Genomic DNA, 509662 nt, shown 5'->3' with positions numbered 1-509662 from the left:
ACAGAGGGATATGTCCCAAATGAAAGAATAGGACCAAATCATAGTAAGAGAGCTAAATGAAGTAGAGATGAGTAATATGCCTTAGAGAGAATTTAAAATAGTGGTGATGGAGATACTCACTGGACTGAAGAAAAGAGTGAAGGACCTTTGTGTGACCCTCAAAAAAAAAAAAAAAGGAAAAAGAAAGAAAGAAAGGACCAGTCAAAGATTAGAACTGAATTACTGAAATTAAAAGTACACTAGAGGGGGAAAAATACACTAGAGGAGTAAATAGTAGACTAGAGAAAGCTGAAGAACAGATCAGTTGGCCAGGAGGACAGTAATAGAAAGCAATCAAGCTGAACATGGGAGAGGAAAAATAATAAATGGGAAAATAGACTTAGGGAACTCAGTGACACCATGAAGCATAAGGACATTTGTAATTATAGGGATCCCAGAAAGAAAAGACAGAGAAAAGGGAGAGAAAATTTATTTGAAAAAATTATAATGGAAAACTTTCTGAATCTGGGGAAGAAAACCAAAATCCACATTCAGGATTCACAGAGAGCCTCCCAGAAAATCAATATAAGGAGATCCACACCAAGACATAGTAATTAAAATGGCAAAAGTAATGATAAAGAGAGAATTTTTAAAGCAGCAAGAGAAAAGAAAACAGTTACATAGAGGGGAAACCCCATTTGGCTACTAGCTGATTTTTCAGCAGGAACTTTGCAGGCCAGAAGAAAGTGGCGTAATATATTCAAAGTGCTGGAAAACAAAACAAAACAAAACCCAAAAAGCAACCGCAACCAAGAATACTTCAACAAAGATGTTGCTCAGAATAGAAGTAGAGATAAAGAGTTTTCCAGACAAACAGAAGTTAAAGAAATTCATCACCACTAAACCAGCCTTATAAGAAATGTTAAAGGGGACTCAGTAAGTTGAAGGGAAAGACCATAAGCAAGAATAAGGAAAGTAGGAAGCGCAAAAGTAGTAAAATGAAGTATATCTATAAAAATCAATCAAGGGATATACAAATAAAAGGATGTGAAGCATGATATCATATACCTAAAACAAGGTGGGGGGGGATAAAAATTTAGTGCTTATAGAATGCATTTAAACTTAAGTGGCCATCAACTTAATATAGACTGCTTTAGGTTTAAGATATTATATATAAACTTAATATTAACCACAGATCAAAAACCGGTAAGAGATATACAAACAAATAAAGAGAAAGAAATACAAATGTATCACTAATGGAAGCCAGCAAACCATGAGAAAAGAAAGCAAGAGAATGAGAAAAACTGAAAAACAACCATAACAAAGGGCAATAAGTACATACCTATCAATAATTACTTTGAATGTAAGTGGTCTAAATTCTCCAGTCAAAAGACATAGGATGACAGAATGGATAAAAAGCCAGAGCCATCTATATGCTGCCTACAAAACACTCATTTCACATCTAAAGACACATGCAGATTGAAAGTGAAGGGATGGAAAAGTACTTATTGTGAAAATGGAAGTGAAAATAAAGCCAGGATGGCAATACAAATATGTATTTGTAAAAAATATGGGACAAAATAGAATATAACAAGACACAAAGGACAATACACAATCATGAAGGTAACAATCCAACGAGAAGACAGAATAATTATTAATATTTATGCAACCAACATGGGAGCACCCAAGTACATAAAACAGCTAATAACAGAAATAAAAGAAAAATCAAGAGTAATACAATAATAATAACTTTAACACCCCACTTACATCAATGGATAGATCACCCACACAAAAAATGAACAAGGAAACAGTGGCTTTGAATGACATATTAGACCAGATGGATCTAACAGATATATTCAGAACATTCCATCCTGAAACAGCAGAATATACATTCTGTTTAAGTTCACATGGAATGCTCTCCAGAATAGATAATGTGTTAGGCCATAACAGATATATTCAGAACATTCCATCCTGAAACAGCAGAATATACATTCTGTTTAAGTGCACATGGAATGCTCTCCAGAATAGATAATGTGTTAGGCCACAAAAATGTCTCAACAAATTCAGAAAGATTGCAGTCATATCATGCATCTTTTCTGACCACATATTATTAAACTAGAAATCAATGACAAGAAAAAAATCTGGAAAGAAGACAAATACATGGAGGTTTAATAACATGCTACTAAACATGAGTGGCTCAACCAAGAAATCAAAGAGGAAATTAAAGAATCCATGGAGACAAATGAAAATGAAAACACAAGGATCTAAAATCTTTGGGATGTGGGGCGCCTGGGTGGCTCAGTGGGTTGAACCGCTGCCTTCGGCTCGGGTCATGATCTCAGGGTCCTGGGATCAAGTCCCGCATCGGGCTCTCTGCTCAGCAGCGAGCCTGCTTCCCTCTCTCTCTCTCTGCCTGCCTCTCTGTCTACTTGTGATCTCTCTCTGTCAAATAAATAAATAAAATCTTTAAAAAAAAATAAAATAAAATCTTTGGGATGCAACAAAAGTGGTTCAAAGAGAGAAATCTGTAGCAATACAGGCCTACCTCAAGGAGCAAGAAGATTCTCAAACCACCTAACTTTACATCTAAGGGAAATAGAGAAAGAAAAATGAAGAGAACCCAAAACCAGTAAAAGGAGAAAATTAATAATAATAATAAAATAATCATAATCCTAATGCTGCAGAAATAAATCAGCTAGAAACTGAAAAAAAATAATACAACAGGTCAATGAAATGAGGAGCTGCTTTTTTAAAAGATCAGCAAAATTGATAATCCTTTAGCCAGACTCATTAAAAAAAGAAAAAAGAAGAGGGCCTAAATCTTAAATCTTTCAGCAAGACTCATTACAAAAAAAAAAAAAAAAAAAAGGAAAGAGAGAGAGAGCTCAAATAAACAAAATCAAAAATAAAAGAGGAGAAATAATAACACCTCATAAATAAAAGGATTATAAGAGAGTATTATGATAAATCACATACCAAGAAATTGGACAACCTAGAAGAAATTAATAAATTTCTAGAAATAACCTCCCAAAACTGAATCTGGAAGAAATAGAAAATTTGAATAGATTGATGACAGCAATAACATTGAAATCATAATCAAAATACTACCAACAAACAGAAATCCAGGACCAGATGGCTTTCCAGGTGAATTCTACCAAACATTTAAAAAAGAGTTAATACTTATTCTTCTCAAACTATTCCAAAAAATAGAATAGGAAGGAAAACTTCCAAATTTATTCTTTGAGGCTGGTATTACCCTGATATCAAAACCAGATAAAGACACTACAAAAAAAGAGACCAATATCTCTGATGAACATAGATGCAAAATACTAGCAAACCAAATCTAACAACACATTACAAAATTCATTTACCACAATCAAGTGGGATTTATTCCTGAGACACAAAGGTGATTCAGTGTTCACAAATCAATCAACATGATACATCATATCAATAAGAGAAAGAGTAAAAATGATACGGTCATTTCTATAAATGCAGAAAAAGCATTTGGGAAAGTACAATATACTTTTATGATAAAAACCCTCAACAAATCAGGTTTAGAGGGACCATAACTCAACATAATAAAGGCCATATATGAAAAAACCCACAGTTAAGATCATAATCAGTGCTTAAAAACAGAACTTTTTCCTAAGATCAGCAGCAACACAAGGTTGTCCACTCTTATCTCTTTTATTCAATGTAGTGTAAGAATTCCTAGCCACAGCAATCAGACAAGAAAAAGAAATGGGTAAGGAAGAAGTAAACCTTTCACTATTTGCAGATGACGTGATACTCTATAAGGAAAATCCTAAGGACTCCACCAAAAAACTACTAGAAATGGTAAGTGAATCCAGTAAGGTCCCAAATCAGCACAGAATCAGTATACATAAATCCACTGTATTTCTATACACTAATAATGAAGCAGCAGAAAGAGAAATTAAGAAAATAGTCCCATTTACAATTGCACCAAAAATAATAAAATGCTTATGAATAAACTTGACCGAGGAAGTGAAAGACTGTGAAAACTCTGAAAACTATAAAACACTGATGAAAGAAATTTAAGATGGAACAAACAAATGGAAAGATATTCCATGCTCATGGATTGGAAGAAAAAATAGTGTTAAAAATCTCTATACTACCCAAAGCATTCTACAGATTTAATGCAATCCTTATCAAAATACCAACAGAATTTTGCACAGAAGTAGAACAAATAATCTTACAGTTTTATGAAACCAAAAAGATGCCAAATAGCCAAAGAAATCTTGAAAAAGAAGAACAAAACTGGAGATAACACAATCCCAGATTTCAAGATATACTACGAAGCTGTAGTAGTAAAAACAGCATGGTACTGGCACAATAGGAGACACACAGATAAATGGAACAGAATAGAGGGTCCAGAAATAAACTCATAATCATATAATCAGTTAATTTCAACAAAGGAGGCAAGATTATGCAATGGGAAAATGACAGTCCTTTCAACAAATGGTTCTGAAAAAACAATAGCTATATGCAAAAGAGTAAAACCAAACCATTTTCTATACCATACACACAAATAAATTAAAGGTGGATTAAAGAACTAAGTGTGAGACCTGAAACCTAAAGATCATAGATGAGCGCACAAGCAGTAATTTTCCTGACATCAGCATTAGCAACTTTTTTCTAGATAAGTCTCCTGAAGTAAGGGAAACTAAAGCAAAAATAAACTGTTGGGGCTACATCAAAATGTAAAGCTTTTGTACAGCAAAGGAAACAATCAACAAACTAAAAGACAACCTGCTGAATGGGAGAAGATATTTGCAAGTGGCATATCTGATAAGAGGTTAGTATCCAAAGCATATAAAGAACTTATGCAACTCAATAGCCAAAAATAGTCCAATTTAAAATGGGCAAAAGATGTGAACTGACATTTTTCCAAAGAAGATGTACGAATGGCCAACAGATACCTGAAAAGATGCTCAACATCATTTATCATCAGAGAAATGCAAATCAAAATTACAATGAGATATCATCTCACACCTGTCAGAATGACTAAAATCAAAAACATAAGAAACAACAAATGTGGTAAGGATGTGGGAAAAAAAGAAACCTCTTCCATTGTTAGGAATGCAAACTGGTGCAGCTACTGTGGAAAACAATATGGAGGTTTATCAAAAAATTTAAAAAGAGAATTACCATATGATCTAGAAATTCCACCACTTGGCATTTACCCAAAGAACATAAAAACACTAATTTGAAAAGATATATGCACCCTTATGTTCATTGCAGCTTTATTTTCAATAGCCAAGATATGGAAGCAAACCAAGTCTTCATCAGTAGATGAATGGAAAAAGAGGAAGTGGTATATACATACAATGGAATGTTGCTCAGCCATAAAATTAATGAGGTCTTGTCATTCACAATAGCATGAGTGGATCTAGATAGTATAATGCTAAATGAAATAAGAGAAAGACAAGTAGCATATGATTTCATTCATATGCAGAATATAAGAAACAAAACAAACTAACTAAAAAAGGGCAAGCCAAAAAACAGACTCTTAACTATAGACAACAAACTAATCACCAGAGGGGAGTGGGTTGTGGTATGGGTGAAATATGTGAAGGGTATTAAGATTACACTAAATGTCAGAGCACTTAATAATGCATAGAATTCTTTAATCACTATATTGTGAAATATACCTGAAAAAAGAACCATGTGTTAATTATACTGGAATTAAAATAAATAAGAAATAAAATAAAGTAAAGTAAAATAAATAAAATAACTTTAAACAAGGTGATGTTTTAATGCATGTCTAGAGTTTTATTTACCAAATGATTATCATCTGGCTCGGCTTGTCTACCATCTTGTGTATTAAATGCACAATACTCTCATCTTTCTCCAACTTAATTTTGCACTCATTTTCTATGTATAAAGATATTGTAAATTAAAAAATAAATCCTAGTGGAAAATGGGAGACACTAAGCAGTACTAGAAAGACATTTTTCTAGAAATTGTAATTTTTGTTGTTTGTATGTTCTCTGTTGGTAGAAGAAAGGAAGTTTTATATCTTCTGCATCTAAAGTGAAAGATATTTGTTTTTATTTTTGACAAAAATGACTAAAACCATAGTTACTTATGAATCAGAATCACTAATTTTTTTAAATCAGATTTTCAAAGAGAAGCATAAAAATGATGACCATTTTTTATAGAACTTTTTGCAAAACTTTTCTTCTTATCTATTTGATTATGATGCAACTTGGGATAGTTTTCATCATATTTTATTGTGCTTGAGGTTTATTGAATATCTTCAATATGTGAGTTTATAGTTTCGCCAAGTTGGGCAATTTACCTCAATTATTTCTTAAAATGTGTTTATATCTTGGGTAACTGGCTGGCTTAGTCAGTGGAGCATTTAACCCTTGATCTCAGGGTTGTGAGTTTGTGCCTCATGTTGGGCATAGAGATTACTTAATAAAAAAAGATGTGCATGTGTATTTTTATGTCTCATCCACCCCTTGTGTTTTTTGGAAACTCTATACGTATATTTGGTCATTTGAAGTCATCCCAGAGATCACTGATACTATGTTCTTTCTTGTTGTTTAGACTATTTCCCTGGGGCCTTTTCTACTTTGGGCCATCTCTATTGCTATGTATTCTAGCTTTGTAATCTTTTCTACAATGTCTAATCTGCTGTTAATCCCTCCCAGTGAATTTATAAATCAGGAACTGCAGTTTTCATCACTATAACTTGAATTTGGGTTGTTTTATATTTCCCATGTCTTTACTTATTCAGTCTCACATCTAGCTTCTTTATCATTGGAATACAGTTATAATGATAGCCTTTAAATATCCTAATCCAATTCTGTCATTTGCATCAACTACAGGTCAGTGCCAAATGATTGATTTCTAATTGTTTTCTTTCTTCTTTGTATACCTTTAGATGCCAGACATTGTGAACTATACCTTGTTGTGTGCTGGTTATTTTTGTTTACGTATAAATATTCTTGAGTTCTGTTCTGGTACTCATAGTTTGATCCTACTGGGTCTTATTTTTAAGCTTGGTTAGCAGAACCACAGCAGCATTTAGTGTAAGGTTAATTTTTCTCCACAATTCTTGCAAGACTCGTCTTTGTATTCTAATCATGACCTCTGAATTATGAAGTTCTTCTCTCTAAATACAGGCATTATTCTTGGCCCTGTGTGAGTTCCGAGTACTGTTTCTTCTCATTCTTCCAGGAGGGTTTTTCCCTCAAGTTCAGGTAGTTTCTTCACACACATGCCCTAATCAGTATTCAGCTGAATGCTCCTCTGCTGATCCTGGTGTTCTCTGTCCAACTTTCTTTTCTCTGTGCTCTGTGATCTAGAAATACCTTGGCTACCCCAAACTTGCAGCTGTCTCCTCAACTCATGAGATCACTAGGCCCTACCTGGTTTCCCCTGTGCTCTGGCCTGGAAACTTTCTTTAGGCAGTAAGCCAGGCAATTGTAGGGCTCACCTGATTTGTTTTCCATCTCTTGGAGATCCTTCTCTGGATGATGTCCAGTGTTTTGAAAATGGTCATTTATATATTTTGTCTTATTTTCTAATTGTTTCAGGCAGAAGGGTAAATTCAATCCTATTACTTGATTGGAAGCAGATTTTTCAGGGTGACTTTTAAAACATAAATAATTTTATGTCCATCCTTTGCTCTAAATCTCCAAATAGTTTCCCTTCAAACACTCCTTACCAAGGTCCATAAGACTCTACATTTTCTGGGCCCTGCTTACATCTCAGATCTCATCTGCCATTCTCATCCTACATTACTCTCAATGGTTGTCTTGCCATTCTTCCAATATGCTGAGGTTGCTCTCGCCTCACAGCCCTTGTTCTAGTAGACATTTCCACGTGGAATATTTTTTCCCCCAGATTTGCCAATAACTGACTCCTTCTCTTCACTCAGGACTCTACTTAAATATCACCTCCTCAGTATGGCCATCTTATCTAAAATAGCCTTGCCTGGGGCGCCTGGGTGGCTCAGTGGGTTAAGCCGCTGCTTTCGGCTCAGGTCATGATCTCAGGGTCCTGGGATCGAGTCCCGCATTGGGCTCTCTGCTCAGCAGGGAGCCTGTTTCCCTCTCTCTCTCTGCCTGCCTCTCTGCCTACTCTTTCAAATAAATAAATAAATAATCTTTCAAATAAATAAATAAATAAATCTCTCTCTTTCAAATAAATAAATCTCTTAAATATTAAATAATCTTTCAATTAAATAAATAAATCTAAAATAATCTTTCAAATAAATAAATAAATAATCTTTTTTTAAAAAATAAATAAATAAATAAAATAGCCTTGCCCTCACCATACGTCCTTACACTGCCTTATTTTTCTAATGATTCCTTATCCCTGGCATTATATTATTATATACTTATTAGCTTGTTGTCTGTTTCCCCTATAAAATAAGGGGAATGACTTTTTCTTATTCACTGCTCTATCTCCAGAGCTCCCCAACACTGTTTGACACTAAGCAGGTGCTCATTACATATTTATTGCATGGATGGATGGATAGAGGGATGGATACAACCTCAAAGTTAAAGGGTAACAGAGGATCTACACAGGAAGTTAGATACTAAGTCACATTTCAAACAACACTTGTGTCATCAGCTGACAGTAGGTGGCTAGACAACATGCTTTTGTATAAGATGGGAATTGAAAAATTGTTAGCATCTCCTTGCTTCTTCAGAATTTAAAAGAAATCCACAGCCAAGTGTCAGAAGATGCAAGTGTGAGGATTTGCTCGATGACCTTCCACCTCTGATTTTTGTTTCTTTTTGTTGTTGTTGCTTAAGCTGTTGTTTCTCTTTCCTTTGACAAAATCCTCTATCAGCTTGAAAGGCAAGTTCCCTTCCTGTGACTGGCTGGCTGCATTCATGGTTCTTTCATCTTACATTATATAGGGCTACTTACTTTTGCCTTGTATGGCCAACAGCCCCATTCCTTTGGGTTACCTGATACACCTTTGTCACTTTGAAAGGCATAAAGATAAGACTTGAGCTATAGAGGACACATCCTCCCCAAATTCTTATGCCATCTTTCAGAGTCACTGTGAGGAGTACATTTCTCTCCATTAATGTGTCCACCACATCTCTTAGAGTTTGGCCAAAGTCCCTTTGTCACTTGTGCTTGTAACTGAAATGCCAAACACCCTGAAAAACAGCATATCCTACACTGTGGTTTTAAAATAGAAAATTTGGAAGTTGGTATTGATTATGATTAGATCTGATGCAGTGGATATTCTTCACTGAATTTTAAGTATAAAAATACAATTTTTTTTAGATGAAAGAACTTCTACTAGAAAGTAAATACGTAGATATTATCTATGACCCTCATTTATAAATATAGGCATCTGTAAACTGTTATCGATTCCTTTTTGGAGGGACAGTTCTCTCACTTCCCACCCCAAACTCTTCAGAATAAACTTACATTTAGTGACTTACCAAGTTATGCATTGATACAAGGAACATTTATTTTGATATATTTTCCCTAAAATATTAACTACAGTAGGACTGATGGGGAGGAAAGACATCTGAGAAGAGAACACCTGATTAATTTCTCAGGCAGAGAGGGCGAGGCTGGATTTAGAAATCAAAATTTCTTGACTTGATAAACTCCTATTCCCATGATGGTTATAGAAGATCATATCATTTCAGAAATATTTATGGTTGAAGCTATTCATGAATTGATCTGGGAAGGTAATGTTTATATATAACATTGTTTCTATAAGAAATTATATTCTGAATTACAAATAACTATCTCCACTTAAGCTTTTGGAACACAAACCTTCTGTAAGTTGGGAGCCCTCTGTAGTCAGGGAACAAAAAGACATAATTGCCAGTAAGAGCCTCTGGGCACAAGAAATAAATCCACTTCCATAGAACAAAGAAAATCCAAGGAAGGGGGATATTAGTCTTCTTTTTTAACCTTGTGGCATAATGGAAAGTATGAATTAGGCCGGGAGATCTCAGTCCTATTTCTGTCACTACCAACCAGTTTTCTCATCTCTCATTTCATGACATTGGCCTTGATCTGTTCTCTGATTCTCAAAGATTGGAGGATCAGAAGAATGGCCAGATGGCAGCTCGCTAGCCACTCCCATGTGACCAATGGATCTTGAGCCTTCCCAGTTACCAATGTGGGGCTCCCAGCCTGCAAGTTCCCTGAAGCCAGCAGTCTGCAGAGATCTTCCTCTGGAACCAGATCTCAACAAAACTGAAGAGGCAGCTAATTCAGGCTTCAGTTCCCCTTTCTCTAACCTTAGTGCTGCCCTTCAAAGTGCCCTAAGATTCCCTTTGACTTTATGGTCATTCCTTCCTCTGTTAAAACATCTATTAATAGTGGTTTAAATGACTTAAAAGGCCCCATATACTTCTTTCCAGAGTATATGCTTTATAACGGAGGAAAAAAACCTCTTATTAAGTCAAAGGAATGTATCTCTAACTGTTGAATCTTAGAGATTAGTGTGTTAGGTAGGAACTCAAGGGAAAAAGGATTCTTTCAGCACCTAAGAAATCATGATATGTATATAACCAGTTTATTTGACTAACCCTCTGAAGGCTGATAGCACATCTCTGGTTCTCAAATCTGGCTGCACATTAGAAACTTTGAGGTTTTTTTTAGAACTTATCTGATGCCACAAGCCCTTTCCACAAAGATTCTGACTTAATTGGTCCAGGGTAGAACGTGAGCAGTAGGATATTTTTAAAGCTTTGCAGATAATTCTAATGGGAGGCCAGAACTGAAAGGCATTCTTAAGTTGGTGCAAAGCCCTTGTGCCTTCCTCCAGAGACCCCTTCTCTCCATCACCATCCCTGCCTTTAAACCTCTAGCAGGCCTGACGGTTCACCCCTTTCTCGCCTCTGCCACCTTGGGGCATTATGTCTTTACCTACCTTTTCCAGGATGGAGTAGAAGGGCTTCTTTGCCTGGAAAGAGAGTTTCTCTGAGAGAGAAGGATGAGGCAGTGGGGCAGCTGACTTGCCTCTTGTGTATATGTGAGCAGGTGAGTTCAGGCCCACTGCGTAGAATAACATACTCCTTATTCTTTAAGAATATTTTTTAGGGCGCCTGGGTGGCTCAATGGGTTAAAGTCTCTGCCTTTGGCTTGGGTCATGATCCCAGGGTTCTGGGATCAAGCCTAGCATCAGGCTCTTTGCTCGGCAGGGAGCCTGCTTCCTCCTCTCTCTCTGCCTTCCTCTCTGCCTACTTGTGATCTCTGTCTGTCAAATAAATAAATAAAATCTTGAAAAAAAAAAAAGAATATTTTTCTAGTAGATGGACTCACCAGGGGAATTTTCTGAGCAATTTGATTCAAATTACAGTCTATTCCTCTCAGTGCTTGTAAATACCACAAATCGATAAAGCAGTTTCTGTTGTAGTCAGTGAGATCAAGCACTGGTATTAATGTTTTATGTGTTAAGAAATCCATACATTTATCAGGGCCTTTTTCGGAAAACCTTGATCATAGCCTGTTTTGCAAGTTTCTGAGAAAGTCTTGCACACCTGATGGACATTTGAATAAATCAGGTGCAATTAAATGTCCTGATTTCATAGCCCTTAATTAATTCATTGTTCCTGCAGAGAACTGTATGCATTTGGTCTGGTCCCTAATGGTTCACAGTTCTGATTGCACATGAATCACAAAAGACTAATATCTGGACTCTCTAGAGAGGAAAAAACAATCTCTGAGGATGGGGCATGGACATTGTACTTCTGAACCCTTGTCCCGAGTCAGGAGATTTTAGTGGGGAACCAGGGGGAAAAAATGGCCACTCCTTCACAAATTTTAGCAGGTTGTGTTGGGGGCAAGTCTGCCACTTCAGCAAATACACTCAAGCCTGTTCCACACATAGTAGAATTATCTTCTGAGGTGCCATGTTTTGTTTGGTTTGGTTGGGTTGGTAAACCCCATAATACTGAGTTTTGAGGAATGTTGTTGACCAGAAGCAAATGTAAGCAAGCCTTTGGGAATCATCCATTTTTGGGAGAGCTGTTTTATATTTAATGTCATAAAGGTTACCAGCCTTTTTTGCTTTTCCTGCCCAACCGCTCATTATGGAACTTAGCAAGAAAGAAGCTGGGCCATTGTGAGGATGGAACATTTTGTTAACACTTCTGAAACATAAGAATATTGAAGCAACACAATAATCTCCTTTCCCATAGCCAGTGGAAGGGAGGAACTTCACCCATGACTTGACACGAAAAGTGAATGTCAGAGGAAACGTTCTGATGTCAGAGATGATTTCTGGGAGAAAGTTTTTGTTTCTTTATTTTTATGTATTTCTGTCAAGACAAACACAAGAGTTTTCTTTGCCTCCGGCATTTAAGAGAGCTCTTTAAATTTCTATCCTAAAACTTCAGGCAGTAAAATCTGGAATGTTCTTTTTTCCAGCCTTGCTGTAAATTTCTCTTTGCTATCAAATGGGTATTTTTCTTAGAGCGAAGAAGAGAACATAATCTGATCAGTTCTGATTTCACTGAGGCAGCCAAGCAATATGTCAGGTTCATGACAGGCTTTATTGAATTGAATGTGCTGTGCAAAGATGCAAGGGAAATTTGATTTTCTGTGTGAATCTAACAAGGACATTTAGCACCCACTTCTAGTTGGAATTTCACTCTGACTAAGCAACTATAAAATAAAAAGCAAATGCAGATATATATACCATTTTGACAAGCATGTTAGGAATTATACTTAAAATGTGTCCAGAAAATTTGAATTGGAAAATAAGAAAGGGAGGGAGGAAGGAAGGAGGGAAGGAAAAAAAGAAAGAAAGGAAAGAAAGGAAGGAAGGAAAAGAAAGGGAGGTAGTGCAGAAGAAAGGAAGTCTGAAATTTTGAGAAATTGTCTGTAGAGGCTGTTCATATCCATCCAAGCCCTGTGAGAACACTGTGATTGCCAAGAGAATCCATGGTGATGGAGGAGAACAAAGGTGTCTGGGAGATCCCAGTTTTGTTCCTAATCATCTGGATGACCCAGGGCAGATTTTTCTTCACCTCTTAGGGCCACCACACCTTTTGGAAAAGAACGAAGTTTCCTTTGAGTTCTGAGATTCCCCAAGAAGAGGAATGAGAGGGAAGAACCTAAGGCAAAAGAGGAAAAGATGACAAAAGTTAGAAAATGCTAGTTAGGGGTGCCTGGGTGTCTCAGTGGGTTAAAGCCTCTGCCTTCGGCTCAGGTCATGATCTCAGGGTCCTGGGATGGAGCCCCACATTGGGCTCTCTGCTTAGCAGGGAGCCTGCTTCCTCCCCTCTCTCTCTGCCTGCCTCTCTGCCTACTTGTGATCTCTGTCTGTCAAATAAATAAATAAAATCTTAAAAGAAAAGAAAATGCTAGCTAGATTTTAAACAAGTAAGGCAATAGCATATTCTTAGAAAAAGGTATGCTTGAGCTTTCCTGCCTTGCTGATGCACTGACATGAGCAATATTGAGGTAGCTTAGGTTTATTTAAACAGAACAGCTCTGCTTGTACAACTCCGATGCTAATCAGCAACCCACAGAACCCCAAAAAAGGAACATTTTGAATATATGGAAAAGAAATTTCAGGAATATAGTCTAGCTTTTTGGCCCTGCCACTAATTCTCTGAAATTCTCTGGCAATTTTCAGGAATCTGTTTTAGAAAATGGAGGTCACAAAGTTTAATTTTAAGGAAGGTGGGAATGACTCAGTTGGTTAAGCATCTGCCTTCAGCTTGGGTCATGATTCCAGGGTCCTGCAATCAAGTCCCACATTGGACTTCCTGCTCAGTGGGGAGCCTGCTTTTCCCTCTCCCTCTCCCACTCGCCCTGCTTATGCTCTCTCTCTCTCTCTCTGTCAAATAAATAAATCTTAAAAAAAAAAAAAAAGGGGGGGTTGGGAATGTGTGCATTTTCCTTTCTCATGCTACATCAGACCTTCTAGGTGGGGTTCTAGAATGCCTAAGATTTTTCTCAGTATTGGTCGAATGGCTATAAAATCTCACCATTATTTAAAACCTGCTGTACTGATCAGGTCTGTGCTCTGGGAAAACACATAACATACATACCTGGACACGTCCTGTCCCACTGAGAAGAAGCTGTTACTGGAGATGAAGTGCTAAGCTTTCAGTCTTTAGCAAGGATGAAAACCTGCATGCAACCCAATCTTTTCATTTGAGATTTAGAAGGCTCTTGCAGTAATTAACAGGAGAGCCACTTGACTTAGTGAGATCTATCCTCTTGGGAGTTTGGGAAGCTGCCCACAAAAAGCTGGAGATTTCTGCCCTAGGAGGGGATTACATCCTGATCCTTGGGAGAGACCCTCCCATTTGTCCTTTGAAGTGACTGCTGCTCTGCAGGTGCCAAGTCGTTCTCTTCTTGGGGCTGGCTTTCAGACTTGGAACTTTCTACTAAGCACTCTCAGTGACCTTTCTCCACGGGTCTTTGGGAAGTTTACATGGTAATCCCTTAAAAGCATTACAGAGATCAGAAACAGCTCTAACATAAAATCGAAGAAGGCTGCCCAGCACTCTTATCCATAGCTCCAGTTTTTCTTCAAGGTGAGGCTAGCCCTGGTAAGGCCATTTATGCATTTTCTTTGCCTCTCTTCAGATATTTAGTGCCCTGCTTGCCCATTCCCACCCAAGCACATGGATCGTGAATGCGGTGTTTTCCAGATTTGGTCGTTGTTTGTTAAATGTCCTCTGTTGGGATCTACTGCACCAAAGAGTAGTCACTAGGAAGTGAGTCCCATGTCTGTGGCCATCTTGGGGGCCTCCATAGCTCAGCCCGGGGTTCTAGGACTGGCTGTTCCTCCAGAGCCAGTCCCAGATGTTCCCTCTTTCTGGTCTGCCTCTCCCTTCTCAGCAGTCATTACAACTCCCTCTCCGTCAGGAAAGGGAAATGATAGCCATACTTAGAATATTAGCAAGTGTTTTCCATACTTGTTAGTCATGCCCATCATTGCTTTGGTAGGTGGTGTAGGACAAGTGACCAAGAAAGACCACACTGGGACAGGATATTTTGTTTCTTTCCCTGGCTGTCACTTCTTTGAAATTAACTTTGTTGGTTGTGTCCCTTTGATTAGTTATTTCAAATTTTTAAAATCTTGGTCTTACCACTTTTTAAATTTGTTTTAAAAGGTTTTATTTAGGGGCACCTGGGTGGCTCAGTGGGTTAAAGCCTCTGCCTTCGGCTCAGATCATGATCTCGGGGTCCTGGGATTGAGCCCCGCATCAGGCTCTCTGCTCAGTGGGAAGCCTGCTTCCTCCTCTCTCTTTCCTACTTGTGATCTCTGTCTGTCAAATAAATAAATAAAATCTTTAAAAATATATATATATTTTATTTATCTAATTTCTTTAAAGATCAAGATTTTTTTTTTTAAGATTTTATTATTTATTTATTTGACAGAGAGAGATCACAAGTAGGTAGAGAGGCAGGCAGAGAGAAAGAGAGGGAAGCAGGCTCTCTGCTGAGCAGAGAGCCCAATGCGGAACTCGATCCCAGGACCCTGAGATCATGACCTGAGCCAAAGGCAGAGGTTTAACCCACTGAGCCACCCAGGCGCCCCAAAGATCAAGATTTTATTTTTAAGTAATCTCCTCACACACATACAGGCTCGAACTCACAATTCCAACATCACTCCACTGACTGCACCAGCCAGGTGCCTAAAATTTTATTTAAAATCTACACATGACTAATTAATTAATTTTGTTTATTTCATTTCATAGTAGGGGAGGCATATTTTTGATGGTTCTTTAGGTCATAATTTTTAAAATATTTGTTAAATATTCTTTTTAAGTAATCGTTAAATATTCTAAAATTGTTTTTTGTTTGTTTTTGCTAATAGGCAATTTTATTTATAAATAAGACTAGTTTGGGTTCAAGTCTTTACTGTGTGATTTTGACCAAACTACTTCACCTCCTGAAGAGTCACTTTCCTTGTCTTTGAGAACTGCGAGTATAATAATACTCCAAGCCCATCAATGTTGTCATGCTTATGTGAAGCAATGGTGTCTAGCTTTCAGCAGAATGCCTGACATACGGTAAGAAATCCATAAATAACAGTGACCATGAAGATGATAAGTGAGTGTGCACTTTGTGTAGAAAAAGGGACAGAGTTATGATAGAGGAAGAAATCAGTCTGTTGGGAATCTGCAAGTTTGGAACAGACATGAAAGCAACAGAAGTAAACACTTGAAGATTATAATGATAAACAACAGAAAAGAGCTCTAACAGTGTCTATATCCAGTACTGGGATAGACCCTGTTCCATGTTCATTCATAGCCTCACACAATTACATGCTCATTCCCTCATCCATATGCAGTCATCCTGCCTTAGTCTTGGTCTTCAGGAGTGTCTCTGGCTATTTCTGGCACAGTTAGTTCTATTCCAGATACAGATCATTCACTGGACTATACTTTGAACTGACCTTGTAAACAAGCTTCTTTTCCTTCTGTGGTCCATGTGGTTTCTGTGGTCTTCTTTTTTTTAATCTGTTAAAACACTTTGAAGTTCAGCTTTGTGGGTTTGACATCCAACTCCCACTGGAACCTGGTGGTGGTTTCCTATTTCTGGCTTATTGCTAAAGAATGATAAGAAAGAGAAAGCATTAGAGCAAGGTCACTACAATACATTAAATAAGAAATATATCCATGGTGAACATTTTGAAGGCAAAATAGAGGGCTTCCTCTCCGGATGATTTTCTCTCTTAGTCCTATCTTAGAAAATGAGCTATGATTCTTTGAATTATTTGCCACATTACTTACTTTATCAACCGTGATATTACGATCTTCCCATCTGCTTGTAATTAAAGAAAAGTCTCTGAATGTCATAAGGACTCTGGAGTAGGTGCAGTGGGACTTGTAAGCTGCTATGGGAAGATTTTGGTTAGGTTTCCATGCTACTTTAAAATTGTCACCCATAGATACAGGAAGAAAACTAATGGATACCAGAGAGGGTAGAGGTTGGGGGGATTGGTGAAGTAGGTGATGGTAACTTTCAGTTATAAAGTAAGCCATGGGGATATAATGTACAGCATAGGAAATATAGTCAATGATATTATAATAACTTTGTATGGTGAGAGATAGTAACTAGACTTATTGTGGGGATCCCTTGATAATGTATAAAAATATCAAATCAGTATGATATACACCTGAAACTAATCAGATATTTATTGTATGTCAATTATACTTTAAATTTTTTTAAAGCCCTGATACTCAGAAAGCAAAAACAAAAAAACGTCTACTAACACTTTATCCTCCTGAGTGCTACTAGACCTGCAGGTCTGTGCAGAGCTGCTAACATGAGTGTCTGTTTGGCAGGAAGTTTGTTCAGACTATTGAGAATAAAGCCTATCTCCAGAGATTCCAAATGCAATGTGGGAGATGATGAGAGGGTACAACTGATTATTGGTGTGCTCAGACAGGCCTGGAAATCTAGGATAAGAATAAGAACAAGATTAGATAAGAATAAGAACATACCCAAATGCAGATGATAGCATTACCAACAGAAAGGTCATTTGAAAAGCACTCTGCTCATGAAAGTCCAACGCAAAGTATAAAGGTTCCCCTGACAAATGTTGCTATGGCACATTGTTGAGGCCTTGTGGGCCCACTGTGGGCCAGCACAGCTTCTTAATAGCTTTAGCACGGATATGATCTCTGAGGGTCAAGTGCAAGCAGGCACAGATGAATATGATAGAACGTAGTGAAGACCAACTTGTTGCCTTAGTAGGTTATTTGCAGAATGATTCAGGGGTCATCAAAACTATTCCTGGAAACAGACTTCCAGGGCTCTGGGGAGCTGTAGATAGATAAATAATAATCAGCCCTTAGAGCACCAAATGATTCCTGGGTTTTGGTTGAGAAAGCAAAGAATTAAGTGCAGAAACCCTTGGTAAGCACATCAAGGGAAGAAGATAAAGGGACTTAAAAGAAACAGTTTTCTGTGTACATTGAGAACAGTGTAACTCTAGACCTGTTAAGAAAGAGGTAGGAAAGTGCATGCTGCCATATGAGATGCAATCTAAAAGGGGAAAAAAAAATCCAAGAGAAAGGTTATCTGAAAATGGTAGAACCATCTTAATATGTCTCTTGTACAGAAGAAAAATAGGGTAGCTCAAAAGACAAGCATCCTTGGAGCTCAGATGCACGCTGCAAACAGCTAAACAAAACCATCACAATTTGTAATTTTCTTTTTTTTTTTTTTTAAGATTTTATTTATTTATTTGACAGACAGAGATCACAAGTAGGCAGAGAGGCAGGCAGAGAGAGAGGGGGAAGCAGGCTCCCCACTGAGCAGAGAGTCCGATGTGGGGCTCGATCCCAGGACTCTAAGATCACGACCTGAGCTGAAGGCAGGGCCTTTAACCCACTGAGCCACCCACGCGTCCCCACAATTTGTAATTTTCTAAAATGATTTTTCACATTAAGATAATAAACATATCAATCAAGAAAGAACGATGCCACTAACATGCCAACTACATTTTGCCTCTGGAGGACACAATACAAATACATAGAAAAACTTCTGCTACATGGTATAGTAGGAAATATTTGCAAACCCACAGAATAACTAGTTAAAACCTAAAAGCATAAGGAAATAATATTGAGAGTTAGGCCTATGGAATCATACTGTTGCTCTTCTTATCTAGTCTTCTTCCCGAAGCAAGACAGGTCTCCCAAACCATGTTAATTATGTGGTGAACAGATAGCGTATCACCCTTCAATATAGCTTGTTTATATTTGATATAAAATGCCTGTAATACATTTAATGCCTCCTCTTCTCTTTTTTGCTTTTGGCCTTTAATCCTAGAGCATTGCGAAGTTTTATCTTCTTTTATTCTTTTCTTCAGATACTACATTCATTTGCTCATTCATTCATTCATTCATTCAACAAACATTCAGCATATACTAGTGTAGGCCCTGCTGCCCTGAATAACCATGCTCTCCATTGAGTGAGCCCATGCCCTCTCGTTGACCACAGCTGATTAAACCAGTGCGACAGTTAACCCCAAGGTAGTCAGTTCCTTTATATACTTCCAGAAGTTGTTCCCTGTGAGGTTTGACTAAAAATCTTAAGTGGGCCAAACTTCCCTGGAAATTTGGGTACTTAAACACTTAGCTGATTAGCAGTTGGAGGTCAGAAATACAAGAATCAAGAGATCCCATGATATAACAGGAGGTGGATCAGCTCCTCTGAATTATATACAAGCTGAAGAAGGCAGAGTTGACAATGGGTCATATACACGGAGTAGCAGAGACCCCATAACCTTGTACCCCTGCACCCCTCAACCCAAAGACACAGAGTAGCCTTCATTCCTAATAGCTTTATAATTTTGGGTCCCAAGACTGTTTACATAGTAGATCCTGTTCCTGGATTTCTATGAGCCCCACTTTATCTTTTTCATAACCCAAATTCTTGAGCTAGTTGTTTCTACCTCTTTCCACTGAAGAACCCTGAATAGAACACTTGCTTGATACCTGATGTCCTGAAAAAAAAAAAAAAAGTTGAAACCATGAACATCTGAAAGAGACATCTTGGTGCAGGTCAACCGAATGAGTCTTATCAGCTAGCCATTTGTCATATTTATAAAGATTGCCCTTCTGATCTCTACCAGAAGCAGTCTGTTATGTAGATTCAGTCTGTATGTAAAAATTGAATGTTAGCCCATCATACTGGTACAGTTTTGAATTCACTGAATATATAATATATAGCAATTTCTGACTGAAGCCTATTTTACAAGTATCACTGAAGTATGATGAGTAAGTTAAGAAACCAAAATCTCTATAACCATTCCTATGAATATAGCACTATATATTTAAAACTTTTACGCTCTTTCCTTTCCAAAACATAAACTTACAACTTCTGCTAGTTGTCTCTGAGGTTATTGTCTTAAACTTCTGTTTCATTCCTCTATTGTGACATACTTGAAATCCTAAAACATAATCTTTCATCTTTTGAAACTGTCATTATTATGTCTATTTTGCAATAAATTTGGGCCAAAAAATATCCAGAATAATATAATTCTGTAATATTCTAGTGTCAATTTTCAACTCAAAGAGAGATATATCCATGGTCCAGAAATATCTGGAAGATTCTTTTAAAGAATTAAGCTGTGTTCTTCCTCTTTATATAAAATAAGTGACAGTCCTTTAATTGCATGGACATACCAGTAGAGTTCTTGTGGAATAAAAAAAATTATTATAGCAGTGTGTGATTCCTCATGGTAAAAAATAGAATTTGTGAGGATTTGAATAGTTATGAGTTAATTGCAGTTCCTACAATACTTTTTAATACATATCTTTAAAAGGAAGCATCTTCTGTAATATAAAACAGAGCAGTTAAAAATTTTAATTGAGGGCGCCTGGGTGGCTCAGTGGGTTAAGCCACTGCCTTCGGCTCAGGTCATGATCTTAGGGTCCTGGGATCGAGTCCTGCATCGGGCTCTCTGCTCAGCAGGGAGCCTGCTTCCCTCTCTCTCTCTCTGCCTGCTTCTCTGTCTACTTGTGATCTCTCTCTGTCAAATAACTAAATAAAATCTTGAAAAAAAATTTTAATTGAGAAATGCAAATAATCAAATATTTGTCTAATAGGAAGGAGTTTTTATAGTCAAGAAAACCACACACTTAAGGGAAAGTGTTAATAAAATGTTGTGTCAGAGAAAGCCAAATCAGTTGATGGTCACTCTGATTGCTGTAATCTAATATATAAATGGAAATATGAAGATTTATTTATTTATTTGAGAAAGAATGAGCAGGGATGGGGGAGGGAAAGAGAGAGAGGGAGAGACAGTCTTAAGCAGACTGTGGTGAGTGGGGATCCTGATGTGGGACCATCTCACTACACCAGGATCATGACCTGAGCTGAAGCCAAGACGTTTAACTGATTGTGCCACCCAGGCACCCCCCAAACCAATCTTGAACAAATTGAACAAAGTTGGTGGACTTGTCCCTTAGAACTACTGTAATCAAGATGGTATAATGCTGGTGTAAGTCTCAATGGAATAATATAGAGAATTCAGAAATAGGCCTATAAATATTTGGCCAATTGATTTCTTTCTTTCTTTCTTTTTTTAAATAAATGAGGAGCTAAATAATTCAATGGGAAAAGCAATTGCATAGCCCTAGGGGGGGAAATGAACCTTATTTCTTACCTTACACTCCACAGAAAAATTAACTTGAAATGAAAATACACCTGAACATGAAAAATTAAAACCATAAAACTTAAAAGAAGGCCTAGGAAAAGTATTCATGACACTGGCATGGCAAAGATTTCTTTGAAGAAAAAATACACAAGCCATAAGAATAAAATTGATAAACTGGATTTCATCAAAATAAATACTTCTGCTCTTTGAAGACACCATTAAAAAATGAAATGGCCAGGCCATAAGTGAGAGAATATGTTCACAATACTTACAGCTGGAAAAAATATTGTATTCAGAATACATTAAGAACTCTTAATTCTTTCAAAGAACCAGCTCTACTGTTTTTTTTAATTTTTTTAATTACTAATTTTTTAATTAAAAAATTAATTTTTAAAAAATTCCTATATCACTTATCTCTGCTCTAATCTTAATTATTTCCCCTCTGCTGCTGGCTTTAGGCTTTATTTGCTGTTATTTTTCCAGGTCCTTTAGGTGTCAGGTTAGGTTGTGTATTTGAGACTTTTCTTGCTTCTTGAGGAAGGCCTGTATTGCTATATACTTTCCTCTTAGTACCCCCTTTGCTGCATCCCAAAGGTTTTGGACTGTCATGTTTTCATTTTCATTTGCTTCCATGTATTTTTTAAAAATTTCGTCCTTAATTTTCTTGTTAACCCATTCATTCTTTAGTAGAATGGTCTTTAACCTCCATGTATTTGTGGTCTTCCCAAATTTTTTCTTGTGGTTGACTTCAAGTTTCATAGTGTTTTGGTCTGAAAATATGCATGGTATGATCTCAGTCTTTTGTACTGATTGAGGCCTGATTTGTGACCCAGTATGTGATCTATTCTGGAGAATGTTCTATGTGCACTTGAAAAGAATGTGTACTCTGCTGCTCTAGGATGAAATGCTCTGAATACATTTCTTAAGACCATCTGATCCAGTGTGTCATTCAAAGCTATTGTTTCTTTGTTGATCTTTTGCTTAGATGATCTGTCCATTGCTGTGAGTGGACTGTTAAAGTCCCCTACTAATATTATATTATTATCAATGAGTTTCTTTAAGTTTGTTGTTAGTTGATTTGTATATTTGTATATTTTATTTGTTAGTTGATTTGCATATTTGTATATTTGTATATTTGACTGCTCCCAAGTTGGGGGCATAAATATTTACAATTGTTAGATCTTCATGTTGAATAGACTCCTTTATTATCATATACTGCCCTTCATTTCTTGCTACAGTCAAGATTTTGGTTTAAAATCTAGTTTGTCTGGGGCACCCGGCTCAGTCATTTAAGCATTTACCTTTGGCTCAAGTCATGATCTCAGGGTCCAGGGATTGAGCCCTGCATCAGGCTCCCTGCTCAGCGGGAAGCCTACTTCTCTCTCTGCCACTCTCCCTGCTTGTGCTCTCTCACTCTCTACCAAATAAATAAATTCTTAAAAAAATAAATAAAACCTAGTTTTCTGATATAAGTACACCTATTCCAGCTTTCTTTTGATGTCCACTAGCATGATGGTTCTCCACCCCCTCACCTTCAATTTGAAGGTGACTTTGGGTCTAAAATGAGTCTCTTATAAGCAGCATATTGATGGGTCTTTTTAAAAAAATGTCCATTCTGATACCCTACTTTGATTGGATCATTTAGTCCATTTACCCTCAGAGTAATTATTGATAAATATGAATTTAGTGCCATTGTAGTACCTGTAAAGTTGCTGTTCTTGTAGATTGTTTCTCTTCTTTTCTAGTCTTTGTTGCTTTTGGTCTTTCTATGCTGCTCAGAGTCCCCTTTAATGTTTCTTACAGAGTTGGTTTAGTGTTCATGATTTCCTTTAGTTTTTGCTTGTCTTGGAAACTCTTCTACTCTCCTTGTATTCTGAATGACAGCCTTGCTGGATATACTATTCTTGGCTGCATTTTTCCCCATTCTGCATATTGAATATATCATGCCACTTTTTTCTGGCCTGCCAAGTTTCTGTGGATAGTTCTGCTTCTAACCTTATGTGTCCACCCTTACAGGTTAAGAACATTTAGTCCCTAGCTACTTTGAAAATTTTCTTTATCTTTGTATTTTGCAAGTTTCACTATGATTATGTCTTGGTGTTGACCTGTTTTTGTTGATTTTGAGGGGAATTCTCCATGCCTCTTGAACTAAAATTCAAGAATTAAAGACAAACAGTTCAGTTAAAGGGATAGGCAGAAAATTTGAACAGACATATCATAAAAGAAAATATGTGAGTGGCCAATAAACATGAAAACATATTGAGAATCACTAATCATCAGGGAAATGTAAATTAAACCATGTAAGATGCCACTTTATACCCATTAGAATGACTTCAATGAAAAAGAAAATATTGGTGATAATGTTAAGCACCTGGAACCCTCCTCATACATTGCTGGTGTGACTAAAAATGGTACAACCATTTTGGAAAACTTTGGCAGTCTCTTATAAAATTAAGTACACACTTACCATACAACCTAGAAATTCCACTCATAGGTATTTATTCAAAAGAAATGAAAATATGTGTTCTCTCAAAGACCTGAACATGTATATGTATAGAAGCTTTATTTATAATAACCAATACTTAGAAAAAATCCAAACATACATCAACAGATGAATAAACAACTGTGGTGTACCCTACAATAGAATGCCATACAATCATCTAAAAGAACAAATCACTGATACATATAACAACATGGATGAACCTCAAAAACATTATGCCAAATTAAGGAAGCTAGAAACAAAAGATTCTATTTATATGAAAGTACAGAAAGAACAAAACTAATCTATGCTGACTGGAAGCAAATCAGTAGTTGCCTTGAGTCCAGCTTATGTGTATGGGAGGTGGGGGGAGTAATTGACTGGCAAGATACACAAGGGAGTTTGGGGATTAATAGGACCATTCCGTGTCTTGATATCTTGATGGTTAAGGTGGTTACAAAGGTCTCTATATTGACCAGAAGTATCAAGCACAAAACGAGACTTTTTAGATGCACCATTTAAGATGAAGACACTAAGTTGCAAAAACTAAAACCCATTTTAGAGATATGGACTTAAAAGTCTTTTGACCAACTTAGTAAAGTTTAACTATAAGTAAAATTAAACTATAAGTAATTTCAGCCTAATGACTTATGTGTGAGTCAGCTGAGAAGGAACATCCAACTTCCACTGTCCCAACAGGAAATCAGTCAGTTGATCATCTGGATCTTCTGGCTTCTATTGTCTGAAGAGATATTCTTTTTCTTTTCTTTTTGGTCTGTAATATTTATACAACTGTAGTAAGATATTAAAATTATATTATTAAAACCTTTGGAAAATGCCAAAATCTGTATAGTTGTAACCCAAGAAGATAAAGAAATAAGCATAGAAAAAAATTTTTTTAAGTGACTTCAAATTCATAGTGTTGCTATTTTAGAATAAATTTATGTATAATTGTATTCATTGATATGTTTGATTTTTAAATATTTGATTTATAAAAAATGATCAGCAATGCCAGAATTTTAGTTGTGTAGACTGTTTCAGGAAATTTAATTGATCAGACTTTTTAATTAATGACTAAATGCTAAAGGAGTTTCATAATTTTTGCTCTCAACCGTGTCAGGTGGTTAAATATGTCTTTCTTTAAATGTTTACAAAATATGTACAAAACCATATTGCCCCAATTTTAGTATATTTGCTGCTAAAGCAAACAACCATATTGTCACAATTAAAGAACTACCACACTCATGGCTTCATGTGAAGCATCTAAGAATCTGAAGTTTCCAGTATTATCCTAGGAAAGGTCTTGTGATTTGCTTTAGTTAAGCCTTCTAATTTCAAGGAACAGAAAAAGTTCAGGTAAACAGAGAAATGAGGAATTCTAGGCAACTTCTTGGGAACTTCTTAATACTTCTAGGGCTGAAATGTATAGCTAGAATCTGACCAAGAATGTAGCCGCCCTGTTGTCATAGTTTGGACTTACCCTGAATGCAAATCTGAGTAAAGATACAGATGAAAGTGATTTATTTAGGAAGTGCTTTTAGGAGAGAACAGTAAGGGAGTGGGAGAAACAGGATAGGGAAGGCAAAGAAGCTAAGTTACAATATGATTTCAGCTTGACTTCAAAGGCCTCTCTGGGGTATAAATCACTCTTCCGAGTTTGTACTTCCCTGAGGTGTAGGTGTATACCTCACTTCTGTCAGCACTGGCTAAAAGATAGGAGTGGGAAAGGGAATTGGGAAAGATAAGAATGGAAAATTTAAGTCCTTCTGTTCATGCAAGGCAGTTGCTGGGGCTCCAATGTCCTTGGGCAGTTGTAAGTGCCAGTCGTTAGGAGCAAAGCACACTAGATGGGTTGAACTCACGAGGTTAGTGAAAGGAAACCAAGGCGATCTGGGTGGGGTGGCAGCAGTGTCCACTATACTTGTGCAGTCTAATCATACGTGGCCCCTTCAATCCAGGATTCTCCAATATTAAGAGAGTTGCTAAGAATTACTTGGAGAAAAAGTAGAGAGGATGCGCTTCAGTTGGAGGGCTTAATCTCTACTCTTTTCCCAAGAAATTCAAATCTGACCTCAAAATGCAAAATTCATTCAGGAAAGAGAAACATCCCCCCAAATAAAAACGTACAGCTAATGGAACTTAACCTTTTTAGAAGGCAGTTTAGTAATCATGCATTATATATCTCTCTCTCTTTTTTTAAAGATTTTATTTATTTGACAGACAGAGATCACAAGTAGGCTGAGAGGCAGGCAGAGAGAGAGGAGGAAGCAGGCTCCCTGCAGAGCAGAGAGCCGGATGTGGGGCTCGATCCCAGGACCCTGGGATCATGACCTGAGCCGAAGGCAGAGGCTTTAACACACTGAGCCACCCAGGTACCCCTCATGCATTAGATATCTCTTTAGGTGGATCTCATCTCTACCTCAAACATTTTTTTTCAAGATATCCTTCCAACCACATTATAATATTCTTGCTGACAGAAGTTCTAGTAAGCACTGCATTTATATTCCCAGGGCTATTTTAGTAGCTCTTACAGATTGGTGCCATTGGTGACTTCTCAATGAGTCTCCCTTAATCCAACTCAACACAACAAACTCCAAAGCGAACTGGAACAATAGGTCATCATCTATTGGACATTAGTACTTATGCCCCATAGCTAACTCTCTCATCTCCTTCAAGTACTTGTGCAAGTATCTCCTTTTTTTCTTTTAAGATTTTATTTATTTAGTTAGTTATTGAGAGAGAGAGAGTGCAAGTAGGAGGAGGAGCAAAGGGGGAGGAAGAGAGAGAATCTCAAACAGACTCTGCACTGAGCTCAGAGCCCAACTTGGGGCTCAATCTCATGACTCTGAAGCCTAAGGCCATGACCTGAGCTGAAACCAAAAGTCAGATGCTTAACCACCTAGTCGCACTGCTCAAATAGCTTTTGTTAACATATAGTATATTACTAGTTTCAGAAGTAGAGTTCAGTGATTCATCAGTTGTATATAACACCCAGTGCTCATTACATCATATGCCCTCCTTAATGCCCATCATTCAGTTACCCCATTCTCCCACCCCACCTCCCCTCCAGCAACTGTCAGTTTGTTTCCTATGATTAAGAGTCTCTTATGGTTTGTCTCCCTCTCTGATTTCATCTTATTTTATTTTTCCCTCCCTCCCCCATGCTCCTGTTTTGTTTTCTTAAAATCTACATATAAATGAAGTCATATGATAATTGTCTTTCTCTGAATGACTTATTTTGTTTAGCATAATACCCTCTGGTTCCATCCATGTAGTTGCAAATGGCAACGGTTCATTTTTGATGGCGGAGTAATAGTCCATTGCATATATATATATATATATATATATATATATATATATATATAATAGGATATATATCCTATTCTTTATCCATTCATCTGTCGATGGACATATGGGCTCTTTCCATAGTTTGGCTATTGTGGACATTGCTGCTATTAACATTCGGGTGCCTGTGCCCCACTCAAATTTCTTCTTAATGAAATCTGCTCTAAACACTCTATTTTAAAATTAGTTGTGTGTTTTTTATCACAACAACAAAAAAATAATTTGGGAAAGAAAACATCAGATAGCAAGCCCCTATCTCCCACCATTACCAACTCTCTTGATCCCTTTACCGAGTTTTACTATTTCTGTTCATAGTGCTCCTAGCACCTTCTAACCTATTATTATCTATTTCATCAACATCTTATTATCTGTTCTATTCTCCTGCTAAAACAAAACTACGTGAAGTTAAGACTTCATTTATTTTATACACTAGTGTACCCCAAGCACCTAGAACAGTACCCAACACATAGTAGGTGCTCAATAAATCTTCACTGCTTCAGCAATCCTATAATTTAAGTGACCCAGATAAACTAGTGTTGTCTAAAGAGCATGAGCCCTTCCATCCCTGCCTTGGTGTCAGCCAGTCTCACAGTTTAGCCTCAGCTTCTATCTCCGACTCTATAATCTATTTCTCTCTCTCTTCCCTTCTCTCTCTCTCCCTCTCTCTCTCTTCCACCCCCCTCCCCTCTCTAATTCCTAAAACAAAAATAACCTGATTAGGTCTGATCAGTTACCATCTGGTCAAGAATATCTTTGTAGGGCTTCCTAGGCTATGGATATGATCCAATCAACTATTCCTGCTATAGCAGAATTATAAGACATGAAACCTGACATCTTCTAAATTTTAGGAACAATTAATTTTCTCCTCATTCTAAATGAGGTCAGTGGGAAAAGCTGATACTTGGGCTGTGCCTCAAACACGCATTTCAACAACAACAAAATATATGTAACTGTATATGAATGTGAGTTGACCTCAGGGCTCTGGCTGGCTGTCAGTTGGCTCCCAAAATCACGTCTTTTGGGAACCTTTGAGAGAAATCCTATCTATGACAGACTTGCTGGCAAGGAAAAATAGCACAGATGAGAGACCTGGAGTTTAATGGCAAACTATGATCATATTTAAGTAAATGTGTTTATAGGTTATAGTCTGAACGTGAGAATAAAAGATGTGGATATAGTGATTCCTTGACTTCCATAGTCCATAAAATTTAGAAAGAAAAAACAATTTGATGTTGCAGAAAGAATTGGACACCAGTGTTCTCATCTAGCTTCTGCCTGTAAAAAACTAATTGGCACTAAGTCATGTAACCTTTCCAGAACCCCATCTTCTCACCTTCTCACCTTCTCATCTTCTCCCAACAGTGGGGTTGGCCAGGAGAACCTGCCCGGCCTGCCAGCCAGCTTGCAGTCAGGGCGACTGTCACTTAGAATCCTGCATTCAAAGCGTATGGATGAACATTCTGCTAAGTTCCCCAAATACATGTGCTATTCAGTACATTTTCCACAGAAAATTTTGAAACTACTACTGACATTTTAAAGTTAAAAATTCCCTATTCAGGCAGAAACTAAACAGTAAAGTAACATTTAGAAAATTGATATTATATTCATTATTTGGGATTGTTTTATGCCATGTGGACAAAAGTACCAGTGGTACTTTTTGACTCCATAACATATTAAATGTACTACTAATGCATTGTAATACTAAGTGCCAAGGGCCACAGATAACCCTGCTAACACAAGCTTCCTGCATTACAGTGAATTGTGAATACAGTGAATACAGAAATGGATTGCAGAGCACAATGAGCCAGGGATAGGATGCGGACCCAGAACTAGTTAGACTGTTTGTGTCACTTTATAACAACTTTCAGGCTTTGAACAAAGAATCCTGTCGTATGAGCCCTTTAGTGCTAATAGACTTTGTTTAGTGGCTATTATTGAACTGCATTTTGCCCAGCATATCATTAAAACATCAAAAAGTGTATCTAATCTTTCTTTTGTAAAATTTTCCATCCTTTTGGGTTTCTCTCTAGGATTGGACCAAATGTGCACTCTGAAAACTCATAATAGCCTTAATGTCCTGAAAATACAATGGTTTGTTTCCAGCCCTAAATAAATAATAGGATGATAGAATACAAACTTGGTGCCCATTTTGTTTAAACCCACCATTTAACATGCAGAGGACTTTTTAGATGAAGTGACACCTTACAATGTTATTTTTTAAAAGCCTACAGTAACACTGTAACAAATGCTATTGCAGTCTTAATGTGTGCCTGACACTGTTTTAAGTGTCATTTAATACATGTATTAATATATTTAATCTTTCCTCCAGTCTGAATTTTGACAAACCCATGATCTGCATCTATTTATACCCTCATTTTACATATGAGGAAACTGAAGAAAAAGAGGCTGAGTAACTTGGTCAATAGCACACGAGTAGTAAGGGAAAGGGCCAGTGTTTGAATCCAAGCAATCTGGTTCCACGTGTAAATATATATGTGTATATCAAAACGAAATAGAACTCCAACAAAAAAAGGCTTTTCATGAACATTTAAACACATAAATATCCATATCTCAGTCACTTTGCACTTTTGTAACAAAGGTAACAATCTGTTTTCTTGGGCGAATGTTTTGTTGTTGTTGGATCGTGAAAGTCCTGCTGGAAGATTATACAGTGGGTCTGAGTGGAACAGCAGTGCGGCATGCTAGGAACTCAGCTTAGAGTTGCAATGTGCTTATTATGTGTCCCATTACAGAGAGTTATAGGTTGCTAAGTTTGTGGGTTTTAGTAAGACTAATCATATAGGCTTACTGTGTCCTAGAATTCTCTAAATGAATTTAACATAAGGAATATGCTATTTGGCACAAAGTGAAAGGATGTAAACTTTCAGTATGATTCAAAGGAATAAGAAGGAAGCAAATCCTGAAACTTCTTATAAGATTTTGCAGAAATAATAATCAGGAAGCCATAATCAAGTGTGTAAAACCTCTTTTATACAAGCTGACCTGCAGAAGAGGATCAGTTCAAACTCTTTACCCTTTAAGAGGAAAGAGTTTCTCTCAATTTCTTCCCCTTTCAGCATCATCACATTGATGCTTGTCATTGTTTTTACAACTTCATCAGGCTTCTACTACTTCTAGGTACCTAACATATTATTTCTTATCCCTAACACATCTCTGCAAATTAAGTATTACTATCTTCATTGACAGCTTAAGAACCTGAAATTCCAAGACAAAATACTTGCCCAAGGTTATAGCATCACTCATTGGGGTGGTAGAGATGAGTTTATCCCACTAAGTTTATCATTATTAATACTGAAACCTAACTCTGCTCAGTGCATGCCATGTACCAAGCATTGTGTCAGTTATTTCATACTGGCCATCTTATTTATTTCTCACAATGACTCCATAAAATACATACAGTATATATAGGTATTATTATTCCTACTCTACAATGAAGGATGATAGACTGAATAATTACACCCCTCCTCCAAAGATGCCAGTGTTCGAATCCCCAGGACCTATGAATATATTATCTCACACTTTGCAGATGTGATTAACTAAGGCTTTTAAGATGGGAGGCCTCTACTGGATTATCCAGGGTGGCCCAATGTAATCAGAAGCATCCTTGTAAGAGGGAAGTACAGAGAGATTGAAGAGGATCGTCTGAGTGATGCAACCTGAGAAACATTCAACCAGCCACTGCTGACTTTGAATATGGCAGAAGAGGTCACTAGCCAAGGAATCCAGGTGGCCTTTAGAAATTAGAAATGGCAAGCAAATGGATTTTTCCCTGGATCCTCCAGGAGAAATTTAGCCCTGCTGACTCATTTGCAGGCTGCTGGTCTCCAGAGCTCCACGATAACAAATTTGTATTGTTTTAAGTTACTGTTTGTTGCATTTTGTTGCAACAGCAATAGGAAACTAATACAAGAGGGCTTGTATCATGTGCCTAATGTTATAGACACATAAATGGCAGGCTTTAAAGTCAAATGCAGATCAGTGCAACCATAGAACCTAAGGGAACGTGTTTATCCAATCATGATTATGGCAATACCCTCATGACACTTATCCATATGTACATTCCTCTTCTTTAAAAAAAATCTCAGAATATGTGGTTTCAACTTTTCATTTATTTGAAATCTATGCTGTCCATACAGCATCCACTGGCTACAAGATGAGGATATAAGAATTGATATTTTTGCCAAATCCCATCCATACATAACTTAGAACTGAAAAGAGTTTATATTCTCATGGAACTGGTTTTCTGAAAATAATTGCTTGAATTGAAGAGAGAAGAAAATATCTGGCAGGAAAAGTTATGAACATAATCTAATATTGCAAAAACAGACTGTCATCTGACCCTTAGAGATTTTTACTTACTTATAACTTTAATGAAAACATCATAATTGTTATCATGATTCTATAACAGTCTCCCTTATTTTATATTTTTTTTCATTAAGGTATTATTATACATAGTAGCAGATCCTAAATATACAGCCTGATGAATTTTGACTTATGTGTACATTCACATAACTAATATTCCCATCAAAATAGAACATTTCCATCACCCTACAAAGTTTCCTTTTGTCACTAACAGCTTTCATCTTGAAAATGACTAAGATTAAATTGTAAGCAATTTATTTATTACTCCCTAGGTCACAATCTGCAGTACCCACATTTGATAATACATGTATTTGGAATAGGAATTAAGGTACACCTGGAGAATACTTGCTCATCTTTCATCTCATTTAATGGTCTCCAAAATTTGTCCCCAACCTACCTCCATAATTTTGATCCTTTTCTCCCCTTTGATTTCTCCTTTTTGATCATATGCTCCTTATTGCTCGCATATCTTTCTTCCCCACCCTGTACTTCTAGAGAATGTCTGTATGTATTTTAATATCAATTCAAGAGCTACTTCTTGATAGAACCCCTTCTTAAAGTTCCCCTAATCTGAAGAGTTATCTCTTCCTTTGTGACTGCTTTAGTCCACTCAGGCTGTTATAACAGAACACCATAGACTCACGGCCTATAAGCAACAGAAATTTTTTTCTCATAGTTCTGGATGCTAGGAGATCCAAGATCAAGACACTGGCAGATTTGGTGGCTGATGAGGGCCTGCTTCCTGGCTCATACATAGCCGTCTTCTGGCTATACCCTCAATGGTGAAATGGGGCAAGGGAGCTCTCTGGGATCTCTTTTATAAGGGTATTAATCCCATTCATGAGGGCTCCAGCTTCATGACCTAATCACCTCCCACAAATGCCACCTTCTAATACCACCATATTAGGAATTAGGATTTAAGATACGAATTTTGGGGGACACAAACATTCATTCCATAGCAGTGCCCCACTGTATCAAAATCACTCTACTCACATAAAACCCATTATTTTGTTTCTTTATATTTGAGTCACTCTCCATTAGGTCATAAAATAGGGTTGCAAATAACTTAACGGCCAGGACAAGAGTGAATGAGTGAAGCAGCTAGGGTTAATTAATGGGGATCAGTGGGGAGCGCACCAAACTAAGTTAGAAAGGGTATACCACCACCTAGAGAATGAAAATGAACTCTTAAAATAAAGCAAAACAAATCCCCCCAAAAACTATGAGACCAAAATCTTTTGACACTATTCCTTTCATGTGTAAGCCACTAAAGTAGATGTGGACTCTTCAGCATGGAGGGGGACAAATACTCCTGAGTGGCCAAAGTTTATAAGAGTCGGCATGTCAGGGAGTTTCCGATTCAGTACCTGTCTCCCAGGGTACGCTGCTGCCTGGGAGAGTAACCACAGCTAATAGCCCCTACCTAAATTTCAAGTATTATTTGAGAAAACAGGAAACAATTTTCATCCCAATACCTAATTGCTCACAGATTAATTTTACTTCCATAAAGTCAAGTGAAGATATGTTTTCTCATAAATGATGTTTTGCTCTGTTTGACATCATGCAACAGCTCTTTCTCATTAAGCAACATGCTTAAACTTGGGATGTCAAAATATATACAATGTGTTTACATTTTATAGACAACAATTGCACATCATGTGTTTAACTGGGGTCTAGATTTATGGCATATTGTCAGATAACCTCCTCACTAATGCTCGCAAGTCTTTTATAAGGTTTATTCATTTTTTTACAACATGACTTTCTTGGGTGTTTTGTTTTTACTTTCTTTGTTAGGAGTCTCACTTCAAACTACATATGATGGAGTATGTGCTAAGAAAGAAAGAAAGCCAGAATTTTGAGCAGTGCCACTAGGCAGATGTTGCTTTGAGGAAATCAAGTCTCAGAACTTCCACAGGAAATGTGGAGCAAAGAACAAACAATTCTGGTAAACTCTCTTAATCCCCTAGAAGACTATGATGAGTGATCTTTGTTAGAATTTTAGATGATGCTAATGTAATTTGAAGCATCTGCTTAGGTAGGCAGTGTAGTACAGAGATTAATAGTACAGGCTCTGAAGTCAGAGGTCTTGGGTCAAATCTAAGGTCATACTTAATCACCTAAGCCTCGGGTTCCTCATCTGTAAAGCTAGCTGCCTCATAGGCTTATTTAAAAGATCAAGTGAGAGAACTGGCAAAGTGTTTATCATCAATTCTGATACATAGTAAGACTCAATAAATGATAACATCCATTACTATTATATTTGCCTGAAACCAAACCAAGAAATTAGATGGCATTTAATTATTTTTTGGTCATAATGAAGTTACTGTTCCTTTTACTCAGTGTTTAAAAGCTTCAACTTCTCTGATTACACACACACACCAATTTTTTTTTTTTTTTTTAATTTACCTGACAGAGATCTCAAGTAGGCAGAGAGGCAGGCAGAGAGAGAGAGAGGAGGAAGCAGGCTCCCCGAGGAGCAGAGCCCGATGTGGGGCTTGATCCCAGGACCCTGGGATCATGACCTGAGCCGAAGGCAGAGGCTTTAACCCACTGAGCCACCCAGGCGCCCCCACACCAATTTTTATAATAAGATTATAATTTTAAAAATGATCCATTTTGCTTAGAGCTACGATGATAAGAGAAAATTATCTCCGTGTAAACCCCATTAGCAGTGTTGGCGACTATAGCAAGAAACTACAGTGTAATTACTGCACATAGAAGACCCTGCATACTTAATTACTGACTTCACTGATCTTTTAAATTCTTATTCAAGCACGGTGAGGAGAATATAGTTCAATCTATAGTTGAGTACTTATAAATAATTAAATTTAATTAACCCCTAATTATGCATAGAGAAAGCCTCTCGTTTCCTTGGGTCTTAAGATGTTCCTGCAGTCTCATGACTAGATCGGCTGACTATACACGCAACACAAAACTTGGAAAATTGATAAGAAACCTAAAAAATCAGTAGATGCCACTAAATCAGCATGTGTCCTTGAATAAGTCACTCGACTTTTGTGAGTTGTAACCTCCTTACTTACATAGTAAGGAGGTTACAACTGGAGTTGGACCTGGAGTAGGACCACTTCCTTCAAAGATCTTTCCTAGATTTCAGAGTCTGTGCTTGTATGATCATCACTCCACTGTTTTCCTATCCCAACATAATTTAAGGAAAGCAGCCCATCCCCATCATTAACTGTGGCAGAAATTCTCAGGTAGAATGACAGATGCCGCCTACTGGAGACTATCAGAATTGCTTGTGGGGTGAGAAGGAAATTTATGACTGGAAGAAATCCTTCCATCCTAGGGTAATCATTCAGTACCCTACAGGTGGTCTCGCTTTCCTCTTCTTCACTAACTGAACTACTCCAACCATCTAAATATTAGATTTTAAAACACATATTATTTAGAAAACCTCTAATCCAGGTGTCAAAACACATGGCTCTCAGACTATTAACAGCTTGTATATTTTATAGTTCATACAGTCTTCTTAAAATTTTGGATTGGTTGCCAAAACTTATAAAATCTAAATTTTGTAGACTTTACAAAAATCTAAATTTCTAGTTTCCTCTGACAATTCAGGCAATCAGGCTATTATACTAGGGTTTCATTCCTGCAGAGCTAGGAATGCGGACATCGACTGAATAGCTAATGGCATTAAGAAATTATTGTTGAAATTATTACTTTTTTAGGTATGATAATGATTTATAGTTATTTTTATTTTTTTCTTTTTTTAGATTTTATTTATTTATTTGACAGAGAGAGATCACAAGTAGACAGAGAGGCAGGCAGAGAGAGAGAGGGGGAAGCAGGCTCCCTGCTGAGCAGAGAGCCCGATGCGGTGCGGGACTCGATCCCAGGACCCCGAGATCATGACCTGAGCCGAAGGCAGCGGCTTAACCCACTGAGCCACCCAAGCGCCCCTATAGTTATATTTAAAAAGACCTCATAGTTTAGGGATGAAGATTGAAATAGTTACAGATGACACAATATATTTTCAGTGATGCGCTTTGAAGTAGCCAATGGTGATAATGAACTAGGTGTGTAGGGGGTGAATGGATGCCTGAAACAAGGTTGACCATAAGCTGATCATTGTTGAAACTGGAGGATAGGTACATAAAGATTTGTTATATTATCTTTCTACTTTTTTGTGTTTAAACTTTTGCATTATAGAAAGGTTCTCAAGTGGAAAACCTGAAAAATTAAAGTTTGACAATGTCCAATTTTGCAGGGATATAGGACATTGGGAGTATAAGTTGGTACGTTTACTTTAGAGAACAATTTGTCACTATCTGGTAAATCTGAGGGTGGGCCATTCCATGACTGTGTGACAATTTCACATCTAGTTATATATCTCAGAAAATATTTTTCATATCTACACGAGAACACACATAAAACATGCTATTACTTCCCGCCAAAGAAGAAAAGAAAGAAAATAACCTGTATGTTCATTAACAGAAAAGAGGATAAGTGAACCCACACAAACAAAATTCACTAACTCTGGATGGTGGCTACTTTATGTTTTGCTATATATCATAGACACCAGCAGTTTTAAAATGGTACATCATTCTAAAATAAAAATGATGATGGTGTTCCTGGGTGGCTCAGTGGGTTAAAGCCTCTGCCTTCCGCTCAGGTCATGATCCCAGGGTGCTGGGATGGAGCCCTGCATTGGACTTTCTGCTCAGCAGGGAGCCTGCTTCCCCCTCTCTCTCTGCCTGCCTCTGCCTACTTGTGATCTCTGTCTGTCAAATAAATAAATAGAATCTTAAAAAATAATAATAAAATAAAAATGATGACATGCTCTGTGTCTGTAATGCAATAATGAGAAGTTACAAGTGTTTCAAAATTGCCTAAAAGTAAATGAATAATTTAAGCCGATGTGAAGACAATAATCAGTCAAGGGAATTGAGAGAGTTTAAATCTCGGTGGTGTTAAATGGGTGTTAGGATACTCAGCTGGCCTCTTAGCAAAGGCTTAGCTTTAACTACTGCTCTTAATGGGGGAAACCGTACATCATTACACCAGCTTCTATTTTTAGTGCACACAATGAAAATTAGCTGTTGTTCCTTCCCTCGACTTTTGAAAATCATAGTTTCCACTTGTAATGTAAAACATTTTTGTGCTAACTTGCCTTTGTAGAGTTGCTGCATTATTAGATGTCTCACATACACAAGTGCTTACTTGTAATACATTTTAAAGAGCTCAAGTGAGACATTTGCTTCTTTTTTTTGCATCACATTTGAAATTAGACTGTAGGAAACAGACACTCCAGTGATGACTACATCCAAATCTGAAGGCAATAAAGAACAGCCGAACAGTCCACTCCTTGTTGGTCACAATGGTTTCTTTCCAAATGAAAAAGATATTTTAAATGCTCGGAGGTTCTTTTTTTGGTTTTGGTTTTGGTTTTCTTTTCTTTTCCTCCCAATCTTATTTTCTGCCTTTCTTTTTGTTATCAGAATCGTCCTAGAAGGAATGACCCATGACATCTCTCCCATTCTGAGAAAATTTATTTCTGTACTGTAGCCATATTTGAATGTCAGCAGTTGGCACTTAGCATGTTCATTCTCATAATGTGTGAAATGTGCTATACAACTGTCCCATATGCATGACTCTACAAAGATGCCTTCTGCTGCACAGCCAAAGCCTGTCAGCAGTGTCTTTGGGGTGCAGCAGTAACAAGTGGTGGTAAATGGAGACAGAAGGCTAGCCTATGAGCACTGTGAACTCAGCCTCTGAGGGGCTGTTATTTGTATCTTGTTCAGTAAGGAAGCAATAGAAAGACTCCAAATATGCTTGGTAGACTTGAAAGAAAGTGGAGTCCAAAATCTCTAGACTGGGCGCCTGGGTGGCTCAGTGGGTTAAAGCCTCAGCCTTCGGCTCGGGTCATGATCCCAGGGTCCTGGGATCGAGCCCCACATGGGATCTCTGCTCAGCAGGGAGCCTGCTTCCCTTCCTCTCTCTCTACCTGCATCTCTGCCTGCTTGTGATCTCTGTCTGTCAAATAAATAAATAAAATCTTAAAAAAAAAATCTCTAGACTCCTGCCTTCTTCATTTCAGGCTTTTTTTTTTTTTTAAGATTTTATTTATTTTTTGACAGAGAGAGAGAGAGATCACAAGTAGGCAGAGAGGCAGGCAGAGAGGAGGGGGAAGCAGGCTCCCTGCTGAGCAGAGAGTCTGATGTGGGACTCGATCCCAGGACCCTGAGATCATGACCTGAGCCAAAGGCAGTGGCTTAACCCACTGAGCCACCCAGGCGCCCTTCATTTCAGGCTCTTAAAAAAAAAGAAAAAGCTAGCTATTTGGGTGAGTGATGAGATGGCACAATCACCCAAGGGTGACAGGAGTAGACATCAATTTTATAGTGTTGGAAAATGGTCTTGGGAAGAAGGACCCTATGTAGATGTGTGTGTGTGTGTGTGTGTGTGTGTGTGTGTGTGTGACATACTGCAGACATTAGCCAAGTGTTCTTCTGCTCAGATAATAATGCAAAACAAAAAGAAAACAGAAAACCATTCAGGTTTGGAATGAATCATGGGATTCTATCCTTCCTTTTCCTAAACTGGAACACACCAGGAAAATGGCCTCAATTACTATAGGGAGGCAGAGCGTGTGAGACTATAGCTGTACTTATGCCAAAGCAACGGCAATCTTTTCCCACTCTCCTCTGTTGCTCTTTTACTGGATTTTCTTTCCGTCAGGGGAGTGGAATGGGATAGCTACATGAACTCTTTAATGTCTTTTTGTTAATATATATTTTTGCCTCCCATTTTATCTTTCTTGTTCTGTTCCCATTCCTTTCCTAGTCTTCTTTCTCTTGCTTCTAGCTTGACATTTATAATAACCTTTTCATCTGTTTTCTACCCCAAACCACATGTTTGCATATTTGTTCTTATGACTTCTGGTTATTGCAATTGTCATAGTTCTTTGCTAGCTGTTTTCTCATCTTGTAACAACTTCATCATAACTTGGATGCCTTTAAGAAAATAAAACAACATAAACCCACTCTCATACTAAACTATGACTTCTGAAATTAATCCAAAAACTGTATTTTTATAAGATCCTGAGAGTTAATGTTTCAGTAAATAATTACAGGATTTTCTCCCCCCTCAAAAGAACACAAAAACAAAAATGATTTTTACCAAAGTGAAGAGAAAAGCCATGTTTATCGCCTGAGATTCCAAAAAAATGTGTGAATAATTAATTCCTGTGAACAAAATTCTCCCATGGTTATAATCGATTTGCCTAAAACCTTAGATTTATCCCTAAATTTTTTCCTTGGATCTACAGAGTTTACAGTCTAGTATTAAGGGTCACAGTTTGTAACAGTTCTTGGAATAAGAAGAAAATCTCTGCATATGTCCCACTTCTCTTTGTCTGTGAACATTTATGGGTCTAATATTTTGTCAACAGTTCATCAAGGTAATTACTGGGCAGCCTGACAGTTTTATCTTGTGGGACCACCACTTGTATCCGTGAGATCTTCCAGGAGTCTCTCCATGGAAGAGTGGACACGTAGGATTACTTCAGAGGTTGGGTGGAGGAACACCATTCTTCGACTTTCAGGAATCTAATCCGATCCTGATGACAGACCCAAGTCATTTACGCTTTCTCAAAATGTATTTTTACAGGAAAGTTTTTGTTGCTTCAAGTTCTGTTTTTTATGTAATGTGATAGTACATTTCGTATCCAATTTTTGTTTTTGCAGAATGGCGCAAGTGAGTTGACCAAGGCTAAAACCACAATTGCCAGCGAAGTGTTTATATAGTTTAACAACATGAGGTAGCGCTTTACAGACCTTAACTCATTTAATCTCCATTGTAGCCCTGTGAAATAACTTTGACTTTTATCCCCATTTTAAGAATGAGGAGATTAAGGCAAAACTTGGGTTAGTGGCTTTGCCGAAGGTCCCCAGACAGTAAGTCCTAGATCCCGGCTCCAAGTCTCTGATGTTATGCTAATTTGTACATCTCTGCCACACTGCTTCTGGTGCTGCCTAGATGTTCAATACAGGTCTGTAAATGTCAAAACAAGTAAAAAAGAGAAAGGGAGGAAAAAAGGAAAGATGAGAAAGAAGCAATTGTAAAAATACATGAGCCTAAAAATGTCAGGGATGATTCAGATATAAAATTGGGATTTAAATTTTCTTGTTATTATGCAGCACCATGTGCAATAAACTTTCATTACCTTTTTACCATATTTTGATAACCATGAGATATAGGAATATTTATTTAAATTTTAAAATGAAATAATGAATGCCCACAAAACTAACACACATTCCAAAACCAGGATGTGAGTCTTTCTGTGTGTTACCGATCTATGTCACCTTCCTACTGCCCCCTGGGAAGAAGGAACAGCTATAACCGAATTTGTGTGTTCATTTCCTTTCTTGTTTTATGTAGTTTCATCAGTGGTTTTTTATGTGGTTTTTATCAGCTCCTTACATACGTAAGTAGCTGAAACAATAGACTGTTTAGTTTTGCTTGATTTTTATTCACTGCAAAGTCATCTATAACCTGCTTTTTTTCATTTCACATTACATTTATAAGATTAAGCTATGTTGAGTAACATCTTTTTTATAAAATGGCTTGTAGTTTTCAAAAAACTATTATGTAAATTATCTCATTTGACTTACATAAGAATCTTTTGGAAATAGGTAGCTTGGTCTAATTTTTCTGTTTCTTTCTACAATAGTATCAAAGTCCATGCTGGCAACCACTAACAAATCCAGATTTTTAGCCAGGCATCATTTGCATCAAGACCCTCAGGTCAGTATGGGCTCTGAGTGTTCACATCAAGAGTGACGCTACAAACTTTCCATATCAGAGAATGTGTCAGAATACTTGTAGCTGTGAAGTTCTTTTCCATGTGGTATGGTGTTACCACATTATATTGAAAGAAAAAAGTAAAATAAAAAGAATCAATGCACTTTCCTTAGGACTTCATGGAAATTCATCTTATTTCCATATGTATGGCACATAAATAAAGCTTTGTGTTCATTCCAAATATGACTGTCATGTCTATTTCACCATATCCTATAGGATATGGTAAATAATAGCATATGTAAATTCCCCAAGAAATGTATCTGAGGGAAGATTCTGTCTCTCATTACCTTCCGGATATTTCTTTCAGACATTCTTTCAGCTGTCTGGCAAGCATGTGAGGCAGGAAAAAAACCGATGTTCCTATGGTTGTCATGGGTTTTGAGTTGTTTATTACTCAGTCATGTGCTAATATCTACTCTACTACAGCAGAGAAATTAGAATTCTGTTTTCCTCCATGAAATGTTCAGAACAAACGTACCATGATACCCATGAGAAGATTAAAAATGCAGAAAGCTTCTGCTCGCTGAACTGAAAGACTGATGGTCTCCTCCATGGCACTGGACTTCCTCTGATGGCCTGGCCACCCGTATGGGAGGCTTCAGTAATGAAATGGAGAGGCTAGCAGGGCATCAGCGCACCCTTCCCTAACTGTTGGGAAAAGGACCAAAAAGTGAATTTTCCACAAAGACTTTTCAGGTGTGTTCTTGTTCATAGATTGATAAACAAATGTAACTGCCTAACGGTGAAAAGACTAGTCATTACTTTCCAAGGAGTAAAATAGATGCATAGACCAGCATCAGAACATTCTGTAAAAGGAGTGAGAATTGGCTTGCCCTAAGCAGTCAGACTGAAACATTTACCATCCTGGAGACAAGTTACTCAGTATCCTTAAAGCAACCAAAAGAACTGCACCCTTATGAGTTCCTAGATGGTAAGAAAAAGATGCCGGACAAACATTGTTGCCTCTTTAACCTGCAGTGCAGTAAAGAAGTTGAGAGCACAGCATTTGGAGTAAACCAGACTCGAGTTCAAGTCCCATCTTTGCCACTTACCGAATCTGCAGTTTAACATTGTTACATAACCTCTCTGAACCTCCGTTTCCACTGTGATAAGTGAGGGTTTTCTTGAGGCTTTTATTTCATAGGACAGCTATGAGTATTAAATGAGCTGAAGCATGTAGATCACCCTACAGGACCTGCCACGTTCCTTAGAGGAGAGTGTCCCATAGGGTGATTGGGTCATCCTGCCGATTTAAAAGGCTGGATCGCACTTGCCGTTCTCAGACAATATTATCCTGCAGACAGAGCTGGTGGTTGCATTCTTAGACATCTTCGCGCATTTGGTTTCCATGTGGCCCCCAGCTGGAGCAGAGGGATGGGAGTCAGGGCTCTGTAGCATGTGGGGAGCAGCCAGTTTGCACTAGGATTTCACTTTCTTTGCTCAGCCATCTGACTGGTGGGCGGAAGAGGCCCAGCAGCCTACTCTCCCCAGTGTGATTCCTACGGAGAGTCGGTATACACAACCCACTTTCATTTTGCCTCCACATGGAGATTGTTGTTCTTTGCTAGGGCTTCATGTTTTCTTTCTTACCGGGTCCTTTTCATGTTAAAATTGGGCAAGACTTACCTGCACAGCAGGCATGCTCTCCCCTCCTGATGAGTATCTTATTTCTTGTTTCCATCCCACATGGTTAAAGCTGGTTGTTTTGGGAAACAAACAGGCTAGGACAAAGTTGGGGTAAACAGGATGTGTTCCCACGCAGGGGGTGGCATCCATAAAGGAGAGTCCCGTGTGAGGTGTGCTCTCTCACCCAGTTACTCAGTTTGAGACAATCCAAAAGAGCAAAGAAAATCTGGGCACATGAGATTTGCTGGTTTCGATCAGAGCCCATTTTGCCTCCAAAACAAAACTGGACATGATATTTCAAAGACAGAATTCACTTGGAAACTATAATCAAGCAGCATAAATGTACTTATGATATGAAACTGAACGATTCCAAAGCTCTTCTAATGACTGGTATTTAACTAAAACATGATTTTAGCTTACCACGGAATCAGATGTATCTCAGACAGGCAGAAGGGAAAAAAGGAAGAAGGGACGTTCTGGTTCAGTTCAGGAATGGAAATTGAGAAGAGCAAGGGTAGAGTAGAGAAGGGAAACACGAGAGGAAAAATAGGTCGAAAGTACTGTATTTCCAATGAGAAATGGCCATGCCCTGAATTTAGAGTTTTCTGGAGGCTTCTCGCCCAGGACGTCTCAGAAATTCTTATAGGAATTGTCAAGAAGATTTCTTGCTGCTACTTTCATCCCCTTGACTTGTTGTTTATGCATAAGCAGTCAGTTAGAAGTGAGAGTCCCAGCTGGTAATTCCTTCAGCTGCATGTTCCTCTCTTGCTATAGCTTCATCTTTGACTGTTTGGCTTGTCATTTCTTTTTCCCAAGATAATTCTTATACCCACTGTCATTCTTGAAGTCAGCCGCATCAGTCAAGACTCACTCGGATTCTTTTCTTAAGCAGATTTTAAACTCATTTGAACATGTTTGTATTGAAATTATTTTAGTGCATTCTAGCGCACATTTTTAAATTCTTTTAAATTCAATGTTTTAAGAAATAAATGGAACCGTTGATTGTGGTGGTAGTTTTTCAAAACTCATAGAACTGTACATTAAGAGGGTGACATTTACTTAATGTCAATTATATCTCAATTTTTTTTTCCCTTTTTATTTATTTATTTTTCAGCGTAACAGTATTCATTCTTTTTGCACAACACCCAGTGCTCCATGCAAAACGTGCCCTCCCCATCACCCACCACCTGTTCCCCCAACCTCCCACCCCTGACCCTTCAAAACCCTCAGGTTGTTTTTCAGAGTCCATAGTCTCTTATGGTTCGCCTCCCCTCCCCAATGTCCATAGCCAATTTTTAAAGTTTGTTTAAGTAATCTCTACACCCTATACCTCAAATTTTTTTTAAAGATTTTATTTATTTATTTGACAGACAGCAATCACAAGCAGGCAGAGAGGCAGGCAGAGAGAGAGAGGGGGAAGCAGGCTCCCCGCCGAGCAGAGAGCCCGATGCGGGGCTTGATCCCAGGACCCTGGGACCATAACCTGAACTGAAGGCAGAGGCTTAAACCACTGAACCATCCAGGTATCCCCTATATCTCAGTTTTTAAAGAAGCTTTTGAAATGTGGTGAAATTATCCGCTGAATTGGGGCACTATGGATAAACATAACAAGTTGGGTGTAAGGATACTGCAGCTTAGAACATCATGAGCCCTAGATTTTAGGGCCATGTACGCCATTAATGAGCTGTGGGATCTCGGGTGTGCAGTTTAATGTCCAAGGACTCAGTTCATCATCTCTAAAATGAGGGGTTTCTTCAGATTAGCATTTGTCAAAAGTTATGTTTGGTGAAACGCTGACTCTTCAGGAGGTTTTTAGTTTTTATGTGGAAAAAAGGGGGGGTTCTTTTGTCAAATAAATTTAAGAATGGCTACATCAAACAAAATCAAATAGGTTTATTTAGTGCAAGACTTATCACAGCCTTTTTGCCTATATACAAATATGTATGATGTTTTCTAAACTTACTTACTCATCATACCCTTCATCCACTCTACCCCAGCCTCCAGCATCTGCAGGTCTGGTGTATGAACTTTGGGAGACTCTTAGCAAATCCTACTGCATTCTTGACAATCGTTCTGATTACTTTCTCAGCCACCATTTTTATTTGGGTACTTAAATTCAGACACATAAGCAAAAAGCTACGGGTTGGTTATTATAGCACAGCAATTTGCCACCAGGAGTCTGAGTAATTGGGACAACCCTGCACATGGCTTATGTGGACACAGATATGGTCACTGTATTCATTGCACAAATAAATGTCAGGTTTGCTCCAGCATCTTTTGAATGAGAAAGCAGGCTGAGGCCAGCAGAAATGAGAGGTGGAACTATGGGCAGTGTCAAACCAAATTCTAATGGAAAATTTCAGAATGGTAGGCTTCAAAAATATTTGAACCCCGTTATAGATTTGAATCAACTGTTTTCTCTTTCCCAATAACCGTAAGAGTCAAGTCGTAGTACAAAACAAAACAAAAGCTTATTTTTAGCCCCATTCTAGGAATCCCATGTCCTTCGTGTCGGGGTGTAAATCTGGGAATGGAGGGTCTTTTTGAACTGCATGAACTAGAAGTAGTAGACTGTTTTTCCGCACTGTAATCAGCAGCCCAGCTTTACACAGTTAGGTCTCTAAGGAGAACTTCATCTTAACTTTTCCAAAGTTCTTTTGGTATATATTACATTATCTATATGCTGTCAAAAATTGGCTGAAACCCAGTTATCTACAGCTATCCACAATTCCTAGAAAATTTAGCATATAATGTTCCTGTATCTTTCTCTGTCTTTCTACAAGGAACTTATCTATTTATAATAACGGTTATTGGCCTCCTTTACCATTCTTTTGCAACAAAATCCTTCTGGACAACACAAATACAAAAAATGTAAATATGGTCACATGTAATAAATGACTGCTTTTGCAATAACTTGACTGTATGTTATATATGATGAATCCCAGCAGGCTTCTCTCTTTCCTAGTTATATTTATTAGCAAGAGTGGTTGTTTTTCTTATGTTACTAGAAGTAATACACTGTTAAGCAATTCCGAACATATATATTTTTATAAGTTAATTACAAATAAAAATCTAATTAAGTTAATGGCATAATTTTCTTGGAAGTCCTGACTGGAGTCCTCAGAGTTGCAGAAAATAAAATTATAGTATAGACACCACTGGAAACAGAAGGACAATAGAAATTTGTGGCCTCTCTAGGGCAAAATTTCAAGAATGGTCTCACTAAAACTTTCCTTGAAAATAAACCAATTTTCCTTTGCAGTATTAAAGAGACTCGGGTTTCATTTAAGCCTAAGAAGAAAGGAGGAAAACACAAACAAATATTGTTTTCTTCTCCATACTAGAGCAGTGTCTAACCATCAGCAAGGTGAATAACGGATCCACTGCCTCTACTTAGCCTGTATCCTGCAAGCGAATAAAATGTACCCAGTAGAGTCACTGTAAAATACCTGAGTTGATTTAGTTGGACTTTGAATTAGTGAATTGCAGACTCATCTTTAACCCTTAAACCTTTAAACTTTCCATATTCTACCTGTTCCCAAATGCTCCTGGGACTGCTTGGGTGAAAAATACTTCAGAATTATAATATTTCTATGTTTGGCTTGATATTACTAACATGGAAGCAGATCTACAGAATTAACGCCATTAACATCTAATATAGAGACATCAATTCTTGACTTGAAAGGTTAATAATAAAGATTTCATGAGATAATAAAATTATATTGGTCATTAGATTTTTTTTGTAATTTCCTTCAGTTCAGATATTTACAAAAGAGCTTAAAAATTATATGTTTGATTTTGGTGGTACAAGATAGAGATATACTGTATAGTATGATACTCATAGTTAACAATACTGTATTGTATACTTAAAAATTTGTCAAGGGACTCCTGGGTGGCTCCATCCATTAAGCATCTGACTCTTGATTTTGGCGCAGGTCATGATCTCAGGGTTGTGAGATTGAGCCCCATGCCGGGCTCTGCGCTGGGCTTGGAGCCTGCTTGAGATTCTCTCTCTCTCTCTCTGCCCTCCCTTTCCCCATTCTCTCCCTCCCTCTAAAAAAAGAAATAAAACTTGTCAATTTTATTTCTTTTTTTTGTCAGAGGTAGATCTTATCGTAAATAATAACAGTAATAAGAGGGAGGAAACTTTTGGAGGTGATGGCTAGGTTTATGGGACAGAGTGTGGTTATAGTTTCATGGGTATATACTTACCTCCAAATTCATCAAGTTGTATACATTAGTTATGTACAACTTTGTTTATGTCAATAAAAAAACAAAACTAGCAAATAAATAAATGATGTTAATTTTTTTTTAAATCATAATATATTTGAACTTCTTCAAGGAGAACTTAACTGCCGACTATGTATGTCTTGTTCCTGTCCCACAGAGGGCAAAGAGAAGACTAGAAATGGTATTTCAAATTTCCCAGCAATACACGAACAGTGTATAATAAAGAATTTAAAATATTTATTCAATTGAAAGAATGTCAGCTAATAAGTAATGATTTGATAAATAGTACTTACAAATCCCATCCCTCAAAGATTACCAAAACTAAACTGTGGACTGAAAAGTTTCAAAAAGCTCTAGAATAAAATAGCATATTGGGCCTTTTTTCCTGGCAGAGCAGAAAAACAGACTGAATGTGCCCCAGAAGTAGAAGGAATTTTACTGTCCAGTGAGTTTTCTATTGCTACTCCTTTTAAATGCCAGCAAATTCTGCCCAGAAGGGAAATCACCTGACATTTTTTATAACAGAACAAGGAGAGTCTATGGTCTTCACACCCCGTCTCCATGACTCTACTGTGGGCTGCATTGGGCTTCTGGCACGAGGTGATGACCAAGATTGGAGGAGAAATCCTATCTGCCACAGCAAGTTTCTAACACCGGTTTCTTCTACAGGAAGATATCTTACTTGATTTAATGTACTCTGAAAATACATTTATTTCCATATTTATTGTTTTTCCCTAACCATTTATTTTCCGTCAGTGTTTGATCTTGCTATCTGTGGCATTTTGGGAGAAGTCCGTCTAGACTTAGTCAAAGAGCTGTTATATTTTCTTTTACATAAGACAATTTTTAAGGGTTCCTTAATAGACCTTGCTCCTGGGATCGGTCCATGCTTGCTTGCTTTGCTTTCTTCCTTCCTTCCTTTCCTTCTGGATTTTATTTATTTATTTTAAAGCAGCGAGAGAGTACCAGCAGGGGAGAGAAACAGAGGGAGGGGGAGAGGTAGATAATCTCCAGCAGACTCATGCCAAGTGCAGATCCTGACGTCGGGCTCGATCCCAGGACCCCAAGGTCATGACTTGAGCCAAAACCAAGAGTCGGCTGCCCAGAGCCACCCAGGTCCCCACAAGCCATGCTTTCTAAAATAAGTTTAAAGTTTCTCCCCATGTGCTCGCTTCGGCAGCACATATACTAAAGTTTCTCCCCATCTGTTGCTCTGCTTATTTCCTCCATACCACTTATCTGAATCTATAACTTCTGTTATCTGTTCCCCTGGTCTTTGCCTACACCATACAGGCTGCATGAGGGCAGGGACCTGTGTCTGTCTTATTTGCCGTGTGTCTCCAAGACCAAGCAGAATGCCTAACACAACAACTGGGTGTGAAAAGGATGGTAAATGAATGAATGAAGCTGATGGCAATAGAACACTTTGCAAGCAGTTCAGTTCATGAACGTGAGTTCATGTGTGGAGATCTTCTCAGCTTTGTCCTGGTTCTCCTGAGCATGGCCTTACTACCATCTTGTGTAGATTTCTAGGCTGCCATGGCTAGTGGACCTCTGCCATTCCTGAGCTAAGACACTGGGAACCCAAAGCAGGTTTTTCTGCATCTGTTGGTCCTGCCCTGCCCTGGCCTGGTGCCTTTATTCAGCAAAACAAGCTATAGTACATTTTCTTCTCATTATCTTACCATTTGAGTCTACCCAAAAGTTTGGGCCTTTCATTGCTCTGCCAAGAAACACTCTACACCATTCATAACATCTGGCCTACAGCTTCTAATAACCCACAGGTTGCCTTGACATGAGCAACAGCAAGTTTTGTATTATGCAAGGTTTTGGTACATAAAAAAATGAGATAATGTACATGAAAGTACTTTATAAACTATAAAATCCTATACAAATGAAATAGATAATGATCATGGTTATTACTATCATTGTTGTTGCTTCAGCTAAGACAGAAACCTCTTTGAAAAGCCTTTTCACATTCTGTTCTTTTGGCTTTTAAGAAATATTGAGCTACACACTTCCAGGGAAGAAATTGTTCCCTGGCATTAAAATGGAAATTTTAAGAAAATCACATTAACACTTCTAAACACTATGTAGCAGAATAGAGGGGGAAAAACAAACAAACAAACAAAAACCCCATTCTCTATTGACCCAGATCCACCATTTATCCAAAATGTGAGAGACAGGCATTTCTGAGCAGTTTATATTATCAGGTCAGGCATACAGCATAAGCTTCGAGATATACTTTCAGAAATTTCCCTCCATGGAAGGATGAGCCTGAGTCCCCCTTTATACAAACCATCGCCTTATCCCCCTTCACAGAAACCATCTCCTTAGGGAGGAGACCCTACTCTCCGGATCAACCCAGCAATATGTATGATCATATCAGACTCATCGTAAGAGAAGTTGCCCAACCTGTGTAATTTGAAGCATATCAGAGAAAGGTTCCTACAGGGTCCTACCTAGAAGTCTAGCCCTAGGGACTGAATAATCGAATAATAATCCCAGTCTCCTTGAGTACTTTCAACCAACAAGCAAAAGTCACGTTAGACAAATGGGAATACAAAAATGGATATATACAAACACGCTTCTTTAACATAGGAGTGTCCCTAGAAGGTGTTGAATTGCATGCTAGCAAAAGAGCTAGCTGGGAGGGAGTCTCAGGAGGATTCTATAAGCAAATACTTGTTTCACAATTTTGACCTTTGCTGTTGGAGAACAGTCTGTTCTCCCCCACTTCCCTGAGCAATATTAACATTGCGTATCAATCCAGATAAAAGAACATGTATACAAGAGTCCCTGAAATCCTGAAACTTACAAAATGATGCCACAGGATTCTGAATAAGTTATTATAGATTTCAAATTTGCAATATATTCTCATGAGGGATTGTACCCTTCACAAGAATCTAGCTCATTAATTTTCTGAAGAGTCAAAGCACTTTTCAGGTTTCATTTTTACAACATCAGACTCTCCTTCAGCTTCCCTCTGGTTATGAAGAATCAGAAGGGGATAATGAAGCCTACCTTGGGTAAAAGGCATCTAACTGAAGAACCTCAATATTATTGGCAAGCATTTGACAATGACTTGAGGTTTCATTGATGATTGGACTGGAAATTGGCATTTGCAAAGAAGCCTTTGCATAGCATTCAGCAGGCTCTTTAAAAATGTATAATTTAGCTTTGGTAGTTTGCATAAAGTAGAGGTTAGATTCTGCCAGTGACCTTTCATGAACTTCTAGGAGTGGATAGTCTCTCGCTGAAAAGGTAAAAAATAAAGACTCTTTTCCTACCAAGGTGGTAATTACATTTAAGTTTATGTAGCTCTAATGTTCGTGGGAGAGCTTTATAATTTACTCCTGGGTAGGCTCTCTCTGTGAAGCTTTTCTTCCCCCCTTGGGAGAAAAAAAATTTTTTTTAACTAACATCCTTGCAAATTGGATAAGTGTTGCATTACAGTGTTTGCAACCCATTGATAGAGACTTACATGCTTTGAACTTTAGTAACAGCATTTGAAAGAGAGATTAAAATCCCTTTAACTAGCAAGCATTCACTTTCTAAAAATTCCTATTTCCAAGGCATGAAAGCACTGCATTTTGAAAGCCATGGAAGCCCAAGCAAAGCAAAGTGTACCTCTACTCAAATGAGTTCATTGGTGGTCGGGTCTTGGAGAAAACGACTTTTTCTGAGGCTGTATGCCGATAGCCAAAGGAGCTCGTCATTCGTTCGACATCACAGGGATCCTCTGCCATCATGGTAATTATACATGTTGCCAACCCAATTAAGATTGCATGGGGAAGGGGTAGTGTTCATTGTCACCATTTCACTTTAGAGTCAGTGGTAAATTTTGTGAGAAAACTTCATCCCGCCCCTTTCCCATCCTTCTGGAAGGGGGGCCTTTGGTGGCCATCCAGATACATGCTAACCTATCAGTATAATTCATGCTGCTTAGGGGTTCCCAAAACAGATATTTCCCAAGCCAGGGCAAATTAGCCTTTGGCATTGAAACTCTAGATTATTTATCCACTCGGGCACATCTATACAATGAGAAACAACTGCTTTGAAAGGCAGTAAAGTGTTGCATACAGTTCCCAGGAGCCTGTCTTCCCAACAAAGCATTGAATCAAGCAGGCCACAGAGCCATTTGCCTTTCATGGACGTAAGGGAGGCACTACATGAAACTGGTTGAGAAGAAGCCGTCTTGCCCAGGCCTGGATTTTCTCCACTGACTCTTCAGGCAAAGTCCCAGATGGACTGTTGAGGGGTGTTTTCAAGCTCTAGAAGTCAGCTCTGCTTTCTCAGAAAACTCAAGTCAGGAAGATATTCTCTCATATCCTTTCTGAACTTTCAGAGTTGTGGTTAGCCCTTCTTGCTAATCGTTTTAAGTGCTTTACTTTTGTTTCCCCAGTAATAATGTAGATTACATGAAGGCAGGATGATAGTATTTTCCCCCACAGCATGTAAAACCGTGCTTGGAAGGATAATTGGTTCTTGAAAAATACGTCTTTATTGGTCTACTCCTGGCTTCTCCCCTAAACAAAATTTCCATTTGGAAATAGGAGCACCCCACTTACTTAGTAAGTGCTGCCTTCCCTTTCTTTTGATCTAGACCTTTCCCTCAACCCTTTCCATCTGATGCCCCCTGACTTTGAAGTCTCCTAGGTCAAAAAGCTGCTACTTAAAGTTTTTTCATTGTATCAACTTTCATAGATGAAAAGTCACTGCATCAGAGCAACTCATTTATCTAATGGTGCTTTGCATATAAGAATAAAAGGGAAAAGATCTTTTGGAACCCTAATTGTTCATCTCTAGAAGAGTATCTGTATAAATTGTCTGGCCACCGTATTCAGGAAGCACCAAGAACCTTCCTTCATGTATTTGAGTATTATAGATGCATTTGTTTAAATTTTATTGCCTAGCTCTTTAATGAGTTGTAATACCAATCCCTGGTTCTTCACCACTGGACCGTTTATAACTCATTTAAGGTCTAGGTATGCCCAGATATATTGTAGGATAATCACAGCTCTGCTGCATGTTAGCTGTATGACTTTGGTCACATTATTTAACCTTGATGCCTTGATTTACAAATCTGTAAAATGGAAATGGCATTAGTTTATAAGGCTGTCGTGAAGATTAAATGAGTTAAACCAGGTAAAGCATCTGGTTTTTTGTTTTGTTTTGTTTTGTTTTGTTTTCCTTCCAGATTTAGGGGCATTCTCACGCGTTCCAGTAAATTTTGTCCCATGTCAGCAGAGGGTAGCTGGGGATGATACGTCTTAATTTAGGATGCATGGTGCAGAGTCCTTGGCCTTTTGTTATATACTTGTTCAAAACATAGGCTTTCAATAATGACTCTGTATTTCTATTGTCTCCAGATACTGTCTTAGATTGAGAGATTCCCAAGCACCAGAACTTTACCCTAAGCTTCCTTGTATTGCCCACCAAGTCTAACACAGTATGTCACTCAGAGTAAGAGCTCCATATTTATTATTTTGATAATTTTTTCTGTCCCTTTCTCTCCAGCTGACCAAGGCTGTTTATGGCAGTATTCCACTCTTCATCTTCCTCCATACCTTGTAGGTTTTGGTATGCCAGGGCTTCCAGAGCCTCCGAAGCATAAAGCAATGGGGTTACTTAACATTTCTCAGTTATCCAAATATGTTATCCTTGCCAGAACTCTCATTTTTTAGATTGAAGAAAGGACAGAGATTATTTTGGACAGATTTGTGTCCTGGGTCATTTATGGGCTCTTTGTGGATTACTCCTGGGCTGGCATGCTGATAAAATTGGAAGGCAATAAAAAAATTCTCACAGCCATTTGGTTGAAGCCAATACTAGAATCATTGATTTTGAGCAACTTTGGCTGCATTGATGAGGGGAGACAGTCCATAAAGTTACGCTCAATGGGAAGTGCTCTACAATATGAATGAAACTATGGATGAAAAACTCAAATTCACTGGGCCAGACTCCTTTCCACACATTCTTATGTGGCCTCAATACAAAATACTCTTTTTCTTTTTTTCACCTGTTCATCTTACCTTTGCATGCAAATTCAAGAGTGAACTAGCTTCATTCTCTCCAGAAGAAACTATTTCCAATGAAAGTACAGTACAGCCACAAAAGAAAACCCTTGCAGAGGAATTTCCCTCCAGTGAGAAGAGTCAAACCTCCACTCTACTAGATAGTTTTTTCACTAATTGTGTGGAAAGTCCCTTCTCTTATTTAGTCCCTTTGGCATAATTCCCCCTATAGTTGCTTTCAGAGTTATCTTGTGATTTATTATTAACATTATTAACTGGTTAATCTGGCAAAAAATTAAACTGGCAAAAAATCTCCCCTGGATTTTTCTCTTGTAAGTTGTGACTTCCCTCAGCACTTGCATTTTATTTGATGTGTTCTGTGACCTGTGTACAAGGAATGTTTTTTTAGTTGGAAATGAGCTGATGTTTGGGTGATCACTTACACATGTTACTGCTTTCCCTTTGTCTCTGCCTACTCCCTTCTACAACCCCAAAAAGGATAAGGTGAATTGTTTTTGAACCAGGTGAGAATTGAACTTTGGACTCATTTTTTAAATGGACAGATTTTCCTAGGAAAGGGTTTTGATGTTCTTTGCTTTTGAATTTTGTTCTTTTGAATGTCTTTCTAAAACCCAGATGTTTAAAATTAGTAGAGGGCGTTTGAACTATATGATTATCAAAACAAACTGTTACCATCCAGTGAGTTCCATATATTTTTAAACACAGCAAATCATAACTACTTGGAATTGGTTAGTGACTTTTAAATTTGCATTGTAATGGGAAGAACTTCATACTGTTAACCAGCATGAATTACTATTGGGATCTCAAATAAGGAAATCTCCTTCCATTTATATTGGTCTGAACATCAGAGAAGGGATAGTGCTATTTCAGGTCAGTCTTCGGGTAGCTGCTGAAGGGGGCGGAAGTTCCTTCATGATATGGGACTGAGGCAGAGATTACTGCAGAAAGCATAGGCTCCTTCATTTCCTGAGTCCAAGAGAACCCAGGAGATCCTTCACGGGTACCAATTTCTTCACTTTTCCTATCAAATCGGTGTCCTCATCTTTTCTTGCTCTACACACTCACTTTTTATGATCTCATTCACCCCATACCTTCACATACAATCAAGAGGTAAAAACTTCCCCAAGCTGAGTCTCCAGCCAGACCTCTCCCTAGAGCTGTCTCTCCATCTCCTTACTGCACAATTCCCCTTGGTTCTACCATCAGTTCTTCAAATTTAATATGTTTACAGAGGAAATCATCAGCTCCTTTACTAGAACTTCTACCACCAGAGATGAGGGCATTCCATTCAAGGAAGCATGGTGTGACCATCACAGTAGGGGTGCTTAGTGGATGGATGGTGACTGTCCTCCAGCTTACTTCCAGTGGCTACTGGTAGGCAAGGAGACTTCGTCTAAGAAGATAGGGTTAGCTATGATTTTTACGAGGTTTGCTTATAATTATAGATTCTACTCTGTGGGGAGTGGGGAATCACTGAAAATCTCTCATTAGAGAAGCTCCTAAAGAACAGTATCACATGTTTCTGCCTCTCATGTCAGTTAACTGTTAGGCATTAGTGATGTCATGGATGACCTCAGTCTCTTCCTCTGTCTTCTCTACCTGTCTGTCAAGACCAATGAATGTGCCTGCTGCTGTCAGATTTTCTGTGAGTGGGCTGAAAAGGTCCAAGATGTCAAACATGAATCCTTTCCGCCATGGAAACCTGAAGACCAGCTGATCTGGCTCCCTGCCTGTTTCTGAAATCTCTGCTGAAATGAGATAATCCAGTTCCAATTGCAGGATATCAGGCCAGTATGACAGCTGTTGTTTCTTAGCCGGTTATGCTGCACAATTTAAACTTGTACCTAGGAAAGTATTTTTCACAGATTTCCTGATTAATGGTAGCAGCTTAATGCTAGTCATCTCAATAGATAATAAGGTCTGATTTCTTGTGTGATCCATCCCCACCCAAGACCATCATCCATCACAGTGCATGTTAATGCAGGGCAAAAGAGGATAACAGCCACACTGAGTATGGAAGGTGTGGAGCGTCCACAGCCCGGAAGAGTAGTTTCTGACTGTGCTGAGCACACAAAAATTACTCAGAGAGAACACTGTTAATCCACCACTTCATTCAACAAGTATTAATTTAGCACCTACTATATACCAGATACTCTTTGAGATTCCACCTTACACCAGAGAACGAACAGACAAAAATCTCATGCTCGTGGAAAATATATCCTATTACCCTAAGAAGGGATTTGAGACCTGGGAAAAAGTGGGGTTGGAGATTTTTGCTTAGTTGTCTTACTCAGATCAAATTCCTGAATTACACATCTATGCTCTAGTATTAAAACTAACAAAAAAGTACACACACACAACACGCAGATATATACCAATATATGTATATGTAATTAACAACACCGCCCCCCTCATCCCACATGTAATTCTACGAGTGAGAAGGTATTCTCTCAGATGGTGTCACAGTTGAAAAGAAAAGCAGATGGTGCTCCTAGAGGAGGCAGCTTGCTTGTTGAAATGTCATGGATATACAGAAATAAAACTGAAAATGAAAGGCAAAAAAAAATTCTCATTTGAATAATGAACTGTCTCATGTTTCCTCAGAGCCACACAGCTCAGATAATGAAAAGAAACACTCTCAGACCCTTTGTTCTGTGTTTATAACAAAATTCAAACCACATGTCTGTCATGTAACAAGCCACTGTGGATAATTTCTTGAAGAAGAATAATCATTGTTTGATGGCACCACTTGTAAAATCCAGAAGGTACCCCTGAGAAGCTGGCACTTGGAGTAAACTATCCAAGGGGTAATTTGTGGCAGCAACAATACACTGAGCATTGCATTGAACTTTAAAACAATTGCTCGCACACAAAAGGAAACTAATGACTGAGCCCACTCTCCACCCCAGCTTCCTGTCACTGTTCATTCTTCAGTGTTCCCCATAGTTGAAGGAAGCCCTCAGGACTCATGGCAGCAGATAGTTCAAAATGATGCCCATGAAGCTTTTATAATTATTATTATGTTAAATACATAATTTGGTTGCTTTGTTCTGTGACTAGATGTGCTCATTTCAGCTTCATAATAGTTGCCAGATTCTGCTGCATGATTTGTATCCTGCAGCGAAATGCACAGACCACAAGTTGGCTTTTCTTTGCTGGCTCTTAAACCAGCGCTGTGCACACCAACAATGCTGGTCATTGTCTCTTGGGAGCTTTGTGCACCCCTAAAGTGACAAAAGGGAACAGCTCCAGACAAATCAACTGAATGTAATTACAGGTAAGGAGTTTGGCTTCGCTTTCTCTGGAGGTCTTTGAGGCCTGGGATACATTTTGAGTTAACAACCAATTGAGCCGGTTTTAGGATCAGTTGTTTACCTAACGCTATTACAGCCAGATTTCACATGAGCCCAGAGACCCACCTGCAAAGCCTGCCCAAAGTTCACCATCTTCCTAACTACCTTCTGGGACAGGATAAATCCTTCAAGAAAGATTAAGTGAGAGGTATTGGAGATGTGAGCTTTAGCACTGTTGGGGTGGACTAGAACCCCAGTGCTGGGGAAGAGGACTGACCCCTGCATACCCCCCTCCCCCAGGGCCCTCCCACCCTGGGCTTCCTCCTCCCAGAGCTGCTTCTGGGAACAAAGCAATTTGCCTGCTGCTCAGAAACAAATCTCCCCAAGTCTGAACGGACAGAGGAGACACTTCTTTTACGGAGAAGGTGAGATACCCTAAAAGTGATACGGGGCAGCAAGAAAAGAGCTTCGGAAAATTGATTGACTTGTTTTCCTTTAACGGTTACCTAATTAAATAGCGAGAGGCCAATTGCTAGGATTTGAAAACGAGTCAGAAGCTGTAGAAATCCTTTGATTGTAACTTCCCTTGCCCAGACTTTCCTTCCTTAAGAAGGAAAACTCTCGTCAATTAGAGTCAGCAAATAATGGCTCTACTAGGATTCTCAGTAAGAGCCGATGAATCAGAGTCCACAGAAGCAGCCAGGAGCAGAGCACTGCAGTCTGCCAAATCCTGATTTTAAAAATTAGGACTCCTTCCTATATAGTGGAGACGACACATTGGCCAGGTGGCCACAATTAAAGTGATCAAGGAAAGGCAGACGGACCGTGGGTACCTCTGGGTGCAGTGTCCCGAGAAAGACACAACCTCAGCCAGGTCATCGTCTGACAGTATGTGCATAAACTGAATCTAATCATGAGAAAGCATCAGGGAAAAAATTAGGAGCATTTTACTTAAAAGGGAGGAGTGAGGCTGAAGGCTTCAAAAATGGCACTGTGATTAAAGTCAGTGAAAGGCTGAGACAGTCTTCCAGATTCAAATAAAGAGACATGAAGAACAAATGCTACATGTGATCTTTGACTGGACCCTCTATGGAGGGGAAATGCTATAAAGAACATTATTGGTCTAATTGGAAAAATTGAAATAGTAGTCAGAGATGAAGATATTCAATGTTAAATGTCCTGAAGTTGATAACTGTACTATGGTTAGGTAAGAGAAAATCCTTATTCTCAGGAGATACGTACTGAAGTATTTAGAAATAAAGGGACATATATACAGATATGCAGCATATATATACATATACACAGAGGGGGGTTGGGGTAGAGAAAAATGAAGAGTAACGGGCAAAATATGAACAGTAGGAGAATCTTGGTCAAGAACATAGGGATGTACTTTGTACTATTCATGCACCTTTATTGTAAGTTTCCAATTATTTGTAAATAGGTGTGTGGTTTTTTTTAAAGCTATTAGGATGTATTCTAAGGTGTCCTTTAATAGAAGGCAAATTGGTTCCTCTATTTTTATATTCTAGTTTATTTCAGAGTCTTCAGATTAAGGATGATTAAATGATAAAGGAGAATATACAAGGCATCCAGCATTAACTAAAACCTATATAAAAGGTTAAATGAGCCTATTTTCTGATTATGATCATTGGTTAAGAATAGTTTTAAAGACATTTACAAAATTTTTAAAAAGTGAAATCAATAATTCTAAAATAGAGCATTTAGTGAACATAAATCAGCTTCTAAACTTACAAACAAACAAACAAACAAACAAAAACAGGCTTCCTTCAGCTCCTTGTCCAAGATAGGCAGCCACTCTGGGCCCTGGTTCTATTGCAACAAAATGGAAATAGAGCTACCTTAACTTCTTCTAAGGCTCGCTGTATGGGAAGATGTGTGTGTGTGTGTGTGTGTGTGTGTGTGTGTGTGTGTGTATCACTTTTTTACTGGAACTAGAAACAAAACTCAAACTAGTTTAAATAATTTATTGTCTCACAGAAGAGGGTGTCCTACTATAGGACATTGTCTCAGAATAAATAAATGCTGACCTTAGTCTTCTCCCTTCTTTCCATGTCCTCCTGGTATTCCCCATTGGTCAGAGCCAACTGGCAGCCAGAGGGAAGAGAGCCCATTTACGCAGGCTCGTTCAAGTCAGCCTTTCAGAGCAGAGAGTTGGGCAAGGAAGGTAGATGATAGATACGGGAGACGTATCTGCCGCAGAGCAGTTTAGGTCTGATGGGTTGATTTAATGGTTCTATGACATCAAGCATCTAGATCTTTACATTAATTTGCCATCCAGAGCTTTGTCTCCGTCCCCCAAAATGGAAAAAACAAAAATGCTTTTCTTTCAATTTAGGTCTTCCCCCAGCCTTAATCTAGTGACTCTTAGGTGAGTGCAGTGCTCTGATTAACATAAACCTAGGCTCAGAATTCCTCACAGACCCGGGAATGGGATTACTCTGATGGAATTAAACTGTTTAAAAACCATTCCTTTGTTGCTGCACAAAGGAGGGTTTGGAATGGAAGCTGTAGAGTTAAGTTCAATGTCCTCTAGAAATGTAAAACATTTGCCACAATTCCTGGCACTGAGTGGGTGCTTAATAATTTTTTTTTTCTCCCTGTTTAGCAGGGCTTTCTGCAAAGCAGTGTTCTTGCTCCTAAACATCCTAGGTATTAAAGTGTAATAATTGATTTCTCTTTTCAGAGATTTAACAATCCACGTGAAGGAGATAAGGAATGCTAACATTAAAAAACATATTACCTAAGAATATCAGTACAAGGTGGCATGTTAAGTACCCAACTAGGCCCACGGATTTGGGGCATTTAGAATAGTGGTTTCCAGGACATGGTCTCTTGTAGACGGGTGGAGAGAGTAAATAATTATAAGGGTTTGAGAATCTAAATGCTCATCAAGCATTAACCATAGGCTTTAGGCTGTAAGGGCAATGAATAACACATAGTATAATAAATATACACCCTGAGTGCATGCACATTTGTTGGTGGTAGAACAGCCTCCAGCAAAGAGACTTCCTTTGCGGATGGGCTGGGTGGTCTAGCACTCCTCAGTCCCTACCATGCATAATCATATACCAAGGTTTCCATCAGCCCACAAGCAAGAGCATGGCAGCTATCACCCCCCTCCAGCTGTTTGCTCCTGGCCGCTCATGACCAGTGCTGTTGAATCCTGGGCTCCACTTCCAATCACAGCTCCTGCAGAAGTGCTGAGTACTCTTAGGAAGCCATCCGCTGCCACTGGGTCTTCCCAAGGCAGGCCCAGGCACTTTTGAGCAAGCCTGTCTTGGGAAGGCCACTCTCCCACTCATGGTCACACTGTTGGAGTCCCCAGAGCACCCTGAATCTCTCCAGGCCTCTAGCAACATGATCACCTAAACAACCTGCCTGGGGAAGCCCCAGGGAAGCAGCCTGGCAGTCACTAGGACCAAGCAAATATCCGGGGGTCCTCTGCTGAGCCACAGCCACTAGCCACCATTCTGGTGAGGCACCAGACACCTGAGTCCTTGATGAAGCAAGCCACAGTGAGCCGAGAAGCAGTTAGGTTCTTTTTATACTAAAACACCAGAAAAGACACTAAGAGTACTCCACTATTCAAGTCATCCCTGAGCTTTTCTGATGCAACCACCACAAAGAACATAATAAATTATAAGATAAAATAATAAAGCAAAAATATATACTGGTATTATTAGATACAAATTATGTATTATCAAAATACAATGTTAGATGCAAATTAAAGTATTGCTAAATTCATTGGAACCTTTGCTATTATATATTTCACTTGAAACTAATATTAAGTGAACAACCATTGTCATAATATATCACTAAAATGCTTTTTATGTTTATAAGATATCAAGCTGGAAAAAGTGGAGACCCTCTGGTTTTGGAAGTTCTTAGACTGGAAGTGGTTGCTACTTCTTTAACCCTCCCCATTCCAACATGTGTTCTCTGTGTTTTTATGGCAGTCATTCAGGCTACAGTAGATGCCCCCTTGTCCTTGGGAGATTTGTTCCCAGGCCCCCAGTAGATGGCTGCACCGACAGAGACCACTGAACCTTATATAGATAGACTTTGTTGTTCCTACACATACATACCTATGATAACGTTTATAAGTTAGACACAGTAAGGAATGAACAACAACTAATAATAAATAGTAAAATAGAGCAATTATAACAACATACTGTTATAAAAGAGATGTGAATGTGCTCTCTCTGTCTCAAAACACCTTACTGTACTGTACTCACCCTCCTTGTGATGTGAGATGACTGACATGCCTCGTGACACAGCGTTAGGCTACTGCCGAGCTTCTGAGGATCTGTTGGAAGGAGGCCCTTCTGTCTCAGAACCACGGTTGACCACCGATGACTGAAACCATGGATAAGCGAAGAGTAGGGTGCTTCATTCTCATGGTGCTGCTCCATGCACTGTGTACCTTCTACTGGAACTTGTATTTTAAAAAGGACTGAGGAAGGGGAGATAGGACATCTGGAAAGAGAGTCTTCCTAGTTGCTAAGCTTCTGCTGCCAGGTCCTCCCTGCTCGGCTTCCACTGAGAACACTGGCCTGGGCCTCAGAGCATCCAGTCTTCTCTCTGGAACACAAAAGCACTGTATCAGAACTCTTGAGTTAGAGGCTCATCTTGCCAATGGACTATTTTCCACTGACAAAATCAGGAACCATGTGTGTGTCAATTGTCTGAGGAAGAACATCTATTTTCCCTCACATCCCACCCTCAAGAGAACAAGGTGATGTTTTTCCCATAGAGACAATATTCTATTTTATTCTCTCTGGGGGATTTGGAATTACTTTTTTCCAAATCCTAACTCTGTCACTTATTAATTGCACGATATTTTACCCACCTGTGAAAAAGGCTTATGCATATAAGGCTATACAAGGTGAAGGATAGGACATTTAACCTCTAGATCATCAAATACACATAGTACATATTCAGTAAACTGTTGAATGAGTGAAAGAAGAATAAAGAAATAAATTCCTAAACATCTATTCAATTATCTTATTTAAAGCTGTAGGAATAAAACCTTGAATGGCAAATACAGTTGGAGTGGTCTTGGGTGATCTGTAGAAGACATTCTTTTAGACTGGGAACCTCCAGCCATTCCATTCCATTGTTGGCATCATATGCTTCAAAGAGTTTCTCACACAGACCCAAGAGGACATGTCCAAGGATGTCTGCGGCATTCCATGTGGTGGCAGAAAGGTGGAGGAACTTGTGACAGATACATACATGACCACTGTGACAGTGTGGTGAATGTGCATCAGAAGTGTAACTGTTAGGGGCGTTTCATTCCATATATGCATAGCAATATGAATGTATCCTAGGACTGCGGTGCTTAAGGGCAAAGACAAAACGTACAGCAACTTACATACAGGCACAAGAACAGCAATACTCATTTTGTAAGAAAACTGCAAACAAAAGATGTACAGTAAAAGCATTGGAGAGGGGCACCTGGGTGGCTCAGTTGATTAAGCATCTGACTTTAGCTCGGGTCATGATCCCAAGGTCCTGGGACCTTGTCATCATGTCCTCGTGTCTCTCTCTCTCTCTCCCTCCCCTGCTCTCTCTCTCTCTATCTCTGTTACTATCTCTGTCTCTCTTTTTCAAATAAATAAATAAAATCTTAAAAAAAGAAGGGATTGGAGAGATTGACTATGAGATAGAAAGAAATAAATATAAAGGGAAGTGGATAAAGAAGGAGAGAGGAAAGGAAGGGAGGAAGGAAAGAGGGAAGAAGGAAGACAGATAGTTTGCTTGCAACAATGATTATTATGTTCTATGAACTGAACCGAAGGTGTAGTTAATTGTCCCTTCTGCGGTGAGGTCAGGGAAGAAGAAAGAAGGAAACAGGAAGAAAGCCTGTAGGAAGCAGTTCTAAAAACTTGTTTCTAACCCTACAGAGTTCCAGTATCCTTCCATCAGGACCCTGATTCTCCAGCCACTGCAGGCAAGGAGTGAGGAAGATGGAGGCACCCATGTCTGAAGGTACATCGTTAATCTATTTAAACAGGGCTAAGCCTTTCCTTGTGCTGAGTTCAGATGTTTTGTTTTTGTTTTCTGAATAAACTGATTGTTGTTCCCTAGGTTTAAGGCTGTGAAGCACCCAAGTAATCAGTCATGGAAGCTATTGCTTTTCATTTTTTTACTTACTTTTGTAACAGGCAAGGTGGAGAAGGGTGAAAATCAGGTTTATTCATCAGATGTAAAACAATTTACCATTCCTTTTTACACAGAAGTAAAAAGTGAATGCCAAGAAATTCGTTTGCGTTGGTACTTCTTGGGTCCTTCAAACCACCTGACATTGGCAGTAAACATTGATTGAACTGGTATCTGTTATAATTACACATATCGTTGCATATTCTTTTTTCATGGAACACATGGCAAGTGTCCAGAAACTTTTGGTCTGTTATTTTGCTGTAATATTCTTCAGTACAGAGGAGGACAGGGTTCCCCCCCCCCCTTCCCTTGGAAATTATTTCCCATGTCTTTCACAGAACTTGGTAATGTTCCAAAATTTTTCTAATCAATCTAACATTGGAGGTCGTCAGAACAGATCTTCTTCCCTAGAATTTATATGACACTATACATTTAATAACTGTTCTACATAAATCCTTTTTTTCTCTTTCTTTATTACATCCTTTGTTTCTTGAGAGTCCTTTTTGTTCTTTTCAGATATATTGAGTTATCTCCAATTTTACAGGCTTTAGTAAAGTAGCTCTAAAATTCCATTTCCAGGAAAATTGATTGGCAAAATCTTTTTGATAATTTTCTGTCAGGTTACTGGCTTGGGTTTGTGACTAACTCATTTGAAAAACTCCTAAAAAGAGGGGTGTGAGAACTTTGAGAAGGAATAACTGTTCTGACTGAACTGGTTAGTAGATTCACTCCCCATGACCCACTGAATTCTGATAGCAAGTTTGATGATTATGGGATTGGTTTGTTCTTTCTATGTATTGAGAGGCTGTCTTAACAAAGTTACCAAAATACAGGAGTTTTCTTTGTGTTGTTGTGGTTTCACTTCATTCTAGTACGTAATCATAAAACAACCATGTTAAACATAAAAATGAAGCTTAAAATTAAACAGTAATAGCAACTCAATATGCCAAGGGGTTGCTTCCTCACATAAGCCGCTTATAAACTTCAGGGATGTTTAGCATCCCAGACACAAATGCTGTTAGCATCACTGACATAAAAATTCCATACCACATGTGCTCCACAGTCTCTCTGCATCATAGTGGCCTCCATTTCTGAAGAAAACCCTCTGTCTGGTTTCTGTGGATTATCGGATTTGATAATGTGACTAGAAAAATCCTTGTCTACAAATATGAAGAGTAAGGGCTGTTTATGGTGTACTAAAAATCATAGATCACTATATTGTTAATTGTTTGCAGTGTGGTTTTTGGTGGACCCTGGCAGTCCTTCTTTAATTGTCACCTGCAGTGCGGTGTGGTCTGGGGACCTCTCTTTCATGATCCTCTGACTGACTTCTTCTGGCCCCCATGTACCTAAAGTGACTTTATTTTCTGGGATGAATTTTATTCTAGTTTATTTGTTTAAAGTGATGGTAATCCCCTCAGCAATACCTTTCTTTATTTCTGGAGGCTTCTTTCTCAATCATGTTAATTAGATCAGCATGGTCCCGTATAAATACACTTTACCTGAAGTTCTGTCTTTAGAAACTGACCATCTCTGAGATGAGACCTCATTATCACCTCCAAGCTCACCCAAACATGTCTGTTAACAGGTGTTAAGGTTATAAAAGTCAAACAGTAAAAGTGAGTCAAGGGAAGAAGGCCTGTAGGAAAGAGGAGCACTTTGGAATGTTCTACCCATTCCGATTTTAGTCCACTGCTATTTCATGGGTATTTTTAAGACAGAAGAATCTGTCTGTTGGAATCTTTGCATGACAGCTCTCCTTTGTTCCTTCCTTGAGTCGAGTCAAGCAGTTCACAAACTAACATGCTGAAGAATTGCTGGATAGCAATAGTATGCAATAAAATGCATCCTGCCCTTAATGGCCTAATGAGGGTATTTAAGGGTAGTTTTGATTGCATGAAATTTTTATCTTACGTAGTCATTTAAAACATAATTGCTCTATATAATGGGGCTGGTTTTTTTTTTTTTTCCTAGCATAAATTCCTGAGTGTTTGCATCATCTGATCAAACATTCAGGATTACTATGTTATTTTGGCATTAATATTGCCAGTTTTTAAAAATGCATGGGTTAGGGCCACCTTGGTGGCTCAGTTGGCTAGGTGTCTGTCTTCCACTCAGGTCACCATCCCAGAGCCCTGGCATCAGGCTCCCTGCTCAGCGGGAAGCCTGCTTCTCCCTCTCCCACTCCCCCTGCTGTGTTCTCTCTCTTGCTATGTCTCTGTCAAATAAAAAAATCTTAAAACAAAAAAAATGCACGTGTTATATAAGTAAACTGATAATTCTGAAAAAGAATACTTCCATGTTAATACTCAATTGTTTGGGCAGGATATAAACAGAACATTATATAACAAATTAAAAATGGAAAAACTGGTTATTTATAGGAACACCTTGGTGGTTCAGTTGGTTAAGTATCTGACTCTCAGTCTCAGCTAGGAGTCATGAGGTCAAGTCTCACATTGGGCTCCATGCTGGGTGTGGAGCCTACTGAAAAAAAAAAAAAGGAAAGGAAAGGAAAAACAGAGTCTCATATTCACCAGATAAAATGCTATCCTTCTTTCTGTAATGTCACCATTGCTGTACAATGACAGTTATGATTTAATTGCCATGTATTATACTTCAGCATTATATTACCTTTGTGTGTCCCTGGTTGTTCTTGCAAGAACATACATTGAAGAGAGGCTCCTGGGTGGCGCAGTCACTTAAGCCTCTGACTTTTGGTTTTGGCTGAGATCATGATCTCAGGATTGTGAGATCGAGTCCCACTTGAGACTCTCTCTCCTTCTCCTTCTTCCCCTCCTCCCAGCTCTCTTGCTGTCTCTTATGTAAATAAACAAATCTTTTTTTAGAAAAGAATATACACTGAGGAATATATGCAGAATGGTCTGTATATTATGTGCATTTATTAAAGATCCACCAAACAGTAGGGAGATGTGGGAATGGATATGTACTGACTCACATATTTGGACTCCTCCTATCTCATACTATGTGAGGAAAAAAGAACTGAACATTAGCGTGTGTGACTGACTAAGAATAGGAGAGACCAGCCAAGTCAGCGCTCATGAGTCTGTAAAAATGTTAGCTATTTTGCAACATGAACCTTTCTGTTAATTTGGGTTTAAGGCTAAATAAGCATTATATAAATACATTGAAGTTAGGCTGCTGACAGAGTGGAAATGGTTTGTTTTCTGAAAACACCACAGACTATTTTTGAAACATTTAGACTTTGGCATTGAACAAATGTATTTTCCAAGTACCTTTCCCCCATTTAAAATATTAATACATATAGTCTACATGTTTCTGATTCATTTGCAACTAATTTATCAAAATTGGCAAGACCTATTTGCTAACCACAAGGTCTAAGGAGCTGTTAAAAAAGAAAAAATAAAGCCTTTTAAAAATCTTCCTTTTGGACCCCTCAATTCATCCAGAGGGGATTCAAACTTTGATGATGAGAGTTCATTAAAAGCTGAGAATCAGTGTTTCCTTTCACTTGATTTTTTTTCTGTTTGATCTCCTTTGCCATCCTGAGAGGCCCCCAATCTTCCTTTGCTTGCCTTGCTCTCAAGATAGGTGGAACATGTTTCTTAAGAGTATTAGAAATGAGAAATTCCAAAAATATGTATTATGAATATTAATGCTTCCATTCCCCATGGTTCTTATTTTAAAAAAAAAGTTATTAGAAGCCAACTGTATAATAAATTCACATTTCTTTGAGTTTCTTTCATATTTAACTGATGGTGTGTTTCAGTGCAGATTTGCTCTGCTTAAACTTTCTCTAAAACCCAATACCGAAGTTCAGTGTCCGTATTAGGAATTAGTTAAGTAGCTGAATATCTACACATCAATCTATTAATTAATCAGTTAACAAATATTTCTCACATTATTCAGTCTTCCAAGTGTGTCCAGGATTCACCTGGACACTTACTTAATGCTCAGAATCCCAGTTGCCTGCTCTGGAAGGGGAGGAATATGTATGTTTCACCAGTGCCTTGAAATGAGGGTCAAAAACCACAGGGGCTCCAAGGCCACATAATGGAAAAGGGATCTGTCTAGGAAACTTCCAGATGCTGTCAAGGAGGGGAGGAGGGGAAGGGAGTCAAAGAAATAAAAGAGAATTCCAAGGATGAGGGAAGAGTTTAGTAGCACTGAGAGATTGATGTGCTCCCTTAGTCCCTCCTGATGGCTGTTCACTGTGTGTAAATTTTGTCATCTGATCATGTCAGATGCTGACAACCTGGTGGTGGGAAGATGGAAGAATATCTTAACTCAGCCTAGTTTCAGATCAGGCTTCTACTTAATGGGTCACTACCAGCAAATCAGTTAGCCTCCAGTTAGTGGTGTCATCTGCAAACGCAGGACATTGTTTCTAGTCACATCTTCTCCTTCTCAGGGTTGTTGTGAGTATTGGGTGAAATCATGTTGGTCATTAAAACGCTGTATCTGTGGGGTGCCTGGGTGGTGCAGTCAGTTGAGCATGTGACTCTTGGTTTCGGCTCAGGTGGTGATCTCAGGGTCCTAAGATCGAGCCCTGCATCGGGCTCCATGCTTAGCACAGAGTCTGCTTCAGATACTCTCCCTCTCCCTGCCCCTCCTGCTCATGCTCTCTATTTCTCTTTCTCTCTCTAAAGTGAATGAATAAATCTTTAAAACTAAAATAAAATGCTGTACCTGCAAAGTGATAATATTGTCAAACTGTCCTGCTAAGCTGCACATCTTTACTGAGAAGAGTTTATTATCATCTGTAATCACATTTGTGAAAGATTAATGCTCATCAGCTTCCTCCCAGAGGGGAGACGTGTGCTTGAGTGATCACAGGGAACATCCATGGCAGGGAATACAAAGGTGGGCATCAGAAAGATAATGAGAAGAGGGATGACAGCAAAGGACAGGGGATATTAAAGAGGACACTTGTCCTGGGCCAGATATACTGGGAACAGAATGGGCCATGAATTCACAGCATTCCAAAGCCCCTGCAATTTGGTGAAAGGAGAGGTGGTCCTTTGAACTCAAGTTTTAAAGAAGTTACATTTAAAAGACACATGCAATAAAATAGGCTCTTTAAAAGAAATAATAGCTTAATTATTGGCACAGTTCCCAGCAGGTTTTCTAGTATTAAATATACATTCTGTAAATAGAAAGGACATTTCATAAAAACTTCCTCTCTAGCCAAACAATGAAGAAGCAAGTGATACAGGTCTCAGCCCTTTGGATGACAGAATTACTCAGCCCAGGGAAGAGAAATGTTTCTCACTCTGGGACCTCTAAAATTAGTGGTAACATAACTATGAAAAAGGTGTCAAATAAGTAAAAGCACCAACATCAGAGACCACAAGTAACCGATTTCTCCATGAAAATATCAAATATTTTACATTTGATCAAATGTGTGCTCAAATTATATAAAGAGAGTATGTTTCAATATTTTTCATTTCTCTTGCTCTGCATCTGTTATTAATATAATACAAAAGGAATGAAGGTGAGAGGTAGGACAAAATACAAACAAGATGTCTCAGTAGTCAGACTTGTTCTGATTAAGGCAGCTGCTACTCGGGAATTTCCCAGAAAGGGATTTAAGTCTTCCAGCCTTGGAATATAAGGAGAGGAAGGAATTATTGATGTAGAAATAAGGGAAATACAGAGAAGAAGAAAAGGGAGATGCTCTGCCAAGTGAAGGATTCAAAGGAGAGCCAAGTTTTCTCCAATTAATTTGTTCATTCATAAAATGAATCCACACAATTATTGAGCCCTTTTATGTGCCAGACACGTTGCCAGTACTGGGGAGAAAGCAGGAAGGGATTGGAGGGAGCCCTTGCTCTTATGAAGCTCACAGTGTAGTTGGGAAAGACTTACTTCTAACAAGTAATTAAGCAAAGTACCGCATGACTATGGATAGACAATGGGGTGCTGGAAAGAGATAAATGGAAACTCAGTTGAGGTTGTGGATACTACATTAATATCTTCAGCCTTTCTTTTCCCTCAGATTGCTATTTGCCTCAAATAGTGTAATTCTGTTCCAGCTTTCTTTTGATTTTAACAAAAAGTTTGGAGGGTTTGGGTTGCATGTCAGAAGCTGAAGAAAACCCTTGTCTCAGCAGAGAATCAAGTACTAGTTTTGGTGGCAGCCAAAGTGAACCTGTCAAACTAAATGGTTTAGGTTAATCACTTCAATTTGTATTATGTTGACAGAATCATATTACCTTTTTTGTTGTTGTTGATTTTTTTGCTTTTGATTTACCTTTAATTTAACCTGGTCTATTATTGACGTCATAGCTTACCCTGGGAAAATATCAGTGTTTCTTTTGTTTACTACTGTCTGAAATTCCTCCACAGTGATAAGAAAAAGGAGTGGTGTCTTGTATCCCACCATGAGAGCTGGAATTATTGTAGCTAACAAGTCAGAGTTCCTTTTGCATGGGCTCTTTTCAAGCACCTTTTTATATTTCTAATTTTGTATTCTTTATTCTTGAAGAGAGCCCCCCAAATTCTGGATGTATCTTCAAGTGAGAATCAAAGTAAAAAAGCATATACCCCTGAGAATAAAAACTGTTAACTAAGATATATTCAAATCATATCAGTGGTGCATCACAGTGAAAGACATTTTACAAGTAGGACGGGATTGCCAAGGGAGAGGGGAAAAGGTACAGAAATAACCCTAACTGGCCTTTTCTAGGCTTGCTTGGGGTGGGTACTATCCAAACATTCAATAATTCAACGAATCTTTATTGTGTGCTCACTATGTGCCAGGCAGTGTTCTAGAAAAGTGAGATTTATCAGGACACAAAAAGCTAATAATGTCTAGCTGGTGGAGCTTCCATTCTAGCAAGGGAAGACAGACAAACACTAAGCATAATAAGTAAACATCTATTATATTAGAAGGTGATAAGTACAATAGGGAGGAAAATGGCGCAGGATAAGAGTAATGGAGAGTGTGGTGAGGAAAAAAATGTACACGCTGCCAGGAAAAGATGGTGATTCTGTAGCTCTGGTAACGAGACAATGTTCAGTGAATCAGGACAACTCACCTCTGTGAAAACACTTTTTTACAAGCCAACCACAGTGTCAGTCCCTTGCTTTTTTAAAAGTCAGCCAATCAGGAAGGAACTCAGTTTAAAAAAAAAAAAAACAAACAAAAAAACCCCATGTACCTCTCAGTGCCTACCCACCAATCAGCACGGAGTAACCTTGCTTCTCCTGATAAAAATTATGGCTCTGAAATCCTGCCAATCCCCGAACTTCATGTTCCCCAAAACTTTATATAAGATTAATGTGACTGTCTGCCCTCTGCTCTGTTTGGAAAGAGTATGTGAGCTGCACAGCTCTCTCTTACCATAGCAAGCAAAGCCATTGAGCTTTGTCTTTTATCTCTAAGATACTGAAGAATTGAGTGGTGGACAGTTGGACAAAGCAGAGCCCTTTGAGAAGATGACATCTGAGCAAAGAAATGAGGGAAACTGGAGAGTTGACCAAGCAAATCTCTGGGAGAGAGAGAGTTCTAAGAAGAAGGAACAGTTAATGGGAAGGTCCTAATATGGGAACATGTCTGACATGCTCAGAAACAGAAAAGAAGACAATGGGGTTGGACAAGAGTGAGCAAGAGATAGCGTAGCAGGGTGAGAGTAGAGAAATCATGGAGGATGTGTCACACACACCCAGAGGCCACCAAAAAGACATGGATTTCCAGTTCAGACAAAATGTCAGAGACTGGTCTCTCCTCGCTCCTCCCTGACAACTCCTCTCCTCCTCCTGACAAACATGGAACTTGGAAATAATGCAAAAAATGAAATCGAAGAAGTCCAAAAGGTGGGAAGAGGAAGGCAAAGTGGTTTGGGATTAGGGGATTGAAGGAGCAAGGATAAGGATAGGCATCTTACAGCTCTCCACCCAAAAGAAGGTGGCTCAGGTCCAGCATTTTCTGACTCCCAGTCTAGCATCAGAAAGCATCCAGGTAGGCTCATCTCTCTTCTGGAGCAAACAGAATTCTCACCAACAAGTCAAGTGTGACTGGTGTAATGAGCGAGAGGGATGCATCAGAAGTCTCACAATGTAAATAGCCAAGGCACTCCTTCCCTGCCAGACCTGAGACTCCTCTCCCTCTCCCACAGACATTTCTTGCCTGGGGCACCAATTAGAGAGACCCTGTCACAAGTAACCCCAATTTAAGAATTATCTTTGCTTCTGAAGTTCCCTTTAGCACTTTAGGAGATAGCACTTGCCTGGGGGCATCAACAAGAGGAATAGTGTCACAAAAATTTCCTCTGGCCAAGGGAGTTTGCTCCTTCCCTGTAGGACTTGAGAATCTCCTCCCCCAGCCAGAGACACCAGTAAGAGAGATCCCACCACAGCAAGCACCTGGCCCAGGAAGCCCTCTTTGTCCCTACCTGCCAAAGACTTCTTCCCTGCCCAGAGGCACCAGGCAGACTGGCCTAGGTAAGCTTCCTCTACCTCTTAAGCAGCGCTTGCAGGGGCCAGTGAGAGCCCCAGTGACCGAAGGTAAACCAAATAGACCGAAATAGCACTGTGATTGCCATTGAAACCATAGCCCATGAAAATAGATGGGGACTGGATACTAAACCTAAACAGGGTGACTGCCTGCAAAAATAGAAAAAAAAAAAAAATGTAAATAGAACACAGAGTCTCCTAACATAATAGCCAAAATATTCAGGACATGTTCCAGAATTACCAAGAACCATGAAAATCACAACGTGAATGAGAAAAGATGGTTAACTGACACCAATACCAAAATGAATCAGATGTTGGAATTACATGACAAGGATTTTAAAGCAACTAAAATAAAAATGATTCAACAATTACAAATTGTCTTAAAATAAATTAAAAAAAAGAAAATCTCAGCAAAGTGATGGAAGTCATAAAACCAGCCAAATGGAAATTACTTAACCGAAAAACACAACAGCAAACAGAACACAAATAATAAGGCGGCAGTAATGAAAGAACAATAATTATCTGATATAGAAATGGCTTTCATTCGAAAGGAATCAATCCGCCGGGAAGACATAATCATCCTAAATGTGTATGGACCAAACAACGTGAAGCGAAAGCCGAAGTGAAAAGACAAATAAGCAAATTCACATTTATAGTTGGGACCTCAACACCCTCTTCTCAGAAACTGAAAGAACTGTAAGGATATAGAAAATCTGAACAACACATCAACCAACAGGATACAGGAGGAGCAGAGCAAACAATGTTTTCACATGCCCACAGATACTCACCAAGATAAACCATATTCTGGGCCACAACACAAACCTCAACAGCAACAACAATAATTTAGCTTTTTCTGTAAACGAAACGGGGCTTCGTTGCAGGGTTTTGAAGTAGTAGGACCTGTAAGACAGCTCTGATGACTGTTTCCTCTTGATGGCGAGGGTGAATCCTGTGAGACCATTTGGGAGACTGTCCTCATAATCCAGGCAAAAGAAGGTGATAGGTTCAGATTAGGATGTTAGCTTTGAAGGCAGTAAGAGTAGTCCAGTTCTGGGAACACTCAAGAAAGTACAAAAATGCTTTAATATTACTATCACTTGAAATAATAGCCATGGCAAACAATAACAGAATACTTATTCTCAGAAGAGAAACATCTGGGTGCCAGGGTGGCTCAGTGGGTTAAGCCTCTGCCTTCGGCTCAGGTCATGGTCTCAGGGTTCTGGGTTGGAGCCCCGCATCGGACTCTCTGCTCAGTGGGGAGCCTGCTTCCTCCCCCAACCCCCTGCTTGCCTCTCTGCCTACTTGTGATCTCTCTTTCTGTGCCAAATAAATAAATATAATTTAAAAAAAAAGGAAGAGAAACATCATTGTGTCTTATGTGACACAACTTGCCATACTTTTCCCAAACAGTAATTAACAAGCACCTCAAGATGTTTGTGAAGAGCAATTGCTTCACATTTATTTTTTGTGAATTCAGTTATCCTCTCTTGGCAAAGAGAGACAAGGAGAAGTTGATGAAAGAGGAGGAAACACATAAGTTAAATTGGGTTACAATTCTTGCCTGCCTTTTCACTCAACAACCCTGGGATGGAAAAGGAGTCTGTTTTTCCCTAGATTGGTTCCCAAGTGCCTCTAAGCATGAGGCTAATGTTTAACAACATGGACTTTTGATATGACACAATCCCTACATGCAAACCTGCTACACTACTTGATGTTCAATCAGAGAAACAACAATCTGTTCCAATACTGGAAGAAAAATTGACAGTGCTAGACATATTGAGAGATGGGCGGTGGTCTCCAAAAAGGTAACTTCCCAAGGATTTTTTTTTTTTTTAATTTGACAGAGAGAAATCACAACTAGGCAGAGAGGCAGGCAAAGAGAGAGGAGGAAGCAGGGTCCCCGCGGAGCAGAGAGCCCGATGTGGGGCTCGATCCCAGGACCATGGGACCATGACCCGAGCCGAAGGCAGAGGCTTTAACCCACTGAGCCACCCAGGTGCCCCCCCAAGGATTTTTTTGAGACAATTTTTATTATATGTAAATGGAACTTTACCTACTGATTTTCAAACCTAATCACCAAGTGATATGCAATTCCATTCATATTGGGACATAGTGCGACTAACACTATATTTATTCCAGGTAATATTAAAAATTGTTAATTTATTTAATCCCTATAACTCCGTAAACTTATATACATACATTCATATGCACATACATATATATCCTATGACATTTTCATTTTACTCATGAAGGGACTGAGGAACAGAGAGGTGAGGAACTTGCAGTATTACACATCTGTACTCAGTAGAGCTAGGGTTTCAAGCCCAGGAGATCTGGTTCTGGAAGTTGAGTTTGCACATGATTAGGATATTCTACTATGAAGGCCTTTATGTCTCAGTATTGACTTGTGCAAACCCCAAAATGGATATTTTCTTCCAAACAAAGGAGAAGTGTCCTATCTTCTACCAGTCAATACGAAGTCACTGAATTTACCGTGTAGCCAGAAAGGTAGGTAAGCGTTGTGAGATTCAAAACAAATGTTCAATGTACAGACATTGGATGTTGAGAAAAATATAGTAATCTTGAAGGCAGTAGACGAACTTTCTATGGCCTCCCCAGGTACACCAAGGTAGCACTTTCTGGGAATTAATGAACCTCCCACACCTGCCCCATCCATCTTGCCCCTCCAGAATGTGAGCGTCTGAATGGGTAGAATTCTGCTGCTTACTCAGAATAAGATCCTAGAGGCATCATAGAGTGTCTGGCACATAATAGATCCTAAAAATTTTGTTGACTAAAGGAACCATATAAATAAAGTTATATAAAAAGTTACGATTGGGATGGTGATGATTGGCCTTTGTTCTTTATATGTACGTCAAATATGCAACCATATATTATTCAGTAAAGTTGAGGCTGTTGTTTTTTACTTTCACAGGGCCCCATAATTCTGCCGTCCTGAAAACACACATTGTAGGCCTTATACAAAATCTTGAGATGTTTATCTGTGGGAGTAGTCAACCTAAGGGGACCTAGGGCAATTTTGGGAGGCCGTCTTTATTGCCACCTTCATAGTAAGAGAGAGTATGCTTTTTGAGACGGGAGAGTGTTGATAATGAAATGGTGGGAGAGAGGCCGCATTCTTTGCTGACTTCTTTTTTTTTTTTTTTTTTTTTTAAAGATTTTATTTATTTATTTGACAGATAGAGATCACAAGTAGGGAGAGAGGCAGGCAGAGAGAGAGAGAGAGGAGGAAGCAGGCTCCCTGCCAAGCAGAGAGCCCGATGCGGGACTCGATCCCAGGACCCTGAGATCATGACCTGAGCTGAAGGCAGCAGCTTAAACCACTGAGCCACCCAGGCGCCCCTCTTTGCTGACTTCTAATGATTAGCAGTAAAGACAGTTAAAGTTCAAGGGTGTTCGTTCCCTCTGAGGCAGAGTTTTCCCCTCAGGGCAATCTTTGCTTTTTTGTGAAACCAAACTACCTAATTGGTATCGTCCTCTGAAAATGCCCCAGACGGGGTCCCTGGAGCCTTGTCTAAGTATCTAGGGCCCCCAGCTATCTAGTAATAATGGGGACGAGAGGAGAATAAATTATCATTAAAGAATCATTGTCCTCCAAAGCCGGCAGTTTTGGCAATTGAAAACATCAAAATGTGCTAGGTCATTTAATAATTCACTTCCTGAAGTGCAATCAAATTCTAATTGAAAAGTATGTTCTAATTAGCACTATGTGGGAAACTTAAAATAGAACCATACTTCTAAAGGTAATCTGAGAACTGCTAGCTTTAGTTTCATTGAACAGTTTTCCCTTCATCTCCATACCTTGTAGTTCATATAGATTTTATGAAGATAACTATTCTTGTAAATCTGTTGTAGGGTTTCTCCCCACCCCCGCAGGCTTTGTTCACTCTCAGAATTCAGACGCCTGACTCTGGAACAGAAAGTGAACATGCGTTCTTTGCAGATGACTCTTACTTATACATATGGCTGTTATGTTGTACATTTTAAACATTATATTTAATGCAGCGAATTCAAGTGCTTTCCGTATGGGATGTTTTTCCTTCAATTCCTTGCGGGTTAGTTCCTCCTCTTGTATCCTGTAACATTGAGGGGAATACTAATAGGTCAGAGCATAACCACTTATTAGCTTCAAGTTAAGACTCTTTTGGCTGCAAGTAATACCCAGCCAGCTTAAACGAGTAGGGCAAATACTGCCTCATTAAAGGGAAGTCCAGAGCCAGGGAAAATTTTAAGTGTGGTCAGCAGCCCAATAATGTCACCAAAGCCTTAGGTTCGTTCTTTCTTTCTCTCTTCTCTCCTAAATTCAATGTCGGCTTCATTCAAAACTGTTTCCTCTTGTAGTACCAAGAAGGTTGACACTTTTAAGCAGCCTTTATTTTTTCTTATTCTTGTCCAGCAGGAGAGGGAAAGAGAGAAAGGTTGCCCACAGGCAAGGTCTTTGCTGTCAGCCTGGATGGGCCATCTCCTGCCCCAGACCAGTTATAATTGTCAAGTCAAAGTGGTTAGCTTCAGTGATCAGTATGGTGGCCACTAGCCACACATGGCTGCTGAGTGCTTGAAATGAGGCTAGTCCTAGATGATATGTGCTATAAGTGAAAAAAATATACTGGATTTTAAAGACTTAATATGAATAATATACATATCTTGTTAATCATTTCTGTGTTGATTATATGGCGACTGTAACATTTTAGATATGTTGGATAAATAAAATACATAATGAAAATATATATTTAATTTCTTTTTACTTTTTAAAAATTTTTTTTAAAAATTTCTGCCAGAAAAATTTGAAAGTATATGTATGCCTGTCTGTATTTCTGTTGAAAAGTGTGAGCTAACCAAACAGGATTTGCTCTGGAGTGGGGAGTCAATGTACATACTTAAACAAAATTTAGGGTTTTCTTAGAAAGAGGGAGAATTGGTGTTGATTAGACAAGGGTATGGTTTACTACATCTGGAGAACTGTTTCTTTAATTTCTTTCTTGCTAGTTTTATTCTAATTTCTAATGGCTGGCTGGAGGGTGTGGAAAAATCAGTATCTACATATGAGATTCCTTTGGGACAGGACAGTTTTCTCTAAGCATGCCCAACCTACAGCCACTGTACTATCCAGGTATTTTGAGATACCAAAGATTTTAAATACCCTTCCTGATTTTTCCTGCAAATGCACTTACAACTGAGAACAAAGCCGGATTGATCTCCCCGGTCTGATTTCTTTCTCTTCTAGTATGTAGCCCTAAAAAATTTTGTTTCATATTCAGTACTTTATTCTGTTAGTAAAATTATACATAACGGCAGCACCAAAGATGCTGTGAGGGACAGAAGAGCCTTCAGTGGATGTTGCTTACTGATTTTCTACTTGGTGCCACTTCTCTTTCTCCTCTTTTGTTTTCTGTCTTACTCTTAGGGGTATAAAGATTCTTTTTAACATTGACCTTACTGTGAAGTTAGTCCTGTCTCTGTTTGACAGCTAATCTTACAATTGTTCTAAGAACAAGGATTCAAAAGGATCTGAGAGTGATCCAGAGGACTGTAGAAATGAGTAAAGAAAAATCAGCGTGAATTCTCTACAAAGTATATGTTACGGTCAGGATACCCAGTCGTAAAGTGAAGGGTCTTCCTTTAAGAAAAGTTTTCCCTCTCTCTTTGTTCAAGATGCTGATTTGCAAGTGTGTGAACAGTGCTGCTTTAGGGATAATGGTTCCTGTCCTCCTGGACTTTTACAAATGGAGAAGCATTAGCAAAATGAAGAAACTCACTGTCTGGGGATCAGTGAACCATCTGGTTTCTCCTAATCTACTGGTGGGAGACTGGACTGGAAGGGGTGGTCTGGAGAAAGCCATGAGTGCCAAGCTCAGGATATCAGTGGGTGGTATGCAGCAAGGGTGACAAGGTAGGAATATTCTTATTGTGGAGGCGGGTTGTGGAGCAGAGAGACTGATGAATTTGGAGGCTTTGGGAAATAGGCCAAGCCATGACACCTTAGAATCACTGACGTATGGGGTTCCTGGGTGGCTCAGTGGGTTAGGCGTCTGCCTTTGGCTCAGCAGAGGGTCTGCTTCTGCCTCTGCCTCTACCCCTGCCCTTGCTTGTGCTCATAGACTTATGACTCATCCCTAGAGTTTCTGATTTAATGGTTGTCTAGGGGAGAATTGGAAAATCTAGATTTCTAACAAGTTCCTGGGTGCTGCTGCTATTGCTGGTCTTGGTACCATACTTCGAGAATCACAGGTCTGAGCTAGGGGGTCTCAGCCTTCACAATTCACATTCACATTAGACTCACTTTGGAGAGAGTTTTTAAATGCCAGTGCTCACACTAAACCTCTGGAAAAAAGGTCTAGGGAAAAGCCTAATCACTGATATTTTCTAAGAGTAATTCTATTTGTAGCAAAGTTTGAGAACCGCTCATCTAGATAGTGATTCAGAAATGTGGCAGCTTATCAGAATTACCTAGGGAGCTTAAAGCAAATTCCTGGGCACCATCCCAGCACATTCTGATAAGGAGATCTCGAGTAGGGCCCTGACTTCATGTGCTTACTCATCACAGACTGGTTATTCTGATGCAGCAGATTCTGCACTGGTTTTGGGAACTGCTCGCCTGGAAAGAGAAGTGAAGACATAAATCCTGGAAACAAAGTAGGAGTGGCAATAGCAGAAGTTCCTAGGATTTGCTGACTCATTAGATGGACAGACCAGGGGAAAGGGACTGAAGCCTGGAGGGCAACAATCTACTAAAATTCACAAGACAGCCGTGTATGGCAGTCAGGGTATTGCCATGGATGATGGCTGGTGGCACAAAGGGCGACAATGTGAGTGGAGTACTTTCTTGCCATCAGCCTGGCCTATGCAGACACCCCGTCTTGTTGGACCCCGACAATCAGTGGAGACTAATTCATGCAGATGAAGCCCCAGGAGGCTCAAGTCTCTAACACAAGACAGCAATTACTAATTTTCAATAAGAAGCAGTAATGACCAAGGCCTCCAAGTACTTGTGTTTCCTTCCTGGGCAAATTACATGAGGGAGTCAAATTATGATGAGAAGGTTGCTGGGTAGTTATGAAATCAAAAGCAAAGGAGTTAATGGTATGATTTAAACTACATATGTTATATACATACTTTCATATATGTCATTTGAATGTATGATTCCAATGCTTAAAGGCGTCAGGTTGTGAAAGTGGGTACATCCTTCTCTACAAGTAAATATTAGTGAGACTGACAGCCACACCCCCTGGTAGACAGTTCCTAATGGGCACAGCCAATATTGGCCCAGGTGACTGCCGTGTTCACGGTGTGCTGTCGACAGACTAATACACCTACTATTTCTTTAGATTATGAATACCCTCAATTGGATAAATCACATCTTGCTTACCCATGGAACACTGTGTTTCTGGAGGTGATTTTTTTTTTTAAAGATTTTATTTATTTATTTGACAGACAGAGATCACAAGTAGGCAGAGAGGCAGGCAGAGAGAGACAAGGAAAAAGGCCCCCTGCCGAGCAGAGAGGGCCCAATGTGGGGCTCAATCCCAGGACCATGACCCAAGCTGAAGGCAGAGGCTTTAACCCACTGAACCAGGCAGGTGCCCCTCTGGAGGTGATTTTATACATCTCCTGCCTCAGCAACCGTGTGTTCAGTAGCTTAGCTCTCAGAGGTCATTTCTGTTTTCCTTAATACTTCATTCTGGGGAGATTTCCTCAATTTTACTGTTGCCGCATACAGTTCATTTTTATTCTTTTGACAATGATTGGGCTCTTTTTTATATATTAGAATTAGAGCTAACAATTTAATTAAGAATTCTATGGTATCTTTTCAAAAAACATAATTTACTTCCAGGATTAAAAGAGACATAGATAACCACGAACATGTGAAGCCTTTATAGTCAGCTCATGAGGTCACAGTGGTTGGGTCACTCTTCACCTACTAAGAATGCCCTCAAGGAGCAGGCAGGCAACTGTAATTAGGAGGAAAAGAATCAAGCTCTACAAGTGTGCGTGCCAACCCAAACCTGCAGAAGGATGGCAAGTGTCCCAAAGGTATTTTAGTTCTACGGTTATGTTGCAATGAAGCAGCTCATTGTGAGAGCCCAAAGTAGAACAAAGCACTTTTATCATGCTTGATATAGATAACAAAAGAAATAAATCCAAACTATAGCATTTGGTTGACATTTTTGGGGGTGGGGGCAGAGGTAAGGGTGGTGGAATGATATTTGTTCATATTAGTTGCTTAGTAGCCTAAGGAGCAGCTTTTTGCTGGAGAGGGGAGAAGGTGCAGGTGGGGAAGGCCTCAATCTGCTTTCAATAGGAACAGACAGGATGTGTCTTCTCTGACCTCCTGAGGCTTTCCTCTTTATGTCAGATCTTCTGGGTGGTTGTGCTCAGATTCTTATTTAAATCCAATTAAATCTGAGACTAGAGTAAATACACATGTATATCATCCAGAAGATATTTTTGAAGGATTCTGCATGTAGGCCAGAGCAGCTGTATCTTTTCTATTTAAGAACTGATCTTTTTCTTAGTATCTTTTGTGGGGGGTGGGGGGGGAGGGTGAATTGGCAGTAAATATTGGAGGTTTTAATTTCATGTGAAACTAGAGTATCCATCATTGCCATTTTGGTCTAGGCCAGACTTAGTGTCTTTGAATGTAATCTGATCAGGTCTCTCCTTTTGGGGGCTCCCCATCACCCACAGACTAAAACCTAGCCACCCAGGGGGCCCTCACTTTCCCCCTATGATCTGGTCCCTCCTGGCCTGTCTAGCTTTATACCTACCACTTCTCCTCTCACATAGAATATTCTATCAAATACTTGCTCTTGCAGTTTCCCTAGTTCAGACCTGTTGCACACCTGCATGCTTTATGGCCTTATTTATCTCCACAAAGATTGGAAATTACACAGATTCTGGAGTAAAACTGCCCAGTCTACATTTTGGCTCTGATACTTTGTTAGGGGTATGACCTCAGGCAAATTACCTCACCCCTCTGTGCCTCAGTTTTCTGTTCTCTAAAGCAGAATGATAGTATCTGTCTCACATGGGTATTGTGAGGATTAAATAAATTAACATGTGTAAAATACCCAATACTGTGCCTGGCATATAGGAAGTGCTTAATATGAACTTCCACTTACCCTACACAACTAAGCCTAAACATCATGTCCTGTGGGAGGTCTTATCCGAAAAGCCTTCCCTCTCCTGTGTAAGGAGTTGATTAATTTCCCCATTGTGCCTTATATATTTCCTGTCATTGCATTTATCCTCTCTCAACCCTCAATCCACAACTGCCCCACCCACCTGCATTATCACTATGTGCGCTGGTGTGTGACTGATCCTCGACTAGCGTGTGAGCTTTGGAAATTCCTAATTGTCTCCTACTCCCCAATGAGTAGCACAATAACCAGCGCATGGTGGATGTTTTGTGAGTGTCCACTGGAAGCATAAGGAACCGTGTTTCTGAGATACGGGAACTTCTAAACATTCTTTCATTATCATTGAACACTTTCTAAGTAGAAGATGATTGAAAGCTGCCCTGTTGAGGGCAAGACTTTACAATACTTACACACTCACTTCTTGTCGACATAAATCATAAAAGATCATCAGGCATTACAAGACTTTAACTTACTACAACATTTTCATATTTCATGAACATAGATGAGAAGCATACTGATCAAATGATGACTCAATGTGGAGCATAACCATCCTGAGAATTAGCTGGGTGACCTTGGGCAAACCACGTCATCTCAGTATCATCTGATGAGTAAACTGGGAGCAGTGATGGACTATCTGTACTCCCTACCTCAAGCAAATGTTAGAAAATGAGAGGGTATTTCTCATGGACACTGTGTACACTGATGGTTATAAGGACCTTCTCACCCAGGAGTAATTACACTCCACTTCCCCCTTCTACTCCACCCTGGGGGATATTTGGCAATGTATGGAGATACTTCTGGTTGTTGCAGTTGAGGGGATTATTACTGGTAGAAGCCATGGATGCTGGTGAAAAATCTACAATGTGCAGGAGAGTTCTCAATAATCCCCAAGCAAGAATTATCAGGCCCCAAACGTTGCTAGAGCTGAAGTTGAATAATCCCAATAAGATTCACCGTTTTGTTGCTTAACGTTCAGTTCCATTAATATTTATTCTCGCATTCCAATTGAACAAAACAAAGGATGGCAGTAGTACTTACGTTTTACAAAATATATCTTGGAAACTCATGTGGATTGATGCAATTGTAGCTTTTCAACATGCCATTCTCTGCCACCTTCCTAAACTAGTTGCTATTACTGATCAGAGGCTGTTCTAAGCACTTTACCTGTCTTAATTCATTAAATCCTCACCACAGCCCGGTGAGGTAAGTACTTTATTACCCCTAATTTACAGATAAGGAAACTGAGGCAAAGTATCAGAGCCGGGTTCGAACCCAGTCTTGCTCCGAACATTATGCACAGAACTGGGGTACCACTAAGTCTCTCCACGCTCAGCCCTCCACTGACTTCCTGCTTGAAATGCTGTTTGTAAGCGTGTTTGATTTTCCTTCCCTTACCACCTTTGACAAAGAAATGACTCTGGTTCATGGGGTCTTCTTAGCAGAGGGCCTACTGAGTCTGAGGTATTGGACTGATTAAAGAGGAAAATAGCAACAGCTCGGAGAAGGGGGTAAGAGAAGAAACCTCTCAAGAATTTGGGATCTGCGCCCAGTAATCTATGTAAAAGCACTTTGCAAATGGCAAAGCAGTGGCTTTCAAGCTATAATATATTCAAAATTACCAGGGGAGCTTGTTAAAAATGCTGATTTCCCATCATCACTCTAAGAGCTTCTGATTCAGTAAGTCTGGGAGGTTCCCAGGGATCTGCCTTTTTTTTTTTTTTTTTTAAGATTTTACTTATTTATTTGACAGACAGAGAGAGATCACAAGTAGGCAGCGAGACAGGCAGAGAGAGAGGGGGAAGCAGGCTCCCCGCCGAGCAGAGAGCCCGATGAGGAGCTCGATCCCAAGACCCTGGGATCATGACCTGAGCCAAAGGCAGAGGCTCAAACCCACTGAGCCACCCAGGTGCCCCAGGGATCTGCCTTTTTAACAAGCCCCGGGCTGAGCCTGCTGCAGGGGGTCCAAGCTTACACCTTGAGAAACACTCCGGTACAGCCAGGGCTGGGGGACAAGAGCTAGCTAATCTCAGAAGAAGATCCTGTTTGACCTGCACATTTATTCGAGCCACCTGCATGGGAACTTCCTTGTGCTGTGCTGGTCCCCATAACTGGGGAGCCTCAGTTAGGCCTGGGAGCTTGATTGAGAGGGCAGGGATGAGGAGGACGGAAAGGAGCAGGGCAATTATGAGCACTTCTAGGGAAGTGACTGTTTCTCTGTGCACAGTGAAGGAGCTGTCACTGGAGCCCCTTCTTCCTGCAGTGTCCCCCTAATTGGCTGTTGTAGCTATCATTCTGCCCTGAGGGAGTTTAATAGAAACAAGGAGAAAGAAGAAAAGACATAACTTGGAGCAGGAACAAAAGGGGAGCGGGGCTTATTTCCACCCTCAAGGAAAGAAGCCCTGATTGGTTCCTTTCCCCAGGGTCCTCCCTCACACCAGCCCTGCAACCTTTTCCCCCCTTTTTCTTTTCACCTCACAGGGCCCAATAAACACAAATTGTCTGGGCAGACAGAGCTTTATAATGATCCGGGGAAAATTCTGATGGCCCCAGAATTCTGCCATAAAATAATGTTGTGCTATAGCAAAGTGGTGATGCTTTTAACCTTCTTGCTGAATCTCATTATCTTGGAGATGAACACTAGGCAGATGCCCTTTTACTCTGCGCATCTTTCCAAGAGATCAGTTAAATTATTTCAATTTAAATATCTGAGCATTATATGACATGCATTAACAATACAGGCAATTTACCTTTCACTGAACTAAGTAATTTCAAGTCATTTGAGCAATATAGTGTAGCATGGTGATCAAGACCGCGCAGCTTCAGTCCTAGCCCTGCAAATCACTAGCTGTGTGACCTTGAAGGTTACTTTATATCTCTAAGCCGCAGGTACTAATCTATAAAATTGAGGTAATAATAGGACCTCACTCCCAGCACACACACAAAAACATGTGCACACAACTCTTCAATGTATTGTTGTGACTACCAGATAAGACAATTTGCACGACATATTTTGCCTCATTTACAGCAAACCAGCAATAGTATTTGACTCTGTTGCTTTCAACCTTTTATTTTTCTCCTGAAGTATAAATGTTTGATATTTTAAACTTGATATCTGGACAAAAATTGGAAGACAAGTACAAGGAAAAGAGAAACAATGAAAAAACCCGTTTGCTCTCTATTTGCATTCAGTTTCAAATGCTCATAACACATTGTGAGCAGAACAACAGATGAATTCCATCCAGAGGGAAGTACATATGATTTACAAAGCAGACATAGGAGAAGATAAATCACTCAGTTGCTTACCACACACATTATGAGATATTGAATGTGGATTAGAAGTTTCTTACCAATAGTTTGTCCTCCATTTCTTGAGTGGTTTTATATTTCCGGACTGCAAACAAATGATTATATGTGTGGAAAAAAAAAAAAATATGTAATAGGCTAGAGCACAGTTTCAAGTGAGCCAGAATACCAGGGGCTCTGAAGTTCTGGTATGTTCCCTTAGAGCCCTCTGCATAGGGAAATCTGAGCGTCTTGTTGCTGACAGCCATCTCATTCACATGCCGGTTCCTCCTGGGTACAGCTCTGAGAGCAACAGCCCCAGTCAGTGCAGGTTACTAAGCAACCCATCTCCCCCTGAGGTATACAAGGAGAGCAAGTCTTGATTTTAAAAACAAAAGGAAACCAGAAAGCCCTGCAGAGCAGAGCTAATAATACACCCTCCTCTTCTTTAACTAAATTAACCCTCAAGCTAGTTTACCTTTACCAGACACACAACCTCATGGAAATGGAGTTCGAGAGCATGCTACGATTTTATAAATGAACTTCTAGCGATGTTTTTAATTAATGCCAATAAATGTTATGTTACACTGGAACCTCATATAGTGAATCCTCTTGGGTGCATCATCTCAATCAGGTGCCTAAATGGAAGCTAATTGTCATCTGAGTCATCTAAGCCACAGACTTAGCCACTTTATTTTTGGATTTACAGTTGCTCCGTTATTTTTCATATTATCTAGGTCGTACATACCTAGTACAAAAATTACTAGTTTTGAAGTCGCTAATGCAAAGATGATAAGGAAGAATAGTTGACTGGGTCATTGGAGCTTCTTTTCATAATTCCCAATAGATGTGTATGTGTTTGGGCATTCTCATATAAGCCCTTAGGAGGACATGATGGAACATTTTCTCGCCCTAATTCTCACGCTGATCCGCATTGATCATGCGCTGATTTGTGCAGGCACTAACTGCACCAGACAGCAGAGTGAAGATGCTCAAGAAATGACACAGGGTCCAACCCCTTAAGCAGTATCCTTTTTTACAGAAGAGACAGACTTGGGCATAGATAATGCAAGAGAGGATGGAAAGAGGAACGAGGAAGTTCTTAAAGTTACATCATAATTATGAAACTCACCAACTCCAAATGGAGCTTGAGCTTCAGTATTCTAACCTTTCCTGGGATAGGGTGGGAGAGCAGCTCAGAGGGAGTGTCAGAGATTTAGAACTCCCAAATGGGAACGAGCTTGGGTCTGACAACAACTGGTCTTTTCTAACCTTTCTCACACCACAGCATACATAGAAGGAAAACCATAATTTCATGTTTATGATGCATTGAGGTAAAAGCATTGTGTTCGAAGAGAATGAAGCTCCAGTGACCTGGGTCTTAACTAACTGCTTCCGATGCGCCCCTTAGCATCTACCTACCTTACCACCCCTACCCACATACAAGTGGGTATGTAGCCACAGACCCACTTGGAAGCCCTGCATATTTGAGACATCCTGCTTACGTGGTTTTATCCACCATGGAGCCAGAATCCTCAACATAATATAAAGGAATTATCCCTACCCAGCTAACTATAGTGTGTGTGATGCCGCATGCTTAGGAAGGCAAACTGAGCCGGGATGGAACCCCAACCTGATCACTCACTAGTTTACATGACCTTGGGCAAGTTAGCTCACCTCTCTAAATTTAGAAAAATAACAGGCAGTATCCTCACAAACCATGTTGGGGCTCAAAAGAAAAGGAAGAATGTATATTCCTATGTACAGTCATCAAAAACCCTCCCCTGTTTTGAATCAAGTGGAAACAATGAATAGAAGCTCCTAGTGGGGAAAAAATGCCTCTACATAAAGCTCAGTATTGCCCAATCTGCTCACACATCGTTATCCTAATAAACTGGCTGGTAGGGGGTGCGCTGATTGGAAAGTGGCCATTCATATCGCACCATAATATAGGGTCATAAAACACATGGCCCATTTTTATTTAAAATTATGTTTGGTTCTTTTAGAGTTTTCCCATTAATTTTGATTTTAAAAAATGTCATGTTAAAAAATGGCTTTTGTCGAGAACTGCATTTTTTGATGCCCCCTTAAATTTTGCTCCTGGGGTATCCCTTGCTTCACCCTAGTATTGGTCATGGAAATATGGACCCTGCAGGACGATTATAATTAGGAACAAAGTCTGTAAAATACCTTCACAAAATCGATACTTAAAAATAGTAGGTACCGCTATTGTACAATACCTGTGGAGATCCTGAAGATCTCCACACTGAGAAGCAGCAGTGTGAGAACAGCTTGCGGTTTAGTAAGCGTGTTTGAAAGGATAGGGAGTGAGCTCTAAGATCAGCCTCGAGGTCCTGCTCACCAGGGAAATGTCGATGATTCTTAACCAGAATGTGTGAGGAAAGGGTGTTGGCTCCGGCGGGTTTACTCGTCTCCAGTCCCAGGCACCCTCTTGTGTTCCCCAAGCTGTGTGCCCACCCATCCCTTTAGAGCCTCTTGATTGTACTCAGGTAGTGTTTAGTCTTTGCCTGCACCAAAAAGTCTGTAAATACTGAGTTTACCAATTGACTTTCCTGGAAAGCTCTGATTCACTCCTTTATGTTGAGCAAAATGCTGACAGCCTGCCGAACTGTGCTGAAAGCCTTCTGTCTCTCCAGCTAGGAAACTCTTCTCTCTGGCCCCATATTGATTCTCAATGGGCAGACCTGGGAATTTTGAATCTGCCTTTGGCATCAAGAACAACTTTCTTACAGGAGTCTGACCAAAAGCATTCCCTGTGAGCAGTGCCCTGAGCTGCTTTCTCTAGCAGAAGCTGCAAGGAAGCAACAGCTTTCCTGTTGCCCCACTTCAGCCACCTTGCTGGGAGGGTTGCTTCAGGGAAATTCCCTGTGGGACACATCACCTGCCTCTGCCTCAGAGAATGGATATCCTGGGGTAATTTAATGGCAAACATAATAAAAGAACCAGTAGATAGTTAAATTCCACAAAGGCTGAAAAATTAGCACAGTGACTGCTCCTAACTACCTCCATTTATTCTGGAACTCCGGGAGTCTAGCAGAACAATTCCGTGGTAATTTTGCAATGCATTGCTTCCAGCCCAGGAAGGCAAATAAATAGGTGCTTTCGCTTTTCATTCCCCGAGCTATTTGCAGAGAATGGGGAGAGAGGGGGTTGTAGAAAACACAGCGAACTGTTAAATATTAAAAAAAAAAAAAAAAAAAAAATTAGTCATCAAAAGGCAAAGTGCTTACCGGAGGAAAGACTTGACAGAAAGTAATATCTAGACACAGCACAGGGCTTTCTCACTTCTGATGAGTTTGCAGCCTAAATAGTAAAATGTGCTCTTTCCTAGTCCTTCTTGTTTCCACAGAGACCTCAGCTGACAAACAGCCTGTCACCAACAGTTAGCGCCCTTTGTCTGCCCTGGATGCTGAAGGCTCCGTGAGCAAGGAATGAGCAAATGTGGAATAAATGTTAGCTGCTGATTCCATTCTCACTTGGTACCTTATCTCTCTCACCTGCGAGTCACAAAGGAGCTCTCAGATTTGCTCAATCTGACTCACTTTACACTCTGATTTTTCTTCTACTTCCTCCTCTTTGTGTAACAGAAAGCATGCAGTGCAGGATGCCTCTGTGTTCTTTATTTGCTTGTTTAGAAATTAGTTCAAATTCTCTATTATCTGTTCTCTTTACGAAAGCAGCATATGTCTATAAGCTATTCCAACAATATGGAAATACGGAAAGGAAAACATTAAAAATCACTGATGAGATTATCCAAAAATGACAAGTTAACACGCTGATGTGACTTTGCCTAGATTTTTCCCTGCCTCCCCCTCCTTATTTATTTATTCTCTATCCATTTCCTTCCCCTACTTAAGTTGAGATGCCGCTTACACAGCAAATCTCCGAGTATTCATAGGTGTGTTTCTAGACTCAGTTCGGGTGGTTTAGTTCATATTGATCTCAGAGTCCTGAGGGCTCCACCGAACATTTGCAATGGGATTGAAGACAGAGTGTGTGTGGTGGGTAGGAAGAGGATCCGTCTGCTGTGAGAGCTGGAGGTTCTAGGTCTCCCAGTCCTCCTTTTACCAGACCAGCTTTTATCTTTGCCCAGGAATTAGGGCTTATGTGCAAGATTGTGTTTGCATAAAGAATTATGTGGCAGAAACAAACTAAAACCTCACATACTCTGTTTCCTTTTTCTGTCAGGATATGAGATGTTGCTGTCATGCTTTTGTAGCAGTTATCTTCATGTGATTGCTTTGCTAGGACTGTTTTGAAGCAAGGATGCTTCTGTATGACCTAACATGTATAACTCATATGTGAGTACGGTATGAAATAGAGGTCTTCACCTAATTCCCGAGCCATCCCTGGGCACGAGTGCCTTTTTCTGATGTCTCCTGTTGATGTTTGACTCTGTCCCAGGAAGAGTACAGGTTCTCACAAGGTCAGGGTCCATTCCTGGCTGTTCTCACCATCCACGGGTGCTGTGAGACTGAGACTCAACCCGTGAAGGCCAGAGGGCTCCACAGTGGCTGACCCTGACTTGCTACCCAGCGACTGCTCATCTAGTATTTTTCTTGCTATGGCAACTGCCGCCATGTAAAATGTGGAACTGAGATGCCCCAGCTGCTCTTTGTCTGTCTTTGTGGGATGGGGACAGATGACCACTGTCATTGTTATAGCCTCCTTCCTCACATTCCCACACGCACTAATGAAACCCGTTAGGCTCCTTGAATCATTCCTGCTCCAAGAGTAGCCATTTCCCAGGATTACTGACAGTAGGACGATCTTATCTAGGTAGGAAAAAACCAACCCCATTTCTCTCACCCCAGTGGGGCCTCGCCTCATCACCCAAGAAAGAAAATAACCAAAAAAGCTTTACATTGGTATATCTCACATATTTTGAAGTGGGTTATCTGTCCTACCCACGAAAACTTTGTCACATTCTCTGAGAATTTATTTGTATATTAAATGGTCCGCCTCCCAAAACTTTGCTTTTTCTCTTGACTTCACTAGGGTCTTACTCATTTGCATTCGGTTAATAATTATTTGACTTACTAATGGCACTTATTTGAAGATCTAAAATATATATACCTCTGTCTTTGTAGACTTCCTCATAATTCTAAATCTATTTGGATGGATGTAAAATAGATACTACGAGACAGTAGATGTGGAAAAAGGTAATACTTAGACTTTAAATGAATCACTAATATTTACTCAGTACTTTTAATTATATATGTGGACTATATGACATTTATAATCATGGTTAGAAAGGAAAGGATGAATATATTCTTGGAAGCTAACTTACAACAGGCTTTTGACATATTCTGTTGAATTGATATGACTGTAAAATTAATGCACATATAATTTCTAAAATCCCAATAGTATAATACTGAATAAAGGAAAAATTCTTCATCATTGCTATAAGGGTTAAAGGCAGCAGAAGGATTAAGAATATCTTTCACACACATTCCTTGGTAACTAAAATGTATTTTATACCTTTGTAGGATTATTTCAGTGTGGTTCTGCAAAAACATCTCAGATTGAAGGTCTACATCAAAACCACACACAGTGCTGTAACTTTATCACACAGTTGTGTATCCCCCAGGGCAAAGGGCCACTAATTACTCTTTAATTTTCCCCCTCAGGATTTTCCTGATGAATCTTACTTGTTTAATCTTCACTATAGAATCATTCAGTCAAGACCTGAATTAAACTTTGACTTTACAGGAACAGTCTGTTTGGCAGCAAAGGAAAATGACAATCTTGAAAGGTGTGATCTTTAAATGCAACTCTATTAAATGCTACACACGTTTTGCTTCAGCAAGAATCACCTGAAAGTATTTTGACCTTTAGTGTCTGACATTTGTCCTCATTGTAAATTAGAATTTGCAAACGCGGTTGGTGGTTCGTTCTATTTTTACACTGTTTTTCCCAAGGGAATGTCTGAGAGGCGTGAGCATGCTGTCCTGCTCCATCAGCACCTCATGAAGGTGAAGTGTTATTGGATCACAAGTTGACTGCTGCTCTCCTAATAGGAATCGTATGGTATGAGCTGTTGTGAGGGAAGAGAATAGCCCAGTTGATGTGAGAAAGAGGAAGCAACTTCAAATTACAACTGGGGAGGTGGGCTACTGAAGACTGATTTTGTTTTTCCTGCGGATTACTCTTCATTATTTCTGAAAATGTATTTAAATACACTTATACACACAGTTTCTAGGTGACAAACCAAATTTTCACCCATTCATTCCCCTCCTCTTCTCCTCTACCTATATTCTTTTAAGTTGCTGTAAACAGAGACACATTCAAATTACTCCAGTTATGAGATTTTATTTTAAAGATATAAGTGAAATAAGGAATCTTTCAGCTCTTTGAGGTTACAAGGAGCAGAGAAATTCATGATGGAGTAAAATATAAGGATGCCCACTGAAATAAGAATGACAGAAAAAAATAACAAAAGAGTTTTATATCAGCATATTTGAAAGTGTGGGTTATCAAAAGTGTGCATTTTCTGAGAATTCATTTGCATGTTAAATAATCTGCCTCTCAAAAACTTTCATTTCTCTGTTGACTCTACCATTGTTTTAGTCATTTATATTCAACTAATAAATTGTTTCACTGTGTACAAATAGGAGCTGCCCATTCAGGCCTCAAGGAACTTGAACAAGATCTAAAATGGCTTTCAGGATATGCTTTCTGTTCTCCTATATGGCCCTGGTAGGACTCAAGTTATCTTTGCTTTACTTTTCCTGAGACTACTGAACCTCTTCTGACTAGCTGTTTCTCCTGCTACTCTCTTCGCTTCTAGGCATCTTCTCTCTCTTGGCACATGGTGTCTCCCCATTGCCTTCTTTCTCTGTCTCCCTCATCTCGTGCCACTTTACTCTGCCAAAGCTCTCTGGATATCTGGCATTCAGACTCACCAAGAGAATCTGATTAGTTCAGCCTGTCACTGTTCTTACAGAAAAGCTTTTGTAGTAGCCTTTGTATCAGGCATCAGGCCCCGGCCCAGTTAACTGTGACCAGGGGCAGGGTCACCTGGCAGGGTCCACCATGAGTCTCTATGCCCAAGGAATCCCCTGCAGCTGCTTTTCTCAGAAAAGCGTCACGCATATGACAGGCCTTCAGAGTGGAATGGCTTGGTTAGTATGGGAAAGTTTTCGATTTTTATTCACGCTCACTAAAGAGGTCAACCCTTGTACTGTCACAAATACTGGTCTTGACGTCGGTCACTGAAATAACAGAGTGTCACAGAATGCAGCTCAAATTAGCACATATTGGCATAAAGATTTCTTGGCCCTTACCACTCAAACACATGAGGGAGTGACTCTAGATAAGAAGGTGTAGGTGCTGGTGAGTATGGTATGTATGTGACCTCTGCTTCCCAAGCCATTCCAGGGATGGACATCACCATCAGTGGTTGACTAGGATTTGTGAAGGCCCATCCTTAAGTTCCTTGCTTAGAAGGAACTGCTTCCTCCCTCAAATTTTTTACGAGTAGAGCTTGGAGTTCCCAGTGGGTTTTTCCCATGTGCTCTGAGAACTAAGCCCCTCGACGGCCATGGCATGCCTGAATTCTACCCCTCTTTTGTCTTGAATGCTTGTGATGAAGACCCTGGATGCAGTTGATGCCAGGAGAGGCAGCTGTGCCTCCTGCCAAAAACACCAATGCAGCTGTTTCTGCTGCTGACACTGCCTACCAGACTGAAACCTACCCTGACTGTAGAAAAAGATGTCACCAAGTATAACTGTGCTCAACATTCAGGGCCTGGCATCCAGCAACAGCTGCAGCCAAGTCTACATTCTTAGTGTTGCTGCTTTCATCACCAGTGATGCTGTCACTGCCATCAGTGCCGCTCCTGGTGCCCGTGAGCCTGTTGCCTTGTCCTTTTCACACCCCAGAGAGATCTAAGGGAAAACAGATTTTTTTTTTTCTTTCACTTGTTCTTTTATTGAAATTGTATCCTCCACAAACTCAGTCATGAGTCCATAGGACCTAGGCCAGGGCATACTCTAGGTGACAAATTGTGTTCAGAATCCTCTCTCCCATCCAGTGGCAGTTTGCTGGCTTCCCTCCATTATTTTCATTTCTTTGGTGATGAGTTCTTTCCCACAAGCTTCTTGGTCCCTGTGTATAGGAATAAGATAGGCCTTGGGCATCCCATAATCTCTCTCTCTTTTTCTCTTATCCCATAATCTCTTAATCTACTATAATCTGTGAGTCCCATAGCAGTTGTGGTGGAGGGATTGACAATGCAAAATGATTTTATATTGTTCCAAGTGACCCCAATGGCACAAATCCCTTAAAACTGACTGAATCGCTCCACCATCTGAGGCACCATTAATAAGACCAGGAGTGTTTCTGATTCAGGAAGAGATGATCTGTAGTTGGCAGATAACCAGTGAGGTGGGCTAGTGTAAAAGCCCTCCCCAGCAAGGTTAATACCCAAAAGATCTTCTCTCTTAAAAAGATTGAAAATGAGTTACATTTACAGAGGGAGTGAGCAATTGGAAATGGGAAAATAAGCTGAAGGACACAAAGCTAGAAGAAAAGAAGCAACCGCTAGGAAGTAGAAGTCTAAAGGTAAAAAGAACGTGGGGGGAGGAGTGGCTGACAGGAGTAGCAAAGAAAGAGAATAAACTGCATTTCAAGTATAGTGCAGTTGCTAGGGTGGGTAATGACAGCCAGTAGCCATGAGCTCCTGAGGGGAACACTACCAGAAATTTCCCTTGTGTGAGTCTCTAGAGCTGCTATTGCAAGTACTTGTATTAGAAATGCCAGAGAATAGTTGTCTTTAACAGGAAAATATCTGGGGCACCTGGGTGGCTCAGTTGGTCAAGCTACTGCCTTCGGCTTGTGTCATGATCTCAGGGTCCTGGAATTGAGCCCCACATGGGGTTCTCTGCTCAGCGGGGAGTCTGCTTTTCCCTCTCTCTCTGTGCTTTCTCTCCCTCTTTTGCTCTCTTTCAAATAAGTAAATAAATAAAATCGAGCAAACAAACAGAAAAGTATCTTACACTACTTACACTACTTTTCACTAATGATTTTTCTGAACCAAGAATTGTCACCATAAGGTCTGGCAGTGAAAATAGCTTATGCTGGGGCGCCTGGGTGGCTCAGTGGGTTAAGCCTTTGCCTTCAGCTCAGGTCATGATCTCAGGGTCCTGGGATCGAGCCCCACATCAGGCTCTCTGCATAGCAAGGAGCCTGCTTCCCCCTCTCTGCCTGCCTCTCTGCCTAGTTGTGATCTCTCTCTCTGTTACATAAAGAAATAAAAAATCTTTAAAAAAAAAAAAAAGAAAAAAGAAAATAGCTTATGGGCTTGAATAAGTGAAAAAAGAACTTTGCAGGGAAACCTATCCTCCTGATTTCTGTTGGACACAGCTTTCTGTATAATGTTGAGAGAGTACACACTCTATTTGCTGATTATTGCCTACCTTAAAATTTTAGAAAGTTTCTATCACTAAACTCTTTACTGGGAATTATAGACACTCTTGATTCATAAACATCTTTATCTTCCTAAATTCATGTTCTTGTTTATGATAGTTACTTTAAATGGGAAATTAGAGGAACATCACTTAGTTTCTTTAAAAATAATAATTTTTCTGAAACTATAGAGACTGTGTCTTTTGTGGGGGGAGAAAAAAGCAACAACAATAACGACGACAACGTATTTCTGCTGTCTTTTTATTTCCCCGGAGGGCTATTAAACACTGTGTGGTAGTCTTTTATCAACAGTGTTTATGTTGCATGATTTTGTTTATTTAGATGCTTGTAGAGTGTAAAATTATGGGTTTGGTGGTTTGTAGCTAGAATTTGCTTCCCTACTTCTATCCTTGCTTTTACTTGAAATTTGAATGGTTTGGGAGAGTATGGTTTTGTTTTCTTCTCTAAAGCAGATAAAGAGTATGCAGACTCCCCCAAGGAACTCTCCTCAGATTGATAATTGGAGAAAATTCCTCTCCATTTTGGTGCTGCACAGTTCTCAAGTCAAGTTATATAAAATGAGCACAGCTTGGGTCAGGCAGGGGGTTGGACTTATAGTGCCTATAGCTTTTCCACACTGGACTAGACTAGTTCATGTGCTTGCCCCTCACTTCTTCTAGGAGAGATCCTGTTCTTTTTTTTTTTTTTTTTTTTTTTGAATATAAGAAGCAACCTAGGAAGGTTGATTGGCCCAAAGCTGTGGAGAACATCAATTTTAGTTCATTTTTTTTCTGCATTTTTAGTTTATTTTTTTCTATTTTCAACAAAGTAGAAACTTACTTTGAAAGAAGAATCTAGAGCTGAGTTTTTCACCTCTCTTCCTCTAAATGGGTGTGTTACTATGTGTTCTTGAACAGGGCAACACTCGCTTTTGTCAGCTTTTTAGATTGCTCTCAGCTCATCCTGATTTTGTGACTTCTAGACCTAAATCTTAGGGACTCATGGGAGCTGAAGTCAGTTTGCCTTTCAGAAGTCGTGCATGGAATTATGGTTATTGTCTCTAAATCACGCACAGCTATACATCAGTTATAGTGGTTTTCATTGTTATTTTTGGTGTTTTTTATTTGTTTTTTTGGAGGGTTGGGTAAGTTTTTTTTTTTTTAATTCCTAAATTTTATCTATCTATCTATCTATCTATCTATCTATTTATTTATTTGGCTGCAACTAACAGAAAATCAACTTGAACTAAATCAGGCAACCAAAATAGGAAAGGGAAGTTGTCGCTTCGTGGAAACTAAGGGTTGAAGAAACAAAAAAGATGTGAATGCATCTGGGCCTTAAGTCAACAGGAAACCTTGACCTGGATTTTGTATGGTCTTTCTCATCCTCTCTCTCTCTCTCTATCTCTCCCCCTCCTTCTTCTCATACCTGTGTTCCCCTCTGCTCTTCTCAGGGAGCTGGCTTCATTCTCTTTGACTGCAGACTTACCACTGATACCATTTCCCATTTTATGGTTTCTGTGTGCCAGAGAGGTACTGTGAGTCTCTTCTTTGTTTGGTCGTTAAAACTGCTTAGGGAAAAGCTTTGAATGGCTCAGCTGGGAGAGGTGCCCACGGCTCAACCATTCAAAGAACTAATCAACTGTAACACCTTGTAAGAACTTGGTGGTATCCATGGGAACCACAGGTAAGCTTGGGGAGGGAAAGTGGAAAGGGGGACTAAGTCTCAAAAGGAGGGGAAGAGCAAGGAGGCTTGGCATTCACAGAAAGGAAACAATACACGTCCTTCAGAGAAATCTGGTTTAGTTGTGTGGGTACAAGGATATTCCTTATCTGTATTTCAGTGCGTGAGCTCACATATGTTTGTCACTGCTCCACATCCGATCCCAGGACTGGATTTTTCCCATTGCAAGCATGTGGAAAAATAGGCTTATTTGTGGGTAATTAGTGACACAGATTCTTTTTTGTATTATGAGATAAGTTATACCATAAAATTGAACTTTTATACCAAGTTATTTACCAGAAAGTTGAACTTTTTCCTTCACATACTTGATTGTTGATTGGTTGATTCTGGATCTACCATAAAGTTTGAAATAGCTTAAAAAGAAGGGCGTTTGGACTTCTTCGATGATGTGTGATGTGCCGACAGTAAAACAAATCTTCCACCTAGCCAGTGCTGAAAATAAACTGATTTCAATTGCAGAATCGAAGCATCATCTGAAACCCACACTGCTGCTTTCATAAAACAGCTATTTGACTTACTGCTTATTGTTCAGTTTTTTAACTTTAAAGGTCATGTAAGCATTGTGTAGCCCATGGCTCATCCCATTACTGGGTAAAGGAAAACTTCAAAAATCTCCCAGAAATCTCCTCTGGTTATAACTGAATAGAAAGAGGCGGATTTTTGACAGTGAATGGATACATTTAACAAATTATTGCTCACTAAAAACATAAAAAGAAGCCAAAGTCACTTTGACTTTGAGGATTAACCTTATTAATGAGACTATTTTTTTTTTCTTTTCCTTTACTTTTTGACCTTTTTCAGATGGATTTATAACAAAATGCGCTACTAAAAATTGAGCAAACCAGTTATTTTTGTGCACTGTTCTTGTTTTCCTTTTTCCAGCATCCGTCATTTAATGCATACTTGGAGAGAGAGTCTGTCTTGATAGACAGAGGAACGTTTCCCACCAGAGGGCAATTTGGCAATACTTCCATCTATGTAGTCTCCACTGTGGATTTGCCTAGATTAGGGAGATAATTAATAAGGACAACTTCAAATCACATAAACTAGCTATAAAAATTTCAACAAAGAGAAAAAAAAAAGAAAAAAATTTCAACAAAGAGATAAATGAATAAATTAAATTGTCTTTTATTGGGGCTCCTGGGTGGCTCAGTAGGTTAAAGCCTCTGCCTTCGGCTCAGGTCATGATCTCAGAGTCCTGGGATCAAGCCCCGCATCAGGCTCTCTGCTCGGCAGGGAGCCTGCTTCCCCCTCTCTCTCTGCCTGGTTGTGATCTCTGTCTGTGTCAAATAAATAAATTAAAAAATTGTCTTTTATTTACTTATTATTACTATGGCAGGGGTTGGGGGTTCATTCAACTTGCACAGACAAGGGGCAGCTAAAATCTGGATATTTCCCAAGGATTTATTGTTTGTGCTTGTTAGCACATCTGACTAAAGTCAAACTCTTAAGAATTATCTAATCTAACTTTACAGGTGGCTTCAGGGAGAAATAAATATCTAAATGCTTAGGGGCAAGTCAAGTGTAAAATATGCTTTGTGAAAATGCCTGCTGAATTTGACATGACATGCTTTATTATCACAATGGATGATCTGATAGTAAGAGCCCCCAGGCTTTTGAGGCTCATTGGTGTCGATTTTGGGAACAAGGGTAAAAGATTTTTATCTTCAAGCTTCACTGTTATTCCTTATTTTGTGGCTCTTTGAGGAATGTTTGTAATTGTTATTCAACAAAATAACCAAAAAGAATAGATCTAACATAGCATTTTTATATGAAAGATTCAAGATTATCATCAATCTATAAATTTATCTTGGGATATTTAGTTTGTGTGAATTCATTTTTGCCATAAATTTTTAAAAATTAGAGGTTTATTTCTTAGTTACTCATATCAACTTTCCATTTGTATTTGTAACAGATTTCTCAAATTTGATATTTCCTACACTGAGCTCTTGATCTCCCTTCACCAATCTGGTCTACCTGCAGACATGTCCTTCTCAGTAAAAGGCAATTCCATCTTTCTGGTTGCTCAGGCCATGATCTTAGAGTCACTCTTGACTCCTGTCTTTCCCTTATATACCAACATTCAAATGATTAGCATATCTTAACTGATTTTATCTTGAAAATACATTTAAAATCCAGTCAATTCTCATTTCTTTCATTACCATCTTCCTGGTCCAAACAACCATCATCTACAGCCTTGTTTATTGCAGTAGCCTTACTTTGACCTTCCTGTTTTATTCTTTCTCCAAATAGTCTACGTGCAAAAGAACAGCCAGGGTGATGCTATAAAAACCTGATATTCTTCAGCTTAAACTTTCCAATATCCTTCCATTTCTCCCAAAGTAAAGGCCCTTCAAAGACTCCCAGGCCCTATGAAATCTCTTCTCCACCTCACCATCTCACTTACCTTTCTGACATCACTTTCTGGGACTCTCTCCCCTTCAGCCACGTTGCCTTCTTTCCCCTTCTTCCATTCTGAAGGTGCGAGTGGCAGTCCCTGTGACTAGTTCCTTCAACCTGAATTTTCTGCTTCTGACTCCATAGGAGCCATATCCCCAGCATAAGAACTATCAGCCTTGAACCTAGTGGTGGACAGTCGTTGGGAAAATTTAGTTCTTACTATACTCCTTCACAGTCTTCTACTGAAGTCACATGTATCTTATAAGCAGCTAAATCGTATGTGATAGAAGGACAAGAAAGGGGAGAGGGAGGAGACCTAATGTAACTGTAAATTATGAGAATGGAGCTATAACCCATGATAAGATTACTTACAGTAGTACCTATTATTTTATATTCTTACCTTTCATTAAATCTGGAGATTTCATATAAACCTTCTTGTACCATTTAGAATAGTGGAATTTTCATAGGCAATACTTAGCCAACCTCTTAAAATATATGAGTGTGTGTGTGTAAAGAATATGGTTCCTAGGCCTGCAACTAAGCCTGCCAGAGCGGTTTTCTTCCAGTTTCTGAGAAGCCCTGGTCAGCTTTAGCAGGTAGAAGCGTTTTCATCATCAATAAATCTAGCCTAAGCAAATAACTGAATAAGAGAACGAATTTTAAGGTCTTAGATGCTGACCAAAGAATAAAAAAAATCAAACACCCCCAAAAATGCATGTTCTGTGAGGTTCAGATTAAGAAGCATTAATGAAATTCACTAAAGCAAGCATTGCTATTTTATGTATTACACATTTTCTTGATGAAAGAAGGTGTCAACAGGGCTCCTGGGTGGCTCAGTCAGTTAAGTGTCTGCTTTCAGATCAGGTGATTCCCTGGGTCCTGGAATTGAGTCCCACACTGGGCTCCCTGCTCAGTAGTGGAGTCTGGTTTTCCCTCTCTTTCTGCCCTTCCCCCCTGCTCATGTGCACACACACTCTCTCTCTCCAGCTCTCTCTCAAATAAATAAATAAAATCTTAAAAAAAAAAAAAAAAGGCAAGGTGTCAACACAATCCATTTTTAGTGGCTTTTGAGCAGAGGTTCAGGATAAGGATCAGGTTTCTAGGACCAACTGCAAATGTGCTCATCCTTTGGGAACACAGGAAAGGAAATCTAATGATGAAGAAATCTTCATAGGGCAGCCTGGAGGAAAAAAAAAGACCAGAAAAAAGGAGAAGAGCAGAGTGGAATGCAAGCTGCCACAAAAGTCTTGAAGTCACTGGTTGAATACCTCCCCAAACTATGCTTGATGATTTCAAGGCCTGGAGAAGCCAGTGAGTGATTGACATTAAGCCTCACTTGTAGTTCAGGTGTACTGTGATTTTTGCTTGACTTCATTAATAAGGGTAAAAGTTATCTTTGTCTCTTATGGTCAATTACTAGATTAGTTTTAAAAGATCAAACTTTGTCTAGAAATTGGCATTCTTTTCCTATGATTTTCATATTTTCCAATCCTTGGAGTTTCCTAAAATTCTTAACAAGAATTTTGGATATCTTAGTGCTAATTTTATTTCTTATTAAAAATCTTCAGCTTTGGGGCGCCTGGGTGGCTCAGTGGGTTAGAGCCTCTGCCTTCAGCTCAGGTCATGATCCCAGGGTCCTGAGATCGAACCCGCATTGGGCTCTCTGCTCATCGGGGAGCCTGCTTCCTCCTCTCTCTCTCTGCCTGCCTCTCTGCCTACTTGTGATCCTCTGTCAAATAAATAAATAAAATCTTAAAAAATAAAAATAAAAAATAAAAATAAAAATCTTCAACTTCTACCATCAACCTTACCTTCCTTTTTTTTTTTTAGCTTAATGAGGTATCATTGACAAATAAAATTATGAGATATTTAAAGGTTATGATATTTACCCTTGATTCTTACAGAAAGCATTTTTATTTCTTTTGATTCTTTTGTTGTTTCCTCCTATCTCTCTATATTATAAGCTTATATGCTAGCTTTTGACTTGTTAATTATAGTCATATAATTATAGTTTCCTGCTATACTGGATTATGACTTAACCCACTAACACAATTATCTTGCTAAGTTTTGTTTATTGTCTTGTCTTTGTTATTTATTTTCATTTCTATCAAGTATAAATGGTATCTCTTCATTCCACTTCACTATTCTTCCTCACATTCAGCCATTCAGCTGTCTATATTTAAACATTTATTTTGTCAAATTTCATTTTTGTTCTATGTGAATAAATGCTTCTAGTTTTTTATGTTTGTTGTTTTAACTAACTCCTACTGAGGACTTACTATGTGTCAAGCACTATTACACACACTTTGTGTAAAGTAATTGAAGCCTCCCCAAAAGCTGATGAAATAGGTAACTTATTTCTATCTTACAGAAAGGAAATTGAGTAACATAGAAATCAAGTAAATTTCTGGATTCATATAGCCACTAAAAACCTTTGAATCTGTTTTCTTAAACACTGACTAATACGGTCAATCTCTTTAGGTTGTCTCTTAAAATCAAGTCATTAACCATTATTTATATTCTGTTTACAATATAAATAGTATCCATTATAGTGTCAAGTAGTGTTTTATGATTACACTCAATTTCTTATCTGGTTTGTTAGTTAGTTTGTTTGTTTGTTTTTTTAGATTTTATTTTATTTATTTGACAGAGAGAGAGATCACAAGTAGACAGAGAGGCAGGCAGAGAGGAGGACGCAGGCTCCCTGCAGAGCAGAGAGCCCCATGCAGGGCTCGATCCCAGGACCCTGAGATCATGACCTGAGCCGAAGGCAGCGGCTTAACCCACTGAGCCACCCAGGCGCCCCTCTGGTTTGTTTTTTAATTGCTTTTTTTTTTTTTTCTTATGTTGCCTGCCTTTTCTATTTCTTAAAATCTTTTGATATGTCAAGAATAGTATTAAATCTCTTTTTTTCCTTTGATACCTTTTCCCAAGCCTTTCATTATCCTCCAAAAGTTGTTCTGATTTCTCTACAGAATGGATCACTGCACAGTTCTGTCCTGGACTGGATAATCTATTTCCTAGATTTCACATTTTCCTCCTTAATTTACTGTCTTACTGAGCTATAATGTATCCTCAAATTACCCTAAGAAATGGTAGTAGAAAGTACCTTTCAAAGAACTTACATTTTTGAAGGTTTTAAAAATGTGTCTTTCTTTGGACAGTTGTTTTGACTGCTTCTAGGATTCAAAGTTATAAAGAATTTCCACTCAAAGCTTTGAAGGCATTTGTCCATTATCTTCTACCATTTGGTATTGTTGATTGGATGGCCAGTGCCAAACTATGCTTGTTATTTTGTGGATGCCCCATGCCCCTTGTTTCATTCCTATTGTCCTTTGTCTCTGTGATTCTAAGAGTCACATGTCTTCAGTGCTGTGCAGAGCTATGTTTCTTCTCCTTGGAACCTACTAAGATAATGTCTCTCTCTAGCATTCTGAAATGCTATGAAAATACAATTAGAGTAGTCTCTAATACTTCATGTACTGGGGACACACTGGGCTTTTTTAGTCTGAAGACTTTCTTCTTCCATTCTAAGAAATCTCTCTCTATATATTTTTTATTTCTTCCCCTCTGTCTTCTCTGGTCCATTTTTAAAATTCCTTTGAATAGAAAGTTGAACTTCTGAATTATCATATATGTCTTACCACTTTTCTCTCACTTTTTTTTTATCTTTTTAAATTTTTATTGTAGGAGATTTACTTCTCAACAGTCTTTTTCAGCTTCTGCAAGTTTTTCTTTTTATTTTTTTAATTTCAGAAAACATTTTTGTAAGTATCTGGAGCTCTTTTTGTTCTCTAATTTTTCTTTTCTCGTTTCATCTTGTTTTTGTTTCATGGATGCAGAATCTTCTCTGATCTTTTTAACATTGCTTAGGAATTTTTTTTTTCTAAATTCTGCAGGATCACTTTTCTCTGCCGCTAAGTTTCTTTCTTCTCTTAGTGTTGTTGTTATAGGGTTTTCTCAGGTTTGGTGCCCCTTGTTTCTCATTTGTATTTAAGCACAGGCCATGGAGTGTGAGCTTTCTGAGGGTAGGCAGGGCTTGACGATTAGTCAGCTACACTGTAGGGTGAGTGGTGAAGGAGCTGGCTGTGACATTAGAGGACAGAGTCACTTGCTCAGTCCCCTTCCTGGCTGTCCTGGTTCTTCTTAGATCGCTCATTCCATACCATGAGAAAAGATCCTTTTCCTTTTATCATTTGTTCACTTGTTCAAAGAGTATCTGTCTGGCAGCCAGGAGGGCTGTGTTTGGGGGAAGGGAAGGCATTGACCAGGTAGTCTCTATTTTGTATTTCAGTGAATCCTCCATCCCATGCCCCCTGTTTCATTCCTACTCTCCATTGTCCCTGTGATTCTAAGAGCCATGCGTCTCCAGTGCTGTGCAGAGCTAATGGGCTTCCTTCCCTATTGCTTTCCCCTCCCATGTCAGGCTTCAGCTTACTCTCTTCCACATTGACAAACACCAGTCATCCTCGTGTTTCCAGGAAAATATATGGTAAGCATATATCTGTATATAAGAATATCCCAATTCATTTAATTCTGATAAATTACAAGTATGATAAATTCCCTCGAAATACTATTAGAAATATGCATTTTTAATGTGTAAGTTTGCAAAACTTCTACCTGAAGCATGATTGTGTGTACCTTTGGCTAGGAAGCTCTGAGTTCCCTTCCTATGTCCCATTTTTAAGTTAAAGCTGCCATTCCCTAGAAGGTAAATTTTCCCCACTATGAAATAATTCTGAAATTCTAGTGTGCTTCACCTGGTGAGTTATTAAAAATACAAAATATTGGGCTTCAAACCCAGAAAGTCAGGAGATCTAAACTAAGGCCCAAGAATCTTGCTTTATAATACATTGTTCAGATTATCCAAATGCACAGTACATGACTTTCCTTTGAGAGTTCCACTCTAAGGATAAAGAAGGAAAAGGGAGATTAATTAACAAGCCAGTGTTTCCAGATAAATACTTTAAGAGGAAATAGAGCAGAGAAAATAAGCATTGTAAATGTCTCTATAATACCTGAGTCCTCTAGAGTTAAATAGATGGTAATTCTTCACATTAAACATGTAAATGAACCAAAAAGATATGGATGTCATTATGAGGTTAATTTCTTTTTCTTTCTTTCTTCCTTCCTCCTTTCCTTCCCTTTCTTTTTCCTTCCTTCCTTCCTTTCCTCCATCCTTCCTTTCTTTTTCTTTCTTTCTTTCAAGAAAAACTCATTACTTACGTAAAGAACTTTTATAATTACCAAAATTCCAAACTTTGTAATGATATTTTCATTTGTTTTGTGAAATAATAATTCTAGAGAATAATGTTTCTTCTGCATATTGGATTGATGTGCCTCTCCCAAACTCAAAAGATACATAACCTTAACCTGCCCTTTTAAAATAAATAGCAGCTTTCATACCTGTCTTTTCCCTAGAATATCTCTTATTCTCTGAAACTCTGTGTTTGTTCATAGTGTCAGGGCAAACCGCAGGCTCTAAGACAAAAGTGAATAGGTAAGCGTGCTGGGACTGGAAGACTTTCTTTGCTGTCAACTGTTTTGCTTGGAAGAAAGATCACCAAAGGGAGCTATTTGGTTGAGACTAAATATTCAAATGAAGTTAGCATTGCATTCAAGCCAGTTTGTTCTTTTTTTTTTTTTTTAAGAATTTGAGCTATTTTCCTCTGCATTATTATACATGTAGACAGGTAGAAACCTGCAAAGTCAAACTGTGAAGGAAGAAAAGTGACAGAAGTCTTTGTTAGATTCTTAAGGGAGATTTGCCTGTCTTCCTCTAGTGTATATCCACCAGACAGGTAGCTGTGATTTCTTTACAGATATCTACTTCTACAGGGAAGTTACTCCCTCTGATTGAAAAGTCTAGCATGATTGGACCCAAAATAACTGTGGCCGAATGCCAAGAGAAATTTCCCCTAAGCATGAATGTCTTCCCTGTTTCCACAATCCTAGACAAGGGGTGCTTCAAATCTATTCACCCCCCACCCCTCACCCACTCTGTCTGTCTACTAAGGCAAAAGTCCTTCACTTACCTTCACTTGAATTGTTTCTATCAGCCTCCATTTCTCACTTGGCTGTAAGTTCATGGCTAACATTTAATGGCTGACATATGGACTAATTTAGGAAAGCTTAGATCTCAGGCTGCAGTTTTACAGATATGTTGATCCTAAAACAATGAACATCTTTTTACACATAGAAATTTCCTTAATTTTTAGGCTAGTTACCCGGGAGAGGAGGAAAGAGAGGAGGTAAAGAGAAAAAGCAGGAAGACATCTGCCTTTGAACTGCACACCCTCCTTACCCCGACCTAACAGCTCCTTCACTGGGAGGTTGGAAATGGACTCAGGTCTTTCTTCTCTTTCCATTATTTATCTTGTGATTCAGATTTAATTTTTTTTAAAGGATCAGTCTACCAATAACATCTTGTGAGCAAAAATAAAAAAAATTAAGAGAAGGAAATTTGCTAATTCACTTACAAATTATAAGGTTGATGAGAATATACTTAAGAAAAGTAAGTATATCAACCATTTGTATCCATTAAAAATGCATTTATTGATATCTCATCCTCTGCCAGGTACTGAGGTGAAATAAAGATCCCACTATACCGACTTCGGCAGCACATATACTAAAATTAGAACAGTACAAAGAAGATTAGCATGTCCTCTGTGCAAGGATGAATGTAAATTCGTAAGGCATTCTATATTTAAAAAAGAAAGAAAGAAAGAAAGAAAGAAGTAGAAGTCTCACTGATTATTTCATTCTTATCACCCAAACCTAGAAAAAATGTGCTTTCATTTCTACCTGTCACTTGTGTTTATTGATTTTTATTTTACAAAAAAAAAACACAGCTTTTCACTTTTTGTCCTTTACTATCACAGAAGAATATTCTCCAGTGTTTTTACAATCTTCTATGATGTTTCATTATCATTAGTCCTCAGACTATGGTTGGGATGGGATGCTGTCCGAGGGCTTAAAGGGGAGGTATATGAATCAAAATATGATGATCTAACATAATATCACATTTGTGAACTCAGGTTGAGTTCTTTACCTAATAAGTAGCAGTAACTATTTCCTAATTTTTGGTGGGGTATTAACGGCCAGCATTAGAGAGAGTATTAGCACAGTGACACCAAACAGTAATCATCAAAATGTTTCCATTAGATTTTATTTTTTCTCTTAATTACAATAGAACACGAATTTAGACTTCCGCACTTTACAATCCTTTACATTGTAATACATGACGTGAATGAAATCAGCAGTGCCCCCTGGCCCTGTGGTTGAGTTCTCCAGACCCAGGAGTGGGAAAGGTCTGCCGTGTCACAGATGGCTAAAGCATGGGGCAAGCAAGGCTGAGGAGAGGATTGATGAGGTAATTAGGCCTACGAGAACAGACCAAATAGTGTCAAATAAATAATTTAATTTCAGCCTTTTTCATTAATATTTTAAAAACAGAAGGATGGGGGAGTTTGGACTGTCTCCTTCCAGTGCCCACAAATGACATGCTCTACATTCAAAATTTCTGTTGCCAATCTACACTTAAAAAGTAGTTCAGGGATTAAATTAGCAATAAAAGGTTTGAGACTAATACCTAGGATTTTGACTCCTAATCCAGTGCTTTTCCCAGTACAATACAATATCTCGGTCTTCAGCTAGAGATATTTTTGCTGACAGGGAATTTCTTCTAGGACATAAAGTCTAGTAGGTTTATAGGAAAACCCAGTGGACTCCTTCAGCTTTAGTCCAAGTGTGGGCAGCTGTCATGAGCAACAAGTTGTCAGCAGAAATGTGTGTGGACAGGGACAAGGCAGGGATGGAAGGAATAAGAAGGATTGTGTCTCTCCTGTTCCCTGTCCTGGCCCCGGCCAAAGTGTCCCCATGACCCTCACTTCACATTCAGTTTTGAAGGCAGAGGCAGCACTTGCAGAATGGCTGGATATTCACAGAAGTGCTGCCCTTCCTTTTTAATGCCCATCCTATCTGAAATCCAGAACATTGGCAATCCTTGATCTCTAGATTAAACCTCAAGGTTGAGAAACAATTGCGTTTGAAGAGAGAGGGTAAGTGGATCAATCAGTCACTTTTCTAAGCATTTCCTAAGTTATCTGACAAATCTCATGACAAGACCTGACACAATTTAGTATGTTTTTATCAACTGAGTTTTAATATAGTATTAGTAAATTAGAACGTAGTAACATTGAAATGTTTGGTTGCATAGGACAGATTTCTAAAAGGTGTGCATTTGGAACATCCTAATTCCAGTGAAATTTCCCACATCGTCATCATCATAAATTACAGGCAAAGGCACATTGAGAAGAACAGTCTCTTGCAAAGGAAACATAAAATATCCAGGCATTAAGCATAACAACATATTTCAAATAACACAAAAAGAAGGGCACCTGCATGGCTCAGTCAGTTAAATGTCTGCCTTCGGCTCAGGTCATGATCTCAGGGTCCTGGAATCAAGCCCTGCACTGGGCTCCCTGCTCATCGGAGAGCCTGCTTCTCCCTCTCCTTCTGCCCCTCTCTCTCTTTCTCTGTCAAATAAATAAAATATTTTAAAAATATAAAAAATAATGTAAAAAAAAATTAAATGAAAACGTATTGAGATTATTAATTGGCTTTATATAATTTAATAAGTTGATATCTCCAGAATTAAAAAGCTGATTATTACTAGAGTCAGTATGCCATTACTTGCCAAAGATTAGAAAACAGGCCTACATTCAGATCAAAGAGAATCACTTGTTTCCATTCCCTATGCACGAACACTCATTCCTCTTCTTCCTCACCAATTCCTATTTTCTGGTAACAAATGATCTTTCGCTCCATATGAAAGAAGTGTCCAGTAGAAAAAGGCATGTTATTTCTTTTATGATTTTTTTGTATTTTTTAAAACAAATTGCTTGATTTCTCAATACAGTTCTGACAACTTCATTATAGTTTCTAACTGCTCAATGATTTTACCAAGAGAAAGTTCTCAGAGGAGTTATTTCATTTTGTGTCTTCTAGGTTAGAAAAGGAAGAGACATGACAAATTTACTAAAAAGGTTGTTTCTAGAAGTCTTGAGCTATTACTTGAAATATAGAACTTTATTCTCTGCCTCAAGAATGGCTGATAGCTTTGTCCTGAATGAGTGTTATTCCTGTCAAATCCAGGAGAATAATTAAATATATTTCAGGTCAGAATAGATAGCCACTTGTAGTCTGAACTTCAGTTAAAACCTGACATAATTTAAATACAACTTTAACTCTTGTTTTCAAATATTATTTTTAAAAAATAATCAATAATTAGTTGATGACACTAACAATGTAATAGGGAGATCAGAAATTGTATTTTTACAATTAGTAACAGAAATCACAGAAAACACCCCATTCAATGAAAGTAAATGCTATTTAACACATTCTTCTTCTTTTCTGGAAATGATGGATGACAGTATCAGAACATCAAAAAGTGGCAGTAAATCTGTGAAAATCAATAAGAAGATTCCAGTTATGCTATCAATCATTTTTATCAAGCATTCCCATTAACATTTATAATCTGATCAAAGTTTTGGCTTTCCAGCTGGTCCCCACAAATTATATTCACAACACACAAAATTTGTATAGTGTTTAGTCTCAATTTAAAATAATTTGAAATTAAGTTGATAGATGGATAAAGATTGAAATGCAAAGAAATACAGGCCAGAGGGTAAAGTTAAATTTGAACCAGAGCTACAGCATCTTATTATAAAAATGCTTAAAAATAAAGTTTTTGTCTTCGCTGAATGATATGGGAAACTGAGGAAATTCTATGGGAATAATTAAAGTAAGAGAAATCCAAAAACACCCTTTGATTTGAGGTATCCAGAAAATGTATGTAAAGATTTGGGGTTTGATTTGGTTTGATTATGACCTAAATATAATTGCTATAAATTCACCACTTTATTTACTGTGTTTCCATGGAGTCCTTAGAATAAGAGATAAAAGGCCATTATTCAGAAGCATGTTTTTTGAACAACAGCCAGAATGAGTTATAAGCATAGTTTAAGCCAACAAGCAGGGGAAATAGTAGGCAGAGGAGAGGGAAAAGTAGGCTCTCCACTGAGCAAGGAACCCAATGCTCGACACTTGATCCCAGAATCCTGGGATCATGACCTGAGCCAAAGGTAGTTGCTATACCGACTGAGCCACCCAGGTGTCCCTTCTGTTTTGTTTCTTAAATCCCGCATATGAGTGAAATCATGTAATAGTTGTCTTTCTTTGACTGGTTTATTTCACTTAGCATAATATACTCTAGTTCCATCCATGTTGTCCATTCTTTTTGATGGCTGAGTAATATTCCACTGTGTATATATACCACATCTTTATCCATTCATCTGTTGAGGGATAATTGGGCTCTTTTCATAATTTGACTGCTGCTGATAATGCTGCTATAAACATTGAGGTGCATGTGCCCTTTGAATCAGGTGTCCCTGACATTATTTTTTGTGTGTTATTCTGCTTTTAGGTCATTGTGGACTCCAGTAACCTTGTGTCAGTAACTCGAATGTTCATCCTGGGAAGTCATGTTATCCCCATAGACCTCATGCTTCTACAATGTGTGGTGTGGGAGTTGGCCACCATGACTTCTGTGGCCCCTTTCTGCTTCTCATTTTGTGAGAGTGTGCATTTGCTTAACATTTCTTCCAGTAATTATATTTGTTTTTACTGCTACATAACAAATTACTACAAACTCAGGGTCTTAATACTGCACAAAGTTATGATCTCAGTGTCTCTGGGTCAGGAATTTGGGCACAGTATGTCTGGGTTCCGTGGATGCTTGGGGCTGTGAGCTTATCTGTGAGGCTGAGGGTCCTCTTCCAAGCTCAGCAGTTGTTGGCAGAATTCAGTTCTTTGTGGCCGTAGCCTAACAGCCTTATTTTCTTGATGGCTTTTGGCAGGGGATCCCTCTCAGCTTTTAGATGTCACCTGTGTATGTCTGCCTTGTGCCCTCTCTGCAACAGCAGTGTGTGTTTTCAAGGCCCCCAGGAAAAACTCTCTTGACTTTTCTGTCTTCTACAACCTCTCTTACTAGTATTCACTTGATTAGATCAGACCTGCCCACACTTGAGGTAAGGAGATTTTTGCCCCAACAATATGATTTAGAAGGCCATCCATTTTGATACATGTTGTTCTTGCTCACTCACCTTTAACTGCTCTATTAAATCCTATCATATGAACATACCAAGTTATCTTTCAGATCTTAGTTCAGACGTTTCTTCAGAAAGGACTTCTCTCTGGGGCACCTGGGTGGTTCAATCAGTGACACATCCGACCCTTGATCTGAGCTCAGGTCTTGATCTCAGGGTTGTGAGTGGAGGCTACTTTAAAAAAAAAAAAAAGGATTTTCTGATTTGACAAACTCCCCCCAACACTTCCTTCTCCTGTAGTAAGTAAACGAATAAGCCAATAAAAAAATCTCCTAATGGAGCACTATCATGGCACTGAGCATTTTTTTGTAATGCTTCTTCACTATTTGTAATTATTCTAATTATTAATTAATTTCTCTCTTCCCCACCAGATTATAAACCTCAGAAAAGAAGTTGCCATGTTTATTTTGCTCATTATTTTGTCCTTAGAGCCTAATAAAGAGGAGACCAGGGGCGCCTGGGTGGCTCAGTGGGTTAAAGCCTCTGCCTTTGGTTCAGGTCATGATCCCGGGGTCCTGGGATCGAGCCCCACATCGGGCTCTCTGCTCCACGGGGGGTCTGCTTCCTCCTCTCTCTCTGCCTGCCTCTCTGCCTAGTTGTGATTTCTCTCTGTCAAATAAATAAAATATTTAAAAAAAAAAAAAAAGAGGAGACCACAACGTACTTGTTGAAAGAACAATGTTCCTGTGCTAACATTTCTAACAGCGTAATTTTAATTAAACTATACGGTTGTGTGCATTGGTGAAATGCAGAAGACAGAATTTCACAGTCAAAACCCCTGTCAATAAAAGCAGGAAACTGGAGGTTGGTGAACCCAGGGCATCTGACTTTGGAGCTGCAATATTATGGGAGGCCCTGACGTGGAGGGCAACCATTTCTTCTCTTTTGTCTTTCAATAGAGAATAAAATGTGTTTGTTTATGGGGCTTAAGGTTATTTTCCTTTGAGAGAGTTAACTGAAGAGAGGTTAAATAAAGCCACATGTTTTTACTTAAAGGAAACGGAAAAAATGAAGAATTACTTTAATTATAAGCAATGTGTCAAAAGAAATGTTTCCCAAATTAATCTCTTCTGGGAGTGAAACAAATTTTTCTGTAATTCATTTTAACTCTTCTTAAAAAGGCGGGGATAGATTCTCTGACAGAGAGAGAGAGAGATAATGTTCAGTCAGCTCCCACTTAGATTACAATAAACAACATGAATTAATTATAAGCATTAAAGTTTTTCTTCTCAAGGTATTTGCTTTCCAAAGATTAGTTTTCCTATGTCAGCTATGAGAGGTACCTCTTTCTAGTTAAAGAGGCTCATTCTGGAAAGTGAATGCAAAAGTTTTAGTACTTTCCACCAAAATACCCCATATCCCAGAGTGCAGAGGTGAGATTTGTTACACATCCAACCGTGTCTCTTAAAGGCAGTTCAACTTAAATAACTCCTGGAGAAAGAAAGCAGATCATTCTTGGAATGGCTTGACTATTAAAATTTGCTCTTAATCTCTCAAAATTCACATACTCATTTTCACTGAGTTTCTGAGTATTCTCTGAAAGCTTTTCAGAGTTGAAAATCAGTTGAACCCAGTACTAAGGGTGGAATTTAAAAGGAGAGAGGAGACATCCTGTTGATTTCTTTTTTCCTTCAATATCCACAAGATATCTCCAAGACCTTCTCTCATAGAGGTCAATATTTGGGGTTCTTTTTCCTCTTTCCCTGAGGGCAGTATGCTGGGTGTAGGGATATAGAAAAATAGGAAGGAGAAGGAAAGTGTGGGCAGAGGAGGCATGGATCTAAGACGGAGGATGGCAAATGCAGGGTGAAGTTGTCGGGATTTAAGTAGCATCCTCTTACTAGCCTGTCATGAGCTCTGTGCAGTGACATTATAATGGTCCTGCAATCTGAAACCCCAGGAAAGGCGAGGAAAAACAGTTGGTGGGGAAGTCTGAGGTTTCGTACACAATAAATTCTGGCTAAGAGCCAGAGTCTTTCAGGATTTTGCAGTCATTTTCAAACTGGCCATGTTTTTTGTTTGTTTGTTTGTTTTGTTTTGTTTTAATTTTACATACTCATACAGATTTTCTGGAAGTTCGAGAAGAGAGTTCACAATGCATTGGCCTTGCCTGGTGCAATTTATGATAAAGAGGCACCTCCTGCAGAGTTTAACGGCAATTGGATGAAGCACACTCGTTAGAATACAGATGACTCCATATAGTACGAAGGAGAAATCAACGTAACAGTCTAGGAAATGTTAGATCTATGAGCAGTGACAGAGCACAGTAGCAGAGAAATAGGTTAGCAGCTAAACCTTAAGCTGGGTATGTGGCAGGCAGTGGGGGATAACATGTAAAAAGAAGCAGGTTCCACACCTCTACTCCTGTCTCAGACGAGGAGGTTGATCAGATGTATAATAACAACTGACGAGGGATCTGGAAAGAGAACATTGGGTCCTCTTCTCCCCGCCTCCAAGAACAACGGGCATTGTCTTAAAGATAAGTGAAGAATAGATACTCACCACATATCACCCCATAGTCTAGAACCTGATGATTTGCTCAGAGTCGGATTAATACCTTTAGAGGCTCTCAGCATTGAAAACATTATGAGGTCCTGCCCATCGGTAATTCAGAATAATACCTAACCACTGGAAAACAACTTGCAGGAATGCTGGAATTAAAAGAGCTTCTTTCTAGAGAGTATGACTGCAGAAATTTGAATGAGTTCACTGGAGCTTGGCTTCTTTGATCACTTATATTTGGTGCCTCAGCTTTGCTGGATCCCTGTACCCATACTGAGTCTGCCTGTCAGTGTGTCCACCACTGGACTCCTCCCAGGTCCAAACAGGGGCTGCAGAAGACAGAGACAGGGAGGCCAGGGCACAGGTGCAGAGCCTGCCCTGGCTCATTGTGGAAAGCCTTTCAGAATCTTCTTCCCTCCCAAGTGGCCACGTATCGAGGCCTTCACACACCTGGGTGGTAAGGAGGGCACGGAGCAGCCCTCTCCCTTACTATGGCATGCTGCCTGCGTCCGAGGTCAGGTGGGTGAGAGTAGGGCGCTGACAGTGCCGAGGTGGTCACTCCGCAGGTTAGCTCCCAGGCTGCACAGCAATGCCACTGAACGGAAAATGTCTGCACTTGAAGTAATCACAGGCTTTCTCCTCTAATACCAGCCTGTCCTGCCAGGGTGTCAGCCACACAAAGGGCCCCAGTCGTCTTCCTCCGTCAAGGCATAAGCAGCACATCCCCCTGCCGTTTGGCTCCCAGCTCCCTGTCTGGACAGGGACACAGCTGGGCTTTCATCTGAGGAGGGGTGGATACAAGCTGATTACTTTTGTTTGACCTTCAGTGAAGACAATGGAGCAGGAGGTGTTTTATATCCGCCTTGTGTTTGAAGCCCCAGCGCAGGATGACTCAAGAACATTCTTTTCCCAGAGCAAAGGCTGCAAATGAACCATCGCATACATTTTTTGCTTTGAAAAGAGAAGAACATTAAGAAAACGCTCCGAATTTTATGCAGAAAGCAGGTATTACTTGCATTTTTAGAATAATAAAACGGGATTAATTTAGAGGAGGGAAAAAGTGATGGTTATCTAAACATTTTAAGTAATTATCTTAAGGATAAATTGCTTTCTTTTCTATAATCCCTCCTTGGCCTCTTTAATCTCCCCTACTCTTGTGGCCCCCACTTTCACTTACCAGCTGGGGGTTCCCCAAAATCTATATCAGCCGATCTTCCATATCAGCCCAATCTTTCATATGAGCCCCAAACACATGTAAATCCAACTGACTACCTGCCACCTCAGTTTGTGTAGATCATGGCTTTCCTCAAACTTAGCACCTTAAGACACCAATTTTTTTCTTTTTCATGACCTTTCCCCAAGCTTTACCCCTTCTAGATTCTTTCCTCATTCTCTATACATTCACTCATAAATTCTTTTGTTAAAGTTACCCTTGTTTTCCCCCTTTTTTTATTTCCTTTTATCCTCTTATTTACCATATCCTATCAATTTTCTCATTGCAGTATGATCATTCTTCCTAGTGTAAAGATACTAGTGTAAAGATTTATTGAGCACTTTTGTCATGCCAGACATTATTCTGATGGCTTTATATGTATTATTGTACTTAATCCTTACAACAACTCCAAGAAGCAGATATTGTTATAATCCCCATTTTATGGAGGAGGAAACTGAGGTATAAAGATGAGATATAACTTGCCATATACCATCCTACAACAGGTAACTAGAGGAATAAGATTTCAGACCCAAGCTGATTAATGACAAAGCCTAAGCTTTCAATCCCACTGCTATACTGCCTTTTGAAGTTATTTATTTATATATAGATTTACAGATACACACTGCCCTCCATCCTCCTTACTTAGATAAAGCTCTGACCATAATATAAATGATACCTTCTCCAGAATTGTGTTCTTAAAGCACAACTGTGTTCTTGTCACAGTCCTGCTTAATTTCAAAGGATTCCTAGGCATGATTCTCACTTGACCGTTTTCTCAACTGTGTTATCCAGTTTGGGGCACCATACCCATGTTTTGCTGTGTTGGCTCCAGCCAAGGCCCCTACGGTGACAGTAATACCTCTTGCTCAGAATGTTGAATTGAGGGGTGCCTGGGTGGCTCAGTGGGTTAAGCTGCTGCCTTTGGCCCGGGTCATGATCTCAGGGTCCTGGGATCGAGTCCCACATCAGGCTCTCTGCTCAGCAGGCAGCCTGCTTCCCCCTCTCTCTCTGCCTGCCTCTCTGCCTACTTGTGATCTCTCCCTCTCATAAAAAATAAAAATAAAGAATGTTGAATTGAAGTGATGGTGAGATGATAGAGCCAGCGTGCAGGTTCCTACAGGTGAGCTAAGTGGTACAGAGATATGTCAGGTTGGACCAAGGAAAGCACATGTTCATGGAATACGAGGGAACTTTTCCTTCTTCGTATAATTGGGACAGGATGCTGTTCTACTCACACTGTGACCAAAAAAGCTCTGCAAGAGAGCTGGATGCAAATTATTTTTTAGTGTGCTACCAGAAATTCCCATACACAGAAGTACATGAGAAGTTCACATATGTTAGACATGACAAGTCCACAGGAAAAAACCTGGAAGTTCTCTTATTGATACCATGTGTCTATTCTCTGATCTCATCTACTGTCCTCCCAACTTCTCCCTTCACCTCACACTCTGCTCCAGCTACAACTTTATGTTCTGAATATACTGCCTTCCTTCATGCCTTCCTACCTAAATACTCTATTTCCTCAGTGTAGGATATCCTTCCTTAACTTTTCATTCTGGAAAGTCTTTTTTTTTTTAATGATTTTATTTTTTTCATTTTAGAGAGAGAGAGAGATAGAAAACATGCATGTTGGTGGGGGGAAGAGCAGAGGGGAAGGGAGAGGCAGAGGGAGAGAATCTCCAGCAGACTTTGGAGCCCAAACGGCTCAACCCCCAACCCCGAGATCGTGACCCTGAGATCATGACACAAGCCGAAACCAAGAGTTGACTGCTCAACTGACTGACCCACCAGGGCGCCCCAGTCTGTCTTTGTTTTTGAGGGTTTATCCCAAAGATCATCTCCTCTGCCTCCCCTATCCTGTGCACCAAGGAGATGAGCTGCTATTCTCCACTGCACAATATTCACACACTCCCCTAAAGTACATCCAATCATAGTGCAGATGACATAATATTGTCGTATTATAACAGTTCATTCTTCTGCCTCCCTCATTAGACAGTGAGCTCCTTAAAAGTCCAGTCCTTGCTCTGGTCATCATTGTACTTCATTTCTGAGCATACTGAATAACATATGAGAGATGCCCTATAAATATTGGAATGAAGGAAGAAGTACTATCTCTAAAACTTCAGTTGATGGGGTCACACATATGGTGTTGTTTTGGATGAAATACCTAGGTAGCACACTCTCTTTTTCCTTACCATTTTTATGCTACAGAGGAGAAGACACCAGAAAACATTGTTTCAGCTAGTTGTCCCTTTTCCTCAAATAACAAGGAAATATCTGTTATAAAAACTGCCATTAAAGGGCCAGACATCCTTTAGTAGAACATCAGGGTAAAGCAAAGAAGTTTCTGTATGCCAGTATCTTAGTATTTTCCTGTTTCTGCTGTCCTGCCAGGGGTTGTAATTCAGGAACAAGTCTCAAGTTAGGCAGAGGAAAAAATGAGATGCTTAATTACAGTGGGCAAATGTTATCACCAGCTACTTGAGAGTAACTCTCTCAGGAGCCATTCACATGTAAAATGGACTTTCACAAAATTCTGACCATCTGCAAGGTCATGAAGACTCAGAACACGTATGTCTCCTGAGGGAGCCTTTTCAGTTTTGTGCTTTTTCTGATGGTAAGAAATACAAACACTTGTGATTTGCTACTGGGCACTTAGAAGCATGGAGTCAATTATTTCCTAAGAGGTTCGGAGACCAAAATGAGATATTTAGAAAATAAAAATATGTTCTGTGGTTAAAATAAATAAAGAAATAAATAAAAACAAAAAGCAAAAACAAAAGAAACAACATGTGTGTATCAAAAGCTTGAGGAGTAGGAAAAAAGACCCAGTACTCTAGTTAATAAAATGTTGTGGATTAATGAAAGCCTGAAAACCCTTTTGTTTCCAGTATATTTTTTAACTTTCTAAACTATATTAGTTCTCCTTTTCACCTCAGGAATTACAATGCAGTATGTGAGAGAGCATAATTCTAAACAAACATTATTAATTTCATTGAATATACCTTTGAGGTTATAGCATTTTGATGTTTGAGATCATAATAGCATATTACAGAGAACAAATGTAGCACAGAAGAAGAGTGAAAAGCCTCCAAGTTAGAGATGCTGGAGTCTGGCTTTATCATTTATAAATTCTGTGATCTGGAGCAATTCATTTCAAGTCCCCTAATTTCAGGTACTTCATCTATAAAATAGAAAAAAGATGTCTCTCCTTCCATTCCTTGTGCTCCTACCTTGAGCTCATAAAATGGGAACTTGCTAATACTTCTCACCCCAGAAGTGATTCTTTGGTGCCAAGCACAGTTATTTTCTCTGCATTTTGCTTCTCTTTCCCCGAAGAAGGAGTTAATTAATGCAGTTAGGGAGAGTCTAATGTTGACTAGTCTTGGTTCCTTTTTTGGAAGAGGTAATGCATTAATTTTCTCTGTTTCTGTGTGACCAGTGTGTTTTTGAGGTAGAAGACTATTATCTTTGTTTTCAGTTGTTTTAGAATCAAAAAGAGGGGACGAATGATTAACTGGTAATCTCCATTGATTCCAACAATAATACTTGTGATGTTTGTCCCAGATCAAGATTGTAGAATGTACAACAAACTTCCTATCGATCCAGATTCCATGGAAATCCCAGTGACTTTGTGATATAATATAGCAGTACTAAAAATATTAACAGGGGTGCCTGGATGGTTCATTCAGTTAAGTGTCTGCCTTTGGCTCAGTTCACGATCTCAGGGTTCTGGGATCTAGCCCCGTGTCAGGCTCCCTGCTCAGCGGGGAGTCTGCTTCTCCTTCTCCCTTTCCCTCTACTTCTCCCCCACTGCTTGTGCTCTTGCTCAATCATTCACTCTCAAAAAAATAAATAAAATCTTCTAAGAAATTCATTAGCAAAGAAAATAATGGGGAGATGGAACAGAGATTCTAACAAAATTTTGAAAGACAGAAAAGGGATAAAAGGCTATTGACATATGAGATAGGACAGAGTGAAATGTAGGTCCAAATTCACTGATTTCGGACTCTAGTGGAAATGGAGGTGGGAGTTAGTCTTCCCATTGGAGGCACCAATGTGAAGTTTGCAAATAAGGCAGAGTGTGGAAATGAGAAATAAAGGAAACAGGAAGATCACCTGGGGGCTTATGAACCAAATAGCTGCCCAATGTACCTCTCATTTCTCCTTCTTGCACTAGAAAGTAGAGAGCCAAGCAGCCTAAGGTCTCTTTGATCAATAGATTGATTGGATTGCTGAAACTTCTTTTGAGGTATAGAAGGTTAAGACCTGTTTTTTTCTGGCATCTAGAGGAGTTGCACATATTAGCTAATGTCTGTATTGCTCACCCTGAAACAAATCAGGTTATGTGACATGCCCACGCCCACATACATAAAACTACTAGTCATGTTTCAATGGGGTGGAGGGTGCTTTTAGGAAAAGAACTATTCATAAAACTGCAGAGGAAACTTACAAAACCACTTAGAATAAAGAGCTTCATTATTCTTTTTTTTTTTTTTTTAAAGATTTTATTTATTTGCCAGAGAGAGAGAGAGAGTACACACAAGCAGGCAGAGAGGCAGGCAGAGGCAGCGAGAGAAGCAGGCTTCCTGCCGAGCAAGGAGCCCGATGCGGGACTTGATCCCAGGACCCTGGGATCATGACCTGAGCTGAAGGCAGCAACTTAACCAACTGAGCCACCCAGGTGTCCCGAGCTTCATTATTCTTAAAAATGGTTGGATAACAAAAAAATCTATAGGGAAACTAGATGCACAAAAGAAAAAGATCCAAATAATAAGTCAGAGAAAACAATTCTAAGGAAAACAGAAGCGAACTTTATGATAGCATTTATATAGCTCTGCGGGGGGGCAAGGCATCATTCTAAGGACTTTATATATATATGTCAATTTCTGGATTCCTCACAACCACCTTACCAAGTATGTATCATTCCTATCGTCATTTTACAGAGAAAGAAACTGAGGCACAGAGAAGTACAGTGAGTTATCCAGGGGCACACAGCTGTTAACTGGCAGGGTCATGATTCTATCAGAGTCAGCGTGGCTCCAGAGTCTACTCCATTAATCAGTCTGCCAATTCCAGTGGTAATCCTGGTCATGATGTAAGAACATTGCATTACATTACATCATGTAATAAGAACAGAATGCAATGAAAAAAGAATGATGCAGCTGCAAGGAAGAGGTTTCAGACATTAAAATCGTAACAGCTACAACAGATTAGACACAGTGTAATTAATTAAAGATAAATACTGAAATGTAGAAGAGATTGTAACCAGACAAACGTGGAAACTCCTGCTCTCACAGGTTAGCCTGGAACTGAACATTTATGAAGACCTTCACTTGCTGGGACAGTGAGGACTATAAGTATGTGTAAGCTGTGTCTCTTGAGGAGCTATAGACACACATGACTCAATCTAGACAGAGGGAGGAAAGAAGCAAATGACATCTGGAAGTTCCCAGCAGCTTGGCGACCTGCTATGGAGTAGCCAACAAGGAGAGTTGAGCACTAGCTCCCCTTTTGCAGAGTTAAGGAGGAGAGAACCTCCTCCCCACCATTGCCAACCACACTCTTTTTTTCACACAACACAGGCCCACCCTTCTAGGCTCAGGGGAAGGAGGGATGCTTCTCAGATAAGGGTAAGCATTTAAGGTCTCAGAGAAGATCTGTTGCGTGCATGGACATGTGCCCCAGCAGGGTTTCTCTGAGGCATAGGAATCCTGAAACTTCCTGTGAGGAAGGTGGAGACTTCCTCATGCCACCTCTGTTGTGCCCATTTCAAAAGCACGTCAAGGCATCACAAAGAGGCTATCACAAGTCGCCCTGGCTATCTCAACTGGTTGGTCCTCTTGGCCCTTCCTCCTTTCCTTCCCTGATATATAGGAAGAGAAAAAAAAATCACCTATGGAAGGAAGGCAATATAGGAAGATAATTTCCTCTGCATTGGTCAAAGTTCATAAAAGGCAGACCGCAGAATCCATTTTAACTGTGTATGAAGGGATTTATTAGAGCATATTGAATGGGTTACAGAATCACAGGAACACCTAAGATGTCCAGTCTGAGAACTTCCAGGTAAAATTCTGAGCTTCTTATCATACCAGAGAACTAGCCTAGAAGGAGACATGCTTTATCCCAGTATCATAAAGAGTTTCCACAATGGGGAAGCTAACCCTCCCCACTTGCCAGAGAACCATGCTACACCAAACCAAGTCAGAAAGCTGCAGGTATCATCACACACATTTTCTGCCCTGCCCCAAATGAATGGATGCCACTAGCCTGCCACCTTCCCACATTGCTTACTTATGGACCCAAGACTCATGTGAGCATGCCTGATGGCAGAACAGATGCCCCATGTCTTTACCTCACTGGCAAAAGGGGCTGAGACAAGACAAGGACTTTAGGTTCTCTGTTGGGAAAACGCAGTTCACTCTGTAGGGCAGCCATCAAAATGTAGAAAAAGCTCACATCCGTAGAGACAGAAAGTAGACTATTGGTTAGCAGGGGCAATGCAGAGTTATTGCTTAATGGGTATAGAGTTTCAGTTTCAGATGAAGAAAAAGTTTTGGAGATGGACAGTGGTGATCGTGGCACAACAATGTCAAAGTAGTTAATGCCACTGAATTGATCACTTAACAATGGTTAAAAGGTTGGCATTTTCAGTATATGCTTTTTACCACAATTGACAGAAGGGGAACTTCCCCAAAAGTTATTTAATGATATTGAGGCAATCATGAGTGAAAGATATTCACTACAGCTCCAATCTGTTTGCCTAATTGCCTAAGTGAATGTATAGACGTTTGAGACAGATTGTGAAGTATTCTATTTGAACCATTCCATACAAGTGGAATTTATCTTAATATGGAAAGATTGCCTCAGAAGGAAATTCCAAAAATTTCCTTTATAAATCCTTGCAATATTTAACAACCTGCATTATTAAGAAATTCTTCTTTATATCTAACCTAAATCCCTCTTGCTACATTTTAAAAGATTCCCTTGTTTCCTTTTTTGGTAGAGATGGGAAACAGCTGGCCTGTTTTATGTGCTTCACCTTTAGGCCAAAATAATTCCAGTTGTTTTAACCCTTCTTGGAAGGTTATGTACTCTATCCCTTGACTTCATTTTCTTTTTATCTCTTCTGAATCCTCCTTCCATTTATCTGTAACCGTTAGGGCCTGTCTGGGGATAGGGCAGCATGAAAAAATGGACTTGATCTTTTTCAACATTATCAACCACCAATGTCTAATTTGTAAACAACATTATTAGAAGTACTTGAATTCCCATGGAGTCATAGTGAGTACATAACATCCCGAGAACAGTGATAATGGAAGGGAAATTACACTGCCGCCTCTAGGATATGGGAGCATTACTAAGGGGCAGCGTGGAAAAGGGGGGGGGGACAGGAAAGAGCAAACCCTGGGTGTGGTGTAAGGACATTGAGGTGCTGGTGTGCTCCGCAGAAGGGGGAACACAGCTACTCCTGTGTCCTGGGTGTGTGTGCTCTGGGAGGAAAGCTGTGTGTGGTGAGGCAGTGGGGTCACATCCCCAGGGTGGTGGCATTTGCGCTCAGCTCCTGGGAACTGGAGGAGGTGGGATGAATGAGCCATTTGAATGGAAAACGCTAGTTCTCAGCATGACTCTTTCTTCTGGCTGCGGAGGAGGGACTCTGCTGTTCTGTCTGGGGTGAGGGTGGTGATAATATACAAGGAGCTAACAATGGCAATGTGGAGAGGCTTGGATCAGAGCAGGGCCTCCGTGTAATCAGATACTAGGAACTCTTTGTATTTGCCCAGCCCAGTATGGCCCACAAAGCACTGCCACTTTCTTGAACTATTTTGTATCACACATCACCCTGTGCTGGTATCTGGCCACTTGTGTTATCACCACACTGCTGGGAAAGAGATGCACTAGGATCACTTGACCAGGAAAGGAGCTAGGACGAGCACCGAGCACCCAGTACCTCGCCCTTTGGCTCATACTTGGGTGCTCTTTGCTCCACACCACACCACCTTTCCTGTGAGAGCTGTCAAAGCAGGGTTCAGTGAGCACTTCCCTGAGATTCTTCAGTAAGGAACAGAGTACTACTTATTTAGCTAAAGATGCCCATCACCCTCACCCAAGCCATGTACAGAGCATGCCTTATAAACTGTCAAAGGAGGTGATAGTTAATAAGAAGAAATGGTGACGAGGAGGAAGTTGTTTCCATTGGCACATTGAATGGTAGCCTGCAGACTCCCCAAATAATTGATTATTCTCAGAAAACGTTGTTTACACTGGTTTAGGATTGAGTGAGGATCCCTTTAAACTTGCTGTATTCTTTGGTAAGTTCTTTGGTAAATATTCTTTGGTGAATATTGTTAATTCTTTGGTAAATAAACACTGGTCAGAAAAAATACAATTTAAAAAAAATATATGTATATATGTGTTCTTAAATATTATAAAAGAATATAGTCAATGAATTACTAATGTTATTTCTTATTCATAATACCCTAAAACCAAACAGTATTTCTAACTGAATAAGCTGTGTACATTGAATGGTTCATGAGTCAAATAAGAAATGAATACTGTATTGAAACCAAAGCAAAATTAGTTATTCTTTTCCCTAGTAAGAAAGGATTCCTTCTTCCCACCCCCACAATTTCCACACAGATTAGAGAATGGTCTATTTTATTTTAACAAAGCTCTTGGCAAAAATGCTAACCGGCCACAAATGTGGCCTCTGAGTGCAGGCACCAAAGAAACTAATCCTGTTCCTATGAGAAACACACAGTGTGCCCAACAGATGAGAGAAATAGAAAACTGTAGTTGTGTGGAATCTCGTGAGTTAGGACATTCAACTGTCCCAATTATAGTGTGAAATTTCTCATAAATCAGTGGCCATCAAGTTATATTGCACAGTATCAGTTCTTACTTTTATAGTGTTTTGTGGTGGTCCCCCAGTATAAGTTAATGGTTACCTTGGTGTGTTCAGTTGTTTATTCATTTAGTACTCTTAGGGGAACATGGAAACATTCAGCCTGTGCAATCCAGTCAGACCACATGAAACTGCCAAGAAAGAGCAAGTCAGATGCGTCTGGTGCCCGCTCCACAGGGCAGCCATACAGGTAGCCAGAGCCAAACCTGCCTACCGATCGGAAAGAACAGCAGTTAGTTGTCTTGGATCCAACCATGGATGTATAACTATATGCAATAGAATAGAAAACTCATTCTAAATCCTATGAGACTTTCAGTGGAAAAGTACAGAAAAGTATTTTGTATTTGACTTCATAGTCCTGTCATTTTAACCAAAAGATTATTGTTGGTCTTAAGAAGATAACTTTTCATGATGATATTCCTCATTGTGTATCCTGATTACCATAAGCTTAAAAATTTAGTCAAGGAGTCATGGTATTTATGGCAGTGTGTGGGCTTACATTCCCCATCTCCCGTGTCTGAGGTATGTTCAGACTTATTTGCTCAGTGTCTTAGCCCTTATAATCTGTCTACACAGTGTATCGGTTTGTTCATGTGTCATAGTTCGTGGTGCAAATAAGCCCAGGTAGCATGTTCAGTCTCTCTAAAAGTCACACATTTTATATGGTGACAGGCCGTTCTTTGGGTGCCCTGAATAGGCTGCAAAGGAGATTGGACATATGTGGCTGGTTCATCCCAGACCTGTTGCCTGCCAGTGAAAAACAAGTTGTTGGGATCTACTAAGTGAGGGCTCTATACCATTCTCTCCATCTGCAAACTCCTAATCTGGTTGTAGAGCCTCTGAAATAATCGCCCATTTCACACCACCAGTGAACTCCCAGTGAAAGCCCTTGGAGCACCAGGAAAGCAATGCGTGTCCAGAGCCTCCACCACGAGCCGTCTTCACTGATGGGACAACATCTTTGTCTCTCGCTGAGACTGCATAGCTGCACTTGGAGTTACACTGGGATGGCAGCGTTCCTTATCCCCTGTGCTCATGATTCTACGTGGGTTTTATTAACTAAACAGAGCAGAGAATGCAAGTTACTTAGAGCCAAACTAACATGTGGTAGAAATTCCCTGAGGGTATTAAAGTGAGCATGATGTCCCCTCCCTATGAGAGATGATGTCAGGAGAGTGACAAATCTGCAGTCTGCTTCATTTGACAAAATGTATAATCCCTGAGGGTTTTATCTGAAAGGAACTTAAGGACTAGTGTAATATCATAGATGCTCTACCCTGTAAATGAAGAAACTGATAAACCAAGAACTTAGTGAAGTTATTAATGCAAGTCAGTAATAGGATAATATATCAGCTTCCTATAGCTGCATTAAGGAATTGCTGCAAGCTTAAAACAGCACAAATTTATTATCTTAGAGTTCTGGAAGTCAGAGTGTGAACAGCTAGCAGGGTTGTGTTTCTTCTGGAAGCTCTACAGAAAATCTGTTTCTTAGCCTTTCTAGCTTATAGAGGCTGCTGGCATCCTTGGCTCATGGCTCCATTGTCCATCCTCAAAGCCAGCAGCATAGCATTATCAAATATCTTTCTTCTCTGACCTTTGCATCTGTTATCACATCCCCTTCTGAATCCAACCCTTCTGTCTCCATCTTACAACGACCCTTATGATTATATTTGGCCCAGTTGGATAATGCTAGATAATCTCCCCACCTTAAGATCCTTAACTGAATCACAAATAGAATTTCTTTTTTTTTTTCTTAAGATTTCATTTATTTATTTGACAGATAGAGATCACAAGTAGGCAGAGAGGCAGGCAGAGAGAGAGGGGGAAGCAGGCTCCCCACTGAGCAGAGAGCCCAATGCAGGGCTCAAACCCAGGAGCCTGAGATCATGAGCTGAGCCGGAGGCAGAGGCTTTAACCCACTGAGCTACCTAGGTGCCCACAAATACAGTTTCTTTAGGTAATATAATCAAATTTTGGGTGTTTGGTGGGGGGAGAGAACAGGACATTATTCTGTCTACCACAAATAAGCAAAAAGGCTAAACCTCACCAGTGATTAAGGATCTAGCAAATTTCTAATTTCTGAGTTAATTTCTTTAAAAAAAATGTTTAAGAATTGGGGTGCCTTGTGCTATGGTGAGTGCTGTGAAGTGTGTAAACCTGGCAATTCACAGATCTGTACTCCTGGGGCTAATAATACATTATATGTTAATAAAAAATTTAAAAAAAAATTGGGGTGCCTGCCTGGCCCAGTTAAGAAAGCATTTGGCTCTTGATCTCAGGATCATGAGTTCCAGTCCCACATTGAATATTAAGATTGCTTAAATAAATAAGTAAGTAATAAACTTTTTAAAAAAGATTTTATTTATTTATTTGACAGAGATCAGAAGCAAGCAGAGAGGCAGGCAGAGAGAGAGGGGGAAGCAGACACCCCGCTGAGCAAAGAGCCCAATGCGGGCTCAAACCCAGGACCCTGAGATCATGACCTGAGCCGAAGGCAGAGGCTTAACCCCCTGAGCCACCCAGGTGCCTCAATAAATAAATAAACTTTTAAAAATACTTAAGAATTACTAGATACCAGATACTATGATTGACAAACATAACAAAGAGTAGATTTGAAATGTTCTTTAAAGTTGCAAAGATATATTTTAAATGTAATTTATAAATACAGAAAACTTTCAAAGATCTTTCAGAAAGAAAAAAAAATTAAGAATGAAACTGCTGACATATGAGACAAAGAGTTCATACTCCCAATATTTTTTTAAGATTTATTTCTTTATTTAAGATAGAGTGAAAGCATGAGCAGGGGGAGGGGCAGAGGAAGAGGGGGAAAGAAAGAGAGAGATGCAGACTCCCTGCCAAGCACAGTTCCTGATGCAGGACTCCATCCAGGACCCTGAGATCATGACCTGAGTTGAAATCAAGAGTTGGGGACACAACCTACTGAGCCACCCAGGTGCCCTTAAAATATTATCTCACAAATCAAGAAGAATGGGATGTGTAAGCCCATGGAAAGTATGAGCAAAGTGGACAATTTACATAAGAAAACATACAGTGGATAATTCACATATGATAAATTCTCTTTTACTTCTCAGATGGGCAAGAGCAAAAAGATTAAAAAGATTGATGGTGAAAGTCTTTACAATGACCTACAAGGCCTGCATGGTCTAGCTTTTCTGTGCTTCTCTGATCCTTTTCTGTCTTTCCCTGATCTAATCTCCTTCTTACCTACACCTCACTTGTTCTAGCCAAAAAATGCCTTTCCCACATTGTGACAGAACAATCTTGCAATGTTGACTAACCCTCAGAAGTATATACTCACACTTTGATCTAGAAGTGCACTAACTTTCTAAATATTTATACAAATGAGAAAGGTTGTATTACAAAAATATAATTTAAAAACTTGGAAATAATCTAGATGTTCCTTAACAGAGACTTGGTTAGATAAATCGGGGTACCAGGATGGTAGGGTAAGGGCTCCCTTCTGACTGGTTTACTCCTCTTTGAATTGTTACATGATGGAAGGGGCTAGAGATTCTTCTCTGGAACCTCTTTTATAAGTGCACTAAACCCATTCATGAGGATTGCAACCCCATGATTTAAGCACCTCTCAAAGGCCCCATCTACTAATACCGTCACACCGCGTTTGGGAGTTAGGACTTCAACATATGAATTTAAGAGGGACACAGACATTCACTTCCTAGTATAAACCTCAAGGAAACATTTCTTCAAATCATCTTTTATTTTTCCTTCAGATAAGAGAGAAAACACCTTTTCTCTCTGGATTCTCTTTCTCTTTCACCTTCTTAGAACCATCCTAGCAAAAGTGCTTTTTCAAGACATTGGGAAATCTCATTTCTTGTAGTCTATGTTTTACTATTTGAAGTCAACACTGTCTGTTATATAGATTATACTAAAACCCCTCTGGATATTTTCATTACATTATATATTACATAGAGAAGTTTTCGGCATCCCTCGAACTTTTATAAGCATATGTTCTCCCTTCCTCATGAGAAAATATAGACCTCGCTAAAGTAAAAATTTCTAAAATGAAATATTTTAATGTAAGGGCTTAGTGAGATTGTATCTGAAAGCCACAGACTTTTGCCACAATCTTAAATGTGGCCAAACTAATCCGCAGCAAATTTTATTAAAGAAGCAGCAATAACAACTTTGCCTTACCCCTTCAGATAACTCAAAGAGTGTCTCCATAGGCATAATTTCTTCTGGTTTTTACATTTAAATTATATTCTTGATCTTACAGAAATGGTTTCTAATTGTATAGTGTCACCACTACACCACAACTAAATTTGGTTATTTTGAATAATCAAATTTTCTAAATAATTTAGAATAGTGTAATAATTTCCAAACAATAATTCCTAAGGTTGTTTTCTTTCTTTTTTTTTTTTTAATTATTTATTTGACACAGAGAGAGAAAGATCACAAGTAGGCAGAGAGGCAGGCAGAGGGAGAGGAGGAAGCAGGCTCCCCACTGAGCAGAGAGCCCGATGCGGGGCTCGATCCCAGGACCCTGAGATCATGACCTGAGCTGAAGGCAGAGGCTTAACCCACTGAGCCACCCAGGTGCTCCCTAAGGTTGTTTTTCTTTTTTTTTTTTTTTTTTTTTTTAAATATGTACTTAACAAGCAGTGTTCTTTTTTTTTTTTTTTAAGATTTTATTTATTCACTTGACAGACAGATCACAAGTAGGCAGAGAGGCAGGCAGAGAGAGAGGAGGAAGCAGGCTTCCTGCCGAGCAGAGAGCCCGATGCGGGACTCGATCCCAGGACCCTGGGATCATGACCTGAGCCGAAGGCAGAGGCTTTAACCCACTGAGCCACCCAGGTGCCCCCTAAGGTTGTTTTTCATATAACATTTTTTTCTCTGCACATCCGTACATGCAATGCTATAGGAAGTTTCTCTTTGGACAATATCTTCTCTAGTCAACCGAACCTATTTGGTTTTAATAAAAGAAATATCACTGTGTAAGGTCAAGTTAAAGCAAATCAAATTTAAATTAGAGACACTTCTAGTATTAACATGGATGAGTTAGTATTTTTCCTCTTCTACTCCTGGAAATCAAACAGAAGAAGCAAGAAATACCAAAAGAACCCACAAACTCCATTTTTGGCAAAACTAGGTAGCAGATTTAAACGACAGTTTCCAAAACAGTGTAAGGGCTACCCAAAGCAGCCAAGACCAAGCAGAAGCCCCACATAAAACATGAGGAAAGAAGCAAAGAGAATTACCAGATGACGGGCAGATTTCAGAAAAATACACTTCCTGCAAGTGAGAGGTTCACCGAGGAAAAGGAAAGCCGTATCCGTGTGAGTAACAATGTATGGAGGATCCGTGTGAACTGGGCTGGCAGCAGATGGACCCAGTTAATTTGAGAGAAGTAGAGAAGGCAGGGCTACGTACCAAATACCCAGCTAAGCCATATTGGAAGAAAGAAGTCTGTCTCAGAGGAAGTGGGATGGGTAAGAGAGAGCTCTGCGACAGATAGCCTGGCAGACTACATTGTATATATCCTCCTGCAGAAACTTCCGGCAAAAAGTTGCTTAGGAAAATCCATAATTAATAGAAGGAATCAACACATTCTTGGCACGAAGATTATGTAAGAGAAGATACAGAAAATAGCAAACAAACCTCCAGCTATGAAGAATGTTGCCACAAAGTGGCAAAAATGAAAACTATAGGAGATGTTTTACTGGGAATTTAAAAATTTAACAAATCAATTTTCTCTGTGAAGGAAAATTATAAAGCAGAAGTATAAACAAGAAAAAAGAAGAAGCATAGGGGAAACAATGCAAAAAGCAAGTAGGGTACTTAGAGGATGGGAATGAGAAAAGTGGGAGGAAAGGTATAGTTTTGCGAAGAGGGAAAGGAAATTCAACAGTCTTTGGAAGCTGTCAAAGGAGGTGAGTGGGTAGGGGGAGGGCAGCAATCCAATGGAACAGAACACAGAGCTAAAGATATTCAAGAAAACCCTCCTAAAATGAAAGATAACTTAAAACTATATCCTGAAGGTATACCTGTGTGCCAAGGAATATTAGCACAAAATGGTCAACACCCAGACAAACTGAATAAGCATTTTGAATTTTAAAGATACAGAAATAATTGTAAGCAAAATAATCAGGTAATTTCTTTTTTTTTTTAAGATTTTATTTATTTATTTGACAGAGATCACAAGTAGGCAGAGAGGCAGGCAGAGAGAGAGGGTGAAACAGGCTCCCTGCTGAGCAGAGAGCCTGATGTGGGGCTCAATCCCAGGACCCTGGGATCATGACCTGAGCTGAAGGCAGAGGCTTTAACCCACTGAGCCACCCAGGCACTCCAATAATCAGGTAATTTCTAAGAATAAAAAATGTTAATTGGTCCTCAGACTTTCCTATACTTTTATCCAATGTCAGAGGTAGTAAAACAATGCCTATAAGATCCTCAGGGAAAGAAGATGTGAGCCAAGGATTTTATAAACAGCCAAGCTGTCGGTATAAAGGGTAGAAACAAGCAGTTTAACATTTCAGGAACCCAGGAAATACTGATTCCCAAAGTCCTTCTTGGTAAAACTGCTACAGAACAAACTTGAGCCAATGATAATTCAGAAACGATGGCAATAGAATTGGTGATGATCCCAGAGTATATTTAAATGCAGTACAGAATCTAAAACAAATGTGGAGCTAAATGGGACCAAATAAAATATAAATTTTGTAAGTGCTGGCAATGTGGAAATGATACAGATAAGAAAAAATTGGAGAGAAAAAGAAAACGAAGGAGGCTACTAGAGTAAATTTCCTCATTGATCCTTTTAAAATAAGTGAAGGGGCACCTGGGTGGCTCAGTGGGTTAAAGCCTCTGCTTTCGGCCCAGGTCATGAACCCAGGGTCCTGGGGATCGAGCCCCACATCAGGCTCTCTGCTCAGCAGGAAGCCCGTTTTCCCCTCTTTCTCTGCCTGCCTCACTGCCTACTTGTGATCTCTGTCTGTCAAATAGATAAATAAAATCTTTAAAAATAAAATAAAATAAGTGAAAGTTAAGTCCATTTAACAGTAACAATTAACATGTAGGAAAGATAACATTATTATTAAGTTGGGTGGCAGAAGTTAGGATGGGAAGGAGAAGAGAGAAGAAATAATCAATTCAGCATGGTTTATAGGTCTAAAGAAATAAAGAACTCAAAGTATTATATGTAGTGATAATTATAAAAGTAAACCCTTGATTGAAAATCCAAAAAAACTTTCTCAATAATAAAAGGGAATAAAGACCAAGCCAGTCCACTGTATCACTAAAAATAAACAGACTTAACTTACATATGTAAAAAATAATCTTTTTCAGATTAAATCACATAGCAAAACTCAACCCATGGTATTTAAAAGAAATACACTTAAAAAGATTCACAAAGGTTGAAAATAAACGGTTTGGCAATAGCGTACCAGGCAACTGGAAACAAAATAAAGCAGTTCTCTTGATTTGGAATTAAGATTAAAAAGCATTAAGTGGAGGCGTCTGGGTGGCTCAGTGGGTTAAGCCACTGCCTTCGGCTCAGGTCATGATCTCAGGGTCCTGGAATCGATTCCCACATCGGGCTCTCTGCTCGGCGGCAAGCCTGCTTCCCTCTCTCTCTCTCTCTGCCTGCCTCTCTATCTACTTGTGGTCTCTCTCTGTCAAATAAATAAAAATCTTAAAAAAAAAAAAGCATTCAGTGAACCAAGGAAGGGCACATTATGATAGAAAAATGAGTGAATAATGTCATATAATGAAAATAAAACTGATAATAGCTCTGCCACAACATTAAAAAAGCATTAGTGAAAGAAATCTGAGGACGAACAAATAGCACACTAACAGTTGAACTTATTTCTCCCCTTTTTTAAAGTCTGTGACATCTCAAGTACACACAAAATGGAGCTGTGGACGATGTGCAGTAACATGATGAATAGGACAACTCTGATACATATCAAGCTCTGTGCATTCGAAAGGGAGAATGCATCTTCTTTCTTTGAACTTTCATGAACTGTTACCATCATTGCACTGCAATAAAGTACAATAAATTCTAAAAGATAGAAGTAGTACATAGAACAGTCTTTACTTACAATGCAATAAATGAACAATCAAACTTGAATTCATACCCCACATTGACTCCAAGAGAAATGCCAAAAAATCAAATATAAAAGTACTAGAAGAGATTCTGAGAGAATCCATTTAAATCTTGTAATGAGGAGGAATTTTTCAATTATGACTGAAAACATGGATGTCATAAAACGTAAGTAATATATTCAAATATGTAAAAGAGAACAATATTGGGCATGTAAAAACAGAAGAGAGATCCAAGCAAAGTCTAATGACAATGACAGTCTTGGAGAATAGTATATATTGTGTTACAAATAAAGATTAATTTCCCTAATAGATAAGGAGCTCTTAGAAGTTGATTTAAAAAAAAAAAAAAAAAGAGCAATACCTCAGTAGAAAAAATGGATAAAATAGATCAGTAGACCATTCATAAAAGAGTAAATACAAATATTTCTTAAACATATAAAATTCCCTGATGAATGAAATAGTATAGAAGTTTAGAATAAATTAGGAATAAATTGGATGGATTAAATTTTGTAGTTCAATTCACTTGTAATTGGATCTTATATTAGATTTGCCCACTCTCTCCATTCTATTCCATTTTTTAAGTTACCAGGTTTATATGCTCCTACCTCTATATTTCCTTCCTTTCCTTTTTTTTTTTTTTTTTTTTAAGATTTTACTTATTTATTTGACAGAGAGAGAGCACAAGTAGGCAGAGCAGCAGGCAGAGGGAGAGGGAGAAGCAGACTCTCCACCAAGCAGGAAGCCTGATGTGGGGCTCAATCCCATGACCCTGGGACCATGACCAGAGCCAAAAGCAGCCACTCAACCCTAAGGCACCCAGATGCCCCTGTTTCCTTTCTTTTCCTTGTTTTCTCTTTTTTCAGTTTCTTTGGAAATGTATGATTCTCCTCATTCACAGTATGCCTTTTTAGCATTTACCTCTAAATAATTTCATGGGATTGCTATTATTTTGGTTGTTGCTTTTTAATTGTTGACTGCTCCATGTTTTCATAATTCATGGTAATTCATTATCTGAGTCATCCATATATTATCAGAAGTTTCTGACAATGATAAACAAATGACTGGCCTTTCTTTTATATCATTTAAACATTTTTTTAAACATCTTTCTTATTCATTAGATAATTTTGTTTTAAAAAAAAGGAATCATTTTAAAATAGTTAATATTTCTGTTTGGTTTACCATCGCTTTGTGGAATAGGTTTAGTACATCTAGGTCAGTACTGCTTGAATTTCAGCAACATAGCATTTTAAATGAAAAAAAAAATCATAAACCATCAGTGTTAACTATAATTTTTCATTATAATATTAATTGTGCACATACTAAAAAAATAATTGCAAGGTGTTTTCTCACAGTTTTGATAGAACTATAAAATCAAAGCAGATTTACAAATCACTATAAACAAAATTATGGAAACAACAAACTAAGACTGAAATTAACAGATTATGTGACAAACTATATTTTATGGAAATGAAGTCACCATCCATGAGACAAGTGGAAGAATCACATGCCAACACCTCTGTAGGCCTTTTGAAGATTCAGTTTTCCTTCCAAGTTTTTCTTCAGTTTGAAATTCTGCCTAATGATGTAATTTGTTCTTTACTTAGCGGGAAGCCATCATTTCTAAATTAAGTTATCTTTTGTTCTTTTTCTAACTAGCACAAAACAAAAATGTGGTACTTTTGGCGCCATTAAGAAAGTTGACAAAAATACAACTAAAGCACTAAAATTAGATGGTGTTCTTCAGCTATAATCATTCTGAATAGTAAAATAGGCTTCAATGAATTTTATTTTAGCTCACTGTTGAACACAAAACACAGAATTTTTAAAAAATTATTGTTATTGTTCTTTCAGATTCCTGTTTGAGAAACATTATTCTAGACTTATAGAACCCTAAAATGTCCCCATAACCATCTTAACCTTACAACCCAGATAACCATACTTCCTTGACCAAGTCTGATTTTATGACATCCCATGATTCTTGCTGCCTGAGTCTCGCACTATGCACAAGAGTGTCATTATTTGGCTGATTTTAAGGTTTACATTTAAGGTGGTGCCAGGAATTTAATGTTTCACCTTCTCTGAGAATAATAAAGAATCTGAAGAGTGAAGCTCAGAATTAGGATTTAAAGGGGAGTCAACTAGAAGACTTATCAGGACTAGGATATGTAGTTGGGGGTCAGAGTCTCAGCCCTAGTGGACAGATGGGAGGACCTTGGAGGTGGCCAAGGATGAAAACACTGAGGAATATAAAGATATAAAGTGTTATTATCAGTACATATTGCATACTATACACATGTTGAAGAGGGGATTTGCAAATACTCAGTAGATTAACATGAATCACCCCCTAATAAAGACTGGAATTCCACCAGTCTCATCCTGAGCTTTGAACCTGTAGAGCCTCTGGGCTTTTATAGGTGCCCTTCACATGGAAGCTCACAACCCACTTTCTGCTCAAGTAACTTTATGATAATTGTCCTGCCATCTTCCATACCTTTTCTCTTTTCTCTACACACTTGTTCTGGAAAGATATGCTGTGGAAGTCCCTTTAAGACATTGTCTTTTCGGGTGCCTGGGTGGCTCAGTGGGTTAAGCCACTGCCTTCGGCTCAGGTCATGATCTCAGGGTCCTGGGATCGAGTCCCACATCAGGCTCTCTGCTTGGCAGGGAGCCTGCTTCTCTCCCTCTCTCTCTCTGCCTGCCTCTCTGCCTACTTGTGATCTCTCTATGTCAAATAAATAAATAAAATCTTAAAAAAAAAAAAAAGACATTGTCTTTTCTGGGGCACCTGGGTGGCTCAGTGGGTTAAAGCCTCTGTCTTCAGCTCAGGTCATGATGCCAGGGTCTTGGGATCGAGCCCCACATAGGGCTCTCTGCTCCACAGGGAGCCTGCTTTCTCCTCTCTCTCTGCCTACTTGTGATCTCTGTCAAATAAATAAAATCTTTTTTTTAAAAAAAGACATTGTCTTTTCTGAAGGAAAATGGATAACAGCAGGTGCTTGAGAAGTTTTCCTCCATAAGAATAAAGATAGAAAAGATTTCAGGTCTCTCTTAAAAGAATAGATTTAAGTTAACTTAAGTCATGGATAAGAGCTATAAACAGATCAGCAATTCTTGACTACATTCTGCACGTATACTTGTAACTGTAAAAAAAAATTGTTCAGATTAAAAGTTTCAGGAGTTGGTTCGTTGTTGCTTTTGATGTTTTGTCATGGGGAGCACTTCTAAGAAATGAAAACTAACTCAGGATGCCTGGTTGGCTCAGTCAGTTGGGTGCCCCCCCTCGTGGCTTCAGCTCCAGGGGTGATCTCACCATCATGGGATGGAGCCCCTCATCAGGCTCTATGCTCAGTGTGAAGTCAGCTTCAGATTCTTCCTCCCTTTCCCTCCCTCTCTGCCCCTCCCCACTTGCTCTCTCTCTAAAATAAATAAATAAACTCCTTTAAGAAAAAGAAATGAGAACTAATTAAAAATACTGGCCCAAACCATATAAATTTTATCATAAAAATATGGTAAACAAACAAACAAAAAACAAACAAAACCCAAACCAGAGCCAGAACAGTGTAGTTAACTATACAGATGTTGTCACACAGTCTGGGTTATTAAAGGAAGACCTCCACAAAACTCTCCTTTCTAGACCCAGAATCTGGGTTCCCTAGTAAGAATGCACTATAGCTAACAGAAGTGAGGGTTTATTCCTGCATTTGCCTAATTTTGCTATGCTAACTCATTTTTTTAAAGATGTGTCAACGATAGGCTTTCTCTCCTTGGGCTTTATTTCCAAATTATGGTGTTTAGTTCAGTGCTATTCCTGGTCTCTAATACACTAGCAGTAACCAGTGATATACTACCAATACCCTGGGGCGTTCTATTAGCAGTGTCCTTGCAGCAATGTGGCAACTTAGCACCATGCATCTTGAATAGCTATGGATCACACATGAGAGCAAATATTGTCCTGTTATATTTTTTTCTACTTTAAGGGTTTCCATTTTTTAAAAGATTTTTATTTATGTGTTTGAAAGAGAGACAGAGAATATGAGTGGGCAGAGAGAGAAGCAGGTTCCCCATTGAGCAGGGAGCCCGACATGGGACTCAATCTCAGGACCCTGAGATCATGAGCTGAGCCAAAGTCCCATGCTTAACCAACTGAGCCACCCCTGTGCCCCTAGTTTAATACCACCAAGAAATCTTATGATGAACTGCAAGTTTTCTTTTTTTCCACTGTAGAGAGAAAGATACTGCATGATCTAAGGCCTATATGTTTTTAGATGCCTAACTATACACATACACTGGCTTATCACCAGTAACATTTAAAATGTCTGGATGGCATACTTCCCCCGCACATCACTCTTAGAAGTGGTCCTTGCTAACTAAGGAATTAGCTTTGATTCATGTATTAGACTGTTTAGGCTGCCTTAACAAAATACCACACACCAGGTGGCTAAAACAACTGAAATTTATTTTCTCACAGTTCAGGAGACCAGAAGTCCAAGATCAAAGTGTATGAAGGCTTGGCTTCCCCCAAGACCTTTTTCCTTGACTTGCAGATGGCTGTCTTCTTGCTGTGTCCCCACGGTCTTTTCTCTGTGTGTGAACATCACTGGTGTCTCTTATTCTTATGATGACAACTAGCCCTATTAGACCAGGACCTGTCTTTATGACCCCATTTAACCTTAATTACCTCTTTCAAGGCCTTATCTCCAAACATGAATTTTGGAGGAACACACTCAATCCATAACAGCTTACAACCTTTTTTTTTTTTCAAAGCTCGATTTTAATTATTTTTAAAAAATATTTTATTTATTTGACAGAGAGAAATCACAACTAGGCAGAGAGGCAGGCAGAGAGAGAGGAGGAAGCAGGCTACCCACGGAGCAGAGAGCCCGATGTGGGGCTCGATCCCAGGACCCTGGGATCATGACCTGAGCCGAAGGCAGAGGCTTTAACCCACTGAGCCACCCAGGCGCCCCACAGCTTACAACCTTAAGGAGATAATGGAGAACTATCTTGGCCACAGATGAAAAACAGCATCACATTTTTCCTCTAGACTGAATAGATCCTCACAAGATTTGTATAATCTACACCCCAAGTTACCATGTCATGTGTCTTCCCAACAGATATTATTATGGATACAAATAGTCCCAGATGTTCTTTGTGGTTTGAATCATGCTTAAGCAGGTTTCGTCATCCTTTTTCATGCTAGAGATTAGAGAAATAATTCTATCATGTTCTCTAACTAATCAATGTATAATTGGCGAGGTTTACTTCAAGTGGTATCTTTTTATTGGACCAATTAAAATATGGCCTCATAAAACAAACAAATAAAGAGCGTTGAAAGTATGCAGATTAGAGAATATAGACCACATTGACAGTCCAGTCTGTGATGGAAGACATGCTCAAGTAAGACCCTGATGGTCTGTCAAGCCAACAGAACATCTCTATTGATAAGGACACTCTGATGTCACTGTTGTAACAAGTGTCCTTTAAGTTAGAACTAGAATGTCTTCTCTTTAAGTCAAAGTATGCTGGGACTACTAGGTTTCTATAAAATGTATAGTCAATCCACTTGTTCTGGAGAGGAGGAACGAGGTAAAACACAAACACAGAAGGTGACCACTTGGTACCCAGACAGAAGTTAGGAGAAGAGAGGTGTGCTCTAAGAAAAAGATCTTCTGTCAGTACCCAAAACTGGAAACTCTGAGACTCTTTCCATCCCTTATCAAAAATACAACTAGAAGATACACAGTGGACACACAGGTCAGGATAACAGAAAAGAACAAATGCAAGACTGCATTTCCTTCTCATTAACCCCTTAAGTTTAATTTTGAAGTAGAGGAGAAAAGGAATCTCCCCCAGAACAACTTTGCCATTGTTGATTGCTCTCCAGATCTCAGCCTGATTCCCTCCTTAGTATTCTGAATGAGCAAAGAGCCACACAAGACTGTTAGTGCAAATGAAATCATATATACCAATGGGCTAAATGTTGATTTGTATAATTAGCCATCCCTGAGAGCTTTCGGTAAAAACTGCTTTGATTTTTGACTTTTAGAAAGTTGTTCTACCAGAGGATTATTATGGTAATTGAAATTAGGAATGGAATTATGGTTGAACCCTAAATAACATGATGCAGATGCTAAAACTGTTATTTAGCTGTTACACTCAACAATTAGGAACAATGGAAGGGACAGGGTGTACTTGTGAGAGCTCTAATTTTAATTTTGGGATTGCCAATTTGTTAGCCTTTCACTCCTTCCTTAAAGGAAATATAAGGTCTTAAAGAACTCGCCCAAGGCCTATATTCAAGTAGAAAATTATGAGCTTCACTTCCTAAGGAGAAGATATTTATCTTCCTCCTTTGATGGAGCCTTCACATTCACAGGTCTCAAAATCTCTGCTACAAAATAAGAGGTTCTCTGTGATGGATCAGTTGTAAGAGCTAATTACTCTGGGAACAATCTCTTTCTTTACAAGTGTTTCATAGTTCATTATTTTTCTGGGGGAAAAAAGGGTATGTGGAGTGCTACTATAAAGATGTGATTTATAGGTGGGATCAGGGCCAGAGTTCAGTTGTTATAAAACATAATTCTGACAGTTAATTTGCTCATATCTTATCTGCTAAGACATTAGCAGGCATTTGAATGTATCGGTATCAATGGCAAAGAGTTGTTATGTATCTTCATTAGATGATGAGAGGATTATTATAGTAATTGGAATCAGGAATAACAAAGAATCGGATTAGAAATTAGAGTCACAAGGAGCAAATTGGTGAAAGGTAGGAAACATTTATTTTTCAAAAAAAGAAAAGGTATGGCCTGTCCTATGTTTCTGCCAAATCGACAGTGCATTTTATTTGTTGTCAATACCTTTAAAAAAGTACTTTTAAAAAATACATGCATGTTGGTGTATCCATTCACAACAGAATTAGTGAGTCCTTGGTATCATCAGCCTCTCAAGGAATAGCACCATTAATAGTGTGGTATGTGGTATGTTATTTATTTTAGGTATATACTATTATGTTGCTATTGCTGTAAGAATGAGTATATGTAATATATGTTGTTCTGCAATATTAAACATATTATGAGTGACTTTCTATGTCATTATATGAGGGAGAACAGTTTTAATCACACACCTGTGCTAATAAATGCATTATTATTTTTGGTGGGGAACAAGCAACATACTATAAACTGCTTTGCTCTACCAAACAGAAATAGAGATGAAGACAGTGGTTGGAGGACTTTTAATTATCAAATCTGTTCTCTTCTGAATGATTAAATTGTATCCATTACCATTTATCATTTTAATGATAGATAGCGAGATAAAGTGAGAGAGCAAGAAAGAGAAAAAGAGGGAGGCTGAATTTAAAAGGATAAATTTCAAAGGACAAAGCAGAAAATAATTCAGTTTAGTTGTAATTTTTACACACACACACTAATATGAAAGGTTGAATAATCTTTAACCTATTAAATCTTTGGCCATTCATAGAGAAATCCACAAACAAGGAATTTTTTTAAAAAGATTTTATTTATTTATTTATGTATTTGACAGAGAGAGAGAGAGATTACAAGTAGGCAGAGAGGCAGGCAGAGAGAGGGGGAAGCAGGCTTCCTGCCGAGGAGAGAGCCCAATGTGGGATTCGATCCCAGAACCTTGAGACCATGACCTGACAGAGGCTTTAACCCACTGAGCCACCCAGGGTCCCAACAGGGAATTTTTATATAAATTTATATAATTTATATATATAATCCTGAGCAACCCGATCTTGTTCTATTCATGTACACTCTTATTACTGTGAGGGATAATTCTGACCCAAAGATTTTTTTGTGTGGCCAACCTGACTCTAATGAACAGATAGTCCCTGAGAAGTTTGATTTCTACAGCCTAGCTTTTAATAATTTTTTATTCTGAGGGAGTGCCTAGACCCAGTGAAGGGAAATCTTTATTTACTTTGATCTTAATAAGAGCTCATTTAAAACAAAGGTCCAGAGGTGCCTGGGTGGTTCAATCTGTTAAGTATCCAACTCTTAGTTTCAGCTCAGTTCATGATCTCAGAGTCACAGGATGAGCCCCATGTTGGGCTCCATGCTTAGTGCAGAGTCTGCATATCCCTCTCCTTCCCCATCTGCCCCTCCCCTCAATCTCTCTCTTTCTCCCCAAAAATGAATAAATAAAAATCTTTTTTAAAAAAAATAAAGTAAAGGTCCCAGCTAGGGACCTGCATGTGAGAACAAATATACTAAAAGTGTGATTGCTCGGCATCATGTTTCTTTCCAGTACATTGCACAGAACATCCTCTATGAGGACTCCAGGGAAAATTTTCTTTCTAGTCTCAGAAACAGTTGAAAGCAACTCGGCAATTAATTTGTTTTTAAATTATGGACAATGTGGATTTTGCAATAAAGCCTGTTTCTGGTTTTTATATTATGTTAAATGTGTAACTTAGATGTCCCTAGACCCCACCAGCCTAGGAGCACAAATGAGTCACATTAACATTAATTCCCAAATACTCTTGGCTGATGGGCCTCAACCCCCTACAGAGAGGACCCCTTGCTCTAAACATTTCAGCATATCCCTTAGGGTATATCACATGTGCTTATGCTTGTTGATTGTAAGGAGAAGGAACAAATTGTGTTAGCTTACGCAAAGAAAAAGAAATTTATTGTAAGGATTAGGAAACAATCTGTGGAACCTAAGGGCAAGACACACCCTCGCATTGGAAAAGACTGGAACCAGATTCATGCCCCATCAGAAGTTCCCTCTGTGTATCATCTCTGCTCCTTCCTTTGTATGTTTTCTCTCTCTTTTTTTGCTTGCCCTCTCTTTATCAGTTTCTCCTGCTGATCCAACTCAATAACAGAAAATGAAGCCAACTGAGAACTTCCTAGTTTAGGTAATACAAGTCCAGCTGCCAGGGAGGGACAGAAGGTATTTTTTGGTCTCAAGAGTATGGCTGCTCTTTTTCCAAGCCACCAGAATGAGTTGCCAGGGTCCCAGGAGACTCTTTTCTGCACTGCTCATCTCACAGGACAGTCTTTCTTCCATGTTTCCCAAGGCCGCTCTACCTGAAAACACAGCCCCTGAGCTGCCTGTAGGAGTGCCCTTACAACAGATCTCCAAGCAGCAAGCCCTCAGAATGCTGAGACATCATTTCGGCCAACTGCGTACCTACAGCAGGGTGAGAAGCATATCTCCCCATAGAAGGCAGATCTTATCCCTGAGTCCAGGCAACATTTATTTTGCCTAAGTTTACACAACACAGAGTACAAATGATATTTGAGCTCCATGATATATGAGTGATTCTGAGACCCCTCATTTTTTTCCCATCCTAAATATAAATTTAAAATACACGATATGTATACTTTGCTCTAGTCAAATCCTACAAGGCCCAATGTGGAGAGGAAATAAAAGCTGGGGTCTTTGGGAGAACTCGAGTAAAGACAGAGTAGGAGATACCCACACCTGGGCTGGCTCCCTCCCCAGGTTGACGCTGGAGGATTCCTTGAAACATTTTTGGCTCTGCAGCCTTCTAGACTAGGTGGGCAGAGAAGTCAGACTAAGTTTTTAAAACTTTTTAAATGTTTGAGTGTTGCTACCTAATGTTACTGCTGGCATAAAATTTGAGAGTACACTAACGTTATGTGTGTGTGTCTGGAAGAACATTTAAAAGTGAATCCAATTTGGACCCCTGTTAGCGAGAAATGCCACAGTGAGTTTTTCCTCCCCCTCTAATCACCTCACAGAGACACCTGGCTCTCCATGTTAATTTGAGTTCACTTTCCCGCCAAGTCCCACTGACACACTTTTACAATGAAAATAGAAAAGACAAAAAAAGTATGTCTTACTGATACAAAAGAGTGATGGGAACCATCAAGAAGCCAAACACTTACAAAGAATTTCTAAAAAACAAATGCGCATAGGACCCCATTCCAGATGTAGGAAACTGCCTGCAATTCAACAAATACAAAGAAAAAAATCTTTATGGCCCAACTTAGCTTTAGGGGTAAATTTCATTCAATTCTTCCTGGAACTGATAATTCAAAGGACACATAAGCTATTTCAGCAACTTGAAAAAATGAACTTCTAAATCAAGAATATGAAATTCGAGAATATAACATTGTGTAGGCTATTTAAAATTTTTTTGTGGTTGTCTAATCAAATATTCTTGTTTATCCCCCCTGAAAATAATAAGAAAAAGTCATATTGGCATGTCTAGGTTTCAGACAGTGAGTATGTTTTTCATTTAACATACGATGAATCAAAGATGCTTTATACATTTGAAGTCAGGTTCCAAAAGAAGTCATTAATATTAAACCTATTACAAGAACCTTCTATTTTGGGAAAAATTGTGATTCTCCTCTATCTCCAGAGTACAGGCCAAAATGTAGGCATGTGGGCTATTTGGTTCCACTTCCTCATTTTCCTTTTAGTCAAAAACAAACAGATAAGTTGGCTTCTTTCCTTTTAAGGATCTGGTTATAAATATGCTTGATTTAATTAAAATATACAGGAGGGTTAGGGTAGTTGAGAAAGGTATTTATAATTACTCAAGGTAACAAGAGCTGTTTTGTAACTCCAGGCTAGTAGTACCTAATAATGCACAACAAATAATGCACACAAGAAACTAGAGTCTTAGCTCAGTTGCTTATATGTACAAAATCATAAATAAATATTAATAAATTGGAAGCCCTAATGTATATACAATGTCTAAAAATAGGAATTGGTTTATGAAAATGCCTATAAATGTAAAAATGATTCACCATTTTATTTTTTTTATTTTTTAAATTTTAATTCCAGTATAATTAACATACATCGTTATATTAGTTTCAGGTGTACACTGTAGTGATTTAACACTCCTATGCTTCACCCAGTACTCATCATGACAAGTGCACTCCTTAATCCCCATCACCTATTTCACCCATCTCCCTACCCACCTCCCCCCTGATAACCATCAGTTTGTTCTCTATAGTTAAGAGTTTGGGGTTTTTTGGTCTTTTGTTGTTTGTTTGCTTTCTCTTTTTTTCTTTGCAGGCTTTCTTTCTTAAATTTCACATAAGATGGAGATCATACAGTGTTTATCTTTTTCTGATAACTCAATTTACTTAGCATTATACCCTTTAGATCCATCCATATTGTTGCCAGATTTAATTTTTTTAATAGCTGAGTAATATTCCATTGTGTGTGTGTCTGTGTGTGTGACTGTGGGTGTCTGTGTGTGTGTGTGTATGAATATATATCACTTCTTTATCCAGTTATCTGTTGATGGACACTTGGGTTGCTTTCATAATTTTGGCTATTGTAAATAATGCTGCAATAATCATAGGGGTGCATATATCTTTTCGAATTAGTGTTTTCATATTCTTTGTGTAAATACCCAGTAGTGGAATTACTGGATCATATTGCAATTCTATTTTTAATTTTTGAGAGACCTCCATATTGTTTTCCACAATGACTGCACCAAGCTGCATTCCCATCAAGAGTGCATGAGGGTTCCTTTTTCTTTACATCCTCACCAACACTTGTTGTTGCTTGTGTTTGTGATGTTAGCCATTCTGACAGATGTGAAGTGATATCTCTTTATAGTTTTGATTTGCATTTCTCTGATGATGAGTGATGTTGAGCATCTTTTCACATGTCTGTTGGCCATCTGGATGTCTTCTTTGGAGAAATGTCTGTTCATGTCTTCTGCCCATTTTTAATTGGATTATTTAGTGTCCTGGTGTTAGATTGTATAGGTTCTTTATATATTTTGGATACTAGCCCTGTATCAGATATGTCATTTGCAAATATCTTCTCCCATTCTGTAGGTTGTCTTTTAGATTTGTTGGTTGTTTCCTTTGCTGTGCAGAAACTTTATTTTGGTGAAATCCCAATAATTTATTTTTTTTAAAGATTTTATTTATTTATTTGACAGGGAGAGAGGGAACACAAGCAGGGGGAGCGGAAGAGGGAGAAGCAGGCTTCCCACTGAGCAGGAGCCCAATGTGGGCCTCGATCCCAGGACCCTGGGATCATGACCTGAGCCAAAGGCAGCTGCTTAATGACTAAGCCACCCAGGTGCCCCCAATAGTTCATTTTTGCTTTTGTTTCCCTTGCCCAAGGAGACATATCTAGAAAAATGTTTCTATGACCAACATCAGAGAAGTTATTCCCTGTGCTCTCTTCTAGAAGTTTTATGGTTTTAGGTGTCATATTTAGGTCTTTAATCCATTTTGAGTTTATTTTCTTGTATGTTGTAAGCAAGTGGTCCAGTTTTGTTCTTTTGCATGTAGCTGTCCAGTTTTCCCAATAGCATTTGTTGAAGAGAATGTCTTTTTCCCGTTGCATAATCTTGCCTCCTTCATCAAAGATTAACTTACCATATAATTGTGGGTTTATTTCTGAGCTCTCTATTCTGTTCTGTTGATCTATGTGTGTTCTTTTGTGTCAGTACCACACTGTTTTGATTACTACAGCTTTATAGTAAATCTTTAAATTGGGGATTGTGATACCTCCAGTTTTGGTTTTCTTTTCAAGATTGCTTTGACTCTTTGGGGTCTTTTGTGGTCCCATACACATTTTAGGATTATTTGTTCTAGTTCTGTGAAAAATGCTATTGGCATTTTGTTAGGGATTGCTTTGGATAGTATAGGCATTTTGACATTATTCATTTGTGTCATCTTCAATTTCTTTCATCAGTGTTTTATAGTTTTCAAAGTATAGGTCTTTCTTTTACCTCTTTGGTTAAGTTTATTCCTAGGCATTTTATTGGCTCTGCTGAAATTGTAAATTGGACTGTTTTCTTCATTTCTCTCTCTACTACTTCATTATTAGTGTATAAAAACACAATGGATTTCTTATACGGATTTTGTGTCCTGTGACCTTATAGAACTCATTTATCAGTTCTAGTAGTTTTTTGGTGAAGTCTTTAGGGTTTTCTTTGTAGAGTATCATGTCGTCTGTAAATAGTTAAAATTTTACCTCTTCCTTACCCATTTCGATGCCTCTAATTTCTTTTTCTTGTCTGATTGCTGTGGCTGGGAATTACAGAACTATGTTGAATAAGTGTTTAGAGAGGACATCCTTATCTTATTCCTGATCTTAGGGGAAATGTTCTCAGTTTTTCACCATTGAGTGTGATGTCAGCTGTGGGATTTTCGCATATGGCCTTTATCATGTTGAGGTGTTTCCTCTAAACCGACTTTTTTGAAGGTTTTTATCATGAATTGGTGTTGTAGTTTTTCAAATGCTTTTTCTGAATCTATAGAAATGATCTTATAGTTTTTAATCCTTTCTCTTGCTGATGTGCTGTCATGTTGATTGATTTGTGAACATTGAACCGCCCTTGCATTCCAAAAATAAATCCCACTTGGTGGTGGTGAATGACTTTTTAAATGTATTGTTGGATTCAGTTGCTAATATTCTGTTGAGAATTTCTTCATATATGTTCCTCAGAAATAATGACTGTAGTTCTTTTTTTTTTTTTTTTTTTTTTGTAACATCTTTATCTGGTTTTGGTATCAAAATAATGTTGGCCTCCTAGAATTTGGAAGCTTTTCCTCCCTTTTATTTTTTAGACTAGTTTGAGAAGAATAGATATTGACTCTTATTTAAATGTTTGGTAGAATTCTTTTGTGAAGCTATCTAGTCATGGACTTTTGTTTGTTGGCAGTTTTTTGATTACTGACCCAATGTCATTGCTGGTAATTGGCCTGTCCAAATTTTTATTTTTTCTAGCATCAGTTTTATGAAGTTATCTATTCTTTGGAATTTATCAGTTCCTTCTAGGTTGTCCAGTTTTTTGGCATGTAATTTTTCATCGTATTCTTTTATATACAAATCCCTTGTATTTCTGTGGTTTGGATTATTATTTTTCCTCTTTTACTTCTGATTTTTTTTGTTTGAGACCTCTCTCTTTTCTGTCTTTTGATGAATCTGGCTAAATTTTATCAATTATGTTGATCTTTTCAAAGGGTTTTAGAATCTATTAATAGATCTCATAAAATCTTACCTTAATAGAAACTAAAAAGGCATTTGGTGAAATATTGCTGATTAAAACAAAATTTTTGGTAAAACAAAGAAAAATGTAATTCCTCTGCATAACAAATAGCTGTCTCAAACACACCATCACCATTATTTGCAAAGTTTCAAAGAGTTACTGTTAAAATTTGTAAAAAGAAAAACATCATAACCATTATTATTTAATATTGCTTTACATGTCCTAGCCAATACAATTAAGAAAAAAAAAAAAACTATAGAAAATTGGCAGAAGGTAACAAAATTCTAGATAATGAAATTCTTTACCTGAAAATTTCAAGTGACTCAATTTTAAAACTTAAAAATTTAATTGAAGACTTAATATGGTGACCAGCTATAAAGTAATATATATAACACTTTCTTATATACCAATTTGTAAGTTAAAAATTAAAATTAAAAAAGATTGACTGAATAAAATATCCCAAAACAAACTCAAGTATTTATACAGGAATTTAATATATGACTAAAGTATTATTTGAAATTAGTAAGAAAAAATAAAATTTCAATAACTGATAGTAGGACAAGTGGCCAACAATTTGGGAAAGTACAAAGTTAGGGGCTTAGAGCAAAATAAATTCCATATGTGTTAAAAGTTGAAATGTAAAATATGAAACCATAAATTATTAGAACAAGTATGAATACATATTTAGATAACCTTGGATTAAATATGTCCTATCTAAAGAAAAAAAAAGATAAAGGAAAAGGTGATAGTTTGTGCTTCATTAGCTATCAAAATCTTTAGAATGTTTAAACAAGCACCATAAACAATATTGAAAGACAATTTAGTCTATATATAGCAACGACTAAAGTTATGCAATCTAAAGAAAAAGATAAAAAATGCTTAAATCCAATTCACAGAAGTGGAAATAAATGACTAATCAACATATGAAACAGGAAAAAAATTCAACTCCACAAATATTCAAGTAAATGCACATAATAATGCTATTTGAGTGTCTGGTTACTTTTTTATTACCCAATTATTAAACAGTTTTAAAAGAGGGTTGTTTGTTGTTTTTTTTTTAAGATTGTATTTGTGAGAGAGAGAGAGAGAGAGCACAAGTAGAGAGGAGGGGCAGAGGAAGAGGGAGAAACAGGTTCCCCACTGAGCAAGGAGCACAATATGGGGTTCCATCTAGCATCATGACCAGAGCTAAAGGCAGATGCTTAATGGACTGAGCCACCCAGGCACCCTAAAAGAGATTTTTTTTTTTAATTTATTTGTCAGAGAGAAATCACAACTAGGCAGAGAGGCAGGCAGAGAGAGAGGAGGAAGCAGGCTCCCCATGGAGCAGAGAGCCCGATGTGGGGCTCGATCTCAGGACCCTGGGATCATGACCTGAGCCGAAGGCAGAGGCTTTAACCCACTGAGCCACCCAGGCACCCCTAAAAGAGATTTTTTAAAGAAAGTAATATTAACTAAAGATATGAACAAACTGGCATACTTAGATATTGTTGATTGCTGAAAAATCTTTCTAGAAGAAAATTTGGAGATATATATTTTAAAGCCTTATAATGTGAAGACATTTTGACCCATTTCTGGGAATTTATCTAAAAAACCCCGAGGTACCTAGAGGTTTATCACGTAACAAAATTGTAGTAGAAAATTGGTATAATGTTAAAATGTTATAGTGGTTGGGTAAATTATAGTACATTCATATCATGGAACATAACAATCATTTAAGCATGCAATGTGATTATTTATTGTCCTGGAAGGACAGTTACATATAATAATAGATTTGAATCAGAAAGAATACACAACCTGTGTTAGGTGTCATTCCTGGTTGAGTAAATATGGCTGATTTCTATTTTTTCCACATTGATTGTTGTTTTCTAATTTGCCCCCAATGATCACGTGTCACTTGTATTATACTTCTCTAAATATTTTTGAAAAATCAATTCAGTGATACGAATTCTTTCTACATATAAATACTACCCCAGTATTGGAAATATGTTTGTCCATCCTTCTTTAAAAAGCAGAAAGAACTGCTCCCATAGTTATTTACATTATGCTATATGAACTTCTGTATATTAAGTTTGCAGCGAGTATTCAAAAATAAGAGGAGGAGGATGGGAATAAAGAAGAGGTGAACAGAGAATGTAATTAAAAAACCGCTCTGTTTAACAGTTAGTGTCAGCTCTCTATCTGTAAGTTGTTCTCAAGCAGGGATGGTAGTACTCCTAGAAGCTTTTTGGACATATTGGGTAGAGGGCCTTTTTTGGTTGTCAGAGAGACTAGTGCGCACTACTGAGATTAATGGGTGTAGGGAAGAGGGAAGAGAGGCTAATTATCTTGAGTGCTTGGAAAGTCCAGAACAAGAAAAATTTGTCCTGTCTGAAATGTCAGTAAGCACTCTCCACTGAGAAACTCTGCTAAACTAAATCATAAAAACGTATACTATAACCCCTAGAAGAACCACAACAATAACAAAGGGTTATAGATAATGTGCCAATAAAGGATATGAAATAGAATCATAAAAAATATTTTAAAACAACAAGAATAGCAAAACACCCTGTTTATCCCTCTGGCCTAATTCTGTACTCCCTTCTTCCTGTGGGCCTGCATTCACTTCTCAGAATGGCCCAACTTCCAACAAAGTAGATTTCAGAACAAAAAATTATAACATGGGATAAAGAGGGCCATTGAATAATGATAAACGAGTCAGTCCATCAAATGGATATAATGATCCTAAAAGTTTATGCACCTAATAGCAGAGTTTCAAAAACCTGGAAGCAATACTGACAGAATGGTAAGGAGAAATTGACAACACCCCAATTATTATAGTAAGAAATTCTAGTAAGATGTATGTAAAATCCCCCAATTTTTGGAAACTAAACAAGACATTTCTTTTTTTTTTTTTTTGAAAGATTTTATTTATTCATTTGACAAACAGAGATCACAAGCAGACAGAGAGGCAGACAGAGGAGGTGGGGGAAGAAGGCTCCCCACTGAGCAGAGAGCCGAGCCGGACATGGGGCTCAATCCAACGACCCTGAGATCATGACCCACGCCGAAGGCAGAGGCCCAAACCACTGAGCCACCCAGGTGCCCCTAAACAAGACATTTCTAAAAGGGCTGTGGGTCAATGAAGAAATCAAATGGGGATAGAAAATAACTTTGCATCAAATGAAAATGAAAACATAATATATCAACACATATAAGATAGTGCTGAAGGAAATATCCCTAACTGCCTATATTAGAAAAGAAAAAAGACCCATCTTAGAAAAGGAAAAAGCAAATGAAACTGAAATTAAACCAAAAGAAGAAAATGAAAAATATCAGAAACGAAATCAATGAAAACCAAAAATTAAGTGTTTTTTTAAATCAATAAAATTTCTAAATCTCTATCTAGACTAATAAGAAATGAGAGAGGGAATATAGATATTAATAATATCCTAACAAGATTTGCTCATTTTTTTTTTTCATTGAACCATAATTTTTTCATGGGTATTAAGTGCTAAATGATATTTGAACAAATGTATTTTTCTACTTGTCTTGCATCTTATTGAAAACAGAAATGTCTTCGGATTTGTATGTATGGAGAAAAAAAAGTCTAAAGTGGAGAACAGATTGTCTTATTAAAGAAGCCAAAATATCGCAGCACCAGGAGATTATGTCTGAAAATGAAAATGCTTATGACCACCATCATTTAAAAAAACAATTGCTCTTTGTCAAGGAAAAGTAGTTGAAAACCCATTTTTCTTTAAATGTATGTAAGCTTTACTGCAAACCTCTATGACATTTCACTGTGAATTGAACAGTCTTTCAGTGCCCAGGCCTCAAGTGCACAGACATGTCTCTATTTTCCTTCTGTCTTCAAGGAGTTAGAAGCACAGTTAGAAGAAACTGTGCTCTACACATCGCTATCTAGATTCGATTGCTTCCAAAAAAAAAAAAAAAAAAAAAAAAAATTGGGGGGAATCCTCTGAGATTTGTCACATAACAGGCATTGCATTCAGGACTTATTTTCATCTTTTGGGCTTTGTAAGGATGAAAGAAGCTTATACTGTAAATATCTCAAGTGAACATTTCTTGTTCTATCAAAATGTGAGTTCTTACCAACACTTTACGTGTTAACATCAGAAAGATGAAGGGAAGAAAGGCTGTGTTTATATAAGGGTGCTGGGCAGTTATTCAAGAATGAGTTCCAGATGCTGTAACCTTGAAGACCTTGGTTTCCAAGGAAGGCCTTGTGTCTTTCATGGGATAAGATGCTCAGAAGGATAAATTTCCTTTTGAAACCAGATGAGTCCATCGCGTCAGTTAGTTGCGACTTGAAAGGAGAGGATTTACTTACCCTGTCAGGTTGTGTCAGTCTGTCGAACAGGACCGTGGTGCGGGCCGGTGTGTCAGAGCAATCAGAACATCTCAGAGGAATCTGAGTGTGGGTAGTATCCATGGACCATAGATTCTGCTGCTATTTTTGTTCTGTTGCTCATTTTCGTCACAATTCAAAAGAATGAAGAATATTCAGTAACCTCATTTTGGGAAAATGGCAAAAGTCAGAATTTATTGGATGGCTTGTTTTCTGGGGGTTTTCTTTCTTTCTTTCTTTTTCTTTTTAAAAAAGATTTTGTTTATTTGACAGACAAAGATCACAAGTAGACAGAGAGGCACGCAGAGAGAGAGAGAGGAAGGGAAGCAGGCTCCCCGCTGAGCAGAGACCCTGATGTGGGGCTCCATCCCAGGACCCTGGGATCATGACCTGAGCTGAAGGCTGAGGCTTTAACCTACTAAACCACCCAGGCACCCTTCTGGGAGTTTTCTTAAGGAATAGTTTAATGTGGGGTGCCTGGGTGGCTCAGTGGGTTAACTGGTCCTAGGATGGAGCCCCACATCGGGGTCTCTGCTCGGCGGGGAGCCTGCTTCCCTTCCTCTCTCTCTCTCTCTGCGTGCCTCTCTGCGTACTTGTGATCTCTGTCTATCAAATAAATAAATAAAATCTTTAAAAAAAAGAACAGTTTAACGTCTTCATATTTGCATGTTGGAAAAAAGGTCGTAAGACATGAATGCTGATGAAATGAGAAAGATAATTCTACCAGAGGTTTTCTGAGAAGTATACCTTTCCTACTGTGAGTGTTGTATGTATTATTATGTTTCAATGAAACATTCTTTGTGTTACTCTATGATTCTGTTTAAAAGAAGGCTTTCTGTTACCAGTGTGACAGACCTATCAAGTGATGACAAATTTACCGAGCAGCTACTGCATCCAGCACTGAGGCTCACTCAGAGCTCATTCCTCATCTCCCCAGTTCCACCATTGCTTTCTCACAATCTATTTTCCAAACAAAAGCACTTACAATGATTTTTTTTTTCAAGATGTAAACAAGTCTTCTTTCCTCTGCTCAAGACCCTCCATTAGGTTTCCCTGGAATTCAAAATTAACTCCAAACTCCTTATCCTAGCTTTAGAAGGTCTTCATATTCTGGCCCCTGCTTATCTCTCTATCATCCTTTTCTTCTTCCCATTCACTCACTCTACTCCAGCCACTTTCACCCATTCGTCCAAGATTTATAGATTTCATTTTTTTTTAAGATTTTATTTATTTGATATATATAGAGAGATCGCAAGTAGATAGAGAGGCAAGTAGAGAGAGAGGGGGAAGCAGGCTCCCTGCTGAGCAGAGAGACCGATGTGGGGCTCGATCCCAGGACCCTGAGATCATGACCTGAGCCGAAGGCAGAGGCTTATCCCACTGAGCCACCCAGGCGCCCCTATTGATTTCATTTCTTAAAGAGGGCTTTAATCTATCAGTTGCCACTTCCCATCATTAGCTCTCACCTTGAACATGACAACAGTCTCTACCTCATCTTCCTACTTCTAGCCTGGGTCTTTCTACACTGTAGCCAGAGTGATCTTTTGAAAACACTACTCAGATTATTTCACTTGCATGCTGAATATATTTAAATGGCACTTCATTACCATCATGATTGCATAAAAACTTCTTAACTTGGCTTATGAGGCATGTCCCAGTATAGTTGTTGTTTGTCTCTCTGGTCAAATTCTACACTCCACACTCATAACCCTGTTCTATTTACCCCCACCCCACAGCTGCCAGACTCCTGCCATAATTTGCAGTTTTTAGTCATGGTCTCAAATCACATTTACAGTGTTCTCTTCTTGAACTGCGTGTCCCTTCCATCTTTTTCTACTTTAAAAATGTCTTACCCATGACCAAAAGCACATAGACCCTAAAAGCACATAGACCCTTTTTAACAATGCAGCTCTTTTAAAGATTATACATGCAATATTTTCCCAAGGTATGTCCACAACATCAAGGTGTGACATGATTAGAATAGGTTCCAGCATGAGTAACAGGCTGATGGTACTCCCCCCTCCCCCAGGTCAGTTCTCTTAGCACCCCAAACTTAGCACCAAACCCAACCCCCTTACTCTTAGTTGAGCATAACATTAACATCATAGTGCTCTTGCTCATTCCTGCAAAGCTGACCCCAAACAGAAGAGCCTAGCCATCAAACACACCTTATGTCTCTTGCCCTAAAAGGTAAAGAAAGCAAATAACCTTTCTTTTTTCATTCAATAGGGTTCTATAGCATTATCCAGAATCTAAATGCAAATGACTATGTTGTGGGAAGAGAAGAAGGAGTCACAGCTCCTCCAAACAACAGCCTCTAAGCCCCAGGGCCTTGACTAGCCCCACATTTCTTGTTATGTACAATTCAACAATGTCATACATAACTACAACAGTAAGTTTTCCTTTAAATGATGTAGATGATTTTATGCTAGCATACCGAGTTAAAGAAATTATTTCCAAGCAAGACAAAGAATTAAAATATTTTTTTCTTACTCTGCTGTACTTAGGACATCGTTTCTCACCCTGTAACCTTCATGTGTCCTTTCCCCCAAAAGTACAGGGAGATTGTGCTTTCTCTTGGGTTCTAAAAGGCCTGGACCTACATAGGGAACCCAGAAACTCTGAACACATTTGCTTTCTAGGACCTACAGGGTTATAAAAGAGAGCATCATAACTCATAGTAGATGAGCTGTGCGATGGTAGTTGCTGCCTGGAGAAAAAAACCCAGAAGGCTGAAGATGTCTCTTATCTATAGTTCCCATCAGTAGTGCAAGCAGAAGTTTCCTTTTTTCTACAGACATGGAAAGATGGTGCTTATTGTATGTAAACAAATAACCTGCATTCAAAAGAATTATTCTGCAGGTAGCAATTAAATATGCCTGGAGAGCATTCTACCCAGTTTTTCCTCCTATGTGTGGACAGACTACACTCTTCCATTAATTTCTTCTTTATAATCCCTGTTATGATGAATGTGCTGAAGTAAGAGATTAAGGAAAGAAGGAGATAAATATGTAATCCTCCTCAAATTAAAGCAGGATTAAAAATAAGTTTTTCTTATTTAATGTTACATAGACCCCTTCTCAATAGCTTATATCTACATCCACAGATTGAGAATCACTCACACTTGGGAAATGCCATAGAAAAACGGATATAATGAATTGGGGAATCCTGGTTACATTATTCTGATATTATTTGGATTCTGGCTGCTTTGCTTTTGCTTACTAGTAGGACTGGAAAAGGAAGGGGGCAGTGACGACCTGCCTTTAGGTTCATATCCTACAACTGCAAAAAAGGGCTCTGCATTTGTATTTTAATATGATCTGTGTTGTTTTTTTTTTTTTAATTGAAGTATGGTTGACAAACAATGTCACATTAGCTTCAGGTGTACAACATAGTGATTCCACAACTGTATTCTCTATGCTTTCCTTTCATCCCGTGATTTATTCATTCCCAAACTGGAAGGCTATACTTCCACCTTCCCTTGGCTCATTTTGTCCATCCCCTCACCCTTCTGGCAACTATAGTTTCTGCTTTTGTTTTATTTTGTTTTTTAGATTCCACATATAAGTGAAATCATATGGTATTTGCCTTTCTTTGACTGACTGACTTCACTTAGCCTAATACCCTGTGGGTCTATCCATGTTGTCACAAATGTCAGCATCTCGTTCTTTTTTATGGCTCAGTAATATTCCATTGTATACATATATTATCTATTCATTGTTAATGGACACTTAGGTTATTTCCATATCTTGGCTGTTGTAAATAATGCTGCAATAAACACAGGTATGTATCGATCGTTTTTAATTAGTGTTTTCATTTAATTTGGGTAAATATCCAACAGTGGAATTACTGGGTCATGTGGTAATTCTATTTTAAATTTTTGAGGAACCTCCATATTGTTTTCCGCAATTGTTGTGATAATTTACATTCCCACCATCATCGCACAAGGCTTCCTTTTTTTTGCATACTTGCCAGCACTTGTTACTTCTTGTCTTTTTTATTTTAGCCATTCTGACAAGTGTAAGATGATATCTCATTGTGGTTTTGATTTGCATTTCTCTGATTATGAGTGATGTTGAGCATCTTTTCATGTATCTGTTGGTCATCTGGATATCTTCTTGGCAAAATGTTTAATCAGGTCATCTGCTCTTTTTAAAATCAGATTATTTGGGTGTTTTGTTTTGTTTTGTGTTTGGTGTTGAGTTGTGTAAGTTCTTTATACATTTCTGATATGTACCCTTTATTGGATATGTCATTTGCAAATGTCTTCTCCCATGCAATAGGTTTCCTTTTAGTGTTGTTAATTGCTTTCTTCACTGCAAAACCTTTTTATTTTGGTGTAATCCCAATAGTTTATTTTTGCTTTTGTTTCCCTTGACTGAGGAGGCATGTCTAGAAAAATGTTGCTAAGGCTGATGTCAAGAAATTCCTGCCTCTGTTTTCAGTGCGGTCCCTAGCAAACTACCAACAGCATTTTTCACAGAGCTGTAACAAATAATACTAAAATTTATACGGAACCACAAAAGGCTCGGAGGAGCCAAAGCAATTATAGGAAAGAAGAATAAAACTGAAGGTATCACAATCCTAGATGTCAAGATACATTACAGACTGTAGTAATCAAAACAGTGTGGTACTGCCACAAAAATAGACACATAGATCAACGGAATAGAATAGAAAGCCCAGATATAAACCCATACTTATATGATTCAGTAACCTATGACAAAGAATATGTAACAGGGAAAAAAGTTTCAATACATCGTGCTGGGAAAACTGGACAGCTACGTGCAGAAGAATGAAACTGGGTCACTTTCTCACAGTGTACTCAAAAAATAAACTCACAATAGGCTAAAGACCTAAATATGACACCTGAAACCATGACATTTCCAGATGGGTGTTGTTATTTTAAGTTTCCTATCCATTAAATAGCAAACTCAATTCTTCAATTCAATCTCTACCACCACTTCAACTGTTGATTATGGAGCACTTGCTAAGGACTGGAATCTCATCTACATAGTTTAAATGCAGCAACCCATAGGTACCAGCAACCCATTGGTACCTTCTACCCATAGGTAGAATCAAGGTGGCCATTTTATACTCAAGGAAAGAGAGTTTAAGTGGATTATCTAAATTCATGCCATCTGGGGACACCTGGGTGGCTCAGTTGGTTAAGTGACTGCCTTCAGCTCTGGTCGTGATCCTGGAGTCCCAGGATCAAGTCCAAGTCCGGCTCCCTGCTCAGCAGGGAGTCTTCTTCCCTCTCTGACCCTTCCCCCTCTCACATTCTCTCTCAAATAAATAAATAAAATATTTTTAAAAATAAAAAATACATAAATTCATGCATCTGATAAATGCAACTGGGCTGCACAGTAAAGGAATCTTCTTTTATCCTAGCCTAGTAAAGCATTTGTGGTTGGATAGTTCAGCTGGTCAGAGGTTAACCTTCAGTGCTAATGAGGTCAAAATCATAAATGTGAAGCTTAAGTAAGGTCTTTCCTCTGATTCATAACTGGAAGTTCAACATTTAACTCTTGTCAGTCAATGTGTGCTATTGTTCACAAAAATAGAATGGAAGATTGGGTGGCTCGATATAATTCCTTCACTAGTGCTGGAGGCAGGACTCAGAAAACATGGTTCCTGATAAATAGTCGAAATCCTGTTTTTCCAAAAACAATCGTTATATTTAAGCTAGCAAGTCATCAATTGTTTTCACTCTAATAGCCAGGCAATGGTAAAGTCAGAAAATGGTTGAGCTGGATGCCACCATCTGGTGTCTCTGGTACAATCCCTTCATTTGACAAGTAATAGACCAAATTAAAATTCATGACTAGGGGCAGAGGCAGGGGTTATTGGATTGTTTCTTCAATGTCTCTCAGTCAGAGGCAGAGAGCAGAGAATAGAACTTGATTTTTCTGACTTCTAGCTTATGACTCTTTACCAAACGAGGGAGAGGATGCACTGTGGCCCTGAGCCAGAGAGCAATGATTTTCTGGCCACCTGAGTGTGAGGAGCACTAAACTAACCTGCCTCCAGATAGAAGAGAGAGAATGGAGTTTATTATTTCCCTGAGGAAATGGCCCATTCTGAAGGACACCTTTCTTGATTCTCATTGAAATTCTCTACTTTTCCTTTAAGCTTGTTGAAATTAACATTTTTCTTTGTTTCTTTGTCTTATTGGTTTCCCCTTTCTTCTTCTCAGAATCCTAAACCACAACATTCTCTTGAACAATAGCTCCAAGGTTGTCTTTCATCAATAAACACCAACTAGCCTCTTCCGACTTGAAGTATTACTTCAAGAAGGGTGGCTTTTTTGTAGATTCCTTTGCTGTCTTCGTATAGAAAATTCTAGGTATCTTTTAGAGAGTGGCTTTTATAGTAATGCTGCTTTCTAGAATACACCTCTCTATATAGGTCAGTTCTCCTTTCATCTTTAAATTGTATGATTTGGCAGGCTGTTGGCAATGACAGACAACAAACATAGAGACTAAACAGTTGTATAGGAAGAAAAGTAAAGTAAATCAGGAATCTAAACTTTTAGTACATCCATGACTCACATTGTTTTCAGCTAGCTAGAGTCACCTTTCTTCACTGATGGAATTGAAAACCAGTGAAAAGAAAGGAATGTGATGGTGTCAAATAACACCACTAATAAAGTCTTTGTCTAAATCAACATCAAACTTCTAGTTTTACTTTCTGAATTCGACTCCTTATCTCCATGATATCCAATGATGTTAATACTTTCTTTACTACTGTAAAGAAAGTAATTAGGATGGGGCACCTGGGTGGCTCAGTGGGTTAAGCCTCTGTGTGGAGGCGGAGAAAAATCAAGGCCATCCCACCTCAGGTTTAGCCTTAGCATAAGTACAGCCATCTCAGACCCCTATGCCCAAGGGCTGAACTTTCCTTACTTTACTTTAGTTCCAGGAAGCCCCACCCTGCTTTGGTTCTGGAGACGCCCACCCTGCTTTAGTAACAGGAACCCATAAATACCCCTGACTTAACTAAGGTCGGGGTCCAAGTCCCTACTCCGCTGTGCCGGGTATACTTGGGCCCAAGCTTAAGCTTGTCAAATAAACCCTCGTGTGATTGCATCGGTGCTTGGCTCCTTGGTGGTCTCTCGGACGTGAAAACTCGGGCACAACATCTGCCTTCGGCTCAATTCATGCTCTCATGATCTCAGGGTCCTAGGATCAGCCCCTGCATCGCATGGGCTCTCTGCTCAGCAGGGAGCCTGCTTCTCCCTCTGCCTCTGCCTGCCTCTCTGCCTACTTGTGATCTCTCTCTCTCTCTGTCAAATAAATAAATAAAATCTTTAAAAAAAAAAAAAGAAGAAAGTAATTAAGTGAGTTTTATTCAGACTTACAACATTATAGCTTAAGATTACGTATAAGCTTCAAACAAGTGATGGGATTCTTTTTTTTTAACTTATTATACCAGTGAACAACTGTAGTGAGCTTCAGGGTCACTGAGAGGACTTGTCAAACACAGATTGCTGTGGCTCCAATCCCAGAGTTTCTGATGGTGTAGGTCTGGGTAAGACCTGAGAATTTGCATTTTTAACAAGTTCCCAGGGAAGGCTGGTCCTGAGACCACATTTTGCAAACCACTGATTCATACCAATAAAAGTCTGAATCCTCTCTTTCCGTCGGTGTAAATAGACACCTTAACACAAAAGCAGTAACCATTTGACACTCAGCATTTGACAAGAATCAGATTTGGATTTTTTTAAAAGTCTGGAGAGAATTACTGTGACATTTTCACTCTGCCTGTCTTCCACAGAGTTTCTCAGTCCAGGTGAGTCTCAAGTTACTCACTCCCAGCCAGCCTGTCAAATCTAATTCCACATATGAGGATATTGAAAAATGCAGTAAAATGTTTATAAATGCAATTGATCTTGTGAACATCTAACAATTGTCGTTGGGAAACCAGTAGTTCAAGGTACGAATTAGGTAAATGCTGCATAATATTCCTGAAGCCCAAACGGGAAACACTGTAAACAAGAGAAAAACAGGCAGCAGTTTTGTTTTTAGGAGCTAGCTGGGTGGCACCATTCGTTCAGCCTTGTTACCATCCTGAATGAAGTCAGTCACCTTACTGAGTAGTCAAAATAAATATTAGCAAGATAAGAAAGAGGGAGACAAGGAGGAAAGACTTCTATAAATAATTACCTTATAGCTACTCGTAACATTCCTGTAGTTTTAGGGCACGGTAGAAATAGTTTTAGCTTTTCTCCCTTTAAAAAAAAGTGGTCAGAGTTGTAATATATATCACTCTCATTTACTTTTACCGTGACAGAATCTGCTTCAACAAGGCAGCTTACGGAGAGTGATTGTGCTAGACAACTGTTTCAGATCCACAGAAGCTGTTTGGAGAGCAGATAAGCACAGCCTAACCTGAGAAATGCTCAATTTACTCCAGTGTGGTCTTTACGGATGCTTGTTTTTCCCAGGACTATTTCCTGAATGGAAAGAATCTGTTTCCCAGTAGATTGTAGTACCTTTTGTTAGAGACACTCTCTGCCCCTGGCCGTAAGCGGGAACATCAGGCTTCACGGCATCCAGCCTCCCCTGAAAGGCCAGGATTGGCTCTAAAAGGACTTCATAATTTAAGGTGAAAAGGCGTGATTATGAGTCTCAAAACCCTAAGTGCCAAAAAGCATTTTAAACAGAAGAAGACTGACAGGCCTGTCAGGCAGTAATGCATCTGTATTTGCATCTGACCCGAAAGCACTTTCAGCATCTGCAAGGCTGAAAAAAAAAAAAAAAAAATCAGCGGAAGAAAAGTTGACTTGGAATGAAAGATTAACGCCGCAGCAAACTGCCTTCTTCTGGCAGAAGAGCCTGTCACCCTAGCTCTTCAGCTGTCACCCAGAATCGGACATTCTTTGGAATGAGCTCTACCTTTAGGGTTATGTATTTGTTTTTTTGCAGGCTGTAGTCAGGGCAAGAGGGTCAGAAAGAATGCATTTCATGTCTTTTTAACTACAGTGAAACCACAGGCTCTGGTTCAAAGATGAAGACTGAGCTGTCTAACTGAGTAGACAACTCCTTTGTTTTTGTGATCAGCTTCCTTCTGTCTGGTCATGGTGTTTATAATCATTTCTTAAGACAAGGGTTAAAGTAAAAAGGTATTGGTTTCATTAGATTGACAATAGGCCTAAGTCTCCATTGACGAGGTTTGGACAAGGAAACCAAAAATATTTTAACCTTGGACTTTTTATTTTGCTCCAGCATAATAAAACTGTACATGAAATTAATGACCGGATCTTGCAAAAGCATATACAAATTAGAAGAAAAAAATACATGTGAGGTTTCCCTTACTGTTATCTGCCCATTTCTTCTCAAGTGGCATTGTGTCTGTACCATGATATGGATTACTGGGTTTGATGGGGAATTGGAAGGTAAGGTTATTGCACTGTGCATTGTAAGTGCTGTATATTGTAAATTGATCAAATATATATGCTTCTGTAAGAAGCTACTTTTTAGGGGCACCTGGGTGGCTCAGTGGGTTAAAGCTTCTGCCTTTGGCTTGGGTCATGATCCCAGGGTCCTGGGATGGAGCCCCCGAGGTGAGTAGTCAGGCTCTGTGCTCAGCATGGAGCCTTCTTCTCTTCCTCTCTCTCTCTCTCTCTCTCTCTCTCACACACACTCTCTCTGTCTACTTGTGATCTCTGTCAAATAAATTAATAAAATCTTTAAAAAAAAAAAAAGAAGAAGAAGAAGCAGCTACATTTTACACTAATTTCCAGATATGCTTAAGTCCAGTTTCAGTGTGATTAACATAAGGGGAGCTCTCTTAAAGCTATTTGCAGAATGAAATGTCTCTAGGGGTTAGTAAATTGCATGCTTTTGAGGTAATTTTCTAAGGAAGAAGCTTTTATACCTTACTGTGAAATCTCTTAGACACCCCCTGCATAGCTACAGTAGACTTTCATAAACAGCATAATAACTACATGTCAAAGAAAGAGTGATAAACTGTGGGTCTTCAAAGAAATAAAAGGTGCCCACCCGCTTGCTTTCTTTCTGTTGACATGTATAACATAAAATTAGCCCGCGAAGACATTGGAAAAATATACTTTCTTCTGCAAACGTGGGTAATTATTTTTAACATCAGAAAGCAATTGTAGCTTCCTTGTTTAAAATATTGTTTATCGCTGTTGTATTAGGGAAGAAGAAAACTCTTCATCAGCGTAAGGATTTTTGTAAAAATATAAACCTGAATAAAAATCATATCACATGCTATGCAGGAAACAAATAAAAATCTCTTACGCTGGTTTCAAGGGACCCCTCTCAGCATTCAGGTTAAAAGTGACCAGAAGTGTGAGGAAATAAACTGAGGCAGTCCACAAACACTGGGAAAGGCACTCAGTGGACAAAGCTTCTTCCTTTCATTCCCTGTGTAGATAATTCTGAGAAGCCTTTGGGAGGACCTTTTTTAAAGCAGACTTTTAGAAGGCTCCTGAGAAGACCCATATGATAACATGTACTTTAAACAGATTCTTTTCCACTTTTCACTCTTCCTGGTCCCCAGCTCCTGTTCCCTGTATCCTATCCCTGTATCATAACAAACTATTTTGTCTCCACTAGAGTCAGTATTGTTTCCAGCAAAACAGAAAGAATAGTCAGAGAATACCAGAGGCAAGTAAGAAAACCAGAAAGTAGTCATGGAGGTCAAGAGAGGAATGTCTGGACTCAGTCAGTTAAGCATTTGACTTTCGTTTTGGCTCAAATCATGATCTCAGGGTCGTGAGCAGGGAGCCTGCTTAAGATTCTCTCTCTCTTTCTCTGCCCCTCCCCACTCTAGTCTCACTCACATTCTCTCTTTCTGTTCCTATATAAATAAAATTTGTTTAAAAAAAAAAGAGAGAGAGAGAGTTCCTAGAGGAGCCGTTTTCCTCTAGTCAGTGCTGTGTTGCAAAATGCCCACTATGAAAGACTAAAGGAAAGTAGACCAAGTATGGAAAGAAGAAACAATGTACTGTCCTGAACACATATTTGTTTTTTGTTGTGCTGCAGAGTATACGTGCACATAGAGAGGACATGCACAATTTGGGGGCTTCTTCCTGGCAACGGGTGGATATGGTTTGTATATTTCTGATTGTGACTTCCTATATCCCCAAGCTGAGAGACACAACTCACAGTGATTTTTCTCTATGTATTTTCCCAAGCATAGTTTATAAAGTAAAAGTAAAGTAAAGTAAAAGTCCAGGGAAATTATCATCCTCTTTGGATAACAGTGCAATGATCTAAAACATCATACCATAATTATTTTTCAAGATTATTAGTTTTCTTCTTAAAAGTAACTTGCTAACATCCTACATTTGTAAGTGAGTGTGTTAAAAAGTTTTCAAGGACATATGCCAACGTCACAGTTGCTATAATTGGGTATTGGGAAAACTGGAAAGTTGTACTTTTTAAAAATACCTTTATAGGGATGCCTGGGTGGCTCAGCTGGTTAAGCGTCTGCCTTTGGCTGGGGTCATGATCCCAGGGTTCTGGGATGGAGCCCCACATCAGGCTCCCTGCCCATGGAGACCCTGCTTCTCCTTCTACCTGCCGCCCCTCCCCCCACCGCCCCGCTCATGCTCTCTCCCTCTCACTCTATCTCAAATAAATAAATAAAATCTTGAAAAATAAATAAATATAACATTTATTTCAAAGACTTATGAATTTATAATAGCTCTCTGTCATTATTTATTTCCTTAATCAACAACTGTTACACAGAGTTCTGATATTTTAAAACTTTTGACGAAATGAATTCTTAGAATTGGATGGCACAGCTGATTAAGCATCAGACTTTTTTTTTTTTAAGATTTTATTTATTTATTTGACAGAGAGAGATCACAAGTAGACAGAGAGGCAGGCAGAGAGAGAAAGAGGGATGAATTCTTAGAATTGAACCAAAGAGACTCCTATTGCCAGTAGGCTTCACCCACCAAATCTTCAGCCAGTGTTCAAAGTCATGCCTTTGGAGACAAAACTTACCTCTTATAAATTAAAGGTTTTGCTGAGGAATTTCCCTTCCCTATACTAAACTCTGTACACTTTATTTATTTTAAATTTTATTTATTTATTTGTCAGAGAGAGTGAGCACAGGCAGACAGAGTGGCAGGCAGAGGCAGAGGGAGAAGCAGGCTCCCTGCCGAGCAAGGAGCCTGATGTGGGACTCAACCCCAGGATGACCCAAGCCAAAGGGAGCCCCCTAACCAACTGAGCCACCCAGGCGTCCCTAAACTCTATACACTTTAAACCCTAGAAGAGAAGACACTTCAGGCTCCTCTCAGAGAAATTCAATTAACTTCTACTGAGTCCATTCAAAGCTCAATATTACCAATGAAAACTGACACAAGTATAACTGAGAAAAACAAAATAAATCCAACCATCTCCTTCTAAGGAGAATATCTATGATTCAGAATTTGATAATTTTAGAATTAAATTTTGTCAGGTTCCTTCACACCTCTCCTCCGAGGGGAAATTAGTTCACAGCTGATGTCCCACATATTTACAATAAGAACTAACACATTTTAATCCATGGACAATAAAAGCTGTTTTCGAGTGCATTTCTCCTGCCTTGATCTGGTCACACCAAGCCTGTGGGGAGACATTTCCCTACTACTTTTCCCTCTACCTGCAGGTAACTGCTTTGCAACAAAGCCCATTTATGTGGGCTGAAAAAAAGAAAGTAGGTAGCACTGTGACAATATGTTGAAGGTAAGATGTTTTAAGCAATAAATAATTTATGAAGGCAATATTTTTGCATAACTCAACTTTAGTTTTTTTTTTTAAGAGTTTATTTATTTATTTGACAGAGAGAGATCACAAGTAGGCAGAGAGGCAGGCAGAGAGAGGGGAGGAGCAGGCTCCCTGCTGAGCAGAGAGCCCGATGCGGGGTTCAACCCCAAGACCCCAGGATCATGACCTGAGCTGAAGGCAGAGGCTTTAACCCACTGAGCCACCCAGGTGCCCCAACTTTAGTTTTATCTTTAAAATTTTTCAATAGTTTCCATATTGATTATGAGAAAAATGTCCTTTGCAAAAATCTCAGATAATACATAAAGGTATTTTTTTAAAGATTTTATTTATTTGTCAGAGAGAGAGCACAAGCAGGGGGAGTGGTGGGCAGAGGGAGAAGCAGGCTCCCCACTGAGCAGGGAGCCTGATGGACATGGACGTTTAAGTGATTGAGCCACCCTGGCGCCTCTCATGTTTTATTTAAGCAGCACGGACATGCATTTGAATATTTAGGTTATTTATCTGGCAGTCTAAACAATGAAAGCATCAAAAATGGAATTTTCCAATTTTTCTACGTGACATCCATTTTTTTAAAAAACACACCACTATAACAATGAAAGGGTGATTTGTTTTAATGTACAATGTGTAATGAAGACATCGTACTGTGGAAGCAAATGAGCAATACTGACAAGGTGATATGACTGAAACAATGGGAATTCTCATATATCGGCCTTGTTGTTTATATATTTTGGCAAGTAACAATTTTTTTTCTTTTCAAATTTTTGTTTAAATTTCAGTTAAGTGTACAGTGTGATACTGCTTTCAGGAGTAGAATACAGTGATTCATCACCTACAACTCATTTATCACTTATATCACATAGAACACCCAGGGCTCATCATAACAAGTGCCTTCCTGAATCCCCATCACCCAGCTAGTCTATCCCCCACCCACATCCCTCCATCAACCCTCAGTTTGTTGTCTATCTTTAAGTCTCTTACAGTTTGTTTTCTTCTCTCTTCCCCCTCATATGTTCATCTTTTTTGTTTATTAAATTCCACATATGAGTGAAATCATATAGTATTTCTTTCTTATTTCACTTAGCAAATACACTCTGGCTTCATTCATGTCATTGCAAAGAGCAAGGTTTCATTCTTTTTCATGACTGAATAATATTCCATTGTATGTATATATACCACTTCTGTTCATCAGTTGATGGACATTTGGGCTCATTCCATGATTTGGCTATTGTTGAGAATGCTATTATAACATGTGCCCATTCAAATCTGTACTTTTGTAACCTTTGGGTAAATACCTAGTAGTACAACTGCTGGGTCATAGAGTAGTTCAATTTTCAACTTTTTGAGGAACCTCCATACTGTTTTCCAGAGTGGCTGTACCAGTGTGCCTTCCCGCTAGCAGTCTAAGAGGGTTCCCCTTTCTCCACATCCTTGCCAACATGTGTTGTTTCCTGTGTTGTTAATTTTAGCCATTCTGATGGGTGTGAGGTGGTATCTCATCACGGTTTTGATTTGTAGTTGCCTGATGATGAGTGATGTTGAGCATCTTTTCATGTGCTTATTAGTCATCTGGATGCCTTCTTTGGGAAAAATGTTTATTCAGTCTTCTGGCAAGTAACATATCTTTTAAAGATTTAAACTACAATGGTTAAAATGTCTATTTTATGCATTTCCTTTATTAATCTGTATAATAGAAAGAAAATACAAAAGAATACATCTGGAAATTTGGGGGAATGAATCAAGTTGTTAATTATTATATTATTATGATTTTTTTTAAATTGACCTACCTAGATTTTGGATATGTCATTAATTTGGAGCAGGTTATTTCCATGTAGTCTGAATAAACACTGTTCTGTGTAAAATGTTCATTTTTTGAGTTCTTTACATGTTTTGTTTACTTTTTAATTTTTCCCTCTCCTGCACTATGCACTTGGAACACAGTATTTCAGTGAGGACTGTGACGACTCTCAGTCACAATGCAAAGTGAAGTCACCACAAAAACTTCATTGGCCTCCCTGGAAAGGCCAAGTATGGCTAGATCCACAGCTCAAATGATGTTATCTGTCTCTATCCCTCTCTGTTCTACTTGCTTTGGGCTGGTTCCATTCTCTTTCAGGCTTTTTTTCCCAGCTCCCAGTACCTCCAGTCCTGTTAACTCTGGGAAAGGGAGGGCCTCTATCCCAGAGTTCCACCTTTCCTGGATTGGGTAGGTCTTCCTGGCCTGGCTTGGTTCTTCTGCCCATCTCTTAGCCAGTCACTGTGATTAAAGAAATGAAATGCTCTTATTGGCCAGAATTAGATCATGTGTCCAAACTGGCAAAGATTCCTCTCTTATAAACCAAACAAACTAATAGTGGGAAAGAGGTTTATTTTCTAAGGAAATCAAAATAAGAAATAATTACTGGGCAGACAAAAGCAAAAATATTCAAGTCACCACATCTCAGGAATTTTTACAGAGATGAAAGCAGAAGTTGCTTGAAGATCACATTCTGGCAGGTGCTAAGCCCACAGGAATCTAGGCAGCCTGGGAACCAGAGGACAGTGGTCCTTGCAGGATGACCAGTGAGAAATATAGGGGCCTCCTCATACTTTGGTGCTACACAAAGCCTTGATAACAGTCATGGAGAGGAAACCCAGTGATGACTGTGATAGAATGTCCTGTCAGCCTAATATATTGGGTACTTGGTATCTGGTGACAAAGATTTATGTGATCACTCACATTATTTATTCAAAAACCAGAAAGTATTTAGAGAACATACGGACTCACGCTGTCTTTGAAAACATTATGACACTCTGGGAGCCTGTGAGCTCTGACTTGGAAACCACATACCAGATCCAATTCAGTAGTGTTAAGTATATGTATACGCGTTGGTCTGAAACAGATCTCCAGAACTTTTTATCTTACTTTGAAATTCTACACCCACGAAACAGCAACTCCTCTTTTCCTCCTCCCGGTCTCTAGTAACTTCCATTCTAGTTTCTAGTTTCTTTCCATTGTGATCAGAAAAGATATTTTGTGTGATTTCAGCCTTCTTGAATTTAAGACTTGTTCTGTGGCCTAACATGTGTTCTATCCTGGATAATGTTTCATGTGTACTTGAGAAGAATATATATTCCATTATTGGGTAAAGTATTCTGTGTATTTCTGTTAGGTCTATACTGTTATTCAAATCCCCTGTTTCCTTATTAATCTGTTGACTGGTTGTTTTAACCTTTTAAGTCTAAGTTCCTCATCTGTAAAAAATTACAATATTAGCAGTACCTATATCACAGGTTGAGGTAAGGACTAAAAAACTACCCCTTATAAAGTGTTAACACACTTGATGTACAGTAACTGCTCAATAAATGTCAGCTACTAGTAGTAATCTCCAAGAAAGTATGAACAGGTCAGGGTATATCCACGTCCATGATTCAAACATCAATACAAAATCCTTAGCCTAAGTCTCTAAAAGTACAGTTGATTGAATTATTAAAGGACAGATATGCCAAGCAGTAGAAAAAAATGAATATTAATTTTTTTGTCTGTATTGTAACCCAGTTGTCAGCTGGATGCCTTCCTACCTCTACCTGCAGTCACCAATCAATCAAAAAGTCTCCCTGCCCTCACCTAGATGCTCCCATCAAAAGATTTAGGCATACTTGTCATGAACTCCTCATTTTAATGACCCAGGAGGGTCCACAATCTTCCCCACACTTTCCACTGATTCTTAACAATTCACACTCTGATATTTTCCCTGAAGCTATCCATGATGGCTTGTGTCAGCCTCTGTTGACTTAGGTCCAAAATTCAGTTTCTTTGCTAATTTCCACAAAAGATCAATTTGAACCAACAATTTCATGCATTCTAAAACATTCCTAAAGTTTCACAAGGTCATGGGAAGAGATCATGTCCCACTCTACCACTTTGCTAGACCTACCCCACTCACTCTCTTCTTTCTTTGCTCCAACTTCTCCAGAGTAACAAGAAATCCTTACTCATATCCCTTAGAATGAACTTTTTACTTCCAAGTAAAATCATCAAAACATATTTTACAAACAAAAACAGTTTTCTTATTGAGAAATTATGTTTCAAATGTTAAACAAATAATATTTTCAACTCTTTGACATTTTGTTAGACTTCATTATATACTCTCCATTCAGGAGTTATGGGGTAGGCATCTACTTTGTAAAAGATACTGTACAGGGGAAGAGACCTTAAGCAAAGATGCTACTTAATTTACCATAAATGAAATAAGATTATATCTCATAGCAATAACAAATGCCAAGAATGTAATGAATTTGCAAGAATTTTAAAGTGAAATCTTACTATGTCTAAGTGAGGCAATCCACAAACAATGGGGAAAGGCACTTGACAAAAGCTTCTTCTTTTCATTCCCTGTGTAGATAATTCTGAGAAGCCTTTTGGAAGGACCTTTTTAGTAGCCGTTTAGAAGGTGCCATAACATGTACCTTTTTTTTTTTAAGATTTTATTTATTTATTTGACAGAGATCATAAATAGGCAGAGAGACAGGCAGAAGAGAGAGGAGGAAGCAGCTGAGCAGAGGGCCCGATGCGGGGCTCGATCCCAGGACCCTGAGATCATGACCTGAGCCGAAAGCAGACGCTTTAACCCACTGAGGCACCCAGGCGCCCCCATAATGTGTATCTTTTTTTTTTTAAGATTTTATTTATTTATTTATTTGACAGCGAGAGAGAGAGATCCCAAGTAGGCAGAGAGTCAGGCAGAGAGAGAGAGGGAAGCAGGCTCCCTGCCGAGTAGAGAGCCCGATGTGGGACTCGATCCCAGGACCCTGAGATCATGATCTGAGCCAAAGGCAGCGGCTTAACCCACTGAGCCACCCAGGCGCCCCCATAACGTGTATCTTAAACAGATTCTCTTCCTCCACTTTTCACTCTTCCTGGTCCCCAACCAGGTCCCCTGTTCTCTGTATCATATTCCAGGATAAACTATCTTGTGTCGGACTCTAGCACAAGAGTCTGTCTTACCTCTAGCAAAAGAGAAAGAGAAAGAAGAGTCAGAGAAAACTAGAAGGATGTGTCCAGATCATCATGAATATCTGTATTTAAGTGTCAACATTGTACAAATCTTTACTTTTGTCTCTATTTTCATTGCTGATATTTCATATAATTTATATTTATTTCACTTAACTTGGGATTGCCACTAAGACAAAGAACTTGATCTTCTGACCTGTAGGAAATTAAGATTCTCTCAAATGAACTGTTTTTCTAAGAGAAGAGAATCCTGAGATAAAATGATTTACTTAGAAAGTTAATAATGAATATAAACTTAAGGAATGCAGGAGATTTTATCTCTTTTGTTCACTAAAGGATTCCAAGCTCTTAGAATAGCTGCTGGCAGGTACTCAATCCTCACTTGATAAATTAGTTAATACAGAATAATTTAGAAAACTTCATTTATCCAACACACATTTATTATGTACCTCTTTCATGTCTGGCTGGCTCTTGGTGAATTAGATATTCAACTTACACAACTTTATTTTTAAGCCCCTCAGGTATTAAAACTTCCACCACTTTCTTAGAGAGATTAATTAGTCTTGTATTTAGGAAGTTTTCTCTGACAATGAAGTATTTTGTTTTTCTTTCTGTTTTCTCACAACTCAATCCTTCATTTTCCTTTCCAGTTGATCTTTAGTGACCTATGTGCAATTAACCAATATCTTTTCTGAACTGTATGACATACCCTAAACAGAGCATCAGATTCCAGCTGTGAACTCTTGAGTCATTTAACAAAGAACTATCAATGCTCTGGATGTAGGTACAATGATTGTTTAAGTATAGCTTTTTTGTGGCATTGAATTTTTATATTTTCACTGATATAATTGCTACTGAGAATTACCTTTCCTTTTTTACTGTTCTTGGACATTTTTCAGAATGACTGATTTTTGTGTTTCCATCAGTCTATTGCTATAGCTAACATGTAAGAAACATCTATAGCTAACTCCAAGGACCATTTTATATACATTATCTCGTGCAGTCCTCACAAAAGAAAGTCTGTGACGTAAGTATTATTAGCATGGCCATAATACAGATGGAGGAGAGGGATCATATGACTATAATGAATCTGAATTTGAATGTTTGTTGTAACTCAAATTCTTGAGCACTCTGCTGTTGTCGTCAAGTTCATTTTCACTGTCTTTCCTTTACTACCTTTGGTAATATTTTTAACTTCAGTGCTTATTGTTGACTTATATCTCAGGGCAAAATCTTGGGATAACATTCTTTTATTCCCTCATGTTTGGTGCAGAAATCCATGTTCAACTTGGAAGTAGATATTTGTTGCTGCCCTACCAACTGTCCATTCCTGTCTCTTCCCTTGCCAAGAGCAACTAGGTTTTCCTTTGGAGAATCAGTCTTCTCCCATTGAGTATCAGGTTATGTGATTTGAGTGGAATTAACCCCATTTCCTGCTCTAGGTGTGGATTCTTAACAGGTGTCAATCCATGTGTTAATCAAATCCCTGATGGTTAGGAAGGCTCCGACATTTAGGTTAAAGTCGGTTAGGATGTATTCATCTGACTTCAGTGATTGTTTTGGGTTGGTCCAGAATGAAGTTCAGGTGTTTATGCCATGGTGCAGGGAAGCAAAGATCTCTATCTAGCTCTGGATATTGTGATGTGTACATATGAGATGTGGAATTGCTGCAGCTATTTTAACATGATGGAAGCCAGTCTAAGATAAGCTAGTACATAGAGCAAAACTAAGCCAAGTGGACTGCCAAGAAATTCAGCCACATTCCTAGTCAAATCTTGACTGAAGCCCACTCAGTGCAACTGGACTAATAGTTGTTAGCTGGGAGAATTGGGTGAGCTATTTTTGCTTTGTTTTGCTTTATTTTAATTTAAATACAGTTTATTTAATTTGCCACCTATCTTGGTGTGTTTATATAAGTTTTTTCCATTGTTTGTCTAGGCTTTTTGTTACTTGGAATGGATATCATCCAAACAGATAGAACCACTCTCGCTGAAATTTTTTCTTCCTTTTTTTTTCCCCCTAAGAGAGAGAGAGAGAAAGAGAGGGAGAGAGTGAGTGAGTTGGGGGAGGGGCAGAGGAAGAGGGAAAGAGAGATTCTCAAACTGGCTGTATGCCCAGTGCAAAGCCCAATGAAGGGCTTGATTTCACAACCTTGTGATCGTGACCTGAGCCGAAATCAAGAGTCAGATGCTTAACCAACTGAACCACCCTCTCACTTTTATTTCTAAATTTAACTTTTGTTTTCTTTTACTTGACTAAGAAATTTCTCCCAAATTTCTTTTTTCGAAAAATATCTTCTGTGTTTAATTTTGTCGTTGGAATAACATCAGTGTGAAAAGTTCACTTAAATTTGTTTCCTCATTTCTCTAACTTCTTAATCTTTACTTCCTTGAAGCTCAGTTCACTTGAAATACTTTTCATGAGGTCCATTTATTAATGGACAGTTCAAGGTCACCAGTTAGAAGGTCATTTCTTAACTTCACAGTGCAAATTAACTGGTTCCTGCCAATAAGTTGTAAGTATAATATGGATATTCCTTCCAATAAGCAGCAAATATAATATGGCTTTGCCTCCATTCAGACCATGAAAACCATGTAACGTTAGTGGTGAAGGAACCTTAGGGGTCATCTAATTCAATTTAATTATTTTACAGATGGGAAAATTGGGTCCCAAAGAAATTAAGTGATCTGCCTAAGGTCACACAGTTAATGGTAGGTCTCCTGTGATTCCTGACTCTTTCCATTAAATCATGCCTCCTCATGTGCAATGAAGCTTACCAAAATTAAATAAATAAAACACAGTATTTCAGGAGAGTCGTATGATTCCATAATGTCTGGTACAATCAGTGTGCACCATAAAAAGGGCACTGGATTGAATTGAATTGATTTTTAAGTCTTAGTGGAAATTAATTTTCTATAGTTAAAATTCTATTTGAACTTTGACAGTCACTGAAGATTAATTTTTAATACATTTGGGATCATAAAATTGACTTCTTATTCTTAGAAAAATTCATTGAAGATGCATGTGAATTGTTTTATTGAATAACAGAAATTTTAGTTATGAAAGAAATAATTTTTGGTTGACATTTCTTTCCTGATTTTAAGACAGTGATATTTAAATATTAAAATTCTTTTTGCGTGCTTCCTGTAGAACAGATAGACATTTCTCTTTGTTCTCACATATCTCCTAAGACCTCTCTGGTCATTGGGATTAGCCTGGGAACCTTCTAAAATTGTAGCTACATCTGGAACCAGAACCTCAGAAGGAGGGCTCAGACATTTGTAGTGTTTTGAAAGCTCCTCTGGTGATTCTGCTCATTGACCAAATACAGGAAGCACAGCTCTATGGCATTCTATAAAATATGTATCCAGAAATGTTTTATTGTAAAAAAAATTTACCAGACACATATACTGGTTCTGTGAATAATGGGTGATGGCTGAAATAGTTATCAGCATAAATAGTCATATATTCTGTGTTGGTGAAAACACACATGCAAATGAAAGCCAAATTTTATTGACTCTAAAATGGCACTGAGTATAAAATACATCATTATTTATGTACCACTAGGAGGAAAAAAGGTTATTAATTAAGCTGACATGCTATCCATTGTAAGATGCCTTGTGATTTCAGAGATGATAAAAACATGCACTTTAAGTGATGAAGTGCAGTTAAGTTCTACTCTTATAATTGGAGTTATAATGATGCCTGTCAGGTTCAAGGTGAATAAAAGAGGGAGATTAACTTCTATTATATAAGGAGAAGACGAAATCATGTTGATGATCCTAGCAATACTACTAAGACACCTCTTTGGATCTTATATGCATCTACTTCTAAGGCTTTTCTGGTAACTAGAAATCTGAGTTCCCATAATGTCTTAGGGAGCTTTGGATAAAATTGGTAAGAGTATGGGACCATAGAGGTCTACAGATCTGACTTTGATGCACACCACACACACACATGCACACACACATACACACGCACGCACCTCTCGAGTCACCAAAAAACAAAAGCAAAAACAAAAACATTCTAAAAAAAAAAAACAAAACAGTAAGGGATCTCACATGGGTGGCATTCAATTGTCGTTGTGTACTGAGGAAGGAGAATCTAATTTTAGTTTCACATCATTGCTTGGACCAAAACTGTAGTTGTATTTCCTGTCTAGCTACTCAACTTGGTTCCTATATGTAACTGCGTAAGTGCTTTTACTTTGTCTTATTTTTAAAAAGGTTGGTGCGGGGAGGCCAAGATTTAAACGGAAAGTTTTGGTTTTGGTAACTGAGTAGCTACTGAAAAAATAGCTAAAAGAACCTCTTTTCCATTCTCCTCCCTTGATATTCATGAATAACGATGCAATTGGGTTTGTCTCTTTTTTGCTCTCAAAACTATGTATACTAAACATTCATTATAATTGAATATGATAACCAAAACTTTTCAGTTTGGATCTTTCTTCTCTAAATTCAAAAACAACTTCAGTTTTTTTTTAAAGGCGCTGAGAAATAGCGGTTTGATAGCCACACAGAAACTTTGAAAAATAGCCCGTGACAAAGCAGCTTCCACAGAATTTCCCTAGAGTATTAAGAAGTCCATCACTTCTTTGTCCAATCACCAAGTCACAGAAACGTGTTGTTTTCCTCCGTGTAAAAGATTCCACAGGGCTAGCCCCTTTGAAAATGGTTGAAGAACTGCTAAAAGTCAACAAGAAAAGGTTTAATTGCTCTTCTGGAACTTTCAACAGATGCTGCTTCATTCTACACAGTTTCACTCACTAACAGTTTCACCTACCAGTCTCACTGAAGCCAGCGAGGTCATGTGCTTTATCTCAGATACTTGTTCTGATGGGAAAAATCTTACTTTTAAAAGAAGCTCAAAGAAGGCACCATGGGATAGCAATGCCTTCATGACCAAGACCCTCTACCAAGGAAGTGACAGTGTGTAGCACTTCGGTACTGATGTATTTGCCCTTCCCCCATCTGGAACTACCATTTTTAAGCAATCACCACAAATCTGTGAAGGGCCAAACTGGCAGGCTGTAAGTACTTACGCTTCAGAAAACTCTCCTATTCATGGCAAGCCTGGATTCTGCAGGGACAGCCAGTGTGGGCACATTTAGCATCGACGTTTAGGCCCAGCTCCCTCCTTCCTGCCTGGGTTTCTGCGCCATATGTGCTTTAATCATTCCAGCCCACTGATTCATTGAAAAATAAACACTGAGGTGATAATTAATTAGAAAGGCTGCATATTCCTCTCGTACAGCAAGTTAAGTGTTTCTTCCTGCCAGAAATTGGCTTTCAGGAAAGGAGGTGTGTAATGTCCTTATGTTTTGTGTTTACATTGGTTCGTTTTTCATCTGATTCTCCAAGCTTTGATACCTGTGGCTTAATATTCATAACATTTTGCTTGGATTTTCAACTTTATTCAAAACCCATATAACTTCCACAACCAGTTGAGACAAACCAGATGAAAGATTTCAACCACATCCACTCACCAAACCAATTTGTTGCTGTTTTCTTAGGTTTCTGATTCCCCATCTGTGTGGCTTGGTTCGTGTGAGGCCTGATTCTGAAATGGGTGGGAAAATATTGCCTAACTAAAGGAGTGTTAATCATTTCCACTTAATGGAGGGAACGTTTTTATTGCTACTTTACTGATGGAAGCTTTCCCCCAAGGCAAGAAACAATAACAAAGTCTCAAAAGAATTCTAATCTGTCTGGGAAATAACCATCCCCAAGAAATGTTTATTGAACGCCCTTGCAGCAGTGTGGGGGGTGTTGCGCTGGTACTCCTTTGGAAGTAAGCCTCAGGTTAGGAAAGACTAAGTGCTGAACTTGGGCTCAGAGGTTCTGTGTTCTAGTTCTGGTCGGCCATTGATCAGCTGTGACCCTAGAGAAGAACATTCATTATTACTGAACATCTCAAATTTGCCAGGCATTTTCCATTTATTTCTTTAAAAGTCAGTAACACTACAGCAGTTATTAAACTTTCATTTTATAGATTAAAAACTGGGGCACAGAGAGGTTCAATGACCTGTTCAATTACTAATTCACTCAAGTACTTACAGCAATCTAGTAACTTCTGGAGCCAGAAACTAGCCCCCAGGTATTATCTTTCAGACTCCAAAGCCTGCTGCCATTTCACTATACTATGACAAGTAATTTTCCTTTTCTGGGTTTTAGTTTTGGATTTATTTTAATCTGAAAAACAAGATGATTGTGCAAAACCTTAAAAAAAAAAAATCTCCTTTGAACTTTGATCCCCTGTGATCCTATAACTGAGCCTAAGCCTTAAACTTGTAGAGATTATAGTTTGGTTCAGTTCAGCCCAAACAATACACATATTTATAAAATAAAGTTGAGCAGCATTGGGTAGGAGGTGGTATGAGATTAAGGGTCTGGTATTAATCTGGGAAAGCTTCCGGCCTAAAGGGTTTTCATCTGGTAGAGACAGGAAGAGACACGATGAAGGGTGGCAGATGGGAGGAGGCCGGCGCTGGCCTCAGAGGGTCTCTGAGAAAACACTGTTGGGGAGGACTCAAAGTGAGAGACCATTAGCAGGTCTGGCTGACTGACCGACAGACTGTGTGGATCAAGGCACCCGTGCTGAGAAAAATGAAAATGGACCTTTCACTCAGTATTCTTCCCTCCATGAGAATTCAATAAGCATTATTGACTGGCTGAGGTGAACTGAATTGCAGAATTGCTTTGAAGCCCACAGTTACAAGCTATAATTGAGAAACTGTCAAGAAATTCAAATTCATGGAAAACCAAGAAAGAATAATGTTTCCACCTTTCAGAGCTTGCCAAAATATAAAGTTTCCTTTCTGCTGTTAATTTCCTCCCTCTTCTAATTCGTTTTATAAAACTTTTCCATCAAGGAGAAGTCTATTTTGTAACTATGCATAATTAATATTTAGTATCCTTCTTTTCAAAATCTTCAAAATGTTAGCAAATGTTAACAACTGTAACTTTTGTAGTGTCTTGGGGGAAAAGGGCACTAGTTGTAAATAAGGCTCTATTTTTTCCCCCTGATAAACAAGAACACTATTAAGAACGGAATTCTAATATCCACAAGATCATTAACTACAAAACCGCCATAAATAAATGCAGGCTGGGAACCACAGCTGAACTCTTTATAGTGAGTATTTCTAGTTCTCTTCCTCTAACAGCATTAATGACTTGTTCCTAAGAGTGCCTTGAAAGATGTAATCTTTAAGCCTGTACAAAACAGTCACTGTGTGCCTGACACCTTTTACATATATTGTCTTTCATCCTCAAAGCAATTCTTAAAGATAGAGGAAATATCAGAACAAGTGGTTCCGTGAGATGCCCAAGGTGGAAAAGCCAGGGTGGCAACAGTGGTCTGTTTGAACTCAATCCCTTGTTCTTTCCCCTCTCCATTTCACAAAAGGCACCTATGGACCAGGAGGTGCCTGTGCTTGTTCTCTAACAAAAGTCATTATTTCAGGTTATCTATAGGCGAGTACTTTACAGGTCATGTCAAATGTGCCATAAAGTTTAGCTACTCCTAAATATTTTCCTCATCTGTGTCCTGGAAGGGAATTTTCAATTTTGAAGTTAATGGATAAGACTATAAAGAAGGAAAATAGGTGTGAAGGTTTACCAGGAAGTTAAGCTTACTGTTTAAGTGGACCTTTCTGTCAAAAAAGAAAGGCAAACTTGGGATGAGTTAGATCCTCCTACGTTCTCACACAGATTAATAATTTCCTCACAAATAAGGCACAGCAGGTAGATACTAAATTGCTCCCAGTGAATTCTGTTCCTACCCAAGACAAACAATGACATGGGGCAGCGTGAAAATCAGATCCATCTGCATTTAAACATATGTCTGTCGCAAATATAAATAGGTATGTTTATATAGTCATTATAGTATGTAGTGTACTATTATACTAATACATAGTACATTAGATTATTTTTGTAGGATGATTTCTCATTGATGAAATTCATTTGCAATTTGACTTTCTTTTTTTTTTTTTTTTTAGACTTTATTTATTTATTTTGGCAGAGAGAAAGATGCAGAGAGAGAGAGAGCCCAAGTAGGCGGAATGGCAGGCAGAGGGAGAAGCAGGCTCCCCACTGAGCAAGGAGCCCGATGCGGAACTTGATCCCAGGAGCCTGGGATCATGATGTGAGCTGAAGGCAGATGTTTAACTGACTGAGCCACCCAGGCATCCCTCAAAATTTGACTTTCTAAGGAAAACCCAGTGTCACCCAGTGACAATCCTCTAGGATTGTCAATATCTAAGTATATTTAATACCAGTTTGCCCTTCTCAAAGGATCCATATAATATATATCATAAGAAGTTCATAGAGGGTATTTAAGTAAAGGAACAAGAGATCTCGGAAATCACAGTAATGTTTAGAATAATGTTCATTTTGTTTTACCAAAGAAAAAATTATAGATGCTGTAGAGAATGTAAGCAGCAACCAAAGCTGAGAAAACAAAGTTAGCTGTACCCCATGAGGAAATTGGGAGAACATGGGGAACAATCTTTATCTCCTGATTTTGATTCCATTGCAATTCATTGGATATTTTTACATTTTGAATCTGTGAGTCTCTGAAAGTTGTGTCCTTGTTGTTAAGGAAGAAGTGAAGTACAAAGGAATGAGGCAGGAGTAAAACAGGTGTGGTTGGCCCATGAACTTAAGGCTAACTAGAACTTTATCAAGTCAAAACAAATGTGTAAATTAAGAAACATTTTTGGTAAATGCCACCAACCTGACCTCCTCCACAGGTACTCAAAAGGCCTCAGCTACAAAACTGCCATGAAAGTGTTGGGTATTTAGAGATTGAGTAACCTTAGCCAGCAGGTAGTATTTGGATCAATAACAGCCCAAAAGCAGTCAAGAACTTTTTTATTCATGCACTTACTCTGACTACTAAAAATAGTAAGTCTTTTGTTCAAAGTAGAAAACAGCCATTTTATTGATTTCATGCCTCTATGGTTAATGTGTTATCCTCTTTCTATGGTACCACTAATAAACTTTATGGTCCTTTTTTGTAAGTTCTTGAAAGAAAGTAACATTTAATAAAGACAATTGTTAAATTTCTTGAGTTGTACATAGACTCTTTTACCGTCCTTTCCTATTTTCTTGCTTTTTTGAAAAACATAGCACGGAATTAAGATTCAAGAGGATTTTTTTTCAAATTCCAAATTTAGTTAGAAAAACTTACTCATTACATACAGTAATTCAGTATCATTTTATTTTTTTTAAGATTTTATTTATTTACAGGGAGAGAGAGCCCAATAAGGCAGAGAGGCAGGCAGAGAGAGAGGGTGAAGCAGGCTTCCTGCTGAGCAGAGAGCCCAATACGGGGCTTGATCTCAGGACCCTGAGATCATGACCCGAGGTGAAGGCAGAGGCTTAACCCACTGACCACCGAGGTGCCCCAATTCAGTACCATTTTAGAGCCATTTTCCTGCAGAGGATTGGCAGTATTGGTGAGACACTTTGTAATTTTCTGGCACATAAAACACCTAACACTTTCAGCCTTTCCTTTCAGGGGAAGACCAATGTCTGTGGAACTGTTTCACTATAGTTTTATTAAGGAAGCTAGTGGTAAATATTATCATTTTTATCAACCAAGGGATATAACCTATATGCCTTGACCTATTGGCTCACTGTTCTGAAAACTTTTGACATATATTGTGCTCATGTTTTAGATCATATGCTAACAAACAGACTTGCCTAGTCATTGCAAGGATAATCTCTAAGTTACAGGCCAGGATTCACAGAAGTTACTGCTAGTGAATGTCTGATACCTGAGTCATCATTAATCTCATCAGTAGCATTATCTTTGATTACAGAGGAAAAGCCAAGCTTTCATTTTATGGTGCTGAATTAGACACTACACCATCTAGCCCAATTGACACGATCTCTTACTGCTATAAGCTTCAAAAATAAAACTGATTATAATATCTTCATATCACCATATATAATGTATGTTAATTCCATCAGCGTAATGTGAGTCCTGCTTTCTTTCAGTTTTTAAAATTTTATTCCAGTGTAGTTAACATACAATGTTATATTAGTTTCAGGTGTGCAGTATAGTGATTCAACAATTCTATACATTACTCAGTGCTCATCATGGTGAGTGTACTCTTAATGCCCTTAATCTGTTTCACCCATCTCACCACCCACCTTCCCACTGGTAACTATCTAGTTGTTCTCTATAATTAAGAGTCTGTTTTTTTGTTTATATTTCTTTTTTTCTCCCCCTTGTTCATTTGTTTTGTCTCTTAAATTCCACATAGGAATGAAATCATATGGTATTTGTCTTTCTCTGAGTGGCTCATTTTGTTCAGCATTATACTCTCTAGATCTTTCCATATTGTTGCAAATAGCAAGATTTTATACTTTTTATAAGGTAACGAGGGTGGTAGCTTTCTTTATTCTTGTGCTGGTGGACACTTGGGTTATTTCTGTAATTTGGTTACTGTAAATAATGTAACAAAACTTCGGGTGCATACATCCCTTCGAACTGGTATTTTCATATGCTTTGGGTAAATACCTAGCAGTGTGATTACTAGATTACAGAGTAGTTCTATTTTTTATTTTTATTTTTTGAGGAACCGCCATCCTGTCTTCCACAGTGGCCGTACCAGCTTCCAGTCCACCAACAGTACATGATGGTTCTTTTTATCCACATCCTCACCAACACTTGTTGTTTCTTGTTTAAGTCCTGATTTCTAATTAGCATTAGTATAAAACAAAAACAAAGGGTTGTGTTGACAAGTTCCCTTTCAGGGAGGAAGTTATGAAGTTTTATGAAGTTCTTCAAAAAAAATTCACAGACACTTGAAATTAAAGGTACAAGTAAGACTGTTCTTCAAACTCTTTCACCAGACAAAGTGGAAACATTTCCTGTTCCTCTCAGAGAGGTTTAGAAAAGAATGGAATTAACAACTGATGAAAGGAGACGAGAAAAAAAAAAGATAAAATCAGTGCATAGAAATCAGTTGCATTTCTGTACATTAACATGAGACAAAAGAAAGAGAAATTAAGAAGTCAATCCCATTTACAACTGCACCAACAACCATATGATACCTAGGAATAAACCTAAGCAAAGAGGCAAAGAGTCTGTACTCTGAAAACTGTAGATCACTCATTAAAGAGATTGCAGAAAAATGGAAAAACTTTCCATGCTCATGGATTGGAAGAACAAATATTGTCAAAATGTCTATGCTACTCAAAGCAATCTATACTCAGTTCAATCCTTATCAGAATACCATCAACTTTTTCACAGAGCTGGGACAAAGAATCCTAACGTTTGTATGGAATCAGAAAAGACCCCAAATAAGAATGTTGAAAAAGAAAACCAAAGCTGGTGGCATCACAAATCTGGACTTCAAGCTCTATTACAAAGCTGTCATCATGATGACAGTATGGTACTGGCACAAAAACAGACACATAGATCAGTGGAACAGAATAGAGAGCCCAGAAATGAATGCTCAACTCTGTGGTCAACTAATTTTTGACAAAGCAGGGAAGAATGTCCAATGGAAAAAAGATAGTCTCTTCAACAAACGGTGTTGGGAAAATTGGACAGCCACATGCAAAAGAATGAAACCAGACCATTTTCTTACACTATACAAAAAATTAAAAAAAAATAGATTCAAAATAGATGAAAGACCTTAATGTGAGATAGGAACCCATCAAAATCCTAGAGGAGAACACAGACAACAAGCTTTTTGACCTTGGCTGCATCATCTGCTCACTGGACATATCTCTAAAGGCAAGGGAAACAAAGGCAAAAATGAACTACTGGGACTTCTTCAAGATAAAAAGCTTTTTCACAACAAAGGAAACTGTCAACAAAATCAAAGACAACCTACAGAATGGGAGAGGATATTTGCAAATGTCTTATCAGATAAAAGGCTAGTATCCAAAATCTATTTTTTAAAAAAAATCAAACTCAATACCCAAAGAACAAAGAATCCAGTCAAGAAATGAGCAGAAGGGGCACCTGGGTGGCTCAGGGGGTTAAGGCCTCTGCCTTCAGCTCAGGTCATGATCCCAGGGTCTTGGGATCGAGCCCCGCATCGGACTCCTCTGCTCAGCGGGGAGCCTGCTTCCTCTCTCTCTCTCTGCCTGCCTCTCTGCCTACTTGTGATCTCTGCCTGTCAAATAAATAAATAAAATCTTAAAAAAAAAAAAAAAAAAGAAATGAGCAGAAGACACGAACAGACATTTCCTCAAGAAGACATCCAAATGTCTGAGACACATGAAAAAATGCTCCACATCACTCGGCATCAGGGAAATACAGGGAAATACAAATCAAATCCTCTGTGAGATACCACCTCACACTTTTCAGTATGGCTAAAGTTAACATGTCAGGAAAAGACAGATGTTGGTGAGGATGTGGAGAAAGGGGAACCTTCTTACTTGTGTTGGTGGGAATGCAAGCTGGTACAGCCACTCCGGAAAACAGAGGAAGCTGGAGGTTCCTCAAAAAATTAAAAATAGAACTACCCTATATTTCAGCAATTGCACTACTAGTTATTTATCCCAAAGATACAAATGTAGTGATCTAAAGAGGCACCTGCACCCCAGTATTTATGATAGCAATATCCACAATAGCCTAACTATGGAAAGAGCCCAGATGTCCATCAACAGATGAATGGATAAAAAAGAAAAAAGATTACACACACACATACACACAATGGAATATACTCAGCCATCAAAAACTTGCCATTTGCAACAACATGGATGGAACTAGAGGGTATAAGCTAAGTGAAATAAGTCAATTAGAGAAAGGCAAATCCCATATGATTTCACTCATATGGTGAACTTAAGAAACAAAACAGAGGAGCATGGGGAATGGGGACAAAATAAAACAAGTCAAAATTAGAGGGAGACAAACCATAAAGAAAATCTAATCATAGGAAACAAACTGAGGGTTGTTGAAGGGAGGGGTTTTGGAGGGCTGGGGTAACTATATAATGGTCATTAAGGAGGGCACATGAGGTATTGAGTATTAGGTGTTATATATACTGATGAATTACTGAACTCTACCTCTGAAACTAATAATATACTATATGTTAATTAATTGAATTTAATTAAAGAAGAAAAACAGGTGATAAGAACTATAGGATTTCAGAGAGGTGAAGTGGACAGAAAGAAAAGAAAGTGAAGTGTAAATTTTTGGAGATTTGAATCAAGTTTTACTAATACTTCAAGAGGGAAAAGGGCCCCAAATGGAGATTTGTTACATAAGGTTTTTCCAGACTTTTCTGGACATAGCACAGTGAGATTCTCAAGCATTATAATCTCATATATAGAAAACTATCTCTTGAGAGACAATATTCATTGGTGTTTGCCTTAGATGAAAAGTTTATATTTACCTTTTTTATTGAATATTTTTATATCCTAGACTTATCTCTTATGCCTATAATTCTGAGTATTCTTCTCGTAGCTAAGTTGGCTATGGACAAAGAGAGGTATTCGAAGTGACTGACCTTTTTATGCATAGGTTTCAAAATAATGTACCTCTCTCAAAAGGTTTAAAATTTGCCAAGAATTTTATCTTAAAGGTATGAAGATGAGGTGAATAATAAATTGTCTTTATGCTATTACCACATGATAGTCCCACTTTAGCTGATAAAATAGAAGTATTTGTTACCCTTTTTGATTCACATGAAAAAATTAGTCTTGAATTAGGCATGTTATTCAAAATAACGGGGAATGCTTCTTTGGCATAGATGATGATTTAAAGAAACTGAGAAAAGTGTCATAGAGCAGCTGGCATGAGATACAGAACTTGAATGACAGGACTGCAGTAGGCAGAAATGAGATGGTATCATTTCAGAAAGAGGGAAGGAAGACACGAAGATGAGAAATCAGAGTATGTTTGGTAAAGAGCCTATGGTTCCATTCATCTGAAGGTTGAGGTACAGAAGTCAGCTTTAGGCACCAGTTCTTGGCGTAAGTGTTGATGTTCTCATGATGGAAGAGAGATCAGGCTCTCAAACCCATAAAAAGGGGGTTGACAAGTGAAAACCAAAAATGGGAGAAGCTGAAGGATGCAAAGTGTTGACTAACACTGGCAAATGGGTATGATTAGGACCATAATTATTAATGTATGACTGTTGCCAGTCCTCCCCATTCACTTACTGGCTCTGAAAAGTCTATACCATTTCTTCCTTCTCTCCACCTGTGTAGGGGGGACCTGTCTTGTCAGCTCTATTTTTTGCTTCTCACAGTCAAGAATGAAAAATGAAAAGATGCTCAATATCATTCATTATCAAAAAAAAGTACAAATCAAAACCATGATAAGATACCACCTCATACCTGTCAGAATGGATAAAATTAACAACACAGGAAAAAACACATGTTGGCGAGGATGCTGAGAAAGGGAAACCCTCTTACACTGTTGGTGGGAATGTAAACTGGTGCAGCCACTCTGGAAAACAGTATGGAGGTTCCTCAAAAAGTTAAAGATAGAAATACTCTATGACCCAGAAATTGCACTACTAAGTATTTACCCAAAGGATACAAAAATACAAATTTGAAGGGGCATGTGTACCCTGATGGTTATAGCAGCATTATAAACAATAACCAAATTATGGAAAGAACCCAATGTCCATCAACAGATGAATACATAAGGAAGAGGTGGTATATATATACAATGGAATATTACTCAGCCATGAAAGAGAATGAAACCAAACCATTTGCAATGGTGTTAGATGGAGCTAGACGGTATAACGTTAAGTGAAATAAGTCAGTCAGAGAAAGACAAATACCATATGATTTCACTCATAGGTGGAATTTAAGAAATGAAATGGATGAATATGGGGGAAAAGGAAGAGAGACAAACCATAAAAGAGACTCTTTATAGAGGACAAACTGAGGGTTGCTGCAGGGGAGGTTGGTGGGGGGATTGGTTAAATTGGTGGTAGGTATTAAGAAGGGCACTTGTTGAGATAAAGCACTAGGTGTTATATGTAAGTGATGAATCACTAAATTCTATTCCTGAAACCAATATTACACTTCGTGTAACTCAATAGAATTTAAATGCAAAATTGAAACCAAAAAAGAAGAAAAAGAATGGAAAATAGATCAACAAAACAAAAAGGCAACCCACGGAATGGGAGAAGATATTTGCAAATGACAGTACAGACAAAAGGTTGATATCCAGGATCTATAAAGAACTCCTTAAACTCAACACACACAAAACAGATAATCATATCAAAAAATGGGCAGAAGATATGAACAGACACTTCTCCAATGAAGACATACAAATGGCTATCAGACACATGAAAAAATGTTCATCATCACTAGCCATCAGGGAGATTCAAATTAAAACCACATTGAGATACCACCTGACACCAGTTAGAATGGCCAAAATTAGCAAGACAGGAAACAATGTGTGTTGGAGAGGATGTGGAGAAAGGGGAACCCTCTTACAGTGTTGGTGGGAATGCAAGTTGGTGCAGCCACTCTGGAGAACAGTGTGGAGATTCCTGAAGAAATTAAAAATAGAGCTTCCCTATGACCCTGCAATTGCACTGCTGGGTATTTACCCCAAAGATACAGATATAGTGAAAAGAAGAGCCATCTGTACCCCAATGTTTATTGCAGCAATGGCCACGGTTGCCAACGGATGAATGGATAAAGAAGATGTTGTACATATACACGATGGAGTATTATGCCTCCATCAGAAAGGATGAATACCCAACTTTTGTAGCAACATGGACGGGACTGGAAGAGATTATGCTGAGCGAAATAAGTCAAGCAGAGAGAGTCAAGTATCATATGGTTTCACTTATTTGTGGAGCATAACAAAGAACATGGAGGACATGGGGAGATGGAGAGGAGAAGGGAGTGGGGAATTGGAAGGGAAGATGAACCATGAAAGACTATGGACTCTGAAAAACAACCTGAGGGTTTTGAAGGGGCGGGGGGTGGGAGGTTGGGGAACCAGGTGGCGGGTAATAGAGAGGGCACGTATTGCACGGAGCACTGGGTGTGGTGCAAAAACAATGAGTACTGTTACGCTGAAAATAAATAAATTTTTTAAAAAAGAACGGAAAATAGAAAAAAATACACAGAGGCAGAAGGTCTGTGCCATTGTTATTAGAATGTAATGGAATGCAACAATCTTCAGGAAAACCAATACATAAGCTGAGAGCAGCTCACTTTCTTTCATTTCTCTCTTTTATAAATCCGTAACAAAGTTAGATAATCAGAACTAGAAGTTTAAGGAATATTCCCTGTAGGGGGTAACTCAGTACCATTGTAATTTGGACATAAATATAATTTATATTCATTAATTATTGGGGTCAGAGCTTTTAGGGTAGGCATAAATGACAAAGTAGGGAGATTTTACTTAATTAGACAAGGACTAGGGAGACTTGTAGAACTCCTGAACAAGGTGGTTATGTGATTAGTATTCTCTAGGAAGACTCATTGAATAGCTTATTTATATAAATGAGAGAGGAAAAAAATAGAAGACAAGCAAAATCAGAGAAGAGATATTACAATATGCCAGGTGAAAGGTAATGAGAAAGTATACTAAAAGGTGAGAGTGAGGATAGATAAGAGAAGATGTCAGAGTATTTGGAAAGCAAAATCAACAGAACCGTTATGAGAAACAAAGGAAAAGAATTAACAATTGATGTTTGAGGTCTCAGAAACAGAAGGACAGGAAGTGCCATTAACAGAAGCGAGGACACTAGAGGAAGAGAAGACTTCCGAGTAAAAATAATAAGTTGCATTTCACATGAGTTGTTTTTGATATGCAGGTGGGACATCTGGGTTGTCACGTGGACAGCTGAAAATGTTAGCTCTAAGAGGAAACGTCTGCATCAGTCCTGCTCACCTTGGTATCTCTGAAGCCCAGCATATGACAGGTGATCAACAAACACAGCTAAATGAATAACAAGTGAATGTAAGTCTATTCAGTTCTCTGAATTCTTATGATATTTTATTGCAATTATTTCCTGCTTCTTTCTCTCTACTTGTAGATTCTGAGTTTTACATACACATCTTGGATCTCCATGGCTACGTGCGTGGTATACGTTAAGCTCTCAATACATGTTTGTTGAATTGATAAGTTAGGAGATATCAACTTTCAGTTTACAACCCTGTTCACCATCCTCATCTCCTTTTCTTTATATTCAAATAAGATATAGCTCACGGAATGTAATTTTAATGTAAAGAAATAAAAATGCATATCCATAAAATTTATTTTACAGAAAGAGTGACAGTTGTGTATCATGGGTTTTTCCCATTACTTTGGAAATAACTATAGGTATTTCAACATTTGACAATTCTGTTTGGGCTAATAGCCTACTTGCGGTTGTCAAAAATTGTATTTCCTTTCAACTACAAAAAGTCTGGAAGAGACCTTTGGGACACAACTAGGAAATGACTGTTAAAAAGGTAAACGTTTTTTAAATTTCATTAATGGTTGGAGTTCCCCATACTCAGCAGTAACACATGACTCACTTTTGTCCCCAGCACAAGCTTTCAGAGCAAATGCAGACTGCAAAATGGAATATCTCACAAGGCTCCTGTGATACAAATTCTTCCCAAGGTCCTCTCTCTACCCCTGCAGTGTGGAGGGTCTTTTTAAGGAATACAGCTTTTCCATTTTGGGCAAACTTCTCATCCCATGTTCCATGTTTGACAATATATGAACATTGTATACGGACAGTCCCCAATTTATGATGGTCCAACTCAACCATCTTTTTCCTCTACAATGGTGTGGAAGTGAGGCACATTCAGTAGAAACCAGACTTAAAAGTTTTGAATTTTGATCTTTTTCCTGGGCTAGCAAGGTGTGGTACCATACTCCTAAGTGACACTGGGCAGGAGCAGTGAGCTGTGGCTCCCAGTTAGCCACCCAATCACAAGGGTAGCAGCCAATATACCTACAACCATTCTGTACCCTTACAACTATTTTGCTTTTTACTTTTAGTACAGTACTCAATAAGTTAGATGAGATACTGGACACTTTATTATAAAATAAACTTCGTGTTGGATGATTTCGCCCAAGTGGAGGGTAATATAGGTATTCTGAGCACATTTAAGGGTAGTCTGGTCTAAGCTATGATACTTGTTAGGTTAGGTATATTAAATGATTTTTGACTTACGATGTTTTCAATTTATGATGGATTTACCAAGCTGTAACCCCTTGGTAGGCTGAGGAAGATCTGTATAATATATTTACACTGAAAATATCTCTTTGGTCATTATGGATCGTTTACTGGAGATATTCCTCCCTCATAAGCATGGTTTAGTAGTAAAACATAAAATTAAAAATTCTAGTCTGCAATGATTTTTCATCCTTTGGGCTGAGATGGCTTCAGGAAAGTTTTTTGTGTGTGTTTTTTTTTAAGGCAAACCTTGAAAACAACATCTGGAGTTGAGTTCAGAAATTAGAACCAGATATGCTTCCTTATGTGAATTTCAGTTCACATGATTAGCCTGCCAGAATGGAGAAAGGGAAAAAGTTTACTAATTTATTTGTGTTTTGTTTTTGAAGAAATAATGAAGATATTTTAATGCTCAAAGACGTTGAGTCTTTTTTTTAAATAAAGGTTAAATATAGTTATCCCTGAATATGTATAAAGAAATATTAAAACTAGTATGAATTTTAGATATAGTTAGCATTATTACATACACATTCAAAGGATTTGCTTAAGAATTTCCGTAAGTAGCAATAGCCAAATGGTATAAACTGCTTATAGATTGATTCTAAAACCAGTTTTCCAAATAATTTATATGAGTTTGTAAACAAAAACTGAAAGAGCAGATAACCATTTGATTTGGCCATGTTACAAGCGTTAGTACACATCCCATTCAGAATGCCGTCATTAAAGAGCAAGTAGAGTTTTTCTTTTCTTAAAACTTCAACAGTGATTCATATTATGAAAAGAATAATTAGAGATATGCCCAGACTCTTTTCGGAAGGTGAGTAATAGAATTCTAAGTTGGTATTTACAATTTACCAAGCACTATGGAACCTATTGTGTTTTACATTTATAATAACCTTAAAGTAAACCAAACACGAATTTTTCCAGGTACCAGATGATAACATTGAAATCTGCAGATGTAGTATGTTACATAGTTGCTTTCATGAAGCTGATAATACTAGAACCTAGAACTTCTTCTGTATCTTAGATCAGAGCTTTTTCTTTTATTACATTTATTTATTTATTTATTTGTTTAGCATGATGAAAATCCAAAAACCATCATTCCTAACTGGCTGGTATTTAGGACCTAGACTTGAATGTGAAATATTAGCATTTAAATATGGCTTCATTTTCAACTTTTTCAATTGTTTTACATGTAAGTTTCTCCATAATCTTTCCTTTTTAAGGAATTCTATAGTCATAAAAATAAGTCCTTTCTTCATTTAAGTGTGGAAAGAGAATTAAACTGTCCAGTGCATATGCTACACTAATATTATTTTCAGGTTTTTGAGAGGGGATGAGAAGGCAACCTTTAAAATGTGCTCTACATCTCACAGATGAGATAACTGAAATAGTGTTCCTTTTTCAATGTAGGGTTTTCTAAGTTTTATGGTGGCATAGCCCTTTGACTGTTCTGTTGAGGTCAATTCCAAAGTCTCATTCTAGTACTAGATTACCAAATAAGCATGGGCCCTGGAACTTTTTTTTCCCACTTCCCAATTCCCACTTCCAATTAACAAATAGCCAATCCTGTCTCTTTATAGAGGATTAACAACAGTAGCAGTGGCAGCAATGACAACAATAAATGTCTCCCATTATAACAATTTCATACTACCAGGTGTGAAAAAGCAGTAGCTGGGATGAGAAAATCATAAAATAATGATAATGCATACTTTATGGCATATACAGTTTGGCTTACTCTTCAAAACCTATGACATGAGCATTAAAATTTGCATTCTTTACATGCTAAGGAAATAGAATAAGGGCTCAGAGAAGGTAAATAGGATATGCAAGGTTCCATGGACAGTAAATGGCAGAGTCGTATTAAAAATCCAGGCATCTCTACTCTACTGCAAATTTGCAGTGGGTACATTCTATCAAATTCTCTAGTTCTGAAGCTGCATTCAGTTCAAATAGCCAGATGAGACAAGTGTAGGCCAGTCCGGAATTCAAGAGCTCTGAATTCCTGCCTCTACCACATCTAGCCCGATTTAGTAATCTTCAGTAGCATGACACCATAATTAAGCATGGGCTCTAGAGGCATCCAGGACCTGGCTTCAGGCCCCAATCCTCCAATTACCAGCTCAATGAGCTTCAGCAAGTTAATTTCTCTAGGCCTTCGTTTCCTCATTTGTAAAACAAAAATTGTTACTTATATAAGAAAACAAATGTAAAATTCTTGGCCACAATAGAAGTGTTGCATAAACCATTGCTTCCTATTTCACATTATGCTGATTTCTCTTCTCCCAGGAATGCTCAGAAACTGACAATATGTATATCAAAGTTTTTCGGAGGAAAGAAAATGAAAACCAATATAGGTTTCATCACACATAAAATGCTGAGCACACATGGAAACCTTTCCTCTAGTCACTTACATTCTACCTCTTGAGCACCTTGGAATTATTGGTCCTTGAATCCAGATGTATATGAAGCATTTCTTTGAACTGGATAAACAATATGTCTTATATAGCATAGTTATGTGACTCCATCTTTTTTGTCTCTAGGTTTTCAATCTCATAATAAATAAATTTAAAATTTACTAAAAATCTTTACTGAATTCTATTATGAATTTTTTTGATCAACAAATGGTTAGAGTATTGCTATAGTTATAGATAAGGTAGGAAGGCATTGCTTTGTGAAAATATTTGACATTATTCAAAAGGGATAGGAATCAATGTTATCTTTCAACCTCAGTCAACATCAATTTATATATATTTCTAAAATCAGGTGGTCCAATTTGATACTGATTCTTAAAGTTTAGAGGATTCCTTTTTTTTTACAAGATGGATCCATTTCCTTGAATGTATCACAATAACTAAATCAAGATAATGTTTAATTAAATAATCATCATAGCAATTAATGCCCTGTTTTATCTGTCTCCTTTTAATTTTGTTATCATCCCCAAATGTCAGATTGAAATATAGTAGTGACAAGTATAAAGGTGAAAAACTCACTTGTAATTCCAAGGGATTCATTCAAAAACACCCCAGAGTCTTTATATTAGGTGGTGATGACTTCAACAACATACTTGTAAGCATAAATTCAGAATTCTTCTGTATCAGTTAGCATGCCTTCAGTCACAAGCAATAGGAAACTCAAAATGGATGAAACATTGGGGAAATTATTGGCTTGCACAGCTGCAGATTCAGTGGTAAGGTGAACTTTGGAAGAGGAATTATCCAGTGGTTCTGACTGAACTTCCCTACAGTTCTCTCAACCCTGTCCCACTCAGGATATGATCCTTGGAATGGAGTGGGATGGCTTCAGAAGATACAAACTCCACCATAATGAATGACCACGGCCTTGAGGGAAAAAAATAGCTTTCAGAACTTTCTCATAAAAGAGAGAAAACTTACTGAAACCCCAGCAACTCTCTTTTGTGTGTCTTTGGTTAAAATTCGGTTACATGCCCACTTGTGTAGCAATGTTTCAGGCAATAGAGCGGTGGAATTGTGGCCATCCTACGTCAGTTTTCCCTGGGTTACTTGGCAGCATAATAGAAGGATGATGAATAAAACAAAATTGGGATTCTCTTGGGGAGGAAAAGTGAACACATACTTCTGTGGAGGCAACCATCGGTGTCCTCTGCCTCTTCCAGTATCTACCCATTCATTTTTCTAAGATGTAGTAACTGAATTTTAAGATCCTAAAATATAAGTACTCCTAATATACCCTTGGAAGAAAAGTACAAATGCCTTAAGTATTAAATAAATTGGCTTCAGCTATGAAATTATTACACTGTTGGCATGCAACCATGTCATGTGGCATGGACAAGATTAAACTTTAACGTTAATGGCTGGGATAAGTCCAAGTAGAGTAAAACAGGCCTGTGCAAATATGTTTCATACATATATAATGGTGCATATTGCCTCTTAAAAATGTAAACCAAAAGATTTCTTGCAAACTAATACTAAACAAGAAAAATTAGGTTTCTCAGCTTTGGGATAGGCCTGCAGGAGTGGTATGGTATTAAGATTTCTATAATGCTAGATATTACTGTGATCTATGGATTGATTTCAGCCAGTAATCTGTCCAGAATCTGGTAACAAAAAAGAACATTGCTTTAACTGAGATATTACTTACAAGAAAATTTATATACAACTGGTAATGTTCACCACAATTTTTAGAAAATGAGAAATTAGAGTTTTCAGAGCTGTAATGGATCCGAATATAGACTTTCTGGAAATGGTATTTTGGACCTTAATGACTGCATCAAAGTAGGAAATATTCATTTTATTTTAGAATTTCTTTTTGTTTACTGCCCTATCACTGTTCTTAAAGTGTTTCCCAATCTTCATCTCAAAGAAGCAATAGGACTTTACTCTAAAACTGATGTTAGTTTGAAAAACAATTAATTTTTATAGCAGTTGATTATTTAAATATTTATGGAACAGGCACTCAGAAAGAATAATGAAATGCATGGTTCCTGTGCTTAAAGAATTTAAAATCTATTTGAGGGCATCAATCCAAAAAAATATAAGAAATGATTAGCAAACAATAAAAGATAGCATTTAATTAACCACTGCATTGGCATATTGATGTACAGAAGACCAGAAAAGGAAAATCATGTGCTTCAAAGAAATTGCAGAATCTTTACCATCACTTTAACATCTATTAAACGCTCCCCATGTACTCAATATATTTCATGATGTATCATTTAATCTCACAACAACCCTATAAATTCCAATCGTTATCATCAATGTTATACAGACAAAGAAATTGAGGCTTAGAGAGATTAACTTGCCCAAAGTTGAAAAGTAGGATTAGGCACTGAGCACATATAGTCAAACCCTACAGTGCCGTTGCTTAGTTACCAAGGTATTTTGCCTTCCTGGAATAAAATGAACTTGAGGAGTACTCTGCAGACTTAGCAGTCCTTAATCAAGGAGGACAAAGAAGGGTATTTTAGGAGGGAACACCAGCGTGAGTAAAGGCATAGTCACTGGAGTGTCCATAGTATATACTGGGACCTTTAAAGAAACTGTCCCGGTTGAGGCCAAAGTGTAGACAAGGTCAAAGAGGAAGAAAAGCTTGCACAAATCCAGTGAGCTGAACTGTAGAGATTACTAAAGGCATTGAGGAGTTTTACAAAACCATTGCCCAGCAGAACGGAACTGCTGAATCCCACTCTTTCTCATCCTCAGCTGTGTCTTCAAACTCCAGGGGCCTTGAAATGAATCACTGGAGACCACCCAACATCTTTCAGACATGTAGATTAAACTGGAAAGTGGAGAAGTGTTCTTAATAGCTAAAAGGTTAATACTTTTCAAATCCTGGGTCAGATGACCCCAGGGAGCAAGCCAGAGACATTCTGGTGACCTGGAAATCCCGGAGGCCCCAGGTGACCTCCCAAGGCTGCTCCTGCACATTCCACGCATTTTGCAGCCTCCCATCGTCATGGCAGCTTGAAATGGAATGCAGGCTCACACTGTGGTACAGCTAAAATTCTCCTCCAAATCTGAAGTGAAAGGAGCTCCAAAACTGAAATGGTTCATACGTGTGTTTTTATAATATGTGGATAATCTCTGGGAAAAACCATAAAAACTGGTCATTGCGATAGGCTCTGGCAAAGACAGCTGGGTGCTTAGAGGATGGTCAAAGAGGGGAGACTTACTTTTCCTTACAAGCCCTTTGTACTTTTTTCAATTTAGAAGGCTCTGCATGTTTTGTCATGTACTTGAAAATATGTATATTGCAAAAGACTTCACTTTCTAGTGGCCTTTCTGCCTGTCCCATGGGGCATTCAGAGCATAATTGCCAGTTAATCTTCACCAAAGCACAGTTCCCATCACATGCTACCTCTGTTCCAAAACCTTTTAGGTTGCCTATCACTAATAATACCTAATCGACAAGGTTGACAAGAATTGACTTACTGATATGATTTATATTTCACTCCACATTTTGAAGTAGGTGACGCCTCACAGGACAAGTAGGAAAATTGCATGTGGGGAATTTAAAAGGTTTGTTCAGGGCTCCACCGCCAACTGGCAGGACCACTGAGATTTAAGCAAGGAATACCTGCCCCTTCCTGTGAGATCACGCTGCCTCTCGCACAGTGCTTGTGGAATTAAATCAGGCTCTTTAACCTGCCTTTGATCATTATCCTCCCTTAGAAGTTTTCTTCTACAAATCCCCAACACCTCTCCTTTGTTCCAGGTAAACTATTTAACCACTAGTTCTTGAAATACTTCTCCCCTTTCTGTCCCTGTCACTTTCCTCATGTCCTTTCTTCCCGGGAAAAATGGCTCCTCACTTCATTCATCACTTCCAGTCTTCCATGGCTGACCACAGATGGCCCTCTTTAGGGCAACTTCCTCTGACTCTACCAAGGTCCCAGTGTTTCCAGTGTTTCCTTCCCCAGCACTGTATTTGTACCACTCATAAAACTGCCTGTTAGTCTTCAATTATAGTTGTATTGGTGTTTGTCCTAACCTGACTACAAAGTTATAAACTTTGAGAACAGAGATCATAGCTAGCCATGTTCATACTTTCCAAATATCTAGCAAACTACTTTTCCCTTATGAAGGGCTCAAAAATATTTGTTGAATTCGGTTTGAGAATTGATTTTCTGGGACACCAGAAGTGCATTGTAAGTTGAAGTGAACTTTGGAGAGAACCCAGAAACTCATTTTATGGCTGAGATCACAAACTCTCTGAAATACGGTGTATTGTGTTAGCCCTGGGCTTGTTTCTTCTTCTGATTTAGTTTTTAATTGAATTACTTGCCAGCCTTTAAAAATTAGAAGATTTCGTGTAAAAATCTAGATTTCTAGGTTTTCTTGAAAGTGGGAAAATCTAACAACACTGAGGCTGCTTTATCACGTGAAGAAGTTGGCTGGAGTTGGTAATACCTGTCTTTTTTTTTTTAAGAATTTATTTATTTATTTGACAGAGAGAGCACATAAGCAAGGAGAGCTGCAGGCAAAGGGAGAGGCAGAAGCAGGCTCCCTGCTGAACTGGGAGCCCTATGCAGGGCCTGATCTCAGAATCCTGGAAACATGACCTGAGCTCAAGGCAGCTACTTCACCGACTGAGCCAGGTGCCCCTACCCATCCATTTTTAGTGAGATACAGGCTGCTTGGTGAGCCACAGCGCACCACTCACTGCTGTCCTACACCTGGCTGGCTACATGGATTTGTAATACCTGTTGGATGACATACATTTACATTTGCAATTCCTACTAGAAATGTGGATCCTTTTTCTTTCAGGAAAAAACTCCCCAAGATTCATCTCCTCTTCCCAGAGCTTTATGCCCAGTTTAACAACGGTCTGGTGAAAGCAATTTTCTCAATCATCTTTGAAAGAGTAACTCACCCTCTTCATGCAGGAAACCGCATGCAGAAGTCAAGCCAATTGTTACATTCAGGGATGTTAATGGAAATACAGGGAATTTCTATACACAGAAAAAAAAAAACTGTCATTTGAATCTCAGGATTTTTCTTTGAGACATTGCCAGTGAGGTTACCTACTAGTGTCCCACAAAGAGGGGAGAAGGGATAGAATACAGCGAAGGTGACAGGATTCCATGGCCTGAAGGACTCTAAATAAGGACAACGCAGTGCTTTAATTATTTCTATGACATTCCTACCAAGTTGCTTTCTAAAATCTTCAGCTCTCTGGTGAGAGCAAGCCCGTTTTGATTTTCATATTTGTGCTGCACAAGCATTCTCTGTCATGTATAAGGAAAGATGATTTATTGTCACTTTCCCTCCTTGGTCTTTCATTTTCCCTCTAGAATAACAATAATCATGTGAGGACTTTTTAATATATAAAGGCTATGATCGTGTTACCTCAAAGTCTTCCATTCTTCAGGTGAAATATATATGGTTTCTGCTTAGTAATGCCCATAACTGGTAGTTAAGTCTTCTCTGTTTGCTACATTCCATCAAGATTTTTGGCACCCCTGACTAGACATAGCATTCCAGGTATTATCTGGTCCAACAAAGTAAAGCAGAAATGTATTGAATCACTTCATTACTATAACTTTATTTATGCAACCTCAAAGTTTAATTAGTTTTTTTGGCAGCTATACATCTCTGTTGACTCACATTATGATTGCAGTCAACTGGAACCCCCAAGTTCTGTTAAAGCTCATCTTCCTCATCATGTGATTCCACAGTTGGATTTTTGGGCTTCATATTTATCCCTGCTAAATCTCATCATGTTTATATTGGCCTATTATTTTAATTGTCATAGTCTTTTGGGATTTGATTTGAGAGTCTCTTCTTGATTTCTGTCTCTGCAAATTTAATGTGTATGTAGTTAAATCTTTCCTCCAGGCCACTAGAAAACAAACAGAATGGAAAAAGACCTGACTTAAGTCCTCCCTCATGGTTTTCAGATTAAAGCTGGTCCCTCAGTATTTCTTTGAAAAGTAGTCATTTACTTGTCACTGATCTACCCCATTCCCATGTTAGTTATCTCACCTTGTCTTCAAGTTACTGTAAAGAAAGCACTAGATTTTTCGCATACACGTACATACATACAAATAGGCATTTTCTTTGGGAGAGGACTCAGCTTCCACTGGGTTTTCAGAAATTTTCCTGACATGGAAAAAGATCAAGACCATTAATTTAGCCAATTATTCTGATATACAATACATAAAAATAATTCTGCTTTTTAAATCGTTAGTGATCCTTATTTAGTGAGTGCCTATATATGCCAGGAATGCTCTAGATATTGAGGATACAGTTATGAACAAAACAGACCAAGACTTTGTTCTCATGACATTTGTATTCTAATAAGGCAGAACACTAGACTACAATGACTAAGATTAATAAAGAAATAGGTAATGGGTTTAATAGTGAGAAGTGCTAGGGAACAAAAGTAAAGTGGAGCGAGGGAATATGAAGTAAGCAGTGAGAAGATTGTCTCTTTGAGAAGATGACATTTGTGTAAAGACCTGTAACAACTAAGGTAACTTAATGGGGGGAAGGTTCCAGGAAGAGATAACGGCAAGTTCAAGACACCTGGAGAGCGAGATTGTTAGCCTCCCCCAGAAACAGCAAGACTGTGACAGAATAAAGCAAAGGCAGGTTGGTGGAGATGAGTTAAGGGAGGAGTGTGAATAGGGAAGCTAAAATGGCTCTCCAAATGGGGATGGGGGAAGGGCGGCCCCCTCAAACAGTTGATTTAGAAATATTGGGGTAAGGTATTCTTTGGTTGTCACAATGACTCTGAGACTCTACTGACACTTAGGGGGAGCAGAGATAACAGGGATTTTGTAATCCCCAAAACATTTTGTCCAGTGAAAAACTGTTTTGCACGAAATGCCAACATCATCCTCATTAAGAGGCCATTTAGCCATTTATATAAACTTCGGATTTTACTCTGAATGAGGTGAGAAGCCAGTAGAGACCTCAGTGTGGAAGAGGGAATGGTCTAACTTATATTTAGTAAGTCTCAACCTTGCCATTGTGCTGGAGAGGAAGGAGACCAAGGCAAGGCACAGAAACCAGTTAAGAAGCTGTCACAATAATTAATGCAGGAGATGATGATCGCTGAACAGGGTGGCGGGACGTAGGAGAGGAGAACTATCTGGATTCTGTATAAATACTTAAGATAGAGTCAGTAGGTATTGCTGCTGCATTAGAGCAGAATGCTAGAGAAAGAGAGGAGTAGAGGATGAATCTAAGATTTTAGGCTTGGTCAGTATCTATCATTTGGAAAGAGAATTGCCTCTTGTGGTTGTGATGGGAAACACAGGGAGAAAACAATTTTGGTTGAAGGCAGAGAGATTAGGAAGACCGCATCAGATGCCACCTTAGGTTTTAAGGTGTGCAGAAGGACGTGTAATGTATGTAAGGATATATACGCAAGTATGTAAGGGTACGTAATGTATGTAGCTAGAGCTACAGAGAGATGGAGATAGGATATTAGTTATTGACATGGACAAAATATAGAGATAGAGATACAGAAATGTAAAAAGAAATCTCAAAGAGATCAGAAATGTTAAATTGGCTATCTCTAGTTTTGGAGTTCATTGATGATATTTCTCACGTGCTTCCTAACTTATTCACACTTAACATGTCTTAATTTTATGAAACGTAAAAATGTTTCATATCTACAACACTACTTTCTAAAGCTCACTTGTGACAGAGTTCTGATTTGATCTCTCTTCTTATAGACTCTCTATTCTCTCTCCAACTGCTTAGTCATCAGCTACCAATGGACTCGCCATTTAAGGATGCCACTTTCAGGGATTTTAAATCTCAGCTTCACTCTACTGTGGTCATTATAACCATGCAATACATTTCCAGACCCTCAGGATTTTCATTCCGAGGAGAAATGGCAGAATTGTTAGCAGCTGGATCCTCTTTGAAAGAGAAAGCCACACATATTTACTGAGGCTTTGGGGAATTGTAGGAGGAGAGAAACAATTGTCACTTGGGTCCCCTTTCCTGGCAGCACCTCAAAGGTTACCAAGTGAGAACAGCAGTGCCCAGCTGCCCTGAAAAGCCAAAGAAAGAGTGAAATTTAAAACTTGAATTGCCTCTCTCTTCTCATTATGTATTATTTGTCAATCATGGATGAAAAGTGGTTTTTGCCCTCCAGCTGCTAGCCCTGGGGTGCACATATCACTCAGTCGTGCCATGACCCTGGGGAACACTGCAAGAAAAAAATCAGTGATTGCACCTTTCTTTTTCTCATTCCTCCCCCCTCCACCATTTTTAACCCAGTGGTTTAAACTAAAAAGGAAAATCTCTTTGGGGAAAAAAAATGTATGTATATATGTACTTTGTTTTTATAGTGATAGACATCTTAGATATTGAAATAAGGTATATTAGAAAACATATGAGGAAACTTTTCCCTCTTTCCTATTGGAACCAAAGTGTCTGAAATTTAATGGATTGTCACAGCCTCGTGGAAGGGGGGATATTGTATCCTTTGTACTGGGCCTTGCAAATGAACAATAAAACACACATTACTACTCCGTATGAAATGTGGACCTTTAAAAATAGATTCATTTTGATGCCTGCCTTTCAAACTTATTTTACAACATCAAAACACATTTTCTTCATTTGTACATTTTATTCATGTGATATAGAAAGTGGTTTTTAAGTTTCTTCGAGCACCATTTTAGGACCTGAGTAACTTTTTATGGTACTATGAAGGGAAGTAAAGACAGAGGGCTCAGGTGTGTTTTAAGTTGTTGTAATAAATACACATTAAACCATATTACACATGACTTTCTGTCTAATGCTTCTTAACAAAGCACCAAAGCATCACCTCAGTTATTCAAGCATATTCAAATAGGAATCACTTCAGCATCTGTTTGGTTTTAAAGTTTATATCTTTTTTTTTTTTTTTTTTAAGATTTTATCCATTTGACAGAGAGAAATCACAGAGAGGCAGGCAGAGAGAGAGGAAGGGAAGCAGGCTCTCCGCTGAGCAGAGAGGCCGACGCGGGACTCGATCCCAGGACCCTGAGATCATGACCTGAGCCGAAGGCAGCGGCTTAACCCACTGAGCCACCCAGGTGCCCCTAAAGTTTATATCTTTAATTTTCATAAAGGAGAAAAATCCCAATAGAGGCTGAACTTTCTTAAGATTTCTTTAAGCGGCAAAGTGCCTTAAAAGCCTTAGTCATCACAGCTTTTCTTCTTTGTAAGTTAAATACCATTCACAATTCAGAATTGTGATAAATGGATCCATTGTACAGGTGAATCAAAATGCTAACATAATTGATAATCTGCAGTAAAACATCTCATTTAGTAAGATAAGATGTTTTCTCTATTTTTTCCCCCGTAATTCTGTCTAGGAACAGAAGTTGATGCCAACTGGAAAAATCCAATAATGGGAGACCAGGCAAGTCAAACTTCTTTCATGCTCTGACTTACATGGAAATAGAGGGTGATCACATCTGTCATACATTTTCTAGACCCTAGGTCTATATAGTGGGGCAGTCCAGTAGTTTGGGCCCACCTGTTTTTTGAAACTTCTTATTTTCTGTGGGCAGGATAGGCACCCTGCTGTAACCTCAGAATCAAATGGAAATAAGACCACCGCGAGAAAGCCAGTGGAAGGCACTGAGCTGGCCAGACTTCTGGCTCAAACTGTTCAATGCCCTGGCATTTCATCTGGTTTCCATCTGAAGCTGCAGAGGACTGGGGCATGCCTGTCTGGACCTATGGATGCGTGTTTGCGGGCCACCACATCAGCCGGTTCTGATTTATGCCTGCCTTTTTCCAGGCTCCCTAGAAGTGAACTTTGGTGAACTTCATACAAGTTCAATGTAACTAAACCTGAAATTCCAGAAGTCTTGTCTGGGAGTCGATTTCAAAATGAGGACGTGTCTTTCCAAGGTACATGTTTCCAACTATTGTTGATTATTTGGCCCCGGAATCTATCATGTTTAATGTTGTACATTCTCAAATAACTAGATAACGTAAGAGAATGGGAACTTAGGGAACAAGCATCATTGGAGTGGGTTGGTCGTAGAACACCTAAATTTCAAAGTCTGCTTCATAAAAGAGATTCCAAATAAATGAGGATTCTCTGGTGGTCCCTGGCAATAAGCATCTGTTAGCTGCTTTTGACACTCCTCTTTTCTCTGTCTCTCCTCACCTTCCCCAACGAAACTGAAATGAGATGTCAGCCAAACAACAACTTTTCTCTTGCTTGTTGATGCTCTCTGAGCTCCCAACTTTATGCCTTTGTTTTTCTATCCTTCCCCTAGAATATCTTTTTCTTTTTGCCATTTGTTAACAACCTCACTAATCATAAGGCTCCATTTAGAGCCTATTCATTCACCGAGCTTTTCCTGGCCCTGTCAACCAGAAACAATTCCTCCTCTATCTGAACTTCCATAACCCTATTGGGTGACATCTTCACCATCATGTTATACATGTTATCATCCATGTTCCACCGTAGGATACTTGAGGGCAGAACTAATTCATCTTTCTAGCACTCATTTGTTAAAAAGATGATAGAGGCACTCAAATAATATTTCTTGAGAGGAATGGTGAATGAATGTAAACTGACAGGAGGACTTGAACATAACCTCTAAGTACTATTACAGAAGGTCGCAGTGAAAGGAAGAAGTTAAGGGGGAAAGAAACTTCCAGGGCTTTTACTAGTCTTGTGTACTGTCTACTTAATGGCAGTCTCCCCACCATTGTGAGCCCCAGAAAGGCAAGCATCTCATTGTCTTCATCCACTACGACATTCCCAGTATCCTAATGTGGTAACTTGCACATAAAACAGAAAAAATGCTTGGTGGATGAATCATTTAAAAAGCAAGGACTCTGTACACAATGTAATTCTTTGGGCTAAAAAGGGAAATTTTAGAGAAATCAGAAGGAGAAGATAAGATAAATAAAACAAACAAAAAGAACCTAAATAATTTTAAGGCAAATCATTAAAAATTATCTCTCACTTCCTACTTGTGTGACTTTGTCTGAGGCTCCTTGTGCTTTGAGTTCTCCTATATAATGTCAAGTTGATGAGACAGCCACAAGTGATAATCTGTGTAAACTTAACCACTGTCTCATTAGCCCAGAACAGATTATAAAAACTGATACTGGCTCTTGAGGGTATCGAGTAGCTCCTAAGCTTGATAAGATCCAAGTCTTTGGAGGAGAGATTAGCCATCAGACCTAGTGGAGATTTTTAATCACATTAAAACAGGATAACATGTTATCTGAGAGAAAATTAATCCTCACTTCTAGACTATGTTATTTATGCAACTTGACACGTGAGAATTCTTTTAAATAGTTATCTGGCCCATTTCATTTCATAGGCTTTATTGCTTGATATCTAAATATATTTATGAGTATTCAAATGGTTTTGATTAAAAGATCTAACAATTTTATGATTATTTCTTTTTCCATAAAACAAATAATACAGTAAAATACTTAAAGCATATTAATTTCGTATTTCCAACTAGAATTCTGGGTTTAAAACACCAGGCACTCTCAGAGCTGACAACATGAACAAATTTATGTAGTTCTGCACTTACAATTTAAAATTAACTTCAAGGGATCTGCAGAAAATTGCATAGCAGTCTATGCTTATTCATAAAAGGATGAGGAAAGGTTGATGCACATTTGAAGGAACTTTGTAAAACAAGTATTTGCTTGTTTAAAAATTCCTCACATTTCCAGACAGTTCTTGTGATTTTTGAAGGCATCATATCCTATTTCAATATACACAAAAACTTTACTTATTTATAGAGGTAGCTATTCACACCATTTTCTACAAATGACTTTAAATGACTTTATGATTTCATTAGAAGGGGAAGGGGAAGTTTGCCTTTATTTCACAAACTTTATATACCTGGCTGATGAAAATAAAAAGTATACATAAAATTATAAGGAAAGAGTTCAAGATATTGCAATACTTCAAATACCTTCAAAAATGTAACAAATATCATATATATTACACAGCCAGGAAACATTTCTCAACTACTAGTATTAAATGAGGCAAGCACAGTCAGAAGCTATTTCAATCCAGTTACATACCAATTATCATTATTACATTATTACCAAATTAGATCCAGTGAATTACCAGTTATTCTTACTTACTTATTATAAAGAAAACTAGTCCCAAAAGATTCTTTATAACCTGTTTTTTTTTTACTGTTTATAACTGCAGTTATAATAGCAATCAACTTCCTATAAGTGTATTAATATCACCCAGTTAAGCTAGAGATTTACAACATCAAGCATTAAAAGGTAAGAGTATAAACAAACTCATTTAGTTCTGCCACTTATTTTATTTTAAAATGTTCCATAATTCTGATATTATGTGTATGATGTGCATTCTAGCAAACTACTCATAGGATGAACTCTAATCTCCAAATGCAAACTATAATGACTTGTGTAATTGCATTTCTGAGTTGGGCTAGTGTAATAAAATGGCTTCAGAATTTTGATTAGGAAAGCAGTCACTCAATATTTTAGGTAATTTTTAATTTTCCATTTGAAAACACAAAGTGACTATCTCAATAATGAGTTCAAGTTTAATCATCGTTTACAAACCCATAAAGTGGGGAATAGTCATTCCCACCTTCTCCCCCACTCTTTATTACGTAAGAGAAATTTGAGATTCAGAGAATCTGAGTTCCTTAAGATTGTACAGTTGGTAAGAAGACCCAGAGAGCCAGATAGAAGGGAAAAGAATTTGCCTGCAAAAATTAATGGAACATTCGCATTCGGTCAACCAGAACCACTAGCTTTCCATTTCCATATTTTTTCCTCCAAAATCCTGACTTGCTTTCCTATGGGTTATCCTAATCTGTTTCTACTTTACTCATATGGTAGCATGTCTTCTATATGGTATAACCTTAGTCCAGTCAGATTTCTATTTTCTATTAATCTTGGATTTAAGTATTGGTATTCTGACAAAGAAAGTTGTTGTTGTTGTTTTTAAAGACTGTTAGTCAAAGGTGCTGTGAATTTTCCTTCCTTTCAAAGTATCCTGTGCCTGAGAGAAATCCAAAAAGCAAAAACAAAATTCAGCCAATTCAAAATCATATATTAGGAAGAAAATTGCTTTGTGTACTGTCATTTAACAAATAGTCACTTGATTCCAATCATGCATCTGACAATGATCAAAGAAGTCACTACCTAATATAGAACACCTAGAGTAAGCCAATAGATGACTAAACTGTACATAGTGTGTGCTTAATAAGAAGCGAGAAGATCTGCTTACCTTCTGGGAAGAGTAGGTAACACTAAGGGAGTTAGGGGAGGGTAACAGAGAAGAAAATTGAAATAGCCATTGAAAGATAAAAAGGAATCAGCAAAAAAAAAAAAAAAGGAAGAAAGAAAGAAAGAAAAACGGCAAAGAAAAGCAATCCAGGCAGAGAAGAGAGTTGCTCAACCTGATGTGGCACTTTTAAGGATTCGTCCCCTTCTGGCAGAACGGGATGTGTCCCAAAGTATAGAATTTTCCATTGCATGCTCAGTTTTCCTAAACTTTTTTCTTCTTGAAACACTAGTTTTTAACCAGCTTTGTATGACCCATCTCCTCTCAGTTGGCTTAATAAGGAAGCCAATTGGTCTTATACTTTGACACAAGCAATGGTTTTATCTCTTAGCGTATTCTTGGTGGACTTCTAAGTTACACCACCCTAGTTCATCCCAAACTCTAGCACCTTCTAATGAGCCATAGCTCCTTCAGGAGCTATCAAGTCTGCTTTGTCTTCCTGGGCAAAACTGGTGGGAAATCCCAGGGTATTGATCAGGGACAAACAACAGTTGAAAATGGATGAAAAATATGGAGGTTTGGGAAAAGGCAGCAAATACTAGAGGTAGAAAAAATAAAAAATAAGAATAATAATGGTAATAACAAAAATTATAATAAAACTTTGTAAGCATTGAGCAGTAATTATCTGTCAGATACCATGTCTAGTTTTTTTTTCATTATCTAATTTAATCCTCACAAGAATTCTGTGAAATAGATAATGTTACTATCCCTATTTTATAAATGATGTGGCTGAAATTCAGAGAGGTTGAATAATTTCCTAAAATCATACTACCAGTAAAAGGAACATTCTCCCACTCACACTCCAGAACCCCCACTCTTAAGTTATATGTCTCCCAAATATAGGTTGGGTTGGCTTGCAAACCCCCATTTTATGCCTCATTAAAAATCTGAACCTGATCCTAATGAGGTGAGCCATCGAAGGTTTTTAAGCAGGACTGTGTTTGGACTTGAATTTTAGAAAGATCATTCTGGAGGTATAGGATGTAATGGAGAGAATGTAGAGAGTTCAAAGACCATTGCTTGACCCCATCATAAGAAGATGAGGGCCTCAACTTGTGTGGAGGTAGTGGCAAAGAAGGAGATAGGAGTATTTGAGAAGTACCTCACTGTGCATGTGGATGAGGAAGGTGAAATGGGGAGGATTCCAAAGTCTGGCCTGGCTGGCTATTGGCAGCTGCCAACGGTGTCAGCAAAGGAGGGAGGGAGTGACAGACGAGCTGGTCTAAGAGACAGGATACTGGAGTTGTATTACTTCCCACCACAAGACAGAGTTTCCACAGCGATCACACTTGCTTGTGTTCAGATTGTTCTTCCAACTCAGCTTTATAGCTGATTTTTTTTTTTTTTTTTTTAGTATCTGTCTTAGGGGTACCTGGGTGGCTCAGTTGGTCAAGCACCCCACTCTTGATTTCAGCTCAGGTCATGATCTCAGGGTCCTAAGATTTGCCAGCATGGGGCTCCACACTCAGTGGAGAGACTGCTTGAGGATTCTCTCTCTCCTTCTCCCCCTGCCCCTACCCCTCTCCTCTCTCACAAGTAAATAAATAAATCTTTTTTAAAAAAGGAAAGAAAGAAAAAAGAACCTTCCTGTAGACCTGTCAAAGTCTATAAAATACTTGAAGACTAAGAATATGTGGACTGTCTGTTCTGATGAGTTTGTCTTCACATCCCTTTCCTACTCCATTTTCTAGAATATGTGTAGGCATCACAAAGAGAGTCTACTGTTGTCTTCCAAATCAGCATCCAGGCCTTACAGGAAAAGAGCCCACCCAGAAGGTTTTTAATTGCCTCTATATTTAACCAGCCAAATAGCCTTGTTATCTTCTCTCTCTCTTTTTTTTTTCTTTCTTTCTTCCTTTTTTTTTTTTTTTTTTTTTTTTGGTGAATGCCGTGACTCATCAGACCACCAGGTGAAAAGCTCCAGGTCAGCAAGCCAGCAGCCAGGGAGAACACAGAAAGGATAGAGAATGGCTTCTAAAGTCTCCCATTTCAAGAAACTTTTGTAACTTATTCTTGCTGTGCAGAAAGCAGATTTTGAGTGGCTCAATTTATTGAGATAAAACAAGTCTGAAACAGTTGAGATTCAGCCTCATATGAAAATAGGAATTGGTTTTCCATGCTAAGAAAAACAAAACTAGTGACATTTTCTCAGAGCCAAATATTTCATCACATGAACTAAAGCCTCTTAGTTGTAGGTCATGTGTCAACAAGAGGATTGTTTATTTTTTTTTAACTGTGTGGCACAGGACCCAACTGCATCATCTATAATACTTTTCTGGAGTGAACCAGACAAACAGGACCCTCTCTCAAACATAAATACTAAGGCTAAGTCAAATGGGCAGCTGCTCTGTGTTTCTGAATGGGCTGTTGTAATTTAAATGTCTCATTCCATTGGGAGCTGGGGGAGGTGACATAAGCCAGAAGAACCTCGGAAGTGAGAGTGTTTGTGGGGGTGGCTGAACTACATGACCCTTAAGGTCTGCCCTCCAATTCTGTCTCTGGTAGTCAGTGAGTGTACTTCAGGAGTGTTAGGCACTCAGGGCAAGCTTCTTGGGAGGTTTTTTTGAAAGGAAAAGAAAGGTTTGTCTGCAAGTAAGTGGATATGATGAAAGGTTTTCTTTACATCATCTTCCACAGAAAGGATTTTTAAGTAGCTAGTTAAATTGTGGATGTCTCTTATGCTCTGTATTATGAGAAAAAAAAAGGAAGTTCATTTGCGTGAACCAAACCTATACTACAATAGAGGATACAACAGGCAGAGATCAAGTTGATTCTAATACTTTGCTTGAATTTAGCTAAGAAGAATATTTAAGTACCCACTACTTTCTGTTGTTTAAAAAAAAAAAAGTAAAGATAATTAAAGGAAACTTGGAAGCCGATGTATAAACTGTCACTTCAGTATTGTGGTTAAATTTTCTCTTGAAGGGTGGATCTTAATTTTTAGTCTAAAATTTTAATCCTTAAATTATACATGGAGACAGTTTTTCTGTGCACTAAATGATATCATTCAGTTAGCATTCAACAGTTCTTAATAAAAAATCATATAATTATCTCAATATATCCAGAAAAAGCATCTGACAAGATGATAAGATTCAAAACCTTTTCATGATAAAAATCCTCAACAAACTAGAAACAGAAGGAAACTACCTCAACATAATAAAAGTCATTTATGAAAAGCTCTTAGCTAACATCATACACAATAGTAAAATGCCAAAAGTTTTTCTTCTCAGATCAGGAACAATACAAGAGTGCTCACTATCACCGCTTCTATTCAACATAATACTGAAAGTCTTACCCAGAGAGATCAGAGGGGAAAAAAAAAGAAGGAACATTAAGATGGAAAGGCAGAAGTCAAATTGTCTGTGTTTGCAGATGATATGATCACCTGATGATACAGAAAACTCCAAAGACTCTACCAAAAAACTATTCAGTAATAAATTTAGTAAAGTTGCAAAACACAAAATCAACACAAAAAATCAACTGTTTTCCCGTACACTAACAGTGAACTATCTGAAAAAGAAATTAAGAAAACAATCACATTTAAAATAGCATCAAAAATAGTAAAATACTTAAGAATAAATTTAACCAAGGAGGTAAAAGATCTGAGCACTGAAAACTATAAAACATGGATGAAAAAACTTGAAGAAGACACAATTAAATGGAAAAATATCCTGTGTTCCTGGGTTGGAAGAATTAATACTGTTAAAATATCCATACTACTACCCAAGGTGATCTATAGATTCAATGTAGTTCTTACCATTTCTAATGGACTTTTCCCAAAAATAGAAAAAAAAATCCTAAAAGTCAGATGGAACCACAAAAAACCCTGAATAGCCAAAGCAATCTTGAACAAGAATAAACCTGAAGATGTCACACTACCTGAATTCAAAATATACTACAAAGCTTTAGTACAATATAATAGTGACATAAAAGCAGACATATATACCAGTGGAATAGAACAGAGATCCCAGAAATAAACCCAAGCATTTATAATCAACTGATCTCTAACAAAGGTGCCCAGGACACACAGTACAGAAAGGAAAGCCTCTTCAATTACATAGTGTTGGGAAAAATTGATATCCCCATGGAGAAGAATGAAATTGGACTCTTATCTCATGACATATACATCAACTCAAAGTTGACTAAAGACTTAAACGTGAGACCTGAAACTATAAAACTAGGGAAAGAAAACAGGGGGAAAAGCTACTTGGCATTAGTCTAGGGAATGATTTTTAAAAGTATAACTCCTAAAGCATGGGCAACAAAAGCAAAAGGAAAAAAAAAAGGACAAATGGGATTGCATCAATTGAAAAAGCTGTCTAGCAAAGGAAACAATCAACATACTAAAGAGTCTGCAGAATGGGAGAAAATATTTTCAAGCCGTCTATCTAATAAGGAGTTAATGTCCAAAATAGAACGGGACTCACGTAGGTTAATTGCAAGAAAATAACCCAATTTAAAACATGGACAAAGAACATGAATAGACATTTCTTAAAAGTAAGCCTACAAATGGCCAACAGGTATATAAAAAGGTAGTCAACATCACTAATCATCAGGGAGATGAAATCAAAACCACAACGAGTTCTCACCTCACACCTGTTAGAATGTCTACCGTCAAAAAGGCAAAAGATAACAAGGCTGGTGATGATGAAGAGAAAAGGGAACCCTGGCATACTGTTGGTGGGAGTATAAATTGGTAGAGCCACTATTGGAAAATGGTATGGAATTCCCTCAACTTAAAAATAGGACTACCGGATGGTCCATCAATCCCACTTTTGGGTATATATCCAAAGGAAATGAAATCAATGTATCAACGAGATATCTGTGCTTCTGTGTTTACTGCAGCATTATTTACAGTAGCCAACATATGGAAACAACCTAAGTGTCCATCAACACATGAATGGATAAGGAGAGTGTGATGTGTTTATGCAGTAAGATATTACTTATCCTTGAAGAAGAAAGAAATCCTTTCATTTGCAGCATGGATGACCCTGGGGACATTATGCAAAGTGAAATAAGCCAAACACAGAAAGACAAATTTCACTTGTATGTGTATCTCACTTGTGCATGGACTCTAAAAAGGTTGAACTATTAGAAGCAGACACTGTAGTGGTAGTTACAAGGGATGAGGGTGGGGGAAATGGGGAAACATTGGCCAAAGGATATAAAGTTTCAGTTATGCAGGATAAATAAGTTCTGGAGATCTAATATAAAGCATGATAACTATGCTTTAAAATATTGTATTGTGCACTTGAAATTAGCTAAGAAAGTATATCTTAATCTTTTTCACACACATATGAAAGGTAATGATGTGAAGTGGTAGGTATGTTAGCTATTTGATTAACTGTGGTAATCCTTTTATAGTGTATATATTTATCAAAACAGGTTGCCCACCTTAAATATAAATAATTTTAATTTGTCAATTATATCTCAGGAAAACTGAAAAAAGAATAATAAAAAGAATGCCTAATGTATTTCCACTTAGAATTTGGCTTGTTGTGTTATACTCCATGGAGTATGATGCTATATAAAACTCCCAAGACAAACACGTAATATTGACTAAATATTCAAGACAGTTTTTACTATGTATTATTGTTACTCTTCTAAGAAAACTTATTGGTATGATCTTTTGATTATGCCAAGAGCATTTTATAGGTGCATATTATATTCATTATATTGAGCAGTAGCGTGTATAATAAATACCTTAGACATTTTCTAGACTTTAAGCCTCTTAAAGTTAAGACTGCTGTCAAAGCTAAGGTTTATTAAAGGATCATGATGGGACACCTGCATGGCTCAGTCCTTTAAGCATCTGCCTTCAACGCAGCTCATGAATGATCTCAGGGTCCTGGGATCAAATCCCATATCAGGCTCCTTGCTCAGCAGGGAGCCTGCTTCTCCCTTGGCCTGCCTCTCCTCCTGCTAGTGCTCTCTCTCTGTCTTTCTTTCTCTGACGAATAAATAAAATCTTTTTTAAAAAAAGGATCATGATGAGATTAATAAGGTATTTAAAGACTCTGTCTGTATAAAAGCATATAAGGTCACTGGGTATAAGGGTCTAATTATCATGGTATAAGGTCATGTTCCATATCATAGACCTTCCCATGAACTCTGAATTTATGTTCCAAGTGATATATAGTACTAATTTCAATTCCAAAGGATCTAGAAGTTACTCATGTTTAATCATGTATGCTATATATTGAACCATTGTCTCACCCTCCATGAGAACTAACTGGTAAATTTCATGAGCCTGAAATTCCCCCAGAGGCTATCTCATGTATATACAAATGTTCTGTGTTACTTGAATCAAGGTGCTCTATTTACAGCTTTTGAAATACCACATAGCTTCATGTGATTTCTGACCATGAATGGAAGTTTGGGAATGGGAATTTTTGTTACATGTGCCCAGTGAATCCAGAACTGCTAGCAGTTCACCCCCGATCAAGCCTTAAGGACTGTTCCCACAATAATGTTTTGAGAGTAAGTTTGGGGATCTTTTCATGCCTTCATCTGGGGCTTTTGCAAACTAGCACTGTTTTTTATTCAGTATGTTCGGAATTGGAACAATTTCTCAAATCCTCTGAGGTTGGCTTTAACCATGAGGAGAGAAGCAAGAAGTGAAAGAAATGAAACCACTGCCTCCACCAATTTCAAAGACAGAAGTGTCTTAACCAGCACAGAGATTCAGAGCCTCAGTCACACCAACCTCCTCTAGGTCCTGCTGGCTCTTCATCAGCCTTAATTCTTGGGTCCTGGTTTTCTTCCTGTTTTTGCTTAAAAAAAAAAAAAAATTATTTATTTATTTGACAGACAGAGATCACGAGTATGTAGAGAGGCAGAGAGAGAGGGGGAAGCAGGCTCCCCACTGAGCAGGGAGCCTGATGTGGGCCTTGCTCCCAGGACACTGAGATCATGACCTGAGCCAAAGGCAGAGGCTTAACTCACTGAGCCACCCAGGCACCCCTGTTTTTGACTTTTAAAAACTATTTTCTTTTGAGTTAGACTGGTCCTTGTTTTTCATTGCTTAAATAGAGCTACTTAAAGAACACAGATTAATGGATTCACATTACCCTGGAAGGAGCTGTATGGAAGCCTGTGCAGGGTTTGTTAGTTTCCACGCCCTATTCTCATATTCATCTGTTCTAATAACTTGGATAGAACAACGTGCCTGTCAAATTGTCCAACTCTACATGGTGAAATTGACATTTATCTTACATTTATTTCTTACTTTGCTTTTTTAAAAAGTTCTGTAGATAGAATGTTGTTTGATTCCAGGAATGAGAGGTGCAGATGATAACTATAAATTTCAGTTCTGTATGAAGGACAGTTGTCTACAAATTGACCTGTCCAAAAATGAAACAGTACGCTTCATGAAGAAGTGAGTTTTATACAGTGAAGATGTTTGTATAGAAGAGAGAAGGAGGGTGAGGAAGTAGATGGACTAAGAGAGGATGCATTTTAGTCCAACTATGTTGTCTAGGGAGAGAGAGCAATCGAGAACACAGGCTGTAGTTTTCTCAAAATCTTAATTTGGCAGGATTCTGGAACTCCTCAATATAAGCTTAAGATAGGACCTTAAACACACGTAGTTGAGCAATTCATCATTTTTTACATTTTGTTTCAAAACGTCAATAAAAATCTGCAATAGTATAGGCTCAAGTCATTATCTCTGGATTTACTGGGGATGTGTGGCTTACTCCTCCTCACACCGAATGGACTGAAAAACTGAAGAGTTAGTGGGGATAGCTGTGGGGTAAGTGCAAGTGGGAGAAAGATGCCTGTGAAGACTGAAGATGCTGCCTGGGTATAGACAGTGGGAGAGGGATGAGGAGAGCAGCTGGCTAGAGAAAATGCTGGGATGGCCAAATGAAGAGAGTAGGATTACTAAACCAGTAGGAGGAAGAACTAGAATGAGGTCTCTGCTCTACTGAATTAGAAGCGGAAGAATCAAACTGAGCACTCAAACTGGTTTGCATTAGTGCTTCCATAGTCAGAAGGAATGCCTTCCTTGTTTTCTCCGAGACAAGCTCAGAGAAATTTGGTGGAATATTTGGAGGAATAGTCACTTGGTCTAATCCGACTGTACCTTAAGAATGGCCACTCCCTGACTCTTAGAAGAAATGTTTGAACGATTTCGTGATATTGGGGTTGGTAGGACAAGGAAGGCACAGGATTCAGACCAGAGTGTGATGTCATTCAATGTGAGTGTCTGTTCTTTAAGAACAGAAAAATACCTCTTAACATTCTTTTTGATTATTCGAATATGATGAAACTGTATGATTATGATAAAGTTAAGAAGCAGTAGTTAAAAAATCTAATTATAGGGGCGCCTGGGTGGCTCAGTGGGCTAAAGCCTCTGCCTTCGGCTCAGGTCATGATCCCAGGATCCTGGGATCGAGCCCTGTGTCAGGCTCTCTGCTCAGCAGGGAGCCTGCTTCCTCCTCTCTCTCTCTCTCTGCCTGCCTCTCTGCCTACTTGTGATCTCTGTCTGTCAAATAAATAAATAAAATCTTTAAAAAAAAAATAAAAATCTGGGGCGCCTGGGTGGCTCAGTGGGTTAAAACCTCTGCCTTCGGCTCAGGTCATGATCCCAGGGTCCTGGGATCGAGCCCCACATTGGGCTCTCTGCTCCGCAGGGAGCCTGCTTCCTCCTCTCTCTCTGCCTGCCTCTCTGCCTAGTTGTGATTTCTCTCTGTCAAATAAATAAAATATTAAAAAAAATAATAATAAAAAAAAATAAAAAATAAAAATCTAATTATAATTCAGCTTAGTGGTTCAGGAAATGTTAGACTTTCTACCAGGCACTGTACTTCTAACAAGTCATTAAAAACATGATCTTTAAAGATCTTACAACCTCATGAACATGCATTCAAGCCAATTGTATAATTTTAATGCTTTTCCCATTTTTTTGTAATCTCTCATCTCTCCTTGGGCCAACATGTTTTCTTTACTGTTCAATTGAGGTGATTTTTTTGTTTCAGGTGGTGTATAGTATGATATGATATATAATATAATATTATATAATATTCTAATTGCTTACCATGTTTCATATTTGACTCACAGGAAAAGCTTGTGAGAAGTCTTGATTTGCCTGACTTAGGTACATTTTCTATCTTCTACCTGGATTGCCGTTGACAGGAATGCCACAGTAATATTGCACGAGGTGAGAGATCCCAGATGCTCTTCATGCTTTATAACATGTAAACATGTCACTTGGAAAATGTTCAGGAAAGTATATTTTGCTCCTTTGTTTCCAGGGAAAATGGCTTATAAATGACTAATAATGCTCTATAAAATGTTAAATATCTAGCACTCTGATCTTGTTTTTGTTGTCGTGTTATTATTGTTTGCTTATTTTTTAATCATTTTTTAAAGAATTAATTCATTTGTTTGACAGAGAGAGCGATCACAAGTAGGCAGAGAGGCAGGCGGAGGTGGGGTGGGGTGGGGAGCAGGCTCCCTGCTGAGCAGAGAGCCTGATGTGGGGCTCGATCCCAGGACCCTGAGATCATGACCTGAGCTGAAGGCAGAGGCTTTAACCCACTGAGCCACCCAGGTGCCCTGTTTGCTTATTTTTAACCATCCTCCAATAAAAGGAACCAGTGCTCTTTGGAGAAACATCTGATTGTAGGCCTAGCGGGGGAAGAATGCAAAATGCCAGAAAGTAAGGAGGGTGTCAAAAAACAAAGCAGAATGACAAAACAAAAGAACCCAAAAAACCCACGTTGATAGGGACATGTGAAGAGACACAGGAGCCAGTGGAAGGTGCTCCCAATGGCCCGGCCAAAGCTGAAATGATTTGAGCAACAAAGTAAATAAATATCTATTGGATAATAACCGAAGTATAAAATAAATACCCGCGAGTCCAGACTGAGTTTAAAAAATGATTAGATTAAGAAATAACTGAAGTATAAAATAAATACCCGCGAGTCCAGACTGAGTTTAAAAATGATTAGATTAAGAAATAATTTGGGGAAAGAGGCAAATCTTTCATGCCTAGAGAATTCAAAATAATATAGGTCCATAGTCTGCCCTTAAGGAGGTGGAATGTAGCTCTTATTCTTTTAATTCAAACTATACACGGTGACCTCTTTTCCAAGAGTAGAGTATGACAAGGGCACAAAAGTGTGGCTTCAGAGTATAAACACCTGACAAACGCTACCTCAACCAAGTGATCAAGGTTACCATCGCAGTCATAAATCATATACACAGTATGTGATGCGAATGGCACTTTACCTCTGTGCTCTTCTCCCCAAAACTCATAACTTCAGTCTAATCTTGGGGGAAAAAAAAAAAAAGAACCAAACAAATCCCAGTTGAGAGCTGTTCTACAAAATGCCAGACCAGTACTCTTCCAAACTGCCAAGGGTATTAAAAACAAGGAAAATTTGAGAAACTGTCACGGCCAAGAGAGCTTTGGGAGACACGAAGACTAAATGTAATATGGTCTCCTGGAACAGAAAAACCAAGAAAATATGAATAAAGCATGGACTTTACTTAATAACCATGTATCTGTATTGGTTCATTGTGATAGAGGCACTATCCTAATCTATGATATTAATACTTGGGGAAATTGGGAATGAGACAAATGGGAGATCCCTGAACTATCTTCATGATTTTTTCTCTAAATCTTAAACTATTCTAGCATAAAACTTTATTAAAGGAAATCTAAATATGTGATCCTGTCAGTTAGTAAAAATTCAGTTTTTCAGTTACTCACCTTTCAAAGTTATGAGCTTGAACAAGCTCAGTGCCCAGCAATGACTGAATATGGAGGGGACAAATGATTATATGATTCAATGCATCAAAGAGCCCACTTTGCTATAGGGCTTTTGAAAAAGGTTTGGTAAAAACCAAAGGTGATAATCTGCTCAGTTTGGAGCCACATCAATTCCTTATGGTCCCTCAGGCACCATTACACGTTCTGCTAAAAAGCAATGGATTAAATCTGCTCTATTACCCTAGGTATTTATTAGTCACATGTAAAAACTGAGCATTTGAAATGAGGCTAGACTAAACTGGGATGTGCCATCAGTACAAAACACTGCATTTTGAAGGCTTGATGTCCACAAAAAGAATGCAAAATATTTCATTAATAATTTTTAGACTGCTTATATGATAATGTGATATTTTAAATATCACAGGTTAAGTGAAATATATATCATTAAAATTTATTTCACTTGTTTCTTTTATTTATTCTGGTATGGCCTATAGAACTTTACAGTTGCATACGTGGCTCGTGTTAGATCTCTGTTGGACAGTGCTGGATTCAATGGCTCCCAGGAGCCCGGAAGAGTTCAGGGGGCTCTCAAAAGCAAACAGGTCCCTTCCACAGTGTGTCAGACTGTTGTGGACTTCCGGGCCCCCACCATGAAGAGCTGGAATTAAACTGCATTAAGACAATGTCTCTGATATGACATTGGCCATTGTGTAAAACCACCTACAGAAACCACAGGTTTTCTTGACTTTGTTCCCTGTGTGTCTTCGAAGATGATACATAAAAAGGAAGGTTGGAGGCCTTGAAGAATTGGTCAATGAAAAAATGCAAAATGCATAACAGAACATGCCACCATATACAGCTCGTCTCTAATACCGCCTTTCTTGTGGGTTTGCCTTTGAGGGGGCATTGTAACGTCTTTCAAATTCCATTTGGAACAACATTTTTAAAAGCACGCAGATATTTTAAGGCAGGATCCATATGACAGCAAAGCAACTGGTGGAAAACAAAGTGTGAACCTATCAGTTGTTTGGACTGTTAGAGGCTATAAAACAACCGATAATGAACAATTAGTAGGAGACATTTTGTCTGCTAAGTTTAAATTTTCTCCTGAAAGATAAGTGGAGGGAAGGTTTCAGTTGGAATGTGGGGGAAATGTGTGTGTGCTTTTTTATTTTGAAGACAATTTTGGCTTTTTTGGAGTTCATTACCTTGGGAAGAAAAAGTAATAATAGTCACATGGGGTGTTTTAGTTTTTAGTTTTACATAAGCAACACAGTACATCTGATCATAAAAGTTTACTACAGTTTGTCACTATAAGCAAGGTAAATGGATTGCCAATAATTACTGTTACCCTCTGCTGAGGGGCTCTTCGAAGGTAGTTCTTCAGAAAGAGATTAAAACCCTGTTTTTTCAGATAAGAGCTTTGGGAACCAGGGTTTATCCCCATTTCAGTGGGTTGAACTGAGTGTGAGATGTGGGGAGGGGACAGTAGAAAAATATGATTTATGTTATAATGTACAATTTGATGATTCATTCAATTCTGTTTCCATTGGCGTGGCAAGAGATTCATCCTAAAAGTGTGGGAAATAACCAGGACTAGCAATCCAGATATATAGACACAAGAAGGAGTCAGATGAGGGAATGGAGAAAGCCCAAGTTGTATGCGGTCCTACACTCATGCAGCGGGTCTTGGACTGGGACTCTGTGACCCTAGGTTCTTTCTACTCTTTTCTTCCCTGCCCCCTTTACACATACCATACTCAGCAGGCACACCTCCCTGGGGTCCTGGAAGACCATAAGACACGTAAGATCAGGTTAAAAACTGACCTGTCAGTTTGTTGGCAAAGCGCAGGTAGATGGGCCTGTGATGTTCTTTAAAGTGGAAGGAAGAGAAACTCCCTCCATCACTATAGTCTCCTGCTGAGACCATTCTTCCTCAGCTTTATGCAAACTGTCTGAATGCTTTTACTTTGCCTCAGAAGTTCCACACGATGAACTCATCTACCTATGCAAAACCCACCAAGGTTCTGGAGCGATCCCTTTAGGCTGGCGGTGGGAGTCAACACAAGTTCTTAGGCACACGGAGAGCATGAAACGGGTCTACTGCATTTCAGTATGTGCAGAACAGACATGCTCACCACTCTGCCCTGGGCAGAAGCCAACTGAGTTTGCCCCCTTTATTCCAGCTCTGAAACCCAAGTCCTGTGTTAAGGGCCAGGGGAGAGGCTCAGTGTTGGATTAGGCCAGCCCTGCTGTGCACGGCTGGAGAAGCACATGAGTAATAATTTAGCACTCGGCAGCTGCAAGAGCAGAGGCCCCTGCCAAGTACCAGCCTTTGATTCTCCTCTCTACCAGGCAGGAGCTAGTTCATTCTCTGGGCACCCAGCCACATTTCAGAGAGAGCCGGCCTGGTGAGGACTGGGGCAGCCCCCCTAACAAGTCACTACTATGAACTGGCCTGAACCATTAACAGTGTTAAAGAATCGAGCCATTAGCAACTAAGAGGATACAGGGGATGATTTATTTAAAGAATTATAGAGCCACTGATAAAATATAAGGTTCAAAATAAACACATTATAATACATAGAACATGATTTAGAATCCTAGATGTAGGGTGGCTTCTAATTGAGACTCAGTTTCAAATACAGGGATTCTGGACTCCGTTGGTTTTCTAATTAAATAATGAATAAACAATTCACTATTTCCTGTCAGATCCCTGGAACCAAATGGGCATCAATCATTCCAAATGAGATAATCAATGGATTGGAGCATGTGTGGGACTCAGGGTCTTTGAAACGCTGGCAGCCTCACCAGCGTGTGGGAAGGGCCTCACATTACCTCTGCCCAATGTGAAATGTCACTCGTGTCCTCCCTCGTTTTTCACCCTCAATCTCATCTAGAGCAGGTCCGTGATTTCAACATCAAGTCCTGCTCACCATGGCCTTATTGCAGTGCTCTGTTTTTATTGGAAATGGCAGCTCTTATTCCAACAGACCCCCAGGCTTCCGTTTGTGGCAGTCTGGGTTTGTGTTTGTTGTCAGCCTAAGGGGTTAAAAATCATTTTAAATAATAGCATGATGGATGCAGTCCTTCTCTTCACTTGCCTCAGGAACAGTTTGGTAATTTGCATTTAAAGTCACAGAACCTGTTTGGGTGGGAGAGCTCAATTTTATCCAATTAGACTTTTTTTTTGAAGGTACAAGAAAAAATAAAATTGTTGTTTAAAGACGTTGAGCTAACAAGGCATGCTGCAGAAAAGTTTTTGAGTACTAACGATAGGTTCACAGTGTCGTTTAAAGAGATGACAAAGCTCTTGTAGTCACCATGTTTTAAAAATCTGTATGTATATTTTTTCTCAAGAAAGAAAGAACCTTGAAGCATCCTGTGGTCTTAATATCTCAGAAGTCCTAAGGGATGCTTGAACCAATTAATAAAGAACCCTGCACTTGAAGTATTTGAAAGCCAACCTTTGTGGTGAACAGAGAACATCAGTTAATCACACATTAGGAATGATTCCTTTGTTCGATGTGTGAAAATGGTTTCTAAGCAGACATTCTTAAATTGTCATACACAATATTTATCTCCTCGAAGCCACAGTAATTCAAACAACCAGGGTGACCTTTTAAATAGTATTCTGTTTTCTGTCTCTCGGAAAGCAATTTAAGGGGTTTCACTCTATTAGTGGGATTTTCCCTTTCTTTTCCCTAGTCTTCAAAAGATTTTTCTTTCATCTTCTTTTCTTTCTCTCCAGCTACAAAATGTGCTCATTATGGACCTATCTGTCAGCTATAAAAGGGAGGAGACTCCTTCTGTTTCAGCAGGTATGAATCTCAATAGCGGCTTTCATCTCCAGAGAGTTCGCTTCTGCTCTATTTAATAAAACCCAACACTTCAGTTATCACAGTCATTAGGAAGAAGCAGGGCTGGAAGAGGGAAAGCCTTCATTTATTTTAGTGTCATATATAATTGTACTGTTTATTTCCCCAATGGGTTCTACACTTTCCTGCTACTTTTTTTTTTTTCTTTTGGAGTATTTCTGAAGGAAAGCTCCTCATGACAGAAAACTAAGCAGCAGCAATAACAGCAGAAAACACTCTTTCAGAAACCAGAGTAGTTCTAGTACCAGGCAATTAGCACAAGTAAATGCGGGGATGCCATTCATCTCTAACTAAACCAAATTCCTCTGAATATCATTGCCACTTTTTTTATTGTCTTTACCCCTCAACTAATGGGAAGCTTGTTTGATGAGCCAAGTTTTCCTATGGCACAGCACAAAAGGGATTTATGTTTGATAACTTAAAAGGGCCGCAAGTCTCTGTGGATAGGACCGACAAAGGTTATAAAATGCATCTTGTGAAGCTATAGTCAGAATTCCAGTATTACATGAGTGCATGAAAACCAAGCTCAATTAATTACTTATAACAACCTTCCCTTGTTTAAGAAGCTAAAGAAAATATATAAGAAGTTGCAATTAGTAAAAGTACAAAATATTGGGGCGCCTGGGTGGCTCAGTGGGTTAAGCCTCTGCCTTTGGCTCAGGTCATGATCCCGGGGTCCTGGGATCGAGCCCCGCATCAGGCTGTCTGCTCGGCAGGGAGCCTGCTTCCTCCTCTCTCTCTGCCTGCTTCTCTGCCTACTTGTGATCTCCGCCTGTCAAATAAATAAAAATCTTAAAAAAAAAAAAAGTACAAAATATTCTGAAAATTATCAGTGCTGGGTCTGTAGAGAAGGGGATTTCAGTGGCTTTCCACCAAGGTCACTCATATCCTGGTCCCCCAGATTTCTGTGAGCTACGTGATAAGCCATCAGCTGATCCTAACCGATATTGATTCAGATGATTTAACAATGGAATCATATCATCTAAGAGATTTTTAAAGATTTTATTTACTTATTTCAGAGTGAGAGAGAGAGAGCGAGAGTGCACAAGTAGGGGTGGGGTGGGGCAGAGAGAGAAGCAGACTCCCCACTGAGCAGGGCACCTTGACATGGGGCTGGGATCATGACCTGAACTGAAGGCAGACACTTAACTAACGGAGCCTCCCATGCATCCCTCATCTGAGACATTTTTAATCAGAAGAAACCCCAAAACTCATGCTGTTTGGAATTTTTTTTTTTTTTTTTTTTTTTTTTTGACAGACAGAGATCACAAGTAGGCAGAGAGGCAGGCAGAGAGAGAGAGGGGGAAGCAGGCTCCCTGCTGAGCAGAGAGCCCAATGTGGGACTCCATCCCAAGACCCTGCGATCATGACCTGGGCCAAAGGCAGCAGCTTAATCCACTGAGCCACCCAGGCGCCCCAGTTTGGAAATTTTTAACTTAGGGTTCAAAACCTCCTGAATTAATAAGTGCAATTATTTATAGGTATATGCATATTTATAGAAAGAGAATTCTTGCATTTCTTCAACTTTTCTAAGAGACTGATGACTCAAAAAAAAAGAGAGATTGATGACTCAAGGAAATGTAAAAATTATTAATCTAGTTCATCTTCATCTCTGTGAGAACTTGCTATATAATAAGGCTGTATTTTTTCTGAAGTTCTAAGCTAACCCGTCAATTGATGATCAGTCTGCACACGGACAGCTGGTATTATGTGACATTGTCTACATATAGCTGTTTCACTGTATTTAATGTACAGAGTCAGAAACTTTGCAACACAAAGTAAAATTTTTTTCTAACTAGCCGTTCGTCTCCTAGGTCAGTTGGTTATTAAAGCTCTATAGATCAACACAACCATTTTCATTCTTTGGAAATCAAAACTGGTTCTCTTGAATATCTATTCCATATGTAAAATAAAGTCAAACACTAATTTTTATATACTTTTCATATTTTTTCCGTGCATTTCTAAGATGTGCAGAGCTATAATTCCTACCCTTTATAAACTGAAATCGGAAGTGTGAATTTCGTTGAGGAGTAACTAGAAACCTGTAAAGATTATGGATGACATGTGCACCATATGGAAAACATTGTTCAAAATTCAAATTGTACCTTTCAAGTGTCTCTCACATCTCAGCATGTTTTGGTTTTTCTAATATAAAAAGGTCAAATCACTGGTACTAGGTGTCTTTCGCCTCGATTTGACATCCTACAGTACCAGGAATCATTTTTTTGGTTTTGTTTTTCCACTTCTATTTCTTCTGGTGTTGGTTCACTCCCCATCTCTCCCCCAGCTCCCTCTCCTCTTCCTGCTCAGCCTTCCCCACCAGAAAAAAAGAATTAAAGTTTGCTATGCCACGCAAAAGTAAACCAAAGTAAACTATTCGGACAATTATGTGGAAGACAACAAAAGCAACTAAGTAATTATGAACTATATAATAAGCAAACGTCAGAGACTCTCAGTGACCCGAAAATGAGAGAAAGGAAAAATCTTACTTTTCAAATTTATGTAAAATATACAAGGCAAAGAAATAGATTTTAGTAGGTGGCCACAAGTGGTGGTAGAATTTCCTCCAGATCTATTCAAGAAAATGCTATATGTCTGGTTTTAATTTTTTCAGTAACACTTCCACTTATCTAGACTGTATAACTCGGAGGTATATGTCATGAAGACATCTGACCCTGGCGTGAAAGCACTGAGGTCTCAGCCCGGAGCCACCACTTACCAACACCGACTAGTCAGTCAGTGTCATGAGGCTGCATTTATTCATCACAAAATGGCGATAATAATAGTAACTACTTTGTAGACATATTGTGAGGTTTTGTTTTGTTTTGTTTTTTTAATATTTTATTTAATTATTTGACAGAGGTCACAAGTAGGTAGAGAGACAGGCAGAGAGAGAGGGGGAAGCAGGCTCCCTACTGAGCAGAGAGCCCCATGCAGGGCTTGATCCCAGGACCCTGAGACCATGACCTGAGCTGAAGGCAGAGGCCTAATCCATTGAGCCACCCAGGCGCCCCATATTGTGAGGTTTTAGTAAGATCTTCAATATAAAGCAAAATGTCTGACACACTTCAAGATTGCTGTAAACATCACATTATTAGTACTGTTATTTTAAAAAAAATTTTAAAAGATTTTATTCATTAATTTGAGATGGAGAGAGAGTGAGTCAGCAAGAGAGCCTGAACGGGGTGGTAGGGGCGGAAGGAGAGGGAGAAGCCGACTCCCTGCTGAGCAGGGAACCCAATTTGGGCTCAATCCCAGGACCATGACTTGAGCCAAAGGCAGATACTTAACCAGCTAAGTCACCCAGGCACCCCGGTACTATTATTTTTTTATTTTTTTATTATTATTAGGCTCCATACCTTCAGCTCTTGCATCAGAAAACGCTATAGTGCCCCTCTTCTTGAGGTTGCAACTTCAGATGTTTTTCATCTTAGCGTTCTTCTGTACTGGTGATTCTCATACTTCTGCCTGCATCAGAGTCACTGAGACGGCTTGTAAAAAACACAGGATACTAGACTTCATTCTCAGGTTCTCATTCAAAAGTCTGCGGTGGGCCCAAGACTGCATTTCTAGCAAGTTTCCAGATGGTAAGGATGCCGCTAGTCAGGGATAATGTTCTAAATCAAGGTTGGTAAACGTTTTCCAAGAAGCACCAGATAGGAAATATTTCAAGAGCAGCCCTAGACAATATGTAGACAGATGAGTGTGGCTGTGTTTTAGTCAAAGTTTCTTCATACACACTGGTATTTGAATTTCATATAATGTTCTCATCATGAAATATCTTTTATATGTTTGGCCGGTAAAACATATAAAAGCCATTCTTAGCTTGTGGGTCATGTAGAAATAGGCTGTGGGCCATAATGTGTCAATTCCTGCTCTGTGGAGACTCAAGTGGTTCTTGCCTGCCCAGTCTGAGGCAGAGTCGTCTACCTTCCTCCCTGGCTCAGCCTGAGCCTATGCTTTCCTCAGTACTGGTAGGAGTCTCGACAGTAGCTTGTCAGAACTGCTGGGGAGACAGCCTGCTTGTTACTGTCTTTCCTAGAAAGTGCCGTTCCAGTCATTCTAGCGTTTTAGCTTCAGCTTCAGCCTCTCTTAGAGCATGTACTTTGGTATACGTAAAAGAATCCTTTGTCTCTTTAGCATTGATGTCCTTCTTCTGGCCATGTACTGATTTTCCTTTGGAGACTGTAATTTCCTCCCTGGGTAGTGGCCCGGTGATTGGGTTGGTTAGGCTCATCAGATCATCTGATTTCCCGTGGTCACAAGCATTGGTTTAGGAATGGGAACAAGACCTTGTTCAGGCCAGTGAAATGTGAAGGGATTTTTGCTAGAAAATTATGGAAAAGGAGGGTACTTGCTCTTCTTCCTCCAAAGTTATGAAAGAGACCTTTTCTTTTGTTGTGGACTGTATGTTCAGGGAGCAAATTCTGGAATGGCAGCAGGCATTATTGCTATGATGAAAGAAATAAGGCTAAGGCAGTAGAAAAAAATTGAAAGGATAGAGCTGAGAAAACTATGTATAAACAATTAGTGTCCTAGTCCCATTTCTAGATCAAACCTTTGGATCAAGCCACATCTGAAACTATTAGATAACTCACGACCATTCAGTTATTTGAGTCAGTATATTCCCTTTTACTGAAAAAAGATTAAGAGAAATGTTTTCTCTTACCTAAGCTTTAAATCATCCTAGCAAATGGGATTAATGTAATCTGGAATTAACTCAGTGAAAAAGGAAAGTAGAGAAGGATCAGGATGTTTATATTCTTGTGTCAGATGGACCGATTACTAACTTCATCTCTGAAACACTTTGGGTCTTCAGGTCAAATGAGGGGAGTGGATTAGGCTAGTGGTTTTTTGTTTGTTTGTTTGTTTGTTTTAATTTTTAATTTATTTGGCAGAGAGAGATCAGAAGTAGGCAGAGAGGCAGGCAGAGTGAGAGAGGAGGAAGCTGAGCTCCCTGCTGAGCAGAGAGCCTGAGGCAGGACTTGATCCCAGGACCCTGAGATCATGACCTGAGCTGAAGGCAGAGACTTAACCCACTGAGCCACCCAGGTGCCCCTAGGCTAGTGGTTTTTAAACATTTTCTACATGTGAAGCCCTTTCTTCAAATGAAGTCTGAGGCAGAATCCAAAGAATTGCTCTCCAAATGGGAGCCCAAAGTATTGAACATGTCCTCTCTTCTGTGACTTCAAAGAAACTTCAAAAATTATCTATGGCTTCGAGGATCATAGTTGGAAAATAAATGGAAGTAGTGATCTGATGGCCGGAGTTGGACTCCAAAGCATAGGTCTGGTGTTCAAGAAACATGAGTTCCAACCCAAACTCTGCTGCATTCATCCTTTATGTGACCAAGGGTAAGTTACTAAAAGATCACTAAGCTTCATAATTCTTTTCAACTGTAAATGGAATAATAAAAGCACGCTTCCCTTTGCATGGTTTCCAAGACTAGGACATAGTGCTTTGGAAGTTCCTGGCACAGTGCCTGGCACTGTGCGTACTCAAATGTTAACTGGGATGAAGGCTCTTTTTTTTTTTTTTTTTAAGATTTTATTTTATTTATTTGACAAAGAGAGAGAGATCACAAGTAGGCAGAGAGGCAGGCAGAGAGGTAGGAGGAAGCAGGCTCCCTGCGGAGCAGAGAGCCCGACGCGGGGCTCGATCCCAGGACCCTGAGATCATGACCTGAGCCGAAGGCAGCGGCTTAATCCACTGAGCCACCCAGGCGCCCCTGGGATGAAGGCTCTTACAGAAGTATTTGATAAGTGTGTTATATCAAAAGGGTGTTTGGGGGTGTGGATGGATTGTCAGGGCAAACTGGAGCGCATTATCCTTTGATTTCCTTTCATATGTTAGATTTCATTTTAGAAAGATAACCTATCACTTATCTAGAAACATCTGGATACTTTGAGGAATATTCCAAGACCTCTATCCTTACTAAAGGACATGCATACTCACAAAGTGCTTGACAAATAAGCATAATTATGACTAGAGTTGTAAGTAGAATAGATAGCACTTTTGTTACGTCTTGTGGCGTTTTCCAGGTTTAAAAGCATCACTTAGCTGCTGCTTAACTTCATCCTGTCCCTGTCTTAGATAGAAGACGTGAAACTTTCAGCCAGCCACCTGTTCCAGAGGATGTTGTTAGTAGGGACAGAGTGAGCCCTTCTTGGATTCTCTGGTGGGAAATACTATAGTCCAACTGTGAATTTCTCTGGATAACTTACATGTCCTTGAACCCTGGTTTGCTCCCCAAAAGAAGTGTGTTTGAAAGAGTTATTTTTTTTTAATTTTTAAAGTTTTTATGTATTTATTTGAGAGAGAAAGAGAGAGCATGAGTGGGGCAGGGCAGGGCAGAGGGAGAGGGAGAAGCAGGCCCACCTCTGAGCAGGGAGCCCAACCCGGGGCTAAATTCCAGGACCCCAGGATCATGACCTAGGTGGAAGGCAGACGCTTAACTGATTGAACCCTGCCAGGTGCCCCTAGACTAGTTATTTTAGTTTCAAATAACAAAATCAAAATTCTAATTTAAGCAAAAAACACTTTTTTTTTTTTTTTTAAAGAAAGAAAGGAGTAGGAAAGTTACTGGAAAGCTCTTGAGGGTTTTCATGAACATCTCACCAGAATGCTACCTTCGAAGTACCTTAACTGCACTTAACTCCAGGCCTCACTCTTTCTCCAAACCAGATCTTAAATAGCTGGGGCAAAGAATATGATTGTCTACGTTGACCAGGGGTCATCCATACCTTGACCATACTTTTCAGAAAAGCAGGAAAACTGAGTTGGGTTGGCATTCCAAAAGGTCCAGTTCAGGAAACATGTGCCAACTACACATCACTCACACACAAGCTCCACGAAAGTGTCAGAATAGAGGGCAAGAATCTAAGTTCCATGGAAGGAAGAAGTCTATTTTTTTGTTGAATTCAATCAGACTGATACGTTTGTCGCCAAGTGAACATTCAGTACTAAGTGTACATCTGCATATTGATTGTCAGGCCACACCAGATGCCTCATTCCCTTGATGTTCAGTGCTTTACATCTATTGAACTAGCAGGAAGGTAGGAGCTGTTTGAGATGTTCTTTAGGGACTGGGTGACGTTAAGGATAGATACTTGGTGAGTTCAAGAAGGTCATTCTGGAGCCTTATTCTTATCTAGAGAAATCAGTATCACATATGGTCACTGATAGCAATTGCAACTGCTGCTTATTTACAAAATTCACCTGCCCCTGAATCCCTTTTACCATATCAGTCACAGTAGAATAACTGGTCCATTTCTCCCATCCAAGTACTAACCAGGCCCGACCCTGCTTAGCTTCCGAGATCAGACGAGATCGGGCACGTTCATGGTGGTATGGCCGTAGACTAACTGGTCCATTTCTAAGCCTATCAGGACTTTCCAGTGAATGACCCTGGAACTCTCTCCAGCAACAAGTGAGGTGGACCTCATTCCAATCGTGGGGGGAAGAGATGCAGCTGAACTCAATTTCCCAGGAAAATTGGGTCCCTAAAGTCTCCAGGTGCCAGGCAGCTGGTAACTCCCATTACTGTCCGAAACAACTAATGGCTTATTTTGCTTGGCAGCTGAGTCCAAAATATGTATTCCTCCAACTGATGTTGCTTTCTTACCTGACTTATAACAAGGGGGCAGTGGTGGGCAAGGTCCCTTTCCTGGTGCATGCTCTGTGCACCAGCTGGACACCAGCCCAACCATGTCCTTCTGAAAGATGTGCAATAAGTAATTCCTCCCAGACCAGCTCACATTTCTGTCTCCACATTCTTATCTTCATCAAGTCGTGCCACTCATGCCAAATTGTTGAGTTTCTGTCCAACACATAGCTGTTCCTAACATCACATTTAGGAAGATTAAAGAAGTCCAGAGACTAGAGGGAGAATCGGACTAAGTTTGCCCCAAATTTCTGTTTTTTTTCCTGCCAGGGTGTCAGAGTAATGACTGTTAAAGTTCTTAAGAGAAAAAAAAAAGTGGTGTTTGGCAGAAGATTTCGCCGATGTTTGTTTTGTTTTGTTTTGAAGGAGTGTAGCTCTTGCTGATGGGATGTGTGTGAGAAGGGATTGAACATCTTCATAAATAAGAGTGTTCCTTACTTTCCATTTCACATCTCTTTGGTTCCAGTACATCTTTTTGGTTAGGAGGATGAGAGAAGAATAGCATATTCATTCAGGGTTCCGTGTAGAGCCAGAGCAAAGGTCTTACAAGTGTGATCATCTCATTGTTACTATTTTGGAAAAATGATGTTGCCTCCTCTTTCCCTGCTACATAGCCCAAGTCTCTAAATTCCTACTCTGATTTAATTTCCACTTGCCAGGCATGCCATTTCTTTACAATCTACTTGAACTTTATCGAAGGGAATGCAAAAGCATGACTGGGCACTTTTGATGGGTATTTGGTGCTTTGATAACTGTTTAGCATTTGAACTCTCTTATGGTAGGACCATTTCTCTGCTACAGAAATCAAAAGGGCCAAATACTTGGTATGTTCATCGCCTTGGCAGGTAGGGCACTATCCCAAGGCTTGAACTTGATCAGTAGGAATTATCACTAGACTAAATTAAAATATTAGTCCCAATTTTTCATCACATTCTGTGTCAATGACTTGCGCCATGTGACTTCACAGCTCTTCTCATTAAGATGCAATGTTTTTCACTGCCACTTGACTTGGGCTTTCCATATAACTTGCATTTGGCAATGAAATGTAGGTAGATTTGATATGGCAGAGGTTTGAAATGTACTTACACAGTTTCGGTTGGTATCTTGAACTTCTGCCATCACCATGAGAAGAATGGTCAGGCAGCCCACTGATCCTATCAAAATAAGAGATAGGAGTTGAAATGAAACTCAACCTGAAGTCTAGAGCCAAGTACAACCTAGCGTACCTTAGATCAGCAGCTCTCAGCTGACCCACATACAAATAAGCTAAAGTAAATTAATACTGTTTACAGTCACTGATTTTTTTTTAATTTTTATTTGTTTATTTACAGCATAACAGTGTTCATTGTTTTGGCATCACACCCAGTGCTCCATGCAGTACGTGCCCTCCTCATTACCCACCACCTGGTCCCTCAACCTCCCAACCCCCCCACTCCCCCGCCGCCCCTTCATAACCCTCTAGTTGTTTTTCAGAGTCCATAGTCTCTCATGGTTCATCTCCCCTTCCAGTTTCCCTCAACTCCCTCTCCTCTCCATCTCCCCATGTCCTCCATGTTATTTGTTATGCTCCACAAATAAGTGAGACCATATGATACTTGACTCTCTCTGCTTGACTTATTTCGCTCAGCATAATTTCTTCCAGTCCCGTCCATGTTGCTACAAAAGTTGGGTATTCGTCCTTTCTGATGGAGGCATAATACTCCATTGTGTATATGGACCACATCTTCCTTATCCATTCATCCGTTGAAGGGCATCTTGGTTCTTTCCACAGTTTGGCGACCGTAGCCATTGCTGCAATAAACATTGGGGTACAAATGGCCCTTCTTTTCACTACATCTGTATCTTTGGGGTAAATACCCAGCAGTGCAATTGCAGGGTCATAGGGAAGCTCTATTTTTAATTTCTTCAGGAATCTCCACACTGTTCTCCAAAGTGGCTGCACTAACTTGCATTCCCACCAACAGTGTAAGAGGGTTCCTCTTTCTCCACATCCTCTCCAACACACGTTGTTTCCTGTCTTGCTAATTTTGGCCATTCTAACTGGTGTCAGGTGGTATCTCAATGTGGTTTTAATTTGAATCTCCCTGATGGCTAGTGATGATGAACATTTTTTCATGTGTCTGATAGCCATTTGTATGTCTTCGTTGGAGAAGTGTCTGTTCATATCTTCTGCCCATTTTTTGATATGATTATCTGTTTTGTGTGTGTTGAGTTTGAGAAGTTCTTTATAGATCCTGGATATCAACCTTTTGTCTGTACTGTCATTTGCAAATATCTTCTCCCATTCCGTGGGTTGCCTCTTTGTTTTGTTGACTGTTTCCTTTGCTGTGCAGAAGCTTTTGATCTTGAGGAAGTCCCAAAAGTTCATTTTTGCTTTTGTTTCCTTGGCCTTTGGAGACATATCTTGAAAAAAGTTGCTGTGGCTGATATCGAAGAGGTTACTGCCTACGTTCTCCTCTAGGATTCTCACGTTGAGGTCTTTTATCCATTTCGAGTTTATCTTTGTGTACGGTGTAAGAGAATGGTCGAGTTTCATTCTTCTACATATCGCTGTCCAGTTTTCCCAGCACCATTTATTGAAGAGACTGTCTTTTTTCCATTGAATATTTTTTCCTGTTTTGTCGAAGATTATTTGACCATAGAGTTGAGGGTCCATATCTGGGCTCTCCACTCTGTTCCACTGGTCTATGTGTCTGTTTTTATGCCAGTACCACGCTGTCTTGGTGATCACAGCTTTGTAGTAAAGCTTGAAATCGGGTAACGTGATGCTGCCAGTTTTGTTTTTGTTTTTCAACATTTCCTTAGCAATTCGGGGTCTCTTCTGGCTCCATACAAATTTTAGGATTATTTGCTCCAGCTCTTTGAAAAATATCGGTGGAATTTTGATCGGAATGGCATTAAAAGTATAGCTTGCTCTAGGCAGTATAGACATTTTAACAATGTTTATTCTTCCAATCCAAGAGCATGGAACAGTCTTCCATCTTTTTGTGTCTTCTTCAGTTTCTTTCATGAGTGTTCTGTAGTTCCTCGAGTATAGGTCCTTTACTTCTTTGGTTAGGTTTATGCCCAGGTATCTTATGGTTCTTGGTGCTATAGTAAATGGAATCGATTCTCTAATTTCCCTTTCTGTATTTTCATTGTTGGTGTATAAAAAAGCCACTGATTTCTGTACATTGACTTTGTATCCTGCCACGTTACTGAATTGCTGTATGAGTTCTAGTAGTTTGGGGGTGGAGTCTTTGGGGTTTTCCATATAAAGAATCATGTCATCTGCGAAGAGAGAGAGTTTGACTTCTTCCTTGCCAATTTGGATACCTTTTATTTCTCTTTGTTGTCTGATTGCCATTGCTAGAACTTCTAATACTATGTTGAACAAGAGTGGTGAGAGTGGGCATCCTTGTCATGTTCCTGATCTCAACGGGAAGGCTGCAAGCTTTTTCCCATTGAGGATGATATTTGCTGTGGGTCTTTCATAGATAGATTTTATGAAGTTCAGGAATGTTCCCTCTATCCCTATACTTTGAAGTGTTTTCATCAGGAACGGATGCTGGATTTTGTCAAATGCTTTTTCTTCATCAATTGAGAGGACCATGTGGTTCTTCTCTCTTCTCTTATTGATGTGTTCTATCACACTGATTGATTTGCGAATGTTGAACCAACCTTGCAACCCAGGGATGAATCCCACCTGGTCATGGTGGATAATCTTTTTAATGTGCTGCTGGATCCTGTTTGCTAGGATCTTGTTGAGAATCTTTGCATCCATATTCATCAGTGATATTGGTCTGAAATTCTCTTTTTTGGTAGGGTCTTTGCCTGGTTTGGGGATCAGGGTAATGCTGGCTTCATAAAAAGAGTCTGGAAGTTTTCCTTCTGCTTCAATTTTTTGGAACAGCTTCAGGAGAATTGGTGTTATTTCTTCTTTGAAAGTTTGGTAGAATTCCCCAGGGAATCCGTCAGGTCCTGGGCTCTCGTTTTTTGGGAGGTTTTTGATCACTGCTTCAATCTCATTGCTAGATATCGGTCTATTCAGGTTGTCAATTTCTTCCTGGTTCAATTTTGGGAGTTTGTAGCTTTCCAGGAATGCATCCATTTCATCTAGGTTGCTTAGCTTATTGGCATATAACTGTTGGTAATAATTTCTGATGATTGTTTCTATTTCCTTGGTGTTAGTTGTGATCTCTCCCTTTTCATTCATAATTTTATTAATTTGGGCTTTCTCTCTTTTCTTTTGGATTAGTGTGGCCAATGGTTTATCGATCTTATTGATTCTTTCAAAAAACCAGCTTCTAGTTTCATTGATACGTTCTACTGTATCTCTCGTTTCTACCTCATTGATCTCTGCTCTAATCTTGATTATTTCCCTTCTTGCATGTGGAGTTGGTTTAATTTGTTGTTGATTCTCCAGTTCTTTAAGGTGTAGAACAGCTGGTGTATTCTGGATTTTTCAATGGTTTTGAGGGAGGCTTGGATGGCTATGTATTTCCCCCTTAGAACCGCCTTTGCTGTATCCCATAGGTTTTGGACCGAGGTGTCTTCATTCTCATTGGTTTCCATGAATTGTTTAAGTTCGTCTTTGATCTCCTGGTTGATCCAAGCATTCTTAAGCAAGGTGGTCTTTAGCTTCCAGGTGTTTGAGTTCCTTCTGAACTTTTCCTTGTGATTGAGCTCCAGTTTCAAAGCATTGTGATCGGAGAATATGCAGGGAATAATGTCAGTCTTTTGGTATCGGTTGAGTCCTGCTTTGTGACCCAGTATGTGGTCTATTCTGGAGAAGGTTCCATGTGCACTTGAGAAGAATGAGTATTCTGTTGTTTTAGGGTGGAATGTTCTATATACGTCGATGAGGTCCATCTGGTCCAATGTTTCATTCAATGCTCTTATTTCTTTATTAATTTTCTGCCTCGATGATCTGTCTATTTCTGAGAGAGGCATATTAAGATCCCCTACTATTATTGTATTCATATCAATATGACTCTTTATCTTGATTAATAGTTTTCTTATGTAATTGGGTGCTCCCATATTGGGGGCATAGATATTCACAATTGTTACATCGTCTTGTCGGATAGTCCCTTTAAGAATTATGTAGTGTCCTTCTGTATCTCTGACTACAGTCTTTAGTTTAAAATCTAATTTATCTGATATGAGAATCGGTACTCCGGCCTTCTTTTGAGGCCCATTGGCATGAAAGATGCTTCTCCATCCCTTCACTTTCAGTCTGGGTGTATCCTTAGGTTCAAAATGGGTCTCTTGTAGACAACATATGGATGGGTCCTGTCGTTTTATCCAATCTGCAACCCTGTGTCGTTTTATGGGCGCATTTAGGCCATTCACATTGAGAGTGATTATTGAGAGATAGGTTTTTATTGACATCGTGTTGCCTTTGAAGTCTTTCTGTCTATAGATTGTTTCTATATTTCTGTTCAATGATATTCTTAGGATTTTTTCTCTTTTATAGGACCCCCCTTAATATTTCCTGCAGTGTCGGTTTGGTGGTTGCATAGTCTTTTAAGCCTTGCCGGTCTTGGAAACTCTTTATCTCTCCTTCCATTTTAAATGTCAGTCTTGCTGGATAGAGTATTCTTGGTTGCATGTTCTTCTCATTTAGTACTCTGAATATATTTTGCCAGCCCTTCCTGGCTTTCCAGGTCTCTGTGGAAAGGTCTGACGTTATTCTAATGGGCTTTCCTCTGTATGTAAGAAGCTTCTTTGTCCTAGCTGCTTTTAAGAGGGTCTCTCTTGAAACATAATTCCCCATTTTAATGATAAGGTGCCGTGAGGACTTTCGAGAATCTAAAATCTTGGGAGGAAATCTTTCTGCCTCTAGTACATGAACGTTGTTTCCATTCGTGAGATTGGGAAAATTTTCATAGACAACTTCTTCCACTATATCTTCTAGACTTCTTTCTTTTTCTTCCCCTTCAGGGATTCCAATAATTCTGACATTGGAACGTTTCATGGCATCGTTTATTTCCCTGATTCTGTTTTCGTGGCTTCTGAGCTGTTTGTTCCAGGCTTCCTCCTGATCCTTTCTCTCTATCTGTTTGTCCTCCAGATCACTAATTCTATCTTCTGTCTCAGTTACCCTAGCTTTTAGAGAATTTAGATTGGATTGGAACTCATTGAGAGCATTTTGAACATCATCCCTGGTGGCTTTCAGTTCTGCCCTAACATTGTGAACATCATCCCTGGTGGCTTTCAGTTCTGCCCTAATCAATTCTGTTTGGTCATCCATGGCTTTCTCCAACCTAGCTATTGCCTGGATAATTGTTAGTCTGAATTCCTTTTCTGACATATTGTCTATGTCGATAGCCATTAGCTCTGTTGCAGAAGGCCCATCCTCTGTATTTTTCTTCTGTTGGGTATTCCTCCTCCTAGTCATTTTGGTAAGAGATGACTAAACAGATGCAGCTGGACTTATCGATTGTGGTGCAGTCAATGTTCACCCTGGAACGCTTCTGTGCAATCAGGATTCCCCACCCAAATGAGAGAAAAAAGAAAAGAAAAAGAAATAGAGAAGAAGAAAGAAAAAAAAAAAGGGGAAAGAAAAGAGGGAAAAAAAGGGGAAAAAAAAGGAAAAAAAAGGAAAAAAAAAGAGAGAGAGATAGGAAAAAAAGGGAAGATAAAAGAGAAGGCTCGGCCCAAGTGGGCCACAAGGTAAGATTTGTGGAGTATACAAACAAAAACAGACAGACAAAAAGAGTGATAAAAGTATATGACAAGAGAAAAAAATATGTATATATAAGCAAAAAAAAGGGAAGAACCTCATCAGAAAGAACCCCAAGTATAAGGTTTATATATTATTAGGACAAACACAAATTCACAGAAACACTGACAGAAGGAAAAATTGGGAGAATGGTTATAGATTCTCAGTGTGGGTGAGGAAGGTTATTTTGATTCTTCCTGAAGGTATCTTGATGTTTTTGTTAAGGGACTCAACTTTCCTAAGTTACAGGGGGATTAGAAACTGGTTTGCTTATAGGGGTAGCATTGATTGGGGAAAGGGGATTACCTTGAAGTTTAACTCTATATGTATAGTAGAAAATAAAAATTAAAAAAGAATAAACTAGACTAAACTAAGTTAAAATTAAAAAGAATTAAAAAAATAGAAAAACAAAAGAAAAACACGGGTATATGTATCAAAAAGTTCAGGTTAGAAGGTTATTAAAGAATTTGATGTACTGGACATCTCAGTGTGATGGTAAATAGGTTAAAAAATTATAAAAAGTATAAAAAATAGGTTAAAAAATTTAAAAAGAACCAGAATATTGGTAAAGAGTTAAAAATAAAAGTTGTATTTATGAAGTAGTGGTGATTGTTCTCTTGTAGTCTTTTTTTTTTTTTTTCTTCCTTCCTGGTTGGTTTTCTGGGGGAGGGGCCTGCCACATGGGTTTTCAGACAATGATGTTCCCTGAGTTAGGTCCTCCCGCTCCCCTCAAGGGGGTGAGCTCTTTTTTTTTTTCAGGAAACTGGTTTTTTTTTCAGCCTTTTGTTCTCTGGGGGTTTTTATGTTCTTTCCTCTGCTTTCTCTCGCCTTGACAGCTTTTGTTGGTTTTTGGAGGTTTAGAGGAGAGCAAACAGCACCCCAACCTCCCTCTCAGAGAGAAGCCTCAGACTGTTTTGCAAAAGCTGCTGGCAGAGTCGGTTCTGAGTCACTGTCCCTGGGGATGCAGGAGCTCCTCGTTGTACCCAAAACCAGGGCAGCGGTGGCTGTCTAGGCAGCTCCAGACCGCCAGAGAGGTTCCGAGCAGAGATCGCGCACTGAGATTTTCCCGCTGTCCCGGGCTGGGAATGTCTGGTTTTTCCAGCTGCCAGAGCTCCAGGCTAGCGCCTATGAGCACCTTTCCCAAGGGAGGGTGTGGGACACGCGCGTTTCAGGATTGCCGTCTGGCCAGGCTCCCAGCCCCTCAAGGGAGCCAGACCCCACTCGTTCTCGGGCGCGCTGGCGTTCAGGTGCAGTGGCCACTCAGGGACGGAGACCTGATTTCTCCGCCGCACTCTCTCTGGCTCCGCGCCAGGGGAGGCTGTCCTGGGTCCGGGGACTGAGGTCCCTGACCCTAACCGCCCAGGTTCCCACTATTACCCCCACCCCGCGATCCTTTGCTCTTTGTTTTTTGAGTGCTTTCAACCAGACTCCAAGTTAATGCTGGTCCCCAGACGCAGAGCACTCTCGTGTTGGGGTGTTACTTTCCGATAGGTCACCTCTGGTGGCTCCCTCCCCCTTTTGTTTATCTTCGGACGTTCCCAGTCTGCTTTACCTGCCACTGGCGTCTTCTGCTCCTGTAGAGATCCAGACGTGTATAATTCTGATCTCAGGCTGATTTCATGGGTGGTCGGAGTTCTTTGGTAGGTAATCAGCTCACTTTAGGGTACAGGTTGAAATGGTGCCTCCTCCTACTTCGACGCCATCTTGACTCCCCCAGTCACTGATTTTTTATAGTGGTTTCATTGTGCAGCTCTTGGTGTGGCAACAGGTGACCAAGACACTTAACCTTGGGACTTTGAATTTGTAGCACATGATGCATGGAAGTGGAGAAAGTGAAGAATTTATATTGCCTACGAGGATACCACCTTCAGGAGCATCTGGCATGGTGCTAATGACAAGGCCCAGGGTTCAGAGGTGGCATCAGGTTTCAGCTCCCCCATGTTCTTCTTTCATCTGTTTCTGTAGCTTCCCAGCCTTCTGAGCTATTCTGTATTCTATAAGATCCTTAGGAGATAACTAATATCCTTCCAATAAGTTTAGTTTCTGCTTAATTTGGTCTGGGCTGGGATGTGTTGTTTGCAAATAAGAACCCTGTCTGAATCAGCCCTTAGATTTCACTGGAAGTGGAGGATTTGGAAAAAAACAGAGAGTGAAACTGGCCAGTAGTGGAGGAAGCGGCACGTTCGTCCATGAGTCCACAATTCTGGTGGCGTGGTGCACAGGAGAAGCTCTGTATGGGGTGAGGCAGGCTCTTTATCTTATGCCTCTGAGAATGTTCAACATTTCCAATTTCACAGAGAGCACATGAGGATGCGGTTGGTCAGTAGGCTGTCTTTCAAAAGGAGTGATCATTGTTTTTCAGTCGGTAATCTAGGTCCATCAACAATCCTAAAACTGGGGCACCTGGGTGGCTCAGTGGGCTAAAGCCTCTGCCTTCGGCTCAGGTCATGATCCCAGGGTCCTGGGATTGAGCCCCACATCAGGCTCTCTGCTCAGCAGGGAGCCTGCTTCCTCCTCTCTCTCTGCCTGCCTCTCTGCCTACTTGTGATCTCTGTCAAATAAATAAATAAAATCTTTAAAAACAACAACAACAACAAAAACAAAAAACAATTCTAAAGCTAATAGTATAGGAAAAAAAATTTTTTTAATGTCTAAAGCCATATACAACTACCACATAATCACTCATGCACGGTTTTTTTTTGTGTGTTTTGTTTTTTTAACTAAGATTTGCCAAATACTTTATTTTTTTCTAAAGCCTCAAAGTATGTATAACTGAATCGTGTAATACCAAATTCTTCAGTGTTTTATAAAGCATGTGAAATGAATGGAGATATGTTTGCCGTTATTGTCATAAACCAGAGAATCAGGAGTATTTATGAAGTTGACAACCTTGTGCCATGTAATCTCAGAGAGGTGCATTTCATTTCATTTAAGGTAGAAGAGAATTGAGTTTCATCACTCAGAAAATAAACTCATTTACTTGGCATTAGTTTTATATTCAACCCCCAAGACATTTATTTCTGGAACTTGGATCACACTTACTGTACTGTGTATGTAAAACGTTCACTGACTAGTATATACATTTTAAGTTTATTATCTTTGCCTTTACACAAAACCCTTGGCAGACTATTCTTAATGCATATATGTTAGAGATCCCAGAGTCTGTTTCTTGTCAGTTCTAAATTTAAATGATTTACTCTCCTGATGGTTGAAAATGCTTCAAGTCAGGGCATTAGGGGGTAAATCAGTCCATTTGTGCTTCTTCAAAGAATTAAGAATTTACACGATAGACTAAAGTTTACTAAATACTGTTCACAAAGGCAAATAAGGAGTGACCGCCCTTAAATACTTTAAGTTCATTTGAAACATCTAGTTTGAGAAGCAAATGGGAAAAAGGGGAATAAGAGAAACAGAATTGAAGGTAAAATGACAAAGACCTTTCATATTCTCATGGGAATGAAACAAAGAGGAAAAAAATCAATAAAGCAAGTTGCATCAAGAGCCTGACGGTCTGAAAATAACAAGCACAAAGAAAAAAAGTAGAGCATGAAATTCAAATGTCCGTTCTTAGCATTTCTTTTATCATAGATCTTCACCATAAAAATATAGATTAAAAAAACTAAAAGGAGATAACAACCATCGTTATTTCTACCTCCTAGAGAAAGCCACCATTAACATGTTGGTATGCATTTTTTATAGCTCTCTTTTTATAAATCTGTGTGTGTGTGTGTGCGCGCTCAAATACAGGATTTTTTTTTACTAACAGATCACATTTTATAGTGTTTTGTAACATGATTTCATCACTTAATATATTGTGTGCAGCCCTTCGTGTCAAAAATACACTTTGATATGCATTTAATGGCTGCACAAACATTTCTTCTTTAGAGTAAACAAATGAATTCTGCCAATATTTTCTATAAATTTCCATCCCACTACTTCCATTATTAAAATGAAGCTATAGCCTCATTGCGCCCTGAATGACTGAAAAACTGTAGAATTAATGATGTCAGTAGGGTAGATGGCCTTCTGATGTCAGGCTGTGGCATCCATAGGAGCCTTGCTAAGTCTGAATGTTCTATAGGAAGCCCACAGCCTTGGCTCACTTTTTCAGCTCCTGTGTCTGCTTTTAGTCTGTCTCTCTCAGATGATTCATTTCTTTTGCCCAGCCTGGGGAACATCTCTGTTTTGCTCAGTGTCCTGCGATGTTTAATAGAATGGATTCAAATATGGTACTTAAGCGCTGATCCCCTTGCCTAATGCACACAGATACTTCATTGAAGACTCATGGTGGTAGGGAAGGGAATGACTTAACATGCATTGTGCCCTGCTCTACTAAAGGTTGATAAAATATGAATGTTAAGCCTCTGAAGAGTGTAATTTTAGTTTGGAAGTAGTGGTGGAGTGGAGAGAAATTTCCAAGTCCCCTGGTAATAATGAGCAGTAAGTAGTCAAGTCTCGTTACCTACATGTGCTTCTTATCCTAAACAAAAGTTCTGTGCATGCAGAGCTAAGTAGAAACTTGGGATGTCCATTTCACTAAGAAAAAAAAAAAGCAATCTTAGAGGACACTGATACGATTTGTGCTGTTCTGTCCTTTAAATGTAGGACATCTGAAAGAGGAAACAATGTAATTGTCCAGTAACAGGCTATAGTATAATTGCAAAAATCTATAATTTGTGTAAAGATGTTCATGTTAAATGGGGAGGCTATAAAATAGTGTGTAATATTTTTTATCTCATTTTGTAAAAATAAATTATGTATTTTTTACATCAAATATCTTTACATCAATCATTAATGGTGGTTATTTCAGACTGGTAAGATTACTGGAAACCTTTATTTCTTTCTTTTTGTGTATTTGCATTTTCTAAATTTTCTTTAATTCAAAGATTTAAATAGCCAGAAAAAACATTTTTAAACATTTCTAGGTATGAGACATAAGGTGTTAATGGAATTTTGTCTCCCATATCATTCTGAAGAACTTCGTTGCACCATCTCTCAATTACAGGGCTTGTCCTTCAGACGTCACTATCCTCTTAGAAGCAAGAATAGACAGTGGAAAAATAGAAGCATTTCTTGTTCATTGAGTCTCACTGTGCTAGGGTGGTTAGGGGTGGGGGCAGCTATGCTAGCATATTACCGTGGATCATAATGTGTAAAAACTTATGGAGAGCAGAGAGTAGGGAAAAATGATAAGCAATTAAAAGCCTAGAAGTAATTTTCTTCCTATTTTTTCTTCTTTCCCTTTTTCAGGTTGATGTGGATATTTCCCTGAGCTGGTGTAGCTAGTGGGTGAGTTGATTCTTGCTGATATTCATAGATAAGGTTAATCTCAGGATTAGGGAAAAAGAGGAGTAACAAGCAAATACCCCGGGAATGTTTCCTATTGAAGTGACCACTCTTGTTATCACACAGCGTTTCCCGTAACTCTTCAAAAAGACTGAAGTGAGCCCTCACATAGTTTCTGGCAAGGAGAAGTCCTGGGTATATTTCATAAAGTAGAACTTCCAACAACAGTGGGATTTCCAGGAACATGCCTGAAAAATACACAAGTGAATTACCATTCTCTAAAAGCTCTCAGTCCAAGTTAAAGCAACCACTGAGAAAGAGAAGTAGGGGTCAGTGAAGAACGACTTCACTGTACTGTAATACAGGATAGTCACTGGTTTCCAGAGCTGGAAATCTTTCAGACACCTTCTAATCCATATCATGGAATATGAGACTTGCCCCGAAATTCTGGATGTATCATTCTCCCACCACTTACCCCTTAGGAAAATGGAAAAGGAGAACAGCACTCGCTCTCTTACAGTGGAGTTCTATTCCTCATGCATCTAGTTTTCATAGGGCTTTTTGCCATCTGTGCCAAAACTGCGTCTATATGTATTCAGCGGAAGGAGGAAGTGGAAGTAGTAAGTGTAACATGACCCATACCTACATAATGTGGACAAAAATATGAAATAGGCTGTATTGTGTGATAATGTCCCCTTAAAAGGAAATTAGAGGAATCGAGTATATTTGAGCCTTAAATCTCAAATCTCAACAACTTTCTTTTCTGAGAGCCGAAGTCTCTACATTTCCATGACTAATTAAAAGATGACAAATCTGGGTGGGGAAGGTGAAGTCCCTAAGGAATAGAGAGTGTTAATGTGCTTAAATAGAAGGGAAACCTGGGAAGAATTAGTGATACATGACTCAGGTTCTGTCAAGGCTGCTGACCAGACCAGCACCAGCTCACTAGTACCTTCCAGTGACCACTCACTTCCTTGTAACTCCATTGGGTGTGATATTCAGAGTGTCCAAGATCATCGATCATTTTGCTGGACTTCTTCACAGCCCTTCTGCTTCCTGGCTGAGTTATTTATGTAACATTATCCCACATGGGAAAGCCCAGCTGTTAAAGTTTTAGAATCAGGAATAAGAACACATTTTTATTAGATCTTTCATCTTGTCTACAGTATGTTTTTCTTGGTTTAAATAATGATAACAGCATGCAGGCTCCTCCACCATAACTCATTTGCGTGTACATGCCTTTGGAGGGGAGAGCTGGGGTTCTAAAATGGGGCAGATAGCAAACTGAGTATGTGTGGGATTGTATAATCACCAGGTGAGTTTGAACTCATACGCCTGGGGGGAAGTACTGCAGAGGTAAAAATGCTACAACTAAGTTACATATTGGTGGGAGCAAGATGGGGATATGAGAGAAAAAGAGTTTAGGGAATTAGAAAGTTTTGGTAATAGAAGAAAAATTGTACTATTTACAAAAATAGGGAAACTCAGAAAGAGGATGAGAAGGTTTAGAAGGGAAGTTGTTTGGAAGGGAAGCAGTTAGAGTTGCCGGGGAGAGATCCCGGTAAAAGGGTCTTACAGGGCATGATGACCTTGTGATGTATCAGCTTGGTTAGGCCAACCTACATTTCCTAGAATTCCCTTCCCTGTAAGACTCCGGTGAGAATGTGCTATGGGAGAGTCTTTTATGAAATTCGGAGGTCAGAAGCAAAGCGGTAGCCCTCTCATTAGCTCATACATGTTGTCAGAAATATACTGATGAACTTGATAGTGTGAGGGGACAGCTGGGACGACTACTCCTCTTACCTTGTCCTTTAGCCTCTCTGACTCCTGTGCCACGTGTATATTTTAGCTCCGAGATGAAGGTCACTGGCTTCTTTCTGCAGGATATCCACAGCACCAAGATCAGAGCAACAACTGACATGGGTTTTTAGCCCATTCTGCAGCCTCTATCCCTCCCTTCTTGACTATCTTCCCTGTGGATTTCAGCTCCAATATTGCAAACACATTAGCCTTATAGAGACTACTGTACTTTTTCTGATTGCGGGAGGTCAAATCCTCTGCATGAAATGGCCTTTCCTGTGTTTCAAAGAACTGCATAATTTGGTCTGTTTTTGTACCCAGTTGACACCATTCTTTGTCTTAGTAATATTCCTCATGCTAGCTTCCTATCAATTTCTCCACCACTTCAATCCTCAAGTCCTCTCTCTTTGACTCCATGGATTGGCCTCTAACCACCCCATCCAAATCATCCTTTGAGTTCTCCAAGGTCCTTACCAGAGAGCGTGTTTCCTCATGTAATTAATTCATTGGTTAGTTGGTCTTCACTACAACCTCGGTTCCAGGACAGGAGATGTATTTGTCTTGTTCCACACTATACACCCCAAACCTAGCACTGTAGTTGGCACAGAGCCAGTTCTCAACGGATTTTTCTAGGAATGGAGAGGGAGAGATGGAGGACCTACTTGGGGGAAGCAATGTCAAAGGGGTTAGTTTTCCATTCCTTGAGGGGCATACGTGTTATCCCGAGTCCTACCCCTATTTCTGTTCTTCATGGGAGGTCAGACTAATTGCCTAGGGATTCAGAAAACATCTTAGTATATCCCTATATCCAATTTCTAAGTGTTAACAGATTCAATTTCACTTCTCTGAAAAGGTGCTTGTGATGGTTAATACTTAAAAACAACTAGTATTGGAGTTGCCAGTAGTATGAATGCAATTTTACTTTGTGGGCTTAGAATTATGTTCCTATATGTTATTTTGGCCTTGATTCACTTAGAGCTAAAAATGTGATCCATTAACAGAGATCTGAGTGAGGTTTAGATTACTTATAAAACTCAATTTTCAGAAAACCCATCCCACTTTATTATTTTGTGTTTTACAGCTCTCTAAATTTCATATTGCAAACTTATATTTTACAAGTCGAAGTACTCTCATCATTTTCCAAGAATTAATAAAGTTTCCATTTGTGAATAATACGTTAGTTAAGAAGCAAGTGAATGTTTACTTATTAAATAAAAAGGAAAATGCTATCTTCTGGTTTTCAGGAGCCCTAATGAAATGTTACCGAGAACACTCTGTTTTTATAACCTTCAATTCCTAATGTCAAATCTTTTCGTGTTACCCTGACCATGCAGGTCACTTTAACACTTTCATACTGGAAATATTCTTTCTTCAGTCCTGGCCCTCTTGAAATCCTTCATGCCTTAACAGTTCCTTACTTCTTTTTAAACAGTATCTTTGCTCATCATTTTTCCAACACTTAGTCTAGACATAATACTTGATCAAAAATGTTGAAATGATTCATAAATTACATGTTTTGGCAATTTGGCTACACATGCTCAATCACTATACATTTTCTCCCAGGTTACTTCCCTTACCAAATAAAGCTCTGGTATTTTGCAGTTCTAGAGTGTTCTCGTCCTCCATACAGTCTATGAAGTGATTTACCCATATTTCCAATATTTATGTTTTTTCCAGACAAATCTGTTATGGTTAAGGAAATTAATACAAACCCTCTGAATTGAAAACAGATTTTGCTTTCCCACTATGTTAAATTCAGTGGTCTCAAGCAAAGCCATTTTGAATTGTTTTGACCTGAGGTAGGAATCAGAAATTTAGGGATTTTTCTCCATAAGGTCTCAGAATAACTGGCAGTTATGATGGAGCAGTGAGGGAGGTTTATAATATACACTGAAGGAAATAACTGAGATAGTGTTTTCTATTCATACCTGAAATGCTTTTTGAGTTCAAAGTTCAACTAAAAAAAAATAGTTGTTCCAATTCATTTGGTTAAGTAAATCCTTTCTAGTTACAGGTGTAACAGAAGTTTATCTGTGTCAGTTCAGTGCTGGAAAGGTAACTGTACAAAGACCATGCTGTGCAAAGCAAGGCACATAGTATATATAAATTTTGTCATATTTCCTAATAAGTGGTATAAATTGTCTGAATAATTGGCGGACACTGCTCACAGATTTTGGACTGAATGTTTGGGTATTTCAAGGCTCTTAGTGGAGGACAAGGTTAAAGTAACTGTCAACTATTAATATTGTCACTTTCACTCAAAATCCAATTTCTACTGTGTCTAGGGGGGGTGTGAATTAATGACTTCATATCTGAAGCAAGTCATTTAGGCTCTTGAAGGTTCACTCAGAGAAACGGCAAAATAACAGCTTTCAGATGCAAACATAAAAAAACTCCCCTGAAAGAATCTTGACCAGCCATGAATTAAAATACAGGTAAAATTAACAGAAACATTTCTCTTTTCCCATCTTATTCAAAAGGTGCCAATTTCAATTTTTTAACCTCTGAAGAAACTCTTCTCACTCATCTGACAGTAAGACAAAATTGGGAGGCTCTTGAGAGTTCGTTTTGATTTTTATTACACAACACAGGATGATTCTGTTGTCTTAAAATCACAGGAAATAGATTTCCACCTTCCCTTTTTTGATGCCAGAGTTGCATTTTGAATTATTTTGGGATTAGTTTAGGGCGAAGTAAAGAAACCATGGAAGGCAGTGTATGCCTGACATAATTATGAAGCTATGTTTGGAAGCCAGTAGTAACTTGCTGATTTAGACTGACAAGGCTGTCGTATTCACAATGCTGCTGTTACTCAGTTACTTTGATATTGAACATCTACTGTTTACTGAACACCAGAAAAGTTCAAAGTGGTCCCTAAGAATCTTCAATTCCCGTCAGTTTCCTATGATCCAGTAACTTCCCAAAGGCTTTGAAGAGAGTGCAAGTCCTTGCTTCCTAGAAATCTTTCCTTTGCACCCGGGAAATGTACACAGTGCAACCGCCTCCGCTTCTTGTGCAGATGGATGTATGTGTTAGAATCATAGCTGCTTTAGGTAGTGACGAGTATAAGCTTTTGAGAGTTGCTGAAAATATGTGACTGAACTAATGTTTGCCTTTACAGACTATGCAGGTGAGTCTCTGGAAAGTATACTCTTGTATTCATGGTCCAAATTAAGGTTTGCATGGATATATTTAACCTTGTTTACACATACACCTAAGATTTTTTTTTTTTTTCAAGTCTTTTTGTCAGGCAGGAGGGAACATACACTTAACTTCAATTTTGAGGTAGGTAATAGTAGTGAGAAAAAATACAAGACCCTCTCGGATCTAACCTCAGTCCACTTTTTTAGGCTTATGTCTTGATACTCCCCAAATGGCACAACAAGTTAGGTGCTTACAGTTCATAATATACCACTGGTGCTTTTGCATACTGCTCTTAAATTCAGCTTAAGCACTGCTTCTCTGGCAGGAAATTCTTACCTCTAAGGTGTCACCCTTATTTTCTTCTGGAATTATTTCAGTAATAAGCACTATCACATTGCAGTTTGTATAAGTAATTTCATCTCTCTCATCCATTGCACTGTGAACTACTACTAGAGGACAGAAATTATGTACTTGCTTTTCTGTCTTCAGTGATAAAGTACTACATGTACTCCATAAATGCTTCTTGAAAGAATGGTCAAATGTAGAAATTCTATTTACAAAATGCTAGGTCTTTCCCACAAAACTAGGGAGAGACCTGTTCTTTTTTTACTTTGTCATTTCATTCTGACCTCCTCTAGGTCCTAAGATAAAATGAGACCGATCTGCCCATTACTAAGGTGAAGGAATCTGTTACAAATTACCTATTACTATTCTTCCCAGTATGAAGGGGCTATTATATTGCATTTGAACATGGAAAATGCCCAGTATAGGAGCACAGGCATTTACAAGACACTGGATTTGAATCCAATTTTTTTTTAAGCCATGCAGGGAATTCAACAGACTAAATGGCCTTTTGATTGACCATCTTTTAAGACTGCCCTGAAAGAAGACCAGTTCCTGCCATGGACACAGCTGAGCCCATTCAGGAACTAAAATATCAGCCCTGAACAATTTCCAGGAGAGATGGAATAAAAAAATTCTGGAGCCAGGAAAGAGGTTACGCAGAGTATTCAAACCTTGGTAAGCTGTGGACTTCAGTGCCCACCATCCATCCCTTCCAGCCCTGCAGTTAGTCTCTGTGACAGAAGCAGTCCATCTGATGCTAAATTGATCCTTAATCCTCTTCTGCATCCTACCACCCAACCAATACCACAACAGGAGTATCTTAATATTCTGTGGGCCTAAAACTACCTATGCTGCCCTTTGGGTTAGAGAACAGGATTCAGTGGTAGCTCTTTGAAAAAAACTACATTGAAGAAAAGCAATTAGCAACTGCTAATTGCTTTTCTTCATAGAATCCTCTGTCTTTTCTCTGTGTCCCAAAGAGCTTGTGTTTCAAAAGGTCACAGTGTCTGGGGTCAGAAATGAGCTGCCTCCCACTCTGTTGAGCATCTACACACAGCAAAATTTTCTTTATGTTACCACAGATTTTTCAAAGAAATTATTTCTTCCTCTACTTTCCACCTAGCTTCTTCAAAATGCCAAATTTAAAGAAATGCCCTAGAACTGATTATCTAGAATATTCTTCCTTTTATTCATACTAGGTTTGTGTTAGCATATAAAAGATTAGTTGACATAGCTTTTGTAAAGTCTAGTTGGCAGGAGAGTGGGACAACAGATGGGCTCAGAAACCAGACCCAGAAAGGTGACTTACTCTGCATGTATATGCTGATAAGAGTTCTATTTTTAGGATACCCTGAAAATTCTTGACCTAATGCAAAGCCCAAGGGACAGTTCAGAGTAGGCACAATGATCATAACCTGATTCCCTCTCTAAAGCAAAATATGTAACTTTTGGCCAGAGAGATATGCCAAAAATGTAAAATAAACAATTATATTGATAGCCTATAGCAGCTTTTATCTTCTGTGAGAAAAGCAAGCAATGCTTAACAAGCTTTTCTTATGCTTCCTAGAATTCTTTTCAAGTACTTTAAAGTGGTCTTTAAAAATAGATGGCTTTTAGCTCCAAACTTTGTTTCTACAGAAAGAGCTACTGGCAGCCTCATTTTCAAATAACTCTAAATAATTTTCTTAAAAAGAGAGAAGGAATTAATAGCGGAGGACAATATCTAATTAGCACTACCTACAATGGGCAATTTTTAGGTAAGATGTTTATGTTCCTTTTAGCTTGAATTTCAGTTGAAACTGAAAAAATGTTAACTGAACTTTTAATAATGCTCTACTGCAAAATTTTTTAGTCATATTCCAAATGTTTCTCTTGTTTTGATGGAAACCGTTGAAGGTATTTCTTTGTTATCAAAACCCAAAGACACTTATGACAAGTTATATGTATAAGAGATCTGAAAACTGTTTATCATCACCTACTGAGTTATTCAGAAGATTCTCGTTCAAATTGACACATAAAAAGTAAACTAGACACATTAAAGTGCTGTATTTAAAAACAAACAAAATACAGTTTGTGTTTTGGGGCAGTTAAAGTAAGTGGAGACCTGACACTAAAAAGAATGAAAACACAAACAGGATTATCATTCTGTAATTGTTCTATTTTGCTATTTTCACTCTAAGTACGCAGTCTTATTTAGAGAATGACAGTGGTCAAATTTTCAGAGGCTACTATACCAGTCAGTTATTCTAAACTCTTTTATGCTAAATATGAACATCTTCCCAGTACTACTCTAAGTCTGATCTCATTTATCTTCCTCCTTAAGAACTGCATAGCTTGTTTTAAATAGCTGAAACACCTGTGATACACTAGCGAGTTTGCTTCGAGGTACTCTGTTAATGCTCTGGTGTGACCAGGGGAAAAAGCAAGCATTATTAAATATGAACGCAATCCTTACCAACACAAATTGAACTTTTTCCCTAATAAAAAAGCTAGTCCAGAAAAATGTCTCATTCTATAAGGATTTATCATTCCCAAATCACAGTGAGAGAAACTTGGGTCATTTACCAATTTTGTTTTCTATTATGCGCCTTAGAGATACCTCACGAAAAACTGGTATCTGACATAACAGAACAACATTTGCAGAAGGTAATATTGTAGTGACAGTACTGAGGTTGATTGTTATAGACATATTAAACTCTTTGAGTATTAAATGGTTACATCCTATTTATATAGAACATTGGTCCAATAATAAAAATAGAGAACAGCAGCTGGAAATTTATCTCATTCAATGTTCAGAGATAAAAGGGTTAACCATTCATTCCATTATTTTCTGTAAATAAGTCCTTTCCCATACTGAAATCTGATGGCAATTAAATTCTGATATTCTTCCAAGCTACTGTATGAAGAGGATGCTGAAGGCCATCACTATACAGCATACTGCAACGTAAGGACTCTTCCGTTCACCTATTGAAAAAAAGGGGGAGATGTTTATGTTGATTAACTGAGTTTAAGTTATCATGGATAACTTAGTTTAAGTTATCAAGGATAACTGAGTTTAAGTTATCAAGATATCATGGACCATATCATATCATGGATATGATAAGGTTACTATGGGAGAGGGGTACATGAGGCTCAAGATAAAGTTCTTAGCTAGGGGGCCCATACATTTGGGGAGATGGGCCAAACAAGCAGTGGCTGCCACATAAAAGCAAGTACAACACAGAATGAGCTAGATTATGCTGATTTTTTTTTTTTTTAATTTATTTGACAGAGAAAGACACAGGGTGAGAGGGAACACAAGCAAGGGGAGTGGGAGAGGCAGAAGCAGGCTTCCCACTGAGCAGGAAGCCCGATGCAATGCTCTATCCCAGGACCCTAAGATCATGACCTGAGCTGAAGGCAGTCATTTCACCGACCGAGCCACCCAGGTGCCGCAAGAAAGAGACTCTTAACTATAGAGAGAACAAACTGATGGTTACCAGAGGGAAGGTGGGTGGGGTGGGGTGGGGGATAGGTGAAACAGGTGGTGGGGATTAAGGAGTGTATTTGTCCTGATGAGCATTTCGTGATACATGGAAGTATTGTATCACTATATTGTGTATCTGAAACTAGTATTACACTGTATGTTAACTAACTGCAATTTAAAGAAAAACTTTGATTACTCTTGGGCTAGAAATGTAGAACTTAAAACAGCCACTTTTATGAGTCAATTTTCACGTATGTTTAAAAAGTTGTTTTGGAGATTTTCCTTTGCCTGAAGTAGAATGGAGTTGGCTTGTGAAGCTATCTTGCAGAGTGACCCTGTGATTTTGAGTTACCCAAACTCATCTCATTCTTTCCTGCTTTTCATTTATTGAAGGGCTGTAGAGTTCCACAAAGCACCAGGCATTTATGCTATTTTGAGGGTGCATGAGAAAGGAAGAAGATGAGGGAGTGATGTGCTACTTCTAGAAATAATCATGGGCATATACCTGGTGTTGAAGTAGAGACTATATATACTCCCCTCACTTGTTTTTCTATGTTTAAAATCAGCTCGCTTGCGGCATCTGGGTGGCTCAGTCGGTAAAGTGTCTACCTTCAGCTCACGTGATCACCCCAGGCTCCTTCTCCCTCTCCTCCCCATTGGTGCTCTCTCTATCTCTCTCTCTCTCAAATAAAATCTTAAAATAAAATAAAATAAAATAAAATCAGTTCTCTTCCAGTAACTAAGTTTCTTCAGCAAGGACTGTTTTATTTGGCAAGTTTAGTTAATTACCTCTGGAAAATGTCAATCTTGACCATCCTCATCAACTAAAACCCTCGAGGTCATTTTTTCTTTTCAGAGCTTCCTCAAAGAGCTCACAGTTATGTTGTTACTAATTTTACCTTTGTGTCTGCTCAGTGACAATATTCACAGAAGATATACACATATAAGTAGAAGAAACATTGTTTTTCTGAAAGTGTTTTTCTATCCATAGACTTTGAGCTGCTTTCTAGCTAAAGGAAAATTAAAAAAGTGAGACAACAGCATTTTCACAATGCTGCTATCTCAATAGGAAAAAAAAACAATAATTTAAACTAAAAAATTACTTGGGTCATCATTTTTAACTAATGTTAATTTTTTGGGCAAGTTATCAAACAAAACCAAACTTTATTCAGACATAATTTTCACGTGGATATCGTTAAGCAAGCCAGTCACTCTAATTAGGGCTAGATACTCTAATTTTCCAGTATCATCTTATTAAACACCTAAAAGAAGAAATTAATATTGCCCTAAGTTCTCCATCTGCTGGAAATTAAGTTTTGAGGAAGTTCTTCTCTTCCTCATCTTCCAACTTAGAATGCTATAATTTACATATGGGTTTCATTTTCCTGTTTTTGATTTTCTTGAAAGAGACTGCCATGTGGTAGAACTAAACATCTTTGGTTGAACTTGGGTAAGAACGTTACTTCTTGTCTGGTCTTCAGTCTGTTTAAGTGAATGTGAAACAGTTGCTGTAATGTGATGTGTAACATGATAAGATGATTTGGCTGGACCTTTTCCTATTAAAATTGCATCCTTTCTTGGTGGATATATTCTGTGTCAAGATAAGAGAGGAGCATGTGGCTGGGAAAGTCTGCCTATCAGCATCAACGTTTTTGGGGCCATTTTGCCAAATGAAATGCTACTGCTTTCACATAATTGGCATGAACGAACACTTTAACTGAACCATTTAGCGTATGGCACTCATACAGTCAAGAGAAAAAATGAAAATAGTAACTGACCAAGCAAAAAGAAAGGCACAATTTATAATTAGACATAAAAATAGATGATATCACAGGAAATCATTAAGAGAGCTACAGACTAGATGCCTTAAACTTTCAGCTATACTTTTAAGTAACCATTGTGAAAAGGGTCACCTAGGTTGGCTACTGAATGAAGCTGTATATACTTCTCTAATTTATTACACAAATGGATTTAAAATACCTTCACATTTAACTTAAAATCCCTTAAATATTTTACTTGTGAATTAGCAACTTCATAATATTAAGATGAAAGCTCTTCCTCCTAACTCCAGACTTCTTATATTTTTACCAGTGAATATTCAGTATTCCTCTGATCCAGAGAATTTTACTGTATTTGAACTGTCCTATTCTTCCATTATGTTCTCTTTTTGCAGTTTACTTGAGGTATTCTTTGCACTCTGTTCCTTGACAATATTATTTCATTTTCTTTGGTGCCTTGGCTTTGAAACAGTTTGTTTTACACATATTTCCATTTACTACTAGCTATCAGAATTAGCCATCAAGGGTTCTCTTCTGTCTCTTAATCTCTTCCTTCTCAGTTATTTTTAAAGTGATTAAGATTTCTACTGTTATTTTAGGCTTTGCAGCTGTTGAGAATGACTGGATGTCAGGTAAGTTTGTACAACAGATTTCTGTAAATCTAGGCTGAGCCTTCTCAACTTTGGCACTACTGACATTTTGGGCTCATTCTATGTGAAGAGATGTTCTGTGTACTTTAATATGTTTAGCAACACCCATGAACTGTACTCAGTATATGTCCCTCCACTCTAGTGGTGACAACCAAAAATGTCTCCAGACACAGTTAAAATGTCCTGATTGATAACAACTTATCTAGGCTATATTTGTGCTTTACCTATCTAAAGTCAATGATCTTTTCTACAAAAGAAAGATTCACTTGTCTGTCTCGCTAACAGATAATAAGTCCAAAGAACACTGAGGAAGGACAGTTTAACATGTTAAAAGCACAGTGAATTCTCAAAAAGATGTCTATTTCAATAATCAATACATTAGAATGAGGGCCTAGAAAGTACCTCTCTCTGAAACTATTTATAGTACACTGTCATTTTCTATAGTAAGACACCTGAAAGACCAACGAATCTTGTGATCTAATCATAACAGATTCTAAAATGACTTCTATGTAATTTGGTATGAAGCTTACAACTTCAGTTAATGGGTCTTGCCTAGTTTTAAAAGCTCAAAGGAAGACAACTTGCTCTCTCATAATTATTTATATCCGTGGCTAACAATGTATTTCTAAAATATGTTTTATTTAGAAAAATTTCTAAAATGTTACAAAATCTTCGTTTGTAGTTCTCAGTGTTTAATCAGTTTCGTTTCCTGTTATGGAACATCTTCTAAATCTTCCACATTTATGATAAATGAATCCAAAAGAAAACATAATACTCTGGATGGAACACAGCTTATCTAAGGGACATGACTCCTAAATTCCCCCTCCTATTTAAAGTGATCCACTGGGGTAATCAGGCTGTTGTCAGACTAATTGTACTGTCAAATACAGCAACATTTTTTTTTTATCATGGAAGTCATACCTTTATAAAAGAAAACAGTTACATCAAATTAAATATTGGAAGAGTACTAAAACCTAGCTTTTTTTCAGGGGGTCATGTAAATAATTCCAAAGAGGAGAAATATTCATTTTGTTCTGTCCAAGTGGAACAATCACAAATTGCTCTGTAATGCTTTTTTGTTTTTCTTTTTTTGAACTAGCTATGTTAAAAAGGGTAAAATCTATTATTTAAGAACACTGGTGAATTACATCAGTAAAGTACATTTTAATTCATTCACTTGTCAATCATTTGAGTCTCTACTATGAACTAGGCACTGTGCTGCCTTCGGCTCAGGTCATGATCTCAGGGTCCTGGGATCGAGTCCCACATCGGGCTCTCTGCTCGGCAGGGAGCCTGCTTCCCTCTCACTCTCTCTGCCTGCCTCTCTGCCTACTTGTGATCTCTGTCAAATAAATAAATAAAATCTTTAAAAAAAAAAAAAAAAAAATAAAAAAAAAAAAAATAAAAAAAAAAAAAAAGAGTTTATTATTATTTGAACAAAAACACACGATGACACTACTAATTTTACTATGAAAAGTTAGAAGATAATCACATTTAACTTTAATCAATTAGAACAAAATTCAGTTATGATCACGTGAGAATGCTTTCCAAAAGCAACAAATAACATTCTTGGACTCAGCGTAAGGGAATAAAGTGAATAATTTTAGATGACTGCTTAGCAAGCCTTCCATTAGATGGAAAATTCATCCTTTTATCAAAATAGTACACGTTATACAGAGCAGCATGCTCTATAAGAATGTGTGCATAAAACTGTACACATTTGTCTGAAATCTCAACACTTGGAATGCACAGCATTTGATATTTGAATTAGATTTTTCTTGTAGTTTCCATCTTCCTGCTAATTAAGTATTATGAGGTATCTACCATGTCTAGTATTAAATAGCATTAGGGAAAAGAGTTTGGGGGAGTTCGACAAACTGCTCAAAATTGGGAAGCCTGCAGTTTTAAAACAGATGTCTGCCTTCTGTGAATATGGCATAAGTAAACTGCCCAAGAATTTACAGCTTAAGATGTGGCAATTATAACAGACACTTACCAATTCTGGCGCATTTCCAAAATATACCCAACAATCTGCATATAATAAAAAAGGAAATAGTAGCTATTAATTAGTGAGAAAGGTAAATCATTTTCTCAGTAACCTACAGAGCATTCAGTATAAACTGGCATTTTACCTTCTGATACTTCAAAACTTAAAATTGGTATTGAGCCGCCATTTATGTAGGAAAGTAGGACACACTTGCTTATCAAATGTCAGTGTATATAAACTGTTACAAGCTGGAATATATGTCGTATCCTAGGTTAAACCCACAGTAAATTAATACATGCAGCAAAAATGTGCACAGGGTTTTTTTCATTGTAGAACTGATTCAGTCAACTTCAAGTGCTTAACTCTCAAAAGTAGAACATACGCCAATTTACATAAACATTAATTTTGAGAAAATGGTAAATGAACACAGTTGGTTTGGGTGTTTTGCCATTAAAAAATAAAACTCTCACACTAAGGAAATTACTTTTTATAGAATGTACTTCTATATTTAAATCCTTAAACCATGAACTCCAGTGACAGCATTTACATAACTATGTCACTCAATAAGGAAGGATATAAAAATAGGTGCCTGTGTTTTCAATTTAAGTACAAAATCCTAGTTTAGGGTAGTCTGTATATGAGTTAACTAAATATGACATTTAAAACACATACATTCTGGAAATAAGAATTAGAATGAAAATGTTCATCACCATTCTTTGAATGAATATACTATGAATTAAATACAAATTATATGCATATATCACTTATTCAGCATGTATAAAAAGTACGAGCTTTAAAACAAAATCAACCGAGTCACTGAGATGGCCAGAAGATATGAAAACATTGTAAACAACTATTTTGTTGCTCTGACAAAAGAAGAGTTATGAATGGTGTTATACATAGCTACAAATCAAGATAAATTAGTAGTACTTATTGCAGTAGGTTAGGAGTGGTGTAGTAACAAAACTGAAATGGGTAAATTCCAGGGAAATTTAGGTTATGCTTTTATGGGGGGGGAATCCCAAGAGATGGCTGGCTGATGAATAATTATATATGAGTGATTAAGAATGAAAGAAATTACTGGTTCAATTAAGTTCTATATATATATTCCTCCTTTGAAGTATAACTTCCTGACCCCAAATCAAAAAGTCTCATGGTTCAGTTGCCATGAAATGGGCAAAAATACAAGTTTATTTTGAAGGATGGATATTCTGACAGGTGCAACAATTTTACTATAGGAATAAAAGGACAAAGATCAAAGATATTTTTGAAAATAATATAAGAAAATATAAGGGCCAGATTGTGCCTAAGTTTAATCCTACTTAATTGGCTGCATAACTGTAAGCAAATTTTTTCCTTAATAGCAACTCACCCTCATAGGCTTTTTTTTTTTTTAATATTTTATTTTTATTTATTTGACAGACAGAGATCACAAGCAGGCAGAGAGGCAGGCAGAGAGAGAGGGAGGAAGCAGGCTCCCTGCTGAGCAGAGAGCCCAACGCGGGGCTCGAGCCCAGGACCCCGAGACCATGACCCGAGCCGAAGGCAGAGGCCTAAACCACTGAGCCACCCAGGTGCCCCCTCATAGGCTTTTTATAAGGATTGATTTCATTATTACAAAGAAATTCTTCAGAATAGAAACTAATGGGCTGTGTTCAGTAATACACAGATTAAAGGCACAAGTGACTGGGGCGCCTGGGTGGCTCAGTGGGTTAAGCCTCTTGCCTTCGGCTCAGGTCATGATCTCAGGGTCCTGGATGGAGCCCAGCATTGGGCTCTCTGCTCAGCAGGGAGCCTGCTTGCCCCTCCTCTCTGCCTACCTCTCTGCCTACTTGTGATCTCTCTCTCTCTGTCAAATAAATAAATAAAATCTTAAAAAAATATATAAAGGCACATGTGATAGTAACTTTAGATGTCACTTAAAATTGGCTTACATATTATCAAAAAACTGAAGACAATCGGTTAGTCATTTGCAATGCCATGGTTTCTTGATTCTAAAAATCTATTGAGTATAACATGCCCATTGATTTAAAGTTACTCTGGACAAGGGACTCAGTGGTAGGACACCTGAAGCTCCTCCATGGGAAGCTCAGCTTCCCAAGAACATAATCTAAAACTGTAAGATCACAATCAGGATCAGTTCAGGTTTGATAACCTAGAAATAACTCAAAGCATCATTAGGGAATTGTTACAACATATATACTAAAAACTATATAAATGAAAAAAATTCCCTAACTGAAGCAACTTAGAGATTTATCAGTACTACTTAGGCCTTTCCCTTATATTTCTCTACCTAGACATATTTCTGTAATATGCCAAATGCTATTTATTAAAGATTTTTATTTATTTACTTGAGAGAGAAAGTACACGTGCGTGCACAAGTAGGCAGAGTGGCAGGCAGAGGCAGAGGCAGAGGCAGAGGCAGAGGGAGAAGCAGGTTCTCTGCTGCTGAACAGGGAGGCCAGACATGGGGCTCGATCCCAGGATCCTGGGATCAAGACCTGAGTCAGAGTCAGCCACTTAGCCAACTGAGCCACCCGGGTGCCCCCAAATGCTATTTATTAGAACATAGGAACTTTATTAGTTAGGAAAAACCAATACAGTTATGCTGCTTGGTTTCTACGGTATAAGCCAACAAGTATATATGCTGATAAAGCTAATCAGGTCTATGATAACAGGAAATGAGGGAAAGTAGCAATAATTTATTGCTGCTTTTTAATTCTGTATTATTTGAAGCAGCAAAAAAATTGTTATTTTCAAGAGTGAAATTGTCAAGAACCTGTGTTGTCCAGTTAGCCTACACATCTCTACTTAAACATGGGATATTCACTATAATGAAAGGACAGTTTATTATGAGTCTCAAAAGAACATATACTATCAAAGGACAATGACCCATTAAGAATTGCTCCCAGAGAAAATATTCCTAATGTACAAGTCAAAATGGGGCCTAACATTTATATAAATAGAAGCAAAGTTTAAAAAAAAAAGCCTTCAAGCAGCGGACTATATGAGTACATGCTTCAAAATACAGAAGTAGGCATGCTAGTTCTTTGTCTTATATGTAGGAGAAATATACTACTACTCAACCTCTACTGTAAGGTTGGCAGCCCTGAGAACTCCTTTTTTAATGTAGCATGTAATGGATATATCCCTGCTCCCCAAAGAATGAGGAGCAGACTTTTCCACATGCAACCTACTTTCTCCATAACAGCAGCAGAAAAGCATAAATATTCTATTCCACTACTACGAGATTGTTTTTATAATGAAATAAACACTTAAATATCTTATTAGGTAGATGTTATGTATATATTAGAATACCAAGCAAAACATCAATGAGGATGTTTACTGGTTTCTACCATATGCTTTAAGTCAATAGTCAGGGGCTGCAGAAGACGGGAAAGAATAAAACCATTCATTTAGTTGCATAGAAAGGTTTCATGCACAACTAAGCAACAAGTAAGATTACAGAAATTCAACAAAGGAAGAAAATACTATGTAATTTCATATGATTTTAAAAAATGGACAAAGTAAGTGAAGACTAAGTGCAAGAGGACTTCAGAGAAAAAAAACGTGATGAAAAGTCAATGTCTACAAAGGAAGAGGGGCATTGTCACAAAAACTGTTGGACAAATAACATCAGCAGGTTAAATAAAATCCCTCAGGTTAACAGAAACGGATGATCAGTATATTAGAACAGGATTAGGGATTTTTAATATTTGAAACTGGTTAGAGGTTCTATTTATGCCTTTATATATATTTCAACAACCCTAGGAAATAACAAGGAAGAAATGGTAACAAAAGCTAAATAATTTAGATGACACAATGTCTGAAAAAATGTTAATTATGTCCTCAGATAGAATGGAGGTGAAGGAAAAAGAAGCTGAAATTATTACTCTCATAGCCATCACCTTGCCTCTTGCAGATTTTTATTAGTCAAAAAACAGAATTTGACCTTGCAGGGTCCTAATTTGGCCCAATACAGGTGCTGGAGATAACTATTCCTATGTGAAGTATATTCTTTCATTCTTTTGTTTCTTAAAACAATTAAGTAGGTATAGGCTTTTATTAAGGAAGGATTAAGACAATTTTTCTTAGAAATTAATAAATACACAAGGCAAAGAAAATTTACATAGCTTTCATCACATAGTCTCTGGTTTTTAATATACTTTTCCTTTTGGTTGAATTCAACACGTACTTTTGTATTATGAAGATGGCACTTTAAAATTTCAATTCTGTGTGGTATTATATTTGAGTTCAGATTTTTTCAGGGTGTGAACATATAATACAAGAAATGTGTCAAGCCCAAGACTTAATTTTTACCATTGCTTTAAGTTAGCTAAATATATTTCCCTGAAGATGTTTGCTTTCTGATGCTAATAGGGAACCTATATGATTAGAGCAGTCTTAGACTGGAGAGGGAAATGTCTACATCATGTTTTTTATAGACACAGTGCTTGCAAACTGTTTTATGCTTCAAAAACATGATAACCAACTTGTTTTGTTTTTTTTTGTTGTTGTTTTTTTTTAATAACCAGCTTTACTGATTATTGCATAAAAAGTTAAGGCCAAATACTATCTTTGAAAGTGCAAAATTGTATTTCTAATTCCAGATGAAAAAAACCTGTTCTATCTTTTTAAGTATACTTTTTATAGATATATTTCAGGTCACTTCTGATATTTGTCTTTTTATTTATTAAGATTCTGTGCATACAAAGATTTCAGATTTTTAAAAACAGAGGTAGAAAATAATGTAGAAAGCTGTTACAAAATGAAGTTATATATAGGAATTAAGTTATTTAATGACCTTTATGGCAATTTACCCTCAAAGTCTATAGGACCTAATTTGGGTGGTTAGATAGCATTAGTAACATACCCAGTTTTATTTCTGTCCAGGAGGCTGGGTGCCAAGGATCGGATATAAGCACAGGTACATATAAGCAGCAAGATTACAGTCAACAGACTCTGAAAATTGAAAATGGCAGACTAAAAAGAAAAAAAGAAAAACTGTTATCACAAGAAAAACAGCATAGGTAAAAAATGCCAGACAATTCCATATTAAGAATTATACTTTTGTTCTTCTCAAAGACAAACAGAATGGTATGTCTGTGAACACTTAAAACCCCAAAATCATAAAGTATTCTGAGAGTGTATTTCTCTTTCCATTCTTTGGGCTAAAAATGCAGAAGATGCAACAAAAATTCTAAATTTGAGACCTTGAAAACACCAAAAATGTCATGGATCCAAAACAGTTCACCAAAAACCGAATCAGTATGTAATTAATACAGATGTTTTAGGAGCCAGACTACTAGACAGGACACAGAGTTTACAAGCTCTGAGTATAGCTGGCCATATGACTTCAGCTGAATCGTTAACCTCAGTCTCTCTTTCACATCTGTAAACTGGTTGGAAAGTGGGGATATAGACTAAATGTTGGCTAAAGTTTCTTTCAGTTCTGAAATTGTTAGGATAAGAGTGCTTTGAATTTAAGCCATCATGTTCCATGCATTGACTAAACTAAGCTACTAGATTTTGGTGAAGGAAAACCACTTGCTCATTCACTGCTCATTCTTTAAAACTTACTCAACAAATTTAACACAGGAATCCCAGGAAATCAGTTTTCCAGTAAAGGAAAATGGAGGTGGACTCAGTCTATTCAAAATTCAGTTTAAGCATTATCTTTTCCAGGAAGTCTCCTTGAACCCATTGGCCTCCCCTCTCCTTTTTTCATATACAACTCTTTCTGTTCTCATAGGAACTGTTAAACATTTTATAATGCTCATCCCTGAAAGTGGACAACATCTCATCAGGTACTGAACTCCCATATCTGACTGTGTACCTACCGTACAGGAGACCAGTAAGTAATGGCTTAAAAAATAAAACATTTTTTTTTGAAAGTGCAGGAATACCACCATATATAGTAATATAAGAATAATATTTTCACTACAAAAGGTAGATAAAATATATCAATCTCACACAGTAGCTAGCAATATGCTTATTTAGTAAACTCTGAAGGCCCTCCTATGGTGTCAGAAGTTAGACAGAGAGAGGAGTTACAAAATTTTTTGAGAAAGGCAAAACTGTTACTTTCAAAGTAACAATTGTTAAGTGCTACCTGAAAAGCCCAAAAAGAACCTAGTGAAAAACAATTACACACAATAAGGGAATTGAGTAAGGTGGCTGGGTACATAAGTAAAATATTTAAATCAACGGCCTTCAGAATGACATTACCAACCAGATGAAAGACATAATGGAAAAAAAGTTTCTATTTACAATATCAACTAGAACAAAAAGCTGATGTATCTAAGGATAAGCTTGACAAGAAATGCAGCACTGGTATTAAAGAACAAAATCGACTAAACAATTAAACGTACTGAAAAACCTTAAAGTAGAATGGAGTGGTATACCATGTTCTTATATTGGAAGGCAGTATCATAGAGCTAATCTATAAATTTAAAGTCGACTCAATACCAACCAATTCTTTTTGAAATACACAACTGATTTTGAAGTTCATATGAAAAAAGAAATAAGCAGTAACAGCCAGGAGAATCCTAAAACAAGAATTATCCTTGTTGGAACCTCAGTATTTTTTAACCTGTTATATATTTTTATGATAAATATTTACAAACTATTCAAAATATTAAGAAATTATACATGCCATTCACCAATATTCTTAAAGACAAAAAAAAAATGCTTTTGTACAATTCTAAGCAGTGGCACACAAAATTTCATAATCAGCATATCTTCAGCTGTGTAAACCTTTATGTGAACGAGAAGAAAGCAAGCACTGATTATCTTTGGAAAGATTTTAGCCCAATTCTCAACTCTTTTGGATTTCTCAGATTTTCTGTTATTTTTATGGTCTGAAAAAGATAAAATTTATTTGTAATTACTATTTAAATAGTTGTTTTGTATGCAAATCACTTCTTCATGGATTTACAAAGGATAAAGCTTAGTATGTCTTGGTTTCTTATTGAACTGGATTTTAATTTTACATTTGTGAGAGTAAGTGATACAAATTTTATAACTTGAAAAAAAATAAATGAACTCTAAAGATAAATTCTATATAGAAAAGACAGTATTTCACAGTGTTTATCTTTCAAAGATATTCTGAATATGTGAGTATATTGATACAGTATTTGATAACCTCATGAAATACAAAGTACAGATTTCTTTTCAGTCAACATAACTAAACATTTAGTATCTACTCTTCAGGGAGCAGGAGGCTAGACACAGGATTAAAAAAGTACATAGCAGGATTCCTTCCCTCCAGGAGTCTATAGCTAATGACAATAACTGATATTCACTGGAGGCTTGTTTAGGATTATTTTGTTTATCCTCATATATTTGAGTTAGGTGTTATTAATACCTGTATTTTATATATGAGACAACTGAGGCATACAGCAGTTATAAGCAAGTTAAAACAGGATATGTATTCAAAAAAGTAACTAGCAATTCTTTGTGGCATATATTAAGCAGTGACTGAACCATACTGGCAAAAAAATGCTGTTTTCATAAAGAAAAGCCAAGAAAAGCTTCAAGGAGAAAGCAAGGACTAAGTCAAGAAAGGGCACAATTAGATTGACAATAGAGAACAGGCTCCCAAAGAGACAAAAGCATGGAAAACAGAATCAGGAATATGCATGTTTAAGGAATAATGAGCAGGCTTACTATATCAGGCAAAGGACTGTTGTAGTAGAGTGGCTGGAAAATCAATTTGCAAAGCTGGTTTATCATGTTCCTAATGGAGTATCTAAATGTCACAATTTTTGCATTGTGTACTTTTTCTTTCCCTGAATGTTGTAGTGAAAAAAAAGTGCTTAAATGATAGGATGTTTGGGATCCGTTTCTAGATAATCCATTGTGTGTGGTTGGAGTGTGGGGTTGATAAAGAAACGCTGAGGATGTGAGGCTTCATTATACTCTTCTTTCTACCTTTCTATGTTTGAATTTTTATATAATAGAAGAATTTAAGAGGCACTTAGAGACATGCCTATTATTACAGAAGTGGGGTGTGTATATATACATTTGTGTGTGAAACCCTTTAAAAATGAAAAACCATTTATAAGTGTGCAATATATGATACACACAACTTTGTTTCTGGGGTTTATAGACCCTAAAATTGAAACAAATAATCTTAGGTGGTAAAGGCTTTTAGATGTACTCAGACTCTGACCGAACAAAAATGTTTCAAAGCTACAGACATTAGCCTACCATTTCTTACCCTACCTAAGCATTCCTTTTAATGCTTAGCATCTGTTGTCTGCTGATATAAACTTTTCATCTCAGGCTGAAAGGAAACAGATGTTCCTGTTCTTGTAGAAAAATAATTGGGATTTTCAATAGGAAAATGACATTAAAAAGGAAGAAGGTAAGAAAAAAAGTAAGCAAAACTGATCACAAAATAGAGGAAAAGATGATTAATGAAAGGTGATACGGGAAGTAAAATTCATTTAATTTTTTTTTCAGATCATGAATCTTTTTCAGAACAAGCTACTACTCTTGACTTTCTGATATGCTTCAGATTATTAGTGCTATTTTACTAAATAATTTTCAAAACCAGAAGGAAATCAACTTGATGAGTCCCTTTGCATAATCATTCTGAAGTAAATCACAATTTGTTAGGCCTTCTGAAATTATGATAATTCACTTTCATCTGGCCACCACTACAGCAGATGAAATCATTTATCAATGAAAAGATGAAGATTCATTGATGCAAAGCTTAGTGCTAAAACAAGAAATTACTTGTGATGTTAATACACCTTTTAAAAAATTCTTTACTCAAGTCAATTTGAATATTTACTGCAAATTTAATTTTTATCATTTTACCTAAGAAGATACAATTTCTTGTTTCAGCCATAAGTGAATGTTGAAACTATTAAGTTTGGATATAAGGCAAGAATTCAGTGTAAGGTTTTGTTTTAAATGTATATATAAAAATAGTTTAAGAAACCATCTGACACATTAGGTGTAGAGAGAAAAACAGGGGAAAAGATCCCAGCAGTATAAAGGCACAAAGAACCAATGAGAAAGACAGCAGAAATACACATATTAATATGCTGAACAGTTGTTTGGAGTGCTCAGTGACAGGTTGCTAACTGTACTTCATCTATAGAAAAGCCTAAGCCTACAGTCTTCATTAGTCCTGGATCACTTGAGCTCCGTATAGATTATGTATTTATTTTTAGCACTATCAAAATAAACTGTTTAACCAATTGTTGATTAAGGGCCTTCTTCATGCATAACACCTTTAAGGGAGCTTCAAATGTTGACTGCATCTTATGTAGAAGTAACTGACATATTAATTCCTCCAGTTCAACTGAAATTCACTTTAAAAGAGCTGAATACAAAAGACTGAGAATTTTAAAAACGCCAAATAGTAACAATTTTACTTGTTTTAAGACTTGCTGCTTTTATACAAAACTAGTCATTTATCCCTCTCAGGAGATGGAAGGAGACCCAGAAATGATATTCCTGACCTAATTGTGATAAAAATTATACAGTATTGCAAAAGTGGGTCAGCATTTTATCATTTACAAATCTAGGTCAGGCCAGCATTTTCCAACAAGTTTCTACTTATAAATTTATATGTACCACTATTTTCTCTTAAATTGGAACACATGGAAATGCAGGGATAAATGAAGCCTATAAATAAATATGCAAACACCCCCCCACTTGCCCAAGATAAGTAATCACAGGTGATTAATAATATTTCCATTAACACACAGAAATACTGACCTTTGGTGTTATTAGCATGTAAGTTCAACCTTTGTTGCTTACTGTAAGGTAGCACTTACTTACTGTAAGGTAGGTGAATTATCTTGGTTTAATTTGAAACCAGGTAACCACGATTACTTAATGTTTTAAGGTTAAGAACCTGTCTCTTAGCATAAATGGTCACTATGCATTTGCATTATTTAGGAAATAAACCAATATGCATATTTGCCCTTGGATAAATCTGCACCTCTAAATTATCAGTTTAATTTAATTTCACTTGTAAAATGAGGAGCTGGACTAAATACCCATTTGATCTCATTGGTCCTATTTAAAAAATGTAGACCTTTTTTTTTTTTTTAATATTTTATTTATTTGACAGAGAGAAATCACAACTAGGCAGAGAGGCAGGCAGAGAGAGAGGAGGAAGCAGGCTCCCCGCGGAGTAGAGAGCCGATGCGGGGCTCGATCCCAGGACTCTGGGATCATGACCTGAGCCGAAGGCAGAGGCTTTAACCCACCGAGCCACCCAGGCACCCCAATGTAGACCTTTTCTACTTAACCTTTCCACTTAAAGAACTTTCATGGCTGTGAAGAAAGGTACAGTTCAGAGCAGAAGCACCTCAATTCTGTTCTCCACTGGTAACACAGGTGGTCATTTGGACTTATTTTCATCTCACTGTCATGGTATCTATAACTCATTTGTTATGTTTGTGTTGCTTAGTTCCAGAGCAGTTTTATAGACACCAGAGATCTAAATATAAAGCAACAAGGGGATCAGAGGTGTTAATAGGAGAAAGCATACATAGAACCTTGATAAGCAGTAGACTTAAAAAAAAAAGAAGCAATAAATACTTCACATGTTCTTGATAATTTGATAAGACAAAAGTATTCAAAGGCCAAAGTGCAAATCCTGTTATGAAGAAAGTGTTCTGACCATACAGTCAGAAATGACAAAGACTGATAAAAGGGAAAAACTTTTCAATAGTTGGAGTCAAATGTGGTATGAAGCCTGGCTGTTCATAAGAATAACTTGAAGCTTTTGGGCACCTGGGTGGTTCAGTCGGTTAAGTGTCTGCCTTTGGCTCAGGTCACGATCCCAGAATTCTGGAATGGAGTCCTGCGTTGTTGGGCTCCCTCCCTTTGCCCCTCCCCCTACTCACAATCTTTCTCTGTCAAATAATAAATAAATAAAATCTTAAAAAAAAAAAAAGAATTACTTGGAGCTTATAAAAACTATTGCTGCTTAGAAATTTGGACTGAATTGGGCATGATTCTCTTTCCCCAGATGTAGAGTCATCTGAGTACTAACTCTAGCTGTCATTGTGATGTAGATATTAGAAGACCTGGTCTTTAGAAAACTCCAGCTAGAGAGGGAAGAAATGTAGGCAACAATATATTGCTGTTTTTTGTTTGTTTGTTTGTTTTTTGTGGCAAGTGCTATGGCTGGAGGTACATTGGAGGTATACACACATGGGCTGTGGATGCCCAAATAGAGACCCAGAAGAAAACAGATGGGGTAGGGAAGGATTTGGGGGAAGAAATTTTTAAGGATATTAAGAGGGAGAAAAAGGCATTCTGAAGTTTTTAAAAATTAATGTTAATCTTAAAGCCAGTAGGTAGTTCACAAGAAGCTAAGATGATGAAAATAAATCTTTGACATGATCTATGAGTAGAGTAATTAAACTTCAGCATCTAAGAAGATATGGAAGAATTAAGAGTGACAATTTCTAGGGGCACCTGGCTGGCTCAGTCATTAGAGCATGTGACTCTTATTGCAGGTAGACATTAAAAAAAAAAAAAAGAGAGAGAGAAAAGAAAAAGAAGAAAGAGTAACAGCATCTATTCTTTTTCAAATGAAAAAGGAATCAAATTCTTTAAGTAAGTAACAGTTCTCTGACACTCTAAGAGCACATGTACTCATCTGGTTGTGGCACCTAGGCTAAGATGCTGGAGTATATTCTTGACTAAGAATAGACTGCCATTTTCTAAGTTCTCCAGGAAAGACGCTGTGACTTGTGTCCCATCTATAATCAAAGTTATCAAATTAAATGAGTTTTCAATTAAACGCCTAAAGGTTTAATGCTGTATGGGGTTCTGCAGGAACCTCTGGAAACATAAGCTCAACAGCTTTCAACCCACAATAGCTTTTTTGGGAGTCATGGTTGTTTTTGATACTATAATAAAGGCATGCATCCTTTCTCCAGAAATATACTCATAAATGCAACATTTGGCCTGTGGATTTCATTAAGTTCACTGGGTGTAGAGGCTGTTGGCATTTACCATAACAAAGGTAAAAGGGCTTGAGACAACTTGGGAGATTTCACTATTACTACCACTACATCTGTCCTCTAGCCATGCTGGTTTTACCTTTTTTTCTCTGCCTGGAGATGCAGGCATTTCTTTTGAAAACTTTTCGTGACTCATTTTAAATTTTCCTAAGAGGCCCAAACTATCAAAGGAATCTGCAATAACACAAAATAATACATACAACCTTAAAAATGTGTGGGGAAGGCAGGTCCGAGGTCAAACACCACCTTAAGTTCATTCCTAGAAGAAAAACCACTTCTCCAGAGATCGCCAATAATTAAAACCTACAGTTTGTAAAGCAGGAAGAGCCTGAAAGGTTACTAACTCAACAGACCCCAATTAAGATGTGGAGCTTGGGATTTAGAGCAACAGGCCCGTAGAGACATCAGAGAACGTGAAATAATCCGCGAAAACTGAAGCTTCATGCCTCCAGGAATCAGTGACCAGAAAGAATCTGTATACACGACTGCGTTAAGGCAACCAGCGCAGTTCTTCGAAACAAGTCAGAAAGGTGGACTGTGCAGGAGGCGCTGGTACCTGTGACCGCGGGATCTCTCTGGGGGCGGTGGGCCCTGGTTCGCCCCGGTTCTCCCTGGCTAGGCGTGCAGGGCCCACATGGTCCCCGGGCCTGAGCATCTTCCGAGCCCCGCAGAATCAAGGTAGTGACAGGGCTCCCTGGCCCGCGCAACCAGGGCCGCCGCCCAACCCTCCAGCCCTAGCTCGCGCCCGGAGCCCTTCACCAAGCTAGGGTGCAATCCCACCGCCCCAATTCTTACCATAGTGAGGCCGGCGAAGCCCCAGCCACATCACCCTTCCGGGCCCAGGGCGGAAGAGGCGTGCACGCCCCGCCTGCCCTTCTCGCTCCCTTCCCGCATCCGGTTGGGCTTGTCAGGATAGCTCCTCCCGAGCCGCGCGACCCGGACACCAGGATAGGCTCCTCACGACCGGAAAAGGCAGGAGCTAAAAGACGTCAGGCGCCCCTGCGGAAGTGGACCACACTCTCATTGGCTGCGGGACGTCTGTCTGTGGGAGCGGGCCTTTTGGAGGAGACCGGAAGTGGAGGCACTGAGAGGTAGGGTGCGGAAGTGTGAGCTACGTAGTTTAGTAATAGTAAGTTAGTAATAGTAATGACCGTTTGTGATGTTTTTTTTCCCCCCTCACTTTCTTTTTTTAGTTCCCTATCATTTCCCTCTAGAATACCTCAGTGCATGATTTTTCCCAGCTCGGAGTCCCCTCAATATGTAAGCTCCTGGACCTTACGTTGATGCACTCTCGGGGACGCCTGGGTTCTCTAAACGTAGGCGCAGGGTGTGCACTTGCTACGCCCCCCGTTCAATTTCTCCCTTTGCACCCGAGGGATTCTGTAGAATGCAGAGCGCCTTTGCCGTGCCCTGTAATGGTTTGTGGAAGTAGGAAGGCATTTGAATCCGGAGGGTTGTGTCGAGTAGGCTGTTGGACCCTTCGGACGCTGGCCTTCCCTGTCTCCCAATCCCTCGCTCTTTGTAAACTGTCCGTTGGTTTCACCTGGGGCCTAAAGCATACTAGGCCCTTAGGAGTAAGAAACTTGGTGTAGTAACAAATAGAAAGAAACTGCCCTTTCCTGAGTTGAGTGGTTGCCCAGGTATTCTAGAGAAGTGTTCCATCAGGGAGAGGAATCGCATGCCAACTTTCTCTTTTAATCAGTAGTAGTAGTATTTAGCTTCTTTTAGTTTGGATAATCCCATTAGATGACGCTTTATTTTCCACCCGTTTTTGTCTTTGCATAACCCAAATGGGGAAACAAGTGTTTTGATGTATTCAGTTCGCATAGTTTTTAGGAACCTAATATATGGTTTTTGAATTAAAATGGTATTGCTTTTTTTACCAGTAGTCAAACTCCCTCATTCTCCTTCCTCCCTTTTTACTTTATATCTAGTGTTGATAATGTTAATGGTTTCCTTTTGCATGATTTCCTTTTTTAAAATTCACTGATGGGCACATATATTAAAAGATAATGGTTTTTCTTAACTGCTTGTTTTCTCTAATCCCCAACTAGCCACCACAGTTTAAGGTTAAGGCTCTTTGTGTTCTAGTGTTTGTCTTTGTCTTTCTTCTCCCCTCCCTTTTTTATATTCTTTCCCCTGTGGCTCTTAGATTAAGACCCACCTTTGACCTGCATGTTGTTTCTTTTAACTTGAAGAAATGCTTCTCTTAACTTTTCTCCACTTCTCCATTTATTGCTCTTCTGAACAAAAATCCTCTAAGGATTTTATGTTCCAAATCCCCATTCCTCTTTTTCTGTACTTTTTTTTTTTTAAGATTTTATTTATTTATTTGACAGAGATCACAAGTAGGCAGAGAGGCAGGCAGAGAGAGAGGGAGAAGCAGGCTCCCTACTGAGCAGAGAGTCTGATATGGGGCTCAATCCTGGGACCCTGGGATCATGACTCAAGCAGAGGGCAGAGACTTTAACCCAATGAGCCACCCAGGTGCCCCCTTTCTGTAATTTTTTAAGATCATTCCCGCATGGCTTTTGGTCCCACCCTTCCCCCAAATGCTCTTCTTAGTGTCATCAGTGGTTTCCAGGTGTTAATCATTCCATCTTTTTTTGTATTTGAACTATCAGCAAACTTTGATGTAGTTAATCCCTTCCTTCTTCGTGGTGTATTTTCTTCACTTCATTTCCAGGACATCACACTCTTGGTTTTCCTTCTACCTTATTGGTTCCTTTTGTCTCCCTTCTGTTCTTCTTGATTTCTTATTGCTAAGTGTTCCGGGGCTTCAATCTTTGCTTTTCTTCTTTTCTTCTTTTTACACTTTGTTTTGATTATATCATTAAGTCTTAATGACTTTAAATAACCTTGTGTATACTGAAGGCTCCCGAATTCATATTCTTAGTTCCCTCTCTTTCTGAATTCCAGACTTTAATACTAGAGGAAACTGGGTGGGATGTATATGGGAACTCTGTATTATCTTTGCAACTTTCCTGTAAATTCAGTATTACTCCAAAATAAAAAGTTTATTAGAAGAAATTTAACATTAATTCTTTGCGTAAAACCATTTTATGACTTCTCATTTGATTCATGATAAAAGCTAACATCTTGACATGGGCCTACAAAGCTCTACATGATCTGTTTTCCTATTACCTTCCTGACTTCAGCACTTTGTATGCTCTCCCCTCACTTTGTCTTAGCATATTGGCTTCCTTGTTTCTTTCTTTTTTTTTTTTTTAAGATTTTATTCATTTGCTACAAAGAGAGAGAGAGAGATCATAAGTAGGCAGAGAGACAGGGGGAAGCAGGCTTCCTGCTGAGCAGAGAGCCCAATGCGGGGCTCGATCCCAGGACCGTGAGACCATGACCTGAGCCGAAGGCAGAGGCTTAACCCACTGAGCCACCCAGGTGCCCCTGGCTTCCTTCTTTCTTAACCCCCACTTCTGCCTTAGGGCCTTTGCACTGGCTGCTTCATCTGCTTGGAATGATTTTTCCCAGACATCCTCCCAGCTGATCTTCATGTATGTACTCAAACATCATCTTTTCAATAAAGCCTACCTCAACCTCCTATTTAAAATTGCAGGTTTGCAGCTATCCCCCTTTCCCCCACTGGCCTCTGTACTCCCAGTTTTCTCTATCCTGTCTTATCTTCTCCCTTGACTCTAGCACTTATCACCATACTATATATTTTACATATTTATTATGTGTTTTTTTTCATTGTTGGTCTCCAAAGGAAAGAGTTGTTACCTCTTTTGTTTCCTTATGCCAAATTCTAAAGCACTAACTGATGCATAGAAGTGCACATGTTTTAGTTGAGTGAATGAATTTGACTTGGTATTTGAATTTAGTCATCCTTGATTTGCAGTCATTGTGAAACATTGAATTGTTTATGGTTTCCAGGTATTATGCTGTTTCTTGCCTCCAAGCTTTTGCTCATGCAGGGCCTTCTGCATGGGGTGCCTTTTCTTATCTTTTTCCTTTTCACCTTTTAAGATTCATATCAGGTGTAACTCAGGGAAGCCTTCCCTGAAATGTTAGGCTGGCTTACATGACTCTTGAGAGGAGATACCATCCGGCCTCTGCACTTTACAAGCTTGCAAAATAAATATTTTGGGGTGTTTTTTATCTCACTAGGGAGATCAGAATGTGTCTTACTCATTCTGGGGATATCAAAGCCTGGTATGTAGGAAGCAGTGGTGAATGTTTTAATGCATTAATGGCATGACCAAAGTCACTTAGCTATGAGGCAGTAGAGCTTGGATTTTAAGCTGACTCTTTTGGGTATAAAATCAGTGGTCTATTTGCTATACCTTGTTCTCTAGGAAAAAGGTGGCTGTCCTTAAAATAATAGAAGGATCGTTTTTATACAGGTAGGAGGTAGTTAATCATTTTACAGTCCAGGGCAGTTTGTTCCTTGTCATTTGTGAAGCAGCCAGCGCTGATGAGAACATGAGTTGTGCTTTTTTCCCTAAGACATTGGCTGAAATGAACAGAGGGTTATTATAGTCATTATAGTCAGCAGTTTTTAATGTTGATGAGACAGGGCTCTTTTTGGAAGAACACCCTTGAGACTTTTGTTGCCTCAAAGGGGGAAATCCACGCTAGAATTCCAAAATGCTCATGAGGCATCCATACTTTTGGTAGATGCCAGTACTGCCAGTATCTTTAAATTAAACTTTTGATTGTGTGCCATTGGGAAATCCCAGGCTATTTTCAAGATATTGCAAAGATTTTTCTCACAGTGATATGGAAATTTGTTGTTAAGGTTGAGTTAAAGATAATTAGTTTGTTAACATAATTTCTGATACTTGGCACAAAACTTAGGTAATTTTGTATTTAAAACACTGTTTAATTGTAAATAATGAACCAGACTTCTAACTACCTTTCATGGTAAACATTTTGAATTAAACTGTCCTCTGAATATTATCATCATTGTCATAGTCCATAAATCAATCTTTTTATAATGTTGCATATCCTTCAGGACTAACAGAAAAGGAAACAATCTGACTATAAATTCTGAAAAGCCTTCAGCAGCTTTCAACCCCAGCAGTGGAGTTGAAAATGATGATTAGGTTTGGGATTAAGTAATCAAAAGCAGCTCTTGCTAAATTTGTGCCTTGTTTCTTTGAACTTTACTAACCCTGTAAAAGGGTACAAAATGTTGAAATAAGCAAGAAAGTCAATCAGGTCTTTGTGTGAGAAGATGCTGTTGAATAAAGAAAGACCTTGCTCAACTGGAACAGAAGCAAGCGGCTGCTAAGAAATAAGATGCAGCCATTGTTGAGGAGACTCATCAAAGTCTTGACAGTATAAATATTGACATGCTGAGATATGTCAATATTTACCATGGAATTTGGAAGTTGCCAAGTTCCTGTTTAAGAAATGTGACCCTAGCATTGAACACAGTATATCAATAAATAAGGAACATGTCCAATGAACAGCTGCTCAGAGAAAGTAGGATAACATCTGTCTAAACTTTGGAGCATTTAAAGTTGAATTAAAAAAAATTTATTGACAGTTCTTTGCTAATTTATAGGTGGATGCTTATATAACATAGTACACTAATATAGTTCCATATGGGGGCTTATGTGTTTTTAAAAAAATGACAGTGTGGTCGCAATTTATAATTTTGTAAAATCTATAAACTTAATTTAAAAACTCTTGCCATAATCCTGTGTTTAGGAACGAACCTCATCATTTTACACATTATTACAAAAATTGGCTCAACTCAAGACTTAGATATTACTTTTGGAAACCAAAGTTTATGCTCTGAGAATTTAGCAATAGAGAAAGCATAATAAGTTCCTGAAGTTTGAATGTGATAAGATTTGTTCTGATTGTTTGATAGTTGTATCTCAGAAGAAAATGAGTGGATTAAAGGGCGAGTAAAGTTGATATGTTTGGTTGAATATTGCAGATTACCACTGTTAATTCCCATATGGATATCACTATAATAGAGCATTTGATGCAAAGTAAAGACACATTTGAAGCTTTTATATCCAGTCACTGGAACCATACAAACAATCTTACATCTGTTTTGCAGACGTCTAGAGGTTAAACTGAGCATTCTTTGAATGATGGTCCTAAAACAGTCCTAGAAGAGCTTTAACCATGAGTATCAGGACTAGTCCTCTCATTGCTTTTCTTTTCTAATAACAGAGACTGATGGCTTTTGTATAGCAATCTAATTGTTTAACCACATCACACTCCTCTAAGTTTATATTGAGAAGAATGGATGGAATGTATAGTTGAGGTCATATATTCTGCCAGGAGCTACATTTATTTCTATAAATATCTTATAAACGTGAAAAAATGAATCGTATTAGAGGTTCATAAAAAGCTTTTAATGTATTCTTTTGCGCATATTAAAGATGAAAGAGAAATAAACAATTTTAAAATGTAAATTGATTGGGTCCCTCTTTTAGAGCACATTTGCCAATATTTTGAGGTAAGCTGTTGAGTTTTAAGGAGAAAACATTAAACTTGTTAATTAATGATTTTATTATTTTTTAAAGATTTTATTTATTTATTTGACAGAGAGAGAGAGATCACAAGTAGGCAGAGAGGCAGGCAGAGAGAGAGGAGGAAGCAGGCTCCCTGCAGAGCAGAGAGCCCGATGCGGGGCTCGATCCTAGGACCCTGAGATCATGACCTGAGCCGAAGACAGCGGCTTAATCCACTGAGCCACCCAGGCGCCCCTAATTAATGATTTTAAAACTTGGAAAGCATCTTTTTTGCCATGTAACCAAGACTTGAACCTTTGTTTTGAATAGACATTTCTTTTTTTTTTTTTCCCCCAGAATCATTAGGGCCTTCTGGAAAATATTCACCAGTTGTCTTCTTGAACCACCTGTTACCAGTTATTTATCATGTAGCAATAACAAAGTTGCCCAGTGCTTTCAAATGTCATGTGTTTTAGAACTGAAGAGAGTGAACTGAAAATTGAAATTGTTAAGCTGAAAATGTGAAACTTCCTGTTTGGTGTGTAATGTTATGAGTTTAATTTAGTGTTTCCCAAAGTTTGGTACTCATGCTACTAACAGAATATACACATTGCAGGTACTATGAGATAATTGAGGTTTAGAGAATTAAATAATTTTCTGAAGTCCACACAACCACGGAATGATAGTGAGGATTTCATACTGAGGTCTGACTGATTCAAAAGCCTGAAACAGAGGAGCTTAAACAGAAAGGAACTTCTTGGCCTCATACCTAAAATATCTATGGTTAGATCTAGATTCTGGTTTTGCTGGAATCAGACCTGAGCTGCTGTGCACACCTCTGTTTCACTTTCTGCTCTGTTGGTTTTGTTGTCAGCAGCTTAGGCTCACAGTGTTATAGCATCAAATCCAGTAGAGAAGATTCTACATTCTTAAGTCTTGGAATTAGGCTTTACTGGTCTTAGTTGTCCTAACTTGAGTCGTGTGCTCATCTCTGTGTCAGTCACCAGTGCATCTTATATCAGTATTTCAGGTGTAGTGATGATCAGATAAAGACTATTTAACCAAAGAGCCAACACTGAGCTCAGTATTTCTTAAATAGGCTCCTAAGTTTTAAGGTATTGAATTATGTATCTGAATTATATATTTAAGAACACATTTCTCATAGATGACTTTGTCTCTTTTTATAAAGGTACCCTATAACAATATAATGAGCTTGGTGGTCAAATAATGCGGAGGGAACTATTTTCCATTTATTCATTTTATTGTAGAAGATTTCAAACATATATAAAGGTAGAGAGAACATAATGGACTCCTGTGTACCCATCACCTAGCACAATTATCAGCTCGTGAATCTTTTGCTTTTATCTTGGAACATCCTCCCACTAGAGTCCAAAATAAGTTCAGGGATGTGGTTGAAAATGACTTAAAGTAAAAAAATTACAGCGTGGGAAATAAGTAGTAATTATTCATCCAGTTTGGAGTGTGTTGTTTGTACTTACATCTTTCAAATCATGTGAAATTGCCATTTTTGGTAGGTTAAACATTGTTAAATATGGGCAGTTACTCATATTTCTTAAATATTTTTGAGTGGCTGAATTAGGTAATGTCACCAGTTGAGGATATGTTATAGGGTTCTTTTTTTTTCAGGATTAACTTTTTGTACCCCAATCTTAACATTCATCCCATTTGCCATTAGAAATAGGTAGGTACAGTTGTCAGTAAATGGTGGGTTTGTGAGTAGGGGAAAAAGTACAGTACAAGTCCTGTTTCTTTGTTGTACAAGTGCTTTTAGTTACATTTCATTCTGAGGAGCACATTTTTCAGGTAGAAAAGACTGTATATACACTTAACTGATGGTATTTCACTCTTCTGAAATTAAAATACAAAAGTGTCAAAATTTCACAACTTACAAAATCATAATTACTAAATTCTTAATGAGGAAAGACTGTTGTTTAGCTAATGCTGTATTTCAGGTATTATCTCTTCAGCGCTGGTAAGTGTCATTCTCACAGGAAACACTGCAATTAGGACTGAAGTGTTTTTGTGAAAGTTTAGAAAGTTTCCAAAATGATAAGTATGCTCTCATCCTTTCTGCCAAGTTTATTGGTAATTAAGAGTGTCCATTTGATGAATAGAAAGGAAGTCCTGGAACTTTGGGTCTAATTTTCAGGGCATTTTGGATCTAGGTGTTAGATTTTATGTGGGAAATTTAGTCAAGTTATTTTATTGTTTTAAAATACTTAGTTCATTGGGTAATGAAAAAAGAAAGAGGAAGCGAACTTTAAATGAATCACTGAAACTAATGATTATTAATGGTATTTGTAAAAGATAAGTAGAGGAAATGAGCAGTTATATGATATTTGGAATGGCAGTAGTTGCCATTCCAAAGTCATAAGAGGTAGTTGAGAAGGGACTATGACCATGGCAAAGATGCTTTGATTTTTAGACAAATTTTGTAGTTCTAATGCTTTCTTCCTGAAGCATCAGACTGTTAACTTGACCTCTAACTTGAACATTTACTGTATTTTACAAGTTTTTGAACAAGATTATATCCACCATCTTAACTATATTTTACTCTGACTTCGGATGACCATCCATCCTAGTTTGTCTGAGTCTGGGAGGTTTCCTGGACATGGGACTTGCAATGTTGAAACCAGGGAAACCTGGACGGCTGGTCACTTTATTTTCATTTCTAAATTAATAGAATGGAGGCAATATTGACATGATTAGAAAAGTATTTAATAATACTACAAATTCTTTACCCTTAAAGTTTAGATACTTGGAACTTGAAAATACAAATGCCAAGAAAGCATTTCTTCTATAGAAAGTTAGCTTGATATTTTTGTTTAATTGCTTTGGAAATTTAAAGTTAAATTGATTTTGTGGTCATTTAAGGAAAAAAAAAAAACCTTAATTTACCCTTTAGTCAGATAGATAACTCCAACCAGCAAGTTAACATGCTGTTAATGAAAATGTTAGGAAAAAAAAAAAAAATGAAAAGGCTAGGAATCATTTATTAATTTCAAAAAGTTATCAGTGGGGGAATTCTGGGAAGAGAAACATTAGTAACCAATGCTTTTAAAAAATGCAAAACAAATAGGAAAATCATCATTTTCTTTGCACTTAGTTTTCTGAATTGTGTGATGTTTGTCTTATTAAAAGTAAATAGCCCAGTGGTTGTTGCATAACAATTTCTTTCCTTTTTATGTAGCAATCCATATGGTCCGACCCTTGAATTTTTGTAATATGATAGAACTTTAAAAAAATTTATTACCATACTTCAATTTACAATTTACAACTTTCTTTTCTTTCTTTCTTTTTTTTAAAGTAAGGTTCAACAAAATAATATCAGGAATCTAATTACAGGCTTAACTGTGCTGTATGCTAATCTTTATTCTGAATTCACTTTAGGTATCAGCCTACTTTTATGAACAAGGGACACTTAAGTTAATTGCTTCATTAGAAACATGCATTTAGTCCTTTCTGATCTCTAAGTACAACTCCTTGGCATAGCTGCAGAAGTCTGAACACCTGCAGCCCAAGCAGCTTGAAAAGAAGCCGTAACTTACTATAAAGGAAAATAAAAGAAGCTCAAGTTCAAAATGGTGTTATCAATGATATAGTGTTGTCACTAACTTGAGCTGACCTAAGAGAGTTGGCTTCTGCACTGCTCCTTATCAGCATCCAAAAGGGCATACAAAATTCTTTGTAAACTAATTTAAAAAGCGTCTTGTTTATTCAGAGGCAACTGTGAATGGTATTTGTTCAGAGTGTAGATCACATCAACTGCATACCAGCCAACAACTTATTTCTCTTCTAAGAAGGAAGCCAAGTATCAAAGACACAAAGTACTAAAGATAAGCGTCTCAATTCTCAACTGTTCTGAGCTCTCAATAAAGCTACTGAATTACAAATTGGGGTGGGACTCAACTGTTTCCACCTGCAGGCTTCTCTTAGATCCTTGGCTCTGGCTGGGAGAGGTGCCGATTCTAGTGCGACCTTTAGTGCCCTTAGAAAACAAAACACACGCTTTCTTATGGCCCTAATCAATCAGTCCCTCTAAAGAGGATTGCACCCCTTTCTTCAAGTATTTGGGGGCAGACAAACTATGGCTGACTATTCCCATTTACAGGGCTACTGGAAGCAAAGAGATCATTGGTTTGCTCTTAGGATTCTTGAAACTGGCAAGTCATCCATTTTCCTATTTTTGCGGTTGGTTCTTAGATATTTTGTATTTGATATTTAATGAGGGGGTGACTTCAGTAAGTAGAAGAATGAATTTCATTCAAAAGTCATTCAAATAATACATCATCAGCAAATTAAAACTCAGTTGATAGAAAGCATCTGAGGCTTACTGAGGCACAAAGTATTTAAAAAAATTTTTTTGTTGTTTTTTTAAAGATTTTATTTATCCATTTGAGAGAGAGAACATGAGAGGGGAGAAGGTCAGAGGGAGAAGCACACTCCCCATGGGGCTGGGAGCCCAGTGCGGGACTTGATCCCAGGACTCCAGGATCATGACCTGGGCCAAAGGCATTCGCTTAACCAATTGAGCCACCCAGGTGCCCGGCACAAAGTATTTTTATACTGAGTGGTCACATTTGGGCTCTTAAAGTTAAGTGCTTAAACATGACTCACAGGTAGCATCCAAAGTTTCAAATCTGAGTTTAGTGAAATAATGGAATCTTTAAAATAATTTAATTTTAGCTGTGAGTACGTAGAGTTGATCAGAAAACTGGAAAATACTTGAAACACAAATGATTCAAAGATGTTAAAACTAATCTGACCCCTAAATGTCTATTTAACATTACTGAGATTAAAGCCCTTTATGTCATTGTGAAAGTAGAGTGAAGCATCTGGAATATTGAATTTTAAACTGCTTTGTATAATTAGCAGTTTGTCACTTGTTTCAAATATGGTGAAAAATGGCAGTGAAACCAATTGCTGTTTTAGAGGAATTTTAAGTGCTGAATTTTCTTTCCACAAAGTTACATTAATTGCTAACAATAGCCATGCTTCTTGAGAGATATTTAAGAAGGAAAAAGCTGTGCAAGTGTCTCTTTGTGTTTGTATATAAATTCTAGAGAGGCAAAAAGTGGCCTTCAAGAGTAGTTTCTAGGGGCACCTGGGTGCCTCAGTGGGTTAAAGTCTCTCTCTCTGCCTGCCTCTCTGCCTACTTGTGATCTGTCTGTCGAATAAATAAATAAAATCTTAGAAAAAAAAAAAAGTAGTTTCTATTACCTCCCCCTCCGAGGCCTATTAGAATTATGTAAATCTCTATGTGTCTTTTTCGATGATTGACATGGAAAAATAGTAATACACATTTTCCAGTAATTTTCAAATTTAAGGATTACAGAGCAGGTGGATAATTAACTGCATTAACACTTAATAGTGTTTTGATTCATTGATTTAAAAGAAATTTATTCACAAATGGGAAACACATTTCAGAAGTAAGCATACTGAGGCAAAAAAGACCTCAATGTAGGAAAAATTTTTCAATAAATGAAATATGTAGAAATAATTACATTTTTTAGTGGAAGATGTAGTCAAACCTACACATTTACATATTTTAAACACATAAACATACTTAATTGGTGTGGCTACAAGAATGATTATTTTAAAGCTTGGTCTTTTAGTGGCAGGAATAATAAACAGTCTTCTGAGTACACTAGGTAGAAGTTAGAATTATTGTTAATTAACCAATTTGGAGGTATCTTACACTCTTAATTTTAGATACTTTTTTTCTTTTATTTTGGAAATTGCCCTGCTTCCTTGTGCTTTTTACTGTTAAGGTAGAATAGCTCTAGCATTCTATAATTAAGCATCCCTCTCACTCCCAGAAGATAGAGATCTGTAGTAAGTTGGGTTTTGTTTTGTGAAGAGCTGACAAAGTGAGTTGTTTTTATTTTCATATTCAGTTGTGTGAAGAGCTGACAAAGTGAGTTTCTCATATTCAGTTGTTTTTATTTTCATATTCAGCTGTTAATTGAGAAAAATAATATGCTTTATTTATGAAAATAATTTTAAATTGAGAAAGCAAATTAAAACTGATTTAAAAATTTGCTCTTGCTAAAACTTATTCAGTTGTCAGTGAAGTGCCAATTAATTTACTTTTGGATTTTTATAGCATATTATATATATATATATATATATATATATATATATATACACATACATACTAGTCATAAAAGTTTTGAAAATTTTATACTCTTCTCCCCAAATAAAAGATTAAAGAATTTTTTTTAGCTTTTTCAGGATTATCTAGGAAGAGATTCATGCTCTGTGATTAAAGAATAATTCTCTGTAGTTTTTCATCTTTGGAAGTTTATGCTTTGTTCCTGGCTTTGACTTTTTGTAACGTTTTTTCTTTGCATGTTTGTAATTTTTAGGGTATTTTTGTTCTGCATGTTAGCTTCTACAGCTTAAGCATCTCTTAATGAAGTGCACGTGGTTAAGGGATATTCCAGTATTAGAAAAAATACAGTTATTTGCTTTGAACCAAGTGTATGTCCTACCACAGTTTGGTAAGTAAGGTCAGTCTGGGCAAGGTTCTAGAGTAAATTACCAGAAAAATGGTTTTTGAATTCATAGAAGAAGAACCTTGAACGACTAGAAATGAAATTGGGATCAGTAAGAAAAGTCTTTACTCTTCATATTGTTGAATATAGTAATTTTTTTTTTTTAGCATTCAACTTGGACAACTCATTTGCCATTTATGGACCTCTGTTTTTCTCATCTGTAAAAATTACAAATCAGTATTGACTAGAACTATGATTTACTGAGTTTTGTGGTTGACTAGCTATTATGTGTTTAGTTTTACTTATTTCCTTGGTGCTTTGTGTAGCTGAGAGACCAATATACAAAGCATCACTGGTGATAGTTTCTTGCAAAAATACTAATTTTATTCTTTTATAACAGGTGACCAGAAATGGAGAGAAAAGTAAGCAGAATCTGTCTTGCTTCTGAACCTGATACAATTCATTTTCTACAAGTGGCTTGGGAGAAAACACTAGGATCTGGTTTTGTTATTACACTTACTGATGGTCAGTCAGCATGGACCGGGACAGGTAATATTCAAAGCAAATTTTTTTAAAAATAAAATTTTGAGGGGCGCCTGGGTGGCTCAGTGGGTTAAAGCCTCTGCCTTCGGCTCGGGTCGTGATCTCAGGGTCCTGGGATTGAGCCCCGCATCCGGCTCTCTGCTCTGCGGGGAGCCTGCTTCCTCCTCTCTCTCTGCCCGCTTGTGATTTCTCTCTGTCAAATAAATAAAATATTTAAAATAAATAAATAAATAAAATTTTGATAATGTGCTGTTGTTCAGTCCTTAGTGACAATTCAGAATTAAGGTGTTTCTTTAGTTGATTCTGGGTAAAATTTATATGACTGCTGTACTTGTTATTGCTCTCTAATATACGTGTGGATTTATAATATTTAGTGCCAATTTCTATAATGAATAGAAGGATAGAGAAATAAGCATGTGCCCCAGCAAATTCTGGTTACTAATTGAATCTTCATACTTGGGCTGGTTAGGATTTTTAAGTGATCTCTTTATACAAAATGTAGGTAGTACTTTATACACTTCTTCCCCCACCGCCCAAGACCCCAGGGAAATATTGGGAGGCATAGGAAGGTGATTTGGCTGGGCCAAGGGATGGTGCTAGCTTGGTGGAGTGGGGTGGTGGTGATTTTCTTTTTATTTCAGACACTTACATTGTTTGAATTATTTTCTAGTGAACATGTATTACATTTGCAACAAAAACAAAACAGTTTTAGAGATTTTGTAAACCAAGGTTCAAATCTTCATGTGGGATTTTGGCTTTTATTTCATGAAATAGACTTTGAATCTTTTGTGTCTCTCGCAGTACTCTTTTAAAAAGCGTAATGGCCTAGAAATTATTTATGGAACATGGCAGGTGTAAAGTGAAAATATATAGAATTCTGTTTTGCTCATGTGGTGAAGTTTTCGTGCTCTTCTAAAACACTTTTTGAAACATTTGAGAAACTGTCTATAGTTATGCAACAGTCATTTCTAGAGTTATGTTGTAAATTACGTTTTAGGTAGAATAATTTTGTCATGTCAATTTACATGCCATTTATATGTTCTATTAATTTTGAAATATTTCCTTAAAACTTGTTACTATAATTATTATGTCATCTTTTAAAATTACATGGTGAAGTTTTGTTTCTTGTATATTACAAATTCTGTTACACAGTACAGTCACACTGAACTTATACTTGCAGGGTTTTTAAAAAAACTCTTATGACAGAGAGCAGGGAATGCTGGTTTAATGAAATAGAGAAATTTCAGGCATAATGTTTGCAGTACCTATTATGGCATCTATTTAAGTTGTAAACTTCTATGTAAGAGAAACCAGTCATTGCTTGGTTGTTACCATGGAGAAGTGAAAGAGAATTTTTCAGGTTAGCTCTGTGCATGCTAGTATACCCAGGTGGCAATAGCTTTGTTTTAGAAAGGGGGTGCACATGACTAAAGGTAATGGCAGTAGGTTAATGCCAGTTGTCTGGAGAGAAGAGGAGTTCCAACCAAACAGCCCAGGAGGCAGATCCTAGGTGAAATGGTTGCTTGTATGTGTATTTATAACTTAGATGTTCCCAACTGACAAATGGCTTATTGTGTATAATGAGTTATGATTAGACAGATGACCTTGAGATGCTATGTTGTTTGCATTTTTTTTCATTAAGGATTGGGGACAAAAGAATATACTGATTAAGTTTTGATTTAACCAGAAATTTAAGCTGAATTTACATTTATGGAACAATTTGTGTATGCCATAATGTGCTGCCAGTTGTTGTTGTTCTTCTTCTTATTATTATGAATATTGTTTCACTAGATTCATTAGGAGCAAGGAATGCATCTGATTTGACTGTCACTCATTCTTTATAAGTACCTAGACCAGTGCCTGGGACCTCCATGTTCAATAGATATTCTTTAAAGGGATGCCTCAAATGTATAGAACTTCTTAGGAAAAAAGAAAGTGAACCATTTTTTTAGAATTAGCATTTTTTTTATTTTAAAGATTTTATTTATTTATTTGACAGACAGAGATCACAAGTAAACAGAGAAGCAGGCAGAGAGAGAGGAGGAAGCAGGCTCCCCACTGAGCAGAGAGCCCGACGTGGGGCTTTATCCCAGGACCCTGAGATCATGACCTGAACCGAAGGCAGAGGCTTAATCCACTGAGCCACCCAGGCGCCCCTAGAATTAGCATTTTTGATGAAAACTCCAGTTTCATATTTATTTATCGTTGGCATTGATCAGAAATATAGTATGCTTTGCTATTTGTTTTTTAGCTAATGAATAATGTGAGCAAAATGTGATAGAAAACTTCAATCCTTTGTTGTGTTGTTAAAATTTGGTTTGCTTACTAACCAGGCTTTCAGACAGAAAATTTTACAGTGTACCATATATGGTTGTTTTATTTTCAAAGATACTAAAGTTTTGAAACTCACAAATGTTTTATATATCTTTCATTATTCATTTCTATTTTCTTGTATAAATTTCAGGGACAAAGTATCAAACCAAATAATATAACATTGTTTCCATGGTTAGTTGAAACTTATTACAGAAATATGATTTGACTTGGCACTTTGTAGATAGACAATAACATGATTAAGAACATTGAAACAATTACATAATTGAAACATGAAAATGGATTTCCTTCCTATACCTCATCCTGTTTTTTTGTACAACTTTTTGATTGCTGTAACCTTCAATTTGGATAATTTTTTTTCTCTTTTCATTTGAGTAAAATTAAAAGGATGTGGGGTTCCTTTTAATCTCCCACACACTAAATTCACTGATTTCTTTTCCATTAGTAATGTTTTATCTAATGAGTGTTTTGAGGTCTAATTATCATGTGGTTTATCATCACTTCAACATTATAGAGGTTTGTATCGCACACTTAAGTCACAAAGTAGGTTAATGATTGATGACTATTATATGAACTTTATAAATCTATCAGCACTAAGAAACTTACCCATCTCTGGAGTAATTCACTGAAAAGTAAACTTTATTAATACATTTATTTATTTATTTATTTTTGAAGGTTTTATTTATTTATTTGACAGATGGATATCACAAGTAGGCAGAGAAGCAGGCAGAGAGAGAGGAGGAAGCAGGCTCCCCGCTGAGCAGAGGGCCCGATGCCGGGCTCGATCCCAGGACCCTGGGATCATGACCTGAGCCGAAGGCAGAGGCTTTAACCCACTGAGCCACCCAGGCGCCCCTATTAATACATTTATTATCAAGTAATTATATTCATTTATATTTGTTCTAACCATTGATATTTGGTGACCTATATGGAGATTATGTGTCAGAGTACAGGGGAAAAAGGATTTTTAATAAATGCAGTGAAGTAGGTCCATGATGTGATACCAACAAGATCTGTAAAGGGATGCTAAGGCTGTCATTAAAGCACCAACACAAACTAAGATTATGCACAGTATTCAGTTCATTATCCGTAAAGATTCAAAAGAAAAAAATCTTTCATTGCTTACATCTTCATCTACCCACAAATAGTGTTAAAATGATGCTTTCTTGGATCCTGTGTATCTGAGAATAATTCCTTGGTTTTTGGTCATGTTGGCCTGCTTACTTTTTATGCTATTATTATGTGGTTCAGCTGTATCCTTGCTGAATTTTATTATTTCCATGGCTTTTATTTCTGGTCACCAGAGTTTTTGGAGCAGTGAGTGCTTACAGCTGTGCTTCTTCCAGATGTTCTTAGCACAGTGACCAAGTTGTTTTTCCAGAGCTGAAGTTCTGAATATGCAGTCAAAATTTCACATTTACTATTAATGGAAATATTCAAGTAAATTTTTTTCTTAAAATTTTTCACAGTTTTTAAAGGGAAGTATAAATAGAAAATTTTCTTTCATACTTTTTTCCTCTTAAAAATGAAATATTCCATAATACTAGAACAGCATTCACAGATGGTATAATGTAAGAAAATATCTAAGATGTCAGCACTTGAATTAGGCTGCATGAGGCTGGAATTTCTGTCTTTTAAACTTTTGTATCCTTGGTGCCTAGAATAGTACTTGTTTTAACATAGTAGATACTGAGTAAGCATTGTTTTAAGTAAGTGAATGAAACCGATAGATGCTATGAAATATTTTCAGATATGTATCTTTTCATTTTATTGAAATTTAGAATGCTTTTCACTGGATTTTTATTAATAGGCATCCTTTCTTTCTTTTTTTAAGATTTTATTATTTGAGAAAGAGAGATAGAGGGAGAGAGAGCGTGAGCAGCAGAAATAGGGAGAAGCAGGCTCCCCACTGAGCAGGGAGCATAATTGGGCCTCGATTCCGGGACCCTAGGATCATGACCTGAGCTGAAGGCAGACGCGTAACTGACTGAGCCAACCCAGGAGCCCTCTTTTGTGTTTTCTGTTACATTAAAGATGGTTTCCACAGATTTATTTCCTGTTCTCTGTGAAATATTTTCTCTTCTTAGGTATTTATAACTCTTCAGAATTACCCAACACAAAATATGAGATTATTCCTTAACTAGGAACCATTAGTCTTCTTATTTTTGTTTCTGTATCTTTTTTTTTTTTCCCCAGAAGAACTATTAGGGTAACTGAAAGGTCATTAGATTTGATAAATAGATTTGATAGTGGTGTTCATCTTAAATATGCATCTGCTTCAGAGAGAGACAAAATATATGAAAGGATTTTTAGAAGCTGTAAAATCACATAAAGAATATAAAAGTTTTTGTTCTTACCGTTTTTCAACATCTGTTTTGAGATTCATATTTCACTATCAGAAATGGCCAGAAGTGGATAATGAAAAATATATGGATATGTTTCAAAATTCTCTTCCTCTTTGCCTGTCATGGGGCATTCAGACGTACTTGATAGCATACAGACCAAATGTATGAAAATCTGTGTTATATTTTTAGGGTTTCTTTTGTCAAGCTTTCATTAATTTCTGTAGTATGTCCTACTATTGTGTTTTTTTAATACTATGGAAGGAAATAGTTTTTCCAGTGTCCCCTATCTGCCTCACCACAAAACCAAACAACCAAGAGACCATAAGTATGAATCCGTTTGACCACTTAATCTATTCTGTGACTGTAGACCATTACTTGATCTGAGCATCAATTTTATCATTTGAAACATCTTTCAGTGTTACAAGGAATGAAATAGATAAATGTAACCTTTAAATATAAATGTATAGAACCCCATGAGTCTTTCATCATTGTACTAGCCTGAATTGACACAGGAAACCACCCAACCACATGCATGCATTCCAAACAAATGTTAGACTAAATCTTGTAATCTTAAAAGCAAACAGACCCATTGCAGTTTTGGGATGTAAGAAAGGGAACCCTCCACGTGCCATCTGTGAAAAGGTATCTGAAAACCAAAGTGGTTAAGGGAAGCTAAAGCTTAAGTTTAGGTTCATGGAATATCTGAACTGTGATTGTAATACCTAAGTGGAGTGGAATGTTGAGACGACAGGCCTCTTAAGGAACTGGAACTGAGCTCTAAATATTAAGAAAGAAAACTGGGGGATGCCTGGGTGGCTCAGTCATTAAGTGTCAGCCTTCAGCTTGGGTCATGATCTCAGGGTCCTGGGATCGAGTCCTGCATCAGGCTCCTCCTCAGTGGGGAGCCTGCCTCTCCCTCTGCCCTCCCCCCTGCTTGTGTGCATTCTCTCTCTCTCTCAAATAAATAAAATAAAATCTTAAAAAAAAAGGAAACTGAAAGGTATCTTGTTAATAAAATCATCTTAAAAAAACCAAACCAAAACAAAACAAAAACAAAAGACTAGTCTTTGGTTTGAAGATGCAGCATAGAGTCAAACTAGTCACTAAGAGCTATGAGTAGATAAAAGTCTGGACAAAAATCAGAATCCAAAGTCTGTGTTACGTATGGATGAAGGACGGGGGATTTAAGGATGAACTCTTTGCTTCCAGTGTAAAAACCAAGTTAAGAAATTAACTTTCAAAACTGGTCCAGAGCTGTTGAAACCTGTAGCGACTCCAACAAAGGTAAACTAGTAATCTTGATTCAAGGCCACCTCTATTGCCCAGAGCAGATTATACTCTGGCTAGAGGAAAGCCTTGTTCAAACATTGCAAAGCACGAAAGGGTAAAAACAGAATGAGAAGGTGTCAGCAGTAGAAATGGAATTAATAGTCCAGGAAACATGCATAAAGACTGATCTGAAAGAGATCTTAAATATGTTTAAAGCCTTCAAATATTTAAAGGAAGGGTGTGTCAAGAACAGGATATTATGATAAAGAAAGAGAATATCTATCTAGATTTGAGAATGTAATTGCTGAAGTAAAAATCTCTGTAGATGAGTAAAGCATCAGCTTTCAGCATACCTAGATGAGAGAACTGGAAGCCAGATCTGTAATGTAATGTGTGTCTAACAGGCTACACTCAATAAATATTAATTCCCTTCTTTTTCGTTCCCTATCCCCTACTTTCATCCACCTTCTCTACTTTTTGGCACATAATGAGAAGAATGAACTCCATTTTTACTTTAATTTGACTCAGCCCATGTGAGTGAGAAGTAGATTTATAGACTACTTAATCTCATTAATAATTGAGGCAAAGAAGAAAGATGTTATAAAATAATGAACTTATTAATCATTATAAGAAATAATTTATCTGGTTTTGACCTAGGAGCAGGCATTTAGGATGGTAGTTTTCCTAGTAATTTACAATGCGTGTATTTCATCAGAGGACAGAGAAAAAATTCAAGGAGTCTGATGTTTTTCAGATGAGATTTGAGACTAAATTCGTGTGTTTCTCAAAATTTTCTAGTTCAGTTAAAAGGTATAATTTGGCTTAAAAATTTGTGGTATGGGGATTGGTTTTACCTTTTATTTAAATTTCTGTTACATAAGTGATAAATTAGTAGTGATAGGTAAATAAGTGTATACTCATGTTTAGAAATTTATTTTTCATTTCAAAACTTTTTATTAATGTTTCCTATAGTTTCTGAGTCAGAGATTTCCCAAGAAGCCGATGACATGGCATTGGAAAAAGAGAAATATGTTGATGAACTGAGAAAAGCATTGGTATCAGGAGGAAGACCAACTGATGCATACAAATTCGATTTTTCTAGAGAGTCTTGTCATTTCTCCTGTGAGAAAAACCTGAAAGATGTTTTGGTAAGTAAAACTTTCCGTAATATTTTAAGTGGTAAAATGTCAGAGCACTTATTGAGGAATTATCTAAGTAACTAGCTTATTATTCCCAAGATACCTGGGAAATAGAAGTGTAAAAAGTACTTGGTTTTCAAGTTGGAAGAATGCTTCTTCATTCAACATTACAGTCATTAAATGCTTCATACTAATTAACTGTGAAAAGTACCTATTAGAAAATGTATTTAGTTTTTAATGCCTTAAAAATAAGTATTATAAAGATAATTATATGAATGAGCAGTTGTGCCAAGTGGGGTCAGAAACTTTAGACCATTGAGACAGGGTTTATTGTAATAAGTTTTGGGAAATACTGCTTTTAAGAAAGAAGGGAATAGGGCGACTTGGTGGCTCAGTGGGCTAAGCCTCTGCCTTTGGCTCAGGTCATGATCTCAGGGTCCTGGGATCGAGTCCCGCATTGGACTCTGCTTGGTGGGGAGCCTGCTTCCTCCTCTCTCTCTCTCTCTGCCTGCCTCTCTGCCTACTTGTGATGTCTGTCTGTCAAATAAATAAATAAAATCTTTAAAAAAAAAAAAAAGGGAATATATTTACCATTGAATATTTAATAATTATAATTCATTCTCTACTAGAATGTATTCACAATTACAAAATGAGATAGTTAAGTGTAGGAAACCATATCATCAGGAATAAAGGTGTTTTATTTATATATCAGATTTAGAAATACTGAAAGAGAAATAACATTCACCCAGGCTTTTGAAGGCTTGCATGCTTTACAGGCAAGGATATCGGCTACTTGTCTTGTTAAGTTCTTATACCAATTCAGATCAAGGTAGATGGTTTATGTATCAAAAATATTTATCAAAATGTACTGTTTATATATTTTACCCAAATTTATGGGATAATTAGAGGTTGAATTATTTGCTTTTGCCAGTGGTTTATATTCTGATATAAGGCCTTTAGTAGAAGAAAGGGAGGGAAATCTTAAGCACATTAAGGGTAGAGACAGTTATTGACAATTTGTGCTGGAACTAAATTGAGTTTAAAAAATTCCTTGAAAATGACTCTTTAATTCAGAATGATTAAAGGGATTTCACCAAATAGAGAAACATGTAAAGCAACAGATGGAATCATTATTTTGAAATGTATGTTAACCTATGGAGGATAATACAGAGAGTCTGGCTTCAGTAATTATTTCTGTTTAGAAGATACATACTTTTTCCATTTACCTGCCAATTTATGTAAGTTTCACTATGTGGGGTCCTTAAAATGATAATTTAGAATGGGTTAAGAAAAGTTTGAAGGGACTGCTGAAATTTGGTTATTTATTACAAAATCTTCTTTCCTATGGCCGAAGTACAATCAGATGATGTTACATACTTTAATACTGCTGAGTGTTTCTTCTTATATTTTGAAGCAGATCATTGTCAAATTGGGAGTTATGCCATTTACAATTCAACAAACATTTGTATGAAATGACTAACATTAGGGGGTTTGCTGCATCGGAGTTGGACGGAGTACTTACCGTGCTTGGCAGTACATCTGACTTTGCTGCTTTAGTGAAGAAAGAACTTGAAACATTCATGACCTACATGTTTTACAATTGGCTTGGCATGAATCAGCGTTAAGAACTTTGATAGTTATTGTAAAAGATACTTGCTTACCACTCTGAACAGAATCAAATTTACCGAGTCAGAACCATGAACCGTGAACCTATTCAACGGGTTTTCTCAAGAAGTGGAAACAGAATAGGAGATTCCCAGTAATGCAGAAGTACGTTGGTTCCGTAAAGGATATGTCTTAGAGCACTACACTGCAGTTTAGGTAGCTGCCTCCTTATTTATCGTCTATTAAAATGCTTATGAGAGAAAGAAATGCTACTCTCAGAACAGTTGGATGAGTTTATTCATGACTGGACTTACTTGAGGGATATTTTTGGGTATTTGAATGAAGTAAAATTTTTTACTTTGTGGTGCTGTAGTCAGCTTTATGGATGCAGATGAAAATCACACGTTCATTTGGCCAAACTGCTGTGGGAATCTTCCAGTGCTTCAGGATGTGCTTATGCAAATTGAATTTCAGAGTGACAATATCTTGTAAATTTATCTGCTGACAAAAATATGCAGACAATTGGAAACATGGAAGAATACTTTTTAAGGCTTATAGTGCTTTGGATGACCTAAAAATTTAAAAGGAATTTGCAATCCTTTCCTTGATGACACAGACATCTGATTCTTGCCAAAAATGACCTCTTATACTTAGAAAAAGAGAAAAGAATGAACATAGATGCAATTCAGAAAGTTGTAGTGAATTCTGTTATTTGTTGACATAAGGTTACTCTCCCATGGGGAAAAATATTCTGTGAGCCCTAAGTACATTTACTACCAGATTCAGACTCTCAGAATCATGGTTTTTCAGCATTTATTGCCACCAGTTCCAGAAATTTTATGTTTTTAATTTTGTGTTGGAAATCACCGCATAATTTGAATATTTCGAGTATTCAAGTCATATGTGATTTACTTGAAATTTATATAAAATGTTCTTTTTCTAAAAAACTTTTTTTTTTTTTTAGAAGCATCTGGCTTGCTGAGCATGTTGAGTCTTGATCTGGGGTTGTGAATTCAAGCCCCATGTTGGACATAGTGCTTACTTTAAAAAAAAAATTCTTTAAAGGAAGTAACTACTGATTTTTGTACTCAAAAAGACCTGAGTTTCTGGGGGTTCCTGGGTGGCTCAGTGGGTTAAAGCCTCTGCCTAGGGCTCAGGATCCTGGGATCGAGCCCTGCATTGGACTCCCTGCTTGGCAGGGAGCCTGCTTCCTCCTCTATCTCTCTGCCTGCCACTCTGCCTACTTGTGATCTGTGCCTGTCAAATAAGTAAATAAAATCTTAAAAAAAAAAAACAAAAAAAACAAAGCCTGAGTCTTTAAAAATATTATCTTATGTTTTATTAGTGTGAAATAATTGTCAGTCCAAAGCAATGAAATATTTAAGGTATATGTAACACATTTTTTGGAGGGACCATGTGCATATTTTTCATGAGATTGCTTTTGAACTCATAACACTCAAAATTCCATTTACGCTCTAATTTTTCCTTACGGATAACATGGGTTTTTTGTTGTTGTTGTTTTGCTTTTTGTTTTTGTTTTTGTTTTTGTTTTTAATTTTAGCGTAATTCCCATTGGAATAAGTGTTGAATGACCAACAAGACATTAACTTTCTTTCTCCATATGGGACAAACCTTCGGGACCCTTCCTGACCCATTACCAGTGCCCTTCAGTTGGCAGTAGATCATTTTAGATGAAAACATACTCTAGTGCAAGCATTTAGAAACCATTATGTCTCTACTGTGAGTGGTAGCCCTATTCAGAAGATTATTGATATACTTTGTGTCAGTGCTTTTTCTGTGCCATTCACAGGTCATACTGATTTTGCAGTATATTCTTTGTCATGCAAACAACACATCTTAATAATGTTTTCCTTTTTTGCTTTTATAACTTGATCTGTTTCTTCAGAAAAACAAATATTTATGAGCCACAACATAAAAACACCTAATAATTTTTTTTTTAATTTATTTATTTGTCAGAGAGAGAGAGAGAGAGCGAGCACAGGCAGACAGAGAGGCAGGCAGAGACAGAGAGAGAAGCAGGTTCCCCGCCGAGCACGGAGCCCCATGTGGGACTTGATCCCAGAACGCTGGGATCATGACCTGAGCCGAAGGCAGCTGCTTAACCAACTGAGCCACCCAGGCGTCCCAAAAACACCTAATAATTTTTGATAGAAATAACCTTGGGCTCATTATTTGCTTGCTCATACCCGTGTTTTCTCATCTGTCAAGTTTTAAAGTGATTTCCTAGGTTATCTAACATGTTTTATATTTCTAAAAACAGCCCTAATGAAGGAAAGCCATGAGGTTTGAAGAACAAATAAACATGATACACGCACACACACATACACACGCACATGAGAATTGGCTACAGGTCTCTCTTAGAATTAAGTAAGTCTGTTTTTGTTTCCTTTTCCTTTGTCTCCCTTGCCCACCATCAGAAACTAGGATGCTGGTTAGGCTGAAAATTTGACAAGCTAAATACCAGGGAGGCTTAATTTTTTCTGATTTAAAAATCCAAATAGGCAGTCTTGGGTTAGTATGATGGCTTTATGATGTTGGAGGCCCAGGCTTCTCTAATCACGTTGCTTTACCATTTTTAATAGGCAGTTTTTATCTCATGGTCCAAGAAGGCTGCTCTAGCTTTACTGTATGTTTACCTTTTAGGCAACAGGACTGAGTTAAGGAGAAAATAAAGAGCATGTCCATTTTCTTTAAGGCCATGATGCTTACATCACATTGTCCAGAACTAAGTCAAAAAGCTTCACCTAGCTGCAAGGGAATCTTTAGCTGTGTCCTATGCCCAGAAATTTCCATTACTGTGTAAAATGGGAAGGAGGGAAATTGAAGGACAACTAGCAATCCTTGCATGTTAACATTTAAGATTGAAGCATCATTTAGAAGGGTTCATTTTATTGTTATGGGGGTATTTCTGTAGTATTTTCCTTACAGTCATATTTTAGTTCCAAAAATGTTGCAACATACAATGAGGAACAGGCTAGTTTGTGTCTTGCTGTATATTTTAACTTTTTAAGTAAAAAAATGCATTCCAAGTTCAAACAACTTCCCTACAGTAATTTAATTTTCATTCTCAGATGTATAAAAATGAGGTAAAATAAGTTAGCTAAAAGCAGCCAAAGTTGTTTGTAAAAACACTAGTCCAAAATCCTGTATTATTACCATGTGTTCCTGTGGTTTGGGGACTTTGAATTCAAACGGGCATTTCCAGATGAAATATCAGAATTTGAGCATTTATTGTGATGCTCTGCAAAAGACTTTGTCAAAGATAGTAATGGCTTTCAGGTTTGTTGGAGTATGGGTTGCAAATGTGTTGTTTGAATGCCTGGAAAAAAATAGTATTCTTTATTTCTGTGATAGAAATATTTAGTATACATCTGTCATTTTTATATTAAACACTTTATAATTTTCTGACCTCTTTGGAATGTGGGAACTAAACCAGTAATATATGTGGTACAGAAATTCTGCTGAAAGTAGATCTTCTCTAGTTAAGCCATAGAAAAGACATTAGAATTTTTACTTTAAGAAAATTATTAATTTTTAGCTATACTTTTAATCTTTGAGAGCTTTTGCTTTTTCTAGCTTCATATTGCTCAGCTTTGATTTAAAATGTTTTCTTCTTTTAGAAGAACATTTCAAAGTGATTATATTTTAGTTTTTTCAGTTACTCCAGGATAGTGCAGGAAAGAAACAACTTAAAGACAGAAGTGGAAAATAACATGTAAAAATCATGCTCTAGAAGGACTTTTGAGTGTTAATAATATTAGTATTTGCTTTTACTTCTCAGTTAATCTCCTTGACGGGTACTTTCACTTCACCCTGTGGACTTGGCATTGTCACTGTTTCTGTGTGAGGAAACAGATGCTGAAGGCCTAAGCAAGCAGAGGTATTAAGTTAGGGGTAGAATCTAGACCTCTGTCCCAAAACATTTTTCTTTTTTTAATTTGTTGAGGTGTAGTGTGTAATGTACATATGATAAAATGTACCATGTGTTTAAAAACACAGTTTTCGTCACTTTAGACAGTTCCTTCATGCCTCTTTTCAGTCAGTCCCCAACTAACCCCTGTTCTTCCCAAACCCTGCCAGGCCCTGAGCAACCACTGAAATGTTCTCTGTGACTATAGATTAGCTTTGCCTGTTTAAGAATTTCATATAAATGGAACCATACAGTATGTACTCTCACATGTGACTTTACATAGTACAGAATTTTTGAGCGTTATCATAATGTGTTGTGTATCAGCAGTTCATTTTCTTTTCATTGCTGACTAGTATTCTGTTGTGCAGATAGACCATATTCACTTTTTGATGGATATGTGGGTGGTTGCCAGTTGTGGGCTCCTATGAGTAAAGTGGCTGTTTATCTATGTGCCAACTCCAAACTGTTTTGAATACTTAGATTTATAAGAAAATCTGAAATCAGGTAGTATAAGTCCTTCAACTTTGTTCTTTTTCAAAGTTGTTTTGTATTTTTTTGTATACTTCAAATTTTCTTGTGAGATTTACAGTCAGTTCGCCAATTTCTACCATTAACTTTCTTGAAATCTTGATTGGGAATGCTTGTATTTACAGACTTGACATCTAAACAATATTAAGTCTTCTGCCTGTGAACAAGCTCGCTCTCTCCATTTATTGCGGTCATTGGTCTCAACAGGGGGAGATTTTGCTCTACCAGGGACATGGAGACGTTTTTGATTGTCACAGCAGCTGGTACTGGCATCCTTAGAGATGCTGCTAAACTTCCTACAGGGCGCAGGAACCGGCTTCCTACAACAAAGAAGTAACTGGCTCAGAACATCATGAGTTCCAAAGTGGAGAAACACTGACTTAATATTCCTTAGTCATTCAGCAGCTATTTGGAGTTTTCAAAGTGCAGGTTTTGTAAATCTTTTATCAGTTTATCATTCTGAAATAGAAGCTTAGGTCATTGATTTGAGACTTTTCTTTTTACTAATATAGTCATTTTAGAATCTGACTTTTCTTCCCAGTACATTTATGCATAAATTTTGGTATGTCATTTTTTAAAAAAGACTTAGTTTAATAAAGTACTGTCTAATTTTCTTTTTGATTTTGTTTTTCACTTACGAATTTTTGGAAGTTTGTAATTTAGTTCTAATTATTTTTTTTTATATTCCAGATGTCTTTCTGTTACTGGTTTTTAATTTAGGTCCATTGTTGTTACAAAATATCATATGACTTAAAACCTTTTATTTGGGTTTGTAAGAAGGCCCTGAATATGGTCTCTCTTGTTCATTTGTCTGAGTGTACTTGAAAGAAAGATTCTGCTGTTGTTAGGTGGATTGTTCCTTAAATGTCAGATAAAATGGTTAATCTTGTTTACGTTTTCTGTTTTCCTTTTTTCTTTCTTTCTTTCTTTTTCTTTCTTTAAGAAAGAGGGTGTACGAGAGTGGGGAGTGGAAGAGCAGGGAGGTAGGAAGAAAGAGGCAGAAAGAATCTTAAGCTGGCATTGCACTGAGTGTGGAGCGGGACTTGCGGCTTGAGTTCACAACCCTGATAATCATGACCTGAGCCAAAACCAAGAGTTGGATGCTTAACCAACTAAGTTACCTGGTGCCCCAACTTACTTTCTATTTACCTGTTCTGCCAATGACTGAGAATGTGTTCAAATCTATAACTAATTATGGATTTACTTTTCCTTGAAGTACTCTCAGGTCTCCTTTTATGTATTTTGAATTTTTGTTATAATGCAAAGCATTAAGCATTAAGGTTTGTCATGTCTTTTTGGTGATTTGAACACTGTATCACTTGAAGTGACCTTCAAACTCTTAATATTTTTTGATCTAAAATCTACTTTATGTATTAGTAATCCTACTCTTTTTAAAATATTTTTTCCTAATTATTTATTAACATATAATATGCTATTTATTTCAGGGGTAAAGGTCTGTGAATCATGTCTTACACAATTCACAGCACTCACCATAGTACATACCCTCCCCAATGTCCATCACACAGCCACCCTCTCCCTTGCCCCCATCCCAGCAACCCTCAGTTTGTTTCCTGAGATTAAGAGTCTGTTATGGTTTGTCTCCCTCCCGAACCCATCTTGTTTCCTTTTTTCCCTTCTTACCCCCTATGACCTTCCACAGTGTTAATTGTCTTTCTCTGATGGACTTATTTCACTCAGCATAACACCCTTAGTTCCATCCACATCGTTGCAAATGGCAAGATTTCATTTATTTGATGGTTGCATGGTATTCCATTGTGTGTATACACTACATCTTCTTTATCTGCAGTTCATCTGTTGATGGACATCTAGGTTCTTTCCATAGTTTGGCTATTGTGGACATTGCTGCAATAGACATTTGGGTGCACGTGGCCCTTCGAATCGCTACATTTGTATCTTTAGGGTAAATACCCAGTAGTGTGATTGCTGGGTCATAGGATAACTCTATTTTCAACTTTTCGAGGAACCTCCACATGTTTTCCAGAGTGGGTAGGAATGCACCAGGTGGCATTCCTACCAACAGTGTAGGAGGGTTCCCCTTTCTCCACATCCTTGCCAACACCTGTTGTTTCCTGACTTGTTAATTTTAGCCATTCTGAGTTGTGTGAGGTGGTATCTCATTGTGGTTTTGAGTTGTATTTCCCTGATGCCGAGTGATGTGGAGCATTGTTTCATGTGTCTCTTGGCCATCTGGATGTCTTCTTTGCAGAAATGTCTGTTCATGTCCTCTGCCCATTTCTTGACTGGATTATTTGTTCTTTGGGTGTTGAGTTTGATAAGTTCTTTATAGATTTTGGATGCTAGCCCTTTATCTGATATGTCATTTGCGAATATCTTCTCCTATTCTGTCAGTTGTCTTTTGGTTTTATTGACTTTTGTTGTGCAAAAGCTTTTGATCTTGATGAAGTCCCAGTAGTTCATTTTTGCCCTTGGCTTCCCTTGCCTTCAGTGATGTTTTAGGAAGAAATTGCTGCAGCTGAGGTCGAAGAGGTTGATGCTTTTGTTTTCCTCAAGGATTTTGATGGATTCCTGTCTCACATTGAGGTCTTCCTTCCATTTTGAGTCTATTTTTGTGTATGGTGTAAGGAAATGGTCTAGTTTCAGTCTTCTGCATGTGGCTGTTCAATTTTAACAACACATTTTGTTGAAGAAACTGTCTTTGTTCCATCAGATACTCTTTCCTGCTTTGTCAAAGATTAGTTGACCATAAAGTTGAGGGTCCATTTCTGGGCTCTCTGTTCCATTCCATTGATCTGTGTGTCTGTTTTTGTGCCAGTACCATACTGTCTTGATGATGACAGCTTTGTAATAGAGCTTGAAGTCTGGAATTGTGATGCCACCAACTTTGGTTTTCTTTTCTTTTTCTTTTTTTTAAGGATTTTATTTATTTATTTGACAGTCAGAGATCACAATAGGCAGAGAGGCAGGCAGAGAGAGAGAGAGGAGGATCCAGGCCCCCTGCTGAGCAGAGAGCCCCATGTGGGGCTCGATCTCAGGACCATGAGATCATGACCTGAGCTGAAGGCAGAGGCTTAACCCACTGAGCCACCCAGGTGCTCCTGGTTTTCGTTTTCAAAATTCCTTTGGCTATTCAGGCTCTTTTCTGGTTCCATATAAATTTGAGGATTATTTGTTCCATTTCTTTGAAGAAAATTGATGGTAATTTGATATGGATTGCATTAAATGTGTAGATTGCTCTAGGTAGCATAGACATTTTCACAATCTTCCAATCCAAATTCTTCCAATCCATGACCCTGGATGCTTTTCCACTTCTTTGTGTCTTTGCATGTATCACTAATTCGATTTTATTTATTGCTTAGTAGTCTGTTGTGTGGATGATGGTTTGTTTATCCATTTACAGACTGAAGAACATTTGGATTGTTTCTGCTTTTTGGCTCTTACAAAATTGCTTTGAACATGTAGAGCCTTCTATGTGAGCTAAGTTTTCATTTCTCTAGTGCAAAGGTTGGCCAACTATAGCCTGTAGATTGGCCATGCATTTTGGTAAATATGTAAGTGTTCCCATTTGTTTATAGATTTTCTGTGGCTGCTTTTTGTGTTACAGTGGGAGAGATGAATAGTTTCAATTGAAACCTTATGGTGTGTAATGGCTAAAATATTTACTTTTGGTCCTTTTAGGAAGGACCAAAAGTCCTTTCTAGAAGGACCAGCAGAGTTTGCTGACCTCTGCTCTCAGATAACTATTTAGGATTGTGAATGCTGGGTTGGATGGTAGTATATGATTAATTTTATTTAGAAACCACTAAACTGGGATGCCTGGGTGTCCCACGCTCAGTTGTTTAAGCATCTGCCATCAGCTCAGGTCATTGATCCCAGAGTCCTGGGATTGAGTCTCGCATCAGCAGGGAGCCTGCTTCTCCCTCTGCCTATTGCACCCCTTACTTGTGCATGCATGCATGGTCTCTCTCTGAGAAATAAATAAATAATATCTTAAAAAAAGAAAACAAAAGTGCTAAACTTTTCCAAAATGGTTATACCATTTTACATTTCTGCCTGAAACATAACGAAAGTTTCACATTCTCACAAGCTCTTAGTATTGTCAGTATTTTTCATGTTAGCCATTCTAATAGGCATGCTATATCTTATTGTGGCTTTAATTTGTATTTCCTTAATGGATAAAGATGTTGAATATCTTTTCATATCTTTATTTGCCATCTCTATATCCCCCCCTTGATTAAGTCTTCAAATCTTTCACTCTTTATTTTTTTTTCTTAAAGATTTTATTTATTTGTCAGAGAGACAGAGTGACAGGCAGAGGGAGAAGCAGGCTCCTTGCTAAGCAGGGAGCTTGATATGGGACTTGATCTCAGGACCCTCTGATCATGACCTGAGCCTAAGGCAGAGGCTTAACCTACTGAGCCACCCAGGTGTCCCGTTTCACTCATTTTTTTAGTTGGATTGTTTTTCTTTGTAAGATATGTGACTTGCAAATATCTTCTTACAGTTTGTTGCTGATCTGCTCATTATATTAATAGTTTCTTTTATATAGCAAAAATTTTTAGTTTTGGTGAAGTCCAGTTTGTGGACTTCTTCTCTTTTATGGGTTATACTTTCAGTGTCATGTCTAAGAATTCTTCACTCAACTCTGGCCAGAAGATTTTCTCTAATTATTATTATTGTTTTTTAATGTTTTATAGTTTTATCTTTTTTTTAAACATTTCAGTGAAACATTTTCTTTTATTTGACTTTTATGATTACCAAAGTTGTTTTTGCATGCATGTGAAAGAATCAATTGACTGTACAATTCTTTTCTTTTTTTTTTTTAAGATTATTTATTTATTTATTTGACAGACAGAGATCATAAGTAGGCAGAGAGGCAGGCAGAGAGGGAGAGAGGAGGAAGCAGGCTCCCTGCTGAGCAGAGAGCCTGATGCGGGGCTTGATCCCAGGACCCTGAGATCATGACCTGAGCTGAAGGCAGAGGCTTTAACCCACTGAGCCACCCAGGCGCCCCCATAGTTTTATCTTTTACATTTAGGTCTGTGCTCTGCTTTCTGTTAATTTTTGTATAGGGTGTGAGGTTTAGGTTGAGGTTAATTTCCTTGAATATGAATGTCCAATTGAACTAACACCGTTAGTTGCAAAGACTCCTTTCTTCATTGAATTGCTTTTGCACTTTTATTAAAAATCATTGGCTGTATGTGTGTGGATCTATTTCTGGACTCTGTGTTCTCTTTCATGGATCTCTGTCTATCCCTCCACCAGCACCACATTGCCTTAATTACTGTAGCTACATTGTAAGCCTGTAAATTGAGGGTGTGATTCCTCCAGCTGTATTCTTTTTTTTTTTCCAGTGTTGTTTTTTAGGTAATTTAATTATTTTCTCTTTCCAAGTGCATTTTTAAAATCAGCTTTACTCTATTTACCAAAAAATCCCAATTGATTCTTGAAGTCCGTGAACACAGTATGTGATATCTTTTATGAGCATTTTTTTAGTTATTAGCACACTGATTCTATACATGTTTTCTCAGATTTATTTCTAGGTGTTTAATTCTTTTTGGAGCTATTAGAAGTAATATTATTTTTTAATTTGAGTTTCCAGCTGTTCATTACTAGTGTATAAAAATATAGCTTATTTTTTTGTCTTGATCTTATATGTTCCCACCTTGCTGGATTGCCATATTTGTTCTAGGTTTTTTGGTGTCTCTCTTTTTTTTTTTTTTTTGTAGATTGTTTGGGATTCTTTTACAATAATGTTATGTGCAAATAGGTGCAGTTTTATTTCTTTTTTTCTAATCCTTATGCCTTTTATTTCCTCTCATTGCCATATTTCACGGGTTAGGAAAAGAAATACCTGTGTTGAATTTTAGTGGTGAGAGCAGAAATCCTTACCTTATTTCCCATTTTAGGGGAAAAGCATCAACCTTTCACTTTTATTTATTTTTTATTTTTTTTATTTTTATTTTTATTTTTTTTAAGATTTTATTTATTTATTTGTCACAGAGAGAGAGAGAGAGAGAACACAGGCAGACAGAGTGGCAGGCAGAGGAAGAGGGAGAAGCAGGCTCCCTGCCCAGCAAGGAACCCGATGTGGGACTCGATCCCAGGACACCGGGATCATGACCTGAGCCAAAGGCAGCCACTTAACCAACTGAGCCACCCGGGCGTCCCAACCTTTCACTTTTAGTTATGATGTCAGTTGTAATTTATTTTGTTTTATGCCTCCCATCAGGTTATGGAAGTATTCTTCTATTTCTAGTTTACTGATTGGTTTTATTGTGGATAGGTATTGAATCGTCTCAAGTGGCTTTTTTCCCATCATTGATGTAGTGGTAGGAGTTTTATTTTTTCTTTCTTTCTTTCTTTCTCTTTTGACTTTTCTTTTTTAGACTATTAATGTAGGAGATTATGAAGACTGAGCTTTTGCCTTATATTCCCATAGTACATCTCATTTGGTCATAGTATGTGTCTGTGGTAATACTGAGTGTCTGCTGATTAGTGTAGGGTGAGAATGGATAATAAGTTTCTGCACAAAATTTCTGTGGCCACAGTATCAAGTAGGAAGAGGAAGGGACTTTGCCTTGTTAGTTCAAGGTGAAGATGGTAGATGAGACTCCACCTACAATTTTCTCTCTATAGTACTAGATAAGGATAAGGATAAGGATATGCAGTCAAAAGCTCTACCACTGAGCTATACCCCCAAGGATAAGGATATGGATAAGCACAGCTTCTTCTGGGTTCTTTGTCTGGACCAGAAAGGGCAGGGAAGGTTCTAGGCAAGAGGCTTTTTGTCCTTCATGGCTACCCTTTCCTGCTTCCATTGGCCAGGCTTTTCTTTTTGTCTGTACATTTGCATTCATTTGTGTTTTCTTTCTGTAGGCTTATCTGATATCCAGACTGGATAAACAGAAGGCAACAAAACAAAACCAATCAAAACCCTCTGACAAGTCTTTCCTCACATTCCAAGGTCCCCACTAAAACTTTTTTTCCACCTTAGAGATTCTTTTCATAGTTGCTGTGAGGTTCTTAGTTATAATTAGTGAGAGTAATGGGATATAATGAATTATCTCCATCTTGTGTAGAATCAGAATTCTGAGTTACTTTTTTAAGAGACTTAAATGACTTTAAGAAGGTTTTTATATTTACCCACAAAGTTTCCTCTTCCGAAGTAATTTTTTCCTCTGTGTAGACTCAGTTTTCCTTATAATGTTTACGTTCTGTCGGAAGGACTTTAGTATTTCTTTCCTTGCAGGTCTGATTGTAATCATTCTGCCAGACCTGTGTTTCACCCTTCTTATTAAAAGTTATTTTTACTGAGTATAAAATTCTAAGTTGACATTTTTTTCCTTTCACTACCTAAAATTGCTGCTGTATTGTCTTCTGGCTAGATAGCTGTCATTCTTAATAATTGTTCCATCCTCAGCAATGTGCCTTGTTTCTCCAGCTGCATCTAAGACTTTTCTCTTTATCATTGCCCTTAAGCAGTTTGATTGTGACATGCCTTGGTGAGTTTTCTATTTTTATTTAGCTTCTTTGATCTGTTAGCTTCTATTTTTAGTCAGTTTTGTCATTATTCAAATAGTTTTTCTGTCTTTCTTTCTCCTTCTTTGGAGGCTAAAAACACATGTATGTTATGTTGCTTGAATTTGTTCCACAGCTCCTTAATCTCCCCTGCCCCCGGACTTTTTCTGTTTTCTCTTTTGAATACTTTTCATTGTTCTGTCTTCATATGCACTGATTGTTTCATCTGCTATGTCTCATGCATCATTAATTCCATTCAGCATATTTTTTTATCTCAGACATTGTGGTTTTCATCAACGTTTCGCTGGCACCTTTTAAATGTCTTTCATAACTCCTAGCATTTTCAGTCTTTTTACATTGTTGAATATGTGGAATAGGATTATAATAACCTTTAAGGACCTTGTTTACTAATTCTCCCAAGTTCTTTTGGGGTAGGTTTTGATAGATTTTTCTGTTTATTACGTATCTATTTTCCTTTTTTGTTGCATTCTTATTAATCTTTGGTTGGAATGCCAAACTTTATAAATCTCATTTTGTGCTGTATAATTTTGTATTTCTGTAAACGTATGCTTTTGGGACATAGGTAAGTTACTAAATCCTTAGGGTCTTGCTTTTACAGCTTTGTTAAAGCACCACGATATTTATGTTAGCTCTAATTTTACACCACTTTTGAGGTAAAATACTTCTGAGCGCCTTATCCAATCCCCATTGTTTCTACACAGGATAGTAAAATGAAAGATTCTCTGTGTGTGGCATTTTAGCTTTGCCTGTCAATCACAGTATCTTGTCATTAGATTTTTAAATTAGGTTGCATGTTGTGATAATCTAGCTCTTAGGTTTGTTGCTTATTTCGTTCTTGCAGAAACTTAAAGAATTTGAGATGATTTTCCCCCTCTAGGTGAGATGATGTAGTCTTTTAGTTATCATTGCTTTATTCCATGTACCTATGACATTAACATTCAGGAAGAGAATCATTAGGGCATCTGAGTCAAAATTGTGATAATCATCATTATTTAGTTACTTTTTTTGGAATTAGGGTTTCTTTTGATTCTCATGACTTTCTAGCTTTAAAAAGTAAGCCATATAGGGGCACCTGGGTGGCTTAGTGGGTTAAGCCTCTGCCTTCAGCTCAGGTCGTGATCACAGGGTCCTGGGATCGAGCCCCACATCAGGCTCAGCAGGGAGCCTGCTTCCCCGACCCCACCTCTCTCTGCCTGCCTCTCTGCCTACTTGTGATCTCTCTCTCCTCTCTGTCAAATAAATAAATAAAATCTTTAAAAAAAAAAAAAGTAAGCCATATAGTCATTAAGTTATCATCTCTTAAAATTAAATCTATGAAGGATTGAGTACTTAAGGTGATTATAGGCCTTGAAAATCTTACTTCAGAATTTTAAATTTTCAAAATATTTTTAGGTCACCTACATTCTTTTTTTTTTTTTGTCACCTACATTCTTAATACTGTTTTAAATTACTGCATAGAAAAAAATGTAAATTAATCATACTTTGACAAACTGATTTTTTGAAGCTATAAAGATCTATAGTCCACTTTATCAATTAAATTGTTTAGTTATTTGTTTTCTTAAATAGACATTGTTTTTGTTTCTAAAAGCAAACTGTTTATTACGAAATTCCGTCAAGAATCAGAATTTTAATTACTATTACTGTTCTGAAGTTATAAGTAAATAACCAATTAAGAAAATCAATAGAATCTATAGCATTTTAGGAATATCTAAAATCAGATAGTGATAATGATGGCATATACTTTTCTGTTAACAGGAAAAATTGTGGAAAATAATTGGTAATTAAATTGATATTAAAACTCAACTATTCTTAAAATGGATGCAGAATAGGGGTGCCTGGGTGACTCAGTGGGTTAGGCCTCTGTCTTCTGCTCAGGTCATGATCTCCAGTCCTTTGATCGAGCCCCGCTTTGGGCTCTCTGCTCAGCGGAGAGCCTGCCTCCCCCGCCAACCGCTCCGCCTGCCTCTCTGCCTATTTGTGATCTCTGTCAAATAACTAAACAAAATCTTTAAAAAAAAATGGATGCAGAATAGAAATCTTCACTACTGGGGCACCTGGGTGGCTCAGTAGGTTAAGCCTCTGCCTTCGGCTCAGGTCACGATATCAGGGTCATAGGATCGAGCCCCGCATCGGGCTCTCTGCTCAGCAGGAAGCCTGCTTCCCCCTCTCTCTGCCTCCTTGTGATCTCTCTGTCAAATAAATAAATAAAGTCTTAAAAAAAAAGAAAGAAATCTTCCGTGTTGATAAGTAAATCACAACTAATATAATAATTAGACCACCTAGAGTGTTTCAGTGGGTAATTTGGAAGAGAAGCAATGTAAGATAGCTGTGTACCTCCTCAAAAATTACTGAATTTAGGAAGTTTATAGAGAGAGAAATAATGTTCAAATGATGTTAAAACTATTACATGTTTTTGAATGCCTATGCTTTTGTACTTTAATATATTACTGCTGAAAAAATTCATAGCAATGAAAATTGTATTGCACATCTGTAATCCATTCTGGACGTTTTATTGTCCAACTGCCTAGTAGTGATAAACACTCAGCCCAACTTCCTAAATTTAGTCTCAGCCCTTTACTTACTAGGTATGACTAGTTCTTATTCCATTATTTGTCCTCAGTTTTTATTTTATAATTTGAAAATAATATTAATACCTAACCATAAGGTGGTTGTAAGGATTTAATAAATTAGTATGTGGGGGGGGTACATTTATTTCTAGGACAGTCTTTGTTATAAAAGGCACTTCATAAGTGTTTGTTATTAATTATCTACTTGAGTGTCTCTTCCATTATACAGTAAATTCCTTGAGGTCAGTGACCATGTCTTAGCCAAACTTGAAATTCCAGCAGATCCAAATGTTTTTTGGGGGGATGGCTTTCTGTTGGGAGGAAATGTAGTGGAAATAACTTAAGATCTTGGTTTGAGTTTTGAATCTATTTCTAATTATATGGGTTTCAGCAAATCTTTTATATTTACTTTAGGATGAAAAAACTGAGTTCAAATAGGCTAATAATGCTAACTCACAGGGTTTATGGTTATGGGTACTCAGACTGATGTGTGCGCAAATCTTTTGTAAACTGTGAATTTGTATACCATATTTCCTGTCTCAGGAGGTCATTGAGTTGATGCCTTGCATTCAAAAGGGCCTTAAGCATATACTTGTGATGTTATCTGTAAATGAATTTATATACATGGTCATGGTAGACGTTTTTCTTACCAGTTTAAAATTATATGATACAAGCCATACTGCTTAAAGTACATTAGGAATAGCAACAATTTAAATATGTCAGTACAATTTTTATAACCTTGTTTTGGCTTTTAATATATCTGGCAACTAAAAATTGGGCATAGTTTGGCTCTATCTCCCTTGGCCTCAGAGAAGCTTTGTTAAACAGATGTTTGTTATTGTTATACTGTATACTCTATTAGATGTAAGTTTATTGGTGGCCCCAGTTTCATTGTTGAATTTTATGGTATAATACATAACAATTAAAATCGGCCACATAGTAAATAACTTTTGTTCAAAACTAGGAGCATCCACACAAAAGAATTGTTTTTAAAAATATATCATTGTGATAATTGCTTTATTTGTACAACTCCGAGATGGAATATGATATTTCTAGCTACAAATGGTCCAAAGCCAGTCCAATAGTGTGGATATGCCCATAGTGACTAGGACCATAATGGTGGATTATAATAATATTTTCCTGATTTTTTTTATGGTTTTTGGTGGTTTATATTTTTTGAACAGCTATCTTTTTTAACACTTTAAATTTAGACTTAAGAAAAGTGGCAAAAATAGTAAAGAGAATTCTTGCATACTCTTTACCCTCCATCCCTAATATTCACATTTTACATAACCATGATATAATTATTAAAATTAAGAAATTAACATTGATATCTTAATGTATAGATTTTATTTGAATATCAACATGTTTTCCCACTGGCTTAGTTTGCTTTGGCTTCCATAACAAAATGCCATCGACTAGGTGGCTTAAATAATAAGGAATTTATTTCTCATAGTTCCAGATGCTGGGAAGTCTAAGATAAAGGTTCCAGCAGATTTAGTTTTTGGTGAGGACCTGCTTCCTGATCAGCTGATGCCTTGCTCCCGTCCTCATGTGGTGGAGACAGAGCCAGCTCTGGTGTCTTTTTGTTACATGGAAATTAATCCCATCATGAGAGTCCTTTCCTTCTGAACTCATCTAAACCAAATTACCTCTGAAAGTCTCCACCTCTAAATAAACTCACATTGTTTGGGGGGTAGGACCTAAGGTGGTTATCTGTTAGGTTTTTCCACTGTGAACTTGGTATTTTTTTTGTTGTTGTTATTAATAAATATCTTATGTGGAGATATTTGGGCAGTATATAAATACCATATTTTATAAACTCATACTTTTACTCACTAATTTTAGCACCCACTGATGATTTTTTTCTCCAACAGTATTTACTATGATGTACCTATGATTTTTCATTTTAATTATTTTTTTGGTTTTTTAATTGGATTCCTACCATAGGTAAAACTGTACCTTCTCCTCTATTTTTTCACTTATTTATTTATATCAGTGTGTACTCTCATGAGTACATTTATTTTCTTCTATGGATTAAATTTCTCTCATTATTTATTTTGTTGCTCAAATTGTTCTGGATTTGGCCATTGGGAACTTCTTCAACTTGGCCACTGTGTCTCTATGATACATCTCCATTACTTTGAGCCCTTCCTTGCTTTCTGGCACCACAAGATGTACCAAGGTCATCTTGTGTTTCCTACCCCAGCCATAGAATCAGCCATTTATCCAAAGAGCCACAGTTCATTTGAGACCGTATTTTTTTTTTAAGGTTTTATTTATTTATTTGACAGAGAGAGAAATCACACGCACGAGAGAGAGCACAAGCAGGGAGAGCAACAGGCAGAGGAAGAGGGAGAAGCGGACTTCCTGCTGAACAGAGAGCCCAATGGGAGCTCAATTCCGGGACCCTGGGATCATGACCTAAGCTGAAGGCAGATGCTTTACTGACCGAGCCACCCAAGCACCCTTGAGACTGTATTTTGTGATCAGTATCTGGGGTGGTAGGCATGCTCATTGCTATTGAGGTGTTGTTGCTCTGGGTCCTCTCTGCAGAGTAGCAGAGCTAGCAAATACGTGTATACTTATACATATATATGCACACATCTGTGTTTCTCCATCTGTGCATATGTTAAAAGCCATTACTAGTTCAGTTCAGTGCCACAGAGTTCATTCTGCCCTACTTTCTTGTTGGTAGCTTTCTCTCATGGTGAAAAGTCTGGTTTTCATTTTCTATGTTTATTTATTTATTACTCAGTGCTTGTGTACATGTAGTTTCAGAATTGCTAATGCATATCTGTGTGAAAAACAAATTTTCTGAATACAGTATACTATTTGTATATTCCTTTTATCTTTATCCTTACAGTATACATTCAAAATATGATTTTCTAAAGTGTTGTAAATTAGTTCTGTCCTTCCCGTCCTCTTTAGTGTCCCTGTTCCATTTGGAGGTTCATCTCATATTATGGTTGTTACTAATTATTTATTTTTTTTGCTATGTAAACAATTATCAAGAATCAGAGCTATATAAAAAGGTGTATATAGAGAAGGGTTACTTTTCCCTCATCCCTACTACACACTTCCCATTTTCATACTTTTTTTGTTATATTTCCAGCTACCTCCTCTAAGTAACCAAGTTCTTTAGTTTCTGGTTTATGGGTACTTTCTTTTGTATAAATGAGCACATATATTTTCTTGTACTCTGTTTTTTTTTAACATGAATGGTAGTACACTGTAAACACTTTGATTTTTTTCACGTAACAATGTATCCTGGAAATCACTGCATGTAAATTCAGGAAGATTTTTCACTTTACTTTTTAGATTCTAGGGGCGTCATACTCTAATTGTGTGGCTATATTAATTTTCAGTCACCCTTCTGTGTATGAACTTTTAAATTGTTTCCAGTATGTTGCAAATTCAAACAATGCTGCAGTGGATTATCTATGTATTTTTGTGTTGTTGGAGGTTTATCCCCAGAATAAATTCCTAGATGTGTGATTGCTGGAAAATAAGTGTGTACATTGTTTCCTTAGATATTGCCAAATTCTGCTCCAGAAGATTGGACCAATTTTCATTACCACCAGTAGCATATGAAGTTGTCTAGCTCCCTGCAGCCTCACTAACAGAATGTGCTATTACACTTTTTAATTTTCTCCAATCTGATAAGTATGAAATATATCCCAGTGTTGTTTTAATTTGCATTTCTCTGATTCTGAGTGAATTTGAACACCTTTTCATACATTTAAGAATCATTTTCAGATTCTTTTTGTCCCGTCTTTTTTATTTTTTCTTTGATTTTTGGTCCTTTCTTAAATTTTAATAGTTCTTTATATATTAGAGACATTAGCCCTTTGTATGAGTATTACTTACTTTAAAGCACTGCACCTGAAATTTATTCATTCAGCATGCTTCTTTGTGTTAAGTTTCCCAAAATATTAATCTGGAACAATCTAAGTCTCAGATATTCTAGGTAAGTAGTCTTGTACTAAAAAAAAAAAAAAAATGCTATTTCAATTTCTTTTTGACAGAAAATGATTCCTACATTTTGGTCACCTCTTTATGGTCCATGTTATTCTCTAAATATCTTTTGTTTTTACTGTCCTATATTTGGAAAGTGCATATTTCTGTGGGTTTTTGGGAATGCCTGATATTTCAAAAGGTTTTCATTTACCTTCCACTTTAATTAGAAGTAAAAGTACTTTTATTGCCTTTCTTGATGTTCTTCTAGGTTTTCTGTATTTCATAATTCCATTTACATTGAACTGTATTCAGCTATTACAGCTTCCTAAGGTGTAGGGCCTTGTCATTGTCATATTTTGCTCCTTAATTGTGCTTTATAGTGGATATGACCACTGCGTGCCATACATTATATTACATATAACCCTGATGATTTTATGAAATAGGTTCTCTTATTTTAATATTATGGATGAAAAAACTAACATTCAGTGGTATATAACTTATCCAAAGCCAAATAACTTGTGGGTGGCAGATTGGGATAGAACACAGGTGGTGTGATTTCAGAGCATTTGGACTAATTATTCCCATGCTGTATATAATGTCTCTTAATTTTATGCAGTTGCTGCGCTCAAATTTTTATTGAATTCATCTATTAAAGTTCTGTGGGGCAAAAAAACCAAAAGCCGAAAAACAAAAACCAACAAAACACCAATGTCTGTGGCATTCATGATATTCCAGGTATTACGCTTGGAGGGCCTTAGCTAAGGGAGCTGAAGTAAAAGGAGAGTCCTAGCGTACACTGAGCTAATCTGGCCAAGTTTATAAGGATCTTTGAAGTTTTGTCATGGTGAGCTTCCTTGATTTTTAAGAAATTATTATTCATTCTGATTACACTGGCAAAGAAATCCATTTTGTACATGGCTACTGGAAAGGTGACATCCCAGAGAAACCCATTTTCTTTATGTGTTGTTTAAAACTTGCTATTTAGAGATCAGCTGTCATTAGATGTTTTTAAAATTTTCTTCAGAGACATTATTTAAGTAATTTTCGCATATCTTTGATTAGGATGAGTGTTTTTCAATGGGTTTTCATGTCAATTTCGGATACAATGCCTATGATAAAATTCTGATTATATAAGGTGATCTTTATATCCTTTGATGCCACTTAAATATAGAGTTTTAAAGAATTATCAGGATAGAATACTTTTTATGAAAAATGATAGCTTTTTTTTCACATTATTTTACAGGCACCTTATAACTCTATGGAACAGGTATGATTATTTGTTAGAGTGATGCAAAGATTAGATAAGTAATCAAAATCATACTCTAGGGCTGTTTTGATAGTTGGAGTATCAGTTTTGTTCATGTTGATTTTTAAACCCACTGTTTTTAAACCCCAAAATACTTAAATATAGTAAAGTCTGTTATACTTGTAAGTGAAATTAGAGAAATATACTATAAAACAGCCATATTAACTTTCCTTTAAAGGTATTCATTACTTTATGTTGCAAGTTCACCAAACTTGATTAACTTTTCCTCTTAATTAAAAAAAAATCACTACTAAAGCAAGAATTGCAGTATATTGTATGATTGATATTTGCCTTTTCTTTTGCTCCTTATTCCTTTTTGTTAATCAGTATTCCCATCTGGTATCATTTCCTTTCATCCTGAAGAAGTCCCTGTAGCATTTCCTGTAGTATAGGTTTGCGGGCAGTACATTCTTTTAGTTTTATTTTATCTGATCCTGTCTCTATTTTGCCCTTAACCTTTTTTTTTTTTTTAAAGAGATTTTATTTATTTGACAGAGAGACAGCGAGAGAGGGAACACAAGCAGGGGGAAAGGAGGAGGGAAGCAGGCCTCTTAGGGAGCAGGGAGCCTGGTGTGGGGTTCCCTGGGGCTCATGATCCCAGGGTCATGAGCTGAGCTGAATGCAGACCCTTAACTACTGAGCCACCCAGGCACCCCTATTTAGCCCTTAATCTTGAAGTATCTTTTTGTTGTACAGAGGATTTTGGATTGGCAATTTTTTGTTGTTTCAGGAATTTCAATATGTTAATTTCCTGTTTTTTCATCTTTGTTGTGTCTGATGGGAAGTTACCATTTGTTTGAATTATTTTTCTCCTGTACGTTATGTATTTTTTCCTGGCTGCTGTTAATGTTTTTCTTTATCTTTGGTTTTCAACAATTTGACCATTGTCAAATATATCTAAGATGTATCTAGGAGAGGATTTTAAAAATGTCTTTTCCAGAGGTTTCTGACTTTGTTGAATATGTAAATTTGTTTTTAGCAAATATTGGGAAATTAGTAGCCATTATTTCTCAAATATATATATATGTGTGTGTGTATATATATGTGTGTGTTTTTTTTTCATTTCCATTCATTTTTGCTTTTTTTCCTTTTAAGACTTTAATTAAAGATCCTTTCGGTTCTTTGTTTTTTAAAAGTCCTTTTTGTCTTAGTTCTTCAGATGATCATTTATATTGATCTTCGTTCAGGTTCATTGTTTCTTTTTTCATCTCAGTGCAGTGATTTCTTTAAAAAAATGCCAATGTTTTTTCATTTTTAATATTTCTACTTGGTTCTTCTTTATAACTTTTGTTTCTCTACTGAGATTTTCTGTCTTTTCATTTATTATTATATTTTATTTTAAACTCTTGATCATAATTATATTAGCTGATTTTAAATCTTTTTCTCCTGATGCTAACATCTGGATAAACTTATGTCAATCTCCAGTGATTGTATGTATTGTATCTTTAATATGTTTTTGTTTCTTCATTTGTTGAGAACTTACAGATTTTGTCTTGGACATGGTGAATGATTTATTATAGAAAGTTTATTCTGTTAGACTCATTTGAAGAGTATTGGTTTTTTTTTGGTCTGTTTGTTTTTAAGTCCGTTAACTTGGCTAAACTCCAACTTCAAAATTCTATTTCCACTTGGTGGGTGTTAGCTGAAATTTCAGGTCAGTTCTTTTCACCTTGGGAAGGCTGTTTGGAGTCTGTCTCTTACATACTTGATTTGGGGATTAGCAAGAGACCTGAACAGTTTATCTATGGAATTTAGAGTTTCCCTTCTCTGGTTCTCTCCTTTCTAAAATTCTCCCCTACACTTTCTTGCTGTGGTTTCCCTGCGCCCTGTTTTCTAATTCTATAACAAAGTAAGACTGCTGGTTTCTGTTAAAATCTAGTTGCCCTTCATGGCAGGTACTGGGGTCCTTACTCAGGCTAAAAACCATAAATATTGAAATTTTGTTCAGTGTATGATCCCTTTCTTCGAGATTCATTCAGGCACCTTTTGTTCACTCCCTTGTGACCTCCAGTCTCCTTCTAAAGTATTTATTCCAAGTCCGTAATTGTTATCTATGGTAAGGTGGTCCTATGGGAACTATCTAATGATGACTAGAAGCAGAGATCTATACTTAGCTTTTGAGTTCTCCAGTCCCTGTGGTCTTGTGGCTTTTCTCCACATTTCAACAAAAGTATGTTTAGATTGTTCTTTCGGCCTATTCAGACCTTTTGGCTTGTTCAGAAATTGGTGCTCTGGCCCAGTTTCTTGGAATCAGTCTTTCTACTGTCCTAGATTATGCCTTGTCTAATTAAAGTCATGCCTGTATTTGAAAAGTGGAAAATTTCCAGGGGAAGTGAGCAGCTGGTATTGACACTCAAGAGAGTTTTATGCAATGAACGTAAGCAAAGGGCCAGTTAGGCTGAACCTCGGGAAAAAGTATCTAATGGTAAGATTCGTGAGACTAAACAGTCTGGCAAGGGAACTTTCTCTGAGCTATTTCATACTGCATTGGAAAAGTCAGAGGAAAAACAAGTAATAAGCCCAGGTCTCATGTTGGCAATGGACAGTTTGTATGATCTCATAGTTAACTTTGCCAGTGGTCATTAACAGGAAAGACCTTTAGGTTTTACATTATTAACAAGAGTATATGATTTGGATTAAGAAAATTGATTCCTCTAGAAAATTTGTAATTAATAGTAAAAATTCGCATGGAAAGGAATATTCATTTCTAATATTCATTTCTATATGTTCTTATACAACTCCCTTATATCAGGGACTTGAACTGTCTTGTCTTAATCATTGTATTTCTAATTCCCAGGCTAGTGTTTGGCACGTTGAAGACATTCAGTAAGTGTTAATATCCCTTGTACTTTTATTACACTTAACTAAAAAAGTTAATACACTCTCAAATGGATGTCAGTTACTGAGAGAGATATTTAAAGTTGATGTTTTCCATTACTTCTCTTATTCTGTATATCCCCCCTGCCCCCCCTCCCCCGCCAAATGCCCCAAGTCCAGAAGCCTGAATTTAAGGTGTTTAGGTGTTCTCTACAGTTTTGGTCACAGGAGAAACAGAAGGATTTAATTTTGTCGTAGCTGTGGGATGCACTACAGGAAAACAATATCACAGTTATCTGCCAGAAGAAAGAAAATTAAAGTGGTTATGAGATCTGAAGTAAAATAGTCCTGATTTTGAATTCTAGCTACTGTTACACTTGTTTTGAGACCTTTGAAAATTTCCTTAACCTTTTTGAATCAGTTTTCTCATCTTTAAAAAAATATAGATAATTAGTACCTATTTTATATGGCAGATAGGAGTTTAAAATGAGATTAGTTACATAGAATTGTTTAGCATCGCTTCCCAGCCTTTTGGCTAAGATCAAGTGTAGGATTGTTTAGCATCATACTAGATATACAGTAGGTACTCAATAAAAGATAGCTGCTATTTTATGGTGGTTTTTCTATTCCTCTTAATCTTTATAGTTTCCTCGTTCTTTCTTTGGGATAATTTTATATTTTAACACAAGACCAATTACTTGCCATGTGACTTTGAACCTTTCTGGCTTAACCTTTGATTCTCAGTTAAATTATTTATTGCATTGAAGAGTTGAGTTTACTCAGAGTCTCTTTGTGTGCTGTCTGTGACTGGTGGGAACTTCTTGGAGGTTCTTCACAGTAGTGTGGGGCTACTTTCATGGTTCACTGGAAGATGTCCTGTAATGATAAAAGTCCGTGAACCAGATTTGACATCACTTGTTCGTAGCCTCAGTTTTCAACTTTCACTAAATGAGGGTGTAAGACAAACAAATGCTTACCGAGTGCTCACGTTAAATAATGCATTGTGTTCGGTGTTTCCTTGGGTCTGTGAGGATTGAAGGTGTCAAGTGAGTGATACCTTTCTGGGATTCTTTTCCTGGAATAGGTAGCTTAATTAGTACATTCATTATAATAATAATTTTGTCATAAAGAAAGTGGTTAAGCCATTGTATCAAATGTAGTCCAAATGAGGAAATGTACTTTTTAAGGAGTATTTAACAAGCTGTAAAGGACTTTAATGCTTACCTGCAAAAATACATTTATGATGTATTCTTTTTGCGATATTGTATAGTGAATAGCCCTATCCAAAACAAGAACTTTATTATTATTATTATTAATTTTTTAAAAAGATTTTATTTATTTGACAGAGAAACAGTGAGAGGGAATACAAGCGGGGGGAGTGGAAGAGGGAGAAAGCAGGCTTTGCGTTGTGTAGGGAGCCTAATGCGGAGCTGGATCCCAGGACTCCGGGATCATGACCTAAGCTGAAGGCAGACACTTAATGCCTAAGCCACCCAGGCACCCCAAGAACTTTATTATTAAATCAGAATTTTGAAGGAGAGTACATTTTGTACTTGATTATCAGATCATATCATTGATGGGTTAATGTGGTCATATTGATTTATATTTTCGTTTTCTTATGGTTTCTGCAACCATTTGGATCTCTGCAGAGATTTGGGTCAATCTATTGATGGCTCTTCTTTTTTTCCTTTTAAATTTCAAGTAATCTCTACACCCAGTCTGGGGCTCCACCTCATGACCCCAAGATCACGAATTGCCTGCTTTACTGGCTGAGCCAGTCTGGTTCCCCAATCTGTTAATGTTTCTTTTTGATGGGTCCTGAAATGTGGGAAAAAGTCTCCACTTTACATGATATTATGCTCTTTACAGAGGTTATGTTGGGCTCTTGTTCTTTTCATTAATCAGTTGTATATAAGGTATTTTGTGGAGTCCAGTGTGGGGCCCAAACTCTGAGCCCTGAGATCAAGACTTGAGCTGAAATCAAAAGTCAGCTGAAATCAAGAGTGGGATGCCTAACTGAGTGAGCCACTCAGGAGCTCCAGGTGTTCTTTTAATTAGCATTTAGTTAACAATTTAGTTAGAATGTATTTTTCAGATGGTTGAAGTACATTGAAGTGTGTTGCATTATCTTATGCCTGGTCTTTAATATTTTGATTTTTTTGAGATATAGGAAATATATATGTAATGGATATGTCATTATATGTTATACTTTTTGGATGTTATACTTTAATAGTAGCATAATGATTAAATTCAGCTTTAAAGCAAAATGAATAATTCATTCAGTACAAGAAACTCCAAATATTTCTAGCATTCTTAATTATAATTATTGCTTTCCTTTTAGTTTCTTGAAGCAGCGATCAAAGAAGTTACATTTCTGTGTGACTCAGTATTTTGAAATATTTACTCCCAACTAAAGTCATACTTCATCAAAAGAGATGGTGTCATTAGAACTGAATTATAAATGTATTGACATGCTGACCCACTAAGCCGCTATCTGACAGGTTGTAAATGTTCTACATGGGTGCACTCTTTTAGGGTTTTGAGTAGTGAGAGCAGAGGGTGGTATTTATTCCTATTATAACAACAGCTTGTTTGGTATACTGTGTGCTAAACCAGCTGCAGCACCAAAATGGGCCACCCACAGAGTCCAGTGAGAGATTACTGAGGCTTGACTAAACTGCTACCACCTAAACAAACAGTATTGCTGATTTTGTAGTTTAGTGCTTGATCTAAATTAGAAATGAATCTTTCCAAGTGTCTGAGCTGCTGAGATTCTGTTAGAAAAAAAAATAATAAAAAGGTAAAAACCTTCCTTGACATATATTTAATATGTAAAATTACGTTGAATTTTCTAATAATGTTAAATTATACCATTTAATTTTAATATGGTAAGCATGTTACATAATGTCTAACTAGCTTTCTCTGCAATACTCTCATTCCTTGTAAGATAATATATTTGTATTATTTTTCTCTGTGTTTTGCCACTAGAGTGGGATTTTGGGGACTACTGAAAAAGCATATACCACTCCGATAACAATTTTTTTGGGTATCCTTGAGTGACGCACATTAATAGCAATCTGTCATAATGAAATATGTGTTTTACTTTGCAGGGAAACCTCTTGGTGTTAAAAGCTTTCTAAGCACCATTTGGTCAATCAGGGTTTGAGTGGTAATGTAACTGTGATCTGGTGATGTAGTGTTTGGATAGCATAATTTATTTGGAGTTCAGAGTGTTTCCCAGGAATTAAACTAACTGCTCATTTAAGAAAAAAAAAAGATGAGGTTATGTTTTCAATGGTCACAGAAAATATAGGCACAGGGGAAGACTTATTTGAGTGTTAACTGCTTACTGAGGGTTCAGCATAAATATACACACAGACACACATAAACACAGAAGTCATTGCATGGTTGGTATATGAACAGTGAGAAAGATTATTGGACTTCTGTGCTATGAAATTATTCTAAAAATATATTCTAACTTTTTGGAAGTTTATTCTGTGCTATCACACAGCTGTAAATTAGTATGAAGGATTTCTATGATTTACTATGGTTAGAATTGTTACTTCCATGATAAATATAAACCCAATTATTTAGGCAGTTTCCTGTTTGTATAATTTATCATCTGCTGGTCAAGAGGATGTCTTATATTGGAATATAAATAGAGCTTGTGTGTGTGTGTGTGTGTGTGTGTGTGTGTGTGTGTGTGTGTGTTTAATATATCAGGCTTTAAAATAGGATTTATTTAAAATAAAAACAAAATTTCTACATAAACATTCTTATGTAAACATAAGCATATAGCACTTTTTAAGTGGTTTGTTTGTCTATGGCCCTTAACATAGAGAGTGGTAGGTTAAGTAAAAGTGAGTTAGTGTAAATCATGGTGGATTATGTTACAATTATAGTAGAGTCTTGAATGAGGGCTACCTTTTAAAGTCAGTGCCTAAGGTAAAAGTTGAATGCAGTAAAAATTATCCTTGAAAGTCCTTTAAATTGTCATAAAGTGTAATATCCATGACACCATCTACCAGTAAGCCCAGCATAGGCAGTTTTCCCTCTGTGGTAAAAGACATTGCTGCTGCTTTCACAGATGACTAGGTAAAAGTTTCCTTTAATTTAGGGGCTATGTTGAATACAATATTTGTTTGAATTTTTTTCTTTAACACATAGAGTTGATTTTGCATATCTTTTTTGAGTATAATGTAACTTCACTTCATTACTTGTGGTGATAGCCTAAGGCAACTCTTATAGTCTTGCCAATATATAATCAGAGGAGCATGGGCTTTGGTGATGGGTAACTGCTGGTTCAAATCCAGGCCTTTCACTTAGTGTGGCCTAGGGTATTTTACTAAGCCTCTATGCCTCAGGCCACTTGTAATGGGAATAGTAGTATTTCTCTGATGGTGTGTGAAAGTGGCCTAGCAATAAGTCAGCATCACTATACTTCTGTTTTCCTTTTCTATCTCGCCATGAATGCAACTACAAACACTTTTGAAAAGTGACTAGAATTACTTTAGTTATTTAGAATGCATGTAATTTATAAAGAGTTATTAAAGCAAAATAATTTGTTATTAGAACACAGTCTGTATCCATCCCCTTCCTTAAAATATTTTAACAGTTTTCAAAAGCTCTCTGATAAACTTGTTAGCGTGACATATGAGGCCCTTTATGATCTGGTTTTTCCCTACTTTCCCTCTATATTTCCACCAAGAAATTCTTTGTGAGGGTGCTGCTAGTTCTCCCACTGTTATCATCCTAACTAACTCCTAGTATTTTGAGACTCACCTCAGTTATCAACATTCACCTGGTTTCTTAAGCCTTCCTTGCTCCCACCTCACCTTCTCTCTCAAATCGGAATTCTGTTCTGTGTATTTAAATTCTCTGTACCCTGTATCTTGACATACGTATTATAATCATTTAACCCACTTCTCTTAAATGCCATGCTTTACTTTATTTGAGGTCATGGACCATATTACATAGTATTTAGCATAAGTGCATGAATCATTGATCAATGTTTGGCTCAATGAAAGGGTGGAATGATTGAAAAATAGAGAAAGGTTTATATGAGTGAGCACTGCTATGTTCCTCTGGGTTAGTTTTTTAGATTCCTAATTTTTGTTTTATTTTACTTACTTAGTTTTTTAATAAAGATTTTTTTTTTTTTTTTAGATTTTATTTATTTATTTGACAGAGACACAGCGAGAGAGGGGACTCAAGCAGGGGGAATGGGAGAGGGAGAAGCAGGCTTCCCGCTGAACAGGGAACCTGATGCGAGGCTCTATCCCAGGACCCTGGGATTGTGACCTGAGCTGAAGGCAGATGCTTAATGACTGAGCCACCCAGGTGCCCCTGAGATTCTTAGTTTTTAGTTGCATACTAAATTGTGGGTATTTTTGTGGACAGCCAAGTTTCCAGCTGCATCATATTTTTATGTTATAAATTAGTTATTTTTGCTTTTTGTTAAGTAGTGGTTTCCCATGAACAATACTGTAGGTTTGAAAATGTCTTATATACTTTACTCAGAGTATTAATCACTCTTTTAGTTCTATCAGGGTTAGAAGGAAAAATAATTATCATCAGTAGTAGACCTTTGTCAGAGCATCCAGACATACCAGTCAAAAGGAATTGTAGGAAATGGGTGGGGATGTAATTAACTCACTGGGCATTGCATAGAAGTAGCTGGCAATGCTACAACCAGGAGACAACCATTCCATCCTTGATAGACCCATGGGAGTGGTTTGCTTGTAAATGCGGGTGTTATTTTAGAAAAGGATTGAGAACTATTTTTCCAAAACAGCAACATATTAGGCCATGGGTTGGCAAGCTGCAGTCAGTGGACCAAATTCAGGCTGCCTTCTGTTTTTGTAAATATAGTTTTATTGGAACATAGCCACACTCATTCCTTTACATATTGTCTGTAGCTATTTTTGTGTGACATGGACAGAGATGAATTGCTGCAAAACATAACTGTGTGGTCCTCAAAGCCTAAAATATTAACTGTTTGACCCTTAACAGAAAAGGTTTGCTGACTCTTGCATTAGATACTTTGCCAGGTTTACAGTTTGACAGTTGTGGATCGAAAAATTCATAGCTACATATCTTAACAAGGAAGGTATACTCCTTCAGATGCAGTTTTTTGTTTTTTATTAAACAACTTTTGGATTTTATTGAATCTATTAAAGTATAATTTCTAAAAAGGTAAAATCATGACTGTCATATAAATATAAAATGAACCTGTAAGAGGTTTTAACTTCTTAATTAATGAGAGAACCTGTGAGGTAATAAAACTGTGTCAAAGGAGAATGATATATATGTAAGTAGTAATGCTGAAATAAATTTACTAATCCATGTAGAATTGGGTAATATTCTATAGGGCAGTATAATGCTTGGAATCATATTTTCTATGGGTAGAAATTAGCATATTTATACTAGATACAACTAATTTCTGTGGGTAAAATCATTAGCATTACTCTTAGTTGTCTGTTACTTACAAAGTTATAAAAGAGCCTTTTCAAAGACAGTCATATTTGTATACGTCTGTAGAATCTCGTAACATGGGAGACTCTCTAGGGACCAACATTCCGTTGAAAAGATATTCAGAGCTTTTTACCTGTTTCAAAGTCTTAAAGAATTTTCCCTGTCAAATGTAAGCCAGTTAAAAAATAATTTAAAAAACAAACATGTAGGAACTAAAATAAAAAATAATGCTATCAACTGTTGCTCTAAAGACAATGAAATACTGAGAGATAAGTTTAATAAAACATTTCTAACAGAAATCAAAAAAGACCTAAATCAATGGAGAGATCTATTATGTTCATGGATTGGAAGACTCAACATAATAAGGATTTCATTTCTTCTTAAATTGAACCATGGATTTAATGCAATTTCTGTCAGATCACAGTGAGATTTTCTGTAGACACGTTGAAAATTGTTCTAAATTTTGTTCAAGTGGAAAGGCATAGGCCCTAGAATAGCTAACAATCTTGATGAGGAAAAATAAAGTGGGAAGAATCACAGCTTGATATGAACCTTGCTATTTAGCTATGCTAGTGAAGATAGTATGGTATTGGCAGAGACATAGGCACAGATCAGTGGAACAGAACTGAGAATCCCTGAAATGAACCCACACAAATATGTACAGTTAGTGTTTTCAAGAAATCATTTTACTTTAATTCAGTACGTATTATAGTCAAAGTAGATATGAAGTCTTAAAGTAATAATTACCAGGAAATGGTCAACTGTGCATCAAGGACCCAGGAAATGCCTCAGAGACAGACCTAATAATTATGATGGTTCTTTGCCACTTTGCATCATTGTTTATGGTTTATGTCAGTCTAAAATTGTATGACAGACTTTTTAAGTTCCCAGTGACTCTCCTTGTGGAAGATGATAAAGGGAAGTGAAGTGGAAGGAGTCACTATAGTCGCTCGGACTACTCTCCCCCCACCCAACTGGTTTTTATAAAAGTGCAAAAGCAATTCAATGGAGAAAGGATAACTTTTTCAACAAATGGTATTGGAGCATGCACAGATAAGGAAATGAAGCTTGACCTAAACAGTAATCTTCATGGAAAAATTAACTCAAAATGGATTCCAGATTTAAATGTAAAACACAAGACTATATAACTTTTGGAAAGGAAAACATAAGGAAAAATCTTTGGGATGTTTTTGGGATCTAGGTATAGGTAAAAAGTTCTTAGTACACCAAAAGCATGATTCATGAAAGGAAAAATTGATAAAACGCAACTAAAAAAATTGAAAACTTTTGCTTTGTGAAAGATCCTATGAAGAGGAGGATAAGACAAGCTGCAGGCTGGAGAAAGTCTTTGCCACATATCCACATATCCACTGGAGGATCAGTGGTTAGTGTATTTTGAGAGCTAAAATATAATAGTAAAAAGAAAGCAGTAAAAAATTGGAAAATGAGGCAAAAGTCACAAAAAGACATTTCACTAAAGAGAATATTTAGGTGGAAAATAAGCACATGAAATGATGTTCATCATTAGCCATTAGGGAAAGGTGAATTAAAACCACAATTAGATATTACTACACACCTATGAGAATGACTTAACTAAAAAATAGTTATAGTGCTAGTGAGGACATGGATAAATTGTATCGTACATGCATTGCTGGTGGGAATGCAAAATGTCACAGTCGCTGTAGGAATCAATTTGACTGGTCCTTATAAAACTGAGCATACACTTATTGTATAACCTAGCAATCAAGCTCCTGGACATTTATCCTGGAGAGATGAAAACTTAGTTCACATAAAAACTGTTCAGTAATGTTCACACCAGCAGCTTTATTCTTGGTAGCCCCAAACTAGAAACAACTCATATGTTCTAAAACCGAAGAATGGTTGAACAAACTGGCACATCTGAAATGGAATACTAACAGCAGTAAAAGCAGTGACCTATTCTTACATGCGACTTGGATGAATCTCAAGGTAATTACGCTGACTGAAAAAAGCCAATCCCAAAATGATTCCATTTCTATGACAAAATTCTTGAAATAACAAAATCATAGAGTTGGAGAACAGATTAGTAGTTGCCAAGAGTTAGGGATAGAGAAAAAGGAGGGATTCTTATGGTGATGTAGCTGTGGTAATAGAGTGTGTTCTTGACTTTGGTGTTGGGTACAGGAAGCTACATATGAAATACAGTTAAATAGAACTTAATACATACACACACTCCTAAGTAAATATATGTTAAGAATGGGGAAATCTGGGGGAAATGGGTAGATTATATATCAATGTCAATTTCCTGGTTTGAATGTTGTACTATAGTTTTGCAAGACATTACCAGTTGGAAAACTGGATGAAATCCACACAGGGTTTCTTTGTACTACTTCTACAACTGCATGGGAAGCCACAGTTATCTCAACATTAAAAATTTAATTAAAAAGGCCATGGATCTTTCAAGAACATTCTTTTCAACTTAAAACAGTTCTTTAAGTATATTTGAGGTCCTACAACAATTTCGTATACATATACAGTTAAATATTCTTGGGTATTAAGTTTAAATTAGGAAAAGGGGACTCTTAGTCCTTTAATTTTATTTGTATATCCCTGATTGAAGCCAAGTTGAATAATCTGAATAATTATAAATCAATATTTAACTATTATTAGCAACAATGGAATTAAAATTTTTTAATGTTCTATAATTTAGTAATAGCTAATTGAGTACTTAGTTACTGAGAATTGTAACTTTTTTGAATTTCTGTAAAATATTAATTTTTAGCTATTATGAATTTTATATGATATATGTGTAGAAAATGATAAATAATTTTAAGACATTCTTTTAGAGTTCTAAGTAGCTCTCCCAATACTTGTGTAACCATAAGTCTACTTTGGAGTGCTACTTGGGATCAGTCCTAGGACAGTAGTGACATGGTGCTTTGGGAAAGAAAGCAATGCATACAGAAGATGTTTTAATGGTGTGTGGTTTTGAGTAATCTCTGCTAAACTGAATCTATGTTATAAAATGTAATTCTTTTTTCTCTATATCAAACCTCATATTCATGCAGCATTATTATTTACTGTCATCTAATTTGTCTTTCTACTCAGTTCCAGACTCTTCCCCAATGGGACAATTTTGGCAGATAGGTGTTTATCAGAATTAAGTGCACAAGAACCCTGGTAATCAAAATAGAAAAATGTGTTAGTGGCTTTGAATGAAATATTTTTTATTGTTAATATAGGCACAACTAAACTAAGATACCTTCTTTCATGTTTATATTAACCAAAGATTTTATAGCTTTTATGGAAATAATTTGTTTATCAGCTTCTAGAGTCCGATAAAAAATAATATATCTCATATATATATGTATGTATATGAACTTTCATTGATGGGATGTTCTATAAACCTTCTTGCAAAGGAAAAGATAGCTTCTTTTAGATTCAGTTCAGTGACAGTTCTTGTTCTTGATATGGAATTTTTTTTTTTGACAGTATGTAAGCCTAGAATACTAGGAGGAAAGCCACCTGCATAGTAAAAATTCTGGTTTTTCATATTATTTTCTACAGTTGTGCCAGTGGTATATATTATTATTATAAAAGGCTATCCTATGAAGAAAATACTATCAGGTTTATGATAAATGTTTTCCATAGAATTCAGAATCAAATTTTTAAATGTTAAATTTTTAAAAGTAAAATACACATTAATGATTCTATTTTAATATTATGAGGACATTTGGTATTTTTTCCATGATGTTTCCCCATGTGTAAAATTTCTATAACTATAAATCTATTTGTGTATCTCTTATCTCTCCTTGCTCTTTTAGATACATGGTTTTTGTGTATATAGTAGATATAACTTCCCTGTGGCTGCTGTAACAAATTATCACTAGCTAGATGGCTTTAAACACAAGTTTATTCTCTCACAGTTTCTGGAGACCAGAAACCCCAAATCAAGTTATCTGTGTCGATAGAGCCATACTCCCATCAGAGACTGGGGGAAGAATTTCTTCCTTGCCTTGTCTAGGTGTCTTCCCCCTCCCAACCACCCCATACAACCGTTTAAAAAAAATGTGGTGAAATACTCATAAAATTCACATCCTGTTTTTAAGTATGTAATTTATTAATATTCATGTACATTCACATCTGTATATTTGCTGTTCTAGTTTTTATAACCCCCATTTCTTGCCTTGTGGCTACATCACTTCTGCCTCATTTTCATATCACTGTGTGTGTGTGTGTGGAAACTGTGACTCTCTCTTGTGAGAAGAATAAGCTCTTTCTCTCAGGATCCTTAGCTTTATCACATCTTTTGTCATTTAAGTTAATATTTATAGGTTCCAGGGATTAGGAAGTGAATCTATTTTGGGGAGCCCGTTATTTAACTAAATTAAATTAAGTAAAATAATTATAACCAAATATGGAGTTATTTTTAGAATTAAGTCAGTGATTTCTTTATATTTCAACTTTTATAAATCCACTGGACAAGTCAAGAGGTAGCTACAAGGTGCCTCTTGGTCCCCTACAGGTATGACTCAAGCTTCATCATACAGCCTTTAAGGTACCTGTTAATGGCTGTGTCTTTATCTGCTTTTATCTCTAATATTCCCAGTCTTAAGGAAATTTATGTATCCCTAAACACACGTGTGGGCTTTAATTTCTTTCTAGAAACCATACTATTTTTCTATTCTGTATTGTTGCTGTGTTATTACTTTGAATGGATAAATAAGCAGTGGTACCTAAGACAATAGAGTATGTTAAAAACGGAGAGGCTGTGCATGTGTGGGGTATATAGGAAATTTCTGTATTACTTCTCACTTCTGCTATGAACCTAAAATTATTCTAAAAAATCAAGTCTTAAAATAATTACTAAAATCAAAACTTGTAATAACCTTGTGTGCTAGAATACACTCAATATATGATCCTTGATCAGACCTGATTGGGGGAGTCCTCATCAGACTTTGACAAGAAGTTGGAAATACTTCTAATGGGAGAAGGGGCTAAAAATGTAGGAAGAGATAACTTATGTCCTCATTGAGATGCTTTCCCTCAGTCCCTATATTTAGGCAGATAGTGTACAAAACTAATTGCTTCATATGTACCAATCATATGCTTGCTATATTTCACTAGGCTAGAAGGGATTTGTAAGCATTGATTTGTGAAATCTTGCATGATATGAAATTGAAAGATGATTCGTTATATGTAAAGTACAAAAAATGTATATTAATTGAATCTCTAATTCTGTCCTCAAAGGATTTTATTCCAGCATGTGAAGATTCATCTTAGACCAGCCTGTAGTAGAATGATTTAAAGTTTAAATGAGAAAACAGCTCTCAGATGATCATGGTTGAGACTATTTTCTAACACATAAAAGTGTACCTATCTAGAATATGATAAATTGAAAGTTATCATATAGAATACTATGAAAAGGGGCACCCGGGTGGCTCAGTGGGTTAAGCCTCTGCCTTCAGCTCAGGTCATGATCTCAGGGTCCTGGGATCGAGCCCCTCATTGACCTCTCTGCTCAGCAGGGAGCCTGCTTCCCTACCCTCTCTCTGCCTGTCTCCCTGCCTACTTGTGATCTCCTTCTCTGTCAAGTAAGTAAATTAAAAAAAGAATACTATGAAAACATTTACAATTTGAATGTCAGTATTAATTTTGATACCAACATAAAACTTAAGAAAAATCCCTTTTGAAAAAATGGTTTCTTTCAACAATAATTTTCTCCCTGATATGAGGACATGGAGAAGCAACATGGGGGGGTAGGGGGATAGGAGAAGAATAAATGAAACAAGATGGGATTGGGAGGGAGACAAACCATAAATGACTCTTAATCTCACAAAACAAACTGGGGGTTGCTGGGGGGAGGTGGGATTGGGAGAGGGGAGCGGGCTATGGACATTGGGGAGGGGAGGCGAACCATAAGAGACTATGGACTCTGAAAAAGAACCTGAGGGTTTTGAAGGGTCAGGGGTGGGAGGTTGGGGGAACAGGTGGTGGGTAATGGGGAGGGCACGTTTTGCATGGAGCACTGGGTGTTGTGCAAAAAGAATGAATACTGTTATGCTGAAAAAATAAATAAAATGGAAAAAAAATAATTTTAAAACTAGGTATATCTAGGAAAGTTTTTTTGTTTTTTTTTTAACATGTTATTTAGCTCTTTTTTTTCCTCTGGCTTTAGATTGGTAATATGAACTGTAATCTTTGTCTTTCTACATGATAATATTCTCACTAGTTAAATGCTTTCTGGAAATTGGTAGCTTAAGAGTAGAAGAGCAAATAAAACATTATAACTGATAGCTGTGAATGAAATATGTTCAATGCAACATATTGAAATTTTTAGAAGGGCATGCCAAAAGAACCTAACATTTCATTTTAAAGTGAGGTCTTCATGCATCATTTATTTACAGATATATTCTTCAGGGAATGTAACCAATCTTCTTTGTCTTTTGAATGACAAACATAGTTGAAAATTTCAGACATGCATCAAAGCAATTCCCCTGCCAATACTAGTCTGGTCCTTATGGGATTTTCTCAAGTGCTTTGTCTGGGCTAGTTCTTAACTTAAGTGATGAGGCTTTTATTGCATTCCTGCAGAGATTATTTCATTATTTAATAGACTCCACTTTAAGAAAATGTTCACGTTGTGCAGATTTATACCATTATTATGGTCATGCCCTTTATACCACCCTTGCTTTTCCCCTTTACCCATCCTCCTCTTTACCCTCGCTGCTATATTTGTATTTGTTCCAAGGTGCTTTATTCATTGTAGAGAAAGCACAGTCTTTCATGAAATGATCCTCATATATATGTGAGTCTTAGGGAGTGAATTTAGGTTTCTAGAAGACCTAAATGCTAGTAACAGTAATTTCTACATAGTATTGCTTTTAAATTGCACTTAGTGTTTTTCATATATCTTTTTCAGCTATTTTTTAATAAAGTAAGAGTTTTTATTTTTTGAATGATTTATATAGTTTATATTCAGGAATATTCATACTCTTCTTATTTTGATGCATGGAATGCAAACATAGAGGAGAAGGGCATGCCAGCAGAATTGCTGAAAGGTTCCTGTCAGGCATACATAATGCTATTTAATTTTGAGTATATATTGTGAAATCATATTACTATTATATTATATAATTATATAATTATATTATGCATTTGTGCCAGTATCATCTGAAACAAATTAACAAATATAATGAAAATTATATTTTCTCTTGTCACAAATTAGATTTCATGTAGTTGAGTAATAGTTATATAACGGGCATCTCAGTTCTGGTTACCATTTATGTCTTTATATTATGTATTTTGTGTAATAACTCATTTCTGGCTGAGTTTTACGCTGTTACCTTTATTTTCTCTTTGTTTCATCTTTCTGAACATTCTTTTTGTGGATAATATGGAGTGTAAGTAGAATTTCTTTAAAAGACTAGTAGTACATTCTATTATGTTAGTATTTTTCATGTGTTTCTAGTGTCGTTGGAAAAAACTTCATGAAAACATTAAAGCCAAATGATAAAATTAAAATTCTCTGTGAAGAATAAAACTAAAGATCTACAGCCCTCAGTATATCCTTGTCATTCAAGAATTTTACATGGTGTGCTGCCCGAGTTTGTGACATAACGTAATTTTTTTCTAAGGCACAAAATTAAGTTCTGTATTCCATGAAGGATCTTCTTTTTCTCTCTCTCTCTCTCTTTTTTTAATTAATTTTTATTTTTTTATAAACATAATGTATTTTTATCCCCAGGGGTACAGGTCTGTGAATCGCCAGGTTTACACATTTCACAGCACTCACCATAGCACATACCTTCCCCAATGTCTATAACCCCACCCCCCTCTTCCGACCCCCCTCTCCCCAGCAACCCTCAGTTTGTTTTGTGAGATTAAGAGTCTCTTTTGGTTTGTCTCCCTCCCGATCCCATCTTCTTTCATTTATTCTTTTCCTACCCCCCAAACCCCCTACGTTGCATCTCCACTTCCTCATATCAGGGAGATCATATGATGGTTTTCTTTCTCAGGTTGACTTATTTCGCTAAGCATAATACCCTCTAGTTCCATCCACGTTGTCGCAAATGGCAAGATTTCATTTCTTTTGATGGCTGCATAGTATTCCATTGTACATATATACCACATCTTCTTTATCCATTCTTCTGTTGATGGATATCTAGATTCTTTCCATAGTTTGGCTATTGTCGACATTGCTGCTATAATCATTCGGGTGCACGTGTCCCTTTGGATCATTACGTTTGTATCTTTAGGGTAAATACCCAATAGTACAATTGCTGGGTCATAGGGTAGCTCTATTTTCAGCTTTTTGAGGAATCTCCATGCTGCTTTCCAGAGTGGTTGCACCAGCTTGCATTCCCACCAACAGTGTAGGAGGGTTCCCCTTTCTCCGCATCCTCGCCAGCATCTGTCGTTTCCTGACTTGTTAATTTTAGCCATCCATGAATGATCTTCTGTAGGAATTAAATCCCTTCCTAAGTGAGAGAGAAAAATTGATAAATTGAGATCTCAAAATGTTTTTTTTTTACAACCCACTGTGTCATGTACAAAAATTGTTATGAAGTAATAAGACTATTTCGTAGTGAAATGGTTATCCACAAGAAGACATAAATATGCAAGTGATGAACCAGCATTAGGAAACAACATATAACATGTAAAAAGCTTACAAAAGTTAAGCTAATTGATTACTACCCTGTGAACATGCCATTTATTAACTAGGATATCGTAGTTATTCCTTAAGGTTTTGTAGTATTTCTTGAATGTTAAAATATTCTCAGTGATATACTTTAAAAATAATCGGAAGTCATTTCTGAGAAATACTCACACACAATCAAATTAAGTTTCTTGGTGAGATAATATTTTTATGAAGGGAAGAAGTCTAAGAAATCCACGAATCTTAAAAAATAGTTCTTTTTTTTTAAATATTTTATTTATTTGACAGAGAGAAATCACAACTAGGCAGGCAGGCAGAGAGAGAGGAGGAAGCAGGCTCCCCGCGGAGCAGAGAGCCCGAAGTGGGGCTTGATCTCAGGACCCTGGGATCATGACCTGAGCCAAAGGAAGAGGCTTTAACCCACTGAGCCACCCAGGTGCCCCTAAAAAATGGTTCTTAATGAACATTGAAACTAGGGTGTATCAGATCTGTGACTTAAACTTATTCAGAACCGAAATCCTCAGTATTTCTTTGTTAAAGGTTATTATTGCAAAATGTCTGTTTGAAGGTGTATACAGCCTTCAGTGTTAAATATATCACTAATCTTACAGCAAAACTTTTGGCTACTTAACTAGTTGGAGATAGGAACATACAGGTATATTTCTTTCCTCTCTCTCTTCTTTCTGATAAAATTTATATGCAGTGAAATGCACTGATCTTCAGTGTACAGTTTGCAGTTTTGAAGATGCATATACCCTTGTAACCACTGCTGCAGTCAAGATATAGAACCTTAATACCACTGTAGTCAGTCCCCATCCCTCATTGGCAACCACTCTTCTAATTTCCCTCATGATAGATTGCCTAATTTTGCCTGTTCCTGCTCTTAATGTAAATAGAGTCAGACAGTATATAGTCTTTTATATGGCCAGCTTCTTTTGCTCAGCATTAATGTCTGTGAGATCCATCCTTGTTGGTGCCTGTATCCATATTTCATCCCTTCTCATTTTACACTGACAGACCACAAATTAGATTATCCATTAACCAGTTGATGGAGTTTTACACAGGTATAGATGTAACTACATTTTTATTAGCTTCTTTTTTTTTTTGAACAATGTTTTCAGAGCAATTGTAGGTTTACAGCAAAGTAAGTGGAATGTACACAGATTTCCCATATACTCCCTGTTCTCCCAGATAGCCTCCCTCATTGTCAGAATGGTGCATTTGTTGCAGTTGATGAATCTCCACTGATACATCATAATCACCCAAACTCTAGCTTATGTTAGGGTTCAGTCTTGGTGTTGTATACTCTGTGGGTATGGACAAATGTCTATTGACATGTATCCATCATTATGGTTTAAAACAGAGTTGTTGTTTTTTTTTATTGCCCTACTAATCCTCATTGCTCCGCCTACTTATCCTTATCTCTGCCCCCCAGACCCTGGCAAACCACTGATCTTTTTACTGTCTCCCTAGTTTTGCCTTTTCCAGAATGCTGTATGTTGGAACCATACAGTTGGTAGCTTGTAAATTGGCTTTTTTCACTTAGTAATATGCATTTAAGTTTTCTCCATATCTTGCATGGCTTGATAGCTCATATCTTTTTAGTGCTAAATAATACTCCATTGTCTGATGTACCACAGTTTGTATGTTCACCTGCTGAAGGACATCTTAATTGCTTCCTTCACCTGCTGAAGGACATCTTGGTTGCTTCCAAGTTTTGGCAGTTGTGAATAAAGGTGCTATACACATCCATGTTCAGGTTTATGCGTGGGTATAAGTTTTTGAATCCTGTGGATAAATTTAAACTCCTTTGTATTTTTTTGCATTTTCCATTTCCTTTGTACTACCAATGAGTTCAGTTGTTGGATACTATGATCTTAAGAGTATGTCTAGTTTTATAAGAAATTGCCAACTGTCTTCCAAAGTGGCTGTACCATTTTACAATCCCACCAACAATAAAAGAGAATTCCTGCTACTCCATATCCTTGCCAGCATTTGGTGTTGCCAGTATTCTAGATTTTGGGCATTCTGATAGGTGTGAAGTGGTATCTCATTGTTCTTTTTATTTTGCATTTCCCTGATGACATATGATGTGGAGCATTTTATCACGTGCTCATTTACCATCTGTGTATCTTCTTTGGTCAGGTGTCTGTTAAGGGCTTTGCTTCATTTTTTAATCAGGTTGTTTTCTTAGATTGAGTTTTAAGAGTTCTTTGTGTATTTTGGATAGCAGTCCTTAATCAGTTAGGTCTTTTTCAAATATTTTCTCCTACACTGCAGCTTGTTTTCTCATTCTCTTGACATTATCTTTTGCAGAGCAGAAGTTTTTAATACTTTTTAAGTGAATTTAAAGATATAATTGGTTTTATTTAAGGACCCATAAAACGGGCAACATCTCATCTAGGAAATAGAAAAAAGCTCCAGAAGTTTTTCATGTTAGTGAACTCCAGCTTTTCCATTATTTTTTGGTAAATCTTGCCTTTGGTGTTTGTATTTAAAAACTCATTGCTGGGGGCGCCTGGGTGGCTCAGTGGGTTAAGCCACTGCCTTCGGCTCAGGTCATGATCTCAGGTCCTGGGATCGAGTCCTGCGTCGGGCTCTCTGCTCGGCAGGGAGCCTGCTTCCCTCTCTCTCTCTCTGCCTGTCTCTCTATCTACCTGTGATCTCTCTCTGTCAAAATAAATAAAATCTTTAAAAAAAACAAAACAAAACAAAACAAAAAACAACTCATTGCTGTATCCAAGATCATCTAGGTTTTCTCCTACATTATCTTTTAGGAGTTTTTAGTTGTTGGGTTTTTTTTTTAAATTTTTTTAATAAATTTTTTATTCTTTTATAAACGTATAATGTATTTTTATCCCCAGGGGTACAGGTCTGTGAATCGCCACGTTTACACACTTCACAGCACTCACCATAGCACATACCCTCCCCAATGTCCATAACCCCACCCCCATCTCCCCCCCCCCCCCCGCCAGAAACCAGGAGTTTTCAGTTTTGATCATTCTGTCTATGATCCATTTTGAATTAATTTTTGTGAAGGGCATAAGGTTTGTGTCTAGATTCCTTTTTGTTTTTTTTGTGTGTGTGTGTTTTAGTTATGGATGTCCAGTTGTTCCAACGCCATTGTTAAATCAGCTGTCTTTGCTCCATTGTTTTGCCTTTGCTCCTTTGTCAAAGATGAGTGTTTTGTTAGTTTTTGAATCTCAAAGACTGTTGATTTAGACTATGTTTATTTCTTAAAATTTTCCACTCAACCAACCTTTTTAGCTAAGGGGAGTGAACTTGGTGCGTGGCCTGTTAGCATAAATGCAACATTTCTTTGAAGTGTCTTTTATTGCTTTAAATATTTTATACAAGTCTTTCTGTTAACATGGCTGAAACCCAGTTCACAAACCCAAGAAGAATACAGGAGGTATCTAAGAAAGAGCTATAAAATTTTTGAAGATGGAAGGCAGATGAATGATTTGTAACTCAGTAAATGGAATGGAAAAAGAGTCTAATAGTTTTAGTTTCTGCAAACAGACTAATTCCTAAGCAGAAAGCCTCAGGAATTGGAAGTACCAGTTACCACCAAAGCTGATGGTACAGAGTAGTGTTGAAAGTATGAGTATTTGTGTCAGGCATTATAATGAGGGACTTAGACCACCCAGGTAGCCATGTGCCTAATTTTCTCCCTTTCCCAGAAAAAAATCTGGGTCCACAGAAACCAGACACAGCTAAAGGAAGATTAAGGGACTATACTAAAACATGAGGATTAAATGAAAATCTACATAACTAAAAATGGAGTAGGCTACTTTCTCTTGTTTTGATTGCAAGAATAGTAGCAGCCAGTTTTATAACTCCTAAGAATGAGCTGATCAAAAGACTCTCAGATATTGGCAGGTAGGGGGATCTTAGAATATGATGTCTCTACATGACTATACTGTACTGAGGTTTCCCCATACAGAGTTAACAACCCATTTTTTAGTTCTTCACTCTTAAATCTGAATGTATAGCCAAGGGTTGCCAGGTATAGGGGGCAATTCTATAATATAAAGTACACTGATCAGATCAAACAAAAAGTACAAAAGAGCCTTAAGTAAACAGAAATCGTGAAGGGAACAGAATAAATGTCTAAGATCTTACAATTAATATGTTCAGGTAAATAAGAGAAATTTGTGTCAGTAAGGAAAAATAGAGTTATGCCATTAAAAGAAAATTCTCAGAGAAAGAATAGAAGTCTTGGAAGTCAAAATAAGTTTTAAAAAATATTAGAGTGGTGGAATAGAAATGAAGGCAGTCTTCACGAAGTAAAATTAAAAGAAAAAGAGATGAACACAATGGGAGAGGAAAGAAAAGAAAATTTGATCATCAATCTAGAAGTTGGATTCCTTGGTAACAGGTCCAGGAAGAAATAAAGAGTAAAATGAGAGAGAAACTAATTTTACTAAAGACAGAATACAAGAACATATATCAGAAGACATGAGAGAGAAATGAATTCTCTATGTAAAGAACATACATAGGAAGAAAATGAGAGAGAAACTAATTTTATTAAAGACAAAATAGAAGAACATATATAAAAGAATGTATGGACATATAAAACATATATGATAGGACTACAAAATATCAAGCAAATGAATGAAAAGATACCCATACTGGGTCACAGAGTCTTGTGAAATTTCAAGCACTTGTAAAATCCGTGGATGACCCCAAAAAATCTGGAAAGGGAAAAATAGTAAGATAAATTCACACAAAACATTGGGAATGAAAAAGTCTTTGAACTTCTCACTAGCAACACTGAAAGCTAGTAAAAGGTAGACCCAAGTTTGAGGGAGAATAATTTTTAACCTGGAATTCTTTAGCATCAGTAAAGATACGATAAGTATTCAAAGTCTCAGATGTGTTATTAAGAGGAACTTGTTCTCATTAAGTTTCTGAAGAGTGCATTTCACTAAAACAGGGGGTATATGAAGAAGAAAAAGACCAATAATCAAATAAATAGATAACCAATACAGGAGAGAGGCAAAGGGAATAATGGGTGGATGGTGATGGGCTGAAATCTCAGGATAACTGCTTTGCTTCAGTCCAAGGGCTGAACAAGAAGGTGGAGAGTTTTAAGAAGGTTTTGCCCAAGGGGAAATATGTATTGCCTAATTAATCGTTGTCCATGCTGAAAAGCATTTATAATTCTATTGGAAACTTTGAGGGTGAGTTACTGGTAAGTACATAGAAAACAAAACAAATGCATAAATGAGTAAAAAATTGATTCAAAGAAACAAATAGTTGTATAAGACAGAAAGTAATAAAATCATAGTGTATTACATAGTTCAGCCATGAATAATTGTATGCATTCATAATTACATAATAAATTCATTTAAATATATATCAATAAACTCAAATAATATATATAACTTTATATATAACTATATATATTCATATATAGAGAAAGTGAATTGGATGAAGGAGTGGTGAAAGCGTTAAGTCCACATCTTGCATAGTGGGTAGATTGAAGAAAGAAAGACTAAAGGAAATAGTAGTAAATGGCTAAATGGCTAAAATCGAAAAGTTGTGAGAAGTAGCCAAAAGTGTTGAAGGGGGCTGCTTATGTGGAGCTGGAATCTGGGTGGCAGAATTGGGACGGGGTTTTTTTGTTGTTGTTGTTGTTACAAATCTCATAGAACTCTTTGACTTTTTAAACTATATAAATGCATTATTTTGGTTAAAAATGGAACGAAAATGTGTCTGTGACTTTGGTATTATCTTCGCTATTATACCTGAGGTTGTTTTATTATGAAGAAAAGTGTCCACCTCTCAAAATGCTTTAGTTAAATCTTTGCTTGATGTGCTAGGTTAATTATGCGGATCGCTCTATGTACTTTTTGGCCCATGGCAACATGTTTCTAATAGGATATAAAACCCACTTTGAGAAATACGGATTTAAGTATTTCTTTGTTACATAAAACAGTATTGTGAACATTTAAGAACATAAATAAGTTTTGATAGAACGTTATGATCTCAGCCACTAGTGTGTGAATGGAAAATTATTAAAAAAAAAAAACAAACCAAAACCAGCACCCCAGAACTTTGGATATTCTGTGATTGAAAACAGCTATCCTTAATTTGAAATTTATTGTCCATCCAATTAGCTCGTTATCAAGAATCTACATTAGGTGAATAGTGCATTATATGGTGAAGAGTTTGTTTACTCAAATGCTATTTGAAGTTTTTATAAATATAGATATGACTGATTAATAATTATCTCATTGTATGAGGAAGCAATCCCTAAATCTAAATGCTTATGTGGAATTTTATATCTTGGAAACAATTTGAGGAAAGCTGACTACAGTAAGTAACTTTAGATTTTTTTGAAACCATGGGATTTCTACCAAGTAAAGGACTTGGACGTTGTCTTCTGTGATGGTCTTTATGCTTCTGTGCTTGGAAGAAGTATATGGCAGCAGATGGGTTAGAGGATTTAATAGTTCTCTTTCCATTTAAAAATAATTCTTGATTTCTTTTTTAATAAATTCAGAAAAACAACCGCTCCATTTAAGACATTTTATGACAGGGATTATATCTCTTTCTAGATTGTAAAAGAATCTTTGTCTATATTCTAACCAATATAAAAAATTTTTATATTGATAATTAATATAAGATTGTTGTCAACCATGAAAGATACTTTATCTTGACTTATTTTAAAAAATATAATTCACCTAATATACATAACAGTTATTTCATTCAAAGATGATAATAATGTCAAGTAATGTACTGTCATGATGAATTTTGAGAAATAAAAGAGGAAAGTAAGGAAAAAGTAATTTATGGATGGACAAAGGCAATTTGATGTTTGCATTTTATGATTCATAAAATAATAAATTTTTTTTCTCGTAAGACTGTTAAAAATTTTTTCCAGGAACCATAAACAGTTTTAATCATAGGTGGCTGAAGGAAATTTTGCCCAGTTTTGCTGAAAGAAACTGCCTTTTTCTTTAATTGTGAAAGAGAAAATATAGTAATCACAAAGAACTGATCTTGTGTGCACAACATGGAGCAAAAGATACAAAATACTTTTTTTTTTTTAAGATTTTATTTATTTATTTGACAGATCACAAGTAGGCGGAGAGGCAGGCAGAGAGAGAGGAGAGGAAGCAGGCTCCCTGCTGAGCAGAGAGCCTGATGCAGGGCTCTATCCCAGGACCCTGGGATCATGACCCGAGCTGAAGGCAGAGGCTTTAACCCACTGAGCCACCCAGGTGCCCCCAAAATACTTATTTTTTCTAATCAGTACAGTTATGTTCAGTCCTTTTATAGTTCTTCTCTTAGAGCATTCACCAAATTGCTTTACTTCTCCAAGTGATATATGGTATGACACAGACATCAGTATCAGTCTAAACTGTACTGTACCCCAGGCATACAAATTAAGAGAAGAAATATATTGGAAATTAAATTCCTATAACTTGTTAAGTTTTATGAAATGTTTGTTAGTATAGAATTCTTAGATTAGTAAATAGGTAGTAAGAAATGCACTGGAGAATTATGTGGAAAATATGAAAAAATTAATTTTAAGGTAATGGTTTAAAATTATTAAAATTCTTCCATATTTTATTATTTGAAAAAAATAATGATTCATTTCAGTGCTGTTTCTATTTCCAAATCATATTTTTACTTATTTGCAAAGTAGGTAATTCCCTTCCTTTAGAGAATCTAGATTCTATTAGAACTGTCAGTTATTTAGATAGGGTATTTGGAGAACATAAAGTTTGACTGCAATGAGAATGTTTGACCTAGAGTCTTATTTTATGCCATTTATATATTTATTTTTTAAGATTTTATATTATCATTTCACTAAGAGAAAGAGAGGGAGAGACAGTATGTGTACAGAAAGAGAGGCCGAGTAGCAAACTTCCCGCTGAGCAGGGAGCCAGTTGCGAGACTTGATCTCAGGACATAGCATCATGACCTGAGCTGAAGGGAGAAACTTAACTGATTGAGCCACCCAGGTGCCCTAGTTTATGCAACTTAAAAAGCATCCACGAATGTTCCAGAACACTGCCATGTGGCAGAAACAGTTGGATGGACACACTCAAAGAAGAAATATTTGAATTTAGGAAATTTGGTAAAGGCGTAGTTATAATATAGTCCTAGCATGACCAAAGTATGTGTGTTTATGCAAAAGACTTTGCTGTGATAGGTGAAGAATCCGGGGGCCTCCCTCGGCCTTATTTCATGCAGGTTTAATTGCTTTTTAAATTCTTCCTATATGGGAGATATGGAAGTGATTTTGTAGTTCGGAAAATTTGGAGGGTAAGAAAATCTCAGAAAATCGAGATTAAAATATAGAATAATAAAAATTTTCTGTAGAAATTTACTGAGACATTTTTGGTGGCAAAATTCGCATTTGTGAAAGATTTCAAATTTAGGATTTTTTTTTATTTCTTTTTCCATTTTATTTTTTCAGCGTAACAGTATTCATTCTTTTTGCACAACACCCAGTGCTCCATGCAAAACGTGCCCTCCCCATTACCCACCACCTGTTCCCCCAACCTCCCACCCCTGACCCTTCAAAACCCTCAGGTTGTTTTTCAGAGTCCATAGTCTCTTATGGTTCGCCTCCCCTTCCAAATTTTTTTTTTTTTTTAATAAACATATAATGTATTTTTATCCCCAACATGGGGGGTTAGGGGGATAGGAGAAGAAATTTAGGATTTTTGATGTTATTTCCAAATAAGATTTTATCTACACTTTCAGAGATACCCTAATAGGATGAAAGGGTATATTCTTTTACCTTACCACTTAAGATTTGAGTCCTATTACCAGATCATCATATCGTTGATGTTATACTATGAGTATTTTCAAAACTTCTGTTTATTATGATCCTAAATGCAAAAATTTACATTAACCACAGTTGTAAATGCATATAATTTATATTAAGTCAATAATTTATTGAATATACACGTTTAGAAGAGTTCCTAAGTCTTATAACCCTGTTTAATATTTCTCACTTTCAATTTGTCATGAGTACTTTTATAAATATACCATTTGAGTCATATCAATCAGAGCATATTAAATTAATTGTTCTCAGTTCTTTTTATTCCTATTAGGTGAATTATCAAAAATTTTTACCTTGAAATGTGGACCTGTGATTACAAATCATAACTTTTAAAAGATAAAAGAATGAAAACATTAACTAATTAAAACCCAAATACTAAAAATATAAAAAAATAATAAAACCAAATACTAATTAAAGTGGTCTTGGGAAATCCCTAAATATTTATTAATATATTCAACTTCCATTTATTTTTATTTTCATTCTAATCAGTTGTATTTGGCTAATTTTTTAGACGTCAGTAGAATTAGTTGCTAATAAAAGATGAAGAGTACTCATTAAGTTCTAGTCTTTCCCTCACTCAGCATGTTTATTTGTATAAAGAACTTCAATGAATAGGCTGTATGTTCTGTCTTGTCTTTGAATCTGGACTGATGATTTCAAGTGAATTTGGAGTTTGTAATCTTTTGGCGTTAACTGATACCAGCAATTGTTTGGTATTGCTAATCTTAAATTTTGGTCTGGCATATGCCTTAAAATCTTATCCAGTCTTTTTGAGTAGCTCTTGAAACCAAATACTTAAGTAAAATTTATGTTCACTTACTTTCTGCCCTGAAGATGCTAATTCCCTCATCTTTTGGGCTACCGTGCTTGTTCTTACTATTTTAATTAGATAACTATGAGCTTTCTTATTTGCCTGGCTATTTATTAATCTTTAACCAAGACAAAAAAGTAAAGTGAAATAAGTTGCTTTTTATTTCCTCTGTTATCTTTTGGTCTTTGCAATAATGGCTTAAAATGGAGTTCAGTTTCAGTGAACTCCCGACCACCTCTTTAGCTGCTAAAATGTCTCACACATTTTGCTACTGAGTCGTTTCATAACTGTCTCCTTTTTGTTTCTAATATATGTTTTTTTCCATGTGAATACATCTCAAAAAAGTTATTGGGTTTCTGGAAACATAAATAAAGAACAGATGGCTGCTCACACCTTATGACAAGTACAAGGGAGACAGAGGATTTTCATCATGTCCCTCATGGTCAGCATGTTAGCTCTCATGTGGTGGACATCTGTGGCTATTTGAAATAGGCCTTGCTGCTGTTTTGGAGTCTCTCAGGTCTGGTCAGTCCTCTTGACAGTAGGTTATTTTTAAGCAGTCGGGTTTCTCATTTATTAGTCTGGAAAAAACAAAGATAACCCTGAATAAGCATTAAGAAATGTCCCAAATAAGAGTACTCTTTTTTTATTTTTTATTTTTATTTTTAAAATTTTTATTATTATTTTTAAAAACCATTTTCTATTCACTTGACAGAGAAACAGAGATAGCGAGCGAGAGAGAGAGCACAAGCAGGGGGAGCAGCAGGCAGAGGGAGAGGGCTCCGCTGAGCAAGGAGTTCCATGTGGGGCTTGATCCCAGTACCCTGCGATCACGACCTGAGCTGAAGGCAGACACTTAACCAACTGAGCCACCCAGGCACCCCGAGTACTCTCCTTTTAGACTGTTACATAGTTTGTTCAAACTGATTTGTTAACGTCAACTGATAATCTCTCTACTCTGATAACAGCTTTGCCATATTTGGGAATCAAGCTTCATTAATATAGCTATCTTAATGGACACATTTCTGTACTTGTATGCCTATTAGCAGAGTACTATAAAACAAAATAAAGCATTTTAATTTAGATTAATTCAGGGAGAAGACCAAGTGTAAAAATTTGAATTACGTGGGGCACCTGGGTGGCTCAGTGGATTAGGCCGCTGCCTTCGGCTCGGGTCATGATCTCGGGGTCCTGGGATCGAGCCCCGCATCGGGCTCTCTGCTCCGCGGGGAGCCTGCTTCCTCCTTTCTCTCTGCCTGCTTCTCTGCCTACTTGTGATCTCTCTCTCTCTGTCAAATAAATAAATAAAATCTTTAAAAAAAAAATTTTGAATCACGGATTGAATCAGTAGACTTGATATAACTTTAATATTCAAATCATGAGCAATCCCCAAGTGTCTGTGCCATGAAATGATCTGTAAATTTATATAGCTATGAATTCTAATTTTTGACCACAGATTTTTAGGTGGGCAAATTGCCTATTTATTCACATATGAGTTTTGTTCTGTACTGTCCCTACAGTAACCTTTGAAATATTCAAAACATTGTGTCTTTGTGGAGAAACAATCACCAAATCAGAAGGAAAATTTTAGTGAATATTGAGAATGCTTTTAACTTATAACAAAACACATTGGAAACATGTCTCCTGAGAACACTGTGGGTTTGAAAATGCTAGGAGCTAGTAGGAAGGTTTATGTTTTTGTATATATGCAGAATTCCTAAGGTCTTCAAAAATCTAGCCAGAATATCAAAGATCTTCTGTATGGAATTTTTAAAGAAATAGTATAATAGAGGGCATTATGGTTCTTATACATAGACACACACGAAAATAATAACAAAAATGAAAAAAGTTATTGGTTGTTAAAGGATAATTTCTTTAAATTACTTGTTTTTTAGATTAGAAATTTGATCTATTAAGAAGTCTTAACTGTAATGATCTCTGCTATTATATAACAATTTATTAAGTAGAAAAAAGTCTTTGGCTTTGTACTCTCTAAGTTACCATGAAATTTGAAATGGAATATATAATAATTAATTTTATTACATCACCTCAGTCAGAGGTCAGAGAGGTCATTTGGTCTATATATAAGTTCTGTGGGCTTGAATTTTATGGCTGTGTGGTGATAGGATGTTACAGTGTGTAAGTAAATTTCACATATGTAAGTTGTTTTTCAGAAAAATTTTGTACATGTTTTGCAGAATAATATTTTTAATTAACCATTCTTTTAAAAAGTCAAAAACTGGTACTCTTTAGACATTGTTAAGATCAAAAACAGGAAATTTAAGAAATTTTACAGTTTGGGATATGTTTTGGGTGTGTAACATATTGCATGAAACTATATTATTAGAAGATTTTTTAGTCTTTCATATTTTCTCTTATATTAAGAATGCCTCTATATATCACATTGATTTCATTTTTAACCCACTGAGCCACCCAGGCGCTCCACATTGATTTCATTTTTTAAAAAACTTTAAGAAATTATGAGTAATACAACATAAAAACTTGTTAGGAATATGAAATTGCTTTGTGGATGACATAAGTTATGATTATGTTTCATTTGCTATATTTATTTTATTTCATTTTAAATAATTAAAATGTCTTTTCCTTCAAGGCTCCAAATAACACAAAATGATAAACTATTATCTGATTAGGTAAGGATTTAATATAATCCCATTATAAAATACATCCTGGAGCTTGACAACTTCGAGCAAACATGCAGAATTACTTACATTTCTCAATTCAAAATTAAAACAAATACAAAATTTTTGTGATCTCAGTCATAATGAAATAACCCTTTTACCTAATGAACATAACCTGTAAGAGTAAAATTAGTTTTTGTAAGGAGATACTCTTTCTGAAAAATTTCTTAGCATTTCTTGAGGTGATAAATATGTCTGGATTAGGGTAATCGCTAGACGTAATTGATTTACATTGGACTTAACTTTAAAATATTGTGGAGGGGCGCCTGGGTGGCTCAGTGGATTAAGCCGCTGCCTTCGGCTCAGGTCGTGATCTCAGGGTCCTGAGATCGAGCCCCGCGTCGGGCTCTCTGCTCCGTGGGGAGCCTGCTTCCTCCTCTCTCTCTGCCTGCCTCTCTGCCTACTTGTGATCTCTCTCTCTGTCAAATAAATAAAATAAAAAATCTTTAAAAAAAAAAAAAATAAAATAAAATATTGTGGAAAAGACACTATGGAATTACAGGATTTTATATCCTGGATAGAAAACTGAAAGAGTGGTAGTATTGCATGTTCAAATTGCCCAGGACAGTGATGAACAATCTTCAGTCGTTTTATAAACTCTAAGTTGGCAGAGAATATTACTTTCTTGTCATTCAGGTTTGTGCCGAGCTGAGCACTCAGTAAATACTGATGTTATTCATGAAAGTAATATGAATGATTAGAAGAGTGTTATATGGATTTCAGGACCTGCCCTGTGGACATGATCATCCCATTCCAGGTACATAGAAATGCTGAGGCTGGCAAGGAACGAAGTAGAAAATAAAATCTCCATGGTACAAAAGTGAAAAGATAACCTGAAGCCAGAGTTATGCTGCATTGGTCAGAGAGGTCATTTGGTCTATATATAAGTTCTGTGGGCTTGAATTTTATGGCTATGTGGTGATAGGATGTTACAGATGCAGGGGGAGGAGAGGAGGGACCTCTGAATGGAGTCAGAATTTGTAATGTCTCTATAGCCCAGGGATTTCAAACCAGGAGACTGTAGGATTTCTGAAACTCTTGCAGAAGCACATGCTAAGCTGTTTAGAAGCTAATACAAAGCCCACACAGATGGGCATCTTGTGGAAAGAATGTCCCCTCTGAAGATAAGTTCAAAATAAAAAAATCCAGCTATATGAATTATCTAATATGAATAACATGATACAATTAACAGCCATAATAAAGAGTTATTGCTATAAAGCGTGAAATAATATTAGAAATGTAAAGTAATGTAGAATAAGTATATTTTAAGCTATGAGATTTTAAATGAATATTAAACATAATAAAACAGCAAAGGAAAAATAAGTACAGAGAAAATAGGGGAACAGTAACATGGTAGAAATAAGTCAGTAAATCAGTTATGTGACTGTAAACTCTTCTGTTGAAGGACAGATTCTAGAGTCTATAAAATGCAAAATCCTGGGTGCCGGAATGGCCAGTTGGCTGGGCGTCTGGCTCTTAATTTTTGATCAGGTCATGATCTTGGGGTTGTGGGATCAAACTTCGCATCAGGCATGGGGGCTACTTGGGATTCTCTCTCTTCTTCTCTCCCTGCTCTGATCCCCCTCCCCAACCCTGGCTCATGTCCCCCTCCCCTGCAAATTGCAGAATACAACTTCATGCTGTTTCTAAGAAACACATCTTGAATATAAGGATTGTAAAGGTTGGAAAAAAGATAAAAGCAATACATGAGGCGAATTTTAAAATACAACTTGGGAGATCACTTTATTATCATAGAAAAAAGTAACACTTTAAGGCAATAGGTGTTACTAGGAATACGGAAGACCAAATGACTAGAAAGATGGAATTCTGAGAACCTATACCCACTTGACAACATAACCTCAAAATACATAAAGCAAAAGTTGACTCAATTACAAATTAAAATTAAAAAATATGAAATCATACTGAAACTGTTGAAAATACCTTTCTCGAAAACCAACATATTAAGCTGATCAGAAAGCAATAACAAAATAGAAGCTTTGAACAGTGTATTTTAACAAGGTTGCTTGGATGAATAAATGATCCCTTTAAACAGAGATCCCTTTAAGAGAATATACATTTGTTTCAAGCCTAAAAAACATGACAGATAATGTACTAGGTTACAAAACAGTTCTCAATTAGAGAAGAAACATAGAGTTCAAGATTTCTGTAATAGTTAATAACAAAAAAGATTGTCTCTCCCACAAATGTAAAACACACACATGTAAGAAAATCCATGGGCCAGGGGCGCCTGGGTGGCTCAGTGGTTTGAACCGCTGCCTTCAGCTCGGGTCATGATCTCAGGGTCCTGGGTCCCGCATTGGGCTCTCTGCTCAGCGGTGAGCCTGCTTCCCTCTCTCTCTCTGCCTGCCTCTCTGTCTGCTTGTGATCTCTCTCTGTCAAGTAAATAAATAAAATCTTTAAAAAAAAAAAAAAGAAAGAAAAGAAAATCCATGGGCCAAAGTAGAATTTTAAAGAAAGATTATGAAATATTTAGAATTGAATACCAACCAAAACACAGCATATCATAGCTTGAAGCTAAAGAATTAGCGTAGTTTTAAAAACGTATTTTAGCAATGATTGAAAATTGATGAGGCAAGCTTTCATCCCATGCCATGTGATGTAAGAAACTGGGCATACAACCAAGAGAGAATCCTGATGCATGGAGATCCAGGAAGACTGCATACAGTTGACATAAGAGTTTGCCAGTCCATCTTGGAGTAGGGCCTGGGGGCCCAGAGGGATAAACTGAAGGGGGCTGGTGGTTGAGGGTGGTAATTATTTGATGTGTTGGATTGTTATGAATTAGAGTTGAAATTTGCTGAACCTAAGTATATTTTTTTAAGATTTTATTTATTTATTTGACAGAGATCACAAGTAGGCAGAGAGGCAGGCAGAGAGAGAGAGAGGGAAGCAGCCTCCCTGTCGAGCAGAGAGCCCGACTTGGGGCTCCATCCCAGGACCCTGAGATCATGACCTGAGTCCAAAGCAGAGGCTTAACCCACTGAGCCACCCAGGCCCCTGAACATAAATATTTTTAATATTTTCCTCATTCTCATTTTTTGTCTGTTTTACGCATCTTTTTTTATGCTTCCATTTTAAAGGAATATGTTTCAGATTTATTTTCTTATTTCTCTAAAAATAGTTTTTTATAGCTTATTTCCTTTTAAAATTATAGATGATTATGGTTTTTTTTCCCTAAATTTGAAGGAAAGTACTTTTTGTTGTGTTTAAAATATATGCTGATTGAATAACAAAGAATACCTCCTTGAAACTATTTATTTGAAGACAACTCTAAATTTTGGATTCTGTTTTCTCAGTGATCAATTATCTTATTATATCCTTTGATTTTGGAATAGACCTTCATTTTAACGTAAAGGACATTTTCTTTGTTCTCTTTAGGGAAAGAGTTGAAAGTTGACAAGAGAAGGATGAAACACAAAGCCAGTGCTGTGCTTACTAACGTAAAATGAACAAAACGGACACATTATGTCATAGGCTGCTTGTCTCCCTCAAGAGACAAAGACTAGGCCAATCTGGGCTATCCTTCTATTAAGTTAGAACAGCTGGAGTTTGACATTTTTCTTCTCTAAGTCTAAAGACTGGATAATGTTCATATTGGAGCTTTCTTGTCTTTTACACATTTGGTCTCCTGTGTTCTTTTTGGCTTGGGAGCTTGGTTAGTGTGCAGTAAGATTTTGAGGGGGGGAAAAAAGCTGCTTATTTCAGGATAGAATATTTAAAATAAACAGGCTGTGTGTTTATTACTGTGGAAACCAGACAGCAAGTATGACTGTAAACAATGATTTCAAAAGACTTAAGTGACTAAATGCCAAGAGGACTGCAATAATACTATTATTCTTTAATAATTTTTTATTTCTATGATAATTTTGAAATGCTTTCTGAAATAATTTTATGACATATATGTTAATTTCTTGCCATGCATACATTGATTTTTTTTTTAGAGTTTTGGTAGAAACTTTTAGTTATTTATTCTAGTAAATAGAGAATCTTGTATCTATACTTATTTATGGCAGTTATGATGGCTACAACCTTCTAAGGTGTTCATTTCTCAGGATTTACTTGATAACATTTTTCGTGTTTATGGACTACCCGTGAACTTACCAGTGAATAGTGACTTTGCATCCTGTGTCTTTACTGAGTGCATCTTTTCATGGAAGTGTACTCTGAAAACCTAGTTGTAACTTCCCAACTCCTTTAGTATAGAACTTAAAATTTTATGTAACACAAAGCGATTTCTCTTTCTGGTGAATCATTTTGTGCCTGATGTGACATTTGAATAAAGCTTGATGAGACCAAAGTTGCTAGAAAATAAATTCAGCCTGACATTCATGGGAGTTCTGCCAACTTTATCTTAAAGTAATGCCTGTTGTTTCATTCAAACAACTGTGTTCTGTTTACTAAGCATGTTAGTTTTCTGTTGTGCCACAACTAGGTTTTCTGCTAAGGGTCTCACAAAGCTAGAATCAAAGTGTCAGCCAGACTGCATTCTCACCTGGAGCTCAGATTCCTCTTCCACATTCACGTGGTTGTTGGCAGCGTTCATTTCCTTGCTGGCTTTTAGTCAGAGGTTGTTCTCATCTCCTAGAAGCCATTTTCGTGACACCCTTCCTGCTCTTGACTAAGATCCCAGTCCATTTTAAGGGCTCACTTAATTTGATTAGGCCCAGTCAGAATAATCTCTCCCTTTTTTTAAACTCAGCTTTCCCATCTCACCTAACCTAATGGGAATGAGTATCTCCTTAAATCACAAGTTCTCACCCACATGCAAAAGGAAAGGATTATACAGGGCTTGTGCTCTAAGGTTGGGAATCTGGAGGGCCATCTTAGTGTTTACCACTAAAATAATAGAAGGCAATGAGGTGAGTATTTCTTCAGCTTCTTTTTTCTGTCTTCGTATGTGTCTCGATTCTTTTCCTCCTTTAGTTTCATAAAAAGAAGATTCTTTATTCTAAGTTTAAATTCGTCCCCCCTGGTTTTTCCTACCCCTCTTTCAGTTCACTCTGGTAGACCTGGTTGTGGTTCCATTCACACACTCTTATATTTTCATTGCCCCCTGTTTACTTGCTCTTTCCTTGCAACTTGCATGTTGCCTAGTCCTCAGTTCTTTTCTGAAATGAATCTTCCTTTTCTTTAGCTCAGGTTTAAGTCCACTCTCTTTTTTGCAAACTGGTAATCTTCCCGTCTCTGGCCCTCCCTACACTCATCTGCCACCAGTGAGACATTCTAAAATGCAAATCTAATCACATTATTCTGCCAAAAAGTCATTGGAAGCCCCACCTTGTTGTCTTCAGCAAAAGACCAAATACAGCCTATAGACAGGCTTTGTTTGGCCCTTACATCCAGAAAAAATTAGAAATGAGTCTCTAGAAATCAAAATCAGGAGCTTATATCTAAAAATCTAAACTTCTGGTCTCTCTTGAAAAATTAAAAATCAGAGTAATCTGACCCACATTTCCACCAGCCAGTAATCCATTTCTACTACCTAGTGGCTCCCCCTGTAGAAGGGAAAAGCTTTCTGTTGTTTGTCAGCCCATCAGCTTTATTCGTTCACTTTACTTCCCTGGCTCCTGAAGACAGTTGATTCCACGAACCCTGACCTAGAGAATAAGGCTAAACGTCTTACCATGACATTCTTAATTTTTCCCCTAACTTCCCTCCATTCATTCTTTTCAAATCAAGTTATATTTTAGTTGGATGGTAACATTTCAATTCCTTTAGCCAGATTGTGATTTCCATAAGGAAAGGAAGTATGCTTTGTTTATGCTTTCATTATCAGCCCCTAACACAATTTCTGACATATATTGGGAAGTCTGTGAAATTGAATCAAATGGTGTTGATGGTACTTTCTCACTGACACACTGATTTTATGTGCCTGTGTAAGTGCTCAAAGGCAATACAGATGAAAGTATCCGCTCTCGGTACTATTGAAAAATCTTCAATCAAAACTTTATTCTCTACCAAAAATGAATCAGGAGAGTTATTTTGATTTACAAATAATCTGTTGTAGTACTATGATGATGGTGATGGTTGTGGAATTCTTCAACATAATCAATGTCCTGATTCCTTCCAAACTTTAATAGGAGTGAGAATTGGGACTCCCCTGACAATGTTACATGTTCTTCTTCTAGAGAATACAGAGATGATAGGGCTTCCAGTTGGCTCTCGTTCTTTCCTATGCAAGATATTGAAAGGCTTTCTGTTTTTGATATCCATAAACCAGGAAATATTTATAAAATTTCTAAATAGATTTCCTAACTGTTGCTAGTCATGAAGGAGCGTTTTAAACTGATTCTCTAAGGTGTTTTGAGAATGATGGATTTGGTTATTGAAGAATTAAATACTGATAATTAATGGAATTTCTACTATATTTCTTTATGGTTGGATTAAAACATGAAAATGTAAATGGGATTATTGAATGATCTTAGTCTAGGAGGATAAATTTTATAGTGTTCTTCATAATTAAGTCGTCCTTTTAGGGTTGGAGTATGACCTTTCTGCTGCATATTTTAGTTCTGTTTTTTCCAAAATGCCATATTGAACTATTAAAAAAAATACATATCTACAATATCCCACAAAAATATTATTGCATGAAGTAGAGGTAGCTACTACTCATGTTAAAAAAGATCATAGATTGTTGTTGGCAAATAGAAAGAAATCCTATTTAATCCAAGACAGGGTGGTTCCTCTAGGTTATTCACTGATGAGACAATAACAGTGGAAAAATTTGCATCATTGCTCTTTCTGGGCTCAGTTAAATTACTAAATTGTGAACAAATTCTCTTTGTGATCTTGTTTTTGTGTTGTTCTTAAAGGTTCAAAATATTCTGGACTGCTCTTTTTTCATTGATAGTTAATAGTGATGATGTTAGTTGTCTGCAATAAATTGTGTTGTGTGTATGTTCCAAAAATAGTCATTATTTTCAGTACTCTCTGGTTTTGTTTTTAGATATTGTTCTAGTGTTGCTTTTTTTTTTTTTTTTTTTTTTTAAGTTAGCCTCCATGCCCAGCATGGAATCCAATGCGGGGCTTGAACTCAAGACCCTAAGATAAAGAAAGACCTGAGCTGAGATAAAGAGTAAGATGCTTAACCAACTGAGCCACCCATGCACCCCAAGTATTTTCTTATTTTGTTATTTATAATGTTTAGTCCATACTCATGGGGGGAAAAAAAGAATAAAAAACTTGGACAGATGTAGTTCTTAGCCTCTTCGCTGTCTCCCCCCCCCCCCCCACCCTTTTTTTTTTCCTAATTGAATTGACTAGAGGTTGCCCAGGGCATAGTGGGGGAATTTAGGAAATGAATTTAGGATATAATCATGACTCTGTTAGGTTGAAATACTATCTGTATTAGAGTTTTCCAGAGAAACAATGCCAGTATATAAAGAGATACAGTATAAGGTATTGGCTTACACAATTGTGGAGCCTGAGAAGTCTTACTGTCTGCCATTAAAGTTTGGAGACCCAGAAAACTGTTGGTGTAGTTCAAAGGTCTGAAGCCTGGAGAGCCGATGGTGTAGATTCCAGTACAGGTTTGAAGACCTGAGAATCAGAAGCACAAGGTATAGGCATGGGTCTGTGTCCCAGTTCAAGTTACCAGGCAGAGTGAATTCAACTTTCATCTTCATTTTGTTCCATTCTGGCCCTCAACTGGTTGGTTAGGGTAATCTGTTTTACTCATTCCACCAATTCAAATGCTAATCTCTTCCATAAATACCCTCACAGACACACCCAGAAATAATGTTTAACTGGCTCTTAGGGCATGCATTCACCCATAAGTTGACACATAAGATGAATTATCACACCAGCTTTTACCAGTCTTGATACTGAGAATCTGATTATGGTCCTATATATTGATACTTTGATAATATTTCATGCTGTTACTATTATCCTGAAAGTGTGCTTATCCTGGGATTGATGTACTTGTGAAAAATATTGAATTCTATATTAATGAGGTCCTTTTTATAACACTTCTCATATAATGGATACATCCTTACAAGTCTCTTTGCCAGCAGGGACACTGTTTTATTCCTCTTTGTTGCTTTGATGCATATATTAGTATTTGGTGAAAAATTCCTTAAAAATGTTTGGTGAAGGAAATTATAAGGCTAAACAATTCTTGGCTATATAATAGTTTCTCATTTTCGTCTTGAAAGCAGTTCATATGATACCTATGAATTAGGGTAAATTGAGCAGTAGCATTGTTAGAAGTTTTTGAAGTTCAAAGATTAAGGTCATAACTTGTTGGTAAGGGAACCCCATCTAGATTATACTATTTATCTCTTGTATATTTTGTTTTGTATTTAAGTACCAAGATTATGGATAACATTGTAAGGAAGGGAAGGAATTTGTAATTTTATGGTATTTTGTAACATGTCTTGTTTGTCTTCATATTTTTAGTTTTAGCTAAGAGGAAGTTATTCATAGAAAGAAAAACATATATTAAGAAAAATGAGAATTTAAATGTGGTTTTCAGTCTTTCGTAGGTATTTAGGTCCAGGAAATGGCTATTAAAACCAGTTTAATTGTTACATTTGACAACCTCAGAATTTAAAGTAGGTTGTGAATTTCTGGCCCAGATCTGTTTGGCCCAGATGTTGCTAAGATAGACAGTTAAAAGTGAAAGTCACAGTTCATATGTTAAACAAATAGGAATTTGTTTTTGAGGTAACCAGTCCAATAGATAGTCATCTCTAGAAAATTATTTCTAGATTGTAGAGCCAGGTTGGTCAGATTTCTTAAGATCAGTAAGAGGAGGTATATGTATAGATGCCCTGTGAGGATGGAAGTATGTTAGGAATATCTGTACAGATGAGAGTATTTGGATCAAGCATAAGGCAAGGACAGATTGGAAAACCACTTCTTTTGTCCACAGAAGAGGTGGTTTTCTAGCTCTTGTGGTAATACCTGGTTTTTAGCTCTTGTGGTTGATATATGATGAACTGAAATCTTAGCTTTGTCCAGTTTAAGAAAACAACCTAACCTCATGGGAATGTCTTTTATCGCTTAAAATCACCACTTTAGTAATTCTAATGAGATATGGAATGTGACAATTCCTGTCCCTTAATACAGAGAATCCCTTTGGGAAGAGTTTCTGTTAAGTCATTTCAAAAGCGGTCAGTCATCCCCATGATCAGTCCTTATGTAATTTATTTATTTATTTAGGCTTGTGCCTTGATCCAGTTAATAATGATTGGGTGGCAAATCTGGGTTTATCCAAACCATGAACTTGTAAATGCTTGCCATGAACTTGTAGAAGTTTACTTACCCAGGTTAAAAATTAAATAAACTGGTTGGAACTACCTTTCCCCAAAGGAGCTCTGTATGTGACAGGCACATCAGGCATCATGGCCTCCTTCTTCAGTTTATAACCAAACATTGATTTATAAAATTACAATAATTTTTAACGAGTTTACATTCTGTAGTTTTCTGACCTGGTAAATTAAGGGACTGCTTTTCTTCCTACCTTAATATATTATAACCATGACAGTAAGTGCAAAAGCATTTCTTGTAGTTGAGCATAAATCTTTGATCTGACCTTTTGAGTCATACGATCAAAGAAGAGTTACCCTTTTAAAAATTTTATGAAATACTCATTTTGCATCTGACATTATTTCCCCATGGATATAACTCTTCATATAACTGTGTATCTCAGTGTATATTATGTTTTCGGATTGCCACCCTCCTTTCCACTGCTCCCTCGCTCTAGTTTTAGGGATTTATCCCTTAACACCCCATTGAATAAATTGAGATTACTGCATTGTCATAATACAGTAACTGCTATACCATTTGGACACTTTTGGCAATGACTAAGTGTTCCCATTTGAGAGCTGCTTTGTAAGAAACAGTTCACAGAGTGGAACTGTAGTATGCCAAAATAGTTGATTTCTTTTGGACTTAACTGAAACTAGGTTTCTGCTTTTAATATTTGCTAATGGCAAGGTGCTATTCTGTAACATGACTTATTTACATAGTTACCACAAAACACTTGATAGTTCATGCAGTAATGACATTATTTCATTGAAAACAGTAATTTTAATACTGCAGTATTTCAACATTTTTGTCTGGCTACATTTTCACTTTGAGCTTTTAAAAGTTGAAAATTCATGCTTGGGATATGATGGTTTATCTTGATTTTTCTGAAATTAATTTATTCACCGTGTAAACCTTATAAAATACTACTTTCTTTACATTTATGCAAAACGGATACTCTGTTTGACGTATTTTTGTATAATGTAGATTGCCTTGTACTATACACATGGTAGGAGTGAAAAAATATTTAATCAAATTTCAAGTTTTTATGTAGGATTCTTACTGACTGCACTTCATATATTTCTTCTATTATTTTAGTCTTAGATCCATAGAGCTCAAAATCTGAATTTATTACTATTAGCCCTAGAGAGACTTCTTATAGTCTTAGTGCTTATAGTATTATACTGTCTTAAACTGTTATATTATTTTAGTCTTAGGTCCATAGAACTCAAAATCTGAATTTATTACTCTTAGCCCCAAAGGACTTCTCTATTAACTGACATAATGCCTGAAATTTAGTAAGTACCCAATAAATGTTACTTACTATTAAAAAAAGTTGTGGTATAATTTGGTTTATTTCATCACATTGATGGAATATAGTCTCTTAATATTTATTATTTTGAAGACATTAATTTATTGATTTTTGGTACCCAGCATTATGATAGAAATCCAGTGCCATTCTGTATCCTGATCATTCACATATAACCTGTTTCAATGCTCTGGAATGTTCTAGGATTCTCTTTTCGTCCCAATCTGAAATTTAATGTTGTTATATCTTGATCAGAGTCTTTTTTTTAAATTCCGTGTGCTGGGACCTTAGTAGGCTCTTTCTGTCTGGAAATTTCAGTTCATCTGTTTCTCCTACTATTTAAATTCCTTTTCTGTTTTTTCTCTTTTGGCTATTATATGGATTTTAACTGATCTTTTGGCTAACTCTATTATATGGATTTTCACTGATCCTGTAGTGTACTTATCCTCTAATTTTCTTATAATTTCTCTCCTGTTTTCTATCTATTTCTCTATTTGTGTGGCATTGTGTGTGTGTGTGTGTGTGTGTGTGTGTGTGTTATTTGTGCAGCCCAGAATTTTATTCTTTTTTTTTTTTTAAAGATTTTATTTATTTATTTGACAGACAGAGATTTCAAGTAGGCAGAGAGGCAGGCAGAGAGAGAGGGGGAAGCAGGCTCCCTGCTGAGTAGAGAGCCTGTGGAAAAAAGTTAATTCCTTATACAATAATTTGAAAATGAATAATTCCAAACAAAGTTCCTAGTATTTTTTTGGTTGCTTTTTTGGTTTATTTTTGGCTTGTCTGAAATTCACAGTCAAAATTCCTGGAATGTGCTTGGCAAAATTAGACAATACAATATTGAGAAAAGGAATTATGAGATGGAATTTATAATCTTTAATGGTAAAACCTATTATAAAGCCGTAATAATTAAAAGAGTTCCTAGCACTAGTAATAGAATTGTGAACAATGGTATGGAGAGGAAACTCAAGAAAATACTTAAGTATACATAAAAATGTAGTTTCTAATAATCGCAGCATGTTATGTCAGTAGGGAGAGAATGGTTCACTGAGTAAATGGTGAGGAAACATTGCTTATGTATTTGGAGAAATAAAAATGAAAATATAGGTAAATCGTAATTTTCTCTGATTTGCAAAGACCTTGAAAGGAAACTATTTTTATTTTTTTAAGATTTTATTTTTGGGGCGCCTGGGTAGCTCAGTGGGTTAAAGCCTCTGCCTTCGGCTCAGGTCATGATCCCAGGTTCCTGGGATCGAGCCCCACATTGGGTTCTCTGCTCAGCAGGGAGCCTGCTTTCCCCTCTCTCTCTGCCTGCCTCTCTGCCTGCTTTAAAATCTAAAAAAAAAAAAAAGATTTTATTTTTAAGTAATCTCTATACCCCTTGTGGGATGAAACTTATAATCCTGAGATCAGGAGTTGCATGTTCTACTCACTGAGCCAGCCAGGCACCCCAAAGGAAACCATTTTTAGATTTGACTACATTAAAATGTAAATGCTCTATTAGTAATATTACCAAACCAGAAAATATTTGCAGCATTTATGACCAAGTATTGATTCACCCAGTTAATAAACATATTTTGAATCCCTACTGTGAACATGGGGAAGGGAGACAATAACCATTTATAAATAAAATGAATTAAGATAATGACTGCTAAGAAGATTGTAAGATATTGCTCTTAATAGCTTTACTATTGATATTTCTTTGTAGGATTATATGGAGGATTCTGGAATGCTTATATCATAGTTAGGGTAGTCAAGACAGTGTTTCCAGAGGTGACATTGAATAGAGTCTTGAATAAAATACAAGAGGAAGCTATGTGCATTTCAGGGAGGAGAACATGCAGGAAGAATATGGAAAGACTCTGTTAGTTTCCTGTTACCACTGTAGCGAAGTACTAGAAATTTAGTGGTTTTCTTATTTCTTTCAGCATCAAGCTTCTGTTAGCCTTCTTTGGCCTGTGTCCATATCATTCCAATCTCTGTTTTCATCATCACACTCTCTTTGCTCAATTTGATCTCCTGCTTCCCCTTTATAAGGACCCTTGTGATTACATTGGGCCCCCTGGATAATCCATGATAATAGCCCCATCTCAGGATCCTTGATTTAATCACATCCGCAAAGTCCCTTTTGCTGTATAAAGTAATATTTACAGATTCTGGGTAATAGGATGTGGGCATCACTGGGGGTCAGTTACTTATCCTACCATAGATCCTGTTACACTGTATTCATTTTTAGTTCTACTGTAACAAATAACCAGAAACTTAGTAGCTCAAAATAACATAGATTCACTATTCTATGTTTCTGTAGGTCAAAAGTCCCGTACAGTGGCATCTGGGTGGCTCAGTCAGTTAAGAGTCCATCTATTATTGATTTTGGCTGAGTTCATGAGCTTGGGGTTGTGGGATTGAGCCCTGCGTGGGGCTTCATGCTCAGCGTAGAGTCTGCTTGAGATCGTCTCTCTCCCTCTCCCTCTTCCCCTACCTCCTCCCCTACACTCGTGGGCTCACTTTCTCTAAAGAAAGAAAGAGAGAAAATAGAAAGAAAAGAACATCTTAAAAAAAAAAAGTCCAACATAGTCATCTCACCTAACTAAAATCAGTGTGTCAGCAGGATTATATTTCTCTCTGGAAGCTGTACAGAAGAACCCATTGCCTTGCCTTTTTTGAGCTTCTGGAAATCACCTACATTTTGGTTCATGGTCTCCTTCTGTCTTCAAAGCCAGCAATTTAGCATCTTTCTGTGCTTCTCTTCAAATTTCATATCCTTCTCACTGTAGCTGAGAAAGGAAGGTTCTCTGATTGTAAGGATTTATGTGAATAGATTGGGCTCATTCTGATAATCTACAATGATCTCCTCATCTCAAGGTCTTTATCCTTAACACATAAGCAAAGTCCCCTTTTCACAACAAAAGTAACATATTCACAAGTTATAGAAAGTAGGATGTAGACATTTTGGGGGTAGCACCATTACATTTGGGGGAAGCTGCCTATTACATATGGGAATAATTGACCTATTCAAGTGAGAGATGCAGCTAGAGAGGTACTCATAGGCCAGATTATAAAAAAGCCTTTTTGTCCTTTGGAGTATTTAAAGAGAAAATGGTTTGTAATAAAATGAGGAAACAGTTCAATGTTGTTCCAGAAAACTTTCTGTATCTGTGCTATCTGATATAGCTGCTATTAGCCACATGTCGCTATTAAACCCTGAAATGTGACTTGTATTATTGAAAAGCTCGGTTTTTAATTTTGGCTTATTTAAACTTAAATAGCTCACATGTGGCTAGTAACTATTGGAATCAGGACTATTGGAAGATACTACATATATTTTTGGAGAAATTTTGCTGTAACAGAAGTAGAAAAATGTACAGTAGCTAGAATTAGAAATGACATTAGGAGGTTTTGTTTTGTTTTTAGACTGGTAATATTGAAGCACATTTGTATTAATTATGTATTGTTGAGTAACAGATTATTACAGATTTGACAGTTTGAAACCGTGCACATTTATTATCTCCTAGTTTCCATGGGTCAGAAGTCCAGGCGTGGCTTTGCTAATAGGACTCCTGTGAAAGCTGTAATCAAAGTTTGGCCAGAGCTGCAGTCTCATCTCAAGGTGAAAGATCTGTTTTTAAGGTCATGTTGCTGCTGGCACAATTCAGTTCCTTGTAGCCTGTTGGACTGAGGACCTCAGTTTCTTGCTGGCTCTGATGGTTAACTTTACATGTTAACTTGGATGGGCTACAAGTGCCAGATATGGTGGTCAAACACTATTCTGGATGTTTCTGTGAGGAAGGTTTTGGATGAGATTAAAATTTTGGTCAGTGGACTTTGGGGACCGCAGAAAGCCCTCCAAATAAGGGAGGACCTCAGTCAGTCAGTTGAAGGCCTGAACAGCACAAAAGCCTGATCTCTCCAGAACAAGAGGGAAATCAGCCGAGAGATTTCACTGACTCTTCCTAGATTCCCAGCCTCCTGGTCCACCCAGCAGATTTTGGACTTACCTACCTTCATAATCATGTAAGCCAATTCCTTACAATAAGTCTTCCTACGTGTGTAAACATCTTACTGTTTCCTTGTCTTTGGAGAACACATCTAATGCACTGGCTGTTGGTTAGAGGCTTCCCGTGGTTTTAAGGTGATTATTTGTCAGAGATCACTCTCTGTTCCCTGTTGCATGGGCTTCTGCAACATAGCTGCTAGTGTCATAAAAGGAAAGACTCTATTAGCAGATGGATATTATCATCTTACATAGCTTAATCACTGAAGTGATCTGTGTCACTTTTGCTTTATTCTTTTGATTAGAAGCAAATCACAGGCCTTCCTACACTTGAGGAGAGGGGATTACACAGGGTATGAGTCCCAGGAGGCTGAGATAATCAGATGCAATCTTAGAGGAAGTGCTGTGTGCTATTTAAGCAGTCATTTTCCTGCATATAACCTTCCAATGGCTTTTTGTTATAATTGGAATAAATGCTCAACTTCTTACTGTAGCCTACAAAGTCCTGTGTGACCTAGTCTCCTGTCTACCTTTTCCATCTCATCTGCTATGTTCTCCCCCTGTGTTTTTGCAAGGTCTTGTTCCCTGACTGCCATATCCAAAGATATGCTGCCCTCCAGTCACAAGCAATTACCTATTTTATTTCCTTCTTTGATTCTACAGCTATGTGAAATTATAATCATTGTGTACCATTAACTCTTTCCAAGAGAACAGACACATTGTTTTCCTTTCCCACAGCAGTGTCTCCAATGCCTGGTATATAGTACATACTCAGAAAATCTGATAAATGAATGAATGAATGTATTTTGTGTTTCACCATGTAAGAATGGGGATACTAACTTTAACTCTCCCTAAACTTAATTCCTAAATAGTCTACTGTTGACTGGGAGCCTTACCAATAACATAAACTGTCACCTAACACATGTTTTATACTTTATATGTATTGTATACTGTATTACAATAAAATAAGCTAGAGGAAGGAAAATGTTACTAAGAAAATATTAAGGAAGAAAAAAACCATTTACAGGACGGTACTATAAAAAGTCCACATGTAAGTGGACCTGTGTAGTTCAAAACCATGTCACTCAAGGGTCAACTGTACCATACAAATAATTAACTCTGCTGTAAATTATGGAGTTTAAGTATTACTAGCTAAACAATATTGATCTCATCCATTGTATCAAATGTAGCACATGCATGCAGATGTTAATATTAGGGGCACCTGTGGGTGGGGGGCGTGTATGGGAACTGTCCCCATGTCCCCATTCTATTATTCTGTAAAACTGAAAGTGCTCTAAAAAAAAAAGCCTACTAACTTAAGAAAAAAAAAAAATGGGGATACTTATGTGTAATATGTAGCCACTATCCTTTTGCAGCTTTTAGCATACTGCAAAAAAAAAAAAAAGTAAATACTGCAATGCTCTGTTATCTATCCATACTCACTCACTAGACCACCCAAGTATAGCTGAGTGAACAGTGAATGTCTAGTGGAAAATGCAGGGAAGAGGTAGTACAGTAGTGAGGGGGATGAGCAATGAATTCTGTTTTGGCATTTACAGTTTGAGGTTTGCATAGGTCATCTTGCTGGCACCATTCCAAAAAGGAGTTAAATGTGTATGTAAGTCTGCAGTTTAGGAGAGGCCTCACCTACATATACATTTGGCAGTTTTCAATTTATCTGTAATAATGGAAGCTGTGATTGTGGATAACCCTATAAATATAGAGGAAAAAGAAAAGTAGGTGAAGAGACCATGCCAAGAAAAATTACCATTTAGCGTCTAAGTGGAAGACAGAAAAGCATATTGCACAGATGTGATTAGATAAGTATTAAGAGATTTAGAAGAGTGTCAGGGAATCCAAGGCAATATTTCTTTATCAGTACCTACTATCCAAAATGAAGTAACAGGTAAATAATACACAACTGCTGCTCTCTATCCCCTCCCCCCAATCCAGTTACTATAAAAAACCTTCCAGTTGATTCTAAATCCCCATGTAGTATAATTTTTCATTGTTAATTTTAACTCCTAATTAGGCTGAGATAAATCTGAATTTTACTATATTTCTCATGAACCAAAAGAATCATCATCTATTTTAAGAGAGTAGTGGAGTGAACATTTATAGTCAAAGTAAAAGTAACTTCTAAGATTCCCTTACCGCATAGGCTTTGGATTTTTTTTTGTGAAGGATTCTCTGACTTCTACCAAGTATTTACAATTATGAGGATCAGAATAAGAATTCTTAGATGGTATTTAATATATTAAAGCACATAACATGGCCTTAAAATTCTAATAATTTTGTTAGCACTCTAATTTGAGATCAGAGTATTTTTCACTTTTAGATTATTACATTTAGATCCTACAGGATCTAAAATATACAGAGCCTTGCTTGATCATAAAATCATCTTGAGATATTTAAACTTTTTTTTTTTATGAGCTGTAAGAAATTTGGACAAGAAAATAGTGGAAAAGGTGAGATTAGTGGTCTCATACTATATGTAGCTCTTTTATCTTTTTTAGAAGAAGTCCTTATCAGTATTCTTTTCTAAGTTCTACATGTCTTAGAAAGAAATGTTACCTGTTGTCAGCCTCGAGAAATTACTGCGTCAGGAGATATATTTATAATGTTATTTATTTAAATATGAAATAAACATTTCAACAGGCCACTAACCCGAAGAGTTCATGATACATATCTCAGTACAAATATATTTGATCCAAATTAATGAGCAAGTGATAATTGAAATAAGTAGGCTAAAGTAATACAGTTTGTTCTCTTTTTTTATTACAAAACTTGACTGATTTCCTATAATTACTGAATTTTGTAACTGTGTATTATAACGGCTAGGTATATGCAACTATGTATTTGTCTAAAATAGGAAAAACATTCTGTATTATAAACTATAATGGGCAGGCTTTACTTTTTTAGTGTTCACATATCTAGATATAGCTGAACTTTCTTCTGATAGGAATAAATTAAAAACACATACTGAGAAAAATGAGTTCCCCTCTGCTGTCATTTGCCTAGTAATAACAATCAAGATATCTTTATTTCTCCTTTTCATTTAGCTTTACATTTTGGTTCCCAGGACAGTAGCAAAGATTAATTCTGCAAGGTTTATTTAGACTACTTGGATAATATATCAATACTCAAATTCTTTAATTGATTTTTAATTCATATTCTTTTTTTTTTAAGATTTTATTTATTTATTTGACAGACAGAGATCACAGGTAGGCAGAGAGGCAGCCAGAGAGAGGGGAAGGGAAGCAGGCTCCCGGCTGATCAGAGAGCCAGATGCGGGCCTCGATCCCAGGACCCTGGGAGCATGACCTGAGCCGAAAGCAGAGGCTTTAACCCACTGAGCCACCCAGGTGCCCCTTTAATTGATATTCTAAGGAGAATATCAACTCACACTATGATAACTCTCCCTCCCCAGAAACATTCAGAAGGGCCACAAACAATCCCCCAGGAATTGGTTAATAGTTATTCATAGTGTTTATTTTGTATAATTTACTAATGCTATATAGTTTCTTTAATTTGGTCATTCCAAAGAAGCTGAAAACTGAGTATATAATTTTACAGCGTTCTTAAAAAAAATCTGACAAAAAGTAATCTGAGTAGGTTTTATTAAACATATATATTATCATAGTATCAAGTGCTGATACAGTTTCTTAGCATGCATTTTTTTTGTTTTAATTATACTATTCAATAAGAAAATTTTGTTATATTCTATTTTTTTTTAAGATTTTATTTATTTATTTGACAGACAGAGATCACAAGTAGGCAGAGAGGCAGGCAGAGATAGAAGGAAGCAGGCTCCTTACTGAGCAGAGAGCCCAATGCGGGCCTCCGTCCCAGGACCCTGGGATCATGACCTGAGCCGAAGGCAGAGGCTTTAACCCACTGAGACACCCAGGTGCCCAAACTTTGTTATATTCTTATACTATTTAAAAATATTTCTTAATTTGTATTCAGAGCATCAGGGCCCAATTTTTATTTGTTTGTTTGTTTTTGTTTTTAACTGGGCTCTGCTCCCAGTGTGGAGCCCAGAGTGGGGCTTGAACTCACAATCCTGAGATCAAGACCTGAACTGAGATCAAAAGTTGGACACTTAACTGACTGAGCTACCCAGGTGCCCCATTGTCTCAGTTTTTTATTTGCTTGCCCCATTATAGTTACATTCCTTTATTAATAAGGATTATTCAAATAAAAAATTGAAGTCTCTGTGTAGTGCTTAATATTTATATAGAGCTGTGCAAGTTACTGTCTAGGCGGTGGAAGAGAAATACAAGGTAGACCCTCTGATCTTAAAGAGCTAGAAATTTAAAAGACTACATTTCTGAAACAACCAGAGGAAAATATAAGGAGGATGACAGGAGGTAAAAATTGAGAGACAAACTCTGAAATACTAAGAATAGAGAGGTCAGTATAGACTAAAGTAGTTACAGAGAACGTGACCTGGACTTTGAAGTGGTAAGGAGGTATGGTATTTAATCTTGGACTTAAGAATTGACAGATATCCAGAATAAACAAAGCATGGGCACCAAAAAAAAAAAAAAAAAGAAAAGTTCTCTGAAATTGAGAATTTTTAATGCAGGTCAGATTTTTAAAATGCTATTATTTGCTTGTTTTAATATCTAAAATTATGACACTTTGGAACCAACTAGTGCAAACTCCTATGATTATCAACATTTAAAAGGTTAATTGTTCTCAACTTTTTTACACAGAAAAATAAAGATGTGGTTTAAAATTTTAGGTTACAAACGGAATGAAGTGCCTAGTATAGGTTTATGTACTGAATTCTCTGTAAGATCCTGAGAACTGACTACAAAAAGAAAGAAATTTTTTTTGTCCATGCCTCTAAAGGAGAGACATGCTTTCAGGATGCCTTTAATTTCTGGTTTATGATTCTGGTGTACCATTTGAAGTCCTGATTTTATAGTGTAGATTATTTTGAAATTATAGAACTAATAATTAAAGAAAAATGTGCTAATAGTCTTCTATATCAAACAAAAAGTTAAAGTTTTTAAAACCATGGCATCCATACAGTGTGGCTTTTTGTAAATTTTCTTTAAAAAAAAATACTTTTAAAAGATGCCTCTTTTTATATGTGGGCTAGTATAAAGATTTGCTGGATATGAGGTGCCTAGGTGGCTCAGTTGGTTAAGCATCGGACTCTTGATTTCAGCTTAGGTCATGATCTCAGGGTCATGAGATCGAGCCCTGCCATCAGGCTCTATATGGGGCATGGATCCTGCTTAAGAATCTCTCTCTCCTTCTCTCCCTCTCTCCCTGTGCCCCTCCCCACTTCCAACACCCACTCCCCCTCCCCCAGCTCTCATGCTCTCTGTCTGTCTTTAGGGAAAAAAAAAACAAAAAACAGGGTGTCTTGGTGGCTTCAGTTGGTTAAGTTTCTGTCTTTTGATTCAGCTCAGGTCATGATTTCAGGGTCTTTGGATTGATCCCCCGTTGGACTCTGTGCTCAGCACAGTCTTCTTGTCTCTCTCCCTCTGCTCCTCCCTGACCTGTGCTCTCTCTTTATCTCTAAAATAAATCTTCTTTAAAAATTGGCTTGATACAGGTTAGAGTGCAGAAATATTTTATGTTTCTGACTTCATTAGGTCTGATAAAAGGCCCTAATCAAAGTTCAGTGCATATGTCCCCTTACACCTTCAATGATGTGGAAAGGCGGGAACAGCAGGAGTGAAAGTAGAAGGGAGCTTTATGTTGTGGCTCTGAACTGTGTTTTACAGGAAGGGTGGTCCAGCAAGATGGTCAAGTAAATTTCCTTTCTTGTATTGGATTTCTAGATACTTCTTGTATATTTTTATTGTTTAGAATATCATGTTCACGCCCATTAAAGGACCAAAAACTAGTGAATATAATTAGGAAATAGAAGCAGAAAATAGTTGCCTATTCCTAAGAAGAAATGACATTTTAAGTTTATTCTATAGTGACTAGCCAAGAGATTTAAGACTTGTCTTTTGGAATTTGAGTATATAGGTTTATATGATATTTTGAAAGAAATTGCTTATTGGTGATTTAGAATTGGTTCCTTCTTCCTTTGCCATCTAAAATAGATGAATAGGCAACTGGACTTAATGCTTGTCTGTGCATTTGTATTTTACCAATTACTTTATTCAGTATAAAAGTGTGATATGAATTCATTATCAATTTGGCATTGTTGAAACTTCCAAATAATGAAAAACTCTTTTCTTTTTAAAAATGTCTTCGTCAAAGCTGCCTAGCAGTTGTGATGAGAGAATAGAGTCATTTTGTAGATTTATGTTTTACTGATAACATAATCTATTATACAACAATAAGCTTAATTTTTCTTCTATTTATATCAATTCACAGTTATATTCTATATATTCTGTAGGTGTTCCTTAACTTTTGTGTGTATGTGTTTATACTAAGAAAAGCTTCAAAAGGTAAATGCTTAGATTTATTTTTCCCCTTAAATTTACTTTCAAATTATATATTCTTTATACACATAAACCTTTCTTTTTATATGTGTGTATATATATTTTTTTCTTTCTTTCCTTTTTTTTTTTAGAGTGTGAGGTAGGGAAGGGCAGAGAGAGAGAGAGAGTCTTAAGCAGGCTTCTGGCCCAGATTGGAGTCCAGTGTGGGCTCTATCTCATGTTCCTGAGCTTTGACCTGAGCAGAAATCAAAAGTTGGATTCTTAACTGGCTGAGCCACCTGTGCACCCCAGATAAACTGTCTTATTTAAACCGCTATGCTTTTAAAAAGACTCATATTTAGTTATATATGAAAACTGCAAATGTTTTAGGCCATTTGAAGTGTATGAAAAATAAATAAGTAAATCAAAAATGACAAATAGTTTGAAATAATTTGAACTGAATAAATAAAACTTCTTAGACTTTTCTAGGTTTTCATTTGGTAAACATTGCTTAAAGTGCTTGATTTTGTTTATATATATAAAAGCCTAATATAATTGGGTGTACTCATTGAAATAAAGGACAATTTTTCTTAGTCTGATTTCCCTGTTGATAAGAAATAGGAAAAGGTGAGATAAAACAGAATTAAACAGACATATCTGCTTAGATCTCAAAAACACACAAAATACATAATTTTTTTTTTTATGGCAAGGGCAGTGCTATTCAGCCCTCTAAAATGTGCTATAATCCTGGAGAATATTAATATTCTTTGTTTTCTTTTACATTTTAAGTGAGTGTCAATAAGGCTTCTTATTTCCTAGGAATCATCAGTAGTTAAGCCTTTTGGCAGATTTTTTATAGTATTTTTTTAAGTTTTTATTTATTTATTTGACAGACAGAAATCACAAGTAGGCAGAGAGGCAGGCAGAGAGTGAGAGGGAAGCAGTCTGTCTGCTGAGCAGAGAGCCCAATAAGGGGCTGGATCCCAGGACCCTGAGATCATGACCTGAGCCAAAGGCAGAGGCTTTAACCCACTGAGCCACCCAGGCACCCCAGATTTTTTTGTAGTATTAAGTAAGACATGAACTTCATTTTCTACCTGAAAATTTAAAGTAAATTGGTAACCATAATTTGTCCAGAAAACTTTTGTGAGGTTAAACACCCAAATGTTGCTAAATTATGCCTAAATGATCCTAAAAATTCCTAAATACCCTAAGTATTCCTAAGTTATATAAATTAATTGAAATGTCTTATAAAATTCCATGTAGATTGCAAATATCAGGTTTTCTCTTTACTGACTTTCAGCTTTATTTCTAAATTGACTAATAGGAATTTTTCTCAGAATTATCAGTCACCATTAAATATTTCTCAGTTTGAATAGAATATATTTATAGAAATAATCTTTCAAAAGCAAGACATTTTAGAAATGTTTCTATTAGATGAATACTACAGTAGAAATTACTGATCTGGAAGCCCCAAAAAACAAAAAGAGCAAAAAACCTTCAGTTTTGCTCTCAGTTCTGCCACTCAATCAATATTATTAGAGTCTCTCTTAAGAATTACATGTAGGCATTGAATGTGTAAATTGCTCTGGAGAGGATAGACATTTTAACAATGTTTATTTTTCTAATCCATGAACATGGAATGTTTTTCCATCTTTTTGTGTATTCCTCAATTTCTTTCATAAGCGGTCTGTGGTTTCTTTTTTTTTTTTTAATATTTTATTTATTTATTTGACAGAGAGAGAGGTCACAAGTAGGCTGAGAGGCAGGCAGAGAGAGAGGGAGAAACAGGCTCCCCACTGAGCAGAGAGCCTGATGCGGGGCTCGATCCCAGGACCCTGAGATCATGACCTGAGCCGAAGGCAGAGGCTTAAACGACTGAGCCACCCAGGCACCCCCGGTCTGTGGTTTCTAGAGTATAGATCCTTTACCTTTTTGGTTAGGTTTATTCCGAACTATCTAACGGGTTTTGGTGCTATTGTAAATGGAATTGATTCTCTAATTTCCCTTTCTGCAGTTTCATTGTTAGGGTATGAGAAAGCAACAAATTTTTTACACATTGATTTTATATCCTGCCACATTACTGAATTGCTGTATTATGTCTAATAATTTGGGGGTGGAGTCTTTTGGGTTTTCCACTTAAAGAATCATGTCATCTACAAAGAGAGTTTGACTTGTTCTTTACCAATTTGGATGCCTTTTATTTCTTTTTGTTGTCCGATTAACAAGGCTGGACTTCTAACTATGCTGAACAATAGTGGGGAGAGTGGGCATCCCTGTTGTGTTCTTGACCTTAAAGGGATGATAATGATATTCACTGTGAGTTTTCATAGATGGTTTTTATGCTATTGAGGAATGTTCCCTCTATCCCTATTCTCTGAAGAGTTTGAATCAGGAATGGGTGTTGTAAAACTGGACAGCTACATATAGAAGAATGAAGCTGGACCATTCCCTTACACCATGTACAAAGGTAAACTCAAAGTGGATGAAAGACCTCAATGTGAGACAGGAATCCATCAAAATCCTAGAGGACAGTATAAGCAGTAACCTGTTGGACGTCGGCCACAGTAACTTCTTTCAAGACATGTCTCTAGAGGCAAGGAAAACAAAAGTGAAAGTGAACTTTTTGGGCTTCATGAAGATAAAAAGCTTCTGCACAGCAAAGGGAACAGTTAAAAAAAACTAAGAGGCAACACACAGAATGGGAGAAGATATTTGCAAATGGCATTACAGATAAAGGGCTGATATCTAATATCTATAAGGAACTTCTCAAACTCAGCACTCAAAAAAGTAATAACCCAGTCAAAAAATGGGCAGAAGACATGAACAGATACTTCTCCAAAGAAGACATACAAATGGCTAACAGAGACATGAGAAAATGTTCAACTTCATTAGCCATCAGGGAAATGAAAATCAAAACCACAATGAGATAACCGCCTTACACCAGTTAGAATGACAAAATTAACAAAACAGGAAACAACACATGTTGTTGAGGTGTAGGAAAAGGGGAACCCTCCTACACTGTTGGCGGGAATGCAAGCTTGTACAGCTACTCTGGAAAACAGCATGGAGGTTCCTCAAGATGTTAAAAATAGAGCTACTCTGTGGCCTGCAATTGCACTACTAGGTATTTACCCCAAAGATACAGATGTAGTGAAAAGAAGGTGCACATGCACCCCAATGTTCATAGCAGCAGTGTCCATAAGAGCCAAACTGTGGAAGGAGCTGAGATGCCCTTCAACGGGTGAATAGATAAAGAAGATGTGGTACGTACATACAATGGAATATTTTTTAGCCATCAGAAAGGGTAACTACCCACTGTTTGCATTGACGTGGATAGAACTGGAGGAGATTATGCTACCTGAAAGGAGTCAAGCAGAGACTGACAATTATCATATGGTTTCATTTATATGTGGAACATAAGCAGTAATACGGAGGAACACAGGGGAAAAAAGGGAAATTTGAAGGGAGAGAAATCAGAGAAGGAAATGAACCATGAGAGACTATGGACCCCAGGAAACGAACTGAGGGTCTCAAAGGAGAAGGGAATGGGAGAGGGGCTAACAGGGTGATGGGTATTAAGGAGCACACATGTTGTGATGTGCACTGGGTCTTATATGTAACTAATGAATCTTGAACATTACATCAAAAACTAATGATGTACTATACAGTGGCTAACTGAACATAATAAAAAAAAGGTAAATTATGTGTAGGTTGTGAACCTAATTCTTCCTCTTGCTAGTTTTTAAATTTTTATTTTTTTATTATTTATTTTTAAAGACTTATTTATTTAAGAGAGACAGAGAGACTGTGTGTAGGGGCAAGGGACAGAGGGACGGAATATCTAAAAAGATTCCCCATGAGCAGGGAGTCATACGTGGACCTCGATCTCACAAGTCATGAGATCAGGACCTGAGCAGAATCCAAAAGTTGGATGCATAACTGAGCCAACCAGGTACCCCAGTAGTTTTTTTCTTTTTTTTTTTTTAAGATTTTATTTATTTATTTGACAAAGAGATCACAAGCAGACAGAGAGGCAGGGAGAGAGAGAGGGGGAAGCAGGCTCCCCGCTGAGCAGAGAGCCCGATGCGGGGCTCGATCCCAGGACCCTGAGATCATGACCCGAGCCGAAGGCAGAGGCCCAACCCACTAAGCCACCCAGGCGCTCCCCGACTAGTTTTTTAATTAGGTTATCTTCTTATGTCAGGACATAGCATAATAGCATAGCATAGCAGGATTTTGGCTGTATTCCTTCAATATATTAGATAATGATTCTGAACTGCAGTTTATGAAGTGGATATGATAGTTTCATTTTGGTGATGATTAGATGAGTTGTATGTGTGTTATGCCTGAGTTAAATTTCAACTGTGAGATGTGGTAACTATATACTAATAGTTATCATGTTAAAAGTCTTATATCTTAGGTGTTATAATAATTTTAATGGTAAGGATAATTATGATTGTGATTAAATCACTGTATTTCATTATCTTTATCTGCTAAATGAGGAGAACTGGTATCCCCTTCTAAATTCCATGCTATAAATTCCATACTATAATACCATATTACACTATTTTATTTTAAAGTGCCTTCTAGTAGAGTATGTATTTTTCTAAGTCTTACCTTTACGAAGAAGTAAGTAGTGTACAAACTTGACATTGGACAGTATTATTTGTAATTTATTTGGTTTTTGATACAGAAGTAATTACTGAGTGGTGCCCCCGGATTTATCAGTTTCCTAAAACCCTGTATTTCTTTTAACTATTGCCAAAATTTTCCTTTCTTCAGAAATAGATTATGTCACTTATTCTCTGTTACCGTCACTAGTAACAGAAAGTACCGTTAAAAATCTTTGTGTATATGGATGCCTGGGTGGCTCATTTGGTTACACCTCTGCTTTCGGCTCTTGTCACCCTCTCAGGGTCCTGGGATCAAGTCCTGTGTCGGGCTTCTTGCTCGGTGGAGAGTCTGCTTCTCCCTCTGCCTGCCGCTCTCCCTGCTTGTGTTCTCTCTCTCTCTCTGACAAATAAATACATTTTAAAAATCTTTTAAGAAATCTTCGTGTAGGGGCGCCTGGGTGGCTCAGTGGATTAAGCCGCTGCCTTCGGCTCAGGTCATGATCTCAGGGTCCTGGGATCGAGCCTTGCATCGGGCTCTCTGCTCCTCGGGGAGCCTGCTTCCTCCTCTCTCTCTGCCTACCTCTCTGCCTACTTGTGATCTCTCTCTCTGTCAAATAAATAAATAAAATCTTAAAAAAAAAAATCTTCGTGTATAATTCCTTTTCTTACTCTGAGTAGTGACTTAAATTAAGTTGTACTAAACAAATGGTAGTATGCTTATATGGTATTTAGTTGTTTTCTTCTCTGCTAGTATGTGGAAAAGTGACTTAACACTTACACAAATTATTCTTGAGTTACATGTTGATTTACATGATAAACTTCCATAAGAAGGTAGGACGTTGCCCCGTTTTTCTTCTCTGTATTTATATCTGATAAATGCACTGTATTTGAATCTTATGTTTTTTTCCCACTCAGAAGATCCCACTGGATCTTGATATTCTCCCCCAAACTAATAATGTTTTCCTTTCGTTCTAGTTTAGACTTGGTTCCTTCAGTCTAGAGAAAGTTGCAAGTCCAGCTGAGGTCATTAGAAAACTTATTTGTGATTGCCTGGATACCATCACAGAAAACCAAGCCAAGAATGAGCACCTGCAGAAGGAAAATGAAAGGCTTTTGAGAGATTGGAATGATGTTCAAGGACGGTATGTGCTAATGTTCTTGTATTATAAAAACACTAAGGTCTCCTTATATTGTTATAGACTGAAGTTAATGATTTGTAAGTTTATTATATATGTAGACTAGCATATATTAACATAAAATCTTTACTTAGTATGATTAAACCAAACTATTGGTCATTACTATACATTATTGGAGTATGTTAACACTTTTAGGTCATTAGTATTTGGTGGCATCATCAAACTAATGAACAAAAGGAGTAATCAGGCAATGAGAATCAGGAGCCACTAATATTAATCAAAATTTAGGAAGTTGATAGTTATAAGACTTAATTACCTCAAATTATAGGATTAATAATGAATAAAAAGGTACACAAAATGTAAATATGCAAGTTTATTACTTATATGGACTCTTTATGTAAATGGTAGCTATTTCAGATGCTGTGTGCTTTGGATCCTGATATAGACTTATTTTGCTCATTGAGAATTCATACTACCAGCATTTTAAAAAGATGATGTAATTGTGTTTACTAGATAAGACATTTGGAAGCCTTTATTTTCCTGATTTTGCCTCCTTTTTTTTTTTTAAATGATGAAGAACGTCACTTTACTTCTTATTATGCATTTTTTCACTGTACCATAATCTAGGCCAGCCCAGGGTGTATTTTTTATTACTCTGTTATGTAAAAGATATTTGAAGGAAACAAAGTGGTCTTTTGTGACCATTTATATCTCTACAGAGACATATAACATATGCACATGTTGGTACATACATACATGGCAACATCTGAAAGAGTTACATGGAATGTATATAAAATGATAATAATATTATAATTATATCCAGTATGTCCGGTGGACTTTTTATAACCAGTAACTCTAAAACATAAGAACAATTTTCCAACTTAGGATCTTTTTAGGACATATCTTAAGATTGTTTTATATGGATTGGTGAGTAAATGTGAGAGTATATGAAAAAGGTTAAGTGTTTACCACTATCAATCTAGATTTGTGAAAAGGGTGTTGACCAGAAGGAATTATGTTTCTATATATCCAATTACATTTACTAATGTAAGACATGTAAACTTAACACCTAAAACCTGACTATATTTTTTTTCCATTTTATTTATTTTTTCAGCGTAACAGTATTCATTCTTTTTGCACAACACCCAGTGCTCCATGCAAAACGTGCCCTCCCCATTACCCACCACCTGTTCCCCCAACCTCCCACCCCTGACCCTTCAAAACCCTCAGGTTGTTTTTCAGAGTCCATAGTCTCTTATGGTTCGCCTCCCCTCCCCAATGTCCATAGCCCGCTCCCCCTCTCCCAATCCCACCTCCCCCTAGCAACCCCCAGTTTGTTTTGTGAGATTAAGAGTCATTTATGGTTTATCTCCCTCCCAATCCCATCTTGTTTCATTTATTCTTCTCCTATCCCCCTACCCCAAAACCTGACTATATTTGACTCTTAGTTATTATATTAAGAAAGTTTCTTGTTCTCTTTTATCTCTGAATTAACTTTTATCTCCAATTGTATAAAAATAATGAGACCAAATCACAACTGTGTAAATATTAGGAAACCATAGGGAAAAATAAGTTAATTTTTCTCTTCCTCTTTCTCTTTAAAATCATGTTAGTATGAATCAATATCAGATATCTGTGCTAGAAAGCATGGTTTTGGTCTTCATGTGTAGTTTGGATATGCTTTTCTCTTTTATATGTGAAAGAAATCAAATTAAAGGAGTTGTAGTATGGCCGTGATAAGCCATTATATTTAAAACTCAAAATACCCTCAAGATGATAGGAAATTTGATCCACAAATTGCCCACAAAAATGCAGACTGGGTACTTGGTACTTGAACAAATTGCTTTAAAATGTCTGCCAGAGGTTGAAAGAGGTGTTACCTCATCAATATTCACCACCACTGCCTTTGACTGGAAAGCAGCAGGGAACAAAGATGAGACAGTGGAGACAAACGCACCCTGTGCTGTAAAACAGTGGGGGAGGGCTGTGTATAATATGTGGCCCCCAGACGCTTGATTTACTATTCCTGAACTGTCCAGAAAGTGCTTTTGCATTATTGTGGCAAAATGTTTCCTATCTGACCAGAAGTACAACCATATCTCTCATCGCCAGGCTTATTATGCTCCAGCTATTCTTTTCTTGTAAATACTGGGTCACATATTTTCTTCAGGGGTTGGCAATGTGTTCCATTGTGCTAGCCCCCAAGCAGAGGACAGTGAGCCTGCTCCAGAGAATTCTATGCTCTTGATTGTATTCCACATGTTAGATTAGTTAGCTCTATTTTCCAAATTTCCCAAATGGGTTTCTTTCCTATCACAGGAGAAGGTGGCCATTTGAAGGAGCTATAAATACGTCTTGGTCATGGCCAAGCAGTGCTTTCTCAAATGTTCCCTCCCTAGAGCCTTAGGATGGTGGAAAATGAGCAAAGGATTTCTATCTCCATCTTCTGTATGGCAGTAGTACTGATGAAGAGTCTTTAGGGAAATTAGAAATAGGACATGAGCATAGTGAGTTAGGTAACTGCAGACATAGGAAGTAGAAAATCATTAGAGTGGTGGCCATCTGTTAGGCCTGGCCACAGCTCAGTTTCCTGGGCAGCCTCTGATACTCTTATATCAGTGTCCATCCATGTCCATCCATGCTCCAAACATTTCTTTCCCGTCATTGTTTCAGACTGTGTATGTGACAAGGAATGACTGGCACAAAATAGATGGTGAGAATTCCCTTAGAAGCTATGGTGGATATAGGTCCTAAATAAAGGTGATACACAATGGGATATTATATGAGCAAAACCCAGCCATATACGCATGTGCTTGTACCATGGAAAATGTTAATGATATGTTAAGAAGAGAAATGTAGTTAACAAAAAGAGGAATAGCATGCCAGTTTTGCTAAATATATCTTTAGATAGAAAATATCTAGAGGGAGAAAATTAAATGTTAATAGTGTATGTCTGGAATTGTAGATTAAATTTCTTTTTTTACTTTTTGGGAGTTTTTAAAATATGTTTTATAACTGAAACGTGTATAATTATAATCAGAACCAACTCTAAAACTATTTCCATTTGGGATGACAGTGGAGAATAGATGAAGTTTGAATAAGGAATGAATTACAGTATGAGTAAAAAATGAGCTTTCATGTGTAGACTTTTAATATTTATTTGCTGTTACTTTTTATTAACTATTTAATAATTGTGGTCTTAGCTCTGTTTTGAACAAGTGCCATAACTGGATCCATTTAATTTTGTATAGTTCAGGTGAAGGAGAAAACATTAGAAATATTGTATGTGAATCCTTAAGTTATTAGCTATATTTGTTTCACTTGTTTTTCCTATTAAGTTTCAAATACAACTCTCGAGTTCCGTATTCCTGAATAGGTCTTTTGTTTGCATTCAGACATCAAGTTATAAACTCCAGCTTTATTCTGCGTTAAAGTTCTTAAACCTGTAACTGGAGGCAGTTTTCAGCGGATTGAATTGGGTTGACACTCATGGAATCATTAGAATAGAAGAGACCTTGAAAGCTCTTTTACTTCATCTCTCTGCCTTCAAGCTAGGATCACATTTTATCCAGATGAATTCAGTCTGATTTTTAAAGACCTCAGGAGATAGCTTCAACTCCCCTTGGTAGCCCATTATAGTGTTTAAGAACAGTCACAGTCAGAAAATTGTTCCTTCCATTTCTTGGTAATCTGAGTCCTTCATGGTATAGTTGAAGGCCATTTCCTCTTGTTCTGTCGTCAGAGAGGATGAAGAACAGCTGTTTACCATCTTCGTCAGTACTTAAAGCCTTATTAAATCTCTTTACCTCTGCTTTCTTTTCTAGTTCTTTGTAGCATTCTTTGTCTTCTGAACTCCATTCACATTTTCTTTTGCTGTACATCCCTGACCTGGATATAAATTTGGCCAGAGCTGATTGTAAAAAGGTTACTGCATGATTTCTAAGCACCACTTGTTCACATTTATGTATCTGATGTTTTATTTTGCGTTATCTTTTAATCTGTTTTAGATTGTATTATATTGTTGCATGAAATTGCCTTGTTTTTGCTCCTGCTCCTATTTTTGTTATTGTTTTTTGATGTTATTCTTAGACTCTTTGTTTTCCTGCATAGAAGTATTTTATTTCTAATATTCACTATTTCCATACTTAGTCTTTATCCTTTTAATTTTTTTAAATTAGTATTCTTGTGTCATAATTTTAGATATGTTAGTCCTAGGATACTAATTAACCTTAACATTATTGTTCTGTTGTCCTAGTCACTGTTGAAAGGATGAAGCATCATTAGCCCTTTCCTGTTTGATATTATTTATGTTTTCATCAGGTTTGACTTTTGCCTTGGAGATGATCCTTGGACTAGTTGTAGTCTAATCTAGTTGTATGTTAGTTCTCCTTTAGTGTCACTGACTTGACAGTGAATCCCATGTTTCTCCTTCACTAAATGGCCTCATCTTCTAATACCAGTCTAGTTCTTTCAGTGAAAGGTTGGCAGGAGGCAAGTAATAATGGAAGGCCTTGTAGCATCATAATGCTGTAAGAGAGGATTGACCTTAAAAATGGGGGAAGGAGAGAGGGTATGTGCTATGGTGAGTTCTGTGAATTGTGTAAGACCGATGAATCACAGACCTGTACCCCTGAAACAGATAATACATTATATGTTAATAAAAAAATAGGGTAAGGAAGATGGTATGTACTTCTTAGCTGCTGAATATTTAATAGAAGAATAGAAGAATCCAAATTCGTTGATAAATTAATAATTGAGAATAAATTTTTGTCCTGTTCACAATAATACTCTGTCCAGCCAACCCCTACTCCCTAGCTTTGTCTAGGAAGTGTTAACCAGTTTGATAGTTGGAAGTTTTATTGCAAGAAAATCCTAAAAGTTTGCTAAAACCAAGCAAGGTTAATTCATAGGATGCCATTTATTCTCTTGTTTTTACTCCTATCACAGACATGTTACCTTCGACGGTTTAGTTGTGATACCAGTTATTAGGATTAACAGTATTCTTTAGACAAATTACGTGATACTTTATTTTGATATTTATTTTCATTTATGTCCAAGTGTTGTACCAAGTGTTAATTTCAATAAAGATTTTGAAATTTGCTTGGTAGTTGTTAAGTGCACATAATCTTTCAATTAAGAATTATTGAAGTGATTTATATGGAAATTAAATACTCATTTAAATCAGATAAATAGCCAAGTGGTTAATTGTTCCTAAAACTTTATATAATGTGCAAGATTTTTATTGTACATTATAATTGGTTTTTATTTACCTTCGTGTTAAGTATTTTATAGTATACTAAAGTATTTTGGTGGTATATGTATTCTGTTCATCTTTTAAAATTTTTCTTACTATGTTACATTAGAAAATAGTACAAGAAAATGAGATATAATGTTTATATAATACTTGCATCTGAAATAAAAATACAGTGACATATCTATGAGGTCCATCTGGTCCAATGTGTCATTTAACGCTCTTGTTTCTTTATTGATTTTCTGCTTGGATGATCTATTACTGAGAGTAGCATGTTAAGATCCCCTACTGTTAATGTATTCATATCAATATGACTCTTTATCTTGATTAACATTGTCTTATGTAGTTGGCTGCTCCGGTATTGGGGGCATAAATATTTACAGTTGTTAGATCTTCTTGGTGGATAGGCCCTTTAAGAATGATGTAGTGTCCTTCTTTATCTCTGAATACAGTCTTTCGTCTAAAATCTAATTTATCTGATATGAGAATCGCTACCCCAGCTTTCTTTTGAGGCCCATTGACATGAAAGATGCTTCTCCATCCCTTCACTTTCAGTCTGAATGTATCCTTAGGTTCCAAATGGGTCTCTTGTAGACAGCATATGGACAGGTTCTGTTGTTTTATCCAGTCTGCAACCCTGTGCTGTTTTATGGGAGTGTTTAGGCCGTTCATGTTGAGAGTGATTATTGAAAGATACGTTTTTATTTTCATCATGTTGCCTGTGACATCCTTGTTTCTATAGATTGTATCTGTAAATTTCTGTTCTTTGGCACTCTTGGGTTTGTTCTGCTTTTATAGAACCCCCTGTAATATTTCTTGTAGTGCTGGCTTGCTGGTCACATACTCTTTTAAACCTTGCCAGTCTTGGAAGCTCTTTATCTCTCCATCCATTTTGAATGTCAACCTCACTGGATAAAGTATTCTTGGCTGCATGTTCTTCTCATTTAGTGCCCTGAATATGTCTTGCCAGCCCTTTCTGGCTTGCCAGGTTTCTGTGGACAGGTCTGACATTATTCTGATGGACCATTCTCTGTACATAAGGAATCTCTTCTCCCTAGCTGCTCTCAAAAGCTCTTGTCTAAAATTATGATTCATCAGTCTTGCAATCAAGTGCCTCTAGGTCTTTCTAGATGTCTATACTGCCTAGAGCCAGCTATACTTTCAATGTCATCCCGATTAAAATTCCACTGGCATTTTTCAAAGAGTTGGAACAAACAATCCTAAAGTTTGTATGGAACCAGAAGAGACACCGAATTGCTAAGGAAATGTTGAAAAAGAAAAACAAAACTGGGGGCATGTTGCTTGATTTGAAGCTTTACTACAAAGCTGTGATCATCAAGATAGCATGGTCCTGGCACAAAAACAGACACATAGACCAGTGGAACAGAGAAGAGAGCCCAGATAGGGACCCTCAACTCTATGGTCAAATAATCTTTGGCAAAGCAGGAAAAAATATACAGTGGAAAAAAGGCAGTCTCTTCAATAAATGTGCTGGGAAAATTGGACAGCTAAGTGTAGAAGAATGAAACTCGACCATTCTTTTACACCATACGCAGAGATAAACTCGAAATGGATAAAAGACCTCAATGTGAGGCAGATATCTATCAAAATCTTAGGGAACATAGGCAGTAACCTCTTCTACACTGGCCACAGCAACTTCTTTCAAGATATGTCTCTAAAGGTAAAGGAAACAGAGAAAATGAACTTTTAGGACTTCATCAAGATCAAAAGCTTCTGCACAGCAAAGGAAACAGTTAACAAAACAAAGGCAACCCACAGAATGGGAGATGTTCGCAAATGACAGTACAGACAAAGGGCCAATATCCAAGATCTATAAAGAACTCCTCAAACTGAACACACACAAAACAGATAATCACGTCAGAAAATGGGCAGAAGACATGAATAGACACTTCTCCAAAAGAGACATACAAATGATTAACAGACACATGAAAAAAATGTTCATTATCATTAGCAATCAGGGAGATTCAAATTAAAACCACATTGAGATACCACCTTACACCAGTTAGAATAGCCAAAATTAACAAAACAGTAAACAACAAGTGTTAGGATGTGGAGAAAGGGGAACCTCTTACACCGCTGTCTGGAATGCAAGTTGGTGCAGCCACTTTGGAAAACAGTGTGGAGATTCCTTAAGAAATTAAAAATAGAGCTTCCCTATGACCATAGATTTTTTTAGAAGCTGAAGGGGATGAAAAATGTTGCTGTTAAAATGGTGAGTAGCTGTTAAAGGAGTGAAAAATAAATTCACAATCACTCATTCTCTTTATAAGGTGCCCACATTAACTCACTTTATTAATTTTCCTAATAGCTTCTCCACATCCGTTGAATGCCCAACACTGTGTTAGGCACTGAAGATAAAGCAGTCAATAAAACACACATGCTCTCTGCCCTTATGGAGTTCACAGCCGTGGCAATGATTATACTATGAGTGCTGTAATTGCTCCCAGAAAATATACTGGTTTTTGTTCTTTTTCATTCCATAAGAGGCACTAATTCTTTGCATCTTTAGATAAGTAGATTGTTGAAAGCATAGGGACATGTATACTAAAGGTATCAAATGTTGACATTTTTGTTTATAATTTTTCAATGAAAAATTCTGCATTTCAAATACTATGAAATATATATACATAAATACATATGTAATGTAAATGCTAGAATACCTGTATAGAACAACAAGTATGAATAAACAGTAAAGAGAAAACTGGGCAGAGCAAGGCTACATTTAAAGGAATATTTTATATGGAATAATTTATATTTGAATCTTTAAAATACAGGTTTAGGGGCACCTGGGTGGCTCAGTGGGTTAAGCCTCTTCCTTTGGCAGAGGTCATGATCTCAGGGTCCTGGGATCGAGCCCCGCATCGGGCTCTCTGCTCAGCCGGAAGCCTGCTTCCCTCCTCTCTCTGCCTGCCTCTCTGCCTACTTGGGTTCTCTGTTGGTGAAATAAATAAATAAAATCTTTAAAAAAAATAAAATAAAATACAGGTTTATTCATGGTTCATGTGTATGTGCATATATCTTATATATACAGTCTCTGCTTGTTGGTTCTCTTTATATCTGGGAGGATAAAATCCATATCATCTCTTGTCAGCTCATTTGAACATTGTAAAAAGAGTGATAAATGATAGAGAAAATTTTATGTTTTGTCTTATATATCTATAATTGAGGATATGTAGTCTTTCACATTTGCTGCTTCATTAATCTCTCTTTGGAAATTTCAAGTTGGATACTTTCATTCATTATATAAATGCATACATGAACGTGTGTATGTGGTGCTGAAGATAGAACTGCCTAAGTCATGTTCTTGCTGTGGAGCAGTTCATAGTCTATTTAGGGAAAACTGATGAGGTAAATCACTTAATCACAAAACAAGATCACGATTGCTATTACAGTAATATTAGCCAAGTACAGAAACATAGGCTATAATTACTCTTGTGTGAAATTTCTCCCATAAAAATACTCTTTTGGAAATAAATGATTAAATTTAGGCATTTAGATGTTTTTAAAATGTATTTGGGTATCGTTTTCCAAAACTGATCCTTATCTCACTGCATAAATTACTAACATTAATAAACAATAAATTCTAATTGTTTAATTATCTGTATAAAAACTTTAAGTCAATGAAAGCCTATAAAAGTGATTTTTAATTGTATTTTCCTTGAAAAGTTTTTTTGAAATCATCTTCAGTATTGCTTTGAATAATAGTAATGCTAAAAAAAGCCTGCATGATTTATTTTTTTGTTTATTTACATTTTAGATTTGAAAAATGTGTCAGTGCTAAGGAAGCTTTGGAGACTGATCTTTATAAACGGTTTATTCTGGTGCTGAATGAGAAGAAAGCAAAGATTAGAAACTTACATAAGTCGTTAAGTGAAGTTCAAGAACTGGAAAAGAACATTGAGCATGAAAGGTATTTTGAGTTGTCTGTTTTGAGATGGCAGATACAGAAATTTAAATGGAATTTTTCCCCAAACTTAATGAAAGTTAGGTGCCATTTTTAGTAATGTGAGATCATTTGATAGTCTGGGGTTAGGTGTTGTGGCTGTTGGATGCAGTGGGCTGGAAAAGTCTCAAAGTGTTCTCTCCATGTCTGCTCACTGTCATAACTACACCTAAATCTTAAAACTGGTTTTTTGTCATATGTGGTTTATCTAAGTGTTATTTGTGCAATTCATAGACATCATTAAAAACAATAAAAACTTTATCTTCTGCAAAACTGCAGAGTTGAATACACATTTGTAATATTGGGTCTGAGGAGTGGTTAATTTTAGAATCAAGTGGTTCTGAGAGTGGATGCATCCTTGATTTTTAAGGAAGAATCATAGGTGACTTATAGCTGGTATGGTTTAGACAATTATAATTATTTTAGTCTGATTTTTATTGTTTTACTACTTTATTTATCCACTTAATTATTTTAGTGGATCCAGGTTTGCATCTTTTGCCCAAATCTGCGAGAACACAAAGGTTTACTAATGGCGTCATATGAAGAATATAACATTTGATGTTAGATGGTCCTCGTTCAAGTGCTGTCTGGCACTGATACCTGTTAGTACACGACTTTGGACAAGTCCTGTAAACTCTCTGTGCCTTACTTGGCATCTTCATAGTAAGAAGAAGGGTGCCTCTCTGAAAATTTGGGGACAATCAAAAGCAAGGCAGAACTGCTTTGAGATCAGTAAAATACTGAACACTCTGTGATCCTCAGAAGATAATTTGGAAGAATTATGGAAGATGGCACACACAGATAGTGTGCCATCTATCAAGGCACACATCTTGATAGATGAATAAGATGATAAAAAACTGATTGAAGAGTTGATTATAGTGAGCACTAAACCACATTTAAATTAGGTAGAAGGGAAACTTATTCTTAAGAGAGTTAACATACAGTCTTTATAAAGTGCTTTCATCTTAATCATGTATGTTTCAGTATATGTTTATTTAAAGTGTTTTTCCAGGGATATTTTCTATAATTACTTACTGGTGAATTTGATACCTAGTCAGGGGTGAGCCAAAAATTTATAATTCTACCTTTCTCTGTTTCTAGGGAAACCACAACACATTCTGAAATGACTGCTGACAGGGATGCAATCTATGATGAAAGCACTGATGAGGAGAGTGAAAACTTGCCGGATCGCTCTGCGTTAGCTCCAAGTAAGAGGAGTGCATTCATTTCTTTTGTTGGAGATCTCACTTGGGCTTATTATTCTAAAGATAATAAACTGTAATGAAAAATGTTATGAGAAAGGTCTTTTCTACAAAAATTCTTCAGGGTTTTTAGTCTAAAACCTCAAGTACTTAATGTTAAAAATTATATTTATTATACAGTGCGGTAACTCATTAGCAATAAAACAAGCAAGCATACACACACACACACACACACACACACACACACAAATACACACCCCAAGGCATGCTAGCTCTTATTAAATAAGGGTACATAGGGAATAAGGAAGATATGTATGTGTTCATGCTAGTTATATCCAGCTCGAAGTTGGTGGCCTTTAACATGTGAGATCTTATCCAGCTAGAGCTATGGATGGGCAAGGAGTGGGGTGATCTAGAATGCTTCAGGTTGTCTTGAGGTTGAGCCTTCTTTCACTATTCAGAATAGGGATTTTAGCAGGGGGAGATGGGGGGGGGGACAGAAGGGGCAGTTTAAGTTAAAGTGCCTGAGCCTTACTCAGTCCATGATCTAAATCCATGAATAATATTTCTAAATGTTTATAGATTTCCTAGATGCAAGAGTCCCTGAACTCATCTTACACTTACGTGGTTCTGGCAGAAGCCTAGTGTTCTCAAAATAAATGTTTGATTCATTTATTTAGCAAATGTTTTCTGAGTGTCTCTTAGGTACCAGGAACTATTCTCTGTCAGAGAGCAAAAAACAAATATTTTTGTTTTTGTGCAGTTTATGAATTCTAGTCAGGGAAACAGACAATAACAAGATGAATAAATTGAATATAAGCTATATTAGATAGTGATAAATGCTGAAGAGAAAAATACACCAGGGAAAGATAATAGAAAATGTCAGGGTGGAAGTAGGATAAAGGTTATAATTTTAGCCAGGGCACCAGAAAAGGCCTTGGTGAGAAGGTGACATGTCTATCTGTGGGGTGAGCATGCTAGGCAGAAAAAAAGCAGTTAGTACAAAGACCCTGATGTGGGAGCTTTCATCAACTTTTTATTGATGTGTTTAAGCAATAGCATGGAGGGAGGTATGGGTAAAGTAGGATGATAGAGATAGGGAGAATGGAGATATGAGGTCAGAGAGAGGGCATATCATGTGTAGGGCCTTATAGGCTATTGTAAGGATTTCAAGGTTTGCTTTCATCTGCACTGGAAACTGTTGGAAGGTTTCGAACATCAAGTGATGCGATCTGACTTACAGTTTTAGCAGGATTAATCTGGCTGTTATGTTGAGAATAGAGTATACATAGTGTGGTGAGCATAGAAGAAGACAGAGAGTGGAAAGCTTGTTCAACAAAGCATGAAGGACGTGAGTGGCTTAGACCAGAGTGACAGCAGTGAAGATGGTGAACAAGGGGCAGATTCTAGATATGTCTAGAGACAACATATTATTGTTGATGAAGTGGGTATCGTACTGAGAGACAGGCACACAGCAGTCATGATAAAGTTTTGGACTGAATACTGAAGGCAAGCAGCTGACTTACTGAATTATGAGAGTATGGAAGAGGAGAGTTAGGAACTCAGTTCTACAAACCTTAATTCTGAGATATTGAGTAGGGAGTTGAGTATACAAATTTGGAGTTAGGGAGAGGGCTTCCTGCTGAAGATGTTTAAGTAAAGAGGCATTTAAAGCCAGCTGAGCTATCAAGGGAGATAGAGAAGATAGAAAAGGGTAGTGATCAAGGACTCTGCCCACATACACTTGAATGTGTATAGGGAGGAGACTAGCAAAGGCTGAGAGGGAGCAGCCAGGAGGTAGCCGGCAAACGTGGTAGGACACACAGGTGTTACTGGGGATCTTAATAAAACATTTTCAGTGGGATAGCAGAAATAGGAGGTTCCAAAAGGGTGAGAGGAGAAAACTGGGAAGAAACAAGAGGCCTAAGCAACATTTTTAGCAAATTTCACTGTATAGAAAAGGAAACCTGGGAATCTGCTTGAAGGGTACATGGGGCCAAGAGGGGTTTTTGGTTTTTTTTTCCATCTTTGTTTTAGATGAGAGAAATAACACCATGTTTGCATATTGATGGGAGTAAGTAAGGAAAGAAGGGGAGTGTTGCTGGAATTGCTGGAATGCTGTTTCTCCTAAGTGAGGATGGGATCAAATGGACAAGTGGCAGGATTTGGTTAGCTAGGAGCATGGGCACTTTCCATAAAGACAGGAAAGAAAATAGAATAAATGGACAAGATATAGGAAGGTACATGATTGGGGTCATGGAAATTTCATGATATTGATTACATTAGTTGGTTGATTAATCTGATTCTAATTAGGTTTGAACTGGATCACACAATCACATACACTCTCACTTTGGCACAGCAGAGTTAACATTTGGAGGCAATGCTTGTTTTACATTAGTGATCCAATATAAAATGAAGTCATTCTTTAATAATCAAATGTAATTGAAAGCTCCCTAAAAAAGGAATCTGTACTCTTTCCAAAAATCTAAATATTCAAAATTTTTATTAAATATAATGGTCTTTGATTTTGTTCCTTACTCATAGTGTCTCACCAACCTTTGAAGTAGATGAAAATTATTGTTGAAAAGAAAATATATAGTTAAATAATGGGTATATGAGAATGGGGTCCTGTATGTGTTCTATTTTAGGTAAAGCATTCCTACAATTGTACTATTTTAAATCTGGAAAAATTTCTCTTCTCTTCAAAAATGTTTAGTTCATTGTACATTTTCTTTTACATGGCGTATTTTCTTTAACTCAAATCTAGTTCACTACATACTTGATATATAGGTCTCTGATTCTTTTATTTTTTTCTTTGCACTTTACTTGCTTTTGGCAGGTTTTGATTTCAAGAATTAAGAACATTTTTATTCAAAAATTTAACTATCCTTTTCCTTCTGCTTCAATAAGAAATATTCGGGAAAGTGAAGTTTGGCGGAAAAAAAAAAGAACCTCAGATCTAAAATGCTTGGTATTGAATAAGAACTGGATTCCATACGTCTGAGGAAAAACATTTTAAGTGTTAAACAACAGAATAAGCTTTTTTATAGCTTACCAGATTCATTCTTTTACAGAGACAAAATTATACTCTTAGTCTATGGGAGATATTTTTATATATTTAATCATAGCTTTGTCTTTTGGTATTTTATATACTATTACTATGTATCTGGACCAGAGCAATGAAGGTTTCTTCCTGAACTTATTCTGCCATCTTGATAATGAATTACCTATTCTTATTGTACAAGTAAATATTTGAATTTATTTTAGGTAGTGCAGGTTCATGTGTGCTTTCCCTACAGTAAAAACAAGAGGAAAAAACTGATGTGATTTAATACATTTATTCTTTCAGAAAGTCATTTATTTAAATGGCTAAATGTTTACCTTGGTAGTCATTTCTATTATGTAAATGTGTGTTCATCATTAATTGTAAAAAAAAAACATTGAATTTCCTAATGATTCATTTCTGCATGATAATAATTTAGTGAGACCAGATCATTTAGTGATTCCACAGTATTCATTCAAGGAAAAGTTCTGCTTATTTTCATACATATATCCAGATGTACAATAAGGATAGTATAGTTTACAGGAAATAGGCGGGTAACTATTTTATGTATAGGCAATCTATTTTATTATGTTTTTTTCTCCAAAGTTTTAAATTTTCCCCATCATTAGAGTTGTTGAGGAAATAAACTGATGACAGTACTCTAATTAACTACATCATGTTCATATGTATTATACCATTTATTATGAAAAACCTCTAAATTTGTTTAAAGTTGGTTAGCTGAAAGGAGATCTCCGAAGTATTCTGAAACTTGAACATCACAGTCTGTACCACCCACAACTACATTTTATACTTTTCTGTAAATATATAAAACAAGATTTACTTTCTGTAGGTCTTAACTTCCAGAATTTCTAGATAGGTAACAATGGTATTACAGACTTAGTTTAAGAAATAAATTATTACTGCATACTAAAGCCTTAGAGTTCATAGGTATTTAACTTTGTTTCAGATTAAGATTATGATAGATGAGCTGGTTGCCATGGTCTCTGTTTATAGCTCAACCACTGGATTACCAAGGAAGATAAATTACTTGCACTCTCACCTAGTTTGTGTAAGGATTTGTGGCTTGTGGCTCTAAGGATTTCCTGGTTTGTCTGGATTAGTCCTACCTCCAGTGTTGTTTTGTTTTTGTTTTTTGTTATGTTTTTTAATTGAATGGGAAAATAACCATATTGGGTTTTTATAGATATAGTAAAACAACATTTTCTACAGGAAATCTTCTGTTTCTTTGGATACAAATCAAGGTAACACTTGATGTTCATGTCTTTGGCGAAACTTCAGATTGAAGTAGGTCTCCTGAATAACAGTACCTCACTAAAATAAGAAGAGAAGTGTAAATAGTATAGCATCTGAGTGCCAAATGTCTAGCAGTGCATCCATGGCCTTTTATTTGCCCCCAAAATATCTGCCATAGCCTAAAAATTAATTTATGGTTATGTAGTTTTTCATGTTTATAACCATTTTGATGCTGTAATAATAGTAGAATTGTATGTGAAAATAATTCTTAAATGTATATGAATATTCCAAGAATTTTAGCCATTATTATAAAACATTTCTTAGTGTTAGCATAATTCAGAATGTGGGTGAAAATTTAGCACAAAGATTGGGCTTATTTCATTGAAATAGGATCTTTGCTGTGAAGCATTTTGAAAATTTATGCTTAATTGGTTCCTGATTAGCTTTTACAAGAGGAATTATTTTAATGTCTCCTTAATTATTTCAAATTATTTATTTTTAAATTAAGGTAATTAATATTTTATATTATAGCTCTATTAGTAGAAATTGACAATATTTCTCAAAATTAGAGACCAATTAAATCAGCCTTACTAAAATATAAATATGAAAAATACTTACTCTAAAATGTTTTATTCTTCATTTTAAAAGTGCACAACCACTAAAAACAAATAAAATAAGCTTTCTATCACTCATCTGCATAATTATTAGCCTGGGATTTAGCACATTAGTTTAATTAGTCTTGATTCTTTATCAACAGGAAGGCCCCTGTATTACTGCTATCAGTAATTTAGGCTTCTACTTAGTTGGTGGGCTTCCTGAAAGGAAGTGTGATTATAGAATAGCCTTTTAGAAAATAAATGAATGGCTATGTCAAAGAGTTGATGAATACTGATATAGTAGCTTTTAAAAATAGAGCAGAATCCAAAATTTCTAAGTATCAAAGAGCTCGTTGCTTCAAACAGTGAATGTCTACTCACAGAAGGGGTAACAACATGTACTGCCAAAGAGATTAGTCAGAAATTCAATTTTAGAATTACAGATTATTCCCTTAATCTTATCCAGCTTGTTTATCACAGACTCATTTATTTACAAATTCTTAATAAAAAGCTTGATTTAGTGAAACCTGTCACAAAAACCAGAAGAGCAATTTGAGTGTATTTCGTAGCAATTATACATAAGCAACATTGCTGAGGAATGATATTATGTACTTCAGAGATTAGATATCATATCGTTCTGGATCTTAGAGTTCAAACCTGTCATTTTTCAGATGAAGAAACAGAGGCCTACAAAGGTTAAATATATTACTGCTCGTTACACAGGAGAAAAGAATGAGAAAATACTTGCCTCCTGTAGTAGTAAATCACAGTTGCACATTTCTTTTTGAGATATTTTTAAAAACTTCGGAAATTTCCTAACACTGAGGAAATTGCAATTAATGCAATAGGGTGATGAGAACACTTCCTCTGTTGAAGAGGAGATTCTGTTTGTACATAAATTCTCCAGAAAGACAGGCAACATCATCAGATTAAACAAACAAGACTTCATGATACATAGTTATGGGGGAAATTCCAGAATACACATCCATCCATCTTTCTTTCTTTCTTTCTTTCTTTCTTTCTTTCTTTCTTTCTTTCTTTCTTTCTTTCTTTCTTAGATTTATTCATTTGACACAGAGAGAGACAGCGAGAAAGGGAGCACAATCAGGGGAGGTGGGAGAGGGAGAAGCAGGCTTCTGATGTGAGGCTCAAACCCAGAACCCTGGGATCATGACCCGAGCCAAAGGCAGACACTTAATGACTGAGCCATCCAGATGCCCCCAGAATATGCATACTTCTATTGAGTTTATTCCTTGTATATTTTTTCTATTTAGATATAATTGACATACAACATTGCATAAGTTTAAGGTGTACAATGTGTTGATTTGATGTGGTTGTATATTACAATATGATAACCACAGTAGCATTAGCTAACACCTCTGCTGCATCACATATTTATCATTTCTTTTTTTGTGGTGAGAACATTTAAGGTCTAGTCTCTTTGCAACTTTGTTGTTATAATACAATATTGTTGCCTATAATCACTAAGCTGGGCATTAGATCTTAAAGACTTATATTTCTACCTAGCTGCAAGTTTGTACCCTTAAGTATCTCCCCAATTACCTTACCCTAGCCCCTATCAACTATTATTCTACTCTGTTTTTTGTGAATTTAACCTTTAAGATTCTGTATGTGATATCATACAGTATTTATCTTTTTCTGTCTGACTTCTCTCACTCCCTCCATATATTAATTGCTTCAGGTTTTGACGTAGTATTTATCTACATAAGAATCTCAAATATACCAAAGATGTGCAGTAATCTGTGATAATTTTTCTATACTATACTATTAAAATAAAACTTTGATATGACCTTCTAGGCAATTATTTTTATACCCTTACATATATATACTTGGAGAGACAGAAAGAAATTCTGTTAAGAATATTTATTTCTGCCTATGGATGAATGAGAAGGTTAGGTAATCTGCCCCCAAAATAACTTTAAACTGACAAAAAAGAAACAAGCAAACATTGAGGTGCTCTGTACTTGATCTTAGCCAGGAGGCCAAGAAGCAATTCACTGAAATGCTAAGGCAAGTAAGGAAGGCAAGGAACAATAGGAGAGGTATTTATCCTTGAAAAATTGCTGAAGTTCCATTAAGAACTCGGAATCTGTGCACTTCTTGCCTAGGACTGCCCTCACTGCTGTCCTGTGCACTCCTTCCTTGCCCTCTCCCACATTCCTTGAGTTTGGTCAGTATGGAAGTCCCGTCAGGACCTGGGAGGCTGTGAGGACTGGCAGCTGTTAGGCCTGGGTCAAAAAAGGCCCAATCAGTGTGGAGAAGAATACCCACATTTGGCAGTGTTGGTGAAAGTAATGTTCTTGGCTGCAGTGGCTAAGTGCATTGGACCAATCAATCTACCAACCTAAAGTCAGCTTGCTATGTGGCTGTAATTGTACCATCTTACTCCAAGCATCCAAGACTAGGATTTTACAGAGTATGGTGACTTCACCTAAGTACTCATCCACCTGCTGTTTCAATGGGTAATATGTTGTGAGAGAACAATTATGTGATCACTTACTCATTTTTTTCTTTTCTTCATAGCTTCTCAGGGTCTTTAATATGCTACTGAAGATAGTAATGAAAGGTAGAATGTACTATGAAATGTTTCTCAAACTTACAAGACCGTAGGAACTTTTTCAGTGGAAGTTATTATGCCGTGCACCCTATGTGAGAAATCTTGCTTTAAACCATTTTGATTCATATATAAATTAGGTGAAAAAAGGAGAAGACTCTAAAGAGAACAAATATTTTCCCAGAACAGTCTATGTCCGTATTTTAAGAGGACATGTACTAAATAGGGGGAGTGGATCATATAATCAAGGATATATACTTAAAATATAGCATGAACCCATGTGAATATTAAACCTCAGAATGTGCAGTGAGTAACTTTCAGGATACTGAAGATGGCTTAAAAATTATATTTTTGCCACTGTTGTAGTACGAGTACTGATCTGAGAATGGACTTAGGACAAATGTTGACTGATAAAATTAATATTAACAGTTGACAGAAAACAGTATTAAATGTTATTTAATTTTGTTTGTTCTAATCTCAAAGTGCATTCTTAACCTCTGATTTTTAAGTAGTTAGCAAGGGGATCTTTGAACCCTTTGGAGTTATAAAGTTATATACATAAATGCATGTATTAGTTTGTTGGGCTGGTATAACTCAGTATCACAAACTGGGTGGCTTAGACAACAGAAATATATCGTCCCATATTTCTGGAGGCTAGAAGTTCCAAGTCAAGATGTCAACAAGGTTGATTCTTTCTGAGGGCCAGGAGGGAAGGCTCTGTCCAGGCCTCTCTCCTTGACTTGTTGAAAGCCATCTTCTCCCTCTGTCTCTTCACATCACTGTCCCTCTCAGTGTTGCATCAAAATTTCCCTTTTTTGTAAGGACAGCAGTCCCACTGGGTAGGGCCCATGCCTGTAACCTCAGTTGATTACCTTGGTGAATCCTCTGTTTCCACATAAGAATTCCACATTCTTCAGCAGGAGGGATTAGGACCCCAAAATGTCTTTTTGGGAGGGACACAGTTCATCTAATTACAGATGCACAAGTACACTTTCCTAGAGCAAGTTTCAAATTTTTATATATTTTCAATAGGGAGTATATTCCAAAAATGATTCAGAATCATTGACCTTAGGAGAATGGTATTTAAACCAAAAAAAAAAAAAAAAAAAAAAAAAAGATGGAATAAGACACATTAGACGAGATCGGGCGCGTTCAGGGTGGTATGGCCGTAGACGGAATAAGACACATTAAAAGGAAACTGCACCTTAGAACAAAAGAAGATGAGAAGAAGAGAAAATAACTTTCAGGCAGAAACTAAATCACCCTCGGTCAGTTCATTGGTTTGGGTTTTGTCAAGAGCTGCTCTGCACTGTTCAGTCAGGTAGGCACTAGTGACCTGAGACTGTTGAACACTGGAAATGTGACTTGTCCAAGTTGAACTGTACTTATAAGTATAAACCAAACATCAGATTTCAAAAACTTAGTATGAAAAAGGAAGTAATGTGTCTCATTAATACATTTCTATATTAATTAAATCTTGAAATAATTATTTTTGGATGTATTGAGTTAAATATATTATTAATATTACCTTCATTTTCTTCTTCTTTTACTCCTTTGGATGTGTTTAATAGGAAGTTTAAAATTCTACACATGACTCACATATTTCTATTTGATGTACTGATCTTGGTGTTCTAAAAAGTTCCATTTCAGGTTGATTTTATGGTGCGATGATAGATGTATATTACTGTGAAAATGAAATCAAATTGTACTACCAAGTTTTTATGAAGCTGTTAATGTAAAGCCGTGAGATCTTTAGGCGAGTGTAGATGACTTTGGGTGTAATTGAGTATTTATGTCTAAGAAATGCAAAAGATTTTGCACTTTTTAATTCATTTACTGTTTTTTGATTGGTTGTAGTAAAACAAACTTAAGAAAGCCTGAATCATCTTTGTCATAGGAAAATGAGGCTAAACATTTTTATTGACCCTGTGTAACTGCAACCACAACGCAGTTGAGACAAAAGGTGGGGTAATGCTGCAATAATCTCTCAATCAGCTGCATGTCTATAATGTAGTACAGAGGATTCTTGTCTCTTTGTGATTGTTACAGGGGTCTCCACCACAAACAGCACATCTAGTTCCTTGTACCAACTCATCGATATCATTTATTAGCCATATTTAAGATCCAAAGAATAGAGTTTACTAGTGATGAGGTTCTGGAATGTTACCAGCCCACCAGCATTGATATGATGCTTGCTGAAGCTTCACTCTGGAGGGCTTGCGTATGTGTGAAGGATGCATATCAGCAGGCTCACTGAGTACAGTCCGAATATGTGGTGTCATGAAAGAGAACTGTTACAAGTGGGGTGGGCGGAAGAAGGAATCAATGTGAGACCCTGAGTATCAGTTTCAAGCCTTGTGGTAAAACTCAGTGCATTGAGAAATAGTTGCAAACACACATCTGTGACATTCAGCATTTTGTGGGGGTAGTTGTAATTTGGGGATGACTGAACAAAAAAAAGACCTTAGAGTACTACTGTCTGTGACTTCACAAGCATAAAAGCACAATGGCTAGCCGTATTAACAACAATGCTGGTTTTTATTTTGAATGAATAACTTGGACTGTACAGAGATTGTAACTGTTGATCTAGGTCACATACTTTGTTTTTCCTTTGTTAAGTAATAAATCTGATTGCATTTATATAGGACATAGGTTCCTAGTTTTCTGTTTTTTAACTCTTCCTTTTGTATTTGATCAGGCTCATTTTATCCATTGATGTCATTTGCATGAATCCTGGAAATAATTTGAGTTTGTGACCCCTGGAAAATGATGATTATTCTGACAATGATAACTAGTTCGATTAGTTCTTCTAATTCTAATTCTGCTACTAATTAGAATTCTACTAATTCTAATTCTAATTCTAATTGTTCCTCCTCCTCCTTTACTATTACAATTGCTATTGCTGTTACTTTTATTGTTCTGTTATGGTTCCACCACCACTGTTACAGTAACGTCATCACCAGCACCGTAACTACTATAGACTCGGTTACTTAAGCATTTATATGGGTGCCTGAATGTACTCTAGGTTTCTTAGATGCGTTAGTTCATTCTTGGATGCATTACTTCATCTAACAGCATTTAAGTATATACTTGGAATATATACCTTTGAAGTATATACTCTTATCATCACCATTTTACAGCTGAGAGAATTGAGGCACAGAAAAATTAGAAAACTTGTCTAAGGTAACACAGCTAGTAAATTATAGAACTGGGGTTCTAATCTAGGCAGTCTGAAAACTCTTCTTGTGCTAAAGGTTCTTTTTATTTAGTAGAACAACCTCATTTTTTAAAATCTAAGTGTTCTCTTTAATTTTATATTTAAATCATTTGATGCCTTTGTTTTTCTAAAATGATTAAAGGCTCCCAGAAAAGAAAGGGTAGACTCTATGGCCTCCTTGATTTCTTACTTAATGGTGTGGGCACACATTTAACTGGAAAAAGATATAGCTTGGTGTCATTAATGCACCATTAAGATGAATGGGAATGTTCATATCTGTGTTGGAGGCTTATTATGATTTGATGGCAAAGCACATAAGGCAGAACAGTGATTTATATTTAGTCCTTGATTAAAAGGCTGTGTATAGAGATGCTAAATAAGTATTAAATAATACTACCAAAACGCCCATGTAGACATTTTAAAAATACAGAAATATATAGTTTTAAAATATAAAAAATATAGTTTTAACATAAAGACTTTACACTATATACTATACACTATATACTATTTATGTATTATTTGTTGGGTATAAATTTAACATTGTTATATCTTTTTGGTGAATTGACTTTTTCTTACTATTGTGAAATATCTCTCTTGTTGGTCTACTACTGCTTTCCCTTAAAATTCTCTGTGTCTGGTAACAGTATAATTATACCAGTTCTCTTTTTCTTGATGTTTACTACATGGTATATCTTTTTCATCTTTTTTTGCTCCTCTACTTTCAACTTTTATATATTTACAATCACCCAGCCTAATAATCTTTGTGTTTTATTGGAGTGTTTACTCCATTTATAGTTGATGCAGTTGCGTACATATTTAGGTGTAGATTTACTAATGTACTCTCTTTTATTCTCATTATTCTTTCTCCTTATTTATTTATTTATTCTTGTTTTAGTGACAAGAATCCTTGAGTTGGCAGTAAACATCCTTGACTTATTAAGTCCCACGTTAACTTAACTTCCATGCTCCCTAGATAATGCTAGGACTTTGGACACTTTAAGTCCGCTTAACTTTTTTGCATTATTGTAACATACATTTCAATTTGCCATGTATTTTAGACCTCATAAAACATTATCATTTTACATATAAATATATATATTTAAGTATATAGTTTAAAAAATAAAAATTAAGGTTTTACAATACTCTCAGACATTGTGATCCAATTATTGTGATACAAATTTGGTGACCCAGAGATTATAAAAACTCCTGGGATTAAAAAAACACAGTAGGATTTCTAACATTTGTTCAGGAAGTAGTGAATATCTCCATTGCAGTATAATTGAATATATTTGAGATGAACACAATAAATGCAGTTTAAATTGGATTATAATTTTTAATTCATTTTATCTGCCATGTTGTTTAAATACTATTGGGATAGTGGGGACAGTGACAATGTGATATCAGGGACGATTCTATTACTGTTAATTCAGGAGACCAAGGGTGGATTCTGAAAATGATGCTTCATGATGCTATATGCATTGCTTTGAATATAGCTCCAGTGGTTTTTATTTCGAAAAACGATTTTTTTTTTTAATTGAGTACTAATAGGAAGGTAACTTTGAACTGGAGAAATATCTTTTTTTTTTTTTTTTTTTTAATTTGACAGAGAGAGATCGCAAGTAGACAGAGAGGCAGGCAGAGAGAGAGAGGGAAGCAGTCTCACCGCCAAGCAGAGAGCCCGATGCGGGACTCGATCCCAGGACCCTGAGATCATGACCTGAGCCGAAGGCAGTGGCTTAACCCACTGAGCCACCCAGGTGCCCCGAACTGGAGAAATATCTTATGAGAAGTTATATTCATTCATTAAAACTTTATTCCAGGAGACAAATATTAAAATATTCTTTGCTAAAAATGATTTTTATGACCAAATAAGTTCAGAAAGTACTGAGTTAATAAAACTAAACATATTTCTTTTACTCTAAATAGTTGAGTCTTTAATATGGTAATTAGTATGCATTTTCAATGAGGACTACAACATGCACTATTTTCCAAAAGTCAACATTTGCATTATTAGAAAGTTAATTTATTTTCAACAGAACATGAGATTATTGAAAATTAAAGCACATAACAATATTTTATATACTTTGCTTTTTAATTTGACCTTCTATACTGGAATTAATTTCATTGATATTAAATTAGGTCTTTAATAAATGAAGTTTACTGAAGTAGAGGCTCCTTTACATTGCTCTGTGCATTTATCTTTTATTTATTCCCTTTTATTTGGTTACTCTGTTTTAGAGATATTTGTGACACGCTTAATTAGGAAGTGCAAAATTATGAAGTTAGCTAATATTATATTTTAAAATAAAATTTTGAGTAGTACCAATTTTTGAGAGATTTAAAAAATAATAAGTAGGTTGAGTTTACCTGATAAAGCTCTTGGCAGGTAAATAACAAAAATAATAAATTTCAAAGGCTAATTAATGTGACTTTCTTTTTAAAAACTCTGACATTTCCTTTTCATGATTTTCCACATGGAGACCAAGCTCTTTCTCTGCTATATTATGGTATAGCTTTTCAAAGTGAAAGAAAATTAGACTTTGTTACCATTAGAGTTAGCATTCATGTGACTAATATCTTTAAGACATTATGTATGCAAAGTATTATAATGGAAATCAAGAATAATGAATCATTTCTTTTAAAAATATAATTGCTTTTTAATTGACAATCTTTCTTTTAAACCCAAAGATAAACAAAAGGAAAAATAACATCTGATAGCTATATGGAGAGTTTCCTGTAGACATGCTGTCATTTGAAAAAACTATTCTCAAAGCTGAGTTCTTGTAGCTCATGTTGCAAAGAGTGTGATTGGCAGAAACTCAGGATAAGAAGTGTATTGTTTTCAATACGTAAAATGAAGATGCCACCATTTTAGTAGCATCTTTCTCTTGCTTCACCTCATGCTTATTTAGGAACAAAAAAATTAAACACTTTAAGAACTAACCTGCATTCTCTTTTAGAAGGAAAATTTGACATCTCTTGAATCACTAGCTCTTTCTGATTCTGGAAAGGAAAACTTATCTTTTTTTTTTTTTTAAAGATTTTATTTATTGATTTGACAGAGATCACAAGTAGGCAGAGAGGCAGGCAGAGATAGAGAGGAGGAAGCACGCTCCCCGATGAGCAGAGAGCCCTAAGTGGGGGCTCGATCCCAGGACCCTGGGACCACCACCTGAGCCGAAGGCAGAGGCTTTAACCCACTGAGCCACCCAGGCACCCCAAAAACTTATCTTTTGATAAGAATTTCTTTTTGGCGTAGAATTGTTTGTGAATTGTTCTTTTGTTTAAGTATCACATAAATTGTAATAACCCACACGGTTTAGATGGTACCACATCCCAATCCTACTTCCTTATTTGAATGTTAGCATCATGAAAATAAAGTACATGTCCATAAGGAGAGGTAGCATAGCCTATTTTAATGGAAAAGATTTAGAATGATCTGAGAGCTCATGTCTAATCTTCTCTTTATTATTGTGGATACGATACCTATTTCTTATCTCTGTGTCAGGCAGGGACTCTGGAAGCCTTATATCAATAATAAATGTGAAAGTATTTGCACTTCTTATTGATGTTACTCTTTTATTTAGGAATATATGGATTCCAAAGAACTTTATAGATAGTTTTCTTTGTTTCCTATACTCTTTGTTCTCTCTATTCTGAAAGTTAGTTTATTTAGTGTTCTTCCTGCATCACCAAGCATAGTGCCTTGCACACAGTAGGATTTCTAACATTTGTGCATGAAGTAGTGAATGTCTCCATTGCAGTATAATTGAATATATTTGAGATGAACACAATAAATGCAGTTTAAATTGGATTATAATTTTTAATTCATTTAACCTGCCATGTTGTTTAAATACTGTTAGTAAAATGTTGACACATTTGGACTTCTATCTTTATTATCTGGCATAGCATCAGGACTGCCTTAGAGTTTATTTTAGCATCATCATATTGCTAAACAAAGCCCTGCAGTTATGACTTTTATTTGGCACAATTTCCTACCTATTTCAGAAGGATAAAGTATAATTTATACTAGTTGTTTTTCCCTAAGCTTCATAACACTTATTTAAACGTTGTGTTATATCCCAATGAGCCTAAAAGACTCCATTCATTCTGTTCTTTGGCTGGCATGCCACTTACTCATAGATTCATTGACTATGATTGATTATAAACTGCCTGTGAGACCCACTTAACGTGGATTGGTCATTTGTTAGAGTTTAAATGAGTCACAATTCCCTCTGCTATTGGAGTTTACAACGTGTAATAAGGTGTTTTTAATGACTTTCACTGCAAAATACACTCCTTTTATCTGCAGGCCAGCTTGGTTTAAGTCTCTGTTTGTTGGACACTACCCTAAAGAAAACTTTTATCCCCCATTATACTTTGTTTTCCATGCAGCCGTATCCTAGAATATTTTAAAAGCCAGAGGGCAAACTAATTATGCCCCCATAAAATATTTTCACAAAAATAAACACTTACAATACTCTACATCAGCCTTTGCACCAAAATTACCTTTTAGATGTTCTGCATCCCTGATAAATTTTAAAACGCACAACAGACATCATCATTATAGATAGCTGTGTACTTGCTTGATTGTGAATTTCTAAAGAAAAGGGATAAATCCATGGTTTACTCATCTTTGCTACTCAGCATCAGCATGGTGCTTTGTAGTTAATGGGTAGCCACAGTTTTTGTCAAAGGGAATTGTCCCCATACTTGTATAAAAGATTTATGAAAAGTCTTACTAATGAGTGCTCCACAAAGGTCTTTGGTAGACTGTTACCTAAAACCAAAATAATCAAGATCAGTAGCTAAGCTGTCACATAATTCTCAGGGCGGGTGGAGTCAAAGACCAGGTTTTAAAGCATTGGGACTTTTATTGGAAACTTTATTATCAGTTTGGGGAGAACTGAGTATGTGGAGTTTTATCCAAGTATGTCTATCCTTTCAAAACAATATCAAAATCAGAGTGCCTAGGATTCCTGAAATCAAATTTTGTTCAGACCAAGGTCATCGAATCTGCTAAGTTTCTGGTCAAAAAGAATAATGGGAAAGTGAACCAGCATTGATCTTATGCTGCTCTGTGTGGGAGGCTGTGCCAGGTGCCTTGCATAATCTATCTCATTTCATCTTGACCATAATCAATATCAGGCCTTCTAGCTCTCAGTTCAAAAGAGAGGTTAAGTAATTTGTCCAAGGTTACACAACTAGTAGGAGAAACAGCCAAAATTTGAAATCACTCTTGGGTGATAGCAAAGCCTATGCTATTTAATGACCCATTCTCTGATTCAGGTTCTTTTACTATTAATTAATAACTAGATTTGGTTGTTGTTAAATCTTGAATATTTTATATAGGTGGACTCACAAGATTTCGTGTAAAGAATACTGAAGTAAAGGAGCTTTTTTGTCATTTGTTATACTGGAAAATAAATAGTTATTAAGACATTTTAAATTCAGTTGGATGCACAGAAAGGATCAATCTGTAAAGAAGTCTGAGGTCAATATAAATCCTACAGATTTCTCTAACTTTGCCTTGGATAACTACATGTTCCAGTGTTTGTGCTATTGGCAAATGGAAGTACCCAAATGATTCTGATTTTCTCTGGAAATGAATCCAGAGAGACAATAAGAGCCTCCTCTACTCTTCTGTCTCCTTAGGCGCTCAAAAGCAGGTTACTGTTGTTAAAAATCGACTGCACCACTGTTGAAGTCTCAATTTAGAACAATGTAAGCTGATCTTTTGCTTACTGATTGCCTCATTAGGGAGAACCCATTCTTCCAAGGGGGCGGGGGGAAGACAGGTCTCTCTTATATTTATATATTATCCAGAAACCTTTACTTCCCACAACTTCTATTCTTAAAAAATTTTAGTTATCAATAATAATTACTGGGGTGCCTGGGTGGCTCAGTTGTTTAAATATCTGACTCCCTGATCAGTTGGGCTCCCTGCTCAGTGCGGAGTCTGCTCCAGATGCTCTCTCCCTTTCCCTCTGCCCTACCCACCATTTATGCGTGCACTTGCTTGCTCTCTATTTCAAATAAATAAATCTTAAAAAAAAAAAAGTAATTACTGAGAGATTTACACCATAATTATTTATAGCACTGTGAAAATCTAGGCTTCAGTTATAGTTCTACCAATAATTTAACTTTCTGATCAAGGAATTTTTTAAAGATTTTATTTATTCATTTGACAGAGAGAGAGATCACAAGTAGGCAGAGAGGCAGGTGCGGGGGTGGGGAGAAGTGGGCTCCCTGATGAGCAGAGAGCCTGACGTGGGGCTCCATCCCAAGACCCCGAGATCACAACCCAAGCCAAAGGCAGAGGCTTAACCCACTGAGCCACCCAGGCACCACAAGGAATTTTTTTTTTAACCAATCTCTCCACATCTCATTTTTCTTATCTGTAAAATGTAATATGTGAGGAGAAAATTAGATAATCTCTGGAGTTTGATCAGCTCTAAATTTATAGTTTTCCAATGTATTTAAATTTTACTGTTTGTTTTTAATGGGGTCAGGAAAGTCAGCAGTGTGCCAGGAGGTAGCTAATGTTACTTGGTGGAAAAATGTCCCTAAGTCATCCTTTACTTATGCCATCCCAATAATTCTGAAAGGAATTAGGTTTCTAAGTGGTGGGGGAGACTCTATTACTGGAGGTTACTATATTAATGGAGGCATAAATTTAAATTTATGTAAATTTATATATTTATTATTATATTGTCAAAATATAATTTAATGCAGTACTTATCACATACTTAATAAAAAATAGCTGATGTTAACGTTATTAATATTAGTACTCATGATGGTGATGGTGATGGTAAATACCACTATTAATGCAGTAAAATACTGCTATCTTATTTAAATTTTCAAAAAAGATTTAAAGAAAATATGCCAATAGTATTAATTCTAGTAATTCAAATATTTAAAATATATATTCCTGAAATTTTATCTTAGCAGAATTTGATAATAGCTTTATAAAGAGATATTTCCTCAGAAAATAAGATCTTGCCTCTTGAACAAATACTTTTGATTTTGGGAATGGATCTGCCAGGCTTCAGAGACATGTGAGTTGTTAGGATGAACAATGAGCCTTCATACCCCTGGGCGCTTTCAAAATTTGGACAAAGCTGCTGTGCTCTGAAGATTCTTTTAGCACTTATTTGGGTCAGTAAATGTTATTATATGCTCATAAAGCCCTTTCTTTAGCCAGCTCTCTAACTTGCAGCCTGATTTTAAAGAACGCAAAAATAAACATTAAAGAACGAGGTAGAAAAATACAATAATAAACACTAATAAGTGCTAATAGACCAAAGTATTCATCTGTGTGTTTATATGAGCAAATGAGAGAGAAAATTGTATTTACCTAAGTGATTTTGTTGATGTTGAAGTAAGTTTGATTTTTCCATGAAGCAAGTTATTTTTCATAAAAGAAGGAAGCTTAGATCATACCTTTTAGCTATATGGTTCTCAGGTTCATCAGTCGTAAAAATTTAAACCATTTTCTCAGGAAATGTAAAGGTTTTTAAGATACTAAATTTTTGAAGCATAAGAAACTGGGCAAAATTCTCTTAACTTTTCCTTTAAGAAATGGTTAGTTGCTAGGAGACCACAAATAGGAGCTAATGATTCCAAGTTTCAGGCAGCTCTCAAGTAGGCTTGTATCTCTTTTAGAAAAGACGTTTAATCCTGTTCACACCAGACTGTGCCATTAATAATTAAATGCCTGATGGTTCTGTTCTAACAGCATTTTAATTTTGTTGAGGAAAATAGAAATAATTGGAGGGTAGAAGAAAATAGTATGTTAGAAATCATCAGATTAGTTTACTTATCCCAACATTTGTTAAATAAATGCCTTTTAGGTGTTGGGCCTGTCGTCTCATTCCAGGGAAGCCACATTAAATAAGATGTTGTCTCTGCCTTTTAGGAGTTCCCTCTCTGTTTTGGGGAAGAAACAGCTAAACAACTAATTACAGTGCAAAATTACAAGTATAGGATCATAGAAAGTACTCAAGTATATGGTAAATGAATGAATGATTAATGAATGGATGTTTACAGTGCTATGTAGAAAGTCTGCAAAGGTAAAGGAGAAGGAATGACATTCTTCAGCAGTAGTTTAGAGTTGTTGATCTTTGAACTGTGAGTGAGTTGAAGAGTGAGTAGTAGAGCTAAAGAGTGTGAAGGTTGAGAAGGCAGCCCGAAACATTCCAAGTAGAGAAGACAACTGATGCTAATTATATATATATCATCAACACTTGTTATTTTTTTTTTTTTTTAAGATTTTACTTATTTATTTGACAGAGAGAGAGACGGATCACAGGTAGGCAGGGAGGCAGACAGAGAGAGGAGGAAGCAGGACCTCCGAGGAGCAGAGAGCCAGATGTGGGGCTCGATCCCAGGACCCTGGGATCATGACCTGAGCCGAAGGCAGAGGCTTTAACCCACTGAGCCACCCAGGCGCCCCTACACTTGTTATTTTTTTTTTAATCAACACTTGCTATTTAAGCATTCCTGTCACCTTGGCCTTTTTCCCTACACTTAGCAGTTTTTTTGTTTGTTTTTTTTTAGATTTTATTTATTTATTTGACAGAGAGAGAGAGATCAGTAGGCAGAGAGGCAGGCAGAGAGAGAGAGAGAGAGAGAGAGAAGCAGGCTCCCTGCTGAGCAGAGAGCAGGATGCGGGGCTCGATCCCAGGATGCTGAGATCATGACCTGAGCCGAAGGCAGAGGCTTTAACCCACTGAGCCACCCAGGCGCCCCTTTTTTGTTTTTTTTTTTAAGATTTTATTTATTTGACAGAAAGAGACACAGTGAGAGAGGGAACACAAGCAGGGAGAGTGGGAGAGGGAGAAGCAGGCTTCTCACTGAGCAGAGAGTCCAATGCGGGGCTTGATCCCAGGCCCCTGGGATCAGGACCTGAGCCGAAGTCAGATACTTAACGACTGAGCCACCCAGGTCCCCTTCACTTAGCAGTCTTGTCCAAAATCAATTCCTTTGATAATAGCAAACACGTATGTAACAGTTAATGTGCCAAGCTAAGTACTTTACAAATAATAACACGTTTAACTTACAACCACAGTATAAGGGAAGTACTATTCTCAGTGAGATTCAGTAGCTTGTTCAAGGTTATACAGATAACAAGCAGGGAAGCCTGGTTTCAAATTCAGGTATCATATATAGCTCACTCTTAAACTAATTTCTGTAACACCACACTGCTGTTCGTATTTTCCAACAAAGATATATTTACACCCTCCTCCTCCTGATATATCATTTCCTTTCAGAATCAGTCTTATAAGCCTTAAAGACTGAGATCCAATATTGGAATAATAGTGTAGAAGTAACAGTAGTTGGTCAGTGGTCTGGCTATATGCTTGTCTTACTTCAAGGGATAAGAATGGTAGATTATTGGATGTGGTGTCATTAAGTTTATTTCACAGTGATGAGGAGGGTGGTTGAATGCCCAGCAGAGATGAAAATACATTCAAGGGTACATTGGTTTGCTGCCATAATAAAAGACCACAGCCTGGGTGGCTTAAATGACAGAAATCTTTTTTCTCAACATTCTTGGGGCTAGAAGTCCCAAGATCAGCGTGTTGGCAGGTATGGTTTTTCATGAGGCCTCTCTCTTGGCTTGCAGATGGTTGCCGTCTAGCTGTGTCCTTCCATGGTCTTTTCTTTTTGTGTGAACATTCCAGGTTTCTCTCTGCTTCTAAGTATAGCAATGATACTGGGAACAGGACCCACTCAGATAACATCCGTAAACCTTAATTACCTCTTAAAGACCCTGTCTCTAAATACAGTCATATTCAGAGGTATAATGGGGGCTAGGACTTTATGAGTTTTGGGGGGACACAGTTCCGTGTTTAACTAGGAGTTTCTTAACCATAAAAAGGGCAATCAGTTGTACACAGTTACCCTGGGAAAGATTGTGAATCAATTTAATGAAAATGAGAGCTAGCAAAAAGGTATCGACAGAGTATTGATTCTGAATACTGACATCAGCAGGATAAAGGAGGCCATAGATTAAGAAATTGGAAGCACATTTTAATGATGTGTAGGAAGGAAGGGCAAGACAGTAATGTGCTAGCTTTGTTGCCCTAATCAGCCTTCTTAATTATAAGCAGAAAGTTAATGTTCAGGGCTCTGAATAGCTTACATCTTTGTTTTGTGCCTGCCACTGAGAAAGTCTAAATTAATAGAGAGGGGAGTAAGCAGTAGTGGGGATATGGCAGATGAAGGCTCTTAGAGCATCTCTTTTTGAGATAATTTGCAAAGTTAAAATGGTTTTTTGTTTGTTTGTTACAAATGAAAGGGTATAATTAACTTAAAGATGTTATTTTTCTATAATTCCAAAAACTGTACTCTTTTATAATGGTCAGTGTAGTGAATATAACGCCTCAGGTACTCAAAGTGTTAGTGATTTCTTCCTTATTTGGATCACATTTTTCTATTCTACATGTTTCATAATTTTTTTATTATATACTGGACATTGTGTTTTTTATGTTTTTGAGAATCTGGAATCTGTTGTCTTCCTTTAAAAAATCTTGAGTTTGGTTCCAGCCGGTAGTTAATTTACTGGCAAATAAACTTGATCCTTTTTCCCCCCCAAGCTCAATTGGGGTGCATTTAGACCTTTTAGGGGTATCACCTGCATGCTTAGCATTTTCAGTGTGGTATTTTAGTCCACCAGTCAGATGTTCTGCATCTCCTAGTGTATGTAACATTTGGTATTTCTATTCAGCTCACCACTCTGACTCCTTAGGAGCTGTTTTCTGCTGGGCCTTACGGTCTTGTTCTGTGCATGTGCAGCTTGTTATTCATCTAAAAACTTAAGATCACCCCTTTGGGGATCATTTTTGTGTGCAGTTATCTCTTTTCCAGTACCGTATCTTACAGAGTCCAACTATCTCAATATCACCAAAGTCTAAGGTCTGCTTCTTCAGTTAAGTGAAATCATTGTGTTCTCCTCAGGCTCCATCTATCTGCCTGTACTGAGGTCCAGAGAATGCCACCAATCAGGAAGACAGAGTGATCCCGATCTCACCTGTTGCATTTCCTTTCTTTCTGGAGACAGGCTTACACTGACTATTGTCCAACGTTGAAAACCAGTAATTTCTTCTTGAGAAATTAAAAACCTCTTTAACATGAGTTCTGATAAAATTAAATTCAGCTTGTAAAAGTTGTTTTTGCAGTGGTGAGTTTTATATATTCATACTAACATTACTACTGTTTTGAAGAAGTTAAGCCTGGCTATATATTAGCAACATATCAAAGATAAATCACACCAGCTTGAAACATTAATGTAAAATACTTTAGAAAAGCTCCATCCTGAGAAGGAACAGCATGTTGAAATCACTTGTGTCCAGAAAGTGTTCTGAGAATGTTTCTGCTAAAGAATGTTTGTTTTCTTAGCTTTTGAGGTCCTCGAGTAACAAAATCAACATGCTTCTGTAATTAATAAAAATAGGTTTGGAAATAGCAATAGGTGTTTTGATAATAAAAACTATTTATGGCTTCAATCATTAGGGTGCCCTATTTTCTTTATTATAATTACTGAAACAAGAGATTTTGAAAGTAATCTGTTGCTGTGTAGATTTGAAGAAGTCGAGGAAGTGGCTTTATTGATCTTTAGACCTGTTATGTGTAGCATAACAATTTAGAGTTGTTAATAATTTTAATATTGTGAATAATGTTTACATAATATTATGTATTATGTTTAATAATATTTATATATAAACAATAATAATGTTTAATGATGTTAATGTTTAATATTTTCAATAATGTTAATAATTTTAAAATTATTATTTAAAAACAAAGCAGAAACATGTAGGTATTAGAAACCTAGGAATATCATTTTTATTGTCATCAGAGAAGTTAACACATTAATACATATAAAGTAAATTAGAAGTTCGTGACAAATTACTTTTTGAATAATCATATAAGATTTTTTTCGTGACTGTAAATGTGTTTCTTTAAATTTCCAATTTTATTTTTTTTAACTTTCCAGTTTTAAAATGTTCTTTTGATATCTGCATTCAAGAGGAATAGCTGTTTATCTAAAATAATGAACATGGATGAGGTAAATAATTGAAAGACATTTTAAAACACTCCATTTGGTCAGAGAAAAAAAAATACAAATTAATTTCAGATAACAGTTTGGTAAAAATTTACTTTTTTTCTCCCTCCCTTTCTTTCTCCATCTGTGCTCTTCACCCTTTCTCTTCTTCTCTCCTCCTACCTGCTTTCTTTTTCTATTTTAAAGAAAATTTAGATCTAATATTATTGTGTATTATTGGATCTAAAGACGAACGAGGCCAGTCTCCCAAAGTAGTGCCACAGTTATTAGTTATCTGGATAATGCTGGCAGAGCTTCCAGATACTTTTCTGAGAGATGACATTTGCATTTTGCCAGTTTACCTGGATAATTACCTAAGTACTCATTTTCAGTAGCTGTAGAAGTATGGCATTAAGATGTATTTATCTCACTCTTTTGACCAACCTTGATCGTTTATGATTGAATTGCTTACTTTTCCTTATTTGTGTTCTTCCTACTTCCCTAAATTTAGGATTCAAGGCAGCTATTTGAGTGCCATGAAGGAGTTGATCTCTAACTCACTAATAGCCGAGGTCTAGCTCTTGGCAAGATCTTTAATTTTGAATGATTTTATTTAGTGTTATTGTTACATAAGTTTTGGCAGCATATAATATGAAACCATTTTAAATAAGAAAAAATTAAACTTTATAAAATATTTAATTGCTACCTATACCTTTTTAATATGTACCAAATGTTAAAGGGATTTTTTTAACAATATGTTTTCCATTTAATTGTTTTTGGATTATTATCCCTTTATGGTAGAGATTGTGTCTATTAATTTTTTCAAAGGGTAGTTTTATAATATTTTATAAAGTACAGGTATCTAAACTATTACAGTTGGCATCAAAGATGATATCCAGAAGAATGTAGGTATTCTTTTTTGTTTCTCTTAAATCAGTATCTGAATCAGTAGGTTAAGCAAAAATTTTATGCTGATTCTACTCTAAGAAAATAACATCAGCTTTAACTCAAATGATTTATGACCTCATTAAATTTATCTTCTTCCTCTGCAATTCAAATTGGTCAAATAAATCCAGTGGCAATTATGTAGACAGTGAATTTAAAGCACTTTGTAGGCATCCACAACAATTCTGTGACCTACAGGAAGTGTGTTACTGTCTGTTGAATACTGATTCTTGAAGATCTCGTTCTTTTACCCTTTTGTGTCTGTATTTTCTCTATCAAGTCATTTATCCTAGTTTTTTTCTCAGTTATTTTTTCCCATATGTTTGGCCTTAGTTAGGAATAATACCTCTCACTTTTAATTAGAGCACTTACAAACTTTTATTTTCATACATATATATATACATATATATATGTATAGATCTATTTATCGGTCTAGATGAATAGTAGCACACATACATACAGACTTTTCTTTCTGCTTGTGTATTTTCCCAGCTGTGTTATGATAACTTCCCCTGTATTGCTTATTTTTTGGCTAAGATATCTGGTAACTATTATTTACAAATAATATACTCCTTTGTACAAGGTCAGAATATTCTCCACAAGGGCATTTTAAATGCCAATTCTAATGTAATGACCTAGGTTTTGAATTCAGTGTTTGCTTTATAATGAATATTACAGGCTTCTTCTTTTTTTTTTTAAGTTTTGTTTATGGATAAATAGGCCAAACTTTTGTTATTTTTGTTCAAGTTTGTATTTAACTATAAAAATTTTGCTCTGTTTTAGATTTTACTTATAAAATCTTCAGTATTTTCCTTGCTGCTATTTTTGGTGAAAAATAATATTTTGAATTCCTATAATATACTGGGCAATAAAGACGGACCATTTTTCTAAATGGCAGCTTATTGTGGCATAATTACAAATATTAAACTGTGATGATGCCAGTAGCATCTACTTCATTGGAAAAATGTATCTTGTGTCAGTAGTTTTATCTTTTTTTTTTTCATTTTACTCAAAATTATAATGCCTAAAAAATTCTAGCCCTTTATAGTAGCAGTTTGTCCATTTTAATTCATGTTTAAGCATTCTAGTAAATGCATATGTGAAAAATCTTATGAATTTTAGGGAGAGTAAGATAAATAATTCTGTGAGGCTACTATGCTATGATATATCCCCACTTCCCATTTCATGATTAAAATACCTTCAAATTGAAATTTGGACTTACCAGTCATTTATAAATTATAGTGGAAGAGCATTATATACATGTGTGTGTGTATGTGTATACATACATATACTTAATTGAACCTTAGTTAACTTTATTTTCTAGGTAAATATAAATTTTAGCAGGGGTGAATAAATTTATATTTTTAAATAATTCTGCCACTTGCCTGCTATTCCACTTAATGACCACTGGTAATGGATGAAATCAAGCCTGACAGGAGTTAATATCAGTAGGAGAAATTTATGAATATAAGTATGAGTAACTTTAAGATGTGGGACTATTGACAAAGAAATGCTAAGCGCTATTTAGGTAGCCAAGCAAGTATAAGGTGATATCCTCATCCAGGAAAGAAAACAATGAAAAATTAATTAGGAACCATAGGGAAATCTGACTAAGGAAGCATTAGAGGAACTGATACATCTTCCACAGAATATTAAAATAATGACATTAAATTGGGAAGGCCAAGTAAAATCTTCCTATATTGATGATGTGGTTAAGTTATTGAAGGCTTTGAGTAATTTTTTTAAAGTACAATTTTTCTATAAAACTGTACACAGTAGTCATGAAATATTTAAGCCTGAATATTATCATACTACAGAATTATGTACACTATGTATTACTATATTTAATGGGAAATCTAAGGAATTTTCAAAGATAGTTTTGATTAATTGTGCTTGTTTGCCACAAGCACTGACTTTACAGTAAGATTCAACCTCACTGTGTATATTATTCCCTAGGAGATCCAGAACAGTTTTCCATACTCCATTTTTCTAAGTCTGTGACCTATACTACAGTTATACGATTAGGAAAAGATTATATGGCAGCACAGAGGAGGGACATCTAACCAAGACTCCTTAGGCTTCCTGACATAGTGAAATCTTTACTAAGATAATAAGGAGGGGTGAAAGTTAGCCAGTTGAGTCATAGGTGGTAGAACACTATAACTGGAAGAAAATCATATGTGCACAGTCCAAGAGGAGAGAGAGAGAGAGAATGATATATCAAACAAAATTTAGTAAGGCTGTAAAAGTAAGTTGAATCAGGAAAAGAAAGCTGTTAAAGTGCATTAGTGAGTTTTACCTTTGTCTTCAAGATAGTGAACAAAGACATGATGTGACCAGATTTGTAGTTTAAGACAAATTCTCCTAGATGTAACTGTTTTAGCTATTTAAAAGCTGTAGCAATAATCTGGGGAAGGGATTATGGAAATACTGTGGATGCAGAGAGTTACTGGAGAGCTTAAGCCATTTAGGGAGTGCTGATTGAATGTGCAACATGAAGTTTGGGAAGGCATCAAAAATGATTCCCAGTTTGGCTTTTGGCAAGTTATGGGGTAGTGGCCTTATAAAGGCTTTGTCATGAGATTGCACATTACTAAGACATCATGCTGTAAATGAGAAGTTAAGACATTGCCAACAGTGATTGCTAAGAGTGATTCTGAAGCTTGCCAAACAGGCTTCATATAGAAAATCTAATGTAAAGGGTGTACCTTTATAATAAGCTGTAATAAATTTCCCCATGTTACTGTCTGTCAAATCAGTGCTTAAAATTATTTCCCTGTTGTTTGTCTAGTTTTGAGTATTAAGGCAAAAGCATATGTAATTATTTATCTTGGAATAAAAACTTTACAAGATTTTTATTTTATTTTTATTTTTTATTTTTTAAATTTTATTTATTTATTTGACAGACAGAGATCACAAGTAGACAGAGAGGCAGGCAGAGAAAGAGGAAGGGAAGCAGGCTCCCTGCTGAGCAGAGAGCCTGATGCGGGGCTTGATCCCAGGACCCTGGGATCACGACATGAGCCGAAGGCAGAGGCTTTAACCCACTGAGCCACCCAGGCGCCCCCTTTACAGGATTTTTATTGAAAAATAAAAAAAATCTATAAACAAAAAATCCTTAAGTTGCCCATTAAAAATAAAGGTGTAATGTAAAGAAAAATGTGGATGTTTGGAAATGAAATTTCTGGAAAAAAAAAAACTTTGTCACTTGGGCAAGACATTTTTTTTTATTTAATTTTTTTAAATTAACGTATAATGTACTATTTGCCCCAGGGGCACAGGACTGTAAATCATCAAGCTTACAGTCTTCACACACTCACCATAGCACATACCTTCCCCAATGTCCATAACCCAACCACCTCTTCATATCACCTCCCCCCGGCAACCCTCAGTTTGTTTTGTGAGATTAGGAGTCTCTTATGGTTTGTCTCCCTCCTGATCCGATCTTGTTTCATTTTTTCCTTCCCTACCCACGAAACTCCCCAGTCTGCCTCTCAAATTCCTCATATCAGGGAGATCATATGATAATTGTCTTTCTCTGACTGACTTATTTCACTCAGGATAATACCTTCTAGTTCCATCCATGTCATTGCAAATGGCAAGATTTCATTTCTTTTAATGGCTGCATAGTATTCCATCATAGATATATACCACATCTTCTTTATCCATTCATCTGTTGATGGACATCTAGGTTCTTTCCATAGTTTGACTATTGTGGACATTGCTGCTATAAACATTGGGGTTCACGTGCCCCTTCAGATCACTACATTTGTATCTTTAGGATAAATACCCAGTAGTGCGATTGCTGGGTCATAGTGTAGCTCTATCTTCAACTTTTTGAGGAACCTCCATACTGTTTTCCAGAGTGGCTGCACCAGCTTGCATTCCCAACAGTGTAGGAGCGTTCCTCTTTCTCCACATCCTTGCCAGCCTGACATGTTAATTTTAGCCATTCTGACTGGTGTGAGATGGTATCTCATTGTGATTTTGATTTGTATTTCCCTGATGGTGAGTGATGTGGAGCACTTTTTCATGTGTCTGTTGGCCATCTGGATGTCTTCTTTGCAGAAATGTCTGTTCACGCCCTCTGCCCATTTCTTGATTGGATTCTTTGTTCTTTGGGTGTTGAGTTTGATAAGTTCTTTATAGATTTTGGATACTAGCCCTTTATCTGACATGTCATTTGCGAATATCTTCTCCCATTCTGTCAGTTGTCTTTTGTTTTTGTTAACTGTTTCCTTTGCTGTGCAAAAGCTTTTGATCTTGATGAAGTCCCAATAGTTCATTTTTGCCCTTGCTTCCCTTGCCTTTGGCGATGTTTCTACGAAGAAGTTGCTGCGGCTAAGGTCGAAGAGGTTGCTGCCTGTGTTCTCCTCAAGAATTGTGATGGATTCCTTTCTCACATTGAGGTCTTTCATCCCTTTTGAGTCTGTTTTTGTGTATGGTGTAAGGAAATGGTCTAATTTCATTTTTCTGTATGTGGCTGTCCAATTTTCCCAACACCATTTGTTGAAGAGACAGTCTTTTTTCCAATGGACATTCTTTTCTGCTTTGTCAAAGATTAGTTGACCATAGAGTTGAGGGTCTATTTCTGGGCTTTCTGTTCTGTCCCATTGATGTATGTGTCTGTTTTTGTGCCAGTACCATACTGTCTCAATGATGACAGCTTTGTAATAGAGCTTGAAGTCTGGAATTGTGATGCCACCAACTTTGGCTTTCTTTTTCAACATTTCTCTGACTATTCGGTATCTTTTCTAGTTCCATATAAATTTGAGGATTATTTGTTCCATTTCTTTGAAAAAAATTGATGGTGTTTTGATAGATACTGCATTAAACATGTAGATTGCTTTAGGTAGCAGAGACATTTTCACAATATTTATTCTTCCAATCCATGAGTATGGAATATTTTTCCATTTCTTTGTGTCTTCCTCAATTTCTTTCATGTGTACTTTATAGTTTCTGAGTACAGATCCTTTGCCTCTTTGGTTAGGTTTATTCCTAGGTATCTTACAGTTTTGGGTGCAATTATAAATGGGATTGACTCCTTAATTTCTCTTTCTTCTGACTTATTGTTGGTGTATAAAAATGCAACTAATTTCTGTGCATTGATTTTATATCCTGACACTTAACTGAATTCCTGTGCAAGTTCTAGCAGATTTGGAGTGGAGTCTTTTGGGTTTTCCACGTGAAGTGTCATACCATCCGCAAAGAGTGATAGTTTAACTACTTCTTTGCCAATTTGGATGCCTTTTATTTCTTTTTGTTGTCTGATTGCTGAGGCTAGGACTTCTATTACTGTGTTGAATAGCAGTGGTGATAATGGACATCCCTGTCATGTTTCTGACCTTAGCGGAAAAGCTCTCAGTTTTTCTCCATTGAGAATATTACTCGCTGTGGGTTTTTCATAGATGGCTTTGATGATATTGAGGTATGTATCCTCCATCCCTACCCTGTGAAGAGTTTTGATCAAGAAAGGATGTTGTATTTTGTCAAATGCTTTTTCAGCATCTATTTGAGAGTATCATAGGGTTCTTGTTCTTTCTTTTATTAATGTGTTGTATCACATTGATTGATTTGCGGATGTTGAACCAACCTTGCAACACTGGAATAAATACCACTTGGTCGTGGTGAATAATCCTTTTAATGTACTGTTGGATCCTACTGACTAATATTTTGGTGAGGATTTTCACATTTGTATTCATCAAGGATATTGATCTCTAATTCTCTTTTTTGTTGGGGTCTTCTTTGGTTTTGGGGTCAAGATAATGCTGGCCTCATAAAATGAGTTTGGAAGTTTTCCTTCCACTTCAATTTTTTGGAACAGTTTCAGGAGAATAGGTATTAATTCTTTGTTAAATGTCTGGTAGAGAGGTGCCTGGGTGGCTCAGTGGGTTAAGCCTCTGACTTTGGCTCAGATCATGATCTCAGGGTCCTGGAATTGAGCCCTACATCCTGCTCTCTGCACAGCAGGGATTCTGCTCCTCCCCACCCCCCTGCTGCCTGCCTCTCTGCCTACTTGTGATCTCTCTGTCTGTCAAATAAACAAATAGAAAATCTTAAAAAAAAATAAAATAAATGTTTGGTAGAATATCCCTGGAAGACGGCTGGCCCTGGGCTCTTGTTTGTTGGAAGATTTTTGATGACTGCTTCAGTCTCCTTACTGGTTATGGGTCTGTTCAGCTTTTCTATTTCTTCCTGGTTCAGTTTTGGTAGTTTATACCTCTCTAGGAATACGTCCAATTCTTCCACATTGTCAAATTTGCTGGCGTATTGTTGCTTATATATGTTCTTAAAATTGTTTGTATTTCTTTGGTATTGGTGGTTGTGATCTCTCCTCTTTCATTCATGATTTTATTAATTTGGGTCCTTTTTCTTTTCTTTTTTGATGAGTTTGGCCAGGGGTTTATCAATCTTATTAATTCTTTCAAAGAACTAGCTCCCAGTTTTGTTGATTTATTCTACTGTTCTTTTGGTTTCTGTTTAATTGATTTCTGCTCTGATCTTTATGATTTCTCTTCTCCTGCTGGGTTTAGGCTTTCTTGGCTGTTCTTTCTCCAGCTCCTTTAGGTGTAGGGTTACGTTGTGTATTTGAGACCTTTCTTGTTTCTTCAGAAAGGCTTGTATCGCTATATATTTTCCTCTTAGGACTGCCTTTGCTGTGTCCCACAGATTTTGTACCATTGTGTTTTCATTATCATGTTCCCATCTGTTCCCATGAATTTTTTCAATTCTTCTTTAATTTCTTGGTTAACCCATTCATTCTTTAGTAGGATGCTCTTTAGCCTCCATGTATTTGAGTTCTTTCCTACTTTCCTCTTGTGATTGAGTTCTAGCTTCAGAGCATTGTGATCTGAAAATATGCAGAGAATGATCCCAATCTTTTGGTACCAGTTGAGGCCTGATTTGTGACCCAGGATGTGATCTATTCTGGGGAGTGTTCCATGTGCACTAGAGAAGAATGTGTATTCTGTTGCTTTGGGATGGAATGTTCTGATTATCTGTGATTTCCATCTGATCCTTGTGCCAATTAAGGCCTTTATTTCCTTGATCTTTTGAATGGATGATCTGTCCATTTCATGGGGGGGGGTGTTAAAAGTCCCCTACTGTTATTGTATTATTGTTGATGTGTTTCTTTGATTTTGTTATTAATTCGCTTATATAATTGGCTGCTCCCATGTTAGGGGTATACATATTTAAAATTGTTAGAGCTTCTTGTTGCACAGACCCTTTAAGTATGATATAGTGTCCTTACTCATCTCTTATTATAGTCTTTGGCTTAAAATCTAATTTATCTGATATAAGGATTGCCACCCCAGCTTTCTTTTTGTTGTCCATTAGCATGGTAAATTGTTTCCCGCCCCCACCCCCACTTTAAATCTGGAGGTGTCTTTGTGTCTAAAATGAGTTTTTTGTAGACAGCATATGAATGGGTTTGGGTTTTTTTTTTTTAAAGATGTTATTTATTTATTTGACAGACAGAGATCACAAGCAGGCAAAGAGGCAGGCAGAGAAAGAGAGAGGGAAGCAGGCTCCCCTCTGATCAGAGAGCCTAATGTGGGGCTCAATCCCAAGACCCTGAGATCATGACCTGAGCTGAAGGCAAAGACTTTAATCCACTGAGCCACCCAGGTGCTTCTGGGTTTTGGTTTTTTATCCATTCTGATCCCCTGTGCCTTTTGATTGGGGAATTTAGCCCATTTACATTCAGGGTAACTATTGAAAGATATGAATTTTGTGCCATTTTATTCCCGTAAGATGACTGTTACTGTATATTGTCTCTGTTCCTTTCTGGTCTGTTACTTTTAGACTCTGTCTTTGCTTAGAGGACCCATTTCAATATTTCCTGTAGGACTGGCTTGGTGTTTACAAATTCTTTTAGTTTTTGTTTATCCTGGAAGCTTTTTAATCTCTCCTATTTTCAATGATAGACTAGCTGGATATACCATTCTTGGCTACATATTTTTCTCATTTAGTGCTCTGAATATATCATGCCAGTTCTTTCTGGCCTGCCAGGTCTCCGTGGATAAGTCTGCTGCCAATCTAATATTTTTTACCATTGCATGTTACAGACTTCTTGTCCCAGGCTGCTTTCAGGATTTTCTTTTTGTCACTGAGTCTTGTAGATTTTACTATTAGATGATGGGGTGTGGATCTATTCTTACTGATTTTGAGGCGGGTTCTCTGAGCCTCCTGGATTTTGATCCTTGTTCCCTTTTCACATTAGGGAAATTCTCTACTATAAATCGCTCCAATATACCTTTTGCCCCCCTCTCTCTTTCTTCTTCTTCTGGAATCCCAATTCTAATATTGTTTCATCTTATGGTATCACTTGTCTCTTGAATTCTCCCCTCATGTTCCAGTGGTTGGTTGTCTCTTTTTCTCAGCTTCTTTATTCTCCATCATTTGGTGTTCTATCTCACTAATTCTCTCTTCTGCCTCATTTATCCTAACAGTAAGAGCCTCCATTTTTTTATTGCACCGCATTAATAGCTTTTTTGATTTCAACTTGGTTAGATTTTAGTTCTTTTATTTCTCCAGAAAGGGCTTTTTTTCTCCAGACAGGGTTTCTCTAATATCTTCCATGCCTTTTTGTGCCCAGGTAGCACCTTGAGAATCGTCATTCTGAACTCTAGATCTGACATTTTACTAATGTCTGTATTGATTAGGTAGGTCCCTAGCCTTCGGTACTGCCTCTTGTTCTTTTTTTTTGTGGTGAATTTTTCCGCCTTGTCATTATATCCAGATTAGAATATACAAATGAAAGAATAAAATACTAAAAGTTTGGCAATGACCCCAGAAAAATGTACACAAACCAATTCAGAAGAGACCCCAAATCGAGGGGGAAAGAAAGGGGGTAAAAAGAAAATTTTTTAAAAATTTTAATTAAAAAAATATATATATTAGACTGTAGAGTAGAACAGAGCCACCCACTTGATTTGGGGTGTATTTTGGTCTCTTCGAAGAAACTACCAACTACCTCCCAAAATTTTAAAGAAAGAAAAACTTATATATATACAAAAATAAGGGTAAACACGATGAAGGGATAGAATATGACTGTAAAGATGAAAATTTTTAAACAGTTCTAAAAAAGGAATTGATAAGTTGGTTGGAAAAAGAAATAAAAAGGAATTTGGTGCAGGGAATTTGGTCAGGCCATAGACTAGAACCCTGTGCTAGATTTAGGGTATATTTTGATCTATTAGAAGAAATTGCATCCCAGAATTTTTTAGAGGAAAAAACCCTATGTGTACACAAAAAATAATGTTAGATACAATGAACGATAAAATATGACTATAATAATGAAGGTTTTAAAAAATTCTTTTTATAGAAAGGTATTGTTAAGATAAACTAGTTAAAAAACTTGAAGAGAGGAAAGAGGATAAGTTAAAAAAATAGAATAAGAAAGAAATAAAATTTAAAAAATTTAATTAACTTGCAGGACTAATGAATCATGGGGAGAAAGCCACTAATTCCACTTTGCTTTCCCCTCTTCCTGCTGTTCTGCTTGATCAGTGAACTTGATCTTGGCTGGATGTTCTTGCTGATATTCTGGGGGAGAGACCCGATGTAGTGATTCTCAAATGTCTTTGACCTAGGCGGAATTGCGCCGCCCTTGCCAGAGGCCAGGCTAAACAATCTGCTTGGGTTCACTCTCTAGAGCTTTTGTTCCCCGATTGCTTTCTGTAGAGCTCTTGAGGACTGGAATGAAATGGAGGCTTCCCAGTCTCCAGCCTGGAGGAGCCGATGGCTCGAGGCCCTACTCCTCAGTGGGCCCTTGGAGAAAAGCACTCAATCACTCCCATCTCCCTGGTCCCTGGCCACACTTCAAGCTCACCCGGCCTGTGACCGAGCGTTTCTTTCTCTGGCACATAGCCCCGTTCGGAGTCTCCAAACCCAGCTGATTCCTGCTATGGTGCTCTTTTGGTGGAGGAAGGTGGGTCTCCCTGGATCTGCCACTTGTGGGGTCCCTGTTCAAAGAGTTGTGGTCCAGCTGTGCCACAGATCACAGTTTAAGGTAACCCCGAGCTGAGAGCTCACTTCTCCACTCCGTCTCTGTAGTCAGCTTCCCCATTCTGATACCTGCGAGCTCTGCCACACTCCGGCACCCCCAATCCTTCTGTCACCCTGCAGATCCTGAGACCACACCGTCCCCTCGAGGACTTCACCCCCGCTTAGGCTCGGGAGTGATGTCCCTCAGTGGAGAAGACTTCTAAAAGTTCGGATTTTGTGCTCCATTGTTCCACCGCTTGCCGGGAGCCGGCTCCTTCCCCTGCTATCTTCCAGTAGCTTCAGGTTCACTTCTCCACATGTCCTACCATTCAGAAAGTGGTTGATTTTCTGTTTCTAGAATTGCTACTCTTCTTCTGTTCGATCTCCTGTTGGGTTTATAGGTGTTCGGAATGGTTTGATAACTATCTAGCTGAACTCCTATGATCTGATGTTATCTCGGTCTGCTACTCCTCCGCCATCTTGACTCTCCTCTCTTGGGCAAGACATTTAATCTATTACTAACTTAGTAGAAGTGGCTAAAATGGCCTTAGAGTGCATTTAGTTTTTCTTCTCAAATTCAGATAATACAAGATAATAATTTTTAGAAAGGATAATGAATTATAGAATCAGGGCTCTTTGTTTGAGTCTCTTTGATGTCCAATGTGTACATTAGGTTTAGGTGTACAGCATAGTGATTTGACAAGTTTATACACTATGCTATGCTCACCACTAGTGTAGCTATCATCTGTTCCCATACATTCTTTTACAGTATCATTGATTATATTCCTTGCACTGTACTTTTTATTCTTGTGACTTATTCATTCCTTAACTGGAAGCCTGTATCTTCCTCTCCCCTTCACTCATTTTGCCTAACTCCCACCCACCTCCCCTCTGGCAAGTCTTCTCTGTATCTAGGTTTGATTCTGCCTTTTCTTTGTTTATTGATTTGTTGTTGTTGTTGTTGTTGTTTAGATTCCACTTATGAGTGGAATTCTGTGGTATTTGTCTTTCTCTGTCTGAGTTACTTCACTTAGCATAACATCCTTCAGGTCCATCCATGTTGTCCCAAGTGGTACCAATTCATCCTTTTTCATGGCTGTGTAATAATTCTGTTACACACATACACACACATACCCCACATTTTCCTTATTCATTTGTCTGTAGATGGACTCTTAGGTTACTTCCATATATTGGCTGTTGGAGATAATGCTGCAATAAACATAAGGATACATGTATCTTTTATAATTAATGCTTTCATTTTCTTTGGGTGAATACCCAGCAGTGGAATTATTAGATTGTATGGAGTTTCTATTTTCATTTTTTTGAAGAGGCTCTATATTGTTTTCCACAGTGGCTACACCACCTTACATTCCCACTAGCAGTTCGCAAAAGTTCCTTTTTCTCCACATTCATGCTGATACTTGCTATTTCTTGGAATTTGATTTTAGCCATTCTAACAGGTATGAGGTGATACCTCATTGTGGTTTTGATTTGCATTTCCCTGATGATAAATGATGTTGAGCATCTTTTCATGTGTCTTTTGGCCATCTTTATGTCCTTGGGAAATGTCTGTTCAGGTCTTCTGCCCATTTTTAAATTAGATTGTTTGGGGTTTTTTGGTGTTGAGTTGTGTAAGTTGTTTATATATTTTGGATATTAACCCCTTTATTGGATATATAATTTGTGAATATTTTCTGCTGTTCAATAGGTTGCCTTTGTTTTATTGATCGTTTCCTTTGCTGTGCAAAAGCTTTTTATGTTGTTTTAGTCCAAATAGTCTAGTTTTGCTTTTGTTTTCCTAGCCTTAGAAGATGTATATAGAAAAATGTTGCTACAACTGATGTCAGAGAAATTACTGCCTGTGTTCTCCTCTAGGATTTTTGTGCTTTCAGATCTCACATCTAGGTCTTTAATCTATTTTGAGTTTATTTTTCTGTATGGTGTTAAAAAGTAGTCCAGTTTCATTCTTCTACATGTAGCTATCGAGTTTTCTTTGCACCATTTATTTCAGGGCATTTTTCTTTTACCAAAAGTAACTGTTTGGTCTCACTTCTCCACACCTAATTTTATAGATTACAATAAAAACTCTCACAGAATTGCTTATAGTCATTTTGTCAGGGATTAATGGTAACATGTAGGATCTTTCTGCAGTATTTTATTAACTCAGTATAAGCATTAACTTAGTTATTTGACTGTTTGGCAGGGGATTTTTTTTTCAATCTCTAGTTAAAGTATTGCTTAATCACGTTTGGTTTGAAGGCTAGTTGGGACCCATCTAGCAGCATGGATCTTTTTGAAAATCTTTGCACAGTTTTCAAGGGAGGCCTCTGAAATTTAGCCTCATATTTGCCTTTTTACAGAACCACTATGAACTGGCTAAATTATATCACAAAGGTGTTAACTTTATTATAAAGGAATTTAAGGAAGTGCAAATAGATACTTTTTCTTAATGTATCAAAAATATTCTAGAATTTCCTACGATTGAACAGATATTGGCAAAATGAAGTAGAGAAGTACATCAGGTCACATAAACTCAGTCAAATCCTTCTTATCCCTATTAATCTTTAAAGTGAGGGTCTGTGATTTAGAGTAGTGATTCTTATCTACCCATTTTACCATTTAATTATACAACATTTCATTTTTGCCACTCTCATCCTATTCTTATTTTGACTTGCTAGTTAAACTAGTTGTCTTGTCCTAGTTCTAATCAGTTAACCCAGAGTCACTGTAGATAATATGCTGGTAATACATTGTTTAAGACAAAGCAAACTGAAAGATTTCTTATATTATTTCTGTAAAACAGGTTTATATTTCATTCGTTGTCTTATTTTTTTCAAAATTCTTACTAGTTCAAGGAAATCCTAAACTCTGTAAAAAGTCTAGATTTTATTAAAAGTTGGCCCAAGTAAAAAAAAAAATTGAAAATTTCAAAACCTTTCAATCTCTATGAAGAAAATGCCAAAAAATGCCATCCATTGATGGAAAACCATACCTGACTCATGTACAACAATGAAAGCTTTATGTTGAGTCCAAACATTTCATGACATAGGTCACAGGCAGAGGCCGCTTTACAAAGCTGGTGAAAGCTGAAAAATTGTAGTTTTGTTTTCTGAAGACTCATTAACCATTAAAATTGCTTTCCAGTGTTTGTTATTTTTAACTACAAAATGATATAAATTGAAGGCTAATGTTGTTCTTTCATAAACTGCTTTTCCTCACTGATATTTTTCTTTTCTTAATGTTAACTAGCAGCAGCAAGCATAGCTAATCAGTGGTATAGGGTTTTACATAGATTTGAAATAATTTTTAAGAAGTTTTTTGTTAACATTGTTAGTATTTAAGCATTTGTATGAATCAACTAATATTTATTGATGGGTTACAATGTGTTTAGAGATCAAACTAGTCTGTCTTGTACCAATACTGAATAAGACTTGGGCAGCCCCTGCCTTCATGGAGCTTATAAATATTAAATAAATTATTACAGTATGATGAAATCTAAGGATGTTGTGGGGCTATATAAAGGACTATTAAATAGGTCATAGTGTGGTTTCGATTTAGAAATGCTATTTGAGGGCCATCTGGGTGGCTTAGTCTGTTAAGCGTCTGCCTTCAGCTCAAGTCGTGATCCCAGGGTCTGGGATTGAGCCCCGTGTCAGGCTCCCTGCTCAAGTGGGGAGCCTTTTTCTCCCTCTGTTTCTGCTCCTCCCCACCAACTCGTGTGCTCGCTCTCTCGCTTTGCTCTCTCTCTCAAATAAATTTTAAAAAATCTTTAAAAAGAAAAGAAGTGCTGTTTGAGTTCACTCCTAAGGATCCTAATATGTAATTTTAAAACGCAGTCTTTTCTTGTCAGTTCACTCAGAGTGAGCTGGCCTTTTAATTTTCTCTTTTGGGAAATCTTCAGAGCCACCCAATACTGATGATTATCCTTTCAAAAGAAATATCCTTATGAAGAAAAATAAGATAAGAAATCAAATTATAATTAGTACTTAATGAAAGGAAATATTGAAGCTTCACAGGTTGACTTGGAAAAAAATAAAAGGTTCGACATTTGCACCTACTTTAGAACTTTCGAATTAGTTCCTTTATAATTGCTTATGTGACTTATGATTTTCTTGCAAATAGTAGTGTCCTTCTGCTCTACTCAGCTATAAACTTATTGAATACCTGTGGTGGTGTCTTCCGGGTAGTCCTTGACTCATAGAAAACAATTAATATGTGTTAAATAAGTGAAGGAATGAATGAATAAATCCTGAAAATTTGAAGAATTGAATTCATTTGGTATTAAATTTTTTAAAAGTATTTTTAAAAAAATCACATTGCTTTGTAGGTGCAGAATAATACTTAATATGTTCAAATTAATTTTTCTTAAATGCTGTGAATACTTTAAAGTCTGTATTTTATCTTTAGTGGTCCACCCTGCCTCTGACATTGAGAGTATTGGATTTCCAAAGATGACCTCTTAAGTTACCCTAATGTCAGTAGGTATTTGTCATTAAGTCTCACTTCCAGCTGTGCTGGCTAAAAGAGGAGCCTCACTTTTGGCAAAGTATATGTATATGTGAATACACACACACACACACACACACACACACACACACTCTCTCTCTCTCTCTCTCTCTCTCTCTCTCTCTCTCTCTGGTAAGTGTTTAGTGTGATGCTAATGATCAGTTTACTTGGTGATTGCTGATTAATAAGTTAAACCATTGACCTTTTGTGCAAGGTGGTCATCATTTATTCAGATTAGATTGTGAAAACTGGGTAGCAGCTGATTACAGATTTGAAAAAGGTCTCTTTGATGAACGGGGAGGGAAAATAATGTTTGCTTGTTTGCTCAGATTAGAAATTTCCTACCTCCAGATAGCCCACTTTAAGATACTGCTCACGAAGTATGGTGTGACCTACCTTATCTTAGCTTTTTTCTTTTTTTCTTCTTCAGCTTATCTTTATAGCTGTCAGTAAGACAAACTACAGAACATGAAGGAGCCCAAGTCATTGGTTTGTTGTTTTCCCTGGTGAAAGAAATCGTTGGGTTTTTTTCTTTGAATTTTTGGATTTACTTAGGGTAGCATCTTAAGGTTTGCATTTTGGGTTTTCCTCTCTATATTTTATATCTTTTGAAATAAAAAAGAATGACATTGAACATAAACACTTCCTAAGACACTTGTGAAATTAATAAATGAATAAAACAGTGAAAAACAGCCATGGCAGATGGGCTACTATACATTCATAACACATAATAGTTCCATGAAAGTTGAGTTATTTTGAGTTTAGAAAACCATGAATTCATCTCACTTGGAGTTTTTTGGGTTTTTTTTTAGTTGTTTTACTTTTATGTCTCTGTTAAGCTGTAGATGATAGCCTGAAAGTTCTTCAAATTAATCTAAATTCATGGCAGCTTGATCTTTTATAGGGATACACATACTTTGTTAATAATATTTACATGCTGAAATCAAATATTTCTGACACCATAATTTATAAAACACTTTATCTCATTTAATCATGGCAGATATCATGGTTAAAATATGTTTCTCATCTTAGGAACTTAAATTCTGTAATATGTCCAGGGTAAATGGCAGAACTAGAGATCCAGACCCAGGTCTTCTGAGTCTTCTTTTCTCTACACCTCAGTTAGAGGGCCGTAAGTAAATAAGTTTTGATTAAAAAAAAATAAAATATACGTTTGAAAAAAGTTCAAGTCTTCCTATTTCTCATTGTAACACTATTGGGTTATATTACGGATATATCAAAGTATAGAGCATAGCTTCTAGCTGTAGGGTGTTCATAGTCCTTGGTCTAATTGAGGAAAAAAGAGATATACATAAAAAGAGAATAACAAAATGAGACTGTATACATGAAGTGAGTGGTTCAGACTGTAAGCCTTACAGAGATAGGAGAGATTGCTGTGGATTGGAACTACTGGGGATGACTGCAATGACTGAAGTGGGTCTTGTTGGAAGGGAGCACTTGGTTGAGCCAATAGTTACCAGGTAGTTTAACTCATGGGAGTTATGCAGATTGCTGGCAGTTTAGCCAACAGTGTCATTTTGTCTGGACATTGAGACATTGAGGGTACACAGGGAAGCCAGCACTGCCTCTCATGTCTGGAATACGACTGCCAAACTCCTACAGTTCTTCTGTCAGATGAGAAGAAGTGTGGCTTTCTGTGGAGCCACCTTTCACAATAACAAGGCTTGTGTAAAGATTCCCCATTTTCTTGATTTAGTGAACCTAATGAGAACTTGAAATTCATCCCACAGCTCTGCCCATCAGTGTTTCAGCTGTAGTGAAGTTCATTGGCAATAGTTTTTCTTCTCTTTTGTTTTCTTTAAAAAAAGAAAATTCTGGAAATGGTGAAAGACACATTGTCATGACAGAGACTGATACTAATAGTAAAAACCGAGAATTCTGGAGGTGAAATCTCAGGAAAAAAATAAAACCCAGTCAATACTGAAATCATAGTCTTCTGGCTAGATTTGAAAGGTTGCTAATTTATTAGCATAGTAAACATGCTAATTTATTTAGCATATCTCTGTCTCTTTTTCCCTCTCTCTCCTTCCTTGCTGCCCATTCTTATCCAGTCATTTTCTGTATCTTTCTCTCATGAATGCTATTCGAGCCAGGCCACACTACTTCTCATTATCCTTTGAACATTTGCCATTCTTTTCCAACTCTTTTCAGATTCTTCCTCATATGAAAAATGAGTATGTACAACTGGGTAATCTTAAGATGAATTGATTTTTTTTTCCTTAAAAATGGGATGTGGTACTTGAAAGTGAAAACTTTGGTTGTGCCCTTAAAAATATGCAAGGTTATAAATAATAAACAATTTGGAAGTCCCATGTTTGACTTCATAGATACAGATAGAGATATAGATTGATTTCAGATCCCTTCTGCTAAATATAAAATGGATTTGCTTGTTTGGAGACCCTGAATCATTTTTTCAATGGATCCGATATCAGAATAGAAATAAAGTATCCAGCATAAGACCAAATGAAATAAGACCAAACATTAGCACAAGTAAAGGTTAGAGGTAGGAGGGGTAGAAATTTGAGGACTGCTTGAGATGAGCAATTTAATACTTAGGTACCAGGTATGGGACTTGTGCCTCTTTTTCCTGTTTTCTGGCATTGAGGGGTGGAGAGGAAAGGATAGGGTGGAACCTTTTCCTTTTTATTAAAGTCTATGTAAATATTATCAAACTTTTTAAAAGGAATTTATGAATTAAGAGAATCTATTATTATACAATTTGCTACTATATGTATGTAATAAACTGAAAGAAAAAGTTTCCCACAGTACAAAGACAAACCAAAAAAGATATATTTAATTTAAACAGTAATTAGCTTATATGCTAGTCCTTTTTCCTCATAACAACTACAAAGAGGCTGCCCTATAATTGTGAAGAGAAAGGAATACAAATGGTACAGTGAGCTGACCTGAAATATTTGATTATACACAACTTTTAGGTTCTTTGTGGTAAATAATGGTAGATACCAAGAAGCTAGAATGAGGAGGATAATAATAACAAATTACCAGATTAGGGTTTCCCCCCACACAATTATCAAATTAATATTTACTACTAAGTAAGTACAAACTAATTCATAAATCTGTTCTGTAAACTTGAAGAAATTGGGGCGCCTGGGTGGCTCAGTGGATTAAGCCGCTGCCTTCGGCTCAGGTCATGATCTCAGGGTCCTGGGATCGAGCCCCGCATGGGGCTCTCTGCTCCGCAGGGAGCCTGCTTCCCCCTCTCTCTCTGTCTGCCTCTCTGCCTACTTGTGATCTCTCTCTCTGTCAAATAAATAAATAAAATCTTTAAAAAAAAAAAAAAAACTTGAAGAAATTCCAGCCGTCTGTCTTTTTAGGTAGCTCAGTCACATAAAAAGTTCACTTTTGGCAAATAAAAAGATTCCTGAGGCAGAAGTGATGATTCTTCCTGACATCAGGCCACCAATTTTCTGGAGTTCACGACTAGATACAAAATTTAGCACAAGGTATCATCTCCAAGATTAAACAGACCTCAGTGGATTATAGCCTGTTTGTAAAATGGTGGAGAGTATCTCTAAAATACTTTAGTCAATTTGTATATCTGGAATACAGTTAATTTCCACTTATGAGAGCCCATATGCAGTATTCATCATGCTTGTTTTCATGCCATGTGTTTACTAAGACACATTTTTGTCATTCACTATAGTAATTTATAAATTATCTATTATTCATTGATATATAAATAACAAAAGTGCTTTTAGTAGCCCCCTCAAGAGTATGGACTTTGGAGCACCTGGATGGCTCAGTGGGTTAAAGCCTCTGCCTTCGGCTCAGGTTAGGATCCCAGAGTCCTGGGATCGATCCCCGCATTGGGCTCTCTGCTCCGCGGGGAGCCTGCTTCCTCCTCTCTCTCTGCCTGCCTTTCTGACTACTTGTGATCTCTGTCTATCAAATAAATAAGTTAAAAAAAAAAAGTATGGGTGCCTGGGTGGCTCAGTGGGTTAAGCTGCTGCCTTCGGCTCAGGTCATGATCCCAGGGTCCTGGGATCGAGTCCCACGTTGGGCTCTCTGCTCAGCAGGGAGCCTGCTTCCCTCTCTCTGCCTGCCTCTCTGTCTACTTGTGATCTCTCTCTGTCAAATAAATAAATAAAATCTTTAAAAAAAAAAAAAGTATGGACTTTATTTTTAGAATCTCAACGATCTGCCCCTGGGCTGTGCATTTTTTAAAAAATTCTTTATGTAAGTTCAATTTAGTTAATACATAGTGTATTATTAGTTTCAGGGGTAGAATTTTGTGATTCATCAGTTGCATATAACACCCAGTTACCTTTCTTCATGCCCATCATCCAGTCACCCTGTTCCCCATTTATTTCCCCTCTAGCAACTGTCAGATTGTTTCCTAGAGTTAGAGTATCTTATGGTTTTTCTCCCTCTCTTTCATCTTATTTTATTTTTCCTTTTCTTCCCCCGTGTTCATCTGTTTTGTTTCTTAAATTCCACATATGAATGAGATCATATGCTAATTGTCTTTTCTAGTTGACTTATTTCACATAGCATAATACCCTCTAGTTCCATCCATGTTGTTACAAATAGCAAGATTTCAGTTGATGGCTGAGTAATATTCCTGTGTGTGTGTGTGTGTGTGTACTATATCTTCTTTATCCATTCATCTGTTGATGTGCATCTGAGCTCTTCCCATATCTTGGCTATTTTGGACTTTGCTTCTATAAACATTGGGGTGTACGTGCCCCTCTGAATTATGATTTTTGTATCCTTTGAATAAATACCAGTAGTGCAGTTGCTGGGTCATAGGTTAGTTCTATTTTTAACTTTTAGAGGGACCTCCGTACTGTTTTCCAGAGTGGTTGCACCAGCTTGCATTCCCACCAACAGTGTAAGAGGGTTCCTCTTTCTCTACATCCTTGCCAACATCTGTTGTTTCCTATGTTGTTAATTTTAACCATTCTGACTGGTGTGAGGTGGTATCTCATTGTGGTTTTGATATGTATTTTCCTGATGCCGAGTGATGTTGAGCAAAATTTTCATTTGTCTGTTGGCCATTTGTATGTTTTCTTTGGAGAAGTATCTGTTCATGTCTTCTGTCTCTTGACTGGATTATTTTTTCCTTGGGTGTTGAGTTTGATAAATTCTTATGGATTTTAGATACTAGCTCTTTCTCTGATAAGACATTTGCAAATATCTTCTCCCATTTTGTACATTGTCTTTTGATTTTGTTGATTGTTTCCTTTGCTGTGCAGAAGCTTTTTACCTGGGTGAAGTCCAAGTAGTTCATTTTTGCCTTTGTTTCCTTTGTCTTTGGAGATGTGTCTAGCAAGAAGTTTCTGCGGCTGAGGTCAAAGAGGTTGCTGCCTGTGTTCTCCTCAAGGATTTTGATGGATTCCTTTCTCACAATTAGACTTTTCATCCACTTTGAGTTTATTTTTGTGTATGGTATAAGAAAGTAGTCCAGTTTCATTCTTCTACATGTGGCTGTCCAATTTTCCTAACACCAGTTATTGAAGAGACTGTTTTTTTTTCCATTGGGTATTCTTTACTCCTTTGTCTAAGATTAGTTGAATATAAGCACTTGACAAAATACAGAATCCTTTATTGATAAAAACCCTCTATCATGTAGGGATGGAGGGAACATACCTCAACATTGTAAAAGCCATGTATGAAAGAACCACAGCAAACATCATCTTCAATGGATAAGACCTGAGATCTTTTCCCCTAAGGTCAGGAACATGACAGGGATGTTCATTCTTACCAGTGATGTTCAGTATAGTACTGGAAGTTCTAACCTCAGCAATCAAATAAAAAGAAGTAAAAGGCATCCAAATCGGCAAAGAACAAGTCAAACTTTCAGTCTTTGCAGATGACATGATACTCTATATAGAAAGCCCAGGGGTGCCTGGGTGTCTCAGTGGTTAAAGCCTCTGCCTTCGGCTCAGGTCATGATCCCAGGGTCCTGGGATCGAGCCCCACATCGGGCTCTCTGCTCCGCAGGGAGCCTGCTTCCTCTTCTCTCTCTGCCTGCCTTTCTGCCTACCTGTGATTTCTCTCTGTCAAATAAATAAAATATATATAAAAAAGAAAAAAAGAAAAAAAAGAAAGCCCAAAAGACTCCACTAAAATATTGCCAGAACTGGTAACAGGAGTTCAGCAAAGTCACAGGATATAAAATCAATATACAGAAGTCAGTTGCATTTCTGTAGACTAGTAATGAAGCAGAAGAAAGGGAAATAAAGGGATTGATTTCCATTTATAATTATGCCAAAAGCCATAAGATTCCTAGAAGTAAACCTAACCAAAGAGGAAAAGGATCTCTGAAAACTATAGAACCACTTGTGAAAGAAATTGAGGAAGACACAAAGAAATGGAAAAACATTCCATGCTCATGGATTAGAAGAACAAATATTGTTAAAATGTCTGTGTTAACTGAACATAATAAAAAAATGTCTATGCTATCCAGACAATCTACACATTCATTGCAATCCCTATCGAAATATCATTTTGATAGCATTTTTCACAGAGCTGGAACAAACAATCCTAAATTTTGTATGGAACTAGAAAAGACTCCAAATAGCCAAAGGAATGTAAAAAGGGAGATCAAAGCTGGAGGCATCACAATTCTGGACTTAAAACTGTGATCATCAAGACAGTATGGTACTGGCACAAAAACAGACACATAAATCAATGGAACAGAATAGAGAACCCATAAAGGATCTTCAGCTTAATGGGTTGTGCATTTTTGAGTAGGTGCTAGCAGCTACTAGGTGAGCTAGGTTCTCACCCTGACAAACAACATACTTTTAATTGCATTGTATTTTAATGTAAATTCTAAACCTTATAAGAAATAGTATAACCATATTCCATATAAAACATGTTTTTGGGTATTATGGGTATTAATATATTTGGCCAATATATTAAGTCATTATTCGGAGTTTTGAAATGAATGGTAGGACTTTTTGATAATTTCATTTTTTAAAATTTTACCTTAACATTTTAATTTAAATAAATTTAACATTGTTGCCTCCTAGATGTCCAACATATCATTAAATGCATTTTTTTTTTTTGAAATGTCTTCTAACTCTGACATTCTTGCGAGCTTTGTTAATAGACAGGCCTGTATTTTGTTAATTGCTTATGTAACTGAGTAAATCCTGGGTGAGAGCAGACTGGGGAAAAAGATCAGGAAACCAGAGTTATTTTCCATAGTCATCTCATGGCTTAATAAAATTAGGGAAGTTGTTCAGCTTTAATGTGTTCAGAGAAACACCCTTTATTATCTATCCTCCTCTACTCCTAAAATAGTAATAGCTAGTAAAATAATTTATGAAAAATGTGGTAGAACTTATGTGCCTTAATGTCTTAAATAGCTTTGGAAAGTAAAATATCCTTTGATCAGTATTGAGTTAATATTTGATCAAGGAATACTTTATCCACTAAGGAGACTTATTTTTTAGTTGTTATATGATAAAATATCAACTCAAAGCCTGTGTGATTTGGTCGTCACTTAACCTCTCTAAAGCCTTGGTTTCTTCATAAGTAAAATGAAGGTAATAATAGTAATAAAATAATATAATAAAATAATATGTATAAAACTCATAGCAAAATGTCTACCACATATGTTCTCAAAAATAGTAGCCATTTTAAGGGGGAGAGGGGAAGGCACCCAAAGAAGACTTTGAAGAGAGTGATCAGCAGTGTCCAAGTGACCTCCAGTCACCCAGAAGCATGGGCTGAAGCAAGTGAGAATTCAAAATACAGGCTTAACTTCTAAGATATGGTGTATGTGTGCCTGATAAACCACTCATTCTGCAGAATTGCACACTAAAAATAATAGAGCCTGTGGGGGAAAGAAATAAGGTTTAGGCAGACCACTCAAAATCTGTGCAGCTTTACATTGTTGTTGTCAGTTCTCTAGTTACAATCCTAATGAAAGTATTAACTCCAGTAACTCCTAGCAACATTTGCACCCAACATCACAGTCAGCTAACCATTTGCATCACGTTTCCTCTCAGTTGGAGTAGATGGCAGTTACTGAATGCACTTGATTCTAATAATTTCATGAACATGAAACATCTGATTCAAGCTACAGGGAGAAATGTATTCACATCTTTCTGTAACAGAAAGCTTAACTGTTGAAAAGTATAGGGTTCTTGACTCTACTAAACCAACCCCTATTTGTGCTAAAGGAATTGACTTGTACAGAATTTTTGCCACTCATTTCCAGCTTTTTAGGACTTCATACATTGTTAAGGCTTTCTCATTAATTGGGATGAAAGCTTGCCCCCGATCACCTTCAAATGTTAACATGCCAGACAAAACTCATATGAACCAGCAAGACATCCAAAGTCCAAATTATATTGATATTGTTCATTGTTTACCAATGGCAAAGGAGGTCTTTATATAACTGTATAAATATATAAATATATATAATAACATATATAATTAAATACATATATAAAAATATATAAATATATAATACATCTATAATAAAATAAATACATATATAAAAAATAAAAACAAATTTATATATGTATACTATGTATTAGATGAATGAATTCTGAATTCTTCTTAAGCACTTTGGAACTAAGTTGTTTATAGAGAATAAAAGAAATATAAATAAAACATGTTTCTCTTGTTGCTTCTGTTTCATGTATATCAAACACTTTTAGGGGTAGTTTAATGACTTAGTCATAGTAGAGACATCTGTTAGTGTTTTCTTAGATTTTTCCTATGCTTATTCTCTGCAGTTGGCTGAAAAGTCTATGAAATTATCTCCGGATCACTAGCAGAAGTCCCCATTCCTATTAAAAGTTACTGTTTAGTATCAATTTGATTTATCCTATTCCTATAACAGCATTCCCCTTCCCCCCCCAACAAACACCTTTCAGAGGTGCCTCTAAGGCATTTCTATCTAATTCTAGCATTGAAAGATCAGACTGTGCCTTTGATGTATTTGGGAGGGTTTTGCGCAAGATAGGCAGAGACCATTTTGAACAAATTATTCCATGTGTATAATATACTTTATGTTTTATATTGGTGTTAAAGTATTGTAATCTAACTGGTCTACTTTGCCAAATGTTCATGAATTTTTAAAAAAACAGTTATGCTATATTTTAAGAGTGTCACTTCATATCAGTGCAGCAAGTTCTTATGTACAAATTACATTTATTATATATATAATATTATATATATAATATATACACTTTATATATATATGATATATATTATATATATATACACTGATTATGTCATTTTATTTTAGCTGCTTTAAGAGGAGATGATTCCCTTGTTTCAAGTCCTGATGTTACGGATATTGCACCAAGTAGAAAGAGGCGGCAGCGGATGCAGAAGAATCTTGGGACAGAACCTAAAATGGCTTCTCAGGTACCTGGGCCTCAAGAAGAGGAGAAGTAAGTCATTTTATTTTTTGCCAAATGATGAAATATCTTTTTAAAAAATCCAATATCTGATCTCAAAAATTATATTTTTATTTCTAAGTTTACTTAAGGCTAGTTTTAAAGAATAAAAATTGTGACTTGGAAAGTATAAAATGTTCAGATCAATATATTTTCTCTGGTATTTGGTTAGTTCCTATTAACATTTAAAGCAGAAGCGCTAAAAATATATGCAAAATGTTTTTTTCTTGTGGTTTTTATAGATTAATTAGAAATGGCATGTAGATACTAAAAATATTAGAATCCAGCTTGTGTTCAGTAAAGTGTTTCAATCTAATTTACTGCTTTAAACAGACCCATATAGCATTTGAATGAGCTACTTGATTTGGTTATGCTTGGAATTTTCTCAAGTGAAAAGTCTCTTTCTAGTCATCTATTTCTTTCTATTAAATTTTGGAATTACATTCTTAGAGTTTTTCACTCTTTCATTCACATACCCTCCTTTGATCTGCATCCCAATTTATTTGTAATGAACTGAGGACTTGGGATAATTAACATTTTATTGCAGTGAAATAGTCAGCATTTATAAAGAATAATTATCAGTTGAATCCAAAATGAATGTGCACATCATTTGTATGTTTGGATATATGTATGTGTGCCCTTAGAATTTATTTGCCTTTTTTTAAAAAAAGTTGTATTTATTTGAGAGAGAGAGAATGGGAGAGAGAGAGAGAAAGAGAGAACGAGGCGGGGGAGGATCAGAGGAAGAAGCAGCAGGGAGCCCAGTGTGGGACTGTATCCTGGGACTCCAGGATCATGACGCCCGAGCTGAAGGCAGTCGCTCAACCAACTGAGCTACCCAGGTGCCCCTTTATTTTTTTCTCTAACCTTTTTATTAACTCAGCGAATAGTTATTAAACAATAACCTTATGACACATGATATTACAGATCAGTGGTTTCACAATGTGGAATAAGGACCCCTGGGGTATCTATAAGCTCATCCATTCTTCAATTTCATACCTGGGTGGAATATATTTCATATATTGCAATTAAAATAACATAACAGATCTGATTGAATGGAAGGATTTTTCATTCAAGCCAGCAAAGAAATAGATATGTGAAAGTATAAAAGATTGCTCTCACAGGAGTTTCTCCTTGGGAAATATAATCATCTTTCATAAAGAATATGATATTCGTGTTATCATGTACTAGGTTTATTGTTATTTTTAAATGAATTAATAAATATATAAAAATTTTCCGGGTTTTACTTTGAATATGATACAGTCCACATAAACAAAACGCTTTTGAGGTCCTCAAGAACTTTAAAAGTGTAAAGACATCCTGAAAGCCAAAAGTTTTAGATAATGAGGATGCCAAGACAGGCACAGTCCAAGCCTTCAGGAAACCGAGAGCCTGACAGGAGGGAATTTTCAAGTTTCTCATTTAAAAATAATAGTTGTAAATGGTGCTTGGGTGGCTCAGGGGATTAAGCCGCTGCCTTTGGCTTGGGTCATGATCCCAGGGTTCTGGGATCTGGGATCGAGTCCCGCATCAGCCTCTCTGCTCAGCGGGGAGCCAGCTCCCCCCGGCCCCCGGCCTCTCTGCCTACTTGTGATCTCTGTCTGTCAAATAAATAAATGAAATCTTTAAAAAAAATAAGCATTGTACAGTTAAGAGTGGAATTGGTTTGTGTATTTATCCTTGGGTTTTTATTCTCTCCACAGTTGACCTGATCTATTGGTGCTTGAAAATGCCTTTATGTTTTTTTGCCCTTATATCCTCAGACAATACATATAAAAACCCAATGTGTACTACACTGTTACTGATTTATACTTATCATCTGAATGTATTCATTAGCTCATAAACTTCTGGCTTCATAGAGTTTAAAGGTATTGCATTCTCTCTTTTAAATAATGAACCAAAAATATTTCCAATTTGCAAATATTAGAGCAGCCAGGCCATTCCTGTAGATTATTATGGGGAAAAATAAAATTATAGTTTGAAGTATTCAGGAAACTCTGTGCTTGATTCAGTCAATCTATAAGCAAATGAGCAACGAGAATCACTTGTGTGCCAGACTGGTTGTTGAGGATTCAGGAGAGTAGAAAACAAACCCAGCCCCTGTCCTCATGGAACTTTTGGTTTAATTGTTTTTTCTGATAAAGATTTCAGGGTGTAGGTGAAGAATGAAATATATTTATTTTATGTTAGAGAGCTGCACCTTAGGTCTTTTCACTCTGTATGTGAATGATACACAAGGTTTTGAGGTTACTAACATTTTCTGATTACACAATATTGCTCGTAACAGGTTTCCAATATGCACTGTACAGAGATGAAAAAAGTTTAGATCTGAATCAAGACTAAATATTTTGTTTAGGGGCACCTGTGTGGCTCAGTGGGTTAAGCCGCTGCCTTCGGCTCAGGTCATGATCTCAGGGTCCTGGGATCAAGTTCCACATCGGACTCTCTGCTCGGCGTTGAGCCTGCTTCCCCTTCTCTGTCTACTTGTGGTCTCTCTCTGTCAAATAAATAAATAAATAAATAAAATATTTAAATATTTTGTTTAGACTTTTTAATAAATGCAGTGTGCTTGTTTGCATACTATCTATATGCAATTAATGTTGTGTTCCTTTTCTGTGTTTTGATAATCATGCCAGTACTTATTTTGTATATTCTTCCTACTTTAAAAGTTGATAAAAACTTTGAATTGTCTGTTAATTATATTACTTTGAACCTTTAGGCTCAACTGGCCCTTACAAGAAATGAGAAACATATGCTAGATGTCAGGAAGCATTTTAAAGATGAAAGGAAATTGTTTTGCATTTATCAGTCAGATGGGGAATGGTTGATACCCTGCTTTACAATTCCTCTTCCTTTGCCCAAATAAAACAGAAAGAGAAATTATATTTTTTGTTTTTATTTTTGTATAGTTTTGAGTTTTGTATTTCCATTTTGAATACAGAAGCTTGAAATTTTATGGCTGTTAAACTTTAAAGTCCCAGTTTTGTTTTGTTTTTTACAACTTTCCTTAATCAAAAACATTAGAAAGCTTCTAGAAAACAAAAAAATAGGAACAAGCTCTTAACTGAAGAAAACTTAAAGTAAGACATTCTCAAATACTGACGATGAACCCTTATTTTATGTCTTTACATTTAAAGTACTACCTATTTCCTAACTTCCCAAACATCTTTTTTCTCAGGTGACTTCTCTTATACCTCAGTTAGGCAAATATACTGTGCTGTAGCCTCCCAAACAAATGTAGATGTGGGTGTTGACGTCTTAGGGTTGAAAAGATATTGGCCCCTAACTCTAAATTTCTTAGTGTCCTAAGCCCTCTTTGACAAATTCTGTGGCCTCTAGTTCCTTAAAATATCCCCACTGGGCATCTTCCATATTTTTTCTTTGTCTTTTCTTGCCTTTTCCAGCTCTGTGCCTCAAAAACAAAGTGGAGGAAGGGAAGATTACTCTGATTGAATCTTTAAAAATTTTATGTCTGCTGGACATATTTATGCAGATCATTTATGCAAGTCATTGCCTCTTCCTGGAATTTCATTTTCTCATTTGTAATATGAAAGGATTGAACTAGAAATCTGTAAAATCTCCCAATATCTGTAATTTTATGATACTTTTTAACTATTACTTTTAAAACATGAACATGATTCAGCAGTAAAATACTCATATTTATTAGGTATTAGCAATTAAAATTCATGAAAAATAAAAGACTAAAAAAATACAAATCTCTACAAATGAGAAAATTATCTATTAAATTTATATATTTATGAGTATTTCACAATGTAAAAATTTTAGTACATTTCTAAATACCATGGGTTGGTTACTTTGTACTCTTTAAAAAATCTAAATACTAATCTATGTTATTCTGTGTATATATTAATCTATACTAATACTAATCCATAAAACAAAATCATGGTAATTTTAAACGTTATTTAAACATTTATTGTGATACTGTCATTGTTACAGTGACAAGGTATGGGAGAAGAGGGAGAAAATAAATAAGAATTGTAGTAGGTGTTTTCTTTCATTTAAATCTCATACAGATCCTACAAGGTAGATATTAATTTACCCTTCTTACAGTTGAAAAATAACTCAGGCTCAGAATTATATAATTATTTTCCAGAGCAGCACGTCATTTTATTTCAAAGCCTGTGCTTGGGCTACTGCCTGAAGGGACTTATCCTCTATTGAGAGACAGAGATTTATACAAATAATTTTGTGATTTTTAAGAACAGAGTGAGAGGAGAACACCAGCCTTCAGATTTTTAATTGGAATGTTTGGAATTGTATTCCAAATTTTTAACTTATATCATAAGTGGGAGTAGTTTTAGGTCATTTTATGCGAATCTGAGACCCACTTTTGATCTATGGTAGAGAGGTATCCTTAGAATTAATCAGTGGGGTTTCTAATTCCATCTCACCAGCATGGCAATATTAGAAAATCAAAATCTGTTATTTATCTATAATATTTAAGCATGTTCATGGTTAAAAATTATAGTAACCTAGTTCCTTATGAATTAATGATATAGCATTATAAAACAGTAAATTGTAGTTTAGCTGCCTTTGATAAAAATTGCAGTATTTTCTAGCTGAGGGAAGTAAATCAATTTGTAAGTAAACTTTTAAAATTTCTGGGCAAACTATGTATATTAAATATGAAAATGAATTTATAGTAAAGTTATTTGTACCAATAAAAATACTAAATAGTGAAATACACAGTACAGATTTTAGCAGGAAACATGACTAGTAACTACTATGGGAATGTTTACCATTTTCTGTAAGATTTTATTAAAATATATTGTTTATGTTATATTAACATATCATGAAGTCAAGCCTGAAATATTTGCTTTTGATAAAAAGTATGGTTAAAACTTCAGGAATAAGATTAAACTAAATAGTGAAACCATGTAAAGACCAAAGTCTGCTCACTTTTTCATTCTGACCTTCTGTTAGCTCCTTTCTCCATTTTTCTATGGTAGAAAGACAACAGATTTTTCTTCAGAAAGATGTAAGGAACCAAGCAAATTAGAAGTGCCTTCTCAGAGTGTCTGGGCTCTAAAGCACCACGTAATGAATGGATAGCAATACAGTTAGTGAACAACTAAGATACCTTCCACACAGGCAAATTTTGCACATTAATTTGTCATAAATGTAAAAGCTACAGTGAAGATAATTTCTCCATAGATTATCAAATGTTAACATAGGAACAAAGTAAAATTCCATCCTTATGTGAGAACAATTATTCTTTAGCCATATAGGAAAATATTAACAAACACCAGAAGGCTAAAGCTAAAACTACATTTATAATGGTCACAGCTTTTATTATTAAACAGTCTAGTGTGTTTAGTAAGTTCTAAAAAAATATGTCACTCTCAGTGTCTTAAACATATTTTGTAACTAAAGACAAATGTAATTTTTAAATCCTTGAGTTTGCTCTAAAAAATAACGATACCATCTTAACTGGGAGCTATTTACTATGGAAATGTTAACCCAATTCTGTCAAATAAGGTGAAAATTCTATTGCACAAAGGTATGGAAAATTTAAGTAACTTATCCAGGTCACATAGTGAGTGATTTTAAATAATTATTCTGTGGATTAATGAATAACATATTCTCTATTGTTCCTGAGAGAGAGAGCTGTCTTTACATGGATGAGTAGTTACATCTCACCAAATTTGGCCATAAAATTAGTTTAATTATTATTACTGTCTATTATGGTTACTGTCACTATCTTACCAAATTAAATTCTTAGTTCTGCATCAACCAGTCACTAATGTTTTACTATACTAAAGTAGGTTATGCCTGTTTGTAAACCTGTACTACCTGGTAAAAGCACATGAATTATTTGGTTGTATATCTTCTTAATTGTATGTTCTAAGGACAGTCAATGGAAGTAACTCTTAGATGACCATTTTCAAGAATTTTCAGAGTTTAGATTTTCAATCTAAACACAAATATTCTATCATATTGTTTTTCTTTGTATTCTTAGCCATATTTAAGTAGAAAAAAAATTAAGCTAAGAATGAATATATTATACAATTTTTTATACTTCTAGTGAAGAAAAATTGCACAGAAAGTTTTGAGTTTACAGTTCATGATACTGTGGTATGTTAACCATTATATACCTTTAAATTTATCAGGGAAGTTTGACTTCATTACTTGTTTTCAGTTCTTAGAATATGCTTGATTTCACGTGTTTTGTCAGTCCCTCACAGTGTCATTTCCTCTGTCTTCTGCAGTAGCCACTGAGTAGAGTTTATATTCATTGTATGGCTATTACATGATCTCACATTGTCTAAGGAAGTACACAATAGGTGCTGTTTGTTGAGAAGAAAATTCTGACTACGGTTTTTCCTCACTCATTCATTCACCATTCATTCATTTAGCAGACACTTACATGCTAAGCACTAGGGACATACTGCTGAGAAAGGCCCTGATCTCAGAAAACTTAGTCTGTATGAGAGAAAACAAGCATTAATTGTATCATGACATCACTATATAATTGCAAACTTTTCTTTTTAAGATTTTATTTATTTATTTGACAAAGAGAGATCACAAGTAGGCAGAGAGGCAGGCAGAGAAAGAGGAGGAAGCAGGCTCCCTGCCAAGCAGAGAGCCTGATGTGGAACTGGATCCCAGGACCCTGAGATCATAACCTGAGCGGAAGGCAGAGGCTTAACCCACTGAGCCCCTAACTGCAAACTTTTAAGGGATTTCAAGATTTAGAGGAACATGGCAGGGGGGTGTGGCTTAAGGAATCATCTGAACTCTTAAGTTGAAGGATTAAGAGAAGTACAACAGCAGAGTAGAGAGCAGAGTGCTAGAAATCCTGAGGAAATAGCCTGTGCGCACGTACCCAGGTGGAATGTGTCAGTGATGTTGTTGGCGGAGCCACATGACAGGGAGTGTGATGAGGCTGAGGGGTGCTCAGGCCACAACAAGCTGGCTGTGCACTTCTTGTTAAAAATTCAGCCTTTCCTTGCATACGTGTTAGCATTTTCATTTCTCACATCACAGGGGACTTTTCTTCCATCTTCCCTGCCCTTTTTTTTTTTTTAAGATTTTATTTATTTATTTGACAGACAAGAGATCACAAATGGCAGAGAGGGAGAGAGGAAGCAGGCTCGCTGCTGAGCAGAGAGCCCTATGCAGAGCTGGATCCCAGGACCCTGAGATCATGACCTGAGCTGAAGGCAGAGGCTTTAAACCACTGAGCCACCCAGCCGCCCCAAGATTTTTTATTTATGTATTTGAAAGAGATCACAAGTAGGCAGAGAGGCAGCCAGGGGTGGGGGGGAGCAGGCTCCCTGCTGAGCAGAGAGCCCAAAGCAGGGCTCCATCCAAGGACTCTGGGATCATGACCTGAGCCGAAGGCAGAGGCTTTAACCCAGTGAGCCACCCAGGCGCTCCGGATTCATCTTCCCTGCTTTTTAATACTGTTTTTAAGCTCAAGTTCTTAAAAGTTACAAAATACCACGTTGACTAGAACACTCTGATATTTTGGTCCTTTTTGCATCTTCTTAGATATAATCATTTAAGATTATCTAAAGCTATTTTACCTAGTTTCTTTTTTTCTTTTTTTTTTTTTAACTCTACTTTCAAACTGCTTAATGTTGTACAATTTTGGATTCCCAATAATACAACTTTCATTCTCTTGAAACACAGGAAACTAGAAAATTGAAAACATACTGAAACTTATGTAGAGTGCTCACAGGGATAATAGCTTAAATTGGCATGTGTTAGTAGTCTTGAGGTGCAGAACTGTAGTGCTGTTTTCCCTTTTTATGATAAATATATAAATGCTTTTCTTTTCCAGAACTATTTTTAGATCTCTGAAGAGTTCCCACTTCTAGTAAGACTCTGAACTCTTTGAATGCAGTATATATTGATAAATATTCATTAAAAAATTTTAGTGTGACTAATTCACACAATATGATTATGCTTGGGGAACACTCTTCCTATTCTGTCAACTAGCATCAGAGTTTTTCAACATAACCATATGCTGTACATTTCTTGTTATTTACTATCTTACATCACTCAAAATTGTGATTTATAGAGTTGTTCAGTATGAGTTTTTAATCCTATATATTGAATAAAATGAACCAGCTGAAAAAGACTACAGAAATTATAAAATTACTTTCATATTTATATACTTTGTTAATATCAGGTAAAATACTGAGTGTAAACAAGAACATTATAAAATTGCTCTCTATAAATATATAGGGGCACAATACATATCTAAATGAAATCTCACAATGTTCAGGCTTTATTAGGCACTCAGTTTAAATTTTTAATGAGGTCATCCTTTATAATACAACATAATAGCTGCGGAAGAATTTTTCATTTAAAATTCTTTAAATTTTAGGAGCTCTTATTAATTCTTCCAACATCCTTAAAGAGTGAATATAATAGAAGTCTATTTATAGCACTCTGTTGGCATGACATTAAGTCAATTAGGCCAGGTGGACTAGTGGTATTATTTTAACAAATTAATTAATCCATTCATTACTTATTTGGCTAAACTGAGTCAGTGTCCCAGTCTTACTGAAATTAGCAACCAGTTAATAAAAATCAATGTACAAAATGCTCAGATTAGATTATTTAATTAATACTTTAATGCTTGTCATGTCTTCACTTGTTTCAGCCCATTTCTCCCCAATTTTGCTTTCCCTTTTTCTAGCTGTTCTGTTTCTCAACTCTGTAGGTTCTCTTTCTTGAAAAGAAACTAGTTTTAAGAGATACTGAAATTAGCATCTGAACAAGGGCCCTAAAAATGAAAACTTCGTCCAAGAATTAAGGCTCCAATCCTGAGGAAAGGTGGCCGGGAGAGCCAAAGCCATGATACAACCAAATGAAGATTATGCTGGAGACCAAGAGAGGGAATCAAACACAAGGGGTATACCATACAGTTCTCGTTACTAGAACTATAGTATGAAGTTCTTGTTGTTCTTGTCAGAAACAACACTAACTTAATTTTGAGCTCTTTCTTAAGTGATCCTTAACTAGAAAAAACATTAGTCCCTGTGGCCAGAAGAGCTAAACATGTAGAAAGAACAAAATGCCCCCACCTCCAAGATTTGGTAGGAAGAAATTCAAGATGTTTATTGAAGTTAGATGATAATGAGTCCAGAATTTATTCTTTAGAATTACCATTAGCAGACTTCATTCTGTAGAATATGCAAAGGAGGCCTTATCAGGTATTCTGTAAGGGGTTCCATATTCAAAAAAGTTTGTAAATGGCTGTTTACCATAGCTTCCACATTTTCATGTGCTCCAGCCCATAGAACGTGGAGATTTATATTTTGAAAGCTCCGAGAAACCCATAGTAAATAATTCATTTGACTTTGTAATCACTTTTCAAATGTACTTAAGCATAGCATCCTCATGCAATTTGCCTTTCCCCTCCCCAAAAAGGCTTAGTAACAGTCCAAAGGATAATATTCTGCAAGGCCCTTGTTCAGAATATGAACTCTCAAAACTGTCAAATGTCAATGATTTTAGAAATATAAGAACCTTTAAGCCATAATTATAGAATGTTAGGTATTGAACGTATCTCAAGAAAAAAGAATTAGTGTCTATATGGGACCTCACAGGAAAAGAAAATGGGTGCATATATGGAACCTTCCTCTGCCACTCCCCGCAATCCTACTACTTAGGAAGCTTCCTGCTCGTCCAACATATGGCCTTGCTGGGAGCCGTAGGATCATTTTCTAAGAGAGTTCTAGTAATTAACACACATTGGTATATCCCAAAAGGGATAGTTCCACATAATCTCAATGGCAGGATAAAACAATTAAAATAATTTGGGCCAAAAATATGGGTGTAGTCTTTCAGTACTTTGTATGGTCTTTGTTTCTGCATGCTAACAAATAAAAATATATAGGTTCACACATCTCATGCAAGGTTCAGATAAGATTTAGTCTTCTATGTGATGAGTGTCTTTTGAAAGTAAGGACTTCTAACATACTGTTCCAAACAACCTTAAAATATTATTAAAATATAACTTTTTGTAGATGTTGTTCCTTGAATTGTAGTGAAGAAGTTTTAATTGTGTGTTCTGAATCAACCTGTAAGTGGTCCCATTAAGTAATTGTGTAGCTGTAATATTTTAGATTAGAGGTGGGTGGCAAAACCATACACAACGAACACACACACCCTCTTCAGATTAAGTTCATAGTTTAATTAGCCAAGGTAACACAATCTTATCAAAGTCCACATAGCTACAAGGACCAGGAAAAGATGGAGCTTATTTTAGTGCAGTATTTGCTCACCTCCTTGAGTGGGAATAGGTATTACACAGCCACCACTGAGACAGGTTCCTGGACCCAGGAAAGCTCAATTCCTTCCTTTTTAATACTAGACACTTACAGTGTCATCCTGGAAGAAATTGCACAATCCATATACTTTTGTTTAGAGGAATGATTACATACATCAGACTTCCCTGCCTACAAAAGCAAAGCTCTCATGTCTTTCAAAGCTTTTCAGGATCTTAGAGTGCCCAGTTCTTCACAGTAACCCAGTCACAGTCAAACAGAGTTTTATATAAAATATTTACTAATTAATAAGATTCTTCTTTTGGTGGAGTTTTGAAGAAACATATTTGTTTGCCTTCTGATACATTTCTTTCAATTTTCTATCATCAGTGTTATAGTTTATTTAAAAAAAGAAGCAGCAGCAGAACCCAATAGTGGGGAGGGAAGGCGCCAGTGTTGATCCATTTATTTATTTATTTATGAGAAAAACTTTTTTTAGAGTATTTTTAAGTTCACAGCAAAATTGAACAGAAAGTATAGAATTCCTCTGTATCCCTGGTCCCCATACATGTCCAACCTCCTCTCCTATCAGCATCCCCCAACAGAGTGGTACAGTTGTTACAATTGATAAACTTACATTGATATACCATTATCAGTCGAAGTCCATAATTTGCATTAAGGTTCATTTTTGCTATTATACAGTCTATAGATTTGGACATATATATCGTGACAAGGATACACTATTATAGTACTGTACAGAGAAGTTTCACTATCCTAAAAATCTGATGTGCTCCATCAGTTCATCCCTCCCTCCCCATAGTTTTGGCTTTTCCAGAGTGTTACATACTTGGAATCATTCAGCATATAGCTCTTTCAGACTGGCTTCTTTCACTTGTAATAGTATGCATTCAAGTTTCCTACATGTCTTTTCATGGCTTGATAGCTGATTTCTTTCTAGCACTGAATAGTATATCATTGTCTGGATATACCCGAGTTTTTTCACTTACCTACTAAAGGAATCCATTTATTTTTTAGTAATACCATGGTAGTCCATATTTATAGATCTCTTCTTCTATACTTCATTTGCAGTTTCTGTTGTTAAAAACAACATTTCTGTTTTTAAATTTATACTTTATAAACATTTTCCATGTAGTAAGTACATTGCTTCCATATTATTTTATATTTATAATTTCCATTGTATAAATGTACCATAATTTCTTTAACCAATTCCCATACTAAACATTTAGGCCTTATCCATGTTTGTATTATTTCTAAGAGTGCTATATATACTTATACATAAATTTGCATATATGACTGATTATTTTTTTAGAATGAATTCCCAAAAGTGGAGTTACAAGGTCAGAGAGCATATCTACTTGTTAGTCCTTTCTTCTGTTTTGCTAGAATTCCTCCAGAAGGCTATAACAATCTGTACTCTCATAAGCAGTGTTTGCCTTTTGTTCTGTTGTTTTCCAGTTCATTTTGATCATTGCCAGATCATTTTAATTATTTAATCAATGAATATCTCATTGCTTAATTTTTATATTTAACCATTAGAGAAGGTCTAGTGTTTTCCTGGTATTCGTTGACTGTTGACATTTTATCTTTTGTTTACTCTCTGTCCGTACCCTCAGCTGATTTTCAGTGAAAGTCTTTGTCTCCTCTTGTTTTGTAAGAATTTTGTATATCTAAAAATATTAGTGTTTGTTTTTCCCAGCTCATCATTTGCTCTTTAATTTTTGTTAGTGGCATTTTTTAAATTTATGTAAGTTATTAGATCAATCCATCAATAATAATGATAATATTTAATATTGATTGACTATTTATTATGTCCTACATGCTGTCCTAAGTTTTCATATGTAGTATCTCATTTAACTACACCCATTTCATAGATCAGGAAGCTCAGATCTAGAGAGATTAGATAACTTGCCCAAAGACAAGTGGTATATTGTTGGTTTTGAATCTAGGATCATCTTTTTCCAAAGCAGGTTCTTTTAAGCTACTTTGTTATACTGCTCAAAAATAAAATAATAATTAATGTATGTTTGATTACCAGGTTATAAGTTAAGTATTAAGTACTTCAGTTCCATTAGCTTAACTCTCACCACAACTCTGAATTAGGGCTCTATTTATAACCATGTTTATTAAAAGCTAAATAAAGATGAGTTTCAGTGAGGTTTAGCTGCTTGTTCAAAATTTCTACAGTTACACAGTAGAACTGTTAAGCTCTGTGAGTTCAGGGATTGGGTTAATAATACCTCCTGCCTACCTTTCAACGTGAGTATCAGGGTCAGATGAGATCATGTGTATGAAAATGCTACCGAGATTGGATACTCTAGGAATACGATGCATTGTTATTTTTAACGCATTATTATCCCTGGGTTTTCAGCTAACTCCTGAAAGTGTGTTCCTGAGAAGGAAACTGTCTATGCATTTTTCAGACATGGAGTGTTTCCTTTTCTTATAACTCTTACAGAATTGAGGATTGTCCATAGCTTTCTATGCATTAACTTGGCAAATTTTCCTATTTCCTTGAGCAATCAATAAGATAATGTTGGAGGAAAATAATACAATTGGAAGACCATGTTTTAAAAAGTTGATTAATTTGATATACATATATATATATGCTTTTTATTCTATTACATCTTACATTTTTAATCATTTGGGATTTAATTTCCAACTTACTCAAGTACTTACACATTTTTTGTTACAATTCAATCATTTCTATCTGCCATTTTAAAATATGGTAGTTGGTCATCTCACTTTTTCTGAAAGGATCTGCTTTCATGTTTATAACTTAACTCTTAAAAATTCATAACTTATTGCTATTTTTCTTGTGTAAACAGTGTATTTGAAATTTGTGTGTGTGCATGTGTGCATGTTTAATTTTTCTGAAGAATATAATTTATCAGATTTAAATTTCTAATTCTTAAAGATTTTTGGTAACTGAACTTTAAAAGTTCTTTAGTGTCGAATTAGGGACATAAAATGAATGTGCAATTGCTATATATTTACTTTGGTCATTGTGAGCAAACCTCATTTTTTATACAACTTTAATTTTATCATAATGTTTATCTTAGTTGCAAAAGTAAACACAGTGGTGGTTTTAAAGCAAGATAGGTTTTTATTAGCTTCACTCTGTGTTTACCTAACTGTTCAGGCTGCGGCTCTCACTTTCCTTGCTGCATGTTTTGATTAATGGCCCCCTGGACTTGTTCCAGAATATACTGATTATGGTCAGTGCACTTCAAAGATGATTTATTAATTGTGTTTGCAGCTCAAAATAATTAAGTAAAGATTGATCATAAGTATTATTATAGATTTGCCAATAAGATCAGCAGTTATATTATTCCCTGAGTGGATTTCTTACACTGTACAAAAAGAACAAAATATTAATATTAAAAATATATATTCAGTATTAACCACAGCTTTATGGACTTTTAATTTAAAGCACGATGATTAAATGTATCAGAGATTTAGTCTTACAAGTGCATGTATTTTAAGTTCTGTTTTAACATAATTCCAAAATAATAGTTTCAGTGGAGATTACATAGATGTTTAAATGAAGTATTTCCTTGTTTATAACTCACCCTGGGCACAACCTTTCCTACAATTCCCTCAGGCTGTTATATGCGTTTAGATTTCAAATTACTGACAGACTTGAATTTCTGTTTAAAATAATTTTTTAGTAGAAAACTGTTATAATCTCCTGTGTTTTAGGTAAAGGGAATTTATCATATATTTTACATATATTCCTATTTGAAAGCTTTTTTTACATCAAATTTCTCTAGATTTGGTATGATCATAGTTATTTTGTCAGGCATCTGAAGTATTCTATCAACAAAGAATAATGTGTAAATATTCATTATACTGGTCAGAGGAGTTATTAATCAAAAGAAATGACTCCCTGCTCATAATTTATAGTTCAATATTGAAAGAAAAATATATACATTTATTTTTCAATTATTTGGTATACTATATTCAAAATATACATTTTACCAGCGAAATTCTATAACTTAAGTCATCTACTGTGATATATAACTAAATGTTAAATAGCTATTTGGTTTGTATTAAGATATCATGAAATGAAACAAAATGTTTTCCCACAATGGAGCTGAAAGTTAATCCATATTCTAAGCTTATGTGAAAGTCCAAAATAGTTATGTCAAAACAAGAAGATATAAACACCACAAGTAAATAAGATGTTAGCAAATAGAGTGAAAAAATAAAGTGTAAGAATACAAAACAACAAAACCTAAGTTAAAAATATAATCCATAAGCATTATTCAGTGATTTTTGCTTGTTTTTTGTAAATCATTACTAAAGAACAAAGAGCACAGAAATGCTTTATTTAAGCAACATTATTAAAAATATTTTTAGTAAAATTTGAGGATGTATACTTCGCTTAGTTGAAGATCTTATACAATAATTTCATTTCTGAACAATTTCTAAAAATAATTTCTCTAGATCAAACTTAGGCATGTTATTTTTTAAAATATTATTTTTGTGATAAAAGAGGATAAATTATAAGTGTGTTGAATAAAGCAGTGTTACCATTACCAGCATTACTGAGTGCTTTATCCTGCATACACCATTTCTAAAAATTCAGAATAAAGAGGTTGCAGGCTATGTCTTCAATGATCTTTTTATATGATATAAAATAATGAAGGAAGATTAATCAGTAGCACACATTTGCCTTTTTCTTTTGGCTTCATTATATTTCCTGACAAACTGTCTTTAATATGTATATGACTAAAATGTACCAGATTCCATAATAGGTATAAGAACTATGAAATTTTAGAGGAGGGAAAGCTAGTATTCCGTTCACGACTATAAAATAAGGAGATGTGATAAAATCAGAGAAGACTAGAAGATGTTACTCAGTTTCGCTTTGTAGAGGAATAGATGTTTCTAGGCACATAAACTGAAGAAGGATAAGGCAGAGACTAATATCGAACCCAGCCTCCTGATGGCCCTTCTTTTTTTTAGTAATAGAACCCCCTTCCAACACCCTGTGTGTACCCAAGTTTTAACGGATTGGATGGCTGCCCAACTAGAGGCTACATTTCTCAATTTCACTGGTAGTGGAGTATGGCCATGTGACAAAGTCCTTGGCAATGAGATATGACAGAAATAATATATATAATTTGGGGATCTTGCCCTTAAAATGAGTGGGTATACATTCCTCCATTTTCCCTTCTGAGTCCATTTTCAACCTTGCATGTTAGGAAGACATCTTTGGAGATGCCAGAGAAACAAGAAAGGAAGAATCATAGTCCCTGGACAGTCTCACGGAGCAGGGCAGCATATCCACTGGGGACCACCCAGCTACCTGTACACTATTATGGGAGAGAAAAATAAAAGTCTAGCTTGAATGAGCCGTGTTGCTTTTTGGATCTCTTTGTTGCAGAAACTTGGGATATCCCCTCCCTAAAAGGAAGGGCTTTCATGTCAGAGGAACAGAATACAGTAAGTAGATGAATGGAGGAAGAGTCTAGAACATAGGGGACCACTGACTGTATCATGAGGTGCATAGACATGTTGAATGAAGCTGGTAAAGTATGGATCTCAGATCAGAAAGGAACTTGAATACTAAGCTGATTTGTTGGACTTCTCTTATGAATGCAGTTAGGAACTCTTAAAAGTTTTGAGCCAAAGAATGGCATAATGAACAGTGCTTTAGGAAAATTTCCCTGGAAATCATGTATTTGATGGAGGGAATGTTTACAGACTCTCAGTGAAGATAGGAGCATATTGCTGTAGTCCAGGAAGAGTTAGTCTGAAGAAGGATAGTAATTTTAAGTGTGAGTGTGATTGGAAAGGAGAGGAAAGGAAGAGATGAATTGAGAAACACTTAAGATTTCTGTCTTCTTATTACCAAAGACCTTGGAAACCTTACCAGTATTGAAAGCTATTTGTTAAACTTGGTCTTTATCAAAGTAAGTCATCTGTCTTCAGAAATCAGCCTACCACAAAAGCTGGATAAACAGAACTTGGTGGTCATGGGCGTTGACTTTTGAAAAGACTGGGAAAGTTTCCTTTGCAGTATATACTCAAGTATATAGGTATATAGTACCTTAATGTTATTTCAGTTGTTTAATTTTTTAAGCTTAATTTAGCATATAGGTAAGCATGTTAATCAGTAAGCTATCTTCAAATCATACTTTAAGAAAGGTTGTCACTCTGGAGGATGTATGTACTACAGCCTCTGAAAACCTTTCTTGATAAAGGGGTTCTTGTTAGTGCCAGTCACAGGAAATACTCTTTTTGGACAAGTGTCATGTATTTTCATTTCAATCTGAAGTTATGGGTTTCTCTTGCTTAGAGATATATGATATTCTTACGGACTACAGAAAATTAAAAAAAAAAAAAAGCAACTTTTTTTGCCTTACAATTTTTGTGGATTTGTGCTGATTTTATACAGTGTTTTGCCTAGGGCCTAGATATATGACTTACTAAAATTTCCAGACTGTAGAGGATAGTTTATATTCATGAGTGAATTTGACAAATTAATGAAGTCAAGAGATAATGTTATAAAACTGAGCTGGCCTGTATATCCCTATTTCAAGGAAACCATGAAAATAATAATTATTTATTGAAGCTTATTTTTGGTTAAGCAATAAATGGTGCCATATAAGGCATAAAAACTGGGAAAGAGAACATTCCATTTGTTCTTAACTGTTATATGTTCAAGTAAGACAAAATGAAGATCTCAATATTCTTAATAATAATACGATGTGTTATATTTTTATTTTGTCCACTATCTTAGGTAATTATTGCTTTAGTATTAGAATGGAATCTATTGCTTATCTAATAAAAATATACAGCCACATAAACATAACATAAATGTTTTGTGGGACAAAAGGCTTACAGTATAAATGGAAGGAAGCCCATTTCACCTGATAATGTCCATCCATTGGCCCTAGATGTGCCTTTTGTATCATATCAGATAAATTGTCTACATTAAAGTAACTCATATAGAGTGCAGTCATGTTATAAGTGCAAAAAAACTTACGTATATTCAGCATACACTCTCCAGCCTCTTCTTTGACCCTAAAGAGGGTCTGGAGAGAAAGATAGGAAAAAGAACAATTTAAATAGTTCTAGACATTCTTTTCAGGCATATGCCTGGGACTGAGTATCAGGTAGGAAACATATCTCCTTTCCCCCATCTGAGTTTCTATTATCCTTCCATAACTTGAACAGTACATTTAAAAAGAAACCTTTTTCATATAACATGGCCACTAAACAAGGGCAGCTACTTTATATTTTCTGTCACTGGATGGAAAACCAATAGCTGCTTATAAAAACAAGTGGAAAACTCTTGAGTGCTGGCTGATTGAAGTTGGGTATATCATACTGGAGTAACAGTTTCCCAAGGATTTTTCAGGATACTGTGATTATCACATTAAGTCCTACAGTTAGAACCCAAGCCCTAAATAAAATAGAACCTCATTTAATATGGAAGCCATTGCATCCTCTGAAGTTTTTGCTTCTGTGATCTAAAGCACCTAAATGTGTCAACATTCCCCAAGTATAACATGCTTTTCATGTGGTTAATCTCTTGGTTGGAGTTGCCTTTCACTGAATGCATATAGTTTTCTAATGTTCCTTTGAAGTCGTATTCCCAGAGCCTGCTTATATCTCAGATGTGGTGTCATCTGTGCAGAGAATCATGAGATACCATACTTGTGTTAATGTGGGATGTTTCCCAGCTGTTACACTTCTCCTTCCTGAAACATCACTATTTTTTTTAAACCTACCTTAAAAAGAAGAGTATAGTGGTCCCGAGTTTCTCAAACTCCAGTCATGCCCAGGCTGTGTGATTTGGGTCAAGTTACTTAGCCACTCTGGGCCTCAATATTCTAACTTCTAAAATGGAAACCATAATAGCCAGCCCATTAAAATTTTTTAAAAAATTTTATTTATTTATTTGACAGAGATCACAAGTAGGCAGAGAGGCAGGCAGAGAGAGGAGGAAGCAGGTCCCCTGCTGAGCAGAGAGCCTGATGCAGGGCTTGGTCCCAGGACCCTGAGATCACGACCTGAGCCGAAGGCAGAGGATTTAACCCACTGAGCCACCCAGGCGCCCCCAAAATTAATGAGATAATAAATAAAATGTGCCAAGCAAGTGAGAAATGCTCAGTATTAGTTATTGCTGCAGCTCTTGTCGTTTTATTTTTCCCTTCCACTTAAATTTAGTGTCCAGCTAAATTTAAATGCAGATTGTCTTCCAAGTCAGTTACTTGTGGTAAAAATTATACTATCAAAGCGTGTATATTTAATTATGTTTAGTAACTTAAAATCAGATAATGCTCATCATTGGAAATTCCTATGCTTTTGGCTTGAGAAAGTAGGTGAGTGGTACAGTTTTCAGACAAGGGATGGACTAAAAAAGAAGCAGGCTTGCAGAGCAGAAAATTGAGAAGCTTTGTTTTGGCTGGATTATATTTAAAATACTTAACAGACATCAAAGCAGATATATCAAGATATATGAGTCTGGAGCTCCTGGGAGAAGTGAGGTCTAGAGATAAAGATTTAAGAGTCCTAAATGTTTAGGATGTATGATTATGATTTTGAATTGAGAACAGTCAGCATGGGTGGGTGTTTCTCTTTAACAAGGCTTGTGTAGTTCCTAATGTAGAGCTTTAAACAACAAATACAGTAAAGGTAAAGAAGATACTGTCGTAGTGCTAGGGTTCCATGCTTTATTCCTTAATAGATTATACCAACTGTAGGAAAATGAGTTCAGTTCATTTCTAATTATCTATCTTACGGATTATACATGGATTTAATAGTTAGGTGATTCCTTTCTGGGCTCTTAACACATCTGAACAATTTTATTTGCTGTTCCTGACAACTTCAGTATTAGATCAGTTGTGTTTTAAATTATATGTAGTATTGGGGGAAAGTTCCAAAGCACACTTTAAATGGAACTGTTTTCTTCCTGTATGATCTGAATCAAAAGAATTTGTTGGGAGCCTTTTAAGTCACAGATTCCAACTTTATAGTCCAGGCAAGTAGGAAAAAACAGATACATGAAACCATAATAGAGCAATTATTTGGGTGACTGTGATAGTCATTAGTTCTGTTCACCAAATATTTCCAGCTCTCTGCCTTCTGGGCACATGGTAAAATTGAACTTCAGTAACTGTAGTTGAGCAAGGCCATAAGATTAGGTCTTACCAGCAAATTTTGATTAAAAATGTCATGTGTAATTTCCAAGCCAGAGAACTTTCTTTCCTTCTGCCATTAGTGATTGGCAGTGTTGGTAGCTGCCCTGTCATCCTAGGTCTTGGAATGAGGACAGCACAGAATGGAGCCCCTAGGCCACTCCTGAGGGACGTATGAGAAAATTTGAATGAGACATAAATGCATGAATGAGAAATTAAAGTTTTGTTGTTTTTAAGTCACTCAGATGTTGGGGTACTTGCTCCTACACTATAGGTTAGGTTTAACCTGAGTGGTGGAACGCAGAGAAATACTTGTCCAAATACAGCATATTCGTAGCACCATCACAGTACTATTTAAAAAATAAAGAATCACAGACAACATTAGTTCAAAGTTCAGTACCAATGCCCTGAAGTATCTGTACCTTTACTGTAAACAGAGGGTCAGAATAAGCCGCTGCTTAGCTATGTTTTTACAAAATTAAAAATATAAAACATATTTCCAAATGTTACAGTTGGGAAGTTTCATTTTCTCTGAATACCAATATAATTGTATAATATAGAAGCTTTAGGGGAAACTCTAACTTCTTCAGTGATTTTATGAACGTATTAATATCTTTTGTAATAAAGAAAAGTAGCATTTTCAGATTTTTCTCAGGCAGGTAGAAGGAGTTGATTTTATTATTCAAAGAGCTATTTAACAAATGGTCTTTTATAAGCTCATCTTGTGCCAGTCAGACAAATGGAGTCCAACTCCCACTTAGAAGGTTAAGAGAGAAAACATTCACAGATTTGACATCACTTCACCCCACCTAATGACTTCACTTTCCGTTTGACTTGCTTTTTGTTATTTATTGAACTAAAAAATGTACTATCCAAATTAAAGCTGTAGTCTTTGCTTCCACCAAGTATACTGAGATTAACCACAATTCAGATGATCCCAAAACTCATAAATTGAGTAAGTTTTAGTCATAGAATTGTTAAGGTGGAAATTGAGTAAGATAGTCCTTTCTGTTCCTTTACCAAATAATTAATGCTATCTTTATCCATCGTTTAGTTGCAAACTGACATAGAACATTAGCCAAATGAAGCATGGTAGGGATTCATGGTCAGTGTCTATGCCCAGTGTCTGTCTCCTTATGATTTCTCTATATATTGTCTTTCCTGGGCTTTATTTTAGTATAACATTTGCTTACACTACACAAATAGCATCTAGGGAAGAAATTCTGGTGTTTCAAATTATTGTTTGCAGAACATCTCCCCTATACCTTATTAATGGCAAACTAACTTGTATTCCACTTAAAAAGGTATCTTACAGTACTGGTAAAGGTGTAGCAATATCAAGTAAGGAGGTAGGAGACCTGGGTCCAAGTTTCAGCTGTGTTATTTATTAAACTGTATGCTTTGTTTAACATCTTTCAAATCTGTCTCCTCCTCTCTATGTCCCTGTCACTGCCTTGGTTTAAGACCCTATTACCTAGCTCCCTTCCAGACTTCACACAGCTGCCAGAGTGACCCTTCTAAGATGTTAATCACTTCAAGTGTTTTAATGAGTCCCTACAGTTTTCAGGATACAGTCCAAACCCCTGAGCGTGTTACACAGAGCTTTTCATGAGCTGCCCCTTGCCTAACTCCGGCCCTGAGGTCGTAAACTGGCAGGCTGTTAGCAGAATTCAGCTTATGTGTGTGTTTGGTCTGGTTTGTGCCATGTTTTCTTAAACATTTGGTATGAATGTTAGTTTAAAAATTGAGAGATTTCTGGCTTCTCTTGAAATTTGAAGATTACTCTCTCACGTGTTGGCAATTGGCTATGCCGACTATTCTCCTTAGAGAGGATGTTCGACCTTTAACTCACCACAGTCCTCTCCATTGACATTTCACCCCTTTATGTAACATGTGGGTATTTGAGTTGGCCTCTCCTTCTGGCCTCTGCTCCAGCCAGTCTTTAATGTTTATTCTTTATAGCACTCAATTATATATCAAGTTCTTTCAACGCTTTATGCTTGCTCTTGCCTGGATTGTCCTCCTGTCCTATTTCTTTATCTCATAGACCCATTCACTTCCTTCAGGGTACAGTATAGTTGTTGCCCTCTTCAGAAAACTCACCAAACCTGCCCTTCTTCTTCTTTTTTTTTTTTTTTAAACAGATTCTTCTTTTTTTTTTTTTAAAGATTTATTTATTTATTTATTTGACAGACGGAGATCACAGAGAAGCAGGCAGAGAGAGAGGAGGAAGCAGGCTCCCTGCCAAGCAGGGAGCCCGATGCGGGGCTCGATCCCAGAACCCTGGGATCACAACCTGAGCCGAAGGCAGAGGCTTTAACCCACTGAGCCACCCAGGCGCCCCCAAACCTGCCCTTCTGATGTACCCGCACCATCTTATTCTGTCATGTTGTAGGGTATTTGATTTGTTTGTCTGAATCCCTGATGAGGTAGTAAAGTCCTTGGGAGCATAGGCAAGTGTCTAATTTGTTGTTATGTCCTGTCCCAGTTTGGTGTCAAAGGAGCCCCTTTCAGCCTCAGTGTCATCATTTATAAATCATTTATAAGTGATCATAAGGAGATCATATAACCTTCAGGGGTTCTTCTTGTTTGAAAGTCTGCTCTTTCTTGTTCGTTTTGGGGAATCTGGAGTCAGAGGCTGCTTTGAACGGAGTTTAACCAGAACTCAGATACATGCTAAAAAGACTCAAGGGAATTAAGGCATGTGGGTGTCCTAAAGCGCTAAGTAACAAAGGTATTTCCCTCCAAAAGGACGACATGCTTTGGTTAGTCATTCCTACATAGAAGCTGACTGTGTAACAGATCATTGTCCAAAGGCAGCGGAAAGCTAATCTGTTAGGCATCTGATGACATTTAATGGAAAGGAATTATTGGTGCTTCAAAGAGGGCATCTATTTAACCTAAACAGCAACCTATTTAGCATGATGAGGAAGAGAAAGGAAAGATGAGGAAACATGTTAGACAGAAATTAAATCTGATTCAAATGCTACAATTGCGGTTAGTTGCCATGAAAAAAAGCGGAATAGAAGATGAATACCTCCTGCCAGTGGCAAATGGTTTGGGAGGAGATGATTATCAAAGTCAGTTCTCATGATAATGAATGCCTTAAAACTGTTTGACCCTGAAATTCTGTCTTTAGGAATTTATCCAAAAACAAAACAAAACAAAAGAAAAAAAACAGTACATAGTGATCTGAATGTTATCTATAATAACAACAGTAAGAAAGAAAACAGTTTAAATGTCCAGTGTTAGGAAATTATTTAAGTCAGTGGTTTTATTTTTTCTTTAAGATTTTATTTATTTGAGAGAGTGAGTGGGTGGGGGGAGAAAGAGATAATGCGCAGGAGCCAGGGGAGGGGGAAGGGTGGGCAAGCAGACTCCCCGCTGAGCAAGGAGCCTGGCTTGGTACCAGATCCCAGGACTTTGGAATCATGACCTGAGCTGGAGGCCCAGGCTTAACCAGTTGAGCCACCCAGATGCCCTAGGTCACTGGTTTTAGAATAGTACTTCTTAGAGTACACTGTTCCACAGGACTGTGTTGATAACCATGTCAGGAAAACCTGGCCTTTCGTTATCACTTCAACTAGAGTAGTTTCACTTTTATTGTATATATTAAGGTTACATGTGAAACTTTCTTTAAAAATTCTGCTCATAAAAGTAAAAATTTGAAAACCATTGGATTCAGTAAATTACAGTAATTCATGCAACAACAGATAAGGAAATGTGTGTTAACAGTTCAGGTTATCTTTGGGTAGTGACTAGTTTGCCTTTTTTTCTTACTTGGATTGGTCTGTTTTCCACGTTGTCTACAGATAACATGTAATTATTTCTGTACCAAACAAAAAATGGCTCGTGAAAAAAAAATTAGTTGACAGCAATAAATAGTCCACAAGTCACTGAAAAGTTCCCAACTTACTATTTTTGGCATTCAAATCATAGGTTTTGTGAACCTACTACCATTTGGGATTTTTTTCCATGAAATATCATAGGTTGTTGAAAACATTGAAGGTACAGCCCAGCCCCCTCATTTTCTATTTGAAGAAATTACAGTCCAAAATATTTCAATATACAGAAGCTAGAGCTGAGAGCCTGTGATCTTCTGATGCTGTGTGCTTTTTCTGCTATACCCAATCTATAAATAAATTTTCATTTCTCTCATTTATGTCTACCTTGTTGGAGCATTTACCATTGTGTTATTTCTTGCTTTTTTCCCTATGAGTGAAAACTAATTTCTTTTTTTTTTTTTTTTGAAGTGCCAGTGGTCAAAACTTTTCTATTTAGCAAAATTAGCACAAACTAGGACATTAAAACATCCTAAAACTGTCATATGACTCATTGTTCTGATTTATACAATTAGAATTTCCTGATCTACTTTAGTCCTCTAATTCATTAAATGTGTATGTTCACTCAGATTTATAATCTAGTGTTGAACTAGATTGACCTTTAATAATTCTCAGTTTGCCTTCACTTTTGGCATCTGAAAGGTAGACATTAGATACATGTTCCATCTGCCCCACCTTCCTCCTCAGACATGAATATACTTGGGAAACTGTTTTACTTGTATTTTAGAATCTTAACTCATCTCTGAGTTATCTTGCTATGAGTACACTGACCCCCAACTGTAATGGCTTTGTGTGACATTTTCTTTTACATATATGTATATATGTCAGTACATTCCCATGGTTCTTTTTTGTTTTAATGCTGAGACATGAAAATTGGGTAGCCATTTGAACTCAGAGACTCTGGACAAACAGTCTGAGGTAATGTGTTTCAAATAAAGGAAAATGGGAAGTGTCAGAAACATCAGTCACTACCCCAAACCCTTTACCAACCTCCAGCCAAACAAAACAAAACAAAACAATAATTTATAATGAAAAGCAATCAGAATAAACACATGGAGGCCTTTATTTAAGGTGATATTTGTTATCAATGATCCTATTTATGAAAAACTCTAGAAATGAGAGGTTTCTAGAGCATTCTTTTTTAACCATTTCCTCCAGGTATCTTGACATCTTAATTAAAATGCTAACCTTTCAGGCTTGTATCATATAAAGACTATTTTGCTTAAAAGAATTGCAGCTTAAGACTGAAGTCATTTATATAGTTTTTTACTAAAATAATTCCTCTGAAGTTCACATGTAGTAGATTCGGGTAAATTTTAAAATATTTTTAAATGTCTTGATTTCAACTCTTTTCCAATTTAGTTACTCTAATTGTTTTAATACATTAGAGCTGCTATTCATTTACTCAGAATCAAGCACAGAAGTTCATGGATGTAAAAGTGAAATAAAGTTTGTGAACAATCAGTTTAATAACATGGGCTTACATGCAAGTATATTTGCATGTATCAAAGTGTTTCCGTTAAAGCAGTCAAAGGTAGGAATGACTATGCCACTAGCTAAAAATGTTAATATGAAATATTCTTGCAACACTTCCTTATTAAAATTTAGGTAAAATATCTGTGGTATATACTTTGAGAATAGTAGTACTACCTCACTTTATTTTTCAGATACTGTTTAAAAAATATTTTATTTATATATAATACCATACAACTTTTAAAGCACACACACACATATTCATGTAGTTTTTATGCACACCCTGTGAGAAAGGGATATTTCCCATCAAAATTGAGGATAGTGAGGTGAGTAACATACCTAAAATTTCATGGCTATGCACAGGCCTAGAACCTCATGCATTATTTTATTTCCTAGTACCTGCCCAGCATTGCTTCCATGAACCTTTTAGCCTTTATAAATGAATATGTGTACCCTAGAATTTCTTACAGCTTAACAAAGACAAGTTGCAAAATTGTACATGTATTATAACTATAATGTCAGTTACTAAAAAAAAAGGTCATAAAATAGCAGAAAGTTTCTCCAGATACATAAAGGCTCTGAAAGTTACCTATGAACTATTAATGCTAACTACCTCTGATATGGGTGAGGGGTACAACGGGCTTTGCGGTGTGGGCAGTGTAAGTATCTGAAAGATCTCAGTCTTATCTGAAGCACAGTCTACATATGGTCATGTATGACTTGTGGAATTAAAAATAATTTTTTAGAAGTTTCAAGAATGGGGACTCCTGGGTAGCTCAGTTGGTTAGGTGTCTGTCTTCGGCTCACGTCATGATCCCAGGTTCCTGGGATCAAGTCCAGCATTGGGCTCCCTGCTCAGCAGGAAACCTGCTTCTCCCTCTGCCTGCTGCTTCACCTGCTTGTGCACTCTCACTCTCCCTCTGGCAACTAAATAAATAAGATCTTAAAAAAAAAAAAGTTTTAAGAATGTACAGTTGAATTCTGGAAGTTATCAGACTATAGCAAGAAGGAGAAGGGATGGAAAGAGGTAAATGGGGGGGTGTCTCTGGTGTTTTGTGAATAAAAAAGGTCAATACACTATCTTTGGAATCTCTGTGTCATATTTTTCATAGCTTGTTTTGACCTATTGGTCAAATTGAACGTAAGCATCTTTTCAGAATCATTCTGATTTGTTCATAGTTTTGGGAAGTACTTAGCAATCAAAAAGGAATTGGCTGTGATCCTATATTGTGCAACAAATAAATATCAATTGAAGAGGGGGTTGTTTCATCACAATAGCCTTGGTAAATTAAAAGTAATAAATTTAGTTGAAAACCATGAGTATATTCTTGTAATTCTGTGCTGTATAATTTTTTTTTTGGCGGGGGTTACCCAGTGGTAATTCCTTTGAGCTTTTTCAGAGGGGCGGAGGCAGGGGCTGATTACCTCTGCTTTCACTCCACCCTCTGGAATGTAGCATCTGATGTACAAACACTAAAAAACATGACTTTTCACAGGAGCTTGTTATTCCTTTCTTTAGTTTGAACCAGAAGTGGGATTAGTCTAAGATACCCCTGCCCTTGGCATGTGTTCCTTTAGAAAAGCCAGGCGATCCTGCCCTTAATTCCTGGTTAGTAAGATAATATCCATCACTGGGTGAGGCTCTAGAGATGAAATAATTTGGCACAACACATCTCTGACTGAAATCTAAATGTGACTCTTGGGAGCAGTAGACTGTGAATTGGTCTCTCTGTGTGACTTTCAGTTTCCTTTCTCATCTAATCAGCTTTCTGTCTGAACTGTCTGAAGAAGCTCCCTGTTACTAGTTCTTCTCTGACCTTTCTGACTCACACATTTGCTGTCTGACAACTTGTCGCCTTTATTCTCTGCCCAAAGCAACCAGCAGTGGTACTCACCTTCCCTTAGTGGCTCTTGGAAGTGATTCTTTAAGATGCACTTTTTATGATACAGGGGACTGTCTCCATTTGTGATGACAAGAGCAATGACAGCAATAATAACCGTGGCCACCATTTATTTGGCACCCGCTATGTTGCCACTATTGCTCTACATAAATTCTCTCTACTCTTTGCTATAGTCTTTACCCTTTCCTCTTTCTACTCTTTATTATAGTCTTCCAAGGTAGGTCTTCTTATTCCCATTTGACACATGAGCCCTGAAGAAACTGACGTACACGGAGCTTTCCAAGAAGATTCATGACAAAGTAAGGACCATCATATGCTCCAAAGGATCTAACCAAATAGCAAATCTGACTCTACAGTGGTCACAGTGAGGTTTCAGTGGGCCTGTATGGCTGTCAAAATCGGTTCTGCACAGCATTGCAGCTCCTTGTTCATTTTGAGGTTGACTCTAAGTTAAATAGTTGAATATTGAAAGATAGTTGCTCTTCTTTTTCTTGGCATTTTGCTGTTTCAAAATTCTATTAAATGCGCTTTTCCAGATATTTATACTAATCCGGTGATCTGTTAAAGTTATGTAATTGTTCTATCTTAGAAATGGTTCAGAAAAGTTTACCACTGGCTTCTGTTCATCAAGAACTAAAACAATGTCAGTATATAGACCCTGGTTTGGAAAAGTAGAATGGTGTTTATTCAGTTAAAATCAAATCTTGGCTAAATAACAGTTAAGAATATAGGCTTTAGAATCATGAGCTCTACTACCTACTAGACATTTTGACCTTAGGCAAATTACTTCATATCACTACATTTCATTTTCTTCTTCTTTTAAAGGATATAATGAGAGGTCTTAGCTGATAGTGCTTTGGTTGTTTGTGTCATCTTGTTTTAGTGATGAATGAGACAACCCACATAAAATACAACCTGGTGTGTATCCACTGGTAATAAATGTTTCTTTTTATTATTAATGTAATTTGTATTTAAAAATAACTACTTCATGGTTTCCTGGGTGGCTCAGTTGGTTAAGCGGCTGCCCTCGGCTCAGCGCATGATCTCAGTGTCCTGGGATCAAGTCCCAAATCAGGCTCCCTGATTGCCTGGAAGCCTACTTCGCCCTTACCTTCTGCCTGCTGCTCCCCCCGCTTGTGCGCTCTTTCTTTCTCTCTTTGTCAAATAAATTGATTAAAAAATCTTTAAAAAATCAAAAAAAACAAAAATAAACAAAAAAAATGAACTACTTTAAATTGTAGTTATATAATATAGTAACAATACACTTGACACTAAAATGTATTGATGTAGGTCATAAAACATTGTAAGGTTTGGGTGAAAGTTTTTCATTCTTAGCTGGATTTCAAATGCGTACTAATGTGTTGTGTGTATCTTGAAGCCCTTATAAAAAGGCTTCCTTAAAAATTTCTCAATTGGTAGTAAAAATAGAACAAAGGACGGAATTCATTGTTTCCAACTTTCATCATGTGAAATGTATTTTTTCCATTGCTGCTTAGATCAGATGAGAAAAAAGGTTATTTAACATCATTATTCTGGTAACATGCACCATCTTTTTGGTCCCGAATGCAAAAGACCTGGGTATTATGTCCATGTCAGTAGGAAGCTTAAGGCAGAAAAGAACAGAGAGGTGAGTGTCAATCAGGGTTCTCCAGAGAAAAGAACCAGTGATGTGTGTGTGTGTGTGTACATATACTTACACATATACATATTCATACACATAAGGTTTATTTTTAGGAATTGGTTGATAAAGTTCTGGGGACTGCCAAATCTGAAATATGTATAACAAGCAGGCTGGAAACTCAGATAAGAGTTCATGCTGCAGTCTTGAGGCAGAATTCTTCTCTGGGAAACTTTAGTTTTTGCTCTAAGGTCTTCCACTGGTTGGATAAGGCCTACCCATGTTATCAAGGGCACTCTCCTTTACTGAGAGTCAACTGGTTGAAAATAGTAATCCATACCTTCACAGCAACTCCTAGATTAGTGTTGACTGTATAACGGGGTGCTCTGGCCTAGTCAGTTGACACATAAAACTACAACCACAGGCTAGGAACAGAGAGTACCTGAGAATTTTCAGATAGGGAAGAATACTGAGAGAGGTGTACAATAGAGGGTTGCCAAAATAATGCAGGTAACTGAAGATAACCACCTAACATCATTGAAGACGAGGTGAAAATTGTGGGACAGATTCAGTACGAAAGAGGTAGAGATGACAGTGCTTGGTCACCAATTGGACAAATAATGTAATCAGTGATAAAATCCTGTCATCAATAATTTATTAAGCATCTGCATTCTAGTTTGGCTCGTGTAAAATTTTACCAGCTTCATAATATATGCTATGTTACATATGTAGGATTTCTTCGTTATGCTGCCATGAAGTAACTCAGCAGCTTTGTGGTGACTCTTCCCCACCCCCATTCTCCTGCCCTTTTTTATCCCACCATTTCACAGTTCTAGTCAAAATATTCTTAGACAGGAGATTGGAAAAGAAGGGCATACATATTGAAAAGATCTGTCAGTAGAATTGGTATTCTGTCCCTTTTTAAGGTTTCAGGAATAATCTGGAGAAAAAGAGAAAATTTTTCAGTGTAAAAATCATTTGCTAAGGCTTATCCATCTGCAAAGAAATCTGCGTTTGGAAACAATTTACAACCCATGATCTTAGGGCAACAAGGGGAAAGACAGCATATCTCTCTTGCTTCTTTCAAGATTTTCTCTTTGAATATGACAAGCCTAGGTATATGTTGTTTATTTCTTTCTTTAGGTGTTTATATGGCTTGGTGTGCTATGACATTCCTGGATGGCTTGGTGACTATCATTAATTTTTGAAAATTCTCAGACAGTATTGTTTCCGATATTTCTTCCACTCTCTTTCCTTTTCTTTCTCCTTCCGGTATTCCAACTACACATGTATTATAGATTATGAAATTGTCTCATGGTTCATGGGTATTTTGTTCAGTTTTTCATTCTTTTAGTCCTTGGCATTTCAGTGTAGATAGTTTCTATTGACCTATTCTCAAACTCATTGATTTTTTTCAATGTCTGTGTCCAGTCTGTTGATGAGCCCATCCAATGGATTGTCCATTTCCATTATAGTGCTTTTGAAAATGGTCTACTTTTTCCAAGAAAAAGTAACACATTCATCATAATTCATCAGAATTGTTTTAGCATATTCATCATAATTGTTTTAAATTCCATGTATAATGACTCCAACACCCATTCCATATCTAAATCTGATTCTGACACTTGCTTTTACCCTTAAGATTGTTTTTTTTAAAAGATTTTATTTATTTATTTAACAGAGAGAGAGAGATCGCAAGTAGGCAGAGACAGGCATGGGGGGGTGGAGCAGGCTCCCCACTGAGTGGAGAGCCCAATGGGGGGCTCGGTCCCAGGACCCTGAGATCATGACCTGAGCCGAAGGCAGAGGCAGTGAGCCACCCAAGTGCCTCTACCCTTAAGATTATTTTTTCTTGCTATCTGAGATGCCTTATAATTTTTTATTGAAAGCCAACATTTTTGTATTGAGTAATAGGAACTAAAGTGGAAAGGTTATTAATGTGAGGATTTACATTAATATGACTAGGAGTTGTGGTATATTAAATGTTTATTCTAGCTCTGGGTGTCAGGAGCTTCAGATTCCTCTGGTGTTTTTACTTTTGTCTCCCCTCTTAATCTTTAGCCTTCTCTGAGTATTTCTTGTCAGCGTCTATTCTTCCACCTCTTTCCTTTATAACTCACTGTTATTTTACCAAAGTCTTGGGGTGCCTGGGTGGCTCAGTCAGTTAAGTGTCTCCCTTTGGTTTAGGTTATGATCGTGGAGTACTGGGATTGAGCCCCACATCTGGCTCTCTGCTCAGTGGGGGGTGTGCCTGCCATTCCCCTGGCTTGTGCGCTCTCCCTTTCTGTCAAATAAGTAAATATTATAAATAAAATCTTAAAAAAAAAATAAATCTTAGTCTTTTAGTGGGCCTGTGTCTTGGGACTGTGACCTTCCTAAGTATTTCTCTGGTAATAAAGCTTTTTTGTTTTCCTCCCTTGTTAGGTTAGATGAGAAGGGTAGAGGGGACTGAAGCATGAGAAATATCCTTACACCAGGTGAGATTAAGTTCAGGTAGTGTTTTATCCTGGAAAGTGGGCCTTTGTTATGGAAAGGTTCTGGGCAAATTTCACACTGATCATTTTTTCCCTCCCTCAAAATCTGGAGGAGATCATTCTTGAGTCTTCAGCATGAGAATCTGCTGGGGTTCCTGGAAGTAAAATCCAAGAAAGGGTGGGGATTCCTCAAGACTATACACACTGGAGTTTCTTACTCTCAAGGTACATTCAGTTACAAGCATTTCATTAAAATTTCCACCTAAGTGTTACGACCAGTTTATGGCTTGAGAAACCTCAAATCCAGGTAAGTAGATCTCAACTATGTCTCTGATTTGACCTGTGTCTCCAGATTTGGGGTGGTGCTTTGCTTTGCAATTTTCATTATCTGAAAGGTAAAAGAAATTTGTTAATTTTCAGTTTGTTCAGGTTTTTCTTACTGGGATAGGGGTGATGAGTACCAGGCTTTTTGTATATGAGAGGTGAAACTTGACCTCCCTCATGTAATAAATATACTTAGTCCATAAACAAATGAAGAACTAAAATATTCTTATTTTGACTAAATTCAGTTTTTGCAATGGGAAAATTATAAAAATGAACTTATATATATTATATGGGGTTATATATAAAGTAGATACTTTTGTTAATTCTATTTAAGAAAATCAAAGCTTAAATGTATTTATTCATTTTGTAAATATTTATTGCACGATTATTACATTTCAAGTACTGTGATTATATTCTGTACTATGTGATTATAAGGATTCTCTGGTAAAAATCAATCTTTATTACTTGGAACTTGATAAAGCACATCACTGAGGCTCAAGCTAGCAGTTACTTAACTGAAAACTAATTGAAAAAAATCTGTTTCACTTTATATTTGCACAAAGAGAAAATTTTCATTATTTGTGACATCTTGTTCAAGATCTCATGTAGTAGTTTAGAGAGCACAGGGATATAAAGTAGTACAAGGAAGTCTGAGTTCTTCACAATTTTCTTTAAATAAGCCAAAGTTTTATTCTTTTGTCGGTGTTCAATATTTTGAGATTTTTAAAATGCTACAAAATTACTCCCTCCAGAATGCTGGCAGGTGAAAAGGTACTCTTCCTTAGGTATGATGATAAACAAGGTGACTTTTAAGAAGGGAAATGTAGTACACTCACATAATCATTACTTCGTTGGGCTTTTTATTTCCTCGGTTTAAGTAGATTATGCATTTGTTTTTAAGACTTTTAAAATCAGAAGGTGAGTATGAATAAACTCAGGTTGACAATAGACATTACTGGTAGCTTTTCACTTCTCCAGACATTTAAGTATGTTAAAACACAAGCACAAGATATACTTGTGTATCTTTTTTCTCTGAAATTTGTGAAGATTTTCAAAAACAAAACAGAAAGATGGGAGGCACTGTGTTGAGATGGGAAGCTAAAAGGACAATGAGTTAAAAGACCTGGACATTCTTCCTGGTTATGCCAGAAATTTGTGTGACTTTGTGTTCATTTACCACTCCCTCCACACCTTTTAAAATTTCATTTATAAATGAGAAATCTGGAGGTGCTAGTTAATGAGTAGGAGTCCTTCAGCTCATACATTATATAATTGTATGTCCTAGTCCACACCCAAGTTTATGATTATGAAATTTATAAAATGTTTTTTAAAGGTATATGATTTTCCTCTCAAATGTGCCTAAGTTTTCTTCCTGTATTTTTTTTTATTCATTTTGTTTTTTGGAAGAATAAAAGAACAAAAAATTTAAATACATTTTCCTAAGTATAATCACAAAGCTGTCCTTGGATAAATACCTATTGCTAGATTTACATTTAAGCTAGATGGATAGACATTTGGGTAGAGTTCTTGGGCCATCTTTCCTTAGATTGTAGCCACTCTTGTACTACTTTCCTGTTTCTTGGGTCATCTTTCCTTAGATTGTAGCCACTCTTGTACTACTTTCCTGTTTGTGATTTATATCTTTGAGTTATAGCCAGAGCTATTCCTTAAAATCTGTATACAGTGCATTGATTACTTACCAACTTTATCTGCCAAATCATCTTAATTTATTAGGTGTTTTCCTCTGTGACAGCTGGTATGAAGGCACTATGTGTTAAGATTTTTGATTTGGTAGGGGGTGCCTGGGTAACTCAGTCCTTAAGCGTCTGCCTTCAGCTCAGGTCATAATCCCAGGGTCCTGGATCGACCCTGCATCAGGCTCCTTGCTCTGCAGGAAACCTGCTTCTCCCTCTCCTACTCCCCCTGCTTGTGTTCCCTCTCTTGCTGTGTCTCTGTCAAATAAAAAAATAAAATCTGGAAAAAAAAAAATTTTTGATTTGGAAAAGATAGGAGGAGAAAACAAATAGATCCTGAGACAGGACCCAGGAAGGGTACATTTTGATCGATTGAAAGATAAAAGATATATACATATGTAAAATATTGTATTTATTATATACGTATGTATGCTATATATGTTGTGTGGGGGGTGTAGGGCAAGGTACAGGACTTGAGGACATCTTGTGAATAAGATCTAAAGAAAGGCAAAGCAGCCCTATCTAAGTTTGTATGGAAAAATGAATTCCCTAATTTCTCTTTAGAACAGCATCTCAGAGCTTTTCCTTGAAATGGTAAGGTGTCTGGCAGATGTTCTGTAGTCCTGTGCTTTGAGGAAACTTTGCAAGCTACAACCCTTTCTTGAGATTCACAGTATGCATTTGCACGTTAGCTTTATTGAACCAACATTCCCAAGTGTGTCTGAATTTAGAACCCCTTTTACTGGACTGTATCATGGGATTCCAAAAAACGCTTGCACAGAGCAGTTTCTGATTACAATTACTACTTCTAGTAAGTATCCCCCAGAATAATTGAGATTGACTGCATGTTTTTCTGCTGAAGAATTCAGAGTGTTTCATGGTATTCATTACCGAAAAACTTAAGCTCCAAAATCTAATTTGAAGCAAATCTTTAAATATGCATTTCACTTTCCCACTGTTTGCCTTTTGGTGATGAAATGACATTACTTTATTTCATATAAATGACATTTTGAATAGTACCATATTTTCAAAATTAATGAAATGATTTAATTTCTTTTTGTAGCTAAAATTAAGTTACAGTTCTATAAGTTGAACACAGCAGTACTTTTATTCTCTTTCTTATAGGCTAGTTAACATTTCCAGTGAACTGAATGCACAGGAATCTCCCCACCCTTCCTAAACTGTCTCTCTGCTTGAAAATTCTTATTCCCTCTTTTTTTTTAAATTTATTTATTTTTTCAGCGTAACAGTATTCATTGTTTTTACACAACACCCAGTGCTCCATGCAAAACATGCCCTCCCTATTACCCACCACCTGTTTCCCCAACCTCCCACCCCTGACCCTTCAAAACCCTCAGGTTGTTTTTCAGAGTCCATGGTCTCTTATGGTTCGCCTCCCCCTCCAATTTTTTTTTTTTTTATAAACATATAATGTATTTTTATCCCCAGGGGTACAGGTCTGTGAATCGCCAGGTTTACACATTTCACAGCACTCACGATAGCACATACCCTCCCCAATGTCCATAACCCACCCCCTCTCCCAACCCCACCTCCCCCCAGCAACCTCCAGTTTGTTTTGTGAGATTAAGAGTCATTTATGGTTTGTCTCCCTCCCAATCCCATCTTGTTTCATTTATTCTTCTCCTATCCCCCTAACCCCCCATGTTGCATCTCCATGTCCTCATATCAGGTAGATCATATGATAGTTGTCTTTTTCCGATTGACTTATTTCACTAAGCATGATACCCTCTAGTTCCATCCACGTTGTCGCAAATGGCAAGATCTGTTTCCTTTGCTGTGCAAAAGCTTTTGATCTTGATGAAATCCCAATAGTTCATTTTTGCCCTTGCTTCCCTTGCCTTTGCCGATGTTCCTAGGAAGATGTTGCTGCGGCTGAGGTCGAAGAGGTTGCTGCCTGCATTCTCCTCAAGGATTTTGATGGATTCCTTTCTCACATTGAGGTCCTTCATCCATTTGGAGTCTATTTTCGTGTGTGGTGTAAGGAAGTGGTCCAATTTCATTTTTCTGCATGTGGCTGTCCAATTTTCCCAGCACCATTTATTGAAGAGGCTGTCTTTTTTCCATTGGACATTCTTTCCTGCTTTGTCGAAGATTAGTTGACCATAGAGTTGAGAGTCTATTTCTGAGCTCTGTATTCTGTTCCATTGATCTATGTGTCTGTTTTACTGCCAGTACCATGCTGTCTTGATGATGACAGCTTTGTAAAAGAGCTTGAAGTCCGGAATTTTGATGCCACCCACTTTGGCTTACTTTTTCAAAATTCCTTTGGCTATTCGAGGTCTTTTCTGGTTCCATATAAATTTTAGGATTATTTGTTCCATTTCTTTGAAAAAAATGGATGGTATTTTGATAGGATTGCATTAAATGTGTAGATTGCTTTAGGTAGCATAGACATTTTCACAATATTTATTCTTCCAATCCAGGATCATGGAACATTTTTCCATTTCTTTGTGTCCTCCTCAATTTCTTTCATGAGTACTTTATAATTTTCTGCATATAGATTCTTAGCCTCTTTGGTTAGGTTTATTCCTAGGTATCTTATAGTTTTGGGTGCAATTGTAAATGGGATTGACTCCTTAATTTCTCTTTCTTCTGTCTTGTTGTTGGTGTACAGAAATGCAACTGATTTCTGTGCATTGATTTTATATCCTGACACTTTACTGAATTCTTGTACAAGTTCTAGCAGTTTTGGCGTGGAGTCTTTTGGGTTTTCCACATATAGTATCATATCATCTGCGAAGAGTGATAGTTTGACTTCTTCTTTGCCAATTTGGATGCCTTTAATTTCTTTTTGTTGTCTGATTGCTGAGGCTAGGACTATGTTGAATAGCAGTGGTGATAATGGACATCCCTGCCGTGTTCCTGACCTTAGCGGAAAAACTTTCAGTTTTTCTCCATTGAGAATGATATTTGCGGTGGGTTTTTCATAGATGGCTTTGATAATATTGAGGTATGTGCCCTCTATCCCTACACTTTGAAGAGTTTTGATCAGGAAGGGATGCTGTACTTTGTCAAATGCTTTTTCAGCATCTTGAGAATATCATATGGTTCTTGTTCTTTCTTTTATTAATGTGTTATATCACATTGATTGATTTGCGGATGTTGAACCAACCCTGCAGCCCTGGAATAAATCCCACTTGGTCGTGGTGAATAATCCTTTTAATGTACTGTTGAATCCTATTGGCTAGTATTTTGGCGAGAATTTTTGCATCTGTGTTCATCAAGGATATTGGTCTGTAGTTCTCTTTTTTGGTGGGATCCTTGTCTGGTTTGGGGATCAAGGCGATGCTGGCCTCATAAAATGAGTTTGGAAGTTTTCCTTCCATTTCTATTTTTTGGAACAGTTTCAGGAGAATAGGAATTAGTTCTTCTTTAAATGTTTGGTAGAATTCCCCTGGGAAGCCGTCTGGCCCTGGGCTTTTGTTTGGAGATTTTTGATGACTGTTTCAATCTCCTTACTGGTTATGGGCCTGTTCAGGTTTTCTATTTCTTCCTGGTTCAGTTGTGGTAGTTTATATGTCTCTAGGAATGCATCCATTTCTTCCAGATTGTCAAATTTGTTGGCGTAGAGTTGCTCAAAGTATGTTCTTATAATTGTCTGTATTTCTTTGGTGTTAGTTGTGATCTCTCCTCTTTCATTCATGATTTTATTTATTTGGGTCCTTTCTCTTTTCTTTTTGATGAGTCTGGCCAGGGGTTTATCAATCTTATTGATTCTTTCAAAGAATCAGCTCCTAGTTTCATTGATTTTTTTCTATTTTTTTTTTGGTTTCTATTTCATTGATTTCTGCTCTGATCTTTATGATTTCTCTTCTCCTGCTGGGTTTAGGGTTTCTTTCTTGTTCTTTCTCCAGCTCCTTTACGTGTAGGGTTAGGTTGTGTACTTGAGACCTTTCTTGTTTCTTGAGAAAGGCTTGTACCGCTATATATTTTCCTCTCAGGACTGCCTTTGCTGTGTCCCACAGATTTTGAACCGTTGTGTTTCATTATCATTTGTTTCCATGAATTTTTTCAATTCTTCTTTAATTTCCTGGTTGACCCATTCATTCTTTAGAAGGATGCTGTTTAGTCTCCATGTATTTGGGTTCTTTCCAGCTTTCCTCTTGTGATTGAATTCTAGCTTCAGAGCATTGTGGTCTGAAAATATGCAGGGAATGATCTTAATCTTTTGATACCGGTTGAGACCTGATTTGTGACCCAGGATGTGATCTATTCTGGAGAATGTTCCATGTGCACTAGAGAAGACTGTGTGTTCTGTTGCTTTGGGATGAAATGTTCTGAATATATCTGTGATGTCCATCTGGTCCAGTGTGTCATTTAAGGCCTTTATTTCCTTGTTGATCTTTTGCTTGGATGATCTGTCCATTTCAGTGAGGGGAGTGTTAAAGTCCCCTACTATTATTGTATTATTATTGATGTGTTTCTTTGATTTTGTTATTAATTGGTTGATATAGTTGGCTGCTCCCACGTTAGGGGCATAGATATTTAAAATGGTTAGATCTTCTTGTTGGACAGACCCTTTGAGTAGGATATAGTGTCCTTCGTCATCTCTTATTATAGTCTTTGGCTTAAAATCTATATTGATCTGATATAAGGATTGCCACCCCAGCTTTCTTCTGATGCCCATTAGCATGGTAAATTGTTTTCCACCCCCTCACTTTAAATCTGGAGATGTCTTCGCGTCTAAAATAAGTTTCTTGTAGGCAACATACTGATGGGTTTTGTTTTTTTATCCATTCTGATACCCTTTGTCTTTTGATTGGGGCATTTAGCCCATTCACATTCAGGGTAACTATTGAGAGATATGAATTTAGTGCCATTGTATTGCCTGTAAGATGACTATTACTGTATATTGTCTCTGTACCTTTCTGATCTACTACTTTTAGGCTCTCTCTTTGCTTAGAGGACCCCTTTCAATATTTCCTGTAGAGCTGGTTTGGTGTTTGCAGATTCTTTCAGTTTTTGTTTGTCCTGGAAGCTTTTTATCTCTCCTTCTATTTTCAATGATAGCCTAGCTGGATAGAGTATTCTTGGCTGCATGTTTTTCTCGTTGAGTGCTCTGAATATATCATGCCAGCTCTTTCTGGCCTGCCAGGTCTCTGTGGATAAGTCTGCTGCCAATCTAATATTTTTACCATTGTATGTTATAGACTTCTTTTCCCGGGCTGCTTTCAGGATTTTCTCTTTGTCACTAAGACTTGTAAATTTTACTATTAGGTGACGGGGTGTGAACCTATTCTTGTTGACTTTGAGGGGGGTTCTCTGCATCTCCTGGATTTTGATGCTTGTTCCCTTTGCCATATTGGGGAAATTCTCTCCAGTAATTCTTCTCCAATAGACTTTCTGCTCCCCTCTCTGTTTCTTCTTCTTCTGGAATCACAATAATTCTAATGTTGTTTCGTCTTATGGTGTCACTTATCTCTCGAATTCTCCCCTCGTGGTCCAATAGCTGTTTGTCCCTCTTTTGCTCGGCTTCCTTATTCTCTGTCATTTGGTCTTCTATATCACTAATTCTTTCTTCTGCCTCATTGATCCTAGCAGTGAGAGCTTCCATTTTTGATTGCACCTCATTAATAGCTTTTTTGATTTCTACTTGGTTAGATTTTAGTTCTTTAATTTCTCCAGAAAGGGCTTTTATATCTCCAGAGAGGGTTTCTCTAATATCTTACATGCCTTTTTCGAGCCCGGCTAGAACGTTTAGAATCGTCATTCTGAACTCTTGATCTGACATATTACCAATGTCTGTGTTGATTAGGTCCCTAGCCTTCGGTACTGTCTCTTGTTCTTTTGTTTGTGGTGATTTTTACCGCCTTGTCATTTTGTCCAGCTAAGAGGATATGAAGGATCAAATAAAATACTAAAAGGGTGGCAAGGACCCCAGAAAAATGCGCTGTAACCAAATCAGAAGAGACCCCAAATTGTGGGGGGAGAAAGGGTATAAAAAGAGGTTCAGAAAAAAAAAGAAAAAAATTTAAAAAATAAAAGAAATAAAGAAAAAAATATAAAAAAGAAAGAAAAAATATATATATTTAGATAAACTAGTCAAAAACATTAAAAAAGAAAAGGGTAAAAGTTTTAAAAAATTTAGCAGAAGAAGAAAAGAAGAAAAAAAGAAAAAAAATTGAAAAAAGAAAAAAAAATTGAATTAGCCGCAAGACTAAAGAATCATGGCGAGAAAGCCATGAGTTCCGTGTTTTGCTTTCTCCTCCTCTGGAATTGCGCTGCTGTCTTAGGAATTGAACCTGCTTTCCTTGATAGATGAACTTCGTCCTGGCTGGATATTTTGTTGATCTTCTGGGGGAGAGGCCTGTTGTAGTGACTCTCAAGTGTCTTTGCCCGAGGCGGGATTGCACCGCCCTACCGGACTAAGTAATCGGCTCGGGTTCGCTTTTGGGAGCTTGTGTTCCCTGAACGCTTTCCGTAGAGTTCTTGAGGACGGGAATGAAAATGGCGGCCTCCTAGTCTCCGGCCCGGAGGAGCCGAGAGCCCGGGGGCCCCACTCCTCAGTGCGCCCCCAGAGGACAGCACCCAATCACTCCCGTATCCCCAGCCTCTAGCCGTGCTCCGAGCTCACCCAGCCCGCGACCAGTTCAAGGTAACCCCGAGCTGAGAGTTCAGTCCTCGGCTCTGTCTCTGTAGCCGGCTTCTCTGTTCTAATACCTGCGAGCTCTGCGAAACTCCGACACCCCCGATCCTTCTGTGACCCTGCGGGACTTGGGGCCACGCTGACCCCGCGTGGGCTTCACCCCGGTTTAGCCTCTGGAGCAATGTCCCTCAGTGGAACAGACTTTTAAAAGTCCTGATTTTGTGCTCCATTCCTCTGCCACTTGCCGGGAGCCGGCCCCTCCCCCCGCGGTCTATCTTCCCGTTGTTTTAGATTCACTTCTCCGCCAGTCCTACCTTTCAGAAAGTGGTTGATTTTCTGTTTCTAGAATTGCTGTTCTTCTTCTCTTCAATCTCCTGTTGGATTTGTAGGTGTTTGCAATGTTTAGATAAGCTATCGAGCTGATCTCCTGCTACCTGATGTAGTCTCAGCCTGCTACTTCTCCGCCATCTTGACTCCTCTCCTTATTCCCTTTTTCTTCTATAACCCTGTCCTTCTAAAATCACTTCTGGAAACCATGAGTACAATCTGTCTTTCCTCTTTGGACATAGAGGCTGTTAAGCACATCATCTAATATTTGACCCATTTTGCCTGGTATATATGTATGTGCCTTACCCCCATTCTGTTTGTGGCTGCTTGAGTGCTGAGATAGGACACCTGCATCTTCTATATGCCATGATGTTTAGCAAGATACTTGAACATTATTACGTGTGCATGAGACATTTGATTACCTAAGAAAAAGCTTAGAATACATAAAAATTTATAAGTATAGAAACAATTCTGGTTTTAAGCAGGTAGGTTGTAAAAGATTCTTTTAATTAATACTAAAAAACAATGATTATATGGGTATTTTAAAATGTTGGTTTAATTTTTTTAAAAGTGTGGATAACGTGGATGGAACTAGAGCGTATCATGCTTAGTGAAATAAGTCAATCGGAGAAAGACAACTATCATATGATCTCCCTGATATGAGGACATGGAGAAGCAACATGGGGGGGTAGGGGGATAGGAGAAGAATAAATGAAACAAGATGGGATTGGGAGGGAGACAAACCATAAATGACTCTTAATCTCACAAAACAAACTGGGGGTTGCTGGGGGGAGGTGGGATTGGGGGAGGGGGAGCGGGCTATGGACATTGGGGAGGGGAGGCGAACCATAAGAGACTATGGACTCTGAAAAACAACCTGAGGGTTTTGAAGGGTCAGGGGTGGGAGGTTGGGGGAACAGGTGGTGGGTGATGGGGAGGGCACGTTTTGCATGGAGCACTGGGTGTTGTGCAAAAAGAATGAATACTGTTACGCTGAAAAAATTAATAAAAAGGGAAAAAAAAATAAAAAAAAAATAAAAAAAAATAAAAGTGTGGATAATGATACTATTATTATCTAACTCTTTAAATATTTTTCCCAAATGTTGAAAAAATATATATATAATATATACCTTGTTCCCACTTTATCATAAATAGGTATAAACAGTTCTTTAAATGCTCTGTAGACTAAAGAATAAAATATGAACAAAAAAGTGGGCATAACTAACCATTAATAATACTATCTGTTGTTAGGCAAACAGACACACTTGTGCTCTATCCAGTGGTGTGTATAGCTACAAAAATTTTCAAGGACATAGGGAGAACTTAAAGACCTTTTTCACAAAATCCAGGTAGGATTTTGTGCCGAAGAAAAAAATAAAAAGGTAACAGGTTGAGGAGCCTGGGTGGCTCAGTTGGTTAAGCGCCTGCATTCGGCTCAGGTCATGATTCTGGGGTCCTGGGATCAAGTCCCACATTGGGCCCTTTCCTTAACAGGGAGCCCACTTCTCCCTCTGCCTGCTGCACCCCCTGCTTGTGCTCTGTCTCTCTCTCCCTCTGACAAATAAATAAAATCTTTTAAAAAAAAAAAGGAACTGACAACAGGAGCAAAGATCTGGTATTGTTGGATTTCAGAGTTTAAATTTTTGGTGTTTTGAACAAAAATGTAAAGTTCTAAAGTGGTTCAAAGATGGAGTAATAAAATAGCTTTACCAATGGAAATTTATCTTTACTATATCAGACTATTAAAAGTTTTGTACCCCGGGTGTTCATATTTATCAGTGAAACTTCTGGTGAAGTGGCTAAACCAAAGTGTTTTGGGGAGCCGTGTACATCCAAGTAATACTTTAATTCCTTCAGAGAAAGTATGTAGCCTAGAAAAACCATTAGCAGCAAATTCTCTCTATAAAGTTTTGTAGGGATTAATTGAGAGGATTTCAGGTTGCTTTATTAGATCACAAGCAAAAATAAATAAACAATAATAATAGTAGTAGCATAGTTAGAGCTGGAGGACCATGTATCAAAAAGTAAACACACAAAATACAAACCCTGGGTTGAGGCCTGAATTTTAGGCATGCATAAATTAGTGACATATTACTAGTTTATGTAAATTTACTTAGCTTTAGTGATAATGCTTATCTCCCAGCACTAGCATTTTTTGACCATTTTAGACATTCTTAAGCCTTTTTTGAAGAACAATTTTAAAGATATTTTTATAAAACAAGAGGTTTTTATGGGAGCGTTATTTGGTGCTTCAATGAAATCATTGAATCCATTTAGGTAGGTAAAAAAAGTCAACAATTAATTCTTCCCTAGAAATCTATAGCGTTATTTCTCAGAGTTTCTTAAGTTGAACACTAGTATCTCAGGAGATCAATAAATGCTAACTAAGGAAATGAAGAAGGAGTTTGTAGAATCTACAAATATAGGAGTCAGTGGATTGAATAAAAGGATTTATTTACTTTTCAAAGTTTTTCATATCCTAATGGGCATCGTGGACCCTTAAGAGGTACATATAGTGGGTAGCACTTGCAAAGAATTGTCAGTAGAACTACTCTTTCTTCAAATGTCATGCAGTAGTATGGGACGTATTTTCTAAAACACTGTCCCCTGGTTTCAAAGTGGAAAAAAAAATGATGTACAGGTAAAATAATCTACCTTTTATTTGTCATAAAAAGTTGTACTTAAAAAGATACCATCAGGCGGCGTCTGGGTGGCCCAATCGGTTAAGCATCTGCTTTCAGTTCATGTCATGGTCTCAGGGTCCTGGGATGGAGCCCCACACTGAGCTCCCTGCTCAGCGGGGAGCCTGCTTTTCCCTCTCTCTCTGCCTGCTGCTCCACGTGCTTGTGCTCTCTCTCTCTCTGTCAGATAAATAAATAAAAAATTTTAAAAAGATGCCATCAGAAAAGATACACACCTCTCTGTCGGGCTTACATGTTAGTTTAGTAACTTTATAAAAAAACTGTCAAATACAAAAACTAATTGTACACGGTGATATATGCTAAAAAGAAAACAAACAGGTAGTTTAGTTAGGTAGTCAGGAAGGACTCAAGACTGGTCCTATTTAAGATGTGTGTGGACAGAAGGAGCTAGACCAAATGAGGCATTCGTTCCATAAAGGCAGAACGACTTCTGCAAAGTCTTTAGGGTGGGAAGAAACTTAGCATGGCTAGGTAGTAACATACCCAGGGAGGAACACATGCACGCACTTGCACATACTTGCACACATATGTGCATATGTTGTGTGGGGGCGAGTATAGCTTGGGGATGTAAGCAGAAGCCAGATCATGCAGAGCCTGGACACCAAAGTAAGGGAGCTTGGATTTTATTCTATGTACTCTGGGAAACTTTTGCAGGGTTTTAAACAGTGAATTTTGTTACTTAATTTACACTGTAAGAAGATCACTTTTCCTGCCCGGTGGTAGACTGATTGAAAGTGGGCAAAAGTGGAGGTCTGGAAGACCAGTTAGGAGGCTGTTGTAAATCCAGATGAAAGATTCAAGGGATGATGTGTAGTGAAATTTAAGATAGCATTTGATGCTTTCCAGTGGGAGAAAAGAGAGAAGTAGCAAATAAGGATGACCTTGATCTTTTTTTTCCCTCCTCTGCTCTGCTTTCCAGATAGCTCAAGTATTTATTTAGCAGTGCTTTGTGGCAAAGTATAAACTATATGAATTCAAATCTCTCTTGAGTTTGACCTTATTTGATGTTATGTTTGGAAGATTTCCAAAATGATTGACAGACATAATATATAAAATCCCTTGGAGTCATGTCTCCCCTTTGCCTGTTCTATTCATCTTCTTTTGACACTTTAATTTATTTCAGCACATCCTTTTGCTTTGAGTGAAACTCATTTGCTTTCACCTTAATTAGGATACTCTTGTATAGGACGTGCGAATGAAAACTAACCTGGTTTTATGAGAAATAACTCTTTGGGCATGGATATGCCACTGTGGCATTCTCTGCAACAGCTGTTCTTATTATTGTCATTTATACTAGTCAGTTGTTCCACCTAAATTTAAATTTAAGTTATGCTTCATACCACTTATGGGCTTTGAGTCTATGATAAAATAAAAAACAAAACTAAGTTATAGAGGAATCTCTTCCCTGTAGAATTCTTGTGCTACATAGAGGTATCATGCAGATTAATTTTAACTTCACTTATTCACATTTAAGCTACATGTACTTTTATATTTGCTAACTTCCATCTAAATGAAGATTACAAAGAAAATAGAGAGTTTCATTTGGTATTTGCCCCATTTGCATTTATGAAGTGATTTTCATTGAAACTCTATGCTTAGAAACATTTGAGTTTTCTAAGGTTGTTTAGTGAATACACCAGTATGTAGGTGTTGTTAAGTATCTGTTAGGAGCAGGTGACAGAAATAAAGACTATTTTTGCTTTTGGGGATTGGCTGTGAAGAAGAGATACCTACCAGTGAAGATTATTAAATTTTAGATAGTATTAGAGAGTAAGCCCACAGACTGCTCTAAGAGTAAACTTATGGTATAATATATATATATATATATAAAAGGTACCATAGCTCAGTTTCTTTTACATAGAGGTCACAGAGACATTTGTCTTACAGATAGGCTCTTAAATGGTCTGTTTTTAAGGGAGGAAAAAGTTATGTACTTTAGCATCCTTATTGTAGTTTCATGTTTAATAGAAAACAAATTATGGAATATTTAATTCAAGGAGAAATAGTTATAAAGTTTCCTGGGATGATGAAAAATAACACCACCAATAAAAATAAAAATAACTAATACTATTAAGTACTTTTCAAAGTGCTCTGTATACATTATATCAATTAGTCCTTCCCCATGAATTCTATGAGATAGCCAGTATTTTTATCCACATTTTATAATGTGATGACTAAGCCACAAAGAGTGACAAATAATAATTGGTATAAAAGAGAAGCAAGCTTGGGGCGCCTGGGTGGCTCAGTGGGTTAAAGCCTCTGCCTTCGGCTCAGGTCATGATCCCAGGGTCCTGGGATCGAGCCACACGTCCGGCTCTCTGCTCCGCAGGGAGCCTGCTTCCTCCTCTCTCTCTGCCTGCCTCTCTGCCTAGTTGTGATTTCTCTCTGTCAAATAAATAAAATATTAAAAAAAAAAAAGAATCAAGCTTGGATAGTAACAATCTAAAGTCCATTCTGTATACTGCATTGCTGACCTAGCAGTAAAGGAAAAATGACAGATTATTCATTTATGCATAGAGAAAGTTTCAAATATCTCACTCAGGATAAAATTAAAGCCTGCATTTATAAGAACAATTATTATATAGTATAGGAAATGTGACATAAATGTTGTTTGGTGACAAAATGTTTTTACTATGTGAAAGCTTTAATTATAATTGTAGTAATATAATAATAAAGTATAAGGAAAATAAGTACCAGAAATAATTTATAACACTTCTTAACTGTAAAAATGAGAAATTGCTTTTATGGCAAGCTTTTAAAAATGGGTCAATTAAAATATCCTTGTCTATTGCGGTAACTTGTGAAAATCAAGTATAATCTAGCAAAAAGCCTACAAATAACACAATAGAAAATTCAATTAGAGAGACAAAGAATACCACATAGCCTACTTGTATTTAGTTCATATTATGTTGAGTATGCTTTGAGAATGAAGGATTTGAGGTAATGATTCAAACGAGTATAATTCAAGTTCAAAAAAATGGCTACAAATAGAATTAGGGAAAACTTTGATAATATTTACAGATGACGCATGGCAAATAAGGAAACAACTTGAGAATATAGTAAAACTAATGACTTTGAACTCAACTACAGTCAACCCTTGATTAACTGGCATAATTGGAGTGATGAATAGATTGAAAAGAAACCACAAATTACCCAGAATTGTGGGTAAAACAAAACTATAAAACTAATAACAATATGACACAAAATAAATTTATTAGTAAACTAGTATTTCAGAACACAGTCCACAGATATTATCCAAAAGTGTAAAAGTAATACAAGCACTTTGATTTAGGGCCACATAAATTGCCAAATAATAATGGGCTGTTAAACAACTTCTTAGCAAAGATCCCTTATATTCATGAGACTTTAATTGAGCAGACATGTCTCCTTTCTCTTCCATTGTTTACCCTTACTTAGGTTCAACCGAAGTCCTTGGACTTCAGTATTAGAATATACTGCTGTATGGGCTGGGGAACAGGGAGGGCCTAGTCTGTCAGGCTATCTTAGTTACTACAACAATATCTTTTGGTATCTAGATGTGTTATTGACTTATAATAATTTTAATTTCTTCTAAATACACTCTCTCTGGTTATTATAACCTTAGTAATCTTCTACCAGATAATCAAGAATTGAGTGTCCTCCCCAATAGGTAGTCATTTAGATAATCTCTAGAGGAAATTTACCTTTGTTTCTATAAAATTTTCACATAAACTCTTTGTGCATAAATTGATATTTAGGTAAGACTCTGGGAATAATGTTTCATTTGCGTCAGAAAACAAAATCTTTGAAGTTTCTTTTTTTTTTTTAAGATTTTTATTTATTTGACAGACAGAGATCACAAGTAAGCAGAGAGGCAGACAGAAAGAGAGGAGGGGAAACAGGCTCCCTGCTGAGCAGAGAGCCATGGATGTGGGGCTAGATGCCAGGACTCTGGGATCATCATGACCTGAGCTGAAAGCAGAGGCTTTAACCCACTGAGCCACCCGGGCACCCTGAAGTTTCTTTTTAAAGACACTCTCAAGTTGGTTGTTATGAAATAGCTACCTAAAAATATTTCTTAAATTGAGTTACTGAACAGAAGATGAATTTCTGAATTAAAAACAAACACAGAAATAAACTAATTTTATCTCTATCATATTTTAGAAAGATTTTATAGTGATTGGTGAGAAAAAAAAGAAATAAACCTGAATGATCATTTTGCAATGAAGAAAACCATTGTAGTGAGCTGACCAAAGCCTCCTGGCACCAACTCACTAGAACTTAGTCTAGAAGTTGGATTTCTTAATGTGCCTTTTTATGTCATTTAATATTGCATTTGCAGCTCCCAAATGACTTTTTTTTATGATAGGCTTCATTTTTTAGGATAGTTTTAGATTTATAGAAAATTGAAAAGATAATACTGTTGCCATATGTACCACACTCAGCTTTCTCTATTATTCGCATCTTCTGTTAGTATGGTACAGTCATTGTAGTTAATAAACCAGTAGCAATACCTTATAAGTACCTTATTTACTCAGATAGTAACTCTTTAGTTCTAAAATAAATTAATTTTACAGGCTTATTAGTGCTCTTAGGTAAGGAGGAGAAAAGTGTTCTGTGGTAAAATAAGCTTAAGAAATGCTAAGTCAGGGCACCTGGGTGGCTCAGTGGGTTAAAGTCTCTGCCTTCAGCTCAGGTCTTGATCCCAGGGTCCTGGGATTGAGCCCCACATCGGACACTCTGCTTCGCGGGGAGCCTGCTTCCCCCCTCTCTCTGCCTGCCTCCCTGCCTACTTGTGATCTCTGTCTGTCAAATAAATAAATAAAATCTTAAAAAAAAAAAAAAAAGAAATGCTAAGTTAAACAAAGTTAGACATATTCCCAGCCTGAAGAATTCAGAGTCCTAATGGGTGTGTAACGAATCTCAAAGTGGTGTTAGGGATATGTCATATTTTCCAAAATGATTGGGTAACTGAAAATTTCAAAGGACTTATATTCTGAGGGAATACCCTTTGGAAAATGCTGCCTTACACGTTGGCCTATCACATAATTTAGTATAGATCTGAAAGTGTTAAACTCAGTTTCATTAGAATTCATCTCTGAAAGTACGGTTGAGAGATTGCTAACAGTGCTTAGTGCTAACTAAGCTTAGTGCTTAGCTCCTAGAGGTAAGTTGGCTAAGGATGTATGGATGAAGGGAAAATCTATTTTTTGCGTATTGTTTTGTACCTTTAAAAATTTTGTGTCAACGCTGAAAAAAATAAATAAATTTAAAAAAAATTTGTGTCAAATACATGTATGACGAAAACTAACAGAATGATATAAATTGAAATACTCTGTAATTCAGTCTATCCTGGAAAAAAAGATATTGACTCTGTAAATATGTATTATGCTACTATAACTGTTACAGTATATGTCAATAGCAATAAAACATCGTTGCTAACTGAAATCATAAACATATAACCAATCTTCAAATATGAGTTGATAAATTATTTGATATAAAATTAGCAAGATGAGAATATTTTAGAAAATAACCGATACAAGTTGTTCTTATATAAGGTCATATTAAGAAATCAGAAAATTCTACTCAGAAGACATGCATGTCTGTAATTTAAAAGAATAAATAATGTATGTCTGGTTGATTATAGTTTGGGGCTCAATACAAATAATATGTTTTAAAAGTTAGTTATTCTGGAGAAATTAACCCAGATTTGCCAAAAAACATCAAAGTAAGGGTTCATTAAATAATATGTTTTACAATATGGGATTCATCATAATTTAGCTTCAGTACAAAAAGCAACTTTCTCAACCATTTCATTGGGAAATGTCTGTCCAAATGAACTGTAGAATACTTGCCTAGAGGAGCTTATACTATAGCATTTTATTTTGATTTACAAAAATCAAATAATAACCTATTATTTTTTTCTTTCCCACATATTTATATTGTTATTACCTATCATCATCATCATTGTGCAATATGGTCTTGAAAAGTATGAATTTATTATTGATGTTACTTTACAAAACAGAGAATGGACACAGCAGCCAAGAAGCATTTCCTAGGTTACTCACGTCACTGTCAGTTCCAGTTTCCTGACCCAGCTCTTTGATACCTCCTGTGAATATCATGATCCCTGATCGTAGCTGCAGCTTAATTATACAAAGCCTCAATAATAAGAATTCAAGCAGAATTAATTAAAAGAAAAAGTTGATATTATTTTTTTAAATAACAATGTCTAAGGAATTTCACAATCTCTTCAGAATCATAGCACAATGAGAACTGATTTTTAGAATGATCACCCAAAGGAGATGTTAAATTTTGATCTGTAGCCTCTATTAATTAACTCAGGAAAATGGAAGATTGTATTTTGTGTAAGTTTTCGGGTGGCACCAATATTCGTAAGTGCTCAACTACCGAGAAACTGAACCCAAACCAATTTTACCAGTTCATCCCGATTTTATTCCTGCACATTCCAGTGCATTTTCTACAGAAGATTACAGATTCCTAGAGTGCAGCAACCATGTGGTCCTCATCGAGTGCTGTCATGATACCTGTGTGATGCGTACATGTCAGGATGCCTGTGTGAGACGCACGCCTGTGTGAGACATGTTGGGCGTGTTGGGATGCCTGTATTTGTCCTTAATTCAGAAGCTCTCTTTGAGAATATTTACCTTTACATTCTAAGAAAATGTAAGTACTTGTAATATTTGGGACATTCTTTACCTAAAAGGAAAAGAGTCTTATTAAATATATATCTCCTAAACTTAAAATAAGAATAAGTGCATTCCTAGTTGTGTGGGTTTTTTAAAGTTTTTTTAAAGATTTTATTTATTTGGCAGAGAGAGAAACAGCGAGAGAAGGAACATAAGCAGAGAGAGTGGGGAGAGAGAAGCGGACTTCCTGCTGAGCAGGGAGGCTGATGTGGGGCTCAATTCCAGGACCCTGGGATCTTGACCTGAGCCGAAGGCAGAGGCTTTAACCCACTGAGCCACCCAGGCGCCCCTAGGTACTTTTTTATATACCATCTACTGTTATCTCTCTGCAGTCAGTGACTGATTTAAGTACAAAGTGAAAACACAGCAAATTAATAAAAATCTCAAAACTAACTTTTTTAGTTATAAGAAGTTTAGATATATTCTGGAGATAGGAGACCCATTCTAATATATAAATATATCAAATAGGTTGAATACCTCAAGCTTATACAATGTTATATGTCAATTACTTGAGCTTAGTAGTATGAATTTTCTTTTGGTATATCAGGAATGGCTAATAATTAGCTGTGAATGCAAAATAGAGTATCTGACCCCTGGGAGCTTGTGTTTCTGACAGGATGTGTGGTCATATGTGAAGAAAACTGCACTTCATCATAAATGTTATAGTGGTAAAGACAGCACTACAGGATTTCCCAAAATTTCCTTTCAGCTGAAGTGATGGAGGAAGATTTTAAGAAGTGGGAAGGATTTTTGTTGGTCCCGGCAGTAATGAGTGAGGATTATAGCTATGTGGAGAGGGAGGAGGAGACCATTCTATCTATATAAGCAAGGTAAGCAAAGGCAGGGTGGCAGGCTGGTCACTTGTTGAGCTTTGATTGGCTCTAGCAGGAGGCTTGGGAGAGCAGCAAGAAGTGCTAAGTAGGAAGGATGGGCTAGATGTGGGGAAGGTGATAAAGAAAAACCTCTCCTAGCAGTGCTAGAAGTTTCATTATTTGTTATCATGTTTTCCCATTTATTCTGTGTACCTTTCTGGGGCCTGCAGAGTAATGCCTCCTCCCATACCCGCCTCCAAAGATGTCAGCTTCTTACTGCCCGGAACCTGTGACTGTGTTACCCACATAACGTGACAGGTGAAAGAGGAAGGCATCATGTAGTAGGCTGAATAATATCCCCAAAGATGTATCTAGGTCCTAATCTTTGGATCCTCTGAATGTCGCCTCATTTGGCAGATAGAGTTTATAGCTTTGATTCAGTTAAGGATATTGCGATGCAGAGATTATCCTGGATTATCCACGTGAGCCCTATATGCGGTTGCAAGTGTCCTCATAAGAAGGAGGAAGAGGCTCTGTGAAGGAAGAGTCAGAGAAGATGCTAAGCTGCTGGCTTTGCTCATACAGGAAGGAAACATGAGTCAAGGGTTGAAAGAAATGTAGCTATAGACACCAAAACCAGCAAGGAAATAGATATATCCTAGAGCTCCTGGAGGGTAAATAGCCCTGCTAACGCCTTGACTTGAGCCCCTTAGGACTCATTTCAGATTTGTGGTCACCAGAAGTGTTAAGAGGATAAATTTCCATTGTGTAAGGCACCAAGTTTGTTGTAATTAGCCACAGAAGATTAATACATGTAAGGCATACATTGCGTGCTCATAAAGGCATTGGAAAGCCTGGACTGGTCTATAGTGGGCCTCTAGGAATGATTAACCTTAGGCTGCTATCAGAACACAAGAAGCTACTACCATAACTCCTATCCGGTTGCCAGGAAGCTCTTCTGCATGACAGCCTCAAAATTGAGGAAAGACCGTAGGAATATGTCTTCTGGTCATCACCTCTACTGGGACAACTGCCTCTTGACACACAGAAAGCTAAAAAATGGGCACAGGACTCTGCTACAGAAAAACCTGTTGGACTGCAGTAAGACTTTGCTGTCGGAGGAGGGGAGGAAAACAATACAGTCAGTCAAGAAGATGTCCCTCATTGCATTTTCACTTTCCAGATACCTCAACAGTTTTACTGAACAGAGTGGGAAATAAGAGGTTTTAGCTTTCCTGTTTTTACAGCAGTAAAAATTTAACCCAGAAAGATGAGAAAAATCTTCAGAGTTTACTGCAAGGGGTTTGAGGTTATTTATAGACTGTTCTAGGCTCCATCATTCCCTATGTTTTTATAGAATTACTTTCTAAGCAGTATAAATTAATAAAATAAAGTCAGTTAATGCAACAACTTGGATAGAACAACTCTTGTTTAGGGAGCATCACATAACGTCAACATGGGCTAATACTAAAGGAAGGAAAAACTAGGCCCTTGCTCTTATAGAGAATATGTGCTTAATGCAAAATGGAACTGCTCTGTACATATGGTTAATATAGGATAAAGTGTGTTCAGAAGTTCTGAGTGATAAAAATAGGTTGGAAATGAATTCAAAGTCTTCATTTGGGAGGAGGGTTTTCAAAGCAGACTATTTCTCTGGGGAGAGTAGAATATGCATTTCTGGATGATGGAGGACACAGCTTTTGTGCGGGATGGAAGCAGGAATGATTATAGTTACATGAGTGATTTGGGGTGGTTGGTTCACGAGTTTGTGTGGAGAAGTTTCAGGAAGGAAAGTGCTGAGGTTGATGTGGTTGCTAAGTAGCCAGGAAGCTCAAATTGAGGAACTAATTTTTCTTAGTAACGTTGTTATGACTTATTAAGATCATCGGGATAAGCTGTGATAAAGGAAGTTAGGAAACAACACTACAACGTTTATTTCACGATGCTGAGATGGCATCCAAAGGGCAAAAGGCAACGCTTTCATCAACTCCTGATGAGGTTTGACTGAAAAGAGACCATGCCGCAGATATGCATGCAGCTCTCTTCCTTGTCTTTTTAAAGTACAATTAATATAAGAGAGGGTTTAACAAGGCAGTATAGAAAAGTCTAAAATAAAAAATAAAAGCCTCTCTCACACTCTATCTCATCTCTGGATCTTCTTTCTAAAGTTACTGCTATTAGCTGCTTTTTACGTGTCCTTTTGGAAAGCCTTTCTCTGCCATAAAGACTAGATACATGTACAAAATGGGATCATGGCATAGGCACAGTACTTACCCTGTTCATTGAGTTCTTTTAATAACACATTGAGATCTAACCTGTCCTTGGTAACGACCCCATGGAATCTCCTGGTGCAGCTTTCCTGGGATACATGCATCCAGTCCAATGCTGCAGGATTTTTATGCTGAACTTTTGACCCATCTATGTACGTTTCTGAGCTCATCTCCTTTTCTCTCTGTGCTCATTCTGCTCCAGTCATACCAGACTCCTGCAAACACAAGAGTAGTAGTCCTGCTTGTGCAGGAGCATTCCTCTGCCTAGAATGCTCTTCCTTTAGGTATCAACTTGCTCCCTTCTTCTACACCTAAGCTCACATTTTAACTTCTTGGTAAGACCTCATCTGTGATCACACTGTTTAATATTATAATCCTGTCCTACTCCTATTCTACTTCCTTTTCAAATTTTTCTTCATGTAACACTTTACTGTCTAAAATATTACATACTGATTTATTTTGTCTCTTTTTTTCACTGAAATATATTTCATAAAGATAACAGTTTTTATGTTGTTACAGATACCTTTATGAGTAAAGAATTGCTAGACATCTTAGGTCCAGACAAGAAGGTTATCTTAAAATCTTATTTCTCTTTAATATTATTTATTGTTTAATCATATCTGTGCTCTGGATATTTCCCTTTTGATTCTCAAATATCCCCTAAAACTGTAGACTTTCCTTTAGTAAATGTCACTTAAGTGTATATTCCTTTAAAATTCATAATCATAGGGGTGCCTTGCTGGCTCAGTCAGGAGGGTATGTGACTCTTGATCTCAGGGTTGTGAGTTAAAAGTTCTCTATTTGGTGTAGAGATTACTTAAAAAAATAAAACTTTAGGGACGCCTGGGTGGCTCAGTGGGTTAAAGCCTCTGCCTTCGGCTCAGGTCATGATCTCAGAGTCCTGGGATCGAGCCCTGCATCGGGCTCTCCGCTCAGCGGGGAGCCTGCTTCCCTTCCTCTCTCTCTCTGCCTGCCTCTCTGCCTACTTGTGATCTCTGTCAAATAAATAAAAAATAAAATCTTTAAAAAAAAAACTTTAAAAAAAGGGGGAGGAAGCATAATCATAGCTCATGGTAGACACCAGTTTAAAAAGAACTGAATCAGTTGAATAAATAAATCCTACCTCTTCTTCTGATAAAGGGATAAAGGTAATGTAGTCCTGCTTTGATAATTATTCTCGAACACCTTTTTTTAGGTGATACATGGCCTAGTAAGAGAAAATCATTTGATTGCACAAAAAAAGTTCTAACTGTAACTGAAATTGTTTTCTGTGGTAGTTTAGATTCTGTGTACCCAAAATGAAAAGAAATAGTTATCTAAATGATGTAGATGATAACAGTTTTCAATGGACAGTGTTGTTCCAATATTCAGTAAGTAATAGTTTCGAGCATTATGACTGCAATAAATCTATACCACTTTCACTTCAATTTTTTACAGTTGCAAAAATTTGCCACAAATTTCATCAGGAATCTTGGAATGACATAGCAGAATGCATTAAGGAAATCTCTAACTTTTTTGATAATAAGTGTTTTCAGAGCTTATAAATTCCTCCCCTTCATGGGAACATTTATGTTATTAATATTAAAAAATTTAGATTAAATTATTTTCATGGTAGCTTTGTATATTCTATTAAGCCATAGCAAATATTTATAGCATTAATATGTTAACTTTTATTTTTGAAATTGGCATCATCTTAAGTATACTTTGGAGAACAAACATTCAAATAAGCTTATATCTCATAGAGTATGAGATGAGTAGATCTGTCCACCTCACAGGCACAGGTATGGAGGGCTTATTTCATAGCATTAATTGAAACTATAGAATATAGTTAAGAATGTAATATAATTGCAGAGATATAGTGCTCCCCAAAGAATGGCCTGTACCAAGCGTTTATCATCCATAATCGAGATGCAAAGAAGTTGTAATGTATTGTGATACTGTCCTTCAGTACCCATGATTAAGTTACATGAAAATGGCACAAAGACCAGGAAACCAGCTAGACATTCACCAGAGGCATTTATATTCAATCTTCGAGAGCTCCAGTTGATTTCCATTAATTAGTGAATATTTCATTATCTAGTATTCTATGATTTTTAATAAAACAATCCTTTTAAAAATAGTAATAGCAAATATGTGAATTATATTTTTAATTGGAAAAATAATGAACTTGTACTGGTAAGCTGTTTCTTATTATATGTTCTGTGCTTTCACACTTAATAGTTACTTAATTATTTATAAATTGATGGCTGGAGAATTCTTTCTCATTTGATGTCTATGTAATTTTTGAATAGTGTTAGATGTTAAATGAGAACTAATTATAAAATAAATGTAGTTATTCGTTATATGTGGCCACTAAAAACGTTAATGTTAGCCTGTTAAAGCCTCTGGTCAGTTTTTCTCAATACTGAATTCTAAATGAACACTGTAAACTCACAATTTTTCATGAATTTATATGCAGTTATAACCTCAGTGAAATTATGTATATATATTTGTTTATCAACAATTATATGGCTTCTGTTCTGTACCAGATAATACACCAAGGACTGAAGGTATCAACATGGAATAAGATACTTCTTCCTCACTGAGCATTGTAACCTTGATAATTGTCCCCTAAGAGGTCCACATCCTAATCTCTGGAATATGTGAATGTAACCATATATGGTTAAAGACTTTGTAGATGTGAATACACTAAGCATCTTGGGAATATCCTGAGGTTATTTGGATGTGTTGAGGTGGATCCACCTGCTTATCCTTGTAAGATGCAGGTATAGGGAGATTTGACACAGATGTAAGAAGGGAAGACAGTGTGATAATGGAGGCAGTGATTGAAGTGATATGACTGCCAGCCAGGGAATATGGCCGTCACCAGGAACCGGAAGAAGCAAGGAACGGATTCTCCCCTGGTAGGTATAGAATGAGCTGAGCCCTGCCAGCCCCTTGATTTTGGCCCAGTTATACTGATTTCAGACTTTTAGACTCCAGAAATGTGAGAACATAAACATGTGTGGTGTTTTTAATTGCCACATTTGTGGTAATTCATTGCAATAGTCACAGGAAGTGAATATCCTGGGTACTCAACATTTAGTGAAAGAGACAAACACAAAAAATGAGTAATGATGGTGCAAGGAAAACCCTAGCAAAGGTATACAGGAAAGGAAATGGGAATACAGAGGTGGACCATTAGCTCTGGCAGATCAGGTTATTTAAAGCTACTTAGAAGATGTGAACTGAGGTTTGAAGTAAAAATAAGAGTTTTCAAACCAAGAAGAGAGGGCAAAAATGCAGAAACAAACCAACAAAAAAAGCGTGATGAGCTTTATAATACAAAACAATACTTGGGGGGCGCCTGGGTGGCTCAGTGGATTAAGCCGCTGCCTTCGACTCAGGTCATGATCTCAGGGTCCTGGGGTCGAGCCCCGCATCGGGCTCTCTGCTCCGCAGGGAACCTGCTTCCTCCTCTCTCTCTGCCTGCCTCTCTGACTACTTGTGATCTCTCTCTCTGTCAAATAAATAAATGAAATCTTTAAAAAAAAAAAAAACAATACTTGGAAATATATGTTTTATTTCAGGAAATATTAAACCCTAAAGTAATTTTCATGGATTTTTAAAATTTTGATTCATTGTATTTACCAAAGAAGAGTACAAGGCATAAATAAGTTACAGGAATGAAAAAGTACAGCGTAGGGAATATAGTCGATAATTCTGTAATAGTTTTGTTGGGTGACAGATGGTAACTACACTTAGACTAGTGAGCATTGTGTTTGTAATTGTTGAATCACTATATTGGACAAGCTGAAACCAATATATGTCAGCTATACTTAAAATTTTTTAATTTTTTAAATAATAAAAGTTTTTGAGGAAAAGAAAAGTGTAGGGCTATGAAACATTCTTAGGAAGACTAATATCATATATATACTACAAGTAATAAGAATAGTCTACTGTTACGAAAGTAGAGAATAATTTATAATTTCATAACATTGCCAATAGCTGAGGGTTCTGAAGACGTTATTACATGGAGATTTTGATGACAAGATCTCAAACGTGCCATAGATTTATCAGTTGGGGAGAGAGAGATAATTTATTCTAGTTAGACAAATAATTACCAGCCCCTCAATTCATAATAAAAAACAAAGCAACAGTTTAAAAAATTTTTTTCTCTTCTCTTTTTCCATTTTATTTGGATTAGTAAGAACTTTGTTTAAATGTTTTTGGCCAGGTGAAAAACAGAGAGAGGTTATTTCTCTGTGTTCTCTTGTCAAAATTCAACAGTAGAAGTATTGAGGTTAGCTGAACAAAACATCTGATACTGTGTTGGAGACTCCTAGAAATTTTGCAGGCTGGACAGAATTTGAATAAGTTTTGATATCTATTTTCAAAGTTGTTATAAACGCTTTAGATAAAATAGTAAAGAAAAGATGTTGCAAACCAAATGGAGATTTTCTATGACATGTATCAGGTATCAGTGATTTGGCTGTGAGAACAAGGAGGAGAAGACAAATAAATTATAATACAAAGGACAATTCGATTATCCATGAATGAAAAGTAAAAGTAAAAAGGCAGCTATTGATTTTAGTTCTTTTCTCAGAGCCAACAAGCTGGATTAACTGATCACTAGATACTGAGCATTTCATTCCAACTTTCTTCACAGCATTCTGCATTATCAGACTTTTCAGTTTTGTAGGAAAGATGCCAACTACTGGCACTTCCCAGAGCAGCAGGGAAGAAAAATTTTTAAATGATGTTTTAACCATATTCATTAGGCTTCCTGTGGAGGCCCAACACTTGCTCCCCACCTCAGCATCTCCAGGTCACCTGAGAGCCAAAGAACTCACAGCCCCTCCCCAGACCTTCCTGGCTTCTGGCCCAAACATGGTACATTGAGCCAGGTCTACACTTCAGTTAAAAATAGGCTTGCAGACTCAGCCAGTCGGGGAAGTCTCACTTCACGGATTATTTTGGGAGAGGGTTTTCTGGGATAATTGCCTCCAATACAGTCTAAAATACTTTGCTATTAAAGCAAATAGACATGGAACTGAGAGGGAGATACGAATTCATTTAGACAGATGGCAATATTCTGTTTGTTTGTTTTTATGAGTTGTCCAAGAGAGCTTCCCTGTTGATAAAATGTTAAAAAAATATTTTATTCATGCGCACAGTAATTATGCTTAAATGATGCTTAAATGTAGTTGAGGCAATTCTCTCTCTCACTATTCCTATAAGAGTTGTTTCTTTTTTCCCCAGTATATATCACTGGGATGCCTGTAAATACAATCGATACAATAGGATGGTAACCTATAGGAACAATATATGTATAATATTCACTCACAGAAAGATTTATTTATTTATTTTTAAAGATTTCATTTATTTATTTGACAGAGGGAGAGAGAGCACAAGTGGGGGTGGCAGCAGACAGAGGGAGAGGGAGAAGCAGACTCCCTGCTGAGTAAGGAGTCGGATATGGGGGCTCGATCTCAGGACCCTGCGATCATGATCTGAGCCCACCAGGTGCCCCAAAAAGATTTATTTTAAATATTTTACAATTTCTTCTTCTCGTTTTACTGTAAAATGAAAGATTTCTATATCCTAAAAATATATGCATCTCTTAGTTTTCTAATCACATATGGAAAGATGTCAGGTACATTGGTAATGCCATCTGTATACAGAGATGTATACCTTACCATCAATTTTCAAGGGTATTTTAAGATTTATTTATTTGAGAGAGAGAGAGAAACAGTTGAATGTCTACATCATTGCTTTTTTTTAAGTACATAAGATGGGATTGGCTTTTTTCTAATTCTGTAGCTTTTTTTTCCCCCTGTGCATCTGGAAGAAGGAAAATAGAGTTTTTATTTTTCTAGGAGGAAAATGGTATGTTCTGGTAATTATCCATAAGACTTTGCTAACCTTGGCACCTTTTTCGACATTAGGTAGTCACCTTAGGAGAGTGAAGATTTTGACTGACTCAGTTGTCACCATCTAAATTCAAAAACACACTCTTGTAAAAGCAAACAAAATCATTTGGAAATAGACTCATTGGAAACTCAGAAAATCGATTTGGGTTTTGGGCAGTCATACAGAATGAGATCTCTTTTCACTTTGTGCTACTTTCACAGATATATTGGGAATGCTTTAAGTAATTATTTAATGAGGTTGCTTCCTCGAACAATGTAGAGCAGAACAGTCTTTTTTGGCGCATAGACATTTCCTATTATACTCCCTTCTATGACCGAATTCCAAAATCAACATTCCTCTTTTGTGGTGAGACTGGAAATGTTTCTGCCTCATAATCAAAGCTATCACATAGCTGAGCATATTGTACTTTTAGGAATTGTGACCTCACCTGCTTTCAGCCAGATTCTCTTATTATTAATAGATACTTTTCCCCAAATTTCATTTTATTTAGTCTTCATAATAGAATCTGTCTCTAAATTTTTAAGGATAATTGAAAAAAATTAAGTAGTTCTTCTAATCAAGTTTGAGTCTTTTCCACTCTTCTGTTTTGAACTACAATATAGTTTATTTCTTGAAGTTTTGCTTTGACAAGTATAATTTTGTCATTGCATAATGTGAGTTCTTAGTACTATACAGTCACATTTCTTTTGTTCATATAGCAGATAATTCTTGCTGGAAAAGCAGGTTGTAGTCTATTTCTTAAAGAGTATAGAAAGAAATAGAAAATCTAAAGAAGCATATTGAGCATCCTTTGATAGTTTGAAACTAGCAAGCCCTCTTCCTTTATTGCCTCCCTCCATTTGCAGCAGACTGGTAAAAAACTCTTATTGCTGTCTCATGGATATATATCATAATTAGTGATATGCTGTGTTTTTTAAATAAGTAGGTTTTTAAAATAATTAATGGAATAATTCTGTATCTTAAAGACAAAGGCTCATGAATATAGCTTGAAAATGCTCTTTCAGGAGAAAGATTGCTTCCTGTTTTTTATTTGTTTTGCTCATTGAGATACAGTAAACATAAAATAAAATTCAAGATTCTGGAAGGGGGCCAAGGACCGCTATTTCAACCGGTCCCCTGAATTGAGCTGGATATCTGCCAGACCACTCTGAACACCCATGAAATCAGCCTGAGATGTAAAAAGGTATATCAGGATCTATACCAACAGAATATCTCCAGTGGCCGATTTCAGGTATGATGCAGGAGCCACAATTCTGCAGCAGATACCTGAAGATAAACAGAAGGGAGAAGGAGCCGCCATAAGCACTGGCATCAAGAAGGTGAAATAACACAGGAGCACAAAAGCATCCCATGCTGGCTACTAGGCACAGACTCGCAGACTGGTAGCCTCCGGGAAAGGACTTTAGGGCTGCACCTCCAGACTGAACCCTGGAGGTGCAGGGGCACAAATGGGAATTGGGAGCAGCTGGCAGTTTTAGAAGCCCAAAGGGCAGAGACTTGCTGGGACCTGGAAGCAAGGGCTAGGAGTGCTGTTGTGGGGCGCGGGCCTTCTGGAGAACAGACTGCGATCTCTGTGTCTGAGAAAGAAGATTGGATATGGTCACTTCTGCTCTGACTCTCAAAAGAGACATGAAAAGCCACCAAGGACAGCTGCCAGAGAACAAAAACCCCCCAAAACTCATTCTCACTGAGCCCATCCCCCCCACACAGGGGGGCATGGCAACTTTGCCCAAACAGGGTTGCATAAGTAACAGCACCGCAGGCCCCTTACCCCAGAAGACAGGCTGAAAGAACAAGAGGCCAACAACCCTAAGGTCCCTATAAAATGGGGTGCATCTTGCTTGGGTTGTGGTCCATAGTTTGGACTCTGTACATCCCCTCAACTACCTCTCACCAGAATGACTAGGAGGATGAACCCCAACAGAGGAAAAATTCAGAGACTGACCTCTGCCACAAAACTAATGGATATGGACATAAGCAAGATGTCGGAAATGGACTTCAGGGCAGCGGTTATGTAGATAATAGCTGGGTTGGAGAAAACTGTTAATGGCAACATAGATTCTCTAAGGGAAGAAGTGAGAGCTGATCTGGCAGAACTTAAAAATGTTATCAGTGAGATCCAATCTAATCTAGATACTCTAACAGCTAGGCTAAATGAAGCAGAAGAATGAATTAGTGATCTAGGAGACAAACTGATAGTAGAGAAGGATCAGGAGGAGGCCTGGAACAAACAGTTTAGAGTCCATGGAAACAGAATTAGAGAAGTAATGACACCATGAAATGTTCCAATGTCAGAATTATTGGGATCCCTGAGTGGGTAGAGAGAGAGAGAGAGAAGGAGAGAGGACTAGAAGATATAGTTGAGCAAATTCTAGCTGAAAATTTCCCTCATCTAGGGAATGAAACAAGTGTTCATGTCCTAGAGGCAGAGAGAACACCCCTCAAGATCCAGAAGGGCAGACTGACGACCCCCCAGCATGTGATAGGTGAAACTCACCGATCTTAAAACCAGGGAAAACATCTTAAGGGAAGCTAAAGGGGAAAGATTCCTTATGTACAGAGGGAGGAATATCAGAATAATGTCAGTCCGGTCCACAGAAACCTGGCATGCCAGAAAGGGCTGGCAAGACATATTCAGGGTACTAAATGAGAAGAACATGTTGCCAAGAATACTTTATCTGGCAAGGCTTTCTCTCAGAGTGGATGGAGAGAGTAAGAGCTTCCAGGACTGGCAAAAACTGAAAGAATATGTGACTACTAAGCTGGCCCGGCAAGAAGTTTTAAGGGGTTTCTATAAAAGAAGAAAGACCCCCAGAGTGATATTGAACAGAAATTTACAGAGACAATCTAGAGAAACAAGGACCTCACAGGCAGCATGATGAAAATAAAAACGTATCTTTCAATAATCACTATCAACATGAATGGCCTAAATGCTCCCATTAAACAGAACAGGGTTGCGGATTAGATAAAAAGACAGGACCCATCCATATGCTGTCTACAAGAGACTTATTTTGAACCTAAAGATAGATCCAGACTGAAAGTGAAGGGTTGGAGAACCATCTTTCATGCCAGTGGACCTCAAAAGAAAGCTGGGGTAGCAATTATCATATCAGACAAATTGGATTCTAAGCTAAAGACTGTGGTCAGAGATACAGAAGGACACTCTATCATTCTTAAAGGGTCTATCCAACAAGAAGATCTAATAATTGTAAATATCTATGCCCCCACCATGGAAACAGCCAACTACATAAGCCAACTGTTAATCAAAATAGAGACATATTGATAATAATACATTAATTGTAGGGGATCTTAACACTCTGCTCTCTGCAACAGGCAGATCATCTGAACAGAAAATCAACAAAGAAACAAGAGCTTTGAATGACACTCTGGACCAGATGGACCTCATAGATGTATACAGAACATTCCACCCTAAAACAATAGAATACTCATTTTTCTCGAGTGCACATGAACTTTCTTCAGAATAGACCACATACTGGATCACAAATCATGTCCCAACCAAAATCAAAAGATTGAGATTATTCCCTGCATAGTCTCAGACCACAGTGCTTTGAAACTAGAACTTAATCACAAGAAAAAGTTTGGAAGAAATTCAAACACTTGGAAGCTAAAGACCATCCTGCTCAAGAATGTTAGGGTCAATCAGGAAATCAAAGAAGAACTTAAACAATTCGTGGAAACCAGTGAGAACAGAAACATAATGGTCTAAAACCTATGGGATATGGCAAAGGCAGTCCTAAGAGGGGAGTACATGACTATCCAAGACTCACTCAAAAAAAAAAATAGAAAAATCCCGAATACACAAACTCTCATTACACCTTAAAGAACTGGAGAATGAACAACAAATTAAGCCTAACCCATGCACAAGAAGGGATATAATTAAGATTAGAGCAGAGATCATTGAATTAGAACCCAGAGATACAGTAGAATACATCAAAGAAACTAGAAGCTGGTTCTTTGAAAGAATTAATAAGATTGATAAACCACTGGCCAGAATAATCCAAAAGAAAAGAGAAAGGACCCAAATTAATAAAATTATGAATGAAAGGGGAGACATCATGACTAACACCAAAGAAATAGAAACAATCAACAGAAATTACCAGCAGCTATATGCCAATAAGTTAAGCAACCTAGAAGAAATGGATGCATTCCTGGAAACCTATAAACTTCCAAGACTGAAACAGGAAGAAATTGACAACCTGAATAGACCAATAACTAGTGACAAGATTGAAGCAGTAATCAAAAACCTCCAAAAGATAAGCGTCCAGGGCCTGATGGATTCCCTGGAGAATTCTACCAAACATTCAAAGAAGAAATAATACCTATTCTTCTGAAGTTCTTTCAAAAACCAGAAACAGAAGCAAAACTTCCAGACTCTTTCTGTGACACCAGCATTACCTTGATTCCTAAACCAGGCAAAGACCCTATCAAAAAGGAGAATTTCAGACCAATATCCCTGATGAATATGGGTGCCAAAATTCTCAACAAGATCCTAGCTAATAAGATCCAACAGTATGTTGAAGAGATTATCCACTATGACCAGGTGGGATTTATCCCTGGGATGCAAGGGTGGTTCAACATTCACAAATCAATCAGTGTGATAGAACAAATTAATAGAAAAGAGAGAAGAACCACATGGTCCTCCTCTCAGTTGATGTAGATAAAACATTTGACAAAATGCAGAATCCTTTCCTGATTAAAACTCTTCAGGTTATAGGTATAGAGCAAACATTCCTCAACTTCATAAAATCCATCTATGAAAAACCCACAGCGACTATCCTTCTCATTGGGAAAAAGCTGAGAGCCTTGCCCTTAAGATCACGAACACGATAAGGATGCCCACCTCTCGCCACTGTTGTTAACATAGTACCAGAAGTCCTAGCAAGAGCAATCAGACAACAAAAAGAAAAAGTTTTCAGATTGACAAAGAAGTCAGACTCTCTCTCTCTCTCATCTCTTTGCAGATGACATGATACTTTATGGGGAAAACCCAAAAACTCCACCCCAAAATTACTAGAACTCATACAGCAATTTACTAATGTGGCAGGTACAAAATCAGTGTGCAGAAATCAGTTGCTTTCTTATACACTAACAATGAAACTGTAGAAAGGGAAATTAGAGAATCAATTCCATTTACAGTAGCACAACCATAGCAACCGTAGCAAAACAGTACCAAAAACCATAGGATACCTTGGAATAAACCTAACCAAAGAGGTAAAGGATCTATAATTGAATAACTACAGAACACTCATGAAAGAAATTGAAGAAGACACAAAAAGATAAAAAAGCATTCCATGCTCATGGATCAGAGGAATAAACATTGTTAAACTGTCTATGCAGACTAGAGCAATCTATACTTTCAATGCCATCCTGATCAAAATATCATTGGCAGTTTTCAACATACTGGAACAAACAATCCTAAAATTTTGTATGGAACCAGAAAAGACCCCGAATCTCCCAGAAAATGTTAAAAAGGAAAAACAAAGCTGGGGGGAATCACATTTCCTGATTTCAAGCTATATTACAAGGGTGTGATCACCAAAACAGCATGGTACTGGCACAAAAACAGACACATAGACCAATGGAACAGAGTAGAAAGCCCAGATAGGGACCCTCAACTCTATGGTCAACTAATCTTCAACAAAGCAGGAAAAAATATCCAATGGAAGAAAAGACAGTCTCTTCAATAAATGATGCTGGGAAAACCGGACAGCTATATACAGATGAATGAAACTGGACCATTCTTTTACACCATACACAAAGATAAACTCTAAATGGATGAATGACCTCAATGTGAGACAGGAATCCATCAAAATCCTAGAGGAGAACATAGGCAGTAATCTCCTTGACATCAGCCACAGCAACTTCTTTCAAGACACGTCTCCAAAGGCAAGGGAAACAAAAGCGAAAATGAACTATTGGGACTTCATCAAGATAAAAAGCTTCTGCACAGCAAAGGAAATGGTTAACAAAACAAAGAGGCAACCCACAGAATGGGAAAAGATATTTGCAAATGATAGTACAAAGGGCTGATATCTAAAGTCTATAAAGAACTCAAACTCAACACCCAAAAAAACCAAATGAGTCAAAAAATGAGCAGAAGACATGAACAGACACTTCTCCAGTGAAGACATACAAATGGCTAACAGACACATGAAATGGTGTTCATCATTAGCCATCAGGGAAATTCAAATCAAAATCACATTAAGATACAACCCCACACCAGTTAAAATGGCAAAAATTAACAAGGCAAGAAACAACAAATGTTGGAGAAGATGTGGAGAAAGGGAACCTCTTACCCTGCTGGTGGGAATGCAAGTTGGTGCAGCCACTCTGGAAAACAATGTGAAGGTTCCTCAAAAAATTAAAAATAGAGCTACCCTATGACCCAGCAATTGCACTATTGAGTGTTCACCCCAGAGATACAGATTTAGTGAAAAGAAGGGCCCTTATGCACCCCAATGTTCGTAGCAGCAATGTCCACAATAGCCAAACTGTGGAAAGAGCCGAGATGCCCTTCAACAGATGAATGGATAAAGAAGATGTGCTCCATATATACAATGGAATATTACTCAGACTTCAGAAAGGATGAGTACAACTTTTGCATCAACATGGATGGGACTGGAGGAGATTATGCTGAGTGAAAAAGTAAAACAGAGAAAGTCAGTTATCATGTGGTTTCACTTACTTGTGTAATGTAAGGAATAGCATGGAGGACATTTGGAGATGGAAAGGAAAAAAGAAGGGGGGAAATTAAACGGGGAGATGAACCATGAGAGACTATGGAATCTGAGAAACAAACTGAGGGTTTTAGAGGGGAGGGGTTTGGGGGAATGGCTTGGCCCAGTGATGGGTATTAAGGAGGACATGTATCGCATGGGACACTGGATGTTATACGTAAACAATGCATCTTGGAACACGGTATCAAAAACTAATGACGTACTGTATGGTGACTAACATAACTTAATAAAAATCATAATTTTTAAAAAAGGAAGAAAAAATTCAAGATTCTTGTTGTATAGTTCTGTGCATTTTGGGAAGCACACAGTCATGCTAGAAAATATTTATGTTTATGTCCAAAAGTTTCTTCATGCCTGTTCCTAGTCAGTTCTGTCTTCCCACACCCAGACCTGGCAACTGCTGATCTGTCCCAATAATTTTGCTTTTTCTAGGATGTCATATAAAATTGTACATTATGTAGCCATTTTAAATGTAACTTCTTACATGTAGCATAATGCCTTTGAGATTTTTCCACGTAGAACTGTGTCACCATTCCATTGCTTTTAATAAGTAGTACTCCAGGTGTGGATATATCACATTCATTTATCTACTTGCCTTATAAACTCTTTCACGATTAATAATTATGTTGTTATTATTAAAATTTAGCTATTATTTAAAAGTACTTACTATGTGCCAGGTACTCTGGTAGACTTTTTACATAGTTTATATAATTTAGTGCTATAAATCTTAACATAGTACTTAAGTCATAAGATAGTACATCTTTGAAATCTAGTTTATGTGTGTGTATGTATCTATGCAACTACTATAGAGGTTAATAGTCCTGACTCTAGAGCAAGACTGCCTGGGTTCTGATCCCAATTTAGCCATTTATAATGATCAACAGGAACTTTTAAACACTGGTAATGGGAGCAGAAATTAAAGTCTTTGAGAAATACTTTTGGATGTTATTTTGTTTTAAAAAAAAAAAAAGTTAAACATTAACATACAGTCTGTCCCCAAGTCCAAATCCTAGGTATGTTATCAAATAGAAATTGTAGTATATGTGCTATAAAAATGTTACATAAGAATGTTCATAGCAGTGTTGTTTGTGTTTTATATGTATGTATATAAAAATATATAAATATATATAGTATATGCATATATAGAGAGATAATTATATATATTGTGTTATATATAATGTGTACATAGATCTATAAAATCGCATATTATAGACCAGCCAAGATTAATGAGATGGATGAATCATAGTTACTTAATGTTGAGTAAAAGAAGTTACAGAAGGCTAGCCATAGTATGAATCCCTAAAACCTCAAAAGTGAAGCAGCATTTAAACAAGGTGTTGTTTAGAAATATGCATACATGGAATAAACTGCTCTTTTTAAGGCAAACGATTGATTAACAAACAATATAGGTAGGTTATACCACTATGGGGAGGCAAGAGAATGTTGGAGAATGGAACATATTGAGTGAAACCATATTGGTAATTTTGTATTCCTAAATAGTAGCAATGCAGGAGTTTGGTTTCTTATACTTTATAACATATGAATTTACATGTTATATGTATGTTGTATGTATCAAATATTATGTAAAACTTTGAATTATTGAAAGAAAACATTTTAAGGCTGAAGAGAAATAACAAATCAACCTGCCATGACATTTTTGTCCATGTAGTCAAACAGTAAATAAAAGAAAATCCTGAGGCTGCATCATTAAAATAATATTCAGCATTATGTTCCTAGAGCCGAAGTTATTTGAGAATACTGAAAACTGTTTCTACCTCTGCAAAAACAACAACAAAGCTGTGTTTCTACCTCAGCCTTAAAGTACAGCAAGGATAGCTGGATACCGTACTCTAGACACCTTTCATGCTGTGTGCCCTCCTGGAATAGTTTCCTCACCAAAGTGTTCCATAGAAATAAACTTTGGTGTGCTGATTTTCTTTGTTTTAAAGTCTCTTTGAAGCAGAAAATTGAACTTCTTTTGAAAGGCTTTGGTCCTAACTAGAGAGTTCCATTGCTGTTTGTCAGGCTGTGCTCTGACACATGAAGAAAAACAAGCAAATCAAATATGTAAATAGGTAGACAGCTTTATGAAACACAGACCAGTGACCCTTAGAGCTCAGAGCATCAATGTTTTACAACATTGATGCTTTGTGACAAGTTTTGCATGGGCTTTGTTTATCTACAATGAATCCATATTGAATTAACATCAAACTATATGCAAAAGAAAGCGCTGGTGATACTTCAGTGTTTGGCACACATTCAAGGTATTATAAATGAATATTTACCCTGACAGTCATTAATTAGCTAGGAGTTGTGTGGTCACTAAACGTTTTATTTTCTGTTGGGGTAAACTCCTTTGAAGAGAAGAGGGTATACTGTAAACTTTATTGATAGTCTCTCTTAGTAAGAGGCAGCAGTGGACCTCTGTCCCAAGACATTTGACTGAACACACACAGTATCACTTACCTCGCCACAAGGACAGCAGAGCAGGAGCAGCAGAGTATCTATTTGAAGATCTCACAGTACCCATTTTCATATTTTCCACTAGTTCAGGATGGACAGTACCATATGGCTTCCACATTAGTGGACCTGTTACTAATAAACGAGGGCTGATGTGTAATTACGTTTTCAGTGATTCATCTGTGAAACAGCCTGGGCTATTTTACATGGAAGCATCTGGTTCACATGTGTACAGTGGTTATTCTGTGGTGATTGACATCTGTATTCTTCTAATGAAGTCCTAGTTACACAGATGTGAGCTGTTGCTCTCTTTTTTACGTAGACAAAACCTGCTTTAAAAAATCTTTATCTTGACCCCAAATTTGAACATTTCAGTGTTCTGCATGCACACACACACACACACACACACACACACACACACACACCCCTCGTACTGTGACACTGTGACTGGAGCATAATATAAATATTTCATGTGTGCAGTGTATGTCAGTTGTTGAGCAGATGCGTGTAGGCACCTTTATCTCTTTTATGTTTGTTTACACCAGAATATCTGTTTTAGATGGTAAGCTCAAAGAGGGTAGTGACCATGGCAGTTTAATATTATGCAGTGTTCAGTAAAGCGTAAGTCCCTTTCAAATGCTTGCTAAGTACTTGTCAGTCAAGATGGTGACATTAATGACTTTAAGGAAAAATAGAACTTATAATCTGACTATAAACACCTTTTGTACTTTAAGAAATATTTGCTCGAAATGGCTCTGCTTTCAACTTCACACATTATAATTAGGCAGGTAACACATAAAACTGTGTTGCTTTCAGCAGAATTAGTTTACCTTGTTAGAATGATTCTCCAGTGGTATGTAAGAAGAGGTTTTAAAAAGGCTGACTTTAAGGCAGGTTTCATGAAGCATGCAACATGTTGGCTGAGCCTTCTACTGTGGGTAGAATTTGGGCACATAGTAGTGAAGAAGACATTTGAGGCAAAGGGAAAGAGGTGTTGGTTAAGAGCATGGAGGAAGCCAGCAGACCTGGGTTCAAGTCCTGCCTTAGCCATTTATACATTGTGAGAACTTAGGCAAGTGGGCTGTATATGTAAGGTTTGGGTTTCTCATTTGGAAAATAGAGACCGTAACAAGACATAGGCTTATTGTGACAACTGCATGAATAAGGAATTTAACACCTGGTATAAGGAGAACATTTAATAAATGTTAACTGTTAGTCTCGGTGACAGATGAGCAACTTTGAATAGACTTTCAACAGAATTTTGCATGTTGAATTAAAAAGAGAAAGCCATGGAGGACAGATCCGGGTTGTATGTGAAGCTTTGAAACTTCTAGTTAGAATTTTTATTTGCATCCAGAAAGGTCAAGGTCTTCTTTTTTAAAAAGTCATCTTTATACCTCTTAAATTATTCTCTTCAATTACATGTGTGGCAGAATGACATCAGAGTATAATTACATATACTTGGATTAAAATATTGTTATCACAAGAAATAAGACACTTTTCAATACATATGTTATCTTTATCTTTTAATCCTTTTGCTTCATCTCTGCATACTAAGTTTAGAAACTCTGTCAGGTCTGACTCTTCCTGAATCCCATGGAAAATCTCTCTTTGCCCTATTTCCGAATTAATAAGAACCATTTAGTTAATGTATAAGAGAGCGAGTTTAGCCCACACCTCAACAAAACAGACGTGAAACATTCCTATATCAGTCATATGGCCATATCCAATTTCCCTAAGAAAAATGAATAAAAAGTAGTGTGTATAGTATGTATGAAGTCTACGTCTGATGTGTATATCAAAACTTTATGATTGGAAACCAAGGGGTGAGGTAGTCTTTAAGGAGAAACCTAAGGAATGTCTGATCTTTTTCTGTTTGGTAATATACAAGTATTTTAATGAATACTCTGTTCACTTCCCAAGGTTTTAATCATTTTATTTCCTGGGTTTATATTGATAGTTACTGTGGTCATTGCTCCCATTAACATTTTTATCTCTATGTAGTATTTTAATTTGTCTATGGCAAAAATCACATTATTTCAAAATGGAACTTTCATTAAAAATAATTTAATTTTTAGGTAGTTAAAAAGCATATATGCTACTCTCTTTGTTGTAAGCTTTACTTCCCCCTTTAGCATTCTTTTTTTTTTTAAGATTTTATTTATTTATTTGACAGAGATCAAAATTAGGCAGAGAGGCAGGCAGAGAGAGAGAGAGAGAGAGAGAGAGAGAGAGAGAGGAGGAAGCAGGCTCCCTGCTGAGCAGAGAGCTCAATATGGGGCTCGATCCCAGGACTCTGGGATCATGACCTGAAATGAAGGCAGAGGCTTTAACCCACTGAGCCACCCAGGTGCCCCACCTTTAGCATTCTTAAGAGTAAGAACTAAGAGGAACTACAGCATTATAATAAACCATTTTCAATTAGAAGTAAATAGAACTGTTGCCTGAAGAGCATTACCTAGAAGGAATATTCAAGGATGTTCATTGAAGTATGACTTATAATAGGAATTTAAATTGTTTATAATTTTTTACTGTGAATGGGGAATCAGTTATGGTACCTCACTGTAGTGGAATATACTGAGAGACCATTAAAAATGATTATGTAGGGCCATAATACTGATAAGGAAAAGTAATCCCTAGCAAATTAAGAGAAATGTGATATAAAGTATTTTTCATAGCATAATTATTTTTAAAAGACTATATTTTATATGAATATGTATATGTATATGTATATAAGGTGTGTGTGTATAAATCCAAAAATGATATACACTAAAATATTAACAGGTGAATGGACAGAGAACAATTTTTATTTTTATTCTATTTCTCTGAAGTTTTTGAAGTGTTTGTAATATGCATATACTTTATATACCAAAAAGTAAATATTTTGTTGCTGTTGCTTGCACCCACTGGGACTGATATAGGAATCAGAATTTCTGAATTTGAAAGCCAAGTCATCTTAAGAAGTGATTTGGGAAATTCATAATTTCTTCTTACCAAATGTTTATTTCAAGTAGTAACTATTTCACTTTAAGGAATATTTATTTGATTCAACATCCAAAATAAATTAAGAGGAGGGGAGTAATACAGAAATTTTATATTCATGTCTTTGGATAAAACCTTAAAGTTACACTACAGTCTTCTGTCCTGGTATAATACTTAGATTTTGGACCTAAAAACATTCAGATGTTGAAGTAGCCTTTTAACCACCCCCTTCCCCCAACCTAAATGTTGGATATTCAGATTCGGTTTGTCTAGGTATCTAATAGTGTTTATTATTTTAATAAAATTCCTATGAATATAATTCGTGTTTCCCTTAAATAGTCAGTATTCTGATACAGCATTCAATTCCATTTCTTTATGAAAAATGTTGCTTAAGGAAAGAGAACAGTTTTGACTGTTAGGAATAAGAATTACTTTTAATTATTAGCAGCCAAGTATTGCTTTAAGAGTTATTGGAAATTACCATGTAGTAAACATCAAACAGCATTTTATGTGTAACATGTTAATTTTTATGTATATAACTGGAATTACAAATAAGCCTTCTGTAAGGAAAGATGTGTTCCTGACATCTGGATTTGAACTTAAAGTATTTTTTAATCTTCTAAATCAGTTTTTTTTTATGTGCTTCATCACAGCATAGTATACTTAATTCTTTAAATTTTTTGTTCACTGGAGATTTTCAGAGTTTGGAGTTATGGTTTCCTGATTCACCTCAGAGGCTAGCACAGTGCCTTACATTGAGAAAATACTGGTTGAAGTGAGAAAAGTGTGAAAAACAGGTTTTTATAATTGTGTTGACTATTTTTGTCATTATTATTTTCTAATAGTTTGTTCATCATAGGTTAAGTAGTTTTAGTGGAATGACCTGAGGAAAACTGTTATTTATAACAGTTCTAAAAATTGTGTTCTGAGTTTTAGTTAAAAATAAACTTTTTAAAAAAAAATATTTTATTTATTTATTTGACAGAGATCACAAGTAGGCAGAGAGACAGGCAGAGAGGAAGGGAAGCAGGCTCCCTGCTGAGCAAAGAGCCCAACGTGGGGCTCAATCCCAGTTAGTTAGTATAACTAAACTAATGGTATTAGTTATGAACTTGTTAGCATACAAATTTATAAACAGCCAAAATTACTTAGAAAAATAAATAAATTTCTTCATAATGGAAAGTGAGCTAGCTACTAGTCAGCAGTAGTTGTCAGAAATTAAAATTTCTTTGTGGAACCTGTAAATAAGGTTTAAATTTATTTAATGGGAGGGGATTTCCAAAAAGTCTGTATTATTGCTATTCTCATCTGGAATGGTTTTTATTTTGTGTAAATTATATTAAAAAGTAGCTGTAGCTTTTTTCACACTCAACTCTTAAGAGAAAAAAGGCAAATGCCTTTGACAACACTTTTTAGTCAGTTTCAACACACGTAGTTCTTTATTCTAGGAATTGCATCAAATTCTGAATGAAACAATGATTCTAAATCATAGTTCCTGTTCTCCAGTTGCTTACAGTATAAGTGACAAAGATGTACAGAATTAAAAGCTGTGGCTGATACTCCTGTTGAGAGGTTGTTTCTGTGTCTCCTCCCCTTCAGTGCGGGTGGCTTTTGACTCATTTTAACAGCACAACGCAGGAAAAGCTGTGCTGTGTGATTCCCAGAGACTAGGTCAAAAAAGGCAACCTTGTGCTTAGAGTCCCTAAGGTTTTATATAAGAAGTCTGAGTACTCTAGGCTTCCATGCTATAAGGAAGCCAAGCCACTGAAGACTCTCCAGTAGCCAGTCCCAATTTTTGATGGCTCGCAGTCCACACACCAGATAGGACTGAATTAGCTCTCACCAGATAGGACTGAATTAGCTCTTAGAGAATTCCAGCTCCCAGCCATTATGTCATCCTAGTTTCCAGTATTCCCAGTTAATGCTCTGATGCCATGGCACAAAGACAAGCCATCCTCCACTATGCCTTGTTCAAATTCCTGACTGATAGAAAGTACGGGCATAATACAGAGGCCATTGTTTGGTGCTGCTAAAGGTTGGTTTATTGCACAGCAATGACCTTACTTGATTTAGGATATACTGTGGTAGAATAGGAGATAATTAATTTCTCTGCCTAGGAAAATACAGAAGCCTTCCCAAGGTCAGTGATGTCTGAATTTGCCCCCCCCCTTTTTTAAGATTTACTTATTTATTTTGGAGGGTGGGGAGGGCCAAAAGGAGACACTCTTCAAACATACTTCCCCCTGAGCAAAGAGCCCAATGTGAGGCTTGATCTCATGAACCATGAGATCATGACCTGTGCTGAAACGAAGAGCCAGACCCTTAACTAACTGAGCCACCCAGGTGCCCTGAATTTGGCTTTTAATGATGAGTAGGAGTCTGCTAAGTAAGGAACTTAGGAGAAAGAGACCTCTGGCTGAGAGAACTATGTGGAAAAGTTTGACGATGAAAGAATGGTGTGTTTAGTGGATGACGAGAAGTTTAGTATAGAAGAACATTGGATAGTTAGAGCCAGAAAGATAACCATGAAGCCAGAAATTATTCAATGATTTCTTTCTTTATTTGCTATGCCAAGGGAGTTTCAACTACACCATTGTAGGAGTGGAAGATAATAATCAAATTTGTGTCATAGAAAGATAACTAATTAGCAACAGAAGATGGGCTAAAGGAGGAAAGAAATGAAAGGGGGAAAGTTAATAATTACATGGTTTAGATGACAATCAAGACTGAAATAGATAGCCTTCTTCTGGTAGCAAAATAAGATCAGTTAGGTAACAGTGGTTGTTTGAATTGTTAATCAATTATTTCCTGAATTTGTCTGTTCAAGGCTTAATAATCAAATGCTATAACCAGTCCTACTTTTTGGCAAATCAAACCAATGCCTTTACAAAACATTGATTTAATTAAATTTGTTAATGATACTTCTGAATGCTGTATAAGAACTTCTTCCACTATGAATTTTGGAGAATTGTGATTAAATAATACTATTTTTATATTTTTCTTATGGCATTATTTATACTAGGACATTTTAAAAAAAGAAATTAAATCGCATCAGTTAATACACTAATGGAACCATGTGTCATATTTACTCTCCTTCCTCAAAATAAACATTAGTTAAGTACAAAATCTTAAAAAAATGGTAATTTATGTAATGATAAAATGTATATAATTCACTTAGTAAATGTAGTTATGTAAACATAAAACACAACTGTAGTCAACAGCTTTCTGTGTGGTTTTGTTTGACTTTTAAATAAGATTTGAGTGCATTTCGTGTATGTTTAGTGTGATAAATAAAAGTTCAGTGGTGACACTTGAACTTTTACTGGAATCATAACACCATCCATGTAATAAATTTTTCCAGGGTCAAAAGAGTGGATAGGTCTTTCTTCAGTCACTTTGAGCATGTAGATTACATCTTCCATGCCTTGTACTGCCTTATCTACAACAGTGAATTACTACCAGTTGTGAGATAAAATGAGTTGTTTTTAAAACACTCTGCCTCCCTAATCAGCTTGGCTTTACTTTATAGGTCGGTTAATTTTTTTTTCGAATGCACTAAAAAGAGTAATCTTTATAATTCAGAATCAAAATCCACAGATTGTAAATTATTTCCATCTGCCTTCTTCCAGTGCACTGACTCCTTTCTGACATGTTTCTGTAAAACAGAACATCTCCCAGAACTTGAGCAATGACTCTTTACATTTCACCCATAAAACTAAGTTGAATTAGTATACTTTTTTATGTAAAAAGAAGTGGGTTTTTGGTTTGTTTATTTTATGTATGAGTTATATGGTACTCTACTCATTTTTGTATGAAATTATTATAGTATTAGTAACGTTACAAAATAGTTCCACTTTATTTTTTAAGATTTTATTTATTTATTTGACAGAGAGAGAGAGAGAGACAGCAAGACAGCGAACGCAGGCAGGGAAAATGGGAGAGGTAGAAGCAGGCTTCCCACCAAGCACGGAGCCCAGTGCAGGGCCCCAGACAGAGCTCAATCCCAGGACCCTGGGATCATGACTCGAGCCAAAGGCAGATGCTTAACAACTGAGCTACCCAGGTGTCCAGTGGTTTGACTTCTTTAAAAAAGTCTGACTGTGTAATCATCCTTAGTCACCTTTTCCATGAAAAGCCTAGGAAAATATTCAGGAAGGATTTGGAGCAGACTGATAATCCATAAATCCAAAGGGAAGGAGTAAATCCAAAGGTAAGCCACAGTGCAGGATGGCACTAATGACAGGCTTGCTGCTTTGTGAGTGGATGAATTAATTAGACTGGGTCATTTTAAGAATGCTAAGAATAAAGCCTACTAACAAGGACTAAAATAATGAAGAAATCTGTTAATTAAAGTAGAAATTAAGTTCTCTTACTGTAAAACAAAAGACAGTGGAGCTTTAAAAAGAAAAAAGAGGAGGAAAGGAAGGAGAAGGAATAGCCTAATAAAGCAGAATATGTATTTATCAGGAAAATACATATTTATTTGCAGGCAAAAAAAAAATTGCCAAGTATTTCCTAAAAGAGGGAAAGCATGTGTGTTTTTTTTTTTTTAAGATTTTATTTATTTATTTGACAGAGAGAGAGATCACAAGTAGGCAGAGAGGCAGGCAGAGAGAGAGGAGGAAGCAGGCTCCCTGCGGAGCAGAGAGCCCGATGCGGGGCTCGATCTCAGGACCCTGAGATCTTGACCTGAGCCGAAGGCAGCGGCTTAATCCACTGAGCCACCCAGGCGCCCAAGTATGTGTGTTTTAAGTGTTAGAAAGGAGAGTGCTCGCTTCGGCAGCACATATACTAAAATTAGAAAGGAGGTTTTCTGGTGTCTGTAGTAATTAAGGATCAAAACTAGGTTCTGATTAGGACAGAATGAGTCCATACATCATCAGCACATTATTGGTTTTTAAAAGGCCCATTATTTATCTGTCCAGAAGTCTGAGCAATTGGTTAGGTTCAGTTTGGGACTGGTATACAGGTCACTCAAAATTTGTGGTCAGGACAAACTACAATAATTTGCAGGCTCGGTGCAAAATGAAAATGCAAAGCCCCTTTGTTCAAAATGAGTAACAGTTTCAAGGTAGTGATAGCAGAACAATAATCCAGTGATGAGGGCCTCTAAGCATGTGGCCCTGTGTGACAGACAACACATGTCACATTCCCATGGGGGTTGCATTTCCGTGGTTCTTTAACAGCTTTACTCTTTGGAACTGTCATAATAAAGCACAGCTCTGTAGACAGGCCTTTAAACTCAACCTAGACTGGGGCTACTGAAACTGTAATTTCAGGGGAGCTCAGCAGCTTCCTGCTGCTACTGTCTTGGATGGTTTGTATGCTCACCTTCGTATTCTAAATTTTCTAGCAGTCTCCTGGGTCTCTGACCCTTGGTGAGCACTCCATAAATAGTGAATGGAAAGGTGATGAATGATGTAGTTACCAGCCTTTCTCAGGGAATCGGTTCAGTTTATCTCTGGGTAAGAAGATGCAACGTGAGTTCTTTGAAGTTTCAGTTCCTATTGCAGAGAACTCACAGATGCCTCCTCCAGCCAGGTCGAGGGTTTCTTTTAGCCCTGAGCCTTGTGTATCCTCTTAAACAACCTGTTTCTCTATTCTGTTATCCTGAAACATATTTAAGCTGATGGGTTAGAATAGCAATTGAGCCCTGACCAAATTAAGGGAGGAAGAGGTAGAGGAATGGCCATCACCCTTCCAAAGATGTCTGTGCCTTAATTCCTCGAACCAAGCTACGTTAGATCACATGGCAAAGGGGTTGCTGATGGATTAAAGTTGCTAATCGGCTGTCCTTAAATGTTACTGAATATCCTGAATTATCCTGGTAGGTCCAATGTGTCACAAGGCTTTTAAATGGGAGAGAGAGAGAGAAGGAGAGGCAGAGAAAGATGTGATGAAGAAAGCAAGGTCAGGGTGATGTGCTGTGAGACAGGGTCCTTCTGACGTAGCTGGGCTTGAAGACGAAAGAAGAGGGTAGCTCTGGAAGCTGGAAAAGGCAAGGAAATAAATTCTCCACTAGAGCCTCCAGAGAGAAACACTGCGCTGCCAACACCTTGATTTTAGTCCAGTGAAATCTGGGTCAGATAGAAGACCTCCGGAACAATAAGAGAATGAATTTGTGTTTTTGTGAGCCATTATGTTGTGGTGATTTGTTACAGTAGTGGCTGAAAACTCAAACAGCTCGTTTCATACTGTAGTGAGACTAGAGATCACTAACTTACATGGCTGGGTATTAGTGTCTACCCATGATTTTTTTCCATTTCTCTTGGTAACCAAAAGTAGAGTTCTGTCTTCCTTTTCTATATTTTTATTTTCTTTCATTGGACCACTAAATTTTCGGTTTCAGGTTAGCAGATGTTGTATTCTCAAGGAGGTAAGTAACGTAGTCTGTTCCAGAAAACGCTGGTTTCCTGGGATGTTAATAGTTGAGAGATAGTAAAGAAAAGGGCTTCCGCTTCAAAGTTCACACCCCAAACCCAGGTTAAACAAGGTTCTTTTTCCGTAAAGCGCTTTATAAAGATATGATCTATGTATAGAGTTTAAAAAATCTTAGCCATTTAAGAGAATATCCAGCAAGAAGTATCTTTGTTTTTCTGCTCAAGCTCCTTTCCCCACAGTTAGCCATTACTAGTTTCTAGTGAATCCTAGCCTAGAGATGTTGTGTATACATATAAACACACACACACATATTATATGCACATATTCTTTGGCACCTTGCTTTTGTTTTACTTAATAATTTATTAATTTTTTTTTAAAGATTTACATATTGAACAGAGAAAGAGAGCACGAGTGGGGAGCAGGGAGAAGGGCAGAGGGAGAGGGAGAGGCAGGCTGAGCAGGGAGCCCGATGCAAGGCTCCATCCCAGGACCCTGGGATCATGAACTGAGCTGAAGGCAGAGGCTTAACCGACTGAACCACCCAGGTGCCCTACTTAATAATTTAATTAACAAATTTATTTATGGAATTTCCATAGCTCTTAATGTATAATATGCACATGAAACACTAAGAGGACTTCATGAGATTAAAAAAATGCCTATTTCTAAACATTTTGGCCCACACATTTCACTCTTTGAGAGCATCTCATAAAACCATCTTTTGAGACACCTGCTTCACACCAAGCTGCTTTCCTCTGTACTAGAAGTAAGAATTAGTGACTCCCATACACCAGCGTGGCATGATAGGTGTGCAATTGGGAGTGAGGGAAACGTAGGCTTATATCCTGGCCTCTTACCTGGTTGTTGCTCACATACATATTTACTGACTGTGTGGCTTTGGGCAGGTTTTTTAACTTTATTGAGACTTCTACTTCTCAATACTGTCTACCTCACTCAGTCATTTGTTCATTAACTAATACATGCAATTATTAGAACGTTTATAAGCTATGTCAAGTATAACAGAGTCTTCTGCCTGAGAAGCTTTCTAGTCTTGTGAGGGAGGCTTCATCTGTAGCACTTGAAGCACCAATAAACAATGGCCTTTCTTAAAATTAAGGTTGTGGAGAACCATTTTCTACCAAGATGACAGTTTTCTACTTTTATAGGCATAGATCAGCAGTAGCAAGCGTCACACCATTTCAAAACGTGCAATGAATGTAGGAAGAGGTGAGGTTTAATATAGGGTTTTTCAGGTATTGATTTTTCAAAGCCTGTGTAGATTCTAATATTAATCATCTGATGAATTATCAGAGTAATATTATTTATCTGAATAAAGTACAGTAAGTAACAAAATCTTCCAGTTTATTATAAAATTCCTGCATATATGTTGGCTTTCTTGTGGACTGCGAATATATAGTTCTTAATGTTTGTGACTTAACACATTGAATTGTATAGAGCCACAGAGTCTTTTTTCAAATCCATAATATATATATTTTACAGGAAAATTTTAGAATTATCTTTCTTTCTCAATGCCTATAAAGCATCTTAACATTAAGTATAGTCACGCTTCAGAATTCTGCTTTTTTTGTTTCAGTCAGAATTACTTATTTCAAAAGCATATTTCTGTTTTCTTCTTGCTCTTAATACATTTGAACAGCAAAGTCATATTCTTTAGAAAAAGATATCTTCAGAAATTTAATTGAAAATAACTAACACTATTTATTTGCCATTTCACTTGCCAGAAATGAAGTTTTGACTTCTCTTCTTTCATTTTCCCAGGCCAACACAATGGTGTCTGGGCCCACTGAATTCCAGACAACATACAACACTTGTTTTACTGAGTCCTGATGACTTCAGTCTGTTAATTTGTTTAGGACATGCTTTTGGTTTTTATAAGGTCAACTAGAAATTCGAAGCTACTTTTCCCACTTATTTTAAGATCAAAAAATTTTTAAATACTGAAATTTAATTTGAAAATATTGTGGTAACTCTGGTAATGTCAAATCTTTAAGCATACATTTCAGACTTTTCCATTTGAAGAATGTTTCTGTAATTGAGTTTATTTTGGGAACTCTGTTAAGGTCAGTATATTAGCTTCCCAGTTATTTAATACTAGCAAGTACAGAATACCTTGATTTGGCTATGTTTTTGTGGTCCTTTTGATGAAGGTTTGATTTGTTACATCCTAAAAAACAAATCATTTGCTGTTTGGCTTATTATTATAAAATAATTTATGTCCTTGCCAGCGCTCAGGTCTAACTCTCTCCCAATACATCACCCCTAACTTACTCCTCACACCACATCTAACCTTTACCCTGATGCCTGGGTGGATGCCAGGGAAGTTGGTAGTATATACATATATACACATATGTATAGATATATACATATATATACATATATACACATATACACATATATGTAGATATAACTAAAATGTGAGAGAAACAGTTACTTTAGAATGATCTGCTTTGGTGGCCAGGCAGGAACTGACCAATTTGCTAGATTCTTGCTGTGGCTGCTACAGTCCAAGAATTTCAGACCTCCTTCTTTCCAAAAGAAAACATGGCCTGTTCTTTTCTCTAATAAATCACAGCAATAGTAGCATCCTTCCAAGCTGTTCTTCTCAACTCCAGATAATTCATAGTGCGTGAAAACGTGGATTTCTAGATTGAGCAAAGTTGTATAGAAAGCTAGCATTTCGGTGGCATGTGGAAAGAGCATAAGCTGAGCACACAAAATGAACTTGACCCTTGGCCCTTGACAACGCTTCTCTCTGATTCTCCCTGTATCTCTTACATCATTCCTTTACAGTCTCCTTGTAATCATTTCTATCTGCCCTGCAATTTTAATACTCTGCAGAATTCTATACGAAACTGTTTTCTCTGATAGTATAGTTCTCTTCCGCTCTTTTGTCTTTAGTGCCAGTGATACGGCAGTGACTGCTGTCTCCCTACACAAAACCCCAGCAGCTCCCCTGAGCTCCCCACCTATGTAATGGTTTACCTGTTCACTGTCTATCCCCATTCACATATCCTGCACGCACTTGAGACTCACCAAACCCTTTATGCCTAATTTAAGTGTAAAGTTTAAAAGCAAACCCTTTACACCTAATACTAATACTAATACTAATACTAATCCCTCTTCTGTATCACCATCTTCACAGAAACCAAACTCAAAAAACCCAGATATCTGAGAACATTGCCATGGAAGAGCAAAGAACTGTTAGGTACTTACACAATTATGTTAACACAGTACACACACACACACACACACACTGGTGTTCAGAGAGGAATACTGCCTAGTTTTGCATGTTTTTGAACTTTGAGTAATAGAATCATATTATGTGTATTTTTTTTTTTTGTGCTTTGCTCTTTTGTTCAACACTGATTCATGCATGTGTATAGCTGTATTGTTGTAGTCTATGGTGTGAAAATTCTGCAACTTACGTGCCCATTTTCCTGTTGAGAGACATTGGGTAGTTTTCAGTTTTTCACTATTAAAAGCAATGCACCAATGAACGTTTGTGCACGTATCTCCTGACACAGATATGCAAATGTTTCTTGAGAATGTGTGCATAGGAGTAGAATTCCTGGGTGTAGAAAACATCTCCATATACCTGGTTAGTGGTTGCCAAATTGTTACCCAAAATGATTTCACTGTTTATGCTCTGACTAGTAGTAATTTATCTTGTTACATTCCATGTCCTCTATGATCTCTGCTATTGTTGGACATTTTCATTTTTGCTAATCTGGTGTAAAATATTTCATAGTGGTTTTCATTTCCTTGGTTACCAGTGAAGTCAGTTTTATTACTGTATGCTTATTTGCCCCCACTGTTCCCTTCTCTTGAGTTCCTGTGGTCTTTGGCATACATGTTAACTTATGTTGGATTTTTTAAATGTCATAGGAGTTTTAGATAGTGATCCTTTGTCAGTAGCATATGTTGCAACATCTCCTGTCAGTTTGTAATTTGTCTTTTCCTTTTCGTTAAGGTGTCTACTGATCAGTAGAAGTACTTACTTCTAATGCTTCTAATGTAATTGAATTGATCGATCTTTATGGTTTCCATTTATGCTTAAAAACAAAAACAAAAACCTATCTATTGTAAGATCCTAAAGACATTCTCCTCAATTTGTTGTGTGTATTGTGTAGGTAGAGATACATAGGCCACATAAAAATTGACCTTTGATTTTTTATTTCAGGACCATTGTTTGTGTCATAGTCAAGTGGGCATGATTTTTCAAGTGTCACAGTGCCATTAATCATTACACATTTTTCTGGAGCTCTCATTTTGCTCAGCTTGGCTCCTGGACATGATTCAGGAATATTATTCTCAGAATATGAAACAAAATGCAAGGGATTCACTCCAAACTATATTAATATTTCTCATTTGAGTAAGAAAAGGTTGATATTCCAGCCATGGTAACACCAGTATTAAACTAGGCTGAGAAATGCCCTTACAAAATGAGCCAATAACTGGAAATAACATTTTAAAAGATGTTGCTAATTCAACTCCCAGAAAGTTATAAGAGAAGCCAATCTTCATTCAAACATTTTAGAGAAGCTTTCCCAGGATGACATATATCTTTTGACAAATTTAACTTTTGATTTATATTATTCATTGTTATAGATGGTGGTCATGCAGTTTTGATATTTTGACTTGAGGTGTAGTTCCTGTGTAGTTGTGTATATGTTTGTATTCTAATACAGTGTGGAATCAAGCTAATAAAACAGTAATCTCTGCAGTTGTATTGTTGAGAACAGAAGTCATCTTTTAGTAAAGCTGTCATCATCTAGTTTCATTTATTCCCTTTATTTAAAAAGTCCTTAAACTTAAAAAAAAAAAAGTCCTTAAACTTAAGCATTAAACTCTACAAATGTGGTTTATTCTTATCATTAGCCATTCTTTAATTTATAATATTCATTTATTCCACAGATATTTATTAAGAAACTGTGTTTTGGAAAGTAGTCTATGCTCAACTGAGTGTAACTGTTTCAGAATTCAGGACCTGGAAGACCTCTAAGATCATTTATAGTAATCATAACATCCCACAGATTAAATTAAGACACTGAGATCCAGAAAAGACCCAGAAAAGAGATCCAGGAAACTGCAGTCACCTGACCAGAATCTCAGAGTGTTGGAGTATAAATAAAAATCCTTTACCCTGGCTTCAGAATTCCTCCTGTTGAATGATGTTTTCCACAAAAATACCTGAAAAATCTTCCTGAGTCCTAAATATTGATACAATATTTATAGAGATTCCCAAAAGGATAAATCACTGTGAGAAAATTATATTACATAGTTACTTCAAGCTCCTTATAAAATTTTTAGGATGAAAAGACACATTTTTCTAAAAATCAGAAAAAGCAAAAATTTTAACTGCAAGCTTCCAGAGGGCAAGAATCATTTGATATCTTTATCAGTTTGTTTTATTCCCCTAATACAGTGAGCTGTTCATACTACATACTAAACAAATATTGATTAAATGAATAAAATTATATATTGAAATAGAAGGTAAAGACATTAGATACTTGAAATGATTAAAGAAAAGAAGAATCAGGCTGAATGTGAAAAGTCTTTGTGGAACATTTAGGACTTAAAATGGCCATAACTAATATTATGGAGGAACTCCCAAGTTTCAAGTTACTTGTTTAGCTCATTTTCTATTAAGACTTTAGATACAGATTCTCTGAGTTATTTACTTTCAGACTTCACCTCTAAGCGTGAATTCTTTGAATAAGCATGTTCATGAAAAAATAATGTGATAAATATACTAAGTTATATGTTTAAGGATATTAATTGGTTTGTTGTTTGTAAGAGCATTAAAAAATGGAAGTAAGCCAAATATACATCAATAGATCGGTGGCTAGTACAACCAAATTAAAATGATGAATGTAGATAAGTATCTTTTTTTAATTAACATATAATGTGTTATTTGTTTCAGGGGCACAGGTCTGTGAATCATCAGTTCTACACAATTCACAGCACTCCCCATAGCACAAACCCTCCCCAATGTCCATCACCCAACCACCCTATCCCTTCCCCTCCCACTGCCCAGCAACCCTCAGTTTGTTTCGTGAGATTAAGAGGCCCTTATGGGTTGTCTCCCTCCCAATCCCATCTTGTTTCATCTTTTTACTCCCTACTCCGACGACCCCCTGCCTGCCTCTCAAATTCCTACCAGTGAGATCATATGATAATTGTCTTCCTCTGATGTACTTATTTCGCTTAGCATGATACCCATCCATGTCATTGAAAATGGCAAGATTTTGTTTTTTGATGGCTGCATTTTATATATATACACACACACACACACACACACACACACATATGTGTATGTATATACACACAAACACGTATATATCACATCTTCTTTATCCATTCATCTGTTGATGGACATCTAGGTTCTTTCCATAGGTTGGCTATTGTGGACATTGCTGCTGTAAATATTCAAGTGTACATGCCCTTCAGATCACTACATTTGTACCTTCAAGGTAAAACCCAGTAGTGTGAAAAAAAATGAATAAAAATAAATTTTAAAAATTTAAAAAAACAAAAACCAGTAGGGCCATTGCTGGGTCGTAGTGTAGCTCTATTTTCAACTTTTTGAGAAACCTCCATACTGTTTTCCAGAGTGGCTGCACCAACTTGTTTCCCACCAACAATGTAGGAGGGTTCCCCTTTCTCCACATCCTCGCCAACACCCGTTTACTGATTGGCTGATTTTAGCCATTCTGTCTAGTGTGAGGTGGTATCTCATTATGGTTTTGAGTTGTATTTCCCTGATGCCGAATGATGTGGAGCACTTTTTCATGTGTTTATTGGCCATCTGGATGTCTTCTTTGCAGAAATGTCTGTTCATGTCCTCTCCTCTGCCCATTTCTTGATTGGGTTATTTGTTCTTTGGGTGTTGAGTTTGGTAAATTCTTTATAGATTTTGGATACTAGCCCTTTATCTGATATGTCGTTTGCAAATATCTTCTCCCATTCTGTCAGTTGTCTTTTGGTTTTGTTGACTGCTTCCTTTGCTGTACAAAAGTTTTTAATTTTGATGAAGTCCCAATAGTTCATTTTTGCCCTGGCTTCCCTTGCCTTTGGTGATGTTTCTACAAAGAAACTGCTGTGGCTGAGGTGGAAGAGGTTGCTGCCTGTGTTCTCCTCAAGGATTTTGATGGATTCCTGTCTCACATTGAGGTCTTTCATCCATTTTGAGTCTATTTTTGTGTGTGATGTAAGGAAATGACCCAGTTTCATTCTGCATGTGGCTGTCCCAATTTTCTCAGCACCACTTGTTGAAGAGACTTTTTTCCATTGGACAGTCTTTCCTGCTTCATCGAAGATTAGTTGACCATAGAATTGAGGGTCCATTTCTGGGCTCTCTATTCTGTTCCATTGATCTATGTGTCTGTTTTTGTGCCAGTACCATGCTGCCTTGATGATGACAGCTTTGTAATAGAGCTTGAAGTCTGGAATTCTGATGCCACCAACTTTGGTTTTCTTTTTCAACATTCCTCTAGCTATTTGGGGTCTTTTCTGGTTCCATATAAATTTTAGGATTATTTGTTCCATTTCTTTGAAAAAAGTTGATGGTATTTTGATAGGGATTGCATTAAATATGTAGATAGCTCTAAGTAGCATAGACATTTCCACAATATTTGTTCTTCCAATCCATGAGCATGGAACATTTTTCCATTTCTTTGTGTCTTCTTCAGTTTCTTTCATGAGTACTTTTTAGTTTCCTGAGTACAAATTCTTTGCCTCTTTGGTTAGATTTATTCCTAGGTTTCTTATGATTTTGGGTGCAATTATAAATGGGATTGACTCCTTAATTTCTCTTTCTTCTGTCTTGTTGTTGGTGTATAGAAATGCAACTGATTTCTTTGCATTGGTTTTATATCCTGACACTTCACTGAATTCCTGTATGAGTTCTAGAAGTTTTGGAGTGGAGTCTTTTGGGTTTTCCACATAAAGTATCATATCATCTGCAAAGAGTAAGAGATTGACTTCTTCTTTGCCGATTTGGATGCCTTTTAATTCTTTTTGTTGTCTGATTGCTGAGGCTAGGACTTTTAGTACTATGTTGAATAGCAGTGGTGGCAGTAGACAGCCCTGTCCTTTTCCTTTCCTTAGGGGAAAAGCTATCAGTTTCCCCCCATTGAGAATGGTATTTGCTGTGGGTTTATCATAGATGGCTTTGATGATATTGAGGTATATACCCTCTATCCCTCACTGTGAAGAGTTTTGATTAAGAAAGGATGCTGTACTATGTCAAAAGCTTTTTCACGATCTATTGAGAGTATCATAGGGTTCTTGTTCTTTCTTTTATTAATGTATTGTATCACACTGATTGATTTGCAGGTTTTGAACCAGCCTTGCAGCCCAGGAATAAATCCCACTTGGTCGTGGTGAATAATCCTTTTAATGTACTGTTGGATCCTATTGGCTATTATTCGTGCTCATCGGGGATATTGGTCTGTAATTCTCCTTTTTGATGGGGTCTTTGGTTGTTGGATCAACATAATGCTGGCCTCATAAAATGAGTTTGAAAGTTTTCCTTCCATTTCTATTTTTTGGAACAGTTTCAGGAGAATAGGTATTAATTCTTCCTTAAATGTTTGGTAGAATTCCCCTGGGAAGTCATCTGGCCCTGGGCTCTTGTTTTTTGGGAGATTTTTGATTACTGTTTCAATGTCCTTACTGGTTATGGGTCTGTTCAGGTTTTCTATTTCTTCCTGGTTCAGTTTTGGTTGTTTATATGCCTCTAGGAATGCATCAATTTCTTCCAGATTGTGAAATTTGCTGGCGTATTGTTGCTCCTATGTTCTTATAACTGTTTTTATTTCTTTGGTGTTGGTTGTGTTCTCTCCTCTTTCATTCATGGTTTTATTAATTTGGGTCCTTTCTCTTTTCTTTTGGATAGGTCTGGCCAGGGGTTTATCAATCTTATTAATTCTTTCAAAGAACTAGCTCATAGTTTCGCTGATCTGTTCTACCATTCTTTTGGTTTCTATTTCATTGATTTCTGCTCTGATCTGTATTATTTCTCTTCTCCTAATGAGTTTTTGCCTTCTTTGCTATTCTTTCTCCAGCCCTTCAGGAGTAGGGTTAGGTTGTATACTTGAGACCTTTCTTGTTCCTTGAGAAAGGCTTGTATTGCTATGTACTTTCCTCTCAGAACCGCCTTTGCTGTATCCCAAAGATTTGAGCAGTTCTGGTTTTGTTTTGTTTTTTTTTTTTTTTTTGGGTGGGGAGGGTTCATTTGTTTCCATGAATTCTTTTAATTCTTCTTTAGTTTCCTGGTTGAACCCTTCTTTCTTTAGTAGGATGCTCTTTAGCCTCCATGTATTTGAGTTCTTTCCAACTTTCTTCTTGTGGCTGCATTCTAGTTTCAAAGCATTGTTGTCTGAAAATATGCAGGGAATGATCCCAGTCTTTTGGTACTGGTTGAGACCTGATTTGTGACCCAGGATGTGATCTATTCTGGAGAATGTTCCATGTGTACTAGAGAAGAATGTGTATTTTGTTGCTTTGGGATGGAATGTTCTGAATATATCTTTGATATCCATCTTGTCCAGTGTGTCATTTAGAGCCTTTATTTCCTTGTTGATCTTTTGTAGGTGATCTGTCCATTTCAGTGAGGGGGGTGTTAAAGTCCCCTACTATTATTGTATTATTGTTGATGTGTTTCTTTGATTTTGTTATTAATTGCTTTATGTAATTGACTGTCCCCATGTTAGGGGCATAGATATTTAAAATTGTTAGATCTTCTTATTGGACAGACCCTTTAAGTATGATATAGTATCCTTCCTCATTTCTTAGTATAGTCCTTGGCTTAAAATCTAATTTATCTTTTATAAGGATTGCCACCCCAGCTTTCTTTTGATGTCCATTAGCATGGTAAATAGTTTTCAACCCCTCACTTTAGATTTGGAGGTGTCTTTGTGTCTAAAATGAGTTTCTTATAGACAGCATATCAATGGATCTTGTTTTTTTAATCCATCCTGATTCCCTGTGTCTTTTGATTGGGACATTTAGCCCATTTACATTCAGGGTAACTTCTGAAATATACGAATTTTGTGCCATTATATTGCCTGTAAGGTGACTGTTACTATATATTGTCTCTGTTCCTTTCTGGTCTGTTACTTTTAGGCTCTCTCTTTGCTTAGAGGACCCTTTCAATATTTCCAGTAGGGCTGGTTTGGTGTTTGCAAATTCTTTCAGTTTTTGTTTGTCCTGGAAGCTTTTTATCTTTCCTTCTATTTTCAATAACAGCCTAGCTGGATGTACTATTCTTTGCTGCATGTTTTTCTCTTTTAATGCTCTGAATATACCATGCCAGTCCTTTCTGGCCTGCCAGGTCTCTGTGGATACGTCTGCTGCCAATCTAATATTTCTATTGTTATATATTACAAACCTCTTGTCCCAAGCTGCTTTCAGGATTTTCTTTTTATCACTGATACTTTTGAGTTTTACTGTTAGATGACAGGGTATGGACCTATTCTTATAGATTTTGAATGGGGTTCTCTGTGCCTCCTGGATTTTGATGTTTGTTCCCTTCACCAAATTAAGGAAATTCTCTGCTGTAATTTGCTCCAATATACCTCTGCCCCCCACCTTTCTTCTTTTTCTGGGATCCCAATTATTCTAATATTGTTTTGTCTTTTGCTTTCACTTATCTCTCATATTCTCCCCTCGTGGTCCAGTAGTTGTTTATCTCTCTTTTTTGCAGCTTGCTCTATTATCCATCATTTGGTCTTCTATATCACTGATTCCCTCTTCTGCCTCATTTATCCTAGCAATAAGAGCCTCTGTTTTTTATTGCACTGCATTAATAGCTTTTTTGATATCAACTGGGTTAGATTTTAGTTCTTTTACTTCTCCAGAAAAGGATTTTAATTCTCCAGAAAGGGATTCCCTAGTATCTTCTATGCTTTTTTCATGCCCAGTTAGCATCTTGATAATCATTATTCTGAAATCTAGTTCTGACATGTTACTAATGTCCTTACTGAATAGATTCCTAGCCATCAGTACTGCCTCTTGTTCTTTTTTTTTTTTTTTTTGAGGTGAGTTTTTTTGCCTTGTCATTTTATCCAGTTAAGAATAGATGAATGAGAGAACTAAATATTAAAAGGGTAGCAACAAGCCCAGAAAAATATGCACTAACCAAGTCAGAAGATACCCGAAATTAGGGGGAGAAGAAAGGAGGAGGGGAAAAGAAAATGTTTATATATATATTCATATGATTAGACTGGTGAATAGAATAAAGCCACACACTTGATTTTGGGTGTATATTAGTCTGTTAGAAGAAACTGTTTCCCAAAATTTTAAAGAAAGAAAAAAAAATACACACACACACACACACACACAAATAAGGGTAAACACAATGAAGGGATAGAATATGATTGTAAAGATGAAAATTTAAAAAGATTCTAAAAAGGGAATTGATAAGTTAGTTGAAAAAAGAAAAAAAGTGGGCAAATGATCAGGTTGGAGACTACAACAAAGCCACAAAGCCATATGCTATATTTACGGTATATTTTCATCCCAAAATTTTAGAAGAAAGTGTATCCCAAAATTTTAAAGAACAAAAAACTTATATGCATAAAAAAATAAGGTTAAATAGAATGAAGGGATAGAATATAAAAATTCAAAAAGATTTTTTAAAAGGTATTGATAAGATAAAATATTCAAAAAAAGGTTAAAATAGAAAGAGGAAAAATTTTTAAAATAAAATAAGAAAAAAATAAAATTAAAAAAATTTAACTTTAGAAGACTTAAGGAATCATGGGGAAGAAAGCCATGAATTCTGTGTGCTGCATTCCACCAGCTCTGCAGTTCCGCAGTTCTCATTGATCAGTAAACTTGGTCTTGGCTGGCTGTTCTTGTTGATCTTCTGGGGGCAGGGTCTGTCGCAGTGATTCTCAAATGTCTTTGCCAGAGGTGGAACTGCACCACCTTTGCCAGGGGCTAGGCTAAGTAATCTGCTCGGGTTTGCTTTCGGTAGCTTTTGTTCTCTGAGTGCTTTCTGTACAGCTTTGGAGGATGAGATTAAAGATGGTGGTCTCCCAATCCCCAGCCCAAGGAGCCGAGAGCTCAGGGCCCCACTCCTCAGTGCACCCTCAGAGAAAGGCAGTCAATCCCTCCAGACTCCCCGGTCTCTGGCTGGCTCCAAGCTCACCCAGCCTGTGACCAGGCATTTCTATCTTTGGCATATGGCCCTGTTTGGAGTCTCCATACCCAGCAGATTCCTGCAGCATACTCCCACACCATTCCTCCCTGAGGTGGAAGGGGAGGGTCTCCCTGGACCTGGACTTGTGGGGTCTTGTGGTGTCCTGGCTTAAAGAGCAGTGCCCACAAAAAAAAAAAAAAAAAAAAAAAAAAAGTGTGCCTTGGATCACACTTTAAGGTAACCCCAAGCTGAGAACCCCTTGCTGGGATCCTTCTCTGCAGCCGGCTTCCTGGCACTGATACCTGAGCACTCTGCTGCACTCAGGCACTTCTGATCTTTCTGTGACCCCGTGGTACTGAGACCACACTGTCCCCATGAGGGCCTCATCCCCCTCTAAGCCTCTGGATCAATGTCCCTCCATGGACCAGACTTACAAAACTTCAGATTTTGTGCTCTGCTTGTGGTGAGCCGGCCCCTGCCCCCATGGTCTATCTTCCCATGTATCACCTTGGATTCACTTCTCCACATGTCCTACCTTCCATAAAGTGGTTGCTTTTCTGTTCCTATAATTGCTGCTCTTCTCTTTCATCTCCTGTTGAGTTTGTAGGTGTTCAGAATGGTTTGATAACTGTTTAGCTTAATTCCTGGACCCCGACAATATTTAGGTCTCCTACTCATCCACCATCTTGCTCCTCCCCCTATTTATCAACTGCTATATAGAGGAACACTGATGACTGAGAAGAGGTTATTCTTTCTTCTTAGTTAGGTTCTTATTTGTGACCTCCCTAAAACACTTCTAGGAGAGAGGTAAGAATGAGGACAGATTTCAGAAATTTAAGGAATTAGAGAGTAGAGAATTAGATTTGGTGAATGTGGATAAAGAAAAATGGATGCTCTCTGAAAGGCATATCAGAGACCCTGTAGCTAAGTATCTTTTAACATGCAAAGATATTGCTAATATGTAGAGTAAAAAAATTCTCCAAAAACAAAATTATATATTAGAATGATCCCATTTTTGTGAAAATACAAATCATGCAAAATAGAATGATAGACATTTTTATCTTCTTTTTTATGCTTTGTAGAATTTGTAAAAAGTCTTAACAATATTTACTACTTATAGATGATTAAACTTTTCTTTTGGTTGTGGGAAGAGTTCTAAATTTATTATGTTGACTTATCACAGGTATAAAAGCTGTAGAAAATAATCTCTATTCATTGAACAACTTTTGTTAAACATCTGTTATGTACTAGACACTGAAAACAAGAGTCAGTCTAATTCTTGAGCTCCTTGTGACTTTAGAAGGAGATGGGAATCATAAATGGAGCACTAGGAATCTGTATCCTTTAGACTTATGACTTCAGAGTCCTTTTGTCTTATGCCAATTTTTTTTTTTAAATTAAACTGATTGATCTCTGTTTTCTGGCTCTAAACTACAAACAAAATTAGAGATTTTTCAAGGTCTGACTTTTTTTTTTTTTTAATTTGACAGAGAGAGAGAGATCACAAGTAGGCAGAGAGGCAGGCAGAGAGAGGGGGGGAGCAGGCTCTCCGCTGAGTAGAGAGCCCGATGCAGGACTCGATGCCAGGACCCCAAGATCATGACCCGAGCCAAAGGCAGAGGCTTAACCCACTGAGCCACCCAGGTGCCCCAAGGTCTGACTTTTTAATTGAGAAAAATCAATTCTCCATTTTACCAGAAGGAGAAAAAGCAACTCTGAGACATTTGGGGCCAGAGAAAAATGTTTAAATGTGTTGAGTTGACATTGAAAATTTATACATGTAATAATTATACTTTTATTCTCTACTGTATCATTTTCTCCTTCTATGAAATATATTTTATATATTTAATTACATGTTACAATAATTGTGTCTGTATTTATTGTTAATTTTAACATTAAAGTTCCCGGAGGGAGGACTTGTCATCTTGATAATGCATTAATACCTAGCACCTTGGCATTCCCATGAGTGTGATGTTGTCTGAACTTGGCTTGCTCAGGATAAGACAGAACACGTTGCAGCCAACCACGGTTAATTGTATGCAGTCAGGAGGCCAAGGAGGACCCTGTGTCAGTTTCATTTTTAATAATCTCTTGAGACTAAGTGTGGGTGCTAGATTTTTAAAATACTCTTAATCTAAACAAACCAAGTGTTTGGGGATTTTTAATTGGTTAGCCTTTTAAATTAAAGAAACTATTAGCCGGAAATTTTCTTTCTTTCCTTTTCTTTCTCTCTTTCTTTCTTTCTTTCTTTCTTTCTTTCTTTCTTTCTTTCTTTCTTTTGTAGTTTATGTAGTATTAGAAGCCAATAATAATAGTTTCCAAATGTTCTGTGGGAATTTACAAGCATTTTCATACATGGCGCCTCATTTAATCTTTGGACCACCGCTGAGGCAGTTGTTATTCCAGTTTTATAGGTGAGAAAACAGAAGTCTGGTTAGGTTAAAAGACTTGTCTAAAGTCACATGGCTAAGAAGAAATAGACCTGGATCCACACATAGGTGTCCTGACTTCACGTCTCTTTCTCTTAGCTATACTGAGCTGCTATGACTCTGCCTCTGCCTTTGAAGTTGGAAATATGAGGGCATTACTGAGTTTTAGTGGATAGACACAACCTAGTCATAATTGCCCCTAAAGCCACCTCTAATTGTCAATATGAAGCATGTTTTATTTAGGTTCCACAAAGAACCACTGACAAGGTTTTTACGAGGGTCCTTCTGATTGAGCCATTACCCTGCAGGTTACTGTTTTATAAGTCCAATTAACAATCTGGGATCATCATGTCCTTTATCCCAGGACTCAAAGAGAATATTTACATAAATACAGATGTCAGCCCCTTAATGCAGTAACTCCAGTACTGAAATGGAATAAAATGTGGTTATTAAATACATGCAAATTCAGTAAGTAAATGTGGGCCAACATTTCATCAACAACTGGTAAAATGTGAAGTCATTATCAGTTTTATACACTTATAATGGAAAGACCACTAAAGGAAATTCATGTGATTAGAACTTCTGATATTAAGAGGTTCAAATGCATGTTAATAGGTAGAATTTAAGGGCGCCAAAGGAAGATATAAATTGTGATGGGATTGTTAAAGAAATGGCTTGAGACATAGACCTTCTGTATCTTGGCATAGAAAGACTTACAACACAGAGGATATTTTATTTCTTGACCTTAATTATGAGTATTGTTGTAGGCCCTTGAATTTTTGTTAGCTCAGAATAGAGACAGATTAATCCTAAAGCAGTTAAAGTAATTAAATTCTCTTCATCTCTTTTTTTATGTTCAAGCAGCATATGGAAATGAGTCTCTACACCAAGTCTAATAGAATTTAACTTTTATTTCACTTCTGTGCCTCTTAATTTTCTTTTACCCTATATGGCATTTTTAGAATAAAATACCGTTGATTTTCTTTTTACTCTAGGTTTGATCCTCCACTACCTGAGACGTCAAAAAAGGAGCACAGCTCAGCTGAAAACATGTCTTTAGAAACTCTAAGAAACAGTAGTTCAGAAGACCTCTTTGATGAGATTTAACTGTCTCAAAAGGTACTTTGATGTTCACTAGACTATGTTTTCTGTTCATTTCTTTAAACTAAAAAAGCGGGATTTCAAGTCAGCAGCAGCTATTACTGTACCTTACAATTTAATTACATACACACTGAATTGACACCATTGTGCAAAATGGATTATACGTGTATATGAAGATGTGATTTGATGACAGTGGTGCATTATTCTAAACTATTCATTCACATGCCTATAATTACATAAAATCTCAGACTTTTTATGGCAAAGAGCACATTTAGCTTATTTAATTCACACATATGTGGTAGCTGTCTAACATCCTGTCTAGGAAGATTTTGGAAATAGGACAAAGAAAATGTCTACAGGTCTTTCTTGAATAGTCATATTCTGAACAATGTTTGAGCATTTTAACTTGTGAAGTGGTATGTAAAATTTATTTTTAGTCTGTAAACAAATAATCTCAAAATCCGATGACAAAATTGTTGATGCATTGAAGATTTTGTGTTCCTAATAAAATATATTATTTAGCCTAGCTTTTTCCTTTTTTATAGTAACAGGCTTTGCAAGGCGCTTCTTAATATAAATGTAATCCCTTTCTTATCAAAAACATATTTTTCAGAGATTGTTGAAAGATTTCTTACACAGCCTTCTTGGAACACAAGACCATGCGATATTTATTTATCTATCCTCAATAACATCTGGCACGTTTTTAAAAAATTCTCTTTCTACCTCCTACCCTCTCATTTTGTCTTCACTTCTTTCCAGTTGAATATCCATTTTCTCATGGTTCTCAAAGATAACAGTGACCACCATGTTGCTTAATTCAGTGGTTGGTCCATTCTCAGTCCTCAGCTACACCTGACGTAGTCATATCACTTCTCCTCAGTAAACATTTACTTCACCTGATTTATAATAACATAGGCTGTGTTTATTCCTCTTTCATTTTGGCCCCTGAGTCTTTCTCCTTGACTGACAGGTAAGTGTTTGAGTGCCTCGGGCTTAATCTTCAACTTTCTTCTTTTCATTATATGTATTGTCTCCCTAGGTTTTCTTTGGCTTTAAATACCATTTATATGCTAATATCTCCAAAATTAAAAGAGTTCTATTTCCATAGTCATATATGTATACATACAGTTGACCCTCGAACACCATAGGGATTGGGGCATTGATACCCTGGTAGTCAAAAAACTATGTATAATTTTTGATTCCCTAAAAACTTAACCATTAAGAACCTAGTCTTGACTAGAAACCTTACAATAATTTAAAGTCAATTAATACATATTTTATTTATATATGTATTATATATTGTATTCTCATAATAAAGTAAGCTAGAGAAAGTAAAATGTTATTAAGAAATCCTAGGGAAGATACAATACATATAACTAGTATCCTGTAAAAAATCTGTGTGTAAGTGGACCTGCCCGGTTCAAACCCATGTTGTTCAAAGGTCAGGTGTATAATTTATCACTAACTTATCGCAAAAGGAGGTTCTTAAAAATCTGACTGAGTACATATATCTGCTTTGGATGATTACTTAGATGTTTAGATACATGTAAAGCAGAGATTTGATTGTGTTCTAGCCTTCACTTTCTCCCCCACCGCTCCCCACCATGGTCTTTCCCATCCAGCAAGTTTGGAACCACATACCTTTTAACCCAGGAATCTTCCTTGATGCCTCTGCTTCCCTCTTCTCTCACATCCTGACATTTTTACCTCCAAATTACAGCTTGACTCTATCTACTTCTCTCTCTGTATCTGCTACATCTGCCTCCTGACTGGTCTGCCTGCTCATCTCCTGCTTTGTGGAGACAGATTGATTTTTTTTAATTTTAGGTAAGATCATTTCACACCAGAGTTGAAACCCTGCAGTAGTAATCCATTGCCATTTGAATAAAGTTCACAGCATATAAGGTCTGATATGATCTGGCCCCTACCTATCTCTCCCCTTGATTTCCTGCTCCTTTCTCTTTGCTTGCCTCACTCTTGACTGTCCCTCAAGTAGGGCAAATCTCAGTACCATTGTATTGTTGGACCCTATACGCAAAATGTTCATCTTTATATGGTGGTTTCTCATCTTTCAGGTCTTGAGCCAAATGTCTCTTTTCCTGAAATACCCTTTCTAAAGATGAGCACACTCCCAGTCACTGTCCCATTAGAGTGTTTTTTTTTTACTGTGCATGTTACTACCTAGAGTTATTTTTTTCCTCTCTCTCTCTCTTTCATGTCCCCAATAGGAAATATGCCCCAGCATAGCAGAGGTATGACCATCTGTCTTATCTATTTCCAGTTCCTACAACAGGGCTAGATTCACAAAGGCTTTTAGTAAGCATTTGTTGAATGAATAAATGCATGTCTGTCACAACATAGGCACTTGAAATGTTTCTTTAAATTATTAAACTGTTTTGAAAAGAAACTTTAGGTTGAAGTTTAGTCAGTTGATTTGATATAAAGAAATAATTGTTTAGAAAGCTCAAGTACATTTTATGATTAATTATAAATAATATATGCATAAATATGTATGCATGTAGGCTTGATCGTAGAGAGTGAATGAGAAAGAATTACACATATTGTTGATATCGGAAATAGGATTTTATTAAGTCAATGGAACAAAAAAAATTTTAAATAGAAATTTTACTGCATTTTTATTTCCATAGTGGCTTCCATTTAAGAGGGAAAATTTAAAAGAAATGTAAATATAAATATGTAAAATATAAAAATATAATTATAAGTCTATAGACTTTGTAAGTCTAAAATTCCACTCAGTTACATAAGAACTTCACTATAACAATGAGTTTTATATAATCTGAGATTTGTCTTGGAATTTTCCAAGGGGATCTTGTACATGAAGTACCAGAATCTCAACATAATATCATCTCATCTGAATAACCAAAATTAGTATACAACTGTGTATGTGTATGTATACATACATGTACAATTTTTTTAAGTGAAAGAGAAGAAGAAAACAATTTTGGCCATTACCTCACGAGTGGTGAGAGAGTGATTTACAAAGAGTATTTCCTAATAATTGTAACAACAGAATCTATAAAGTTCATAATATTTACAAAATTTTGATAGTATTTTTCTAGGACAGGGGATTTTTTCAACCATTACTGTTTGTCAGATTGACTCAGCTGGTTAGAACAGACATAATAAGCCCATAGTTATGGTTCCCTCCTTCATATCTAGTGTGGAGATATTGAAGGGATAG

General features: G+C 37.1%; 3 protein-coding genes, 1 long non-coding RNA gene and 2 other non-coding genes across 14 annotated transcripts; 2 read left to right on the top strand and 4 right to left on the bottom strand.

Moving 5' to 3' along the window:
- Nucleotides 1–12478: 12478 nt before the first annotated feature.
- On the bottom strand, nucleotides 12479–82623 carry LOC123938850. The gene is made up of 4 exons (XR_006817784.1): nucleotides 82427–82623; nucleotides 59559–59904; nucleotides 16367–16519; nucleotides 12479–13061 (listed from the first exon to the last, which is right to left on the bottom strand). It is a non-coding gene; the product is annotated as an uncharacterized LOC123938850 (long non-coding RNA).
- A 19915-nt stretch (nucleotides 82624–102538) lies between these two features.
- Nucleotides 102539–102644, top strand: LOC123939515. Its single transcript, XR_006817893.1, has one exon. It is a non-coding gene; the product is annotated as a U6 spliceosomal RNA (small nuclear RNA).
- Nucleotides 102645–169518: 66874 nt separating this feature from the next.
- LOC123938270 lies at nucleotides 169519–234213 on the bottom strand. 5 transcript variants are annotated; one of them, XM_045999515.1, is made up of 7 exons: nucleotides 233791–234213; nucleotides 232068–232235; nucleotides 221085–221152; nucleotides 204444–204510; nucleotides 190505–190569; nucleotides 189341–189419; nucleotides 169519–169752 (listed from the first exon to the last, which is right to left on the bottom strand). In XM_045999515.1, exons 1-7 carry the CDS (start codon nucleotides 233906–233908, stop codon nucleotides 169685–169687), a joined length of 633 nt encoding a protein of 210 aa, XP_045855471.1. In that variant the 5' UTR covers nucleotides 233909–234213; the 3' UTR covers nucleotides 169519–169684. The 5 variants fall into 5 exon arrangements, 2 of the variants coding, with proteins under 2 accessions (XP_045855471.1, XP_045855472.1); XR_006817702.1 differs by lacking the exon at nucleotides 169519–169752 and adding an exon at nucleotides 189817–189958 and having other exon boundaries at nucleotides 189340–189419; nucleotides 190075–190569; XR_006817701.1 differs by lacking the exon at nucleotides 169519–169752 and adding an exon at nucleotides 189817–190309 and having other exon boundaries at nucleotides 189340–189419; nucleotides 190453–190569.
- On the top strand, nucleotides 231953–506980 carry XRCC4 (X-ray repair cross complementing 4). Of its 5 annotated transcripts, none has more exons than XM_045999510.1 (8): nucleotides 231953–231990; nucleotides 270512–270660; nucleotides 277572–277747; nucleotides 355964–356130; nucleotides 365154–365306; nucleotides 366441–366547; nucleotides 413967–414114; nucleotides 506355–506980. In XM_045999510.1, the coding sequence occupies exons 2-8, from the start codon at nucleotides 270522–270524 to the stop codon at nucleotides 506464–506466; spliced, it is 1002 nt and encodes a 333-aa protein (XP_045855466.1). In that variant the 5' UTR covers nucleotides 231953–231990; nucleotides 270512–270521; the 3' UTR covers nucleotides 506467–506980. The 5 variants fall into 5 exon arrangements, with proteins under 5 accessions (XP_045855466.1, XP_045855467.1, XP_045855469.1 ...); XM_045999511.1 differs by lacking the exon at nucleotides 231953–231990 and adding an exon at nucleotides 258183–258250; XM_045999513.1 differs by lacking the exon at nucleotides 231953–231990 and adding an exon at nucleotides 258258–258288.
- On the bottom strand, nucleotides 236343–258068 carry TMEM167A (transmembrane protein 167A). The gene is made up of 4 exons (XM_045999517.1): nucleotides 257955–258068; nucleotides 250031–250140; nucleotides 245167–245201; nucleotides 236343–240240 (listed from the first exon to the last, which is right to left on the bottom strand). Exons 1-4 carry the CDS (start codon nucleotides 257955–257957, stop codon nucleotides 240170–240172), a joined length of 219 nt encoding a protein of 72 aa, XP_045855473.1. The 5' UTR covers nucleotides 257958–258068; the 3' UTR covers nucleotides 236343–240169.
- On the bottom strand, nucleotides 248215–248349 carry LOC123939563. Its single transcript, XR_006817928.1, has one exon. It is a non-coding gene; the product is annotated as a small nucleolar RNA U109 (small nucleolar RNA).
- Nucleotides 506981–509662: the final 2682 nt, after the last annotated feature.

Source organism: Meles meles, chromosome 3 (genome assembly GCF_922984935.1).
Source record: "Meles meles chromosome 3, mMelMel3.1 paternal haplotype, whole genome shotgun sequence".
Taxonomy (NCBI): Eukaryota; Metazoa; Chordata; class Mammalia; order Carnivora; family Mustelidae; genus Meles; species Meles meles.
This window is presented reverse-complemented; position numbering and strand designations above follow the sequence as displayed.

Excerpts from the sequence above, each read along its gene's own strand:
- XRCC4 (XM_045999510.1), top strand. The coding sequence starts at position 270,522 with ATGGAGAGAAAAGTAAGCAGAATCTGTCTTGCTTCTGAACCTGATACA. Across the intron at positions 270,661-277,571 it reads GTCAGCATGGACCGGGACAG|TTTCTGAGTCAGAGATTTCC; the intron begins GTAATATTCAAA and ends TGTTTCCTATAG. Across the intron at positions 414,115-506,354 it reads GGGCCTCAAGAAGAGGAGAA|GTTTGATCCTCCACTACCTG; the intron begins GTAAGTCATTTT and ends TTTTTACTCTAG.
- LOC123938270 (XM_045999515.1), bottom strand. The coding sequence starts at position 233,908 with ATGTCAGTTGTTGCTCTGATCTTGGTGCTGTGGATATCCTGCAGAAAG. Across the intron at positions 189,420-190,504 it reads AAATGCCTATTTGTATGTAT|AAATTCCCTGTATTTCCATT; the intron begins GTACGTGTATGC and ends TTCTGTGTATAG. Across the intron at positions 169,753-189,340 it reads CGGTTTCCTGCATGAAGAGG|GGTCACAGCTGATCAATGGC; the intron begins GTGAGTTACTCT and ends GTTCTTCTCTAG.
- TMEM167A (XM_045999517.1), bottom strand. Across the intron at positions 245,202-250,030 it reads CTGGACAGAAATAAAACTGG|ATTGTTGGGTATATTTTGGA; the intron begins GTATGTTACTAA and ends TATTATATGCAG. Across the intron at positions 240,241-245,166 it reads TTGGAAATGCGCCAGAATTG|GTGAACGGAAGAGTCCTTAC; the intron begins GTAAGTGTCTGT and ends TTTTTTCAATAG.